The sequence below is a fragment of the Pongo pygmaeus genome, chromosome 1, assembly GCF_028885625.2.
Source record: "Pongo pygmaeus isolate AG05252 chromosome 1, NHGRI_mPonPyg2-v2.0_pri, whole genome shotgun sequence".
In the NCBI taxonomy this organism is placed as follows: Eukaryota; Metazoa; Chordata; class Mammalia; order Primates; family Hominidae; genus Pongo; species Pongo pygmaeus.
This window is the reverse complement of record NC_072373.2, coordinates 165,143,974-165,589,142: the sequence shown is the minus strand read 5'-3', so window position 1 is coordinate 165,589,142 and position 445,169 is coordinate 165,143,974. Positions and strand designations below refer to the sequence as shown.

The 445,169-nt window shown below is 41.2% G+C and overlaps 4 protein-coding genes, 1 long non-coding RNA gene, 1 other non-coding gene and 2 pseudogenes across 17 annotated transcripts; 3 read left to right on the top strand and 5 right to left on the bottom strand.

Moving 5' to 3' along the window:
- The first annotated feature begins 49,640 nt into the window (after positions 1-49,640).
- RAVER2 (ribonucleoprotein, PTB binding 2) lies at positions 49,641-143,787 on the top strand. 3 transcript variants are annotated; one of them, XR_010124342.1, is made up of 13 exons: positions 49,641-50,023; positions 73,246-73,312; positions 82,253-82,722; positions 86,532-86,723; positions 94,523-94,649; positions 107,495-107,580; positions 109,253-109,357; positions 109,510-109,624; positions 111,729-111,997; positions 117,229-117,340; positions 119,169-119,305; positions 135,195-135,353; positions 140,752-140,869. XR_010124342.1 is itself a non-coding variant. In XM_054484216.2 (12 exons), the coding sequence occupies exons 1-12, from the start codon at positions 49,775-49,777 to the stop codon at positions 140,896-140,898; spliced, it is 2,037 nt and encodes a 678-aa protein (XP_054340191.1). In that variant the 5' UTR covers positions 49,641-49,774; the 3' UTR covers positions 140,899-143,787. The 3 variants fall into 3 exon arrangements, 2 of the variants coding, with proteins under 2 accessions (XP_054340191.1, XP_054340183.1); XM_054484216.2 differs by lacking the exon at positions 135,195-135,353 and having other exon boundaries at positions 109,292-109,357; positions 140,752-143,787; XM_054484208.2 differs by lacking the exon at positions 135,195-135,353 and having other exon boundaries at positions 140,752-143,787.
- On the bottom strand, positions 143,080-378,543 carry JAK1 (Janus kinase 1). Of its 9 annotated transcripts, XM_063654603.1 has the most exons (27): positions 376,691-378,543; positions 330,815-330,901; positions 314,116-314,621; positions 195,376-195,458; positions 192,384-192,582; positions 188,117-188,240; positions 182,464-182,617; positions 178,402-178,565; positions 175,974-176,316; positions 173,895-174,080; positions 169,707-169,864; positions 167,255-167,378; positions 165,100-165,289; positions 160,419-160,525; positions 157,086-157,229; positions 156,203-156,290; positions 155,068-155,195; positions 154,309-154,444; positions 153,612-153,763; positions 150,983-151,133; positions 150,777-150,871; positions 149,135-149,327; positions 148,299-148,423; positions 147,764-147,936; positions 145,970-146,087; positions 145,267-145,377; positions 143,080-144,518 (listed from the first exon to the last, which is right to left on the bottom strand). In XM_063654603.1, exons 4-27 carry the CDS (start codon positions 195,379-195,381, stop codon positions 144,423-144,425), a joined length of 3,465 nt encoding a protein of 1,154 aa, XP_063510673.1. In that variant the 5' UTR covers positions 195,382-195,458; positions 314,116-314,621; positions 330,815-330,901; positions 376,691-378,543; the 3' UTR covers positions 143,080-144,422. The 9 variants fall into 9 exon arrangements, with proteins under 9 accessions (XP_063510673.1, XP_054340132.1, XP_063510684.1 ...); XM_054484157.2 differs by lacking the exon at positions 314,116-314,621; XM_063654614.1 differs by lacking the exons at positions 314,116-314,621; positions 330,815-330,901; positions 376,691-378,543 and adding an exon at positions 275,697-275,804.
- On the top strand, positions 151,132-154,194 carry LOC134738564 (uncharacterized). 2 transcript variants are annotated; one of them, XR_010124347.1, is made up of 3 exons: positions 151,132-151,951; positions 152,752-153,012; positions 153,528-154,194. It is a non-coding gene; the product is annotated as an uncharacterized LOC134738564 (long non-coding RNA). The 2 variants fall into 2 exon arrangements; XR_010124346.1 differs by lacking the exon at positions 151,132-151,951 and having other exon boundaries at positions 152,046-153,012.
- On the top strand, positions 227,482-227,729 carry LOC129034693 (cytochrome c oxidase subunit NDUFA4-like; annotated as a pseudogene).
- On the bottom strand, positions 289,242-294,466 carry LOC129034688 (solute carrier family 2, facilitated glucose transporter member 3-like). Its single transcript, XM_054484229.1, has one exon. It carries the CDS (start codon positions 294,464-294,466, stop codon positions 293,297-293,299), a length of 1,170 nt encoding a protein of 389 aa, XP_054340204.1. The 3' UTR covers positions 289,242-293,296.
- Positions 332,750-332,851, bottom strand: LOC129023384 (U6 spliceosomal RNA). Its single transcript, XR_008496791.1, has one exon. It is a non-coding gene; the product is annotated as a U6 spliceosomal RNA (small nuclear RNA).
- Positions 358,508-377,658, bottom strand: LOC134740222 (uncharacterized). The gene is made up of 6 exons (XM_063670603.1): positions 377,464-377,658; positions 376,998-377,275; positions 376,375-376,735; positions 376,266-376,315; positions 375,202-375,882; positions 358,508-359,086 (listed from the first exon to the last, which is right to left on the bottom strand). The coding sequence occupies exons 1-6, from the start codon at positions 377,656-377,658 to the stop codon at positions 358,864-358,866; spliced, it is 1,788 nt and encodes a 595-aa protein (XP_063526673.1). The 3' UTR covers positions 358,508-358,863.
- A 7,566-nt stretch (positions 378,544-386,109) lies between the features above and the next one.
- Positions 386,110-386,773, bottom strand: LOC129007366 (small ribosomal subunit protein eS24-like; annotated as a pseudogene).
- Between the last annotated feature and the right edge of the window lie 58,396 nt (positions 386,774-445,169).

The following is a 445,169-nucleotide window of genomic DNA, read 5'->3' as shown; positions in this document are numbered from 1 at the left end:
TGGTGAGAAAAGGGTTCCTGGCTTGAATGATTACATCACTTTCTGTGCTGGAGGAGACGAGCAGAAACAGTTTGGTGAGGAGGATGAGGAATAAAGAGTCAATGTTTGATGTGTTTGGCATAAAGTGGCTAGAGGTGTCAAGATCATTCTGCACACCTCCGCCCAATAACAGTAATGCTGATGTTGCTCATGGAACACTTGCTTTGTAATAGGCATTGTGGTAAGGTCTTTCTGTGTGCTAATTCATTCAATATACTTTAGCTCTGATTAGTCAGTACTGTAGAAGAGCTGTCAGTCTAGCCTCTTTCTCTACCTAATTCTCCTAATGGCATGCTCCACAGTTCAAACCCTCCTTAAATTCAAAACCTCATCCTGCTACCCCTTGCACATCTCTGCTATACTTCAGCCAGCTGGTCTACTGACCAGAAACCCTCTGACTTTCTTGCTGTGGTATGTGTCTTTATGTGTTTTGATCTTCTTGTGTGTTCTCTTTGCCTCTTAAGAAAAATAACCACTCTTTTCACCCCAACAAGTCTCAATTAAAATGCACCTTAGTCCATGGCCAGGTTTCTTAATTACCCCACTTACCCACCCCATGTCTGATTTTTAAAGTGAGCTCTGACCCTTTGAATCTTCCAAAGCTGTTACTTCTCCACCAGTCATGAGATTCTAGTTCATCTTGCTTGGATGTTAGCTGCCTTTTCATATGAACTGGTCTGTTTTTGTTTTTGTTTTTTGTTTGGGGTTTTTTTTTGAGACCAAGTCTTGCTCTGTTGCCCAGGCTGGAGTCCACTGGCACAATCTCGGCTCACTGCAACCTCTGTCTCCTGGGTTCAAGGGATTCTCATGCCTCAGCCTCCCAAGTAGCTGGGACTTCAGGCATGCGCCACCACACTCAGCTAATTGTTGTGTTTTCAGTAGAGACAGGGCTTCGCCATGTTGGCCAGGCTGGTCTCAAACTCCTGACCAAAGTGCTGAGATTAAAGGCATGAGCCAGGACACTTGTCCCTCCTTTTCATATGAACTGTTATAGCCCCAACTAGACATCAGCTTTCTCAGGGCAGGGACTATTTCTTATTCCTCTTTGTAGTGCTCATGGCACCGCACCCTAGACTTACACCACTAAATTTCTAGAGTGCCAACTGCAGTCATAATTAGTTGCAAGTTATAATAATATATATAATATTTAAAGCAGTGAATGAAGCCAAATGATTTCTCCAAATCATATGCTTAATCAATTAGTACAATAGATTTTTAGTATATTGTACTAACAATTTACATAATGTTGCAGGTTTGAGATTTTTTTTAATGTTATCTCTGGTATGAAAACCCTCAACAACTTCCTAAAACACACAGTTTCAGTAGATGGGCCTTTTAAAAACAGCCTATATTTTATTATGATAATTTATATGACATAGATGTACTCCTAAATGCAAAAATAATTCCTAATGGCTAATTTAAATATAGAGTTATCTATTCAAAATAGTTTTAAATAACATTTCTTTTGAAAAGAGAACTTACATACGAAAGATTTTCAAATCCTATTTCTTATAAATACCACTTGTATTTCTTTTATGCAATTCCCATTCTATTTCAGTGAGGCTTGATTAAAGTATTTTATGTAACACTATACCCACCAGGATTACTGTCTTAGTTCTTAGGCCTAGTACTTTCGGGGAAAAAAAAATTACATAACGAGATGCTTGGCTCCCCTCCAAAAGGTATGTTCTGGACTTTCAGGGATCCTTGGCAATCCTTTATCCAGACTGTTTACTCACTTGTACTTCCCTCTAAAATCCCTTCCCATGGCCGGGCACAGTGGCTGACACCCGTAATCCCAGCGGCTTGGGAGGCCAAGGCGGGTGGATCACCTGAGATCAGGAGTTCAAGACCAGCCTGGCCAACATGGCGAAGCCCCATCTCTACTAATAAAGTACAAAAATTAGCTGAGCGTGGTGGCACTTGCCTGAATGCCAGCTACTCGGGAGGCTGAGGCAGGAGAATCACTTGAACCCAGGAGGCAGAGGTTGCAGTGAGCTGAGATTGCGCCATTGCTCTCCAGCCTGAAAAACAAGAACGGGACTCTGTCTCAAAACAGACAAACAAATAAAAAAACCTTCCCAAACATGTCCACATCCTTTGCCCCTTTTTTCTGTCCTGCCACAGTTTCTCCAAAGCTGCCCTTAGGTTCTACCCTCTCATTTAGGTAGAAGTCCCATAACTTTTATCCCTACCACATAAAAATTGCTCTCAGGCATCATCCTGCTCTCTGTTCCCTCTCAGAGGAAGGAATGTTCCTGCTCCCTTGCAGGGCCAGCCTGTACACTTTTGATCTAGTTGCATCAAAAATGCATAGCCTCAGCTCCGCTTTCCCACTGGTGGTTCCTACTCTTTGAGCCTAATGCACATTCAATTATCCTCCAACCTAAAAACAAAAAAACTTCCTTAGCTTTGCTTTCCCCTCACATTATACTGTTCATGTTTCTCTGTCTTTCTGGGCTCATATTTCAAAATCATAGTGTTCATTCAAGACCTCACAAACAGCCTCCTCCTGTGGCCACATTGCTGCACGTGCTGCCCCTGCTGAGTTCATCCTGGGTCGTGACTTCCCCTGGAAGCTGTAAATGCGCTCCCCCTCCCGCATCTGCACCCCTACCTCTGCCCCGCTGTCTGTTTCCTAAAATCCTGCCCCCTTTTGCAGTTGTCTGTGTGGTTCTCCACATGAGTATCTCCCCAGCAGTTCCAGCACCAGAGATCCCATTGTCCCTTCCCTACTCTGAGCTACTGTCACTGTGCACCTGGACACTGCAGCAGCCTCCCTGTTGTTCTCCTCTCCATTCTTTTTCTTTTTCTTTTTTTTTTTTCAGACAGTCTTGCTCTGTTGCCCAGGCAGGAGAGGAGTGCAGTGGTGTGATCTCAGCTCACTGCAACCTCTGCCTTCTGTGTTCAAGCAATTCTTAGGCCTCAGCCACCCCCCAAATAGCTGGAATTACAGCCGTGCACCATCACACCCGGCTAATTTTTGTATTTTTAGTAGAGATGGGGTTTTGCCATGTTGGCCAGTCTGGTCTTGAACTCCTGACCTCAGGTGATCCACCTGCCTTGGCCTCCCATAGTGCTAGGATTACAGGCATGAGCCACCATGCCTGGCCTTCCTCTCTCCATTCTTGTTTCCTCCAATTCATTCTCTATGCAGTGGGCAGAGTGATCTTTTTGTTATTGAAGTGCCCACTCCTATGACTGATAAGTATGCATGTCACATATCATAAAACTAACCACTTTAAACTGTACAATTCAGTGGCATTTTGTGCATTCAAAATGTTATACCACCTACACTTTGAGAAATAAAAATGAAATCCTAAGCCCCCAGACTGACTGAGCAGACTCCCTCTTGGCCAGGGGGACCCCAGAGAAACCTTAAAAACTGATTTCCCAGCCATGATGGGACCGGAGGTCCGACGCACCTCAGGATGCCCCTTCCTCACTAAGCTTTAACCAGAATTCTTTCCTAAGGAGTAAGCAGAAACCAGCTCTGGAAAACAAGAACAGACAATTCATTCCTTCATTGCCTTTAGCCAATAATCTGAGGCCAAAACTGGACTCCTCTTCCCTTTTCAGTTTCAACACAGCAAGTGACCAGCATTTCTTACTGACAAGAGAACACCCACCACGGACTGGTTCTGGAGGAGTTTTGTGTCCTCTAATTCATCTTTTTTTTTATTTATTTATTTAAGAGTTAGGGTCTCACTGTGTCACCCAGGCTGGAGTGCAGTGGCACAGTCATGGCTCAATAGTAGCTTCAACCTCCTGGGCTCAAGCGATCCTCCCATCTCAGCTTCCTTAAAAGCTGGGACTACAGACACATGCCATCAAGCCTGGCTAATTTTTAAATTTTTTGTAGAGACAGGGTCTTGCTATGTTGCCCAGGCTGGTCTTGAACTCCTGGACTCAAGCAATCCTCCCACCTCAGCCTCGCAAAGTACTGGGATTAAAGGTGTGAGCCACCATGCCCAGCCTTCTCTTAATTTCTTCAGTAAACCTTGCTCTACTCTACCTCAGGGTCTTTGCATGCGCTGCTCACTCTGCCTGGACCACTTCTTCTCCAAGCCCACCTCTCCCAGCCACATCCCTCACCTGGACAACAACCACTCCTCCTCAGATTTCCGCTTCCATGCTACTTTCTCAGTGACTACCCAGGATGCACTAGCATGCAAAAGAAGTTACTTAAACACGAAACTAAGTTAGGTTGTGCTCCTGCCTGCTAACAAGAGAGGGAGCATAATTCTTATCAAAGGGAAAATCTATCTGCATATTGGCCCCTTCCACTTACAGAGGGAAATAAAATAAGGCTGAAACTCTGATTCACCTGTCAGTTTTTTCTATGCTATTAAAGGAGAAGCCTCTTTTTTTTTTTTTGAGACAGAGTTGCGCTTTATGGCCCAGGCTGGAGTGCAGTGGCATGATCTCAGCTCACTGCAACCTCCACCTCCTGGATTCAGGTCATTCTCCTGCCTCAGCCTCCCGAGTAGCTGGCATTACAGGTGAGTGCCACCACGCTCAGCTAATTTTTGTACTTTTAGTAGAGACAGGGTTTCGCCATGTTGGCCAGGCTGGTCTCGAACTCCTGGACTCAAGTGATCCACCCGCCTCAGCCTCCCAAAGTGCTGGGATTACAGGCGTGAGCCACTGCACTCAGCCGGAGGAGCCTCTTTATTATGTGACATGGGTCTGCATAATAAACTGGGATAAATTGAGCTTCTGAATCAAGAAGCTGGGAGATATGTGGAAAGTCTTGAGGCAGAAACAGGACCCAAGCACAAAGGCTTTGGTACCCACAGAGAAAGGTCACCAGTGAACATCATGACAGGCACCAGTGGAAGACGGCTGAAGGACTGTTGAGTGTAAAGCTCCTCAAAGTTTCACTGGAGTTTCATAAACTCACACCTCGAATGAGTGACTTGAGGGGAAATCAAGGAGAATGAACCAAGTTCCAATGGGCCAGGGCAGAGCAGAGAGAAGAGAACAGCTGCAGGGATGGGAGAAAAGTGAAACAGAATTGAGTGGGGCAAAGGCTCAGAGCCAAGGATAGCAAAGCCCTGAGGAATTCACAGGAATCTTGAGAAAGTTATTGGACTTCCTGCAAGACATGGGATGAAAGGTCCAAGCTAATTTTATTTAAGTCTACAAGGACAGCATGACCTCAGTGGACATCTGGATAGGTGTCAGCACCCTATGCTAGATGTCTCCTTCTTGGCTCTCATCACACTTACTGTTATTTGTTTTATTTCTGCCTCCTCACCAGCCTGTAAGCACTGCCTGGTCAGGGGAAAATCAGTCTTCATGCTACATCCTGATGCCTATCTCAAGCAGGCACCTAAAACATATTTACTGAGTGAATACATTTTTAATTGTCTGAACAGAATTTAAAGTGTATTTTATTTCATTTTTAATTTTTGTGGGTAACATATATACATATATACATATATAACATATATACATATGGGTTACATGAGATGTTTTGATACAGGCATGCAATGCATAATAATCACATCAAGGTAAATAGGGTATCATCACATCAATCATTTATCCTTTGCATTTCAAGCAATCCAATTATACTCTTTTAGTTATTTTTAAATGAACAATTAAATTTTTTTTACTGTAGTCACCCAGTGGTGCCAAAAAATACTAGATCTTACTTATTCTGTTTTTCGTACCCAATAACTATGTCCCCTTTCTCCCTACCCCACCCCAGCTACCCTTCCCAGCATCTGGTAACCATCCTTCTATTCTCTATCTCCATGAGTTCAATTGTTTTAAGTTTTAGCTCCCTCAGATAAGTGAGAACATGTGATGTTTGTCTTTTTGTGCCTGGCTTATTTTATTTACCATAATGACCTCCAGTTCCATCCCTGTTGTTGCAAACGACAGGATCTCATTCTTTTTTATGGCTGAATAGTACTCCATTGTGTATATGTACCACATTTTCTTTATCCATTCATCTGTTGATGGACATTTAGGTTACTTCCAGATCTTGGCTATTGTTATGGTGGATTTTAAAGAGGAATGTAAGACCCTAAAATAGGATATTTTTATATTGTTTATTTAGCCTCCCCACTGAAAGCCCGCTCACTGCCAAACTGGAAATAGGGTGAAAGACACAATTGCAAATTCAAGATACCTGAAGTGATAGGAATATGTTTACTTGCTAAAAGACTGGAAGAGATCGGAGTTGCCTTATTTATCCAAATGTCCCACAAGCACATCAAAATCAACCTACAACTATAAAAATCTCAGAAGGAAATAAAACCCTATGCTTATGACCTTAAAGTGAAGAAGACCTTCTTAGAGCCTGACAAAGCAAAACTCATAACCCAAAGGTTGGGAAAATTTAAAAGTTTTGTACCACAAAAATAGCCTCTCCTCCCAAAAATGGGGTCATTTTAATTGCAAAAAAAAAATAGAAGAAAGTCTTAGTACTTAGAATGCTAATGTATATTAAAGCGAACTCCTAGAAACCTAGCAAGCAAAAGAGAAATGACCCAATAAAAACACTGAACTGAGAGTTCCTCTTCAGTGAAAAGACAAGACACATAGCTAGTAATCATAAGAAAAAAAATTCAACCTTTTTAGAATCCGTGAAATACAAATTAACGTGGGGTAAGATTTTTCAACCATAGAGAAGCCAAAATTTCAGTTGTCTTAACACTCAAAGCATTAGTGGGAGTATATAAATTTGTGTAGGTACTTTGGCAAATCTATTGAAATTTAAATGTACATAACTCTCTGACTCAGAAATTCCACTTCTCCACACCTATACTACAAAAACACATGGGGCCAGGCGCAGTGACTCATTCCTGTATCCCAGCACTTTGGGAGACCAAGGCAGGCAGATTGCTTGAGCCCAGGAGTTGGAGACCAGCCTGGGCAACATATGGAATCCTGTCTCTACCAAAAAACATTGAAAGTTAGCTGGGTGTGGTAGCATGCTCCTGTAGTCCCAACTACTCAGGAGGCTAAGGTGGGAGGATTGCTTGAGCAAAGGAGGCAGAGATTGCAGTGAGCCAAAATCACGCCACTGCACTCCAGCCTGGGCAACAGAGCCACACTCTGTCTAAAACCAAACAAAACAAAATAAAAACACATGTGCACCAGGAAATTTGGCAAATAGGTTTACTGCAGCATTTGTTGAAATGGAAAAAACTAGAAACCATCTCAGTAATGACTCAAATATTGAATATCTATATTATGAAATACTATGCACCATTTTAAAACATAAGGTAAATTTCTATACACAGACATGGTTATATCTACGATATATTGTTGAGTAAAAAAAGCGGCCGGGCATGGTGGCTCACACCTGTAATACCAGCACTTTGGGAGGCCGAGGCGGGTAGACTGCTTGAGGCCAGGAGTTCGAGATCAGCCTGGTCAACATGGCAAAATCCCGTTTCTACAAAAAATACAAAAGGCACGTGCCTGTAATCCCAGCTGCTCCAGACCCTAAGGCACGAGAATTACTTGAACCTGGGAGGTGGAGGCTGCAGTGAGCTGAGATCGCACCACTCCACTCCAGCCTGGGCAACAGAGCAAGATCCTGTCTCAAAAAAATTAAAAGAAAAGCAAATTGCAGATATATAGTGATGCCTGCTCTCTTAAAAAAAAAAACACAGTAAAATTACCTGTTTTCTAAAAGAACAGATACATGTTTGTGAATACATAGAAAGAAAAAAATCATTAGGCTCTGCACCAACAGACCCCAGTAATTGCCTCCAGGTAAGTCTAAGAAGGGCAGCGGTGGGCAAAAGATATTAGACTTCTGATCTGTCATGTTTCACATTTTTGCAGGATAAAATGTAAACATATATCGTTTGTATTATGAAAATAATTTGAAATTCAAAATTAAAAGCATAACAATAAGATACTATTCAGCAATAAGAAGGGATGAACATGGGCCGGGCACGGTGGCTCACGCCTATAATCCCAGCACTTTGAGGGGCCAAGGCAGGCGGATCACCTGAGGTCAGGAGTTCAAGAGCAGCCTGGCCAACATGGTGAAACCCCGTTTCTACTAAAAGTACAAAAAATTAGCCAGGCATGGTGGCGCACACCTGTAATCCCTTCTACACAGGAGGCTGAGGCAGAAGAATCACTTGAACCCAGGAGGCAGAGGTTGCAGTGAGCCGAGGTCGAACCACTGCACACCAGCCTGGGCACGACAGAGTGAGACTCCATCAAAAAGAAATAAAATAAAATAAGAGATGAACATGATATACAAAACATCACAGCTGAATCTCATAGATGTTATACTAAGCAAAAGAACACAAAAGAGCACATTTGGGATAGATCCTTTCATATGAAGTTCTAGAACAGGTAAAATTAATCTATAATGAAAAAAAAATCCAAGCTGCAGTTTCTTCTGAGGGTCTGGGGCTGACTGGTGAAGGGCGCTGAGGTCATGAAAAGATGTAGGTCATCTGAGTGAATCCATTTGTTAAAATTGTATAGTTGTGATTGGTGCATTTCAATGGATGTACATTTAACTTCAAAAAAATAAAATTAACAAAATTGAGTGTCTAGTGTTGTGTCTATCTTGATATAATGTTTTAAAAATCCATTTTACCGAAAATTAGACTATCAGTTCTTCACCAAACATGGTCATCCTGGAATTCCCATCTCTGCCATCCTATTGTTGATTACCAGTTACCCAAGACTCCATATGAGGATGGCCAGGCAGCTATGACCACACACAGGAACATGGTTTGAGGAGAGGAATATGTTAAATTTGTTAAACGTGAGCAGTTGGCAGGGGTTTTATTTTTGAAGAATGAGTTGTGAATGCTGAATGGCCAGCCCCACCAAGAGGACACAGGAGAGGAATTGTGAGTCACTTACTGTGCTAACTGATCAGCATATGTCAGGAATCAGTTTACAGAGATGGGAAGCAGAATAGATTAATAGGAAAGGGATACCATTCAGCCTTTTAATTATGGAAAAGTTGGAAAGGGCAAAGAAACAAAGCAAATGGGCATGCACATGTAAGAGAAAAAGAGGCAACCTTACAGCTGTAGTTCTTTATTGGCCTCCAAAGGGCAATGGCCTTTTCATTGAGTCCTCTTTTCATATCTTGCAGAAACTGGGATGCAAATGTGGAATTTCAGCAGACAGTGTATATGCTAGTGGTGAGGAGAGGGACAGGGTAGATAGATATTTTCCTCCTAGGCTGATGACTATAATTCCTGACAAAGGATAACAACTTCCAACCAAGTTCATCATAAGGTTTAAAATATAAAATACTTGAAGGGTGTTATGAGGATTAAATGGATCCATAAATTAACAACATTACCTGGCATTAAAAAGCAATCAATAAATATTACTTAGACCAACAGTCACAGCAGTAATAATATGAAGAAAAATTAAATTCAGACTATTTTTGCTTTTGCAAACACTTCTTAGTTAACTTCAGTTTTTAAGGACTCTAACCTTTCTCAGCTGGAAGAAAAAGCAAAGACAGAAAATAGAACACTTTCACAACTTGATCCAGATTGATAGGGTAGTTAGAAATTGCTAGTTTCCTTTTTGGGGTTAGGGATGGATGGCATGGACAGCCTGGATACTCAAGCAGTCCCTGCCTTCGGGGAGGCTGGGGCAGACAGTGAAATAGCATCCAGATAAGAAGGGTATGAGGGAGGCCACTGGGGCCAGAGTACCTTTGAAATAGAGCTATCCACATAAGCTGCACTGTGGGCTATCTTCTCCATTTCTCACTGTCCCATAAGCCTCATTCATTAATGGATTAAATAGCTGATCCTCAATGTTGGAGGACAATGTTTGAATCTATGTGGGTACTTTTTTTGTTTTGTTTTTTGTTTTTCTTTTTTTTTTTTTTTTTTTTTTTGAGACAGTTGTGCTCTGTTGCCCAGGCTGGAGTGCAGTAGCTCAATCTTGACTCACTCGAAACGTCGCCTCCTGGATCCAAGCAATTCTCCTGCCTCAGCCTCCCAGGTAGCTGGGATTACAGGTTCACGCCACAATGCCCAGCTAATTTTTTGTATTTTTAGTAGAGATAGGATTTTGCCATGCTCACCAGGCTGGTCCAAATTCCTGGCCTCAAGTGATCCACTCACCTTGGCCTCCCAAAGTGCTGGGATTACAGGTGTGAGTCACTGCACCCGGCCTATGTAGGTACTTTTTTAAATGTTTTTATTACCATAAAATATATACAACATAAAATTTCCTACTTTAACCATTTTTAAGTGTGCAATTCAGTGGCATTAAGTGCATCCAAAATGTTGTGCAACCACCATCACTATTTCCAAAACTTTTTCATCATCCCAATATGTGGGTTCTTTTGAATTCCTCTGACTTGTGAAATGATAATTTCATGACTGAATGTTAGAGCTAGAAGGAACTTGAAGACTATCTCCCCACTGCATTCGTACAAATAAGGAAATTGACACACTTGAAGGTTTTACTGAAGGCCACAAAGCTAGATGATGGCAAGGGCTGGAACTCAAATACAGGCTTCTTGATTCTTAAGCACAAGGGAGCAGTTTGAATAAGTGAATTAATGTCTAACAACCTGCAGAGGTTAATAAATTCCTCCATCTAAACAAAGACCGCTAATTTTAGCTTATTAATGCCATCGACGGTGTCAATTTTTTAAAGAAAAAGGAAACATTTTCATCTGAATATGAATAATATTAAACATTGTGTGGGGGAGAGAACACGTTTGGAAGGTGTAGTCGTTAATTTTATGTGTCAACTTGACTGGGCCACAGGATACCCAGATATTTAGTCAAACATTATTCTGGGTATTTCTGTCAGGGTGCTTTGGATGAGATTAACATTGGAATGGTGAGGCTGAGTAAAGCAGACAGTCTTCCATAAAGTGAGTGGGCCTCAGCCAATCCATTAAAAGACTGACTAGAACAAAAAGCCTGGCCCTCTTCTGAGTAGTGGAAAATTCTTCCTGCCTGACAGCCTTTGAACTGTGATTTTCCTGCCTTTAGACTCAAACTGAAGCATAGGCTCTTTCTGGGTCTTGAGCTTTCTGGCCTCTGGACTGGAGCTATACCATCGGCTCTCTTAGTTCTCAGGTCTTTGAACTTGGACTGAAACGAAACCATTGGCTCTTCTGGGTCTCCAGCTTGTCAAATCACCCTGCAGATTTGGGGACTTGTCAGCCTCCATTATCATGTGAGCCAATTCCTTATAATAAATAAAGATATTCTATTGGTTCTGTTTCTCTGGACAATCCTGACTAATACAGGATTGAGTCAATATTGAGGCCCCTGGACACGCAGCAATCTAGGTGTGCTGTGTGGGAATCATTGAAGAGTGTGAATCCAGCAACTATCAAAGTGCCTGGAGTGAAATAGACAATAGACAGAATAGACAATCGGTGTTTATTTGGATACCTAAATGACTATATCATGAATAAGATTCATCATTTTCTCCACAGATTAGAACTTTGGAGATATTCAAGAAAAGCCTACAGAAAAAATGTTTGTCTTCAGTGGGAAGTTAAATAATTGACCAATAAAGTTACTTATTCATTCATTTGTTGACCCACTGATGTATTAATCATATATTGTACTATGTACCAAGCACAGTGCTAGATATTGAATATGTAAAGAACAAGTATACACAGTCCTTGCCCTCCAGGAACTGGCAAGCTCACATAAAGAATTATAACACAGTGTTATATATGTTACCAGAAAGATGGTGCCCCATGCAGGTGTGATGAAAATGTACAAGTAGGGGTATATTTGAGGGGCTCAGGGAAGAGGTGGGAGGGGCAGAAAAAATGAGTAATGGTCTACCAGTGACAGGTTGCAAACAGAAAATGAAAAAGAGGAAATGGTTGGGTAGATGGTAATTATTGCTCTAAAATTCTACATTCCTCTTGTCTATATTAGGAATGCTGCTTATAAATGGTGGTAAGAACAGTTGTTCAATTAAGCTCTTACTATAATGCCCTGAAACTACAGATACCCCTAGTATCTTATGTTTTTGTACCCTTTTATTGACTAAAAGTAATACCTACAGAAGTACATCAAGATTTATTTACAAGGATATTTACTATCTGGTATGGTTTGGATTTGTGCCCCCCGCCTCCAAATCTCATGTCAAATTGTAATCTCCAATGTTGGAGGAGGGGCCTGGTGGGAACTGACTGAATCATGGGGAAGATTTTCCCTTGCTGTTGTTATAATAGTGAGTGAGTTCTCACAAGATCTGGTTGTTTGAAAGTGTGTAGTACAGTACCTCCTCCTTTGCTTGCTTCCTCCTGCTCCAGCCATGTAAGTTGTACCTGCTTCCCCTTTGCCTTCCGCCATGATTGAAAGTTTCCTGAGGCCTCCCCAGCTATGCTTCCTGTGAGCCAATTAAACCTCTCTTCTTTATAAATCACCCAGTCTCAGGTATTTCTTTATAGAAGTGTGGGAATGGACTAATACACTATCAAATTATCTCATTATTTTCAATAGTAAAAATTCAGAAATGAGAAAATCATGAAGAATTTATTAAAGAAACTATTATGCAATTGAATACATTGCAATCATTTAAAATTGTTTTTAAAGAATATATAATTACATGGGGGAAATGTACAAAATGTAAGTTTTGAAAGGAATAAAAAATTGTATGTTTAAAACCAGATTTAAAAATATATAGACAGACCAATTTGCATAGGTAAAAAACTAAAACACAAATGGTAACAGCGGCTTTTTGAATATTGTGAATGTTACAGATATTTAAATTTTTCTCTATATGTCTTTGTTTTCCAAACTTGTAACAATGATTGTCATTGCTTTAGTAAAGAAAAAAAAAGTTATTTTACAATGTTATTTTGGACACACAGTGAGTTAGCCAGACAGACAATTTTTCTGGAAAGTTTCCCCAAACTCCCACCCTAAATCCACAACTTCATGGAGGTAACTCCAGGATCCATGAGTGTACAAAACGACCCTACACCCTTGGCTACAGCAAATTGGTCCATAGGTGGGCATCTGACCAAAGCTAAGCCAACCAAATTACATATGTTGAAAATTTGGAGATTAAAATGATTACCAAACCAAGTGTTCCTTTGAATGGAAGAGATACAAACTTGAGAATTGGAGGGTGACTTTTTTTTTTTTTTTGTCTTATGGACTAAGTAGTAGAGAAAACTAGTTTTCTGGAATTGAAAAAAAAAAAAAAAAGAATGTTGCCAATGTATAGAGAGAAACACAGAGGACAGATAGCAGCAAGGAGCTGCCGGATTTTCATGACAGATGTGACTCCACTTTTTATCCTTCCTGAGGCCTTGAAGCACCTTCCTTATATTCCATGATTCCATGAGATATCCACATGCCTTATAAGATTTTTCCTTTTCTCACTTAATCTGAATCAATTTAGCTTTTTTTTTTCTCAAAACCAAGAAGTCTATTAATACAATATCTTTCGGCGCATAAGGAGAGAAGCCACACTCACTAAGAGAGCTTCCAATAATACTAACCCATGAGGACAAGGACTGCATTTCTCAAGTTTCCATCGCCTAGCCCAGTTTCAAGCATGTGGCTGATGCCCATTACAAGCTTGCTGACTGACAGTCTGGAAGAATGAATGATGTATTGCTATGCCTTTACTCCCCTTGCCCTACATTCCTATTTAATCATTAGTAAGAGTGCATCAGAGTTAATGAAAAGGACATATCTGAGTCCCTCTCTGCTCCCTCTTATAGGAAAAGCACTCAATGTAGGTGGCCTGGGAAATGTTATTTATGGTTCTACTCCACGTAATATTGTTGATGCTCAAATTCACTTGTAATTAAAGGTTAGGTGTAGCTGAAAACCTCTCCCTAATTGCTTAGCAGCAAAAAGCCTTCATTTGGAAAACCCCGACAGTTTCTCATTAAAGAAAAATAATGCAAATTGATGTAGAAAGGTAATCAAATGGTACTTTCTATAATTTACTATTCCTTTGCTCAGGCCTTCAAGAACAGCCATAATGTGCACCTTGCTGCCAGACCATTCTCTATGTTAAACATTATGGTGAGTTAGAGAGAGAAAAGTGCAGAGCACATCAATTGAGTCAATGGGATAAAACATGAATGGTACATAAATAGGGTGACTTGTAAACGTTTTGAGTGTTTTTAAAATGATGAAACCAGGTCAAATTTCTCAAGTTTCCAGCAACTCCAAAATCTTACTTTGGAAATGGGAACATATGTTTTAAAGTTGAGAAACCACTTGCATTAACAGCATGCCTGAATGTTGTTAACAGTGTGAAGTCTTTAAGAAGTTGTCTGACCTACTAAATTTAATTAAGAGTTTTAAAAGGCTTCTGGACATTGCATAATAGACTACCTTCAAATTGTCATGTCAGGCTGTTAATTGATGGTTCCATGGCTAATTTAAAACTCTTCTATCACACCTATGACTTATACAATCATATAACTCTGAAGGGAGAAGTTGATAGGACCAATAGCAAGAAAACAGAAACAGTGTGAATCACAGCTATCCAAATATTTTAAGTGCACAGTTTTAACTCTTTGGGAAATAGACTTGTAATTTTCATTCACAATCTTTATAAGCTGCAAGTTGACATTTGTGTTAAATTTCTCTTTAGAATCATGATGATATTCATTAAGCCTTTGCCACATGCCCAGTGCGGTGCTGAGTACTGGAAACATAAAGATGAACAAAAAGGGAAACCTCTGCTCTCACATGGCCTCCCTGATAAATGTCCTTCAGATTAGGATCAGAAGGATGAATATCATCATACAAAAAAGGAAAAGAAAGCTGTTCCAAGCCAGGGGAGAGCATATCAGAAGACCTGAATGAAACAAGAGTTTCCTGAGTTACAGTTTTAAACAGTATTAAACTGTAACTCAAGCTTAAGGGACCTAGTGAAGTACTGCCCCTCCCAAAGTTAACAAATCTTCAGAGACTGCCAACAACATACCTGTGAGCATGCCTTTGATAGGCAACCCAACCAATCCTGAGTTCACCTATCCCTCTGTCCTAAATTACATCAGGGCCAGGTATAGCACAACTAAGGACCACTCTCTACAGCCCAGAGCCTGCCAAAATATTCAAACTGGCCAATCCTAAATCTACGTACCCTGCCTTGCCTATTTCCCTTCAAAAAACACAACAAAGGCCGGTGCCCATGTTTTCCCCTCACTCCTGCTTCCTGACCACCCTGGCACTTTCCCATGTGACCCAGCATATTGTGGGATGCTCCCTCCTCTTGGGAACTGTGAATAACAAACTATCTTTGCAACAGCAGTCATCTCCTGATCTGTTGGCCTCACCATAGCTGAATAAAAACAAAACCATGAATACATTTTAAAGCAGTACCTAACTCATAAGTTATCACAGAATAATCAAAATGGACAAAAAGTTATCAGGATAAACACTGATGAGAGAAATATTAGTAAATATACTACTAAAAAGGTTTTTAATACAAAACTGCAAAAAAACGTTCTTAGAGAAATGTCATGCATAAGAAAGAGTGGTGCTCATTCATTCAACATATATTTATTGAGCATGCTATGTGCCAGGGACTGAACTATTGGATGCAATAGTGAACAAAACAAAGATCCCAGTCCTTGTGGAGCTTGTATTCTAGTGGGGGAAGACAGAAGACAGGTGGAACAAAAACCCATAAAGTATATAAATACAAAAATACAGTGAGGGCTAAGGAAAAAGATTTGCAGTAACAAAGCGGTTAGCGTGGGCTTCATGGAGAAGGTGGCATTTGATCAAAGACTTGAAGGAGATGAAGGCCATATGGGTATCTGAGGGAAGAGCTTTCCAGGCAGAAGATGCAGCTAATGAAAGGCCCTAAGATGGGATCATGTGTGGCTGAGCTAGAACACTGTGGCTCAAACAAGGTGAAGGAGGTGGAGAGGGCTGACCAGATTAGAAAAGTGACAAAGTTGGGGAGGTAAGACTGGTTTTGGGGGAAGGGAAGTTTGTGCTGGGCCTTTTGGTTCATTTTAAGCACTTTGGCTTTCACTCTGAATGAGATGGAGACCCACTTGAGGGTTTTGAGCAGAGAAATGACCCAATCTTAGTGAGGTTTTTAAAGGATAATTTTGGATCCTGTGTTGAGAATATAAAACAGAGTACAAGGGTGGAAGAAAGCAGCCCTTTGGGACAACTACTCAACTAATCCAGGCAAGAGGTGATGAGCTGTCAAACTTGAATGGTAGCAGCGAAGAGGGCAAGAAGTGAGCAGAGTTTAGATAATTTTGAAGGTTGAGTCAACAGAATTTCATGACACATTGGATGCAAAATGTGAAAGAGTCAAGAATAATGACAAGGTTTTGGTTAAACAAGTGGAAGGAGGAAGTTGCCATCAACAAAGATGAAAATGACTGTTATGAAGAGACAATTAAATATATATGTCTGGAGACAAGAGAGAGGTTCATGTTGATAATATAAATTTAGGAGTTGTCATCATACAGATATTTAAAGTCATGAGATGGGTTGAGAGTGACTGCAAATGGAGAAGAGAGCTGGTACCTCTGCAGAACACTTTTCCTCTAACCTGCAATGTCAGCTCCTCTTATCTCTTTCATGTCATTGCTCAAATGTCACCTCGGTGCAACCTGTCCCCTCTACCTGACCTCATAATTGTCTGTATATCCTGCTCTTTTTAAAGCCAACCACTTATCATCTTCTAACATACTATTTAACTTACTTACTTATGTTTATTATTTATTTTCCACTTGCCCATGCTAGAATGTTAGCTCCATGAGGGCAGAGATTTGTATTTTTATTTTTGTTCACTGTTGTATTCCAGGTACCTAGAACAGTACCAGCTTATAGTAAATATTGCTGTCGAATTACCCCATTACCATAGGGTGCATTTTCTTTTCTTTCCTTTTTTTTTTTTTTTTTTTTTGAGACAGAGTCTCACTCTGTCACCCAGGCTGGTGTGCAGTGGTACAATCTCGGCTCACTGCAACCTCCGCCTCCTTGGTTCAAGCGATTCTCCTGCCTCAGCCTCCCAATTAGCTGGGACTACAGGTGCCTGCCACCATGCCTGGCTAACTTTTGTATTTTTAGTAGAGACAGGGTTTCAGCATATTGGTCAGGGTGGTCTCGAACTCCTGACCTCAGGTGATCCGCCCGCCTCAGCCTCCCAAATTGCTGGGATTACAGGCGTGACTATAGGTGCATTTTCTATGGGCCTCTTAGCGGCCCATCAATACAGTATTGATCCTGGTTCTTCCGGTAAACTAGGAAAGAGATGATAACAGCTAAAGTTGATTGAGTGCTCACTCTGTGCCGGACACTGTTCTAAGGGCATCACATGTACGTATATCATTTAATTCTCACAATAACCCTCTGAGATGAGTGCTATCATTTGCTTCATCATAGGGGAGGAAGCTGAGACACAGAAAGGTTAAGGTTTATGTCCAGCGTCACGCAGCCTCGGAGAGGCAGAGTCGGCATATCAACCCAGACAGTCTGGAAGCAGTCTGTGTTCTTCCCCTCTATGCTCTATACCCCTTAGAAGCACAGGCATTCAGGGATAAAGCCTCAATGTGACTCTAGATGCTAGATATCATGACCAGTATTTGCTGAAGGTGCAAATGGCCTCCTCTTGGCATCATCCCCGATGACTTGAATGATTGTTGAGAATATTTTCTATTCATGGAATTTTAAAAGATCAAGTTAGTAAAGATTTGTTCCAATATTTTAACATTTCTTTGCTTTTTCTCATTGGTAGGAAAGAAAAAAAACTATTTTCCCCAGCATTCACCTGGAGAATATTCATGTATTTCCTTCAATAAATTACTTTCCCAAATAAAATCCTTGCTTTGACCATTTTTGCATTAATGGGAAAATACATTTTTAAGGGAAGCCCAATCCTGATATTAATAATAATACTAAATTGAATATATATTATAGGGTAACTAATTGAATATATATACCTTGGAAGTATTTTTTTGGCTATGAGAAATAAGTGGTGTAATGTGCTCAGCAGAACTTATTTCTAAAAAATGGAAATAGGTTAAATTGGTCTTTCCAGTGCTGTTTGGATATTTTTATTGCTACACTAGTGGGAGATTTTATATAGTTCTTTCCTTCTGTGTTCATCTTCCATGATGATTAAAAATTTAAATAAGTTTGCCAGAAGGTCTGTTTGGCAGCTGTCGTGCCTATTAAATAGAGTGCATCCTTAGAGCATTTCATTCACTGCTAAAAGGAAAGGATTTTAGAGAAAAATAACCTAAGTTCCTGGGGGTTGAGGAAGTTACACATGCTTCAAGTGATAGCTAAGATGCAATGGATTCGTTGTAAATAGATATCACTATAATCAGCAAGAACCTTGGGTCTAATTATAACATTGCGATCCAAACTTCTTTGGTTGTGGTGAATCTAACTAAGACAGCAGTTGACGTGTCTACCTTTCTCTGTGACTTCTTTAATTCTGAATTCAACAAGGGCAGGTTCAAAGTGAAAAACTCCATTACCTCAATACTTGGCACATGTGAAATATCTAGATATCACAGAGCTACTTATTGCTTGATTGTTTTGAGAGCATGCAAGTACACTTTTTCTTATTTGTTTATTTTTTTTTTTTGAGATGAGGTCTTGCTCTATTGCCCAGGCAGAGGTTGCAGTGAGCTGAGATTGTGCCACTACACTCCAGCGTGGGCAACAGAGCGAGACTCTGTCTCAAAAAAAAAAAAAAAAAAAAGACATGCGATCGTGCAGTGGCACTATCATGGCTCATTGCAGGCTTAACCTCCCTGGCTCAAGCAATCCTCTTCCCCCAGCCTTCCAAGTAACTGGGATTCAGGCACGTGCCAGCACACCCAGCTAACTTTTTATTTTTTTGTAGAGATGGCGACTCTACAAAGAGTCCATGCTAGTCTCAAACTCTGGGGCTCAAGCAGTCCTCCTGACTTGGCCTCCCAAAGTGCTGAGATTATTGGCATAAGCCACCATGCCCAGCCTGCAAGTAGGATTACAAAGCCTCTTTGCAATCTATTGTCTTTTTTATTTTTTTATTTATTTACTTTTTTTGAGACAGAGTCTCGCTCTGTTGCCCAGGCTGGAGTGTAGTGGCACAATCTCAGCTCACTGCAACCTCTGCCTCCTAGGTTCAAGCAATTCTCCTGCCTCAGCCTCCCAAGTAGCTGGGATTACAGGGGCACGTCACCACACCTGGCTAATTTGTGTGTGTGTGTGTGTGTGTGTGTGTGTATTTTTATTAGAGATGGGGTTTCACCATTTTGGCCAGGCTCATCTTGAACTCCTGGCCTCAGATGATCCACCCATCTCAGCCTCCCAAGGTGCTGGGACTACAGGTGTGAGCCACCATGCCCAGACTATTGTCATATTTATTAGAGGAATAAGAAGTGCTATTCACTCTGCAGAAGGGCACTATAAGTGCACATAGGAATTGTCAAAATAGTTATCCTATATCTGAGCTCTTCAGGTATAAGTAGTATATAATTACTATTAAGAAAAATTATAACATTAGTATCATATATAACTAGTGTTTTTAATTATCACTAACATTGAAGGTGTTTATACAAGGAAAGTATTTAAACTGAGGCTGAATTAGCTAGGTAAGAATTACCTAAAGAGCTTTTTTAAAATGCAGAGTACTGGGAAACATTCTCAAATATTCTGATTCAATTGGCTACAGTGGGGCTTAGGAATCTGGATTTCTAAAAGTATACCAAGCTGATTTTGATATGTAATCATGTATAAGAGCCAGAGTTCAAAGACATTCATATAGTCCTATCATAGATTCTTAGTCCCTAGCCACTGCTAAGATCATAAGCAATTTGAGATAGATTGTCTTACATATCATTATATCCCCCTCAATGCCCAGCACATAAAGATTTGTTGTTTGTTTGAAGTGCATTGCTTTGACATGGGAAAGTCATGCCTGGAAGTGAACACGTTGTTGATAGAAATCTTCATCCCCTTTGCACAAAGCAATCTGTTAGGTACGTGAGTGAGTCAGTTATTTCCCCCCACAATCACCCCATGGGAGAGAGTTTGGACTTGAGAGTCAGAGCTGGGTATAGCCATTGACTCTTGCTCTTGACTACTTGTAATACTTAACCTCTTTCATCCTGTTTCTTCATCTGTTAAATGGGTATAATACCAACCATATAAGATCATTGTAAAGATTAAGTGACAAAATGTATGTTAGATTCTTGCTGCAAATAATGTGCTAAATATATGTAAACTGTCTACATTGTGTCTTTATATTCTTCTGTGTGGAGCTGAAAATCATGGTTCTATGACGAGAATAGAAGAACAGCCCTGGCAACATAGCAAGACCTTTTCTCTACAAAATTTTTTTAAAAAATTAGCTGGGTGTGCTAGCACATGCCTATGGTCTCAGCTACTTGGAAGGCTGAGGTGGGAAGATTGCTTGAGCCTGGGAGGTTGAGGCTGCAGAGAGCTATGGTCATCCCATTGCACTCCAATCTCTGATCATGCCATTGCACTCCAATCTGGGTGACAGAGCTGAGAACTTACATCAGAAAAAGAAAAAGAAGAAATTATCACCAGCAGTAACATTGTGACAAATGGCCACAAACTTGATGACTTGAAATCATAGAAAGGTATTCTCTCACAGTTTTGCTGGCCAGAAGTCTGAAATGGAGGTGTTGTCTAAGCCATGCTCCTTCTGAAGGCTCTACCAAATAATCACTGCCTTTTCTAACTTCTGGTAGCTCTTGGTGGCTTACTGCCTTTTCTAGCTTCTGGTAGCTCCTGGTGGTCTTTGGCTTGTGGCAACATGCATTAGTCTGTTTTCATGCTGCTGATAAAAATATACCCCAGATTGTGTAATTTATAAAGGAAAGAGGTTTAATTGACTCACAGTTCCACATAGCTGGGGAGGCCTCACAATTATGGCAGAAGATGAAGGAAGAGCAAAGGAATGTCTTACATGGTAGCCAGCAAAGAGAGAGAACTTGTGCAGGGAAACTCCCCTTTATAAAACCATCAGATCTTGTGAGACTTATTCACCAGAACAGCACAGGAAAGATGCCCCCATCCATGAAATAATTACCTCCCACTGGGTCCCTCCCACAACACGTGGGAATTGTGGGAGCTACAAGTCAAGATGAGATTTGGGTGGGACACAGCCAAACCATATCACAGCATAACTCCAATTTCTACCTCTATCTTCACATGACCTTCTTCTCTGTGTCTCTTTGTATCCTCTCCTCTTCTTACAAGGACATCAATTTTTGGATTTAGGGCCATTCGAAATCAGGGATGATTTCATCTCAAGATCTTTAACCAATTACCTCTGCAAAGACCCTATTTCCAAATAAGGTCACAATCTGAGGTTTGGGGTGGACATAAATTTTGAGGAGACACTATTCAACCCACTACACTAACCATTTGTGATACAGATTGCTAAATATTCTCCCACTCCATTTATTCTTTCTTTCTTACTTAGTAATATAAACCCCAATTCTTAGTTAGACACAGGGCTATCCAAAGTAAAGATGTCATTTCCCAGCCTCACAACTAAGAGTATGATCATGTGACTACATTCTGGCCAATAAGATGTAATCAGAAGTATAGTGTGAATCCCTAAAGAGAAGAAACATGCTCTTCTACCCTTTTACTCTTTCTTGTTTCCTGGAATGTAGATGTAGTGGCTTGACTTAAGCAGCTGTTTTGGACTATAACAAATAAGGCACATGTTCAGGATGGTAGAGCCTGGGTTCCTGACAACTTTAAGAAGTTGCCCTGTCTGGCTGTGGTGGCTCATGCCTGTAATCCCAAGACTTTGGGATGCCAAAGTGGGTAGATCTCTTGACCCCAGGGGTTGGAGACCAGCCTGGGCAACATAACAAAATCCCATGTCTAGAAAAGAAAAGAAAGTTAACAGGGCATGGTGTTCTGTGCCTGTGGTGCCAGCTACTCAGGAGGCTGTAGTAGGAGGATCACTTGAGCCTGGCAAGGTCAAGGCTATAGTGAGCCGTGATCACACCAGGCTGGGTGGCAGAGTGAGACCCTGTCTCAAAAAAAAAAAAAAAAGAAGCTGCCCTATTCTGGGCTGTCTTTTACTGAACTTTGTGTAACAAAGAAATAAATTTGTCTTATATAAGTCTCATTTGTATAAGTCACTGTTGTTTTGGACTTTTCTGCCACATTTCTGCTGGACCTAATCTCAACAAGTATACTATCTGTCTTCTGTTACAAAATGGATTTGAGGTTTAAAACCTCAGAAGAAAACATTAGAATTGAATTGAGCTTTTTTTTTTTTTGTAGTGATCATTTTAATAAAAATCTTTGTGGTTCCAAATAATCAGCCCTCCATCTCAGGGTCTTATTTTTATTATAACCATATTAACTTAGTTAATAATTTAGTACAACTTTATGTTATAGTTACTGGTTCTGTTTACTTTCTAACTTCCTTGTTATGAGACAAGCCAAATAAGATAATTTTCATGCTATGCCTCTAGCTCTCTACTTGTTTGGGCCTTGGCATTGCCAAAATCCAAGAATGCCATTCACAGTGTAGCATTCTCAGGGCACCATTGCAATGTGAACAGTGTCCCCTGGAGGTGTGCAATATAGTAGCCCTGCTGCTAGGCTCCATGCATGATGGGGAAAATTTATAAAGCAGAAGATGGGTATGATCCCATAAATTTAACCATGTTTAGTTTTTAAACTGTATGTCAGTATCACATTCCCGAAAATAATCACTCAGGGCTCTATTGCAGACAGCAAAATTCACTTCAGATAGTTTAAGAAGAAAGGAATGACTTACTGGATTAACAGGATGGCCTGGGCTGTACTGCGGCAACCAACAGCCTCCAAATCTCATTCTATAAAAGAAATAAAGGTTTATTTCTCACATTATACTATGTGAACATTGTGGGTTGATTGGGGATTCCATTTTGTAGCATCCTCATTCCAAGTTAAAGGAGCAACCACTTTCTGGTAAATTGCTGTTACCCATGGTAGAAAGAGAGGTGATGAATTGTGCACTGTTTCTTGAAGCTTGCATCCAGAAAGCACACTTTTGTTCTCATTTCATTGGCTCAAGCAAGTCAGATAGCCAAAATCAATTCCAAAGGGGCAGATGGAGCAACCCTACCATGTGCCTAGAAAACAGAAAACCAGAAACATATTTGATAAACAGCACTAATTACTTCTTTAATTACCCAAGCCCTGGAACTGGAGGAGGGACATCTAGGTTGAACTTCCACAAACAACTCTCAGAACAATACTGCAGAACTGACCCATCAAGGATGCTGCTGCCTCTTCTAAGACTGGGAAGCTACAGCCGTGACAACTGATTCTACCACCACACAGCCTCAGCCTCGTTGTTTCTGAAACACTCTCTTTCTTAGGGTTCCGAGGCACATTATCAACCTCCAAATACCCGCAGGGGTAAGGACCAGATACAGGAAACTTGGCTACCACTGCTACAGAAAAATAAATGACCTCTGGGGAAAATTGGCAGACATATGCTCTCCATTTTACAAGAGCCATTTTCATCTTCCAGTTTTTGTGTAATATACCTCTGTGGTAGAAGTGAGGCTACATATGGAAAATGAGATGTAAGGAAGTCTGAAACATGGAGACTTGAGCTTTCCAGACTTGATTGCTCAGTAAGGCATTGTACAGGGAGGTTGGAATGGAGACAGACATTCTATATTACTTTTCGTGCATTCAATATTCCTTATCTTTCATACATTCTTTCATCCATGCTTTCGTTTGTTCTTTCATCTGATACTGAATGAATTTTTACTGTTTCTAGACACAGTACTAGATGGTTGGCGGGGGATGCTCAGTGAGGAGGCATGTCAGGGAAAGAGACAGAAATAATGACATGCTTGGAAATTATGTCTAAGAACATTTCCAGATCAAATTTAGCAATCCATAGACCTAAACTTGGAAACAAGTTTGAATGGAGGTGTGGAAACACATCTTTTTTACACATACCACAGGAAGTTGGTTTTTTTAAAATCACCCAAAATTAAATACTTTAAATTGTGTAGAAATCAAAAGGTTTACATATCCAGAGGGGAGTAATGGTTGTTGCTGCAGGAAAGTACTTGAGTGGGAGTTGGGAGACAAAAAGCACTTAGCAGATTAGTTCCTTGTAGATACTAACTGGTACCTTTAGGGTTTTTCCTATTATAAGCAATGAAATACATAACATTCAGTTTAATTAGCTGTATAAATAGCACCAGGAGAGCAAGTTAAGCCTCCTGTTCACCACCAAGATGAGAGTAGTATTCACTTGAGAATACAAAAATGCTTATAAAATTTTAGAACCCTATGAACATATCTACTCTGTTGAATGAAAAACCACAGCTGTCCAAGCACCATTATTCTTCACACTGAAAAAGTATTCCCGTTCTTCTTCTCATCCCCCCTCCCCACCCCTGTACACCTATACTAGCATCCCACAGCCTACCAGCAGCTCTGCAGTGAATTGTAACATCAGTTATGTGAGTTAGTTTTCTTTTGGAGATGGAAAAATTACTGACTGAAAACCATTGCATCATCCATTTAAACTCTCATTCTCAACTAGCTCCTTTTTTGTTAGTACTAACACATGATCAAGTCTTTCACTGTAAAAAAACAAACAAACAAACAAACAAACCTTCCTCCCACTCCCGTGTTCCCCTTGAGCCCCACCTTATCTCTCCCTTCCCATCACAGCCACACTGCTTGATATGCGCTTGCAATGATGGCTGTCCGGACCCCCTCACCTCCCTCTCACTCCTCAGCCCACAGTTACATAACTCATTCCCCACCATTCTACTAAAACCATCCTTGGCAAGGCCATCACATTTTCCCTGGGATCCAGTGGACACTTTTCTGTTCTTATTTTTCTTGGCCTCTCAATAGATTTCAAACTGTTGGAATCCTTCTTTCTTTTAGAAACTCTCTCCTTGGCTCCCAAGAATCTATGTCCTCCTGATTTTCTTCCTACCTCTGGTAGTTCATCCTCAGTCCATTTGGAGATATAATAAAATGCTAAATGAGACTCACCCTGATGTCTCAAATTTAAGCTGCAAACAAATGACATGGACTCCCACATTCAAAAGAGAGGCATAACTTGCTAAGAGTGGACAGATTTTGTCCTGTGCCCCTTTGCTCACTTAGGGATTCACTGGAAGATTTCTTGAAAGAGAGCTGCTGGCCAAGTATGGAGTGCTGTAGCTTATTTCTGTTCAGAGAGAGGAGGTAAGGGGTGTGCTACTCCACTTGAAGCCAAATGAGAGAGGCAAAAGTGAAGACTCAGAGAAGTTTAGGGTTGGTGTTTTCCACAAATAAACACTGGCCTCTTACTTTTAGTTAGATGATTGCTGAAATGCAAAAACTCCTTAGCCCACCTTCAGGCTCTTATTAGAGCAAAACATAAAATTTTGGAGAGCCTGGCATGGCCTTCAAAGAGTTTAGGAGTCAACGATAAAGACATAAAGACAGAACCTGTCTGAAAAGGCTCTGTCAGTGGAGTGAGCAGGAAGATGGGGAGAGATGATGGGAGCAGCCTATGTTCCCAGGGTTTGGAATTTTCCCTCGAGGTCACCTGGACCATGTGGAGATATGACAGTCATCAGAGCTGTTTAAAAATTTTCTAATACTTCTCTCTATCTGGGCCTGTGGATTGTACTTTCTTACACTCTTTCAAGTTAGCCTTGCATATGTGACCAGCTTTGGCTCATGAAATGTAGGCAGAAAGAGAGGTATCACTTCAGGGTAGGAGCTTGAAGACCCAGTGTAGGATTCACTGTGGTTTTTTCCACCTGCTATGGTTATCATAGAAGCATGAGTCAAGAGGCATTCTCTAACATCCTGGGTCCCTGAACGACTACAATAAGCAGAAGCTTGCTGCTAACCTGAAATGTACAGGTAGCATGAATGAGAGTGAGTATCTACTGAAATTTAGGAGCAAGTGGCATAACCTAGCCCATCCTGACTAATAAAGGAAGGCAGCATGGTCTTGCAAGGATCCTATCCAAGAAGTGGACCATGTAGGAGCTAGTGACTCCAGCAAGAAAAATAAAAAGGTAGAAATTGTGGGGAATGGTAAGAAGCCAGTTAGATAATGAATTTTTTAAGTCAAGGAAGAGTAGAGGTCCCCAAAAGTTTTGGGGGAAGATCAGTAACAAGCATCCTTAGAGAGCTCACAAAGTCCCCCATGAAAGGAAAGTCATTTTATCATTGGTCATCACAGAGGACGTCTGACAGCCAACTGCAAAAGAAATGTTTTTTCCATGTTTTCTCTTATTATACCTTCCTATCTTAACCTGGAGGGAACCAAGAGCAAGAGAGGAATGGGGGAAAATACAGACCAAAAAAGTGAAGGAACAGAACATAACTCTTTCCACTCCATGATTGGGAGCCTGGATCGGGCTCAAGCTAGAGGAAGGAAGAAAGTTTGGACTGCATGTGAGATAAAAGTTTTAATTTAGATTGGTCTGAATGTTTTAGTATATGAAAATGGGACTATTTGCATACCAATACATTAACAAAAATTAATGGATTGCGCTCAAGATATTTTCCCCAGGTGTAATGGTTTTAATGCAATGATGGCAGAAAAAGAAATCTATTTTCTTTTTTTTTCTTTTATTATTATTATTATTATTATTATTATTATTATACTTTAGGTTTTATGGTACATATGCGCAATGTGCAGGTAAGTTACATATGTATACATGTGCCATGCTGGTGCGCTGCACCCACTAACTCGTCATCTAGCATTAGGTATATCTCCCAATGCTATCCCTCCCCCCTCCCCCGACCCCACAACAGTCCCCGAAGTGTGATGTTCCCCTTCCTGTGTCCATGTGTTCTCATTGTTCAATTCCCACCTATGAGTGAGAATATGCGGTGTTTGGTTTTTTGTTCTTGCAAAATCAATGTACAAAAATCACAAGCATTCTTATACATCAATAACAGACAAACAGAGAGCCAAATCATGAGTGAACTCCCATTCACAATTGCTTCAAAGAGAATAAAATACCTAGGAATCCAACTTATAAGGGATGTGAAGGACCTCTTCAAGGAGAACTACAAACCACTGCTCAAGGAAATAAAAGAGGACACAAACAAATGGAAGAACATTCCATGCTCATGGGTAGGAAGAATCAATATCATAAAAATGGCCATCCTTCCCAAGGTAATTTACAGATTCAATGCCATCCCCATCAAGCTACCAATGACTTTCTTCACAGAATTGGAAAAAACTGCTTTAAAGTTCATATGGAACCAAAAAAGAGCCCGCATCGCCAAGTCAATCCTAAGCCAAAAGAACAAAGCTGGAGGCATCACACTGCCTGACTTCAAACTATACTACAAGTCTACAGTAACCAAAACAGCATGGTACTGGTACCAAAACAGAGATATAGATCAATGGAACAGAACAGAGCCATCAGAAATAATGCCACATATCTACAACTATCTGATCTTTGACAAACCTGAGAAAAACAAGCAATGGGGAAAGGATTCCCTATTTAATAAATGGTGCTGGGAAAACTGGCTAGCCATATGTAGAAAGCTGAAACTGGATCCCTTCCTTACACCTTATACAAAAATCAATTCAAGATGGATTAAAGACTTAAATGTTAGACCTAAAACCATAAAAACCCTAGAAGAAAACCTAGGCATTACCATTCAGGACATAGGCATGAGCAAGGACTTCATGTCTAAAACACCAAAAGCAATGGCAACAAAAGCCAAAATTGACAAATGGGATCTAATTAAACTAAAGAGCTTCTGCACAGCAAAGGAAACTACCATCAGAGTGAACAGGCAACCTACAAAATGGGAGAAAATTTTCGCAACCTACTCATCTGACAAAGGGCTAATATCCAGAATCTACAGTGAACTCCAACAAATTTACAAGAAAAAAACAAACAACCCCATCAAAAAGTGGGCGAAGGATATGAACAGACGCTTCTCAAAAGAAGACATTTATGCAGCCAAAAAACACATGAAAAAATGCTCACCATCACTGGCCATCAGAGAAATGCAAATCAAAACCACAATGAGATACCATCTCACACCAGTTAGAATGGCAATCATTAAAAAGTCAGGAAACAACAGGTGCTGGAGAGGATGTGGAGAAATAGGAACACTTTTACACTGTTGGTGGGACTGTAAACTAGTTCAACCATTGTGGAAGTCAGTGTGGCGATTCCTCAGGGATCTAGAACTAGAAATTCCATTCGACCCAGCCATCCCATTACTTGGTATATACCCAAAGGACTATAAATCATGCTGCTATAAAGACACATGCACACGTATGTTTATTGCAGCATTATTCACAATAGCAAAGACTTGGAACCAACCCAAATGTCCAACAATGATAGACTGGATTAAGAAAATGTGGCACATATACACCATGGAATACTATGCAGCCATAAAAAATGATGAGTTCATGTCCTTTGTAGGGACATGGATGAAATGGGAAATCATCATTCTCAGTAAAGAAAGCTATTTTCTAAGTATACCCTACCAAATGCAACAAATTCAATAAACAAGCTCTAATTCCTTTGAGAAAAACAGAACCTTAAATGTAGGTAATCCTCAGGGTTTTATCCTAGGCTCTCATCTCACAGGCTGCTTTCATATATTTACATGACTGCAAATTTCTGTGGCTATGCCTTTCCCCAAACCTGTTTTTCAGGCACAGGCCACTGTCCTGCCTGAGTTATAGAGCTGATATACATAATTGCCTACAGGGCACTGATACTTGGATAGTTCATAGGAATTCATACCAACTGGACTCATCATCATCTACCTGTGGTCTCCTAAACCCGTTCCCCCTCAGGGTTCCCTTTCTCTTTTCATTACCCAAGGTGGAAATGTTCACTTTTTGCCCCTGCATGGCTCCTAATATTCAATCACCAAGTCCTAACTACCCTCCATTCTAAGTATGTCCCAAATCTGTTCATTTCTCCACATCCCCACTGTGACTACATTGGCCTGAGTCATCTTCATCTCTCATTTGAAGAACTGCAGTGCTCTCCATCTGGACTCTGCTTCTAGTCCCACTAAATTCCAATGTATACTTTTCATTGCAACTACCAGTGATCCCTATAAAATGAGCCATTCATTCAACAAATATGTATTTCATACCTACTGTGCATAAGGACCTGTGTTAAGCTTTGGGGATAGGTGCAGAGCAGAGTCCTGGTCCTCATATTTGTTTATTTATTTATTTTCAGACCCTGTGTTCAGCAAAATGAGCAGAAGGCAACTATTAAATGAACAAAATGACCCATAACATGGGTCAAAAAAGGATTTTAAAATCTGCAATTATGTAGTTAATTATACTTGGAACTTTTCTGGGTATGATATGTGTGTCTGTGTTACATTAACAGAAATATTGGTATTAAGTTAGTGTGTTTAGAAGAATGTGTTTTGACTAATAAAGACTTAGACAAGATACATAGATATAAAGTGTTTACATTTTACAACCACATAATCGAGATAAACTAAGCATTTGGGAATTTGACAACATAGAGCCAGGGGTCCTCCTAAGACTCCATTGTGCCAGCAACATTCCCAGCTGCCTCGGTTACAGGCTCACATCCCCTTCCCCGCATGGGAATGATGGCACAGGGAGAAGAGCCACATGCAAGTGAAGTCAACTATCATAAGGGATGGAATGATCTCCAGAAATTTCTAAGGATTGAAGACCTGTTATAGCTCCCACAGATTTGATCATAACTAGTGTAAACACACTAGATGGAGGGTTTTTTGGTTTTTTTGTTTGTTGTTTCATTTTGTTTAGAGACAGGGTCTCATTCTGTCACCCAGGCTGGAGTCTAGTGGTGCAATCACAACTCATTGCAGCCTCAAACTCTTGGGCTCAAGTGAGTCCCCCTCTTCAACCTCCGGAGTAGCTGAAACTAAAGGTGTGTGCCACCACACTCGGCTAATTTTTTATTTTTGCAGAGACTGGGTCTTGCTATGTTGCCCAGGCGGGTCTTGCTATGTTGCCCAGGCTGGTCTTGAACTCCTGGCCTCAAGAGATCCTCCCACCTCCCAAAGTGTTGACATTACAGGCACAAGCCACCACACCTGGCCCAGATCAGATATTTTTAAGTCTGTTTTGCCTGGCAACATCACTTCCTGGAAGGAACCTTGGATTAGGAGACAGAAAAATCTTACTTTCCTGGTGGCTTTTGTCATTAGCTTCAGTTGCAAATTGATATCTTGATGCCTGGCTGCTCTCCTACCATGCCAACCCAAGAGGGGTTAAGCTTACCTAAGGTGTAAGGAAGATAGGAGGTTGCATCAGTCATAATAGATCAGGTTTGCTATGACAATCAACAATCTACAAATTTCAGCAGCTCGGCACATGAAAGATTATTTCCCATTCATACCAAGGCTGATAAGGAAGTGCTCTGCTTCCTCTAGTCATTTAAGGGCCTACATGACAGAGGTCTGTTAACTGGAATGCTGCTGGCCACTTTGTCATGGGAAGAGTGAGGGATTAGAGAACCACAGAGGGTCTTTCACTGCCTCAGCCAGGAAGTGACACACATCACTTCTGCTAACATTTTGTTGGCTAGCTACATGGCCTAGATTAATTACAAAGAAGCCAGGAAGTGTAGCTTTCCATACACTCAGGAAGGGAAAGAGAACTGGGTATTGGTGAGCATCAGAAATGGCTACAACCTAAGCCAATAGTCACTTTGTTTAGAGAGCCTTTCCTGACCAACACTCCTCAGTTTCCAGACTAGGTATGATGTTGTTCTGTTGTACTTCCCTAGTCCCTTTAAATCTGTTTCTGTATTAGTTAATATACATTATTTTACTGCTTATTTATGTTCCTGCCTTATTACATCTCCTCTCTGCCTAAAACACCCTTGCTCCTATACTTCACCTGGCTAACTTTGACTTACCCTATAGATGTCAGTTCAAATTACTTCCAATAGTCATGAGGAAAAATACAAACTGAATTCCTAGTCCCATAGTTCTTCTCTTAAAAAAATTATTCACTAAAGAACTAGGGCTCCTTATAAGGTATATAGTACCAGATCTTAGGAGAGGACAAAGCGAGAAGCGCCTGATACATCTCATTGCTGTCAAACACTAAAGATGTTTTTGGAAATGCCTAATTAAGTGTTAAAAATAAGACAGTACAGCCTAGAGAGAATAGTCACTGGGCAAAAGGTAACAAATTTGACATTAAAAATGATCACAATAATTGGAAGATATTCAGTCTGTTTTTGTTTTTTGTAGAGACAAGATCTTGCTATGTTGCCCAGACTGGTCTTAAACTCCTAGGCTCAAGCAACACTCAGTTTATTAAAGAAGCTATGAGGCCAGGCGCGGTGGCTCACGCCTGTAATCCCAGCATTTTGGGAGGCCGAGGTGGGCGGATCACGAGGTCAGGAGATTGAGACCATCCTGGCTAACACGGTGAAACCCCGTCTCTACTTAAAATACAAAAAATTAGCCAGGTGGGCGCCTGTAGTCCCAGCTACTTGGGAGGCTGAGGCAAGAGAATGGCGTGAACCTGGGAGGCGGAGCTTGCAGTGAGCAGAGATTGCGCCACTGCACTCCAGCCTGGGTGACAGAGCGAGACTCCATCTCAAACAAAAAAAAAAAAAAAAAAAAAAAAGCTATGAGTTCATTGCAATTTTCAAAAGATAGAAGCTGTATAGTTTTTGTATAAATTTTGTATAAAATTGTTAAAAGGATGGCTTGAGGTTAATAAATAGGTATTGAATAAATGAATGAATGAGTTGTATTTTGATACAAATAGAAAAATGGTAATTTACACAAAATTGTATATTATATGAAATAAATAGTTACAACTTGGGGAATATGTTTGCCCATTGTGTAAAAATACACATAATAAGAATTTTAGTCAGGCACAGTGGCTCACACCTGTAATCCCAGCACTTTGGGAGACCAAGGCAGGTGGATTGCTTGAGGTCAGGAGTTCAAGACCAACCTGGCCAACATGGCGAAACCTCGTCTCTACTAAAAAAGTACAAAAATTAGCTGGGTGTGGTGGCACGTGCCTGTAATCCTAGCTACTTGGGAGGCTGAAACAGGAGAATCACTTGAACCCAGGAGGGGGAGGTTGCAGTGAGCCAAGATTCCACCACTGTACTCCAGCCTGGTCAACAGAGTGACAATCAGTCTCAAAAAAAAAAAAAAAATTTTAAATTTCTATATCAGACATAATAAAAATAGATTTGAGCTACAACAGAGACATTTTTATAATCAAAGAGGAAATTTCTGTCTGTACCCATCGTTAAACTCTAGGGTGAGCTTATTGACTAATTTTCCTGGGGAACCTTTTGTTCCACCTTGTTTGTGTATGTACAATTCTGCCTGAAAACAGGAGAATACAGTGGAACTGAAACTCCTTCAGGCATATGATTCTCCAAGATGGTTATTTTGAGGCAGTTATAGATATGCATATACTGTGTTAGAATCAATTCAGTGGAAACCTGGGTGAGCTTTGTGAATGAACATTTTGTAGGTAAAATATAATTGCATCAATGGGCAGTTGCATCAGATAGGTTCTATAATCATGGGTACCTGGGAAACTTTCAACTGTATATATGGAAATTAGCACTAACCCAGTTTATTAAGGTTTTCTTTGTTATGCCCTATCTTGGAATCTTTTTCTGTGTTAGAAAAAATTTCACCAGCTGAAAAGTATATTAAGAAAAAATCTGTACTCATGTGAAAACTATTCTGGAACAGTACAGCTTCAAAAGTTGGGTTTCTCTTACTGGGTGAATAAAAGCAAAATGCTGCCCGTAAATGTACAATTGAGTGCAAAAGCAGAAGGAGTAATGGAATATTACAACCAAAAAAGAAATGGAAGAGCTGGCAAGAGAACTGGGATACAGCAAAATGGAGAAATATAAAATTAGCTGAAAACAGAGGCAATTGTAGGAACACTCCTTTTGAGTGGGCAGCTCAAATGTTAATGATTCTACAATAAATTCTACTTTAACTAGAGAATCCTAGGAATTTAGATCCAGCAATATATTTGGAAAGGTGTGGGGAAAATTAACTTGAAAACCCACACCTCAGTTGGCTCAGAGGGGATGTGTGAATGTAGAATCTGTGAAAAGAAGTTTAATGTGTTTTTAAAAACTGCCTGCTAAATGAGACCAGATAATTTATGCATTGATGACATGAAGCACCTGTTAGCTCAGTTTCAGAAGCAATAATTGTCCAAGGACTGTAATCTATTACTAATCAACTATAAGACTGTTGCCAGGACTGACCTAATTGGATATGGTCTTTAAAAGTACGCCTGAATGCCAGATTCAAGTGTAGATTCACAAAAACAGCCTGGAAATGTGCCAGGGGTGGAGCACTCAAGGGGTGAAACTGAAGGGGTAAAACTGAAGTGGATTTATCTAAGATGGCAGAAGAATAAAACAAGAATGAACACATATTGCTATGTTTTGAATGTTTGTGTTCCCACCAAATTCAAATGTTGGAATCTAAGACCCAATGCAATAGTATTAAGAGGTGAGCCTTTAGGAGGTGGTTAAGTTATGAGGGCTGTGCCCTCATGAAAGGGATTAGTGCCCTCATGAAAGGGATTACTGCCCTCATAAAAGGGCTTGAGGGAACTAGCTAGCCCTTTGTTGCCCTTCCACCTTCTGCCATGTGAGGACACAGCAAGAAGGTGCCATCTTAGAAGCAGAGAGCAGCCCTTATCAGACACTGAATTTGCCAGCACCTTGATCTTGGGCTTCTCAGCCTCCAGAGCTGTGAGCAATAAATTTCTGTCTTTTATAAATTACCCAGGTTCTGGTATTTTGTCATAGCAGCACAAAAGAACTAATACATATGTCAAAGTTTGTAGCGGATTCTAAATATCAAAAGACCATTGTCTCAGTTCAAGTCCTCCAAGAAGCAAGACACCAAGAAAGAATGAGATGGGTAGGAGATTTTTTGGGGAAAATGCCTGTGAAGAATAAAGGGGAGAGGGAGCAAGAGTAGGGGGGTGTCACAAAATAGAAGTCTGACTCTTGTACAAGGAGAGAAGAAAGGAAGGAGGATCTTGTAGAAAGAGCCCTAGACTGCAGTGCAGCCAGGCCAGTGGCAAGTGTGCCCTAGCATGGAATGTTCATTACAGCAGTCATGCACTGCGGAGCAATGACCCAGTGCTAGTGTCCTCACTGTGCTCTGTCATTAGCCAGGAGCACCCTGGGGACAGCATGGCTTTAGCATGAATGCTGTGCCAGGTCAGAACATGCAGCAGCTAAATGTCGCCAGCTAGCTGTGTTCTTCACAGCAGGTTCTTTGGAAGGGACATCAGAGTGGCACACCACATGGCTGCTATGGCTTAACCTTGTGTCACACAGATACATGTTCCCACACATGTTTATAGAGCAATCCTCCATGGTTCCTTTGAGCCTCTCTTCCTGAGAGGAAACTTCCAAGAGGGAGGCTGGCAGCACAAACGACACCCCTTGAAGCTGCAGCTGATCTCAGAACTGTAACTGGTATTCATTGTCTCCCTCCTCCACTGTCCTTTCTAAATCCCTCTCACTCTCAATCACCTCTGCCTTTCCTGGTGGCTTACCTGGTGGTATGACCCAAAGTCCCATGCCTGAAGGATCTGATTCCTTGGTCATCACACCTTGTCAGGCTAATATGTCCATTCATGTGTCTATTCATAATTATAATTGGGCAATGCAGCACCAAGAGGTGCCCAAGCAGATTGCATTTCGGAAATGCAGCCCTACTTCCTCCTGCTTTCCTGAGTCTATTGCTCTGGCTAAGATTGTTACTTCTCTTCTTTCCTACCTGTCTCTGGACACAAGGAGTCCAAAATGCTCTGGAAGCAGCCATTGTTGTGGTTAAGTGGGACCTGTTCCATCCCTCTGGCAAGAGTGTGCTTCTTTGGGGATGAGAACCTCACCCCCTCTGAGCTCAGAGTTGTGGGGACAGGAAGCAAAAAGTTCTCCAGTAGGTCATTGAGAGTGATGATAAGTGGGTCACAACTGCTTCTACTCTCAGGTTCCTTCATGTATTCTTTCATTTGGAGACTCACTACCAGATGGGGGTCTCTGGTTCAATGCAAATACTGCACCCTGAGTAATGTCACCCCACCTGTCTTAGTCTGTTTTGTGTTGCTATAACAGAATACTTGAGGCTGGGTAATTTTGAAAGAAAAGAGGTTTATTTGACTCATCATTCTGGTGCTGGGAAGTTGAAGATTGGGCAGCTGCATCTGGTGAGGGCCTCAGACTGCTGCAACTCATGGCAGAAAATGGAAGGGGAGTGGGCATGTTCAAAGAGATCACATGGTAAGACAGGAAGCAGGAGACAGAAACCGAGGAAGCCAGACTCCTTTAACAACCCACTCTCAGGAACTAATCCATTCCCTCAAGAGCAAGAACTCACTCACCTTCAAGGGAGGACATTAATCTATTCATAAGCTATCTGCCCTATGACCCAAACACCTTCTACAAGGCCCCACCTCCCAATATTGCCATATTAGGGATCCAATTTCAACATGGGTTTTGATGGGGATGAACCACATCCAGATCATAGCACTATCTTTCATATTATTGCCTGAGTTGGTTCTTCAGCTGTGCTTCAGTGAACTCTTCCAACACTTGATCCGGCTGGCTACTTTGAGATGGTGAAGGATCAGTGGATTCCATGGTCAAGGGCTCACTCTTGCACCTTCTTCACTTTAAAGCAGTTTCCCTGGTCAAATGGCATGTTATGTGGAATTCTGTGCCTGTGAATCATGTATTCTATACATCATTGGATCATAATGCTGGCTGCAGCTCTTCAGGCAGAAAAGGCAAACACAGATATAGTGTTTATCACTCTGAGCATGAACCACTGGCCCTTCTAGGACAGAAGAGCTCAATAGCACCAAATAGCTATGGGTCTTCTTGAGGAATAGTGTGATATCCGGTCTCAGTGTTGGTTTCTGTTGCTGATAGACTGCATATCCTGAGGCGGAAGTAGTTAGACTGGCCTAAGTAAGGAGGGATTCATTGATAGGGCCCATCTTTTCTACTACAGCCATTCCATTAGCGTGCCCATTGTTCCAAATCTAGAATGGCCATTGCTGATGGCTAGCTAATGTCAACTGGCTGAGTCATTTTGACTATTTGGTTTTTCAGTGCCTTTTCCAAAATGAGTACTTTCTAGGGGCATTAACATGTAATACAAAATAATCTTCTCATTTTATGTCCACTCCCTATGTCTATCCACATGCTTCTGTGGCAGACTTCCTCATGTCTCAACTTCCAGTGGTAAGACTGCTTGAACTGCACCCTGAGCCTTCAGAGCTCCTTTTGGCTCCAATTTCTACCCAAAGCTGGCTGCCTTCCATATCACCCAGTTCACAGGCTGAAACTGTATTAGTTCCAATATTAAGTGTGGACAGGGTTGCCTCCAAAACTCCGAGAAGTCCAACAGGTGTTGTGTTTCCTTATTCTTAGTAGGAGACATAAGATGCAGCAAGTTGTCTTTTACTTTGGAGGAGAAGTCTTGAGCCTGGCCCTGGTCACTGAATTCTTAAAAACTTTACTGAAGTGGCAGGACCCAGGTTCTATAGAGGTCTTATCTCCTGCCTTCTGGATCTCATGTACCTTCTCAAGGCCTCCAGCATATAAGCCACTTCTTGCTAGTCCTGCATTATATCACTGATCAGCATTATATCACTGATGTATTGGATCAATGTGATGCTACAGACTCTTTAAACTAGATGATGACAGAGGGCAGCATGAATATAGCCCAGAGGACAAAACTGTAAATTAATCTTGTCCAGTTCATGCCAATGTGAACTGTTTCGGATCCTCTTTTCTGATTGGAATAGATAAAAATACAATCACCAAATCAATGGCAGCATATTCTAGAGCTGAGGCCTGATAGATTTACCATCAACATCACGTCTCACACAGCAACTATGATTGGAGCTACTACTTGGTTGAGCATGTGGAAATCTATAGTCATTCTCTAGAATCCATGTGGTTTCTATAGATGTCAGATTGGAGACTTCAGTGAAGTCAATGGAGGTATGATTGGGACCACTCCTATGCATCCTTTAAATCTTTAATGGTGATTGGATTAGTCAGGGCTCTCCAGAGCAACAAAACCAATAAAAAAGGTGTGTGTGCGCGCGCGTGTGTGTGTGTGTGTGTGTGTGTGTGTCTGTCTGTGGAGAGAGAAAGAGAGAGGGTTTTTTTTTTAACAAATTGGCCCATATGATTGTGGAAGCTTGATTAATCCAAAATCTGATGAGAGAGGCTGGCAGGCTAGTGATCCAGGAAAGAGTCCCAGTTCAAGTCTGAAGGCAGTCTGCTGGCAAGCTAGGAAGAGAAAATGTTGTGGATGAAGTCTCAACAAAGTCTATTGTCAGAATTTGCTCTTGCTCTGAAAAGGTCAGGTTTTTGTTCTATTAGGGCCTTCAACTGATTGGATGAAGCCCACTCACATTATGGATGGCAATGTGTTTTACTTAAAGTCCACTGATTTAAATATAAATCTCACCTAAAAACACTCTCACAAAGACATCTGGAATAATATTTGACCAAATATCTGTGCACTGTGGCCCAGCCAAGTTGACACATAAAGTTATCCTTCACAGTGGTATTAATGTCTGTCATCATTTCTGGGATGCAACATTATTTTTGATTCACTATCTTGGCTCAGGAAAGTGTTGTTTCCAAGGCTTCCTCTTGGCCTTCCATGGTATGATGTTTCTTACCCCACTGGCTAAGGATCTACATGATAAACCCCAAATCTAACAGGGGACCCTGAGATACTTTAAGTCTTCAGGCATCAATGTCAGCTCAGACACTGTGTCCAAAGCCCTCTATATGTGTTTATTCTTCTTTCTTCAGTGCATAGTCACATAAGTAAATGGGTACAGGTCCCTTTGGGGCAAGACTGGGGAAATCACTACAGTTTATACTTATGGTGTTGCACAGTGCTTCCTTAGAAACAGCCACCTCTCGATCACTGCATTCTGGGTCTGAAAATCATCTCAGATTCAGGAACTGTAGGGTGAATTATGAATTTTTATTGGCACGACCACCTTCGTCCTGCTGCCTTCTCTGTTCTTGCCTGTTTCTGATGATAGATGTTAAATGCCAATCTCTTTGGCTGCCCTTCTATGTTTCCCCTGGAGACACCAGATTCTGTAAGTCATTTCCACAACTTCTTGTGGGTCATGCCCCTTGACAGCTATTCCAATATTGCTGGCAGTTACAGTCATGGCAGCCCTCTGACTTCTGGCAGTTAAGCGTTGTTAGCTGGCCTCTACCTTCTTGGGGTACTATCGTCCCTATTGCTATTAATGAACCCAACTCTGTGACAGCTTCAGCTCTGGCCCACAAGGAGAGCCACCACTAAACTTCTTACTGATGCTGGTGCCCCTCTCACCAATGCATTCCTGATGGCCTTGGGGAATAATGTGTTATCTGAGCTGTGCTGTGGAACATAGTGTGGAATGCTGTGGTTTTCTGGCCTTGCGTTATGAATTCACTTCCAGCAACCTTTATATTTTTCTTCCTCTACCATTTGCCATGGCAACTCCAATATTTCCAGTTCACTCAAAATAGGCCATCACTGCCTCTAGGCTTCTGGAGAGCTACTATACAGTGAGTTTGCCCCATCTTGGGGGTAGAGATGGGGTTTTCCTTGCAATGATGTTAAACTCCTTGACCCAAGAAAGTGTTCCAAGTTAAACAACCTCTCTGTCTCTCATACTTTGCCTTTCACTGTTTAATTATTTCTGTTTCTCATACCTCTGCAGGAATCCATAGAACTTTGAGATAATCAGCCAATAGCACCATTCTTGTAGACATCATTCTCCCCATATCTCCCAAGTGCCTAAATATTTACATTAGCAAATCTGTTCCCCTCCACCAGGATGCATTCCCAAGCAGTATTCATTTCTCACATTCCACTCGGGATCAGATCCTCCTTGCCAGCCAGACATGAGTGAGCAGTCCCTAACTCTAATTTTACTGCCTGCTTTCTCAGGCCGTTTTTTGCCAAGTGTGTCAATTGACAGCCTCTGAGTAGCAGACACCAAGCCAAAATAATATGTGAAAACAATTTTGGTGAAAACATCTGTGAAAGATAAAGAGGAGAGGAGCAGGAGTAGGTGGGGAGAGATTTCAAACCACAAGACAGGTGTGACACTTGTGAAAGAAAAGAGGGAAGGAGAAAAAATGGGGTAGGAAGAGCTCCAGGCTGCAGTGCAGCTCTGAGAATTCTTGACCAGGTGATTGGGAAGGCCTCTCGCAAAGGCCGTCCATTAGAAGAAGCTTCTGTCAGGCAGAAATGGCCCAGCAATAGTACTCCACTGTACTCAGGCATTGCCTGGGAGCAGTGTTCGGGAGAGGGAAGAGAGGCCTGAGTATGAATGCTGCAGATCTGTAGGTGTAGCCACTAGCTGGAGGCTGCTGGCCAACTACACTCAGACGGCGTGTTCTCTAGAAGGGAGATCTGAAGGGTACACCTACACAATCAAGTCTAAGTGGCAGGAGCAGTAAGAAATTAAGCCAAGGCCAGGAAGCCAGCTGGAAAATGGGATGGGAGGCTGCAAAGGGGCTCCCATTGTAGGTAATAAGCAAAGGCATGTGCAAATTCTACCTTTATTTACATGTGCATGGCTGTAGTGGGTGGGTGTAGTGGGTGGGTTTAGTGTATGGGTATTTGGACTGGTTTAATGTTACAACAAGCATGAAGGAGTTCATGTGAGTACATGGACAGCCATGAGAAATGTGCATTGATAAGGAAGGAGACAAAAAAATCTATAAAAAGCAGACACAAGAATAAAGAGGGTATAGCTTTATGGAGCCATTTAATATATGAAAAAATCATCCTATAATCCTCAATATACCCAGAGGGCAATCACTCTATTACTGGAATCATCACGAAAGGGCAATTCAAGTTGAATATCATCTATTTCAGGAGGTAAATATGTACACCTTAACATGTGTTATTTTAAAAGAGTTTCAACAAAATAGTTTTTAATGTCACATGCTTAAATGGTAAGTCCCTCCATCCTATACAAAATTTTTATAATTTAAAAAGACTTATTTCCCTGCTGGATAGCCGGGTTGTACTTTATTACCTTTCAAACATTCATGCTGCCTGCTCCATGGTTTTTTCTATAATTTTATAGCTTCCATTCTGCCAGTTTTATAAATTACATTTCTGATAGAAAGTACACTATTCTCTTAGACTGCCACAATTCAGAAAGCAAGTACCAAAAGAATCTAAACTTCAATGTCCAAGAGAACAATTCTTTTTGTGTCATTTCATACAATTCAAGGTTCAAGGGAAATGTTCGTGGTTTGCATATTTATAATTTTTATAGTATCTTCCATAACTGTACAAATAAAAATAAATATAAATCTGTATTAGAGTAAGGGCTTAAAATATTTTTAAGGTATGTTTAGATTATGACAAATGAAAAGTCTATGAGTGACACTCTGTGGCTAAATTTAAACTAAGAAAAGTCATTTGTATTAAGTAACATCATTTAGTTGTAAGTACTCACAGGCACTGTGTTCTATGGCATAGAGTTAGATATGAGGCCATGACTGCAGTTAAATTTTGAATAGCAGAAATTTAATTCCTCTGTTATCATCAGCACCACCATCAATTCATCTTCCTCATCATTGTTACTATTACTATATACTTATATATAAATAATAATATTTATACTACTACTACTATCATCAGATCTATACTTTCATATTCCCCTTGGTGGCTCTAAATCTGAAAGCAGTAAGAAAAGCAGAGAATGTGGGAACAGACCTGGGTTTGAGTTCTAAATTTGCTTCATACTGGCTGTATGACTTTAGGCAGTTTTCTTAACTTCATTATGTCAGGAGACTTATTATGGCAGGGATAATAATACCCACTCCAAACAGTGATTGTGAGAATTAAATATATGTAAATCATCTAGGAAGACAACAAATTTTAATGTCCTGCTAAAATCTCCCCACTATCAGAGGATGATTCCTTCTGCTTCTGGAGAAAATTAGAATGTTTAAAGTTTATTGAACTATTTTTTTTAATAGGTCACTCTCCCTATTCTCTCCCCTTCAATAAACATGCTTGTTTATTGAAGTTGCTCTCATTCAAAGGCACCAGGAGCTTCCTAATGGCCAAATCCAGTTATAGTCATGCACTGCTTAATGACGTTTCAGTCAACAATGAACCACATGTAGGATGGCGGTCCCATAAGATTATAATGGAGCTGAAAAATTCCTACCACGTGGTGATGTCCCAGCTGTCCTACAGTCATAATACAATGCATTATGCATGTGTTTGTGGTGATGCTGGTGTAAATAAACATACTCCTCAAGACGAGCCCCAGGCAGGTCCTTCGGGAGGTATTCCAGAAGAAGGCATTGCTGTCATAGATGACAGCTCCACGCCTGTTATTGCCCTGAAGATCTTCCAACGGGACAAGATGTGGAGGCAGAAGACAGCGGTATTGATAATTCTGCTCCTGAGGAGGCCTAGGCTGTTGTGTGTGTTTGTGTTTTAAAAAACACTTAAAAAGTAGAATAAATAAATAAATTTTAAATAGAAAAAAGCTTACAGAATAAGGATATAAAGAAATATTTTTTGTACAGCTGTACCATGTGTTTGTTTTAAGCTAAGTGTGTTACAAGAGAGTAAAAAGGTTAAACAATTTTAAAGTTTATAAAGTAAAATAGTTATAGTAAGCTAAGTCTATTATCAAAGAAAGAAAATTAAAAAAAATTAGTGTAGCCTAAGTATACAGTAGTTATAAAGCCTACAGTGTACAGTCATGTCCTAGGCCTTCACATTCACTCACCTCCCATCACTCACTCATCCAGAGCTTCCAGTCTTGCAAGCTCTATTCATGGCAAGTGCCCTATTCAGGTATGCCATTTTCTTATCCTTTATATCATATATTTGCTGTATTTTCTCCGTGTTTAAATATGTTTAGATAAACAAATACTTACCATTGTGTTATAATAGCTTACAGTATTCAGTATGGTAACATGCTACAAGTTTGTAGCCTAGGAGCAATAGGCTATGCCATATAGCCTAGGTGTGGAGTAGGTTACACCATCTAGGTTTGTGTATGTACATTCTGTGACGTTTCCACAGCAATGAAATTGCCTGATGATGCATTTCTCGGAACATATCTCCCTCGTGAAGAGATGCATGATTGTATCTCCTTTATAGTCCTCATTCTATTTGTCCTCTCTGCTGCACGGATGTATTAACCACTCTCCTTGAAACTTTTTGCTTCCTTGGCTTCTCTGAAGCCACTCTTTCTTTGTTCGTTTCCTTTTTTCCCCTTTGATTTTGGGTTTTTAAAATAGTGGGTATGACACGGATTGCAAGGTAAGTAGCAGAAAGCAGTGAATGGTAAGTTGGTTCTGCTTGTGATCCAAGAAGGAAGTCAAAGACATTCAAGGTCAATACTGTGAAGACACAGAAACGAAGGAGGTGATGTGCCAGAAGCTATCATGGGAAGCTGGGGCCAAGGATTAGTAGCTGAACACCAATAAGGTACAAGGAGACAGGAATACAGGGAACAATACCTAATGTAATCCAACTAGTTTTGCCTGAAATCTCTTTCATTTTTACCTGGCTCTCATTTTGTGGGCTGGGCACATAAATAGTACAAGCAGAATCTTAACAAAAGTGCCAAATACTTTCTACTTCCTTTCCTCTCTGGCCTGTAAGTTGGTCCCTATAGTCCTATTTCTTGGACTTCTTTATCAATCTACAGACTTAGCTTGGATGATCTCATCCAGCCTCATTTTTTAACTACCATGTTCTCCTACAGTTTCTAAACTGTCTTCTGGGTCTGGCTTTTTTTTTTTTTTTTTTGAGACAGGGTCTCACTCTATCACCCAGGCTGGAGCACAGTGGTGTGATCATGGCTCACTGCAGCCTCGACCTCCCAGGTTCAAGCAATCTTCCTGCCTCAGCCTCCTGAGTAGCTGGGACTATACGTATGGGCCACCACACTAATCTTTTGGGTCTTTTTAACCTATATGCCCTGCAATATTTGAAGCTCGGATGCCTAAATTGAGTTTGGTAATATGACTTCCTAAATTGCTACCTCTTTCAGTTGCAGCATCACCACCCATGCAATCTCTTATATAAGAAAGCATATCATTTTCTTTGCTGACATCCAATAGGTCACCAAGAGTTTTATTTTTTTTAATTTTTGTAGAGATAGAGTCTCCCTTTGTTACCTAGGCTGGTCTCAAACACCTATCCTCAAGCCATCCTCCCACCTCGGCATTCCAAAGTGCTGTGATTACAGGTGTGAGCCACTGGGCCTGGCCTAACATTTTTAAAAATACTTATTTATTATAATTATTAATATTTTGACATGACTGTCTTTTGTCTAGCCCTTGAGCTAAGCGCTCTGCTATCCCTTTATAGATAGTACCTCATCTCGGCTGGGAGCAGTGGCTCACGCCTGTAATCCTAGCACTTTGGGAGGCTAAGACAGGCAGATGGCTTGAGCTCAGGAGTTTGAGGCCAGCCTGGGCAACATGGCGAAACCCTAACTCTACAAAAAATCAGCACATGCTTGTAGTCCCAGCTACTTAGGGAGCTGAAGCGGGAGGATCGCTTGACCCAGGAGGTCAAGGATGCAGTGAGCTGTGATAGTGCTACTGCACTCCAGCCTGGGTAACAAAGTGAGACTGTCTCAAAAATAGATAGATAGATAGATAGATAGATAGATAGATAGATAGATAGATAGATAGATAGAATCTCATCTAATCTTCATAACATCCTTTAATGATAGCCTTACAGGTTTTGTTATCATCTCTGTTTTAGAGAGAAAGAGTCTAAGGCTCAGCATATTTAAAATAGTCTTTCATGCTTTAAATATTAGGTTGGTGCACAGGTAATTGTGGTTTTTGCCATTTAAAGTAATGGCAAAAACCACAATTACCTGTGCATCAACCTAATGGTTGTTCCAGTTACACAAAATTGAATTCAGGTAGTTTGACTCTAGATCCTGCTCTCTCGCCACTATATTCTGCTGCTTCTTTGCTCTATGTATTTTTCTCAGAAAAGTCTCACAGATCCAGCTCTTTCTCTGGCTACAGTTACACAAGGTTACATACCTGGGCTCCAAAAGCAGATGGATTTGCATTGGAACCCTGGGGCCCCTGCCTGCTGTGTGACTTTGAAGAAGGCTCCTAACCTTCTCTGCCTTTGATTCCTCATTGGTAAATAGGTACATACTAGCAACATCACAGGTTGGTTATGAAATCACATCACAGGTTTTAAATGAAATAATATAAAGAAAAAGGGAATGAATAAAAGTTTAGCTAACCTATGTAAAGCTCTATATACTTAATTGCTGTTATTATTATTCTATGACAGTATAAGCCCTCAAATGTTTCCACTGTGTTTCAGAAGATTTCTAACTGGTCTCCCTAACATAAGAACCGATAAATTCATTGTCTTGATTGTCAGAATTACATTTTAAAAAGCTAAATCTGATCATGTCACTTCCCTGCCACAAAACCTCTAATGTTCCTATTCTCTATTTGACTGCCTTTTATGCCATACTGAAGTATTGACTTAAAATGGAATCAACTTCTTTAAACTGGAATGACATCTTCTGCCTTTCTCGTTTATTTCCTGCTACTCTCCCAAAAGAAGTATAGTCTTCATAAACACCAAACTTATTCTTCCATAGACCTACCAGTCCCTTTGAGGCCTTTGGGCCTCTTTCTGTTTCCTGTTTCAGTACTTGCCCCATTTCATCTAGAAAACTCCTACTTGTCCTTAAGACCTAGCTCCTCATAATGGCTTCCTCTAAGTCAAAATCAAACGCCTCTCTGTGCTACAAAAGAGTACTTTATTCACAGCATTTATGACACGGAATTTACAATTACTGAGTTGCAATGACTTTCCCCAGGGAAAAGTCCATTTCTGAATAAAAATCAATCAAATTCGGTGTGTTGTACACCGGTGTACAGTGTCTGGTGCATTATAGACATTCAATAAATATTGCTAAATGAATAATGTGTATTGTTTATAGTTTACAAGGTCTTTTCACATACTTAACTTATTTTCATCATATTATCATAACACATAAGCATAAGAGTTTGGATACAAGAAGCTGTTGTTATTACTATTATTATTAAACTGAGACTTAGTAAACATTTCTAGCATTTTCCCCACCTGCAGAACTTTAAAAATACAGAAAAATTACCAATATGGGACTGTAAACTAGTTCAACCATTGTGGAAGTCAGTGTGGTGATTCCTCAGGGATCTAGAACTAGAAATACCATTTAACCCAGATATCCCATTACTGGGTATATACCCAAAGGATTATAAATCATGCTGCTATGAAGACACATGCAACGTATGTTTATTGCGGCACTATTCACAATAGCAAAGACTTGGAATCAACCCAAATGTCCAACGATGATAGACTGGATTAAGAAAATGTGGCACATATACACTATGGAATACTATGCAGCCATAAAAAATGATGAGTTCATGTCCTTTGTAGGGACATGGATGAAGCTGGAAACCATCATTCTCAGCAAACTATTGCAAGGACAAAAAAACAAACACCACATGGTCTCACTCATAGGTGGGAATTGAACAATGAGAATACACGGACACAGGAAAGGGAACATCACACTCCGGGGCCTGTTGTGGGGTGGGGGGAGGGGGAGGGATAGCATTAAGAGATATACCTAATGTAAATGACGAGTTAATGGGTGCAGCACACCAACATGGCACATGTGTACATATGTAACCAACCTGCACGTTGTGCACATGTACCCTAAGACTTAACAATAAAAAAAATAATAAATAAATAAATAAATAAATAAATAAAATTACCACCAATATTTTAAAAAAAAAGGCTAAAGCTAGCATAGGGCTCATATTTTAATAACATGGTCATTATATAGATCATGATAATTACCTGTGGGTATTGGTAAATACATTGCCGCTTGATAATTGTACTTCACTTCAAGTTCAGATTAGAGTGTTCCTTTAGTATGCCATGGAAGCAGCTATTTAAAGAGTGAGGCTAAACCTGGCATGAGAGGAACTCTTTGGAATTACAGTAGCATTCCAAAGTCTTTGCAGTTTCCATCCAGTTCTTTTATGTGGCAATAACAATTAATTCAGTTTAAAATTATTTTTAACCAGTAGATTCTGCCATTTCCCCTAATTCCTTGAAAACAGTTGAGCAAATGTAAAACATACTTGATTTGAAATCTAGGGCAGTGTTTATCAAAACGTGAGTAACGACTCATTAGTGATACGCAAAATCAACTGTGTAATTCAAGCAATTTTAAAATAGAATAGAATAGGAAATACTAGAACGTGCTACATGATGAAGGGGCGTGATGTTTTGTGAAATCTTCATTTTGATTGTGTGTGTTTACTGAATTGTGATATAAAATATATTTCCCACTGTGGCATATATTTCCCACTAGATTGGGTCAAAAAAGTTTGAAAGCTACTACCCTATACGACATAGCAATATTGCACAAGGAGTGGGATCAATTCCAAGTAGCCACTTAATAAAATTGGCTTAATAACTTGATAACATTGTAATCATGTCCCCATTGGGGCCAAAGCTGGAATTACATTATCATAACCCCCAAAACATAATCAACACCTGATTCATTCACCAGACTTAACCTCAAATAACATTTAATTATTTCCAAAAATTAAACCCATCTCTAAGAGGTATTTGCTACCACAGAAACTATACAGAATAATTTGCCATAGATTATAAAGTCAATTTCAAAAAAGCACTTTGGGGCTGGGCGTGGTGGCTCACGCCCGTAATCCCAGCACTTTGGGAGGCCGAGGCGAGCGGATCATGAGGTCAGGAGATTCAGACCATCCTGGCTAACATGGTGAAACCCCGTCTCTACTAAAAATACAAAAAATTAGCTGGGCATGGTGGCACACGCCTGTAGTCCCAGCTACTCTGGAGGGTAAGGCAGGAGAATTGCTTGAACCTGGGAGGCGGAGGTTGCAGTGAGCCAAGATCACGCCACTGCACTCCAGCCTGGGCAACAGAGCAAGACTCCGTCTCAAAAAAAAAAAGCACTTTGGAAAATGTTTTGAGCAAAAGCAATCACTGAAGTTATATTCAGACCACTATCCGTTTGCATATTTATTATATTTAACTATAATAATTGCATAATTTTCTCTCAGTGAGACTTAGCCCCTATTGTACAGGAGCATTATTTTACTATTTCTGTCTTCTTAGTGCCTTTATATATATATATTATCTAGTACATAAGGGACATTTAATAAATGTTTGCCAAGGAGATGGTACTCATTTGGATAAATACATGTTCTGAAACATAATGAATGACTCAAGGTTACAGCCTATGCTAAGGCTATTCATGCTTCTTCACTTCAAAGAATGTACTTTTCAGAGTCTCTCAGCTCTACAAAATACGGCTTTATTGGAGTTTAAAATGTATACCTTTTAAAATCAAAGGAATACAATTTAAAAGCAAAATGATACATTCCTTTAATACTAGAATATCATAGATGCAAGCAGAGAAATAAGTGCTTGTGATAGGGAAAACTGAGATAGTTTGTAAATACATACCAAAAATCTTTAAATATGCTTACTCTAGATGCAGAAATTTTGCTTCTAGTTCTTCATTCTGTGGAAAAGTAATGATCTTCAAATATGTATAGAGGGTTAAATTCAGTGCTGTTTACAATAGATAAAAATAGTAGGAAATACTAATACTAGGAAATAAGTGAATTTTCTAATTCAACAGAATAATATGCAGCCATAAAAACCATGGTATTCCAATACATTGCCATAGAAAGGGATTCAGCAGACATACTGTAAAAAGCAGAAAACAGAGCTGTAAACTACAGAATATCATTCAAAAACATTTTTATGCAGTAATAGTCACATAATAAAATTAATATTTTAAAAGTGAATAGTTCAGTGACTATTTAGTACATTCACATTATTGGGCTACTGCCCCCTCTGTCTAGTTCCAAAACTAGATTTTCATCATTCCATAAGGATGTTTGCACCCATTACCTTCTCCTCCAGCCCTTGGTAAACACCAATCTGTGTTCCGCTCTATGAATCTACCTATTCTGATATTTTATACGCATGGAATCATACGATATATGACCTTTTGTCTCTGGCTTCTTTCATTTAATGCTTTGGAGGTTCGTCCACCTTGTAGGGGTCCTTAATTCCTTTTTATGGCTAAAAATATTTCTTAGCATATATATATCCCACGTTTTGCTTATCTGTTCATCAATAAATGGACATTTGAGTTGTTTCTACCCTTTGGTTATCAGGAATAGTGGTGGTATAAAAGGGTGTATTGCCGAATATCATTTTAATGATACAAGTATTAGCAGCCATTATTTTTGGGCGGACGGATTACAGGTGAATTATTTTATGTTATTTAGAACACTAGGCTTTGGAATTAATCAGAACAGATCCCATTTCCTCACGTGTAAAGTGAGGAAAACAAAACCTACGTAACTGAATGATCATGAAGAGTAAATACATATGTATCTGTAAAGCATTTAGAAATGCGTGGTTGGGGGGAGCACATGGTAAGGACTGAATTTGTAGTATTTTAAAAAAATCTTTAAAACATCTTCTTTTTATTTATTTTTTAATTAAAGTCTTTTTTTTTCTTTCTTTTTTTTTTTTTTTTTTTGGCTAGTGTACTTGCATGCTACACAATTAAGATGCATGGTCCCCTTCGCTGATGGTCATTTGGGCTAGTGCCAAAGGCTGCTGGATTGTTTGATCTGATGACATCCGTTTGACTAAGTATAGTTCTACACTGTAACTCTCCCTCCAAGTTTCAATTAAAATAATGTTCCAAGCAGCGTATTCTCCAGCCCCTCTGCCACAGCTCCTTTTCCATTCTAGTCTTTGTTTCAGCATCACTTTCCATGTTGCAGACCCAACTACCCAGGTTTTACATTTTAGGAACTGCATGACAGGGACAGAGGGACAGGTGAAGGGCACAGGCTTTCTCATACACAGCTAGCAAAATACATTACGATCAGGTTTTACCAAATACATAAAATTTCTCCCACAACGTCCCTCTTTTTACTCCCCAGAAAATCTCATTGTAAACTCAAACTTTGCCAAATATGCTCTTCTTGAACGCAGAGAAAGGGTTACCATCGGGAGCCAGCCGGGCTGCAGGAGGCGCCCTCCTGCCACCCCTCCAGCCCCACCCCGGGTGTGGGAAGCCCGAGTTCGCGCCCGCAGCCCCCGGACCGCCCCAGCGCGGGAGTTTCGAGGGGAGCCGGGGGAGAGCTGCGGCGTCACATGGGGGGCCACCCGGGGACAGGCGCCTGGGGCTGAGTCCCCCGGCGAAGCCACCGCGAAGGGGCCACATCCCCCAGAGCCCGACCCTGGGCGTTCGCTAAAGCCTCGCAGAGAGGGGGAGCCCGCCCGCCCGTCCGCGCCCGCACAGGTGTCCGGATGGCGGCGCCCGGCCCCGCCTGCGGACCCGCGAGAGGCGGGCGGGGGCGCGCCTGTGCGCCGGGGCCGGGGGCCGGCGGGGGAGGTTCCCGCGAGGTGGTTCTCGGGCTCCTCCTCGGCGCCTCAGGTTTCCTGTCCCCGCCAGCAGGCTGCTGGCTGCGGCGACGCCTCTCTCTACTCCCTCCTCCCTCCTCCCACCGCCCCCCTTCCCCGCGGTTGGGCCCACTCTGCGGCCTCTGCCCGCCTCGCCCTCGCCCGGGCCTCCTCCCGCTTTCTCTCTCCGCTTCCCCTGGAGCCTCCGAGGAGTCCGCAGCCGCGGGGCGCCCGGGAAGATGGCGGCGGCGGCGGGAGACGGCGGCGGCGAGGGGGGCGCGGGCCTGGGCAGCGCGACGGGGCTGGGGCCGGGGCCGGGACTGCGCGGGCCGGGCCCCTCAGCCGAAGCGCACGAGGGCGCCCCGGACCCGGCGCCCGCCGCGCTGCACCCTGAGGAGGTCGCCGCGCGGTTGCAGCGGATGCAGCGGGAGCTGAGCAACCGCAGGAAAATCCTGGTGAAAAACCTGCCCCAGGACAGCAACTGCCAGGTACTGGGAGGGTGCTGGGGGCGACGCGTCCCGGGGGGCGGCGGGGCGGGGCTCCGTGTCCAGGCTGGGATCGGGGGCGCCTCAGAGCGGTCCTTGAGGGGGGGGGTCGGCGGCGAGTGGTGAGAGCGGCCCCTCGGTTTGACTGAGCTCTTGGGGTTTCTAGCCTACAGACGCCCTGTCAGGGAGTGGGGCAGATTGGGAAACTGAGGCTCTGAGAGGCGAAGCGGCTTCTCCAAGGTCACGGGAATCAGGGGCTGCTGCTTCCAAATTCGGCCCGCTCTTTCCTTCCCCTACGGCCGTAGAGGAGTAGGAGGTGAAGGAGAGTGGAGGTGAGTTGTGGAGCACACATTTTGCGGGGGGGGAGCGGGGGTAGAGGGGGCCGAAGGTTTGGGAGCACCTTGACAGGGGCGAGGGCTCCCGCGTATAGTCCCCGGTGCTCGGGAGTGCCATAGGGGGCAGGGGCACGAGAGAGCTGGAAGTGAGTTTCGCTGCTGTTGCAGAAGCAGTTGACCAAGTTTCTGTGAAACAACTCTGTCTCCTCAGTTTGCTGAGGCCCCAGAATAGAGTTATTGCTGCGCTCCTTGGAGCCTTGCAGCCGCCGCCTGCTACGCCAAGTACAGTACTGGAGGATTTGTTCCTTAGTGACTTGGATGAGGTTTAAAGATAGCTACTCTGTGGCTTTAATCCAGATTAACTGTTGCTTTTAAGGTTAGAAACTCTGCATCTATTTAACTTTTTTTTTCCCCCTGATTTCAAAAGCTGCATGCTCATTGTAGGAGAGCTAGGAAAGACAGAGAAGCACAAAGGGGAAACAGAAATTACCCATATTTCTGATACCTAAAGATAACCATTGTTATCCTGGGATGTTGTCCTTTTCTCTTTTCCTATGCATATATATTTTTGTTTTATCAAAAACATGAAATCATTTCTTTGATTCTTCAGGATTTCTTAGCTGTCTGGATGTTCACACATGTTTCACATATAACCTGAATTTATATACTGCTCCGAGTGTGGTGGGCTGTCCTGGTAGTTGCGGATTTGTAGTTCCTCCTGTAACCGGATGCATGAAATTGCAAGAGGGCTGGCTATTGACAATTGCATGGCAGTTCTTCCATGTGACTTATAAAATAATGAGACCAATACCCCATTACTATGTAATGAGACCTTACATAGCCATTCACAATAAATATGAACATATAACCTTATAACCCGTAGGCATGAGGGGCTATTTTGTTTCAAAATGCAATGTCTGTCAATATTGTTTATCTCATCTGTCTTTCAACTCTTTCCATTCCGCCATGGTGCACTTCCCATCTGTCAGGTAATGTTTTGTGATACTACCTGTTAAGGACACCTGCAATGGACTGAATTCTTGGAAGCAGCCTCCCCTGCCCATAAAATTGAGGACTGTAAGGGAGCTCAGGAAGGAGGAGGCTTGGAAGAAGCAGATGGCATTTTTAAAAAAAACAAATTTAAAAAATAGCAGCTCTTTGTATAGACAGTCTAGGAGAAGAGAAATAGAGAAGTATCTCAACGTCTTTGTAGAATGTCAGCTGTTTTTGTTATCACAATTCCTTGCGTTAATTCTAAATATATTTAGACACCAAATTGAAGACGTTCTGTCTATTCTTGCTTTGCTGTTGGTATCTTTCTCATTTCCTTTTGCTATAGACATGAAAAATATATCAAAAGGTCTAATAAAAGGAGCAGTTTTAATTAGTGATAGAAGCTTTCTGAGAATTACACTGGGATTTGTATTTTTGAGATTTCATCTACTTTTTCTTAAACTAATATTTTCATGAATATGTTCTGCATGAATTTTTTTGTATTTTTTGTTTTAACAATTTCCCTTAATTATAATGTCTGCTTTTTCTTAGTGACTATATTTTACTGTCAACTTACTGATGAAAGTTTAACTTTATTTTATTTTGTATCTTTTTGCCAGTAAGGCCTACATAAAATCACCTGTGCTAAAACTACATATTTACCCTTATGAAATGGTTAATATGGCTTTTGTTCAATTGTTAAGTAATCAGATATTTTTGAAATACTAAGTTCTTGTTCTTTTCCAGAAGAGTCTGTGTTTATTCATTCCTTTCTTTTTTTTTTTTTTCTGAGACAGAGTCTCGCTCTGTCACCCAGGCTGAAGTGCAGTGGCACAGCCTCAGCTCACTGCAACCTCTGCCTCCCAGGTCCAAGTGATTCTCCCTGCCTCAGCCTCCCAAGTAGCTGGGATTACGTGAGCCTGCCACCACGCCTGGCTAATTTTTGTATTTTTTAGTAGAGATATGGTTTCGCCATGTTGACCAGGCCGGTCTTGAACTCCTGACCTCAGGTGGTCCGCCCGCCTCGGCCTCCCAAAGTGCTGAGATTACAGGTGTGAGCCACTGTGCCTGGCCTCATTTCTTTATTTTAGAATATCACTTTAAGGATCAAAGACATTCATAACTCTAGTTCTCAAACTGTGTATTTATGTCTCTAGAAAATGCTGATTAATAACTTACTAGTAGAAACCCAATAATTTTTTCTTAACATTTGAAATATATGAGCGTTTTCTTTGTTAAATGTAGTTTTCATAAATCTCAAATTTTGTTTTATTTTTGGTATAGCAGATTTATAATAGCATCCCACAACTTTATAGTTCCTATAATTAAAAGGCATACTGAAAGTATTTTTAACTGGAAGCTTTTAGAAGTATGTTTATCAAATACCTTATAGAAGTACCAGCTCTAAAAAAAGTGAACACCTTTATATTAAGTTCTCAAAAGCTTTCTCACTGAATAATTACTGTGCATTCAGTCAAGCCCTGTCTGGTCTGCCTAAGCTTTCTGGAATCTTCCTGGCCCTCTTTGTTTTCACAGCCTCAGCTCTGGTTCAAGTCCTTTTCATCTCTTGTTCACTGTTACAACTTTTTGGTTTGTCACCTACCTTCATTACTGTCCTGTTTCTTACATTTTAGCTCCTTCTGCATGCTACTTCCCTTGAGGGATACTCCTGAAGCACAAATCTGATCATGTCACTCTCCTGCTCATAAAAAACCAGCCTTTGGCTGCACATCCTCTCAAACTTTTCCTCAAATTGTCCTTAACAGTAAAGAACAGTGAATCTGAATTAGACTATTGCAAGACTGAAATTGCTTTGAAGTTTTGTGTTCTGTCTGAAAATTTTATATTAATTTTATGTTCTGTTAGTAACATTGGATTTAACACAAAAACAGCATTTAACTCCCAATTTTTTTTTCATAAACTTGACACTTATGGAAAATGTACTATATGTAACCTTTGATTCTCTGTATTTCTGTATTACCATGGAGTACACAGATATGAGTTTGAAAAGCATGAAATGATAGGACGGCAGTCTAAGATTCTTAGGCTTTTTGTGTGTTGGCCCCTGCCTACATTTCCAGTCTCATTGCTTTTTGGTTTTTATTTATTGTTTTGAGACAGGGACTTGCTCTGTCACCTGGACTGGAGTGCAGTGGAACGATCACTGCTCACTGCAGCCTTGACCTTCCAGGCTGAAGCGATTCTCTCACCTCAGCCTCTCAAGTAGCTGGGACTACAGGCATATGCCACCATGTCAGGCTAATTTTTTTTTTTTTTTTAATTTTTTGTAGAGACATGGTCTCTCTATGTTGCCTAGGCTGGTCTTGACCTCCTGGACTCAAGCGATCCTCCTGCATTTGCCTCCCAAAGTGCTGGGACCACAGGTGTGAGCCACTGCACCCAGCCATCAGTCTCATTTCTGATTAGTCCCACATTGGATTCTGTTCATTTCTGATTAGTCTTGCATTGGATTTTTTGTTTGTTTGTTTTTTGAGACAGATTCTTGCTCTGTCGTCCAGGCTGCAGTGCAGTGGTGTGACCTCGGCTCACTGCAACCTCCACCTCCTGGGTTCAAGCGATTCTTCTGCCTCAGCCTCCCAAGTAACTGGGATTACAGGCGTGTGCCACCACGCTCGGCTAATTTTTGTATTTTTAGCAGAGATGGGGTTTCACCATGTTGACCAGGCTGGTCTCGAATGCCTGACCTCAGGCGATCAGCCCGCCTCGGCCTCCCAAAGTGCTGGGATTACAGGTGTGAGCCACCGCGCCCGTCCAGTCCTGCATTGGATTCTATTCCACCTTTATCAAACTACCTAGATCCCCAAGTACCTCATGCCACTGTGATTTGAATATTTATAGTTATATCTTTGTTAGTGTTTTGGAATGTTTTTATAGTGAGTACTTTATAGTGAATAATATTTATAATTATTTTTAACGAATAATTTATAGTCAATAGTAATGTTGCAAATGCTGGTTCCTATTCATAGCCATTGTATATGTGTGTGTCTGGTCTTTTGCAACTGAATTTAGAATTTTGATTGGTTAAGGTAATGTTTTAATATTTTTTCTAATATATGTGTTATTGTATTTCTATAAATTGTATTACGGTTAACCTGGCTCTGTTTCAATATTGTTGTCATTGGGGTTTCAAAATGGAGAAAACAGGGGCATTTGCTTCTTAGATTGTTTGTTTGTGTTCACTTAGGTTTTTTTCCTTACAGGTCTTATGTGTGTGCATGTGTTTTGTTTTTGTCATACTGTTTACCCTAAAATCTTGAAGGAGTGTCTTGTGAAATTAGAAGACAATGTGAAGTGCTTAGGGCCAACATTCAGGATCAGTAATAGAGGAAACAAAATATCCTATTGTCAGTTTGGATATTATAAACTTACATTTCATAGTACTCTAATATGATAGTTAATTTGAGAAGCTTGATGGTTAATTTACAGTGACCCATTTGAAACCATAATATTACCAGGTAAGCACTTTTTAGAATCGTAGACAACCAAATGTAAGAAACTCTAGTTAATCTTTTTTCGTAATTAAATTTTTTTCTGCTCTTTCTTTTTCTTTTCTTTTCTTTTTTTTTTTTTTTTTTTTTTAAGAGACAGAGCAAGATTGCTCTGTCTCCCAGGCTAGAGTGCAGTGGTGCGATCATAGCTCACTGCAGCCTTAATTCCTGGGCTCAAGTGATCCTCCCATCTCAGCCATCTGAGAAGCTGGGACCATAGGCGTGCACCACTGTGTCCAGCTAATATTTTTTAATTTTTTGTAGAGACACGGTCTCTCTGTGTTGCCCAGGCTGGTCATAATCTTATTTTTTAAAGCTACATATTCCTGTTTGTTTTTTACGTCAATATAAAAACAATAGAATTATCTTACATATTTTATGTCCTTTAACTGTGGGATTTAAAAATGTACTTTGTTTTCTCTAACAATATATTCGGTAATTATTGCCTCTTTTTAAAATAGGGTTATTATTCTCTACTTTTTTCCTGACAATATTGGGGTGTTTTCTCTTTTTGAAATTATCCTTTCTTTAAAATCAAAATGCCATTGCTTACCTCCAAAAGTTACTTTTCTTAGTGTATGCTGTGCAAAAATTATCTATTAAATTTTCTTTTCTAATGCAATTAAACAGAATTGAATTATGTGTTCTACTTCTTTTTCATGTGTTTTGTTATCTTATTCCCAATGTAACAAGAACACTGAAAGCTGCTAGAAATGTACTTCTAGATTTCTGGGACACCACTGTCTCCTTAAGTTTCTAGTTTTGGAAGGAATTCTTGAAAAGTGTTTCAGAAATGCAGTTCTCTGCTATGAAAACACATTCAAGAAGAGGAGGAATACTTTGTGGTTAGCATCAAAATGCTGTGTTAACAGCCATTCCAAAGAAATCTCATGTAATCTATAGCCCATTTCCCAGTTAATGACTGGGTTATGCTTAGAAATCCTTTTTTGAACTTGTGACATGTTTTCACATAGAAAGAATATAGTAGATGGTATTTAGTTTTCAGGTTAGCATTTTAGCCTCTATTTAAGTTATGATTGTTTATGAAGTGTAAGATTACACCAAGTAGTACGACAACATCTAACAAAGCTCCAGCTTTGTGCAGGAGCAGAAACTCTCCCAGCTTCAAATCATCAGTAGGTACTCCTGCATCTTATGGCAAAAGCTCAGGAAGAAAGGAATTTAAGGAAATTGCTCCTTGAATTAACAAGACTCAGATCAGGGAAGCATTAAATGAAGTCAACTCTGATCAAAGGCTGTTACTGCAAAAGGGGTTCCTATTACTGACTACCTAAGTTTTGTCTCTTGATTCTTCTATTTGCACTTATTCTTCTTTCCTTGTGGACAAAAAGTTTTTGTTTTTTGTTCTTAGATACGGGATGTTGCTATGTTGCCCAGGCTGGAGTGCGATGGCTATTCACATATTCAGAGGCATAATCATAGTGCACTGCACTGTGGTCTCAAGCTCCTGGCCTCAGATCCTGTGCTACCAAGCCCAGCCTTGATTTTTTAAAAATCTTTACTTTATTTTGTAAATTAATTTTTAATTTTTAATTTAATTTTTTTAAAAAAGCTTTATGCTTAGCTTTCCTTGCTCAGCTAAAACAGGCAAACCAAGGAATATTAAAATATAAATAAAATTATTTATATATTTTTAAATCCTAAAATTGCTTATCATGTGTCTCGGCTGTTTGTATTTTGTTTGCCTAATTACACAATTGCCTGACTCTAAGGAGATAGTATGAACTGAGAGGGGTAATAAGTGAGAAGTCGGAAGATCAGATCACCTAGAACATTTGGCTATACAGTACTGTATATTTTGGCTGATGATTATGTGCAGGATAGCCCTTGGTGGTTGTGCTGAATAGCTTCCATTTGCTCTTCCAGATCTATTCTCGACCCTTCTCACCCACTCCTTATCCAGGGAGGCTAACCTGTACTGTGGATTGCACCAACAAGGCTCTCTTATCCTCTGTTCTATGGTTGCACTTGGCCAGAGCCACTAGTGGGGGGTCAGAGGGTTGAGGAGAGGAGCATTTATTCACCCAGCATTTATTCACAGGTGACTGTGGGTTGGCTGCTTCCTCTTTAAAAGTCGGTTTCTATCCAGTGGCTCCCTCCATACAACCCAGCTCTCCTGGTTATCATAACCATTCTTCTTGTCTCCTTGGGCCCAGGAGGAGTACAGGAATGTTGCTAGCCTAGGATTTCTTCAAATCTTTGTAGATAGTCTCTTTTAAAAGTTCGCCCCAGTTAGTTTCCGAGTGTGCCTTCTGTTACTTGCTGGGGCCCTGATTCGGTTGCCTACTCAGTTGCCTTTCTTCCTCTTGCCTGTTCTAATCGCACCCAGATTTCCCCTTGAAGACCTACCTCTTTTTTAGCAACTGTATGATTTGGGTGGGTTTCTTCTCTATCCCCATCTGTAGGGGTGACATAAACCAAAGAACACAGTTCTTCCCTTTTTCGAGAGGGATTGGTTAAAAGACGGGCAATAACCTGGACCAAAGCCCATCAGTACATGATAGTCCCTTGGTCATAGTGATTATTTCAGCCTGGCTTAGCAGAGAAACTTAGGACTTGTGTTTGGTTGTTAAAGTAAGTGAATCTCTTTCTCTCCGCTGGATATGAATGCAGAGACATATGGCTCTGGCTGCAGCTGACAGTCATTAAGGGAGCAGACAAGCAAAGGAGGACTGACCTTTGGGGGGAAATGTAGAGAAGCTGAGCTGGAGCCCTGATCGAACTATATCTGAAGCTTTACCTACCTCTGGACTTCATATATATGCAAGCCACTAAATCACTTTTATTGTTTCACTTATTTCAAGTTGGATCTTTTGTTACTACCAACCAATAGTATCCCAAATTAACAGGCTGGAATACAGTGGCACAATCATGCCTCACTGCAGCCTCGACCTTCCTCACTCAAGCAATCCTTCTACCTCAGTCTCCTGAGTATCTGGGACCACAGATGCATATAACCATGCTGGCTAATATTTTGTATTTTTTTCTAGAGAGGGGATTTTACCATGTTGCTCAGGCTGGTCTCAAACTCCTAGGCTCAACCAGTCTGCCCTGCTTGGCCTCCCAAACTATTGGGATTATAGGTGTAAGCCACCATGTCTGGCTTTTTTAAAAAAAAAAATGTTTCAAATAAATCTCCACAAATAAGGTATCCTATTCCATCTTCAGACAGCTTTCTTTGTTATAAACATCTTGTTTATATGTAATATATACAGTGTATTCACTTGAAGTCTTGATCCAGCGTCTACCCTCTGGCAACGTATAGAATTTACAGTATTCTCCTTTTTTGTTTTTTTTTTTTGAAACGGAGTCTCACTCTGTTGCCCAGGCTGGAGTGATCTTGGCTCACTGCAACTGTAACCTCCGCCTCCCGGTTTCAAGCGATTCTTATGCTTCAGCCTCCTGAGTAGCTGGGATTACAGGCGCCTGCCACCACGCCCGGCTAATTTTTGTATTTTTAGTAGAGATGGGGTTTCACCATGTTGGTCAGGCTGGTCTCAAACTCCTGACCTTGTGATCTGCCTACTTTGGCCTCCCAAAGTGCTGGGATTACAGGCGTGAGCCACCGTGCCCGGCCTCTCATTTTTAACTTATAACTTAAATTCCTTCAAATGACTAGTTTTTAAGACATGATTCCAAGTTTCCTCACCATCTCATTTATTTTTCTCTGAATACACATCATTACCACTTTGTCATTGTATCTTTTAAAATATGGTACCCAAAATTGAGTATGGTAGTCTAGTTGAGATCTCCCTATAATCCCCAGCCAGAACAAATTTCTCTTTCCTCTGGATGTCTATAATAATAATAACCTTTGTTTTTTTGGGTGCCTACCATTGCCAGGCACCATACTTACAGTTGTTTTAATATTATATTTAATCCTCATTTTAAGACTATAAGATTGGAATTTCTAATTCCCATTTGATTGCTAGAGAAACAAAGATGCAAAATTAATGTCAAACAATTTGCCCAAGATCATTCAACTAATTGCTGGTAGAGTGGATAACCAATTCTGTTTGATTCCAAAGCTCATATCCTTATCTCCCATTGTATTATAATTCCTCTCTATGCAGCTATATTGTTAGTGTTTCAAAGGGCAAGGATCATGTAGTGTTTACCTTTGTATCCTCAACGTGTAACCTAGAAACTGACACATTGTTTAGAGAGAAATGTAAAAGAAGGGGACTACCCACCCACCTTGTTCTAAAATGCTATATTTCCATTCAGACGTCTGACCCCCGGCACACTCTCAGGATTGATTTGTTAATAAATTTTGCAGTGTACCACTCTGTTAGCTTTTTTGGCAGGGAGCTCTCTCCATTCACTTATAATTATTCAATCAGTCAACTGTTTATGGCTTAAAAGTCTGTTGAAAGCTGTAAACCCTCCAAGAAAGTGCTAATATTCATAAGCACACAAAATTTACATATTATTTCAAGGGGGTATGGATCTCTTGTAACTTATCCCTGATTTCATTAGGGGATTGTAGACCCTAGGTTGAAAAGTGCTGTTGCAGGCCAACAAAATTTTAGTCATGTCTTTGGGACTTTACCTGAGTAGGGACCATTTGGGCAGATCCAAAGCTGTTGCTTCAGGAGAGTTTTCATCAGAAACTTCTGTAGGCCACATTTATGCCCAGATAGAGGGTTTGGGTAGTGATCCTCTATCTGGGCAAGAATATAAATCAGGCTCAATAATTTTCTTTGTAAACAAATCAACCATGCTACTTCATGTTTGATGCAAAAGCTTATTGCTCTCTAGTCACTCAGCAGCCCACAACTGACATTTTAGGTTCTGTGCCTGGCCCAGAGTGGATGCTCAACAAAGTAAATTTTTAAAGAGGTTTTCAAGAAGTTACAATGTAATATTTCCTCCTTAACATTTATTAAAAGTCAAACATTGATACAAAGAATGTTTCTCTTTAAAACAAATTAAGAATATTATCCCTTCTGTTTAATGTTTTCACAATAAGTATTGCCTGATTTCTTAGTAAGAAAGTAAGTTTCTCTTTTGTTAGATTTTAGGGATGCAACTCCTTGTGAGCCCCTAAACTTGTCTTCTAGGTATTTGGTACTTAATTTTGTGTTTATTTACTACTGTTATCTTTAGGTTTGTAAACTTATTTCCCACTTTCCTATGTTAAGGCATTTTCTTTGTGTGTTTGAGGCTTACTGTTTAACTTTTATTTCCATATGAATGCCAAAAATAGCATTAGATTCATTGAAATTTGTTTGACTCTGTATTTGTACATGCTTTCATTGTCTCTCTTCCTGCTACTCTCTCCTGCCCCTACCGTACCCCACCCTATCTGCTGTACCCTTGGACAATTGGTTTTTATATCTTTCCTCAACCCACTGCAGTGATTATCTGCTCTTAGTTCCTGGCTTGCCTTTATTTCCTGGACTTTGGATATTCTATTACCCTACCAGTTTAACTACTTGCTTTCGATTCCAAAGTAATCTCCATTTCTCTGACTTTATGCTTCATAGATTTTTTTTGTTTTTTTTTTTTTTGTAGCCAGAACTAGAGTAGAAAGTGATGGCAATAAGAAAGAACACGTGAATCTGGGAAGTTTTATATTTTGAAATAATCTCAGACTTACAGAAACGTTTTAAGTATAGCGTAAAGAATGTTTTCCCCCTGAACTGTTGGAGAGTGCTGACCCAATGCCCAACCACCCTGAATACTTTATTATGTATGTCCTACAAACTAGGACAACTTCCAACATAACTACAATGCTACCCTCAAAGTCACACTACTGCCTCCCAATCCTCAGATGCATTTAAGCTTTGGCAGTTGTCCCATCAGTGTCCTTTACAGCGAAAGGATTCAGTTCAGATCATATATTGCACTTAGTTTTTGTAGAATGTCTTTCAATTTTGGTTTGTATGATGTTTCCTCATGATTAGAGTCAAGTTGTATGTCTTTAGCAGGAACATCACAAGGTGGTGCATGTTTTACATTTGTCCTATTGTTGATAAAGTTCACTTTGATAACTTTGATTACCTTTGATTAAAGTGGTGTCTGCCAGGCATCTCCATGTAAAGTTTTCTGCTTGTAATCAATAAGGATTTTGAGGGGAAATGCTTTGAGACTGTTTAAATATCCTATCCCCCTTCAAGCGTTCAGTTTATTCATTTATTTATAACAATATAGGCTCATGGTTTCCTATTTAGTTCAATGGGTTGTGCTCCATTCCTACTACCATTACTTATTTTGATGCTTTGTTTTAGATTTGGAGAGTGGGAGCTTCAAGTTGGCCCCTGTGTCTTCTTATTGAATAAGCTTTTTATTTTGGGGTGATTTTAGATTAGCAGAAAAAGTTGCAAAGATAACACACATGGAGTTCCCATGTATCCCTTACCCAGTTTCCCCTGATGTTACATCTTATACAACCAATGTACATCAGTCGAAACTTAGAAATCAACACTGGCATATTATTTTAACTAAATTACAGACACTGTTTTAGATTTCATTGGTTTTTTCACTTACGTTCCGTGATTCAGTCTGAGATACATCATTGCATTTAGTTATCCTATCTTCTTAGTCTCCATTCTGTAACAGTTTCTCAGTCTTTTCTTGTTTTCTATGACCCTGACGGTTTTGTTTAAGTATCTTTTAGAATGTCCCTTAATTTGAGTTTGTAGGAGGTTTTTCTCAAGATAAGATTGGGGTTATAGGTTTTGGGGAAGAATACTACAGAGGTGAAGTAGCTTCTGATGACATTATATCAGGGGGTACATGACATTAACATGACTTACCACATTAATTCCAGCATACACTTAAGGGAAGGGTCCTATGTCCTTTTGACGTGTCCCCAGCATTCACTGAGTATGTCCTTTGTGTTCAACACAACAGGACGTACGTTGCAGCTTATTTTGTAGTTTCTGTGCTCCAGCCCTAGAATCAGCCATTTCATGAAGGTGCCTATTTTAGACTGAATGTTTGTGTCTCTCTCCAAATTGATATGTTGAAGCCCCAACCCCCAGTGTTACTATATTTGGAGATGGGGCCACTAAGGAAGTAATTAAGATGAAATGAGGTCATAAGGGTGGGTTCCTAATCTGATAGGATTAGTGTCCTTATAAGAAGAGATACCAGAGAACTTGGTCTCTCCACTCATACACCAAGGAAAGGCCATGTGAGGACATAGTGAGAACGTGGCTGCCTGCAAGCCAGCCAGAAATTGAATCAGCTGGAACCTTGACTTGGACTTCTGGCTTCCAGAAATGTGAGGAAATAAATTTCTGTTGTTTAAACCACTCAGTCTGTGGTAGTATGTTAGGGTAGCCTGATCTGACTATTACAGTGCTTAGTTTCTTTTAGGGGGAAAATACTACCTAGAAACCAAGATCTGGAAACTAGCTATACTCATTGCCATTGGGTGTCAGTGCTCTCAGGTCCTCTTAGTAGACAAAGCTAGAGAATATATAAATGTGTGTATATGCACACACACATACACTTATATCTCTATTGAAAGTAATGTGTTCATACCAATACATTAAATTTTAATCATTCCAGTTTTCTCCCGTTGTGTATTTGTAACTCTTTTATCTGACAGTGAAAAGTTTGGTGTTCATTATCCTTATTTTATTTACTTATTTGATCAACTCCATTTACATATGCATCTCCCATCACCACTGCAGATGCTTGCCCCATTCCCCCGACAGATACCCACTTCACCCAACTCAGGCTCCATCCTCCTGCACTGGGTTTCTCTGCTAGCTGGAAGGCACCATTACCTTGCCTGGGTTCTGACACTCTGCTGGCTTCCTTCATGTACAGTGCCCTCCTCACCATGTTTGAGCTTTGAAACCTAAGATACTAAGTTAAGATATTTTGTGTGAAGTATGTATAAGTGTACAGTAAATGCTATCTATTATTTGTGGCAATTGTGATAGCCACAGTTCTAAAAATAGTCCCCCATATTTTCTGCCATAATCCATGGGACTTTGACTATAATGAGGTATCACACTGTGATTATGTTAAATGGCAAAAAGGGACTTTTTTGCAGGTGTAGTTAAGGTTACTAATCAGTTGACTTAGGGTTACACAAAATAGAGATTATCTAGGTGGGCCCAATCTAATCACATGTGCCCTTTAAAAGCAGAGCATTTTCTTGGGCTGGAAACCTTAGGGGAAATTCGAGGACTGAAGCACAAGAAAGATGTGATTCACTGTTTGTTGCTGGGTCTGAAGATGGAGTGGGCCTGGGCAAGGATGTTAAAGCAGTTTCTGGGAACTGAGAGGGTCTTCAGCTGACAGCCAGCAAGAAAATAGGGACTTCAGTCCTAATACCACAAAGAACTAAATTCTGCTAACTACCTTAGCGAGTGGATATGGATTCTTCCTTAGGGTCTCCATGTAAGAGCCTAGCTTGCCTGACACCTTAATTTGGCCTTGGGAGACCCTAAACAGAAAACCCAGTGGGGCCTGCCTGGTTTTATGATCTACAGAACTGTGAGAGAATAATAGGTATTGTTCTAAGCAACTTAATTTGGAGTCATTTGTTGCACAATAATAGATAACTAATACAGTATATCCAGGTGATATTTGAAAGAAAAATATTTAAATATTAAATATTTTTAATATTTAAATATTAAATATTTATAAGTGAGTTATAAATATTTAAATATTAAATATTTAATATTTAAATATTGGAGAAGAGATTGTGATTTATGTATGGTTATTCTTTGGGATGGATGACTATCTAAATCTATCTCTTGGAGATTAAAGCCCTCTTTCTTGGGATGTCTGCAAGCAAAAACTGCTCAAGGAGAACTTTTTATAGCTAGATGTGTAATGTTAATTAATTTGAGCTATGTAAGTATTTTCTTTTGAAGAAGTGAGTTATAAATTAGGTTAGTGTAAAGTAAGTATATTTTCAGGTTTTTTTATTTTTTATTTTTTTATTTTTATTTATTTATTTTATTTTATTTATTTTTTTTTTGGAGACGGAGTCTCGCTGTTTTGCCCAGGCTGGAGTGCAGTGGCGCGATCTTGGCTAACTGCAACCTCTGCCTCCTGCGTTCACGGCATTCTCTTGCCTCAGCCTCTGGAGTAGCTGGGGACTACAGGCGCCCGCCACCACGCCCGGCTAATTTTTGTATTTTTAATAGAGATGGGGTTTCACCGTGTTAGCCAGGATGGTTTCGATCTCCTGACCTTGTGATCCGCCCGCCTCGGCCTCCCAAAGTGCTGGGATTACAGACGTGAGCCACCGCGCCCGGCCTATTTATTAATTTTTTTGGGACAGAGCTTCGCTCTAACGCCCAGGCTGGAGTGCAATGGCACGATTTCGGCTCACTGCAAGCTCCGCCTCCCGAGTTCATGCCATTTTCCTGCCTCAGCCTCCGGAGTAGCTGGGACTACAGGCGCCCGCCACCACGCCCGGCTAATGTTTTATATTTTTAGTAGCGACAGGGTTTCACTGTGTTAGCCAGGATGGTCTTGATTTCCTGACTGTGTGATCTGCCCGCCTTGGCCTCGCAAAGTGCTGGGATTAGAGGCGTGAGCCACCGTGCCCGGCCTATTTTCAGGTTTTTTGAGCACTCTAAACATATTGGTTTATGTTAATATCGTAAAATAATCTCAAAAAAAAAGATGCAGCATTAGAGTTGATAAAGGTAATCTATGGAAACAAAATGTCATATATTTAACAAATATCAAAGGTCTACTTTCTGCTAGATATTGTGCTGGATGTTGGAGATTTGTTTATGCACAAGGCAGATATGTGATACTTGCCTACAATTTTATGAAAATTATAAGTATGTAAGCAGTTAAAATATGGATGATAGCTGCTGTAAGGGTTGTGATGTGGAAAAAAAAAATAGGCTGTGGAAACACAGATATCTAATCCAGACTTAAGAGGTTCAGTGGCTGGAGTCACATGGCCACAGCCTAAGTCACATGCTGGGAAGCTACTTGTTGGGAAGGCTGAGAAATATAGTTGTTATTGGGCAGCCATGTGTTCAGCTATATGTTCTCTCACATTAGAAAGAGAGAGCAGTCTGTGCCTTTCTTTCCAAACCCTTCTCCCAAGGGAGACAACCCCAGATCAACTTCAGAGTCCAGAAACTCTGGGTGATGTATGTTTCAGGAACCTTTAGTTTAAGACAGAGAAAGTCACCTGAGTCCTGGGGATAGAGATGGTAGCTAACGGAAAGAAGGGGAAGAAAGGGATGTAGAACATCCATGGCATTAGTAATAAGATGTACCAAGACCTAAAGACAAGGAAAAGCATGGCCAAAATTAGTTCACTGTGGCTGAGGCATAGAGTTTGATAGGGTTAGTGGTAAAATATAGGGCTGGCACATTTAGCATTACTAGATGATTGAAAGTGTGTAGGCCATGTTAGGGAATTTGGATTTTATTTAATGGGATATATTTAAACAAGGGAGTGATGCAATGAGATTTCTAGCTGTCAGAAAGTAAAATTATATTGTTTTTGCTTTTACCTCCAAGGAATTTGCATGGTAGAAATCCCAAATGTTGTTCTTGCCCCAATTCCCATTCTAAGATTAGGAGGCCAGTGATGCAGTGAGCTTTAGGAATGTGATGGGAATGAATATTTTATAGATTTTATTTTTGTAATGGCAATTCTTAAGGTACACCACTGTACAGTTGTGTTTGCTGTAGAGTCTGTCAACTCGGTTTGAATCACAGCTGTGTCACAAACTGTCTGTACAAGTCGCTTAGTTTTTCTAGGCCTCAATGTTCTCATCTTTAAAATCTGGATGATAAAATCCAGCTTTAAAATCAAATTCTTAAGGTTGTTAGGATTGAATGAGATAAATGTCTGTAAAGTGCCTGGGATAAAGTAAATAATCAGTAAATGATTGTTTTTATACTGCCAATAAAAAGCTGAAAGTTTATTAATTTATTTTAGGCCAAGTCAAAATGTGCTCCTGGCAAAACGTTGGTATTGAAACGAACTTTCCAGCCAAAACCCTGTATTGAAAGCAGTTAAAAATTTAGCCAAGTTAAAATTGATACCACATCCACTCAGCCAACATCATATATGATAGGACTGTGTTGGGCACCCCCAAAATGCATTATCTGGTGTGGGACATCCAAATGCAGTTTCAAAAGAGGGGGAAGGGAATATATAGGCTTGGAGCTTGGGAGAGAAGTTTAAAGTGGAAGTAAGAATTTGGAGATTAACTGTCATAAAGATGAGATTTAACTCATCTCAATGGGTGCAGAAAAAGCACTTTATAAAATTTAACACTCATACATCGTAATACAGCAGGCAGGAATAGAAAAGAATTTCTTCAGACATAAAAATTATCTAGAAAAGCCAAAAGCAATCATATTCAGTGGTGAAATATTGACAGCTTTCTTTCTGAAATTAGGAACAATACAGGGATCACTGCTATTCAAGACTGTATTGGAAATCCTAGCTAGCACAATACACCTAGATAAATAAAATTTAAAGATATAAAAAAAGATATAAAACTGTCTATTTGCAGATAACGTGATTGTGTATATACAAAATAAAAAAGAATCTATAAATAAGCTATTAGGAATAAATGGGCCAGGCACGGTGGTTTATGCCTGTAATCCCCGGACTTGGAGAGGCCGAGGCAGGTGTATTGCTTGAGCCCAGGAGTTTGAGACCAGCCTGGGCAACATAACCAAAACCCTGTCTCTACAAAAAAAAAAAAAAATTAGCTGGGCCTAGTGATGGCACATGCCTGTAGTCCCAGCTACTCAGGAGGCTGAGGTGGGAAGATCACTTGAACCTAGGAGGTTGATAATAATAATAATTAAATGAATTTACTAAGATTGATACAGGTAAGGTCAATGTACAAGTATAAATGATATTTCTGTATACTAGCAATTACTAGAAAATTAAAAGTCAAATTTTAAAAATGGACTTCGAATAACATCAAAAATGTCAAATGCAATTAAAAAAACTGATAAAAATATGCAAAATCTCTATACTGAAGACTATAAATATTTCAGAGAAGAATTTAAGAAGACCTAAATAAATGGAAGAACATTCCACATTTGTGGATTGGAAGACTCAGTATCATTTAGATGTCAGTTGTTCCCAAACTGATCTATAGTGTCAATGGAATCCACTCAAAATCCTAGTAGGTTTTTTTTTTAAAGGAAACTGATTCTAAAATTTGTACAGAAATGCAAGTGACCTAGAATAGCCAAGATACTTTTGAAAAAAAAAAGTTGGAAGACTTATACTACCAGATTTCAAAGCTTACTATAAAGCTCAAATAATTTATTTAGTGTGATATTGGTACAGTGACTAGACGAGTACACTAGTGGAACAGAATAGAGTCCAGAAATTAACCCACAGAATATAGCAACTCAGTAGTAGAAAGAATAGTCTTTTCAACAGATGATGCTGGGGCAGTTTGATATTCAAATAAAAAAAATTGAACCTTGACCCCTACCTAATACCACTTAGAAATATTCTATTAAGATGGCTTATAGTCTAAATGTAAATGTTAAGACAATAAACATTCCAGAAGAAAAGATAGATCAGTGTCTTCATGACCTTGGGTAGATAAAAATTTCTTAAAGAGGTCACAAAAGGCATTAACCAGAAAAGAAGATATTATATGATAGATGGGACTTTGGCAAAATTAATGTCTTCTTATCAAAAACACATTACTAGTAAGTCAGTAGGCAAACCACAGGCTAGATGAGGATATTTGCAATACCAATATTTGACAAAGGAGACTGATATCCAGAACTTATAAATTCTGCAAGTTGACCGGGCGCAGTGGGTCACGCCTGTAATCCCCGCACTTTGGAAGGCCGAGGCAGGCGGAACATGAGGTCAGGTGATCGAGACCATCCGGGCTAACACGGTGAAACCCCGTCTCTACTAAATATATGGGCGAGGTGGCTGGCGCCTGTAGTCCCAGCTACTCGGGAGGCTGAGGCAGGAGAATGGCGTGAACCAGGGAGGTGGAGCTTGCAGTGAGCCGAGATCATGCCACTGCACTCCAGCCTGGGCGACAGAGCAAGACTCCATCTCAAAAAAAAAAAAAAAAAATTCTACAAGTTAATAAAAAAGATAACCCAGTTAAAAATAGATGAAAGATTACAACAGGCATTTCGCAAAAAAGAAATATCCAAATGGCATATTAAAAGGTCAGCAATATCATTATAAGTCAAAGAAATACAAATTAAGGCCATAGTTGGATACACCATTCCCACCAGAATGGCCAAAATTAAAAGACAGGCAAGACCAGGTGTTGGCTAGAAAATAGAGCAATTGGCACTCATATTCTGCCAATAAGTATGCAAATTGGTTACAGATTTTTGGAAAACTGGAAGTGTCTCTTAAGGATAAACATATACCAGCCGGACATGGTGGCTCACGCCTGTAATCCCAGCACTTTGGGCGGCTGAGACGGGTGAATCACCTGAGGTCAGGAGTTCAGGACCAGCCTGCCCAACATGGAGAAACCCTGTCTCTACTAAAAAAAACAAAAATTAGCTGGGCATGGTGATGGGCACCTGTAATCCCAGCTACTCCAGAGGCTGAGGCTGGAGAATCACTTGAACCCAGGAGGTGGAGGTTGTGGTGAGCTGAGATCACACCATTGCACTCCAGCCTGGACGACAAGAGTGAAACTCCATCTCAAAAAAACAAAAATACACACACACACCCCTACCATATAATTTAGCAATTCTACTCCTTAGTATATTCTACTTAGTAATTATACTCCCAGCTTCATTCTTGATAGCCCCAAACTAGAAACAGTTCAAATTCCCATCAACAGGAGATGAGTTACATTGTTGTATATTCCAAAATGAATATTGTACAGCAATAAAAAAGAGGGTTTGTTTTGTCAGATATCAATATTTATAAAGCTTTATTTAGGACAGCATAATATTAGCACAGAATAGGCAAAATGTCCGATAGAACCAGAAGCAAGAGACAAAAATATCCATGTATATCTCGGAACTTGATATATGAGAGAGACGGCCCTGCAGATCATTGAGGAAAAGATGGACAATACAATTATGGTGTCCTAATAGTTGATTACCCGTATGGGGGGAAAAACAAAACCTATTTCCCCATATGGGAAAAGGGGAAAAAAAAAAAACTTAACAGCACACAAAAATGAACTCCAAACTCACTAAAAACTGAAATGTAAATGGAAAAAATTTAGAATGATTGAAAGACAAAATAAGATCCCTTTATGACCTTGTTTAGGAAAGGACTTCTTAAGCCACAAAAAGCCTACATTTTAAGGAAAAAGATTGATAAATTTGATATTATTAAAATGAAAAACATCTCTTCACCCAAAATCCCACAAATACAATGACTCATCACACTGTGGGAGAATACATTCATAATACAGTTAACAACAAAAGGTGAGAATCCAGAATATATTATTTTAAGGATTTGGTTCACAAGACTGTGGGGGCTGGCAAGTCCAAAATGTGTAGGGCATGCCAGCAGGCTGGAAACTCAGGCAGCTGTTAATGCTGTAGTCTTGAGGCAGAACTTCTACAGGAAACTTCACTTGTTGCTCATAAGGCCTTCAACTGATTGGATGAAGTCCTCCTCTCCCCAACATTATATAAGGTAATCTCCATTACTCAAGTCAACTGATTATAGATATTAACCACATGTACAAAATACCATCATAGCAACACCTATATTAGTGTTTGATTAAATAACTGGATACTGTAGCTAAATTGACACATAAAACTAATAATCACAATGCCCTACATTGTTTATTAATCATGTAATGGAAATTAAGGCCACAATGAGACACAATTTTATATCCATTAAATTGACACAACTTAAGTCTGATAACACCAAGCATTGAAAGGAGTGGATCAGCAGGACTTTTATCTACTGTTGATGGGACTGTACACTGGTACATCATTCTGGCAAACAAGTTGGCACTTCCTTATAAAGTTGATCATATGCATACGTACACCAGAGGAATTTCTCTCCTTGAGGAGCTCTTGCACATGAATGCAAGGGGATAAATGAAATTTATAGGAATGTTACGGTAGTTTTTTAAAAATACAAACAGTGAACAACAACCTGGAAACAAACCAAATAATCAGTCATAGTAAAATGGATACATAAATTATACTATAGTCACAGAATGGCATAGCAAACAGCAGTGAATAAATGAATGACAGCCACGTGGAATGAGTGAATTTTAGAAACATAATATTGAGTCTAAGAATCAAGGCATAGAAGTTTAAAAATAGCATAATACCAATTTTATAAAACTCACAAATGAGTAATACAAAACAATATAATGTTTGGGGCCACATGCCTACATACAGATACAGACCTACGTGTGAGGAGGAAGGTGGAGGAATGGGATAGTGAAGGAATGCAGAGGTGGATGCAAATGTTGTCAGTGTTCTAGTCAAGTTTCTTAGTGAGTTTCTGGGTATTTATTTTGTTAATTACTACTCATATGTTTGGTGTTTGGTGTTTCATCTTTTCATTTTATCAAGTTACATAAAATTTTTAAAGAAAATGAACAAAAATATGTGCTTCCATTTCCAGTCCAAAGCACTGAAATTTAAAAGTAGTGTGTTTTAATCTATGAAAACATTTCTTAAAACATTTTTTTTAAAAACTGAAACTAAGTCTGTGAAGAACTTAGAAGACAATGTAATTCAGGTTTATAACTAAGGCCATGCTTCATCGAGGAAGTCTAGATCAGCTGGAACAATGGTTAACTTTTTTGTTGAGGGTGGGGTGATGACATCATTGACTGACTGCTTTGCCATGGAAGCTATTGATTGTCTCTCCAGAAAGCATTTCATATGTGCAAAACTTGTCACTTAACTTCAGCAGGTGATACTGAATCTGGTGTGGAAATAGGTTACTAAAGCTATCTAATACCAATTTTTATTAACTTTAACTTGACATTGGCAGTCAGATGACAAAGTGTTTTCATCAAAGGTGCTACTTTAGTCCTTAAAATCAGTAAGTTAGTGGAAATGTTATAAAGCTAAGTTAGTATAGGGAGGCTCTAATTTTAGTCCTTTTAGTTCTGTGTGATGGAGCATAGAATTATTTTGGCAAATGGTTATTGGGACTCTCTTTCAGGTTTTAAGTTTTTAATTTGGCCAACTTACCAAGGCTCAAATTGAGGGATGACCCACTTTTGCCTGGGTCAGAGCAACCAGGGCATGGAGAAAAATAATTGGGTTTTTCTTTGTAGGAAGCTTTGTAAGGTTTCGCAGTTGGCAAACTCTGTATCCCACATCTGATACATAGAAGAGCTATGAGTAGAAATATGGGTGTTTTCAACATAATATTTCTAAGTTGCAAAATGCACCTTTGAATACTTAAGCTCTCTTAGGTAATTCTCTTAGCTGAATGAGTAACGTAACATGTCATTTGTTTACAGATACTTGATAATGTGAAGAGCAGTATCATGTTTTCTTTATCTAGCATTTGACGGCTGTTAACTAGTGAAATGAGAGATTAGATTCTGTGCAACTAAAAGCACACACTGGATCCCTTCAAAAAAAACCGTGTCACCTTCTATATAAAGTATTAAATTCGTTGATTGGCAAGATGCGTATGTTATGCTGTTGAGACAGTGATGTTTTCTTAATGAAGAGTACAGTAGATGTTTTTGTAAGTTCAAGAAAATGTTGAAGCTTACAAGATAAAAATTACCGTGGTAATATGTAAACTAATCTTTATAATTGAGCATAGTACCATATGATTCACCAAATGCTATTTTACAAAATTGGTAAGTGTATGTATTTTAAAAAATTTCTAATACTGGTTGGTAATAAAGAATACTAAATTATCAACTTTATCTTTCATGTCATAGATGATTATCTTTTTTCACTCAGCTTTGTTTTTATACTTTGCCTATTATATCATTCTTTTTTCCCTCTTGGGTTGGATTAAAAGGGAGAATATTTTTCAACTTCTGTCTTCTTATTTATTATCCATTTCTATATTACTTATGTGATTACTTATTAGGGCACTCGTGGTATTGTTTTTATAACTGTTAATGATAGTGTACTGTTTTTAAAGTTAATGCTGGAACGAATAAGTCAATATGGCATAGAGGTCGAGTGTCATCCTTGGAGCCAGACAGATAGAGTGAATCTCCTCTCAGCAAGTGACTAGCTATATGTCCTTGGCAACTTTACTCTGTTTTTCCTGATTTTTAATAAAAGTGAATTCAGTGCCTGATACCTTGTGATAACTATAATAATAGCAATAATAAGATTATTATTGAATTAAGCATTTTAGGTTACATACTTAACATAATAGCACCTGTGTATATTTAGCATATTCATTTGCAATATAGAACAGGTTGGCTGTAACTCCCCAATCTGGAGTCAGAATGTCTACCTGTGTGAGAGTCTAGTTCCTTTGAATATATTATAACTGCATCTGTTATGTATTATGAGTAAAATATTTCAGGGCCACATATTGATTAAACAGTGAAACAATTATATTCACTCTAATGTATGTTTGAGTGCCTACCATATGCAAAGCAATGCAGGTAATATATAAATAAGTAAAATGCAGTTTTCTATTCCTAAGTACTATCAGTCTAACAGAAAGGATTAGGGAAATAGAGGAAATCTACTCTTTTGGGTACCCAAGTGGATAGAGGTTGTGCTATCAGAAAAAAAAAGTTTAGGCTATGTTAGTAATAGAAGCAGAATGAACCATAAACCAGTTTAAACATCTTGGGGAGCCAAGGGGAAATAAATGGAACTACATGCTATGCCTTAGTAGTTAGTTTTTTCATATCCAGGGATCTCTAAGTTCAGGTTTACAATCTATTTTATTTTTATTTTTTTACAATTTATTTTTCCTACATTTGTGCTCTAAGCATCTACAGGTGTATTACTTGTTAAAAGCTCTATATATCGCATGCAGAAATAGAAATAAGTATAATGCTTATTTCCACAAGAGAGGCATAAATAAAGTTATGATCATTGTTAGCATAAAGGAGGGAGAGGTCACATTCTGTGGAAAATTATGAGAAGCAACTTCATGAAAGAACAGTTGAGCTGAGATTTCATAAAAATGCATGTGATTTCAGGCAAAGTTTGGGAAATTTAGTGATATGTTTGCCTCCTGCTACATAAGTCAAGGAATAAGTGTGAGCAGAAAGAGAACAGTGCATGGTATACTTGTGAGATAGTGAATCTTCCATTTGAGCAGGAATGTGAGCTTTGTGTAGGATGTCTGGGGAACCTGGAAGACCTTTAATTTAAGTAAGTAATGGGGATCCATGAAATAATTTTTTTTTTTTACATGGGACATGGTGGTGGTAATGGTGGTGGTGGTGGTAGGCTAATAGAGCTAGATTATCTAGTAACTGCATTTGTATGTTTATTGAATTTGTGTTTTTTTCTCTTTTAGGAAGTTCATGATTTGTTAAAAGACTATGACTTAAAATATTGTTATGTGGACAGAAATAAACGAACAGGTAAGATTTCTATTCTAAGTGTCTAATTTCATTTGGATTCTCCCTGTATTCGTTATAGAACAAAAAAGCTTAGTGTCTTTTCATGCTTAAGCTAATCATGGAATTTTTGAGCCTTAAATCATGCAAATGTAACCCACACTATCTATTTTCTGAAGGTAATATTGGTATCCTAAATATTAATTGCATAAATGAGTATAGTGTTACTAGAGACTTATGAATTTTTATAATGAATGTTCTGTTACAGTGAATGTTCTTCATAGGCTCAGAGTTCCTCAATTTTAATTGTATGTTACTGGACTTAGTGAATAGACTGTATGACTTGACCTTTAGCTGGGGAAATTGAGAAACTCACTTAGGTTTCCTGGGTATTAGTTTTGTATCTGTGAGATTAAAAAACTAGATTATTTCCTTTTTGTGCATGTAATATGCAGCTGTTTAAAAGCATCCTTTTGAGACTAAAAATAAATTATGGAGGATAATGTAATCACTATGTACACATCCACTCCCAAATTATCAAATGGTAATATTTTGTCTGTACAAAGTATGTACATAGCTAGAGCCCTCATGTAGATCTGTTGAATTTATTCAGATTCCAAAAAAATGGTAAAAAGGAACGTTACAAATAAAGGTGAAATTCATTTTCTACTACTCTTGATTCCATTCCCTCCCAGCCTCCTTGTCTAGGGGCAGGCACTGATGAATTTGGTGCATATTTTCCAATTTATGCAATTACATTTTGATAACCATTAAAGCTGTTCACAAATTCTTCTTCTTTTTCTTCTGAGCACAAGATAAGGTAGTACTTACCCGTGCCTCTTTGAAGTTGAGAGTGGACTTGTGATTTGCTTGTTGATGAATGAAGTGAGAGTGAAAATGACATGTATCCCTTCCAGGTGAAAGATTTCAGAGCCAGCATGTGATTTCCTGCTCACACTTCCCTGTGCTAAAGTAATTGGGGAAGGTAACAGAACCTCTTTCAACCTAGGTCTCACAGTGACTATAATGAGCAAAACGTCCTTCCTTCCTTACCTTCAGCATGGGATATGCAGCATGAATCAGAAGAAAGCCTTTTGTTTTGTTATGCCATTGAGATTGTGCGGAAGTTTGTTACCACAGTATCTTGACTAACCTGTAATTTTACCATATGTACCTATATATAATTAATGGTAGTCTCTGTTTTAAGCTTTTCATAAATGGTATTCTAATGTATATTTCATTTAGCAACTTGCTTTTTTTGGGTTAACTCAACATTGTTTTTCAGATCTTTCCACATTGATATATATAACTCAGGTTCATTGATTTAAGCTACTACATATAATTATCATGTGAATTTATTACGATTAATGTATTTGTTACTGACTGGCATTCAGGAAGCTTTACCTTTCCCAGTATTTCAAACAGTGATGCAATGAATAGCCTTTTAGTTGACTACTAATATACATTTCAACTGTTTCTCCATAACTGAAGCTCTGAGTCATAGGTGTGCACAATTTCAGTGTTACAGATATTGATAAGGGGATTAGAGGTAACAGCCTTCACAGCTCACACAGAGCCAGGAATAGTGCTATTCCCACTAGTCAGGATGATAAACCTCATAATTCATGGGGCATCAGAAGTAATAATTAGAAAGTTTTTGCTCAGGAATGGGAAAAAGTAACTCGAGACCAATGATGCTCTTGTCCTACCTAACAAAACTTAAAAACAAGACCAGAACGGATCAGAGTGCTTCCTCATAACTTAACCACATCCTGGAACAAAACTCAAGAATATTTGTATGCATCCAAAACATCTGACACCCAACAAGTGAAATTTATGATGTCAGACATCCAATAAAAAAGTAGCAGACATGATGAAGAAGCAGGAAAACCTAACGTATAACGACGACAAAAATCAATCAAAATTGGCCTAGAATCAACACAGATGAATTAATAAAAATGGACATTAAACCAGTTTTTATAATAGTGTTCCATATGTATAGTAAGTTATAGTAAAGATTGAACATGGTAAATAGATACTTGGAAGATATAAAATATTATCCAAATCAAACATCTGGAGATGAAAATTACAACATCTGACATGAAATACACTGGATAGGATTAATGGCAGAATAGACATTGTGGAAGAAAAAATTAGTGAACTTGAAAACAATGATGTAAATGATCCAAAATGAAACACAGAGAGAAAAAAGACTGTAAAACCTGCACAGAGTATCAGTGAACTGTGGGACAGCTTCCAGAGCAATTAGAGTCCCTGGGGGTAGGAATAGTTAAAAAAAAAATTAAAGAATTAGTAGCTGAAAAGTTTTAAAATTTTGATGAAAATTCTAATCCCAGAAATCCACAGAGCTCAACCAACTTCAAGTACAAAAGCATGAGGAAAACTACAGGGTATGTTGTAATCAAATTGCTTACAGTTAGTGATAGAGTGTCTTAAAAGCAGCCAGAAAAAAAGTATACATCATTAATACATTTAGCGGGACAAAGATTAAGATGACCGTAGATCTTGGAAACAACACAATTGAAAAGACTGTAGGGTAACATCTTTTCATTCTTTACCAAAAGAAACAAAAACGCAACAGGTCCGCATAGAATTCTTTACCTATTGAAAATATCTTTCAAAAACAGTCATGAAATAGAGATGTTTTTCAGTCATACAAAAGTTAAAAGAATCATCACCATTAGACTTGCACTATTAAGAAATACTTAAGGAAGTCCTACAAGCAGGAAGAAAATTATAGATGGAAATCTGGACCTACCCAACAAAATGATGAATACGTGATATGGTCATTATGTGGGTAAAGACTTTTTTCTTAATATTAAAATCTTTTAAAAGTATAATTGACTGTTAAAAGCAAAAATAATGACATTACATTGTGAGATTTGTAACACATGTAGAAATAAAATGTGTAACAGCAATAATACAAAGGCTGGGAGAGGAGAAATGGGATTGCACTGTTTGAATTCTCTTATACAGTACATGAAGTGGTGTGATACCGTTTGACAATTGACTATGATAAGTTAAAGATGTATACTGTAAACCTTAAATCACCTGTTAAAATCACACAACACAGAAATCATTAATTGTATTAAATGATTTTGCCTTGGATTTTGGAACCTATAGTGGTGTTTGTGGAAACAGATATAATTAATAACTCAATTGATAAAAGATGGTTACGATTCTAAACTATAACCTTGCAACCAGAGCTTTCTATGGTAGAGATGAGGAAATTATTATAGTAAAATAGGATACATTAGGGGAAAAAGTTTTGGCACATGCTTGCCTTCAAATTAGACCCAATAATAAACTAAATAGTAGACCATGCGATGACTTTTAAAAGAATTGGGACCAATTGTGGGATATTTAAATTTCACAAGGAAAATAGTAATATAATTAATCCCAAATTCCCTTACAGCCTTTTCTCTGTAGAGTGACATCTACCATTTGCATGAGAACTAGTATGTGAATTTTTTTATTTTTTATTATTTTAGAGAATTTGTGGTCTTGGAAAAACATGGAAGAAGCTATAGAACAAAAAATGTGACCTCCTTTCCTTACTGCCCGAACTTTTAAATTTGTTTCATTATGTTATTTAAATTCTTCCATAAAACCTAAGTTGAGCAAATGCAGATACCTCAGAAAAGGAAAAAAAGATTTTCAGTTTTTAAATTATTAGTTGATTTATATATGCATTTATTTATTCATTCATCTAACACAAAGCTTCTACCATATGTCATGCACCATGATAGTTGGTGGAATTAGGGAGCTCACAGTTTAGTAGGGTAGCAGGCATCTAAGCAAATAGATTACGATGTGATGTGATCTATGCAATAATCCAAGCAATGTTCAAGATAGAGAGGTATAAAAAAATAAAGAATGGTTAACTCTAACTATAAGAGAGGATCAGGGAAGCTTCCTGGAGATCGTGATGGAGTAATGCATGGACTGAATTTGAAAATCAGCTAAAAGGTTCTAGGTATCCTAAGGTATGGGGAGTGATCTTATAGGCAGGGGAATTAAATGTGTAATATATGGATACCTGAAATAACTGGATCTCTACAGGGAGCTACAAATATTTCAGTGTTCTTGGAGAATAAAGAGCTGTTGGGGAAGGGAGGAAGTATGGCAGTTAATGAGGCTGGAGTTAGATATAACAGGCATTGTAGAGCATGATTACCAATCTGGCACTTGGCTTTTTTTGTGAGTAATAGCAAACCTTTGCATTTAAGGCAGTAAACAGGCACAATTAAACTTCTGTTTTTTAGAGATCACTTTATTGTCACTGTGGAGAAAGGATTAAAAAAAGAAAAAGCTAGAGGAGTGAAGAAAGGGGGATGGATTCAAGAACTATTAGATGGGTGGAATTTGAGGATTCCTTTTATATGGGAAATGAGGGAGACAGAGTCTAGGTTAATTCCCAGGTTTCCAATTTGTGAGTGTTGTGTGACCAGCTAAAATAGGGAATAAAGGAAGATGAGAAGTATTAGGATTTTTTTTTTTAAATATACTTAAAATTCTGGGGTAAATGTGCAGAACGTGCAGGTTTGTTACATAGATATACATGTGCCATGGTGGTTTGCTGCACCCATCAACCCGTCATCTACATTAGGTATTTCTCCTAATGCTATCCCTCCCCCGCTACACCCCCCAACAGGCCCCAGTGTGTGATGTTCCCCTCCCTGTGTCCATTTGTTCTCATTGTTCAGCTCCCACTTACCAGTGAGAACATGTGGTGTTTGGTTTTCTATTCTTGTGTTAGTTTGCTGAGAATGATGGTTTCCAGCTTCATCCATGTCCCTGCAAAGGACATGAACTCATCCTTTTTTATGGCTGCATAGTATTCCATGGTGTATATGTGCCACATTTTCTTAATCCAGTCTATCATTGATGGACATTTGGGTTGGATCCAAGTCTTTGCTATTGTAAATAGTGCTGCAATAAACATACGTGCACGTGTCTTTATAGTAGAATGATTTATAATCCTTTGGATATATACCCAGTAATGGGATTGCTAGGTCAAATGATATTTCTAGTTCTAGATCCTTGAGGAATCGCCACACTGTCTTCCACAATGGTTGAACTAATTTACACTCCCACCAACAGTGTAAAAGCATTCTTATTTCTCAACATCCTCTCCAGCATCTGTTGTTTCCTGACTTTTTAATGATCACCATTCTAACTGGTGTGAGATGGTATCTCATTGTGGTTTTGATTTGCATTTCTCTGATGACCAGTGATGATGAGCATTTTTTCATGTGTCTGTTGGCTGCATAAATGTCTTCTTTTGAGAAGTGTCTGTTCATACCCTTTGCCCACTTTTTGATGGGGTTATTTTTTTCTTGTAAATTTGTTTAAGTTTTTTGTAGATTCTGGATATATTAGCCCTTTGTCAGATGGATAGATGGCAAAAATTTTCTCCCATTCTGTAGGTTGCCTATTCACTCTGCTGATAATTTCTTTTGCTGTGCAGAAGCTCTTTAATTAGATCTCATTTGTCAATTTTGGCTTTTGTTGCCATTGCTTTTGGTGTTTTAGTCATGAAGTCTTTGCCCATGCCAGTGTCCTGAATGATATTGCCTAGGTTTTCTTCTAGGGTTTTTATGGTTTTAGGTCTTACGTTTAAGTCTTTAATCCACCTTGAGTTAATTTTTGTATAAGGTGTAAGAAAGGGATTCAGTTTCAGCTTTCTGCTTATGGCTAGCCAGTTTTCCCGATCCCTTTTTTAAATAGGGAATCCTTTCCCCATCACTTGTTTTGGCAGGTTTGTGAAAGATCAGATGGTTGTAGATGTGTGGTGTTATTTCTGAGGCCTCTGTTCTATTCCATTGGTCTGTATATCTGTTTTGGTACCAGTACCATGCTGTTTTGGCTACTGTGCCCTTGTAGTGTAGTTTGAAGTCAGGTAGCATGATGCCTCCAGCTTTGTTCTTTTTGCTTAGGATTGTCTTGGCTGTATGGGCTCTTTTTTTAGTTCCATATGAAATTTAAAGTAGTTTTTTCCAATTCTGTGAAGAAAGTCAATGGTAGTTTGATGGGGATGGCATTAAATCTATAAATTACATTGGGCAGTATGGCCATTTTTACGATATTGATTCTTCCTATCCATGAGCATGGAATGTTTTTCCATTTGTTTGTGTCCTCTCTTATTTCATTGAGCAGTGGTTTGTAGTTCTCCTTGAAGAGGTCCTTCACATCCCTTGTAAGTTGTATTCCTAGGTATTTTATTCTCTTTGTAGGAATTGTGAATGGGAGTTTCCTCATGATTTGGCTCTCTGTCTGTTATTGGTGTATAGGAATGCTTGTGATTTTCCCACATTGATTTTGTAGCCTGAGACTTTGCTGAAGTTGCTTATCAGCTTAAGGAGATTGTGGGCTGAGATGATGGGGTTTTCTAAATATACAATCATGTCATCTGCAAACAGAGACAATTTGACTTCCTCTTTTCCTGATCGTTTTGGTTTTGTTTTTGTTTTTTGGCAGAGATAGGATGAAAATGGTGAGTTATGTCTGGGAGTCGATATGAAGATATATGTGGCACTAAAGGTTAGAAAGATAGATTTGGGAGTATAATGGTAGGGGAGGCCTTTTGCAAGTCTTCAGATGACATTATTTTGCTCATTGCTTTCATAGCCCCTCATACTTCCCCTTTGGTGACACCACATTTGTAACTCTTTGTTAAATGTCTAGCTTCCCCTATTAGATTGTGAGCCTTGTGTTGAAAGGGATCTTACCTGTTCTGTTCACCAAAACATTTCCAGTGCCAAACTTGGAATCTGGCACATGATACGGAATACATGGGAATGGGTGTGATTGCCCCCAGAGGAAGAGGGTGTAGAGTGAGAAAAAAGATATTCAGCGGCCACACATTGAGTAACACATGCGGCCACACAGGTGTTACTGTGTGTGACTCTGCCAGGAAGGCACCCCAAGGAGTACTACCTTGCAGGTGTGAGTGGAGGAGAAAGAGGTAGCAAAGGAAATAGAAGAAAGAGCTTGGACAGTTACGAAGCAAATCAAGAAAGAGTACATCAAGAAAGTTAAGAAAGGCCTAGTGCGGTGGCTCAGGCCTATAATCCCAGCACTTTGGGACGTTGAGGTTGGTGGATCACTTGAGGTCAGGAGTTCGAGACCAGCTTGACCAACATGGCGCAACCCCGTCTCTACTAAAAATACAAAAATTAGCCAGGCGTGGTGGCAGGCCCTGTAGTCCCAGCTACTTGAGAGGCTGAAGCAAGAGAATCGCTTGAACCTGGGAGGCAGAGGTTGTGGTGAGCTGAGATCGGCACCACTGCACTCCAGCCTGGGCAACAGAGTCAGACTCTTGTCTCAAAAAAAAAAAAAAGAAAGAAAGAAACTTAAGAAAGGGAATGATTAACAGGTTCAAATGCCCTGAGAATTCAAGTTAAATGTGACCTGAGATTTTATGGGCTGATATGAGAATATAACCAGTATTTACAAACTGTTGTTGGCTTGTTTGTTTTAGGGAAACAGAATTAAATGGTATTTTATGTCAGCATAAGGAAAAAAGACATAGAATCAAAATCAAGCCTTTTAAAAAAGGTTGTTAGAAACTAAGAGCCTCTTAATAAGGGCAGTAAAGCCATTTTTTCTCATTTTTTGGAAGAGATGTTGGAACAGTTAGCTGTTTCTTTGGCAATAGTTTTCTTGCTTGTGGGACATGTGTTAAATGAAAAATGTGTTTCTTTAAATGTTAGCATCACACTTAGTGTGGTGAGATGCTCTTACTCTTGAGAGCCGCATGGCACTAAGACCAATTGAGGGTAGGGAAGTTGAGTGAAATGACAGGCAGAATTGCCCATGCTACTTAAATTACTTCTCTGTCTCTTGCTATATCCATATTTGCTGTATACAACATATTGTCATGCAGTTCTAATTGAATTTGGGTAAATTAAATGTTCATATGGAGTAACTTCACTATATATTTCAGAGGGAGAGGGAGAGGAACTTGTAGAGAGCAATTTATTTGTAATTTGTGGATTGCTATGTATTTTTTTAATGGGGGCTTTAAACTTTTCCTATAAAATTGCTCAAAACCTTTTATATTCTTTTATTACAAAAGCTAAGCAAATTGATATGGTTAAAATGTAATTTTACCAGATATGAATGTACATAATATTTCATTGATTTAGAATGTTATATTTGTAATATGTTTCCAGTTATATAAACTGTCATATGCATTTGTTGCTTGATGCTGGAACAACTTCATTAGATAGACAGGACAGACTATTTTTATTGTTTTATGAATATTCAAGATCTTGTCTTAAGATCAGAATCCTGTAACCTTTTCATTTGATATTATTCATCAAAAGTGTACCAAATTAAAAGTGTCTGTGTGTTATGTCAATCTAATCTGATATTAAGGAAGTATATACATGAATTGGAGAAAGAAATGGCCTCCTTTATGTATTTTGATGTTTTTGCTGTACCTTCATTTTTTCAGGTCCTTGCTGTCAAATAGGATCTTTTAGAACTCTTTCTAGGAAGAAAGAAAGATTTTGTAACTTCATTTTTATTTCAGTTAGGTTTTATATAAGGGCTTCATAAAATTTTATATCACAGGTTTTTGGGTGGGAGGAAATCAAATATGTATGTGATTGGAAAAGATTACCAAAAACCCCCCAGAATATCGTAGGATTTTACAGTGAAACTCCTAATATAATCCCTGTACTTTCTATTTTGGGTTACTGTTGATGAAATTAGTTTAATGGAGGTGTCAGCATTAAAAAACACACTGAAATGGAATAAAAAATGTCACAATGCATTGCATATAGTAGGGGTATTAACTCATAATTTTGTTTCAGAAAAAAAGTGTATGTTTATGTGTACCAAGTCACAGAAGTAAGATGTATTTCTTACTGTGTTTTCAAACAATTTGAAAACACTGGCCTAGAAAACTCTTTAATTCATTTTGTTATCTTCCAGCTTTTGTTACCTTACTGAATGGGGAACAAGCCCAGAATGCAATTCAGATGTTTCATCAATATTCTTTTAGAGGAAAAGACTTAATAGTCCAGCTTCAGCCAACAGATGCTTTGTTGTGTATTACCAACCTGCCCATTTCTTTTACATCAGAAGAGTTTGAAGAACTTGTTCGTGCTTATGGAAATATTGAGAGATGTTTTCTGGTCTATAGTGAAGTTACTGGCCATTCCAAAGGCTATGGATTTGTGGAATACATGAAAAAGGACTTTGCTGCAAAGGCTAGACTGGAGCTATTGGGTAAACAGTTGGGAGCATCAGCACTCTTTGCACAATGGATGGATGTTAATCTATTGGCTTCAGAGCTCATTCATTCTAAGTGCCTTTGTATTGATAAACTCCCCAGTGACTACAGGGATTCAGAAGAGCTGTTGCAAATTTTTTCCAGTGTCCATAAACCTGTGTTTTGCCAGGTATGTATTTTTAAGAGATTATTGAAATATTTTAAAATATATACATATGTATCTAATCTACATACACTCACAAATTTATCATACCTGTGTGATTTAACACAATGGAAATTTAATTCTGCATCATTCTGTAGGGAAGACTTTGATCTCATGAGAAATTTTAAATCATTTCCTCTGTTTATGGGCCAAAGTATGTTGTTATGTAGTTAAGTATGCCTTAGCAAATCCATTGCTTACTCATTCACCTCATTCCATCCATTCGTCCCACCATTTTTCCATCGATCCATTTATCTATCCAACTTTTATTTACCATCTTCTGTGTGCCAGACACTATGCCAAGTGTCAGAAAGGCAGAGAATGGAAAGATACTCTATCTCAATACCTCACAATTTTGTAGAAGAGACGGACAAATAAGCAAATAATTGCAAATCCTATATGAAGAGTGATATAATGGAGGATAGAAAAGTACTATGAAGTTTAAAAGGAATGTGTAGTTCTATCTTAATGTGGTCACGGTAGGTGAGACATCTAGAGAAGATCCTGAAAACTGATAACACTGGCGAGACTTTTCAAGCACTTTATCATAGTAAAATTAAATACATTCTAATAAATACATATATACTATATATAACTCTTTTCCTTACAGAGTTTTGATAGCAACTGCTCAATTATTTCTCTCTTGTTTCTCTCCATTTCTTCCTTTTCCGTTTGCCCTTTTACTGCACTCCCTTCCCATCCACGCTCCTTTTCCTCTTACCTCTGTTGTTTCCTCTCCTCCTTTGCATCTTTTCTTTAATCATACATTTGTTGATTTCCTAGTATTGCAGTAGAAATTTTGGAGTTGGAGTACATATCTATATATGTATATAAATAAATATATTATTTAATATTAAATATATATCGATATATATATTATTTAATATTAAATATATATCGATATATATTTATTATTTAATATTAAATATATATCTATATATATTTATTATTTAATAATAAATATATATCTATATATATTTATTATTTAATATTAAATATTTATTAATATATATTTATTGTTTAATATTAAATATTTATTATTTAATATTAAATATACATTAAAACATATTTAATATTAAATATATATTAAAACATATTTATTATTTAATGATAAATATATATTAAAACATGTATTTATTATTTAATGATAAATATATTAAAACATGTATTTATTTAATAATAAATATATATTAAAACATGTATTTATTATTAATAAATATATATTAAAACATGTATTTAATAATAAATATATATTAAAACATGTATTATTTAATAATAAATATATATTAAAACATGTATTATTTAATAATAAATATATTAAAACATGTATTATTTAATAAATATATATTAAAATTTGTATTTATTATTTAATATTAAATATATATTAAAATATATTTATTATTTAAGTTGACAGTTAAAATTGTATTTATCATGTATAACATGTTTTGAAGTATATATACATTGTAGAATGGCTAAATCAAGCTATTTAACATATGTATTACCTCACATAGTTACCATTTTTGTGGTAAGAACACTTAACATCCAGTCTCGTAGCATTTTTCAAGAATACAATATGTTGTTATTAACTGTAGTCATCATGTTGTCCAAAAGATCTTTTGAACCTATTTCTCTTATCTAACTGAAATGTTGCATCTTTTGACCAATATCTCCACAAGCCCCCACACAAATCGCCCCAGCCCTTAGTATCCACTATACTTCTATGAGATTAACTTTTTAAGCTTCCGCACATGGGTGAAATTTTGCAGTAATATATATTTTTAACATTTTTTTTTGAGACAGGGTCTTTCTCTATTGCCCAGGCTGGAATCATGGCCCACAGTAGTCCCACACTCCTAGGTTCAAGCTATCTTCTTGTCTCAGCCTCCCAAGTAGCTAGGACTACAAGTCCACATCACTATGCCCAACTACTTTTTAATTTTTTTTTTTTTTTTTTGGTAGGGACTGAGTCCTGCTATATTGCCAGGCTGGTCTCAAACACCTGGGCTCAAGTGATCCTCCTGTCTTGGCCTCCCAAAGCTCTAGGATTGGTTTATTGATATGTTCTTCTTGAATACTAAGAATTATATTATGTTGTCATCCTATGGCCTTTATTTGAGGCCTTTGAAGCAGATGTGAAGAGAAAAGCCATTTATCATAAATTGTATTTGAATTGTGAACCCCCGGGTTGGAAGAGCCCTTAGAGATTATCTAGTGTAGTTTTACATGTCATAGAAAATATTTGCTACCATATTTTTGAGTGACCATTTAGCTTCTGCTAAAATACTTCAAAAGAGTGGAAAATTAACTACATCACAAGTCAGACCATTGTGTCATTGAATGGCTCTCATATTGAACTGAAGTAGCCTTCTCTGAAACTACTGATGCTGTGGACTTAAAATGATTTTGTTTTTTGAAAGACTTAAGATATTATAATTTATACAGGCATGAAGATCATTATAATGAAATAGAATAGTAAAAAAACATTTTTAAAGTTTTCAAAAGATTAATAAAGCAGCTTTGGGATGGCTCTTTATCAGTGGGTCTGTTAATCTCAGGCTCTTTTGCATGGTGGGTTGGCATAGACTGTGTTAAAGACACAGCCTCTTACCTTGTGGTCAGGAGACCAAAATGATTAATTAGTGGCTTTTACAAAACTGATTTTAAGACCTGGTTTGGATTATAAGAGGAATAGGGTTGTTGGAGAAATGTTTAGAAGAGGTAGATGTTTTTCCGTTTCCTGTGTGATTGGAAAAAGCTTTGTGGAGGAAAAGATATTTGTTGACAGTTTTTAAAGGAAGAAATAATGTGAAGGAAAAGATAGAAATTTGATCTAAATATACAACGAAGTAGAAGAAAGTTCAGCTTCAAAAACAAGAGAAAAGAAACTGAGAAGGACTAAGAAGTGATTTAGTTGTAATATCAGCTTATGAGATGCCACACCCAAGTAGAAGTATTGGAAATATGTCTTCTCAAAGACATACTAAGCTGAATTTTGTGTCATTTATCGCTTTATAGCGTGAATGTATTTAAGATAATTCAGACGTGTTCAAAACCTAGAAACGTTTTAGTGTCTTATCTTGTTCTTATTTTTTGCTCTTTGTACCAGTCTTTTCAGATCCAGGACTTTAGTATCTTCCTTTACACTCTTACAGGTGGGTGACTGGAAATAAATTGAGTTCTACATGGCAGGAGTTTATTTAGGGCACATTCAGAAATAAAAGTTGTGTGTTGCTTTTAATAAACCTGGGACACAGTTTTCCTAAATAAGGTTTGCCTTGGTATACTTGACTAAATTCCTGGGATCTGCCTAAAATAGTGAAATAAAAATGAAATATTCCTCCTACCTTCTCTTGATAATACTAACTTTATTTTCCATTGATGTGTGGTCAGATAATTTGTTCAGTATGTTTCACTGTCCATGTACCTGGTGATTTTCTTTTAAGGAAAGCTGTAATTATTGTGTCCTCATATTTTCCTATAAATTACCAGTTTATATATTTCTTAATATGTAGAGACTATTACCATTTGGGCTTTTACTGTTAAAATAAATTAGAAAATCAAAGAATTGAATAGAAACTTGACAGACTCCTATCTTCCTGTCTTCAAGAAGAACTACATCTAAGCAACTAGTAAACATTTTCATAAAGAAAGAATATGTTATTTCCACCAGTATCATGCTCCAATGCACTTGTTCTTGAATTTGAAAATTATGTATTGTAAATAAATGTTTCTAAGTAAAGATCGGAATTACTGTTTAATAGAATGTATTGTATCAGCTTGCACAGGATGAAGGTAGTTACGTTGGTGGCTTTGCAGTGGTTGAATATAGCGCTGCAGAGCATGCTGAAGAGGTCCAGCAGGCAGCAGACGGTATGACCATCAAGGGCAGCAAAGTCCAGGTTTCCTTCTGTGCCCCCGGAGCGCCAGGGCGAAGTACATTAGCAGCATTGATAGCGGCTCAACGTGTGGTAAGTTTTTTCTCTTTCTTTCTCTTTTTTTTAAGAGTATAGAAAATTCTAATACTATTTTAATCTATCCAATCTAGCCAAAGTGATTGTCGATTGCACCATCATTGCATTTCCATCACACGGAAGACTTTTCCTTTTTTTAAAAAATAGTTAGTTAAATGGTTTCTTTGTTAAGTCAAGCCAGAAGTCATTACCAAAAAAAGAAATTGCGTTTAGTAAAGTGTATTTATCTTGAGAAATTTTTGAAGGAATTTCATTTATTCAGCAAATATTGAGTTCCTCTTGTGTTATAAATTTTGAGTGTAACATGCCTCCTTTTCCTTTTTCTTTTCTTTTTTTTTAATTTTGAAATGGAGTTTCACTCTTTCACCCAGGCTGGAGTGCAGTGGCACAATCTCAGCTCACGGCAGCCTCTGCCTCCTGGATTCAAGCAATACGCCTGCCTCAGTCTCCCAAGTAGCTGGGACTACAGGCACATGCCACCACGCCCAGCTAATGTTGTATTTTTAGTAGAGACAGGGTGTTGCCATGTTGGCCAGGCTGATCTCGAACTCCTGACCTCAGGTGATCTGCCCGCCTCAGCCTCCGAAAGTGCTGGGATTATAGGCATGAGCCACCGCACCCAGCCGCCTCTTTTTTCAAGAAGTTTTCACAAGTAGAGGAAAATACATGCCTTCTTTTTGCTTATGCGGTACATTGTACTTCCTTCTTTATAGTAACTGTCTGCTCATTCTTCTCTACTTCTTTAGCCTGGAGGATCCTTGGAGATGGAGACTATACCTTCTTCACAGTTTTTACCCTAGTACTTAGCATAGTAAATATTTGTTAATTGAATGAAGGAAGGAATACATTTTTGAAGGAATTGGGAAAGACTTTATGCTGAAGGTGACATTTGAGTGTGACATTAACGAATGGATGAGATATTGACTTGTGTTGATGAGAAGTGAATAGGATTGCCACAGAAATACAGATTTTTGCATGAGATACTTGTACTAAAATAATCGTTCATTGTTTATCTGAACTTCAAATTTAACTGCACATTCTGTGTTTTTACTTGCTACATCTGGCAACCCTAAAGAGGGAAATTGAGTAGTCACTCTAGGTGGAACAGAAACTACTCATACATTGCTTGAGGAGTGGTAAGTGGTCTGGTTGCAGAGTGAATATGAGGATGCTTGGATGTAGGCTAATGCCAAAGCAAGGAAGACTATTGAGTACTCAGCCAATTACATAGGTATACATGTGCCAAGTTGGTTTGCTGCACCCATCAACTCATCATTACACTGGGCATTTCTCCCAATGCTATCACTCCCCCAGCCCCCTACCCCCCGACAGGCCCTGGTATGTGATGTTCCCCATCCTGTGTCCATGTGTTCTCATTGTTCAGTTCCCACCTATGAGTGAGAACATGCAGTGTTTGGTTTTCTGTCCTTGTAATAGTTTTCTGAGAATGATGGTTTCCAGCTTCATCCATGTCCCTGCAAAGGACATGAACTCATCCTTTTTATGGCTGCATAGTATTCCATGGTGTATATGTGCCACATTTTCTTAATCCAGTCTATCATTGATGGACATTTGGGCTGGTTCCAAGTCTTTGCTATTGTGAATAGTGCCGCAATAAACATGTGTGCATTTGTCTTTATAATAGCATGATTTATAATCCTTTGGGTATATACCCAGTAATGGGATAGCTGGGTCAAATGGTATTTCTAGTTCTAGATCCTTGAGGAATCGCCACACTGTCTTCCACAATGGTTGAACTAATTTACACTCCCACCAACAGTGTAAAAGTGTTCCTATTTCTCCACATCCTCTCTAGCATCTGTTGTTTCCTGACTTTTTAATGATTGCCATTCTAACTGGCGTGAGATGATATCTCACTGTGGTTTTGATTTGCATTTCTCTGATGACCAGTGATGATAAGCATTTTTCATGTATCTGTTGACTGCATAAATGTCTTCTTTTGAGAAGAAGACATTTGTTGTCTGTTCATACCCTTTGCCCACTTTTTGATGGGGTTGTTTTTTCCTTGTAAATTTATTTAAGTTCTTTGTAGATTCTGGATATATTAGCCCTTTGTCAGATGGGTAGACTGCAAAAATTTTCTCCCATTCTGTAGGTTGCCTATTCACTCTGATGGTAGTTTCTTTTAATGCCCTAGAAGAAAATCTAGGCAATACCATTCAGGACATAGGCATGGGCAAAGACTTCATGACTAAAACACCAAAAGCAATGGCAACAAAAGCAAAATAGACAAATGGGATCTAATTAAACTGAAGAGCTTCTGCACAGCAAAAGATACTGTGCTTTATAACCATGCAACCAGAGTTGCCTGAAGAATTAGGCCTCACTGTCACCACTTCTTAATTTTCCATTTCCCTCTCAAGTCTACTGCAATGTAGTTTCTCCTCCACTATTCAAGTGAATCTGTTCTCATTAAGTTAAAAGGGGTTTTTAAATATTCAGATCTAGTGACTACATTTCAGTCTTTTATTGGTTGGTCCCTTTGCAACATTTAAAACCTTCTACTGGCTGGGCACAGTGGCTCGCGCCAGTAATCCAAGCACTTTGGGAGGCCAAGGTGGGAGGATTGTTTGAGCCCAGGAACTCGAGACTAGTCTGGGAAACATGGTGAAGCCCTGTCTCTACAAAAACTTAGCTAGACTTAGCGGTGTGCACCTGTTAGTCTCAGCTACTTGGGAGGCTGAGGTGGGAGAATAACCCGAGCCCAGGAGTTTGAGGCTGCAGTGAGCCATGATTATACCACTGCACTCCAGCCTGGGTGACAAAGTAAGACCTGGTCTCAAAAACAAAGCAAAACAAAACAAAACAAAACTCTCTACTACCTTGAATTCTGCCACACCATTCATTTTCCTATCTGCCTATGTGTTCTTTCCCTAACTTATTTTTTCCCCCTAAGAGCTAATATCAGTAGATTTCCATATTTGGCCTTCTCATTTTCTTCCTGTTGTATATGCCTATTAGTGATTACTTCCAAGCATATAATTTCAGACCAAACTTCTCTCAGTACTAAATTATGTTTCCAAGGGATTCTTAGACATTCCCACTTCATGCTATATAAATAGTTCAATTTCAGCATTTCAAAGAAGACTTTTTTTCTGGGACTGCTTTTCTATGTTCTATAATATCTATATATGGCATCAGTTCATCCAAACTAAAACTATGTGAATCAAAAACTCAGTTAATCGTGATTGGTCTCCCTCACCCACTTTCTAATGTAAATGTCAGAAATACTATCACATCCTTTCAATTTCACCTCCTAAGATCTCTCAAATCCTTGGGACCTTGTCAGCATCTTGATTACTTCACTCAAGATCTCATCTTTTCTCATCTCTCTGATTAGAATAATTCCCTGCATGGTCCCATGTCATTAGTCTTTCCCCTTCTAATCCATCTTGCACAGTGCACAGGAGAGAGCTTTCTCATCCTCAGATCAGCTTATGTCATTCTCTTGCTTAATATTCTTTAATGCTTGCATAAGTTCACCTTCCTTAGCATGGCATGCAGGCCCTTTACAGTCAGATAGTAGTGACAGTGAGAAATCTCAGTCTTAAGGTATTCTAGATAATGTTTTCTATAGGTTTTTGGTACATATCCTTTGGTAATATCAGGTTTTCTGAGTTTTTTTAATGTCATAAATAGGTGCTGAACTTTATCAGAATATTTCTACAAGTATTGAGATAATCATGATTTCTTCTTAAGTTCTTTAGTGTCGTTTGAGAGTTACACATTCTATCTTTATCCTGCTGGTAACTGTGCCTGTCCCTAACTTTTTTTTTTTTTTTTTGAAATAGAGTCTTGCTCTGTCGTTCAGGCTGGAGTGCAGTGGCACGATCTTGGCTCACTGCAACCTCCGCCTACGGGGTTCAAGCGATTCCCATGCCTCAGCCTCCTGAGTAGCAGAATTACAGGCATGCACCACCACTTCCAGCTAATTTTTGTATTTTTAGTAGAGACAGGGTTTCATCATGTTGGCCAGACTGGTTTTGAACTCCTGACCTCAAGTGATCTGCCTGCCTCAACCTCCCAAAGTGCTGGGATTACAGGGGTGAGCCACCATGCCCGGCCAATTGTCCCTAACTTTTTAACATGCCTAGGTTTATCAGAACTTCTGTCTACTCACTTATTCTCACCTCCATCTGCTTCCTCCTTCCTACCATACCTATCATCATATTGGTGTCTACATTTTTACATTAGGATAGTCTTAAATGTTTTTGGGGTGTTTTTATGGTTGTGGCTTTGCATACAAGATTAAAATTACGATATTTCATACCTCAATTTCAACATATTATATAATAACATCTTGCATTTATTTCTTTTCTCGCTGGATTACTTCCTTCCATGGCATTTTGAAAGATAGTATTCTTGTGGTAAAAACTTTTGAGAACTTGTATAGTTGAGAATATTTTTATTTCTTTGTGATACTAAATAACTTAGATGAATCTAAAAATCTAGGCTCAGAGTTCTTTTCTTACAATACTTTGAAAATATTAATTCATTGTCTTCTTGAATCTAATGTTGATGCTTTGAGAAAGAAGATTATAGTAATTTGTTTCTTGTTCCTTTAGAGATATGTTCTTTTTAAATGGAAGTTTTTAGAAGGTTTTTTGTTGTTCTTATTGGCTTTGATGTTCTTAAATGTCACACAAATGTGACTAGGTGTGTTTTTTCTTTAGAAATCATATTTGGAAGACTGTGAACCCTTTCATTCTATGCTCTTCAATTGTTCTTTAATAATGGGAAATTTCTCAGCCATTATTTCTTCAAAGATCTTATTTTCCTCTCCTTCAGAGACTTCTAATATTACAAGTGTTGATGCTTCTATCTCCGTTTTCTTCGTCACCCTGCTTTTTCTTGTTTGTTGGAATTTTCAGTTTCTTTAATTGGATCTTTAAGATCACTATTTTGGGCCAGGTGCGGTGGCTCTTGCCTGTAATCCCAGCACTTTGGGTGGCCAAGGCAGGTGGATCACCTGAGGCCAGGAGTTTGAGACCAGCCTGGCCAACGTGGTGAAACCTGGTCTCTACTAAAAATGCAAAAAAATTAGCCAGGCGTGGTGGCAAGCACCTGTAATCCCAACTACTTGGGAGGCTGAGACAGGAGAATTGCTTGAACCCGGGAAGCAGAGGTTGCAGTGAGCCGAGATCACACCATTGCACTCCAGCCTGGGTGACACAGTGAGACTCTGTCTCAAGAAAAAGAAAAATTACTATTTTGTTTTTTAGTCACATATATTCTACTATTTAACCTATCTGTTAAAGCACAAGGTGAATGTTAATAATAATGCTTCATGAATTCCTTCAGTTTCTTTATCTATAGAATGGAGATAATACTAACCTTATAGAATTGATTTTTTGAGGATTAAATGATCTGATTCATGTAAAGTGTTTAGAACAATGCCAAGTCTATAGTAAGTGAGGGCTGCTATTATTTTTTCTCAATACTTATGTTTTTCATAATCTAGCATTTCTCATTGGTTATTCTTTAAAAACTGCTTGTCCTTCATGTTATGAGTAAAAATCCATTTTATTTTTGTAATGTCTATTACATTTATTTGACATTCTTATTATTTCCTATTCATAATTCTGCTTTCTCTCTTATAGGTGGTTCAGTTTGTTGCTTTCATTTTTTAGTGACTGCATTCTCCAAATGTCTAGCTATTTTTCTTTTGAATGTATGAATATACATTTCCTGTGGGGGCTATCACCTTTCTGTATGTCACTGTTTAGAGGTTGTGGGGAAGGGGATGGACAGAGGGAAGCTAAAGCCTGGTCTTAGCTAGGGTTTAGGGAAGGCAGGCAAGGACCTCAGGGCAGAGAATTTCTGCCTTCACTGTCTAGGCTTTAGCCCAGCCCTTTTCCCATCGCAGCCAGGCAGCCCTGCACCTTAGAGAGCCTCTCTTCATTTCCACCCCTGCTGTTTTCCAAGTTCTGCCTTCCTCCGCTGTAACTCCTCTATCCTGCAGAGTGGGTGTGGGAGGTACCTGAGAAGGTCAGGGAGGTGGGAAGGTTTTCAGTGACCAGCTGGTCTGCCCACCTAGTGTTATCTTGTCCCCAGTGTCTCTGCACTTGCGTGCCATCTTGCTGTTCGTTGGTCCTATGGCTGTCACTGGGGTGATGCTGCTGTTTTCCCACCTTGCTGTCCTGGCCAAGAAAGCCATGCTCTCTGAAGACAAAGTAGTTACACAACTCATAAGTCCTTCCCTGAATTATCCTGTGTGTGGACCCATGCGCTCTCATGCTCTCTGCTGATGTTTACCTTCACATCTTCTATCTCCCCAGGGGTTTCTCACAGGCTTTATGTCAGTTTCTTGGATGCATCACCTTCTCCCTCTCAATTTCGCAGTATCTGGGTTGGGAGAAGGTTCCAGTTGTCCTTGTCAGTTCTCCATTTTCTCATAGCTAAAAGTTTTTAATTTATCTTTTATGTAATTATATATATTCATATCCCCATCCATCAAGCTGGTTTTTAAAACCGAAAATTATTTCATATTTTTAGGAAGCCACTCGATTGCATGTATGTAAGGCCAGCTCATTTTAATCTCATATTAAGTTAATCAAGTAAAGACCTTTATAAAAAAGAAGATTTTGGGCCGGGCACAGTGGCTCATTCCTGTAATCCCAGTACTTTGGGAGGCCGAGGTGGGTGGATCACAAGGTCAGGAGATCAAGACCATCCTGGCTAACATGGTGAAACCCTGTCTCTACTAAAAATACAAAAAATTAGCCAGGCGTGGTGGTGGGCGCCTGTAGTCCCAGCTACTTGGGAGGCTGAGGTAGGAGAATGGCGTGAACCCAGGAGGCAAAGCTTGCAGTGAGCCGAGATCGCGCCACTGCACTCCAGCCTGGGAAACAGTGAGACTCCGTCTTAAATAATAAAAATAAAAAAATAATAATAAAGAAGATTTTGGGCCGGGCACGGTGGCTCACACCTGTAATGCCAGCAGTTTGGGAGGCCGAGGTGGTGGATCACAAGGTCAGGAGATCGAGACCATCCTGGCTAACATGGTGAAACCCCATCTCCACTAAAAATACAAAAAATTAGCTGGTCGTTGTGGCGGGTGCCTATAGTCCCAGCTGCTCGGGTGGCTGAGGCAAGAGAATGGTGTGAACCCGGGAGGCAGAGCTTGCAGTGAGTCGAGATTGCGCCACTGCACTCCAGCCTGGGTGACAGAGCGAGACTCCGTCTCAAAAAAAAAAAGAAGATTTTGAATTGTAAGGCAACCCACATTGTTAAACTTCATTTTATTTTATTTTTATTTGAAGTTTTTATTTGTAAAAATATAGAAACAGGGTTTCAATATGTCACCCAGGCCGATCTTGACCTCCTGGGCTCAAGTTATCCTCCTGCCTCAGCCTCCCAAAGTGCCATGATTACAGGTGTGAGCCACTTTGCCTGGCCAATTAAACTTTAAATCAACATTATAAGAAGGCTATTCTGTAGTATCAAAGTATTCATATTGTGTCAACAAGTGATTAATAACTTCAGATTCCCTTGTCATCCTTCTATTTGTATGATGTGATGAGACTCATTGCGCTAAAGTCAGTCCTCTTAAAGCCAGTTGGTATTTACCTGAGACGTTCTATGAGGATTTTATGCTGTATGTATAACTGAGAACTGCTGTAGAGAGTATAAAATAGATATATAATATAAATCAAATTATGTTTATCATAAAATAGATCTTGTCAGATGAATAAAGCTTTCTAGAAGAAAGCCTTTGAAATTATGTCTTTGTACTTATGCTGTTCTAATGTTTCTTATTTCTATATTCATTACAGATGCACAGTAATCAAAAGGGCTTACTTCCTGAGCCAAATCCAGTACAAATTATGAAAAGTTTAAACAACCCTGCCATGTTGCAAGTTCTTCTACAGCCCCAGTTATGTGGACGAGCTGTTAAACCAGGTATGGACCATGTATGTATACTGATTAATTAAAGAATGCTAGCATGAAGTTAATTTTTTCACATGTGAAATATGAAAAAATACATTGATTTGTGAAAAATATATTTAAATTAGTATAAAATATTTAATTTTTCTAGGACCTGTTAATGAATTTTAACAATAATCTGAGGTGATATATTTTGACTATTTTTGATATATACAACCTGCTTATGTGGTATTTTTTACTATTAATAAATGCTAAATATCAAACCTTCTGTTTAGCTCTTAGTTGACATGAATTTATAGACCAAGGTAAAGGTTAACACACTACATTGTTATAACCTATATCAACAAAGAATTAATACTCTTCTATGTAATATTTTTAGCAGAATTATTTTGTTGAAAAGTGCCAAGTGTTTGCTTCCTCTTTGTTCTTCCCCTTTTTGTTGTAAAATTGTTTAACTTTGTAGCAAATGATGAAAACATTATTGTTTTCTAAGTGTTATGCAAATCTTTGTAATATCAGTATACATTAAATATCTACCTATTTAGTATTCTTTCTCTAGTAGGAGCTTACGTTCTGTGCCTTCTGAAATGTACAACTTTTTATGTACAAAAATGTCTGTTTTAGCATTATGAGGAAATGAATGCCTATACAATGGTCTCCCCTTATCTATGTTCTTGTGTTCCACAGTTTAGTTACCTGCAGTCTGAAAATATTAAGTGGAAAATTCCAAAAATAGACTACTTATAAGTTTTAAATTGCATGCTATCCTGAGTAGTGTGATGAAATGTTTTGCCATTCTGCTTCTCCTACCTTGGCTATGAATTATCCCTCTGTCCAGTGTACCTACTCTGTATACATTACCCACCCATTAATCACTTAGTAGCCTTCTTGGTTATCACATCACCTGTCATGGTATTGTAGTGCTTATGTTCAAGTAACCCTTATTTTCCTTAATAATGGCCCCAAAGCACAAGAGTAGTGATGCTGGCAGTTTGGATATGCCAAAGAGAAGCTGCAAAGTGCATCCTTTCAGTGAAAAGGTTAAAACGTTTCCAACTTAATAGGGAAAAACAAACTGTGTGCTGAAATTGCTAAGATCTACAGTAAGAATGTATTTTCTATCCATGAAATTATGGAGAAGGAAAACGAAGTTTGAACATAGCGTATATAAGTTTTGGTACTATTTATGGTTTCAGGCATCCACTGGGGCTCTTGGAACATATCGCTCGCTGATAAGGGGGAACTAATGTATTCAACATTTAAGTTTAGAGCAAATATGTGTAGAGCAAATATATTAAATACATTTATTATGTTTCAGTCCCAACTGGTCTAACACCAGCTCACCTACTGCAATTCAATTCTAGCACTAACTACCTGGAGTTAGCACAGACCCCACAAGTTAACAGCTCAATCTTCCATATGGCTGCCCCCACTTTAGACCTAGACACAAGTTCAGGGGATTCTCCAGGCCGTGTGCACTTCTGACCAACTAACTACAAATTTGGGAGTTCCCACAATGCCCTCGGGTTCAATAGTTCAATAGAATGACTCACAGAACTTAGGAAAGCACTATGCTTATGAGTACAGTTTTATTATAAAGGACACAGGCAAGGGAAGATACACTTAGGGAAAAGTCTTGGAGGGTCTTGAATGCAGAGCTTCTGTGTCCTCTACCCATCAAATCAGGCCATGTCACCCTCCCAACACTTCAATATGTTTTCCAACTGGGGATCTCTACTGAACTTCGATGTCCAGAGTTTTTATTGGAGTTTCACTATGTCAGTGTGATTGATGGGCCCCATGATTGAACTCAGTCTCTAGTTTGCTTCCATTCCCTGGAAGTTAGAAGGTCAGGCTAATATCACATGGTGCAAAGCTCCACCTCTCCTTATAGAGTTGGTCTTTCTGCACAGCCAGCCCTCATCCTGAAGCTATCTATGGGTCCATAATGAGTTACCTCAGTAGCATATCAAAGACACTCCTGTAACTCAGGAAAATCCAAGGATTTAGAGTCTCCCTCAGGAACCAGGGACAAAGGCCAGTCAAATTCTTTATTATACAACAATATTCATATTCAGTACTTCATATAATTATTTGTGTGTAAGAAGCAGCTTTGGTCATTTTCTGGCTCAGGCTATTATGCAATTAGATATCTCTTTTACAATTTTAATAGTATAGAGATACTCTTTTTTGTCTTGACAACATGAAGGATTAGAAGCTCATTACTTCCCAAGGCAGCCTATTCCCTGGTTTGACAGTTTCAGTTACTGGAAAGTTTTTATATTACTAATACAAGTAATTTTTAGCCACTTATTCTGGTTCCACCTCTGAAGAAATACAGGATAAATGTATTCCTTCTTGCATAATAAAAGCCTTCTAATATTTGAAGACAACTACCATGAAACCTCAGTCATTTTTTATTTTACCTGTCTTCTTTTCTCCAGACCAGTTCTTTTTTTTACAATGCAACTTTATCAGTAAAATAAATTTTGAGCAGAGCCCCAGTATATACCATATATGTAAAAGATGTCAATTAAACAGATGGACAATTGTCAATCCATATATTTAGAAATGATCAAACCTAATGTTTTCCTTTTTTAAGATGAAAGTAAACATAAATAGAGATGGTATTTTTTTCTGCAACTCTCTTTTTATACATCTTACATCTCTTTGCAGATTACAGTTCTATATTTGACTTCCCATAACATGTCACAGGACATGTGCTTTAAATCCCCCACAAGTTGTTCTCTTGTGGATATAGTCTAGGTCTTCTGGGTTGTCCCAAAATATGATGTGCACAGACACAAACATATTCTGTAGATTGGTTTTGATTAACACAGAATGCAGTGGGATTTCCTTCCTATTATCATTATATTTCTCTTACTGCAGTCCAAGAATATGTATTAGTGTCTAAAGAAGTATATACCACATTCTTAGGTCTTTTAGAAAGTATCATCTGCCTCTTTGGACTCTGGGCTATCTTTACTAATTCCTCTCAAGTATTATTTTTGTCTCTTCTTTTCTTCTAAGACTAAATATTCTCCACTCTGCTGTTCTACTCAGATTAATGTATGGCCATATGGCAGTAGACTTCTTTATGCTTAGCGCTTTCTCAACTTTAAGTAAGATGTTTGAATATTACACTGATGCAGAAGTTATTTCATAAGCATAGCTTTTTCTTGTGTGGGGTGGAAAGGGAAGAGGATTAAATCACTGCCTCACTTGAGCACATGCATAGCTGGAAAATGTGTGGAAGGTTTCTTGATGTTGAGAAAAAAAGACAGTGTCTTGTTAATCAATAAATTCCGTTTATTTTTCTTTTACTATGTCCTTTACTATATCATAACTGTGGCCTTGCTATATCCTGAACTCCTCACAGAGGCCTTCTCTGAGCCAACTAAATTAATGATAAAGAACTGTAATTCTTGGCTGGGCGCTGTAGTTCACGCCTGTAATCCCAGCACTTTGGGTCACTGAGGTGGGCAGATCACCTGAGGTCAGGAGTTCAAGACCAGCCTGGCCAACATGGCGAAACCCCATCTCTACTAAAAGTACAAAAATTAGCTGGGCATGATGGCATGCACTTGTAGACCCAGCTACTCGGGAGGCTGAGGCAGGAGAATGACTTGAACCCTGGAGGCGGAGGTTGCAGTGAGCCAAGATTGTACCACTGCACTCCAGCCTGGGCAACAGAGCAAGACTCCATCTCAAAAAAAGAAAAGAAAAAAAATAATAATTGTAATTCTTATACCCTTGCCCTGCTTCTTTATCATTGTATAATTTTAAAAACAACTGACATATATTATACAGGTACTTGTTTATTGTCTATTTCTACCACTAAAATGGAAGCTCCAACTGCTGTTAGATTAATTTCCCTCCCAGGTCCAATTTTAATTATGTTACTCTGACCAAGCTGATCTTTTCTCTTCAATCTAGACCTTTTAACTACCTTCAAAAATACAATAAATATAATTATTCTAGACTTCTTTCTTTATGTGTGTGTGTGTTCCTAATTTAACTATTGTGTAATCACTTGATAGTATAAACTGTATTTTTTTAGGATAAACTATTTTTAAGCAGGTTTATTGAGGAATAGTTTATGTACATTAAACTGTAGGTATTTGAAGTACATGAATTGATATGTTTTCATGTTATGTATATACTCGTGAAATCATTACCACAATCAAATAATAGACATATAAATTACCCCCTAAAGCTTCTTTTTGTCCATTTGTAATCCATCCCCTACCCTGTCCCCAGAAAACCACTGATCTGCTTTCTGTCACTACAGTTTGTATTTTCTAGAAATTGGTATAAGAGGAATCACATAGTCTGTACTGTTTGGCTTCATTTACTTAGCCTACTGTTTTGAGGTTCATTCACGTTGTTACATGGATTAGTAGTATTTTTTTCTTTTTATTACCGAGTGGTATTTCATTTTATAATTTGCTTATTCATTGATTTGTTGATGGACATCTGGATTATTTCCAGTTCGAGGTCATTACAAATAAAATCTCTATGGACATTTGTGTACTAGTCTTTATGCTTTTATTTCTTATGCTTTTATTCTCTTTGATAATTAACTATCTGTGGAATGGCTGAGTCATATGGTAGATATATGTTTAAATGGTAAGAAACTGCCCAGCTGGGCCAGGCGTGGTGGCTCACGCCTGTAATCCCAGCACTTTGGGAGGTCGAGGCGAGCAAATCACGAGGTCAGGAGATCGAGACCACGGTGAAACCCCGTCTCTACTAAAAATACAGAAAATTAGCTGGGCGTGGTGGTGGGCACCTGTAGTCCCAGCTACTCGGGAGGCTGAGGTAGGAGAATGGCGTGAATCTGGGAGGTGGAGCTTGCAGTGAGCCGAGATTGCACCACTGCACTCCAGCCTGGGTGACAGATGGAGACTCCGTCTCAAAAAAAAAAAAAAAAAGAAGAGACTGCCCAGCTGTTTTCCAATGTGGTTGAGCCATTTTACATACTCACCATCAGTTTCTAGGGCTCCAGTTTGCTTAGTATCCCTGCCAGTACTTGATCTGTTGGTCTTTTTAATTTTAGCCTTTCTATTGGATGTATAGTGCTCTCTTACTGTGGTTTTAATTTGAATATTTCTTTTGACTAATGATTTTGAGCTCCTTTTATTGTGCTTATTTGTCATCTTTATATCTTCTTTGGTGATATGTCTTTTCAAATATTTTGCACGTGTTAAAAACTGAGTTGTTTGTCTTCTTATCAAGTTGTAAGAGTGTTTTTTTATTTTACATACAAGTACTCTGTTCGATATATGGTTTGCAAATTTTTTTTTAACAGTGTCTTTTGAGGAGCAAAATTTTTTATTTTGACAAAATCCAATTTATTATTTTTTCTTTTATAATTTGTACTTCCTGTGTCATATTTGAGAAATCTTTGCCAAATTCAGGTTTTCTAAGATTTTCTTGTATGTTTTCTTGCAGAAAGTTTTATAATTTTTATCCCTATATTTAGGTCTATGATCTATTTTGAGTTAATTTTAGTTTGTAGTATGAGGTAAGAGTCCAGATTTTTTTTTACATATAGTTATACAATTATTCCAGCATCATTTGTTTAGAAAGATTATGTTTCATTGAATATTTTGACATTTGCCAAAAATCAGTTCACCATATATGCATGAGCCTATAACTAAACTCTGTTCATTGATCTAAATGTCTGTCTTTTACCAGTACTGTCTTTATATCAATACTGTCTCTATACCAAAATATATGTGTTATAAATCCTGAAATCAGTTAGTGTAAGTCCTTCAACTTTATTCTTCTTTTTCAAAGTTGTTTGGCCATTCCAGGTTCTTTGCATTGGCTTATAAATTTTAGAATCAGAGTGCCAATTTCTATGAAAAATGTCGGCTGGGATTTTGATTGAGATTGTGTTGATTTGTATGCTAATTTTGGCAGAATTCACAACAATTCTGAGGCTTCTGATCCATAAGTATAGTATATCTTTTCAATTATTTTGACATCATATTTAATTTCTCCCAGAAATGTTTTATTTTTTCAGAATACAAATCTTATACATCTTTGGTCAGATTTATTCACAGGATTTCATATTTTTTGATGTTATTTTAGATGGTACTGCTCTCTTAATTTCAATGTCCTGTTGCTTGTTGTTAGCATATAGAAGTATAACTGATTAAATACATATTTATCTTATATCCTACAGTCTTGCTAAACTCACTTATTATTTCTAGTAGGTTTTTGTTGGGATTTTTCTATGTAGATGATTATGTTATCTACAAAAAAACACAATTTTACTTCTTCCTTTCCAACATGTATGGCTTCTATTTTTTTCCTTGCTTTTTTTGCATTAGATAGAAATTCCAATGTAATTGTGCATAGAACTGGTGAGAGCAGACATCCTTGCCTCATTTCTGATCTCATGGAGAAAGCGTTCATTCTTTGATTATTAAGTATTATGTTAGCTAGAGTTTTTTTCACAGGTTTCTTTTATTAAGCTGGGGAATTTACCATCTATTTCTAATTGCCGAATTTTAGCATGATGATTGCTGGAACTTGTTGAATGCTTTTCTCCATCTATTGAGATCATCACATATTTTTCCTATCTGTTAACATGATACATTACATTCATGATTTTTGAATGTTATACCAACCTTTTATTCTTAGGGTAAACCTCACTTAGCCATGGTATATTATAATGTTTTTTATATATTGTTGAATTTGATTTAATAAAATTTAGTTTGAAATTTTTGCATCTATGTTTATGAGGTATATTGGTCTGTAGTTTTCTTCCCTTGTAATATATTTTCTGGTTTTGTTATGTTGCCCTCATGGAACGATTTGGAAAATATTCCCTCTCTTCAGTCATCAGGAGAGTTTATGTTCAGTGCTATTATTTCTTCTTCATATGTTTGATAGAATTCGCTAATGAAATCAGCTGTGTCGAATTTTTTAAGGAAGAATTCTGACTTCACATTTAATTAATATGTAAGAGCTATTTCAGGATCTTGTTCTTCTTAAGTGAGCTTTGCTAGTTTGTATCTTTCAAGGAAATTGTCTATTTTGTGTAAGTTATCAAATTTATTGGCATATCATTGTTCATAGTAGTCCCTTATTATTCTTTAATCTCTGCAGGATCTATAGTGATGGCCTCTTTCACATTCCTGATATTTTTGTCTTCTCTCTTTTTTCCTGATAAGTCCGGCAAAAGGTTTATCAATATTATTGATTTTTCCAAAGAGTTAGCTTTTGTTTTCATTGACTTTCTCTGGTTGTTGTCTGTTTTTTATTTCATTGATTTCCACTTTAATTATGTCTTTCTGCTTAATTTGAGCATATTTTGTTCTTCCTTTTCTGGTTTTTTAAAGTAAAACTAGATTATTCACTTGAGACCTTTCTTCTTTTAATGTGTTTAGTATTACAAATTTCCTTCTAAGCACTGTATCTCACAAATTTTGATATGTTATTTTCATTCATTTCAAAATACTTTTTGGTTTCCATTTTGATTTATTTGGTCAATTGGTTATTTGTGTCACTTAAGTTCCAAAATTTGGAGATTTTCTAGATTTTTTTGGTTATTGATACCTAATTTAATTCACTTAGAGACGATACTTTGTACAATTTAAATTTATAAATTAGAATTTAGACTTGTTTCATGGTTCAGAATACAGACTATATTTGCAAATATTCCATGGGCACTTGAGAAGAATATATATTCTGCTCTTACTGGATGTGAAGTGTTCTATACACGTCAGTTAGATCAACATGGTTGATAGCGTTCATGTCTCCTATATCCTTACTGATTTTTCGTCAACTTATTCTATCAATTATACTGAGGAGAGGGATGGGGCATAGTGGGAGTCCTAGCCATAGCTAAGGGTAAGAGCAGGTAGGCATGATGCTATGGACGTTTTCAGACTGTTTTTATTCTGATTGTTGTTTCTGTTGTTGTTATAAACTGGAAGATACTGTGTTCAGTACAAGCTGTGAAGAAAAATTATTTCAGTTTTTTATAATAAAATACAGTGATATGAAAAAGAGAAGAGTTCTTGAAATTTTTAATCATAATTTTGGGTTTGTCTACTTTTCCTTTCACTTCTGTGAATTTTGCTTCATATATTTTGAAGCTTTGTTATTTGGTGCACAAACATTTAAGATTGTTGCATCCTCTTGATTAATTGGCCCACTTATCATTACAAAATGGTGATCTTTATCCCTGGTAATATCTTTTGATCTGGATTTTTTTTATATTAAAGTAGCCACCAGCTTTTAAAAATTAATATTACCATATCTATCTATATCTATATGTTTATATGTTTAATAAAATATATTTTAAGTTGCCAAGTGGGTTTGTATTTTCTGTTATCTTGGAAAATCCTTTTCTGATATTTGCAGTATTACTACTGGCTACTCCATCAATAATGTGTGACTTTAATGTAGTTTTAAAAGTGTTTTGATATCTGTTATTTGTGGTTTCCATAATAGTTTTTTGAGGGAAGAGACTTGTATTAATCTTTCATAGATAATACATCTAGGGCTTTGTAATTTAGATGTATTTCCCCAGGTGGTCATTAATTTAACAAGAAGAGATGTGTCTTAAAAACTCTATTTTTTGTACTTCAACTACAGAATTTGAAAAAAATTAACTCCTCCACTCAAGTTTTTTTCCATTAAGAAAATTTTTAATTGACATGTAATAATTATACATATTTATGGGGTACAGACTGATGGTCCAATACCTGTGTATAATCTGTAATAATCAAATGAAGGTAATTAGCATATTAACCACCTCAAACATTCATCATATCATTGTGTTGGGAGCATTTAAAGTCCTCTCTTCTAGCTCTTTGAAAATATACAATAAATGTTTGTTAACTTAGTCACCCTACAGTACTATAGAACATGAAAACTTAATCGCCCTATCTAGCTGTAATTTTGTATCCATTAACCAACCTCTCCCTATCATCCCCTTCTCCCTTCTCTTCCCAGACTCTAATAACCATGATTGTACCTTCAACTTCTATCAGCTCAACTTTTTTAGCTCCTGTGTATGAGGGAGAACATGCAGTATTTATCTTTATGTGCCTGACTTGTTTCACTTAATATAATGTCCTCCAGGTTGCTGCAAATGACCAGCTTTCCTTTTTTCTTATGGCTGAATAGTATTCCATTGTGTATATGTACCACATTTTCTTTATCCATTCATCTGTTGGTGGGCACTTAGTCCATATCTTGGCTACTGTGAATAATGCTGCAATAAACATCAGGATGCAGATATCTCTTCAAGATATAGATTTCCTTTTCTTTGGTTTGTTGTTGTTTTTGTTGTTGTTTGTTTGTTTTTTTGACCTAGTCCCACCCTGTTGCTCAGGCTGGAGTGCAGTGGCATGATCTCAGCTCACTGCAACCTCTGCCTCCTGAGTTCAAGCGATTCTCATGCCTCAGTCTCCCGAGTAGCTAGGATTACTGGCGTGCACCACTACACCCTGCTATTTTTGTATTTTTTAGTAGAGACGGTTTCACCATGTTGGCCGGGCTGGTCTCAAGCTCCTGACCTCCAGTGATCAACTCCCCTCAGCCTCCCAAAGTACTGGGATTACAGGTGTGAGCCACTGCACCTGGCCATGATTTCCTTTTCTTTGGATAAATATTCATTAGTGGATTGCTGGATCCGTATGGTAGTTCTATATTTGTTTTTTTGAGAAACCATCATACTGTTTTCCATAATGGCTGTACTAGTTTGCATTCCCTCCAGCAGCGTAAGAGAGTTCCCTTTTTTCCGCATCCTCACTAGCATTTATTATTTGTTTGTCTTTTTGATAATTAGAATTAGCTGTTCTAATTGGGGTGAGATGGTATCTTATTGTGGTTTTGACTTACATTCCCCTGATGATTACTGATGTCGAACATTTTTTCATATACTTGTTGGTCATTTATATGCCTTGTGAGAAGTGTCTGTTCAGATCCTTTGCCCATTTTTAAATTGGATTATTTGGGGTGTTTTTTTGTTTTTTGGGTTTTTTTTTTTTGCAGTTGAATTGCTAGAGTTCTGTGTATATTCTAGATATTAATCCTGTGTCACATGAATAATTTGGAGATATTTTCTCCCATTCTACAAGTTGTACGTGTTCACCCTATTGATTGTTTCCCTCATTGTGCAGAAGCTGTTTAGTTTGATAAAATCCCATTTGTCTATTTTTGATTTTGTTGCCTGTGCTTGTGAAGTGTGACCCATAACATCTTTGCCCAGATCAATGTCCTCAAGTGTTTCCCCCATGTTTTCTTCCAGTAGTGGTGCAATTTTTAGTCTTACATTTAAGTTTTTAATAGATTTTGAGTTGGTTTTTATATATGGTGGGAGATGAGGGTCTAGTTTCATTCTTTTGCATATGAATATTCCATTTTCCCAGCATAATTTATTGAAGGGGCTGTACTGAAGTTATTTGTCTAAGTCAAGTAATATTTTCCCTAATTTTCTACATTTAATTCCCTATCACTTGCAGAGGAGTTCTTTTCCGTGTACCAGTTTTCCACTCAAAAATGCCTTTTTCCTCATTGAAGTAGATAATAGAATTCTAAGTGAGTCATTTTCCATATATCCTCACATTATCATAACTTTCCTCAAATTATGCTAGAATTAAACATTCCCTCCAATCCTGTGTACTCTGGGCACTTCCTCCTTTGCTAGAGAGAATATTGAAAACTGTTGAATTAAATAGTTTCCTATGATTATCTCACTGATGTCATTCTACCCCTGAAACCAAGAAGTTGGATCATTCTTGTCTTCTGAGGTGGTCCCAATGTAGACTTAGATGGATACTAAAAAATTTGGTTACAATGACGATTTATTTCATTTATTTATTTATTTATTTCACCTTTCATAGTACAGTGTTTTTTTATTTTGCTATATATATATTACAAGAAGATGTTACCAGAACCTTTTGTGGACACTGTTTGTATTATATATATATATATATATAATTTTGTATATTATTATTATTATTTTGAAATGGAGTCTCACTCTGTCAGCCAGGCTGGAGTGTAATGGCGTGATCTCAGCTCACTGCAACCTCCGCCTCCCAGCCTCAAGCAGTTCTCCTGCCTCTGCCTCCCAAGTAGCTGGGATTACAGGCATGTGCCACCATGCCTGGCTAATTTTTGTATTTTTGATAGAGATGGGGTTTCACCATGTTGACCAGGCTGGTCTTGAACTCCTGACCTCAAACAATCCACCCACCTTGGCCTTCCAAAGTGCTGGGATTACAGGCGTGAGCCACTGCACCTGGCCTAATTTTGTATATTATGATTATTCCAGTTATTTTACAATAATTAGATTAAATTTCTAAATATATTTTCTATCTCATGGTCCTCTTTGTGTCTCTATATTATCTATTCTAAAAACATCCTCCCTTTTTTTTTTTTTTTTTTTTTTTAAGTCAGAGCAAGTTTATTAAGAAAGAAAAGGAATAAAGAATGGCTGCTCCAGGCCGGGCGCGGTGGCTCACGCCTGTAATCCCAGCACTTTGGGAGGCCAAGGCGGGTGGATCTCAAGGTCAGGAGTTCAAGACCAGCCTGGCCAACATGCTGAAACCCCGTCTCTACTAAAATACAAAAATTAGCTGAGCATGGTGGTGAGCGCCTGTAATCCCAGCTACTTGGGAGGCTGAGGCAGGAGAATCGCTTGAACCCAGGAGGCCGGAGGTTGCAGTGAGCTGAGATCATGCCATTGCACTCCAGCCTGGGCAATAGAGTGTGACTCTGTCTCAAAAACAAACAAACAAAAAAGAATGGCTGCTCCACAGGCAGAACAGTGGCATGGGCCACTGGTTGCCCATTTCTATGGTTATTTCTTTATTATCTTCATTATATGCTAAACAAGAGGTGGATTATTCATGAATTTTCCAGGAAAATGGTGGGCAATTCCCAGAACTGAGGGTTCTTCCCCTTTTTAGACCATATAGGGTAACTTTCACACGTTGCCGTGGCATTTGTAAACTGTCATGGTGCTGGTGGGGGTGTAGCAATGAGGACGGCCAGAGATCACTCTTGTCACCATCTTGGTTTTGGTAGGTTTTAGCCGGCTTCTTTATTGCACCTTGTTTTATTAGCAAGGGCTTTATGACCTGTATCTTGTGCTGACCTCCTGTCTCATCCTATGACTTAGAATGCCTAAATTACTGGGAATGCAGCTCAGCAGGTCTCAGCCTTATTTTACCTAACTTCTATTCAAGATGGAGGCACTCTGGTTCAAACATCTCTGACACCCCCCACCCGCTCCCTTTTATAAGTTTTCCATTCTAAAAACATCCCTTTTGAAATGTACTCTGGTATTTAGACTCTTAGACTCGATTATGAGTATTGTTACCATTTATTCTTTTTATGTCTGTGTACAGTTTTGCAGTTTCTTTTGATTTTATTATGTAAATATTTTTGTGTACATATATTGTCTTCTCAATTGGATTTTATGTCAGCTTTTCAAGGACAAGGATTGTGTCTTGTCCCCTACTCCTACCCTCTGCCAAAATCCCTGAAATACCAAAAAAAGACTGAATAAATAACATGGGTTCAATGGGTATTGTGCTTATTAAAGGTGGATGTGTTTTGTTGCACTAAATTCTAGAGAAGATTAAGCCTAGGTTTGGAGTTTTACAATTATGGCAGAAGGCTTTTGAATTTTAAAACAAATTCCAGGGTTGAATCTCAGGGAAAGGTACCTATCACTTTTGACCAATGACAGGGTCACTATATCATTGAACTTTCAGTGGATTTGTTAATAGTTTAAAGAAATATTCATTTACCCTTTTCGAAGCTTGGTTTTTACAAATTTTTAATTCCATATATAAATTAAAGTTTTTACTTTTATTTTCTCAAAGCTGTTCTTGGAACACCTCACAGCTTGCCACATCTGATGAATCCATCCATCTCTCCTGCATTTTTACATTTGAATAAAGCACATCAGGTACATAAATAACATTGAGTACTGAAGCATTAAATATTTGGAATGAATATTTTGTTTGTTCTTAACACTTAAAGTTCTCAAGAAATTAAATGAGTATTTTGCTTTTAAAGAAAATCTTTAATAATAAGTATAGCTATGTAAAATCATAACTTAATGAGTATATCAGATTCAATTAAGCTAGCCAAAGCAGTAGTTATGTACCACAATAAATATTATTGATTCCAATTTGTATGGCATTAAGAAGGAAAGTGGTATATTTTTTCTAGATAATAAATAAGTTGTTCAAAACAGGGCTTCTTATGTGGTCTTAACTCAAAAAAGTATTTCTAGAAAGAAAATATAAATGAACAGTAACTTAATTTTTAAAATTTAATGAATATTATAAAAAATAACTCATATATGAGAATAGAGTATGTTTCCTACCTTTTTTAGATAAATATTTTAAATGTGTGTTTATAGATTTAAATGTCTGTAATATTAGAGATAAGCATTACTCATTAATTTCAGGTACTGTTTAAGAACATAGAATTCTAATTACAAATCAAACAATATATAGTCGAATCTTAATATAAGTTGAATGAATGAATATCTGGTCCTAAATCCAGCTTTTATTTTTCATCCTTAGAATCTAACACAGGACTTGGTGATACATTATAGAGTTTTTATTCATTCATTTACTCAGTGTATTTTATTGAGTATCTGACATACATGTATTAGACATTGTGCTAATCATTGAGGCTACTGTGTGGAATGTAACATTTAAAGTCTATGTTATTATAGAATTTCAACCAGTAGGGAAAACACATTAAACAGTTAATTACAATAAGGAGTGAAGAGTAATATGAGAGGGGAAGTTCAGAGTATTGATAATATTCCCTGTGTTTTAAGAGAAAGACCAAAATGCTTTACCTTTAAGGCCCATACATTTGAGCTGGCCCCTGCTGCCTCTCAACTCACTGCACATCACTGTCCCACTATAACAGCCTGGTTTTGGTCCTCAAAGGACCTTGTTTTCTCCTCCTTTGGTCTTTTCTTCTGCTGGTCCTTCTTCCTGGAATGCTTCCCGCCCCAACATCACCTAATTCCCTCCCAGACTTCAACTACAGCCTTCAGATTGCAGTACAAGAATTAGTTCCTCCAAGAAACCTTCCTTGAATCTTCCAGGCTAAATAACATTCTTCCACTATTTGTTCTTATAGCCCCCTGTATTTTTCCTTCATATGATTACCATGTGTAATCATGTGTTTTTTTGATTAATTAATGGCTCCCTTCCTTAGGGGACTGTAAGATCTATGAGGGCAGATCTTATTGTACTTCTCACTAAGTAGCACAGTGCCTAGAACATAGAAAGTGCTCAATAAATCTTTGTTGAATGATTAAATGAATAAATAAATGAATGAATAGAATGTCACTGTCACTGAAACCAAAAAGGGTTGAGAGGAGGGAACGAAGGATGAAAGAATGTAGAATTATTTCATGACTCCATGGCCCCCTCTTGTGTATTATTAAAATAATTAATTAGCTTTGCCTGATAAGTTGGAGAGTGAAATATTATGTTTAGAAGCAATTACTTTTACTCAGATCGACTGGAGAATTGAACTTTAAAATGAATTGGGTTATACAACATGTAGCTTTTCAAAATTAAACTAACAACGTTTTGTCATTTTCACAGAGCTCAGTTATGGGTAATACTTCTAATTTATTCCTTCAGAATCTTTCTCATATGCCACTGGCACAACAACAATTAATGAAGTTTGAGAATATTCATACTAATAATGTAAGTACGGTATCATTTTTTCTTTTAGAATCAGTTCATTTCTTTTCTAGAATCAGGCTGTGGATCAGGTTGTTTATGAATTTTCACATGTGTAGCTTTTTTTAGGTTATATCTTATGGCCATGGGTCTTACCTTTTTTTCTTCTTTTGTAGAAACCCGGCTTACTTGGAGAGCCCCCAGCTGTGGTACTTCAGACTGCACTAGGGATAGGGTCAGTGCTTCCATTGAAAAAGGAGTTGGGACATCATCATGGAGAAGCACATAAAAGTAAATGACGTGTATTTACTGAGAAGTCAGTGAACAGTCAGGTTTGAGATTTAAAGATAGTTTACCTATGTTCTAATTTTATTTACAGGGAGGTCAAATTTGAGTTTTATTTAGTCATTTAAAATTTTGAGAACCCTCTTGGCTTTTCAATTTTGGATATTGGTAAGTTACTGATGGACTTGCTTCCATGCCAAGATAAGACTTTGCCTATTGGATATGCTTTAATATTTTATGCAGGTTCACAGCAGTACAAGGTAAAGACACAGATCCATTTGAGACTGACATGCTGCCCACTGGGCTGACAGTACATATGGATCCATGTAATTGTTGCTGGGATAAGAAACCATTCACTTTTATTTTTTAAAATCTAGTATTTATAAATTTAAAGTTTGATTATTTATTTGTATTATTTTAAAAAATTTAACTTCTAAATCAGTAGTCAAAACTAATGTGTGTATTATTTGCTTCTAAAAACATGGCAAACAAAATAGCTTTTTTGGCAGGAAAACAGAAGCATGGTGTTATACTAAGACTTCTTATTTGAATGTGATTTTGAAGGGCATTCTCAGCTTGAAGCTTAATTGAAATTTGCTTAGAAGTGAGCATACTGAGTAAAAACAGAAGGGCCACCAATAATTTTTTTTAAAAAGTCAAATATGGGTAGCTTACTTAACCTTTTGTCCAGTGATCAAATAGCTTAGTTCTGACTGTTGAAATTGACTGGACAAAAGTTAAGCCAGTGAAGAAATTTTGTGATATCATGGGGTCTGTATTTCCAAAAAATTAAATTTTTTATGTCTAAAAGCTTATGCAAATATGTATTATTTGTGTTGGATTAACTAATAAATTATTTGCTTTAGTATATGCCACTTTAAGAACACTGAAAAGTCGGTGTCCAAATAACTATTTCAAACGTTAGAGGAACCAAAGTATCCATCTCTAAATGATTATTACTAAAAATAATTGAAGAAATTTGTTTAGTAAATTTATAAAATGGTAAATCTGACTTAGTTGTCAAAATTAGCTTTTTCCATTTAATTTTGACCTATAGATTTTTTAAAAAGTGGAACGGTTCAGAATTTTCATATTAAAACTTTTATTTGCCAGCCTGGGCAACATGACAAAACCCTGACTTTACTAAAATACAAAAAATTAGCCAGGCATGCTGGCACACGCCTGTGGTCCCAGCTACTCAGGAGGCTGAGGTGGGAGAATCACCTAAGCCCAGGAAGTCGAGGCTGCAGTGAGCCATGATTGTGCCACTGCACTCCAGCCTTGGCAATGGGAATGAGACCCTGACTCAACAAAAAAACAAACAAAAAAACCCTTTTATTTCTTCCAGAATTTCTTGTTATTTTCTATAAATGAAAACATAAAACTTTCATGTATTAAATTTAGTGCTTATCTATTAACAAATACTGATTTAAAAAAAGAAACCAGTGATATGCTGATAAGTGTTTAACAACCAGCTCTCTAGGTTGAAAACAAGGGCTTGATTTGTAGCATTTGTGCATTTCTGTTTGTGAATACCCCAGCTGTGACTGATTTCAAGTTACCAATATGAAGAAACTTAACTTGATAGCTGGGAAGAGATGTGTATTAATAGCTCTCATGAGCTGATGGAAGCCAGCTAACCAAATTTATTATTGGAGTCAATCAAATTTCATTAAATTTTAATTTCAGATAACTTTTTAAACTTAAAACTTAATTATTTCCTTCAGTTATGGAAACAGTCAAGTTGCAATGACTGGGCATTAAAAAAAGCACTAATACAGCTTAAATGCCAAAAAGTACATAAACTTTGCCTCAACTTTAACAGTATATAATTAACAATTATATATAGAATTTAAAAACTTAAAAATTTCTTATCATTGAGGTTACCCTGAAAGTTGCTGAAAATAAGAGCATTATTACTATTGTAGGTTTTTGTTTTTTTCATAAAGGAACCCACTAATTAACAACCTCTAACCTTACCTTTTGCTGTTATCTAACAGGTACAAAATTGGTTTCTCTGCATTTTGTTCATAACTTAACAAAATTAAAAGGACTATTGTGAATAAATATTTTCTAACTAAAAGCTTTTTGCATTTATGGTTTGCTACAGCATCTAGCCTGATTCCAACTCAAACAACGATAACAGCTGGAATGGGCATGTTACCATTCTTTCCAAATCAGCACATTGCTGGACAGGCTGGGCCAGGGCACAGTAATACTCAGGAGAAACAGCCAGCCACGGTGGGAATGGCAGAAGGAAATTTCTCAGGGTCGCAGCCTTATCTTCAGAGCTTTCCAAACCTTGCTGCTGGAAGCTTGCTGGTGGGACACCATAAGCAGCAGCAAAGCCAGCCAAAAGGCACAGAGATGAGTTCAGGGGTAAGAAAACTGTGGGTGCACACAGATGTATATATACATGTATATGTATATATATTCCTTTTAAATTATATCTTAAATTGTAGTGTCAATGAAATGATGACTTTTCATAGTTTACATTTACTTTTCAAAATTGAAGAAAACATTGCATTCTTTTAAAAAATCTGTTATTATAAATAAGCAAACAAAAAATCCGTTTTTTGATAAGTTATGCTAGCTGGCATTTGGGACTCTCTTAATTATTTGCCAGTTTGTAAGTAAAGTAATTTTAATTTGTGTAAAATGAGTTATGTCTCTTATAAATAATTTAAATGTGGATTCTTTATTCCTTATAAGAGAATAAGGAATTTCCAAAAACTTTGTGATATACATGGTTTTCAAAAATACTTGCTATTTTAAATATAAGATAGAAACTAGTTTAAGTTCAGAATTTTGTAGTTTGAAAAAGCTTAGGAGTATCAATGCTTATTCGCTTACATAGTAATGTTATTTGTAAGGCTTTCTAAGTACATAGTAATGCTGTTCTTTCAGATATACTTTTTTCTATCTTAAATATATATTTGGTAGCTAATTAAAGTATTTTAATATTTAAAGGTAGAACCAATTTTATCTGGAAAATATCAAAACCAGCTATTAAACTCTGATCTGTTCAAACTAATCTGGTCTCTCTTTTAATTCTGGAAGTTTTTATCAAATCATTTTATTGGTTAAAATACCACTGATATTTATAAATGTAATAAGTAGGTAGACTAAAGTACATCTAATTTTTATTATATTTGTACCCTAAAATACACTGTGGTTTGTAAGTGGTATAAAACTTAGGCTTAAGCAGTTTGTAAGGAAAAAAAATCTATGTAGTTTCTTGTATTCAAATGTCAAAATAATAATACTGAATTTGTAAGAGGTTTTAGTGTTACCTAGCCATAGCAAGAGGTATGACTAGAATGCCCTACAATTGTATATTGAGAAAGCTAATGCAATTCTTTTTTTTTTTTTTTTTTTTTTTTGAGACCAAGTCTTGCTCTGTTGCCCAGGCTGGAATGCAGCGACACAACCTCGGCTCACTGCAACCTCTGCCTCCTGGGTTCAAGCGACTCCCCTGCCTCAGCCTCCCGAGTAGCTGGGATTACGTGCATGCTCCACCATACCTGGCTGATTTTTGTATTTTTAGTAGAGTTGGGGTTTCACCATGTTGGCAGACTGGACTCGAACTCCTGAGCTCAGGTGATCTTCCAGCCTCAGCCTCCCAATGTGCTGGTATTACAGGTGTGAGCCACTGCACCTGACCGTCAATTCTTTATAGAATGAATTTTAAAAATTTATCTGCAGTGTTCATTGCTTGGGTTATTGAGGGAAATTACACAAATAAAACTTGTATATGAATACTTCATATCTCTTTGCAATCTTTAATTCATTGAAAGCCTCAGAGTCTTTAAAAGAACTGTGGATTTTAGGTGATTCACATAATGGGCAAATGAGTCTATCTACAAGAGGACAGCCAAAATGGGGGCAGGTTCTGGAAAATAAGTCCTGTGAAGAAGAATTCAGGAGAAATGGATATATGGAACCTGGAAAGGGACAACCAAACATATACATTGTTAAACCTATTTAAAGAGTAGTCATACAGTATTGTGTGTACCTCCAGTGGGCAGAACTGGCTATTAAGTACAACATACAATAAAGCAGATTTAGGTTTAATATAAGGAAGAACAATGCAAGCTTTTAAGCAAAGAGAAAGTTTATTTCACAAAGATGTGAAGGTCATATTACCAAAAGCAATTAAGCAGACCCCAGGCAAGCATCTGTAAAGGATGTTATATTAATAGAAATGATCCCTCTTTCTGTCAGTAGGGGTTGTACCAGGTAACCTCAGTGTTTTCTAATTGTGAGATTTTAGACTTGGCTGAAATGATTAGTTTAACTTTGCTTTAGATGTTTAGACCTGCATCTTTAATATTGTGTTGGCCAGTAAGTCTTGAGTCTACCTTTTTGTTTCCAGAATCACCTCTAGTGCAAAAATAAATAAATAAATAAATAAAAGAGATTTGGACCCCAACTCCCAACCTTTGAGAATTTTATTCAGGGAGACAGGGATGATAACCAGTTTCTGCTTATTGTGGTAAAATGTACATAACATACAATTTACCATTTTAACCATTTTAAGTGATGTGGCATTAAGTACATTCACATTGTTGTGCAGCATCATTACTCTCCATCTCCAAAACTTTTTCATCATCTCATACTGAAACCTGTACCTGTTAAACAATAACTCTCCATTTTCCTCTCCCACTAGCCCAGATAACGACTGTTTCTACTTTTGTCTTTATGAATTTGACTATTCTAGGTACCTAGGTGACACAGTATTTGTCCTTCTGTGTGTAGCTTAGTTCACTTAGCATGATGTTTTCTAGATTCATCCATGTTGTAGCATGTATCCAAATTTCCTTCTTTTCTAAGGCCGAATAATATTCCATTGTACGTATATACCATGTTTTAGTTCAGCCATCCATGGACATGTGGGTTGTTTCTACCTTTTGTTTATTGTAAATAATGCTGCTGTGAACATTGGTATCTGAATCCCTGCTTTCAATTCTTTGGGGTATATACCCAGAAATGGAATTGCTGGATCATACCATAATGCATGTTTAATTTTTGTTGGAACTGTCATCCTTTTTTCCACAGCAGCTGCACCATTTTACATTCCTGCCAGCAGTGCACAGGGATTCTAATTTTCCAACATCCTCGCCAATACTTGTTTTCTGTTTTAGCTGTCTGTCACAAAAATACCATAGACTGGGTGGTTTAAACAACAAACATTTATTTCTCACAGTTTGAGAGGCTGGGAGTTCTAAGAGAAGGTGCAAGGTGCCAGCAAATCCAGTGTGTGATGAGGATACTGTTCCTGGTTTACAGATGACCATCTTTCCATTCCATTTTCACATGGTAGAAGGCTGGAGCAAGCCCTTTCATGTCTCTTCTTATAAGAGCACTAATCCCACTCTGGAGGGCTCTACTTTAATGACCTCATTGCCTCCCAAAGGCCCCACCTTCTAAGACCATCACATTGAGGCTTAGCATTTCAACATATGAATTCTGGGGGGACTTAAACATTCAGTTCGTAGTGATAGCCATCCCAATGGGTGTGAAGTGGTGTCTCATTGTGGTTTTGATTTGCATTTCCCTAATGATTAGTGATGTTGAGCATTTTTGTGCGTGCTTACTGGTCATCTGTATATTTTCTTTGGAGAAATGTCTATTAAAGTTTCTGCCCATTTTAAATCAGGTTCATTTTTGTTGTCATTGCTCAGTTTTTAGGAGTTTTCTACATACAGTTGACCCTAGAACAACATGGGTTTTAACTGCACAGGTCCACTTATACTTGGATATTTTCCAAGAAATATAGTGGGAAATTTTTTGGAAATTTGAAAAAGTTTGAAGAAACTCACAAATGAACCCCATAGCCTAGAAATATTGAAAAAATTAAGAAAAAGTTATATATGTCATGAATGCATAAAATATATGTAGATATTAGTCTAGTTTGTAATTTACTACCATAACATATACACAAACCTATTATTAAAAAGTTAAAATTTAGCAAAACTAACATACATACTTACAGACCGTACATGGCACCATTCACAGTTAAAAGAAACGTAAACCAAAATAAAGATGCAGTATTAAATCATAACTGCATAAAATTAACTGTAGTATATACTGTACTACTGTGATAATTTTGTAGCTACTTCCTGTTGCTATTGCGGTGAGCTCAAGTGTTGAGAGGATCCACTTAAAATGCTGTATGTTGCTAATCATCTCCATGTGAGCCATTCATCTCTCCAGTAAATTGCTTATTGCAGTAAAAAATGATGTCTCATCATGCTTGCATATTTTTCATCGTTTAGTGCAACACCATAAACCTTGAATAACATCCTACAATCCATAAAAATGCCACTAGTGATACTAGAAGTGCTCTCAAGAAGCAATGTCATGACATTGTAAGAAAAATTCGAATTGCTTGATGTGTACCACAGATTGAGGTTTGTAGCTGCTGTTGTCCACCATTTCAGACAGATCCATATTGTAAACAAATGATGTAATTTATGGTATTGATAAATACTACAGTACTGTAAATGTGTTTTCTCTTCCTTATGGTTTTCTTAATATTTTCTTTTCTCCACTTTATTGTAAAAATACAGTATATAATACATGTAACATACAAAATATGTGTTAATTGTTGGCTGTTGGTAAGGCTTCTAGTTAACAGTAGGCTATTAGTAGTTAAGTTTTTGGGTAGACAAGGATTATATATAGATTTTCCACTGCGTAGGGGGTTGGCACCCCTAACCCCCATGTTGTTTCAAGGGTCAACTGTACTAGAATCCTTACACCTAACTAATACATAAAAATATACTGATATACATTTTCAAGAAATGTGTATTTCTAGCGTCACCTAATGTGGAGTTGGAGTTAGTTAAACTCATTTATTTTGTTTGACATTATTTTTAGTACCAGAGGTAAATAAGCTTTGCTTTTGTTATTTGGTCATAAAATATAAAAATCTCAATAAAAATATTGATAACAGGCCAGGCGCGGTGAGTCACACCTGTAATCTCAACACTTTGGTGTTGAGCCAACACTTTGGCCAAGGCGGGGGCATCATGAAGGTCAGGAGTTCGAGATCAGCCTGGCCAACATGGTGAAGCCCCATCTCTACTAAAAATATAAAAAAATTAGACAGGCATGGTGGTGCGGGCCTGTAATCCCAGCTACTCAGGAGGCGGAAGCAGGAGAATCGCTTGAACCTAGGAGGCGGAGGTTTCAGTGAGCCGAGATTGCACCGTTGCGCTCCAGCCTGGGCAATAGAGTGAGATTCCATCTCCAAAAAAAAATAGGTAGATAGACAGACAGACAGACAGACAGATAACAGTATTTCTGGAAAAGAGATATGGAATTTGGTTTTTCTTGTGAAGATGAATTCTTTCCTGGTTCAAGTGAGAAGGTTGTATAAGATGTCCTTTCATTCTCTTTTAGTTCTAAAGTTCTATGGCTCTACAATAGTTTTTTAAAAACCTAATTGAACAACTAATAGCAGGTGAAATGTGATAATTTTAGTCAACATCCGTAAATATTTCATAAGTACACTAGATGTATTGAAAAATAAGTATTCTGTATTCTTCATTTTTATTTTCGTGTACCTCTCATTAAATACTCCCTCCTTTGTTTTGGTTAAATAGGCTGCCTCTAAGAATCAGACTTCACTCTTGGGAGAACCACCAAAAGAAATTCGGCTCAGTAAAAATCCATACTTGAATTTGGCAAGTGTGTTGCCCAGTGTGTGCTTATCATGTAAGTAGGGGCTCAGTATTCTTGTTGTGGAGTTTTACTGAATACTTTTCGTAATAAGTTTTACTTTAATTTTTGACTTCATGGAAGCAAATAATACCTATTGACCAAATTAAGGCCTAAATTATTCTTTAAATTGAAAGAATAATTAAAACTAAGACACTCAAAATGCATGCTATTTTATTTAAGGAAAACATTACAACTCATAGAGAATCATTTTTCTTAACCAGAAGTTTAAACCTGTAAGTAATCTTATATATCTTGAGTATTTGAATACTCCCAGAATGTATGAGCTACCAATAATTGGTGGAAGTGGAATTCTCATTTACATTATGGAGGAACCCCTCAAGCCTTCAATTACTATGAATCAACTATTCATTCAACTATCGTTTTAAGAGAAAATCACAAATGTGATGTGCTCCAGGCACAAGGATGTTCACTGCAACATTGGTTGTAAATAGTGGGAAAACTGGAAAATACTTAATATTTGTCAATAGGGGAATGCTTAAATAGTTCATCATAAAATGGCAACTTTTTTTTTATAATTGAGGGATCTCTACGTATGCTGATATGAGATGAACTCTAAAGCATATTTTGGCAAATATATGCATAAAATGATTCCATTTATGTTTATTTAAAGTTATATATCCTTACATGTATATACTTGAGAGTGCAGATGCATGAAGTAAAACCAAAAAAGTAAATTCTAAACTATTACCTCTGGGAAGAAGAATAGGATTAAATGAAAAGAGATGAAAGATGAATTTCATTTTTAATATACATCCTCTGTATTTTATGAAATATCCTTGAACCCAAACATTAATTTGTAATTTTTTTTGAGCTGGAAAAAAATGTAAAGGCACTTCTAGTATACCTGTTGTATATTGATCTGGTCTAAAAATTGATGGTGACAATTATTACATTTATAAGAATGGTTAGTTTACATTTTGTATGCCTTGTTTTAGAGACTAGACACACACACACACACACACACACACACACACACACACACACACACACACACACACACACACACACACACACACACACACGTTTTGTTTTTTTGTGACAAGGTCTCCCTCTGTCACCCAGGCTGGAATGCTGTGGTGTGATCTTGGCTACTGCAGCCTACACCTCCTGGGCTCAAGTGATCCTCCTACCTCAGCCTCCCGAGTAGCTGGGACTACAGGCATGTGCCACCATGCCCAGCTAATTTTGTGTGTGTGTGTGTTTGTGAGACAGAGTCTTGCTCTGTCACCCAGGCTGGAGTGCAGTGGCATCATCTCGGCTCACTGCAACCTCCACTTCCTGGGTTCAAGCAATTCTTATGTCTCAGCCTCCCAAGTAGCTGGGATTACAGTCATGCACCACCATTCCTGGCAAATTTTTATATTTTTAGTATTTTTATAGAGATGGGGTTTCACCATGTCACCTAAGCCAGTCTTGAACTCCTGGGCTCAAGTGATCCTCCCACCTTGGCCTCTCAAAGTGCTGGAATTACAGGCATGAGCCACCGTGCTCAGCCAGACATATATGTTTTTGAACCTTTCCACCAAAATTATTTACCCATGGGACAGGTGTCCATTTTAAGTTGTTTCAAATGAATAAGACAGTATTATATACTTCTCAGGGGAAAATTATTTAGTTATATATTGGCAAACTAAAATTTTGTTCTATTTGATAATATGCTGAGTTACAATTTATAATTTATAATAAAATATAATTTGTTTATAACAATTTATAATAAAATAATTTATTTAAAATAACCTAAATAAAATAAATTTATAATAAAATAACCCAAATCAAATAAACTTGTTGATTCTGCCTTTAGCCCCTGCAAGTAAAACCACTCTTCATAAGACTGGAATTGCAAGCAGCATTCTGGATGCAATCTCTCAGGGAAATGAATCACAACATGCACTGGAAAAGTGCATTGCTTATTCTCCACCTTTTGGTGATTATGCACAGGTAAGTAATTCCCAGGTTCTGATGATACTCAGAAAAATTGGTTCAACTATATATTGAGTTCACTGAATATGAAATTGTGGTTCCTATTTTATTAACATAGGCAAATCAAATTGCCCTGATCTATGTATTTCTTACTCATCATTTGAAATTTGGGAATGTGTTCAAGACATTATTTAGTATCATTTTGCACTAGATATTTACCTCTCATTGTTTACCTAGTGGTTGGCAAACTACAGCCCATAGAACAAATTTAGCCCACCACCTGGTTTTGTAAATAAATTTGTATTGTAATACAACCATGTCCATTCATTAACATGTTGTCTATGGTGCTGTCATGCTATAATAAAAGAGTTGAGTGATGACAACAGAGACTATGTGGCCTGCAAGGTTAAATATTTACTATCTGGTTCTTTATAGAAAAATGCTGCTAACCTCTGGTTTGCACTAGTATAGACCTAAGAAACCCAAGGGAATGCCTCTGTTCTTCTCCACTGTTTGTAGATGTAGAAAGATGATCATATTTACAGACACTACTGTGCTAACTTCTAAACCAGTCAATCAATAACATAAAAATATTATGTTCATAAGATGTCCTGTGTCATTACTTAAATACTTCAGTTTTGCTTTGGCCCTTCTTCAGCTTACTCTTAGCGGTGTAAGCTGAATATATATGATGTTAGCCCTGTGTGATTATGGAATCATAAGAGTCCACAAGAGTCTTACAATTATCAGTTCTGACTCTTACTTTCCTAGAACAGCCAACTTCTTCTCAGATCTATCCTGTTTGTTGGAGTCTTGTCTCCACTTTGATTTCCTTCGAGCAGCTTTGTGTTTGCCTGACCCATCCCTAATAAACTTAGAAAAGAAAACCACTTAGAACAATTGATGCCTGATTATAAGAGTACTAGAAACAGCCCAAGTTCTGTAAAAATGGTGCAGCTGGATATTAGTGAAATATTTGCCATCTCTTATATACCTGGGACAAGATGGAAAAATATGGGTTGGGTAGATGATGTAATTAGGTGACAGTATATCTATATTTAGAGAACAGTGATCACAAATTGCTGCAGTCTGAAGGCATTCTCTTATATTGATTCATAAGAGTAATCTTCAGTCCTTTATTAGATAACATTTGAAGTAATGACTTAGATAAAGACATTAATTGTAAAATTTACAAGATATAGTCCTGTACAATTCCAATTTGTTTCTTTTCAAGTAACAAACTTTTTATAAACAAGAGAAGCACAATAAATTTTTTAAAAATTCATTAAATACATATTTAAGCTTTAAAAATTTTTTGAACTTTTATTTCTTTTTAAATTTGCCTTTTTCTTAGCAGTTTTGCTTATTAGATTACTGTGATTTATTGTATACTTATATCCATAGAAAGACTTTCTCATTCACACATGGAGAAATTCTGTGATAATGATGCCTTTTGCATTATGTATGTCTTCTGCCTCCACACTTGCTTGCCCAGAGATATGGTGGGGAAGTGAATCCTCCCTGCACTGTTCAGTGTCTCCTTTGACAGTCCCTGCTTCTAGTGCACGCTTCTTCATAAAATGGGGTTTGTTCTCTCTCTCCTGTTCTTTCTTCCTTATAAACTTAATTAAATGTTACTAATGGAACATTAAAGTAAATGGAATTAAATTAATGGAATACTAAAGTAACTATTATAGAAAAAGGTGGTCGTGTATTAGGAATTCCTTCTACTATTTCCACTGCTGGGATGAAGGAAGTGGTCTAAGGGAAAGGAACCAAAAGTGTTTGTTTTCTTTTTAGCACTTGCTATATGCTTTGTGACATAAGTGATTACTATTTCTAAAAACCCTGTGAGATTTAGTAAACTGGCTAGCCACATGTAGAAAGCTGAAACTGGATCCCTTCCTTACACCTTATACAAAAATCAATTCAAGATGGATTAAAGACTTAAATGTTAGACCTAAAACCATAAAAACCCTAGAAGAAAACCTAGGCAATGCCATTCAGCACATAGGCATGGGCAAGGACTTCATGTCGAAAACACCAAAAGCAATGGCAACAAAAGCCAAAATTGACAAATGGGATCTAATTAAACTAAAGAGCTTCTGCACAGCAAAAGAAACTACCATCAGAGTGAACAGGCAGCCTACAAAAGGGAGAAAATTTCTGCAATCTACTCAGCTGACAAAGGGCTAATACCCAGAATCAACAAAGAACTCAAACAAATTTACAAGCAGAAAACAAACAACCCCATCAAAAAGTGGGCAAAGGATATGAACAGACACTTCTCAAAAGAAGACATTTCTGCAGCCAACAGACAACATGAAAAAATGCTCATCATCACTGGCCATCAGAGAAATGCAAATCAAAACCACAATGAGATACCGTCTCACACCAGTTAGAATGGCGATCATTAAAAAGTCAGGAGTTCACTCATGATTTGGCTCTCTGTTTGTCTGTTATTGGTGTATAAGAATGCTTGTGATTTTTGTACATTGATTTTGTATCCTGAGACTTTGCTGAAGTTGCTTATCAGCTTAAGGAGATTTTGGGCTGAGACAATGGGGTTTTCTAGATATACAATCATGTTGTCTGCAAACAGGGACAATTTGACTTCCTCTTTTCCTAATTGAATACCCTTTATTTCCTTCTCCTGCCTAATTGCCCTGGCCAGAACTTCCAACACTATGTTGAATAGGAGTGGTGAGAGAGGGCATCCCTGTCTTGTGCCAGTTTTCAAAGGGAATGCTTCCAGTTTTTGCCCATTCAGTATGATACTGGCTGTGGGTTTGTCATAGATAGCTCTTATTATTTTGAGATACATCCCATCAATACCTAATTTATTGAGAGTTTTTAGCATGAAGTATTGTTGAATTTTGTCAAAGGCCTTTTCTGCATCTATTGAGATAATCATGTGGTTTTTGTCTTTGGTTCTGTTTATATGCTGGATTACATTTATTGATTTGCGTATATTGAGCCAGCCTTGCATCCCAGGGATGAAGCCCACTTGATCATGGTGGATAAGCTTTTTGATGTGCTGCTGGATTCGGTTTGCCAGTATTTTACTGAGGATTTTTGCATCAATGTTCTTCAAGGATATTGGTCTAAAATTCTCTTTTTTGGTTGTGTCTCTGCCCAGCTTTGGTATCAGGATGATGCTGGCCTCATAAAATGAGTTAGGGAGGATTCCCTCTTTTTCTATTGATCGGAATAGTTTCAGAAGGAATGGTACCAGTTCCTCCTTGTACCTCTGGTAGAATTCAGCTGTGAATCCATCTGGTCCTAGACTCTTTTTGGTTGGTAAGCTATTGATTATTGCCACAATTTCAGATCCTGTTATTGGTCTATTCAGAGATTCAACTTCTTCCTGGTTTAGTCTTGGGAGGGTGTATGTGTCGAGGAATTTATCCATTTCTTCTAGATTTTCTAGTTTATTTGCGCAGAGGTGTTTGTAGTATTCTCTGATGGTAGTTTGTATTTCTGTGGGATCGGTGGTGATATCACCTTTATCATTTTTTATTGCATCTATTTGATTCTTCTCTCTTTTTTTCTTTATTAGTCTTGCTAGCAGTCTATCAATTTTGTTGATCCTTTCAGAAAACCAGCTCCTGGATTCATTAATTTTTTGAAGGGTTTTTTTGGTCTCTATTTCCTTCAGTTCTGCTCTGATTTTAGTTATTTCTTGCCTTCTGCTAGCTTTTGAATGTGTTTGCTCTTGCTTTTCTAGTTCTTTTAATTGTGATGTTAGGGTGTCAATTTTGGATCTTTCCTGCTTTCTCTTGTGGGCATTTAGTGCTATAAATTTCCCTCTACACACTGCTTTGAATGTGTCCCAGAGATTCTGGTATGTTGTGTCTTTGTTCTCGTTGGTTTCAAAGAACATCTTTATTTCTGCCTTTGTTTCATTATGTACCCAGTAGTCATTCAGGAGCAGGTTGTTCAGTTTCCACGTAGTTGAGCGGTTTTGAGTGAGTTTCTTAATCCTCAGTTCTAGTTTGATTGCACTGTGGTCTGAGAGACAGTTTGTTATAATTTCTATTCTTTTACATTTGCTGAGGAGAGCTTTACTTCCAACTATGTGGTCAATTTTGGAATAGGTGTGGTGTGGTGCTGAAAAAAATGTATATTCTGTTGATTTGGGGTGGAGAGTTCTGTAGATGTCTATTAGGTCCGCTTGGTGCAGAGCTGAGTTCAATTCTTGGGTATCCTTGTTGACTTTCTGTCTCATTGATCTGTCTAATGTTGACAGTGGGGTGTTAAAGTTTCCCATTATTATTGTGTGGGAGTCTAAGTCTCTTTGTAGGTCAGTCAGGACTTGCTTTATGAATCTGGGTTCTCCTGTATTGGGTGCATATATATTTAGGATAGTTAGCTCTTCTTGTTGAATTGATCCCTTTACCATTATGTAATGGCCTTCTTTGTCTCTTTTGATCTTTGTTGGTTTAAAGTCTGTTTTATCCGAGACTAGGATTGCAATCCCTGCCTTTTTTTGTTTTCCATTTGCTTGGTAGATCTTCCTCCATCCTTTTATTTTGAGCCTATGTGTGTCTCTGCATGTGAGATGGGTTTCCTGAATACAGCACACTGATGGGTCTTGACTCTTTATCCAATTTGCCAGTCTGTGTCTTTTAATTGGAGCATTTAGTCTATTTACATTTAAAGTTAGTATTGTTATGTGTGAATTTGATCCTGTCGTTATGATGTTAGCTTGTTATTTTGCTCATTAGTTGATGCAGTTTCTTCCTAATCTCGACGGTCTTTACATTTTGGCATAATTTTGCAGCAGGTGGTACCAGTTGTGCCTTTCCATGTTTAGTGCTTCCTTCAGGAGCTCTTTTAGGGCAGGCCTGGTGGTGACAAAATCTCTCAGTATTTGCTTGTCTGTAAAGTATTTTATTTCTCCTTCACTTATGAAGCTTAGTTTGGCTGGATATGAAATTCAGGGTTGAAAATTCTTTTCTTTAAGAATGTTGAATATTGGCCCCCACTCTCTTCTGGCTTGTAGAGTCTCTGCCGAGAGATCCGCTGTTAGTCTGATGGGCTTCCCTTTGTGGGTAACCCAACCTTTCTCTCTGGCTGCCCTTAACATTTTTTTCCTTCATTTCAACTTTGGTGAATCTGACAATTATGTGTCTTGGAGTTGCTCTTCTTAAGGAGTATCTTTGTGGTGTTCTCTGTATTTCCTGAATCTGAATGTTGGCCTGCCTTGCTAGATTGGGGAAGTTCTCCTGGATAATATCCTGCAGAGTGTTTTCCAACTTGGTTCCATTCTCCCCATCACTTTCAGGTACACCAATCAGACGCAGATTTGGTCTTTTCACATAGTCCCATATTTCTTGGAGGCTTTGTTCATTTCTTTTTATTCTTTTTTCTCTAAACTTCCCTTCTCGCTTCATTTCATTCGTTTCATCTTCCATCACTCATACCTTTTCTTCCAGTTGTTCGCATCGGCTCCTGAGGCTTCTGCATTCTTCACATAGTTCTCGAGCCTTGGCATTCAGCTCCATCAGCTCCTTTAAGCACTTCTCTGTATTGGTTATTCTAGTTATACGTTCGTCTAAAGTTTTTTCAAAGTTTTTTCAAAGTTTTCAACTTCTTCGCCTTTGGTTTGAATTTCCTCCTGTAGCTCGGAGTAGTTTGATCGTCTGAAGCCTTTTTCTCTCAACTCGTCAAAGTCATTCTCCGTCCAGCTTTGTTCCGTTGCTGGTGAGGAACTGCGTTCCTTTGGAGGAGGAGAGGCACTCTGCTTTTTAGAGTTTCCAGTTTTTCTGCTCTGTTTTTTCCCCATCTTTGTGGTTTTATCTACTTTTGGTCTTTGATGATGGTGATGTACAGATGGGTTTTTGGTGTGGATGTCCTTTCTGTTTGTTAGTTTTCCTTCTAACAGACAAGGACCCTCAGCTGCAGGTCTGTTGGAGTTTGCTAGAGGTCCACTCCAGACCCTGTTTGCCTGGGTATCAGCAGCGGTGTCTGCAGAACCGCAGATTTTCGTGATCTGCGAATGCTGCTGTCTGATCGTTCCTCTGGAAGTTTTGTCTCAGAGGAGTACCCAGCCGTGTGAGGTGTCAGTCTGCCCCTACTGGGGGGTGCCTCCCAGTTAGGCTGCTCGGGGGTCAGGGGTCAGGGAGCCACTTGAGGAGGCAGTCTGCCCGTTCTCAGATCTCCAGCTGCGTGCTGGGAGAACCACTGCTCTCCTCAAAGCTGTCAGACAGGGACATTTAAGTCTGCAGAGGTTACTGCTGTCTTTTTGTTTGTCTGTGCCCTGCCCCCAGAGGTGGAGCCTACAGAGGCAGGCAGGCCTCCTTGAGCTGTGGTGGGTTTCCCAGTTGCTTTGTTTACCTAAGCGAGCCTGGGCAATGGCGGGTGCCCCTCCCCCAGCCTCGCTGCCGCCTTGCAGTTTGATCTCAGACTCCTGTGCTAGCAATCAGCGAGACTCCATGGGCGTAGGACCCTCCGACCTAGGTGCAGGCTATAATCTACTGCTGCGGCGTTTCCTAAGCCCATCGGAAAAGCGCAGTATTGGGGTGGGAGTGGCCCAATTTTCCAGGTGCCATCTGTCACCCCTTTCCTTGACCAAGAAAGGGAACTCCCTGACCCCTTGCGCTTCCCAAGTGAGGCAATGCCTCGCCCTGCTTCGGCTGGCGCACGGTGCGCTGCACCCACTGTCCTGCGCCCACTCTCTGGCACTCCCTAGTGAGATGAACCCAGTACCTCAGATGGAAATGCAGAAATCACCCATCTTCTGCGTCGCTCACGCTGGGAGCTGTAGACCGGAGCTGTTCCTATTCGGCCATCTTGGCTCCTCCAGTTGCTTCAAAGAGAATAAAATACCTAGGAATGCAATTTAAAAGGGACGTGAAGGACCTCTTCAAGGAGAACTGCAAACTACTGCTCAATGAAATAAAAGAGGATACAAACAAATGGAAGAACATTCCATGCTCATGGGTAGGAAGAATCAATATCGTGAAAATGGCCATACTGCCCAAGGTAATTTATAGATTCAATGCCATCTCCATCAAGCTACCAATGACTTTCTTCACAGAACTGGAAAAAACTACTTTAAAGTTCATATGGAACCAAAAAAGAGCCTGCATCGCCAAGTCAATCCTAAGCCAAAAGAACAAAGCTGGAGGCATCACGCTACCTGACTTCAAACTATACTACAAGGCTACAGTAACCAAAACAGCGTGGTACTGGTACCAAAACAGAGATATAGATCAATGGAACAGAACAAAGCCCTCAGAAATAACGCCACATATCTACAACTATCTGATCTTTGACAAACCTGAGAAAAACAAGCAATGGGGAAAGGATTCCCTATTTAATAAATGGTGCTGGGAAAACTGGCTAGCCATATGTAGAAAGCTGAAACTGGATCCCTTCCTTACACCTTATACAAAAATTAATTCAAGATGGATTAAAGACTTAAACGTTAGACCTAAAACCATAAAAACCCTAGAAGAAAACCTAGGCATTACCATTCAGGACATAGGCATGGGCAAGGACTTCATGTCTAAAACACCAAAAGCAATGGCAACAAAAGCCAAAATTGACAAATGGGATCTAATTAAACTAAAGAGCTTCTGCACAGCAAAAGAAACTACCATCAGAGTGAACAGGCAACCTACAAAATGGGAGAAAATTTTCGCAACCTAATCATCTGACAAAGGGCTAATATCCAGAATCTACAATGAACTCAAACAAATTTACAAGAAAAAAACAAACAACCCCATCAAAAAGTGGGCAAAGGATATGAACAGACACTTCTCAAAAGTTAAGACATTTCTGCAGCCAACAGACACATGAAAAAATGCTCATCATCACTGGCCATCAGAGAAATGCAAATCAAAACCACAATGAGATACCATCTCACACCAGTTAGAATGGCAATCATTAAAAAGTCAGGAAACAACAGGTGCTGGAGAGGATGTGGAGAAATAGGAACACTTTTACACTGTTGGTAGGACTGTAAACTAGTTCAACCATTGTGGAAGTCAGTGTGGCGATTCCTCAGGGATCTAGAACTAGAAATACCATTTGACCCAGCCATCCCATCACTGGGTATATACCCAGAGAATTATAAATCATGCTGCTATAAAGACACATGCACACGTATGTTTATAGCAGCACTATTCACAATAGCAAAGACTTGGAACCAACCCAAACGTCCATCAATGATGGACTGGATTAAGAAAATACGGCACATATACACCATGGAATACTATGCAGCCATAAAAAAGGGTGAGTTCATGTCCTTTATAGGGACATGGACAAAGCTGGAAACCATCATTCTGAGCAAACTATCACAAGGACAGAAAACCAAACACCACATGTTCTGACTCATAGGTGAGAATTGAACAATGAGAACACTTGGACACAGGAAGGGGAACATCACACACTGTGGCCTGTTGTGGGGTTGGGGGAGGGGCAGGGATAGCATTAGGAGATATACCTAATGTAAATGACGAGATAATGGGTGCAGCACACCAACATGGCACATGTATAACTATGTAACAAACCTGCACGTTGTGCACATGTACCCTAGAACTTAAAGTATAATAAAAAAAAAAAAACCTTGTGAGATTTAAATGATCACCTTCATTATACAAATGGAGAAGGGATAAATAATCTCTGCAAGTTCATACAGTTGGTAAGTGATTTCTTGATTCCAAAGGCCACATTATTTATACCATTGAGAAGTTTCTTCAGGCATGGAAGTAATATCTCAGAGAAACTGTGTAGGCTGCCCTGCTTATGGATTAGGAGAAATGAATATGTCAAGGCATAGAGGGACAAAATAATCTTTATCTCCAGTAAAACTATCAGATTTAAAAACCTAATTGGAATTTCCAGTATTGATGTTGTTGCTTGTATCATACTATCTCCCTACAGATAACCATTATTAAAACTGGACTAGTCTGGGCGCGGTGTCTCACACCTGTAATCCCAGCACTTTGGGAGGCCAAGATGGGCGGATCACAAGGTCAGGAGATCGAGACCATCCTGGCTAACATGGTGAAACCCCATCTCCACTAAAAATACAAAAAATTAGCCGGGCGTGGTGGTGGGCACCTGTAGTCCCAGCTACTTGGGAGGCTGAGGCAGGAGAATGGCGTGAACCCAGGAGGCGGAGGTTGCAGTGAGCCGAGATTGCGCCACTGCACTCCAGCCTGGGCGACAGAGCGAGACTCCGTCTCAAAAGAACAACAAAACTAAACTGGACTAAATATGAATGAAAACCAACTACTTGAAAGCACTAGAGAATGAATGACCAAAAGCAGGCAGAAACGGGAGAATTATTCCTTGAAACAAGAAAACATCACTGTATGATATTTGTGTTTCTGTAGCTTTTTGCCTAATACCACTCCCTAGATGGAGAAAGCTGCAGTCTCACTAGTTTGAGGAGTCAGAAGACAGAGTTCAGGACTGTTAGCAAGGCTGTTAAGTGAAGGGGGGAAATCGTGGAAAAGAGGGAGTTGCATAGGAAGGAGTCTTAAAATCTATGTGTAAACTTAACCCAAATACTGTTGGCTGGCCTGTAAACTGTGTGTGTGTGAGGAAAACTCCAAGGGACCTGGTAGAAAACAGCTGAAAGGCTGAAAGAACTGAGAAGAGTTTCAACTCCTCTCCAGCACAGAGGAGACAGTTTGGAATTTGAGTTCAGCAAAGTTAACTCCTTCTAGAACAAAAATCAACACTCATCAGAGGAAGATAATAGAATCTGTAGCCTCTACAATATATTATAGTAATCAATATGTCCAGTAGAACAAAATTACTAGATAGTTGAAGAAGCAAGAAAATGTGACCCACAATTAAGAGAAAAAGTAGAAATGACCCCAAGGTGACCCAGATGTTGGTCTTGTAGACAATAACCATAAAACAGCTATTATAAATATGTTTAGGAACTTAAAAGAAAATAAAGTAATAATGAACAAGTATGGAATCTCTGCCAAGAGATATAAACTAAAAAATAACAATTTTGGAACTGAAAACTATAGTATCTGAAATAAATACACTAGATGGGCATAGCAGAAGATTGGAGAGGCCAGAAAAAAAAATGTTCGGTTAACATGAAGACAACTCAATCTGAAGAACACAAAGAAAAGAGATTTTTAAAAGCCCAATGAACATGTCCTCAGGGACCTGAGGGAAAATATCAAGCAGTCTAAAATGCATGTAAATGGAGTCCTGGGAGAAGAAGGGAAAGATAATGGGGGCACACATTGTTTGAAAAACTAATGGTCAAACATTTTCCAAATTTGCTTCAAAAAACTTACAGATCTAACAGGCTCGGAGGCCCTCCTGCAAAGCAGGATAAATAAAAGGAAATTTTTACCTAGGCACATTATAATTAGTATGCTGAAAACTATAGTTGTAAAGAGATAATCTTGAGAGCAACCAGATAAAAACAATGCACATTGTCTTAAGACAGGTTTCTCAATCTTGGTACTATTAACGTTTGGGGCTGAATAATTCTCTCTTAAGTGGAAAGGGCTATTCTTTGATTGTAGGAGATTTGGCAACATCCTTGTCCTCTAACCCCTAGATTGCCCCCACCAACACACACACCATTGAGAACCACTGTGTTAAGGCAACAGTAAACATGCAGGTGACCAAAAAAGACTATATATTTTCTCTTAATTTATTTAAAAGCAAAAATTGTAACATATAAGGTTTATCAAGTATATAGATATAGTATATTTGATAGCAATAGTGTAAAGGACAATAAGGTAAATGAAATTATGGTTTTGGGGTTATAATATTTTACATGAAGTACATCAAAAGTAACTAAGTAGGTTGTGATAAGTTGTGGAACGCATATTGTAATCCATACAGCAACCATTGAAAAATTATACAAAGAGATATAGCTAAAACATGAATAGTTTAATTACAATGAAATTATGAAAACATTTGATTAAGCCAAAATATGCCAGGAAAGACAAAAACAACTAAGTCTAATAAAAAACAAATATCCGAGTGGTAAACCTAAATTGAACAGTAGTAATAATTATATCAAATGAAAATAGACTGCATGCTCCATTTATAACAGATTTTCTTTTTTAATATTTAAAAATTTTTAATTTAGGTTTGGGGGTACACGTGAAGGTTTATTACATAGGTAAACACATGTCACAGGGTTTTTTTGTACATATTATTTCATCACCGAGGTATTAAGTGCAGTACCCAATAGTTATCTTTTCTGCTGCTCTCCCTCCTCCCACCCTCCACCCTCACGTAGACAGCAGAGTCTTGTTTCATTCTTTGTGTTCTTAAGTTCTTGTCATTTAGCTCCCACTTACAAGTGAGAACACACGGTATTTGGTTTTCTGTTCCTGCATTAGTTTCCTAAGGATAAAAGCTTCCAGCTCTATCCATGTTCCCACAAAAAACATGAGCTTTCTTTTTTATGGCAGCATAGTGTTCCATAGTGTATATGTACCACATATCCAGTCTGTCATTGATGGGCATTAAGTTGATTCTATGTCTTTGCTATTGTGGATAGTGCTGCAGTGAACATTTGTGTGCATGTGTATTTATGACAGAATAATTTATATTCCTCTGGGTATATACCCAGTAATGGGTTTGCTAGGTCTAATGGTAATTCTGTTTTTAGCTCTTTGAGGTATTGCTACACTACTTGCCACAATGGTTGAACTAATTTACACTCCCACCAACAATGTATTAGTGTTCCCTTTTCTCCACAACCTCGCCAGCATCTGCTATTTTTTGACATTTTAATAATGGCCAATTCTGATTGGTGTGAGATGGTATCTCATTGTGGTTTTGATTTGCATTTCTCTAATATTCAGTGATATTGAGCTTTTTTTCATATACTTGTTGGCCACATAGTATGTCTTCTTTTGAGAAGTGTCTGTTCATGTCCTTTGCCCACTTTTTAATGGGGTTGTTTGTTTTTTTCTTGTAAATTTAAGTTCCTTGTAAGTGCTGGATATTAGCCCTTTGTCAGATGCATAGTTGCCAAAAATTTTCTCCCATTCTGTAGATTGTCTGTTTACTCTGTTGATAGTTTCTTTTGCTTGCAGAGGCTCTTAATTAGATTCCACTTGTCAATTTTTGCTCTTCCTGCAATTGCTTCTGGTGTCTTGTCATGAAATCTTTGCCCGTTCCTATGTCCAAGGAACCATATTGCACTAAAGCCACCAGTAAAATGTTGAATAGAAGCAGTAGAAATATATATTCACACCTTGTTGAAACTCTGTTGGAACAGGCACATAGACCAATGAAACAGAATAGAGAGCCCAGAAATAAGGCTGGACATCTGCAACCATCTGGTCTTTGACAAAGTTGACAAAAGCAATAGGGTAAAGACTCCCTATTCAATAAAAGGTGCGGGGATAACTGGCTAGCCATATGCAGAAGATTAAAGCCAGACCTCTTCCTTACACCATATACAAAAATCAACTCAAGATGGATTAAAGACTTAAATGTAAAACACAAAATTATTAAAACCCTGGAAGACAACCTAGGCAATACCATCCTGGACACAGGAACGCACAAAGATTTTATGACAAAGTATGGCCCATACACAAAGGGAAAGTCATTAATAGAAACTGTCCATAAGGAAGTGTAAACGCTGGACTTATTGGACAAAGATTTAAAATATTTTCAAAGAATTAAAGGGAGCCATGTCTCAGGAACTTTTAAAAAGTATGAGAGGCCAGGCGCGGTGGCTCACGCCTGTAATCCCAGCACTTTGGGAGGCCAAGGCAGGCGGATCACGAGGTCAGGAGATCGAGACCATCCTGGCTAACAACAGTGAGACCCCGTCTCTACTAAAAATACAAAAAATTAGCTGGGCGTGGTGGCGGGCGCCTGTAGTCCCAGCTATTCGGGAGGCTGAGGCAGGAGAATGGCGTGAACCCAGGAGGCAGAGCTTGCAGTGAGCCGAGATCGTGCCACTGCACTCCAACCTGGGCGACAGAGCGAGACTCCGTCTCAAAAACAAACAAACAAAAAGTACGAGAACAACATCTCATCACATAGAGAATATCAATAAAGAGAGAGAAATTATTTTTAAAAATCAAATAGAAATTCTGGATTTGAAAAGTATGATAACAAATGAAAAATTTACTACAGCACAGCAGCAGATTTGTGCAGGTAGAAGAATCAACAAACTTAGAATGTAGGTCAATTGAAATTATCCAGTCTGAGAAACTGAAAGAAAAGAGAATGAAGAAAAATGAACCATAGCAATGTAGGGAAGGATGTGGAGAAATGGGAATCCTCATACAGTGCTGGGGGTTGGTGGGATGTAAAAGGGTGCAGCTGCTTTGGAAGAGTATGGCAGTTCGTCAAATGTTAAACATAGAATTACCAGATGGCTCCAGGATTTGACTCCTAGGTGTATCCAAGAGAATTGAAAACTTGTGTCTGTACACAAATGTGTACATGCATTGGCACAGCAGCATTATTCATAATAGCCAAAAAGGAAAACAACCCAAATGTCCATCTAGTGATGAATGAATAAACAAAATGTGGTAATATCCACGTGATGGAATATTATTCACTAGAAAGGAATGGTGTACTGATCCGTGCTACAACATTGGTGAACCTTGTGAACATTATGCTAAAGGAAATAAGCCGGACAAACAGTCCACATATGATATTCCATTTATATGAAATATCCAGAATAGGCAAATCCATAGAGAATGTAAGTAGATAGTGGTTATTGGGGGCTGGAGGAAGGAGGAGTTGGGGAGTATGATTAACAGGATGTTTTTGGGGAGGGGAGAGTGATAAAAATACTCTAGAATTCAATTGTGGTGATAGTTGTTCATAAGTTGGTGAACCTTGTGAATCAACAAATTTTGGACTCTTTAAAAAATAAGCTTCAACTGTACTAAACAGAGAATAGCATTTTCATTTAGTGTTTTAGAGATCCTAAAAGTAGTTAGTTAGGAGCAAACAGATCAGATCAATTTTTCAAGATCTAGGTCTAATCAGAAATCAGTTTTAAATGGACTACCCCTTCCATTTCTCTAGTTAGTTGTAATAATTAATTATAATTGCTATGAATTTTCTCAAAAACTGCATGTCTTGAATATTTGAACTATGACTGGGAAAACTTAAATCAGAAATAACTTATTTAAAAATTTGTAGTATACACTCTAGCAGTGATAATAGCATTATAGTCAGCTATGTAATCCTGTCAATATGAATGTACAAATTGAGTTTGAAATTTCAGATTCTGAGGTCCATCTATGTCAAATGGTTGGGAGAAGCCTACCTTAAAAGAGAAGCTTTTGAGCCCATTTATTAAATGTCTATTAAACACCTAAATCTAACATCTAATTACAATCAGTCAAAGACAAAACATTTCACCCTTCCCCCTTTAATTAAAATAGGTAAAAATATATCTTAAGCACCTTTCCAGGTTGACATAGTCTCAATAATGTAAAGAAAAATGTAAGAGGTTTTTCAGCTCTTTGATATGACTGTGTAAGTTGTGATTTTTTTTTTTTTTTTTTGAGACAGAGTCTTGCTCTGTCACCCAGGCTGGAGGGCAGTGACGCAATCTTGGCTCACTGCAACCTCCACCTCCTGGGTTCAAGTGATTGTCCTGCCTCAGCGTCCCAAGTAGCTGGGATTACAGGCACCCACCACCATGCCCAGCTAATTTTTGTATATTTAGTAGAGACAGGGTTTCACCACATTGACCAGGCTGGTCTTGAACTCGTGACCTCAAGTGATCTGCCTGCCTTGGTCTCCCAAAGTGCTAGGATTATAGGCATGTGCCACCGCGCCCGGCCTGATTTTTGTTTTTCATTTGACACTTGCCATATGTGGCAGTGGTCCAGCATGCAGCACAGCAGTGTTATCTACTTGCACAGTGTGTTCTTGTGTTGCCCTGATTCCAGGGATCTCCCCTGCCAGGAGGCTGACTGCCTGTTCCAGGGAATCAACCACAGAATATATGATGAGATGATGTGATGAGGGGAAGAGGAAAGAAAAATGAACAAAAGACCTGGAAAATGAATGCTTGGTCCTTTCATATGGAGCCTAATGCTGCCACCCAGTGGTCAAATAATGCAGACAGACTTGCCAAACAGTACATTGTATTATGTAATGAATGCCGTGTGGATTTTTGTATGGACCGTGATAGATCAGAATCGTGTGACAAACACCTACCATACAAAATATGTTTTAAAACATAAGCCTACTTTAAACAACAATTATGGGAGCACAGGTTATCTTTATATTAACCCTAGACAATAATTTGGAAAGTACTTTTAAAAAGTGATTTTGGTTAAAAACTGGAATTAAGGAAAGCAAGCTATTGAAATGTATTTTGGCTGGGCGCAGTGGCTCATGCTTATAATCCTAGCACTTTGGGAGGCTGAGGTGGGTGGATCATCTGAGGTCAGGAATTCAAGACCAGCTTGGCCAACAGGGCAAAACCCCGTCTCTACAGAAAATACAAAAAATTAGCCAGGTGTGGTGGTGCACGCTTGTAATCCCAAATACTCAGGATGCTGAGGGAGGAGAATCGCTTGAGCCCGGGAGGCAGAGGCTTTAGTGAGCCGAGATCCCGCCATTGCACTCCAGCCTGGGCAACAGAGCAAGACCCTGTCTCAAAAAAAAAAAAAAAATTAGTGCTGTGCAATACTTTTTTGGGGATGAATCATTAAATCCAAAGTTAGGACTTAACCATTACTCATGTGAAGAAAGACAAGTAGCTGAGAGGCAAATATGAATATGAACATTGGAAACATTTGTTATGTATATATGAGACAGAGACATTTTATTAGTTATATCATTAATGTCACAGAATGAAGCATATTGATTTTGAAACATTTTTAACAATGGGAGAAAGTTATATTTTTAAATAAAATTTAAAAAATGTTTAATGCAGAAATAATAATAAAATTAATTCATGTTTCTGTAGGTCTGAAATCTAAAAGCTGGACTTGAAGCTATAAGAAAGGGACATTAGGGGCTTGCTTGATTCAGATCTCAGGAGAACTAGTGCAATCCAATTTTGGTTCTCCATATACCTGACTCCACTGAAGAGACAAGACTTAGAAAAGGTGAAGTGGGGCTGAAGGTAAGGGTGAGACTGAGGAGTCCTTGAGGCAGAATTTTCTGAAAACAAATTTCATTTTGTATTTAAAGGGCTACCTGCTAGATGCTTATATTCTTTTCAGAAGAACAACAATAATAAATGTCTTTAATTGGACTGATAGCAGATGAGCCTAATGGAATTCACTGTTGACATTAACATATCCTAAAGGAATCTTCTGAGGGATAGTCAAGATTCCCCTTTCCCCAATTCTTACGATAGCTTTGAAAACTAGCCACCAGTTCAATTATTGACATGAGCTTAAAAATTGAGCTTAAGATACATTGTAAGTATTAAACTGGCAGTCAGCAAATGATATTGTGACATTCTGTTTCTACATTCACTTGGAAATCAATGGGATAAAAGAAAGTCTACATTTACATGAAAATAAAAAGATTTGCTTTAATAAAATAAAATTAACTTTTTAAAATCCAAGAATAAAATAGCGACTGCATAGAGAATGGGTTTCATAGTAAATGTGTGCAAAAGATTGGATTGGTGAGCAACAGTTAAAAGAGCCAACTAATTTGAAATTCTAATGAAAGGGCAGGTGCCCAAAGCGAGAAGCACATTAACCTTTGCTTTGGTAGGTTCTAGTAGATTACGGTGTCCAGTTTTTCCACGTCAGAGTGTCAGAGACCATGGCCCATGACTGTTTGCTGAAGGAACTGGGAATGGATGCTTAGAAATATTTTTTGAAAGGTATTCATTTACTCATTCAACCAGTATATACTGAATGTCTACTATATGACAGGACTGTTCTAGGCACTAGGGATATGGCAATGAACGAAACATCAAAATTCTTATAAGAATGGAACTTACATTTAGGGGAAAAAATTAGTAAAAGGAATAGTGATCGCTGCAGAGAAAATAAAGTGGAGGCTAAAGAGTGTCTGGGAAGTCTTGGAGTTTAAATACATGGTCAAGGAAGGGTTCATACTAAAACTGATTCTTGGGCAAAGACCAGAACTTTAGGGAGTGTGCCACATGAATGTGTATGTAAAGTACATTCCAGGGACAGGGAACAGCAAGTGCAAAGGTACTGAGGCAGAAACATGCTTGGTCTGTTAAAGGAACAGCAAGCAACCTTTAGGGCAGAAGAGGAGGGAGCAAAGTGGAGAATAGGAGATGATGTCACAGTGGGGTGGGGGAGCACAGACAATTTAGGACCTTTTAGGCCCTTGTAAGGACTTTGGCTTTTACTCTAAGATAGAAAGCCACTGGGATGCTTTGAGTAGAGGGATAATTGACTGTATTTATAGTTTAACATGCCTAGCTGCTGTGTTAAATAATGAATGTAGAACATAGCAGGGTCAGTTAGGGAGCTGCTGCGGTACAATCCAAGTAAAAATGCTGACTTGGACAAGCCTGGAAGCAGCAGAGGCAGTGATATGTGGCTGGACTGGAGACATTTTTGGAAGGTGGAGTCAATGGGGTATACGAGGATAAGAGAGGAGCCAAGTCCCCAAGAGTTTTGGCCTAGAAAAATGAATTTGTTATTGATTGAGATGGGTAGGACTGTGTGGGTGGAACAAGTTTTATGGGTACGTTTTAGACATAAGATCCCTAAGTGAAGATGTTCGCCTATTGGTGTTCATTATTCAAGTCTGGAGGTGAGGGGAGAGTTATGGGCAGAGGTACATATTTGAGAACCATCACATTCCTGTAAATCGCTGTAATTGTGAATTGCATGAAATTGGATGAGATCACCAAGGAAGTGAGGGTAAGTAAAGAGACCAGGGGTCAGTCACTGTGCGTCTTAAGATTTCTCTTTCGATTTTGTTTTCTTGGTGAAATAGAAAGCAAAACATCAGCTGAGAGTGAAGATGAGGGTGTATTGTTGGAGCTTCGAGAAAAGAGAAGGCTTGAAATAGTCACTTAGAGGAGTGGAGATCAGTGGGCAGGGTAGGGTGGGGATATAGTAGGATTGCCCAGGGGCATGAGGGTGAGGGGCCTCTGTTGAAGTTATCCCCATTCTGATAAGGAAGTATTATACTTGGATTGTAGTTCCAAAGTATAGAATGGAACCACTGGGTGCAAACTATTCATAGATTGGTTTCAGCCAACCCTAAAAAAGACCCTGCTAAAGATGAAGTCCTCTAAAATGACTATTGTGTTTGATTTCCACCTGAATATTAGACATGTAAAACTAGAATATTATAGCTTCTCTAAAGGTCTTCCTTTTGTTTGGTATTCAAAGCATAAATGCTCATCAAAATTGTTTTCAGACTTTCTAAATATACCACTTTGTTCTGTCTCATCTGTAAGTTTCATGCTACATTTTAAATCAAGTCTTAAATCACATATAATCTGTGTGTTTGCTCACATGCATGTATCTAATAGGGACAAGTTCAATAGCCTCCTGGTGAGACCTAATAATGCCTGTCTCCTTCATTGCCATACTTTTTACAGAGCTTCTTATTAATCTTGCCATATTCCAAGATCAAGGGTATGGTCCTGTTTATAGTCCTTAGCCTGGCGTTCCAGCCCTCCATGACTGAGGCCAGCTTCATTTTTCAACCTCATTTGCCACTGCCCTCTTCTGCATGCCAGCTGCTACCATCACAGGCCTGGCTTTTTTGCCGTCTGCCTTTGCACAGGCCCTGCCTTTCTCCTGGAAGGGTCACCACCTATCTACTCATGTCCATATCTGACCTCATCTCCAAATCCTAACTCAGATGCTATCTTATCCATGAAACCAGTGCCTGTACCTTTCAAACCCCCTCCCCCATTTTCCTTGTCTGGAAAAAGCTTTAGCACTTCACTTCTATTTCTTTTTTGTCAAAGTGACAGTCCCCTTTTAGAATTATGTTTTGCATTCCTCTTCCTTCCCCTCCTAGGATATGAGCTATGGGAGGGCATAGTCCAAGTTTCATTCATCCAGGTAAACCTCATAGCACACAAGCCCAGTGCCTGCAATAGACCACTTATGAAGGAATGGATGTCTAGATCCTACAAATACAAAATAGAAGGAAAAATATTTGCTAACTTTATATTCTTTCCCTCTTTTGTGTTTTGTTGTTGTTGTGGTTGTGGTTCTTATGTAGGAATTTATTTCTCCCAGAGCACTGAGCTTTCTTTCAAAATTTTAAATCATCATTCCCCATTCACCAGTCCTTAGACTAGAAGTTAGATATCTTTGATAGGGCTTATCAGAAGGATTACCTTTCTCCCAGTATCACATGGGCTATAGTGAAACCCATTTTCTTTTTTTTTTTTAAGGTTTAAATTTTTAATTGTGACAAAAACATAAAATTACTATTAAATATTTAAGGGTACAGTTTAGTAATGTTCAGTGTATTTACATTATTTTGCAACAAATCTCTAGATTTTCATTTTACAAAAGTAAAATCTGATAATTAATAAACTGCACTTTTTCCCCTCCTCTCTCCTGAAGATAACATCATTTGACTTTGTTTTTATAACTGGGACTAACTTTTATATCTCACATTGGTGTAATCATACCATGTCTGTCTCTTTTTGAATGTCTTATTTTACTCAACGTAATGTTTGCAGGCTTTGTCTTTATTTTAAGATGAGTGACACCCACTTTCATTTCCTGTTCTAATATTTTCCTGTGCTGCTCAGTGAAGTTTTTCCCTGATTTCATAGGTCTCAGTTGGTTCTCACTGTGAATGGTGTAGCACCATTGGGAAGCCCTTTGAATAAAAGAATGTAATAAATTTCCTATCTGGCTTCTGACAGTGAAGATGGTATAGAAAGACATAAACCCAGGCTGTTGCTTTGCTGCATGCCAAGACACAAAAGAATAGATAACTACATGGCAAGAAGAATTGGGGAAGGTGGGTGAGAAGAACAGGAGCATCCCAGATGCCAGAGTGAGCCGTCTGCTTCCCTCCCTGAGTCTTTGGAAAATCTCATTTGTAGAATGGACTGATGACTTATAAGAGGAGGAAAGCTGCTAAAAAGAGTTCTTTATACCTGAAGTAAGGTCTGATGGTGTTAGTGGCTGGGGTCCAACGTTCAGAAAGATAACCTACCAGCGAAGGGGCCCTAATGAAGAAGGCAGCTGGAGAGAATAACGAAGAGGCTGGAATAACGAAGAGGTTTTTGGGGCAGAGGCTCCACCTAAGAGGTGAGCAAGCTGTTTGGTGCAGCAGCCCTTCTCAGGGGCTGAACCCCTTGTCACCATCAACTCAGCTTCAACAACTATCAACTTACGGCAGGTCTCCTTTCATCTACTCTCTCACCTGCTTCCCTTCTAACATTCCAGCACAAACCCCAGACATACTTTACTACTAGGAAAAAAAATGTCGAGGCAGAAATTCCAGCCAGATTCTTTGCCCAGCAGCTTCACTCTGTGAAACATTCCTTTACACTGGGCTTGTGTGAAGACGCTTTGTATTGGTCTGTCCCCACAGTAAGCCACTTTGAAATGAGATACCAGAGGACGCAGCGTTCTTTCAGTCTTGTCATCCCTCTTCCTAACATGGACCACTGAGAACTACTTTAGCAAGGAGTTGAGAGAGACCTATCATCTGTTCCCTCTGAGGCTGGCTCCACTTTTAAAAATTGTGACTGTTGTTGGTTCAAAAACAATTGCAGTTTTAACTGCAACGTGAGAAGGCTCCTGTGTGTTACTGGAAGCTTTACTCATCAGTCATTTCTAACTTCTTGCATATTAAGTCACATAATTCTGCATTGATAAAAGCTTGCCGCACTTATTTTTGTAAAAGCTGAAACTAAGAGGCATTAAGCTGAGCAGTGCTACACCATCTGATTGACTGTGCTGATCACTGTGACCGCTTGTGAGGATATTTGGCCCACTTTCAGGTCAGAATCTCTGGGATGGTGCCTGAAAACCTGCATTTTAATATGCTCGCCAGGCGATTATTGTGGAGACCAAAGCTCTGAGTTTCCCATTGTTCTCTAGAATGTTTCATGTTGTTTTCCTTGATGTCATTTGTCAGTTTCTACACCTACTGATTTATTCTCTCACCACTCCTCGTCACCAGGCACAATTAACATCTAATTCAATATGCAGCTTGATGTCTTCGCCACTCCTCCTTCAGAGGAATACTGACATTCGGTGTTGATATTCTGATTCCGTGGGTTTAACTAGCTGTGATCAGCAGAAGCAGCTGCATGCAGTGCTCTAATTTTTTCTTTTCCCAAAAAGTTGGGGTTGGGGGTGAAGGTGCTGAGACTGGTTTGTGTCTTGCAGAAGTTCCAAAGGTGATGTTGATACAGAAATTTAAAAGTCTTATTTAACAAAGGGGTTTGTGTATTTTTTGATAGTTTGGGTATTTATCCTGTTATTCTGTATTCACCAACTCAAAGTGGAATGCTTTTCTTATAAATATCTTTAATGAATAAGCCAACTTTAGATTTTAAAACTAGCTGCAATTTTATTTTCTCATAGGTGTCATCTTTAAGAAATGAAAAGCGAGGCTCATCATATCTCATCTCTGCCCCAGAAGGTGGTTCAGTGGAATGTGTTGACCAGCATTCTCAGGGCACAGGAGCATATTACATGGAAACTTATTTAAAAAAGAAGCGAGTGTACTGAGTTAAGCTCTCTCCTAATAACCCCCTAAGGTTCTCTGCAGTATCTCTGCTGTTCATCGCTGCCTTAACTTCATTCAAACTAGCCATATCCTTTAAATACGGGTTTATAATTTCCCAGAAGGAACTGTGTTGTGCAGCAGGCAGAAATGCCAAATAAAAAATAGCAATAAGAAGAGACATCAATTGAGGACATTTTCCACTAGAGTCAGATGCATCTTAATCAGTGTGCTAACTCACAATCCATTGGAGAAACTAACAATGTTCCAATATTCCTTGTTTTAGGACTGGGAATAATTTTGACACCATATATAAAAGAAGTTTGAAGCAATAAATGGGAAACAGTGTTGTTTCCTGAGCCTTAGAAGAATGAGTTTCTTATAAGCCAATGTGCATTTCAATTTACTTTCCCTAGAAGTAATTGCATTTATAGATTTTTAGGACTTTTCCTAGAACTACAAGGGTGCAAGTACCAAATGTGCTGATGGTAATATTATAAAGATGCTCTACATGCACACTCAATTAAGCCCACACCAGCCATGCAAAATTAAACCCGGTAAGAGAGTAACAGTGATGTCCAAGGTATCCACTACTACCATTGCTTTAAGATGTTGTTTACCATTTATACCTTCTGTGAAAAATAGAAGGTATTTTAAGAAAAGTAGCTCTGGTGATCTAATTAAGGGTTTGGCAAACTATACCCTGGGTCCACATTTGGTCTACCACCCGCTTTTGTGCTGCCTGCAAGCTAAGACTAATGTTTACATTTTTAAATGGTTGGAGGAAAAAAGAAAACTTATGACATGAAATTTATATGAAATTCAGATTTCAGTGTCCGTAAATACAATTTTATTGGGACGTTGCCATGCTCATTCATTTACGTGTTGTCTGTGGCACTCCTATGCTACAAGGGCAGAACTGATTAGCTTCAACAGAGACTGTATAGCCTGCGAAGACCATATGGCCTAAAATTTCGAGTATCTGGCCGTTTACATAGAGTTTGCTGATCCCTGATCTAATAGCACTAATAATTCTAATAGCAACTATTCCTTTCAATTCACCTACAGACAGACCTTTAGCCTTTGAGACAGACTTGTAAGTAAGTGGAAGGGAACATGGGTTTCTATGCTCATTTCATAGCATAGACTAGTAATTATCTAATGACTAGAATGGGGCCTATTTTGATCACTGAATGCCCTATTTCCACAATATAGTAAAGCAGTCAATACTGCACTTTCTGATGGAGTCTTGAGGAGTCACAGTATTTATAACCATTTTGAGCTAATAAGCTATACCTCACTCTCTGCTTTCTCTCTCTCTTTGATAGTGTGTTAGGGTGAAAAATCAGTTATTTAACTCAATTTACTTGTGAAAGAAGTTTTATCTTTATGGACTATGACTTTTGACATCACCATTTCTTGAAGACCTTGGTATTAAATGCATGAGAAACCTTTGCCATCTAGAAATTTCTAAGTTTGTTTATTATTATAAGACTGTAATTAATTGATAGGGAATTTGGGATCTCGATCCAGGGCTTTTTGAAATCAGATCATTAAACATCTCCTCACTTTGGGGACTTGTTATTTTTAACTATGATGTGGATATCCTGTTTTAATTATGAAGTTTAGAATTGGTACTTATGTTGTATGCTTTGTAAAGAATTTCACTTGGTCTAATTTATTGCATATACTGGCTTCTGTTGGAAAATGACAGCTAGAAAGTTTAAGGTAATTTCTAAGTATACTACCTATAAATAACTGATAAAAGTTAGGCATCATTCAGTGATATAGCAGATGACTAATGGGTTTTTCATGCCCTGCACTTCTCTTTCCCATTTTCCTGTTGCATTCAGCCTCTTCAGTGCTTAGTCACACCTCCACTATAGTACAAAGAGAAGAAAGGAAAGATGGTGAATTTTGCATCAGAGCTGCAAAGTCAAAGCAGGAAGAGGTTGAAGGAACTAAAAGGTGTGTGGACTACAGCACAGTGGACATGCCATCCATACTGGCCTGTGCCCCGTTATCACTGAGCACAACAGTGAAGTGCAAATCAAGTGGTGTTTTTAGTAGTAAGGACCATAACCCACCCCTTCCTCCCCCCAAAACTATAGTGTTATTTTTCTATGTAAGCAAATTGTTTGAAATGCTTTGAAAATGAAATCTTAATATTAAAAGGCATATGCATGTAAAGTCTTTAGTATATTTATTTGTATAAAGAGTAAACAAAGTGCATATAGAGTGGCCACAGGTTTGACACAGAGACCTTGGTGATGTAGGCTATGAACAAATTTAAATTGCAACTTCATTGTTGCCACTGAACCAATCCTGAATTTGGGCTCAACAAGTGAAAAGTAACAATATCAAACAAATACTAAACAGCATAACAAAAAGATTTTCGGACTCTTTCTTTTGGTCATGAAGACCTTAATTAATTGTTCACATTGAATCAGTGACTAAACATTTTTGATGATTGATAATAACCCAGCTACCTCCAAGCAAACTGAAAACTGTCTAGTGGATCCTGAAGTCCATAGTGCCTCTAGCCGGGTCTTTCCTTTCAAGTGTTGCACCATAGGGTGATGGTAAAAACAGGGATCAACCCCTGTAGATCGGTGGTAAGTATGGAAACACTCTAAGAACAGTGCAGCGTATGTGGTATTCAGACTGGTTGCATACAGCATTCATAACCAATGCTGGAATACCTTGCCCCAAAGTGGTAGAGTTATAAAAGGATATACATTGATGTTTCTTAAAAGCATGTGTAATAGCATCCAGGCTCTGGGAATGAGTTCTGATTAAAGGTATACTGCTTAGGAAAGCACTGGCACAGGCTTAGTTCTCGAGAATTAACATGCAGCAAATTATCTATTCCACAGCTATCTCCCCGTGTAGAACCAGTTTTCTCAAAAATGGGTGCTAGTGGTCACCCAAAGGAACAGGAGCTAAGCCACTGGAGAAACAAAGTTTAAGTCCTACTGGTGAGAGAATACAGTCATTTTTGTACAGAAACAATATATACTACCTGGTATCTAATATTTTAAGACTGCATGGTCTAGTACTGTATAGATACTGAAATTTGAGGGCTAAGTCCATCAATCTTTATCTATGATTAATGTGCCAGCAAAACATTTCAGATCAGCTGGCAGCAGGGAAAAGCAATCATCTTCAGACATTATTTTGGTCAACTCCTCTTGTTTTCAAAAATCCCCTTTTGGTATGCAGTTGTGATGGTGAACTAGCCAGATGAAATGGTGGTATATTCTTTCCACAAGGAGGAGTGCTTAAGTGCTTTCAAATATTTTGGTTGTCATGTGTCACTACGTTACTGGTACCAAATTTAAAGAGGAAGTCCTTACACATATTAAGCACTACAGTGTGCCTTATACATGTATATGTACTCAAGTATGAGTTCAGTGACTTTTTGGACAGAACACAAACTTTTTTTCATTAGAAATTTTTAAAAAATGACTTGGGCATTTGTTGCAGGAGGAGGACTTAATCTGTGGAATTTAAATGTTATTCGTGCTTCTTATTTTAAAAGTGCTTCAAATCCTTCAATAAGGTTCTGAAAGCTTGTCCGATTGGATGGTTGGAATTCCCAGCATTTCCTCATAAGTTGATAAACCTGTAAAAAGAAAGAAATAACAACAGTAAAAATGTTAGATTTGGGAACTTTAAAAAAGCAACAGAAACATCAAGAGTAAGAAAATAATTTTGGAAATGCAAATGACTTTTCCTTAAAGACTAGAAAAACAAGAGTATTTGAATAGTTTAAAACACAGAAAATGGGATACAACTCTAGTTCATAAATACTATTTTAACATTTGAGAAGCTCAAGGGTTGACTGGCTGCAATAAAATCCAGGTCATTCCTGTAAACCAGTTAGAGGGTGAAGCAGAATCTCAGTTCAGACTTGAACTTTCCAGACTGGCTGCCTCACTCTCTGACTCATACTGTTCAGTGTGTCTACACAGTCTCAAGAGTTTAGTATTAAAGGCTCAATTCACTTAAAAAAACTGAATTATAAATGCTACTAATAAGTGGGATAAACTTACTTACACACAAAAAAATGCAATTATATGTATTTGTCACACTAAGGCTCCACCAAAACCTGTCCCTCTGGGGCAAGCAAGTGGATAAAGAGGGGCTGGCTTTTGGAGGGAATCCTTGCTCGGAACCTAACTGGTGGCTATCATCTAGCCCCAAAGGCGATTTCTCAGTTATCTTGTGTGAAATTCAGCTTCAGAAAACTATTTTACAAGGACTTCACTGCATCATTTCCTCGCTCTCCCCTCTACCCATTGCTGGATAACTCAAGCTGCGAAAACATAATAGAAATGGAGTGTTATTACTGTGACGTGGCCCATAGATACCTCATCTGGACAGTTAGGTGGGCACGGCAGGCGTTTTCCTTCTTTTAATGTATTCACAAGTCTTGTGACTGTCATCTGGCCATGGGTTGGGCCTATCATTTTCAGGAACAACTATATAAAATAAAACCAAACAAAACATTTAACTTTGCAAGTATTTACATAAATGCCAAACAGATTAAAGTGAAATTTCTACAATCAACTGGAAATTTAAGTAGCAATAAAAAGGCTTTTCTCCTTAGTAACTTTAAATAAAAATCCAAAATCCTTATTAGCTTTCAATGATCTGTCTCTAACCAATGTCTTAGACTCTACCAACCACTCCTTGTGCTTGTGTTGGTCAAGGAGTCTGTTCCCAAGAAAATGATCTGATTTAGGAATGAAGGAGGCACAGACAAGGCTGGTCCCTACCCAATGCTACCCCACTTAACTTGCTCATTTTCCCATAAAACTGCCCTTCATCTCTACACAGATAAGATCCTTGAGAGTCAAGGTCATCCTGTAGAACTCCGGGCTCATTGTGAAAGCAAGACTTGAGGGATTCACAAATAACTGTCAAGTAGCAAACCAAGTTAAGTGGGAAAGTGACACTTTCCATTATAATACATTGATTGGATTCCATTTAAAAACAAAAGTTAACCAAGCAGAGGGATGGACACATTTTAAATGGGTACTGGATGCAAATGAAGAGAAAAGTAGGACTTACAGCCATGGGACTAGAATCTGAATCACAGTAAGTCAGCAGCTCATGCAGAGTGACTCCAAAAGACCAGACGTCAGAGGCAATATAAAATTTAGATTGCATTAAACATTCTGGAGCATACCTTGAAAGGAAGCAGAACACAAAACCTCATTTCCTGGGAGGCACACTCCATCCGACATTACAGGATAACTGAAAAATCACCTCTTCGGTTTTTCTTATAATTTAATAGAGCATCTGAGTGTGTATTATATGTTTTACACGTATCATGTATATGCTGCTATGGTGCACATCTGACCTATATAGTACAGTATCCTTTACAGGCTCTCGGTAGCACGTATCTGCCCTAAAATAACACGACAAGTCTGTGCTCTTCATTTCACTGAGAACATGCTCTCAGGGTACGGGAGGAGGTGGCCATGTAATGATGAGCCCCAGGTCTGATTTGCCTGCAGGCTCTAAATGAGACAGCAGTGGCCTCGCTGCACAATGTGGCGTTGCTGCCCAATCCTCTTCCAGCATTACCTATTTTGCTGAATGACACCCACTTGCCCAAGCCAAAAATGAAGGCATTCCACCGCACCCAATCTCCTTATATACTCCTTGAACCTACTCACTTCTCTCAAATCCTACTGTCACTATCCCAGTCACTGTTCTAGTTCATGCTGTCACTAGCTCTGGCCTGAGCTGTTGAAGCAGCCAAATCAGACTCCCTGGCTCCAATCTTGTTCCCTTCATTCAGTGGTGGTCTTTTTAAAACAAAGTCTCCATCCTTAAACCCTCCAGCAGCATCCCATTGTTCTTGAGATGAAGTCCCAGCTCCATGACTCAAGCTTCCTCCTGCAAACCTCCTATTCCATGATCCGACCTCGCTGAGTTGCAGTTCCTGGGAAATCGACTGCTCGTCTCATTCTTCCCAGTCACGCATGCTGTCTAGCAACCGTCTGTCTAAACCCGCATGCATCTTTCAGGTTTCATCTGAATACTCGCGACTTCCAGAAAACCAAGCCCGAACCTTTCTGTATGTTTCCTGCTCCATGCCGTTGGCTGCCTAGCCTGTTAAACTCTAAACTCGGCCTACTTGTTCACCATATCTCCAGTACTGGCACAAAGCAGGACCTTGATGCATTTTCTTAAATGAATGAATGAGTAAGTTTAGGCTCCGTAAGTGGGAGAGGTCTATGTGTCCATGTAGGATGCACCTAGGGGAGTGCTGATTGGTTATGTCATTATGTGGTTATGCGGCAGGGTGTGGTAGAGATGTAAGCAGCCTCTCCCCTGGACAGTGTTCCCAGCTAAGACATGGTTATAGCCAGTGTGTGGCCTTCTAACCTGGGGACCTCTGGTGATTCATGAGACAGCCAGGTCTCCCATAGGTTTTGCTCTGCTTTGTCCAGGAGTTCCCTGAATCTGCAATGCCCACTCTGTCCTACAGCCTCCCTCTGCAGGGATGTGTTTAAGAAAGGAACTAGATCCTCTCCACCTGCTCAGTTTTAAGAACTGCATCAGATGAATGCCCTCTCCTGGGAAGCTAGGAATATTGAGCTGGTGGTTAGATTTCTTTCAGTCCTTGGAAGACGGTGTCATATGAAGCTCAGTCATTTATATAGGCTGCTTTCCATGAAACAGCCTGAAAGGTGTGTTTCTTGAAGATAAATATCAATTCCAAATGTTCTAAACCTTCTCTAACCTTGAGTCAGGCCAGAGGAATGAGACACATTAATATAGCCAGAAAGGGCCTATTCAAACAGTGTAAACTCTATGAAGCATTGATAAAACCTAGTGGTTTGATTCAGTTACCAAAACACAGGGCTGTCCCGGTCATCCTTGACGGTGTAATACTCCTTATCGGTTTCAATTGCTTTGGTTAAACCGAAGTCTCCAATTTTCACTTGGTGTTCACTCTCAACAAGGACATTTCTTGCTGCCAAGTCCCGGTGAACGTATTGCCGAGAACCCAAATAGTCCATCCCCTGAGAGAGAGAAGTAAAAGTCAAGCACATTGCTAAAGTCACTTTAGATTGTATTATCTATCACTTCATCGGAAAAAATAGAAATGTCATTTCATTCACATATCACTGACAATTTTTTTGGTTCTGACTTTTATGCAAGAATATTAAGAACAAATTGATTCAAAGAAATACACATTAAAATAACCATATTTAAATCCATTTACTTTCTTAGTAGAAGCTAACTTTTCATCTAAATAATGCAGAGAAAAACAAACTAAGTATAATTATCATAAACTTACCCACTTAGAGTCAAATTACAAACCAATTACCCAGGACAGAGTGCCTGATGTCTTAATCTGTAACATGCTGTCTTTATTTTTTACCTTACAAATCTGAACGGCATATTTTAGCTGCTGTTTGAGGTTAATTTTGTTCTTATTCTTTGGAAGATATTCCTTAAGGCTTCCCGAAGGCAGAAATTCCATGATGAGCTTAATACCATTTCCTCCTGTTTAGAAAAAACATCCATCAGTCTGAGGCTGCCAAATGAGGAAACCCTGGGAGACGCAAGGGCACAGGATATGAGACAGAGGCCCTGAGGTGATGCCAGCTTCGCCCCTTCATTACAGGCATGTTACTTGACCTCTTATGCCTCAAGATCCTCAGCAGTGAATGGAGATGGTAACAATGGTGTACCTACCTCACAGGCATAAGCACTCACTGAGGTAACAGTCAGAGTGCTCTGTAAACCACAGGCAAATGATCGTTTTCAAAAATTATCATCAGCTCGCTGTCAATTTCACTACCATGAGTAGATGCTGGCTTGCAAATAAGATACATTTATTAGTAAATATTACTTGCCACTTTGATTTAGACAAACTAGAAAATGAAATACCCTGGCTAGTATTGGATCAGAACAGGAAGTGGGTGGAGGTAGAGTAGGAATCAGTTTCATAAGGCATAAGTGCAAGTGACGTGGACAGACAGTGCTGGAACCAGCCCCTGGATGGAGGGGGCCTGGGTGGCCGCCTCAGGAGCCCTGCAGCTGCTGAGGGACTTGACAGTACATATGACTTGGAAGCCTTGAGAGTGTGTGGGAACCACCAGCTAGCATGTCAGATGCCCAGATAAGGACACAGGGTGCCTGTTTTGCACTGGCCTTTATGACCCTAGACAGTCACCAAATCTTTAAACCAGACCCCAGCCTTGCACAACATACCGTCTTCTGTGCAGATTCCTTTGTACTTCACAATGTTCTCATGATAGAGGTTCCTTAAGATCTCGATTTCCTTTTTCAGATCAGCTATGTGGTTACCTCCACTCTCAGGCTTCAGAGACTTAACAGCCACCTGCTCCCCTGTATTGTCCCCTTCGGGGTCATACCTGCAGAGCTCAACCTTCCCAAAGTGGCCCTGGAGGGAAAGATGCATGTGTTGTTATCAGGGAAGCCGCAGCGTAGGCCACGGAACACACAGAAGTCTTGCTCCTCACACCCGTTCCCCTGAGGGCCAGGGGTTCTCGCTGTCTGGCCTTGCAGGCAGAAGCCTCTCACCTGGACTGTACCTGCTCACTACAGCCCCCTTGCTCTCTTGGCCTCACAAACTGTCCTCTGAGTTACTGAGCCAAGACAAAGTAGCAGGTGACGATGAACCAACTCATCAATCCCAATTTCTATGACCAAAGGAAATGAAGGTTATTTCTGGGCCTGCAGGACAACTGCCATTCTCTGAAAGCCCTGGGCTCACGTTACAGAACAGGCCCCACAGCGTGGCTGAAAAGAGCAAATGCATGAGGAGTCTTTAGAAGACGTGAGATCAGGTTCCAGCCAAGCCACCTGACAGCGACAGTGGTGGCCAAGTCCCCAAATCGGAGCTGGCTCCTGATGCACTCGCTGCATACAGAAACTGGCCTTGGGGATGGTGGGGGGAACTAAGGATGCCATGCTTCTGACAATGCCTGGCACAGAGGCTGGCACACAGCAGATCCTGGAGGTGTATCAAGTCTGTTTCATTAACCAGACTACAGAAAATCTGTATAAAGACACAAATCTCAGTAGCTTCTCTAGTCACAATTAACTGTTTGGAAACTCCCATTTAAGGTCCAAAGAAAAGCTGATATTCTATTTTGGGATTCTGTGCAATAAACCTATCCCTGCTTTAAAGAGCCTTAGAGGGCTGGGTATGGTGGCTCATGCCTGTAATCCCAGCACGTTGGGAGGCCTCCTTGCTTGAGGCCAGGAGTCTGAGAGCAGCCTAGTCAACATAGCAAGACCCCATTTCTATAATAAAAAATAAAAAATATTAGCCAGCATGGGGGCGTGTGCTTGTAGTTCCAGCTACTCAGGAGGCTGAGGCAGGAAGATTGCTTGAGCCTGGGAAGTTGAGGCTGCAGTGAGCTATGATCACACCACTCACTCCAGCCTGGGACACAGAGCGAGACCCTGTCTCTTGGGGGCAAAAGAAAAAGAGAGAAGCTTACAGGATATATACGCCCAGGAAAGTCAGAGGCAAGGATTTTCCTATTCCACCATATCTATACCTACTCCCCCATCTCTCCCTCTTTCCATTCTCTTCTGTCCCGTAGAGAAAACTCAAGTCTCTCAAGGGAGCTGCCCAGAGTCCCGTGTGCATACGCAGTCGTGCATGCAGGCAGGGACATGCATTCTGTCCGTGCCGTGTGTCACATGGAGAAAGACACAATCCCTTGTGATGAAAGTGGTCCCCAAATGCAGTAAGGTGCTTTCGCTCATGGACCTGGCCCCAGAATGAAAAAGAATGGAGAGCAGCTGTACGTGCAAAGAGTGGCGCTGTGGATGGCGGAGGGCTCTGCCATCAGCAGCAAGCAGCACAGGTGTAACTTACCTCTCCCAAGTCACGGATCCTCTTTAGGAAGCGCTTTTCAAAATGTGTGGGGTCCACTTCAGTTGCTGGTTTTTTTTCTGAAACAATATCTGGATCTAACAGAAGAGAAAAGAAAACAGAGTGAAAGGCAGGCGATTGCCAGGGATTGCCACCCAGGCTCCTGTTTCTCCCCAGGCTGGGTTAAAGCAGCACACGGCAGGTCTTACTCTGCTCTTCAAGCTTATTAATGTCTCTCATGATAGCTCGGAAGAAAGGCCTCTGATTGGGGTCGTAGTTCATGCAGCGGGTCATGAGGTCAGCCAGCTCCTTACACGATGGTGTCACCGGCCTGCACCGGCTTTCATAGAATCTCTCTTTCTGTAAACAAGAGGGGCACATGGAAGAAACCAAAGGAACCACCTACAAACTTCTCAGCCCCAGGTCAGGTGGAACTGCCAATTCCTCATTCGATTCTCAACATCTCCACTTACAGGTAGATTTCATAAATGTTTGTTACTGCTGCCTTATTCTTGCAAGGGGAAATCACAGTCCTAATACTGAATAGTCCAAATTCAAGGAGACTGGGCAGTATAGCCCAGTCCCAAAAAGCTTCATTCAAGTAAAGGCATGCAACCTTTCTGGAATACAACTGGGCAACATGTACAAAAATCTTCAGATTCTTCAAACCCTCTGATGCATTAACTTCAATGACTGAATGACTCAGAAATAAATCAGATATGAACAAATATTTATGTACAAGGATGTTTCCTGCAAAATTAGACAGAACACTGGAAATTTGAAAACTTAAATGCCAAATATAAAATTAGTCAAGTAAATTAAAACAATTAACTCTTACATTAAATTTGTAAAAATTATGATTTAATCTCACAGGAAAGCACTCACAGTATTAAATGAAAAAACTCAGAATTTTATATAACTCTATCTAGCATAGCCCCAATTTTGTTTAAAAAAAGAGAGACACAAACAGGCTGGAAGACAAAATGCCAAAGTGTTAACAGTGGTCAGGGATGACAAGAATGCAGTGATTGCTATTTTCTTTTTTTAATAGTTTCATTTTAAAAATTTTCTTCAACTGTTTATTACTTTAAATTTTAGAAACAAGAACTTATGCTACTTTTGGAAGATGAAGTGAAACCACTGCATTCCAGTTTCTACTTCGTAGCTGGACTCCAAGGGTACTAAGTTCCTCTCTGGTCCCCATGGGCCCTGGGGTGGGGTGGGGTGGGGTGGGGTGGGGTTGGGTGGGCAGGTCCCAGAGGACAGGGAGGAGGGAGGACTGGAATTAAGGAGCTGAGAATTGCTCTTGTCCTTGAGTGTCACTCACACATCCCTTCATCAGTGCAGCCTGCAGAAAAGCCATCTAACCCAAGGGGACTTAGGTGGAGAGAGACTCCTATTTTATTAAAGACACGGGTCCTTCCTTACACCACCCTGTATGCTGTTCAGCCCAGGGTACGCAGGACGTGCTCGATAAATACTGACTGATGACAAAGGGTATGTTGTTTCATTTCCAAGGATCCAAGGAAGTTAAAAATAAAAATGAATTTCCCAAAAGCCTAGGCCAAAAATTCCAAATGGCAGATCCGTAGATCTGATGGTTTCCCTGCGGGTTTAAGATCCTTTCCCAAGTCCTGCACCATGGTTAACTGGCAAGTCGTAAAAGTTCTACCTCTTCAGTATCTCCCACCTTGCACTCTGGACTTCCGCTGCCATTTCCGGACGTGGGGCTCCCATTGCTGAGAGCCTCGGGGCCCCTGTCTCCCTCCAGGTCTCTCCTCTGTCCATCCCAGCTACTGCATCCAGAAGAACATCCCAAGGCCAACCTCCAAGCCCCTCCCTCCTCCACCCAAATCCTTCCTTGTCCCATGCCACCCCCAGTAAATGTAGGCTCTGCAGCCTGGAATAAGGGACTTTAAAAATCTGAACCCAAATGGCCTTTCCCACCTGATCACTGTTATTCCTTTCCCCACTCCAGACACTCAAGGCCAGGCACACCAAACTACCCAGGCTCCCGGCACAGCACTGAAACCAGGCTCTCACAGCCGAAACTGATGCCTGCCCCCTCTAAACAACAGGAGCACATTCCAATTACAGTCACTGAGATGAAGGGACAGTGGTCTTTCATTGTGATTTTTACTATTTTACCCCTTTGGAGTTAGAGTCTCCACTTTTTCCACAGGTAGATTTGGAGGAGGTCCACACCTCGCCTGTTTTGCATTCTAGCTGAGGAACCCAGGTGAGTGGGGCTACCTGAGTCTCAGTTACCTGATCTGTCAAATGAGGGTAATGACACCATCCTACCTAATTTGCAGGGCTCTTAGGGTGACACTTTCAGGTATTCCTTCTGGAATTCTTACCATTGTTATTTTAGCCTAACTCCCTACCATACCCTAAGGCCCTCAAGGGAAGGCAAGGCCTGTATCTTATTTTATTGTGAACCTCCAGCTTTTCCCAAGCTTGATGGCTAATACACAATAGGAACTCCATACATATTTGTGTGGTAATTTTGCTGAATAACAGGCACTTAAAATCTCAGATAAATAATACTGTAACATCTATCGAGCTTGTACTGTATGCCTGTCACTCTATATGCATTATTTAATCTTCACAACAACCCTACAAGTAGTTACTGATTATCCCCATTTTACAGATGATGAAACTGAGGCTCACGGAAGTTCAGTTACATTTGTGAGGTCACTCACCCAGTAGGCCTGTGAAGAGATTCAAACCCATGCCCGTCTCTTCCCACAGTGCCAGGCTTCCGACAACTCCTGGGAAGCCCACGAGCGCCTGAAAGCCCTCACTTGCCTCACGCCCTGAGAAACACCTGCTCACCTCAATCAGCGTCTTGTCTTTCAAGGGGATCTCGCCATTGTAGCAGATTTCCCAGAGCGTGGTTCCAAAGCTCCACTTGTCAGCAGCCACACTCAGGTTCTTGGAGTCCTCAACACACTCGGGAGCAATCCATGGGATTCGTTCAATGCACTCTGGAAGACAACAGACACACTGACGGAGCAGTTTCTGGGATCTCCTAGGGATTCAATTACTGTCACTGCAGCCAGAACAGTGAGCCAATGAAGGAACTACTTCAAGCAGTGTGCCCAAACATGGCCCATGGCCACATAAGCCCTGTGTGGGGGGCCTGCAGGCGTGCAGCCCTCCAAGCCTCGCCCAGCACTTCTGATACATCAGTCAGGGTCACAGCCAGCAGATGGGTCCCCTGCCTCCAAGCTCCCCAGGAGGGTCGTGTGGAGCCAGGCTTGTGAAGCCCTGGCCGCCTTAGGATCAGCAAAACATCCCAGGGTGGGGGCCATCACCCAGGGCAGGGGGACGAATGGGGGCTCGTTCAAGGACTTAAGAGAAGGCAGGAGATCAAGACCATCCTGGCCAACATGGTGAAACCCCGTCTCTACCAAAATACAAAAAAAAAAAATGACTCTCTAAAAGGAGACCAACCCCAGCCCAGCCCTTCTCTCTGCTGACTTGCCCCTGACTCAGGGTGGGGCCCGAGGGAAGAGAGGGGGAGACACACCTTGCCTAGACAGCACCGTAATGGGGATGCCGGGGTCACTGAGCTTGATGAACGGGCCACACTCACTGTCGATGCCTTCACGGGCCAGGAGGAGGTTTTTAGTACACACATTTCCATGGACCAGGTCTTTATCCTCCTGCAGAGTAAAAAGGTCAAGTTTAGCCAAAGTGCTCCTTCCCGCCCTCTATTTCCAACCCTGGTCCCTCAGGTCATCTCTTCCTACCCCCAGCTACAGCCAGATCCGGACAGCCTGGCCCTTCTGCCAATCATGTGTGACTTAGGCACATCACAGGTGCCCCTTGGCTCCAGCTCCCTCATCACTGAATGCGGCTAAATAGTGGGGCATATCTCATTGGGCTTCGTGAGCATGATACTGATTAGAATCTGTGAAACGCCTGAACAGCTGACCCATGGTGAGCACTCCACACATCAGCTACTACAGATGCTGGCAGTTCACTTATTCACTCAACACGTACTGCACTGCTTTCAGCCTTGCCATCCATACGCTGCAGTGTGCAGGTCGGTCCTCTGACGTGCTAACATTTCCCACTAAACAGAACTCACGTGAGCACAGGGAATGGCCCCAAACGACCGTCTTCAGTAAGCACCAGGCACACCTTTGTTCAACCACAGAGCCCTGGCCCCATGGAACCCAAGGACAGGCCCCTCTAGCTGCTTGGCTAGCACCTCTTTCCTGCCACCCCTCCCAGGACACTCTGGTTTCTGGTGGGACCATTATGGACATCAGGACGTTCTTACCAAGTAGCTCAGGGCACTGGCCAGCTGTTTGGCAACTTTGAATTTCCATGGTGTGGTAAGGACATCGCTTTTCCGGTGCATGAAGAGATCCAGAGGACCCCCTTCCACAAACTCTTCCACCATGATATCTGTAGGCATAAAAATAGCCATGTCTGGAACCTGGTCTGTGGCATAGTCCTCTCCTTCATCCCCTTACAACAGCCCACTTCAGTGGACACTACTCGGCCTCAGAGTACACAGATATCCTTGGGGGGTGCAAAGGTGCAGGGGCTTCAGAGCTGGAAAGGCCAAGTTCAACTCCGAGCTCTTCTTCGAAACGGGTGGCACTCAGCAAGTGACACTTCCCTGAGCCTCAATTCCCTCATCTGTAATAACAGATGGTGGCTAAATGTCACAAGGCCTGGAAAGCCTTGGCGGAGGGCCTGACACAGAGAACAAGGGCTCTGTGAACAACCGCCGCCACTGCTGCTGTTCTACAACACACTGTGACACAGAGGTCAGGCCGCTCACACGGCAAAACCTCCCTCTCAACAGGACTCCTGTGTGAGTACACGGAACAGCTCACATTGTCGGATTTCACAGGGAAGAAGTCACTTGGGGTTAAAAAAAAGTCGCTCTTCTTCCAAACTTACATGTCAGGAACTCAGAGGCCAAGGCCACCCCTCCATCTCAGTGTGCAGCAGCAGCCCAAGGGCCCACCGGCTCAGTGGCTTGACAACCAAGAAAGGGCCAAGCCTGCCTGTGGTTAAAATGAAGGCCAGTCCATTCGAGGGGCCAGCGTCTTGCTGCTTGTGGGGTGCACTCACCTCGCTCACCTGCCCAGAGCTCCTTGGGCCTGACTCTTGTGGCCTTGACCTCATTTCACTCACCTCAGCCTCCCAGGTCTAGCACAGTGTAGGGTTCTTGCCGGCATTGGCAAGAAAACATTACACAAATGAATGAAAAGCAATCGATTTTAGTTCCACCTCCACTATTAACTTAAGCAAATGACCTGCTCAGTCCCTCAATCTCCTCAACTGTAAAAAGAAAGGCAAGAAGCCTGGGCAACGTGAGGGTGGGAAGAGCCCCCACCATCTCCACAGCACCCAGGCTCCGCATCCAGGCCACCCACCCCTTCGAAAGAGAACACACTTACTCTCCACGTCGCGGACACAGACTCCGTAGAGGTACACGATGTGTTTGTGGGAGACCTGTCTCATCATGCTGGCTGCCTCGAAGAAGGCCTGTGGGCGAGCAGGACATAGGAATGTCTCAGGCCAGCCTCCAGGGAGCTGCTCCCCAGGGGCTCTGTTGAGGGGAAAGCCAGTGGACCCAGGAAAGCTCACCATTGTCACCACCCCATGCCCTGAACACCAATTCCCTGGCCTTGGCTGTCCAGAGGCACTGCCAAGCCTTGCTCTCTGGGCCAACCTGGCAGGGATGTGAGATTTATTTAGAAAACCTAACAGGATGCAGAGCAGGGCTAGTGGGAGAAGCTGGCTAAGAATTTTCCCACTGGATACTCATGCCCACCTCTCTCTCTTCCTTTCAGCTCTGGGAAATACCCATGTTTAGCACTATGCTGGAACAAAGGGGAAATGAAGGCAGCCGATCTCTGCTCAAGATTTGACTGTGTCACTCTAATAGTCTGTGGGATCCTGGGTGAGTCCTTTTACTCCTCTGGGCTTTCATTTTCCAGACTGTGTGGTGAGAGCCATGGACTGTATCAGGAACTTTGAACCATTTGGCCAGAGTCCTGGGGCTCCACAGCACGGCCACCTGGACCTGTCCTTAGGAAAGGTGGGGGCTGGGGGTGGAAGGGAGGGCACAGCCTGAGTGTGAGGAGCTGCTCAACCCACCTCACTTACTCTACATGCAGGGTCCACTAAGATCATATGTGGAGAAAAAAATTCTGAGTAAAAGGCAAGTTTGAAAACCACTGGGCCACAAGAAGGGCAAGGGTTCTTCTCAACCCATTGTGTTCCACTGGCTCCAGAAACGGGGGAGGGGAGGGGAGGAGTTCAGAGGAAGACACTTGCCAGGGAAATATCCCTGTGGCTGGGGTCTAAGACTTTGAGGATCACTTTTATCTTCTTCTCTTCAGAAGTTCCTTCGTCATCCTTGTAATCCATCAGGGTCCCAGAGTAGATGTGTGTTCTTGTGCCTCTCCCAAGGTGCTCGCCCTGAGGGAAGAAGCAGAAGGCTGGGTGACCTCTCTGTGCCCTGAAGTGATGGACCGTCTGGGAATGGCTCCTCAATGGGAACATGGACTATCAATGGGATGGGGCAAAGGCAAGAGGGCTCCCTGCCCCAGCTCATGGTCCCCAGCGCCTTGTCCTTGTCAGGCCTCCAGAGAAAACAACAAGCTATTTGGCCAAACACAGTGGTGACATTTGCTGGGCCCCAGGAGACAGTCCTCCTACTCCCTAAATGGCTCCTTGCTTTCTACCCCCAGGAACGGCCTTTGGCCAAAACACAGTCCTAACATGTCAGGACACTGCAAACAGGGCCATCAACAGCCAGCCACATGGGTCCCACCCCAGGCCTCCAGAGAAGACTCAAGAGAGGAGCCCCCAGGCAGCTCCTCTACTCACAGGCTGTGCTACCCTGTGAAGAGGCTTGCAAATCCCAGCTCTACTACCCGCTGGCCATGTGACATGAGGGCAATCTCTGCCCACTTTCTGCAAATGGAGGTAATAATGGTACTGACCTCACAGGGCTGTGGTAAGAATCAAACCAGGAAACAGGGATGGAGGCTCCTGGTACAGACTCAGGCACACGGAGGTGCCTGAGGAGATGGTGTGTAGAAACCCATCTGGTGGGCCCACGTGTTATCTGAAGCCCTCTGGCACAGGTAGGCACAGTTTCTCACACTGGAACCATCTGTTTCCCATCCATCTATCCAGTGTGTGTGCTCATGTGCGTGCATGCATGCTAGGATTTAAAGTTAGTGGTGCAAAGTACACCTGCATTTGCCGTGGTAACCTCACAGAGGAGATGGCAATGTGAAGATGAAGGTGGAGACTGGGGTGATGTGTCCTGGATTTCCTGACATGTGAAAGGGAACAATACCTCCGGATGAGCGGCAGGAGGACTGAATGAGATGATCAGTGCAAAGCCCTGGCCATACCATGATCTATTTCTGAGGACCCTTCCAGTTCAAGTTGCAATAATTCTGATTTTAAAATTCTTAATATTTGGAAATCAAAATGGGATTCACAAAACTTAGGCAATGTCAAGTTGTTGACATTAGCCCCACAAAACTTGTAAACTGAAGGTCCATTATTCTATTATTTGAGGACCCCCTGGAAATGCAGAAAATGGACTGTGGCTGATACCTAGGGAATCAGTCTTATCCCCCATAGGAACATACACCATTGTTAATCAGGTATATTAATTTGCACAAATGCCACCATTTGTCATCTGTCAGAGCCGAATGGCAATGCATCCGCCCTGTCTGCTGTATCCTGGCAAGGTCTTTGGCTATTCATTAAAGCTGCATCTGTCATGAAGTGATCCATCAAGGTTATGGGAAGCTGTATTCCCAGAACATCCCGTAAAAGCCATATGCTTTCAGAATAATTGCTCTTACCGTGGCCAAGTCATGACACCATGCTGTCAGGATTCTGCAGAGACCCACAAAGGCCCATATGGCCCACTTCGGCCTCCTCAGATGCTGTTCCCTCCACCTTGCCTAGCTACTTGAGCTCATCCTCCAGGAGGAGACCCTGATTTTTTTTTTCCCCCCCAGACAGGGTCTCACTCTAACACCCGGCTAGAGTGCGGTAGCACAATCATAGCTCACTGCAACCTCAAACTCCTGGCCTTATGCAATCCTTCCAACTCAACCTCCTGAGTAGCTGGGACTACAGCTGCTTACCATTACACACAGCTCATTTTTTCATTTTTATTTTTAGTAGAGATGGGATCTCATTGTGTTGCCCAGGTTGGTCTTGAACTCCTAGGCTCAAGCGATCCTCCCGCCTTGGCCTCTCAAAGTGCTGGGACGACAGGTGTGAGCCACTGTGTGAGCCGCTGTGCCTGGTCTGGGACTCTGCTTTGATACCGCTTACCCCAGGAAGCCATCTCTGTCCTCTAAAGATTAAGTCCACATCCTGCTGTACTTCCCTACCTTGGAACTTGACTCTTGCTAATGTGATTACCCCCTCAAAATAGACAGGAGCCTGCTGAGGCAGCAATCGTGCCTGGCACGTGTAATGCTTGATCTCTGTTGGCTAAGTGGATGTGGAAGGCATGGAGGATGGTGGTTACCTGCTTGGAGGCTCGAGGGGAGGGAAAAGAGGCAGGCCCCACGGACTATGTCAAGTTCTACACAGAAAAGAGGCTATGAAACTGTGGCTCTGGTGACTGTAATCTCAGGACACAGCTCTGACACCACGAGAGGAATAGAGAACAATGATGGGCCTTTGGTGAAGAAATGTACCACGAGGGAAGTGAGGCAGTTTAGCTGTGGATTTCCACTCCCTCAAGCCCCATCCAACAATCTTGGGGACTCACTGAAAAAGGTAAAGTAACAAACCCCCGAGTGCCACTCTCCCCAGGCTCCTTCACAGCAGGCAGCTTCCGCCTCACCCTCCAACACCTCCAAGGCGCTGCCATCTCCCCAGGTGGTGAGTGGCCCCGTGCTTGCTTCTCTCCAAGGCTGCCGCACCATCTCCCTGATACCCCAATGCGTAGCTCTATGCAACAGGGCTGGGGAGCGGCAGCAGAACAGAAAGTGGGCTTTCCCTGGGCCTCACACCACCAGCAACAGCTCCAGGGCAGCCCCTGGGGAGATCCTGGGCCCCCCTTCAACCTGTAGATTTTGGGCAAAAAGGCCTCCAAAGGCTGGGATCTGTTTCTCAAGATAGTTCTCCTTCAGGCCCAGACTGCGCATGTCCTCTTGTTCCCTCCCTGTGTTCTCTCCTCTCGAGCTCTGCTCCTTCTGGAAGGAGCAGGACTGAACTCTGGAGGTGCTCCGTCAGGAAGTGCAGGACTGAACTCTGGAGGTGCTCCGTCACACAGCCTGCTGCAGGCAGCGAAGGGTGATGGCCATGCTCCCCTGTGGAGAGCCACCTCCTGCCCTGCCACCCCCTCAGCACTCCCTCACCACAGAAGGTCCCTGCAGTTCTAGGGAACCCCACAAAGCCTGACCAAACCACTTACCTCAAAACATGTCTCTGAGGAGCATTAGCAAGGGCGAAGAGGATGGAGGCAATGGTTGTACGGCTTTTGCCATCAAAGGAAAGTCTCTCTGTTCTTTTTCTACTAAGATTTCCCCAAACACAGCCTTCCTTCCCCCAGATCCCCAAGCTGATCCACCGTGGGGAGGCAGGACCACAGCTGGCCCACACCCTGCAGCCGTGACTCACCTGCACCAGATCCTTCTTGAGGATCCGATCGAAACTCAGCTGGCTCATGGGGTAGACGGGCTGCCACTCCTGAGCTTTCTTAGTAGCCACCAGCAGGTTGGAGATTTCTGTGGAAGAGATTGGAGGAGTCTGAGCACAGCACCCAAGATCCAAGCTCTCAGACAGCCAACGTCTGCTGAGCCGTGGCTGTGGGACGGGTGTGCGGGCGCTTGCTGCTTCAGTCATTCAACAAGTGCTTATTCAATAGGCACATGGCTCCTACCCTCCAGGAGCTCACAGGGTAACGACAGAGCCAAAACTTCCAAATAAACAATTAAATGGAAAGCTACAATTTGTTCAGCTCCTCTAAAGAACAGGTGTGTGGTGCTCCAAGGTTGGCACGGCAAGATCTATTCTGGTAAGAAAGGTCAGAAACAGTTTCCCTAGTGAAATTAAAATTTAAAATGTAAAACCGGAAACTGAAAGAAGTCAGAGACTGTCTTATTTTCTGCTCCACCTCCACAGCCTGGTACATAGTAGGCACTCAATTATTTGTTAAATGCATGAACGAATGACTGGCGTCTTTCTAAAGGATGAGAGCTGTAGAAGGAAGAAGCAGTACCCGGGCCCAGGGCATGATGGGAACCAGAGGAGGAGGTGAACAAATGCTGGTTTTGAGCCAGAAGATCAGGGCAGGAGACCCAGAACAGTGCCCTGTCTGAAGCTTGTGGTACCAGCAGTGCCTGACACGGAGGAGGTGCTTACCAAATGCCCCCTCAATGTGCAGGTTTAAGTAGACTATCCCCCAGATTCTACTGATTCAAACAGCAAACCCAACACATTACAAAATTCTCGAGGCCAGAAAATCTACAATCCACAGAAATCACCTTTCCCACCATGGAGCTACTACAAGGAACAAGATTATCATAAGGCAAGAAGGGACCTTCCAGATTCTGACTAGCAGGGAAAGTATTCCGGGAATCTCTGAAGACTTGTATGTTTTCATCAATTTTATTAACTGAAGCAGGAATATTAGCAAAATGACAACGAACATGCATTTCTCTTCACTTCCTCTTTCCTGCACTAGAAGACAATAATGCGTTAGGGGAGAAAATGTAGCCATTCCAGTCCTGATTCCTGGACCGTAACAGGAGGAAGTTCCTAAAAGAACATCTGTAAGAACAGCCAGGCACAACCCATGGAGGCCACCACACACACCGCTGGGAGGCAATGGCTGCTGAGTGCCGGGTTCCTGCACAGGGTCACGTCTCTAATCCCTGCTATCCCTCAGGACAGGGCATTCTTTTCCTTTCTAATTTTTTAAGCTCACATATTCTGACTGTTTTCTCCGTGCCAGCCGCTGTTCTATGAGCATTATACACATTAACTCCTTTGTCCTTATGACAATCCTATGGAATACATAGTATTCTCATCCCCATTTTATAGATGAGAAAACAGAGATTCCGAGAGATTAAGTAACTGGCCCAAGGCCAGGCAGTTCGTAATCTTAGGATTCACACTGAAGTTAGAGATGCTCTCGTCTCTACCCTTCCCACAACATACCTGGCCCTAATCGGGAGAACAAATGTGGGTGCCAGAAACAGGGCTCAGGGAGAGGCTCCCCTTGTTCTCACATCCTGGGCACTCCTTTTTCCAGAGGCTGCTCCCTCCATACCATTTTCCTGACTCCACCCTGTTACCTGGGGAAAATCCGATTCAGAGGCAACTCAGGCTCAACTCAACTCAGGAGAAAAGGCATCAAGAAGGGGCCCCGTGGCTGGTGTCCACAGGCAAGAGGCCAGGCAGCAGAGCCACTTGGGAAATGAGAGGGGGATGGAACCGAAGCCATTTATGGACTATTCTTTGCATGGGCACTTCAGGGAACATGGCACCAGGGTCAACAAGGTGAATGGGGGAAGCCACAGTGCCTCCATGAAGGTGTTTCCTCACTAGAAAAATGGGGGCCACAGCTGTGTCCCTCACAGGTTACCATGTGGACGAATGGGATGACGCAAGGGAAGGGCTGCCTTCAGTGCCTGGTATGGAGTAAAACGCTCCCTGACTGGTTGCTGCCGTAATTATGACTGGCATTACATCTTAGTCACTGTCATCATCCCTCCTGTATCATCAGGGTTCTGGAGTGGGAGATGGGCAGTGGAGCTGGACAAAGGACACAGGACCAGAGATGTGGGACCTGCTGAGCCATCACGCCCACTCTGAGTGGCCTCCTGCTTTTTCACTTTGCTTATTATTTATCCCATGAAGAGTTTCTTAGTTGCATTTTCAAGTGAGAAACTCCGATCAGGGTCTGGCTATCAAAACCCTGTGGTTAGGAGGGCAGAGGAGCTGAAGAACCCAACACAACATTCTCATGTCTAATTTTCACGATTTCACCACTTCTCTAATTTGCACACGGCAGAGGGAAAAGAGAGAGCTTTGGGGGACCTATGTAAGGAGGCCTCACACACAGGCCTTATTCTTACTCTCCCAAGGTCAGGAGAATTGGTGCTTGCTCTAAAGTCCTAGGCTGATGGCTGCACCTTTCCAAAGACAATGTGACCTGGGCAGGATGGGGGCGGTGGTACAGAAGGAATCACTGGACTTGGAGTCAGACAACGCGAGTTCAAATCCCCACTCAACCTCTACCTAAGTGATCTTGGGCATGTATAATTGGGATAACAACATATTCTGGGTTATTTTGAGGACTAAATGACTTAAAACATGAAAGATCTCCAAACAATGCCTGGCAAATTGTAAGTCCTGCTCACATGATAGCAGCCGTTCTTATTAATTATTGCTACTGTTATACCTACTACCGATACTACTAGCTACATGGCCTTGAGCAAGTCACTTACCATCTCTTAAGTCTCAATTTCATCACCTTTGTAATATCTACAAAAAGCTACTGTGTAGATGAAATAAATGAGGTAGGTACATAAACTGCCTGGGCCACAGTAGGCACCCACCATCCAGCAGCTCCTGCTACCTGGTTCACTTGACAGGCATTATTCACGCTGACTCCGTGCTGGGCACTGTCCTCCCCACAAGCCCACAGAGTGGTGAGTGAGACTCAGGTCCTGTCTTAGGAGTTCACAGTCAGGTGGGAAAGGCAACAGGAAACACATTCAGCACTGAGTTTCAGGAGCCTCAACTGGGGTTCGTTCGAGTGTGTTGCTGTGAATAAATAGGGCTGTTGGGCTTTAAGGTTTGAACTCACTCTGAGGTCTCACAGCCAAGTGGCAGATGTGTTTTTACCTCTGCGGAAAATCCTCAAGCATGAAAACAAAGGCTGCAGTTATTCTCTGAGCCTGGCAGGAAACCCTATCTGATCAAGAACACAAGTCCTTCCTCTTTCACCAAGTTCAGTGACAAGCCCCTTGCTGAGACCAAAAACTGATTCAAACATCAAGAACTCAGGTCCCTTTCTATCGTGGTACTGCTTCCTCTGCCCACCCCTGGTGGTGTGAGGGTTCATGGACATGTTCGCTTGGAAGAACAAGATGTGTCCCAGATAAAGACTCCTCAGAGGGTCTTCCTCTGACACTCGTGGGGCCTCAGTGGCAATCGCGCTGCTCCTTCTTTGAGGCCTTCCTCCTTCTAAGGGAAGAACCTGACGCATGAAGGGCAGCATCTTGAGGTGAGGCGCAGCAAAATAAACAGTTCTCAAGAGCTAGGGCACTCAGGTTAGGCCTGGCACTCAAGCCCCTCTTTGACGCTGACCTTTGATAAGACCACTTCACTCTTCTGGGCGTCAATTTTCTCATCTATAAAATGAGACAGTTGACTGTGTGACCTCTACGTGTCTTTCCAGTCCTCACATTCTAAGACACAAATCCACCTGCAGAACATCAGTGACACTGTTCAAGAGGCTTAACAAGAAACAGCTGATTGGCTCACCCCCTTGGATCCATTTCACTCCCTGATCCTCCCTGGCCCCCACAGCCTGCAGGATAAAGACCCAGCTCCATGGCACAGCACTCAAGGCCCCCACACCCTAAGCTCAGCCTCACCTGCCCCTCCCTTCCACCTTCACCTTCATGGCAGCCCCCGCCCATGTCTCTGTTTGCACGTGCCGAGATGCCCTGACCACACTGGCAACCTCCCACTCATCCTCCCACACTCAGTTCAAGAGCTGCCTCCTTCAGGCAGCCCTATGTGCCACGGAACTCAGGGATTTTGACCATCCCTTTCTGTTTGACTCCAGGGTACGATATCTATGTTGGTTAAAACACCCATCACAAACTGCAGTGGCCTCATTTACCTGTAACATCAGCATTAGACTGGAAACCCCCAGAGAGCGGGGACTGGACCTTATGCATTTCTGATTCTTTGCATCTGATATAGTTCTTGGCCCATAAAAGATGTGCCAGGAATATCTCTCAGATAAATAAACCAGTGACAGGAGACCCCTCAAGGCATTTTATCTTAAGGAAGAAAGAAGTGATTTTCTGCTTACTAACGCTGAGCATTTCTGCAGCCTAATGAGATGCTGAGAAAGGTATATGCCTCTTCTATAGAAAATGCTCACACTCAAGGGATTGGATGTGAGTTGGGCACAGAAGTATAATTAAACTCAATAAAAAACACCTAGAAACTGTGGGGAGAGTCCACTTTGTTTAAGCCAGTCAGCGTGTTTTGGTCGATCTGGGTCTCAGCACATTACTGATGGGATACAGCCTGGCTCTGGCATGGGGAGACGAACCTCGGGGCTTGGGCTGGCAGCAGCGTTTTAGCATGAAGCTGATGTTATCCGTGCGCAGGATCTGCTTCTTGAGGTGGCTCATGAGGTCTCCCAAGCTGGGGAAGCTGCGGTCCGAACCGTGCAGACTGTAGCGGCCCTTCTGCACCTCGATTTGAAAGTTCTTGAACTGCTTCTGGGCACCCTGCACCTGCTATTCAGGATATGACCAGAAATTACACATTTAAAATGGGTTCAGGCATGGGTATGTAAGGTATTAACATTAGGGGAAGCTGCATGAAGAGTAAGAGAAATTTTGCACCATCTCTGTAACATTTCTGTAAATCTAAAATTATTCAAAAATAAAGTTTATTCTCAATAAATAATCCAACCAACAACTAACTAAATAATAAAACAAGGTCCAGGAGAAGGCATTGATAAAAGGGAGTTAATACTACAGCAGACACAGTAGCTATTTCTACAAAAGCGTCACTTGGTTTTTCACCTGTAAGATAAAGTTCATGAAAATCCAACCTCATAGGATTGTTGCTACAATTATATAACATGGTGTATTGAAAAACTTAGTAAGCCCTTTATAAAGTCCAGCAAATATTATGTATGAGGTAATAATTATGATGGCAAAATTTCTCAAGGAACAGCCTCAAACTGAGCCCTTCCAGGCCATGTCTCTACTTGAGGAAAACCACACTGGGAGCTGGTGTTCAATGTCTGACCCAGGTTTGGAACACTGTGGTGCCAGATAGGTATAAGCAGTTTTCCCTCATGGGCTCTTTTTGTACAAACTAAACTATTTTAGTGGTAAACAATGAGGGTCAGAAAGACTTACATAAGCTGTAAACTAGGAGATGATATTCAAAATCTCAGTGACTTCATCTGTACAATGGGATAATATCACCTACCTAATATGGCTATTACAAGGCTTAAAAAAGCACAAGTAGGTACAATGCTTGGCACAGGGTCTGGTGGGCCACAGTGTGTGCTGGAAGTAATCATTTCTACGACTGCTGTTTTCCCCGGGTGATGTGACATTGTTAGGGAGTCATAGACACTCTTGGTACTGCACAGGCCAATTCCACTTCAGGAGGAGGCTGGGCTGTCTCATGCACCCCTCCATTGTAAACACATTAAGCTTCCTCCAATGACTGATGAATAGACGGCAAGCATTCTGGGAAGGCAATGAGCCTGACAGGCTCTGAGCCATGGAGCCCCGAGGCCCAGCTGTTCAGGAACAGCCTGGGCAGGTGGTGGTGTTCCTGCATTGCCTCACCCAGGACACTTGGAAGCGCTGGTTCCTTCTGCCGTTTCCTCCTCCCACTCTTGACTGAGTCCAGCCCCAGGGGTTCACCAGTGAGCTTGTCCTTCCTGCATCTACTCTCCCTGCCAAAAGCCCCTCTGTATCCCAGGTCTCCCCATGCATGTGGAGCCTAACCAGTACTGATTAAAAGTGTACTGATGTAAAGTGTTTTGTAAAACTCACTGTCTGAAAATATTCCACTTTATAGTTTTTTTAATTACATGAATAACAAAGGCATTTGTGGTCTAGTGAGGCAAAGTCAGTAATTCTGGCGAATATCTTAGCCCTCAGAATGTATCTCACATCATCCCCAGCTTCAGCTACGCTTCAGTCACTAAAAGACATCTCTATTCATTGTTCTAAGATGGGGTGGCAATTTGTTGAAGTGTCTGAAGCTACCATTTGGAAAAAACTGTGTTAGGCCATGTGGATGAAGTGGCATTTGGGTGCTGGTTTGTACCAGTGAATGCTGTAGACAGGCATAGCTCTGGGTCTGAGATGATGTTGGCACTGAGTCTAAATAAACCACTCTACATAATGACACTATACTTTCCAAGTGTTGGGTGTGAATTGGTTTTCTGGTCATGTTCTGTCTTCCAGAGCCATGGTGGACCCCCACCATGGGTCCCATGAAGGAAGAAGGAAAGGGCCCTACAGGGGAAGGATGTAGGGGTCTGGCTATTGGGGAGCAGTCTCCTTTTGAGGGCAGGGGCCCTTGCCTGACCTCCCAGGGATCTTCTCAGAGACCCAGGCTTTTCAATTCCACCCTGCCAAGGGTGGTTCTGTCTGCAGCAGCTCCTCAACCAGGCTACACTGGACACCTCATGGCTGTATGGCCTGGTCCAAGCCAGTGTCCTGACTGACCTCAGACTTCTCAAAGCAGGTGACGGTCATGAGGATGTTGTCAAAGTCGGTGCAGCTCCACCTCAGCACGTACATCCCCTCCTCGCTTCCTTCTTGCCGCAATTTATTGATGGCGTATTCTGTACTAGAGGGACAAGTAGGCAAAGGGAGAAAGAGCTCACACCAAACAGGACATTGAACCTCTGGGCTATCCACTCTCCTGAGCTGCCTCAAGTCTTAACGGCCCCATCACACTATCTGCCCGGGATCCTAAAGTCCCCTCTGATGCCATCCATGAGTGTAGTGGAAATACCGAGTGGCCTCAGGACCGATGGAGTCTCCAAGGTTGAGAAGAGGACTCAGCCTCCTGCCCAAGGCAAAGAGCCCTGCTTGTCCCCACGTTCCCTACGGACAGCGTCTCCAGCTCGAGACAGAAGAGCCTCTCTGAAGGCTGGTGATGAGGAGCTGCCATGCCTCCCCTCCACCCCTAGCCAGCCCAGTGGGAGCACAAACCTCAGGGAGGTGGGAACTAGAGGCCATATTGTTTATTATTGTATCACCATGGGCTCACACTGAGAGAATACATCAGTGAGGATTGGACAGATGTTAGTAGGAACAGGCCTGTCTTACACTTTTTTGTATCCCCAGGACCAGTGAGTCCTGGCATGTAGAGAGCAGTGAATACTGACTGAATACATCCCTGCATGAGGTGAGTGCTGCTTGCTAAGTGCTGGTGAGAGAAGGCCGCCATGGTTCGTGTGTTTTAGAGAGACAGGGACCTTGTACTTTCTAACTGCACCATGCCTTTGCATGTGCTGACCTCTCATCTAGGTACCCTTTCCACGCTTTAAGGCCTGGCAAGCCATCATTGATTCTTTGGTTTAATCAGATTTCAATGCCACCTACTCTGAGCAGGCTCTTTAGGCAAGGAATGTCAGCATCCCATCAAACATGAAATATCCATTCATTCAACAAATACTCACTGAGGGCCTACAATGTGTCAGACCCTGTGTGTGCTAAGAAAGCAGTGAGCAATGCAGCCCCAGCCTTTGGGAAGCTCATATTCTGGGAGGTGAGGGTAGTCAGACCAGGAACAAATGTTATGTTATGTAAATAAACATAGTATCTCAGGAGGTCAACAACTGCCACTGAAGGAAAATAAGGCAGAGTGCAGCGGCCAACATGTATGGGATGGAGAAGGAAGGGAAAGAGGTATGATTTTATATAAGGCGGTCAAGGAAGACTTCACGGATAAGGTGATATCTGACTAGCACCTGAAGGAAGTGGAGGCTGCGCAGATTCTGGAGGAAGGGCATTCTGGGCCAAGGGAAGAGCGAGTGCCTGGGCCCTGAAGCACAACCATGGCTGGGACATTGGCAGAAGACGCTTTTCAAATGCTCAACCCCTTGCTCTGCCATTCTTTGCATGTCTGTTTCCCTATGAGTCTGTGAGCCTCTCAAGGCCAGGGCCATGTGACTACTAAGCTACCTGTCCACAAGGTAGCCAGAAGAGGGAAGAAGGTGAGAAGCACATCATGTGGAAGGTGGCAGAAGAGATGCTTCCCCAGATATTCTGTGGTCTGAAAAGAGAGGCTCAGAAGAAACACAGCAGCTGGCTGTTTTCCTTTGCCTGAAGGGCTGTCATATGTAAGAGCAAGTCAACGGAATCCCTGTTGTCTCAAAAGGCAGAATTCAAGTGAGTAGGCAGAAGTTACAGAGAAGCCCACTACAGCTCAGCTCCATATCAGAAAGGTATGCACGTCTCTCACAGTCAGAGCTCGAATCCATGGGCTGCCTCACACATTGCCCATCACCAGGGGTACTTCAGCACAGGCTGCCAGTTCTGAGATGCAGGTGGGACAAGGCATCCCACACAGCCCCTTCTGGCCTTAAGGCTGTATTACCCTCACGGTCCCCACTGTTCACCTGGCACCTTGGGACAAGCTGACTGACAATTCCATTTACTACACTGTCTGATGCTAAGATCGTCATCTGATCTTTCTTTTTCTTCTTTTATATATTTTAGAGATGGGATATTGCTATGTTGCCCAGGCTAGAATTGAACTCCTGGGCTCAAGTGATCCTCCCACCTCAGCCTCTCAAGGAGCTGAAACCACAGGCACATGGCAGCACGCTCAGCTGTGTTCAGTGTTTCTTGAATTGCCCACATTGTTTGACACAGCAAGAAATCAGAAAGTGTAGTACTTCTTGATCAGCTATGGAGAGGTGAGGGGGTTAAACTATGAAGAGAGATCCAAGTAAAGAAGCAGCATTGAGGGGCTGCTGCAAAGAGGATGGCAGGAGATTACAGGAAGGCCTGACCAGAGCTTGGACAGCAGGGAGGAAAGGAGGACAGCCAACAAGTACCAGGCAGCATGGTCAACTGGCCTGACCTAAACAATGATGACATGCCCCATCACTAAAACATGGGCTCTCTGCACACCAAAGGCAACTGATAAGGTTCTAGGACCAACCAGATTGGACCATGACAGCCATTCTGTATGTTGTGGACGATCAACGGGGGGGCCACGTCGGTGCAGAGGTAATGATGGGCGTCTGCTGTGAGCCGGAAGTAGCCATCTACCAGGGACACAAAGGACAAGGCCTCCTCGTGGGAAGAGAGCTTCAGTTCCTGTTGAAAGAGAAGAAATTCCCATGGTTACATCATGTCTCTATCAGCTTAAGTGGCTGACTCTATAGGGAGGTACACGGTGAGAAGATTTTTATAACCCAATGGGAACCCCAAAGGGAAAACCTTTTCATCAATACTAAATATACCCCTTGTATTTATTTATTTATTTATTTATTTATTTGAGATGGAGTTTCACTCTGTCGCCCAGGCTGGAGTGCAGTGGCGAGATTTTGGCTCACTGCAACTTCCGCCTCCTGGGTCCAAGTGATTCTTCTGCCTCAGCCTCCCAAGTAGTTGGGATTACAGGCACCTGCCACCACACCTGGCTAATTTTTGTATTTTTAGTAGATACGGGGTTTCACCATGTTGGCCAGGCTGGTCTTGAACTCCTGACCTTGAGTGATCTCCCACCTTGGCCTCCCAAAGTGCTGGGATTACAGCCGTGAGCCACTGCGCCCGATCCCCCTTGCATTTATATAGGACTTTCACTGTTCAACACATTTTCCCATCTATTATCTCAAACTATCAGATGACGTTAGAGTGTGTGTGTGTGCGTGTGTGTGTGTGTGTGTGCGTGCGTGCATGCGTGCGTGCGTGTGTGTGTTGGGTGGGGGGAGGCTGTGGCAGGCAGGGAGACATGCAGAGAAGCTGTCCCCTGGGTCCAGATGGGAGAAGAGGAAGCCTGAATCAAAGTGGCAGAGGCACAAAAGTGGAGGTGGGAAGGGGCAAAGCATGCACCGTAATCTTGGCACTCAATAGTGAATGGCTAAATCAGCATTATTCCTGCTTGGGAGAAAAGAAACAGAGGCAGTGTGGTTCATCTCATAGCAGACTTGCTCTAGAAGGTGAAACTCCTGGATTTTAATCTAGGAATAATCCCAGGCCCAGTGAAGAGTTTGCTAGATTAAGCCTAGAGAGCTCTGAGAGTTGGAGAGAGCAGAGTGTCTTACTCAGAGTGGGAAGAGGCAAAGGCACCTGTGGAGAAGAGGAGGGAGGGGATTTCCATCAAGGAAGGTGTTCTGAAAGACACCTGTGTTGTAGATTTGGGGTACTTTTGTCCTGATCATTGATCCCTGAAGAGACTGCCCATTTGACAGGAACTATCAGGTCAATCAAGAACACTTCCTGGCAAGGGAAGGTATGCAAAAGCCATGATGTGGAGCTTTGACTCACAAAAAAAACATTAAAAAGCATCTGAGGCTTCAAAAAAGGGCAAAATGACTCTTTCATAGCCCTGTAGAAAGGAGAGGCAGGTGGCAGAAACGAGAGGACAGTGAAGGGAAAAAGGAGCAGGGGAGACAAGCCACTCGGCAGGAGGGAGGTCAGGGGCCCAATGCAGCTGTAATGCCGAAGGAAGCATGCCTGGGGCTATGAGGAAGGAGGCCTGGAGAGGGCAGGGTCACCATAGGAATGGCACCTCAGGAAAGAGAAACCACACTGAGCACACTGCCTTGCACGTGTGACCAGGCACCCACCTGCGGATATCCCTGAAGAGCAAATTCAAGATGCTCTGAACAAGGGGCAGGCTGGCCTGGGCAGCCCCTCACCCAGCCACATGATAAGCAAGACCACATCTGCACTTACATTTCCTGAGAACAGGAGTCTAAACAGAAATTAGGGATGCCAAGGAGATGCAGAGAGAAGTGATACAACAAGGTCTGACTTGACAACATGCTGGTATCAGGGTTTCTTCAAAGTACTGCCTGATTAAAGGGCTTGGAAATCCCATGGCTGGGAGGGGACAACGAGGGCATGAGATTCTAAACTGGCAGCATGGAGCAGTGGTCAACCCTCAGCTCAGGCTCTAGAGCCAGCTGCTCTGGGTTCAAATCGCAGCCTCTCCACCTGCTAGTAGGGTTATGCATATGGAATCATCATTTTTATAGGTCAAAATGATCAAATATTGGCAATTTCAAATGCTTTAACCTAACAGCTGTGTGACCTTGGACAGGTTACTTAACCTCTTCGTGCCTCAGTTTCCCCTTATCATACTCACCCACAGGGTTGACATGAAAATTAAAAGAGGTGGTATTTGTGAAGTGCTCAGAATAGGAAGTGCCCAACACATAGTAAGGGCTAGCGTGGTAAAGAAAAACAAACTAATGGAGGAATCAAGTATTTCTTTCTTCCTGCCCTCCTCCTGCTCCCTCCACAGCACTGTAGCTTGGCATAGAATCACTGGCCCATGTGGCCAGGGTGAGCTCTGACTTAGATGATGGGTGCACCAACTTGTGTTGGTGCTAGACTTGACTGTGTCAACCAGGACAGGACAGGATGGGGCAGGCTCATAAAATGTGCACCAGGCAGACACCACGTTGAAGAGCCAGATCATGGACATGTCAGCCTCTCCCTCACTCCCTTCAGGGTTTCTGAGGGATGATAACTCCTTAGAAGCCAAAGCAACACAGGCAAAATGCACAGGCAGGAACCAGACAGAGCTGGGCAAGTGCCTGCCACTTTCTCACTGAGTGACCCTGTGCAAGATCCCATGCCTCTTGATTAGTCTCAGATTCCTCATTTCAAGTAGAGCTGAGGCTCAGTCCTCTGAGGTTCTTATAAGGACTAAGACAGACCAAGATACAGGCACAGCATATAACATGGGGCCTAATATCCAGGATGCAGCACATAACACGGGGCCTAATATCCAGGATGTGCTCCATCAACAGCACTTCTTTTCTCCCTCCATTTCGCATCTTTCCACTAACATCCATCTGAGCTCTTCTACTTCTCCCCCTTCACTTTGTTTTTACTATATTTTTCTAATAAAATGTATGTTTTTTGTTTAAAAAAAAGGAGGGGAGAATAAGAAATTTAAAACCACTCATAATGCCACCATAAATAAGTGGCTGTTAATATTTACTTTTCTAAGAGCATGTGTATATACATGCATACCTATTGATATTTTGAACAAAACTGGTCCCATTCTATAGGTAAAGTTTTATATCCTGCTTTTTTCCCTGACCTTTTTTCCAGGTCATTAAAAAATTCAGCAACCTGATTGTCTAATATTCTGCTACTCAGGCAAATTGTGATTTATTTTCTTATTCTCCTATTATTGTATATTTAAGTTATTTTCAGAATTTTGGCACTTTAATTACTACTGGAATGAACATTCTTATTCATAAACCACAACCTGCCTCTCACATTGTTTCTGGAAGATAGATTCATTCTCTAGATTCCTAAACAGAGGGATATATAAATATTTTCAAGGCTTTTAACAGGTTGCCAAACTGTTTTCCAAAAGGTTATACCAGAAAGACAAGTTATTCTGAATACAGGAGAGTGACTGTCTGCCCTAAACCCTATCACCAAGCTCTTCCTCAGCACTGAGCGTTATCACTGTGACATAGTATCTGCCACATTTGGGCAGAATGTGGCCTTTCCTGGTGTTGGCTCCACTCACCTTAAGAGTGCTAGCTGTCTCACCAGCCGCTCTCTCTGCATGTTGTTGGTTGTGACTTCCCCTGACACAAACAGGTTTATTTTGGCAGAGTTCCCACTTCCTGCTTGTTTAGATTATGTCCTCAAGTGATACCAAAAAAGAGGAAGTGAGATTAAACACCCCTTCCTCTGTCCGAGAGTCACTGCGGTGTGCCTGACACCACATCGATGACTGCCACTGTGGCCGAGGCTCGCCTGAGGGCAATGTGGAGCTTCCTGCTTTGCACTTCAGCTCAGCAGAGAGGCCGTGCCAGAGCCCTTGAGAGGAAACACTGACATTTGCTGGTTTTCTTTTCCTTCAAATCCACTAGCTTTGTGAATTAAATATTGATGCTGAGGTATATTTGGGAGGGAAGCAAATCCTAAGGCAGATTCACATTTCTGAGACCAAAGAAAGGCACTGGAAGGTATCAGTGTAACTTTAAAACACTGAGAATGCCTTGGTAATAGGAACTTTTTGGCTTCAATAAGAAAATCCTATTTTCTCTTTAGGACAGGAACTCTGAAAATCATGTACTGCAGAACGGAACTCAGCAATTCTCCCTCTCATCACCAGATCCAGACTTAAGAGCTTCTGGGACAAACTTACCATTTTCTTGTTGTCCTGCTTGTTAATGCTGACCACAGACTCCTTTATTACAATGTGAGTGATTTCAGGGAAGTAAGAAAAATTGTTCCACTCTTCCCGGATCTTGTTTTTCTCCTCATCCTTCTTGTGTTTATTTTCCAGTTTTTTCCGCTTCAGTTTATTTTTTTCCTTTTCAACAGAAACAACCTGATAAGATACATAAAAGGGACAGGGTTAAGTTGCTTTCCTCATTTTCTATTGGTAAAGGTCAATGCTGCTGGGAAACCTATGCAGGGCCTAGGCCCAAGGAAGAGAAAGCCAGCTCGTCTGGACTTGCAGAAGGATTGGGGGAGTTGGCACCTGCAGGGTTAGGAACAAAGAACTGGGTTATATCAGGGAATCCTGGGCTTTCACATCTGGAAGAGACCTTAATGAGCACACTGTCTAAACTATGTAATACGCAATGTGCACGGAAACTCAGAAAGGGAAATCACTGCTCACCAGACATGCATCTACATTCAGGTCCCCTCACTTCCAGACTACTACACATGCTCTGACACAGACAGATAACATACTCTTCCCAGTTCCCACTGAGCTGAACATGAGCTTTCTCCTATTACCAATCGTCTTGACTTTATAACAGTACTCAAGTTGGGATTTTCCAGAGAAGACATGAATTTCATGCTTGAAATAATCTACACACTGAATAATATATATCTGCACAAGTGAAAATATTTTGTGTCGCATGAGCCCTGGAGACCAGAGATCTAGGTTAAGTTCCTGCCTCTGCCAATTACTTAACTAGTTACATCATCTCTTTGAGCCTCATTTTCCTTATTCATGAAATAGAGAGCTTACATCTTCACAGGGTTCTCTGAGATTAGACAAGTGCTAACTAACATAGTATAATACCTACTATATAGAAAGCCCTCAGTAAGTATCAAGCATTATTGTTTTAGCAAGAGAATAAAATAGGAGGAGAAAATGAGTCTCATATTTTATTCATTTATTTAATTTTTTGAGACAGTGTCTTGCTGTCACCCAGGCTGGAGCACAGTAGCAAGGTCATGGCTCACTGTAGCCTTGACCTCCCAGGCTCAGGCGATCCTCCCAACTCAGCCTCCCAAGTAGCTAGGACCACAGGCATGTGCTACCACATCCTGCTAATTTTTGTATATTTTGTAAAGATAGGGTTTCACCATGTTGCCCAGGCTAGTCTCGAACTCCTGGGCTCAAGTGATCTGCCTGCCTCAGCCTCCCAAAGTGCTGGGGTTACAGGTGTGAGCCACTGCACCCACCCACATTTACTTTAATATTATTAATTACAGTAATAATAATTGTAACAGTTATAATAATTTATTCAACATTTATTATGTTGCCAGGCTTTGTGCTAAATGCCATTTAGTTTCTTCACAACCTTGAGTCAGACAGTAGGTACCTCCATTTAACAGATGCATAATTTTTAGCTGCAGATAAAGGTGAAATAACTCTCCTAAGGCCATATAAGTCATGAAGCTAGGAATTGAACCACGTCTACGTGGGTCTAAAACCCATGCTCTTAAGCCACTCTGCTCTATTTCTTCATCCAATAAATATCTCATAAAGAAGCCTCCATAAAGCAAAATCAATTAGTCAATTTCACAGAGCCAGAGGCCTAAGTTCAATTCTTGGCACAAATGCTTATTAGTTATGACCCTGGGCAAATTTCTTAACTTCTCTGTGCCTCTTTGTATTCATCTCTAAAATGGAGATAATAGCAATACTTCCCTCAAAGGTTTTTTTACTTTTAGAAATAAATGAGTTAATACTTGTAAAATACTTAGAAAAGTACTTGGCACATGGTAAACACTCAGGAACTATCTGCTATTATTATTATACTACTACGTACTAAACATGTTGTTATATTTCTCTACATAACTCAATACTCATTTAGACCTTGTGCTACAGGGATGAAATAAAATATGAATGATACATGGTCTCCTAAATAAACTCAGCCTATGGGAGTGATGGACATGCAGACAGATGACTCCAGAAGGATAAATAGCATACGCTATGTGACACGGGAATGTTCTCTTTGATCGACTGCCAACAGCCACTTACATTTGGTTTATGCCTCCACTGGATTCCAAGATTCCCAGTCACCATCACTTCGTAGTACAGAACGTTTCCAATGTCATTCGAATGAAACCAATTCATCTCATTTTCTGATGAAATCAGTAACATGGAAGTCTCAAATATTTCAGCACCGTAATGTTTTGTCAAAGTTTCCAAAGTAGCCAAGTATTTCACCTTCAGGTCATGCGTGGACACGCTGCTGTCACAAATGGTCTTGTTGTTAAATTCCTTTAGGAAATCCTTGAAAACATTATTTATCCTCATCCTGGTGAGAAGGTTCCTCTGTCTGATGGACTTATTCAATGTTTCTGGAATATATCGCTTGTAGCTAAAAGACAGTAGAAAAGTACATCTCTTTTTCATGTACAGGTTAGGAGAAAATAGTTTAGAAACAAATCTAAGTCCATGAATCCACATGTTGCCAAATGGGAAAGGGAGATCTATTCCCAGAGGACGTTAGATGGAGTAAGCACTGAAGATGACCATCATAAGGAGATGCAGGTGAAGAGAAACTGGGAAAGAAAAGAAAAGCACATGCTCCACAGATTTCACTGAAATGGGAATTGCTACAGGTATTGCCCAATTTTCAGGTCACCAAGGCAGGGCATCTACATTTTTGCTTGCTAGCTTCACCATTCTTGTGCACATTAGTACTCACATCTACACACTGTTACTAGGATTGAGCATCAGTTAGAAAACGGTCTGCAAGGTGTTAGGAGCAATTATCAATTTGTGTGATGAGAAATGCTTTGTATGTTCTATTTGCATGTCTGATTTATAACTTTTCTAAACAGATCACATTTTTTATTTTAAAAATGAGAAAGAAAGGCTGGGGGCAGTGGCTCACGCCTATAATCCCAGCACTTTGGGAGGCTGAGGCGGGCAGATCACCTGAGGTTGGGAGTGAGAGACCAGCTTGACCAACATGGAGAAACCCCATCTGTACTAAAAATACAAAAGTAGCCGGGTATAGTGGCACATGCCTGTAATCCCAGCTACTCAGGAGGCTGAGGCAGGAGAATCACTTGAACCTGGGAGGCGGAAGTTGCAGTGAGCCAAGATCACGCCATTGCACTTCAGCCTGGGCAACAAGAGCAAAACTCCATCCCCCCAGCCTCCCACCTCCCAAAAAAGAGAGAGAGAGAGAGAAAGACATACTAAAGCTAATTAATACAAAAGACTTAGTGTTTGCCATGTGAATATGAATCAGATATATTATTTAAAAGATCAACAGGTAAGCTGAAAGATTAGTTACCTATCCAGGTGCTAGTGGGTGAGTATCTACAACAAACAGAATCTAAACAAGCTGATATACTGCTAGAACAGGAGTCAATGTTAAGAAGAACGTGAGTACCCATGAAACAAAGAACAAGTCCACTGGGGGCCAAACAAATGTGGAGACTGATCTGCTTGTTACTCCCAGGACTGAGACAGCACCTGGCCCCAGGTCATCCCTGCCGCATGGAGTGGCTTCAGAACAGTAGAAAATTGTGAAGTTTGGGATTTATCTTCAACAAGTGTTATTTTTCTTTTAGATTAATGTAACAGAATTAGAGAAGAACTGTCATTTTTCAATTTAGCTTATGAAAAAATAAAGAGGAAGTGCCCAAAGTGAAGGCCACAGAAAAAAGAGAAAGCAGCAGTTGAGCAGTATTGACTCAATCCCTGCATCACTGAGGAGCGAGCTGTGATCTGCTCTAGACTCTGGTCAAGTGCAAGGAGAAACAAGCAGCAACCTGATGAGAAGACGCATGCCACCTATCACAAACAATGCAGCTACGAAGTCCCTTCTTCAAAATGAGACCGTCTTCATTTATGACCATCCTAATAGCCTACTGGCGAAAAAAAACTACTGGATGTCATAGATGGACAGAACTTAAATATTCCTTCACAGAGACTTGATCTCAAATGATATTTTTAAGTAAATGCAGTTTTCTTGAGATATTTAATAGTAGTTGATCAATTCTCACATTAGAATTAACAGCTCTGTAGTGAACTACTGTAACGCGTTCAGAGTTCAGGCTTGGGATGGTAGTTGCTGCTTACAGAACTGTACTGAGAAGGATTTTTAAGATGGCTCCAAAACAAAAGGAAAAAATGCAGTGATAGATGACAGTGTCCACCATGGGCAAGGAGGGGACGGAGAAGGCCTGGGGGTCACTAAATTTTATTGGCATCCTCAGCTCAGCAATTTCACCCAAGCACAAATTTCTGAGATTAGCAGCCAACATCCAAAATCAAGACACAATTATAATTATGCTACGTGTATGTAGTAAACATTCTAAGTAAGATCTGGGTTTCATAGAGAGCAAAGGTCAGCCAAACCCTGGCAGTAATTAAGCTGAAATGTGTAAGAACATGTAGAAACACCACCATCCTCACAATCAATTCTTCAGCCAGTGGGAAGCTTTACCTGATGTCCTTGGGCAGTTCTGGCAACTGCATCTTCTTCATCATGGCATAGTGTGAGATGGCCAGGACAGCCATCCCTAGACACTCATTCTCAATATCATGTCCATCCTGCTCGGTCTTGGGGTCTCGAATAGGAGCCAGGCATTTCACCAAATCATACTGTCCCTAGGAGCAAAGGGGAGAAACCATGAGAGCCCACCTGTTTTTGATCTTGACAGGAAGGCTACCTACACAGGGAGGTGCTGCCTAGAAACGCAGCACAGCAACGAGACGAATCAGATTGACAGTTTTTCTAGCATCAGAGCTCTTTTCAACAGAGTTGGATGTGAAGGGGCTCAGGAGATGTTCTCCCACGCTCATTCATTTAACAAACATTGACTGAGCACTATGCCAGGCGCTGGGGAACACTACAGACGTATGAAGTCCCTTCACCATAGAAGTGATGCTGACAAACACTGTGTACTAGGCCTGGACTGCGCCAGAGCAAGGGAAGGTGACACTGGGCTGAGGTCTGATCATGCATGAATTCCACAAACATGCTTAGATGGCCGTGTCTAGGAGCTGGGTGTACAGAGTTGATGGGGCTCTCCCTCCATTCTGGTGTAGCTCTAGAGAAAGGGGAACGTTCCACAGTGCATCATCACCACATGTACATTTTCCCACATCTGCCGTTCGAGTTTCCCGTAGTGAAATGTGTCACCAAAACATACCCCCTCACTGATGGAGGTGCACAGCATTCTAAGAACTAACGGGAACTTTAAACACAAAAACTAAAACAAGGCTAACCAGCAGTGCCCAGCCTGGCTTTGTACAGAGTGAAAACGATAATTCCAGTGCCGGCTCCCACTGATGAAATCCTGCCTCAGTGCTGCCACACAGTGCTTGGTTCCTTTATTTAGTCCTCATAACACCTTACTAGGTGGATGTTAACATCGTCATCTCCAACAGATGAGGAATCTAAGGCACAAAACAGTAAACAGCCCCTATTCAGTCACTCCTTCATTTGGTAATTATTGAGAACTAATTATGGGCTAGATGTTATTCTAGGTGCTAGGGAAACAGCAATAAACTAAACCACGTTCCTGATCTCCTGGAGATTCTACTCTAAGGAGAAAGAAAAGAATAAATGAATAGGAGTATCTAACGTCAGGTAGTTATAAAACCCCAAGTCAAGCAGAAGAACTGAGTACCCTGGGGGCCCAGGGCTTAGCAAGTGGTAGGCTGGGATTAAATCTAGACCTGGCCAGGACCACTGTTCAATGCTGTGCTACAGCCACACTCGGTTTTCACCAAATGACTTAAAGTACATAGAACACTAAAGTGTGAACTCTTTAGCCTTTCTCCAGCTTGGAGCAGGGCAGGCACAAAGCCTGAGAGAAGTGTTCCTGCATATGTGAGATGCTCTCTTTCCCTGAAGAACTTCAGATTAATGGTTTTTGGATGGAGGGCTCCCACTGCTCCCGTTTCTCTTCTTTTCACCATGGGATATCTTGTTTCTCTCAGGTGAGGAAAGGTCACTGACATTCCAAAAACTTCTGAGGAACAATGATCTATGCCAGCAATGTGTGAAGAGCAAAGCAAAACCTGAAACTGTCCTGTTGGGCTGTGGTTTTTTTGTAAACATTCACTGTACAGCTACCTCAAGTCACTTATTCCTGAGCCTCCAAAAGGTCACTCTAATGCCATGCTTATTCTTCAAGTACAGCACACTCTTCCTTTACACCTCTGCTCCCGGGAAAGGTAAAGAATAAATCTCAGCTATGGATACACAGAACTGGGAAGCTGAATCCAAAAAGACCATCTAAAAATGGCCAGTTCATTTTCTTTTTTTCCACACAGTATCTGCCTGGGGCTGTGCACTGTCCCCTTTCTCTGTTGTCTCTATGGCAGTTCTAAGGCACAGATGGAATGGAGATAATGGACAATTAGTAACTAAAGCCCTAGAATGGGACATAACTCTGACACAGATATACTGATACGTGTGTGATCTCACACATAATGGTCTACTCTAAGGAAATAATAAACAGAACGTGCACAGGAACACCTACGTATGCAGTTGTTCACAACAGACTATAAAGTAATAGCATAATAGGGAAAACGAGAAAAACAGAAAATGTCCAGGAATGGGTGACTAAGTTAAACAAATGATGGCTTTTCCTCTGGACTCCAGCCTCATTACTCAATTTCCTACTTGAAATCTCCACTTGTATGTTTCACAGGCATCTCCGAAAAAGGACTCCTGATTTCTGCCCCTTCCCCACCCCTAACACCTTCCCTGTGTGGGGAATGACTCCATTATCCATCCAACATCACCCAAAACAAAAACCCAGTCATCATCTTTGATTCCTCAAATTCTCTCAGCTTCCACATCCTATCAACATCCTATCAACAGCAAATCCTATCAATTCTATCTTCAAGATGAACGGCAGATCTACTCATTTTTCTCCACTGCCACTGTTGCTACACTAGGCCAAACTAGCATTTTCTCTCCCAGGATCATTGCTGCAGACTCTCAGCTTATATGTTTCGAGTGTACTCTTGGACCCAGCACAATCTACTTTCCACATGTAACAAGAATCATCATTGACTTGAAACATACAGAAAATGAAGCCTTCCAAATGGCTTCCCACCACACTCAGGGTTAAAGCATAATCCCTTGCCAGCTCCTACAAGGCTCTGTGTATGTGATCTGCCCCCACCTGCCTCTCCAGCCTCGTTCCCCATCACCCTCCTCTGGTCTGCAGCCACATGGCCTCTCCTCGCAGCTCTACTGGCCCTCAGGGCCTTCCCCCATTCTGTTCCCTCTACATCAGATCTTTTCAACTGAGGCTGAGGGGAGAGTCGACAATATTGAAGACATTTTTGGTCATCACTGCTAAGGAGAGAGTGCTACTGACATCTACTGGGTGGAGGCAGGGATGCTGGTAAATACCCTACAATGCACAGGGCAGGCCATCACAGCAAAGAATCATCCGGGCCAAAAGGTCAGTAGTGCTGCTGCTGAGACATTCTACATGGAAGAAATAGTCCCCCACCCCTCTCTTAGAATTGCAGATTCCTTTTTATTCTTCAGGATTCATTATAAATGTTACCTCCTTAGAGAGACCTTCTCTGATCATATGATTTAAATTAGGTCTTCCCATTCAAACCCCCCTGTCCATATTCTCTATTGCAAGCTTCTGCTTTCACAGTACTTTCCATAATTTCTTACATATTATCTATGTATCATTTTATTTGCTTGTTTTCTAACTTGATGTACATCTGATGCATGCAGAGGCCATGTCTGTCTTGTTCACTCCAGCATCTCCAGCACCTTAGCAGGTACAAGTGCCTGAGGCAAATAGTACACAGACATCCAGTCAATATTTGTTGAATAAATGAATTGTTACAAATTCATTAAAACAATGAAGATCAATATTTTAACTGACATTTGAAGGACAAACAATAAAAAAAATCAGATGAATAAAAAAGCAGTTTACAAAACAAAATGAACCATAAAATATTTTCAAAATCTATACAGTATCTAGATTTGCATGTTAAAATCAGGAAGCATACTACTAAAAATCTTAGCAATCTCAGAGTAAATGTAATTTCACGTGATTCTACCTTCTCTGTTTTTTTTCTAGCGTCTAATCTTTCTATCCTACCACCAGTGACAGAGTGGCTATCTCCTTCCTCCCCAAACATTACTACGGCTGCTGAGAAGTGCCTTCTTCAGCCCTGTTGAATTACATCTTCTAACAAGCAGAGCTTCCCTCTGACCTCTGCACATAAGGCTATTAATACGGATGAAAAATAAAATGGTAGGAGGTGGGGAAAAAGAAAGGAATAGGAAAGAAAGGAAGCCCCAAAGCCCACAAGCTGGATAACCAGCCTCTTGGAAAGCTGAAATGCTGCCTTTTTTCTCCTCACTTGGGGCAAGTCCAGGTGTGGCAAGAACTTACCCAGAACAGGCCTTAAAGTACTCTAGCACCACCAAGTTCAGCTGCAGCAGGGGGTCTGAGTTCTACAATGCCTCTCCCATCCCACAAACTCCAGCTTCTCCTGGGCCCAAACTTCCTACCTGAGCAAACAGATACTCCAGTGAGCTGGCATCAAGGAGAGGGGTTGCATCTGGAACCTTTTTTTTCTCGTAGCCATTTTTCTGCTTCTTTGGAGAATGACGCCACACTGACTGCTCATTGTCGTTGGTTCCATGCCAATTGGTGAAATAGAACCTGGAAGGCACGAAAATGAATGCCAATTGTGGCAAAGGGGACCCAGATGTGAGCAGGGTGTCCTGGCTCACCAACAGTGGTCAGTGCCGGAGGCTGAAGTGCCCTGAGAAGCAGGCAGACAACCCTGCCCCTTGCAGCCCCTCACCATCTCTTTCCTTCTTACTAGCACTGCGTGAGAAGTGTCCCATCAGCACCTCCTCTATGACTCAGGGAGCTAAAGTGACTTCCCGAAGATCACAAAGACAGCTCCTCTGACTTCTCACTATGCTTCCAGAATAGGGAAACACCTGCTGACGGGAACTCCATGCTAACCACAGCTCCCTGCATGCTTACCATCAGCCACACTGCTAAGCCCATTCTGCCTCGAATCCAAGACCAATTTGATTGACATTTTAACATTCCTGCAATTTAGTTTCATCATGCAATCAAGATATACAGCTTACGTGGCAGTGTTTCCTACTTCCCAGATTGCTATTAAACTGATGGTGTATCTTACATGATGAATAGGATTTTAAAAGAGAGCTACCCAAACACCACTACAGGCATCATGAAACGAGTTAACAAGCACTTTATATATATTATGTTATTTAATCTTCACAGCAACTCTACAAGGTAGGTTTCATTCATTTTACAGATGAGGAAAACTGAGATTCCAAGAGGCTAGGTGACCTAAAACTACAAAAGCCTGTTCTCTTAACTACTACAGTTGACCCTTGAACAGCATGGGTTTCAACCACAGAAGTCCATTCATACACAGATTTTTTTTTTCAATAAGTATATTGAAAATTTTTTTGGAGATTTGCAACAGTTTGAAAAAACTGACGAACTGTGTAGCACAGAAATTTTTTTTTTAATTTCAGAAAAAGGTACATCATGAATACATAAGATATATACAGGTTACTAGTCTATTTATGTGTTAATTGTTTATGTTATTGGTAAGGCTTCCAGTCAACAGTGGGCTATTATTATTAGCTATGTTTTGGAGGGTCAAAGTTATGCATGGATTGTCAATTGCACAGGGGGTTGGTGCCCCTAACCCTACCTTCCATATATAACTTCCTCTGTCACCTGTAAGAAAAACACAATGAGTTCTGGAATGTGTGGAAGTGACTAAAGGGAAGTGACTGAGCCAAGCCAGCCCAGGCCATCTGTAGGCTACAGACTCAGCTGGTACCTAGGTCTCTTTCCCTTGACTTGCCCATGAACTAATGAGAAAAGAACCATGTCATGGAGAAGCAATAAATACAACTCCCTCTTTCCCTGCAAAAAGCTGCTGCTACACTTCAACATCTGTCACTGTGCTGTTTGCAGAGCCTAAGACAAGCCAGGCCCCGAGTTAGGGCCTGGGATGTGGAGGGCTCTCAGGCATGTTTCTCGCACTCTGTGAGTTCCTGTCTCTGGGAGCAATCGGTCAGGTCCAGCAGCAACTATCCAGCAACACACAATGGGGCACGTATCACAAGCAGGACTACACTGTGACTTCCATAGGCCCTAAACACTTTTCCCTTCCTCCATAAAAAATATTACAAGTTATATTTCTCAACTGTGTTTTCTGATTTTAAGTGAAATTAGACATTTTATGGGCCCCTAACAAGTGTGTGCTCTAGGCACTGTGCTTAAAGGATAAGTTGTCCTTGGACATATGACAGTCTCTGGCGAGGTGCCAAGGAGACAGACAGGTCGCCCTCCATTGCCAGGGGAGGTGGCAGGAGGGGAAAAAGCACCAAGGAAGGGAAGCTGGAACAGAATAATTAAATGCCAGGCTACAGAGCCTGGACCATGCAAAGCAGGCAGAGCAAAGAATGAAAGCCAAGCACATACGAGGCACACTCTCCTGGGAGGGAAGCCCCATGGAAGATAGAAACGGAAGCGGCAGAGAGAAGCAGATGCCTGTGGCATTATTCGAGCAATGTCGTGAGCTGTGCATGGAAGCAAAGGCTGCAGCTGTCCTGCTCACCACTGAATCCCAGTGCCTGGTACCTAACAGCTACTGAACACATGCTTGATAGATAAACAAAAGATGAATAAACTCAGGGAGTAGCAATTAACATGGAAAGGATAAACAAAGAATCACTTTAAAGGTAAAAACCAACATTTTTATAATTTTCAATGATTCTATACAGCCCATCTTCCTTGTAATTTACGAAAGTGACTGAGAATTTGACTGTGGGCTTTGGTGTCTCTCTCACACACAGAAAGAATCACACATCTGCAGAGCCACGGGCAGCATGAGCCACGTCAGGCCTCTGAAGCTGCTGGACTGTTCCCTTACCCTCCGCTGGTAGCAGTGGAAAGCTACGGCTATCAGCTGGCAGGGAGGCTGCCACTCATGCTGTACCCAGGCCTGGCACTGCTCTTCAAAGGTAGAACAGAACACGTGCCCAGGAGAACTTAGCCACGATCCCCTCCCTGGGACAAGCAGGAAGGAAGGAGTGAACCAGCTACAGAGGTTCAAAGAGGGGTTCTGACAGAATGGCCAACAGGAGGGGTAAATGCTGTTTGATGGCAGAGGAAGGCAGTAATAAGAGAATGAGAAGTAGGTACAATACGGAAAGTTTCCCGAGATAAGGAAAGAAAAGGGTTCCGAGGATGGAGGGTGTTGTCCATAAGAGAAGAATCTCTCATGAGGTGCCAAGGAGAGAGACAGGTCGCCCTCCACTGCCAGGTGAGGTGGCAGGAGGGGAAAAGGCAGATGTTCCCTGAGCCAATGGAGCCACGGCCTTCTTCTTCCACATCCTACTGAGTCTCTGTGAGAAACAGTCCTTGGACCTGGTAGAGATGAGGGCCCAACAAACTCCCTCTGGGCAGAACACAATCTTCAATCTGGTCTGAACAAGGATATTCTTCCAGGCTGCTGAGAGCCCTGTGGGAGGGACCATCTTTGTCTTGGAAGCCTTTAGATCAGATACTCAGACAGCACCAGGCTGAGGAGACCAAACATAATGTGTAGCTTCTCCACTGGAACAAAGGCTAAAGGTAAACAGAAGATGAGGGAGCCTAAAATAAGGCCGGTAGCTTTCTCCTTAATAAGATGTCAAAAATATTAACAAAACTTTAAATCCGTGACTACCAGAATCATTACCCTCCCTATCACCCATAAGACCAAGCTTGAAGACACACTGAAGACAAACATTCCACACACCTTTTGAAAATTACTTATAAAGGTGCTCATCAAACCTGGTACACAAAAATTCCAGATACTATAGCATGCCAATGGAAAAAAAATTAAAAATGACATTAATAAATGTAGAATGATACCTGCCTATATTCCTTTTCAAAATGATGTGGAGGAACAAAGCAGGAAGAAAGGAGAAAGAAAAAAAAAAACAGACATCAATCAGAGCTACGCACTGCAAGTTTCTGAGAAAATTATGTACAGATAACTGCATATTTTAAGTTTATATGCAGATATTATACACAACAAACTCTCTTTAGGCTTCTACAAAATGTTTTAATGGACAGTGAAATTCAGTTGTTTAAAAAAGCAAGAAAATATTTTTTGAAAAGGAATACAGAATATGGTTGTCTTATGCTAAGATATATATATAAGAGCTTGGTGTTCTCATCATACAGGGCAAAGAGGTTGTGACAAAGAGGAGAGATACCTGAGGATAACTATGATTACCCAACAACTATCAAAAGCATTATCTAAAAACAGAAAATGATAATTGAAATACAAGAATATTTCCCAAAGTAAAACTGGTATTCCACTGAAATAATCATCACCAACATTTATTTTCATTTACACCTCCTTTAGTGGTGAGATTATGAGGTTTCAAAATTTTTGTAGTTTGTCATCAGGCAAATGTTTTAGTTTAGGGTGGTACTTTTTTTTTCCAAGTTCAAAGAGCCTGTGGTAACAAAGCAATATCCTGTTGAAGCACCATATCAGGTACAGAGTCAAGGTGCTAAAAGTGAAGCAACCCTGCATTTCCAGGCAGCTAATAGAAAGAGGGAACAGGCAAAGACAGCCTTTAATAGCCAGGCATTCAGACAACCAAGACTAATGCCTCAAAGAGCTTTACAATGCCTCAGTTGTAAAGCTAATCAGACAATTCACTAGATGTAATTTTTGGGTTAACTCTCTTCCCTTTTCTGGGTATTAGTTTTTCCACTGAAAAAAATGAAAGAGTTGAATTAGGTAACTTTGGTCTTTTCCAATCCTAAAAGCTACCATTCTAGACTCTGAGCTGAGTACAGAAACCTAGAGGGAAAGAATTAGAACCCAGGGACATACCCCTTCCAGACTTCAAACTGCAACAACCCATTTCAATGCTGATCACACAGCCAATCCCCAGGCCACAAAATGCAAGATTACACGTGGAAAAACAAGCCAATAGCCAGAAGGCTCAGCTGGGACCTGAAATCTCCACGGCACACAGCTTTCCTCTCCAGGTGAGACTCTGGTTAAGCATAAAAAGAAGAGGAAAAAGTCAGCCCTAGGATGATTATCAAAGAAAGTTAGATCTGGTTCAGTGTCCACTGAGAAAAACATCCCAGTCATTGTGTAATGGTGACAACTCCACCACATTCTCCCAAAAACAGTAGCTATGATACTGTGAGAGTCTCTGAGATTTCAGAGGGCTTTTCTAGCAAATCCCTGCATTCTATTAGCATCTGAGCTAATCTACTGATTTAATACCTATGTAAGTTAACCTGCTTTTCAAAAAGGATCCACCCTATTTATAATCTCCACTGCTAAACACACGTTAACTTCTGCTTAGCAAGTATGTAACTAACATATTTTCCATTCTAGTTACTGAACAAATACGTTTACAAACTCAGGAGACTGCAGCTATTGAAGTACTGACTGTCTGTGTCACCTGCGACATTTCACAAAGTCTGCAATATGGGAGAAAAGGCAGGTGCCCATCAGAAGAAAAATTACAGCTCCACAGCCAAAAATCCTCAAGGAGTAGTCAAAACATCCACTCCCAGAGAGCAAGGCCAACCTAGAATTTCTAGTTAACACTTCAGGCAAGGTTTCTCAAGCTTTTTAGTTGCAACTTTTAGTAAGAAAAATATTTTCTATCATGACCTTTATATAAAGTACATATATATATATATATATATATATATATATCTCAAAAGTTTAAAAAATATATTCTTAGGTTATGCATATATGCTGATAGTATTGTCTCCTGTTTTTCTTAAATTCACTAAATTAAATTGAATTCATAACTGTGAATCCACTAAATTAAATTCATAACTATGATTACCCATTTGAAAAACTCTGCTGTAGGACACTAATTCTATTCAAAATATCCTCTGCATTATCAAGATTTCTTTTCTAAAATGTGGCAGAGGAAGGTGATCAAACTCATCTTGAATTGTATTCCAAATACTGAAGAAGTCCTTTCTCATATCCAGCAAATACAAAAGTTACAAATTACAAAAATGACTACAATACTTCTTGGTAAGTGACTCAGGGCTCCAGGCTGACCACTGTCCCTCAGTGCAGAGGGAGCCAGGCAGGTACCAGGTCAGTACTTCCCATACCTCATCCGGTAGTGGAGCCGGAGGGACATCTTGTCATCAACGGTGATGGTGCGATTTGGAGCATACCAGAGCTTGGTGTTCTCGTCATACAGGGCAAAGAGGTTGTGACAAAGAGGAGAGATACCTGAGGAAAAGTAAAAAAACACATCAGAAAATTAAGGCAGATATATTTGGCCATCTGTTTCTAAACCCAATATATGCAAAGATAAGGAACTCTCTCATCCACAAAGAATCTGGGTCATTCATATCCTCTTAGGGCAAATAGACTTCCAACCAGGTTTGGTCAGGCTGTTTTGATCATAATCATCAAGAGCTATGACTCCCCAGAAATATGCACTGTAGCTCCTGGCAAACCAAATTTAGATCATTTAAAAATAAAACTCTGATGATATTTCTCATTACAGACATCTGTGACAGAGTCTTATCAAATCCAGCTTTTAAAAAACCCCTATCTGAGAGGTTCACAGATCCTGCCTGATGTGCACTTTGCTAATCAGAAACACTCTGGGAGTTGGGGAAATCTTCCATCTGTTTCCTACAGAAAGCACTTAAACAATTCTAACACGCTTGTGATTATATATCAAACATGCAAACAAATTCCTGGCAGTAGTATGCAAAATGCATATTAGAATAAATAATAACCAAAGTGATTCTTGTCAGTGATTAAAATCTATTACCATTAATAATAAATATACTTAAGTACTCTGTATGATTATCACAAATATTTTTTATTTAGTAGCCAACTAGCAAGAAGATATATGGCTTCACAAAGCTGGCCCAACAGTGCTCCCCTGCCTCTCCATTCCACCAGTTGCCTCTGTCAATAAGAGAATGATGGGAAAGAGCAGGGAGATTATGAAGTCACTCAATTCTACACCCATGATTAAAATTTTATGAACCTGTAACATAGGCAGGGTGGGGGGAGAATGACTGCCAATAATCAGCTATTACTGACATTTTCATAAGCAGCCAGGCCTCAAACTAAGATGAGGTAAACTTAAATGACAAGAAACCTGGGAGAATATGAGGTAATAGGCACTTGTTTCCCAAATCAGACATCTGCAGTGAGACTGACACTGACAGGGCCCCCTCCCTGGCCCAGCACACCCAGGCGGGGACTCTCTCCAACGCAGACACTGAGTTAAGAACCTACAGACACCTTGGCAGCTATCTAGTGCTCTCCTGAACACCTCAATCCATGCTTCTCAAGAAATGTGAACAGTTACCCTTCAGAAGTTATAGTTTTTCTTATAAACCGAGAATATGGAGTTAAACTGTAAAGGGAAGTTTTCCTTGAGAACATAGGCAAATGGCTTTTGGATTCAGTATTATCAGGACAAATAATTCAAATATGCTATAGATTTACATTCATAAAGTGGCTTTTGTGGACTGGGCTGGAAACCCAGCCTTTCTTTATGCATATCCACATTTGAATGTGCACCAACACTTACATATCTAAAGTGTTAACTTATTTTAACCATGGAACTGTCTGAAATTCTAACACAGGTCTGATTCTAACAGTATTACTACCCATAAACAGAAAGATCAAAGACATATCTCTTTATATAAAAGTACTGAGTAGTAAAACAATAATACTAACATTTACTGAGGACTAAGTGTCAGGCATCAGGCTAACAGACTCTAAATTTATTATCTTGGCCGGGCACAGTGGCTCAGGCCTATAATATTCTCAGCACTGTGGGAGGCCCAGGCAGGCAGATCACTTGAAGTCAGGAGTTCGAGACCAGCCTGGCCAACATGGTGAAACCCCATAGCCAGGCGTGGTGGTGTGCACCTGTAATCCCAGCTACTCGGGATTCTGAGGCAGGAGAATCACTTGAACCTGAGAGGCGGAGGTAGTAGTGAGCCAAGATCGTGCCACTGCACTCCTGAGTGACAGAGAAAGACTCTGTCTCAAACAAACAAACAAATAAATAAATAACTAAATTATTTTTTGGCTGAGTTTGGTGGCTCACACCTGTAATCCCAAAACTTCGGGAGGCTAAAGCAGGAGGATCACTTGAGGTCAAGGGTTCGACACCAGCCTGGGTTCGACACCAGCCTGGGCAACATATCAAGACCTCCATAAATAATAAAAATGAGCCAGGCATGGTGGCACATGCCTGTAGTCATAGTTACTTGGTAGGCTAAGACTGGAGGACCTTTTGAGCCCAGGAGGTCACAGTTATAGTGAGCTATGATGGAACCACTGCACTCCAGTCTAGGGGACACAGCAAGACCCCATCTCTAAAAAATATTAAAATTTTAAATTTAAAAAAAATGTATTACCCTTTAATCCTCCTAATATCTAATGAGGTAAATACTGTTTTGACCATTTTGCAGATGAAGAATCTGTGGTCTCCTGAGATTTAGTATGATTCAAGGTTACTCATCTAGTAAAATGCAGAGCTGAGAATCAATCCAAGACACAGCTACTGAGGGGGTGAAGCAATGAGAACTACAAGAACAAAACTTTACCCTACAGAGGTCAAAAACAGGAAAGAAAACAATACTGCCCTCAAACATCACTTTCTATAGTAACAGTGAGAGCTACAAGAACCTGTGGCATTCAGTATGTATTTCTGAAATTGATGAGTTTCTGCAATATTCTGTTGAGCCAGTTACAGAAGAGACACCACTCATTTTCTATAAGGTAGGCTAGAAACCCCAAACTGGCTGACCCTAAGCCCAGAGTTATAGGAGGTCCAGTGACTGTGTCCATCCTCAGACTCACAGGCTCTCTCCTCTCATCTCTTTCCCAGCAGCTCCTTGGTCCCTCATTAACGGCAGCCCAATGACTCTGCAACAATGACCCTTGCTTACAAACTGAGTGAGGTTTATACCTGCTGTGCTGATGGCAAGAAGCTTGGCGAAGAGAATAAACAATATAAACCAAATCTCAAGGGGAAAGGGAGAAAACAAAAAAACAAAGCCTTAAAAAAATACTTTAGAACCACTGATTTACATCTAGGTGTTCTGATAATTACAAACACACTTGAAGCTGCTGTCTAAAGATGGTTATTTATACACGTTGCAGCCTAGTCAAAATAACTTCACAATATTACTGTATTTTTCCCACTAACAATCTATACACCTCAGCCCATTTTATTCTGTGCCACGTTTAGTCAGTAAGAGCCTACTACACTCTTCCCTATACCATGAGCCTCTCCCCTTTTCCTGAAACTCCGGTGTGTGAAGATTTTAGGCAGAAAGACAAATATCAGAAAGAAGGTAGGTTTTCTAAACAAGCTGTATTACTAACAAGATAAGCAATTCTTAAAATAACCATCCTATCCCCTCAGAGTTGTTCTGAGGGTTAAAGGTGGGATAAGTAAAGTAGGGATCAGGCTGTACGGCATCATAAATGGCTACTTCATCATCATAAAATGAGTTCATCAAACCTTTTTAAAACAGCTTTGAGATATAATTTACATATTATAAAATTCACCAATTTTTAAGTGTACAATTCAACAGATTCTAGTGTATTTACTGAGTTGTACAACCATCACCACAATCCAAGTGGATTAGATCTGTGATTTAACTTTTAATTTCTATGATTTAACTTGTCATTTAAAATTAGGCAAGCAAAAACTGCCATGTCCTCAAGTTCAAAGGATGAAAGAGACTTTGGTTTCCCACCTTCTGAGGGCAACAGGCTAACTTTAAGACAACTCTCACTTGAAAGGAGAAAAAAAAGCTCGTGTTGTTGAGAGCCTCGTCCTTTTCACAACTTGGGAATCTGACTAAGCCACAAAGCAACACTCAGCTTCTCACTTCAACTCAGCACCACCCATGGGAGGGCAGTCATGGCAGCAGAAGGAGGGGTCAAACTTTTTAGGAGAAGTTTTGAATAATTATTAAGATATTGAGATATGCTACTTGCTGAGCAGGGACTTAGTCCCAGGTGCTTTACGTAGCACCTCATCTAGTGCTGATATTATTCCAATTGTACAGATGTGGGGAAATGAGAACTGAGCCTGGATCCACAGAAGTCAAGCGTCATCCCCTGGTATCTTATAGTTCGTTAGTGACAGAGCAGAAAGAAGCCACTCTGCCGATGAAGAAAGTGAAAAGTGAAACCCTCAGAATTAGAATCACTGGCCTAAGGTCACGTGCAAGTGGCAGTGGCAGAGGCAGGGAGGAACCTGACTCCAGAGTCCACAACTCTTTCTGCCCAGCAGTGCTACAAGGGGCAGAGACCCCCAGATCTTCTTCTGAACTAGTGTGTTGGTGAAACCCCCAGCCCTGGGCAGCTGCCAGTACTCACGGCATGCCTGTGCAGCCCTGATGCACAGTTCCTCTGCTGTGTACTCTCCACTGCCCAGCCGGAGGGGCTCCCTGTCCGACAGATAGAAGATCACTTCCACCCCTGGCTCAGGGGCCTCCAGGTTCACCTCAGTCTTCTTGGAGCTCCTCATTTTAGCACAGAAAGCCATGGCATTGCAGTCCTCTTTTATATTTAGATACTGTTGTGGAAGGAAAACAAGACTATGTGGTCACTCCATGTGCTAAAAGTTCTTATGGCAAAAGGGAGTGTTCTGAAGGTAAAAAAGCAGAAATATTTGGTGTTGGTATTGGATATGTACCTCTCCCCTGCCCCTTCCCTTCCTGGAAACCAAACATGTCAGATCTTGTAAGAGATGAAACCATGGAAAATAATTAATTATGCATACTAATTAATGAATTGTAATTTATTAATTACGTATTTTTGAAAATATGGTCAGACCATATTTTCAAAAATCAGAATAATTTTAGACATGGCCTGAATTTATTTTCTCCATTTGCACCCAAGTTGTAATTGAAAAATGTAGCCCAATCTGGAACCAACAATGTTAAAGGACTGATTATTAGGGACTGATTATTAGTTACTAATTCTGCTGCTGTTTCTACTGGAATCACATAAGCTTTGAACAGACTTATGGCAAGAATCAGCGTTTTAATTTCATGTCCATTTCCCGCTAAAAAGCAAGCATGGTGAGGGCAGGAACCGTATCTTATCTCTCTTCACATCCCCACCTGAGACACTGCACACAAAATGATGACCAGTTCATGTTCATAAGTCACATGGAAGGGCCATAACAATTAATGAATGCAGCCTGGTTCCTATCACCCTAGGAGGAGCGGCAGGACCTTGACGCAGCAGCAGGAGGGCAGGAGGAAGCCTTGCTTTGGAACAGTCAGAAAACCCTGGTGAGAAGCTTGTAAGTAAGTAATTCACATAAGCACCCTCCAAAGGGAGAGCAACTAGGGCCAAAGAACCAACCTCAGCAACTTAGCCTTGGGCAAGGCCAGAAACGAGGAAAGAAACGAGGGAAAGCCCTACACATTCTTTCTTCTTCTTGCCCAATACCAATGGGCTACAAACTAATTCGCTGACCCCACACTCCTACTACTTTCTTCCTGTCTGCCAAGCCAACCTTCACTTAAACCCCTAAAGTAATTTCTCTGTAACACATATCAGATCCTCCAAGGGCTTCCCATTAATCTACAGAACAATTCTGAGACTCTGAAACAGAGCCCTGCCCCATCATCTGGCCGGCCAGCCTTCCTCACCTTATCTTCTATCACTCTGAGCTTCTTGCTTCATGCTTGAAACCCACAAGGGTGTCAGTGTTACTGTATCCTCCCCTACCCAATGCTGCTTCTCACCCTCCTGCCTTCACTCACACTGATTCCTCTATAGGAATATCTTTCTACCTATCCCTTGCATGGCAAACTTCAACTTTCTTTAGAATTCAGCTCAGATATCGCCTCCTGCAGGAAGCCATCTCTGAACCTCCATCCCATTCCCTAAGGCCCTCGCTTCTTGCTCCTAAACTTATCCCACTGCACTAGCCACAGGAAATTTAAGCATCTTACGCACATGCTGTGAGTTCCTTGAGATAAGAACTGAGTCATTTTTCTCTATATCCGTAAGAAGCACAGAGGCTTACACATAACGGGTGCTTGCAGAATGACCCAAGGAGGCTCCCCCAAACAAGAAAAGTCATACAGGGCAGACAGCAGTCACAGTTCTCTTCACCAAATTCATTTGCTTGGTCTATTAGCTCCCCTGGTGAGGAAAGATTCTGAAAAGAGGGACATTAACCAGATATGCCTCAATGCTACAAACTGAGAGGTATTCAATTTTAACTGTTTAATTTCCAAATAAATCTGAAGACCAGAATCTTCTGGAAACCAGCCTGAAACAGTTAGTTCATAATTAACCTTGAAATTCAGATCAACAAGCAACACCACTTGAAAACCCAGCACTGAACCCCTAACCCCATCCCACACTGAAAAATTGTGATGGAAAACAGAGTAGCTAAAAGCCTGCTTCATAATGTAAGATAAACCTTTGTCCCTGAGAGTCTTTATAGACGTGACAGGGGAAGAATCCAAAGACAGTGTTGTACCCTTTAACTCTAAGGAAATAAACAGGCAAATGCATGTAATTATATATTTACAAGATGTCACATTGTTTGAAATAAGAAAAAATTGGCCGGGCACGGTGGCTCATGCCTGTAATCCCAGCACTTTGGGAGGCCAAGGCGGGCAGATCACGAGATCAAGACCAGCCTGACCAACATGGTGAAACCCCCGTCTCTACTAAAAATAGAAAAATTAGCTCGGTGTGGTGGCATGCGCCTGTAATCCCACCTACTCGGGAGGCTGAGACAGGAGAATTGCTTGAACCTGGGAAAGTGGAGGTTGCAGTGAGCCAAGATCGCACCACTGCACTCCAGCCTGGTGACGGAGCAAGACTCCATCTCAAAAAAAAAAAAGAAAAAAGAAAAAATCCAACTGACAATGTCCAGTAGGAGAGGACTCACTAAACAAAACAGGCAGGACTACTATGTGGCTGTCAAAAAGGATAACATAAAGCTGTATGTGAATCAACACAGAAAGATGCACAGGACATTCTGCAAAATGAAAAAAGCATAATATGGATAGTATGATCATGCATATGCACAACATGTATAATATGATTATGCACATGCATATTAAAATCTGGAAGAACATACAATAAATTCTTAATAGTGGTGAACATCTAGGAGAGATTACAAGGGAAGTTTAACTTTTACTCTGTACCTCCTATACTTTTGTATTTGAGATTTTTTTTTTAACCAGCATACTCAACACTGGGAATGAATAAATACATCAATTTTAAAAAATTAAAGGCAATAGCACCAATAGCCCTACAGCCTCAAGAACACGGTTTCATCAATTTTTTTAAAGCCAGATATTTTCCTTTTTTAAAAATATGCAAATCTACGTACCTGCATTTATTCAGCTGTCCAGTGTTCTCCAAGAAGCAGACTGGATTTTCTTCTCTACTTTCCAAAGCTACTTCAGAGAAGCGCTAAAGACAAAAATAAATAAATAAATCAGTGGCAGAGGTAATTGCATCTGAAAATAAGAGGGCATTTTCATTAAGGAAGCGGCCCAAACCATAAGCAGGCAAGAAAAAGCATTTGGGAGGAAGAAGGAAAAAAACAAAACAAACAAACAAAAAAATGGCCTAGGACATCAAGAGGACAGAGAGACATCTTAGGGGGCAAACATCAAAGAGGATACTAACTTCACCGCATCAAGAAAGGAAGCCAGGGATTTTTGCTTCCTAACATGGAGTGTCCTGTCCAATGTAAATGAAGATTGTGTGCTTTTACCATCAACAGCCCCTCTCCTGATTCTGTGAACAATAGTTTAAGACATCCAAAAACGCGCACTTTAATTTCTCATTCCTTCTAGAATTACCCTGCCCCAACCTTGTCTACACACACACACACACACACACACACACACACAGAGCTTTGTATTATTTTAACAGCTTTCCTTGTTGCTTCTCACAAATTCTTTAACAGTAGAATCAAATTATTTTTGCAAATAATAAGCTACCAGCCTTGGTGATTCAAAATTGGTTCTCAAATTAACAGTGATTATCACCTCAGTTTTCTGTCTGGCCACTCAACACATTTTATCAGAATTCAGTTTTAGGAAGAGCATAGTCCCAGGCATTACAGGGCAGCAGCGAAGGGGGAGAGGGAGATGGGTTAACTCTGAGGCCACAAGGCCAGCATCCCCACAGGGCCTTACAATAGAAGGTTGGAGACAGCACAAATGGAAACACAAAAGCAAAATCGATAGTGTGAGTGCGTCAGGATGCTGTTAGCTCTGGTGACTGACACTGGCAAGGGCTGGCTTGGGAAGGCTTTCTGCAGTGGGTAAGACTTAAGTAAAAGTAATGATGGAAAGCCTGGCAGGGGAGACAAGCATGAATTTGATTGTGATGACTTTGATTTGGCTACTTTGGTATGGCCAATTTTAACAAGATTAAAATCATTGCACAAAAGTTTTTTAAAAATTAATATAATCAATTGTTTTAATTATGTGAATAAACACCCTGCCCTGCCTCAGAACAGCAATTAGAAACTAGCTACATGCTAATGCCTTGCTTCTGCTCAGAAGCAGGACTTCAGATGCTACACTTGTTGAAGAGATTCACTCTTTCAACAAGTATTTTCAAACAGCTCTGCAGAAACTAAGCTAATTCAAAGGACAAGAGCAATATGGTCCCTGCCTACGTGGCGCTTACAGTCAATAGGAAGAATGGAATCAAACTAAGATATACAGAAAGAGGTCATTACAAAGAGCTAAAATGCTATGAAGGAAAAGTAGAGAACATAAAATAGAGGGAATGTGATCTGGTCTGGGGCTCAGGAGGGAAGGGACATTGAGTTAAGATGCAATGGATGCCCATGGAGGTGGGGCATGAAACCAAAACGGAGATAGCAGTCTCAGCAAAAGGATCAGCATGTGTGGGGAAAAAGGTCCTATAGCAGAAAGGAGCTAGGCTTGTCTCTCCCGTTGCTTGAACAGGAAAACCTCACAATACTCCTTTTTACACTTGGGCACCCAACAGCACTAGCCAGTCCACAGGCAGTGCTTGCTAACTTCATGTCTGGAGCCTGTCTACCCCAGGTTTCCTCACAGCACACCGTTACCAGCTGCCAAGGATCAGTGAAAACTGACCAGAGGGGAGTACTGAAAAGCATGCCTCAAACCCGGAAAGGGTCACAACTCAGCCTTTTAGGACAGGAAGAGACCTGTAAGTTCCACCAGGCCCAGGCTCCATTCAGAAGGGCTACCATATAAACCTTTTTAGAACTTACAAAGGTGTTTTTCTGTTGTTGTTGTTGTTGTTGGTTTTTGTTTTGTTTTGTTTGAGCCTAAGTCTCACTCTGTTACCAGGCTGGAGTGCAGTGGCATGATCTCGGCTCACTGCAACCTCTGCCTCCCAGGTTCAAGTGATTCTCATGCCTCAGCCTCCCGAGTAGCTGGGACTACAGGCATGCGCCACTACGTCCAGCTAATTTTTGAACTTTTAGTAGAGACAGGGTTTCGCCATGTTGGCCAGGATGGTCTCGATCTCTTGACCTCATGATCCGCCCGCCTCAGCCTCCCAAAGTGCTGGGATTACAGGCGTGAGCCACCACACCTGGCCAGAACTTAAAAAGTTTTTTAATATGCACTATCAGACCATGTGTTACTTCAACTTAGGAGTCATGGAACTTCTCTTAGCCTCATGTAAGATTCAAGGATCTGACTAAAATCACTAAGATTCTTCTAGAACTAGAATTCTACAAAAACCAGTAATCAAGGAGAGTTTGGTTTTCCAATCATTCTGTCTCTTCTGCAAGCAATACTACACTGCAATCACATTATACCTAATCTTCAAACTGACCTCCGTATTATTGAACACGACAGTAAAATGGTATAGATTTGTGATGCTAAGCCTAGAGATTAAACTCTTTGAAAAAACAAGAACAACAGAATTTCAAGACAATATGCATTAACTATGATGCTTTTGAATGCCGATTCAATAACAACAAAATCTCTACTCTCAGGGAATTGCCATTCTGATGATAAAAATAGAAAACACCCACATAGCACTTAGAAGACATGGGAGGCACTGTTCTAAGCACTTTAAGCCTAAGGCTGCTGATCTACTTTATATGAAATGACAACTGTTCTCATTCAGGATGACAAGCGGTTTTTTTGTGTGTGTACTACAGCATTTGTGTAATGGCTTCATCCAAATAATATTTCTTCTAAAATAAACCAGACAATGTGATCTAGCTGATTATTTTTAGAGCAGGTAGAAAAGGAGCAAGATCAGTTTATATTAACAAACACTTTGGATAATTCCAAGAAATAAATTCAAGTTTCTTGCTGCAACGTACAAAAGGAAAAATCATCAATGCTAGAAAGATTCACCAGGAGCAATCACAAAATACCCTTTAAAAAGAACATGATTCACTGGGTTCAATTCCCAACTCAAATGAATATAAAGACGCTTAGAAAACAGGAAGGACCAGGATGAGTAATCAGAAGGTTTTTGATGATAGCAGTGAATTCTTCCACCCTAATTTACTTATAAAATTGTCAAGGATTTGAAAGAAAATACCTTTCTTTTGGTGACAGAGGATTACTTTTGTAGCTCAATTCTGCAGGTGCTGTTTTACATGAAAAAAAAAATCAGGGAAATTTTGTGGGTTACTCAAATTGCTTTAGTTTACCTCAGTCTTATAAAAAAGACAAGTATATCAGACACTTTCTCAACGAGGAAAAAAATAAAAGAAACAAGACACAATTCTGTGGGCTGGAACAAAGCCTCACTGCAATAGATAAAATGTCACACATTTTTCCAAGATGCAAAATTCCAGAAATCTGTCTGAAAAAACTGGAACTCTCTTAAATTTTCAAGGGCATCTTTTGAAAGACTGGTATCTGTGCAAGGGAAGAACACACATTTTGGATAATGGACAAAGAAATAAAAATAGACTATTTTAATGTTCATAAATATGATCATCAGAATGAGACCGCTTTGGCCAAGGGCCACTGCCAGATTTTTACCGTTAAAAACAGACTGGTTGACAGTGAAACTCAATGACAAGAATTAAAATACTATGGATAGCTGATTATTTTCACCAAAGAAACCATCACACCTACAATGAATTACTTTGTGTTTGCCTTAAAGGAAATCAAACCTTTTGATTTGAAAATCAAATAAAATCAAAGAAAATACAAATAAAATGTTTATGAATTAAGGTATGAACTCAGAAAAATTGAAAGAAAAATATGTAATTTAGAAAATGCCCTGAAATCAGCTTCTTAATATCTTAAGAAATTTTAAGACTAAAAATCTGAAGCCTTAATAAACTATTTCAGCAGGCACCAGTCTTAACGTTGGTAAGGAAACCTAACACAACAATGAAAACTACAGGAAGATCAGGATGTTTTTTTTTTTTTTGTCTTTTGTTTAGTGCTTTATCCTCAGCACAAATTAGGTGATCAAGAGGTATGTTCAGTAACAGCTGTAAAAGAAAGATGAAGGTACAAAGTAAGCAACATTATGCAATGAAAAAAAGCACAGTAATCCAAGGTGTGTAGGTTCCCACTGACTCTATACTAGCAAGTGTGACCATGAGCAAGTCATTTTCATCTGAGCCAGTTTCCCTACCCATTAACCTAAGAGGAAACATCCTGCCTAGAGGGCTGGCGCAAGGATTAAAAATATCTTTCAGGGAGAAGTTGAGGCAGGAGGACTCCTTAAACCCCAGGAGTTTGAGTCCAGCCTGGGCAATATGGCAAGACGTTGTCTCTTTTTAAAAACAAACATACAAAACTTTCAAAAACTCTTCATCAAGTACCTACAATGCCCTTTTTGCAAGAGGCTATAGATGTGTAAGTGTACAAAAAGGTATTGACACAATATAAAATAGTCTTTATGGCAGAGGACTAAAGTGGGCTATGACTCTGCTTCGAAGAGAAAAGTCTAAATAGGGATTCTGAGCAAAAGCCTAGTTACAAATCAAAGCCCTTTCATAAAACTCAGATGACACAGCAAAGCAGTTAAGAGCACGGGCTGGAGTCATTGCGACCTGGGTTTGAATTCTGGCATCTCCACCGACTAGCTGTTGTAATCTTAGGCAAGTTAGTTAATATCCCTAACCCTCAATGTTCTTGGTGTAAGTGGGGAGATAAAAATAGCATTTATCTCACTGGGCTATTAAGAGTTAAGTCAGTCAATGCATGTAAAATGCCTAACAGAGTTTAGCATGCAGTAAGCATTCATATTTTGACCATAATTTGTTAAATTGATTACAGCTTGATGAAATATACAGTTCCAGTCAAGGAAAAAAAAAAAAAACAGTATCTACTAAGTATTTCAATATCTTGAACCTGGAGTTAGGCACTCGCACTTAATTCTCATAAAAAGCATGAGAGGTTTTAGGCTAATCGGCGAGAGTGCCAGGAGTCAAACACGTGACTCCTGATTCTAAGGACCCTGCTCTTTCCACAGTGGGGAAGAACTGCTCTAAACTGTCCCCATCAGCAACACCACTGTCTTCTCTGGTTTTTTAGTACTTTTCATAGTCTAACAACCACACAGGAGACTGATCTTACTCCAACACTCTTCCTTCTGTAGACTGAAAGGACTGTCATTTAAAAAATCACTGCAGGGCCCCAGCCTTCCCTGTGTTCCTGCCCACTACTAATGCTCTGTCCTGGCACCACTGCCACAGTGTGAGAGAAAAGTCCTAGCAACATGTGGACAGGGAGCCTCCTAACAGCCTAACCTACACAACAAGCCAGGGAAACTGCCAGTGGCTTCACACCCATAGAGCCACGGAAAATGACTTGTATCTATTGCTACTGGGACCCCACTGCTATGCTGAGACGTGGAATAACAGTTCTGATGAAAGCATCACAAGATACTGTAAAGCTGATGGATTCCAGCCAAAAGGACGACATCATATAAATACAAAATCTGCTATTTTTCATGTCAGGAAGTCAGAATTATGGCTTTTCTATATGCCACTCCTGCCACACAGAATAACTCACTTCTAACTATAGCAGCAATTCCAGGAATACCCCAGAACCGTAAGTGCTGCTTCATTTACAATAAACTAGGGATGATTAAATAATCAATGCCAGCTCAATGGTTCGGTGCTTTGCACTGCTCCCAAGGAGCCTGCATTCAGTGAGAGACAGTTTCTGATAAAAGTAAATACAGTACTTTGCTTAAAGTCAGTAAGTGTCTTCCTAAAAGCCACATTGTACCAAGAGACTTTGTTACTTTTCCTTTTCTAAAAAACTTTTTCTTCTTTTAAACTAATTACCACTAATACATCCATAATCTTATTAAAGAGCAATGAATATAAGATTTAGTGAAGCCACCCATATCCTTACCCCAGGGTCAAAGACTTGGTGGCACAAATGGACACTCAAAACATGGCAGGGTGGGGAGAATGGCTTGTCTTCATAGTATGTGCTTTTTTTGGGGGAATGGAGGGGGATGGAGTCTCGCTCTGTCACCCACGCTGGAATACAGTGGCACAATCATGGTTCACTGCAGCCTTGACCTCCTGGGTTCAAGTGAACCTCCTGCCTCAGCCTCCCAAGAAGGTGGGATAACAGGTGCACACCAACACATTCAGTTAATTTTTGTTGTTGTTGTTTTTGGAAAAGGGGTCTCACTATGGTGCCCAAGGTGGTCTCATACTCCTGGGCTCAAGCAATCCTCCCATCTCAGCCTCCCAAATTGTTAAGAGTACAGGCATGAACCACCTCGCTCAGGCACAATATGTGCTTTTTAATCATTTATCCCGAAAATACTTCTGAAGCACTTGTGCCATCACAATAAAACCTTGCATTTATATAGCACTTTATGGCTTAAAATGGGCTTTCACATCTATAACCACATTCGAGTTTCACAGCCCCTTCAGATGAGAAGACTCGGCTAAGGCGTTCCCACAGTCAACTGGCCAGTGAGAGGTGAGATAGGTCTCAAACACATTTCTCAGCTGTAGCCTCACTCCCCTTTCCGTTTACCACTCTGCCTTGGGCAAGGTGTGGGACTTCAGGGGAATCCAAAGAAGTAACACAAATACATCTGAGCATGCCAAAAATCTTACAATCTACTGACAGCTGGCAAGACTTACATATACACGGGAACCCCAGGGAAGAGGCTGTGAGGGCATGCGGAGAGACAGACATTAAGAATCATGGGAGTCAAAAAGAAAGGGCACAAGGGCCATGCTTTGGGCTGAGAGGGGATCAAGGAGAGAGGAATCTGCTCTCAGTTTTCAGAAATGGAGAAGACTAAAAAAGAGAGAGGAAAGGTACAGCTGTTCTTTAAAAAAATAAAAATAAAAATAAAGGCCAGGAAGAAGGAAAATCACAAGCACAATTGTGCAGGAAAGAGTATGCAGACAGGAAGAATCATGCAGGAAAAAGGCAGACAGCAAGGAACAGATGGGAGGGTGCAATAGGAACAGAGCTTGTGCGGGAGCTTCTTCCCGCCAGTCAGAAAGAGGCCCATGTTCCAGCCCAGGATCCACTAGGACCTGCCTGGTCTTGAGCAAGCCTCTTAACCTCCCTGAGCTCAAACCCTGCATAACAAAAAAAGTATTGGATGCCCTCCAAAGTTCCTTATAGAAGCAGTTAAAAGCCTGCTCTTGGAGTCACCCTAACCTGGGTCCAGATCCCAGCTCTAACACCCACTGTCTGAGACCTTAGGCCAGTTTCTTAACCTCTGTTGAGTTTGTTTCCTCAGAATAATAGAAGTATCTACTTTACAGGGTTGTTGTGATGATGATTCAAGATTTCCCTAAATCTCTTAATGCTAAAATAAAATGCTCACACCCATTAGGAAATCAGTTTTCTGTGAGTATACGCAAGGCTTTTAAAAAGCTTAAAACTGAAAAAAGAAACAAATAAAACAAACCCTAACTTATAAAAGTTTGAAACCATTTTGTACTGCACCTAACACAGCTCATTTTTTATTAACATGTATTTCCAAAATGTCACAATGTAAAGACATAGAATCTCCTGCTGATAAGTCATCTGACAAAGCTTGAAGGCACCCATAATTTAAAGGAATACACAGGAAAACAACCCTGAATCCTTCCACCCCTTGCTAAATTTTATTATTTGTGTCTACCAAGCATTCACCTACTTCCTCTCACCTGTCACATACTAAGTTCATTTAGGGCAGACACCAATCTAACATGGTTCCTATATCCATTCAGTGTTCTTGGGTACAATCAACAGAAACCAGCTCTGCTTACCTAAGGGTAAAATGAGTTTAAGGGAAAGACAGAAGGATAGGGGAACAGCCTGATAAGGACACCACTGCTTGCACAGCCTCCACTGGTCACCAGCCATCACCAGGACAGGACTCCCAACTCTGCTGCTTCCATGAATGATCTCAAGCCACCTCTGTATGTTTGCACCACTCCCTCCAGATTCAAAGTCCTGAGGAGGAGGAATCGAAGAGGTTGAACCTAGTTTGCCCTCAGTTATGTGTCTGCACCTCCTTTAGCTTCCATAGCAACAATGGGAGACCACTCTAGAAACAAAGGGGGTTCAGATGCTGGACAACCCCCCAAATGGCAAATGTCCATTCCAGTCTATGCACCAAAGGTACTCAGCTATTGCCACAAAATGTAAGTTAGGAGAGAAAACAAAACAAAACGAGGCCGGGCACAGTGGCTCACGCCTGTAATCCCAGCACTTTGGGACGCTAAGGCGGGCGGATCACTTGAGGTCAGGAGATCGAAACCAGCCTGGCCAATATGGTGAAACCCTGTCTCTACTAAAAAAAAAAAAAAAAAAAAAAGTTAGCCGGGCGTGGTGGTGGGTGCCTGTAATCCCAGCTACTCAGGAGGCTGAGGCAGGAGAATCGCTTGAACCCGGGAGGCAGAGGATGCAGAGAGCAGAGATCATACTGCTGCACTCCAGCCTAGGCGTCAGAGCAAGACTACGTCTCAAAAAAAAAAAAAAAAAAAAAAGAAATCTCAAGAAAAATCTTTCTCTACATGGCCCCCCTACACTTGGCCCCCTCAACCAAAAAACTGTAACCAGTTTTTATGTTCAGCTTTGAAATTGCCCTGCCAACAAAGACTCCAATCTTAAACTGCTGGCAGAGCTCTCAGCGAACCCTATCCGCATAATGAGTAATGCACTTAGTCTTCACCAAGGCAGCAGCAGCATCAGGGCAGAGCAGGATCAGCAGGTCACCACGGCGCCTCCGGAGCCACTGTGCCACCTCTCACTCCTCCCCAGTCTGCCCCAGTTTCCCCTAGCATTCAGCCAAGAATCCAGTTAGGGTTACACATCATTGTCTGATATCCTAGGAACCTATGCTGACAGCCATGCTTATAAAACAGCTTTGCAGTCTTTTTTGACCATGATCACCGTAAAAAAATATATTTTATAGTATACATGTGTGTATATGACATACAAGTTTCACAAAAAGATATTGATCCTTACTATGTGCCATTCCCTCTACCTTCTATTCTATATTTTCTTATATTTAATACATTTTTAAATGCTAAACAAGACCCACAAAACAGATTTCACAGCCCAGTAAAGATTAACAGACTACAGTTTGAAAAACACTGTTTTAAAGGACCCAACAAGGTTACTACTAATCAAATTTACCTTACTTTTGTTTTTATTTCAGCAAATATAAGAAAGTGAATATAAAACACTGAGACATTCCCCAGCTGAATATGAAACAGTGAGACTTAATTCACCTCAAACTTCTTTGGTTACCACAAGATTACTTCTATTTTCTCACAATGTATAGCCTATGATGTTTCAATACAAACAGCTGGACTGAGACCCATACAATGCATATTCACAGTCTTCATTTCACAATAAGCTTCTCCTCCCTGAAAGGTCTTCAGTTAGTTACCTCCTACAGCCATATAATGGTACCACAAAGATCTAGAACATGTAGAAACTATACCCACAAAGCATGGAAGGTCTATTTTTAAAATTCTGCCAAACCACTCTTCTTACGCATGACTTATTCTCACAGTCCCAGGTGTCTAACTTCATGATCACATCTAGGGATGCTTCGTACAACCAAAAGAATTCAAAATCCATTCTGTGTACCTTGCAACTGTGCAAAATTTTCAGTGTATTTCATGGAAACAACGGTTATCGTGAATGAAGAGTTCAGTGTATGCCTGTCAATGGGGAACTACTCGGGAACGGGGAAGCTATCCAAGTCTTGGAGATTTAGATGGTAGATGGGTATCCTGAAATAGGCTAGGAATTTTTAATTATATTTCCCTATCAATGAATCGAAAAGGGTGATCAGATGCAGTTATTCTTTCTCAAGATAAATGCTCCTTTTTCCACTCTGCACATAGGAAGGCAGTCTCGATGACACTTTCTTGCATCCTTGAAGTACAGTCCAGAGCATGCTTACATTCACAATTCTTTTACAAATAGCCCTTGTCTAACAGACAACACTTGAGTTTAGCCAAACTGGCATCCATTTCAAAGTATCAAACTATTTAGTGGCAATGCCTGGTCTTTCATTCCACTTAATTTTTCTGTTGGTTTCTTTGCAGGGGATGGGATACACTACAGACTCCAGCCACGGAGCTTCTTTTGTCGTTCCTTCCCAGGAATAAAAGTGTAGAAAAAGAAGACTGAAGGATAATTTGCAAGACTACTTAGCAATTAGTGGAGGCAAATATTATGGTAGGATGTAAATGACTAATTGGGCTAAATATAACTAGGAGAAATAACTCACTTGTTCCAGGACATCATTAATTAAGTAAAATCAACAAAAACGCATTGTGTAAAGCCTGCAATGCACAGCTCAGTAAGAAGAAAAGAAAACAACAAAAGATATATCGCCAAAGAAGAATTAGCAACCCAAGCACATAGCAAGGTAATAATACATGACTGATTGCCAAACACAGGACACACCCGACCAAGGGAAAAGAGCACGTCTGGAGAAGGTCTGAGAGTGGGGCTGGTGTAGTGAGTTTGATTGGATCCAGAGGACGGCAGGGAAAACCAGCATGGTGGGGTTGAATGTTCAGGCTCAGGAAAACCTCAGCCCTGCCACTTAGTAGCTGGTTTTGAATAATTTTTAACTTTCTATGACTTTTCTCATTTGCAAATAAGGATAATTGTAATTACTTTACAGGCTTATTTTAAACTGTTGGAAAAATATATACATAAACACAGTAGGAAAACTGGCTCACAGCAGGCATGCAATACTACTACTATCACTATGAAGAAGGTGGGATACAAACAGGATGAAAACAGGAGCTGAGTGAGGGCAACATTCCAAATAAGGGAAACATGAAGAAATAGCAAAAGAAGGAAAGTGGGGTTGGGCACAATGGCTCACGCCTGCAATCTCAGCCCTTTGGAAGGCCAAGGCGGGTGGATCACTTGAGGTCAGGACTCTGAGACCAGCCTGGCCAACATGGTGAAACCCTGTCCCTACTAAAAATACAAAAATTAGCCAGGTGTGGTGGTGCGCACCTGTAGTCCCAGCTACTTGGGAGGCTGAGGCAGGAGAATCGCTTGAACCAGAAGGTGGAGGTTGCAGTGAGCTGTGCCACTGCACTCCAGCCTGGGCAACAGAGCAAGACTGCATCTCAAAAGAAAAAAAGAAAAAAAAGAAGGAGGAAGAGGAGGAGGAGGCGGCGACGGAGGCGGAGGAGGAGGAGGAGGAGGAGGAGGAGGGGGAGGAAGAGAATGCCAGAGGGTAAGGCACTTGACTGAAGACTAAACAGGTTTGTGTAGAACCAAAAAAGATGAAGTAAGGAGGAAAACTGGGCCCAGGCTACAAATGCCCCTCTAAGGAGTCTGGATTTTCCTCTGAGGGGATACTACCCAAGGAGAACCCAAATCCCCAGATTCATGTGACTTCCTCAGAGAGTGGAAAGTCCCCAGTGTGTGAAGGTGTGCTACGTGGGGTGGGGGCTCTCACACATAGGAAATGATGGGAAAGGCATGGACATAGGACACCTGAAATTCAACTGTGTAAAAATAATATCCTTCTTTTTAAAGATTCTTAATGAATCAGCTACTCTTTGATGGATATATAGGCACTGTACATTGAGAAAGGACAATAAAATTTAACTGAGCAAACAGTTCAAATACTGCTACAGGTAAGAGCTAATTTGAATATTCATTTGAGGGATCCATACCTTTGCCCCACCTCGCTATACACACACACAAAAAGGAAACTTCTTTAAAAAATAAAATAAAATGAGAAGCTAGAGGTTTTCTTGTGTAAATCATGATGTTAATGAGTCAGAAAGAACTTTCCCAAAGCTTATCTTCCTGGTTGTCCCGTCTGGCTGGGACATCCACTAACAGCACTGGGAGAGTCAACATTCTGCTGCTGGTGATTCATCCTCCTCTGCTAGCACAGTCAGAGGGACCAGCAAGTTCATGGGGCTGCCCTTGGGAGTCACTCTGAATTATTTTTGTAACATCTTGTCCTTGGATAAAAGGGAATACAGAGTCAGAAACCAGAGGCCAGGAGGCCATCTATTACTCAGTAGAGTTGTTTACACAGCCCTGTTCCTCTATTATCCAGAATTCAGTGTTCTGGATAACTGATAAACTTAAGGCACCTATGTTTCCAGGGAGCTGAATACAGCAAATGCACAAAAGTCATGTTGGATGAAATTCTACCTTCCCTTGATTGATTCAGAAGACCATATCAGACCTTCTCAGGCATGACTGCAGATGACAAAGAGATTATTAGAACCTGATTTTGACCAATTTTCATCTCACAAGCCTGTGAAATGTGGACTCAAGGGTGTGGGAGAATTTCAGTTAGCAAAATTTGCATAAATAGTTTCCTTCTACTGCCATCCAGTTAAACAGTCTCCAGGAGCTTGCATGAATGCTTTATCAGCTCACCAAGCTCTCTGATGTATGTCCAGCCAGGTGCTCCCTGAACATTTCTGGGCCTGGCCAAAACTGTGCTTGTTCAGTGCATTTCAGCTGTATATATAGCTAATAATTAGCAGCAGAAATGTGGCACAAACCCAAATCTCATGGATCCCACATTGCACCAAAATAAATATTAATGAAGGCACCTCTGCCTTTTTAGTCTTTCTCCAAATGAATTTTTAAAAAAGCAAAGTTGGCTTAACTGCTCATGACCATTGACTAATATAAAAATCAATAAAAAATCAATAATTATATACTTTTTACAATTTACAAAGCACTTTCAATACTTGATCTCAATCCTCACAATAATTTGAAGTATCATTCCTCTTATTTTACTCATAAGCAAACTAAAGCTTAGAAACACTAAGTGACTTGTGAAAGATCACATGTATTTATTACCTAGGACTCAAATCCAAGTCACTAGACAGCAAAGGAAATGGAAACAACTAAAGGGAAAAGGACCTATAATCATGGTGAAAAGGCGAAATTTCAGTAAATTAAAATTGTTTATCTAGTCAGGAAAGTTGGTATTATACTTCTTTTTAAATGTAAATATAAGCCTGGATTAGGTAGAAGTATAAATTACTGTCACCTATAAACTACAGGTGACAACTCTAAAAATCATTTAGGTTCATCATAAATGCGTACATTCAACATTACAGAAAGATATCACTGAAAAGCCAAAGTTCCCCTCCCTCCTCCCAGAGATAATCACTATTCAGTTTTTGGTAAGGCTGAGCAACCCAAATCAAAAAATCTGAAGTCTGAAATGCTCCAAAATATGACTTTTTGACTACCAACATTTCTTGAAGGAAATGCTCATTGGAGGATTTTGAATTTTCAGATTTGGGATGCTCAATGGGTGAGCACAGTGCTAATATTATAAAATCCCAAAAATCTGAAATCTGAAAGTTGTCTGGTCTCAAGCATTTCAGATAAGGGATACTCATCTGTACGACTTTCCCTGAGGACAATTTAGCTCCACTTTCAATTTGGACTTGAAGATTCTCCTATGTTTTGACACAAGAACCTTACAATATGGTAATGAAAAAATCAAATTGAAAAACAGCATGTATAGGATGATCCTAGCTATGATGCGTAGATGCACACACATGTAATCCTAAAGAAACAGTGACAAAATGGATGGGGAGGACGTTACAAGAATAATTATCTGTGAGTATTCCAAGGTGCTTGTGATAGTAGTTACTTCATTTTGCACACTTTTACAGATTTTCTAAGTGTTCTGCAACAAATACCTGTTACTACACTAATGAGGGGAGAAAAGTCATTCCCCCTGGGTTATACAGGAAATTAGGGCTGGGAGTAGGAATTCAGGAGAGCCAATTCACCTCTCTACCTGCTGCAATGGCTCAAGATTGACTAGCAATTCAAAGCAATTAAGAGATGTGACAAGGCAAAACGTAATTATTTGTCATTGACTGATAGAGATATTAAGTGCTATGACTTCAGAGGACAAAGAGATCATTCTAGCATGGAATTATTCCAAAGGATTCATAAGTCAGAGATCCAAGAAGGTAAAGGGAACAGATGAGCTCCATTCTAGGTGAAGATAAAGGTGTAATCAAAGGTAACAGACATTAAATCACCAAGCCAGTTCTGGGGACAGTAAGCACAAGACTTAAGCATTTCATGAAGAGAAGAAAACAAGACTTAGAAGGCAGGCTGGGGTCAGACTGACATGAAGTGAGACAGTGAAGTGGACAGAGATCTTGGAGTCCTAGGAACTGCGACCATATCCACTTGCGGAGCAAGCCCTAATCGTTCTAACTCTGTTGTCTCCGTTCTAACTCTGTTGTCTCTATCCACTTATCTCCCAAATTACCGGAACAATCTCCTGAAAGTTTCTGCCTTCATTCTCATCCGCTTCTATTCCAAGTCTCTACAATGCAGCCAGTCTTATTTCTAGACTGCAAATCTGGAAGTATCATGCTCTAAAACTCTTATTTCTTACTCTCTTAGGTGACATGGCTTACAAGGCTACTTGTAATCAAACTCTCATGGCTCATCCCCATTTGTGCCCTGAACTCCAAAAGTACTGAGTTACCTGCAGTTCCTGTAATCCAGCACGACTTTGTCCTCCAAGCCTTTGCTGTCCCCACTCATCCTTCAGTTCCTAGCTCAGGAATCATCTCCATCAAGGTTTCCCTGACTTCTCCCATTTCCCAAGTGAGGCATTCACAGAGTCCTGTGCTTACCTTTGGAGTAGCACTTATATCCTGCTCCCTAACTGTCTGTAGAATCATCTGTCTTCGCTGTCTTTGAGCACCCTGAGGGCAGGGACTGCAGCTGTTATCTGGGTACATACAGCACCAAATAACAATGCCTAAAGCATGACAGATATTCAATAAATGCCTGTGTAAGAAGCAAATGCTTAAACATTTCCTTCTCCAGCATGCCTTCTCTGACTATCCCCACCTCCTTCCGGAAGTACTCACCTAATCCATGCAGACACCATAGAACAGGTGCATTTATAAAACTGTTTTATAATATTAAACGTGTAGTTTATATGCCTAACTGAATTGCGAGGAATTATTTAACTTCTTGTTTTGTATTCTCTCCCATCGTGGTACCCACGAAGAAGCCCACATGCTTACTCTTCTTTCTAATTGAACACCATGCCCTGAGATTTCCCAGTGTGCTGAGAGTTGCGTAGGCCTGGAATGATAAAGAAAGTCTAATACAGTATGTCAAGTAAGGTCAGCCAGCAGGTGAAAAAACTCAAAAAACCAACCAGATGTTGGTTTCTGTTACAGAAGAATCACTGACAAATTGTGAACCAAAACTCAGACACAGTTTTAAAAGTATTCTCTTACTTATAATTATAATGCCCTATAATGACATTTAAATTTTTAACTTATTTTTTAGGTGCACAATTCAGTGGTTTTTAGTGTAATCTCAAAAATGTGCAACCATCATCACTATCTACTTCCAGAACATTTCATCACCCCAAAAAGAAACCCCATGTCACTCTCCATTCTCCCCTGTCGCATCCCCTAGCAACCACTGGTCTATTAGCCTAGTCTAGACATTTCATAGAAATTGAATCATATAATGTGTGTGCCTGGCTTCTTTCACCTACACAATGTCCTCAGGGGATCCACGCTGTAGCATGCACCAGTGCTTCATTCTTTTTGTGACCAAATAATACTCTATTGTATAGGGCATTTACATTTTTTTAAATATTATTTTAGAGAAATAAAATAGGGATGATGATAATCCTTCATCTTAAAAATCACCATAAGAAGCCAAAATAATATTATCAGGGGTGTATTCTTTACCACAGTTTTCTAATTTAATCATTGTGAGGTCAATGGAGTCTTCACTTCCTCAAATGAGGAAACTGAGGCTCACAGACATTACATAATTTGCCAAATGTCATTGTAGCTAGTAAGCAACAAAACCAGAACTGACGTGTATTTTACTCCCTTTAGTGCTCTTCTCAGCACGATCCATTTCTAGAACTATTTGATGGTCCCAAACAGCCTCCTCAGCACTAAAGGCTCTTCTCAGCACGATCCATTTCTAGAACTATTTGATGGTCCCAAACAGCCTCCTCAGCACTAAAGGGAAGAAAATCATCAGTCCTGTCATTTGTACCATAGATGTAAGACAGACAGCAGCATCTCTGTCAATCTGAGGATAAAGGATAGAGGGAAATGTTTCAACCCCTCACTTACCCACTTGCTCTCTCAACAAAGAGTTGTTGAAAAACCCCTACGTACTATGCCCTGCACAAGGATCTGAGTATATAACATGAGCACTGGGAACATGGTGCCTTTACTCGTGTGTGTGTGTGTGTGTGTGTGTGTGTGTGTGTGTCTGTTATGGCATGTTAAGATGGAAGAGACTTGAGAACATTTAAATAATAGGAAGAAGGGAGTTAAAGGATGAAGGTAAGGACAGGGAAAAGGATTAGCTACTAGCCAAAAGTCAGAAGAGGGGAGTGAATGGGCACCAGACCCCAATATGCAGGGGTGGAAGAGACAGCTGATTGTATGCCATTGTCCTTCCTCTCCTTCAACAGTAATTTTTAGCTGTGCACAAGAATGCTCACAATAGTGACTACAATTGCCAGCTTCCTTTGCGGCAAGATACGACCATGTGAGTAAGTTTGGCCGAGAGGATATAAGCAAAAGTAATGTGTGGCAGCTTCTATCCTGGAGACTACTGTAAGGTCTTTGCCCCATTTTCTTAATTCCTTCTCCTATCTGCAGCCTGGAATATGGATGCTGCCAACATGGTTGGTAAGGACAAAGAGACAGAGTTTTGTTCTTGTCACCCAGGCTGGAGTGCAATGGCACGATCTCAGCTCACTGCAACCTCCACCTCCCAGGTTCAAGCGATTCTCCTGCCTCAGCCTCCTGAGTAGCTGGGATTACAGGTGTGCGCCACCATGCCCGGCTAATTTTTGCATTTTTAGTAGAGACAGGGTTTCACCATGTTGGCCATGCTGGTCTCGAACTCCTGACCTCAGTTGATCCGCCCGCCTCGGCCTCCCAAAGTGCTGGGATTACAGGTGTAAGCCACCGCATCTGGCCCAAAATCTGTAAACTTTTTATTACCTGCTCCAAAACTCGACCTAGCTAGCACATCAGCTGTAAAGAAAGCAGTCCTCATGGCATGGGGACAGAGGGAGCAGAGCAGGGACACAATGAAGCCTGGAAATGTGTAATTCTCTGAGTCTGTTCAAGGTGAGCTTCTAATACAAATAAGACAATGAAAGATACTAGTATTGGTGAGAGGACAGGAAGCCTAGTGGATAAGTGCACAAGGTTTAGAATCACATACCTGGGTCCTAATTCTGGCTTTTCAGTCAGGAGGTATGTCAACTTAGACATGTCTCTAAATCTCTGAGCCTTAGCTCTTTTATCTATAAAAATGGGAACACTAGTTCCAATCTCTTAGTGCTGATAGCATCATAAAGTCTTTGCCAGGGATAAAACGACTATGTGGCTGCTGCCGTGACTATTACTGAAAGACACTTCTTGTCATGAAAGTTATGTTAACATAACCCAGCTGTGTTGTAATCCACACATCTGACACAGGGTCAGAAATAATGTCCAATCTATCTTTGTCCTATAGATTATTACAATCAAGTTCTAATTTGGGACCTCTCCATGGCACATTCCATGCTCTTAGGAAAGTTAATGACTTGACTACACATTCCTTGAGAGCAAAAACAAGATCATTCTTCTCTGCAGCCTCAAGACATAGCTAGTTCAGTGCTCTGAATCTAACAGGTATATATTTGTTCAGTAACATTTACTGAGACACTACTATGTGTCAGGCACTGTATTAGGCACTATGGTTCTAGTAAGGAACAAAAAAGACAAGGTTCTTTAATACAGAAACAGATATAATTTTTAAATATTGATTTAACAAATCAGAACCAGAAAATGTCACAGTCAGGAGTGACACAGTAATTGATTAATTCATTCAACCTGCTCATACTACATATGGGAACACAAACCAATAGAAATGAAGTATCGAGCTCAATTTAAAGGTAAGAATTAAATTAGCATTCCCAAATTATGTTTCCTGGAACCCTGTACTTCTGTGCAATGATAGTAACTGTTCTATGTACATATTCTTCTAAAAAGAGAGAGAAGGAAAATGAGGGTCCAAGTGAAAAGACTGGAGAAACACTCGTTAAACATAGTTAAATAATATTTTTAACAGCAAGAGCTCTTAAGCCTTTCATAGTTAATAAACGCAGTGAGTCTCCAACTCCCAAAAAATCATCAGACCAAGGCACTTCTTTTTTAATGTAATATACATTTGGAAAAGTCTGGATCAGATGTTCCCCATGCTCTTTCATTTCTCAAATTCTATAGATTTATCTGACAGCATCAATCTCAGAAGACATTTCTTCCTGGGTAGATGACTTAATATACCAGATTCTCTAGAAAAGGCATTCATTCACATATATTCACATTCCCCACACACATATATACAGACACACGCACACCCTATAAAACTGGATAAACACAAGCATGGGATAAAGTCTAAGATTTCAATATAATAAGATTAGACTAAAACAGTGTTCATCAAAGTAGGGGAGAATGAGCCATTTTTGCAATTTTACCTTCAAGCAGATATTCCAGAAGGTAATGCTTGGAAAAAGTTATATTTACCTACTACTCAATAACCCAAACACCTGGGAAAAATCCATGCAATTCTGATAAAACAGGCAGGCACAAAGAAAATAACCCAAAGAGGGAGAGAAAATATGGTCACCTAAGGAACAGTGGAGGCCCCTTTCCTCAACTCCCTCCCAAATGATCCTCTGTCTTTATTTGCCTCGGCCTTCTTGTTTTTTCCCCTTCAACCCACTTGATCTTCCTGTTCTCATCCCACATCTTTCTGCAAGTCTTCTCTAGGAGCTGGCCACAGGGTCTTCCCAGAACACAGCCCATGGTTCAGGAAACCCTGCCTCATCTCAGTGCGAGGACGGTGACAGAGACTTGAGATGAGACAAGTTCAAACAGCTTACTAAAACCTGGGAACCCAAGCAGGTATCTGTTCACAAAAGCAGACAATGTCAACTGTATCCGATTCACATTTAGAATGCATACATGTTTTTATAAATGTACATAGCTCTACATATGTCAAATATCAGTGTTAAATTTTTTTAGTATGAGATTCCTGTTAAAGGTAATAGCTCATGGATCCTACTGCTATATATATTTCTGGACTAATAAAGAAAGAAATAATCATATTGAAAGCAGATATTGTACAGTAGGCCCCCTGTAAAATTTCCCAAATACCCTCCCTGTCTTCACTCCCTTAAATCCCAGATTTACACATCTACACATTGGGAACCTCTGCCATATAACAAATTTGCACACACCTCACCCAATCCCATAAAATAGACTTTCAGAAGAAAAATCAAGTGAAAAAGTGATTTATCCATGTAACCTCCCTTACTCCTATATTTAGTCATGCAATTAAGCACTAAGTCGTTTTTGATGTGTGTTTATGTGTACCTATCTCACATGATCCCTACAAACAACCTAAATGAGGAAAAGAGGTCAGGTTCCAACATTCTCATTCTCAGAGGCCAGAGGGAGCTCCCCCACTTCTCAGTCTCCAAATGTCGGTGGCCCAAGGACTCAGGCCTCCATCTTCACTTTTTCTCTATCTACTAAAGTGATCTCACCCTGTTGCATGATTCAAATGCCACATGCATGCTAACAATGTCCAAATTTCTATCTCAGAACTCCGATCTCAAATATCCAACTACCTTGGGAGGCCAAGGTGAGTGGATCACTTGAGGTCAGGAGTTCAAGACCAGCCTGACCAACACGGTGAAACCCCATCTCTACTAAAAATACAAAATTAGCTGGGCGTGGTGGTGCATGCCTGTAATCCCAGCTACTTGGGAGGCTGAGACAGGAGAATCATTTGAACCTGGGAGGCGGGAGCTGCAGTGAGCCAAGACTGCACCATTGCTCTCCAGCCTGGGCAACAAAAGCAAAACTCTATCTCAAAAAAGAAAAAAAAAAATTCCAACTACCTCTTCAGCATCTCTACTTGGAAGTTAACAGGCATCCAAACCATCATCTATATAAAAAGCAACCTGGAATTCCCACACCATCAACACACACCTCCTCCCTCCTCCCCAGCACTCACTCTCTCAGTAAATGCCAGTATTCACCATGTTGTAGGAGCAAAACCCCCCAGCAGTCAGTCTTGACACGTCTTTCTCTCACATCCCACATCTGAACCATCACCAATTCTATCAGCTTTAGCTTCAAAATATGTCCCATATCCCACGATTTCTCGCCACCTACACTGCTACTACCCCATTCTCAGTCACTATCATTGTCTTAACATAAGCATCAAGAAGGCAGGGCCGTGACAGTTTTATTCTCTGTTGTATCTGCAGTGTATGACAGACAAAGCTCAATAAGTGGTGAGTGAATACATAAATATTGACACAGAGAGGTGATATGACTCATAGAGTAAGTAAATGGCAAAAGCCAGGTCTTGAACCCAGATCTCTAGAAATATAGGGAAGGACTGTTTCTGCTATTCCACACTACCTCTTAAAGCTTTAAAGGAAAAACAGAGGAGGGTATACTACTACCTTTCATGCCGGTGCTTGTTTTTCTTTTTCCTTTTACCACTATCTACCCACTAAATGCGCTTACTCAAAACTCCTTGTCCAGCAGACTTCTCTTAACAGTGAGGAGAAGCACCAAAAAAAAAAAAAAAAAAAAAAAAAGGAATATTTATGGATCCAAAGTACAGTAAACTTTCCAGTAACGCCTTTATAACTGGGTTTGTTTTGGTAAAACTGTATTTGTAAAGAGAAAAGATGATAGGGAGGGGAACAATTCAGATGCTTCCATAGCCTAATTCCAGTTCTGAAATGAAAATAACAGTACATAAGGTTGGAAGTGGGGGTGTTTCTAAGACATGGAGTTGTATGCATACATTCTATCTAAATATACTTACATATTCCTCCTGGCATCCTTTAGGGAGGAATAGCTATTAGAAAATGAAAAGGCTGGGTTCTGAAAGGTTTTGATTCTGAAAGAGAGAATAACATTGTTCTAGCACAATAAACTTCTGGGCTTTTCTCAGACCTACAGCAAAGCAGAATTTAGAAAAAGTGCTGGACCTGTTAAAGGCTCTGCCATAATAAATCCTTTCACCTCCCTGAGCCCCAGGTTCAATAAGACATACAAATAAGATATGTTTGGACACACAGCAGGGAACATCACACACGGGGGCCAATTGGAGGCTGAAGGGTGGGAGGAGGGAGAGGATCAGGAAAAATAACTAATGGGTGCTAGGCTTAATACCTGGGTGATGAAATAATCTGTACAACAAACATGCATGGCACAAGTTTACCTATATAACAAACCTGCACATGTACCCCTGAACTTAAAGTTAAAAAAAACAAGATGTGTTATGAGTGCACCCTCAGCCCTGACATGCCAGGATTTCCCTAATTTTATAGGTGGAGCCCCTGAAAGGACACAGAAGTTACCTCCAAGTGTAATAAAACATACATACTACTGAAACGCACATGTCTCTTTACTATCAAGTAATAAGGACTACTAAAAAGCAAAGTAGACCCAGCTCGCACCAAAACTGTATTCATTGATTCAAATACAATTATGACTCTTACTCTGTTATTCTCACTAGCCTAAATCCTTTTAAATCATATTTTTCCAACATGGAACTTGAGACATGCTCAAAAGTGTATAAAGCATTGTACCATCTGTCCAAAAATGAAACTGGTAAAGAAAAAAAGTGACAAAGTAGACTACTGACCTCCTTAACAGACAGAACATTTCAGACACTTTAGGAATACCCATTTATCTCTAAGTAGTATTGGTAATATAAAGAGAAGTCAAGTCAGTACTGCTCAGGTTAGAACTTTAATGCACTAATCACAAGTAATTCTTATCAAATTCTTAAACATTAAACCTCTATTAAGCCATATATAAGGCTTATAAGGCTAGTTTTTCTGGTCCTTACTCTCATGGCAGTGACCCTCTCAAAATGATGCATCTATTCAGCTCTATCCTTATTCATCTCAACATGATATGGGGCTCTCTACTGAGCTACCATTTCCAAATGTGCCATTCCTTTTTACATATTCTACTGTGCAGCTTTCAACATGTTCAGGCAAGACTTCCTTCTCATTTGTTCCAATTAGTACAAGTTTTACTACGTAGATTGAAAAATATATAGATTAATTATGTTTTACTTAAATTAGTGCTTTTGGGAGAAGGTCCCAAAAACCCCAGAGCAGAAGCAGATGGTTAAGTCTATCTTGCCTAGTCTTCAGGTTTTTATTCCTTTTACTAGTAAAATAGTATTTGAATAATCTTAATCAGACATTCAAATTGCTGTATTTCAAGCTTGCTAAAATGGAAGCATATGCCCACAATTTTTAGAACATACTGTGTGTATGTTCATGGCAAACATACACACACACACACACACACCCCCCTTGTTAAAATAGTCAGTGTATACTGTATTTACGAATATAACCTCTATGCATAGGAGAAACTGTATAATTAGAGGCAGTCTTTCTCCAGCCCAGAAAGCAAGCAAGTACTAAATTCCCAGGCCAGGTCCCAGGTCTCAGAAAGCTCTATCATCAAAAAGCCCAGACCCAAGAAAACACTACTGGCAATATAACAGACACAGATAAGTGGTTGCTGAGTGAGTGAGTGAATGAATGAATGAATGAACGAACGAGCTAATTACAAAAAGACAAAAGAACTGAGATTCTACTGCTACTGCTATCTAGCATTATGCTAGCTATCCGCCACATTTTTATTTCTCCTTCCTACCAAACTATCTGGATGCAACGTAAGGCATTCCAATCAAATGTGATGTTTTCTTTTGTCTCCAAATTACTGCTTGGTATTTAATGGTGTATCTCTTTTCCTAGTTTTCGGGAAGCTTGTTAGCAGCGGTTGCTGCTCACAAGAGCTGCTGACAGGGAAGCTGGCACATGCACCCCATCTGGGCTGTGGTGAAAGAGGGGCTCAGAGGCCAGGACAGCTGAAAGCAGGTGGGGGTGAAATAGCGTTTAGTAGAGGGGAGCAAATGATGTGGAAAGGAAACTAGCTTGTGATCAAAGGTTTTAGGATGGAGGGGAGAAGAGGACAAGACAAGGAAAAAAGGATAGCTGGGAAAAATGACAAAGAAACAGAAAGAGATGGAGGGAGAGACAGTGTCACAAGAATTATTCAGAGAAAAGAAAACAGATCTTCTAGGCCAGGCACAGTGGCTCCCGCTTGTAATCCCAGCACTTTGGAAGGAAGAGGCAAGAGGATCTCTTCAGGCCAGGAGTTCAAGACCAGCCTAGGCAACATAGTGAAACCCCGTCTCTCCAAAAAAAAAAAAAAAAAAAAAAAAATTAGCCAGGTGTGGTGACACACGCCTGTAGTCCCAGCTACCTGGGAGGCTGAAGTGGGAGGATCACCTGAGCCTGGGAGGTCGAGGCTGCAATGAGCTGTGACAGCGCCTCTGCACTCCAGCCTGGGCAACAGTGAGACCATCACACAAAAAAATAAGACAGGGTCTCAAAAAAATAAGACAGGAGCTTGCTCTTATTCCCACCTGCATACACTAAGCGTTATCAATCATTTGTCCAAGAGCTTTAATAGGCAACATATGGAGCTAATTTGCTCTCTTTAGCCCTGTTCTGGTGGGAGATGACTTCCTCAGTAGGATGGTAGACAAGAGTATATTCTTTATTGACTCTCAGGCAGTACAGGTCTCTGTACCACAAAAGCTTGTGCCTTCTAAATTTCAAACAATTTCATGAAAATAATGTTGAAACTATGATACCATCTTTATATTCGTTATTTATTTAATCTTTAACTTAACCCACAAGATTCCAAGGCAGTTTATAAGAACACATTGAATAAAACAGAAATACATATTTTTAAAATCCAGGACTAAGGAGATTGTAATATGGGACAAAAAGTCAAGGCTAGTGGAAAGTTATTTGTAGGCTACTGCTTTCCACACAGACATTAAGGATGGGCCACAAATTTGGCTTTGAGTTTCCTAGGGGTCAAAAAAAAGCAGGGGAGAAACATGATCAAATGCATTGCTCCCATTGTCAAAAAAGGGAAAAGAAAATGTTATTTGAGGAATGAAATGTTTTTCTGATGGTAGTTCTTAAAGTTCTCCGGGGAAGAGGGAGCATTTGAAATTTCATCTAGAGCTTTTGTGGTCTTCCCAATTACTTTGGAGAGTTAACGCTGTACTTAGAAATATCAACATATGGCCAGGCGTGGTGGCTCACGCCTGGAATCCCAGCACTTTGGGAGGCTAAGGCAGGCTGATCACTTGAGGTCAGGAGTTCGTGACCAGCCTGGCCAACATGGCGAAACCTTGTCTCTACTGAAAATACAAAAATTAGCCAGGCATGGTGGCGAGTGCCTCTAGTCCCAGCTACTGAGATTACAGTAGGAGACTGAGGCAGGAGAATAGTTTGAACCTGGTAGGCAGAGGTTGCAGTGAGTCGAGATTGTGCCACTGCACTCCAGCCTGGATGACAAAGCAAGACTCTGTCTCAAAAAAAAAAAAAAAAAAATCAACATAGGGCATTAAGATTCCAAAAAACCAAGTCAGAACATCAGTAAACAAACTGTACTCTTCATTTTTAGTGTTCTTCCACAAAGCCATTTCCCACTGGGGTTCCTCTGTCCTCTGCCTGCACTTCAAATTTACTTTATTAAGATGCACCAACCAAAATGGGCAATTAGAATGTTTAAAATGCTAATACCATGATAAACAAGAAAATTATTCAGGAGTGAAAAAAAACAATTATTATCTACTGACCAATGTAGTTGGAGAGATGAAATTTACATAAAATTGAAGAAAACTACCAGAAAGCATCTAAGTAATGCTTGATTATTTGGTGAGGGATTTGGGGCCACAGGTATGAGGCCAGAAAACCTTCCTACTTCGAAAGATTAATAGTAAACAATGGATGGGTGTTATGAATACAGGGTGACCATATAATTTATCAGCCAAACTGGGATACCTGAGAGTTAAAGAGTATGCTATCAATAATTATACCCAACAACAGATGTAAACTGGGGCTGCCCCAGGCAAACGGAGACATATGGTCACTCTCTGTGTTCATCACAGCTTTACATTCCTATCACATACATGTCCTCATTACACCCCCAACAATATCATGCCAGATAGAGGCCAATAACATTGTCTCCGTTTTACAGATAAGTAAATACATGCCAGAAAGATGAGGGAAGTAACTAACTCAGGTTTTGCAAAGAGAAGTATCTGAGCTGGGACTCCAAGCAAGTCTACTGACTCCTAACCCAATGCCCTTCCATTAAATCATCTAAGTAATGACCTGGACCCAGTCAAGTATCGATGATATGCACCTAGCTAAGTTCTTTCTCTTTTCCAGTAATAGCAATAAAAGTTGAAAACATTTTCAAATGTCAGGAGAAAATATCTACCTTTCAGTTTTAAATCCAAGCATAGCTAGGTTCATATTTTGAGTATTTTGCATTTCTAACAGGACTTCGTTCCTGATTTCACAATTTTCTGTTATTTCATTTCAAATGATCTAAATATAGGCAAGGATCCTAGATAACAACAATATAGATTCATGACGGGCTTAAATTCAAAACTCTCATAAAATTTAATTCCATTAATTCAGGTTCTCCAATAACCTTTCTCTGTTTTCTGACCCCATGTCATCATCTGCCTTACATTAAATAGCAAATGATTAGGAAATGCTTTACAGAATTATTAGGTGATAAATGGTCTCCATCGAGTAATTCTCAAACCCAGCTGTGTATCAGAATTACCTGGGAGCTTTTTAAAAATATATGAATTCCAATCTTTACCCTACATCAATCAGGGTCTCTGAGGCTGGAACCCAGAGTAGACAATTTTTTGAACTCTCCAGGTGATTCTGAGGCCCATCTGTTCTAATGTCAATCCAAATCTGACCCACCCAAGATTTCCAAGGTAGACACAGCTAGCCCCTGACTCACTAGCAACCACAGTTATGTCATTCTACTCTCTCCTTTGCAACCCATACATGATTTCTTCTTACTGATTTTCTTTTTCCATCCTCTACAATGCAGTAGCATCCTGCATTGACAGGCAGTTAAGGGCATATACATTGCAATCAGAAAGCTGTGGGGCAGATCCTAGTCACTCTTTCCAAGACCATAACCAACGTTTTCTGAACCAGTCTATGTCAAAAGATAGTAATGGTCACGATCATAACACCAATAATAAAAGCTGATATTTGCTAAGCACTTACTATGCCACTAACAATGCTAATCACTCTACATGAATGATCTCAATTGCCACATTAACCCTGTAAAGCAGGACTATTCTCATCCCCATTTTACATTCCGGGAGAACTTTGCCAAGGTCATACTGCTGGGAAGTAGCAGAGCAACAAAGAAAGGTCCATTTCTGAAAGGTAAACCACTCCTTGTAAAAGTACTTCTAAAAGGAATCAGCAGTCCTTCTGGAAAATGAAACATTTAGGCTTTGAAGATGCATCAAAGGTAACTTTTCCAGTGTGTGATTTGGGGCTTTGCTGATTGGCTGGCTGGAAAGAAACTGGATTCAATGTTTCAAATGCAACCTCACACCCCAAATATTTATTACTCTCTAGCTGTTCCACTGGATAAGGTAAAATGAGCTTCCACTTACATCTGTTTAATTGGTAGGGCAGCCATATACATATAAAAATTATATATAAGTTTTTTTGAGACAGGTCTCACTCTGTCACCCAAGCTGGAGTGCAGTGGCACAATCTTGGCTCACTGCAATCTTGGCCTCCCAGGCTCAATGCTGAATCCTCCCACCTCAACGTCCAGAATAGCCGAGACTACAGGCATGCACACCATCATGCCGGCTAATTTTTGTATTTTTTTGTAGAGACAAGGTCTCACCTTATTGCCCAGGCTGGTGTGTCCATATAATTTACTGTACCAACTAGGAGGTATTAAAACATCAGGAACTATTCATAACTATGCTGGGAAAATAGGAATAGGCATATAGTGGAACATATGATCACCCTACTGACAGCAGAATTCAAAGACAATAAATGGCAAGTGAACTGCCATCGACTCACTCAACACCATGGCTCAATTTCACTCAATAAATAATTTTTGTGTGCCTACAAGGTGCCGGCCTCTGTGCTAGAAATTGGTCATACAATGATAATAATTCCTATGAACCAGACACTAATAGAACTGACTAATCATTCAACAGTTACAACATGATAAGCTTCGTATTAAGGAGAAAAATCAAACTGCAGAATAATACATATGGCAAGATTCCATTTGGGAGGGAGGGAGGGATTGAAAGGAAGTGTGTGGGAGCAAAAATAATCCTCTAACTCCATATAAGGGTGGATCAGATGAGGTTTCATAGAGAATGTCCTGGGGCTGGGATTTGCAGAAAAATAGATATTAAATAAGAGAAATAGGTGGGACTGGAGACAGCACATTTCTGGCAGAAATAAGAGCATGTGTAAGGGCACAAGTTTGAGAGCATGTAGAGGTCCTTTCACGAAGTGCACATTGGTGCACTGGAGGGTGCATTGGGGGGTGAGTGGCCAGACATGGGGCTACAGCAGTGGGGAGAGGCAGGCGTGGTCAACCCTCTAGACCATGCTGAGTAGCCAAGACTAAACAATGCAGGTTAAAGGAGGCCAGTGAATGTTGATTTTGAGAAAGTCCAATGTCAGGTCATTTTGAGACCAGCTGACAGAAGGCAGAGACCAGCAGTTTGGAAGCAATTGTAATGGTCCAAATAAAAGATGATGTTGAACCAAACACTTATGAATCCCCTACCTCAGACAAGGGGCCAGGCACTAGGGATTCAAAAATAAACACGATCTACTCGCTGCCTTATGGAAAGTGAGGTTTAAATGAAGAGAGAGATATGGGAACAATTTTAATATGAGAGAATGACCATAGATGCTTCAAATAAAAGGTTTAAGTTAAACAATGGAATGCTTCTGACTCTAAACACTTTGAGAACTGCTAAAGAGAAAGCTAACACAAAGTTCAGAGGTTGTAAAGTCCCAAAACAATGAAATAAACATCTGAGGAGAAAAGAACCTTTCTGAGACAGAACTATCCAAGGCTGACCTCTTTTATTAAGTGGTTGTAAGGATAACTGGGAAATATCTGGGCAAATACATGGTTTGGTTTTGTTTTTTTGAGACAGAGTCTCATCTGTCACCCAGGCTGGAGCGCAGTGGTATGATCTCGGCTCACTGCAACCTCTGCCTCCCGGGTTCAAGTGATTCTCCTGCCTCAGTCTCCTGAGTACCTGGGATTACAGGTGTGCACCACCATGCCCGGCTAATTTTTGTATTTTTAGTAGAGATGGGGTTTCACCATGTCGGCCAGGCTGGTCTTGAACTCCTGACCTCAAGTGATCCGCCCGTCTCTGCCTCCCAAAGTGCTGGGATTACAGGCATGAGCCACTGTGCCCAGCCAAACACATGGTATTTAAAACACAACTATAACTATAGTATTGCAACTTGGGGAATGTGTGATGGGTGGGTCTTTCCTCAATACAAGATAAGGCACAACACTATTTAATAAAAAAAGCTCTCTGATTTTTTAAATCTGATCCAACTTCAAATCCCACTTAATAGCTATGTGACCTTGAGTCAATTATTTTACCTGCCTCTCTTCACTATAAAATGAGAATAACCACACATATACCTTATAGGATTGTGAAGGTAAATGAGGCAGGATTCCCAGCTAAAATGGCAGATTGAACACAAATACTCAATTTCATTCCCTTCTGAAACTCCACTAAAATATAGTACATATTTTTAAAATATAAAAAGTAGTATAATAAATACAGCATGGCTTTTCTGTTTAAGACCAAATTCACAAATATGTAAGGGGAAAAGAAGAGAAAACTACAACTTTGCAAACTGGAAAGTAGTTGGATCTGTAAAAAAAAAAAAAAAATTGACTTCGATAATTCACAAATACTGAATCCCAAGCTGACAATGGCAAAAGCTGATAACCAAATCAACATATACCACAGAAGTCTCCAAAGTCACAGGAACTGGAAGGAAGCACCAGTAACTGGGGTGAAGAAACAAGGCCAGGGAAAGGTGTTTGAGAAAAAGAATCCCGTTAGCCACTCCTCCGCCCCAGCAAAAGTCTAGACAAGCACTGTCCAGTAAAACGGTCCACAATAATGGAAACGTTCTGTATCTGTGCTGTGTCCAGTATGGCAGCCAGTCACATGTGGCTACCAGGCATTTAAAAGATGGCTACTGTAACTGAGAAACTGACTTCTTAATTGTATTAAATGTTAATTTAAATTTAAGTGGCCACCATGTGGCTAGTGACTATTTTATTATAAGGAAACACATGTCTAGAGGTTTAGTTTCTGGAAAGGATAAGACAAAGGATCCTGTAACTAGAGATGTCAGGCAAAGCATGGGAACCTCTGGGCATGCAGAAAGACGGCATCTGCACACATGCTGAGTGCTGGGGGCCAGGATGCTACAGCCTTCACCCTCTTCTCTGCAGCTCCAGAAATGCTGGCAGCCAGTCCCTAGCCCTCCAGGTGAGAGACTGGAATACTGTCTTCTGAGGAATGTGACCATCTCACCAGGACTGACCTAAAGACACAGAGGCTGGGAGTTCCCCAATTAATGGCTCACTCTTAGTGATGTTCAAAGTTCACCAGCCCGAGGCACATGCTCAGCCTTCCTCCAAGTTTAATCATAAACAAACAGCCAAGGTAAACAGATGTCTGAGGAAAGCCTCTAATGCAGACATGGAGACAGAAAAAAGCAACTCAGAGAAAACATTACCCAGAGAGAAAACTTTAAAAATTAATGTCTTCAGAAAGATAAAAGAATATCCTTTATTTATGAATCAAGAATGAAATGTTTCTTTTTTAAAGTAACATTTCAGAGAAAAAAGAAGCTCTCAAATATTAAAAAGATAATAACAGAAATGAAAACACAGCTGGGAAAGGGCCCTACGGAACTTCTAGGTTGATAGAAATGTTCTATATTTTGTTTAGGGTGGTAACTGCACAAGCCTATATGATTGTTAAAACAGCCAAAGAAACACTTAGGATTAATACGCTTTGCTGTAGGTAAATAATATCTTAATTTTCAAAAGCTAAAAAGGTTGGAAGATAATGTTTAGGAAAGGCCAGGCACGGTGGCTCATGACTATAATCCCAGCACTTTGGGAGGCTGAGGCAGAGGGATCTCTTGAGGTCTGGAGTTCGAGATCACCCTGACCAACATGGCGAAACCCTGTCTCTGCTAAAAATACAAAAATTAGCCAGACGTGGTGGCATGCACCTGTAGTCCCAGCTACTGAGGAGGCTGAGGTGGGAGAATCACTTGAACCGGGAGGCAGAGGTTGCAGCGAGCCGAGATTCCACCGCTGAACTCCATCCAGCCTGGGTGACAGAGTGAGACCCTTTCTCAAAAAAAAAAAAAAAAAGTTCAGGAAATAGGTTAGAAAAGAACAGTTTGAAAATAGGAGAAAAGAGATAAGAAAATTAAAGGGGGCAATCCAGACAGTCACATGTCTGAATTCCTAAAGAAAAGACAAAGAAAGTGGAGGGAAGAAAATCATCAGCAAAACCATTTGAGAAAGATTTCCCAGAACCAAAGGCTACCAGTTGCCAGGTTGGAAAGGCCCATCAAAACAATGGAGAAAAAGACCTGTTTGGGGCATTCCTGGGAAATTTCAGAACATTGGAAACAAGGGTCTATAAGCTTCCAAAAGAGAATAAAACAGGCTACATTCAAAAGATCAAAGATTGAGAATATTCTCAGGCTTTTTAACAGCTGCACCAAGGAAAGAGACAGCCACTCAATGCCTGCAAAATTCTGAAGGGAAACAACTTCCAACCCAGAAGTCTATAACCAGCCAAATTATCAACAAAGTATGAAGGAAGAATCAAGACATAGTTAGACATCAAAGATCTCAAAAAACATACTGCTATGCATCCTTCTGAAAATAACAGGAGACAGGTTCCAACACAGGAAATAAAGATTAAACAAAGAGGAAGTGAAGGGAATTCCCAGGGGCACAGAACAGAGCAGTCTCAATACAAGAGCTGTGGCCAGCCTCAGAGGATGACCAATCCCCATGTGAGCAGGGCGACTCGAGAGATACTTATGTTGAGGGCAGCCACTGGCAAGATCCCCATAGACTGCATCGAGGGCAGAATGCCTGGGTGAGCCTGGACCAAATTCCTAATGGAATTTGGTTTTTCTTAATCATGCACTGATGAAATTCCTGTTTCCCCGCTGTGTCCTGCTGCCTGAATCAGCAGAAGACTATTTCACCCGGCAGAAGTATTCCATTTGGCCTATTCCTGAGAGCTGGACATAAGCCAGGGTGGAGCAACCCATTCCTCTTGACTCCACTCCTCCCAGGCTCCCAACAGCTGGGCCCACTGCAGTCTTCCAGGCACCCCCAACTATGAGAAGCCCTGTTTGCCACAACTCATTCATGATCTTTCCCACTGACTTTCCCAAAAGGGTCCCTGCAACCTCTCAACTCTGGATCCAGACTTGACCCAGAGTTTCTGTTCAGATCCAGGGGTAATGAATTCAACCAGAGACCAAGAAGCTCTTCTCCTGGGAGCCTTCATCTAGAGATGACATCACTGCCCTTTTCTTATACACCTAGGTTTATGCTTGCTTTAGGGACATATACACTGGTAGGAAGGGCATGATTAATACCAAAGTGGGGGTGACTGTTATCTCTGAGGGAAGTGCAGTGGAGGGGAGTACCAGGTGATTTCTAATATACCAGTAATCTTCTCTTTCGTAACCTGAATGGTGGATACACAGGTATTTTTCTCTAACTATACACATACTGTTTACATAGTCTTCTCTATGTTGATACATTTTTCAATTTAAAAAGTTCCCTCCATAGAAAATTAAATATATTTAGAGACCCTAAGTAGATACTCATTAATTTTCAATTACCTTATTCTGAGATACTACTTAGTCAAGGGCCTGGCAGCTAAGCTAGTTCTCTCCTTTTAAATCAGAGGCCCTTGCTGAAAACATGCTCCACCAGGTCCTTGGTCAGGCCAAGAAGGAGCTGAGTTTGATCCCCCTCTTTGTATTTAATGGAGCTAGAGGTACCAGAGCAGCACTTGTATGTCTTGCATCTGGCATTTCAATCCAGATGTTAGTTAGGCCAGAAAGAATAACCCAGGGCCCTGGAATAAACTGGGTTCCAATGGGCAATACAAGTTCTACTCAGTGAATGTGGATTACAGTAAACTGAAAAAAGATGGTCCAGATTTCTAAATGAAATGTTTCACCATAAAGCTGCTTAAGAATGAAGATCTTCCAGAAGCTAGCTGAACAATTTTCCACTTAACTAGGAAATATTTCTCCTTTAGATACATGAAATCATGTTGATATAATGTGTTGGAGATTACATTAATAAATAACTGAAACGTGAAAAAAAAATCAATTACCTTATCCTCTCCAGTAATCAAATACTGGGCTTCTTTAAAGACCATCTTGAATGGCTGCAACTTTTTTTTTTCTCGAAGAAGAAAAATTTATAAGTATCTCATAAACAATTCTTATATTGATTACATGTTGAAATAGGATATTAATTTCACCTGGTTCCTTTTACCTTTTTTTTTTTTATTATACTTGAAGTTCTAGGGTACATGTGCACAACGTGCAGGTTTGTTACATAGGTATATATGTGCCATGTTGGTGTGCTGCACCCATTAACTTGTCATTTACATTAGGTATATCTCCTAATGCTATCCCTTCCCCCTCCCCCCACCCCACAACAGGCCCTGGTGTGTGATGTTCCTCTTCCTGTGTCCACTGTTCAATTCCCACCTATGAGTGAGAACATGCGGTGTTTGGTTTTTTGTCCTTGTGATAGTTTGCTGAGAGTGACGGTTTCCAGCTTCATCCATGTCCCTACAAAGGACATGAACTCATCATTTTTTATAGCTGCATAGTATTCCATGGTGTATATGTGCCACATTTGCTTAATCCAGTCTATCATTGTTGGACATCTGGGTTGGTTCCAAGTCTTTGCTATCGTGAATAGTGCCGCAATAAACATACGTGTGCATGTGTCTTTATGGCAGCACAATTTATAATCCTTTGGGTATACACCCAGTAATGGGATGGCTGGGTCAAATGGTATTTCTAGTTCTAGATCCCTGAGGAATCGCCACACTGTCTTCCACAATGGTTGAACTAGTTTACAGTCTCACTAACAGTGTAAAAGTGTTCCTATTTCTCCACATCATCTTTCTAAAATTCTACCTAGGCAATAATCCCCTGGACTTTCATCATTTGCCAATTTGTGCCATTATTTACTTGTAATATATGTCTCCTTAGCTAGGTTGAAAACAGAAATGAACAAAAGCATGACTTTTCCTAATGAGTCTTTCCATTAGCTACTATAAAAACAATAATGGTCCTAAGTCAAATGGGGTGGGGCCTGACGGACACACTAGATCCTCTCAGGACAGAGTCGGGTTCTTGGATGAGATCCTTCCATCACTTAGTGCCTTCTCACCTCCAGCACCTGCTAAGCACAGGGCCTGGCACAGAGTAAGAACTCAAATGTTTCTCAATAAACGACATCAAAAGAAAAAAGTGCTAAGAATCAAGTGACAAATATGACCCAAGTAATTAATTAAAAAGTAGCTCCCTATTGAAAGTTAAAAATCAATATGATCATTTCTGGTTAAATGAATCAAACAAAATTTTTAAGCATAAAGAGGAGATGCAGTATTAAGGATAATCCTTGAAAATTATTTCCAAATCTGAAATTGATGGAAACAAGGAAAAGTGGCTTACACAAAATGAACTATAATTTAAATGGAATAAACAGGACAAGTGTGGTGGCACATGTGTCATCCTAGCACTTTGGGAGGCCAAGGCAGGTGGATCACTTGAGCCCAGGAGCTCAAGACCAGCCTGGGCAACATGGCGAGACCTCATCTCTACATAAAACATAAAAATTAGCTGGGTGTGGTGGCACGTACCTGTAGTCCCAGCTACTTGGGAGGCTGAGAACTACTCGAGAATTGCTTGAGCCTAGGAAGCAGAGATTGGAACAAGCTGAGATCATGCCACTGCACTCCTGCCTGGGTGACAGAGCAAGACTCTGTCTTAAACTAATCTAAGACTAGACTAGACTAGACCAAACTAAAATTAAATTAAATTAATGCTGGCAGTGGAAAATTTCTCATCCAGCACATATACACTGGAGACAGCATGGTGTGGACTGAATGAGTTCTAACCCTGCCTCTGCCAGAATCTAACTTTGGGCCTTGGATAATTCAAGGAACCCTTGTGGCCCTCAGTTTTCCCCACTGTAAAACAGGCAGGCAGAATAAATGATCATGAAGCTCCCTGAAGGCCAATAGGGTTACAGGAGTCCATATATTCCTGCTTACTGATTCACTGACTAAGTATCAAAGCAGTACACAGGAACAGGTTCAGTGCAAAACTGTCCCTAATATCCTACTGATAGAGAAAATAAGAGACACAGTTTCCAATTCAGGTGCTTTTGTACAGTCTAAGTTCTAAAAGCTTTTTATAAATGCTATGCTTTAAGACAGTTAAATGTATCCAGTGACTTTTAACCTGAAAACTGCTAAAGCCAAGGAAAATAATACAAGTTGAACTCATGCCCATTTCTATTATAATTCCATTTTTCAAAGTAACTCATAAGTGTGCATGACTCACACATTCTGAATATGATGAGATGTTCCTTTATCATTTCATCTTCTATGCCAGTAATCCCACATTACAGAGTGCCAAACCCCTTTAATAAGTGTAGCATATGTTTCTACCATACTCCAAAATCCAGCACAAGACTGCTGCATTAGGGAAAAAATCTAAGTGAGGATTTCTGGGCTTTCGATCATAGGACCCCAAGTTAGTTGTCAAAAACATGACTCCCTCGCCTCTCCCCTTCTGCACAGCCGCCTAGACTACTGATAACTGAACGCATAACAACTATCCTTCAGGCTCATACAGACATTTAGACAGCGCTTTGAAGTGTACAAAGCACTTTCACATCTATTAACTGATTTCTAGTGACCTACTAGAGTGTATAGTAGGTCACTGGAAACCATTTTACAGATAAAGAAACAGAGATTCAGCGAATTTAAGTGACTTGCATAAGGCTATGCAGCTAGCAAGTGGCTGAACTGAGACAAGCACTCAGCTCATCTAAAACCAAAAACTGAGCTCTTCTCACCAAACTGATGTGTAACCCAGGGATAAGAAAGTAAGTGGTTGAAATAAAACCTTTTAGAAATTGTTGTGATTATACTATTGGGAGTAGACCAACCTTTTATAAACACGGCAGCTTCTCTATTCCCTTCTTAGGCCCTTTGTACAGTGAGTTTCTAGAGTGAGATGGCTTACCCATTTGGACTTGACTCCAGATATGACTCCTTTCCATTTCCAACCAAGAAGATAATTCTTGAACTCTGTCCTTGTAATACGAAATACCAGCTATAGCATGACTTGAGTCAACAACAGTAAAGAGAGATTAAGTAACCGGCTGCAAATCACAGAGTTGCACAAGCAGAGTAGACTAGCATAGGGGCTTCAATCTTCTCCCTACAGATGGACATTCAGACATTTCATCATCCTTCCTGAGACACAGGGCTTGCAGCAGTTCTTTCAGTGACAAAAATTCCCTAAGCAGCCCACAGTGCTATTAGTTTCCTCATTTGATTGTTCTTATCGAAAAAAAAACCCACAACAACAACACTACTAAATGCCCCCCACCCCCCAGTTAGTTACTTGAGAACAACTAATCAGACCATCCCTGTACCCTGTATAAATAAAAACAAGGTTTTTTTTGCATTGACCTGATAATTTCATCGGTAGCTACAACTAACTACACAATAGTTGGAGGTAGGGAGATTCATCTGTATCTTTACCTTTAATTATACAATAAGGGCTGGAATCCCGTCAGTTTATTCAGCCAAGCTTACAAGAAGTCACAACGTGGGAATTTCCAAAGCCAGTCAAACATCAGGAGTATAAATGTCACGTACCTAGACTTCTCAGTTTATAAACACATTTTTTTTTTAAAGCTGACTAGTAACAATATAAAAATCTTCCCTCCTGTTCACCACTTCAAACATTTAGTATGATTTAGGTTTTTGGTTAACCATGCTTGTCGAATGCTTTAAGGTGCTAAATTACTAACTGGGCTGGAACTTTCTAACCATACCTCATTTAAATTCAATCATAGATTACATATCAAAAAACTTAAATCTCCAAGTCTTCGGCCAAATGAGATCTGCTTTATAATCTGAATAGAAAATGGTTGGTAAGTAAACAAGCTAATCATGATCACCATCTCTAGAGCAAAAATATGAAAAGACCATAAGGAGTGACTTTGACATCAGTCAAACCTGAGTTTAAATCCTGGCTCTGCCACTTAAGAGCTCTGTGTGGTCCTGGACACTTGAGCTTCTAAGCCTTAAATTTCTGCATCTCTAGTATCAATTCGCTCTCATCTAACTGTTGTCAAGGACCAACCACAGTGGAAATCATACATTAGGTACTAAATAAAAAAGATACTTATTAGCTACTATAAACGTAAATTTGGAATACAAGCCAATGTGACTCTGGATAATAACGCGGAAAGTCGGGGTAGGAAACAATTGCAGGTTCTTTCCATTAATATTCTACTTTCTACCCTTCAAAGCCCATCCCAATCCAACCTCCTTCTCCTCCACCACTTAGCTCCATCAATTGCAGCCTACAATGACTGACACACAACATAATTAGCACTTCGTTAAACATTTTATTGTGTTTCTAGGATCACTATTTGCTGGTCCTAACACCTATCTGTTTAAGATACCTTAAGCAGAAAGGCTCTCTGTGTCCCTAACTTCCAGTCTCACTACCCCTTCATTATTCTAACTCATTATAAAACTACACTGAGACCACAAGTGATTACACAATGCCATTTAACTAGAATTGTGAATGCTTGAAAATACAAAAATCACCCTTGGAACAGTTAACAGATAATTTTAGCTTATTAAACACACATTTTTTAACACTCCAAAACCACTTTGGTTCAGATCACATGGGGACACTCCCATTGGTTGCTGTGGTGACTATGTCACAATTAGAGTCCCTCTGGCTAAGATTCTCAGGCCCAGGGTGCTGTGACTAAACCACTGTAACCACTTCACATCTACTCATACACTCCCATTTTCTAAAACTTCAAAACCACCAGCCAAAAACAACTTTATTCAAACACAGAGTTTAGAAACAAGGCCACACATGCCATGACTTAAAACAAAATGAAGCTTAAACTCTCTCCCCCACAGACTTCTCTGCACTTTGCGAGGTCTTACTGATACGGTTCCAACGCATCAGACCAACGGTTCCCAATGCCTCCCACCCCGACTCTTGCTGCTTTTTAAAACGTTTATGTCATAATGCTCTCCCTTTACTACCCTGAAATGAAAATCAAAAATAATATAAACTATATACAATTTCAACATAATATAATGTCCTAACTATAAAGAATTTAAAGATATCTGTAAGAATACATATTTCAATAGTAATTGCTCTATCACGAGTACATCAGAAGACATAATGAAGCAGTCTAATACAACAACAGAACAACTGTGAATGCAATAACTATAAATGCAGTCAGATACTTGCATATTATTCTTGATGACACAAATACATGCACACCAACACTGGCAAGTGATTTATAAAAATGGTAAACAGCTTTTGGCAAAGTTACAAACAAAATAGTGTAGTATCTTATATAGTATATCATATCAATTTACAAAGTAGTGGCATTCCTAGAAAATTAAGGGTATATCAAAACAATGCAAAAAGTCCTTTACATAAAATGGAATTACAGGTTCCAGGTTCAGAAAATTACGAACAGGCTTTTTCCCTGCAAGAATGTCTGGGGAGACATTTGAAAGTCATGCAGGCTATAGAAAAATTCTTCTATCCACAGGACTATCGCTGTGCACATTATAGGATTCCTAGTATTCCTAGCCATGACCTCCTAAATGTCAAAGGTACCCAGCCCGGCATCAAAGAGACAAACAAGGGCCCACTGCCCCAGCTGTGCTCTGCTATGAGGCCAAGTAGGATCTTGTTGTCTTTGTATGTCATGCACCGACCTTAGAACTATGTGTGGCTCCTAAGTAGGTGCTCGGTAAATCTGAGGAAGTGGGTGGTAGTTCTTCTAAAATTCCTCTGTTTGTTCTGAAGTAGCAGAAAAACAGAATCAGTATTTTCAGCAAATTGAAAGATGGCATCTACTGGACAGGAATGTAGAACTGCTGACATTCACTTAAAGCCACAAACACCTTTATAGGATGCTATTATCCCAACCCCATAATGATGATCTAAAACCAGGACAGCAAATACACATGGTGGGCAGGGGCTGAACAGGCAAAGCACAGAGGATTTTTAGGGCAGTGAAAATACTCTGTGTGATACAATGATGGTGGGTACATGTCATCATACATTTGTCCAAACCCATAGAACGTACAACTCCAAGAGTGGACCCTAATCTAAATATGGACTTTGGGTGATAATGATGTCAGTGTAGGTTCATCAAGTGCAGCAAATGTACCATTCTGGTGGGAAATGTTGGTTATGAGGGAGGTTATGCAAGTGTGAGATCTGTACCTTCCTCTTAATTTTGCTCTAGGCTGGGCGCAGTGGCTCATGCCTGTAATCCCAGCACTTTGGGAGGCTGAGGCGGGCGGATCACCTGAGGTCAAGAGTTCAAGACCAGCCTGGTTAACACAGTGAAACCCCGCCTCTACTAAAAAAAAAAAATACAAAAAGTTAGCAGGATGTGGTGGTGCACACCTGTAATGCCAGCTACTTAGGAGTCTGAGGCAGAAGAATCGCTTGAACCCAGGAGGTGAAGGTTGCAGTGAGCCAAGATTGCACCATTGCACTCCAGCCTGGGAGACAAGAGGGAAACTCTGTCTCAAAAAAACAAAATTTGCTCTAAACCTAAAACTGCTTTAAGAAAATAAAGCCTTAAGGAAAAATAAAACAACAAGAAGAAAACTGTGTATACATCACGGCCTGATGTCCCACTGAGCCTGGGAATGACTTTAAAATCCATCTCAATGTGGCTCCAATGAGTCCTGCCAACTGATTAGGCTTCCTGACCTCAAAAATACGGGAGAAGACAATTAGTCGGTTCAAACTGACTTCCTGTGGTTAACTGGGCCTTCCACACCATGCAATCTAGTAATTCCAACTACCATCATCTGAGCATTTACCATGCTCTTCAGGCACATAGTGTCATGCACTTATTTGACCTTTATATAACAATGAGACATGGTATAAATCCCTACTTTACAGGTAACTAAATGAGGCCCAAACACAAGACCCAAGGTCAAATGCTGTTAAAGCCCAGATTATACAGCCCAGATCTGTCTAGCTCCAAGCCTGTGCCAGTTATTTGCAATCACCTATAAAACCACCTGTCTGGAGGAATGGGGTCATAAAGCTTCCTACTATAGTGGTAGCTCTCCTCTGCACGAACCCAGGACATGGGCAGGCCCCTTTAGGTAGATGACAGATAGCATATCAAATAAAAGCCAAAACAAAATTCCTCTCTGCTGCTCAGCCAGAGTCACAGAAAGCTGGGAAGATACCCAAATTAGATCTTTAAACCGAGCTGTGGACCCCAGGACCACACATTCCCTAATGCATAAACTGAAAGCTTTGGAATGGCATCAAGTCCCAGTGAGTGCTGGCTCTAACCTCTCTTCACTCCAGTTCCTGCCTCTCTCCTATGGCCAGTGCTATTGTCCCTAGACCTCACTTTCCAACTCTGAGTACACACTAGATCTTTGCTCACCTGATGGTGCAGAGGAAATGCTCCTCCTACCTGCTCAGTATATGTGACTCCTGCCCATTTTTCTAGACTCAACAGCAGGATCCCCTCCCCCCACCCCCAAGTGGCTCCACACTGCCCAGGTGGAACAAACTGACCCACTTCACAGAGCCATCGCAGCACTGTTCATGCACACACTTTCCTCAGGGCCCTTACCCCTGTCCTCCTTACATTAACGACTATCAGTATACACGGCCCTTCCCTAGAGGGTTAGTTCCTAATGCACCCCTGTATTCTCCTACAATGCTGACCACAACCACCACCACCACTAGATATACAGTCCACCTGATGAATGCTTATGACATGATGTGGCTGCCATTCTATACACGTTTTGTTTAATCCACATATTAGTTCCATTTTACTGATGAAGAAACTGAGGTCTGGCATGACCCAGCCTTCACTGCCACTACAGCAGAGCAGATATAAGCACAGTCTGGAACCAGAACACATGTGTTTGAATCCCAGCTCTACCACGTGCCAGCTGGGAAATCCTAGGTAAGTTATTTATCCCATCTGTGCCTCAATTTTTTCATCTGTAAAACAATGATCATTAACACATGCTCCGTAGTATTTTGGTCAGCATTAAAAGAGTTAATGTACGTGAAGGCACTCAGCACAGTGTCTGGACATAGCAGGAAGTAAACAAGTGCTTGCTACTGTTATCATCATCACTGTTTCAAACTTTGTCTTCCATTATGCCCCAAGTCCATATTTTTATGTCCTCAAATATGCCAACTACTTCCCACCTTTGTCCAAGCTGACTCTTCAGCCCTGACTGCTCTCTGCAAGCCAGGTCCTCACCATTCTTTGGGTCTGCTTATGTGCTCACCTCTGATGGGCGTACCCTGACAACCCTATTAAGAAAGAGCTCTGTCTCTCTGGCACGGTCTCCCATGTCCCTTCCCCCTACTCCCCAGGTCCTATTAATTTTAGCACATCCTTGTTTCTTTTCCTCAGGGCACTTATGACAGCCTAGAATTGTTATGTGTTGATCCATGTATTTGTTTTGTGTCTACATCCTCACTAGAGATGAGGGAAAGAACTGCATCTGTCTTCCTTTTTTTAAATCTTCATCCAGCCGAGGGCAATGCTCAATAAATATTTGTTGAATAAGTGGGCAAATGAACGAATAAATGAGGCTCAGAAAGTTTAATAATTTGCCAAACATTACACAGACAATCAACAGAAAAGACAAACTTCAAACCCAGATTTGACTCCAAAGATGGTGCTCTTTGTAGCTTGGTACCCTGTCTCCTTTTACATTACAGGTATTTAAGAAGTAGCTGTTGAATTAATAAATGAATGAACTATAGAATCCTTAAGGTAACAGGTTGCTGATGGTTGCTGCTGCTATGGGGACAGCAGGAAATAAACACCCTGCAAAGTGCCATTCTCTCTATTTGGTCAACAACGAGTATCGATCAACTCAAACATCTATTAAGCAGCCACAATGAACACATCTGTAAAATGCAAAAGAATACAAAGCCCCTGTATTTGGCTGGAAGATAGCAGGTAGAATCAGGAATACAGCATATGGTTGGGCAGGTTGGGCACTGCCAAGAATGCCCAACTGAGGTAAGAAAGTGATGGCTGAAATCCAATCTGCCTTTTACTAGCCAGGCCACACTCTCTGGTGCAGGGCTACCCCACTCAGACAAGGTGCTGTTTTCTAATTTTCACAAAGACAATATATAGACTAGCAGCAGCCCTATGGAGGGTCAGTCTTATTTCTTACGGCTGGGTCTCTCTACCGTGGGAGTTTAATGGCACAAAAGGCACTGACTATTAAGAACACAATGCCGCTCCAAACCTGCCAGTGCCCCTGAAACAGCCACTTGGGGTGAAAGCATTCTGCGCCATGAGGTGCTTATGATAATACAAAAACAGGGAGGGGTAGCTGGTTCCTTCACTGCCACCTTTTAACTCAGACTAGTCTATCATATTGGCCTCTAGTACTTGTCAGAGCAGAGAAGTCTGAAAGTTGGGACCTGAATAGATTAAGTTTCCATGCAATAAAAGGTGATGAGAAAGATTCCAGAACAAAGAATACTATGAGGAAAAGTAGGCTCAGGCTGGGGACCCCAAAATCACACATTTCCCTTTCTCCCTGAAGCCAGCTCTCACTGTACCTAGTAGGTATACAAGAGTGCACTCATGTGCCTACACACATATGCACACACAAAACTAAAGAAAGGATGTCACTTGAGCGCGCAGCTTCTTGCCCCCTCCAGAAGTCCTAACTGCTCAGCAGAGAAAAACAGCTTAGAGGAGCATAAAGAGACCCAAGAACTCTTCCTCTTGGCTTTCCCAGTAACTTCTGGAATTACATTTGGAAAGTCACTTCACCCCCAAGACCTGAATCTCATCATTTATAAAAGGACTGAGGCTGCAATATGTGAAAGACCAGTATTTTCAAGCTATGTTCTGAGCAACCAAAAGGTTCTGAGTGCTATAAAACTCTGCAAAAAAATTTATTCAATTTTGTTTTTAAGATAATATATTAATGATTTTAGAGATTATAATAAACTCCCACAGATTCAAATTTTATTGGAAATTTTAGCACACTGATGATGACAAATGTGTTCACATTATCTTTCTGTAGACCTCAGAATAAAGCTGCTCTTGCCAATTCTAAGCTTATATTAGTATCTTGTAAATATGTCACTGATTCTGAAGGAAACTGGAATTCTCTTTTTAAAAATTCAGGCCTGTACTTGTCTGGTGCCTTAAAATTGTTCAAGCAAGTATACTGCTATAGCATACCTGCAGTATGTTCAGTTAAATGCCAGGTAAATCTCAGGCACATCTGCTGGCTCATGCTCTTATCACAGGGGAATAGTCAGTTATGCAAAAACAAATGAATTCATAACAGGCTGCATTGTAATAAAAAGAGTGAGCACACATTATCATCTGTCTTGCAGTTTGTAATAAAGAATGAAAGTATTTGTTAAACAGTGTGATTCTCCTTGGAGATCAAAGTTCCCCCTATTCATCTTTCAGGCTTCTGGATCAATTTAATTAAAGAGCATCCTGAAACTGCAAAGTATTAGCAAACTATTCTTATCTGCAATTATTTATCCATGCAAATCAGACTTTTCTATACTGCAAACAAAATTAAATCCAGATGGAACCTGGGTAATGAAATTGGCATTTGACTGGGACTGCCACTCAGAACCCAAGTTAAAATTCAGTGCTCACTATAGCAGCTTCATTGTTCTCTTGACTTTACCATAAGTAAATGGATGATTCTTGTAAGTTATGATACCTACAAGTCTGAACTTATAAAATTAATCTCTTGTAAGTCCATTTACTTATGGTAAGTAAATGGATGATTCTTATAAGTTATGATACCTACAAGTCTGAACTTATAAGATTAATCTCTTGCAAAAAGAACAAAGCTGGAGGCATCACACTACCTGACTTCAAACTATACTACAAGGCTACAGTAACCAAAACAGCATGGTACTGGTACCAAAACAGACATATAGACAAGTGGAACCGAACAAAGGCCTCAGAAATAACACCACACATCTACAACCATCTGATCTTTGACAAATCTGACCTAAACAAGCAAGGGGGAAAGGATTCCCTATTTAATAAATGGTGTTGGGAAAACTGGCTAGCCATATGCAGAAAACTGAAACTGGACAACTCAAGATGGATTAAAGACTTAAACGTTAAGACCTAAAACCATAATCAGGACACAGGCATGGGCAAAGACTTCATGACTATAACACCAAAAGCAATGGCAACAAAAGCCAAAATTGACAAATTGGATCTAATTAAACTAAAGAGCTTTTGAACAGCAAAAGAAACTATCATCAGAGTGAACAGGCAACCTACAGAATGGGAGAAAAATTTTGCAATCTATCCATCTGACAAAGGGCTAATATCCAGAATCTACAAAAAACTTAAATAAATTTATAAGAAAAAAACAACCCCATCAAACAGCAGGCGAAGGAAATGAACAGACATTTCTCAAAAGACGACATTTATGTGGCCAACAAACATAGGGAAAAAAGCTCATCATCACTGTTCATTAGAGAAATGCAAATCAAAACCACAATGAGATACCATCTCATGCCAGTCAGAATGGCGATCATTAAAAAGTCAAGAAACAACAGATGCTGGAAAGGATGTGAGAAATAGGAACACTTTACACTGTTGATGGGAGTGTAAATTAGTTCAACCATTGTGGAAGACAGTGTGGCAATTCCTCAAGGATCTAGAACCAGAAATACCATTTGACCCAGAAATACCATTTGACCCAGCAATCCCATTACTGGGTATACACCCAAATGATTATAAATCATTCTACTATAAAGACACATGCACACGTTTATTGCAGCACTGTTCACAATAGCAAATACTTGGATCCAACCCAAATGCCCATCAATGATAGATTGGATATAGAAAATGTGGCACATATACACCATATGCAGCCATAAAAAAGGATGAGTTCATGTCTTTTGCAGAGACATGGATGAAGCTGGAAATCATCATTCTCGGCAAACTAACACAGGAACCGAAAACCAAACACCCCATGTTCTCACTCGTAAGTGGGAGTTGAACAATGAGAACACATGGACACAGGGAGGGGAACGTCACACACCAGAGCCAGTCAGGGGGTGGGGGACTAGGGGGTGGGGTGGCATTAGGAGAAATACCTAATGTAGATGACAGGTTGATGGGTGCAGCAAACCACCATGGCACGTGTATACCTATGTAACAAACCTGCACATTCTGCACATGTATCCCAGAACTTAAAGTATAATAAAAAAACAAATTCTTTAGTACACTGAGATTCCACATGGGACTTGATATGAAATAGGGTTCCTCGATTTTCAAAGAGTCAAAACCACCATGCTGGATTCCCTCAAAGTCCTCTTCATGTTCTAATATTCACAGGAAGCAAACTCTAAGTACACCTGGATTACCTGCTCATCCTTGTTCAACCGCACTCCACGCAGCTTTAAAATGGCCCTCCCATAAGACGGGAGGGCCATTCCCATCGAAAGTAAGGTTTCATCTACCATGGGCAGGTGGTAGCTGTCCATGCCGGGTGTCACTCATCCAAGTCCCCACCTCCCCCAGCAACAGGGTGAAAATGTTCAGCCCTCCCCAACCATGGCAGTAGGACACCCAGCACGGTGGGTGTCCTGCCATGGTGGCACAAGGCTGACTGGTTGTATCCTGGGCAATTACTACGCTCCAGGGGCATCACCCCTAGGAGCTCAGACCAGCATTCAGAGGCCTCAACCTTTGGGGTAAAGGAGGCAATCCTTTTGTGTACAGGCTACTCCCTCTCTCCTACTCTCCCATCTCTGCCTATCAAAACTCTGTTCTTTAACGGTAAATTGTTACAAAATTACAAACTATTGGGAGGCATTCTGGTAAGGAAATAAAAAGAGCCAAAAAATAGGAACCCATGTGACTCTCCGAAATGTATCCCTAAGAATACATAATGTATACACAGAGATCTAGCTATACAGCTATTAATCCTATTAACAGAAGTGTTGTTCATAACAGCAAAAAACTGCAAGAAACCTAAATGTATTTTTTAAATGGATTTTGGCTCTAAAAAAGGAGGGGGGTGGATATTCAATCAACAAAGTGCCCACAATATCTTTAACAATAGTAATACCTACATTTTAGACTACTTACCATATAACTGGATCCCCTGATCAGGTTCTTTACATCTCATTTAATGCTCATACCAACACTGTGAGGTAGACATCATGGCACTTTATAAATAAGAAATCTGGGCCAGGTGTGGTTGCTCACGCCTGTAATCCCAGAACTTTGGGGGGCCGAGGCGGGGGGATCACGAGTTCAGGAGATTGAGACCAGCCTGGCCAACATGGTGAAACCCTGTCTTTACTAAAATTACAAAAATTAGCTGGGTGTGGTGTCACATGCCTGTAATCCCAGCTACTCGGGAGGCTGAGGCAGGAGAATCGCTTGAACCAGGGAGTCGGAGGTTGCAGTGAGCCGAGATCGCGCCACTGTACTACGACCTGGCGACAGAGCTAGACTCTGTCTCAAAAAAAAAAAATAAATAAATAAATAAGAAATCTGAGATTCATAAAAGAAGTAATTAACCAAAGGTAATCTAGCTAATAAGTGTCAAGGTTGGGTTCAAACCTAACTCACTCACTCACTCTTGCATCCAACAAACGTTTATTAAGCATTTACTAGTGTCGGCATGGTGCTACATCCTGCTTTGTTGCTGGGGCTTTAATTTTCATTTTGAAATAATTTTAGATTTACTCAAGACCTGCAAAGATAGTACAGAGAATTTCCATATACCTTCACTCAGCTACTAATGCTATGGTGTTTTTTTTATTGACAAACTGCAATAATCATCCATTCCACCATCAAATAATTGAAAGGGCACTAGGTAGTCCCAGCTGGCACCCGCCTCTGCCTGGGACTGCCCACAATCTCTGTTCCCCATTGACATCTGACTCTGCACTGCCCTCCCAACTCCACCATCCCAAAGGTAAGACAAGGGAATTAAGAAAATTACCACAAATCAAAGGTTTTTTTCTCCCAGTTAGAATTAAGCCACTGCTAACAGGAAGTAAAGCCATGGAAAGAATTATACTTTTAAAACAAGTACAGAACCTCCGAGAAATCTCAAATAGAAAAGAACAGTAACAATGAGAAAAAATAATAAATATAATTAAACACTACACCAGTGTTAGCTATACATGCCAGGCATCATGCCAAACGCTTTATATTCATTGAATCCTGAACATCCTATAAGGTGGGTACCACTGTAATCCCCATTTACAGATGAGCAAAACAAGGTACAAAGAAGTTAAGTTTTACTCAAAGTTCCACAGCTCAAAAACACTTCCCTTTCCAGGGAAGAAAAAAAAACACAAGGCTCCCACCCCTCTGTTTTGAACTTCTAAGCTATTTTTAACAACAATGGCCACCATCCAGATATCAGATGTGACCAATCTCCAGCTCAGCGAAACTATTCATGAGTGCAGCATTTTTCAGCCCTTGAGTAGTCTCTGCCTAAGTGACGTATCCCTCTGTTGTACATGTTTCCAAGGGAAGTGACGAAATTTCTGAGGGACTTGCACAACATTGCCAAAAAGCAGGATTCCAAAAGGCCTTTCACTCATGTTTTCACAATGCCCCAAGACTACCTGCCTCTTGTCTGCACCATCCCCTTAGCAATCTCTGCCATGGGCTGATGCCTGCTCTTCAACAGAAATTATTCAAAGGACACATCGGATGCCCTTCTCATGCTGTACTACACTGACTGTCTCTACAAAATTGTGGTGCCAGAATTCACTTCAAAGGATCTGCATGTCTCTGACTACATGACAAAGATGTAGGGTATAAAAAGGGAATTGTCTATTTCTGGCACCACAAAATGCAATCTATTTGCCTCACCAAGCATGCCGCTGCTCTAAAGAAAGTTTTTGCTTTCAAAGAATCCTGGGTTTGCCTTTAAATTCACATTGTTTCATACTGACGTGACTAACTTTGAATCATTCAAAATCGCTGTGGTCCTTAGAATTTTCAGGCACTACGGAATATACTACATAAATATGAGCATTCTCAAGCAATACACACTAAAAGACACACAGCCAATGGCCTAACCCAGGTCCACCTCTGGAATTTGGGAGCTGACAGAAAGTGACCCAGAACCACTAGAAGCACAAAGCACAAGGAAAGATAAGTGCTGACCAAAATGCAGGAGGGGACAGGGTATCTTAGGAAGCTGGAAAACACGGAGAGATGTAAAAGGACCAAAAGCAACCCCTGTTCCTGGTCACCAATTGGGATCAGTGGAGGAGAGTTTCAGTGGGATCCCAGGAGACATCTCTCAAATGATCTCCAGCTCCAGTCCTGGGAAACTTGCTCAACAAATGATGTAATAAATAACACAAAGGCACAACATATGAAGCTGCTTTTTATTTTTAAGGCTGTAAGAACCTCTTGTCACAGCTCTGAGAAAGGGAGACTGAAGGCTGGAGGCAGCCACACCAAGGAACCAGGCAGTGAAGAGCAGGGTCGTTTCCTAACTGGGAGACCTGGCATCACTGCAAGCAGAGGTTGTAGTGACTCATCAGAATGAATCCACAGAGCAGTAAAGAAAAATAACAGTGAAGGGAGAGCTTGGCAGCCATTACGAAATGAGAGGGGTGAGAAGCTCGGGTTGTGGACCCACAAGAGTGCCCCCTCAACCTTGACTGTTACCAAGGCTCTGTCTGCCTGCATTCTTTGAAAACCTTCCATCTACTAGACCTGCAGAGTTCTGGTTCATCCTCTCAAAGTCCAGGTCAGATGCCTCATTTTTCTGGTGAAGTCCTGTGGACTCCAAACGTAGTCACTCTCTTCTCTGTGCTGCCACAGTACTTTGTTAAACACATTAATTACAACCTTAGCTTACATTGTATTGTAAATGTCACCCACCAGACTATCCTGGGGGCTATGATTATATTTTACTCATTTGTATTTCTCACAGTCGGTGCCTACAACATAGTAGGTGCTCATCAGATGAATGATGAGGGTCCACTAGCAAGACCCTCCAGAGTTCCTAAGGCCACAGCAGTTTTCAGGAAGATTCATGATCAACTTATAAAACCAGTTTACTTGAGGACCAATCTATTTCTAGCTGTGGGGATATGCACCACTACTCCTCCCTGCTCCCTCTGAAATACGAATGAGGAAGCTTCTCCCTTGATTCCATTCTAGCCATGGGAACAAGAATGCAGATGCATCAGACATCCTTGGGGATGACCCTGCCAAACAAATTATATTCCAATCTCACATCCACCAGACCAAAACCTAAACTAGATCAAAATCACTCATTCATACTGGGAGGGTATTAAAAGAAATATTTCTGACCCTTTCCCTCCTCTACCCATCAGCAGATGAAACGAGAAAGACCAATCATAACTCTTTTTTTTTTTTTTTTTTTTTTTTTGAGACAAGAGTTTCGCTCTTGTTGCCCAGGCTAGAGTGCAATGGCATGATCTCGGCTCACTGCAACCTCCGCCTCCCGGGTTCAAGCGATTCTCCTGCCTCAGCCTCCTGAGTAGCTGGGATTACAGGCACGTGCCACCACGCCCAGCTAATTTTTGTATTTTTAGTAGAGATGGGGTTTCACCATGTTAGTCAGGCTGGTCTCGAACTCCTGACCTCGTGATCTGCCTGCCTCAGCCTCCCAAAGTGCTGAGATTACAGCCGTGAGCCACCACGCCCAGCCCATAATTTATCTTTAAACCAACTCTCCAACAACCTGTCCTCTTTCCTCCTACTCAGACTGAATGAGAAATCTGGTCTTGGCAGTCCCTTGATGTTTATCCAGCCTTTCCTGCTATGACAGAATACTTGATGTGCTACCACAGGATTGCTTGCAACACTGACGGGTCATCTCTGATGCTAAGGGAGAAGAAAAGGGAAAGAAAGTCCCTGGAGAGCCACCATATTAAGTCTTTACAATTTCATCTAGTGGACCGTGGAGCCATAAATGGTGCACAATAAATCCAGGAATGCTGGAGGGTGAACTGACAGGATCCAGTAGGAACATCTTAGAACAGACCGGTGTGTGTCTCAACACCCAGGACAGCTGCCCCAGAAACAGACGGTCCAGGGACACACCCTTGCCCCTCCCCATTTCAGAAAGCTCCCATGGGGCCTTGTCTCCCAGCCTCTAGCCTTACTCCAATGTCAATATGGGATCCAGCAGGAAGAGGCCAATGTGCAATTACTAAATAAAACTCCTTCATTGACTGAGTTGCCTCCTCTCCTTCCAGGCTCAAGATCCGAGATTAAGCAACAGAGGAGAGGTGGAAGTTTATCAGAGAATCAGGATTTCAAGGTTGGAATGGACTCTACAACATTCACCCTCCTCCTCCATGGCAATAACTATCCATACTTTCATTATTAGGCCAAATAAGCCTCTACATTTACCCTCAACTCCACAGGCCCATGGATGGACTCTAAGAGTATTTGGTATTTAAGATAAGAATACAAATTTGACACAGTGCACCCTCCAACGCAAGGTAGGAATTGGTGGGCACCTTGAAAGAAGTATCCTTGTTAAACCTCTAAGACTCTGTATTGTGGAAGAATTAATTCATTCTCGGGGAAATCCAGTTATTTCTCCCATGAAGACAAAGAAAGGTACCTTATGTCACTCACCCATCACCTGTCTAGACACCCAGGACTTTCACAAGTATGACTGGAGAGGTGAGGCCAAACACAAGAGCTGAGAAACAGCACAGCCCTGTGACCAGTAGCCAGGGTGTGAGCCCAGCTCCACCACTTACTAGCTCTGTGATCCTAAAAAGCAGGAAAACACTAGGACCTACCCACCTCATTTGCTTGTAAAAAGACTAAGTTAGTTAATCTACTTAGAACACCATAAGTGCTATATTTCTTCCATAAATTAAGAGGCTAAGCCAATGTTTCTTTGAAACATGCTGTCCCACGTTGGTGAGAATTTCCAATGTGATAGCAGAAAACAGTAGGTTGTACCACATGAAACTGCCAACATTTGACCGTTTTTATGTACAAAAATGGCAATTTTATATTAATAAATCAAACATATGTGAAAAAGAATACAAAGCAGTGCATTTAAAATCATCCTAAATGTCTAAAGCTTAGGCCTTTTATAGAAAATATTTCAAATGACTGTTTAAAAAAAAAAAAAAGATCAACTATCTGTATGGGGCTAATCCTCCACCCCCAGTTTGGTCTACAGGACCTCATGTAGATTGAGCAACTTTGGCTATTTGGGTAGCTGATCCACTGCCAAGCTGGCTCCCAGCCACCACCTGTTACTTTGACAACTCTAGCTTCAGGGCTACCAGGACCATTTGCAAAACTTACACCCACAGAAAACTCAAAGGCTCCAGAGGCATAAGCTCCAACCCCCAGAGAGCTCCACAGCATTCTTCTCCTTCTAGCAGTACTTTTGGTTTCCAGGAAAATCATCTCATGCTCGGGCCACACAGTCCTGACCAGCACCATAGAAATTTCAGCCATTATTCTAGTTGTATGGAGTCATTCAAAATACTAGTTCCAAAAGAAGTTTCAGAGGTCCAACGCCAAGCATCTTTTACCCTTGCTAATTTTTCCATAAACTGAAAGCCTTTCTAGAAAGAAAGGAGCATATCACTGTTAAAGTTCAATTATACAACACAGGCCCTCTGTTATAACTTCTTGTCAATCCATAATTATTTCAAAATAAAGTTTCTAAACAGGCATTAGTGGAACATTGATTAGTAACTGAAAACCAAAGCAGACTTAGTTGATCATAGAATGACAAAAAAAACCTGGAAAATGTTGACCTCATTATTTCAGTTTTTCAGACATATCCTTAAAGCTAGGTCAAACTGATCCATCAACAATTCAACTGAACATTTGATATTCTACCTTGGAACAAGGAAACCCATCCATCGATCACTCCAACATTGTCTGAGATACACTAAATTACTCTCACTGTAAAAGTTTCTTGAACAGAGAATGTCAAAATCTTCTTCTGTTTTTTTTTTTTTTTTGAGAGGGAGTCTCACTCTGTCGCCCAGGCTGGAGTGCAGTGGCGCGATCTCGGCTCAGTGCAACATCCGCCTCCCGGGTTCACGCCATTCTCCTGCCTCAGCCTCCCAGGTAGCTAGGACTACAGGTGCCCGCCACCACACCTGGCTAATTTTTTGTATTTTTTAGTATAGACGGGGTTTCACTGTGTTAGCCAGGATGGTCTCGATCTCCTGACCTCGTGATCTGCCCGCCTCAGCCTCCCAAAGGAGAATGTCAAAGTCTTTAATGCTAAGAAACAATATAATTTCATGGCTGAAAAAAAAAAGGTTTTTTTAAAAAAAAAAGTTCAAATATACAAAGATATAAAAAAATACTCTTTCGTAAAGAACAACTTTGATGAAACCTTTTAGATGTACTGTGTGATTTTATGTCTTCAGTCCACTATAATAGAAAGGCTCTTTTCAATGACTGCCCCAGTAATAACAGGATAGTAGCAGAACCTTTCTGGCCTATAAACTAAGCCTAGTTAGGAAACAAGACCCAGAAACATTTATACTTGTCTGAACTCTTGATTCCATGTTATTACAAGAACTAAGTGAAGACCTGAACCAAGATCATCAGCCTTCTATTAAGGCACACAGATGATCTGATTGGCTCGGGCTTAACGGTCATGTTTCAGCTTCATTTTATTGCTCCGCTTCCCTCGACACCAGAACTATTTATCTCCTCTACTTCTCAATACTAAAACCATTTATAAATCCCAAGAACAGTATTCACTGTAAATCAAACTAGTAAGTAAACTCGTTCTCCAACACCAAACCATACACTTTCATGTTTCTCAACTAAAAGTAGAGTTCATTACAAAAGAAACTGAGAAATACCTCCTCATGAAGTCTCTCTTAATATTTTATGTCTACATAAGGATATGATGTGGGTAGAGGTAGACGGCAGCACTAATGTCTCAGGATCTGCTTTCTAGTGCCCCCCAAAACAGAATCACAGGTCTTTACCCTCCCCTGGCATTCTTAATGTTATAGTTAATAATTAAAACACTTAATTAACTGAACTAAACTGAAGATCCACCTAGCATTTTTTTCTTTTCTTTTCTCTTGAGACAGGGTCTCACTTTGTTATCCAGACTGGAGTGCAATGGCATGACCATGGCTCATTGCTGCCTTGAACTCCTGGGCTCAAGAAATCTTTTCATAGGAACTGTTGGAGCAACTGTTTGGAGAACTACTACCTGAAAGACAATAACATATTTTTCCCTAAAGACATTCTTGCCCCCAGAGCACACTTTTCTGGCTGCCATCAACCCTGCTGCCTAGATTCAACGAAATGGGGATGTCAGATGATTCTGTGAGCAACAGATCTAGGCATGAACGTATACATGTAAGCACAACTCATACCTCTAAGGGTGACCATACAGCTAGAAACAGCAAGTGGCAGATTACCACGCATAACACAGGACAAGAAGTTCAAATATCTGATCAGTGCCAACTCCAATACATTCACACAAGTTCACAATAGTTTCACAGTTTGTAGAAGTTTGGAGTCACTAGTTTGCAGTAAGCGGAGAGCATGGCTTACTGGTAAAATGCATGAACTCTGAAGTCAGAAAAGACTTACTCATTTATAAAATAAGGTATTTAATTTCTCCAAATATTGGTTTCCTCATCTTTAAACAGGGATAATACCATGTAACACAAAACAGTTGTTCAAGGATTAAATTAGGTATATACTAGGAGCTGGGCACATAGTAGATACATAATTTATAAGGTCCTAGACATGCATATAATTCCTATATAAGACCTAAAAAAACTCACAGAAAACCACATGGTTTCATTCTGCACTCTGAAATCCAGCTGGTATTATGCCACTAGTGTATGTGTGCTATATAAGTCAATAAAAGTGGGAACCAGAGACGAAATAAGAGAATAACTACTTAGACTGTGTGTCCCCCAACTGGGCGGCTCAATACTATTCCTTTATAAATAAAGACCAGGATGCAAATATACTCTTGTGTTGTAATAGTACTAAGTTTCATTGTTTTGGAGCACACATAAAATATGAGTTCCCCAAAGTAAATGCTGCTGAATTTCATACAAATATTCACGAACATTATATATTGCCAAGCCTTCTCACTTAGAGCTGTGTATAAAATACAAGTAACTAGATGTCAACAAACCTATAAATCCTATGAAAGCAGGCACTACACACAGGCATACTGATAGCTTCAAGGAAGAAAACCGGTAAGTTGACAGAAAAACAATAGAAGGCACAACAGGAAGTCCAAAGCTAGTTACTGTGGAACAAATACACCGTGTGTGTACGTGTGCATGCAAATACACATAACTCAACAGACCTGCAGGGAATCCCTATTGTAAGAGTCATCATTTACAGAAGACCTAGCTTATATCAATTTCAATTTCTTTTTTTTTTTTGAGATAGTCTCACTCTGTTGCCCAGGCTGGAGTGCAGTGGCACAATCTCCACTCACTGCAACCTCTGCCTCTCAGGTTCAACCGATTCTTTTGCCTCAGCCTCCCGATGAGCTGGGATTACAGGCGTGTGCCACCACACCTGGCTAATTTTTGTATTTTTAGTAGAGATGGAGTTTCACCATGTTGGCCAGGCTGGTCTCCAACTCTGGGGCTCAAGTGATCCGCCCACCTCGGCCTCCTGAACTGCTGGGGTTACAGGCATAAGCCACTGCACCTGGCTCAATTTCAATTTCTTAAAAAATGAAGAAAATGAGGTTAACACGGGTTTACTATTCGTAGGCAACAGAGTCAGTAGGTGGTGAAATTTAAACCCAGGTCTTTCTACTCCAATTTATGCTATGCCCCATAAACACAGTGCTCAACACAAATTACATTTGTAACTGAACATGATTAATAAAGAGAAAATAAACTGTATTCAGTCGCTTCAGTTCAAGAACAGAAAAAATATATTTTTGGATTTTTTCATTAAAGTAGTTAAAGTTTTGGCCAGGCACAGTCAGTCACTCATGCTTGTAATCTCAGCATTTTGGGAGGCTGAGATGGGTGGACCACCTGAGGTCAGGAGTTCCAGACACACCTGAGCAACATGGCGAAACCTCGTCTCTACTAAAAATGCAAAATTAGCCAGGCGTGGTGGCGCATACCTGTAATCCCAGCAACTTGGAAGGCTGAGGCAGGAGAATCACCTGAACATGCAAGGCAGGGGTTGCGGTGAGCCAAGATTGTGCCATTGCACTCCAGCCTGGGCTATGGACTCCATCTCAAAAATAATAATAAAAAAAATAAAATAAAGTAGTTGAAGTTTTGTGGTTATTATGAGAATAAATTCTCACCATCTAGAAAATGGTTAACCCAAAATGATTAATCCCTAATGGTTCAAAAGGGCCAAGAATTTATTGTAACTTGCATCCACATCTGGGAAAAAAAAAAATTCATTCCTTAACTCTAGAGAAACACTTTTAAATATAAAATGTGACAACATGACTACAAATTCTTTCAGTTGGGGCTTTCACTGGGACTTATCCAGTTATTCTGATAATTATCAGAAATGAAAAATAAAACAAAGCTGATTTATCTTGACCAATCAAATATTTTAGGGACCAAAAAAAATAAGCAAATGAAGTCAACAATTATTTCAAATTTCCCATGGTTAGAATAGAAAGAACTGGCCTCCTTTCAGAGTCCTCTGCTCTATCAGAGTAACTGGGGATGGAAAGGGGGCCTCAGAGCTGTGATGTTACATTCAAACTCCCACAAATGGCCTACATTTTGAAAATGAAGAAACCAAAGCTCAGCGCATGACATGACTAAACCTGGGTCTCAAAGTCAACTACTATCAGATTTTCAACATGAATCCAGGTATTTGACTCTCTAAGTTTAGTGGAAATGTCTGAATCTAAAGACCAAAGGAAAAGCCTGAGGTCAGGCCAGTATCCCCTGGGACTTTCGAGTGTTCTCTAGGAGAAGCAGGGAAGATTAGGCAGGTGTGGTTTACACTACAGATCCCCAGAGAAAGCCCTAGAGAAAGCCCTACCGACTGGAGCCCAGTCGGCCTGGCGCAACTGTGTCAGCTTGGTTGTTCCTGACAAATACAAGAACGATCCAGAATTAAATAAAAATTCAAAGAGAGAAACAACTCCTGGATGAATATAATAACAATATGCAAAGATAAATTACCAAATTAGAGGAAAAGATGATGATGTCTTATGAGAAACATTTACATTTGAATGATGAAATTCGATATATCTTGGATGGAAGTAGGTATTTTGACATAAAAGATATAGAGGACACATGGATCTGAATTGCCAGGGAGAAAAAGATATACGTATACTTCGTGTGGGAATTTATCATCATTTCACTCTGGATGAAAAGTACTATGTAGAGGCAATCTGGCCCTTTGCTAGATAACCAGTATGAACCACTCTGATACTCAAGGACAATACATGACACTTTTGGCACAGGCAGCACAGTGGGGCTCTCTAAAGGACTAATACACTATTTGTAAAGGTAATAAACATGATAACTGATCAGAAAATCATTTTCTTTTTTTTTATATTGCAGACTTGATGCTAGGTTATCTTTCCTTTGCAAGATTATTTCATCAGAATATTTTTAAAGAAACAATAAAACTGATCTTACATGGAAAAAACTGAAAATGTGTACAAATCTCTAATTAAATCAAGAGTAGTGATCTGGCGTCCCTATGTTAGTTCAAGTATTCAACATTAACTCAAATATAACAATTTAGCATGTTCTATCTGGACACTATTCTTAGACTTCAAGCCAAATATCATCAAATGCCTGCCTGCCTTAGCAAAAGGTGTAATCGTAGATAACATAATTAACCAAATATGAGATACGTTTTTCTCCTAAAATTATATTTTAAGGTAGGAAGTAGAATGAGGGAAGAACCTCTCATATTACAGAGCACACTCTCAGTTGCTTACACCACTTTCCTGTTCTAAATAAAGTAACTGTCTTAATTTTTTTAAAAAAAGAAAAAGGCCAAATGAAGAATTTCATCATGTGAAAAGTACAGCATTACATTTGCTGTCTATATTTAATCATTAAGGAAATTAAATACTATATTTAATCCATGTCAAGATAAATAATTAAAACAAGCCCATTTTTATTATTTACAATTAGGCCCTATTTGGCTAATGGGAAATAACTCGAAAGTCAGAGAAGTTATTTTTTTAGTTTTCCTAATTCTTCCAAAAGACAATAACTAAACTTTATTATATCAAGTTTTGACTATGGTTATAGTTCCTCAGGAATACCTGGGCTCTCCTAATTAGTAGCACTATAAAGATTACTTCCCATATAATGGTTCAGAATTGACACCCATTACCTCATCAGATGACCATAATACCCTGATTGGTGGTCAGGTGTGATTCCCCAGAAGAAACCAAGTCTAAGAAGAGGTTAGACCACCTCTTCAATGTCTCACTGGCATCAACTGCTTGAAAACAGTCTAGGGATAGGACCTTGTGACTCTAATGCCCTTTTTAGTGTAAATTTTCAAATGTGTTAAAAAAAAAAAAAAAAGCAATTTATAAAAACATGGATTTCAAGTTAGTGGGGAGATGATAATTTTTTGTGGTAGGACAACTGGATAGTCAGAGAAAATAATAAAATTAGAATCCATCTTACATTATAGACTAAAATAAACACCCTATCATTTCAAATGACAAATATACCAAATATTAAGTCTAAGAGTTAAATATTTGTAGAATTAGAGGCATCAAAAGGTCTCTCAAACATGACACCAAAAGCAGAAGCCTTTATAAAGAAATGTGTGATTGATTTGAGTTCATAAAAATATAAAACTTCTATAACAAAAGGTCATACAAAAAGTAAACTTGAGGAAAAATATTTGTACCATATGTGACAGAAAGCTAATATCCTTAACATATGTAGCTTTAATAAATTTAAAAAAAAAAAAGACAAACACACCAGTAATAAAATGAGCAAAGGGCCTGACTAGGCAATCCACATAAAAAAAATGAGTTCTAGAACTTGAAAAAAAAAGTTTAGGCCAGGCACAGTGGCTCACGCCTGTAATACCAGCACTTTGGGAGGCCGAGGCGGGCAGATCACCAGGTCAGGAGATCGAGACCATCCTGGCTAACACGGTGAAATCCCGTCTCTACTAAAAGTACAAAAAATTAGCCGGGTGTGGTGGCAGGTGCCTGTAGTCCCAGCTACTTGGGAGGCTGAGGCAGGAGAATGGCGTGAACCCAGGAGGCAGAGCTTGCAGTGAGCCGAGATCACACCATTGCACTCCAGCCTGGGCAACAGTGCAAGACTCTGTCTCAAAAAAACAAAAACAAAAACAAAAAAAAAAAAGTACCAGTAATTAAATATCTACAGAGTAAAAGATAGATTTATCACTTTTTACTAATAAATTGGAAATTTTTAAAAAATTATTATATCCACAAATTGAGTATGATGACAGTGGTACTCTCATTTAGGAATATAAATAATATGTCACTTTTGGAGAGCAATGTGTACATGTCTTTTGACCTAGAAGTTCTAATTCCTGTATGTTATTATTGTTTGCTAATTCTAGAAATGTATTCTAAGCAAATAATAATAACATACAAGATTTAGTCAGAAGGATTTTCATCGTAGGGTTGTTGACTAACAAGACAAACATAAATGTTCATCCAGGAACATAGAATCACGGTGAAGCCACCCAATAGAAATCTACACAAAACATGTTCATGTGTTGGGGGCGGGGGGATATCATTACTGAAAGATGTTACAATAGTCATGATACACTAGCAAATGGAAAAAAAGGTTACGAAACATTATGCAGTATATAATCACCATTTATGTTGGGGATACATACACATGAATGACAGGATATTCGTGAAAATATTAACAATGGTTGTGAGACTCCAAGTGATGTTTGTCTTTTCTCTGGATTCTAAGTCTTCAATAAATAGGAATAACTTTTGTAAAAATTTATGATAAAAAAAACAAAAACTTCCAAGGAAGGGAGGCAGCAGCCAATACTGCTTTAATGCACAGAGCAACTGATTCTCCCCCGAGAAGCACTTGGCACCTTGGGCTCACAACACACCCAGCCATTCCATCCTCAGGTCCTGAGACAGGAACAGGAGCACATCAGGATGGGCAGAACCCCTAGTCGCATATCACACTACAATCTCAAACCCTGGCACCTGCTTGGAAAGCACTCCAACAGTCCACTAGCCCTTACGAAACACAAGAAGGAATCGCCTGCACTTGCCAGTTCTCTCCATGTTAACAAGATGGCAGTTCAAAAGAAGGTATACAGCAAGGGGTGAGAGGTGTCTGCAATGCACAAAAATATGTAAATTTCAAGGCATGGAAAAAGGTACTAACCCCATGGGGAGCAATTGAGAATATTAATAAAAATTATTAATGCAATTATCTTTTAACCCAGCAATTCCACTTCTGGGAATTTATCTGACCTTCTACATACAAAGTTACACAAATAGCACTATTTATAACAGCAAAAGTGCAGAAGCAAACAAAATGTCCCTTACATGGGGACTGGTTAAATAAGTCATGGTCTATTCACACGAGAAAATACTTGAGGTACTAATAAGGAAAGAGGAGGATATAGGGTAAAATGAAAAAAGCGAAGTGTGGAATAGTATATAATATATAGAGTATTTATCTTATGTACAATAAAACAAGAATACAAATATATACTTACATTAATAGGTCCTGGAGATGAGAAGAGCACTTAAGGAAACAGGGAACGAAGTTGACGGACAAACAAAAATGGGAGCAAACCTTCTCAATTTGTACCCTGTTATACCGGTTTGCTTTCTTTCTTTTTTTTTTTCTTTGACACAGAGTCTTGCTCTGTCGCCCAGGCTGGAGTGCAGTGGCGTGATCTCAGCTCACTACAACCTCCACCTCCAGGGTTCAAGCTATCCTCTGACCTCAGCCTCCTGAGTAGCTGGGATACTCCTGAGTACAGGCGCCTGCCACCACACCCAGCTAATTTTTGTATTTTTAGTAGGGATAAGGTTTCACCATGTTGGCCAGCTGGTCTTTAACTCCTGACCTCAAGTGATCCACCCACCTCGGCCTTCCAGTGTGCTGGGATTACAGGCATAAGCCACAGCACCCGGCCCTGGTTTGCTTTCTGAACCATGTCAATACAGTACCTATGCCAAACAAAATATCAATAACAATAATAATAAAATAAGAAAATGTAAAGTTTAAAAATGCTTTCCAAGAAAGCCTTGTTAAGAGGGAGATCTACCAGCCACAGTAGGAGGAGCATCAGAGCTGAACAATACAGGGATCCTCACACAGTGATCCTCCTCTATTCCCCTGGAAGAATACAGGAGAGAGGAAACCACCTACTGACCACCTACCACTGGCTATGTGTTCTGCACATGTTATCTTATTTAATAGTCTAATTAACCCTAGCAGGTATAACCAACCCCCTCTCTGCAAATAAGTAAATGGTGGCTGGCAAGGCTTTAGGTAACTTCCCCAAAGTCATAGGTCTATGATCGGACCTCATGCTCTTGTCTGCTAAAACTTGCAAAGGTACATATTTATGCGTCACAGTAAAAATTAAAATCTTCTACGTCAGCCAGCTACCCACAATCATACTTACTTCCACAGTGTTCTCTAATGTTCTTCGTTTTCTAGATTTTGAGAAGGTGCTTGTTGAATAAAGCAAACATTTTGCTGTTCTAAATTTTCCACTTACTGGGCACCAAAAAGAGTTAATTATGGGCAGTTTTTAAGGAAAAAAAGACGAACATAGTTTCAAATGAGAGTTATCCAAAAAAGTGGCAGTTCACAAAACAACTGAAAGCAGGGTCTCAAAGAGATATTTGCAAAGAGATATTTCATTGCGAATGAAATATCATTCGCAACAGTCAAAAGGTAGAAGCCACCCAAGCATCCAACAACATAGATGGATAAACAAAATGTTGTATATACATACAATGGAATATTATTCAGCCTTTAAAAGGAAGGAAATTCCATCATATGCAAAAACATGGATAAACCCTTGAGGACATTATGCTAAGTGAAATATGCCAGTGAAAAAGGACATTATGGACAATTCCACTTATAAGAAGTAGCCAGAGCAGTCAAATCCATAGATAGAAAAAGTAGAATGGTGGTTGGCAGGAGCTAGCAGGAAAAAGCAATGGGTAGTTATTATCTAATGGGTACAGAGTTTCAGTTTTGCAAGATGAAAAGAGTTCTGGAGATCAGTTGTAAAACAACGTGAATGTACTTAACACTACCGAACTGTAAGCTTAAAAATGGCTCACATGGTAAATTTTATGTTATTTTCCACAACTTAAAAAAAAATTTTTAACTGCCAGTTCAAGATATTACAGCTGACATCTGTTTTTATCTCTCTAGAAACTTCTCATACCAGGTGATTCTGTTAACATTACAGATCACAGTGTCCCACCTGACCCCCATCCATGCCTGCACTGTCCACCTTCCAGACCAAGGGGTGACATAAACACAAGTCTTTCAGGGAGATTTGATAAACAGACATCATCTTGGGGCAGGCAACTGTTCTCTATTCAAACCATGTGGATAAAACCTCATTGTGGCAGCAAATAAGACCAATGAACAGGAAGCAGAAATAGGCAGGATTCCTACTGAGAAGGGAAATGCCTTTATATCCTTGGAGTCCAAGAACCATGGGTCCTCCCCCAACCCCCTTAAGACATAGGCCAATAAATCCTTTTTTCTTTTTTTAACTTAACCAAAAAAGAATACAGGTACCCAATAGAAAAGCAGTTTCACTGAACAACAGGTCCCTGAACAAGAATTTTTTCACCACAGATTGTTTTGGAACTTTATCTGCAGTATCATATAGCTCTACTAAAACAGTAGTACACAAGTCCAAAATTTAGGTAGTAGAATTTCAAATTTAACATAACATTTCCAGTTGGGCCAGAATACTCTTATACCTCTGAAGGGAACAATGAATTTTTCCATTTAAATCTATACTATATAATATAGAGAGGGAGAGATATACAATTCATAGAAAGTTTATACAGAAATAGATTTAGAAATATAAATGTTTCCAAATTACCTGAGGTATAATATAGAAGAGAGTGCCTAAATATTAGCCTGAAATTGAGGTTTTGGGTGAAACATTCAAACAATTAAGTCCAAGAACAGGAGAGTAATACAAAGAGATCCTTGATCTGTGCCTTATTTGAAGAACTGAGATCTTCGATGCAATGCTCCATTTACTATAGGTTGCCTTGGTTTGGTTCCCACTAATTATTGACCAGGCTTAAATTTGTTAAATCCAAATCTAATCAATGAGTGTTTACTGACTGCCTAGGTATACTGACTCTCGTATGAACCAAGACACACGGAGAAAGCAGCTCATATACTGAGCATGGTGCTAGGCTCTGCAGATTTTGTCTGACTTAATGCAAGCAAAGAGGGTATCTAAAAAGCTATCATGCTAGGTATTAATGTCAAACCAGTTTCATATCTAGAATCTGAAAGACACAGCATAAAGCTGAACAAAGGTGCCTGAGGCAAAATCTTAAATGTGAACTGTGTTCCCCAAGGAGTGTAGCTATAAGTTTGTCAGAAGTTGTTGCAAAGATAAACTAGCCTTGTTGATTTCACAGAAGCAGATCTCACCAATAAAATAACTTTCAAACACAAGGAATACTATCCATGTGAAATCATTATAACCACTAATCAGCACGAGATGCATGTTCTGAAATTGCTTTTGGGCTTCTCTCTTCATCATGAAAGATTATCAGCCAGTAATTTAATCATAACGGGGGAAAAAAGAAGACTATTTTTCGTGGAAGGCTTTTCAACACTCACTGCAACACACCTGGTAAAAATAAAATGACAAAGCTTATCTCTCCCACAGGATTATCTTCCAGCCATTTAACGTGGCTTCCACCTCACACCTCCAGAGTAAATCTTGGAATGTGGCAGCCCAGAATGTTAATGGTACTTGGAGGGAAATCAAACCCTTAGAAATACTGCTCAGAATTCTTGCAGTCTCTAAGGCTGTATATTCACCAAGGAATCTACAGAACTTGCTGTCCTAGAAGTAAGAGAGACCACAACATATTTAAGAACCAAAAACAGTCAGCAGGGCTGGAGTGCTGAAGGCAACAATGGGAATGGAAGGAAAGGAAGGCTGTGACCATGAGAGGCTCTTTATACCATGCTAAGGAGTTTGGATAGACTTAATCCTAACGGTGAAAGATTTTAAGCAAGGCAGTGATGTGTTCAGATTTGCATTATAGAATTGTTTATCCTGGCATCACAGAAAATATCCCCACTAAGCAGAAAAACACCAGTCATCAAAGTAGAATACGTTTCCCAACTAACAAGAAGTTAAGCAAAGGGCAATACATCACTGTCTTAGGGAAACCAGCAAACTTAGGTGATTTTAACCTGACTGATGTAAAAGTCAAAGCCCCGCCTCTACTCCTATTAGTCATGCAAAAATGTACTGCATTTACTAGGGTATTTCATCAGCCTAGAAGTGACATAAAGTTTGTTTCCCTTATTATAACTCAGTTGTACAAAAATAAAAATAAAAATTCTCACTACAACTTCACATTCAAGTGCACATTCTGCACTTACAGAATATCATTTCCCAATGAGAAAAAGCATCAAAAGCAAATAAATTATTTTCATGTCCTTTGAAGAAAACTGTATCTGCCTTTATGATAAGGAATTATAATGGTCAGTATTTGACATGTTACTTGCCAGTGGGTTGCCTGTACAACAGTCAGGAAATCAGCAGCTTCCTGCCAATGTTTAAGGCCATTTGTGACTTAAGTTTCTGTTTAATTTTCCAGAATTACATACTAAAGGTCATAAAATTGGTTATAACCTTTGACACAGTAAATCTATGCATTCATCCTAATAAAGCAATTAGTAGCAGAAAAATGCTAATTGTGTGTTTTTAAAGGTTCCCTACAATATTCTGTAAAAAAAAAAATAGCTTAAATATTCTATCATAGATTACTTAAGAAAAATAAAATAAACTAACACGACTAAATACTACATTCAAAAATGATTATTACAAAGACTCTACTACAATAGAATAAAAAAGTTTGAGAAGACAGGTATATGTATCCAGCAATTAAAATTACATAATACGTACATATTTATACATTATCGATAAAGACTAGAAAAGAATAAGTAAAAACATAAAAGCTTCATGTAGGAGTAAAAAATGTCAACATTAGGCCGGGCGCAGTGGCTCACACCTGCAATCCCAGCACTTTGGGAGGCCAAGGCGGGCGGATCACAAGGTCAGAAGATTGAGACCATCCTGGCCAACATGGTGAAACCCCCGTCTCTACTAAAGATACAAAAATTAGCCGGGTGTGGTGGCGGGCGCCTGTAGTCCCAGCTACTCTGGAGGCTGAGGCAGCAGAATCACTTCAACCCAGAGGCAGAGGTTGCAGTGAGCCGAGATCGTGCCACTGCACTCACTCCAGCCCGGGAGACAGAACAAGACTCTGTCTCAAAAAAAAAAAAAAAAAGTCAACATTAAAGAAAGCATTCTTATTAAATGCTTACAAAATTATTATTACAATTTAAAAAACTAGAACAAAGTTTTATCATTCTTAGGAACAAACCAATCGTAGGCTGATTCGTTTGAACAAACATCCACACAAGTTCAGTGCTAGCCATCCAGCCAGCCCTTGGACTGAGCACCTAGAACATCTCACTCACCAAGTAATTTGATCTCTCTTCTCTCATAAGACACTGCCCTTCAGAATCCCCATGGTAAGGGGTGGACCCTAGACAATCCTAATTTCTCTTAAATAACCTCTAAATCTTCTACCCATAGATATATCTCAACCGCCTGAGAAGTATTTGAACAAATGAGTATTTTATTTCCTAAATTCTCTATGTGACTACCTTCTGCACCATTTTATCACTCAGTAACAAATCCAGCATGATGATGGATTAAAAAACAATCCCTAAAGTGGTGGCCCAGACAGGTCTTAGGTAAGTCACTTAAACGCTCTGATTCCTTTATTTCTCCACTGTAAAATCAGAAGGAGGTATTCTCAGGTGACTTCAATTTCTTACACCTCTTAAAAGTATTACAAGATTTTATGATCATTGTGTGCTAATAACCCTTAAACAGTATTTACTAGACAATGCCTATAAACTCAGAACCAAATATTCAGGTTCATGGTGGGCCTGTTCTCCATGACTTCTTAAAACCGTTAGCAATTCTAACCTGAGAAAAGTAAACAAAACTCCAAGCCAAGAAGAAATTCGTTTGACTGCTTTGCTTTCTTCCAATATTCAAAGCAATATGTATTCTCATAAGTGTCTGGCTCCCAAATACCTTTCAGAGTCTCAATTCGACCTAGCATAAGCAGTATTTTCATCAGATTGGCAACTGTGTGGCAATATTCCTCTTTCAATGTTGCCTGATCTTTCCTTACTCCACTGATTTTTTTTAAATTGAAATATATCAAGCATACAGAAAAGTATAAAGAACCATTGATCTTTAAAGAGGACTAAATAAGTCTCTTCACAGGGTTCCTACTACGTGCCAAACACAATGGCAGTGGTTCAGTGTACAAAGGTCAGCAACAGTGAGGACAGCTAACCAAGTAAGTGCAATAATGTATACATTCCAGAATATGTGGCTTCAGGCATGACACATAAGACCTTAAAGCATACCAATGCAGGTAACACACTCAAATAAATACACTAGCAGCCCTTAGCTATAAACAAGTTCTGCCTTTTTTTTTTTTTTTTTTTTTTTGAGACGGAGTCTCGTTCTGTCGCCCAGGCTGGAGTGCAGTGGCTCGATCTCTGCTCACTGCAAGCTCCGCCTCCCAGGTTCATGCCATTCTCCTGCCTCAGCCTCCCGAGTAGCTGGGACTACAGGCGCCCGCCACCACGCCCGGCTAATTTTTTGTATTTTTAGTAGAGATGGGGTTTCACCGTGTTAGCCAAGATGGTCTCGATCTCCTGACCTCGTGATCTGCCCGCCTCGGCCTCCCAAAGTGCTGGGATTACAGGCGTGAGCCACCGCTCCCAGCACAAGTTCTGCCTTTTAAAGAATTCATTCTCAGTTGGTTGTTTGAAACTTGGCGCACATTTCCCCCAGACACACTGCAGTAAATGTGGTTAAGTTTCCAAGCCAACACACAAAAGGCCAATTTAACACATAAAGTATCTGAAATGCTATACATTTGCCCTGCCAAAAGAGCAGGAAACATTACTGCAGCCAAAAAGAACCATAAGTGATTTTGCCATCTCAAAAGCAGGAGTGTGAAGGAAAGCAGAGTGTAGGTTCATAAGGGGTGCAGATGGAGTCTTGAGGTGGTGCCTAGAGGCCTTATTAAGGCAAGTGAGCTTAGGGATTGTGAAACCAAGGGCCAGGTTGGTCTGGCTTTGATCAAATCTAGGTTCCTCCACTTAAAAGCTGGGTACCTTTAAACATCAACCATTCTAAGCTTCAGTTTATTGATCTGAATTTCTGGCATAAACATTCAATAAACAACTAGGCATTTTATATAGTTTTTTCATTTGCTTGAGACTGCATAGCTTTCATTTTCCTTGATATAGGAGTATCCTTAACACCTGGCTGGGTTTATGAGTCATTATTAGAAAATGTTCAGTTTCCACCCAAAACAAAAACAATTTTTCGAAGTGTCTAGGCAAGAAATGTATAGGGAAGGGATCAATGAGAATGTATTGCACACTAGAACAAGATAGCCTCAATTAACATGAAGCAACTAACACGGGACCAAAGACAGAAGAAAAAGGAGTCTTCCAGTAACAGAAGATAAGAGGGAGATACTAGGGAACTTCCAGATAACTTATGGGCTGTTTACACAGGGAGGAAAAGAGAAGAAGAACAGTAAATAATAGTGGTAAACTCCAATAGGGTATTGGTACAAATACAGACAAACACACACATACATAAACACACATTCTCATTTAATTTTCACAATCCCATAAGGTAGGGGCCATTATTATCCTATTATCCTTTTACAGATGAGGAAACTGAGGCACAAAGAGGTTGAATAACTTGCCCATGATCACTCAGCTATGATTGATCATAAGCCATGATTCAAACATACAGACTGGTTGCAGATTTGGGAGTCTAAACCACTATCTTATTATTGATGTTTCTGTAGTGGGAAGCCAACCATTTGCATAAGGTGGTTTCCTAAATCAGAGGTTCATAACTTGAATAATATTTACCTACAAAGTTACCACTTATAAAGGTGTAAACATTATGTAATTATTTACAGATTTTCTGGCAATATTCAGTATTTGGGGTAGCAGTGGGTAACTTTCGTTAAATGCTGCTGGATCCCAGGCACTGTCTGAAGCTATTTCGTAGGTTCTACCTCATTTAAGCTTCGCAAAACTTCCTTTGTGACAGGTACTACAAAGTCCATTTACAATTGAGAAAAAATAAGGCTCAATTATGAGCCCAAAGTCACAGAGCTAGTAAGTGGCAGAGGACAGCCTCACATCGGCTCTTCCTGGTTCCAAGTCCAGCACGCTTTTCATAACACCACATCTGGTATGCTCAGACCCACACAGGTAAACACAGGACATGTTATATAACAGTCAGGTAATATAAAGCAACAGTAAATCTCGTCTGACTGAAAATGTCAAAAACAGCAATACAACTTTTAAACTAAATATTTCACTAAAGTATACCAAACTTTCTTTAGGACAGCTAAATGAACCCAACTGCCCTCCCCCAAAACCTAAAAAACAAAAAATTATTTTTTTATTTTTTTGAGACAGAGTCTTGCTCTGTCCCCCAGGCCGGAGTGAAGTGGCATCATCTCAGTTCACTGCAACCTCTGCCTCCCAAGTTCATGCAATTCTCCTGCCTCAGCCTCCTGAGTAGCTGGGATTACAGGTGCGTGCTGCCACGCCAGGCTAATTTCTTTTTTTCTTTTTTTGTATTTTTAGTAGAGATGGGGTTTCACTGTGTTGGCCAAGCTGGTCTTGAACTCCTGACCTCAAGTGATCTGCCTGCCTTGGCCTCCCAATGTGCTGGGATTATAGGCATGAGCCACCGCGCTCGGCCTCAGGTCTTCTTTACATCTAACAATACCAAGTACTATATTGTATAGACACATCAAGGCACATCTCCAAGGACCTAAAACTGCTTCAAAAACATTAGGTTAGAAGAAACAAGTTTCCTAGGTTCTCATTTTAAATACCAATGTCAGGAGAGAAAGAGAAAGAAAAGGACAAGTGACAATCCAGGAGAAAAAAGTCTCTTTGAAGAGTAGAAACATGTTTTGTTGTTGTTTTCAATGCCAGAGAGCCTCAGATTTGAATTCTAGTTCTGCCATTTATTAGCTCTGCTCATCTGGAAAATGCCAATAAGATCCAAGTCTCTGGCTATTACAAAGATTAAATTAAATATCAAATGCAAAATACATAACCCAACAACTGACACAGTAAAAGCTTACTAATAAATAGCCTCATGCCTGTGCCTACTCTCCTCCCCACGTGGGATAATGTGCTACAAATCCCACAGACCTGGGAGGACATGACCTACCCCAAGCACACCTTAACCTTCAGACTACAAGATCCTTACAAGGTGCTTTGCTCATTTTCCACCAAACCCACATCATGATTCCCATATTGTCCCAAAGCCTTTTTGCCTGTTTTATATAGGATAAGTATCTGTTTTATTATCTTGTTGTCACCACAGGTTGGGGAAACCAAAGGGCAACTATTTATTATTTATATTTCTATTACCACTCTCCAAAAAAAGGAGAGTTGAGGCTACCTATATAAATACAAAAGATATATACAACAGAACCATCAATTAAAAGAAGGATTTAACACATGTGACAAGTAATCCGATGAGGAGACAAGTAATCCGATGAGGAGACTGTAAGAAAACTGGATAGCAACTAAAAACAGGAAAATATCTTTGAGCTTTCTAGCAAGGAAACATAATGAGTTACAGATCACATTTTTTCTTTTTCTTTTTCTCTTTATATAAAAGAAAACATATCAAGTTTTTTTTTTGAGGAGAGAGATCAATAACTTGCCCGAATTTATTTATCTAAGCCACTGGCAGAGCCAATGAGTCTTCCAAAATACTTGATGATCCTTTACAAAACTGTACCACCTTATACAAGAATCAAGGATGTAATTTAACCAAATTCCCTTCAGTAAAATGTTTCCACTTTGAATCTCCTGCAAATTTTGTACAATTTGAGCAAGTGTACACAGGATTTGTGTTTATTCAATAAACAGCCGTGTGCCTACTGGGAAAGGTGACATTACGAAGAAAGAGATGGTTCCTGTCCTCAAGGGCCTCGTGACTGCATAGTGGAGGTGTGTCTGCAAAAGAACAGAAGCACAAACCAGAACATGACGTACTGGAACAGAGGATCACACACCACCAGGGGACTATGTGTATACACACCGCTTGTTGGGGTAGGGAGGGGCAGAGGAAGAGACCAGGGACATTTGAAGGGGCCTTGAAAGCTATGGAATTCTGACAGATGGAGAGCATGAAGCATGGGAAAAGTGCATTAAATGAAGAAGAACACAGAAAAGCATGGGAAACACTGAAATCAAAATAATGAATAATCTATTTTGGGACAGTGTAGGAGAGAAATAGGAGAGTATGCTAGAAAGTTAAACTGAGGTTTTAGCATAAGGAACCTTTACTACCAGACTAAGGTGGAGTTTGGATTGTTTTCTATAGGCAATAGGGGCTTCTAAAGGCTTGTGATCAGGAGTCAGACACGGAAAGATAAATACAGCATGTGCTCACTTACAAGTGGGAGCTAAATAATGTGTGCACATGGACATAGAGTGTGCCATGATAGATCACCCAGGTAAAGAAAGCCAAAGGAAGGCTGCAGCAGTGGGGACAGTGAGTGGCAAAGGTGCTAAATACGAATACCAGGGAGGGAGCCCTGAGAGGGCCTGGGGAGGATATGGGGTGGGGCAAAAGCAAAGGGAGAGATCAGGGTTAGTCTAAGGCAGGGGGTAGCAGATCCTGGCCTGCGAGCCAAATCTGGCCTGCCGCTGCCCATTTTGAACAGCCAATAAGCTGACACATTTTTAAATGGTTGGAAAAAAAAGAAAAATATTTTGTGACAAGTGAAAATAGAAATGTCGGTGTCCATACATAAAGTTGTATTGGAGCACAGCCGTACTCACTGGTTTATATACTGTCTGTGTCTACATTGGTGCTACAATAGCAGATTCGGTACTTGTGACAGACTGTACTGTGCTCAAAGCTGAAAATGTTTACTGTCTTTCCCCTCACAAAAAGTTTTCAGACTGCTGGCCTAGGGTTTTCTGGGTGGTGGACAGAGACGGTATTAACCGAAACAGAGAAATCATCCATTATTATGATGATGGGTCAGAAAGAAAGATGGTATCAATCTTGGAGCAGTTAAATGGGAGGTGTCAAAGGACACACAGCAAGGCAGCCCAGTGTGAAATGGAAAGCTCATCCCACTGCAGGGGCCCGGCACTGGCTATCCCCTCTGCCTAGTACATTTTTCTTACAGATCATTGCACTGCTTGGCTCCTACTCATTACTCATCCTTCAGAGCTGAATTTAAATGTCACTTTCTCAGACCAGGAGCCCTTCTCCCAACCCCCCAACCTAAGCATTCACTACCCATACCTTGCTAACTTTCTCTATTGCACTTATCACCACCTGAAATTATCTTGTTTATCAATGTGTTTAACATCTTAGACTGTTGGCTACTTAAGGACAGGGACCTTTCCTCTCTTGTTCCCCAGTGTCCCCAGTGCCTTGAATAGTGTCTGAAACTGTGCAACCAGTATTTGGGGGAGGTAAGGAGCAGAGAGGAAGGAATATAAATAAAAAGGGACAACTGGAGCTCAGGCAAAAGTGGGTCATCTGCACAGTTTTCGCAACATATAAATCTACCATTCACAGAACCTTTAGAAACATCCTCACTGGGGGAGGAGGAGAAGTGAGAGAAAGAGAAGATACTCAAAAAGAGAACAGAGACATACAGAGAAAGGAAGTCCTTACTGTGTCTCAGAAGCCAGGCACCAGAAGAGCTGAGGGACATCTGCCAGGAAGGAGGTTTTCAGCAGTATGAACTGTTTTAGATAACTAGGGCAGAAAAAAGGTGTTAAAATGTGACAGCAAGAAGGTCACTGGTGACCTCAAGGAAGCAGTCTCATGAGTGTGGAGGTGGCAGTCAGTTTGCAAAGGGTTAAAGAATGAGTGGGTGGGAGGAAGTGAAGGTTTTCAAGGTATTTGGCAGCAGAATGAAGGGAAAGAGGAAAGAGAGGAGAGGTGCTCTAGGGGCAGCAGTGAGTGGATGGTTTTTTCATGGGACACAAATCTCATCATGTTACTACCCTGCTTAAAAACTTCAACTTCCCCTAATGCATTATAAGGCCCAAAAGTAATAAAGCACATAAGGCTCTGCTTGACCAGGTTCCTTCCTGCCTCACCAGCCTCCACCTTCGTTCTCTCTGCACCAGCTGCAGGGTGTTGGTCCCACCATAGGTCCTTGGCACATATTGTTGCCTCTCACTGAAAATCCTCCTCATTCTCTTAGCACAGCTCTTTCACACTTCAGATTTCCATGTATAAAAGTGTATTGCAGACCAGGTGCAGTGGCTCATGCCTGTAATCCCAGCACTTTGGGAGGCCGAGGCGGGCAGATCACGAGGTCAGGAGATCGAGACCATCCTGGCTAACACAGTGAAACCCCGTCTCTACTAAAAATACAAAAAATTAGCCGGGCACAGTGGTGGGCGCCTGTAATCCCAGCTACTCGGGAGGCTGAGGCAGGAGAATGGCATGAACCCGGGAGGCAGAGGTTGCAGTGAGCCGAGATAGCGCCACTGCAGCCCAGCCTGGGCGAAAGAGCGAGACTCCATCTCAAAAAAAAAAAAAAAAAAAGTGTACTGCAGAGACCCCCTTTTCTTACAACCCACCTCTGACATCTCTCCTGGTACTCAGCATCATTGTAACAAACAGTAATACAATTGCTGAATTGTTTTTTCAACTAGCAAGGAACTTTTCTGAGGGCAGGAGCCAAGCCCATCTTGTTCTCACATACAGTGAGATCTACAGAGAGTTGCTGAATAAAGGAACAAACATGAAAACCTAAGAGCATTTGTATTTCAGCCAGCTTGTAGATGGTAGGTGGCCTGCTTCCTAAATCACATCAGGTGGGCTTACAATTTATGTTTGGGCCAATATGACCTCCTCTGACTTCCTCCTACTTCCAACCAACCCAAGTGAATGGTTGTTCTACACAAGTAAAAACATGAGGTTCCTTGGAGTTACCACCATACATCAAATGATTTTCCCAAAAAGATAACCCGTATACTGTGATTTGTGGACTTGCCTTAAGTTTTACAGAATGGTTTTAACTGAACAAAATCAGTCAGAATATTAAATTAAGACATTATGCATATTACTTTTTAGTCTATGTTATGTGAATTAGCGCTAAAATGGGTTTGCAGGTACACCTGGCAAAAAGCCATTGTACCTCTTTCTTTATAATATAAATTGCATCTGTCCGCATCCCTGTGTGTGATCCACCAAACTAGTTTAATAACAAGATTTTTATCTGGAAAGATATATATTTGGCAGATTATTTTTTCCTCGAGTTGTTTTCTGTTATCTTTTCTCTTAGTACAACATAAACATTATTTTAAATTATAATTGAAAAAAATTGTTATAAATTATATAGCCTTACTACAACCTGATCAAATTAACTGTGCAAGCAAGCCTCCAGATATAATTGTGCTTAATTGAATAAACTGTTGTCAGTTCTAATACCCTTAAGTCCTTAAAACACCATTAAAAACAAATAAGAGTTGCATTCATTACAAATGGTTCTTAGCTATTCCTACTTTATATTCAGACCAGTCTGAGTTACCAAGTGTATGTGAAAATAACAGACCTAAACTTATGTTTTAAATACCTACAGGTCAGCCTTTTCAGCTGAAGTGGACTTTCCTACCCACTCCCCCTCCATACACATCAAATTAGGGAGCTTCATTGTCTTTCTCATTCTAGAGTGGGAAGACAAGGGAAGATACAGCTAACTCCTTTGCTGTCAAAGCATATGGGATGAGAATGACATCAATAGCTCTTTTCCAATCACGTGGCAACAACTGTTCTTGAGTATAAATAATGCCCAGACCCAAGAAACCAGTCCAACATACACAACACCAAGAAGGAAATACATTTAAAATATTTTAAAACACACATCTGTGATTAGAAGGAAGGGCCAACTCTTTGTACACTTTTACATTTTGGGTAAATCTTGCTTTAGGAAAACAAAATATGTTTATGGAAACAGAAACTGTAAAAGGGCATTCCGTAGAAACTGAATACACATTTGAGAGTCCTTTTAAACTCTTATAATTCCTTACCAGCAAAACTCCCTGGAGTATTATCTGATTTACAAGATATTTAATTTCCACACAACTCTGAAGACACCGTTTTACAAACAGGTATACATGGTGCCTCTGCAATAGCCCACAACTTGCTAAGTAAACTGAATCAGTGAGGTCAACACAGTATCTTCACATTAACTTTCCCAGAAAGTCGAATACATTCCTACCAAATTATATACCTTGGATGGCACTTTAAATTAAATAAAAGCACCTTTGTTAGTCATTTTTCCTTAAAAATAAGAGTAAAACCTAATTTACCTAGCACCTTTGGCGCTATGTAATAAACCCTTCTAGATTTGAGAAACTGCCTTCTTTTTTGATTTACTCATTGCTAACTGAAATCTAACATAGAATATATCTGTTAGTCTTTGTTTTGTATCTACTGGTGGCATCTTCCCTACTATGTTAAAACATTCTGAATATAATTTGAGGGGTTTTTTTTAAATACACATCCTATTTACCAATCATTAAAATAAAATAAGCCAGGCATGGTGGTTCATGCCTATTATCCCAAAACTTTGGGAGGCCAAGGCAGGAGGATTGCTTGAGCCCAGGAGTTCGAGACCAGCCTGAGTAACAGAATGAAACCTCTCTCAACAAAACAATTTAAAAATTAGCTGGGTATTGTGGCACATGCCTGTGGTTCCTGCTACTCAGAAGGCTGAGGTGGGGAGGACTGCTTGAGCCCAGAAGGTCAACGCTGACTTGAGTTATGACCACACCACTGCACTTCAGCCTAGGTGACAGAGCGAGACCTTGTCTCAAAATAAAATAAAATGTAAAAATAGCTAGCACATTTTCAGCTCATGCTGGCATCATTTCAAAATCTTAAGCATAGTCATTCAACCTTCAAAACAACCTCAGAGGTAGGTACTGTCTTTATTGTCATTCTATGGATAAGGAAACAGGCGTAACTTGCTTGCAATCTCACAGCTAGGATCAAACCACACAGTGTAGATCCAGAGCCTCCAAAAACAGACTATCAGAATCAAAAAACAAAACAAGGCTAAAAGACAATCAATCAGTCTGTTTTCTACTCAGAGGTACCATAAATTGATGTGATTTAGTCTCCTACAGCTGGCTTCAAGTTATTACTGTCTTCTATGCAGACGGCCGCAGCTCCTCTTCCTAGGTTTCACAGTCAACCTCTCGCAGATCACTCTTAAGTAACTTTCCCTGAGTTAAAGCAAAGATTCCTCACTGGTGTTTCACCCTGAAGAAAACCTCTTCTTTGAATCTGTCTACAGAAATTCTCTGAAAGCAGCTTCTTATATTGTCCCCAGACCCTCTTACATACTTCCTAACCCCTAAATGAGACATCTGAAATTGCCCTTTTCTGCTAGAGATGTGAACTTTCACTTCATTTATGCTCAACAACTTGACCTCTTCTTCACGGCTTGATGATCATTACCAACACCAAACACCATACTGTGCTGTGATTAACAATGCAACCTCAAATTGCCAGCATGTTGACAATGGTGTTTGCCCTCCACTAAATGCCCCAGATTGTTTCACTTTTGAGTTTTGGTTCTCCTTGTCATAAACCAGTAGAAACTCCTTATTCACTTCTAAGATAAAAATTAACACTGCTTGCCTCTGAGACCATGTCTTCCTGTATTCTTCCACTTAACAACTCTTGTCTCTTAGGTTTCTTGTATTTAATTTCCTAACGGCTTAAAAACCAGTTAGGTAAACTGTCAAAAAAAATTCTTTATAAATTAAAAGCAAATCAAAGTAGGTTTTATTCCACTGTAAGGAAAGCATGGATGAACTTCATGACATCTTGCTTGGCTCGAAGCCTTTCTTGTTTCCTAGTAGTCTTCTGGATAGTTGATAAATGGCAGATAATAAAAGGCGTTTTCTGGGATGGGGAGGAGAGAGTTGCACAATGGTCAGATGAAGCTCACCCTTCATAGAACTCTCAGTGCTTCAGGTCTTCCATTTGCTAATGATGTTATTCTTGAGCTTGGAAACTTCAAATGGCTTCTCATCTTCCCCACTCATTCGTTCAACAGAGGCCTCAGTCCCTAACCTAACACTGCTCACAAATTTGTGGAAAGAGCTATGGTCTTCACAATCTGGACCCAATCTGCATGTCCTGCCCTACCTCCTTCCGCTCCCTCCCAAGCAGTCTTTGCTCTAATCTAGTGGCCACTTCCAAGCCTGCCACTGACACCACGTACATGCCCACTTTCATGTCTTTGCTCACACTGTATCTCTGCCTAGATTTCCTTCCCACCCTAAAACAAAGGAACTCCTACTCACTCCTGAAGGCCCAACTCAAATGAAACCTCTTCAAAAAAGCATTTGACAAGGGCTCCACATAGGGATTAGCTCTCTTCAGGGTCCTGGAGCTCTTAATTCCGACTACTACTACAGCATCACCCACAATGTGTTACAGCTATGTATACCAAGTTTATTTCCATATAAACTGTGTCTTATCCTTCTGCCAGGCACTTAATAGGTACCAAAGAGATGTCTGTGCATACAAAGAATGGATTAATCTGTAACATTAAAAAAAGAAAGGTAACAAGGGGAAGCTACTTCCTAGTCCTCAGACTTCAAAGGAGTGCCATGAAGGGTTCTAGGAAACATTCTACAATCACAAAGATTTACTCTTTTACATATATATAGTCTGCAACTGTAAAACTGAACATGCCCTCAGGGTCTTCCACTAGACTGTGAATTCTACGAGGACAGATTTGTACCTGTTTTGTTGTCTGTCTATTCACTCTCTGAGATTCACTGCAAGAGCTCAACAAGTATTTGCTAAATGAATAAAAGAATGTACAAAACGCTAGTGTGAATAGTACTGTTAAGTAAATTCAGTTACCACAGATTAAAACTATCCCAACAAACGCTAGCTCTATCTTCTGGCCAGAGTAGACTTAAAAGAAATTATCCTTTTGCTTCTAAAGCAGGTCTTGCCTCAGGACTGGGCAGTTTATCCACAGAGCACCAAGGAAGAATGTGTGCCCACTGCCAACTACAAAGAATCACAGATCACAAACCCTCAGAAGTGGAGGTATCACGGAAATGAGCTTAATGTTTTATGCCTTCCTGTTGCCTTAAACTGCCAAGAAGGCTGGTGCACCTCAGAGGAAAGAATACTCACAGGAATTAGTTTCCGGTCCCTGAAACCCAGTCATTTCAACATGACAGCTGTTTGAAATCCCATGTAACCAGAGGGTTTGTGAGACAGGAAGCAACAGTGGCACACCTAGCTGAGCACGGGGGAGAGTAAGAAGCAGAGAGGAAACAAGCTGAATGAGAACATGGCTTGGAGGCAGCAAGGAAAGTATAAAAACAATGAACCAGGCCAGGTGCGGTGGCTCACGCCCGTAATCCCAGCACTGTGGGAGGCCAAGGCAGGCGGATCACTTGAGATCAGAAGTTCGAGACCAGCCTGGCCAACATGGTGAAACCCCATCTCTACTAAAAAACAACACAAAAATTACCCAGGCATGGTGGAACATGCCTGTAATCCCAGCTACCCGGGAGGCTGAGGCACGAGAATCACTTGAACCTGGGAGGCAGAGGTTGCAGTGAGCCTAGACTGTGCCACTGCATTCCAGCCTGGGCAACAGAGTGAGACTCCATCTCGAAAAATAAAAATAATAAAAACAATGAACCGATGTCTCTGATGCCTACTATAATGTAATTTACCTTTACATCATAATTATTAAAAAAGAAATGAAGGGCACAGAAACAAGGAACACCTTCCTTGGTCACCAGTTACTCTCTCTCATCATTCATTCTCTGAATCTTAACTGCTCTTATAGAAAAGAAATCGGCAAGGATGTGAGTGTGCTTAAATGGACAAGCGAGTAGAGCATGAATGACTTGTTCCCTCTATTTTCTACTTTCCTATATTTTCTAATTTTTCTATAGTGAATTCTCCTTATTGTTATGATGGGAAAAATAACCTTCGTTTAAAGAAATTATAGAGCTAAAAATTACACGTTCTGACAATAAGAAAACGAAGTACACTAAAAAAACCTTTACCCCAAAAAATGAATAACAAAGAATTCGATAATATCAAACCATCCACAGGCAGCTTTTTACTCAACATATTGCCTTAACCCTGGTTCCCTCAACTACCAGTAAACCTAATGATTCACTTATGAAAAATACTCTTCATATTAGTTATGATTTGCATAGCACGTCACAGTTTCCATGCATTATTTACCTGACTTCCCCCCAAAACTCTGCGAGATGACCAGGGAGAATATTTTTATCTCCATTTTGCAAATGAAGAAAATAGGTGCCCTGAAGTGAAAAAATTTGCCACAAGAGCCCAGATCTTCTTGCTCCTTACTCAGTATTCCAAAGCAGGACTTCTCAACCTGGGCACTACTGAGATGGATAATTCTTTGTTTGGGATGGGGGGCTGACTTGTGCGTTATAGGATGTTTAGTAGCATCCCTAGCCTCTAACCACGAGATGCCTACCAGTAGCACTGCTTCATTCCCCCAAGTTGTAACAACCAAAAATGTCTCCAGAAACTGCAAATATCTCATTGGGTGCAAAATCGTACCCTTACTGGTCTAAAAAAATCTGCAAAGTTCCTTCCAACACTCCTGTTCAATGACAAGGTTCCATATACCACTGAGCCACAATAAATCACAGAACATCCAATGTTGCTTCCTCAGCGAGATTCCATTAATAAGCCAATTCCCCATCCACTTAAAATAATGGTTTTAAATGTGAAAATGAACAAGAAAAATTTCTTTGTATGAATATTCACATCTCAGACAACAAATCTTCTAACAGCATTCTATTATCTCATCAGGACATAAGGACATACAAAATGGGATGTGTGTTTGAGGGGAAAAAAACACCAGAGGAATCTTGAGAATTAGAAAACACAGATCTTGGTCTTTGCTATGCAGTTATACCTTAGTGTTCTCTTGTTCTCTGTACACAAATGAGTATCAACCTACACGTTCTCAATGCTTGTTTGAGTCGGAAGTATATGGCTTTAGCCAAGCTCATGTTAAGCTCCTAAATTACAACAACTGAAATGTAGTTATATTTTAGGAAATGTTTGAATTATTTTACCTATATCTAATTTATGCATTCTCTACAATCATTTCCCAATGGTAGTAAATACTTAGTATAGTATGAAATGGAGGAAACCATTTAAACTGGCTGTATTCAGTGTGGAGTATCACACTGCAATCCTAGCAGTAAAAAAACATAGTTTTGTATCTAGTTGCAGAAACTAAGACTCGGTCAAAGCGCTTAGTTAATATAATATACAGAATTAAGAAGAGGTTATGATTATTCCTATTTATAATGTCCAAAGTCATTCAAGTATGATGTCCTCACATCTTTACATGTGATCTGGATCTAAACAGGGGAGACATTTTCTCCACATTACAAAGCATATTGTACCAGAAATGTCTGGAACCCTGGTGGTCTCCATTAATCTTCACCACAAAGTACAAAAGAACACATTGATCCTTCAATGAAAATAATTCCCTGGTCTTGGAAAACATCAGTCACCAAAAGCAAAATCAAGAAACAACACATAATGGGGCTTTGGAAAGGGAAGAACAAAGATTCAATCAATACAAATTGCTCATCTTAAACAAAATCTACTGTGCCTATACCCATACGTAACTCAAATCTTTTCTTCAAAAAATAAAAAAATAGCCAAAACCAAACACGCCCTGATTACATCTCTCTCTGCATTATTCTCATCACTTAACTACCCATGTTTTACTCCCTGAAAGAAGTAATGACAATTTTATACCACTGTAAATTCCTGCCAGTGAGAGAAAAACCCTATGACTTGGGGAAAAAAATGTCAATGACATGTATAGTGATGTACTCAACCAGGGGCAGAAGGCAGCTGACAGCCACGTAGTAAGAAGAGTGGCAGGAAGGACGGGGTCCCCTTCCCCAGGAACACACAGGAAATCATGGAGTGCAAACCCTCCAAAAAACGTGTGCACAAACACCCGGCAAACATCGCATCTTCTATCTAGAAGTTCCTTGGTAAACGCACATCTAAGGAGCCCACATCCCAGGGACCCTGGGGAGTGACTTTGGAGGAGTGTCTATTAGTCCTCTGATGCTCCCGGTCGCCGACGGCGCGCGGATGGAGTTGGAGTGAGGGAGCCAGAGACCAGCCCCAGTTTCGATTAATCAGTCCCTTTCCAGTGGGATTCGCAATTCCCCGGGTAGTTCTCTCCCACTGTTCCCCTTCCCTGGTCCTCTCGCCCAGGGTCACCTTTCCCACTTCTCGCTGGCTACCTGAGGCCTGGTTCCTAACAGAACCTAAGAGGGGAGGGGGCGTTTCCCTAGTTCGCGGACGCCCAACACCCAGCTCCAAATCCCAGAAACTTTCCCTCGCTGAGACCGCAGGGAAGGAAAAAAGCTAAGACCCTCAGCCTCCTTCCTGGGGCCGAAGAAGAAAACCTTTCTGCGCTGCCACCCCGGCCGGGAGCTGGCGGTCAAGTTCGCGGTGCAAGGAGCTAGGGACGTCAGCCCTCCAGCCCGCGCCTGTATCTCGGGGTGGTATAAACAGGATGTCAGACAGCGCGCTCCGGGCTTGTTTATGAAAACTTGCCGTGCGCGCTGGGGGAGGGGGCGGCCTGGCTTAACCGCTCTCCTCCCGGCCGTGGGCCCCCGCCCGGCGACCTCCTCGCCGCCCGCCGGCTCCGCGGGGCTGGAAATCCCCGCCTTACCCGCCCGAGCCGCGGGGTCCTCAGCTGCGCTCAGGAGCAGCCCGGGCCGCGCAGCGTGAGGACCGACCGAGAGCGGTGGCCGCGCCTCCGGCCAGTCCGGGCTGCGCGCCCCTCGCCTGCCGACGGCGGCCGCCCCGGCTCCTCCACCTCCCCCGGTGACACTCACCACTTCCGTGTGCGCCTGGGCCGGGTGGCGCCGGGTCGCTGCGCTGGCTGGGGGCGACCGGCCGGCTCGGTAGGCGGCCAGCCCCGCGGGGCCCCAGCGTGCGCGCGCCCAGGGCTGAGGAGGGGTCGCGGCGAGGACAACCCGGACTGGTCGCAGGCCCGCGCTGTCTGCAGCTCCAGGATACTCCGCGGCCGCCGCGGCCTGCGCTCAGCGACGCACCGCCTCCCGTCCCACCCCGCCCCGCCCCGCGGTCGGCCCCACCCCCGCGGCCGCCGGGCCCACCCACTCGCGACGTCACTAGCGGCAGCCCCGGAAAGCGGGGCGGGGCCACAGTCCCGGCGGAGACTGCGCCTCCGGCCTACCCGCCCCGCCCCCATCCGGCTTCGCTCGCGAAGCCGCCCCCGCTCGTCTCTGTTCACCGCGTCCTCTAGATTCTAGAATCTAGAAACTCATGTAGGAAGCGAGGTCAGCTAGCGCGGGGAGTAAAATTGCCAGGATTCGCCCGTAGATTGACCCCTCCCAGCTCTGGAGCCCTCTCCGCCACACCTTTGTGCGCTCGATGCAGAAATGCATCCCGCCTCCTCCGTATACGCTCCGCTTCTTACCCCAGCTGAGTAGGAGGGGAGCTAGTGGAGCACTAGACTAAAAAGAACTTAAGAATACAGCCCCCAGCTTGGACAAGCTACTGCAGATCCAACCCATTCCAGATTTTAAAAGCTCTTTACGAAAAAAAAAAGCGTATGCATAATAGGAATTAGAACTACATTCACTGATACTTAATGCATGTACAGCGCTTTTCATTTTTTACTAATAACCTCTCAAAGTAGTAGTATCATTTTATCCATGAGGAACAAATTAAGTCTTAAGTATCTTAATCAAGGTCACACTGTAGCCAAGATTCATACTTTGTAGGCAGTCCACGGACAAATCCTAACAATTTTATTTCCTTAGGTATCTCTCCAGTCAGTTCACTTGTCTATGTTCCGGCAACACGGTCCGAGCTGCCACCATCTCTAACCGGAAGGGACCACGAACACCTCTTAAATCGTCACTGCATTCACTCCAGCCCCCAATTCTCTACAATGAACTTTTAAAAATTCAAATCTGTTCCACACACTCACATGCTTAAAACACTCCAGCGACTTTCCCCTGACAATCCCTGGATGAAAATCCTCCGAGGCCATGCACGGTCAGAATTCTGCAGCTTCAGGGCTGTGGACAGAGGCTGCCCCACCTGTGCTGACTTCATTAACCCTGCTGGACAGTTCCTGACCACTTGAGTTACTGCAACTGAAACTGAGCAAGATATTCTGGGTGTGGAATAAAGTCAAGCATCCGAATTAGACTACTGAATTTGAGGTTTGGCCTCCACCACTAACCACCTGTGTTGCCCTAAATAATTCTCAGTTAACTCAGTTCTCAGTGGAGCAGCAGACAAAAGGATCTCCAAAGTGCCTTCCAGAAGTAGAGAAAAGAGGACCAAAGAAGACCGGAGATCAGAGCAGACAGGGAGGCAACCCGGGTTGCCTGCATTGTGGGTGTTTGTGTGCAAGTCTTGTCTCGCCTGCCACACTCTGAACAACACCTCAGGGCTGTTTGCATCATTTTCTTCACCTGTTAAATAGGGATAATGCCTTCCTTAAAGGGGTTTTGCTGAAGGTGAACTATGATAATATAGCCCACATGGCATGGGCTCAGGAACTGGTAGGGGTTTTTATTGAGCTGGACCATAAAGAACAGGTGAGAGTGACATGAAGGGAGACAGAGACGTGAAAGAACAGCATTTCAGATGAGGATGTAAAGAAAAAGGAAAGTCAGGAAGGCAGCAGTGAACCCATTGTGCCCACGAACAAATTTGACTGTTCACAGGATGGAATCACGGGAGAGGGCCTGGATTCAGTTTCGATCTGTTCGTCTGTAACAGACATTGTGCTAGGTGATGAAGATTCAGAGAAAAAAAAAAAAAAAAAGACTAGGTTCCTGACTTCTGAATGCTCAATGCAGTCAGAGAGACAGGCAAGTAACAATTCAGTGATTCCCGGTCCTGTAATGGTGATCACAGAAGACAGTCACCCAGCCGAGTCTGAGGAAGTCAGAAGAAGCTTCAAGTAGCCGTCAGGAGTCAGGAGGTAGCGGCATATTCAGGCAGTAATAGTATATGCTGGCTGGGTGTGGCGGCTCATGCCTGTAATCTCAGCACTTTGGGAGGCTGAGGCAGGAGGACTGCTTGAGGCCAGGAGTTTGAGACCAACCTGGGCAACATAGCAAGACCCTGTCTCTAAAATAAAAACAAACAAACAAAAAAAGGCCAGGTGCAGTGGCTTACGCCTGTAATCCCAGCACTTTGGGAGGCCGAGGTGGGCCAATCACTTGAGGTCAGGAGTTTGAGACCAGCCTGGCCAACATGGCAAAACCCCATCTCTACTAAAAATACAAAAATTAGCTGAGCGTGGTGGCGGGAGCCTGTAATTTCAGCTACTTGCGAGGCTGAGGCACGAGAATCGCTTGAAGCTGGGAGGCAGAGTTTGCAGTGAGCTGAGATTGTGCCACTGCACTCCAGCCTGGGCGATAGAGCGAGACTCCCTCTCAAAAAAAAAAAAAAAAAAAAAAAGGTAAACTAGCTGGGCATGGTGGCACATGCCTGTATTTCCGGCTACTTGGGAGGCTGATGCCGGAGGATCACTTGAGCCCAGGAGTTTGAGGCTGCAGTGAGCTAGGATCACACCACTGCACTTTAGCCTGGGCAACAGAGTGAGACCCCTTCTCTTAAAAAAAAATAAGTATATGCTGTGTGACGGGGGAATGAGAAAAGATGAAGCCCATGCAAAAACTTTTGCCTAAAAAAAAATAGTGTTTTTTTTTTTTTTTTGAGAGATTTAAGGTTTTTGTTTTAGAAGAATCACCCTAGGGCAAGGGCTGTCAACCTCAGCACTATTGACATTGTGGGCTGGAAAATTCTTTGTTGTAGTGGGGGTGTCCTGTGCATTGTAGGATGTTTAGCAGCATCTCTGACCTCTGACTACTAGGTGCCAGTAGCAAGTCCTCTTGTTCCACCATCACATTCCCCCACAACTCCCCACCCTCCTCCTTTCCCAGCTGTGACTTCCAAAAATGTCTCCAGACGTTGCCAAATGTCCCCTGAGGTGCAAAATCACACCCCACTGAGAACCACTAGTCTAGGGATAATGTGGAAGATGAATTGGAGGGCAAGGAGATTAATTACATGTCATTGTAAAACTGCAGGCTGCGAGGGATGAGAGCCTATCTAACGCAGTGGACTGGGGAAGGATACTGAGGAAGATGCAAAAAGCCTGAGGAGATAGAATGGACAGTGCTTGGTGACTGATTAGATGCGGCTACTGAGGCAGAGAGAGGAATCTCACATGACTCCCAAATTTTCTGAATTGGTTGATAAGCTGACCAAGGATGCCACCGACTGGATGCCACCGACTAAACAGGATAAGAAATTCAGTTTTATGTTTGAGAATAGGAAAGTTTTAAACAGTCACTGAGCCAGGTGTGGTGGCTTAGACCTGTAATCCCAGCATTTTGGGAGTTCAGGAGTTCAAAATGGGTTCAGGAGTTCAAAATGAGATCAGCTTGTGCAACATGGCAAAACCCTGTATCTACAAAAAATACAAAAAATAACTGAGTGTGGTGGCACATGCCTGTGGTCCCAGCTACTCAGGAGTCGAGGTGGAAGGATCACTTGAGCCCAGGAGATCAAGGCTGCAGTGAGCTAGGATGGTGCCACTGCACTCAAGCCTGGGAAACAGAGTGAGACCCTGTCTCAGAAAAAAAATAAACAGGCCGGGTGCGGTGGCTCACACCTGTAATCCTAGCACTTTGGGAGGCCAAGACGGGGTGGATTGCTTGAGGCCAGGAGTTCAAAACCAGCCTGGCCAACATGGTGAAACCCCGTCTCTACTAAAAATACAAAAAATTAGTTGGGCATGGTGGTGGGCACCTGTAATTCCAGCTTCTCGGGAGGCTGAGGCAGGAAAATAGCTTGAACCTGGAAGGCAGAGGTTGCAGTGAGCCAAGATGGCACCACTGCACTCCAGCCTGGGCAACAAGAGAAAAATTCCATCTCAAAAAAACAAAACAAAACAAAAAGGGCCGGGTGCAGTGGTTCATGCCTGTAATCCTGCAATCCCAGCACTTTGGGAGGCCAAGGCAGGTGGATCACCTGAGGTCAGGAGTTCAAGACCAGCCTGGCCAACATGGCAAAACTCTGTCTCTACTAAAAATACAAAAATTAGCCAGGTGTGGTGGCATGCACCTGTAGTCCCAGCTACCCGAGAGGCTGAGGCACGAGAACCGCTTGAACCTAGGAGGCGGAGGTTGCAGTGAGCCTAAAGCAAACCACTGCACTCCAGCCTAGGCGACAGAGAGACTCTGTCTCAAAAAAAAAAAATGCCATTCAGTAGAATATATGATATATAGGAGAGACACAATAGTGTAAAACAAAAGAATACAAATATTTCCTTCTAACATGCAATCCATGACATACATCTAAATTTAATTAAACCAAATGCAGTATAGAAGCCTCTTATTAGAAAATTAATAATAACCACCCAACCATCAATCATACACACAGTTTCACACATAAATCTTCATCAAAAGAACATGTCCCCATCAGTCTTCCTCTGCAAAAGCTATTGCTTAGATAACAATGGGAAAATATGTTAGATGCAAACAATGATGTTTTTTCAACAACACTAAACTAAACTAAAACCCCATTGTACAAATCATGAAATTTTTTTCCAAAAATTGGAATCTGGAGAAAAAATTGACTGTAATCTTGCAAACCTGATATAAATCAGTCACCATATTATATATTTTCTTCCCATTATCTTTTTCCACGGGGCATAGTTTTCATATAAATATAGTCATGGCATACATGTCACTTTGTAAACTGTTCCTTAAACTTAATTGTAATTCATAAGTGTATTTCAATGTTTCTAAACAAGTCTTCATAACCAATGAACTTTTTCATGCAAATAATTCTTTTTTTGAGTCAGAGTCTTGCTTTGGAGTGCAGTGGCACAATCACAGCTCACTGCAGTCTTGACCTCCCAGCCTCAATCAGTCCTCTTGCCTCAGCCTCCTGAGTAGCAGGGACTACAGGTGCGTGCCATCACACTTGGCTGCTTTTTGCAGAGACGCGGTTTCATCATGTTGCCCAGGTTTCTCTGTCATACTTTTTGTTTTTTTTTGAGATGGAGTTTCACTCTGTCACCCAGGCTCGAGTACAGCGGCATGATCTCGGCTCACTGCAACCTCTGCCTCCCGAGTTCAAGCGATTCTCCTGCCTCAACCTCCCAAGTAGCTGGGATTACAGGCACGTGCCAACATGCCTAGCTAATTTTTGTATTTTTAGTAGAGACGGGGTTTCGCTATGTTGGCCAGGCTGTTCTCGAACTCCTGACCTCAAGTGATCCACCCACCTCGGTCTTCCAAAGTGCTGAGATTACAGGCATAAGCCACCGCACTCGGCCTTATCTGTCATACTTTTGATATGCATTTTACGGCATGTTATTTGCCCTAAAAAACTATACTTGAAGAAGTTTTCCATTTTCTTGTACTCAAATATGTTGAATTGTTGTGGGTTTTTGTTTGTTTGCAAACACTGTACTGCAGCCTGGGCAACAGAACAAGACCTTGTCTCAAAAAAAAGAAAAAAGTGTGACAGATACAATATTGCTATCTTTATTAAAGATCTCATTATTGCAAATTGACAGAAGATACCATGACCCTAGTAGATGGTGGGCAAAGAACAAAAACAGATAATATTCCCCCTACCTACTCTTCCACATGCACATTGATATGTTAAAAGAAAAATAGAAACTAGTGAGAAAGCATATAGAAAATCATTAACTTCTTTAATAAATGTAAAAATTCAAATTAAAGCTACAAGGTACATTTTTAAAACATTAAAGGTACAAACTATTTGAAAAATTATAATGTCCACTGTTTTAGACCCTGATAGGGTGTATGTTTTTCAGGGCAATGTAGATTTGTGGAAACTGAATAGAAAGTAACTTGCCAATACTAATCTATGAATTAATCTAAAATTATACAGTCCATTTGACTCGATCCCATTTCTGTGACTGTGTTCTAAAGCAGTTGTTTTAATATACAGTTTAGGCTGGATGCAGTGGCTCATGCCTGTAATCCCAGCACTTTGGGAGGTCAAGGCGGGTGGATCACTTGAGCTCAGGAGTCTGAGACCAGCCTGAGCAACATGACAAAACTCCATCTCTGCAAAAAATACAAAAATTAGCCGGGTGTAGTGGCTTGTGCCTGTAGTCCCAGCTACTCAGTAGGCTGAGGTGGGAAGATCGCTTGAGCCTGGGAGGTTGAAACTGCCGTGAGGCATGATCCCACCACTGCACTCCAGCCTGGGTGATAGAGTGAGACCCTGTCTCCAAAAGAAACAAAGCCATTTAATATTTATTGTTTAAAAATTATTTGCATAGGCTGGGCGGTGGCTCACGCCTGTAACTCCAGCACTTTTGGAGGCTAAGGTGGGAGGAATGCTTGAGGCCAGGAATTCAAGACCAGCCTGGGCAACATAGGGAGACCCTGGTCTCTATAAAAAATTTACAGATTAGCTGGGCATGGTGGCATGCACCTGTAGTCTAGCTACTGAGGAGGCTGAGGCAGGAGGATTACTTGAAGCCAGAAGGTAGAGGCCACAGTGAGCCATGATTGTGCTACTGCACTCCAGCCTGGGCAACAGAACAAGATTCTGTCAAAAAGAAAGAAAAAGAGAAAGAAAGAGAGAGAGAGAGAGGGAGGGAGGAAGAGAGAAAGAGGGAGAGAGAAAGAGAGGGAGGAAGGGAGGGAGGGAGGGAGGGGAAGGGAGGGGAAGGGAAGGGAAAGGAAGAGAACAAAAGAAAAGAAAGAGATTTAAGGAATATAAATATTGGGGAGGAGGGCATAAATGTTCATTCTATTTTTTATTCTATTATATTTTATACAGCTAAATATTTTATACATTCAGTATTTAAACCATATAAGATTTCAATGGATGTTCTGAAGTGTCAAAATTGCTATTTTTTAAAATCAAGACTGTCATTTTCTATTGAAAATATAGTATTAAGTAAATGTTCACCTTTTGTTTAACAATCCCTTCCCTCATCTCACTTTGCAAAAAAAAAAAAAAAAGGGAAAAGGAAAATCAAATGTTGAACCTCTTACAACCTACAGCTGAAATAAACTTTGACACTGACTGAGCAGATCTTTCTCTACATGCTCACTAACCCATTGAATCAGCTTCCATCTAAGGTGGGGTGTGATTAGACTTACAGGAAGGAGGCCCTTTTCTATTGCTTAGTACCATGCAAACAGTAGGCTGTCTAAAATACTTATTCATAATGACAGAAAGTAAGAAAAAAATCGGATTAAATGTAATGGGAAGGAAAGGGAATATATATATTTTTCCTTAAAGGTATCATGCATGACATATAATAAAAGTTCAATAGATATTTGCTAAAGCTATAATTCAGTAAAGAAAAAAGATGAAAAGCAAATGAATCATGTATGTATATATAATTGTAAATGTCCACGTTATCTTTTTAGACTGAAAATTTTCAGGTAATCGTCCAAAGTAGAACTTTGGTAACTCTGTCATAAATTCAATACATAGGTATCACACATTTGGTATGGGTATCACACATTTGGTATTGTCCTAAAATCATTGCTTGAGAAAAAAACTTGATTCTGATTTGGAGAACTTCCTCCCCCGACTTCTGTAGAACATCAAGTTTATCTTCCTCAGATACTTCAACTCTCATAAGATGTCAACTTCACTCTCAGTCTAACTGCCCCACAGATTAGTAGTTAAGGTAACTTTGGAGTAATACCAACTTAAGTTTAAATTTCAGCTCAGCCCTGCCACTTACTAGTGTATATCCCAGGCAAGTTCCTAAATTAATCCTGTTTCCTTATACATAAAATTGCAATCATACTACCCAGCCCGTTTACCTCAGTAAATGATTATGAAGGTTAGGTAAGAAGGTACATATAAACTAACTATCCCTACCACAGTACGGCACATGGATCTGCCTTTAACTAGCTAGCAGCTAGCTGGAGAACATACTTAATTCAGGTCCATCTGGAAACTCATCAGACAGGATTAGCCAGGCAAGAGATGTATTGAGGAAAATGCCTGTGAAGGATCAAGGGAGGGGAAGCAGAAGAAAGCGAGGAAAGCCTCCAGACCATGCTGCAGCTCTGACATCTGTGGAAGAAGAGAGGGAAAAAGAGATGATGGGGATAGAGAGTCAAAGACTATAGCACGGTTCCAAAAAAGCCCTGGTTAGGCCAATCAGAGTCCTTGAGCCAAAGTGGCCACTGCTCACAGGAATTAGCCAGCATTCTCTTTTCTTTCTTTTTTTGTTTTTTTTGTTTTGTTTTGTTTTGTCTGAGACGGAGTTTCACCCTTGTTGCCCAGGCTGGAGTGCAATGGTGCAATCTCGGCCCACTGCAACCTCTGCCTTCCAGGTTCAAGCAATTCTCCTGCCTCAGCCTCACAAGTAGCTGGGATTACAGGCATGTGTCACCTTGCCCAGCTAATTTTGTATAGCTTTTTTTTTTTTTTTTTAATTTTAGAATCAGGGATCTCACTACATTGCCCGGGCTGGAGTGGAGTGGCTATTCACAGGAGTGATCATAGTATACTACAGCCTTGAACTCCTGGCCTCAGGTGATCAGCCTTAGCCTCCTCTGTAGCTAAGACTATAGGCATGCACCACTGCACCCCAAAAGAACTGACCAGCTTTCATATACCTGCCATGCTCAGTCATTGGTATGGAAAGCCCAGCTCTGTGCAAACATGGTGGTGTGTGCACAGAGGCAACAGCTGGGGCTGTCAGTCAGTCATGCTCCCACAGCAGGAGATCTGAGCAGTGTACTTTCATGGTGGCCACATTTCACACACTGGACTGCACAGATCCACCTCTACATGCATGCTCAGGGAGCAGCCTCTCCACAAGTCCATGGACCGCTCTTCCTGAAGGGAAGCTTAGAAGTGATAGGTTAATAAGACTAACTATGGCCAGTTCTCAGGCCCAACCTGGTTCACATCCTGTCCCTTTTGCACGGCCCATTTCCCTCACCCTTAGCTATCACCTCAGCAAGTCCTGATGGCTTTTTGAGAGATGTTATGTGGTGACGTGACCCAAATCTTCATTCCTTGTGGATCTGAGCCCTTTGCAGTCATACCCTTCTCAGGCCAGGAGCACTATACACACCCAACCCTAATTCCAATGAGTCAAGGGAGTACCAGGAAACGCCCAAGGAGATCTGGGTTCCACACATCTTCCTCCCTAACCCCATCCACTTCCTCGGGCTGATGAGGATGGATTCCCGCTGTCACGATGGTGACTCTTTCCTCCTGCTGGTCCCTGGAGACAAGGAATTCAAAGTGCCCTGGTGGCACCAGTAATTTGTAATTCAATGGGACCTTTGTTATGTCCCCTGGCAAGAGTACACTGAGTTTGGGGACCAGGATCTTTACCACTTGATTAACACAGAGTTTTGGGGACTGGAAGGACAGTTCCAAGTGGGTCACTGGGAGTGATGGTAAGTGGGACCACGCCTACTTTAACCCCTTTGTTCCTAGATCCATTTATTCTTTTTATTGTGGACACAATGCCATATAGAGATCTCTGATTCAATGCATATCCCGTAGAATGTCATCCCAGCCTATTAGAGGGTTGCCTCCCATCGCTGCAGGTGTGCTTTTCCAAGGCCATTTCCACACTCTGTGAAGTCAGCTCCTCTGGGTGGTGTTATGTATGACCTGTGGACCCCACAGTCATGGACCCACGCATTTCGAGATTTTATGTAGCATCTTTTTTGGCTACATATTTGCCTCTAAAGAACACTATGCACTATGAACCATCTTTGCAATTCCTGCAGATCAAGGCACCTTGGCTGCTCCTCTGATCTTGTTGGTTATTATGGTAATTGTGACCTCATGGCTTCTGGGAGTTACACACTTCCAGTTGGTCTCCATTCCTTGGCCAGAGTCCCCATCATACACATGGCTGTTAAGGAGCTCAGCTCTGGGATCACTCTCCCACTTTCAGCAATGCCCTGCAGAGGAGGCTATTATTATTACACTTCTTAGTGACGCCAATGTCTCTCTCAACAGTGTATTCTTAATGGTCTTAGTGAATAGTGTGTTCTTTGGGCCTCACATGGAACATAATCCTCAGTGGGTCTTCTGGTCTTACATGATATTTCCATCCTAACGTGCCCCTTCCCTCAGCCTTTTAATCCTTCCTATACCTTCTGCCAGGGCAACTTGGGCTTCTCCACTTTACCCAGGTTTAGCAACCACCTTTTCCAGGCTTCTAAGAGCCACCCCACGATAAGTTACCCTCATTCTCTAGGGTCTTTGCTGGGGTATTAGATCGTGTGTCTTGAAAGAGTGCCCTTAAGTCTGAGCTCCAGAAATAGCTATACTTCTCTTGGGCAATGTTCCTTATCACTTACATAGCTGATTGTATTTCTCCCTTTGATCTGATCGTTAAGAAGTTCAGAATCAAATTTTAATCATACATCTATTACATATACAGGATACAGATATATAGAAACTTAAAACATGTACTTTCTATATTGTCCTCACAACAGCTTCATCTTTTTTGTTAGTTAGTTAGTTTGTTTTTTGAGACAGGATCTCCCTCTGTCGCCCAAGCTGGAGTGTAGTGGCACAACCACAGCTCACTCCAGCCTTGACCTCCTGGCTCAGGCCATCCTCCCACCTCAGCCTCCCAAGTAGCTATGAGTGCAAGTGCATGCCACCACACCCAGCTAAATTTTGTTTTATTTTTTGTAGAGATGAGGTCTTGCTATGTTGCCCAGGCTGGTCTCGAACCCCGGGGCTCAAGCAGTCCTCCTGTCTCAGCATCCCAAAGTACTGGGATTACAGGCATGAGCCACTGCACCCAGCCATCTTTTTTTTTTTTAGATGGAGTCTTGCTCTGTGGAGCAATCTTGGCTCACTGCAAGCTCTGCCTCCTGGGTTCACGCCATTCTCCTGCCTCAGCCTCCCGAGTAGGTGGGACTACAGGCATCCACCACCATGCTCGGCTAATTTTTTGTGTTTTCAGTAGAGATGGGGGTTTCACCATGTTAGCCAGGATGGTCTCGATCTCCTGACCTCATGATCTACACGTCTTGGCCTCCCAAAGTGCTGGGATTACAGGCATGAGCCACTGCGCCTGACCCTTATTTTTAACTTATTTTCATTTCATACTGAATCTCTTACTTGCATTTATTGAACACACTATCTGCCCAGCACTGTGCTAAGTACATATGTGTTATCGCATTTAATCCTGGCTTCCCTACTGTGGGATCTTGAGCAAGATACTGAATTTCCATAAGCTTTAATTTCATCATCATCGGTAAGTAAGGATGACCCTAATGTCCACTTTGTAGGATTATAATGAGGATTAACGATGGTAGTTAACATCAGTAGTTATTAAAATATACTTGGCCGGGTGCGGTGGCTCATGCCTGTAACCCCAACACTTTGGGAGGCTGAGGCAGGCAGATCATGAGGTCAAGAGATTGAGACCATCCTGGCCAACGTGGTGAAACCCCGTCCCTACTAAAAATACAAAAATTAGCTGGGCGTGGTGGTGCACACCTGTAGTCCCAGCTACTCAAGAGGCTGAGGTAGGAGAATTGCTTGAACTCAGGAGGCAGAGGTTGCAGTGAGCCGAGATTGTGCCACTGCACTCCAGCCTGGGCAACAGAGCAAGACTACATCTCAAAAATAAAACAAACAAAAAAACACTCAAATCTTTTTGCCTAAAACAACTCAAAATATCTGATTTAATTATTGTATAGGATGTCAATGTAGTAATGTCCAGAAAGATAAACATTAGTTTATTATAAAAACACAACATACAGAGCAGAATAAGTGTTACTAATCTTATTTATTATGGCTTTAATCTAATTGAAGGCTTTTGTGGTTCCTATAATTAACGGCAACATAACAGAATCAATAAAGCTTAAGACATAATGAATGTCCATATAGAACACTCTTTTATGGGGTTTTTCTTGAATAGGTAAATGAGATGATGGCCCCCTCTGAGGCCAGTGAGCCCAAGGATGCTTCACTTCAAAGTCCATTCAGTTTCACAGGAATATCAGATTGCTTTGGTCTGACTTACTAGCCATAATAACAAGGCTTCTTCTACTCCTGGGATTTAGTATACTGTATTAATAATTTAAAAATCTAACGAGCAAATGCTATTCTGACAACCAAGCCTGGGGTGCTAGAAAGGCTGCTGGATCAGAAAGCAGGACACTTGCATGCTGGATGAGCTCTTTGATAGATTAAAAAAAAACTTAGGGTAGTCTTTTTAATGTCTCTGAGCTCAGATATCTCCTTAGTTTGGATTACATTATTTTATAATACCTATCAGCATCAAAATTCTGTGCATCTTTATTTTTTTAACTTTACTGTGTCCTCATACAGGTTATTGGCCACAAAATCATGTATGCATTTGACAAATGGGATAACTGAAGTGTAAAGTTTAAATTACCTTCCAAAAAGCAATAGGAAAATAAATTGTAGCTGAACAAGAATTGGCCAGGCGCAGTGGCTCCTGCCGGTAATCCCAGCACTTTGGGAGGCCAAGGCAGAAGGATCATTTGAGGAGTTTAAGACCAGCCTGGGCAACACAGTGAGACCTCCTCTCTATAAAAAAAAAAAAAATGAATAAATAAAAATTAGCCGTGTACAATGGTGTGCAGCTATAGCTCCAACTACTTGGAAGCTGAGGTGGGAGGATTGCTTGACCCCGGGAGTTCGAGGCTGTAGTGAGCTATGATCGTGCCACTGCACCCCAGAACGGGTGACAGAGTGAGAACTCACTTCTTAAAAAAAAGAAATAAAATGAAATAAAAATAGAAAAGAATTAGATGTGACTTCTTCCCAAGTTCTAATTTTCTCTTATTCTGCTAGGCGAGTGATACATAGAAATTATATATTCTCAGAGGTCTATGGCATCCAACACTTTAAGAAAATTCAGCAAATACTTACTCAGTACAACTATGTGCCAAGCACTGTGTTAATTTTTTATAACATGATGCAGGATATATATGATCAGTAACAATCAACTGATCAGCTACATGTATAGGGTACTATACTAGGCCCTTGGCAGGGGTGGCCACTCTTCCTGTAGTATGTAGAGGAAAAGGCAAGACATCCATCTGAAAAATAGATAATCAAGCATCAAATGGCTGATACAGACATACATGTCATAAGATTTCAGAGACAGGAAACATTACCGAAAATCCAGATAGACTTCATTGGGCTTGTGAAATGTGAACCGAACCGTGAAGGACACTGAAAAATCAAAGAGGCAGGGAAGTGTCAGGCCTATTTAATTGCATTTATATCCTTCCCAGAATTGTCAAGATTAGGTTTATTTTTGTGTCTGAAATGCGTGTGTATTGTCTTCCCTCAATTTTAGGTACCACGACAGCAGAAACCATGTATAATACAATATTTATATTTGATTCAGCATGACAGATATTTATAGAGCGTCTAATATACATCAGACACTGTACTAAGTAAGCTTTGGAGGGGAGGGAAAGGTCAAGAAGGAAAGAGAAAAGACTTGGAGATAAAACTCAGAAGTCAGATGAGACCCGTTTGTTGCCGAAAGATCTGGGTAAACTTGGTTTGAACTCTCAACACGTTGCCTGGACTGTGGAAGTGTAAAGCCCTTTCAAGAGCGAGGTAACTTCTGGAGGGACACTTCCACCTCCTCATTCTACTCTGTTTTGCACCATGTTACAATGAAGGCACTCACACAAAGCTCCCTAGGTTTCACAGCCATCCCTGAAGATGTAGGTAGGTAGGAATCACAGCTCTGCTGCCCTGGTAGCTGCTTTCTCCATTTTCCGTCTGCCCTCCCTCCTTTTGCCCTTGCGTTCTCCATTGCAGATTGCCCCCCAAAATTTCCAAAACCTCCCTGCAGTATGCACAGCAAGTTGACCCTCCTCTAACAGCCGGATCCTTGGTCTCAATTTTTTTTTAACTCTTTTTTTTTTATATATACTTTAAGTTTTAGGGTACATGTGCACAACGTGCAGGTTTGTTACATATGTATACGTGTGCCATGTTGGTGTGCTGCACCCATTAACTCGTCATTTACATTAGGTATACCTCCTAATGCTATCCCACCCCCCTACCCCTACCCCACAACAGGCCCTGGTGTGTGATGTTCCCCTTCCTGTGTCCAAGTGTTCTCATTGTTCAATTCCCACCTATGGAGTGAGAACATGCAGTGTTTGGTTTTTTGTCCTTGCGATAGTTTGCTGAGAATGATGGTTTCCAGCTCCATCCATGTCCCTACAAAGTACATGAACTCATCATTTTTTATGGCTGCATATTATTCCATGGTGTATATGTGCCACATTTTCTTAATCCAGTCTATCATTGTTGGACATCAATTTTCTACCTCAAGCATTTTCCAACCTATTTATTCTATTACACCTAATTTCCCAACTGATTTTTTCCAAGCCTAGATGCTTCTATTTTCAGGAAGAAATCTGGCACCAGCTGTAAAACAATGGCAATATTTTCTCCACCTTGTTACATAGAGATAAGTGCCCCAGTAACTCTAAGAGAAACCCACAGGGCTATGAAGGGACAGAAGGAGAAAGTACAGGAAATGATTCAGGAAGGGTTTTTTGGAACTTTCTAAGTGATCTCTCTCTCTGTCCTAAATTCACACAGTATTTATTGCCTACATCACTCCTTGGAAACGTGTCCTTTAATGCCTTCTATTGCTGTTTGTCTTTCCTTCTGTTGATGATTTATCTCCCTGACCAGATGTTTTGCAGTTCCAGTACTGCAGGCTTTTCCCTTCGCCCCTGGAACGCTCGTGGCACCTGGCCCAGTGCCTCCAGGGTAAAATGGGCCTCACTGATTGGTCTGTTGAATCTCAACCTGTGGGAGCTTTATGATTTGCCTAGTTTCACAAGACCTTCCCTAAATTTTCCTAAAAATGCCACATGGCAGGTGTTTGTTTTAATTAAAATAAATTAAAATATCTCTAAGAATGCACTGAGTATTTAATCAATTTGCTTGAGATGGCTGGAGATGTCCACTCAAATTCCAGCAATGAGGACCTGGAAAGGACTAACGTGTATTTAAGTACCCTTACCTCCCAGCCATCTGCTTTCATTCTCAAAATCACCTTTTGAGGTGAGATTAGGTGATTTGCCAGTGTTTACACTATTACACGGCAGGAACTGAAGTTTTAACAGGGCACACCTAGCTTCAAAGCTCCTGTTCTTTTCACTGTCTCACACCTCCAGGATAATAATGCCCCTTTAGAGATATTCAAATTTTCATCATCACTAAGAAGAGCAGTTATCCACTAGGATGCAAACTAAACAAACCACCCCAACAGTTAGTGTCCTGGAGTTGTAAAAAGAAAACTGACTCCATGAACTTGAACAAGTGGCTTCACCTTTCCAAGCTTCCAGTTACTTATCTGTACATGTGCAATTCTACAGAGTTGATGTCAACACTCAGTTAAATAACACACACACACACACACACACACTACCAGGGAAGCAGTCTTTCTGTTGGCTGAAAATGATCAATTGTATTCTTTGAAGATTTCAAGTGTTAGGTTAAAATCCTCCTTCCTTTTACAGAGTGTAAAATGGGAGCTGACACTCAGGTCTGACATTCAGATTAGTTGGGCAGGTGTCTTTTAATTGAGTTAACGCATTACGTGATTTGGGAGGGGCATTAGCTGACTCACACAGGAGCAGATTAACCATTAACCCAACATCACACAGCAGCAGCCACAGTCCGGGAGGTAAATTGGCACCACCATCTATATTCTTCGAAGCCCTTCTCCACAGTAACTACCATTGCCCTTCAAACAGGGCCCTTTCAGATTATTGCAATCAGCCCAGGTAGGAGGTAAAAGGGTTGAAGGTATGACCATTATAAAATACGAGGAAGTTCTTTGGGGGAGGATTTGGGGGAATGGAACCATTCTCCCCAGTCCCTTAATGATACCAAGTCCTGCTGGCTTATGTCTCTAAGACCACAGGCTTGGCAGTGAATGAGAGCTGAGTTTTAGCTCTGCTTCATCCTAGTTGTGTGGCTGTGAGTAGTACATTACTACTTTAAATCTCAGTTTTTTAATCTGTAAAATGGGAGTGATAATATTTTCTGTCTTTTTTTTTCATGTGTACATTCAGAATTTTTATCTTAAAACAAAGAATCACCAGAGTAACATTAATAATAGAAAATCCATATGGAAATATTCACAATCTGGTCAGTGAGAAATGAGAAAACAACTTCCCTGCCTTACTGTTCACCCACTGTTTGAGGAGCCAGAAGTAGAGGTGAAGTCGGAAGTAGGTCACCTTTTCCAGCTAAACCCCACTGCATAGCTATGTGCATTTTTATTCAAAGCCTCAACAACCAGAGGGAACAGCGAGAACCGAGAACCAAAATACTGTTATTGGCAAGCGTTCAGCTAAAGGGTCTGAGATGTGTAAGCACCAGGAAGGGAAAGGGAGATCGAGCAACATATGAAAAAGGGGGCTGTAGGAACAAACACAGAGGAAATAAGTCAACAATAACCTACTTCCACCCAGAGCAAAGTGACAGTGCACATACATTCATACTCTCAAGTATGGGCTACACTGCACACTGACTCATACTATCTCAAACATGGCCTGTTGGAAAGATTCACTCCCCCTAAGGGCACTCGGCACAGGACCACGGTGGTCATGGTAACAGACATAGACAAGCATGCCGTGACCCTGAAGCAACAACACACGTTAGATAATAATCGTTCAGAAAAAAATCTTCTCCCAGAGCTGAGGTTACAAATTCCAAGTAAGCTATAAACATTCTTTTTGGAATTCCTTTAAAGGTATGCGTCAAAGTAAAACAAAAATCAACACCTAAAATCTCCTAAAGAACAAAATGGAGAAATAACGAACCTCTACCAAGAACCAATTATTTTAGGTTTCTCATTTGGATGGCTCTCCCACCAGATGAGTGGTAGGGTTACTTAAAAAGTAATGAGTCTACTACAAGGGGAAGGAGTTGTTTGGTCCAGTGAGAAGGAACAGGCTTTCTAGAAATAGCTTTCCCTGCCCTGGACTCCATCCAAAATTAGAACCCATCAACCGCCATTAACTACAATGCCCCATCTTGGTTAACAATCCTGGACTTCAAGTAATACTACATATAAACTGTAATTTTAAAGAAAAAAGTTCCAAAAGAAATCAGTAGCTTTATTATATAGGCATATGACTTTTCTGAGAAATTAAACTTAAGAGTTTCCATCTGAAGGACAGAAATTGTTAAGAGGTAATGTGCAGACCTCAGGCACCACATAATTTACCCTCCAATAATTAACTACATTTCTCCCTAAATTCTTCTTGTTGCACCTTAACCTCTCCAGCATCAAATCTTCTACTCTATAACCTCTTTTAAACACCTCCTTTTAAACTCAATTTCCTTATGTTTTCATTATTTGGCAAAATTACACTTAAAACATAATATTAAACCAGAAGGTAAAAATTAAACCAGAAGGTAAAAATAAATGTAATTAAACCAGAAAGTAAAAATAAATAAAACTCAAGTTAATTTGCTGTGTACAGCTGTATGGAAGTGAGGAAGGTGCTCTTACATAAACCCTGTCTGCCTTCCCACACTGTGTGTGTATCTGCTTCCTGGTAAGTCTGAGTTTGGGGGAACTGCACCTTACTTTTCCTCCCCTATATCCCCTAGAGGGCAATATTAGAACCCAAGGGAGAAGAGCTGGCAAAGTTGTCATATCCCAAGTGGTCAATCCCTCCTGAAATGAAGGTAGGTTCACTTGGTCTCGCCTAGGCAGAAGAGGATGTCCAAGAAATACAATATTTTAAAAGCCATTGAAAATTCAACAAGCTCCAGCCCTGTTGAGGGAGAAAGGAATCAAGTAGCAGCATTCAGAAGCAGCCCTGGGTTCATCATTATGAGGTCTCTCCCTCGTTCAGGGAGAGGTGGCTTTCCCTTGCTGGGAGGGAGGTGGAAGAAGGCATGATTTAGACATTGGTGGTGGTCTCCTTAGCAGGCTGGATACTGTTCATCTCCATGACGCGGTCCTTCCAGATCTATTTGCATCGTGTGCCTGCCCCTCAAAGGCCTGTGTGATATCCTCGAAAGTCCTGTAACACATCTCAGGGACTTTGAAGAAGGTAAAGATCGAGAAGGTAATGAGGAAGTCAGTGAAGATAATAAAAACGTAGGCTCCTAAATGGTAAGCAGCAGAAGGGAAGAGCAATCTGACTAGGAAGTTGGAGGTCCAGTTGGAGCAGCCGGCCACTGCCATCACAGCTGGGCCAGGGCCCTGGCTGAAGAGTTCAGCCACAATAAACCAGGGAATGGGGCCTGGCCCAATTTCAAAGAAGACCACAAAGACCAAGATAGCCCCAATACAGACAAAGCTTATCCCATTACACTCAGCCTTCAATAACAAACAAACAGTCATGAGGATGGAACAAAAAGTCATCCCTCCAAGGCCTATCATATGTAGAGTCCTTCTTACTGCCCTTTCCACCAGAAATAGGGAAACTATAGTGAAGATAGTATTAACCACACCCGCACCGATGGTGACACAGATGGGCTCTTGAACACCTGCACCCTTAAAGATTCCTGTTGAGTAACAGAACACAGCATTGATTCCAGAGAGCTGCTGAGAGAGCTGGAGCATGATGGAAATGATGATGGGCTGTTGGTAGCTGGATACTCTAAAGAGCTCCAGCACAGTGACTTGCTTTTCTTGTGCCATCCTTGCACTCTCATCTTTCATCTCCTGGATGTCTTGGGATACATTCTGGGTGCCCCACAACCACTGGAGGATCTCCTTAGCATTCTCCTCTTCTTTTCTGTTAATGAGCAAGAATCTGGGACTTTCAGGGCAAAAAGGAAGGGCTGCACTTTGTAGCATAGCAGGAGAGATGGGAAAGCCTAATAGCACAGGCCATAGGTCTTCAGACCCCAGGATGAATTCCAGATCAAAGATCTGGGCCACCAGAATTCCAACAACAATGCCCAGCTGGTTGAGAGTGCCAAAGACACCTTGCAGGGCAACAGGTGAGATCTCTCCGATGTATGTGGGCACAAAACCTGTGCAGAGTCTGCAGAAGAGGCCAATAACCAAGTAGGCCAGGATCAGTATTTCAACCAACTCAGCTACTTTACACAATCCCACAAGGCAGCCACCAGTGACAGCCAACAGATTGACAGTAAGCATTGAATTACGCCTGTCAAAGCTGTTGACAAAGTCTAATGGAAAAGGAGCCAATCATACAACCAATGGAGAATATGGCCACAGACAAGGATCAGAGGTACAAGCGCAACATCTCAGAGGGAGGGGTATTTGCCTTGTCCTTCAAAGTGTTGATAAATTCCCTTACGATTGTCTCAGGAGCATTGATGACCCCAGTGTTGTAGCCAAATTGGAAAGAGCCAATTGTAGCAATTGTGATGGTGAAGATCAGAGATGGGGTGACCTTCTGTGTCCCCCATGGCTGTAATCTAATTGTTTTTCTTTTTTTGAGACAGAGTTTCACTCTTGTTGCTCAGCCTGGAGTGCAATGGTGCGATCTCAGCTCACTGCAACCTCTGCCTCCCGGGTTCAAGCGATTCTCCTGCCTCAGCCTCCCAAATAGCTGGCATTATAGGTGTGCACCACCACACCCTGTTAATTTTTTGTATTTTTAGTAGAGATGGGGTTTCATGATGTTGGCCAGGCTGGTCTCGAACTCCTGACTTCAGGTGACTCACCCACCTCGGCCTCCCAAAGTGCTGGGATTACAGGTGTGAGCCACTGTGCCTGGTCCCTAATCTAATTCTTTTCAAGTCTTTAAGAAAGATCTAGGAGTGTGATTCCAGAGACACATTTTTCAACCAAAGAAACCTTCAAAATTTCCTTCTCGGCAGCAAGTTTTCTCCAGGTCCTCAGGAATGCTCTAAAACTCTCACCATTACAGCATCTCCTATTTTTTGTCTTCTGAAGCTGTTATGAAGATTAAGTTAAATAATAAGCTGGGTGCAGTGGCTCATGTCTGTAAGCCCAGCACTTTGGAGGACTGAGGCAAGAAGATCACTTGAGCCCAGGTGTTATTGAAGACCAGCCCGGGAAACATAGAGAGACCCTGTCTCTACAAAAAATAATTAGCCAGGCATGATGTTGCATGCCTGTAGTCCCAGCTACTCGGGAGGCTGAGGTGGGAGGCTTGAGCCCAGTAGGTCAAGGCAGCAGTGAGCCATGATTGTGCCATTGCCCTCCAGCCTGGGTGACAGAGTGAGACACTGCCCAACAGCACCGCCCCCCCCCAACAAAAAAAAAGAATATAAAGCACTTAGTACAGTATCTGGCACATTGTAAGCTCTTTATAAAGTTGGTTATTATTTTATTATTAGCAGGGACCAAGGCCTTAACGTTGTAAGATGCAGAGAAATAACAAAAGGAAAGAAAGGCTCCCTGTTGCTGAAGAAACCAATGCCACAGTCAGGTGCACAAGGTCTAGCACAATTTGGCTCCCAGCCAATCTTATCCTATAGTTACCTGCACGCTGTCCCTGAAAACTTCCTTAGTTCCTCAAGGTAGGAAGAATTCCTCCTTTAGTTTCCCAGAGTACTTTGCATGTACTTTTCTACTTTCCCTTATCACACTCCATTCTATTTTGCTTGCATATCTATTCACTCTACCCTACCTTATCCCAGGCTGTGAGTTTATGGACAGCAGGAACCAAGCAGTCATCCTTGTATTTGCAGCCATAGGCATTCTGTAAGTATTGGATGAGGATGGAAGTATGGATGGATAGACAGACAGATAAGGAACATGGGATAACTAGTGACTTGGTAAAGGATTAGGCCTGGGTACTAGGAGACCAACTAAAATAGTCATTGCTTCACAAGCTTCCCTAAGGCTGGATCTGAACAGAAATGCAAAGGGCATGACATTTGAAGAATTGTTTGCCTGGTGTGGGTGGTTAGGCAATCTACATGTGTCTTCAAGGGAAAAGCATGGCTAGTTGGTGACTGCTGACAAAGTTGGTATCGGGCAGAACACCTTGGCAACCAGAAGCCAAGGCAGGATGATGCCTCTAAGTCTTCCTGCATCCTGAAAAGTTAATAGATTAGTCAATTAGGAGCAAGTCCTTTGAAGTGTGGTCAGTTTCAGGCGGACTTGTGGACAATGACTTTTCTCTCTGTGATTGTGTTCACTGTAAACAATGATGCAAGATCTAAAGATAGAAAGGGGATGTGAAATGCTGTTCTCACAGAAGATGGACTGTCTGGAGATAACATTTCCAAGTACCTAGAGTATAAAGTATTTTATAACATAGGGCAATATAGAGGGAGATGCTGAATCTTGACTTTTCAGAAACCATTCTTATTTTATTCATTTTGTTCAAAGCAATTGAAGATGATAATATTTGTTGATTGATCACTTATTGTGTACCTCATACTTTTTAAGAAAGTGATACGCTAGAGTTGGCCTTCCCTGGCTCATGAGAGTCAATTATGTGTGTGTTTTCTCAAGCCTGCATTAGAAGATTTTACACTGGCATCTTAAATCCGGCCATATCAGGAATATTTACATCATGGAAACTGGCAAACACTAAAAATCAGGGTTTTCAGTCCCATCCCTTCTGAGAGCTGCTTGTCAAACATTTACTGCACACTACTGATTTTACAATAAATGATCCTAATTAGCCCTTCCCATATTCCTACTTTACAGATGAGAAATTGAAGTTTAGAGATTAAGTAATTCACTTATTACAAACTTTTTGGTGGCAAAGGCAGGATTAAAATTCAGACCATCTGTCTCCAAAGTTCATGCATTTAACCATTTAATTATTTTAAGATTTCAAACCCTACTTAGGTCAGCAAAATGGCAGAGTAGGCAGCCCCAAGCTCCTGTTCCCCCATAGAAACTCAAAAAACAAGCAGAATCTGTCAGAATTAACTCCTTCAGACTCCGGAAAAAAGTCAGAGGCTTATAGCCACCAAGTGGATGCTGAATTAAGAAAAATAAAAAATGGGCCAGTTGCAGTGGTGGCTCATGCCTGTAATCCCAGCATTTTGGGAGGTCAAGACAAGAGGATCTCTTGAGCCCAGGAGTTTCAGACTAGCCTGGGAAACACGGTGAGACCTTGTCTCTACAAAAAATAAAAAAATAAAAATCAGCCAGGCCTGGTGGGGCATGCCTGTAGTCCCAGCTACTGGGGAGGCTGAAGTGGGAGGATCATTTGAGCCTGGGAAGTCAAGGCTGCAGTGAACTATGATCTTGACACTGCACTGAAGCCTGGGTGACAGAGTGAGCCCCTAACTAAGATAAATAAAATTAAAAATATATATATATATGTATGTATGTATGTGTGCGTATATATATGTATGTATGTATGTGTGTGTGTATATATATATAAAATAGAGATAAGGCTGGGCATGGTGGCTCACGCCTGTAATCCCAGCACTTTGGGAGGCCAAGGTGGGTGGATCATGAGGTCAGGAGTTCAAGACCAGCCTGGCCAACATGGTCAAACCCCATCTCTACTAAAAATACAGAAATTAGCCGGGTGTGGTGGCACGTGCCTGTAATCCCAGCTACTCCAGAGGCTGAGGCAGGAGAATTGTTTGAACCCGGGAGGCAGAGGTTGCAGTGAGCCAAGATCATGCCACTGCACTCCAGCCTGGGCGACAAAGAGAGACTCTATCTCAATAAATAAATAAATAAATAAATAAATAAAATAAACTCAAAAATGGTAGGAAAGTTTTGTGGCATTTTTATTTGCTCTTATTCCACACCTTACCTTGCAATGGTCCTGAAGACAGCAGCCCATACTGTCAGCATGGGAGTGTGGTCCCTGGTTCTAGAGGGAGCAAAGCAGACCTTATTTGCAAATTATTGTGTAGATCGGTTTTAACCTGTCTGTACGTGAAGGACTGGCAAAAAATGCTCACCTCTGTTTGCCTAACTCTGAACTAACCCAGATTGGAAAAGCAGCAGGCATTGCTTGAATCATCGTAAGGTAGAAGAACAAGGCCTGAGGCAAAAGGTCACAGTTGAGACATGCAATAAACCACCTAAGGCTTGGGCAAAAAATTTGAGGACAGAGTTTCTTTGGGAAGTTAGGACAATCAGAAGCACCTGTGTATGCAGGGAATTTAGACAGCCATGCATGTGCCCAGGGCAAGATGCTTGCTCAGAAAAGATGTGATAAAAACTTCAGGTTTCATCATAGCTGATTGCTAAGCTCAGTGAAAGCCTGGCTAAGTGTTGAAGGAGGGCCCCAGTACAGGCCCAATTGGCAAAAACTGAGAAAAGTATTTTTGTTTGTTTTGTTTTTTGTTTTTTAGCTCTTGACATTCAGGTAAAATTCTGTCAAAGCACTCACTGAAGGCCAGGCATGGTGGCTCACGCCTATAATCCCAGTACTTTGGGAGGCTGAGGCAGGCAGATCACTTGAGGTCAGGAGTTCGAGGCCAGCCTGGACAACATGGTGAAACCCCATCTCTACTAAAAATACAAAATGTAGCTGGGTGTGGTGGCATGTGCCTGCAATCTTAGCTACACAGGAGGCTGAGGCAGGAGAATTGCTTGAACCTGGGAGATTGCAGTGAGCTGACATCATGCCAGCTCACTCCAGCCTGAGCAACAGAGCAAAAACTCTGTCTCAAAAACAAACAAACAAACAAATAAACAAACAAAAAAACCCCACTCACTGAATACAAGCTAAGGAACAGAGATTTCAGCAACCACACATGACAAAGAAAAGTCTCTGCAAAAATAGGAAAAGTTACTAGAACAAGACTACTACAGGTCTCAACAATGAAAACAAAAACAACCACAAAAAATAAATAAATAAATAAAATAAAACAGTAAACCCCAAAGAAGGAGAAGAATCTTATTTTCAGAGTTGCCACAATATACTATTCAAAAGTCCAGTTTTCAAAAACAACAACAACAACAACAAATCACAAGAAGATACACAAAGAGGCCGGGCGCGGTGGCTCACGTCTGTAATCCCAGCACTTTGGGAAGCTGAGGCGGGTGGATCACGAGGTCAGGAGATCGAGACCATCCTGGCTAACACGGTGAAACCCCGTCTCCACTAAAAATACAAAAAATTCTCCGGGCGTGGTGGCGGGTGCCTGTAGTCCCAGCTACTCTGGAGCCTGAGGCAGGAGAATGGCGTGAGCCCGGGAGGCGGAGCTTGCAGTGAGCGGAGATTGCGCCACTGCACTCCAGCCTGGATGACAGAGCAAGACTCTGTCTCAAAAAAAAAAAAAAAAAAAAAAAAATATATATATATATATATATATATACACACACACACAAAGAAACAGGAAAGTATACTTCAATAAAAGAAAACATGGGCCAGGCACGGTGGCTCACGCCTGTAATCCCAGCACTTTGGCAGGAAGAGGCAGGTGGATTGCCCGAGATCAAGAGTTCGAAATCAGCCTGGGCAACACGGTAAAATCCCATCTCTACTAAAATACAAAAAATTATCCGGGAGTGGTGGCATGTGCCACCACTTGGGAGGCACTTGTGTACTTGGGAAGCTGAAGCAGGAGAATTGCTTGAACCGGGGAGGCGGGGTTGCAGTGACCTGAGATTGCACCACTGCATTCCAGCCTGGGCGACAGAGCAAGAATCCGTCTCAAAAAAAAAAAAAAAGGAAAAAAGAAAAGAAAAGAAGCTGACAAAAACCATGCGTGAGGAAGCCCAGATATTGAACTTGTTAGACAAAAACTTTAAAACAATGCTCTTAAATATGCTCAAAGAGCTAAAGGAAAATGTGGACGTAAAACTAAAGAAAATCAGGAGAATAGTATATGAACAAAATGAGAACACCAATACAAAGACAGAAATCATGAAAACGAACCAAACAGAAGTTTTGGAGCAGAAAAGTAGTAGAATAACTGAAATGAAAAAAACCACCAGAGGGGTTTGTATTAGTTTGCTAGGGCTACCATAACCAAATATAACAGACTGAGTGGCTTGAACAACAAAAATGTATTTTCTCACAGTTCTGGAAGCTGGAAGTCCAAGATCAAGATGCTGGCAGGGTTGGTTTCCTCTGTGGCCTCTTTCCTTGGCTTGTAGATTGCTGCTCTCTTGCTACCTCTTCACAAGGTTGTACTTCTGTGCATGCACATTGATATTTCTTCTTCTTATACAGACACCAGTCATACTGGATTAAGGCCCTAACCTCACCATAATTGTCTCAAACTAAACAATTACATGTATTTTAATTTAATTAGTTTGATCACCAGGAATGCAGATGCCTGCTTTCAAAACTGCTATTCAACATCCTACTAAAAATTCTAGCCAGAGCACGTTGACAGGAAGCAGAAAGAAAGGGCATCCAAATGGGAAAGAAAGAAGTAAAACTGTATCTCTATGACCAAAGAATCTACAGGAAACCTACTTGAGCTAATAAATGAATTCAACAAAGTTGCAGGTTATAAAATCAACACACAAAAATCAGTTGTCTGTACATCAGCAGTGGATATTTGAAAAGGAAATAAAGCAATTCTATTTGCATTACAATCGCATCAAAAAGTATAAGATACTTAGGAATAAATTTATCCAAAGAAGTAAATATTATACACTGAAAACTATAAAAACATTGCTGAAAGAGATTAATGAAGATATAAATAAATGAGATGTTACCCACATTCATAAATTGGAAGACTTAGTATTGTTAAGATGACAATACCCAAAACAATGTACAGATTCAACACAATCCCTATAAAAGTCCCAATAGCTTTTTTGCACAATGGAAAAAGCCTGTCCTCAAATTCATATGTGATTGTGGCCAGGCGCATTGGTTCACACCTATAATCCCAGCACTTTGGGAGGCCAAGGCGGGTGGATCACCTGAGGTCAGGAGTTCGAGATCAGCCTGGCCAACATCGTGAAACCCCGCCTCTACTAAAAATACAAGAATTAGCTGGACACAGTGGCTCACATCTGTAATCCAAGCTACTCAGGAGGCTGAGACACAAGAATCACTTGAACCCGGGAGGTGGAGGTTGCAGTGAGCCGAGATCATGCCACCGCACTCCAGCCCGGGCAACAGAGTGAGAGTCGATCTCAAAAAATAAAAAATAAAAAAATCACATGGGATTGCAAGGGACCTGAAATAGCCAAAACAATCTTGAAAAAAAAGTCAAGGCTGGAGGACTCCCACTTCTGATTTCAAAATTGGCAAAACTACAGAAATCAAAACAGTGTGATACTGGCATAACAATAGACACTGACACCAGTGGAATATAATTAGACAACCAGAAATAAACCCTGTCATTTATAGCCAATTGATTTTTGACAAGGGTGCCAAATCCACCCAATGGGGGAAAGTATAGTCTCTTCAAAAGATGGTGCTAGCACAACTGGATTTCCACATGGAAAAAAATGAAGTTGGGCCCCTACCTCACCCCATATATAAAATTTAACTCAAAATGTATCAGTGATCCAAATATAACAGCAAAAACCATAAAACTCTTAGAATAAAACATAGGGGTAAATCTTGGTGACCTCAGATTTGGCAATGGATTCCTAGATATGATACCAAAGTACAAGCAACAATAAATAAATAGGACTTCATCAAAATTATTTAAAAACTTTCATATAAACTGAGTACAACAATAATACAAAAAGAACACTGAGTAAAAGTTCTTAACAGCATTGGCAGACCATATTTTGTCCATCAAAGGCTATTATTAATAAAGTGAGAAGGCAACTCACAAAATGAAGAAAATATTCACAAATCACGTATCTGATGAGGATTGACTACCCAAAATATGTAAGGAACTCCTACAACTAAACAACAGAAAGACAAACAACTCAATTTAAAGATAGGCAAAGGACTTGAAAAGACATTTCTCGAAAAGATATTACAAATGCCGATGAGCACATAAAAAATGCTCGACATCATTAGTCATTAGGAAAATGCAACTCAAAACTATAATTAGATAAGTACTTCACACCTACAATAATGGCTTCAAAACAAACACATATAACAAGTGATGGCAAACATGTGGAGAAATTGGAATCCTCATACACTGCTGGTAAGAATATAAAATGCTGCGGCCCCTATGGAAAACAGTTCGGCAGTTCAAAAAGTTAAACATAGAATTACCATATGACCCAGGAAGTTCATTCTTAGATACATATTCAAAAGAACTGGAAGAGGGATTCAAAATGCTAATGTTCCTTACAGTATTATTCAATAGCCAAAAGGCAGAAGCAATCCAAGTCTATCAACAGAATGAATGAATGATATGTGGCATATGGACATTTTATTTCCCAGCCATAAATAGGAATGAAGTTCTGATATATGCTACAACATGGATATATCCTGAACACTATGCTAAGTAAAAATAAGCCAGACACCAAAGGACAAATAGTGTGTAATTCCACTTACATACAATATATATCTACAATAGGTAAATTCATAGAGACAAAAAGTAGATTAGAGTTTACCAGGGACTTAAAGGAGAGGGGAATGAAGAGTTATTGCTTAATGAGTACAGAGTTTTTGTTTGAGGTGATGGAAATATTTAGAAATAGGTAATGTTGGTGGTTGCACAACATTGTGAATGTAACTAATGCCACTAAAATATACACTTAAAAGTGGTTAAAAGGGGCTGGGCACAGCAGCTTATGCTTATAATCCCAGCACTTTGGGAGGCTGAGGCAAGCAGATCACTTGAGGTCAGGAGTTCAAGACCAGCCTGGCCAACACGGTGAAACCCCCATCTCTACTAAAAATACAAAAATTAGCTGGACATGGTGTCCCACACCTGCAATCCCAGCTACTGGGGAGGCTGAGGCAGGAGAATTGCTTGAACCTGGGAGGTGGAGGTTGCAGTGAGCCAAGATTACACCACTGTACTCCAGCCTGGGTGACAGAGTAAGACCCTGTCTCATTAAAAAAAAAAAAAAAAAAAAGTTTAAAACAGCATATTTTATAGTATATATATTTTTTGCCACAATTTTAAAACTCTGTTCATGTCTGTTAATCCCCACCTAATTTTCCAGCATCTTCCTATCTACCTCTGTGAGCCTAATTTTGCTCACTTGTCTCCCAATTCTCAAAGTCTTTCTCCTACATGATCCTTGGTAACAACTGTGGCGAGAGGTGCAGCGACCCACACTGTGCGCTTGCCAAATGTCACCATGTTGACAAAAACTATAGAAAATAGGGCATTAGGAAAAAAGAAACCTTTAATATAAACTGAGTACAACAATATGTACAAACAGAACGTTGAATAAAAGTTTTTGAACGCACAGGAAAACCATATTTGCTAGCTTTAGAGACTTGTGCAGGGAGATGAGTGTTCTCCTGAATCACCTCCCTAAATGGTTCAAGAAACAAAGGTGTGGCATCCCAACTTCCTGAAGCTGACTGTTCCCCAAGTGTCAGGCCACAAAGACTGAGTCTCCTTAAAAGATTTAGGCCGGGCATGGTGGCTCACGCCTGTAATCCCAGCATGTTGGGGGGCCGAGGCGGGCGGATCATGAGGTCAGGAGATCGAGACCATCCTGGCTAACACGGTGAAACCCCATCTCTACTAAAAATACAAAAAATTGGCCTACCGTGGTGGCGGGCGCCTGTAGTCTCAGCTACTCGGGAGGCTGAGGCAGGAGAATGGCGTGAACCCAGGAGGTGCAGCTTGCAGTGAGCCGAGATTGCACCACTGCACTCCAGCCTGGGCGACAGAGCGAGATTCTGAGATTCTGTCTCAAAAAAAAAAGATTTAGTCCAGCCCTTATGAGCTTATCCTTTAATGTCCCCTGTACTTATATTCCCTCTTGGTGTTTTTCTTAAGTTTGGGAAAATGTTTGATTAACTAGTTGGCCTTTTCACAATTATCCTGAAGCTTAAAGGTATTATTTGTGGACCAGGACTTTCTTGTTGAAGTGAGAATACAGAATATAATCTCTTCTCCCTGTACTACTCTACAGACCTGCCCACACATCGAGGGAGAAGGGAACGCTCATTGTTCTTTTGTTTTGGGAGACTGGACACAATGTTGCATACATGTTTTAAAGTCGACTTTTAAAATTTACTTTATAAAACCGTGTATGGTAGCGGTTAAGAGTTGGGGCACTGGTGACCTATATTCATTCTTGGCTCTGTCCTCTCCTGTGTTCCATGGACGTCTCTCCCCTTCTCTGGGTATTGATTTTCCCTGCTGTAGAGAGGATAACACCTACCTCAGAGGATTATATGAATGACAGAATGTATGAGAAGTACCAGTACAGTGCCCTAAACAGTGTAGGTGCTCAAGAAAGTTAGCCTGTTAGTTACCTCACTTATTATAGAACATCCATGAACCCCCAAAGGTCTCCATGAAATTTTGCCCAGTGAACAGTCCATGATGATTTCTCTTTTGTTTACAGTCCTGTAATCCTTGATGAAAATACAACTCATGCTGTAACCATTTCATTTTATTTTTATTTTTATTTATTTATTTATTTTGAGAGGAGTCTGGCTCTATCGCCCAGGCTAGAGTGCAGTGGTGTGATCTCGGTTCACTGCAATCTCTGCATCCCAGGTTCAAGCGATTCTCCTGCCTCAGCCTCCCAAGTAGCTGGGATTACAAGCGCCCACCATCACCCCCGGCTAATTTTTGTATTTTTTAGTAGAGATGGGGTTTCACCATGTTGGCCAGGCTGGTCTTGAACTCCTGGCCTCAGGTGATCCACCCACTTTGGCCTCCCAAAGTGCTGGGATTACAGGCATGTGCCACTGCACCTGGCACCTTATTTTTTTGAGACAAGGTCTCTCTCTGGTGCCCAGACTGGAGTGCAGTGGTGTAATCACAGTTTACTACAGCCTCAACCTCCTAGGGCTCAGGTGATCCTCCCACCTCAGCCTTCTGAGTAGCTGGGACTACAGACACACACCACCACACCCAGCTAATTTTTGCATTTTTTGTAGAGACAGGTTTTGGTCATGTTGCCCAGGCTGGTCTCAAACTCTTGGGCTCAAGTAATCTGCCTTCCTTGGCCTTCCAAAGTGCTGGGATTGCAGTCATGAGCCACTGCACCTGACCTGTAGCCATTTTATATTGTACACAAACTTTCATCAAATAAACATTAAGTCATTTGAGAGTAGTGGCAATGTTGTGCACTGTTGCGGCCCCCAGAGCCTGATGCAGCCACACACGTAATGAGCCCTGAAGAAACATATCTTAGTTTTATGTGGCTGTAAACAAAATACCAGAGACTGGATAATTTACAAAGAACAGAGATTTATTTAATACAGTTCTGGAGGCTGGGATATCAGTGTCAAGGGCTCTTCTGCTGCATCCTACCATGACAGAAAGTGGAAGGGCAAGACAGCACGCGTAAGAGATGAAAAGCACAGTCTCAGCCCTTTTACAATCAGTATTAACGTATTCTTGAGGGCGGAGCTCTCTTGACCCAAACACCTCTGATTAGGCTCCATTTCCCAACACTGCTGCATTCAGGATTACATTTTCAACACATGCTTTTTGGGGCACACATTCAAACCACAACAGAACACGTTTTAATCGAATGGCCGAGAAGTGATTTGGAGCCCAGGATAAAGCACTGGATTTGTCATTAAAAGATTGAAGTTCTAGTCTTGGTTTTCATATGAGTGGGCTTTGCGACACTGGACAAGAAACTTCAAGGCAACTCTCATAATCAGTCTCTAAATTAGGATAATAGGGCTGCCCTACCCACTTTCAGGAAGAATTACAATAAGATGTGACACCATACATGTGAACGTATTTGGTAATTTCTAAACTGCAAAAAAAAAAAAAAGAAAGAAAGAAAAAAAAAACTACCCAGAATCCAGCAGGATTGTATCTTGAATCTATATAAGCAACCAAATTCTCCTAGTGTTATCTATATTTTAGGCTGTTGATAAATGTTCTATAATTCTGGTGCTATGAAAAGGCAGAATAAAGGAAAATAAAACCTGTTGGCTGCTAATCATTTACAATCAGATCATTGACTCAACCAATTAACCAATTACACTTAAAGTTAAAGCCCATTTGCAACCTACTGCCAGGATTAGGAGATTGATAGATTTTTAGCACAAAGGCTTATGCTCAAAACTCCATTAGCAGTAATGGGAACTATGCCCATTAGGCCCATCGAGAGATGAGAGTTGAATGTGATCTATAATCTATCTTGCTTAATGTCATCAGTTTCCCTATAGCCGCTTCAAACAATCAGACGCCAGTGAAATGCCCTAAATGGAACTAATAGCATTGAATTACGAGAATATTAAAACAGTTTATTTCAGTGAGGCTTTCCAACACAATAAGCCTGTAGGTATTTCAAAATCTTGACATGCTTGTGCTCGTTTTTTGTTTGTTTGTTTATTTAAGGAGGAAGGTAATCCTTTAATAATGAGAAAATACTGAAAGAGGATAATTTACATGACTATATCAGACAAACTATTTCCCCTAATACTTGAGCTTTTTGTTATATAAAAAGTGATCGGTTGAGCCTTATACATATTACAAAATCATTCACATTGCCTTTAGTTTACAAGAAATGAAGAAACCAAAAGAAAAGTGATATTGGCCTTTTGCTTTGTTTGTTTTTGAAACAGGGGTCTCTCTCTGTCACTCAGGCTGGAGTGCAGTGGCATGATCATGGCTCACTGCAGCCTCAACCTCCCTACTCTCAGGTGATCCTCTCACCTCAGCTTCCTGAGTAGCCGGGACTACAGCTGTGCGCCACCCCACCCAGCTAATTTTTATATTTTTTGTGGAGATGAGGTTTTGCCATATTGTCTAGGCTGGCCTTGAACTCCCTGGCTCAGGTAATCCACCCACCCATTTCGGCCATTGAAAGTGCTTGGGAGGCTGAGGTGGGCGGATCACGAGGTCAGGAGATTGAGACCATCCTGGCTAACGTGGTGAAACCCCGTCTCCACTAAAAAATACAACAAATTAGCCTGGGCGTGGTGGCGGGCGCCTGTGGTCCCAGCTACTCGGGAGGCTGAGGCAGGAGAATGGCGTGAACCCGGGAGGCGGAGTTTGCAGTGAGCCGAGATCGCGCCACTGCACTCCAGCCTGGGCTACAGAGCAAGACTCTGTCTCAAAAAAAAAAAAAAGAAAGTGCTGGGATTATAGGCCTGAGCCACTGCGCCTGGCTGACATTGGGCTCTTTTTTTTTTCTTTCCTTCAAAATAATCATTGAAGATATTCTTTAGACAGTCACAAAACATAATGCTTGGTTAAAATTTTTCCAACCACATAAGCACAAAATATAATTTCTCCCTTATTCTTACCCCATATGCATTATCAACTCCTGTCACATCATCTTTTAAATACTTGATATCTGCCCTTTTCCTTCTAGTGCCATCATGCCCACCCTAGTTAAGGCTCCTTTAAAGCAGACTCAGACAGAGCCAATGACTTTCTAGTTGCTCTTCTTTAAATCTCTTGACACTTCAATCCAGTGTGCACATTCTGTAATGCATAGAATGTAAAATTTTTGAGAGCAGGAACTATGTCCTATATTTCCCCGTATTATAAATATAGTGATATTTCCTGAATTAAAAATGTAAACACATAATCGGATAATTACATTTGTAGAGAAAAAGAAACAAATCTGAAATTGGACTTTTCCTTCCACATTTGTGGTTATTGTATCTAACAGATGCATTCTAACAAAATGCATTCTGCATCATATAAATACAATACACATGGTTTGATTGACGGGTTACTTGCTTAGTCTGTTTAGAACAGAGATTGTAAACTTATAAAGATCAAATATGGCCCGCAGTGATTTTTTCCTAGCACATTGAAACATTTTTTAAACTGTTTGCCAACATTTAAAAATTGCTGATTTCACATAAAAATCAGGCTACACTTGAGAAATCTGAAGAACACTGGATTTTTAGACATCAGCTCAAGCTGAAGCTCACCTAAGATGGGAAAATCTAACAAAGCCGCAAACCCCAAAAGGGCTGCACTTCCAGTGCGATGATGAACAGGAAAGAAACCTGCTGCACAGAAAGGAGCAAGGAAACTTGCCCATCTGTATCTTGGCATTTGGTAGAGGAAATATGTATATTTCCTCTTTCAATAATTTATATCCAAAGTTGATACTCTCATGCACATGGGTTTGCAGGTCAATTCACCCACTTACGTAGTTAAAAACAAAAACAAACAAAAAGCCAAGGAGAGAGATTAATTTGGTCCTAGGTAAGTAGTTAACCTCAGGCAACTAGTAAAAGTAAACACAAATAATCTCTGAATGAATGTAACATCAATCTATGCCTCAAGTAATTTCTACAGATAAAATCCAAGGAATATAAACTCAGAGTCAAAATCCACAAAACATAAAAGTAAATGGCACAATGGGTAAAAATTAGAAGGAGGAGATGGTAAAAATCATACCTGCAGTCTTCAAATGTAGAATGACAAGACATAGAATATAAAATAAGAATGTTTAATATTAACGCACATGACAAATGTTATTTGAATACCTTCTATTTGCCAGGTATTGTTCTAAGCTTTAAGTATAAAGTGGCTAACAAAATAAACACCCTTGCTTTAAAGAAGGTTACATTTTAAGAAGGGGAGACAAATTACTTAATAAAAGATGTAGGATGGTAGGTGGTTAAAAAAAATCTAGAAGAGAGATATGGAGTATTATAATATGGGATATTTCACTGTCCTTAGAGCCACACGGGGATTAGCTTTGGGTATGAGAGATAACCTAGGAGTTCTGGACTTTTTGTGTGACTGACATAAACAAGGACAATGGCATAATGGGTTTATAATGGTTGCAGAGAGTGGTGGTATGAGTGTGGGAGTGTGGGGCTGTGGGGGACTGTTGTAGGGAGGAGTCTCTTCTCCAGAACATACAGAGTCCTGGGCCTCCCTCTTCATTCCTGACAATGCTTATGTGAAGGATAGAGAAGGAATGTTCTTCTCCAAGGCACAGGTTACCCCAGGGATCCCTCTTGTTTCCTGCTGATGGAAGCCCACAGCCATGAGAGAGCCTCTCATCTTATCTGTAAAACTTTTGTTTCAAGAAATAAAAGCCTGTAAATATGGTGAAGAAACAAACGACTATACAAACTTTTCCAAACAGATCTGAAATAGAACTTCTAGAAATAGAACAAAAAGATAGAAATTAAAAAGTCAAACAAGTTAAAAAGAAGATTGGATACAGCTGGAGAAAAAACTCATGAACTGGAAGTCAGATCCTAAAAAACTGTCCTAAATGCAGTCCAAAGAGTATGAAGAGATGCAAAATATGAAAAAGAGATTACAAGACTTGGATTATATATCAGAATGTCTTATACTTATGTAATCACAATTCTCCAAAGAGATAGAGAAAATGAGGGAGAGGAAATAGTAAAAGAGATAACAGCTGGGAATTTCCAAGCATTGTTGAAAGTAATTACTATACTTACCTGGTCACAGCAGGCATTTGAGTTTTTAACCCTTTGTACAAGTTTTTCTTAAGCTACCGTCCAGAAAAATGTCTTTCATTGAGTAGTACTTTATAGTTTACAAAGGGCTTTCACATATTAAAATCTATGTAACATGTTTTTAGACTCATTGAAAGTCTTGGATTTGTTTTCCTATTACAACAGGAAACTGAAGTAATCTCTGGCCATAAGATTAGTATTAAAGCCATTCTCTTTTAAGTGGAAAAAGAGAAGAGGATGTTGATATGGTTTGGCTGTTTCCCCACCCAAATCTCATCTTGAATTCCCACATGTCGTGGGAGGAACCCAGTGGGAGATAATTAAATCATGGGGGCGGGTCTTTTCCATGCTATTCTAGTGATAGTGAATAAGTCTCACCAGGTCTGATGGTTTTAAAAATGGGAGTTTCCCTGCACAAGCTCTCTCACTGCCTGCTGCCATCCATGTAAGATGTGACTTGTTCCTCCTTGCCTTCCACCATGATTGTGAGGCCTCCCCAGCCATGTGGAACTTTCAGACCAACTAAAACCTCTTCCTTTTGTAAATTGCCCAGTTTCAGGTATGTCTTTATCAGCCACGTGGAAATGGACTAATACAGATGTTTAGGACCAAACTTAACTAACAATAACTACAGCACTTAAGTGTGATGAACATGGTAGTAAATTTGATTGATTTTTCTGCAGTTTTCATTTCAATACTCTTTTGGGATATTTCCCTTGTAAATCTTCCTATCCTTTGTTTTCTCTCCTCAGGAATGATTTTTGGGGTCCACAGAAGACAGTGCCCTTCATTGGGTTAAGTGATGAGATCTAATTTCATCATGACCTTGAAGGCTCCATAAATCACTTTCTCCTGTTGCTATGTGAACAAAGTCCAAACCTTCTCAGCATGACATAATAGGCTGTTTCTTTGCCATATGTCACTGCCCTCCTTCTCAGCTCTACTCTCAGTGCAAGCACATAAGATAACTCACATGTGTCCATTTATTATAACACATACCCGGGCACCTTGTTTCTGTATAGGACATTCCCCTTGGCTCTCTCTTTGCCTTTCTCATCCTTCTTCGGTACTCCCCATTAACTTCCTCTCACTTCTCAATCTGTTGGTCTCAAGAAAGTCAGGCTGGGTGCAAAGGCTCATGGCTGTAATCCTAGCACTTTGGGAGGCCAAAGTGGGAGGATTGCTTGAGCCTAGGAGCTCGAGACCAGCCTGGGCAACATAGGGAGACTCCATCTCTACAACAGAAAAATTTTTAAATTAACTGGGTGTGGTGGCACATGCCTGTGGTCCCAGCTTCTTGGGAGGCTGAAGCAGGAGGATCACTTAAGCCAGGGAGGTCAAGGCTGCAGTGAACCATGATCACACCATTGCACTCCAGCCTGGGCAATAGAGTGAGACCCTCTCTTAAAAAAAAAAAAAAAAAAAAAAAAAGTCTACTGGTTCCTCAGGATCCTCCTCAAACTGGGTGGGCACCTGGCTGCCCAAAGCTTTCTCTTAACAGTATCTACGGCACCTTGAACTACAGTGTATTTTTTTCAGTCTGTGCTATAATGTATCCATCTCTATATTCTGGCATGTCTGGCATGTGATAGGCACTCAAGCAATTTTTGGTAAATAAACATTATAGAAAGTCTGGGAAAATACTGGGGGTTGGGGGAGAGAATCATAAGTCTTTTTTTTTTTTTTTTTAGATGGAGTCTCACTTTGTCGCCAGGCTGCAGTGCAGTGGCACGACCTTGGGTCACTGCAACCTCTGACTCCCTGATTCAAGCGATTCTCCTGCCTCAGCCTCCCGAGTAGCTGGGATTACAGGCACGTGTCACCACACCCAGCTAATTTTTGTATTTTCAGTAGAGACGGGTTTTACCATGTTGGGCAGGATGGTCTTGATCTCCTGATCTCGTGATCCGCCCACCTCAGCCATCATAAATCTTAAAAGATCACTGTAGGGCAATCCTTATTCCTGAACCCAGCAATACCACTTCCAGGAAATCTACCTATGCAAATAATTGAGAATGTGTTCAGGTATAGTTACAGCCAGGCAAGATGAGTCCTGCCTGTAATCCCAGATACTTGGGAGGCTGCGGTGGGAGGATCACCTGAGTCCAGGAGGTCAAGGCTGCAGTGAGCCATGATTGTGCCACTGCACTACAGCTTGGGTGAGAGAGACCCCATCTCTTAAAAAAAAAAAAAAAAAATTAACTACAAAGCTGCACACTCCGGTCCTGTTTAAATAACAATACTTCCAGACACAATTTTTAAGTTCTTCAATAGGGCTTTGGTTAAATAAATGTACAATGGAATACGAAGTAGTGATTTAAAAACATGTATGGAAAATATTTTTCCATGATATTTGATTCAAAGGAAAAAGGTGACAAAGCATTGTGTTCGATGTAATTACATATAATGCTACACATCAGATTGTTAACAGTGGTTTTCTGGGTGGTGGGATTTCCATTTATTTTCTGATTCTGGAAAAAATCTGATTTTTCTGCAATGAATAACAATTATTTTTGTGATTTTTAAAAAGGAGGTTTCTGTTTTTGGTGGGGGGGCGGTTGGATTTTTGTTTTGTTTCGTTTTTGAGATGGCGTCTCACTCTGTGGCCCAGGCTCGAGTGCGGTGGCGCCATGGAAGTTTTTGTTTCTAAAGAGTCCTTTCCTTTGGAGCTCCAACTCTACTAAGAGGCCATTCATATTCCCAACATTCCAGGGTGCCCAGGGGAAAGACCTGGCCAGTTATTTCAGCCTCAATACACAAAATGGAGCCTTGGAAAGGGAAAAACAGCTGCTCTAGTTGGGCAGTGATTATTAAAACCACCCAAAAATGGAGTGGATAATTTCCAAGATCTCATCATGTTAGAAAACTTTCATTCGCCGATTTCACTTTTCAAGTGAATCCTAAAGCCTATTTCCCTAATCTTCATAGTTTTGGACATTCCACAGCCCGACCCACGCGTTTATCTTTCACTGGGCTGCAGTGGTTCCCCTTGTTACCAAAAGGGGCCCAGCCTCCGCCAGCAGAGGCCTCCTGCGGAGCTGGGGGGGGGGGCGGGGGGAAGGCGGGGGGACTCTGGGCTGGGTCCCCTCTCCCTGTGCACTGGCTGGCGGCGAGTGCAGTGACTGATTTCCTCTGCTCGCCTTCCCGGAGGTCCCCGCCCACGCCACTGCCAAAGCTCGGAGGAAGTCACGTTAAGGCCCCAGAGCTGGTCTGAATCTTCCAGGAGGAAAAGAGGGGGTGGATGTGTGCGTGTGTGTGTGGTAGTGTGTGTGTTGTATGTCTAAGAGGTAGCAAGTGTGTTTGTGTGCGTGATATGTGTGCTTGAGAGGCAGCAAGTGTATGTGTTTTATGTGTGTTTGGGAGGTAGAAACTGTGTGTGGGGGGGTATGTGTGTCTGAAAGGCAGCAAGTGTGTATGTGTGTGGTATGTGTGTTTGAGGGGCAGCAAGTGTATGAGTGTGAGCGTGTGGTATGTGTGTTTGAGGGGTAGCAGGAACCCTAGCTTGGTGTCTGTCAGTAACTAGATGGTGATGCAGGTAAGTGATTTTCCCGTTGAGTGGATTAAATTCCTAGTCTGTCAGAGAAGGTGTTGACCTAGAATGACTGTGCAGGTCTCCTGTCCAGTGTTAAGGAGCATGAGTGCCCTGATGTCCCCAGGAGTGCTGCAAAAAGAGCGAAATGGCATATATCAGGCGTCCCCGAGATGCTGGCATCTATATTAAAACTATCTTATTTCATCTTCCAACTACTCCTTACAATAGGTGCCCCGATCCCAATACAAGATTGAAAACAGAGGCTCAGAGTCTGCGGAATGCTTTCCAATATGTATGTATACACACACACACACACACACGTATATATGTATGTGTGTATATATGTATGTGTATATATGCACATATATGTGTGTGTATGTATATATTTTACAGCCCATTTGGGCAAATGAGTGAGCCCCAGCCAGAAGCAAGCGCCCCCGCTGCCCCTGGGCAGTGGGCTCGGGACCGCCACGCACCGGTCCCATGTGTTACCTGTTCGCTGCTCACTGGAGTGAAAGCCATTTATGGCTGATCCAAGAGAAATATGAGCTAGTGGCATGTCGAGACAAACCTGGATTTGATTCGCAGCTCTGCCTTCTGTTTGACTACAAGCAAGTAACAAGCTTTTGGAGCCTGTTTCCTCACTTCTAAATGACGCTAATAATAGTATGTACGTCACAAGGATAGTGACATAAGTGATGAATGTGACCAAACTTGGATCACCAAGCCTGCACCCAGGGAGCGCTCAATAACGCAGCGCTGAGGAGTAGGCCGCCCGGGAGGGCTCCAGGTTTCAGCGCAGGCTCCCGCGGAGCCAGCTGGATGCGTCACCATCCGAAAGTGCGAGCCTGACCGGCGGCGGCGGAGGCGGGGGCGGGGGCACCGCGCAGTTGGAAGCCCGGGCGGTCTTACCGAAAGCGCGAGCCCAGACTTCCCCGCCGCGATCGATGTGGCCAGTCTGCGCCTGCCGCAGTTCCCGCTCGCACCCTGGCCCCTCGCAGACTCCCGGGAAAGCGCCGTGGCGGGCGGGCGGTCTCTGCCCCCGGGAGGGGACGCACGCACGCGCTGCTCCTTCCAGGTCCCGGCGGGGAAGCGATGCTTTCTTGGCCCGGGCTTGGGGCCAGCGGGCACTGGGCTGTCCGGCCGCGCCGTCTCGCCTCGCACGGCGTGAGACAACCTAGCTTTTTTTTTTTTTTTTAAGAAAAGCATTGGCACCATAGCAGCCTCCCCCGCTTCTTCCCCACTAGGACGCCCGCCTGACTCGCCCCGTTGCACAATTCTTACCGTGGAACAGCCGCGTGACTCGGCGGGAGCCCAAAAGTTTCCCAGGTTTCCTCAGCCTAGAAAAGCGTGGGTGGGTGTCCCGGCCCGGCTCCAGGCGCCCTTTAAGTTGTATTTCTTCGGGTAACTGGGTTGCCCTTTAAAATGCAGAGATTGCCCTTTAGAAAGAAAGAAAATCTCACGAGCTCGCTGGCCCGCCAGGTCTAGATTGGCGTCGGGTGACTGCAATGAAACGGGTTTCTTTTCCCATCTACATTTTCAGACGGTAAAAGTGTTTCGATTTGTTTGGGGGAGAAGTCAGGCGCTGGTTTTAAAGGAGGAAGGGGAATGATGCTTAAAAGCAGAGACACAATTTGGAGCTCTCCAAGAATCACAGTGTTTATTAACAATGATTGTGCTTAGTAGACACTGCGAAAATATCGAACGAATGAATATTTGGAGGAGGGATTTAAGTGGGTGTCTATAGGCCAACGCTTTCATTCTGCTGATGAGAAAACCTAGAGGTTAAGTGATTTGCCCAAAGTCACCTAGCTAATTAATGTGGAAGGCAGGAATGGAATCTGTCTCGTTTTGACTCCAAATTCTTGTTATGAGATGGGTGCGTTTTCCCCTCTTTATGGAAAAAAAAAATGCCTTCTGCAGTAATCTCTGTAAAGCCTTACTCCACTCCCTCTGTCTACGCATCTGAAGCAAACATACAAAACACAAAAGAAAACAGCAATCCCCAAATGCAATCCATGCACTCAAATAGGCTAAATTTGGCAATGCCAAAACAATATATTAACAAGGCATTTTAGTTCTTATTCCTATAAATAACACTTTTTTGTTTTGTTTTGTTTTTTGAGACGTATTCTCGCTCTGTCGCCCAGGCTGGAGTGCAGCGGCGCCATCTCAGCTCATTGCAACCTCTGCCTCCTGGGATCAACTGACTCTCCTGCCTCAGCCTCCCGAGTAGCTGGGATTACAAGTGTGCACCACCACGCCTGGCTAATTTTTGTATTTTAGTAGAGACGGGGTTTCACCATGTTGGCCAGGCTGGTTTCAAACTCCTGACCTCAGGTGATCCACCCGCCTCAGCCTCCCAAAGTGCTGGGATTACAGGCATGAGCCAACCTGCCTAGCCAAGAGTACTTTCTTATTCACACAAAATATGTAAAGAAAAGGAGGAAGAGGGAGGAGGAAAAACAGAATAAGCAAAACAGTGCTTCTCCAAGATGATATGGAAAATACCAAGCTCCCACTAACCTTACTTTTGTAAGTAAAGTGTTTGGTGCTCTGCATAGAAACTACTGGACTCGTGAGTGACCATCAGGGTTGATCTAAGATTGTCAGTTATTTCACTCAGGCTTTGACTGGATTTGTTGCTCATCTTTCAGAATAGACAGATGCAATCTGTGCAAACACAAGGGACTTCAATGACAATCTTACAAATAGCTAGACAGCTTGTTGTCTTTGACGTTTCTAGGCTGACCAACTATACCAAATGTCTGATTTAGGGACCAAAATTGCAAAACAAGTAGATGTGAAGATCAAAGGAATCAAGACTGTAAGTAGGGATCATGAGTAAAAATTCTTTTATGTGTTGTCTGTGATGTTTCCACAATAATAATTACAATATGGTTATAATAATATAATCCAAGTACAAGTTCTTATCCAGGAAGAAGCTGGGACTTCAAGTGACAAGCAGACCGGAAGACCAAATTGTGAAATGTCTCATTTCAGCCAAATACCTTCTGAAATGGAGACAATTCTCATCTTTAACTCTGCTATCTTCACTACCCTTTATTTCTGATATTGTGAAGGTGGGGATGTATACTAATGTCTAAAAATTTTTGAAATTCTAGGAGGCTAAATAGAATCTGCTAATTTTAGTTCGATAATCCACAATATTCGTGAAATCAAAGCATCATCTCCTATATTTTTCCCATATGGTGATTTCTAGTTTGTCATTATACCAGGCTACTGAATCTGAACTCAAGAAACAAACAAACAAACAAAAAGCATTTTATCAAACGAAAACTGTAAGACCAGCCTGGCCAACATGATGAAGCCCCATCTCTACTAAAAATACAAAAATTAGCAGGGCATGGTGGCACGCACCTATAATCCCAGCTACTAGGGAGGCTGAGGCAGAAGAATCACTTGAACCCAGGAGGTGGAAGTTGCAGTAAGCTGAGATCGTGCCATTGCTCTCTAGCCTGGGCAACAAGAGCAAAACGCCATCTCAAAAAAAAAAGTGAATTTTCTGTGGTTATTAGAGGCTGGGAAGGGTAGTGGGAGGGGAAGATGATGAGAGGTTACATAACAAATACAAATTTACAGCTGGATGAAAGGAATAAGTTCTAATGTTCTATAGCACTATAGGGTACATACGGGTAACAATAATTTAATGTATTTTTTTCCAAGAAGCTAGAAGAGAGAATTTTGAACGTTCACAACACAAATAAGTGATATATGTTCAAGGTGATGGATATACTAATTACCTAGATTTGATCATTGCACATTGTACACATGTACTGAAATATCATTGTATCCAATAAATATGTACTATGTCAACTAGAAATAAAAGGGAAAATCAATTAATTCTTTAAAAATATGTGAGTTATCTCCAATTGACCTATAGATTTGATTGCAATTCCAATTAATATCCCACCAGACTTTTTGATGGAACTTGACAACTTAATTATAAAATGTATATGGAAGTGCAAAGGGCCAGAATTAGCCAGGATGATCTTGCAGAAGAATAAGTTATAATAAGATGATCTTGCAGAAGAATAAGTTATAATAAGATGATCTTGCAGAAGAATAAGTTATAATAAGATGATCTTGCAGAAGAATAAGTTATAATAAGATGATCTTGCAGAAGAATAAGTTATAATAAGATGATCTTGCAGAAGAATAAGTTGCCATTCCAGATATTAAAATTTTAAAAGTCATAATAATTAAGATAAATATGATTTGTGAACTCTCATGCTGAGACACCAGTCACACCCATTTTAGGACATCTCACAATTAAATGTTTCACTAACCTTGATGTCCACACTAATATAGAAGTAAACAATAAATATGGGCTTTCTAAGCAAGAGAGATTTTATCTCTTCACATAAGTGTGAAGAAATAATACAGAAGTATCTGTTCCTTATAATGGAGAGTTGAGTTTGGTAAACTCAAATTGTATTTGGTAAACTAATTGATGAATCTCTTAAGGTTTTTTGAATAGTTCACTATGTCATAAACTTAGCTTTCCCATCCACACAGACTGAAATATTTTACAGGACAGTATCTGAATTTGAAAATATCTTTAGGTCTAGGTGATTTGTTTCATGGCTTTTCTTTAATTAAAATGGCTTCTATTCTTTCTTCTTTTTTATTTTTTAAAGATGTGGTCTTACTCTTTTGCCCAGCCTGGAGTGCAGTGGTACTCATGGCTTATTGTAACCTTGAGCTCCTGGGTTCAAGGGATCCTCCTGCCTCAGCCTCCTGAGTAGGTAGGACTACAGGTGCTTGCCACAATGCATGGCTAATTCGTTTATTTTTTGTAGAGATGGGGTCTTGCTGTGTTGCCCAGGCCGATCTTGAACACCTGGCCTCAAATAATCCTCCTGTCTTGGCCTCCCAAAGCACTGGGATTACAGGTATAAACCACCACACCCAGCCCAGTTTCCATTCTTAAAGGGGAACTCATATATCTGATTTCATATTTCCGTTTCTCAAACAGGGGTCTTATTTTGTTGTTTCAGTAGCAGGTACTTACCATATTAGCTGAACCTGTAGATTCACTGAATTATGCCTTATATATAAAATATTTGATCTTCATAATATTTACCCTGACTCATCCAGACATTATTAAATAGTAATGCACTCAATTTAATAAGCTAAGTAAGTTTTGTCATCTGCCTTAAAAAGTTCCATCTAAGATGATTAACATTTTTAAAAGGAAAAAAATGTTAATCCTTATCTTCCTTATCTACAGTTCCTGTTTGCCCAGTAATGTCAGATAATCATGATTTTGAAACAAAGTGATGAAAATGAGTAGTTTAAATTCCAACTGAGTGGACCTAATAGCCAAGCACACAAGTTTAGCCTGGGGCTTGGGTAGTCAAGGAAGCCTTCACAGATCAAAAGTAACTGGATAAGCGCTTAAAGGAAGACACACTCAGACTCACTTTTATGAATGTAAATAAGACAAAGACAGCTTCAGGAAGCCCATTATCTGACAGAACCCAAGGCAGGCCTGTAGGTGGGTTTCGGAAAGGAAGAAGATCCAGAGGCCATACTGGAGAAATAGCCAGACTTGGTCTCTTGTCTTCTCTCTGTAGGTCTGCCTTATTCTTGTTCTTTGTCAGGCAACTTTGGCTGTGTGTCTGGATCCCATGGATCAGATAACCACCACATCATTCCTGTGGTGACCCGGGTCTGGTCACCTGGAGAGACGCTGATCCCTACTCTTATTTCTTTCTTTCTTGTTTTTTGTTTTGTTTTGTTTTGTTTTGTTTTTTGAGATGGAGTTTCACGCTCTTGTTGCCCAGGCTGGAGTGCAATGGTGCAATCTCAGCTCACCGCAACCTCCACCTCTCACGTTCAAGCAATTCTCTTGCCTCAGCCTCCCAAGTAGCTGGGACTACAGGCGCATGCCACCACGCCCAGCTAATTTTTCTGTATTTTTAGTAGAGACAGGGTTTCTCCATGTTGGTCAGGCTAGTCTCAAACTCCTGACCTCAGGTGATCCGCCCAGCTTGGCCTCCCAAAGTGCTGGGATTACAGGTATGATTTTTTTTTCTTTTTGGGACAGAGTTTTGCTCTGTCATCCAGGCTGAAGTGCAACAGCATGATCTTGGCTCACTGCAACCTCCGCCTCCTGGGTTCAAGTGATTCTCCTGCCTCAGCCTCCTGAGTAAGTGGGGCTACAGGTGCACACTACCACACTCAGCTAATTTTTGTATTTTTAGTAGAGACAGGTTTTACCATGTTGTACAGGCTGGTCTCGAACTCCTCACCTCAGGTGATCTGCCTGCCTTGGCCTCCCAAAGTGTTGGGATTACAGGTGTGAGCCACCATGCCTGGCCTCTTATTTCTTATTTCTAAGTTCCCAGGGAATTTAGATTGTGATTAGCACAGCTTGAGTTTGGTGACAACCCCTGACCCAACCAATTGTGATTAGGGTGGGAATCCAGGAAGCCACCCCTATGGGATGGACAGACCACCCAATGATCACCCACTACAGAAGTGTAGGAGAGAAAAGCCCAGGGGAGCAGGAAAGCAAGGAGAAAAGCCCAGGCAAAAGCCTGAAGGCAGAAATGTGTATGGTGTGTCCTAGTAACATTGAGTAGGGCAATTTGCAGCTTGATACATATGGAGTTTATGCAAAAGTACTAAGAGATTAAATTGGAAAAATAGTTTGAGGTCACATTAAAGAAATTCCCGAATGTCAAACTAAAAGGTTTAAATTTTCTATGAACTTCTTTTTTTTTTTTTTTTTTTTTAAGAGACGGAGTCTCACTATATTTCTCAGGCTGGTCTTAAAATCCTGGCCTCAAGTGATCCTCCCACTACGGCCTCCCAAAGTTTGAAATTACAGGCATGAGCCAGCATGCCCCACTGACTTTTCCTTACAGCTGTACAGGTTCTTATAACAAGTCCCGTTCCCCTTCCCCTTTCCCTTCCCCTTCCCCTTCCCCTTTCCCTTCCCCTTCCCCTTCCCCTTCCCCTTCTCCTTCTTCTTCTTTTTTATGACAGGGTCTCACTCAGTTGCCCTGGCTGGAGTGCAGTGGCATGATCACAGCTCATTGCAGCCTCAACCTCCCTGGGTTCAAGTAATCCTCCCAACTCAGCCTCTCAAGTAGCTGGGGCTACAGGTGCATGCCACATGCCTGGCTAATTTTTAAATTTTTTGTAGAGACAGGGGTCTCCCTGTGTTGCCCAGGCTGGTCTCGAACTCCTGGGCTCAAGCAAACCTTCTGTCTTGGCCTCCAGAAGTGCTAGGATTACAGGCATGAGCCACTGCACCTGGCCCTTGTAATAAGTCTTAATTGAAAATATATTCACAAAATCTTTGAAGGTTAGGAAATATATTTAAATGCTTATGTTCACTACACAGTTGTTTATAATAAAATGTTAGAAACAACCTGAATGTCCACAGATAGAAGAATGGTTAAAGCATCTATGGTATAGCCATCCTACAGAATTTAATATTAAATTAAATTAAAAGGAATGATGTAAATCTATAATCACTAAGATGAAAAGATCTGTTAATTACAGAAAAAATCAAGTAGAATGATATGCATAGTTTGATTCCATTTATGTTAAAATATTTCAAAAATGCATAGCTTTTAAATAGGCAGAAACATTTCTAAAAGAACATTCATTTAGAGGAAACTGCTAAAGTGGTTTCCTCTGGGGAAGGAAGTGGAATTGATGAGCAGGTGGGGGTGGAGGTAAAGAGTGACATTTACATTTTATGACACATGTTATATGCTTAAAAAGAAAAAAGTACAAATGTATCATTAAAAATTAAATTACATTGGGAAACTTACTGGAAATGAAAAATAATTAAATTAGGAAGAAAGTTAATTCCATTTTCAATAAGAGAGGGAAAAGGACATGTACCTAGTTTCAAAATTAGAATAATAATACTGCCATTTCTGAAGTGGCTTGCAGTTTACAATTGATAACTAACACCTGCTATGATCCAGACACATGTTTAGCCTTTTACATATGCTAACTCGTTTAATTCTCACAAAGACCCTATCAGATAAATACTGTTATTCTCCCATCTTACTGATGAGGAAACTGAGGCACAGAGAGGAAGAGTTACTGGCCCATGGTCACATTGCCAGTAAGTGGCAGAGCTGGGATTCTGGCTCTTACATCTCAGGTCTTGATCCCTTTTGCTAAATTACACTTATGCAAAAGCATTTTTGTATTGACTCATGTGCCCCCAAGCACCTACTGCCCCCCATGTCACATGAGAGAAAACTAGGACCTCTATCTTAGTGTACTGCAATGGATTATTTTCATGTTCATGTACCCACTAGACTTTCGACTCCATCATTCGAGGAATCCCCATTTTGTTGCTGATATATCCTAGTTTTGTACTGTCTCAAAAAACAAACAAACAACAACCAACGAAAAACAAAAAACCAGCTTCCGATATCCAAAATAGGATTTTCATTGAAATAGTTACTTAGAAAGCCAGAAGAAAGGTGAGAAAATATATTTTCCAGATTCCTTTTACTACCACTGACATATTGAAGGTTATACCTGGTAAACTAGATCATAGTTTCTTTTATAGTATAAGGAGACACATTTTTTCACCTGTGATGACTAGACCATTGAGCTTGCTGTCCCAGGATGGAGCAAGAATAGGACGTTGAGGAAGTGGAATGTCTGAACCTCTTCCTGTTCTAGTGGATGGCAGGGAGAAGAAGGGGAGTGGAGTTAGGAAAACTAGGTAATGTAAAGTTCTCTTGATCCCAGGAGTAAATCCCAGGGAAGGAAGGTGTTTTAGACTGACTGAGGGGAAGGCTAAGGCCTGAAGCGCTTCTCTTCTATTTCCCATTTGGGATTCCAGAAGGAAATCGCTAGTTAAGGTGAGTCAGCAGTACAATTGGGTAGGCCCAGAAGAGGAAAGAGAGCAAAATAGAGTAGTCAGGAAAAGAGGGCCCAGTTTGGGCACCTGTTAGCTCCTGTGTGGTGTGAAAGGCACTCAGATGTTCCTGCATCTCTGGTGCAGAACACAGAACCTGGCTTAGCTGAGAGATAACAGCTCTGTCATGGGGAGGTTGAAGGGACCCCACAGCGAAGTGGAGAGGAAGTTGTTGAACAGAAGCTGTGGCAGAGACTCAAAGAGGCCTATAATGCTGGTGAGAACCATGGTGGCCTGAATCATCTGAGGTCTGAGGTCTGAGGTCCTGACCAAGTAGAGAAAAAGGACCATCCTAGGAAATACCCCAGCTACTGAGCAAAGATACCAACAGAAGACCATAAAGAGCACCCATGAGGCCTTAGTGAACACCAGTCCAGGAGCCAGCCTAGGGCAGCTCACCTCAGTCACCTGACTATAGAAACTGACAAACTAAGAATGTTAGATTGAAGATAGAGTATCAAATATTAAAATAATTATTAGAAATAATATTAGAAGTATCAAATAAGCAAACTAATAAGACAGTAAGGAATTAGCAGGACAAAATCTAAGGTATACTGAGTACTGAAGCCACTTTTGCCCTGAGGACATTTGCCAATAGAGCCAATTTGAGCCTCTATCTTCTAAGGAGGAAAGTACAAAAGAAAATTCACCAAATTAGCTAGGCATGATGGTGTGCACCTGTGGCCCCCAGCTACTGGGGAGGCTGAAGCAGGAGAATCACTTGAGCCCAGGAGTTCAAGGCTACACTGAGCCATGTTTGCGCCACACCACTGTACTCCAGCCTGAGTGACAGAGTAAGACCCTGTCTCAAAAAAAAAAGGCCAGGCGCAGTGGCTCACGCCTGTAATCCCAGCACTTGGGGAGGCCGAGGCGGGCAGATCACAAGGTCAGGAGATCAAGACCATCCTGACTAATACGGTGAAACCCCGTCTCTACTAAAAATACAAAACCGGTTTAGCTGGGCGTGGTGGCGAGCACCTGTAGTCCCAGCTACTCGGGAGGCTGAGGCAGGAGAATGGCGTGAACCTGGGAGGCACAGCTTGCAGGGAGCTGAGATTGCACCACTGCACTCTAGCCTGGGTGACAGAGTGAGACTCCGTCTCAAAAAAAAAAAAAAAAAGGCTGGTGCGGTGGCTCACGACTGTAATCCCAGCACTTTGGGGGGCTAAGGTGGGCTGGGAGGCTGAGGTGGGCAGATCACTTGAAGTCAGGAGTTTGAGACCAGCCTGGCCAACATGGTGAATCCCCGTCTCTACTAAAAATACAAAAAATTAGTTGGGAGTGCTGGCGTGCACCTGTAATCCCAGCTACTCGGGAGGTTGAGGCAGGAGAATCACTTGAATCAGCAGGCAGAGGCTGCGGTGAGCTGAGATCATGCCACTGCACTCCAGCCTGGGCAACAGAGCGAGACTCTGTCTAAAAAAAAAAAAAAAAAAACTGAAACAAAAAAAGAAAATCCATCAATAGAACTGGAATTCAAAGGCTACTTTTTCCCCAAATTTCTACCCTAAAGGGACTGCTGCTGACCAGTACAATGAGGAAACAATTTCATCTCTGAAAATTTGTAATCACTTGCTGGCATTATTAAAGTTATAACCACAGGGTGGTCCAAAACAATTCAAGCCACAAATTTCATTTAATTTGGTGCCATATTGGTGAAGTCCCTAGGAGTCAAAGGAACAAATACAAATCCATTTTGAGAAGATACCCTCATCCTGGGCCTCAATGTATTTACACAAATAATTTTTCAAGGTTAATAAGCAGTACTGGTTAAAAAACAACTAAGCATACATAATAAGCACCATGTATGAGAGCTAGAAGAAACGAAAGAGTAGAAACAGAGTCAGAAAGATTTCAGACACCAGAATTATCAGACACAGATTATAAAATTATGCCTACTATTGTTAAAGAAATAAAAGATGAGCCTGAAAATATCTTCAAAATACTGAAAACTACAAAAAGTGACAAACACATTTTTAAGAACAATAAAATTAAACTTCTAGAAATAAAATTTACCATTACTGAGATTGAGAGCAAAACAAAAATCAGCAGCTTAACAGCATATTAGATACAACTGAAAAGAGAATTAGAGAACAAGAAGATTGGGTCACAAGATTTTACAGAATGAAGCACAGAAATTTAAAGAAATACAATATATGAAAGAGAAATTAAAACTCATAGAAGATAGAGTGAGAAAGTCTAACATATTTAATTAGAGCACTAGAAGAAGAGAGATTATATGGCAGAAACAGTATTCGAAGAAATACTGACCTAAACTTTTCCAGAACCTATGAATGAAATTAATTCACATACTCAAGAGGCCAAACAAATCCCAGGAAGGGAGGTGGGCAGGAGAGAAGGAGAAGAAGAAAAAGAAGAAAGGAGGGAGGGAAAGGGAAAAAAGGAGAAGGAAAGAAGGAAGAAAGAAAAGAAAGAGAGAATGGGAGGGAGGGAAAGGAAAGGAAAGAAAGGAGAAAAAGAAAGAAAAATTCACACTCAAATTTATCACAATAAAACTAATGAACACCAAAGGAAAAAATTTGAGGTCAGGGAAAGTGTGGAGATCATTATCAAAGGAATGGCAGTGAGATGGACCACTGACTTCTCAGTAGCTGCAATGGAAGCCAAATGACAATAAAATAACACACTCCATGGGTTGAAAGAAAATAATCAATAATCTATTATTCTATTCTTAGTGAAAAAAAATCTTTCAAGAATGAGGGCATAGTATTAATATGTACATTTCCAAAAACAAGTAGAAACACAGAGACTTTGCTATTATCCAGATCTTTGTAAAAAGGAATTCAGAAGGGTGTCATTCTGGAAGAAAGAATTTGATCCTAGATGGATGCTCTGGGGTACAAGAAAGAATGAAGAGTAAAGAGAGTGGTAAATATGTGAATAAATCTAAACAATGCAAAATTTTGCATAACACAACATTAACAATGTCATATGAGATGAAAAAGTAAGATAAATATACAAAAATAAAAGCGTGCAAATTAAGAGAGTCAATGAAGTTAGTGTTTAGTTTTTGTGGTATTTAGCACAAGAACAACATTAGTGACTAACTTTTTACTTAATAGGTGATATATACATATAAACATGTTAGGCTAAACTCTAAAAAATAATAAAGACAGAATGTAGCCTATAAACTATTAGAGTTAAAAAAAGTAATAAAAATAATACAAAAAAGGAAGAGAAGAAGTATATAAAAGTGAAGCAAAGAGAAGGCAAAATGTAAAGTGATAGATTTAAAATATTAGTTACTAATAACAGTTAATTAAAATAAATAAAATGTAAATGGATTAAATACTTCAGTTAAAAGACAAAGCTTCTCAGACTGGAGAAAACTTATAGATATTCAAACAGGTTGAAATTTTAAAATGGAAATAGATCTACCCTGCAAATATAACTCCAAAAGAATTGGCATTCTTATGTTAATAGTACACAAAATAGACTTTAAGCCAAAAAGCATTATTGAAAACAATTTGGCAATTCCTCAAAAAGCTAAAAATAGCATTACCAAATGGCCCAGTAATGCCACTCCTAAGTATTATATATATATATATCTCAAAGAATTGAAAGCAGGGACTCAAACAGGTACTTGTATACCAATGTTCATTGTAGCATTATTTACAATGGTCAAAAGGTGGAAACAACCCATGTACCAAATAGATGTATGAATGAAATGTGGTATATACATACAATGGAATATTATTCAGACATAAAGAGGAGTGAAGTTCTAATAGATGCCCCAACATAGATAAACCTTGAAGACATATGCTAAGTGAAATAAGCTAGATGCAAAAGGACAAAATTGTATAACTGCACTGACATGAAATATCTCAAATAGGAAAATTCGTAGAAATGTAAAGTAGACTCAAGTTTGTCAGGGGCTGGGGAGAAGGGACCTGGGGAGTTTTTACTTACTAGTTACTGAGTTTCAGTTTGGGGTGATGAAAAAGTTTTGGAAATAGATAGCGATGGTAGTTGTATAACATTGTGGACCTAAGTAATGCCACTACATTGTACCCTTAAAAATGGTTTAAATGGGCTGAGCATGGTGGCTTATGCCTGTAACCCTAGCACTTTGGGAGGCCGAAGAGGGCAGATCACTTGAGCACCAGAATTTGAGACCAGCTTGGGCAACATAGTGAAATCCTGTCTCTAAAAAAATACAAAAATTAGCTGAGCATGATGGCATGTGCCTGTTGTCCCAACTACTCCGGATGCTAAGGTAGGAGGATCACTTCAACCTAGGAGGTTGACTGCACCACTGCACTCCAGCCTGGCAACAGAATAGGACCCTGTCTAAAAATAAATAAATAGGCTGGGTGCAGTGGCTCACGCCTGTAATCCCAACACTTTGGGAGGCTGAGGTGGGTGGATCACTTGAGGTCAGGAGTTAGAGACCAGCCTGGCCAAAGAGTGAAACCCTGTCTCTACTAAAAATACAAAAATTAGCTGTGCATGGTGGCAGGCGCCTGTAATCCCAGCTACCTAGAAGGCTGAGGCAGGAGAATTGCTTGAACCTGAGAGGCGGAGGTTGCAGTGAGCCGAGATCACGCCACTGCACTCCACCCTGGGCAACAGAGCAAGACTCCATCTCAAAAAAATAAGTAAATAAATAAAAACTTAAAATGGCAAATTTTACTATATACATTTTATCAGAATTTTAAAATTACAAAAATAATCACTTAACAGTACAATTTCAGCTTACTAGGAAAATATAAAAATTTTGAATTTAAAAGTACCTAGTAGTGCAGCCACAAATTATATAAGAGAAAAATCAGAAGATCCATATGGAGAAATAGACAAATCTACAATTATATGGGAAATTAAAAAATACATCTCTCGATAATTGATAGAACAAGAAGAAAAATCATTAAATAGGCCAGGAGTGGTGGCTCATACCTGTAATCCCAGCACTTTAGGAGGCCTCCGAGGCAGGTGAGTCACCTGAGCTTAGGAGTTCGAGACCAGCCTAGCCAACATGGCGAAACCCTGTACTACTAAAAATATAAAAATTAGCTGGGCATGGTGGCACAGCCTGTAGTCCCAGCTACTCGGGAGGATGAGGCATAATTGCTTGAACCCAGGAGGCGGAGGTTGTAGGGAGCTGAAATTGCGCCACTGCACTCCAGCCTGGGCAACAGAGAGAGACTCTGTTTCAAAAAAATAAAAATAAAAATAAATCATTAGAGGATTCAAACAATAATGATTAATAAAACTGATCTAATAGAGATTATATACATTTCATTCAACAACCGCAGAAAAAAATTCTGAAGTCCACACAGAATATTTCAAAAATGGACTCATACATAGTCATTAAAACAAGCCTCAACAGATATTAAAGGATTAATACAGAGGATGTTTTCTGACCTAAAGTGATCTAACTATAAATCAATAATAAAAAGGTAAACAGAGCATCTCCATGTTTGGAAAATTAAAACCATGCTTCTAAATAACTCATGAGTCAAATAAGAAATCATAGTGGAAAAAATTTTTAATCGTGAACTCTGCCTTTTTTTTTTTTTTTTTTTTGACAGATTCTCACTCTTGTCACCCAGGCTGGAGTTCAGTGGCAGGATCTCACTGCAAGCTCCACCTCCTGGGTTCAAGTGATTCTCCTGCCTCAGCCTCCCAAGTAGCTGGGATTACAGGTGTCTGCCACCAGGCCCGACTAATTTTTGTATTTTTAGTAGAGATGGGGTTTCATCATGTTGGCCAGGCTGGTCTCGAACTCCTGACCTCGGGTGATCCTCCCACCTCGGCCTCCCAAAGTGCTGGGATTACAGGTGTGAGCCACCGCACCTGGCTGTGAACTGTGCCTTTTTAAAATGTGTGAGTGACTTAAAAATTACTTCATATCAAAAACTTATAGGGTAATAGCTAAAAAGTGTTTACAGAGATGATTTATAGCCTTACATTTTATATTAGAAAAGAAAAAAGGCTAAAAGTAAGTAAGTCAAGCATCCGCCTCAGGATATTAGAAATAAACTGCAAGATAAACAGAAATAAAGAAGTAGGAAAGAGATAACAAATAAGAACAAAAATGTGTAAAATAGAAAAACTATGTAACAGGAACAATAAAGCCAATAGTTGATTCTTTGAGAAGACTAAAAAAGGTGTAAAATATTTGGTGAAACTAATGAGAGACACACATACACACACACAGAGGGAGAGAGAGAGAACACACACACACACACACGCTATCAGGAGTGAAAAAGGGATTATTACTCCAGATGTTGTACATACTGGAAAGATAATAAGAGGATATAATGAATGACTTAAAGCTAATCCATTTGACAAAGTACACTATATGGACTAATTTCCTCGGAGAAAAATCAACAAACCTTATAAAGATATTTTAAAAACATGAACATGATTCTGCTAAGACAGCATTTGAAAAAAATAATAAAGGCCGGGGCCGGCGGCTCAGGCCTGTAATCCCAGCACTTTGGGAGGCCGAGGTGGGCAGATCATGAGGTCGGGAGACCGAGACCATCCTGGCTAACATGGTGAAACCCTGTCTCTACTGAAAATACAAAAAAATTAGCTGGGCGTGGTGGCGGGCGCCTGTGGTCCCAGCTACTCGGGAGGCTGAGGCAGGACGATGGGGTGAACCCAGGAGGCGGAGCTTGCAGTGAGCCAAGATCGCGCCACTGCCCTCCAGCCTGGGGGACAGAGTGAGATTCCGTCTCAAAAAATAAAAATAATACAAAAAACAAAAACAAAAATCTCGAACAATCCTATGATCATTAAGTTGAATCGTTTACAGAAAATCCACAAAGAAAATTCCAGGACCAGAAGCCTTTCATATGAGTTCCACCAATCTTTTAAGGAACAACGTATTTTAATATCACATAAACACATACAACAGGGAACAACTCTCAAACTCATAAGACACTAAAATTCATGTGAAGACTATGTCAAAATAAAATTACAATCTAATTTGACCTATGGATGTATGTTGAAAAAACTCTGAAACAATATATTAGCAAACGGAATCCAGCAATACAAAAAGATAATAGAGAAAAGCAAGTTAAGTGTATCCTAGGAATACAAAATTGGTTTAATATTTGAAAATGAAACAATGTAATTTGTCATGTTAATAGAATAAAGGAGAGAACCCCTATGACCCCCCCCCCCAATATATTTAGGAAAAGTGAATGGTAAAATAAAAGTCAATATGTATTCTTAATTTTAAAAATCAGCAAACTTGAAATAAAAGAAAACATTTAAGTGAAATTGGGTACCTACAGAAAATCTATAGCAAATATCATGCAAAATAGCGAAATTGCTATGTCAGAAGATGCGAGGCCGGGCATGGTGGCTCACGCCTGTAATCCTAACACTTTGGGAGGCCAAGATGGGTGGATCACCTGAGACCGGGAGTTCAAGACCAGCCTGGCCAACATTATGAAACCCCATCTCTACTAAAAATTCAAAAATTAGCAGGGTATGGTGACAGGCACCTGTTCAAGTGATTCTCCTGCTTTAGCCCGGGAGGCAGAGGTTGCAGTGAGCCGAGATCATGCCACTGCACTCCAGCCTGGGTGACAGGGCGAGACTCTGTCTCAAAAAAAAAAAAAAAAGAAGAAGGCAGAGCGTGGTGGCTCACACCTGTAATCCTAGCACTTTGGGAGGCCAAGGCGGGCAGATCATCTGAGGTCGGGAGTTCAAGACCAGCCTGGCCAACATGGTGAAACCCCGTCTCTACTAAAAGTATAAAATTAGCCAGGCGTGCTGGTGCATGCCTGTAATCCTAGCTACATGGGAGGCTGAAGCAGAAGAATCGCTTGAACCCGGGAGGCGGAGGTTGCAGTGAGCTGAGATCACGCCATTGCACTCCAGCTTGGGCAAAAAGAGCAAAACTCCGTCTCAAAAAAAAAAAAAAAAAAAAGGTATGTATAACAGTAGTTCTGTTAGACAATGCCACACTCTTTCAAAGTGGTTGTGCTAATTTATACTCTCAGCAACAGCCTATGAGAACTCTCATCACCAATCCACATTATCACCAAAAGACTGTGAACCACTGTCCTAGAGAAACTCTTGCAATGTGTACTACAGACAAGTACAAGAATTTTCTTAGCATCATTGTTCTGAGTAGCTTGAAACTGGAAACGATTCACTGTGCTTCTGGGGAGGCAGCAATATTTTATATCTGGATCACAGTACTGGTTATGTAAATGTTCATTTTATAATTATTCAAACTGCACATATACGCTTTATGCACTTTTCTATATGTATTGCATATGTTTCATTTGAACTTCTATGAAGGCATTATATTCTTCAAAGAAACTTCACACACATTTTAATAAATCTTATCTGATTTTACAATTACCACTTGTGGTTCCTATAAGAAACTTGTCCATATTAGTTAGGGCTCCACTAGAAAAATTATTTATTTGTACAAATTTGGTAATTTGAGAAGAGTTTAATTTAAAAGGACCATCTACAAAGGTGTGGGCAGGGTTTAAGGAATTCAAATGTGGTAACAAAATACTCTAGAACTAGTAACTTGGGGTGCCTTTCCCACCCTTTGGGGCAGGGAAAGAAAGCCTTTATTAGGACCAGGAGATAGAGCTATGTGGAGAGAGCTGCTCAACTTGAGCTATGACCTCTAGTGGAAAGACAGAGCCAGTCCACACCACAGTGACCTCATACAAAGGGGATAAATACCTGATCTTGCTCTTCTCCCTTCCCTCTCCCGATCTTCTGTCTGTGCTCCTTGTTGCTGAACCCAACCGGAAGCCAGAAGACGAGAATCTGTGGATGTAATGCATTTAGGTCAACCACCCAGAGAACTCAGCAGAATGGAGCTGGGCAAAGAGTAGATCCGAAGTGATGAGAAGTTGTTCACATGTCCGTCTGAATCTAAAATGGTAGCCACTTCTAGTGTTTTTCTTTTAAAATACAAGGTTTGGGGAGATGGAGAAATGACCAAGAGATTTAAATTATAGCTGGTATAATCCCTGCTTCTGCAGCTGATGACAAGGCATACATTGGTACTCAAGGCTACCTTCTTCCACCTCCCACTTCTGTTCTTTACTTCCATTGGCACTTCAGCAGGATGTGTTTTACCTCTTTCCTTGTCCCAGGCTACTTGTCCCACAGTAAAGATGCTTTTGCCTATTTTCCAAAGTAGATTTGGAGAGACCCAAACTTCGTTGCATGTAGGATATGAGGCATTTATAATCTTGTCTTTATTGGGTGGCTGCACTTTTCCATTGACCAGAACACTGGGCCAAGGAATGCTAAGAAGTTGTTCATTGAATCCCTGAGTTCTAAACATAGCTCTCCCTGTCTATCCCCACTAGGTAACAGCAATCTAATTACTGCTGTTAAGGATATATCACCCCTTTTCTATATATTGGTTCTATGACCTGAGGAACCCCTAATGCCTGGGGGTAAGACTTAGCTTCCATTTCACTGGAGCCATGTCTATTATACTTCCCATTTTTTAGAAGAGGACACTAAAACCAAGAGAATTTGCAATATTTGCCTAAGAGTGCATAGTTAGTACAACAATGGAACTAGAAGCTCAGCCTCCTGACTTTCAGACTCATTGGCTTCCCACACACTGGAAGAGTACAGCTGTGTCTTATCACTGTAACAGGTGGACATGGGAAACAGCAATAACACAATGTTAGACTGTGATAAAGGTGACTCAAGGGAGGGAGAAATACACAGTAGCAGATGTCCTCTAAATATTAAGGCACAGTAGAGAATAAGACATTTGTCATCCTGCCATCTCATTGTGCCAAGCTACAGGAGTAATGTTTTTGCCCTGTGTTTTTCCAAAGCAGGGCCTTTTTCAAAACAATTCAGAGTGATGACTACTTGAGTGCATTTTAATGTGTTTGCTAATGAATTTTCTTGATATTGGAAAATAACATTTTTCTTGTGTAATATCACCTCTCTTTTCTCTCAAAGGAGCCCATATTGCCATTTTTTTTTTTCTTGGTCACAGAGAAGTCCATGCTAGTGAAGCAATTAAGGGCTCTTTCTAACCCATAAATCACCAACAAAATGGATATTCCGGTGCACCCACAGGGATTGGAGGGCTCATGTGAGGGAAGTTTGTAAATGACTCTGCATTTTAGGATTTCCGTAGCCTTTCTAAGGCCCATTAAACTGATCAGTAGGTATAGTAAGTGATGAGGCATGAGGGTGGGAGGTGGGGTGATGTAAAGAAAAAATTAAGAAATGAGACTGAGTCAGCCAAAGTGAAAATTTAGTTTGTAAGAGTTGGTGCCTCTTCAGACTTCTAAGCAACTTGAAGAAGGTAATCACCATTTTATTACTTTTATTATCTTCTTTATTTTTAGACTTTAACATAGTCAATAATGGGTTGCAGTACCTTGCTAAGAGGGAGGAGAACCAACTTCATACATTAGTGTCATGCTAAAATATTCATTGGGGAAAATTAATATAGCATTTTATTTAGGGCTTTCAATGTGTATAACAAAGGAGAAACTAATCAAGGGAAATTCAGTCTATTCTTAAGTTGGTGGGGAATGATATTTTTTGATAGGGAGTTTTTCACACCTGTTAGATCATATAAATTCAGTGGATGCTTTTTTTCTCATGAAAAGTGAGGAAGCAGTAAACATTTAAAACATAGAATTATTTTTTTCCTGTCATCCTTACATAGGGGCCATGCTAATCTTCTCTGTACCATTCCAATTATTAATTATTTTTAAGTGAGGTATTTAATAGGCTGATCTTAAGGTTCAGTTCAATGACTGTTTTTTTAATTTTAGAGGCAGGGTCTCGTTCTGTCACCCAGGCTGAAGTACAGTGGAGTGATCATGGCTCACTGCAACCTCAATCCCCTGGGCTTAAGTGATTCTCCCACCTCAGCCTCCTGAATATCTGGAGACACAGGCATACATAGCCATACTGGGCTAATTTTTTTTTTTTTTTTTGACAAGCTATGTTGCCCAGGCTGGTCTTGAATTCCTGGCCTCAGGCAATCCTCCCACCTCGGCCTCCTGAAGCACTGGTATTACAAGCCTGAGCCACCATGCTTGGCCAATAGATTTCAATAACTGTACACATTCATGTAACTACCATCTAAAGTTCCAGAAAGTTGTCTCATCCTCTTGTCCCTTTCTAGTCAAACCCCTTTCCTTCTCACTGAAGGAGCCACTTTCTTTTTTTGAGGCTGGAGTGCAGTGGCATGATCTCGGCTCACTGCAAGCTCCGCCTCCCAGGTTCATGCCATTCTCCTGCCTCAGGCTCCCGAGTAGCTGGGACTACAGGTGCCCACCACCACGCCCGGCTAATTGTTTGTATTTTTAGTAGAGACGGGGTTTCACCGTGTTAGCCAGGATGGTTTCGATCTCCTGACCTCGTGATCTGTCCGCCTCGGCCTCCCAAAGTGCTGGGATTACAAGTGTGAGCCACCGCACCCGGCCGAGGGAACCACTTTCTAATCCTATCACCATAGATTCATAGATTAGTTTGCCTGCTCTGGGACTGCATATAAATTGAGTCATACCATATTTATTATTTTGCGTCTGGTGTCTTTCAGTCACCATGGTTCTAGATTCATCTTTTTTTTTTTTTTTTTTTAATGTATCAGTGGCTAGTTCCTTTTATTGCTGAGTAGTATTCCTTTGTATGAATATATCACAATGTGTTTATCCAATCTCCTATTGCTGCACATTTGAGTCATTTTCCATTTTCAGCTGTTATGAATACAAGTACTATGAGCATTCTTGTACAAAACTTTTTGTGGACATACATTTCCATGTTTTGGGGGTATATACCTAGGAGTAGAATAGCTGGTAACTCTATGTTTAATCGTTTGAGGACCTGCCAGACTGTTTTCCAAAGTGGCTGTACCACCTACATTCCTACCAGCAAGGTACAAGGGTTCTAATTTCTCCATATCCTTGCCAACACTTGTTGTTCATATTTTTTATTACAGCCATCCTAGGGGGTGTAAAGTTATATCTCATTGTGGTTTTGATTTGCATTTTCCTAATGATTAATGATGCTGAACATCTTTTCAAGAGTTTATTGGCTACTTGTACATCTTCTTTGGGGAAATGTCTATTCATATCATTTGCTCATTTTAAATTGGGTCATTTGTCTTTTTATTGTTGAGTGCTAATTGATTCTTAACTTGGGTGAAATTGAATTGAGAAAGTCTGTTGTAACAGGTAAGCCTCTTGCAGTTGAAAGTAACAGAAAACCCAACCTACACTATTAGCTTAAGCATTAGTGGAATTTGTTGTATCACAGAACTGAAAGTTCTTGGAGGTAATTCTGGCTTCAAGAATGGCCTGGTCCAAAGCAAAAAAAAAGGCTAGGGGTGGAGGCTCACGCCTGTAACCCCAACACTTTGGGAAGCTAAGGTGGGCAGATCACATGAGGTCAGGAGTTTGAGACCAGCCTGGCCAACATGGTGAGACCCCATTTCTACTAAAAATACAAAAATCAGCTGGGCATGGTGGCAGGCACCTGTAATCTCAGCTACTCAGGAGGCTGAGGCATGAGAATCGTTTGAACCCAGGAGGTGGAGGTTGCAGTGAGCCGAGATCGTGCCATTGCACTCTAGCCTGGGCAACAAGAGCGAAACTCTGTCTCAAAAAAAAAAAAAAAAAAAAAAAAAAAAGTGACACGAGGACCTGATTTCTTCCTCCAACCCTCTTAGCTCTGTTTTCACTGTGTGGGCCCCATTTTTGGACAGGCCTCACCAATTAGAACAGCAAGATGGCTATAGCAGCTCCAGCCACACATTCTTTCAGGTTCAGGCCAACAGGAGAAGAGTGCTTGCTCACAGAAGCACTGGCAAAAAGACTTACGGGTCCTGACTGATTACAGACCAATCCAAACTGCAGTGGCCAAGAGGAATAGGTACACTGATTTAGGGGGATTCACAGATCCCATTCCCGAAGCAAGGGTTACAGCCCACCCGAAACATGGATTCCAAGTCTGGGAAGAGGGAGTTATCAAGAGAAAAATTAGAATACATTTACCAAAACAGGAGGAAAAGGGATGTCGGGGATGTCAAAAACTAGCAAATGTCCACTACAGTGCTTCCCAACCACGGCCTCACTAAAAATCAACATGATTTTTATCTAAGCAACTAAGCAAAGAGGTGAGGCCACAGGGTAAAATACTATTATTGACACATGAATATTGATAAAGGCAAGAGAATAGTTAGCCAGCAGTAAAATCATTAAAAGTCACTAAATTTAGCATCTGAAGACCTGGCTCGAATCCTAGGTTTGCTACTTGCTAGCACTATGACCTTGGAAAAAATCACTTAACTTTACAAATCACATTTTTTGCTTTCTTTCTTTTTTCTTTCCTTTTTTGAGACAGGGTCTTACTCTGTCACCCAGGCTGGAGTGCACTGGCATGATCATAGCTCACTGTAGCCTCGACCTCCTAGGCTCAAGAAATCCTTCCAGCTCAGCCACCCAAGTAACTGTGACTACAGGTGCATACCACCATGCCTGGCTAATTTTTATATTTTTTGTAGAGATGGGGTTTTGCCATGTTGCCCAGGCTAGTCTTGTACTCCTGGACTCAAGCAATCCTCCTGCCTTGACCTCCCATAATGCTGGGATTACAGGCATGAGCCACCACACCAAGCCAAACCACATTTTTCTAAGCCATAAAGTAGGGATTACCTTAAATTATCATTCCAGCATCATAGGTTGGTTCTAGAAATATAAACCTGTAAAAGTGCCTGGCACATAGAGGATATTCACTCTGAAATCCTGGGTCATAACTTTGTCTACCTGCCTTCCATGTGATCCCACCCCAAGGCTACTTCCTATCCAGCCAGTGTTTGCTTTCCAGATGGGACTGCAGAGATTTCCACAGAAAATCTTTTGAACCATTACCTTATTGAGCCCCAAACTGTAATTTCAGCTATGTGATTAGAGCATTGTTCTATCAACACTGAGAATGGTTTCTGGCTGGAATGTCAGTGGAGCATGGTGAGCCAGACATAGGCAGTCCTTTGAGCACAGCCTGGGGTATAAGACAGAGATGATCATCACAGTTGGAGATCTAGAATATGTCCCTGGAGACCTCAAAATCCCATGGTTTGGCTTCCAGGAGTGGAAGTGAGTGCCAGTTTCCCCTCTCAAAGCACGCTACCCCTCTGGATTCTAGTTTGTTAACTAATCCCTTCCTCCTCTAGAACAGGAAAGAAGGAAGGAAGGGGTTGGAACTGTTCCATTGGTAGGCCCAGAATTTCTACATAAGAAAAGCTCAGGCTATGAGCTTCTAGAGGAGTTGCTTTTGAAATTGTTTACATTTTAAATAAGAAGGTTTGGCCAGGTGCAGTGGCTCACACCTGTAATCCCAGCACTTTGGGAGGCAGAGGCGGGCAGATCACCTGAGGCCAGGAGTTTGAGACCAACCTGGCCAACATGGTGAAACCTCATCCCTACTAAAAAATACAAAAATTAGCCAGGCATGGCGGAGTGCACCTCTGGAGCCAGAGGTAGGAGAATTGTTTGAACCTAGGAGGTGAAGGCTGCAGTGAGCTGAGATCGCGCCACTGCACTCTAGCCTGGGCAACAGAGTTAGGCAGTCTCAAAAAAATAAAAACCATTTTTTAAAAATAAGCAGGTTTCATTCAGATTGTATACTATTTGAGATGGCCTGGGTAGAGCTGGTTATCTGGAAACTTTTGGGTTTTTTTTTTTTTAGACGGAGTATCACTCTGTCGCCCAGGTTGGAGTACAGCGGTGTGATCTCGACTCGCTGCAACCTCTGCCTCCTGGGTTAAAGCTATTCTCCTGGCTCAGTCTCTTGAGTAACTGGGACTACAGGCGCACATCACCACACCCGGCTAATTTACCACACCCGGCTAATTTTTTTTTTGTTTTTTTTTTTAGTAGAGATGGGGTTTCACCATGTTGGCCAGGCTGACCTCAAGTGATCCGCCCATTTCAGCCTCCCAAAGTGCTGGGATTACAGGTGTGAGCCACCGCACCCAGCCAATTATCTCGAAACTTTGATCATCCTTGACATCACTGCTGACTGCCCTCCTCCAATTCCCTTGGTCTATCTCTGACTGATGCCGGCAGAAGCAGAGCAAAATCTCCTTACATGTATTTTTGCTCCTCTTCCTGTCAATTTGGGTCCTCTAGGAAGCAGACAGGCACCAGGATGGGTTTGTAAAGTGAAAGCACTGGGTTGTAATAACTGTGAAAGGCAAAAGGAAGAGGGAGCTGGAGAGGGCAGGGAAAGCCTTAAAACCATGTTGCAGGTCTGAGACTTGTAAAAGGAGAAGGGTAAGGAAGGATGATTGTGTGGGTGAATAGAGTCTCAGACTGTGGTGCAGCTCTGGAAATGTCCTGGTCAGCCTAATAGGGAGCTCTGGCACAAGGATTGCCCTCAAAAAAGTCCCATGTTGTCTGGCAGTGGTCATGCCCTAGTACTCCTGCCATGCTCAGTCATTGGTAGAAGGCTGCCTGGGAGAAAGTGCTGCACCCTGGATGCTGGGGTGGATCCAGATAGAAGCTGTCAGCATTCTGCATTCCTTGCAGCAGGTTCTTTCTGGAAGGGAAGTCTGCGTGGCACACTGCCACAACTGGCACAACCCCAACAGCTGTCCAGCCATTCTGCTCTTACCTATAATCAAGCTCACAGAAGGGAAGTAGAGTGCTTTTGTGCTCCACAGAACTGCCTGAGCTCTTTTTATGATTCCTTTGGGTGAACCCTCAGTAAGTCAATCTATGCCTTAGGTTTCTTGTCTGAAATATTTCCTTTGCCTGGAACGCTTTTCCCTCAGCTACACTAATAACTCAATGCCTCATCTCCTTGAGGTCTCTGCTCATGTGCTGTCTCATCAGTGAGTCCTTCCCTGACTAATTAAAATAGGAATCCCCTCACAATTCTTATTCTCCTTCCCAGTGATATTTTTCTCCATAGCACTTACCCTGTCTAATTTTAAAAGTTTATTTATATATTTATCATCTTTCTCCTTTGATTAGAATATAATGGATGTCAAGTCAGGAGATTTTGTCTGCTGTTCTATCCCTAGCACCCAGAATAGTGACTAGCATATAGCAAATGCCATTAACTATGTGGCAAATGGAAGGAAGGAAGGAAGAAAGGAAAGAAGGAAGGGAGGGAGGGAGGGACTGGTATAACCACACAAATCATGTAAAAGTTGATAGATACCACTCATCCTTTCTCTTTCTGTTGCAAACTTCTTATGTAAGAAGATCATCTAACCCCTTGAAGAGAGAAATGAAGTCATTGAAACTTATAAAAATGTGTCACTAAAAATTGGAACTTTAAGTTAAAGACGGAAAACTTATCTACTAATTGTATTCTTTTTATCAGATACCATGTTACATGGTTTTACATACGTTATCTGATTTAATCCTCCCAATAGCACTGAGATAAGGGTTATCATCCCTATTTTGTGGGCAAGGAGGGTGAGGCTCAAATAACGTGGCCAATGTCACACACAACTGGAAGTATGGAATTTAAATTCAGATTTATCTGATAGCAACAAAAAAGAAACAGACTTTAGTGCCAAATAAGAGGAGAGGACCCAAATTAGCTCACCATTTGATAGTAAAAATATGAACAAAGTAAAAGAATCATTACAAAGGACAAAGGAAGGAATTACTTTTACTATGCAGGGGTTCAAGGCTCAATATCAGTTACCCAATCCAATAAGGATACCATCTTCTTACAATAGAGGGTATTTATTTTTCTTTTTTTTTTCTCCTGAGACAGGGTGTCACTCTGTCACCCAGGCTAGAGGGCAGTGGCATGATCATAGTTCACTGCAGCCTCAAACTCTAGGGCTCAGGTGATACTCCCATCTCTGCCTCTCAAGTAGCTGGGACTACAGACATGCACTACTCTGCCCGGCTAATTTTTTTTTGTATTTTTTGTAGAGACAGGGTTTCACTATGTTGCCCAGGCTGGTCTTAAACTACTGAACTCAAGTGATCTGCCTGCCTCAGCCTCCCAAAGTGCTGAGATTACAGGCGTGAGCCAACACGCCCAGCCTATTTTTCCTTTTAAAAGTCTGTTATGCAGAAATACCATTTGACCCAGCAATCCCATTACTGGGTATATACCCAAAGGAATACAAATCGTTCTATCATAAAGATACATTCACGTGTATGTTCACTGCAGCACTACTTGCCATGGCAAATACTTGGAATCAACCTAAATGCCCATCATTGGTATTTGAAAATAAAATATGGTACATATACACCATGGAGTACTATGCAGCCATAAAAAAGAATGAGATCATGTCCTTTGCAGGAACATGGATGGAGCTGGAGGCTATTATCCTTAACAAACTAACGCAGGAACAGAAAACCAAATACCACACGTTCTCACTTATAAGGGTGAGCTAAATGATGAGAACGCATGGACACATAGAGGGGAACAACAGACACTGGGGCCTATTGGAGGGTAGAGAAAGAGGATCAGGAAGAATAACGAATAGGTACTGGGCTTAATAGTGGGTAATGAAATAATCTGTACAACAAACCCCATGACACAAGTTTACCTACATAAGAAACTTGTACATGCACTTCTGAACTTAAAAGTTAAAAAGTTAAAAAAAAAAAAAAGTCTGTTATGGACTGTGTGTTCCCCCACACCAAAATCCGTATTTTGAAGCCCTAATCCCCAGTGTGATGGTATTAGGAGGTGGGGCTTTGGGGAAGTAATTAGATTTAGTGAGATCATGAGGATGGAGCCCATGGTGGGATTAGTGCCCTTCTTAAGAGAGGAAGGGATACCAGCACTCTCTCTGCAATGTGTGAGGGTACAGCAAGAAGGTGGCCATCTGCAAACCAGGAAGAGAGCTCTCACAAGGAACTGAACCAGCTGGCATCTTGATCTTGGATTTCCCAGCCTCCAGAACTGTGAGAAATAAATTTCTGTTGTTTAAGCCACCTAGTCTACAATATTTTGTTATGGCAGCCCAAATAAACTGAGACAAAGTCTCAGAAACTCACAGACGTTGTATCAGAAACCATCCCTTAGAAGAGAAAGTTTCTCATTCTTGCAGTAAAAAGCCAATTAATAAACGGGAGGATGGAATTTGAAAATCATCAGTGAATGCTAAAACTAGTGGGTGAGTGTTTGATGAGGAACAGAATATTTACATAGTCCCCAAAACCTCCTGACAATTTTTGTTTTTTTGAGACAGAGTCTCACCCTGTCACCCAGGCTGGAGTGCAGTGGTGCGATCTCTGCTCACTGCAACCTCCACCTCCCAGGTTCAAGTGATTCTCCTCCCTCAGCCTCCCAACTAGCTGGGATTACAGGTGCACACACCAGGCCCAGCTAATATTTGTATTTTTAGTAGAGACGGGGTTTCACCATGTTGGCCAGGCTGGTCTTGAACTCCTGACCTCAGGTGATCCACCCGCCTCTGCCTCCCAAAGTGCTAGGATTACAGGCGTGAGCCACCGCACCTGGCCTCTGTGACCAATTGTTTTTTAATTGCAAAAGAAAAAACGGTGGCCGGTGCAGTGGCTCATGCATGTGGTCCTAGGACTTTGGGGGGCAGAGGTGGGTGGAATGCTTAAGCCCAGGAGTTTAAGACCACCCTAGACAACATGGCAACACCCCATCTCTACAAAAAATACAACAACTAGCTGGGTGAGGGGGGTGCACACCTGTAGTCCCAGCTACTCAGTAGGCTGAGGTGGGAGGATCAGTTGAGCCAGGGAGGGTGAGACTGAAGTGAGCCGAGATCAAGTCACTGCACTCCAGCCTGGGCAACAGAGTGAGAGACCCTGTCTCAAAAAAAAAAAAAAAAAAAGTAACTTTACAGTGGGGAAATATGGTGGATACCGCCTTAACCAGAGATCAAAGTACGTGATGTTCTAAGATAAAGCAGCATCACATACTTTCTCATATAAAGTGCTAAGAAGGACAAAACACTACTTCTATGGTATTTCTTCTCAAAATATACAACCTGAATGTGATCACTAGGCAAGTCAGAACACTTGTAGGAGTTATTTTGTAGAACATTCTACAAAATAACTGCCCTATACTTTTTAAAAAATTTCAAGTAAGAGAAAGTCAATGAAAAGCTGAGGAACTCTTCCAGATTAAAGATTACAGAGATGAGACAACCAAACGCATTGCATGGTCTAAGACTGGATTTGACCTAGGAAAGTCAAACAACTACAAAAAGACATTATTAGGGCAATTAATGGAATTCGTCCATGGACCCTGGATTAGATAACAGTATTGTATCAAAGTTAAATTTCTTTTTTTAATCATTTTGCTATGGTTATATAAGAGAATGTCCTTTTTTTCAGCAAATAATCCGAAGTGTTTAGGGGTCTCCTAACATCTCATGTCTCCAATTTACTCTAAAATTTTTTCAGAAAAAAATCATACACACATGCCAGAGAAAGAGAGAGAGAGAATGATGAAGGAAATGAGCTAAAACAACTGATGATTCTGGGTTAAGGGCACACAGAATTTGAGACTGTATCAAAATTAAAAATTAAAGAAATGTGCTTTGTATCTCAAAGACCCTCTCTTGATGTTAACCTAGGGGTTGGAGAAACATTTCAGGTAATTACCACAGATTTTTCTTTTTCTTTTTCTTTTTTTTTCTTGTGAGATGGGCTCTTGCTTTGCTGCCCAGACTTGAGTGCAGTGGCACAATCTCAGCTCACTACAACCTCTGCCTCCTGGGTTCAAGCAATTCTCCTGCCTCAGTTTCCCGAGTCGCTGAGACCACAGGCACGCACCACCACACCCAACTAATTTTTGTATTTTTAGTAGAGATGGGGTTTTGCCACGTTGGCCAGGCTGGTCTCAAACTCTTGACCTCAGGTGATCCACCCACCTCAGCCTCCCAAAGTGCTGGGATCACAGACGTGAGCCACCATGCCCGGCCTAGATTTTTCTTTAAAGCTTTGAATTATTTTGCAAATCAAGATAAGAAACTCAGGAGAGTTCCAGAATGCACAGTGCTAATTTCTATTGGAAATGTAATTTACTCTTTTGTTCTAAGTGCTCATCAGATACTGTCTGAGTACTGGTCATTCTGTCTGAAGTGGTTGTTTACAGCGAGCCCTTTTGCAAAATGGAACATTTTCTAATGCCAATTTCGTAAATGGAAACATAATATATGCAAAAAAAAAAAAAAAGGCTAAAGGAAATACAATGAATCCACTCAAAATAATTTCAAATGACCTGGCTTTATTTTCTTAACCTTGATGTTACTGTTATAATCCTTCCATACATGAAGCCTGAGTGACAGCAGGATTGTTTAGGGAGAAATCAGTGGGTATGTATTTTCTTATAAAGTACTTATAAATTAGAAACTACATATGGTCATCTTCTCAGTTTCTTCATGCATCCGTTTTTTAAATTACCTTTGCTACTGTCTATTTCTCTATGTTAGACTGCCCAGCAGTGTTATGGGGCACCTATTAGGTGCTATGAAAATGTAAAAGACTGAGGCATGGGTCTCTGTGGCAGAGACCACTACTTAATAGCCATTCTTTCTTGGAAACAAAAAACCTTTATTGTTGGGTATGTCAGTGTACCTGGCTATAAAATATTTTCCAGCCTTCCTTGCAAATTTGGTGGCCAATGAGCTACTAGCGAGACTTCCAGAAAAAGTCTTTAAAATTTGGCTGAGAAGCCTACCCTTTACCCTTAATCCTTTCCTCCTTCTTGCCTGGAACAGAAATATGAAGGCTGGACTTCCAGAAGCCATCTGGTTTTAACACAAGGAAAAGGCCCCCACCCTGGGGATGGCAGAGGAAATAGCAAAAAGAGGCTATGTTCCTGTTTTTGGATTTTAGAGATAGACTCTTGTGCTGTCACTCTTGCGCTCTCACTGCAGCCTCTAACTCCTGGGGTCAAGCGATCATCCCAGCTCAGCCTCCTGGGAGCTAGAATGACAGGTGTGTGCCCAACGTAATAATAAAATAATAATTTTTTTTTAAATAATAAAATTAAAAATTTTTTTTTTATTTTTGTAGAAATGGAGTTTCGGTATGTTGCCCAGGATGGTTTCAAACTCCCAACCTCAAGCAATCCTCCCACCTTGGCCTCTCAAGGGGCTGGAATTACAGGTGTGAGCCACCACACCTGGCCTCAACTCGTGTATCTCCAGAACTAGACTGAGTACAACTCTTAAATTATATAGTATCTGATTTCATGAACAAATTCAGGAGAGACTAATGCACACAAAATAATTAGAAAACATTGCCCATTTGGGTGCAGTGGCTCATGCCTGTAATCCCAGTGCTTCAGGAGGCTGAGGCAGGAGGACTGCTTGAGGCCAGGAGTTTGAGACCAGCCTAGGTAACATTGTGAGACTCCCGTAGTACCAAAAAAAAAAAAAAAAAAAAAAAAAAAGGAAACACTTCTGTATAGTATCTAGTGTAAAAGAAAGTATAGGTAGACAGAGTAAGAGCTTTAGAATCCATCACTCCTGCAGTTCACTCCTCAGCTTAGCAATTTAGAGTGTGTGATTTTGGGCAAATTATATAACGTTTCTAAACTTCTGTTTCCCTTTTCATGAAATGAAGATGATAATAATTACCTTGTGTAATTGTAATAAGGAGTAGAGATAATGTGCCTGGCACTCAATATATGCTTAATAAATGATAATAGTAATTTATAAGCTATACAAACTCACGGAAATAAGAAATTGATATGGATCAAAAGCCTTAGAGAATAAGTAGGATTTTACTATTGAGGATGGGTAAAGGGGAAAGGTATTCCACATGGATAAAAGGAAAGGCAAGTATCACGTGGGTAGAGACATAGAGATTGGCTGAATATAACGTATTTGATAACTACAAGGAAATTAACATAACTGGTATTGAAGAGTTGAGGAAAACAGGATGGCATATAAATAGGGTGAGATCAGGATGGCACAGATGGGGTGGGATCAGGCTGAAAGCCAAAGAGAAGATACACGACTTGATATGGAAGAGCAAGGAGAATTCATAAATTTTGTACAAAAGGAAGGATCAGGACAGACATAATAAAAGCTCATTACCCTAAGGTCTTCAGTTATCCTAAGTGATTTTCTTTTGGAACAAGTGACAAGGAAATGACTCTGAGTGCCAAATGGAAGGTGAGTGTCTAATCCAAAAAGGTAGCCATTAATTTAATGGAAAGATTTTCTAATGGCAAACATTAATCTAGTTGTTAGAAAGGTACTACGGGGTAGCTTGAGTTCACACAAGCTTTCTTCCTGTGGTTTCTCTATAAAATGAAGAATTATGGCAAAGATGTTTTTCACTTAAAAAAAAGTAATCAAGCCAATCAGACAAAATATGTTTCTCCGTGCAAACCATGAAACACCAGCTGAAATTCACTGTTTTGTTTCTCATGGTATCTTTTTTTTCTCTATCTCATTTAAAAAATTCTCTTAGTGGCTGGGCGCAGTGGCTCATGCCTGTAATCCCAGCACTTTGCGAGGCTGAGGAGGGCGGATCACTTGAGGTCAGGAGTTCAAGACCAGCCTGGCTAACGTGGTGAAACCCTGTTTCTACTAAAAATACAAAAAATTAGCCAGGCATGGTGGTGTGCGCCTGTAATCCCAGCTACTCAGGAGGCTGAGGCAAGAGAATTGCTTGAACCTGGGAGGCAGAGGTTGCAGTGAGCTGAGATCGCACCATTGCACTCCAGCTTGGGCAACAAGAGTGAAACTCCATCTCAAAATAAACAAATAAATAAATAAAATTCTCTTAGTAATGCCATTTGTTTCCAGAAAATACTTTAGGATTTTCTCGAGGTAACGATTAAGAGGTCATTAACCCATCCTTTCATGTGGCTTCACAGAATCATCACATTGTAAAACAGAGTTCATTATTGCCTTTCCTACATACCAGGATAGAAACTGGCAAGCTAAACCAGCTTCTTGTGACCTGTAGTTTCTAGACAGAGCCCATCCATGAGTTCTAGTCAGAGAACTCTTCCTTCTCATAATCTGATACAGAATGTGTAGTAGGAACTATAAGCAAGTGAGTATAAAGTTTAGCTGAGGAAACACATCCGTGAGATGTCATGGAAAAGGTATGAACTTGGAGTTGAGGAGACTTGACCTTCAGTGCTGACTCTAGAAGTAAACTGGGAAACGTTGAGCAAATCAGATTTTCTCAACTTCATTCTACTCTCCTGTAAAATAAGGATAACCACTTCCTACTTCAGCAAGTCTTTCTTTGAGACATCTGCATAAAATAATGTATGAGTGTTCTCTAAAGTTTAAAAAATTGTAGAAGTGTGATATTTTCTATAGACACTTGGAGTGCCTACCCACCCTGTTGCCTTCTTTGGGGAGTGTCCCTATCACACATTCCAAAGGATGGACCCAGGAAGCACATCTGAAATAATCACAGCAACATAACTAAAAGAGAAGAGCTGGCCGGGCGCCGTGGCTCACGCCTGTAATCCCAGCACTTTGGGAGGTTGAGGCGGGCAGATCACAAGGTCACAAGTTCGAGACCAGCCTGCCCAACATGGTGAAACCCCGTCTCTACTAAAAATACAAAAAATTATCCGGGTGTGGTAGCACACACCTGTAGTCCCAGATACTCAGGAGGCTGAGGCAGAAGAATCACTTGAACCCGGGAGGTAGAGGTTGCAGTGAGCCGAGATTGTGCCACTGTACTCCAGCCTGGGTGACAGAGACTCTGTCTCAAAAAAAAGAAAAGAAAAGAAAAGAGTGACAGTTTGGGACGATGAAAAAGTTATTGGGATGGATAGTGTGATGGTCGCACAACAACGTGTATGTGTTTAATGCCACTGAATTGTACACGTGAAAGTAGTGTACCTTGACTAAGGTGGGAAGATTGCTTGAGTCCAGGAGTTTGAGAGCAGCCTGGGCAACACAGTGAAACCCCATCCCTACAAAAAAAATTTAAAACTTACCCAGGAATAGTGGTACATGTCTGTAGTCCTAGCTGCTTGAGAGGCTAAGGTGGGAGAGTCACTTGAGCCCAGGAGTTTGAGGCTGCAGTGAACTATGATAAAGCCACTGCACTCCAGCCTGGGCAATAGAGTGAAAGTCCCCATGCAGGCCAAAGTTATAAGGGAGCAGGGAACAAGGTATGGGCAGCGAAAGTCTAAAGGAAATAAGAGACCAGAGAAGGGTGAGGGGGAGTGTCTGACAACTTTCCAATTTCTATGTGTCTTGCACATTGTATCTTCGTGACTGCCCTATGTGCTTATTAACATAACTGCTTTCACTTAAGCTACTCCAATGAGCTTTGCAATTTGCAACCAAATGAGTTCTAATTATTCTACAAAGTATTTCAAGAGTAAAGAAGAGCTGTGTATGCAAAAATATCTGGAGCATTGATCTTTATAATAATGAAACTTTGGAAAGAACTGAGTTGCCCAATAACTAGGGAATAATAAATTGTACTATGTCCATTCAATGGGCTATTATGTAATCATTACAGTACGTGGACATAAAAACTGTGCATAACTAGAGTAATTACAATAGTCTTAAAAAATAAATACATGCTTATAAGGATTGAGAAAAGCTGGGTGTGGTGGCTCATGCCTATAATCCCAACATTTTGAGAGGCTGAGTCAGGTGGATCACTTGAGACCAGCAGTTCAAGACAGCCTGGTTTACATAGCAAGATCCCATCTCTACAAAAAATTTAATAATTAGCAGGGCGTGGTAGCACATACCTGTAGTCCCAGCTATTCAGGAGGCTGAGGTGGGAGGATCACTTAAGCCTAGTGTCAGGCCTCTGAGCCCAAGCCAAGCCATCGCATCCCCTGTGACTTGCACGTATACATCCAGATGGCCTGAAGTAACTGAAGGTCCACAAAAGAAGTAAAAATAACTTAACTGATGACATTCCACCATTGTGATTTGTTTCTGCCCCACCCTCACTGATCAATGTACTTTGTAATCTCCGCCACCCTTAAGAAGGTTCTTTATAATTTCCCCCACCCTTAAGAAGGTTCTTTATAATTTCCCCCACCCTTAAGAAGGTTCTTTGTAATTCTCCCCACCCTTGAGAATGTACTTTGTGAGATCCATCCCCTGCCCGCAAAACATTGCTCTTAACTTCAACGACTATCCCAAAATCTGTAAGAACTAATGATAATCCACCACCCTTTGCTGACTCTCTTTTCGGACTCAGCCCACCTGCACCCAGGTGAAATAAACAGCTTTATTGCTCACACAAAGCCCGTTTGGTGGTCTCTTCACACGGACGCGCATGAAACCTAGGAGTTCGAGGCTGCAGTGATCTGTAATTATGCCACTGCACTCCAGACTGGGTGACAGAGCAAGACCTCATCTCAAAAAGAAAAAAAAAAAAAGATTGAGAAAAAAGCTATGCAAATATATCAAAAGCTGTGATGGTAGGAAAAAGGGGTGTGTGTGTGTTTTCTATATTGTTCAAAATCGTTTGAAGTTTTTTTGTTTGTTTGTTTTTAGAGATGGGGGGGTCTCATTATTTTGCCCAGGCTGGCCTCAAACTCCTGGGCTCAATTCCTCCTGCCTCAGTCTCCCAAGTAGCTGGGACTACAGGTGTGCACCACCGTGCCCAGCTTGTATTAAGTTCTTGAGAAAAATTTGAGAGCTCTTAAAAATCTCCTTTATTAAAATATTTGATAGAATTTTCAAGTTTCAGAACTTAAAATAATTTTAGAAGTCAATAAGTATAGTTTTTCATTTCTTCAGATTGTACATTTCTAGTGATAACGAGCTCTCTGCTCTCTAATATAAAGTAACTGTACCCAGGTAGGAAGATCGCTTGAGCCCAGGAGCTGGAGACCAGCCTGGACAACATAGAAAGACCCCATCTCTACAAAGAATTTTAAAAATTTAGCCAGGAGTGGTGGCATGTGCCTATAGTCTTAGCTACTCAGGAGGCTGAGGCAAGACGATCGCTCCTCTTGCCAGGAGGTCAAGGCTGCAGTGAACTGTGATGACACCATTGTACTCCAGCCTGGGCAACAGAGTTAGACCTTGTTTCTGAAGAAGAAAATAATAAGTAAAACAAATAAATCAATAAAGTCTCTATAAAGTGGCTGCCCACCCTCTGCTTGAACAACTTTGGGGACATAAGTGCCCAAGTTGCTCCTATGACTGGCTTGTTACAAAGTTCTGCCTCACATTATGTCTGTAGTTTCTTCCCCTTAGCTCTAGTTTTCCCTGTTGAGGTCAAGTCTATCCCTTCTTACGTGGGAATGGGGCCATCTGGGTGCACAACCTATGCAACAGCGCACTGTGTCCAGAAGGGCCCCAAGCTTGGTTTAATGCTCTTATGTTGCCATTTTGAAATTCTTTTCCTTTTTTCTTTTTTTTTTTTTTGAGACAGAGTTTTGCTCTTGTTGCCCAGGCTGGAGTACAATGGTGCGATCTCGGCTCACTGCAACCTCTGCCTCCCAGGTTCAAACGATTCTCCAGCCTCAGCTTCCTGGGATTACAGGCATGTGCCACCACGCCCAACTAATTTTTGCATTTTTAGTAGAGACGGGGCTTCCCCATGTTGGTCAGGCTGGTCTGGAACTCCCGACCTCAGGTGATCTGCCCACCTCCGCCTCCCAAAGTGCTAGAATTACAGGCATGAGCCACCATGCTCAGCCATTCCATTTTGAAATTCTTAGTACTTTTTTGAAGAAGGGGACCCACTTTTTCAGTTTGCACTGGGCCCCACAAATTATGTAGCCAGTCCTGAAAATATTTCAAATAACTTCTATGTCAAACCTCCCCATTCCTTTAGACATCTTTGCTTGTTTGTTTTGAGACAAGGTCTCAGTCTGTCACCCAGGCTGGAGTGCATTGGCATGATCTTGGCTCACTGCAACCTCCGCCTCCCAGGTTCAAGCAATTCTCGTGCCTCAGCCTCCTGAGTAGCTGGGATTACAGGTGCCCACCACCACACCCAGCTAATTTTTGTACTTTTAGTAGAGACGGGTTTTGCCATGTTGGCCATGCTGATCTCAAACTCCTGGCCTCAAGTGATCTGCCCACCTCGGCCTCCCAAAGTGCTGGGATTACAGGTGTGAGCCACCACACCCAGCCTTGTGTGTGTGTGTGTGTGTGTGTGTGTGTGTGTGTGTGTGTGTGTGTTTGTGTAGAGACAGGATCTCGCTATGCTGCCTAGGTTGGTCTCAAACTCCTGGCCTCAAGCAATCCTCCTGCCTCAGCCTCCCAAAGTGCTGGGCTTACAGGCGTGAGCCGCCACACCCAGCCAGTACACACACACGTATACATATTAACCTCATCTGATAGTTTGAGATAATAGATGGGAAAGTGTTTTGAACAGTAAAAGTCCTATGAAAATGCAAGGGGGCCAGGTGTGCCACCACTGCCAACCTAGACATCCTTTTGACCATCTGGTTGCTCTCTTTGTTCCCACAACTCACTACAGACTCTAGATATGATTGAGTCAGTGTGGAGTATAGAGATAACTCAAACAACCTTGTTATAAAAGTTCCTAGTATATATGTTTTTAGTAATAGATAATACTTATCTAATGTTTACTATATGGAAGGCATTATGTTAAATACATTATATGTGTTATTTAATCCTCACCACAATCTTTCTAGTTGAGAAACAGATTTATCTTCAGTTTACAGATAAGTAAACTGTGGCTTCGAGAGGTTACATCATTTGTAAGCTAGTACAGTCAATAGGTGGCAGAAAGAAACTCAAACCCAGGTTTGACTGACTCTTTTACACTATGTTCTACTATGGCTTCTCTCAAATTATTAGAAGTATTCACACTATTTGGGGATGCTAAAGGCAATACACATTGAGCTGTGTACCAGTGGTGATCTTACTGTCAATTACTTTTGATCTAGGGTGATTCAGCAGGAAAGGTATTTTTGGATGCTGACTGAGCTTCTCCGACACAGCCATTGCCTTTTCCAGGGTTACGTGTTCTATTTGGTTCCTTCCTGAGGATTCCCCCCATTCCCCTAGGCTTAGCCTCTGTATTAGTTTCCAATAGCTGCTGTAAGAAACTACCACAAACTTAGTGTCTTAAAAACAACACAAGTTGTTTTTAAGGTCAAAAGTCTGAAATGTGAAGAGGCATAGTGGCTTACACCTGTAATCCCAGCACTTTGGGAGGCTGCAGCGGGTGGATCACCTGAGGTCAGGAGTTCAAGACCAGCCTGGCCAACATGGCAAAACCCTGTCTCTACAAAAAATACAAAAATTAGCCAGACATGGTGGTGGGCACCTATAATCCCAGCTACTCGGGAGGCTGAGGCAGGAGAATCCCTTGAAATTAGGAGGTGGAGGTTGTGGTGAGCCAAGATTGCCCCACCGCACTCCAGCCTGGGCAACTAGAGCAAGACCCTGTCTCCAAAAAAAAAAAAAAAAAAAGAAGTCTGAAATTGGGCCTCAAAGGGCTAACATCAAGGTGCTAGCACAGATGCTTTCCTTCTGGAGGCTCTGGAAAGAATCTGTTCCTTGACCTTTCTATCTTCTAGAGGCCACCTGCCTTCTGTGGCTTGAGGTTGCTTCACTCCAGCCTGTGCTTCTGTCATCACATCTTCTCTGACTCTCCTGCTTCCCACTTGTAAGAACCCTGTGATTACCCTGACCCACCTGGGTAATCCACAGTAATCTCTCGACCTTACAATCAGGGGATGAGCAACCGTCATTCCATCTGCAACCAGAATTCCCTCTTGCATTTAACATAACATGTTCTCACGTTCCAGGGATCAGAATGTGGACCTTTATTCTATGGACTATTATTCTGTCCACAACAATCTCCCTACTCAGCCCTCACATGCACACACACGCCCAGTTCCCCCTGTGCTCTGGATTTCAGGGCCTTCCCCATCCCACTCGCCTACCCATAGTGGTGCTCTGGTTTTTCTGTATTCATTCAACAAACATTTATAGAGCACCTGTTATGTCCTAGGCATTTTGCGAGGGGCAAGAGATACCAAGAAAAAAAACATAGTCCTGCTTTGAAGGACCTCACATTTCAGAGGAGCTGACAGAAAAATCATGAAATACAAGAAAACATGGCAAATATTGGGGTGGGGTAAAGGAAGCCCAGGAAGTGAAGTTTTTATATAGGACTTGGGGTCTGGGGAGGGCAGGGATATACAAAGATGTATATCATCGCTCCTGTTGCTATCACAGATCCATCATTTCAATGTAGTGGGTATCATTACGGAAAAAGAGGGCCTGCAATCTGAGCTCAGGATTTCCTGAAATGTCAAGTGCCCGAACTGATGGCAGGCAGGGCTGGACTGCTCAGAGACCACAAAGTACAGGGACACACAGACCTCCTGAAGGCCTGGCTGTCGCATGGGTCGGGGCAGCCAGCAAGAGCTCCTTATTACCGTGGCGAGGAGACTGCTGCCAAGTGGAAAAAGCTATTTACAGTGTTGAAGTGGGAAGGGCTCATCCCGGTGGGTGATTTTCTCATTTCCCCAGGCTGAACCTGACCTAAAACAAACTTTCATTTTCAAAGCTGAAAGGGGAAAATTTGCTACATACACAAAGATGGAGTTTTAGTTCCTCTCCATCTCAAATGTTGAGTCTGAGGAAAGAGCCAGTACCCCGTAAGCACTGGATGTTTTCTGTTTTAGATACTGTATCAGCCCAGGACCTTGGATATGCCTAGCGACCCACCTGTGCTCCAACCTGTGCTCTCTGTGTCATCTCCTACCTGATGGCCTCTGTGTAACCCTTATCATAGCAAACACAGACGTGATCATCTGATTCTGTATGTTCCTGGACACAGACATTTCACAGGAACCATGGGGTGCTAGTTTCCAGCTCTGTACTGAACTCTACTGTCTCCTTTCAGAAACACAAGCAAATACATATACTATATATACATACAGTTGGTCCTCCCATCTGAAGATTCAGCCAGCCATGGATCAAAAATATCTGGGCCAGGCACGGTGGCTCACGCCTGTAATCCCAGCACTTTGGGAGGCCAAGGTGGGTGGATCACCTGAGTTCAGGAGTTCTAGACCAGCCTGGCCAACATGGCAAAACCCCGTCTCTAGCAAAAATACAAAAAATTAGCCAGGCATGTTGGCAGATGCCTGTAATCCCAGCTACTACTTGGGAGGCTGAGGCAGGAGAATCACTTGAACCCAGGAGGCGGAGGTTGCAGTGAGCAGAGATCTCACCACTGCACTCCAGCCTGGGCAAGAAGAGCAAAACTCTGTCTCAAAACAAAACAAAACAAAACAAAAAAATCTGGAAAAGAAAAACAAAACAAAAAAACCCTCAAAACAGAAAACACTATAACAATAAAAAATAACGAACTTTAAAGCAGTACAGTATAACAACTATTTACATAGCATTTACATTGTATTAGGTATTACAGGCAGTCTAGAGATGATTGAAAGTATACGAGAGGATGTGCATGGGGTAAATGCAAATACTATCCCATTTATTATCAGGAACTTCAGCTTCCATAGATTTTGCTACCTGAGGGAATCCTGAACCAATCTCCCTCAGATACTGAAGGACAACTGTATATACTTTTCATTTTCTTAGTCTTAGTTATGAAAAACCAGGCACTCTTATTAAAAAAAAAAAAAACACACACACACACACATACACAAACACACCCCAGAAATTTCTTTTTACAGTGGCACATACACAAAAAGCATAGAGAAGATTGAATTCATGTTAAATCCGGTGACTTGGTGAAATAACTGGTGTTTTATATAGGGCTTTAGAGTTGGCCGAAGGTTGCCCTGGCCACTGAATTTTCTCCTTATAACAACCTTATGGAATAGCTGTCTTTGATGGGGGTCCAGTAAGTACTAGGTACCTGTCAAATCCAGAGTCCTCTTCTGAGAGCACTGACTGAATGGGGACTTTTCATTTTTTACTATGTTTGATAAAATAACTTCTGTTCTTGGTCTACAGAGAACTAAACTGAGGACGAGTTTAACTCTCTGCTTTTCTGCTTTTAGTCCCTATCTGCTAGGTGGTCATCAGCCTCAGCCAGAACACCTCTATCGCATGGGCGTCACCTCCAAGGCAAGCTCCATCTTCAGTTTGTTCTGACTGATGGCCAGACAGAGAAGTGTAAAGATTCTCCTAGTGCTTCTGCAAGAGAACCACAGAGAGGAAAACACCTTTCAAGGAGTTTGGTGTGGGCCCATTACAGGTTCTCTATGTTGGAAATGACAAACCAACCCAATCAGATCCTTTCTGCAGGACAATATGAATGACAGGTGGTCTCAGAAAAAGTAGATCATGGAATCTAATGTTTTTCACTCAAAACAGTGCATGAGACCTGCTGTTTATCCCAGTCGCAGAAATATGAGGACTTGGAGTTACTCTGTGACTAAAGAAGACATGGTATTGCATCTTTGTAATTAGCCTCCATTAATAAGGGGAATATAATATAAAGTCCTAATTTTTATGCCTATTCTAAAGGTGAGGAGATGGAGTCTCAGAGATATGAAGTAATCCACAAGGTCTCCTAGCTAGGAAGTGGCACCTACTTTCAATAACCTTGGTTACAGATTTTCATTAATAATAAAACAAATTCAATAGAAAAACTTTTTTAAATGTATAGACTTCAGATAATAAAAACAAAAACCTATACCACAATTTGGATGAATCTCCAGGGAGTCATTCTACATTGAAAAAAAGCCAATTCCAAAATGTTACATAGCATATGATTATATATATATAGTTTGTTTTGTTTTTTGTTTTTGAGACAAAGTCTTGCTCTGTTGCCCAGGCTGGACTGGAGTGGTGTAATCTTGGCTCACTGCAACCTCTGCCTCCCAGACTCAAGTGATTCTCTCACCTCAGCCTTCTGAGTAGCTGGGACTATAGGCATGCACCACCATGCCTGGCTAATTTTTTTTTTTGCTTGTTTGTTTGTTTGTTTAGATGGAGTCTCCCTCTGTTGCCCAGGCTGGAGTGCAGTGGCACAATCTCAGCTCACTGCAACCTCCGCCTCCTGAGGTCAACAATTCTCCTGCCTCAGCCTCCCAAGTAGCTGGGATTACAGGGGCCCACCACCACACCTGGCTAATTTTTGTATTTTTAGTGAAGATAGGGCTTCACCATGTTGGCCAGGCTGGTCTCGAACTCCTGACCTCAAGTGATCCACCTGCCTCGGCCTCCAAAAGTGCTGGGATTACAGACGTGAGTCACCGCACCTGGCTGAATTTTTGTATTTTTTAAGAGATGGGGTTACACTGTGTTGGCCAGGCTGGTCTCAAACTCCTGACCCCAGGTAATCCGCCTGCCTCGGCCTCCCAAAATGCTGGGATTACAGGTGTAAGCCACTGTGCCCAGCCCTATTTACATAACATTTTTGAAAGGACATAATTTTAGAAAGCAAGGATAGGCTAGCGGTTGGCAAGGGTTAGAGATACGGATAGGGCTGGGTTTGGAGGCTCAGCAGGCTGGGACTCTGAACTGGTGATGTGGAGATGGTTGTTTCTGCTTTTTGGCAAAGTGCAGAGTGAGCTTTAGGTCAGATGTTTTTCAGTGAGCCCATCACAGGAAATCCTTAGCTTTCAGGACAATTTCTGAGCTTATTGTCTACCTTAGAGAAAGTAAATGAAGTTGCAAGTTTTTCAAATGGGTTAGTGTGACATTAGGATTAATACCTACGTACCTGCTTGTAGAAAAAGAATGCTTATGGCAGCTTGGTGCTGTAGAGAGTCAACGTGACTTTTAAGTGAAGGTGAAGATTGATGACAATCTGCAAACCACTGCACCAGTGTGGTGGAAAGTCAGGGTGACCAGATGGCTTGGGAAGTGGAGCCTGAAAGAGTAGTTCCAATTTGGTCTCATTGTTTTTGCTGAGCTGATGGCTGTTTGTAGCCAACAGGCCAATGGCAAGGGGAGAGATGTACACGCAGTTTGGGGGGCAGTACAAGAGAGGAGTGAAGCGAAAGAGGACAACTGAGTGCAACAGCAAGATTCATAGCTCCAGCAGGCTGTGTCCTGCTCTCACCCTTGGAGACTGCGATGCTCTGGGCAAGTCTTTCCTCTGAGTTTGATTCTCTGTTTGTAAAACATAACAATGAACTGTTGTCCAGGCTACGTTACCAGGTTGGAACAAATGGAATTATGCAGGTAAAAAATATTGTGTGATTATAGACTAGTAATGGGATTTGGTAGGATTCCAAATCTAGTGGTCCCTAAATAAATAATTTCTGTACCTATGTTTTAGAAAGTAAGTCAACTCAGTCTGAAGACTGGTGGGTCCACAGTCCTCAGTCAGCACCGCTAAATGATTGGGTCTTGGCAGTGCCTGTTGCACTCACCATGAGTTCTTGTATTGGGTCATACAACTGGGGAGGAAGAAGGCATGATGGCCACATCAAAGCTGAGCTCTAATAACTGCAGCAGACTTCTTACTTTGCTCCCATGGCTGATCTCTGGCCCAAAGCCAAGCATACAGCAAGTCTAATGAATGAATGAATGCTTATCTAATTTAGTGAAGGGTTTTTTTTTCTCCTTTTCTGCTTAGGTAATTTGGTCAGTTACTAAGATTGGAAGTGACAGACAGGAGAAGAGAGACTATCACAGTGGGTAAGGGTCTAGCTAAAGACCCTCTGGGAGAGTGGCAGTTAGAGTTCAAAAACCTTCTCTGTGATGTGGCATTTGTGTGGTGGGAAGCATGAAAGCATGGCGGCTCTGGAGTCGGGGGTTGTGTGAGTGACCTAGCTTTATCCTCTGTGAGCCACAGTTTCTGCATCTGTGCAATGGTGATGATGACAGTGCCCTCCTCATAGAACTGTCATGAGGACTAAATGAGATCAACAGATATAGAACAGCTGGCACAAGCAGGAACACAACAATACAGGCCCTTTCCTTTCTCTTTCCCCTCTTCAAATGATAGGAAGAAGATGTCATCACTCCTTTAAAATATCTCTCTTGCAAGTTTTTGAGAGAGAATGAAAATGGGAGCCTCAAATAGCTAAGCTTATCCTCTTTATAGCTCCTGGAAGTAAATCTTATCAAGCTTGGGATTTGGAGTCAGACAAACATAGCTTCAGATCCAAGCTCCACCAATTACAAGCTATGTGATCTTAAACACATCAGTTAATCTCTCCTAATCTGTCTTCTCAAGAGCTAAATCATATCTAAGAATATGGTTGTTTAGAAAGTTAAATGGGCAGTGTATGTAAAGTGTCTAAGACAGTATCTTATACACAGTCAGAACTCATAAGTGGTCACTCTTTTAAGAACTGTCTTGGGTGTGCACAGAAAAATGGAGAGCAGAGTGTCCACAGACATCACTATTATTTTTCATAATCATCAGCAATCCTTGGTTCCACCTGTGCAGTACTTTCTTCCCACTAGAGTTCAACAATAGTTTACTTTCAAAGACTTGGGGGATATGAATGAGCAACAGGGTGGGGTATGGTATTCCCAATACCCCACCTGCAGGCCCAGATGAGGCCCTTAAGTCAGACACGGACAAGCTGGAGGCCATGCCAACGGGAGCCCACAGGATGGAAAATGGCTGGAAAGATGCCATGCCAGGAGTGTCTGACGGACTGGGACAAGAGACACCCAAGGGGGAGTATAAGTAAACCAAGATTATATTTTCCTTTATTTCGTCATTCCTAAAGGGGAGGACTCAGACCAACGGGTAGAAGTTACCTGGAGATAAAATTCAGCTCGATACAAAGAATCTTCCGGCAATGCAGCCATTCAACGACAGTGTAGCTGTCCATCAGCGGAACAGGCCATTTGGTTGAAGGAGACCTGAGTCCCAGAATCTGGCACTGGGGATGGGGCTGAAGGGGGTAGGTAGGCTGGCTCAAATAGCTCCCAGGTCTCTCACAGCTCTGAAATTGTTGTGTTTTTTTTTTCTTTTTTTTTTTTAGTAGAGATGGGGTTTCACCATGTTGGTCAGGCTGGTCTTGAACTCCTGGCCTCAAGTGATCCACTCGCCTCGGTCTCCCAAAGTGCTGGGATTACAGGTGTGAGCCACCGCATCCAGCCCCAACCTCTTTTTTTTTTTTTTGGTTAACTTTTTCATTTCAGTGTCAGGCACAATGGCCTACACCTGTAATCCCAGCACTTTGACAGGCTGAGGGAGGATCACTTGAGGCCTGGAGTTCAAGACCAGCCTAGGCAACACAGTGAGATCCCATCGCTATAGGAAAAAAAAAAATTAGCTAGGCATCTTGGCACATACCTGTAGTCCTAGTTACTTGGAGGCTGAGGCAAGAGGATAGCTTGAGCCCAGGAGTTGGAGTCAACAGTGACCTATGATTATGCCATTGAACTCTAGCCCGGGTAAAACCCTGTCTCCAAAAAATTTTTTTGTTTCATTCTAACAATACAGTGGGGAAAGGAAGCTACTGTTACCATGAATACTTAAAAACTGATTTTGAAGTTAAAAATAACTACTTCCACTTTGAAACACATTATTTAATCCCATGAACCTCAGTTTCCATATCTGTAAATGGGGACGACATTTACCTATATAGATTGTTCATTAATTCAAAAACATTTGAACCTGGTCCTACTTGGTAGGGACATATCTCATAACCAAAAAGGCATACAAGTCCGGGCGCGATGGCTCACGCCTGTAATCCCAGCACTTTGGGAGGCCGAGACGGGCGGATCACGAGGTCAGGAGATCGAGACCATCCTGGCTAACACGGTGAAACCCCGTCTCTACTAAAAATACAAAACAATTAGCTGGGCGTGGTGGCGGGCACCTGTAGTCCCAGATACTCGGGAGGCTGAGGCAGGAGAATGGGGTGAACCTGGGAGGCGGAGCTTGCAGTGAGCCGAGATCACGCCACTGCACTCCAGCCCGGGTGACAGAGCAAGACTCCATCTCAAAAAAAAAAAAGTCATACAGATCGCACACAGCTTACATTCTAGTGGAGTTAGGCAGCGCTAAACACAGTAAGTATGCTGAAGTACGTTAGTGTGGACGTACTGTGTGCAAGTATTAATGCTATGAACAAATAAGGCAGAAAAAGGGACAGGGAGGGGGATGTGGCTTCTGTGAAAGAATTGAGACAATACAGGTAAAAAAAAATCAGTTGTGGACAGTTCAATAGAAAGTCCTCAAACAATGTTAGCTATTACTACACCACGGGGACTTCTGAGCTCACGGACCTACAGTTAAGTGCATCATTCCACTTCTGAATTATTAAATAGGTGATGTATATTCAAAGAAAAAAACAAAAAAGGAGTAGATCCTGATGTTTGCAGGTGGAAGAAAGGAATCAACGAAAATGTCATGATTTGGGGGTTCTGGCATAGCCTCCTTTGTCAAGGATGCCGCTAAGAATCTGTGGAAAATTTAGAAATGCAGAAACCTGGGCTTCAACTGAGTGACATCAGGTAAGTGACCTAGTTTCTAAGTCTTCGTTTTCCCCGCATTTGACCAGGGCTGTTGTGACACTCAGTTGTAACATGTAAAATACCAGACACACAGCAGGTATCGCTAGCATATATTATTATTACCATTGTCCAAACAAGCTCATCTACATTTTCAGAGATTTTCAATGTGCTCGGATGAAAAAATAAGGCAGTATTTCTCAGAAGGGCACATTCCACAATCATGTGTTACTAGGAGTTGGACTAAGGTCGCTTGTTATGAGAACACACCAGGAAAACATAAGGAAGTATTCAACTGATTAAATGCTCAATCCATTTCTCAGCCTTACTAGCTCCTTGGCTGCAGTCTTCAGAATCCCAGAAGATGCAAACAAAGACACACTGATTCACTTAAAATAGTTCTTCGTATAAATCTGAGGGTTTAGCCAAAAAACAGTCCAAAAGGATTTATATGGTGTGCTTTCCTTCACAGAGCCTGCATGTCAAGGAGGATACCTTTAATCAGCCTGAGTTTCCCAGACACCTCTGTAGTGTCGTCCCTTTGCTTCTTACCACTGTGATTGAGAGTCTTGGGAAATGGGAATTTAATATGTTTTCTGTTGAACTTTTTCTCATGGGAGCAGCTGTACGAGGAAGGGTTTCTTTCTTCTTTCCCAGGGGAAAAATCAGAAATCACTTCACTCTCATTTCTGCAAGTTCAAAAGCAAATGAAATCTTTTGAGGCATTTATTGGTGTTAGTACCTTGTCCACTATCCACCCCTAAGGCAAGGGGATCTATTTCTAGAATTGGAAGTCCCTCATTCACTGTCAATAGCCTTTTTCTGCTCTCAGGGGGCTTGCATCCACAATCTGCCCCTTCCAGGGGCAGCTGTAACCACCTGGACTTCAAAAGGAGTAAGGGCGGGGCCCGGCATGGTGGCTCATGCCTGTAATCCTAGTACTTTGGGAGGATGAGGCAGGAATATCTCCTGGAGCCAGGTGTTTGAGACCAGCCTAAGCAACAAAGAGAGATCCCATCTCTACAGAAAAATTTAAAAATTAGCCGGCCAGGTAGTGCACACCTGCAGTCCCAGATACTCAGGAGGCTGAGGCAGGAGGATCCTTTGAGCCCACAAGTTTGAGGCTGCAGTGAGCCATGATCGTGGCCCTGCACTCCAGCCTGGGTGACAGAGTGAGATCCTGTCTCAAACAAACAACAACAAAAAAACACAACCCAAACAACAACAAAAAGACTACACAAAAACTCACTTCTTCATGAACTTCAAAAGAGGTTGGTCCCTAGAAGAACCACCCACCTTGGTGGGCATGAGCTTTCTGACTGGCCACGGGTCCTTCCTTTGGGATACCATCCATATTCTAACTCGCTCCTTGGGGCACATGTTTGTTGAGAGGCACTGCTGTGGTCCACAGATGGGTTGTGGAGGGTACTCTTCTGTGGGGCACTAGCAAAAAAGCTTAAGTCCCAAGCCATCGTCCACATATTCACTGGAGGCCATGATGTCCAAGGAACCTCATATCCTCACCCCACCAAATGTAGTGTCGCTCCCTGTCTCTCTCCTCCCTCCTTCTCTTAGCATTGCAAGCCCTGGGCATGGGGAGCTCTTTCTGGGATAGTGGCTTACCAATTTTCAGACAAATCATGACGTCAAATTTGCATGCTCCCCTTCGCTAAGTTCCCACAAAAGGTGACATCTCCCCCTCCTCCAGTCATCTTTTTATGGGGGTGAAGGGTGGGGGCAATGTGAGAATTGGTTCTGCTGAAATCACACCTTTTGAAAAAGCTCTGCAGGAAAATGCTGCAGAGATGCAGATCTCTGACCACAGAAAGTGGGGATTTTGAACACCTTGTTTTTAGCTGTGGGTTCTTCTCACCCATACTTAGCAAACAGGAAACATTCCACTCACATCTCATACATCAGTTTTCTACTGTGAACTGCATGCCAGGCTTATGCCAGACACTGCAAACACAACAACGGGTACAGCCATGGTTCGTTTCACAGAATTCACCATCTAACAAGACATTAAAAATATGCACCCGCAACACACGTGATTCAACTGTGACAAGTGCTCTGAAGGAAAAGCACAAAGTGCCATGAGATCAGACCTAGGCAGGATGTCAGGAAAAGGTCTCTGAGGAATCAGTACTTAGCCAGAAACTGAAGGATAAGAGGTAAGGTGAACTGAATGGTAAGGGTGTCCCAGGCAGAAGGAAATGCACCTGACACAGAAAGGACTTGATTCCCTGACAAAGGCCAGGCCAGTCAACTGGGTACAAGAGATGGGACCTGAGGAGTAGGTGGAACCACACTGCCCAGGGCCTCATGGGGCAGCTGAAGAGGAGCCACCAGAGGGTTTTAAACCAGAGGGTTTTTAAGTGATAGCATGATCAAACTTTCATTTTACAGAGGTTAACTCCAGCTGAAGAGTGGAGAAGGCATCAGAAAAAGGCAACAGTGGACAGGGGAGGCAGTGTATAGTGCAAATTTTAAAGCAATTTTACACATGCTGGGTCTCTGTTTCGAAGCCTCACCTACTAATCAACATAATATTAACTTACATTGTTTCTGGACTCAAATGCCTGCTTCATCACTGACTAGCTGTGTGGCTTAGGGACCCACTGGGAGCCTGAGAGCCTCCTCAGGTTCTTCAATTATGAAATGTGGAGAACTCTTCTACTCTTTGAGGATTTCAATGAGGATGAAATGAGTACTTTGGTACACAGGCGCTCAACAAATATTGACTCATCTCAAGCAAATAATCCTGTCAATTAAGGAAATAACAGGAGAAAGGGAAAGCCTCTTCTAGCTATTTGATCCAATTACTTAAAATCCTACCTGTAAATTATACAGGGGATAAGCATTTATTTAACAGTAGCAAATTTTATGCTATTAGACTAGTGCTATTAGAATGGCTTGAGACCTGATAGGTATGTCGTTTTTTTTTTTTTTTTTTTTTAACAGAAATTAGTGAATGATAAGTGGAAAGATTCATGTCTCAACATACACTATATATTACACTACAGTAGACTTTTAAAATCAAAAATCCATAATTCCCTCTCCATAAAAAAGGGTGTCTATATTCCCAGCAATATGGTTTTCCAGAAATCTAGTCCCTATCAATATAAATCTGGGAATTTCTGCCATTCCAGAGGATCTAAGCTTCTACACTACAAATATTGCATACTAAGGTATCAGCAAATGTAGCACTCCTCCTCAGTCTGATGTCCACAGCACACCCGGGTTGATCACAGGTAGACCCAGAAAGGTGGTTACAGCATTCCTTCCTGCAAAGCCCAGATGTGGTCTCAGAAGTCTTCCCAGCAAAGTGCCCTAGACAGCTACCCCACAATGGACCCCAAGATATTCCTGGTTGGAAGAGACTCATTTTCAAATTGAAAAAAACCAATTGGAGTCTAAGTAATTTTTCTGGAATTTCATTTACAAAGACAGTAGCAAAAAAGTGAAAATACATTTTCTACAGACTAAATCGAAATGGTTCTCTATTCCTTCTCACTTTTTAACATCATCAATCTCCTTATAATCTCACAGAAAATAAAATACAGTAATAGTCCAAATGCACAAAGCAAGGTATAATCAGCTTACTTTACTCCATTTCAATTATGAGCATTTTAACATATTTACATTAGAAGCATTTATTACAACCCGAAACCTTATCAGACAGCTTTAAAAACCCAGCTGAGAATGTTCCATGCCTGCTTGCTTATTTATTTATTAAGAGACAGGGTCTGGCTGTTACCCAGGCTGGAGTGCAGTGGCACCATCCTAGCTCACTGCAGCATCAAACTCCTGGGCTCACGCGATCCTGCCTCAGCCTCCGGAAGAGCTGGGACTACAAGCATGCACCATCATGCCTAGCTTTTTTTTTTTTTTGTAGAGACAGTCTCCCTTTGTTGCTCAGGCTGGTCTTGACCACTTTGGTCTCCCAGAGTACTGGGATCACAGGTGTGAGCCACCACACCCAGCTCAGGCACACATTCTCATACTTCGCAATCTCCAGTGGGAATCCTTACACTCATCATGTCTTAAATATGAAAGAAAAATACAAAATGGACTTTTGGTGCCTCCCTTACCTAACTTGTTTCATGCTTATTGAAGAATTCTTGTGGTTAAAAATGATAACTAGGCCAGGCGTGGTGGCTCACACCTGTAATCCCAGCACTTTGGGAGGCTGAGGCAGGTGGATCACCTGAGGTTGGGAGTTCAAGACCAGCATGACCAACATGGTGAAACCCCGTCCCTACTAAAAATACAAAATTAGGCTGGGCGCGGTGGCTCACGCCTGTAATCCCAGCACCTTGGGAGGCCAAAGCAGGAGGACTGCTTGAACCCAGGAGTTCAAGATCAGCCTGAGAAACATAGTGAAAACCTGTCTCTACAAAAAAATTTTTGAAAAATTCGCCGGGCATGGTGGTGCACACCCATAGTCTCAGCTAATCAGGAGGCTAAGGCTGCAGTTAGCCGTGATGGCACCACTGCACTCTAAGTCTGGGCCATGGAAGACCCTGTCTCCCCTGGGCCCCCCAAAACAGGATAAGGCAAGTTTGTGGCATACTTAAAATTGGGTGGTTATTCAGAGAAGCTAGAAATGTACTAGGCATAGCAAAATATTTAAATTAGCGTGGCAGGCAGGAACAAGAGCTAGCTGTCTGCTCCAACTCTGTGTGGTATGATCAAGGTAGAATACTGTGCAGGATCTGGTGGAGGTAGTCCAACGTTCCTAAAACTAAAATCTGATTTCCAAAGCATGACTCTAAGTGAGGACTTTGTGATGAAACAGATACAGTCCACAAATGAATGCTTTTTACCCACAGCTAATAAAACGTGATCCCTTAGGGAAGGTTACTGCTATTTCCAGCCTCAGTGGTTGTATTCTTATCATCAAATTTAAGCATATAACAACAAATAGGAAAACTATTCGTGACAGACAGCAAGCTGTAGAATGCTCCTTTAATGAAGCTGCTAATACTTGACTTATAAGACTAACCAGGATACTTTTTAAAACTAAATACTATTATTTCATATATTGTATGTTAATATTTTAAGAAATAACATGCTACATTTAAATGCTGCTTTAGTCTCTTACATATATGATTTTATATATATGATTTCCCTAAGAAGGGAAAGGTCTGGGATTGGTGAATCCTCAAGTAATTTGAAACACTAAACATTAGGAGTATTTTAAATTACCTGAGGATTCACCAATCCCAGAACGTTCCCTTCCTATGAGTTCTTCCATAGTTTGTCAGAAATTCCTTTTCTGTTTAAAAAAACTCCAAAGAATTTCAGGAGTGGTAGCATAACTCCAAAGAGGTGGGCAGTTGAGGCAACTGGAACAGGGAGAGGACCAGTGAGTTGCCCAATCTCACCAGAAAAGACATAAAGCCAGCAAGAGATGCCACATCAGGTGACTTCTTGTCCACGCCTTTTTCTCATTGTTTTTAATATTCATTGCTACTATATTGAGTTTTCTTTACATTTTACACAAGTCTAAAGCTATGCTATGTTGGAAACTCTGGAAACGTGTAAAGGACTTCAGATTAGATAACTTGAAATGCATAAAGACATGGCAATTACATTTTAATTGCTTACTTGAAACAGCAGTTATCTTCACACGGAAAACTAAGGGAGAGCAGAGAAATCAACTAAATCCTGTTTTTGGCTTCAAGAGGGTTATTATCCTGAATCTCTTTTATTGTGGTAAAATACACATAAAATTTTCCATTTTTAGGTGTACTTTGTGGCATTAAGTACATTCATGTTGTTGTGCAACTGCCACCATCCATCTCTGGAATTTTTTCATCTTCCCCAAATACAACTCCATTAAACACTAACTCTCCATTTCCCCGTCTCCCCCAGCTCCTGGCAACCATCAGTTCCTGGTTGTATGAATTTAACGACTCTAGGAGCCTCATATGAGTGGAGTCATACAGTATACGTCCTTCTGTGTCTGGCTTATTTCACTTAGCATGGTATCTTCAAGGTTCATCCATATTGTAGCATATGTCAGAATTTTCTTCCTTTTAAGGCTGAATCATATTCCAATGTAGGTATACACTTCATTTCATTTATCTACTTATCTATCAATGGACACTTGGGTTGCTCCTACCATTTAGTTATTGTGAATCATGCTGCTATAAACATGGGTGTACAGTATCTGTCAGAAGGCCGCCTTTCCAATCTTTTGGGTGTGTATCCAGAAGTGGAATTGCTGGATTATACGGTATTTCTAGGTTTAACTGCAATCTTACCATTCTCATATACTTCACCTAAACTGAAAAATGCAATGAATATACCAACCAAACACTTACTGTGTTTTAAGCAAGGCAGTGGAAAAACCCCATTGGATCTGTCTTGCATCACTTCTCACTTAACCTGTTGGAACACCTTACATCTACGAAATGCCCTGAAGATGCCAAAGACCTCCAGGTCCAGGCAAGCTTCTGGAGCTCCTGCTGCAGACTGAGCCTCAGCCTTCTTGTTTAGAGGAAAGGGGACCCAGCACGACTCTGTTTGTAGTGCAGGGTGACTGCAAATGACACCCAACACTCAGTTCTTCAACACCCCACAGGCCTGGTTGTAGATTTCGAGTTCAAGGTTGGATAAGTATAAAACCCAATGAATTTTTATAGAACTAGTTAACGGGGAAAACAGGAAGATCAGGGAAGGTGGTGAAATCTTCACCAAGGCCAATGATTGCACAACACATAACTTCTTGAAGCACTTTTTTCCACCTGCTAAAACACTAAACATTAGGAGTGTTTCAAATTACTTGAGGATTTACCAATCCCTAACTTTCCCTTCCTAAAAGTTCTTTCAGAGTTTCTGTCAGAAATTCCTTTTAAGAAAACTCCAAGGAATTTCAGGAGTGGTAGCATAATAACTGGGGAGAGCCCTCTCTCTAATTAATCAAAAACACAGTGTAGCTTATATAGCTTAGAGAAATTGTGGATCTATGAGGACATGTGAAGGTACTGGCTATAATGTGGTCAATGTGTCTGAAAAATAACAGTTCTGGGCCAACCAAGTGTGGCTCAAGGGGTCACTACTAAGAATGGTTCCTCTTTGAGTAGAGCAGAGGGAAGAGACACTAAAGGGAACTGCAATCACCAGCAAAGGAACACAGTGACCATCAATGTCTGAGGACTGGCACAATGAAGGATAAGACAGAACCTCTCTGTACGAGGACTACTCCCTTCCAGTTCCCTTTCTTCCCCATTGTGTCCCAGTGGAGGACCTGATAATACACCTGACCCATATCTAAGACATGGAGTTGGCAGTGCTGATAGTAGGTAAGTTTCACAGTATGTTAAAACGTCACACATGAGGCCAGGTGCAGTGGCTCATGCCTGTAATCTCAGCACTTTGGGAGGCTGAGGGTAGGAGAATCACTTCAGGACAGGAGTTTGAAACCAGTTTGGGCAACATGGTGAAACCCTATCTCTACCAAAAATACAAAATTACCTGGGCATGGTGGCCTACACCTGTAATCCCAGCTACTCGGCAGGCTGAGGCACAAGGATCACTTGACCCCGGGAGGCAGAGGTTGCAGTGAACCAAGACTGAGCTACTGCACTCTAGCCTGACAACAGACTGAGACTCTGTCTTAAAAAAAAAAAAAAAAAGTCACATATGGTTTTCCCCTCCCTGTGCCCTCTTCTCTCTGTGGTAGGTAGGTTCAAATTACAGCCTAACCTCAGCCATCTCTGTTCTCTTTGCTCAAGCATATGGGTCACTGCTTTGGGTTCCTACACCGGTCAGACACCCACAGGCTCCCAGATACAGACTTGAGCCTAGGAAGAGGTAACATACCCGATTAGGCTCTGAGCCTAAAACACGTTCCATGAAATCACCTGAGCCTTGCACAGTACTGTGATCTAACACATAATCAAGTCATGCACTTTGTTTCTTGTCTGCTATTGTTACATGTGTACGGTGTCCTTAGGAGTCTAGAGGGAAGAGGGATGATTGGCAGAGACTGGCATTGGCAGAATCCTGGGTTCTCCAATAATCACCTTTCACCCCCAGCAGTACACTCTAGAGTAAGATGGAGGTTGAAGATGTGTGCTGTTAAATTACCTAATCACGGCTGGGTATAGTGGCTCAAGCCTGTAATCCCAGCACTTTGGGAGGCTGAGGTGGGAGAATCAATTAAGCTCAGGAGGTCAAGACCAGCCTTGGCAACATAGTGAACTCCTGTCTCTACTAAAAATTTGCAGGTGGGTGGCCTAAGCCTGTGGTCTCAGACTCAGGAGGTTGAGGCGGGAGGACTGCTTGAGCCTGGGAGATCAAGGTTGCAGTAAGCTATGATCATGCCACTGCACTCTTGTGTGGGCAACAAAAAAAAATATCCTAGTCTTTCATGCACATGTGATGCTGGCTTGGTGTTTACAGCTTTGTATTCCTGAAATCGATATGTGCCAGATATCACTGCAGACTAGTCCTTATTTGATAGAAATAAGATAATTTACATTTTATTTTCATGTAAAGGTGACAGCAGCAGCAATAACATAGGCATTCAGTAAATATTCTTTTGAATTAGGCCAGATCCTAAATATCCTGAAAGAAACATGACATGTCACTATCTACTCCTTCAAGACAAAGATATACTTTTTTTCTTTCTTCACTTCAGTAAGCTGGTCTACAATGATGGACTTTTATTTATGCAACAATTTCAATACTGTTCAACATATTGGGCTTTTTTTTTCTCCCTGTAAGTAGAATCTGATTTTGAAATCTAGTAGTGTACTGACAAGTGCCAAGCTGTTCTAATTAGGTTACCTTTCACATTTATAAAAATGGTACAAAGTTCTCTGAATACCATTCCAGAAATACTAACTCATACTTACCTATTTTCAGTCTGCTAAAGGTTCCAAAGATCTTAATATATGTTCACTCAGCACAACACGGCTGCACCAACAACTACCCCATGTTACAAAACAAGGCAAAGAGAAGCAGAATAACTCTGCCTATGCCCCGGGAGAAGTATGACAGAGGTGCAGGGTAAGAGGGTTTCTGGGTCCCGGCCACCTGTTTCACATTCCTCTTTCACCTTCTTTCTTCCTGGGTATGGTGAGGCTCCTCTGATGGAAGGCAAGATGGCTGCCATCCTTCAGTTATCACAGTACTGTACCTTTAGAATGGACAGCATCAGCACTGTGATAACTGAGCCAGGGCAGCCTGTCAGTCACTGTGTCGGTCAACGGCATCCTTTCTGGTGGCTGCATTACTCTCTCTGAAGGCTCCCCATGAAGTGAAGGACTAAAAGATCCAGTTCTGGTTGGAGACGTGAGGAGGCAGCAGAAAAAGAAGGATCAGAGCCCAGCAAGTGGTGAGGCTGAAATATTAAAAGGCCCAGTTGAATTAAATTAGAATGAAAGATGAACACATGACTTATCCATATTAATGAGGATGAACAACTGCATGATTAGGTTTTCACTCTGATAATACATCAAATATGCAGTAAGCTTCCAGCATATTTCACAGCCTATATCTTCCATGCATGGATTCACTGACTGTGCCTCCCTGACCTCAATGATTGATTTTATATATATACTGAGGAACTACTACGTTCTAAGCCCTCTTCTGGATGTTCAGGAAATAAAGATAAATAAGACATGATTCCTGTCTTCAAAGTGCTCATAACCAAACATGACAATAATACTTCATATCTGCCAAACATTCAAAAATGCTCTATATGTTTTCTCATTTGGTTTTCACAAGAACCCTATGGGGCTGGCAATGAATTATTCATTAATTCATCAAAAAAGGATTCTGGAAATAGATTAGATATTATTACCCCATTTTACAGGCAGAAAAAAAAAAAAAAAAACCTTAGGTGATATGCCAGAGATCATGTATTGCTAAGTTATGGTGAACCCATGCCTAGAACCAAGTCAAATGAATGAACCCAGTGCTTTGTTTTCTCTACCCTACCCTAGCTGTCCAACTCCATCAATTGGATATTCAGTTTACACAATTTACACAAACAAAAGGATTTCTAAAAACATTTACTTTTTGTTTATTTTTAGTTTTCTCAGTAACTGAGATCATGAAGCAGAAACTAGTGGGGCTTTATAATTAAGAAGAAAAATGCACATTAGCAAAAATGACTTTCATTCCTCTTGCTGAGTGCTAAGAACGTACTCAAATTAGTAACATTGATATTTTTCACTATAGTTTATGTCACAATTCTATACCTATGGTGATACTGACAACCTTCAGAATACCTTTTTAAAAAGTAATGATAACATATACACATCACTTGCTTTTAAATTATCTGTACCTTTGAGATGTACTCTGAAGTCATTTTAGGGATGATTCTTACTTTTAATAAAAAGTACAAAAGATTCTGAAATTGGAATTCAGGCATCAGAATATCAACTTATTAAAACCATGATTCACTTGGGTTTTTTCCATGTCATAAGGTTTCAAGTTATTTCAGTATGAGTGGAACTTGACAGATATTTGAAAAATAATTATGTTTTCATTAGGCATTTGCTCAATTTCAAAGACTCATTAAATGCATATTAGATATTAGCACTATACTTCAAATACGTCAGATAGATGAATCAATTCTTTAGATCAGCGGAAGTCAGAAAACAAAAGTACAGTGAATCTAACTCAACTATTAACTTTATGTACTACGAAAATGACTTTATCTTCAGAAAAGTAATATCCAATGAAACAATCCACCTACATACAAATTAAAAACAACATTGTCCAAAATGCAAAAATATCTAAAAATTAAGGAGGTCATCATCTAGGTCTTAGCCAACTGTAATACAGAATTGAAACACGAGAGGGCAACGAAGATTTAAAAAAAAAAAAAAATCACAGTTGGATCCCATAACCTAAGGTTCTTGGAAATAGTTGCACATTTTTACCCAAATTATAAACATCTGCTACATGAACAAAGATACTGTGATTATTTGAGTAAAATTTTAGATAGCTGTTCCACTAAAAAGGATAAGATGATTACCAACTAATATTTCTTGACCACAAATTCTGTCAGCTTTGGAGAACTGAATACTTACCCTGAAATACTGAAGGTTGGGTAAGTATGGAGACAAATAAATAATCCTGACATATTCAGTAGTTATTAGACTGTTCTTCACCAAAATATTAGTGTGATTCAATGTCTAAATATGAAGTATAAAGATGAAGTAAGTGTACTGCAAAGTTGAAATTCACTCTATTAGCCATCACCAAAACCCATGCAACAACTAAACATTTTTGGTAAAGTAAAAGATACTTCCTTTTTCTCCTTATTTTTCTCTCATTTCATTTTTTTTACCTAAATTAGAAAAAAAAGAAGCCAAGCATCCCTAATAACAAGCAGCAAATTCATTATTCTGTGAATAGTTACTTAAATTAATATTCTCTCAGATTCTAAAGCAGTTTCAAGGAAGAAAAATATGGGTTTTCAAAATGGTATTTTTAAAATAAATGTTTCAAAAATGTGTCTTGCTTTTTCTTGAAAATGTTTATAAATGTGCATTTTTGAAAATTTAAATCCATCACAAATATTTCTTCTTCAACATGTTTCTTCTAAGAACTGAACTGTCTAAATTTATAAACAAGTGACTACAGGTACTCATGATACAGTAAGAAAAAGTAACTGCATACTAAGAGAGGAAGAGAGAAAACAGTGATGTAAAATGCTTTCTTCCAGGACCCAAACTGATTTTAAACTACTTCTTCTGTGTTAAAAATGATACTAGGAACAATTTCTTCATAAAGCATATACCAAATATTATCTACAAAACCAGGCACTTATAGAAAACTGGCATACCAAACAACCTTTAAAATAACGTGGAGTACAAGGCCAGGCATGGTGGCTCACACCTGTAATCTCAGTGCCTCAGGAGGCTGAGGCAGGAGGATTGCTTGAATCCAGGAGTTCAAGACCAGCCTGGGCAACATACTGGCAGCCTGTCTCTACAAAAAATAGTATGAGCAGGGCCTGTAGTCCCAGCTACTTCGGAGGCTGAGGTGGGAGGATTGCTTGAACATGAAAGGCTGAGGCTGCCATGACTACACCACTACACTCCAGCCTGGGTGACAAAGACCTTTTCTCAAGCAATCAATCAACGTGGAGTACAAATAAAAGCACAAAAAACATGCTACATCCCTCATATTTATAAACTAAAATGAAAATATTGTTTTAAACCTTTGAATATCTGATTATATAGTAAATAACTGAAGGCACCATAAGTTGTTGGCCAAGCAGAATATTTGAAAATACTTTTAAACTACAGTTTAGTGTATTTAAATCCACTGGTCTTTTAACTAGTGTGATTTGTTTTCCAATTTGAAAATTATCATCTAATTCAGTGATACTACATAAAATGGCCAAATTTGACCACACTGAGATGTCATAAACATGTCAGCAAAAGTTGCTCAAATGTCCACTACTGCTTTGTCACAAGTACACAGAATGTATACTTGCATTTTATTGCCAAACTTTGCTATACTGAATTTTTAAAAACCAATTTGTGCCAAAAATTGATGAGGTGGCAGGTTACAGAATTTTTTTCTCTTTTATGGAAAAAGAAATAGGCAGAAAGGCAAGAAAATGTCAAGGACCACTGCCCTATACAAAGTTAGCCCTGATTCTCGAAGAGAAGCATTAACTGAGAGTGATTAGAGAAGACGTGTCATCATTTTACTGACTTTGAGCACTGCCTAATTAATCTCATGCTACGTAACTTTAGCAGGTCCATGTGGACGAAAAAAAACCCTATGGACACAGTAACAAACAGAAGAATGAGCTTTCTTCCTCATGTTGACCAAGAGTTTAGTCCAAAAAGGCCAGAAGACTAAAAATTTATAAATACATGACTGGCCCATATATTACATTATATGGGCCTCTCCCCCTCAAACATGTACTCAGCACAAATATTTTTAGTCCAACTGTATACTCCACAGTTAATTTACTTTCTGATTTTGCTCTACATCAAATTTCACCACTCTCGCCCCCTGGATTTTAGATTTTATGGTTTGCTCACAAGTCAGTTTTATATGCCAGCAAACTTCAGAACGATCCACCCCTGGCTAAACATCTCTAAAAACCCTGATGGTCTCCAATTAATCTATGATTGCCTTATTACTGCAGCACTGCCATTTGAAAATGCTGGGTCTCAGATTTTCAAATTCCTTTAATGGACAGCTAAAGGGGCCAATACCAAAGACTTGCAATGACCTCCAATTCTACAGCCTTGGGCTGTTCCAGGAACACAATTACACTCCACTTTCCTGCAGGTTCCACCCTTCTCGAAGCTTCTATTCCTACATCTGTAAAATGAACACATTTCTACTAGTAACACATGCTACAGTGGCACTGCACTCATTAAGTGTTGTGTTGTATACTGCAATTTAATTTGGTGCTGTTTATATCTTATTTCCTCAAGTCAACAGGACTCTTTCTAAAAAAGTCAGGAACTGTTTTACTCATGTCCCTTCACAACACTTAGTGGTCATTTCCACAAAATGCTAGCTCAACAAATACGTGATTGATTAATTGATGAACCTCTCCATTTCTCAGGGAGCCTCTAAACAGTTATCAACAAGAGTATGTTTAATTCCAGTCTCTGTCTATATGGTCTTAGGTGAGGTGTTTGGCACTTTGTCATCTATAAAATTAAGGAATAGCACCGAATAGCCCTTAAGTTCCTTCCAGTGCGATTTCTGAATCTCAACAGACAAAACAAAACCCAAAGACAGCACTACCTCTATTCATGTTAGCATTGTACTTTTTTTGGAGGAAAGGAGTCAGCAACCTTGTGGGCCCAAATGCCACCAGTGGAGCCATGATTTGGGGGGGGAGGGGGACAGAAAGTAGATGAAGCAAAGAAAAAATAAATAGAAGTGAGTGACAGATGAGTAGAATCACTAAAATGCCACCAGGTGTCACAATTGTTACTTTGCCACACATTGTTTTCCGGTATCTTTTGCTATGTCCAGGATCCTTTTACAAAAGCAGCAATAGCCAGGTATGTGGGTATCCAAATTTTCCCATGACACCCCTGCTAGCCGTTCTAGAACCCTGGACTTTTACACTGATCTCCCTAATGTGACAGTAATAATGTAATACTCGGGGTCCCCAATCATCACATGGAACACAGCAGTGGAAAGTAGAAACACAAACATGAAATAACAATATTTCATACAGTCACCACTTCTGAAATTAATCCATGGGGCTAGGCACAGTGGCTCATGCCTGTAATTCCAGCACTTTGGGAGGCCAAGGCGGGCGGATCACCCGAGCTTAAGAGTTCAAGACCAGCCTGGCCAACGTGGGGAAACCCCATCTCTACTAAAAATACAAAAAATCTGCCGGGCATAGTGGCGCACACCTGTAGTCCCAGCTACTCTGGAGACTGAGACAGGAGAATCGCTTGAACCTGGGAGATGGAGGTTGCAGTGAGCCAAGACCGCGTCACTGCACTCCAGCCTGGAAAACAGAGAGAGACGCTACATAAAAAAAAAAAAAAAAAAAAAGAAGAAAAAAAGAAAAGAAATTAATCCATAGATGAAAAGGAGTGATGCAGGCCTGAGCTGTCCAATGAAGTACAATGCAAGCTACACATGTAATTTTTAATTCTCTAGTAGCCACATTAACAGGTGGAATTAATAGCATATTCATTTAACCCAATATATCTAAAATATTATCATCTGAACATGGAATCATAAAATTAATGGGCTATTCTACTTTTTTTGCACTGTCTTTGAAATCTGAAGAGTACTTTGCACTTACATATCCCAATTCTAAATTTACATCAAAATACTTAATTTGCGTTTGGATTTCAAAACACTTAGTTTCAAAAGTAGATGCGTAAGCTCAAGTATGTTTCCAAACATAAATAAGCTTTCCAATAACTAAATCAAGTTATCTATGTTTAAAATTAAATAAAATTTAAAATTGAACTCTTCCTCACCCTAGCCATATTTCAGGTGGTTAATAGCCACGTGGCTAGTGGCTACCATATTAGGGCAGGTATCCTGTCTCTGTCACCTGGATTCTTTCAAACCTGAACCAAAGTAAAAGATGTTACCCCATCAACCAGCAAGTCATCTTACAGCACCCACCAAGTGCTCAAATTATACCAAGTATTTTCTGCTCCACTTCCAATTCTTAAGTTGTCAACACTTCAGTGATTATCGTTTATTAGGCAGCCCTTCCAAAAGACTGAGTATTTAGCTCAGAGAGGAAAGCATATCTCAATTCAGGGACTGAATGGAGACACTGAGATTCAAAGACAAGGAGTTAATTTCCAAGGTAAAGGTGGAAAATCCTGACATCCTTACTTCTTTGTCCAGAGTATCAGTCACCTACAAAAGTTACAATTATTGTTTATTACAATTATTGTTTATGAGCCTCTCAACTTACATACTCACAGCAGCTGTCACTGCATCCTCAGGTTCTCTGTCTTCCTCAAGTGCCCTCCTAGCTTCCTGAAACAACTTTCTCTATCTAGAGCAGATTCTGCAGAGAGGCCCCCCTTTAATTCATATTCTGAAACGTGCTTGTTATTGTTGACATATAAAAACTTATGAATAATTCAATACATGAATCTCGAACCATCCTATTTATCATTCAGTGGTCTAGGTACCCAACTCTAGCGGAAAGCTTTTCTGAAATACATGGGAAGTATCCCCCAACCCTCCCGCAAAGGAGCCAATTATGAACACTATACAGTCTTCTCTCCCTTCTCACTCCCCATGTCAAAGTTCATTGTGTTCCTCCTGCAGCTGATTTAAAAGTTGATCTTTTCAAGGAGCTGGATTCCTAAGGTAGTTCTATTTTGAGCCTTCTTCCTGTTCTGAAGCTAAAGTTGGAAGGGCTTAGGTGGTGATGTCATGGAAGGGAGACTGTTGGTTTCTATAGGAGGGTCTTCTCTGGCAACTCTGGGGATGCTCAAATGGGGAAAACTCAGAGTGTTACTTTTGATCTTTTCCCCCCGTCCTTCCCTTTATAGAATATCAGCTATTCCTTAACCAGCAAGAAAACAAGTTCAAATAAGCCTGCAAACAGATTTACATATTTTACATGCTAAACATCTAATAAATGAAAAGACTGAGAAGAAAAATGCCTCACTGTAAGAAGAGAGTGACAACCTCTTTCTCCACCCCTCCCCCCAAATATCCATCATAGGACAAGGGGCAAAGAGGAGGGGAGGGTCGACTGGTAAGAAGAATAAAGGGATTATAAAGCTAGGAGGCTTTTAAAGGGAAACGCTGTTGGAATATTCAGGACGGAAGGAGACCCTTGGGTCCCTGCTCTTCCTCTGTGTTCTCCTCCCTTTTGGAATGGTTAGACTTGGGCTGGGTGTGTCTTCTGCTTGGGAGGCGTTTTTTTGGCGCTGGAAAAGCAAAAGGGGCCAGGGTGGGGCCTGGGGAAAGAAAGCCAGACACAGGCTGCTTAGGCCTGGCTCTGGGTTAAGCTTAAGGGGAAAATAAAGGGGGCTATGGGAGGACAGCAGATTCCATTAGAAGACCCAGAGGGGAATAAAAAACAGCGCACTGGCCAAAGGGGGTCACTTCTCTCTCTCCCTCAACCTAGGCCCAGGAGCTAGTTGCTGGTTGGTGGGGGACAGGTCCAGAGGGAAGAGAAAATCCCAAAACATCTGCAGACCACAACTTGCCGGGGGAACGGGGGGCTGGGGACAGACATGCCAAATGAAATCAGCAGGTGAAAGCAGCAATTTTTGGCCAATGCTGGGATTGCGGAGGGGAATAACTACGAACCCTGGAGAGCAGGGGATTCCCTGGTTTCTCAGCTCACCTCTCCTCCAAAGCAGGGATAAGCACAGGTGTGGTCTTTCTCCAGGAAGGTGGCAGCTGGCGTACGGGCAGCAGAGTGAGGGAAAGAATTCCTCGCACAGGAAGGCAGGGAGAAGCCCTGGGGTCAGCTGCGGCCAGGAGCCAGCGTCTCCGCCAAGTCCCCTCCCCCTTCCTGAAAACCGACCTGGACCAGCACAAATTACAGCAAAGCATCCCTCTCCCCAATAATGTTTCTAATAAAAGAAACAGACTCTCATGCCTATATAAAAAAACCACGAGCTCTAGCTGACGGAAGTAAACAGGTGAGCCCGGGGAGAAGCGGGAAAACACTAGGAATGGGAGAATGAAGGGGGAGAAGGCGTTCCCGAACGTGCAGAGAAACCGAGGCTTCCCCGCCCTCCCTCCACCCTCCTCCCCTCCGGCCGGAGAGAATCTGCGTGGCAGGGTGCAAGCTAAAAATGCCACTGACGGACCCCTCTTCCCGCCCGTGCCCGTTCTCCCTCCTACCCCAGACTCCAGCCTCCCGGCCTCGTGGTAGCGCCCGGTCCCCAGCGCCGCGCGGGGCTCGCCCTCTCTCCGGACCGCCGCCGCCGCGGGGACTCCGGTCTTCCTCTCTCTTCCCTCCCTCCTCTTCCTCCTCCTGCACCGCCGCCTCCTCCTCTTAGACTCCTCCCGCCGGATCCTTCATGTAAACAACATCCAGGCTCTATTTACAGTCGCCGCCGGACGGCGAGGGACCCACGCCAGCACCCTGGACGCGGGCGGGGGCGGGGGAAAAGCGAGTGCGCAACATTTACACACACACCCCGCCCCTCCGCGCCGCTCCCCTCCGGGGGCCGAGCCGGGCGCCCGGGGCTCCCCGCGTCGCCACTGACACCCCAGCGAGGGCCGCGTAAAACCGCGGAAATGCCCATGGGCGAGGTCGCCCCGCTGCCCCTCGGGAAAAACACACGCGCGCGCTAACAACAACAAACCCAGCCCGGCAACACCCTCGGAGTCGGTCCCGGAGTGCGGATGCCCGGCCCAGCCCGCCCCGCGCCGCCGCCCCCGCGCCCCGCCGCCTACCCCGATGTGGCGAACTGCGTGCGGTCCCCCGAGGAGGTTGAAGGCAGGCGCTAGGCGCTGGGCAGTGGCGCGCCCTCGGCCTCCGGCGCCGCCTGGCCCGCCCCCAGACCCCAGTGCGGATGCCGAGCAGGCCGAGTCCCACGGCTGCGTGTGCGCCGCGGCCAGCCTCCCCGGAGCCGCTCTGTGCGCCCCATGGCTTCTCGCGCCCCGAGGCCGGCTCCGACGCGCCGCGAGACGGGGCCGGGAGCGCAGCAGCCAGCGCTCCACGGCGGCGCACGGGCGCGCACTCGGACGTCCACACTCCGCGCCCCGAGCCCCGCGCGGCCGCACGCCCCACGCAGCCCGCCTCCCTCCTCACGCCTCCCGCGGCCGCTGGCCCCGCGCGCCCCGCCGCCCCCGCGCCCGGCCGCCGCCCCCACACCCACCTGCGCCCCCGGGGGTCCCGGGCCCCCCTTCCTTTGTTCTTCCCGCTATTTGCATGAGGATTATCTAATGACGCAGCAAGGCTCGCCACAACGTGACCGTCGCCATTTTTCTGTTTTTATTCTATCTCTGCCATGTGATAGATGGCGGGGGGGTTGGAAAAGGGAGAGAGACGGGATTAAAAAAAAAAAAAAAAAACTTCCGGGTCTCATGACCGGGAAGGGAGAAAAACAAAAGGGAGACGAGACACAACTCTAGGGGAAGGATGTGTGTGCGTGCGTGTGTGTGTGTGTGTGAGAGTGTGTGTACGTGCGCGCGCCCTCCGTCCTCTGCTGCGAGAAGGGAGGCTCCGGCAGCGGACAAGCAGCAACCATCCTCCCACCCTGGAGACCCGTTACCGCGGTGGGTCCAGCTCGCACCCTCTGATTGTGGCGGTCGCCAGTCCCGGCCCCGCACGCGCCGCGGAAGCTGGGGGAACTGTCAGCCTGCTCCCCTCCTCTGGCTGCCTTCACTCGCCCGTCCGCCCCAGAGCTCGCTCTCCCTCCCGGGCGGCTGTACCGTTGTAGGCTACGTTCAGAGAAGTCCCACTATTGCCATGAGCAGGGACATAATAGAGTTTAAAGGCCGCCGTATTTCCTAAGTTTTAAAACAGTTTGCTTCGACGCTGTTGTTTATTACAACCGCGTGGCAACACCAGGCACAATCTAATGTTGGTTCCAATCCTTCCCCTCCTTCTCTACCCCCGTTTTCCCCCTTTTCCCAAAGTGGGGCACACCTTGGTGTGGTCTTCAATGGGGATTGGTTTTGTGGGGATGGACCATTCACTACGGATTGATTTATTTAAGAACCGCTTATTTAAGTGGTTGTTCAGGGTCGGAGAGGATTGTTTCAGAAGACAGTTGCATAGAGCAAGGTAGATTCGTGTTACACTGATCTTATTCACATTCAGAGGGAGTGATAGACATTTCATTCTTTCCGAATTTTACAGTTGCTGAAAAAAAAATATTTGGGAACTCTGCCACGTTTTCCGGTGAGATATAGAATTTTGTACTCTTGTTTACTACTGGGTTCCCTTCAGGCACTTTCACTTTTGTTTTTCGTGAGTTTCCTTTCTGGGTTTTTCTTTTTTTTGCCTCTATTTCATAATTCAGAGCAGAAATAGACTTTATAGTTGAGCAGGGTTCCTGGCTTTTACAAGGAGAGAAACGGAGGCTCTGAGTAGTGCTAGGAGTTGCTCTAGGGCACACATTTAATTAGAGCCCAGCTTGGATTTCGCCCTGTTCACCTGTCGTTTCTCTTAGGGGTTGGCTATAGAGGATGGGGTTGGGACGGGACTCACGGAACATCGCTATGTGATTGTTGTGAATTATTTTTTTTAGACTCACAGAGTTGACCACTCTCCCCTTTGTGTACCCACTGTGTGGTTTTTACATTTATTTTCTGGTGCCTTTCACAGATCAGCGTACGGCACAGTTGCTGTATCTCCCTCTGAGGGTAAGCTTTGAGGCCAGGGCCATGCCATACTCATTTTATATCTCCCGTATTTAGCACCATGACTAGCAATGAATGAGCAAATGAAGGCCTGAAGAGGATCTTTTCCATAATTCCATCCTAGGAAATTCCTTACATGTTTCTGGTGAAGGTAGAACACTGGAGATGCTTTTTGGTTCTTACACCTTTGCAGACCATTTTTAGCAGTCTTCTTTAGTTACAAAGCCAGGCAAACATGTTTTGCTTTTCTCAATTTTTTAAATCAACTGCTTCCCCCCCTCCCCGCCCCGCCCCGCCCCTCGTTTTACCATATTTGGTTCCTCTTTAAATTCTTTCTAATTCATATGAATAAATTAGTTATGCCAACCTTTGCACTTTGTGAGTTGCTTTTGCTTTTAGACTCCAAAAGTTTGGTAAAGTTTAAGCTGTGATTTATCCTGGTGCAGACTGGAAGCAAATCATCATGGGCAGACAAGACTCTGATTCTTCCTAGGATCAGTGAACTGAGAAGGCTGGCCGTTGAGCAGGCAAAAGAGGGCTGTTGAAAAGATGTTAGCATCAGACAAAAAGTACACGTTTACCAAAAACAACAACGACAACAAAACAAACAAAAAACAGAATAACTGCCGTATACAATTACAGTTCAGAGGAGGATCTGGATTGTCACAGATAAGTTCTTATACATCTGGACTGATAAGGTTCCATTGCATGTCTGAACATGATCTGCATGTATTCCTCTGGATGGGGTAAATGAAATTGGTATGAATGATTGTAACATCTACAACCCATATGTTTAATCCTTGATAACAACAGTGTGATAGTAATTTAAGTGTATAATCAATTTGCAGTCAAGGTGGTGATGAAGTCTAATTATATATGTAAAGTCATTTGTTCTTTTAAATACAAAACTGAACAGAAAAAAAGAACATGGCTCAAAACATAGTTATAAGAAATACCTCCATACCTCTTGTCTTACACACATGTGCACTCACACATTTTTAAAAAATCAAACTTTAGTCTTCTGAGGTACCATGTAGTGGCTGATTAAAGGAAGTTCTTATAAGCACCTCACCAGTCTTCCTCTCTCCAATATGTACTTGAAAATGACAATTCCTGGAGTCATGGTGAGAGCATAGACTTTGGAGTCTGGTACTAATCTCAGCTCTGCCAATTTGTTAACTGTGTCAGTCTGGGCAAGTTACTTATCAGTTGTGATTCTTAGTTTCTTTACCCGTAACATGAGCATTATAACAGCTAGCTCAAAGAAGAGTTTTTAGAATTGAAGTGTAATCAAAATGTATTAAGACATATGTAAAGCACCTAGCATGATACTTGGAACATAATCTTCAATAAAGGGTCATTATAATAAATTTTAAATTGCATTTTATTTACCCCACGCACTTCCCAGAATTATTCTTTCCCTTTTGGCTGCCTGACCTTGGAAATTCAATAAACCTACTATTAATGAAAGTTCTGTGACTATGAAGATAAATCAGAATAGTTCCTGCCCTCAAAAAGTTCACACTTCAGCTCTGGAAGAGATACAGATACAAGGAACTAGACTGATACTGGTAACTGAAAGAGAAGACCACTTTGTACCGGTTTATGATGATCTACCTGAGATGTATTTAATTAAGATTGGGTTTTTTTTTTTTAAGATTTACTAATATCCACACAATGATAAAGCTTGTGGAAAAAGGAAAATTCAAGAAAAAAAATCTCACATTTTCACATAAATGAGGAATACTATCTTTAAAACTCCATCTAGTCAGCATAATTCCTCAGCTTTAAAAGACAATTTTCTGATCCATTATAAGAGGCAAGCTTCTTTTGCATTCATGTGAAAAATATGCCAGGTTGTACCTTTGAAGTAATGTTGGAGAAATGTAGTTAATAGGAAGCACTTCTGGTTGTTAATTAATTAAACCACTTTAATCAAGAACTATTTTCTGAGAAACTTATTCCCAGCCCTGGGTGGGGTGCTAAAGAAACAAAGATGATGAAGATACAGACTTTGCCCTTATGGAACTCGTAATCTAAGAATCAAATGTTTATTGATTACCTGAAGGGGATGCAATAGTGAAAGAGATACTGAGCTTAGTCTATTGAGAGATTGATGTATACACATATCTTTCTAGCTTCCTCAAGAAGTATGTGATTGACACAGGATTTGGGCAAGACACCAAATATATATATACGTGTGTGTGTCCAGGCTGGAGTGCAGTGGTGTGATCTTGGCTCACTGCAAGCTCTGCCTCCTGGATTCACGCCATTCTCCTGCCTCAGCCTCCCGAGTAGCTGGGACTATAGGTGTCCGCCACCACACCCGGCTAATTGTTTGTATTTTTAGTAGAAACGGGGTTTCACCGTGTTAGCCAGGATAGTCTCGATCTCCTGACCTCGTGATCTGCCTGCCTTGGCCTCCCAAAGTGCTGGGATTACAGGTGTGAGCCACCGCACCCAGCCTGACACTGTATTATGTATATATAAATATATTCTACGCTCCACCAGAGCTTTTTTTTTGTTGTTCCTTAAAATGAAGAGTAGGCTGGGCGCAGTGGCTCACGCCTGTAATCCCAGCACTTTGGGAGGCCGAGGCAGGTGGATCACGAGGTCGAGAGACCATCCTGGCCAACATGGTGAAACCCCGTCTCCACTTAAAAAAAAAAAAAAAAAATAGCTGGATGTGGTGGCATGTGCCTGTAGTCCCAGCTACTCAGGAGGCTGAGGCGGGAGAATCGCTTGAACCCAGGAGGTGGAGGTTGCAGTGAGCCGAGATCATGCCACTGCAATCCAGCCTGGTGACAGAGTGAGACTCCGTCTCAAACAAAACAAAAACAAAGAATAGTTCTTGAAAGAATAGTTTGGTCTCTACAGCCCAAGTGAACCTGGGAACCTGGGAGCCTTGCTAGCTTTAGGCAGAACTGTGAAGTGGGTTAAGTTATTTTCAATTTCCCTCAAATCTGAACTATTGAAATAGCTTTCTGGTCTCTCAGTTCCTGTCCTTCTGAACTCTGTTTTGTTTTCCACAGGCTACTACAGTGATTCTAAAATGCAAACCCTGTTACACTGTTCCCCTGCTTAAAAAACTTTCCTGGCTCCCCATTATCTGCCAAGCATGACACACAAGACCCTTTGTGATCTTGCTCTGCCAAGCCTTCCAGCATCATCCTCCATCACACCCACAGGAAGAGTTGCCAGATTTATTAAATAAAAATATGAGATGCATAGTTAAGTATAAATTGCAGATAAACAATAACTTTTTGGCATAAACACGTCCCAAATATTGCGTGACACATACTTAATACTAAAACATTTCCATTGTTTATCTGAAATCCAAATTTCAGTAGGCATCCTGTATTTTATCTGGCAACCCTACTCGCCAGGCTGATTGATTAACTTTCCAATTCCTACAGTCTCTTCTTTCCTTTGCAGGTGCCTGATAACCTCTACACCATGTCCCTTATCCACATGATATTCTTTGCTACTTCTTCAAAGCCAGGCATGGAGTTCTGGAACTCTGCGGGTGTGAGCTTGGAATCCAATGTGCCCGAGGATGGGCCTCGCCACCTGTGTGCTTTGTTTACTATCTGGGCTTCTGCCCCAGTTCCTGTTCACCCTTCCCATTCTCCCTCCTGGAACTGGATTTCTGCCCTGAACCCCAGTTTACTTGGCTGGAGCCCACATGTAGTTTTTCACCCTTGCCAGCTCTTTCTCTGGGACTGTGGGTAAGAGCCTTCCTCCCAGCTGCTGGCTGGGCTTGTGATCTAAACTGGATGGATCATTGAAACCTGCCACAGATGCTGCTACCTTTTTGTCTTGCTTGCTACAAAGGATGGACAAGAAACTCAAATGAAATCAGGTTTGTGAAGTAGTTTGTAAAGTGTAACATCTCTATTATGGTAGTTTAACTTACAGACAAAGTTCAAGCTCTTACTGGTATTGCACATGAAAGCCCCACTCTAAAGTGCCCCAGATTCCTCTTGTTTCTGCTCGTGCCTAGTGATATATGATGCTGAAAATGTCCAAATGTTCTCAAATTTTGATTAGTACATTCTGTCACACTGGTTATTGCATTATGGATGGAGACGGAGAATTGCTTGAACCCAGGAGACAGTGGTTGCAGTGAGCCGAGATCGCACCACTGCACTCCAGTCTGGGTGGCTGAGCAAGGCTCTGTCTCAAAAAAAATAAAAATAAAAAATAAAAAAATTGTAATCTTATGAACCAGAACATACCTCTTCACAAATGAAACCAAAGTCTCACGAACTATGTCTTATCCTAAGTATGTGTAATGCACTCTGATATTTTCTATTTTATTTCTTTTTTAAAAAATTGGTCAACCCGTCAAATTAATTTTATAACTCATGAATGGATTGTTACTTGCGTTTTACCAGACACTGATATGCACTATCTAATGAGATTCCCTATATTAACCAACTGATTGGGACAATTGTTAAATGTAATTGTTGAATGTTTACCTCATTTGGTGCTAGGTCCATAGGAATTGCCCTGCCCACTAAAGGAGTGAGGCCACCTCACTGAGGTAAGTCGCAGTTGTTCCCACTGATAAGATCAGAAAGCACAGTACTGCAGCCAGACTTTCAAAGCTACCTGAGGTTAATATATGTAATTCCTGGCTGGGCCATTTTTAAAAAGGGATAGCTGCAAAATTACCACAACTACATTTATCTTAGAATAGAGGGATATTGTTTGGGGGCAACTCTTTCTTAGACTGTTTAAATCATTCCTGGTTGGGTTAAAGAGACTTTTAGGTTTCTGAGGTTTCACGTCAATTTCAGAGGTAAGAAAACATAAAATAAAAGCTCTCTCACTGCTATGATTTTGTTTTACTCTCCTTTTCCCTAAATGGTGAGCAGATTAGTCTAATACTCAGATTTCACCTTAATAGCCTGCTTTGAGAATCTGGGAAACACTAGATTCCAAAGAAAATAAGGAAATGTATATACATATATGTATATATAATTATGGTCCAAATGGACTGGAAAGAATACAACACATGTAAGGAATTCTTGTTTTGGTACAGGTACTCAATCTAGTCCTCTTCTGCCCATCTCCTTCCCCTAACACATCTTCCCTAACTTACAGCTGCCTCATTCTTTTTTCCCTTCTGATAGAGTTTTGTTGCTTTTGTTGATCTTGGAAAGATCAGTTTCAGCTCAGTGGTGCATAAAAGCTGGATTGGAGAGAATTTAAGAGAGAATAATAGGAGAAGAGGAATTAGAGACAGCTAGTATAGACAACTGGCTACAAGGGTTACAGAGAAATAAGAAGGTAACCAATAAGGAAAGTGCAGTCAAGAGGAGATTTTTGTTTTTGAAATGGTTAACACAACAGCATGGTTGTATACTGATAGAAATGATCCAGTAGAGGAAAAATTGATGACGTAGGGTAGACAGGGAGGATTTGCTGGTCTAGTGTTCTTTATTCTGCGAGAGGGGTGAGATCTGATGCACAAGTGGAGGCTTTTGCATGGCTGCACCAAGAGTGCTTCCTTACTGACAGGGAGAAAGGCAGGGCCTAAAGACGTACCCCTGCATGGGTAAGTGGGCATGGTAAGAGTGAATGGAAGTTCTCTTCTGATTCTTCAGTTTTGTCAGTGAGGAAAGAAGCACAGTCGACAGCTGAGAGTGAGGATGGGGGAGAAGAGAAGAACAGAGATGAAAATGTCCATGAATAGAGTAGGAGAGTGAAAGGACCAGGGAAATACAGGACATTTGCTGGGAAAATAGCAAGGGCCTACTTAAGTTCCTAGTGATACCTTTAAAGTAAGACCAAACAGCTTGGTGTGTGTGTGGGTGGGTGCGTTTGTCTATCTGTCTGTCTATTTTCCATCTATGACCAGCTCATGGGTACAGAAACAGTATGGGTGGAAAGTTGGATTTAACTGGAATTGCAGTTTTGCCCACCAGCATGGCAGAATTAAAGTGGTCAGGGAGTTCAGGGAGTGATTATACAGATCGACTCTGAAATTTAAGCTGGTTAAAGATGGAATAGAAGGCTTCAAATGGCTATGGCAGTTAAGACAGAAATGGTGCCTCTGATGTGCCTCCCTTTGGTCTTTGCATGACTGGCTCCCTCTTGTGGTTCAGTCATTCTGTGCTCTCACCCTTTTAACTGCAGAGGACTTACGTTGTTTTCTTATTACTTTCTTTTAGTTATCTACCCAGCTATGTATGCTCTGTGCTCTGCTTTACACTATTAGAATATAAGCTCCATGAGAGCAAGCACCTTGTCAGTAATGTTCATTGTTTTATAGCCACAGCACTTATTTGACTTATTGGCAGAGTGAAGACAACAAGTATTTGATGGAAGAATGAAGAATGACTAGGACATGATTATAAGGCCTTCGCCATCCTACGTATGGTCTTCTACATGTGTTCCTGTTTATCAGTTTTCTGTTTCTAACCTACGCCAAGAGAAAGAAGATACTTCCCCAGGGTTAGGGCTACTTGCTAATCAATCCACTCCGGGTCTCCCACAAGGCCTTCCAAGGCTCTGGGGAGGAGAACTCAAGGAGAAATTTACCCCAGAGTTACTGAGGCACCAGATGTTTCAGAGGCCAGCCAAAGAGGAAGGAGGTGTCATAAAAGCATAATTGCTTTCCATTTTGTTTTGAATTTTTTTTTTTTTTGAGACAGGGTCTCGCTTTGTCACCCAGGCTGGAGTGCTGTGGCACAATCACGGCTCAATGCAGCCTCAACCTCCTGGGCACAAGTGATCCTCCCGCCTCATTCCCCCAAGTAGCTGGGACTACAGGCCCATGCCACCCTACTCAGCTAATTTTTGTATTTGTTTGTATTATTTTGTTCCACCATGTCACCCAGGCTGGTCTTGAATTCCTGGGCTCAAGCAATCCTCTGGCCTCAGCCTCCCAAAGTGCTGGAATTACAGGCATAAGCAACTGTGCGTGGTCTATTTTGCTCATTTCTTGCTGGGTTGTTTATTTTCTTATTGCTGAATTTTAGAAGTTTTTAATATATTATGGATGCAAGTCCTTCATCAGATGTATGTTTTGCAAATATTTTCATTTCTCAGTGGTGTCTTTTGAAGAGCAGAAGTTTTAATTTTTATAAAGTTTTAACTTGTCAGCTGTGTCTTAGATTGTTCATGCTTTTTCTGTCATGTGCAAGAAATCTGCCTAATCGAAGGCTGCAAATATTTTATCCTGTTTTATTCAAGTTGTTGTATATAATGTGAAGTTAAGGTCAAATTTCATCTTTTTGCATGTGGTTATTCAGCCGTTCCAGCACCTTCTGTTGAAAAGACTATTCTTTCCCCACTGAATTACTCGGCACGTTTCTTGAAAATCAATTGAACCAAAGTGTGGGCTGCACAGTGGCTCATGCCTGTAATCCTAGCACTTTGGGAGGACGAGGAGGCCAGATCACCTGAGGTCCAGAGTTCAAGACCAGCATGGCCAACATGGCAATGCCCCGTCTCTACTAAAAAAAAAATACCAAAATTAGCCAGGTGTGGTGGCACGCATCTGCAATCCCAGCTACTCAGGAGGCTGAGGGAGGAGTATTGCTTGAACCCGGGAGGCAGAGGTTGCAGTGAGCCAAGATTATGCCACCGAACTCCAGCCTAGGTGAGAGTGAGACTCTGTCTCAGAAACAACAACAACAACAATGACAAAAGTGTGAAGGTCTGCTACCGGACTTTCTATTCTTCCATTTATCTAAATATCTATTCTTCTGTCTTTATAACACTTTCTTGATTACCATAGCATTGTAGTAAGTTTTAGAATCAGGTAAATCCTTCAACTTTTTCTTTATCAAAATTGTTTTGTTATTCTGGATTCTTTGCACTTTCATATAAACTTTTTTGCCACATGAAAGTTATTAGCTTATTAATCTTCTTATGAAATGTCTACACAGTGGCTGCAGATAATGTCATTGCAGCATCTTTATTCCTTTGGCTTTTTGCCAGCACCACCATTGGCCTTTGCAGTCCCCCTGACTTTCTTTGTTCTGTTCTTGTGTTCTTTTTGAGGTCTTTTTCTTCTCATCCAAGCCATGTCTTGTAAGTCTGTGTTTGGCTTCATTTTTCTTTGCATAATCCAAGGAATCATAAATCATGTCAAAGCCAGTTGTCTTGCCACCACCAAAATGAGTTCTGAATCCAAATATATTCCCACCAGCAATATATGAGTTTCTCCATATGCTGGTCAACACTTATTCACTTGGTCAATCTTTTTTGTCTTAGCCATTCTAGTAAGTGTGTAGTGGTATCTCATTTTGGTTTTAATTTGCATTTTTCTGATGACTTATGATGTTCACCGTCTTTTTTATTTTGAGACAGAGTCTCACTCTGTCGCCCAGGCTGGAGTGCAGTGGTGTAATCTTGGCTCACTGCAACCTCCACCTCCTGGGTTCAAGTGATTCCCATGCCTCAGCCTCCCAAGCAACTGACATCCAGTGTGGTCTTGTACATTTTGGATAGTTTTTCCCAAATTTCTGTGTTGAGTACTGATAACTTTCCAGGGTGAAGGACATCAATGACGATTTGTTCATCTCAAGGAGTTGGCTGGTCATAAACTTCCTCATTCAAGTAGTCACTGTGTCATTCATGATGGCGATCAATCCTTAGGCAGCCACTTCCATATAAAATTTAGGAATAGCTTGTCAATTTAAGGAAAAAAAGGCTGGACATGGTGGCTCATGCCTGTAATCTCAGCTCTTTGGGAGGCCAAGGCAGGAGGATTGCTTGAGCCCAGTAGTTCAAGACCAGCCTGGGCAATATAGTGAGACCCCTCCTCTAAAAATATATTTTTTTAATTAGCCAGGCATGGTGGTGCACACCTGTAGTCTTAGCTGCTTGGGGGTGCTGAGGTGGGAGGATTGCTTGAGCCTGGTAGTTTGAGACTGGCCTGGGCAATATAGTGAGACCCCTTCTCAAAAAAAATTTTTTTTTAATTAGCCAGTCATGATGGTGCACACCTGTAGTCTTAGGTAGTGGGGGGGCTGAGGTGGGAAGATTGCTTGAGCCCAGGAGTTTTGAGACCAGCCTGGACAATATAGTGAGACCCCTTCTCTAAAAACAAATGTTTTTTAATTAGTCAGTCATGGTGGTGCACAACTGTAATATCAGGTAGTTGGAGGGCTGAGGCGGGAGGATTGCTTGAGCCCAGGAAGTTGAGGCTGCAGTGAGCCATGATTGCACCACTGCATAGAGCAAGACTCTGTCTCAACAACAACAAAAATAGCCTACTAGGATTTTGACAGCTATTACATTGAATTTATTTTATTTAGTTTTATTTATTTTTTTTTTTAGAGAGAGAGTCTTGCTCTGTCACCCAGGCTGAAGTGCAGTGGCATGATCATATAATATCTCACTGCTACCTCAAACTCCTAGGCTCAAGGGATCCTCCCGCCTCAGCCTCTGGAGTAGCTAGGACTACAGGCACATGCCACTCTACCCAGCTAATTTTTTTTTTTTTTTTTGGGAGAGACGGGATCTCACTGTGTTGCCCAGGATGGCCTCAAGCAACCCCCAGCCTTGGCCTCCCAAAGTGTTGGGATTACAGGCTTGAGCCACCACATTCAGCCTACACTGAATTTATACATCAATATTGGGAAATTGTCATCTTAACAATATTGAATCTTCCAACCCATGGACATCATATCTCTCCCATTTTATATAAGTCCTTTTAAATTTATCTTAGCAGTGTTTTGTACAAGTTTGCCTTTCTCTTGTCTAATTTAGTCCGAAGTATCTTATTCTTTTGTTGCTCATTAAACAGACTTACTAGTTATGATACGTTTTTGTAGATTCTTTGCAATTTCTTACATACAAGATAATGTTGCTTGAGAATCACAATAGCTTTTAAACTCTTTGCTCACTACATCTCAGTTAACCCTCTCACTCCCTCTAGCACCCAAGACCATAGCCCAAAAATATCCAAATGCTTCCCTTCTAAGGATAGAGTCAGGTGTCCTTAAATTTCTCCTGAAGATTGGAATGTTCCACCAACAGTAGTGTTGATCTTCTACTATGGTAGTGTACTATGTCCATCTCTAGTACAAAGATAAACATGTCACAAGAACCATGCATTCATGCACTCAGGATTCTTTTCCCCTTTGCCCCTGTGACTTGTGTGTATCTTTGCTTCAGTTATTGACCAACCATCCTACAGATGGCTGTACTCTTTTAGATAAGTTTTAGATAAGTTTTCTGTCTGTAGTAATTTTGTCTTTGCTCAAATCTCAGACAGTTCTCTCATAGTTACATCTTGACCACTGGGATATTTTTGGATCCTGATTCTGCCATTCAGCATATTAGTTATCCCAACAAAATTCATGCTTTCTCATATTTGGGCAGTAGATCATAGTCTTTAGCTAAGTAAATTGTGAATAAAAATCTTATAGCAGAGACACACCACTGTGGCATGGCATTAGAGACCTTCTGTCTGGTTGCCTTTGATCAGCAATTAGTACTCTTTAGGAATGATTGCTCTGCTAATTACATGTGAACTTACCTATGCTTCCTTTCTTCAACTGTAAAATGAGGATAATAATAGTACTGTCCTCACAAGACTGTTGCAAGGATTAGATGACTAAACATATGTAATGAAGTCACAGTAGTACCTACCACAGAGAAGTGTGCAAGAAAGTGAGTCATGTTGGGCATCGTGGTTCATGGCTGTAATCCCAGCACTTTGGACGGTCGAGGTGGGAGGATCACTTGAGCGCAGGAGTTCAAGACCAGCCTGGGTAACATAGGGAGACTTCATCTCTAAAAAAAAAAAAAAAAAGAAAGAAAGAAAGAAAGAAAAAGAAAAAAAGAAAGAAAATGAGTCATTATTGTTTGGGGAAGAAAGAAAAGACTCTACAGTCAATAGCTTGGCCTTTATCCTTGCCTTTTCATTTCCTACCTGTGTGCATCCTTAGACAAGTTACTTAACTCTTGTCAGTTTCTTCATCTCAAAATAATTGTAAAAACAGTGTCTTATTCATAAGATTTTTGTGAGAATTAAATGAAGTAATGCAGATAGAGTAACACCATGCACGGCACTCAATCAGTATTTGTTGCAATAATTACTGACATTCAACTTGTACACATTTTTATCTCCCCTCCGCTGCAATCCTCCTGTCAAATTATTTCCAAAAGCTTGAGGATATTTGGACACATTACATTTATAGCACTTCCCTGGTCAACCTACTTGATAACTTAGTAGCCAGTTTAGAGCATTATGGTTAATTTAAGTCATCTTTTATTTATCTATTTATTTTTATTTATTTATTTTTTTGAGACGGAGTCTTGCTCTATCGCCCAGGCTGGAGTGCAATGGCACAATCTTGGCTCACTGCAACCTCTGCCTCCCGGGCTCAAGCGATTCTCCTGTCTCAGCCTCCTGAGCAGCTGGGATTACAGGCACCCTCCACCACGCCCAGCTAATTTTTGTATTTTTAATAAAGATGGGGTTTCACTGTGTTGGCCAGGCTGGTCTCGAACTCCTGACCTTGTGATCTGCCCACAGATCACGGCCTCCCAAAGTGCTGGACTATAGGTGTGAGCCACTGCACCTGGCTAAGTTCTCTTTTAAAATTCTTCTAAAATTCTAAAATGCAAGCAAAATTCTTATTTAAATGTTTAATTTATATATATATATATATACCCACATATATGTGTGTCAATATATATATATACCCACATATATGTGTGTCTATATATATATATAGATAGATAGATAGATAGATAGATAATGGCTAGAATGTTAATTTTGGGCTCATTTTATGAGACTCTAGACTTGTATGTTGTATATGCTATATGTAGTGTTTATAAGAGTACTCTGGGGACCAGCCCTTGAAAAAGTGTGTTCATTTTATAGGCTGTGAGGCAGTTTGATTATTCGAAATTATTATGAAGGTATATGTTTGTTTTTATCACTGCTTCTTCCTTTGATTTATTTGGTGCTGAGAATGTAGCTCAGGAATGCAACCACCAATGACAAAGCTGTTTCTATGAGAAAATAGTCTGCCCCTCAATGATCAATTGTGATACAGAATCTAGGACTCACGGTGGTGGAAGCAGATGCTGCTTGCCAAATCACAACACTCCCTTTGCGTTAGGAAAAAACATCCCAAATCTTAAAGGTAGGATTTCCACAAAACAAACAATTCAGAAGTTAATGCCTCATAGCAACTAAGAATTAAGACTTGATTTTTTGGTGTAGTTTTTTTCAAAGTACTATATGTCAAATTTTCTAAAAGTATCTGTGTGTGCAACAAAATGTTGCAAGTCAAAACCACTTGGATTTTATTTTCTATCCTGTGCACTGTTAAAAAGAATTGGGGCACATCGGCTGGGCGCGGTGGCTCACGCCTGTAATCCCAGCACTTTGGGAGGCCGAGGCGGGCGGATCACGAGGTCAGGAGATCAAGACCATCCTGGCTAACACGGTGAAACCCCGTCTCTACTGAAAATACAAAAAATTAGCCAGGCGCGGTGGCGGGCGCCTGTAGTCCCAGCTACTCGGGAGGCTGAGGCAGGAGAATGGCGTGAACCCAGGAGGCGGAGCTTGCAGTGAGCGGAGATACGGCCACTGCACTCCAGCCTGGGCAACAGAGTGAGACTCCGTCTCAAAAACAAAACAAAACAAACAAACAAAAAGAATTGGGGCGCATTACCTATCAATTTTATTTCTTTTTTTCCCCAAAATGCAGATAATAATTACAAAAGATTAAATGATAAAGTACAGAACATAGTACCTGGCACATGGTAGGTGTTCAATAAATGTTTCCTTCCTTTTTCATTGTCATTGATGGTCCATTACAAAATATATATTAAAGGAAAAGATGCTGAAAGCCTGGTAGATTTGGGTACTTCTATATCAAAGATACCATTCATGCCCTATTATAAGTGATTCAAAAAATTAACATATGCCTCAACTTCTACCTTGCTGTGAACTCCCAAAAGGTGGCAACAAATCCTTTTAGAGTTTCTCAGAACAGAGAAAATCCAACTGTGATGCTACAGAATATTGGCTCCTCTGTTGTGTTCTTGGATTTCCTCTCAACAGTTGCTTGCTGTGGTTTCTTAGGTTACAGGTACAATTAGTGAACTAAGGATTTAAGGTATGAGGCTTATTATTATTATTGGCTTTAATGTAACTATGGCTTATGCCTTATTATTTCTGGACTTCAGTCATCACTGTCATTATCAGATCTGCTGATCATCAGTCATTTCAGGGCCAAAAATAACAAAAGCACCAGAAACTGAAATACTGAGGACAATATAATCAACTCTGTTATTCAGGGACTCATCATTTCAATTTAGAATTTGTTCAATTCCAATTCAGAATTTGTTAGAATTTCCCAACTGGATGTGCATTCGAGTGTAACTTTGTTGTGTGAGTAGCAAAATACTTTGCAAAGCAAAATAATGAACAAGATTGCAGGAGGAATTTTCAACCCGCTAAAGAAAACAGTAGGATGAGAACATTGAGAACTCATAGAGGTTTCCATTTACTTAAAGAATTAGAAGCATGCACATATACACTAAGATACCACAATATATTTGGCTGATCTATTTTCTTCTCTGTCTCCCTCATTAGACTTGGCTTTTTTGAGAATAGGAACAAAGTTCCTGTAAGAGGAGGCTTTTGTACATGTTAGCTAAATTAGTAGGTCCTTTAGTGCTGCGTGGATGGCTTAGATGTTAATCATATTCATGAGTCTTTACCAAACACTAACACACACACACACACACACACACACACACACATGCAGGTGCAAAATTCTGTCAGTAGGATCCACTGAGCTGGAGTTAGGATTGCAAGAGGTTGTTGGGGATAATTATGCCTATAAAAGATAAAAGTGGGGAAGAAGCAGGATTGTGTAGGAAAAGTCTCAGACCATGATGTGGATCTGAGAATGTCTTGATAACCCTCTGGAAAGTTCTGGAACAAAGATTACTCATTAGAAAAGCCCCACATTAGGCAAAAACGGCCAGGCCCTAGTGTCCCTACCATGCTTAGTCATTGGCTGTGGGATGCCCAAGAAGAGCATGACCTCAGCTCAATAGCTAACAAATTGAGGCTATTGGCTAACTGCACTGCTTGCAGCTGAGCAGCAACTTCTTTCTTAAAGGAAGATCTGAGTGATGCACCTCTGTGGTTGCCACAAGTCCCAAGATAATGAACCTCCCTCATAACACAAATTCAGATATGAGGTGATTGACTCTAATTGCCACTTCCAAAAACATCTGCCCACCTCTTCTCTGAGGAAGCATGAACAGAAAGTCTTAGGTGGACAAAAGACAGAGAGCTGTATTACGCTGAGAGTCCCCAGGGTCTGGAAACTTGGTTGACAATAAGAGAATCAGCCAATTGGAAGATTCTGTGAATTGCTACTGTTGAAACCCAGCCAGTGCCAGATGTAGTGGCTCAAGCCTGTAATCCCAGCACTTTGGGAGGCCGAGGCAGAAGGATTGCTTGAGCCCAGGAGTTCAAGACCAGTCTGTGCAACATAGCGAGACCTCTACAAATAATTTTTAAAATTAGCCAGACGTGGTGATACACAGCTGTGTCCCCAGCTACTTGGGAGGCTGAGGTGGGTAGATTGCTTTAGCCTGGATGGTCAAGGCTGCGGAGAGCCATGATCACACCACTGTACTCCAGCCTGGATGACAGAACAAGACCTCATGTCAAAAAAAAAGAAAAGAAAAGAAAAGAAAGAAAGAAGGAAGGAAGGAAGGAAAGAAAAGAAAGAAAGAAAGAGGGAGGGAGGGAGGGAGGGAAAGGAAGGAAAGGAAAGGAAAGGAAAGGAAAAGAAAGGAAAGGGAAAGGGAAAAGGAAAAGGAAAAGGAAAGGAAATCCAGCCAGCCACGGTTCCCAGAATCATTTTCATGAATATTTAAAGTAGAGAGGACAGTCACTAATAGGAAGTGCTAAACCACAGCCAGGGGAGGGATGGCACAAACTGACTCCCCTCCCGAGTCTTCCCCAGCCAGCTGCTCAGGTTTTTCCTGGTTGGTTCAGTAATCTCATAATATCAAGGCCCCACATTTCTTTTTTTTTTCTTTCTTTCTTTTTTTAATTTGAGACAGGGCCTCCGTCACCCAGACTGGACTGCAGTGGGGCAATTATGGCTCCCTGGGTGATCCTCGCACCTCAGCCTCCCAAGTAGCTAGGACTACAGGCATGCACCATCACACCCAGCTAATTTTTGTATATTTTGTAGAGATAGGATGTTGCCATGTTGCACAGGCTGTTCTTGAATTCCTGGGCTCAAGTGATCTACCCGCCTCAACCTCCCAAAATGCTGAGAATACAGGCGTGATCCACAATGCCTGGCTTTCTTTTCTTTTTTCGAGACAGAGTCTCACTCTGTTGCCCAGGCTGGAGTGCAGTATTGCAAACTCGGCTCACTGCAACCTCTGCCTCCAGGGTTCAAGCAATTCTCGTGCCTCAGCCTCACAAGTAGCTGAGACTACAGGTGCACACCACCACGCCCCAGCTAATTTTTGCATTTTTTGGTAGAGATGGGGTTTTGACGTGTTGATCAGGCTGGTCTTGAAGCTGACCTCAAGTGATCTGCCCACCTCTGCCTCCCAAAGTGCTGGGATTACAGGCTTGAGCCCCCATGCCCTGGCCGTTATTTTCAATTATACAAGTCAAACATTCTCTTCATAGAAAATTTAGACAGTACAACTTATTCTGCAGAATAAAATAAGTCACTCATAATAGCACATCCCGGAAATAATTATTCCCAATTTAGTTTTCCAGTCACATTCATAACAAAATATACCACCCCCTCCTCCCTCCACTGATCTAATGTCATATACATTTTCCAAAGACAGGTCATTCTTGCAGCCTGCCTGGACTGAGAAGCTGGCAGTGCTATGGTCAGATGGCAGTGTGCTGAGAGGAAGAAGAGTGGATGGGGGATATAGAGTAATCACCTTCCAGATTTCTTTTTTGATTGGGCGCTCTTTGAGTGTTGATCTGAGCATCCTGGGACCTCATGATGAAGTGACCTCTGTCCTGTTTTTGGCCTGGAGTCAGGCAGAGCAGGTAGATGTTCTTGGGTGTGGGAAAACATGGGGCTACGGCAAATCCACTCCCTGTGCCCATCCATGTGTATGACCACCACCCAAGCCACCATGCAGAATTGCAGACAGACTCCTCTAGTTAATACTAGGTCCTTATTGTGTAGTAGGATATTTTTTCTTGCCCTCAAGAAGTTTAAAATCTAGTGAGAGAGACAGGAAAACTGACCTTTAAAATACATCATGCTGTGGCCAGGTGTGGTGGTGCATGCCTGTAATCCTAGCACTTTAGGAGGCCAAGACGGGTGGATCACTCAAGTTCAGGAGTTCGAGACCAGTCTGGGCAACATGGTGAAATCCTGTCTCTATTTTAAAAATTAATTTAAAAAGATTAAAATACATCATGCTTTGGATGTGGTGGCTCACATCTGTAATCCCAGCACTTTGGGGGGCCAAGGCGGGAGAATCATTTGATTCCAGGAGTTTGAGACCAGCCTGGGCAACATAGTGAGACCCCATCTCTACAAAAAAAATTACAAAATTAGCCAGATGTGGTGACCCGTACCTATGGTCCAAGCTACTTGAGAGGATGAGTTGGGAGGATTGCTTGAGCCCAGGAGGTTGAGGCTGTAGTGACTTGTGATTGTGCCACTGCACTCCAGCCTGGGTGACAGAGTGAGATCCTGTCTCAAAAATTTTTTAAAAATTAAAAAACAAAATAAAATACATCATGCTATCTGCTAAATAGCAAGATGTATATGATACTATGAGAGATAGGAGGGAGTAAATAATGAAACATATAAGTCAGAACATGATGAATAAGTTGGCATTCAAGGGAAAAGGGCATTCAAGGATGACAGAAAAGCTAAGACACAAAAGAGTGAGAGATAGGCTTGGGGATGAGAATGAGGCTCAGTGAAACCAAAAAGCAGGTATGGAAGGGGCAGGGCTTTGGGGTGATGGATTTCACTGTATGAATGCCTTTCAGGTATTAGGCTAGGGGTGTATTTTTTTTTTTTTTTTTTTTTTTTTGAGATGGAGTCTCGCTCTGTCTCCCAGGCTGGAGTACAGTGGCGCGATCTCGGCTCACTGCAACCTCCACCTTCCAGGTTCAAGTGATTCTCCTACCTCAACCTCCTAAGTAGCTGGGATTATAGGCGCCCGCCACCACACCCAGCTAATTTTTGTATTTTTAGTAGAGATGGAGTTTCACTATGTTAGCCAGGCTGGTCTCGAACTCCTGACCTTAAGTGATCCACTCACCTTAGCCTCCCAAAATGCTGGGATTACAGGCATGAGCCACTATGCCTGGCCCTAACATTTAATGAGATGGAATCTCTGCTTCCAATCAGGCCACAGTCTGGTTGAGAAGGCCCCTGAAGTGATGTTTGAGACCCAGCAGCATCACTAATTCTGAGAGTTCCACTATAACCATTCTCAATGTCCACCTCAAGCCAGTTAAACATTTAGTAACACCAAATTATTGGACTTTCCTTCTAAGAGAATTTACATCTGAAATATAACAATTAGCCAACTAATATTTTTAATAACTCTTTGATAAACTCTAGGCTCATAGTTTTAAAATGTACTTAATGCACACATATTGCATCCCCCCCAAAATTCATATGTTGAAGTCCTAATCCCCAGTACTGCAGAATGTGACTGTATTTGGAGATAGGGTCTTTAAAAAGGTGATTAAGTTAAATGAGAGCATTAGGGTCAGCTCTAATCCAATCTGACTTTATAAAAGGAAATTTATACACACATAGAGACACCAGTGGTGTGTGTGCACAGAGGAAGGACCATGTGAGGACACAGGGAGAAGATGGCCATCTGTAAGCCAAGATGAAATGTCTTCAAAAGAAACCAATCCTGCTGACACTTTGATGTTGGGCTTCTAACCTCCAGAACTGTGAGAATATAAATTTAGTTTAAGCCAACTAGTTGGTGGTACTTTGTTATGGCAGCCCTTGCAAACTAATAGATATATGATCCTGCCAGTAAAATGCATATGTACATGCATTTTAAAATGCACTCATGTTTTCCCTGTGTTAAAAAGTCTGTACCTCATCTTATAGAAATCAGGAACCATTGAGATAGTTTTCGAGCAGAGGAGTGACAGGACCAGATCTGTGTTCTAGAAAGAGAATTCTGATGTCAACCAGGAGAATGAGTTGGAAAGGTGGTGACATGGTTTGGCTGTGTCTCCACCCAAATCTCATCTTGAATTCACATGTGTTGTGGGAGGGATCTGGTGGGAGGTAATTGAATCATGAGGGCAAGTCTTTCCTGTGCTGTTCTTGTGATAATGAATAAGTCTTATGAGATCTGGTGGTTTTAAAAATAGGAGTTCCCCTGCACAAGCTCTCTCCCTCTTTGCCTCCTGCCATCCATGTAAGACATGACTTGCTCCTCCTTGCCTTCCGCTATGACTGTGAGGTTTCCCCAGCCACATGGAACTGTAAGTCCAGTTAAATGTCTTTCTTTTTTAAATTTCCCAGTTTTGGGTATGTCTTTATCAGCAGTGTGAAAACCAACTAATACTGAGACTGAGGGTAGGAAACCTAACAAGGAGGCTGCTGCCATCAAGTGGAGTCACCAATCCCTTGACCAAAGGCCCTGAAACATTTAGAGGGTATGCTGAGAGCAGGGGTGCATAAGTGAGTTTACTCTGGGGAAATAAATGCATTTTGCACAAATTACCTATTGGCTTGAATTTAAACTGTCATCATGGACTGGACTAGCCTTGGTGACAAAGCATTTGAGGGAAGGTGACTTTGCTTGTACAGGAGATCCGTAAGTATTGGACACTTACACCAGATCCCTAAGTGTTGGACACACAGAGAGCTGTGTGTTTCTTTTTCAGATATTTGCTGTTCTTGGCCAGGCCTAGTGGCTCATGCCTGTAACCTCAGTACTGTGAGAGGCCAAAGCAGGAGGACTGCTTGAAGCCAGGAGTTCGAGGCTGCAGTGAGCTAAGAAGCTGCCACTGCACTCCAGACTGGACAACAGAGCAAGGCCCTGCCTAAAAAATAAATAAATAAAAAATTTAAAAAATTAATTTGCGGTTCTTTACTTGGCTTGCCAACTGAGATGTCTGCTTGTAGCCTAGGAAAAATTACTTCTTAGGTAGATAGTTAAGAAGTTTTATAAATTTATTATATGGGAAAAAGAAATAGTTTGGGGCTTGACATTAAGATATCAGGTTCAAACTCTGGGTGTTTTCCAGACTAGTGATTTGATATTGTTTAGATCTTTTTACTACTCTGGGCCTTAAGCTACTGATTGGTAAAATGAAGAGAGGAAGAAAACAAACAATTATTCAATCTTCTTATATCCAAGGCACTACATACTGAAGATGTTCCTAATTAGAGGGTGTTTATACTACTTAATACTCAGAAAAACTGAAATATTACTATCCCCATTTGACAGATGAAAAAACTAAGGTTTGTCTGAGAAGCCAGGATTCAAACTCATGTATCAAGCTCTAAACCGCACAATTTCTAAGGCTCCTTCTAATTCCAAAATGCTGTAATTCATGTGCAGTACCTGGAACATTTTAGGCTGAATAAACGCTAATGTCTAATCAAGCCACAATAGTAAAAACAATAGATTTTCCAGTGATTAGTAAGTGGCTGCAGAAGAAGCACTCGTCCAGCAGGGAAATATAGTTTCTCACTGGCAGAGAATATAACAGGCAAAGGGAGGCAATAAATCAGCAATTTTTCAGGAGCAAATGACATTTTCTCATGTTGAAATTGTAGAACTCTGTAGTCTGGAATTTGACTCAAACTTTGGGACAAGTGCTCTGGGAATGGTGAAAATAAATGCCCCAAATCATGTTAGACCCAGATTAAGGGGCATCTTCTGATGCTGCTGCTAAAAGGCTCTCCTCCAATACTAACATGAAGCAGAAAAGAACAATCCAGGTCCCCTGATTTCAAGTCTAGTGTCCTTTCATTTTCCTCAAGTAGCTTATACCTGGATTGAGGAAACATACAACTCATATCTGTTTTTTATTCATTCATCCACTCAACAAGCCCTTATCAAGCACTGTCTATATGTTAACACAGAGCTGTGTATGAGGACATAAAAGCAAGGTCCCTGGGCACAGTGGCTCACACCTGTAATCCCAGCACTTTGGGAGGCCAAGGTGAGTGGATCCCCTGAGGTCAGGAGTTTGAGACAAGCCTGGCCAACATGGTGAAACCCTGTCTCTACTAAAAATACAAAAAATTAGCCGGGCGTGGTGGTGGGTGCCTGTAATCCCAGCTACTTGGGAGGCTGAGGCAGGAGAATCGCTTAAACCCAGGAGGCAGAGGTTGCAGTGAGCCAAGATTCCACCACCGCACTCCAGCCTCGGCAAAAAAGGGAGACCCTATCTCAAAAAAAATAAGAAGAAGAAAGAAAGAAAGAAAACATATAAATAACTAAAAGAAAAGCAGGGTCCCCTGCTTAGCAGGGGTTTATGGTTTTGATGGGGGAAACAAGGAAAGCAACAAGCAATAGAGGGGAGCCCAGGGAATCATGGGTACACGGAGGTGGGACATTCTACTTAGACTGCAGAGGGAGGTAACCAGGAAAGAATTCCTGGAAGTGTCACTCGAGTAGAGTCCTGAAAGATGAGCAGGAGGTAACTTGGAGAAAACCCAAGCAGAGACAGAGAGAAAAGCTCTTGCCTAGACATGGAAACAAGAAAAAACACGGCACCTGCAGGAAGGGCGAGTCGTTTGAAATACAGTGGTGGGAGAAAATGTTAGTGCTGTTGTGTGGTCTTTACACATGTACATTAGGAGTTCAGAGAAAGACATTTTTAACCCCAGTAATGATAATATCTTACATTTTTTATAGCACTTTACAATCTGAGAAAACATTCTCTACCTTATCTTACCATTTAACCATTTCATAGATAAGGCAAATGAGGGTCAGGAGGTCAAATGCCTTGGGCATAGCCTTACAGGAAGTGAGTGGCAAGGCTGAATCAAAAGCTCGGGGATTTTCCTTCCCAATTCAGAATGGGATGGAGTGTCAGAGGGCTCTTGCTGAGATCAGCTGTGTTTTGTCCTAACTCTGTGTTCACAGAGCCACACAAGGGGCTACCTAGGGACGGGAGTGGCTTAGTTTGGGGGGTTCTACCAGACAGGAAGGAGCTAAAGAGTAGAGACCCATGACAAGACCACATCTATCCAGGACGTAACACCTTCTGGAGCCGTGAGAAGAGTTCTGGCCTCTGCGGAATTGCTTATCTTCTCATTCATTCTGTTTCTATGTATTTATTTTATTTTTAGAGACAGAGTTGCACTCTGTCATACAGGCTGGAGTACAGTGGCATTATCTTAGCTCTCTCTAGCCTTGAACCCCTGGGCTCAAGTGATCCTCCCACCGCAGCCTCCCGAGCAGCTGGGACTACAGGTATGCACCAGGACCTCCAGCTAAGTTTTTAAAATTTTTAGTAGAGACAGGGTCTCACTATGTTGCCAAGGCTGGTCTTGAACTCCTGGCCTCAAGTGATCCTCCCATCTCAGCTTCTCAAACTGTTGAGATTACAGGCATGATCCACCATGCCCGGCCCTATTCTGTTTCTAATAAAAGGGCATTAATTGTCTTTGTACCCCATTTTCTTCATTTGCCAAATAGAGACAATAGCAAGACTGTTTCTGCCCTCCCTGTCTCTCAGGAAGGACATTTCATAACTCTGAGGAGCCCCAGTCCGGGATGGCCACTGGTGCTCACTGCAGGGGTATCACCTCAGGGTTATAAAGGTGAGAGATAGGTTTTTAAAGTGCAGGTGTTTCACAAATGCAAGATAATACTTTTATCTGTTTGGAATGGGCTGTGTTTAGGAGCTGGGGAAGAGGAAAAGGGAAAGGTTTCAAGCAGTTCTATTAGGTTGGTGCAAAAGTAATTGCGGTTTTTGCAATTACTTTAATGGCAAAAGCTGAAATTACCTTTGCACCAATACTTCACTCCTCACCTTTATTCCTGTAGCAGGTGCTGCAGGTGGGGCCCCTTTATCCCTTGGCCTTAACTGCTTCCATGGTCTCCGGCCTGAATACTAATTGCCAGCACCTGGGTCTCTTTGCCTAGGGGTGTTCTCTGGATGCCAGTGATCACTATGCCTTCACCTGCTGCAGGCTGGAAGCACCATGGGGCTAGTTCTCCCTGAAAGTGGCTCTCAATCATTGCCAAATGGGATTTGGTGGATAAGTACCCCAGCTCCTTCCTCTTTTTTTTTTGTTTGTTTGTTTGTTTGTTTAGACTTTCAAAAAAATTTTTATTGTAGTAAAATGTAAAATCTACCATCTTAACCATTTAAATGTACAGTTCAGTGGCATTAAGTACATTCACCTTTTTGTGTAACCACCAGCACCATCCATCATCCATCTCCTGAACATTTTCATCTTCTCAAACTGAAACTCTGTACCCGTGAAACGATAACTCCTCATTGCCTCCTCCTCCAGCCCCTGGCAAACACCATTCTATTCCTAGACTACTTTCAGACTCAGTTTCTTCTTTCGCTTAATAAAAGACAGGATCTACTGCTGACTAATGGGATTGTTTCTACATGTGGAGGCCTTCTTGCAGACATGTAATTGAGTTTATTGTAGAGAACGGCAATAGGAAATGGGATTGTAGAAAGAAAAAAGAGACAAAACTGGATGAGGGTTTCATACTGGGTGTCACATCCACAGGCCTCAGCAGCCCTGCACAGATCTACCCAATTCTTGCGCATCAAAAGTTGATCTTGCGAGCGATTTTCCATGCCGTAGATCTGCCAGCACCTTTCATAGCTTTCCCTCTGTCGCTGGCGTCACGGCTTCTCATAGTATCGCCGAGGCTTAATGCCTTCAATCAGCCTATCCATAGTGAGGATTCTGCTGAGGGTCCTGTATGCATCTTCCATGATCCCTTCCTGTGCCATCACAGTCCTGGTGATGAACTTCAGGTGTTTTGCCATGACCTTGGATTTAACTCTCCGCTCTGCAGGACCTGGTGCATTCATTACCTAGCTGACCTGAAGGCTTCTCCTCTTTCCTCTTTTGTGGGGGTAACTATGCTGGTTCCTGGAGTTCTCCAGCAGAATTAAGCTCTGGTTGCCTCTAGTGATGACTTGCTTGGTAACACAATTTTTACTGGTATCTGTTCCTTCCCTAACTTACTTCTCCACTGTTCTACCAGCATTTCCTGGGGTCACTTCCCAAATAAACAACTTGCACTCCATTGCTTGTCTCATGGTTTGCTTCCGGGGAAACCCAAACCAGGAAGACGCCTCCCTGAGTTATATGCTGCTTTCAACATTGTGGAAGGGGCTGGAGAGGAAAACTGGGGGGAGATTCAGAAATATAATTTATTTATTCATTCATACTTTCTACACCGAGCAAATACTTATTAAGCATCTATTTCATGCCAAGCACTGTGCTAGGCACTGGCTAGAAACCCCTTCTCTTAGGACTTTAAGGAATCCCCCATCACTTGAATCCTAGCTCACCTACCCTAACCACATTTCTGTGGATTGCAGATGGGAGTGTTATTAGAGGAGGCTTCATGTGAAGGAGGTGGGGCCCCGAAAAAAGGAGGAGAAAATAGAAGTTCTGGGAATGTGTGGAAGGGAAATGGACTAGAGGAAATAATGGCCAGTGGGGAGAATGAAATTCACAAATGAAAGGAGCACAGGCATACCTGTGTTCTTGGGGAGCCCCTGAGTCTTGGGGGATCAACTGTCAGAGCAGAAAATAGCCTTAGAGGTCACAAGTAACTCCCCTTCATTTTACTTCTGTTAAACTGAGGACCAAAGACAAAATAATTTCCTTGACCCCTTGTGCAGTGAGTGTTCTTTCTCTTGAGGGAAATAAGGTTGTATCAGTCTTTCTTAAACTTTTTCATTATTGTCGCCTGTCCAGAAACCTTTTTAGACATTTTTCCTAATCACTCCCTCTAATGAAATCTTAATACCACAGACACATTGTATCTCTGTTGTGTAGTATAGATAGATTTGTTTGTGTGCTATATCTATTAAAAAGTAAGATTTTTTCCAACCCCTGAGAACCATTTGCCCCCTTGGGTGTGATATTACCCCTGTTGAGAATGTGTGAACTAGAAAGGCCAAATGTGACCAGGTTACTGAGGCCTTAATAGACAGAGAAACTGAATTTAGTGGAGTAAGCAATAGGGAGCCATAATAAGTTCCTGAGCAAGAGCATGTGGTGAGGAAAAAGGTGAAGAGCCTACTCCACATAATAGTATCTACTGAGTTGTTTGAATTCCTTATATATTCTGGATATTACTCCCCTATCAGATGAATAATTTGCAAATATTTTTTTCCATTCAACAAGATGTCTCTTCACTCTGTTGATTATTTATTTTGCTGTGCAGAAACCTTTTTATTTAATTAAGTCCCATTGGTGTATTTTTGTTTTTGTTGCCTGTGCTTTTGAAGTCTTAATCATAAATTCTTTGCCCAGACCAAAGTGCAGTAGAGTTTTCCCTGGGTTTTCTTTCTTGTGTCTTTATAGTTTTTGGTCTTAAAATTTTAACCTTTTAATCCATTTTTGACTTGATTTTTTTCTAGATGGTGAAGGATAAGGGTCCAGTTTTATTATTTTTTTTTTTTTGCATGGGGCTATCCAATTATCTCAGCATCACTTATTGAAGCCAGGTATCCTTTCCCCACTGTAAGTTCATGTCAACTTTGCTGAAGATCAGTTGGTTGTAAGTATGTGGCCTTATTTTCAGATTCTGTATTCTGTCCCATTGGTCTATGTGTCTGTATTTAGACATACCATGCTGTTTTGGTGACTATAGCCTTGTAATATATTTTAAAATCAGAAAATGTGATTTCAGGTCATGTTCTTTTTGCACAGGATTGGTTTGGTTATTTGGGCTCTTTTTGGGCTTCATGTGATTTTTAGGATTTTTTTTCTACTTCTGTAAAGAATAATGTTGGTATTTTTCTAGGGATTGATTTGAATCTGTAGATTGCTTTGGACAATATGAATATTATAACAAGATTAACTCTCCAATCCATAAGCATGGGATGGTTTTCCATTTATTTGTGTCATTTTTACTTTCTTTCATCAGTGTTTTACAGTTTTCCTTGTAGATCTTTCACCCCCTTGCTTAAATTTATTCCTAGACATTTTAATTTTTTGGTAGCTATTATACTATAAATGGGATTGCCTTCTTGATTTCTTTTTTGGCTAGATCACTATTGGTATATAGAAATGGCAGTAATTTTTTATACATTAATTTTGTATCCTGCAACTTTACTGAATTTATTTATCAAATCTAAGAGTTTTTGGTAGGATCTTTAGATTTTTCTACAAATAAGATAATGTCATCAGCAAAGAGGGACCATTTGAATTCCTCTTTTCCAATCTGGACACCTTTTGTTTCTTTCTCTTGCCTGATGGCTGTAGCTGGGACTTCTGTTACTATTACTGAAGGAGAGGGTGAAAGTGGGCATCCTTGTCTTATTCTGGATCTTAGAGGAAAGGCTTTCAATTTTTCCCCACTCAGTATAATGTTAGCTGTGGCTTTGTCATATACGGCCTTTATTATTTTGAGATATGTTCCTTCTATGCCTAGTTTGTTGAGAGTTTTTATCATGAAGGGATGTTGAATTTTAGCAAATGCTTTTTCTCTATCTATTGAGATGATCATATGGTTTTTGTCTTTCATCCAGTTGATGTGATGTATCATGTTTATTGATTTGTGTATGTTGAACCATTATTGCATCCCTGGTATAAATCTCACCTAATTGTTGTATACTGTTTTTTTAAATTAATTAATAGATTTTTTTTTAAACATGGGGTCTTGCTCTGTTGCCCAGGCTGAGGAGCAGTAGAGTGATCTTGGTACACTGCAGCCATGACCTCCTGGGCTCAAGTAATCCTCCTACCTCAGCTTCCTGAGTAGCTAAGACTACAGATGGTTCCCACCACCACGCCTGCCTAATTTTTGTATTTTTTGTAGAGACAGGGACTTGCTTCGTTGCCCGAGCTGATCTCAAACTCCTGCCCTCAAGCAATCCTGCCTTGGCCTCCTGTATTATCTTTGTGGTGTGTTGTTGGACTTGGTTTCCTAGTATTTTTTTTGGAGATTTTTATATCTACGTTCATTAGAGATATTGGCCTGTAGTTTTGTTTCGTGATGTCCTTGCCTGGTTTTGGTATCAGGGTGATACTGGTCTTGAAGAATGATTTAGGGAGTATTCTCCTCAACTTTTTTTTGGAATAGTTTCAGGAAGATTGTTATTAGTTCCTCTTTGCACATTCAGTAGAATTCACCTGTGGATCCATCTGGTCCTGGGCTTTTCTTTTTTTTCTTTTTTTTTTTTTTGAGATGGAGTCTTGCTCTGTCACCCAGGCTAGAGTGCAATGGCACGATCTCGGCTCACTGCAAGCTCCACCTCCCAGGTTCACACCATTCTCCTGCTTCAGCCTCCCAAGTAGCTGGGACTACAGGTGCCCACCACCACGCCCGGCTAATTTTTTTTTTGTATTTTTAGTAGAGACGGGGTTTCACCGTGTTAGCCAGGATGGTCTTGATCTCCTGACTTCGTGAACCACCTGCCTCAGCCTCCCAAAGTGCTGGGATTACGGGCGTAAGCCACCACGCCTGGCCGGTCCTGGGCTTTTCTTTGTTGGGAGACTTTTTATTACAGATTCAATCTCTCTATTCACTATCAGTCTCTTCAGGTTTTTATTTCTTCCTGATTAAATCTTGGTAGGTTGTATGTTTCCAGGAATTTATCCTTTTCCTCTAGGTTTTCTAGTTTGTCAGTGTCTATTTGTTCACAATAGTCTCCGATGAGCTTTTGTATTTCTGTGGCATCAGTTGCAATAACTCCTTTTTCATTTCTGATTTTGTTTTTCAGGTCTTCTCTTCTTGGGCAGTCTAGCTAGTGATTTATCAATTTTATCTTTTTGAATAACCAACTTCTTGGTTTGTTTTTTGTTTTTTGTTTTTTTTTTTGAGGAAGGGTCTTGCTGTTACCCACGCTGGAGTGCAGTGGTGTGATCACAGGTTACTGCAACCTCAACCTCCTGGGATCAAACAACCATTCTGCCTCAACCTCCTGAGTAGCTAGGACTACAGGCACATGCCACCATGACTACCTTATTTCTTTTCTTCTGATAATTTCGGGTTTGGTTTGTACTTGCTTTTCTTATTCCTTGAAGTGCCTTGTTAGATTGTTAATTTGTAATTTTTCTACTTTTTTGGCCAGATGCAGTAGCTCTTGCCTGTAATCCCAGCACTTTGGGAGGCCGAGGCAGGAGGATCACTTGAGACCAGGAGTTCAAGACCAGCATGGCCAACATGGTGAAACCCCGTCTGTATTAAAAATACAAAAATTAGCCAGGCATGGTAGTGTGTGCCTGTAGTCTCAACTATTCAGGAGGCTGAGGCAGAAGAATCACTTGAACCTGGGAGGTGGAGGTTGCAATGAGCCAAGATCTCACCATTGTACTTCAGCCTGGGTGACAGAGCCAGACTCTATCTCAAAAAAAAAAAAAAAAAAAAGTCCCCTCTTAGTGCAGCTTTTGCTTTTGCTGTATCCTGCAGGTTTGGGTATGTTGTAACTCCATTTTCACTTATTTTAAGAAATTTGTTTATTTCCTTCCTGATTTCTTCATTGACCCACTCATCATTCAGGAGCTTATTGCTTAATCTCCATGTTTTTGTACAGTTTTCAAAGTCCCTCTTGGTGTTGATTTCTTATTTTATTCCATTGTGGCCTGAGAGGATACTTGATATTATTTTGATTTTTAGAAAATTGGTTGAGAGGCTGGGCATGGTGGCTCACGCCTGTAATCCCAGCACTTTGGGAGGCTGAGGTAGGCAGACGACCTGAGGTCAGGAGTTTGAGATCAGCCTGGCCAACATAGTGAAACCCCATCTCTACTAAAAATACAAAAATTAGCTGGGTGTGGTGGCACATACCTGTAGTCCCAGCTCCTCAGGACGCTGAGGCAGGAGAATCACTTGAACCCAGGAGGCGGAGGTTGCAGTGAGCCAAGATCTCACCACTGCACTCCAGCCTGGGCAACAGAGTGAGACTCCATCTCAAAAAAAAAAAAAAAGAAAATTGGTTAAGACTTGTTTTGTGGCCTAACATATGATCCATCCTGGAGAATCTTCCATGTGCTGAGGAAAATAATGTATATTCTGGCCAGGCATGGTGGCTCACACCTATAATCCAGCACTTTGGGAGGCCAGGGCACGTGGATCACTTAAGGTCAGGAGTTCAAGACCAGCATGGCCAATGTAGTGTAACCCCATCTCTACAAGAAATACAAAAATTAGCTGGGTGTGGTGGTGTGCACCTGTAATTCCAGCTACTTGGGAGGCTGAAGCATGAGAATTGCTTGAACCCAGGAGTTGGAGGTTGCAGTAAGCCAAGATCATGTCACTGCACTCCAGCCTGTGTGACAAAGTGAAACTCTGTCTCAAAAAACGAATCTAAACTAAAATAATAATGTATATTATGCAGTTGTTAGAATGTTCTGTAAATTTCTGTTAGGTCCATTTGGTCTGAAGTCCAGTTTATATCCAATGTTTCTTTGTTCCTTTTCTGTCTAGATGATCTGTCAAATGCTGAGAGTGAGGTCTTAAAGTTCCTCTCTATTACTGTATTGCAGTCTATCTCTCTCTTTAGATCTAGTATTATTTGCTTTCTGGTGCTCCAGAGTTGGGAGCATGTATGTTTAGAATTGTTATATCCTCTTCCTGGATTGATCCCTTAATCATTATGTAATGACCTTCTTTGTGTTTTTTTTTTTTTTTTTTTTTTTTTAACTACTTTTGACTTAGTCTGTTTTGTTTTGTGTTTTGTTTTTTGAGACACGGTCTCAGTCTGTCACCCAGGCTAAAGTGCTGTGGCACCATCTCCATCTCTAGGGCTCAAACAATCCTCCCACCTAAGCCTCCCAAATAGCTGGGACTACAGATGTGTGCCACCATGCCTGGCTAATTTTTAAATTTTTTGTAGAGACAAGGTCTTAGTGTGTTGCCTAGGTTGGTCTTGAACTCCTGGGCTCAAGTGATCCTCTCGCCTTGGCTTCCCAAAGTGGTGGGGTTAAAGGTGTGAGCCACCATGTCTGGCCTAAAATCTGTTTTGTCTGATATGAGTATAGCTATTCCTGCTCACTTTTGGTTTTCATTTGCATGGAATATCTTTTTCCATCCCATTACTTTCCATCTGTAGTGTCTTTACTGACAAAGTGAGTTTCTCATTTTTTTTTTAATAGTCTTACTCTGTCACTCAGGCTGGAGTGCAGTGGTGCAATCTTGGCTCACTGCAACCTCTGCCTCCTGAGTTCAAGTGATTCTCGTGCCTCAGCCTCCTGAGTAGATGGGATTGCAGAAGCATGCTACCATGCTGGGCTAATTTTTGTATTTTTAGTAGATACAGGGTTTTGCCAAGTTGGCCAGGCTATTCTTGAGCTCTTTACCTCAGGTGATGCACCCGCCGTGGTCTCCAAAGTGCTGAGATTACAAAATGAGTTTCTTTTAAGCAGCATATAGTTAAATCATGTTTTATTATTATTATTATTTTAATCCATTTAGCTATTCTATATCTTTTAAGTGGAGAATTTCATCTGTTTATGTTTAAGGCTATTATTGATATATGAGGCTTTGTTCTTGTCATATTATTAATTGTTTTCTGGCTATTTTATATATTCTTTGTTCCTTTCTTTCTCTCTTATTGTTTCTTATGTGCTTTGGTGGATATCTGTATGGGTACCATTTGAGCTTTTTCTCTTCCTCCTTTGTGTGATTGCTTCACCAGTGAGTTTTATACTTTTGTATGTTTTCATGATGGTAAATATCATCCTTTTACTTTCAGGTTTGGGACTCCTTTGAGCATTTCTTATGGGGCCAGTGAATATTCTTAGACCAGGTGCAGTGGCTCATGCCTGTAATCCCAACACTTTCAGAGGCCAAGGTGGGAGGATCCCTTGAGCCCAGGAGTTTGAGACTAGTCTGGGCAACAAAGCCAAACCCCATCTCTACAAAATACTTAAAAATTAACTGGACTTGGTGTGTATCTGTCGTTCCAGTTACTTGAGAGGCTGAGGCAAAAGGATCACTTGAGCCTGGGAAGTTGAGGCTACAGTGAGCTATAATCATGCCACTGTACTCCAACCTGGGCAACAGAGTGAGACCCTGTCTCAAACAAACAACCAAAACCCTCAGCATTTACTTGTCTGAGAAAGACTTTATTTCTCCTTCATTAATGAAAAATAATTTTTCTGGATATAGTATCCTTGGCTGACAGGCTTTTTTTTACTTTCAGCACTTTGACTATATCATCTCATTCTCTTCTGGCCTATAAGGTTTCTGCTCAGAAACCTACTGTTAAGCAGCCTGGGCAACATAGTGAGAACTACTCTACTAAAAATTAAAAAATTAGCCAGGTGTGGTGGCACATGCCTGTAGTTCTAGTTACTTGGGAGGATCGTTTGAGCCTGGCAGGCCAAGGCTGCAGTAAGCAGCGATCATGCCACTGCACAACAGCCTGGGCAACAGAGTGACACCCTGTCTCAAAAAAAAAAAAAAAAAAGGAAAGCAATTCACCGTTAGTCTGATGTAGTTTCCTTTATAGGTGACTAGATGCTTTTTTTTTCTTGCAGTTTTTAATATTTGCTCTTTGTCTTTTATTATAGACAGTCTGACTATAATGTGCCATGGAGAATACATCTTTGCATTATATCTTCCTGGAGATCATTGAGCCTCTTTTACCTGGATATCTAAACTTCTTGCTAAACTTGGGAAGTTTTCATTTATTATTTAGTTATATAGGTTTTCTAATTTTTTTACTCTGTCTTAGCCTTCAGGGACACCAATAATTAGAATATTCAGTTGCTTTATGTTGTCCCAAAGATCGTGAATGCTTTGCTTATTCTTTTTCCTTTTTTTTTTTTTTCCAAGATAGGGTCTTGTTCTTGCCTTGTCTAGGCTAGGGGGCAGTGGCACAATCATACTTCACTGCAGCCTTGACATCCCAGGCTCAAGCAGTCCTCCCATGTCAGCCTCCTGAGTAGGTAGGACTATAGGTGTGTGCCATCATGCCAGCCTATTTTTGTTTTTGAGATGGAGCTTCGCTCTTGTTACCCAGGCTGGAATGCAATGGCGCGATCTCGGCTCACTGCAACCTCTGCCTCCCGGGTTCAAGTGATTATTCTACCTCAGCCTCTCGAGTAGCTGGGATTACAGGTACGTGCCACCATGCCCAGCTAATGTTTGTATTTTTAGTAGAGATGGAGTTTCACCATGTTGGACAGGATGGTCTCAATCTCTTGACCTCGTGATCCACACACCTCGGCCTCCCAAAGTGCTGGGATTACAGGCATAAGCCACCGCACTCGGCAATCTAGTCTATTGTTGAAGCTTTCTTTCCTTCTTTTTTCTTTTTTTTTTTTTTGAGACACAACCGTTTTACTCTGTCACCCAGGCTGCAGTGGCATGATCTGCACTCACTGCAACCTCCACCTCCTGAGTTCAAGCGATTCTTGTGCCTCAGCTTCCTCTGTAGCTGGGATTACAGGTGTGTGCCACCACGCCCAGCTTATTGTTTGTATTTTTAGTAGAGACGGAGTTTTGCCATTTTTGCCCAGGCTAGTCTCAAACTCCTGAGCTCAGGCTATCCACCTGCCTTGACCTTCCAAATTGCTAGGATTACAGGTATGAGCTGTTGTTGAAGCTTTCAAGTGTATTTTGTATTTCCTTAAATAAATGAATTATCCACTTCTAAGCTAAGCTTTCTTTTTTTTTTTTTTTTTTTTGAGATGGAGTCTCACTCTGTTGCCCAGGCTCTAGTGCAGTGGCGTGATCTCTGCTCACTGCAAGCTCCGCCTCCCAGGTTCATGCCATTCTCCTGCCTCAGCCTCCCAAGTAGCTGGGACTAGAGGCGCCCACCACCACATCTGGCTAATTTTTTGTATGTTTAGTAGAGACGGGGTTTCACCGTGTTAGCCAGTATGGTCTTGATCTCCTGACATTGTGATCCACCCGCCTCAGCCTCCCAAAGTGCTGGGATTGCAAGCATGAGCCACCGTGCCTGGCCTGTTTGGTTCTTTTAAAAAATACCTCTGGTAAATTTCTCATTCATATCCTGAGTTGTTTTTCTGATATCTCTGTATTCTTTTTCAGAATTCTCTTATAGCTCACTAAGTTTCTTTAAAATCAGTATTTTGTGAATTTCTTTTTTATTGGGATCTGCTGCTGGAGAATTATTGTTTTCCTTTGGCAGTGTTATATTTTCTTGCTTTTTCATGTTTCCTGTGTCCTTGCATTGACATCTGCATATCTAGCATAATTGTCACTTTTTCTAATTTTTTGAAATTGCTTTGTAGGGGAAGACTTTTCCCTGAAGATGTGTATATGTTGTTGGTTAGATAGGATGTCATTGGTTGGCCTTGATTTGGGGTGCATGCAATAGCATGTGGGCTATGTGATTTCTTTTTTTTTTTTTTTTTTTGAGATGGAATCTCACTCTGTCACCCAGGCTGGAGTACAGCGGTGCGATCTTGGCTCACTGCAACCTCCGCCTCCCAGGGAGAATTGCCTCTCAAGCAATTCTCCTGTCTCAGCCTCCTGAGTAGCTGGAACTATAGGCACAGGACACCATGCCCAGCTAATTTTTGTAATTTTAGTAGAGACGAGGTTTCACCATATGGGTTGGACTGGTCTCGAACTCCTGACCTCAGGTGATCCACCCACCTTGGCCTCCCAAAGTGCTGGGATTACAGATATGAGCCACCGCACCCAGCCTGGATGTGTTTCTTCAGCTGTAAACGGCATCAGCGGCATCCATGCTTTTTTGGTGGCTTCAGGTGTGGTTATTACTGGAGTCTGTGGTTAGGTTTTGCTGGAACTAGGGTGCCAAGTGGGCCAGTGTTTGAGCCCCAGTGGCGGTAGTGGTGGGTCAAGCATGCCTGTTTGTGGGCCTCAGGGGACGTATGTTGGCACCAACGTTAGTGGGTCCTGGAGTGCTGATTCTTAGCCTTCTAGATGGCTTGCTTAAATGCTGATTGTGGCAACAGTGTGTTGGGCGTATGTGCAAGTTCTCAGGCCCCTTGGCAGCTGATATGATGTGGGCCATGGCAGTAGCAGTGGTGGAACAAACCCACTGGAGTCCAGGAGGTCCATGGTGGTGTTGGTAGTGGCTGTGACAGGTTGTGCAGGCTAGTCCCTCTGGTGATACATGCAGTTGGGTAATAGCTGTGATATCTGGTTCCTGGTGATACAGGCAGTTGGGTGATAGCTGTGCTGGTATTGGCAGGTGGGGTTGACTCAACCTCTGGATAGCATACTTGAGTACTGGTGGAAGGAGACCAGGCTGGTAGACATGTCCTCAGGCCCCCTTGGTAGTGCATTCAGGAGCTGGCTGCAATAGGAAGGGGCAGCGTAGTTCAGATGTGGGCAATGGTGACTACACTGTGGGCCTGCCACCATTGAAGTTGGAACCTATCTCTGCTGGAGCAGCCAAGGCAGGTAACTGTGGGCAGTGTAATTTGCTCATGCCTTGGTCCCACAGCATTCTGCTGCAGCAGCAGTGGGAATTTTCCTTGGGGTACATGGGACTGCCCGGCCTCCCCTCTCCCGCCTTAGCCCAGTGATGACAGCCACAGCCCAGACCCTAGGGCAGGATGCAGAACTTTGAGAGCTTGGTTCTCAGAATAGCACCAAGCTGCAACTGCTTAGGACATGGATGCCTGTGGGACTTTGTGTGTGTTCCCTCTCTGGAGCAATGCCTCTGTGCCTTTTTTCTTTTTTCTTTTTTCTTTTTTTTTTTTTGAGTCAGAGTTTTGCTCTTTCGCCCAGGCTGGAATGCAGTGGCATAATCTCAGCTCACTGCAACCTCTGCCTCCCGGGTTCAAGCAGTTCTCCTGTCTCAGCCTCCCAAGTAGCTGGGATTACAGGCACCTGCCACCGTGCCTGGCTAATTTTTGTATTTTTAGTAGAGACAGGATTTCACCATGTTGGCCAGGCTGGTCTTGAACTCCTGACCTCAGGTGATCCACCCACCTCGACCTCCCAAAGTGTTAGAATTACAGGCATGAGCCACCACGCCCGGCCTCTGTGCAGTCTTTAGGCAGCTCCCTATGTTAATCTCAAGGCCCATGTGGGTTGGTTCTCTTGTAGCTAAGACTATAAAAGGCTGTGGTGGGAATGTGGAGCCTTGGGGCTCTTTCTTACCCTTTTCCCATATGAAGGGGCTTTTCCTGGCTCCCAGCTGATCCCAGCCAAACAGACTGTCTTGCTTCCTTCTCCTTACTTGCTTTCAGTGCTTCTCATCACTTCTCTGTTGAATCTCAGTATTCTCTCTTAGATCATCTAGTTGAAGTCTATTTATTTATTTTAGAGATGAGGTCTCATTGTGTCACCCAGGCTGGCCTCAAATTCCTGGACTCAAGTGATCCTCCCGAGTAGCTAGGACTACAAGTATGCACCACCATGCCTGGCTTATTTTTTATTTGTTTTGTTTAGCTAGCATTTATATAATGCCTATTATAGTCCAGATGCTATGGTAAAAAGTATACAAGTATTAGCTCATGTAATCCTGTGAAATAAGTATAGTTATCCCTGTTTTACAGATAAGAAAACAGGCACAGAAAGTGCCTTGCTTAAAGGCACACAACTAGTACTGGTGGAGCTGAGATTCAACTCAGGCTGCACGGCTCTAGAGTCAGTGTTCTAAGCTGCTTGTGGCTTGAAAAATAGAACCTATTTGTGCAAGACATAACCTTTATTCAGCCTGAACCCAATGCTAAATGCCTATATAGATTTGTGGACCTTTTGCAATAATGCTAATGGAGCCAAGGGGTGCAAGTTGGAGACTGGCAGACGAGAGGACTTTTAATCTCTGTTTGACTCTAAATTTCATAATCCCAATAGAATTTTTGTAAAGGAGATGGGAGTTAAGGCTCTCTCAACTTCAGCTCATGTAACCAGGACAAACCAGCTGAACTTGGGCTCCTTTCTCAGAAATGAGCATAAGAAGTACTCACCCTTGTGCTATAGACAAAAGAAATGTAGCACAAAGCCTGTAACTAAGTCACATGTGTGTCTGGGGAAATACATGCATGCCTTTGGAGTTGAAACTGGAGCGGCAGTAAAACCAAAAACATATGCTCACTGTTTGCTATTCAGCCACCGCTAAACTTCTTCCTCCTCACCTTTTTTACTGTTACCAATGAAATATATTTTTAAGGGATTGTTTAAAAGGATAGCTTACAGAGCACCCATAAACCTACCCATCATTTGTAATTTCTTCCTTTAATTGAAAAAACTTGTTTTTTCTTAGTGGTCTTATCCTACTGCTCTAGAAGAAAGCTCAAGATACTCAGGATACCAGTTTGATGGACAATGAACTAAGCCCAGAAGAAATCCCTCTCCAAACCTGTCTTCTTGTTGCTGTCCTATCTGTGTACTTGTTGGACACCTACTCTATGCCTGACACTTTGCCAGGTATTGGAAATATAAAGATCAACAGGACTCAGTTCCTGCTCTTAAGGAACTCATGGATGAGTAAGGGAGACAGATATGTACACAAATCATTGCAGTGGAGGCTGGGTGTGGTGCCTCACACCGGTAACCCCAGCACTTTGGGAGGCTGAGGCAGGCGGATCACCTGAGGTCAAGAGTTCCCGATTAGCCTGGCCAACATGGTGAAACTCCATCTCTACTAAAAATACAAAAATTAGCCAGACACAGCTGGTGCATGCCTGTAATCCCAGCTACTTGGGAGGCTGAGGCAGGAGAATCACTTGAACCTGGAAGGCAGAGATTGCAGTGAGCTGAGATCGCGCCACTGCACTCCAGCATGAGTGACAGAGTGAGACTCCGTCTCAAAAACAGAAAAAAAATCATTGCAATGGAGGGGATAAATTAATCCATACACCACATGCTCTAGGATATTTTTAGCCTGTAGACTTTTGCACATGTGGGTCCCAAGGCCAGGAATGAGTTTCCTTGGTTCTACGGCAGGCTGATTCCCGTGGGATGGAGCATAGCATAGGAGCCCTTAACTTACTACAGGGACATCAGAGAAAGATTCCTGGAGGAGGAATGTTAACCCTGTCAAAATGCAGAATTCCAGGTCTGGAGTGGGGCATCACATACTGCATTTCTAACACGCACCCAGATGATACTGCTGCTGCTGGCCCTCACACCAAACTTTGAGTATCAAGGATGCTTGGGAAGTATGGGGATAGGGATGAAGAAGCGGATAAAGAAAGATGATCCAAGTAGATGGGTCTGCTGTGAGCTGTGCTGGCTCAGCCATAGTGCCTGCAGGGACCTCAGCGGTGCAGGCTAAGAATGAAAAGGAGAAAGGATGGCATACGAATGGCGGACACATAGGAGAATATCTGTGAAGGAATGGCAGACTCAGGCTTTCATGGCAAGTGAAGGAGGCCTGAAGTAATGGACATAGCACCAGAAGCTGAGATTTGTAAATATAGGGATGAAAAACTAATGTTTCTTGAGTATCTGCATACCTCTATCCATATCCTTATCTGTATCTATACCAATGACTGTCTGTCTTTGGCACTTCATTTTGTCCTTGCAACAGCCTAAGGAGTAGAAAATGGAGATTCAGAAAGATTAGGTTAGTTGCTGCAAGTCACACATCTAGGAAGAGGTGGATTCCAGCAAGAACTAAGTAGGAGCTGGGCTCAAAGGGCCTATAATCCCAGCACTTTGCGAGGCTAAGAAGAGAGGATTTCTTGAGGCCAGGAGTTCAAGATCAGCCTTGGCAATATAAGGAAACCCTATCTCTAAAAAAAAAAAAAAAAAAAAAATTGTTTTTAAATTAACCAGGCATGATGGTGTGTGCCTGTAGTCTCAGCTACTCCAGAGGCTAAGGCAGGAGAATTGCCTAAGCCTGGGAGTTCAAAGATACAGTAAGCAGTGCTCATGCTACTGCACTCCCGCCTGGGAGGCAGAGGGAGACCCCGTTTCTTACAAAAAAAGAACAAAAGAACTAAGTAGGGTATCAGGACTCAAACAAGTAAATGGAGATTCAGAGAAGAGCTTTTAGTCCAGTGGGCAATTCAAATATAAATGGAAACTTGGAGCCCTGGTATAGTTGCAGTGCCTGGGTCAGTAGATCAGGATTTTGGAAGGCTGGAATCTGAGGGTGGCTATGGCAAGAGACTAGGGCTCCTGACAGATTCAGGGAGCAGCCCAATCCCAGACTCCCAGACTCCAGCAAAACTCAGGCTGAAGTTAGAGGGGCTGTCCCTGTCAACATGGCTAGATGACTCCATGGTGAAACCCTGGAGAAGAATTCCATGATGGTAAACGGAAGGGCTGTTGAAGACAGGAAGAGAGTGCAGAGGAATATTTTATTCACTGGGTAAACACAAGGATGGGAGAATCTAGAAATGAAGACAAAGCCTTATTTACATTTCAACAGATTTTCTCTCCTGCCATAATAGAATCATAACCTTCTTGAAACATATACAGTCTTATTTATTTATTTATTTATTTATTTATTCATTTAGAGAAAGGGTCTCATTCTGTTGCTGAGGCTGGGGTGCAGTGGTGCAATCACGGCTCACTGCAGCCTTGACCTTCTGGGCTCAAGCAATCCTCCTGCCTCAGCCTCCTGAGTAGCTGGGACTATAGGCGCATACCACCATGCCTGGCTAATTTAAAAATTTTTTTTGTAGAGATGGGGTATCATTATATTGCTCAGGCTGGTCTCCAACTCCTGGGCTTAAGGGATCCTCCCACCTCAGCCTCCTGAACTGAGACTGCAGGCATGAGCCACTGTGCCCAGCCTCACAGAAACTTTCTTAAGCTACTCAATGCAAAGGCTTTCCCTACTTCCACCCATTTATTTAATGTTAAATAGAAACTACCTGTTTAACCTCCAAGGACTGCTACTTTAACTAAGAAACATCTAAATAAAATATGTTTGTTTTAGGAATGAAATCGATTCACTTAATTTCTCATTAGCCATGTTATTCCAACCCACTAATTTATGACTCATTTAGTTCCTTTATCAGAAAAACTGAAGACATATTTACAAGTCTATATTTTACAAATAGCTTTGTGCAAACTAGGAATTGCTGGGCACTCCCTAAGTAAACATAAAAATAAATTACCTTCTGTTAAAAGTCAAAATGTTGGCTGTGTATGGTGGCACATGCCTGTAGTCCCAGCTACTCAGAAGGCTGAGGCTGGAGGGTGACTTCTAGGCTGAAGTGAGCTGTGATTGTGCTACTGCACTCCAACCTGGGTGACAGACTGTCTCTAAAAAAAAACGGTGAAAATGACAAGGTTTAGAATATGACCCATGCACATGCGTTTCCCAGGTATGGCAGAGAACAATAAAGAAAGCAGGATACTGGAAGAATCACCTATGTGGATAAACAAATCACAGGTTTTATGATGGGAGCCTGGTGACAGAAACAATAGGATAGTTACATTTATCTTACTTAGCAGGCAGATTGTTATTATTATTATTCATGCATTATTCTGAATACTTTTACAAACATGAAGCCACTTAATCCTGTGAAGTAGGTTTTATTACTATCCTTATTATACAGAGAAGGAATCTCAGGCACAGAGAGCTTAAGTCACTGCCCAAACCTTAAGAAACATATAGTTCAATGGGGACACCAATGCTCAAATAGGTTAAAATATTTGTGTAAAACCAAAGAGAAGCAGGAAGAGATGAGAATTCCCATCTTCAGAGTCTCAATTCTTGCTTTTTAAGCTAAAATGTAAGATTTTAGAAACAAGAGCATCATTTCTTTGATATATTCTCCAGTCCTTTGTGCCATCGCTATACTCCGCACATACCATTTGTGTACTTATACCACTGCCTTGTGAATATTTGTGTTCTTTTCTTCCCTACTAGACTGTGAGCTGCTTGAGGGCAGCGACTGTATGTCTTTTTCTTTTCTGTATGGGCAGCAGCTAAGCACAGTACCTGGAATATACTAGGTGCTCCATATGCTTACTGAAGTTTGGGTGTTTTTTGTTTTCGTTTTTTTTTTTTTTTTTTTTTGAGACAGCATCTCACTCTGTCATCCAGGCTGGAATACAGTGGTGCGATTACAGCTCACTGCAGCCTCAACCTCCTGGGCTCATGTGATCCTTTCACCTCAGCCCCCTGAGTAGCTGGGACTACAAGAACGTGCCAACATGCCAGGCTAATTTTTTGTAATTTTTTGTAGAGACAGGGTTTTGCCATGTTGCCCAGGCTGGTCTTGAACTCCTGGGCTCAAGCAATCTACCCGCCTTGGCCTCCCAAAGAGCTGGGATTACAGGCGTGAGCCACTGAGCCCAGCCGTTTATTGAATAATCGAATGGATTAAACTCTTGATTCTTTCCCGACTTCTGATGCCAATGAAGCCTGGCCTTGAGGCATAGGATGGCACCTGGGTTACCCGATGGCTCTTTGTGCCATGAATGTTTCATAACTGCAGGCTGTGTGTTGCTTGTTCTGAGCTTGGCACTATGCCAGAGAGATGTCTGGCTGAGTGGTCTTTTGCAAAGTAGCATTGATCTTCTATTTTTCCAGTTGTTTTAGTTCTTGTAGATTTTGTTTTCTTGATATACGCACCAGGGAGTTTCATACATTCTTTTTTGTCTCTGCTTGTCAGACTGTATACAGTGTCCTTCAGTGCTTAAGCTGCACACATAGTCTAAGAACTTAGGATAATAGTAACTTTTTATTTAGGTAAATTAACAATTTGTTCAGCACTTCTTATGTGTTAGGTACCTTACATTCATTATCTCTTTTTATCCTCAAAATATCCCTGTGAGACATTTTGTATAGTACCTACCCGCCTCCCGACAGCCTTTTTTTTTTTTTTTTTTTTTTTCCTGAGACGGAGTCTTGCTCTGTCACCCAGGCTGGAGTGCAGTGATGCAGTCTTGGCTCACTGCAACCTCTGCATCCTGGGTTCAAACGATTCTCCTGCCTCAGCCTCCCAAGTACCTGGGACTGCAGGTGCCTACCACCATGCTGGGCTAAAACTTTTTGTATTTTTAGTAGAGATGGGGTTTCACAGTGTTAGCCAGGATGGTCTCGATCTCCTGACCTTGTGATCCGCCCACCTCGGCCTTCCAAAATGCTGGGATTGCAGGTGTGAGCCACTGTGCCTGGCCCAGTACCCCATTTTATGATGCTGAAAATGAAGGCTCAGAGAGGCTAAGTGATTGATCCAAGGTTATGCAGCCATTGAAGATGAGGCCAAGATTCTTACCCAGGTGTATATGTGGATGTGTTAGGCCACTTTTGTGTTGCTATAAAGAAATACCTGAGGCTGACTAATTTATGAAGAAAAGCAGTTTATGAGGACTGAATCAGAAGGAAAAAAAAAGAAAGAAAGAAAAGAAAAGAGGCTTAATTGTCTCAGGGTCTGCAGGCTGTGCAAGCGTGGCTCCAGCATCTGCTCCTGACGAAGGGCTCAGAATGCTTCCAATCATGGTGGAAGCTGAAGGGGGAGCAGGCATGTCACATGGCGAGAGAAGAAGCAAGGAGGTGGTGGTGGGGGAAGGTCCCAGACTGTTAAACAACCAGATCTCATGTGAACTAACTGACCAAGAACTCACTTATCACCAAGGAGATGGGCCTAAACCATTCATGAGGAATCTGCCCCTATGATCCAATCACCTCCCACAGGCCCCACCTCCAACATTGAGAATCATAATTCAACATGAGATTTGGAGGGGACAAACATCCAAACCATATAATTCTGCCCTTGGCCCCCAAATCTCATGTCCTTCTCACATTTCAAAATACAATCATGCCTTTGCAATAATCCCCCAGAGTCTTAACTCATTCCTACACTAACTCAAAAGTCCCAAGTCCCATGTCTCATCTGGAAATGAGTTCCTTCCATCAATGAGCGTGTAAGATAAAAAATAATTTACTTCCAAGATACAATGGCAGTATAGGTGTTGGGTAACATTCTTGTTCCAAAAAAGAGAAATTGGCCAAAAGAAAGGAGTAATAGACCTCATGCAAGTCTGAAATCCAGCTGGGCAGGCATTAAATCTTAAAGCTCCAACACAAGCCTTGACTCCACATCCCACATCCTGGATGCACTGGTGTGAGAGGTGGGCTCCCAAGGCTTTGGGCAGCCCCACCTCCATGGCTTACCTGTCTGCTCTCACAGGTTGGTATTGAGTGCTTATGGCTTTTCCAGGCTCAGGATGCAAGCTGTCAGTGGTTCTACCATTCAGGGGTCTGGAGGGCAGTGGCCCCCTTCCCATAGCTCCACTGAGCAGTGCCCCAGTGGGAACTGTGTGCGGGCTCCAACCTTACATTTCCCCTTGGCATTATCTAGTGTCTCTGTGGGGGCTCCACCCCTGCAGCAGGCTTTTGCCTGGGCACCCAGATTTTCCATACATCTTCTGACATCTAGGTAGAGGCTGCCAAGCCTCCTTCATTCTTGCATTCTGTGCACCTGCAAGCTTAACACCACATGGAAGCCACCAAGGCTTATGGCTTGTGCCCTCCAGAGCCATGGCCCAAGCTGTACCTGGGGCCCCTTGAGCCTTGGCTGTAGCTGGAGCAGCTGGGATGTGGGGAGCAGCGTCCTGAGGCTGAGCAGGGCTACACAACCATTTAACCAGTCTCTAAGAAGTTCCAAACTTTCCCTCATCTTCCTGTCTTCTTCTGAACTCCCAAACTCTTCCAACCTCTGCCTCTTACCCAATTCCAAAGCTGCTTCCACATCTTTGGTTATCTTTAAGGCAATGCCCCACTTCTCAGTCCCAGTTTTCTGTGTTGGTTCGTTCTTTCAGTGCTCTAAAGTTTTACCTGAGGCCAGGTAATTTATAAAGAAAAGAGGTGTAATTGGCTTATGGTTCTGCAGGCTGTACAAGCATGGCTCCAGTATCTGCTCCTGGTGAGGGCCTCAGGAAGCTTCCAATCATGGCAGAAGGTGAAGGAAGAGCAAGTGTGTCACATGGTGAGAGCAGGAACAAGGGGGTGGGGGAGGTCTCAGACTCTTAAACAACCAGATCTCATGTGAACTAACTGAGTGAGAACTCACTCATTACCAAGAGGATGGTGTTAAATCATTCATGAGGGATCTGTCCCCAGGATCCAATCACCTCCTACCAGGCCCCACCTCAGGAGACAAACATCCAAACCATATCAATGGCCAAAGAGTATGCTCTTTCCACTAGAGCACACTGCTATAAAGTATGGCCCAAAGTTAAAATAACGACGACAACAACAACAACCACCATCAAATAGGATGGGAAAGTCCTGCCTGGCTATGTGCTGGTAGTTTTTACAAAGTCTTAGCAATTTGAGTGACAACAAACTGGGTAAGTTGTCAGTGTTGGCCAGGGTGAGGGTGGGCTGCCAATTAGGCAAGCAGTGAGCTAGACTACCTTCATCAACCCAGGAAACATCCAGAATGAGGAGGGGAGAGTCCTGCTCTATTCTGTACTGAAGCTTCCACATCTAGAAGAGTCATTCATTCATTCAGCAAATATATTGAGTGCCTGCTTTATGCCAGGGCAACTGCTAAGAACTAGATAAAGAAGACAGATACATTCTCTGCCATTGTGGAGTTTACTTTTGGGTAATTGTTGTTTTCAGTCCTGGACATGACAATTAAGTTTGGATGTTACTAGACAAACTAGAGAGTGTATTGAGAAGCAGGACCAGGATGGTGAAAACAGAGGAGGGAACAATTGAAAGAACTAAGAGCAGACAACAGAGGTGACCGACAGATGAGATATCTTTGGCACTTAAAGGTCTGAACATGATGAATGGTTATGCTGGCTGTTTTCTGTACAGCCAGCGTCAAAAAAGAGTTTCTTCATAAGTAACGAAAAGGCTGCCTCTAAAAATTGTAAGCTCCTCATTACTGGAAGTGTCCCAGCAGAGACTGGCAACTTTTCAGTGACGTCATAAAGAAAGGCAGTGTACCTGAGGCAAAAAGCATGGAATCTGGGGATTAATTGCCTGGACACTATAAATATTATTTGTGTGACTTTGGCACACAATGACAAAGCCCATAGCATTCAGAAAATGGTGTCAAGTATTATTAGTATATAGGTAGAGGTGGGAGCAGATGGCCATTAAGTCTCTTCCGAGTACATGATTCGGTAGTTCTGTACTTAACCTCTTCACTCCCAAGTGAAATTTTTACAAAAATGCTTTCTGAATATCCATGACTACTATCTAAGTACCCTGGTTGGGGAAGGGCAGAAGAAGGGGTAAAGAAGAGAAGATTCCTCTTGTGGGCTCTCAAGTCTTCCCAAAAGTTGCTGATGTCATTGTTTTTGTAAGATAAAAGAGAGAACTGTCTGATTCTTCTGGAAAATGTGGTTTTCCTTGCCAAACCAACAGTTCTTCACGTTTGTTTTGCCCTGACTTCCTTTTGCAGTTAATCTAATAATGGCCATGCATGGCATGGCACTTCTCTAGGGTGTTTGCATTTTAAGGAGAAACACATCCAAATATGAAGGCGAAAAAGAAGGAAAAAGAAAAAAAAAAAGCCGGGTGTGGTGACTAACGCCTGTAATTTCAGCACTTTGGTAGGATGAGATAAAAGGATCGCTTGAGCCCAGGAGTTCAAGACCAGCCTAGGCAACAAAATAAAACTTCATCTCTACAAAAAATTTTAAACATTTGCCAAGTGAGGCTGGGCGCAGTGGCTCACACCTGTAATCTCAACACTTTAGGAGGCTGAGGTGGGTGGGTCACGAGGTCAGGAGTTAGAGACCAGCCTGACCAACATGGTGAAACACTGTCTCTACTAAAAATACAAAAATTAGCTGGGCGTGGTGGGGCACACCTGTAATCCAAGCTACTCAGGAGGCTGAGGCAGGAGAATCACTTGAACCCAGGAGGCGGAGGTTGCAGTGAGCCAAATCATGCCACTGCACTCCAGCCTGGGCAACGGAGCTAAACTCCATCTTAAAAGGAAAAAAAAATTCGCCAAGTGTGGTGGCACACACCTGCAGTCCCAGCTACATAGGAGGCTGAGGTGGGAAGAATTGCTTGAGCCCAGCAAGTGGAGGTTGCAGTGAGCTGAGATCACACCACTATACTCCAGCCTGGGCAACAGAGCGAGGACTCTGTCTCAAAAAAAAAAAAAAAAAAAAAAAGAAAAGAAAAGAAAAAGAGATTTCTAATGGTGAAAATTAAGGCATGACCCAGTAAATACACTTCTGTTATGAACAGCAAGGGCCCCAAGATCTTCCTGAATAAATAGGCCCTGGCAGTGGGAAATGTGATCTGATTTTTCCTCTTCCTCTGCCATGGAAAAATTCCACTCCCACCACTCGCAGCAACTTTGGCTAAGAGCCAAGAGGCAATCAGGCTGCCTTTTTCTACTTTTCTCCTTCCTGAGAACACAGAGGTCCAATGGGCCATTCCAGAGCGTGGGCTTCCATGGCCCCACTGCTATCACTCAGCAGGCTAGTCAGTTTCAGAAAAGATTTCTGCAGCCCAGCCAGAGAGTTTTTGCTTCCTTTTTCCCCCCATTTTTCTCCAGATGTACTATTATAACAAGCTAAGCAGGGGATCCTTTAGGAGGAGTCAAAGGAATCCTGCTTGTTAGAATGATTTTTAGACTTAAAGCACTAGTTGAGGGCTTTTATCTTCAAAAAGTGTGTGTTGGGAGGATTTTTTTTAAATTTGGGTTTTCCTTTCAAAGTGCAAAAGCAATGCCAGCTTGAGGGAACAAACTAAACAATACTATTGTGTAAAACAGTCAACAATATCCCTTTCTGCTCAATTCCCTCCTCCCCACAACCAATGCGAACTTTTGATATGTATCTTTTCATACCTATGTATATCTGTGTATGTACGTACACACACACGTACATATGTATACATTCAGATGTCTAGAGATTTTTGTCATAATCTTTTTCAAATGGGACTATATAAACCTCTAAAAATAATTTGCTTTATTCATCTATATTTCATTCAAATTACTCCTGGTTAATACACATAGATCTAAGTTGTTATTATTATTATTATTTCTTTTGTTAGAGATAGGGTCATTTTTCTGTTGCCCTGGCTAGAATGCAGTAGTGTGATCTTAACTAACTGTACCCTCCAACTCCTGGGCTCAAGGGATCCTCCCACCTCAGCCTCCTTAGGACTACTGGCATGCACCATCACACCCGGCTAATTTTTACTTGATTTTTAAATTATCTGTAGAGACAGGGTCTTGCAATGTTGCCCAGGCTGGTCTTGAGCTCCAGGCCTCAAGCAGTCCTCCCCCAGCAGCCTCCCAAAGCGCTGACATTGTAGGTGTAAGCCACCTCACAAGGGCCTTATTATTTTTAATAATTGCATAATATCTATAGTTTGGATATCCCATATTTTATTTTTATATTCCTCTATAATAAATATTCAAGTGGTTTCTGATGTTGTCTTTTGCCGCTTGAAATAATATTGCATAAAATATTCATGTATCTATGTTATTTACTCATACTTTTAGTTTAGTAGATGAGATTTCCAAAACTAGAACTTCTGGATTCACCTGAGGATTTTAGATTTTACCAGAGGGAAAGATTCAGTGCCTTAGCAAAACACAGAAGTCTTTGGTGACAGCTCTTTCCTCTTTGTTGGGAAGGAGGCCTGGAAAAATAATGTCCCTTTCTATAATGTCCCTTTCTCTTCCTTCCTCACACCATTATTCTCCTGCAGTAGAATGGGCAGGGATAATATATCCTTTGTAATTCAGCAAAGAATAAGAATTACCAGTTTGCTTGGTAGAGGATACAAGAGAAGTCCACATTAAACAACCACATATTCCTCCGGTAAGTCTTTTGTTGCTGTATTTTTTCCTTCATGAAAAGCTAGAAAGTAAGGAAGAGGAGGCAAAAAGGATGGGTTGCACATTGCTGGGTTTTAATAGGCAAATAATTAAATGATGGCATCTGCAAAGTCATCAGCTTATCCCACATTTAGGGTACGAATATATCTTTCTCTGCAGACCAGAGAAGAGAGGAAGTCAGATGAATGAGAGACGAGATCACAATAAAAGTCTCCCTTCATTATTCATTTTGAGTTTTCCTGCCCCAGGAACTCATCAAAGCTGAAGATTGGAAGGGGTCAGATGTCATCTGGACTGTTTCCCCATTATGTCTGCTCTTATCTTATTCCTGGATTCTACATACCTCCTTAACACAGTTGTGTTGGATTATTTCTTTCCTTCCATCCTTCAAAAGAACATTTATTGAATGCTTCCTGTGTGCTATACACTAAGCTAGGCCCTGGGACAAGGAGGAAAGAAGCAGACACTGGCTTCAAAGAATTTATAAATAGGCCCAGTGTGGTGGCTAACGCCTGTAATCCCAGCACTTTGGGAGGCCGAAGAGGGCGGATCATGAGGTCACGAGTTCAAGACCATCCTGGCCAACATAGTGAAATCCCATCTCTACTAAAAATACAAAAATTAGCCAGGTGTGGTGGCACACGCCTGTAGTCCCAGATGCTTGGGAGGCTGAGACAGGAGAATCTCTTGAACCCGGGAGGTGAAGGTTGCAGTGAGTCGATACCGCACCATCGCACTCCAGCCTGGGTAACAGAGTGAGACTCCGTTTCAGGGGGAAAAAAAATTATAAATAAAGAGGAAGAAAAATAAGTAGACTTAACACGTATAAGGAAATGACAGGAACGTACACCGCTCCTAAGGCAACAGACCACAGAGGAGATGCCCCTAACATAGCCACAGCCTAGGTGTATGGGCACTGAGACAAGGCTAGAAAGATTAAGCTGTGACTTTAAGATTGAAGAGAATTTTGCTAGCCCTGAATTTTCAGAAGGTACGGCACATACAAAGGCATGGAGATCAGTAAGGATATGACATAATAAAGTTTTGATTGAAATTAATTTGGATGCTGGTAATCCCAGTACCATAGGAGGCCAAGGCTGGAGGATCATTTGACCCCAAGTCAAGAGATCGTGCCACTGCACTCCAGCCTGGGCAACATAGCAAGACCCCATCCCTACAAAAAATTAAAAATAAATTTAAAAAATTTTTAAATGTATTTGGAGTAGCAGAAATATAGGGTGCCTGTGTGGAGTAATGAAATATGAGGCTGGAGAAGTCAGCAGTGGCCAGATCTTAAAAGACCATATGTTCCTTGCTAAGAAGTTTGGGTTTTATCCTAATGGAAATTGAGACTTTTTTTTTTTTTTTTCGAGACGGAGTCTCACTCTGTTGCCCAGGCTGTAGTGCAGTGCCACAATCTTCGTTCACCCCAACCTCCGCCTCCCTGGTTCAAGCGATTCTCGTACCTCAGTCTCCTGAGTAGCTGGTATTACAAGCACGTGCCACCATGCCCACCTAATTTTTTAGTAGAGACAGGGTTTCACCATGATGCCCAGGCTGGTCTTGAACTCCCGGGCTCAAGCAATTCACCTGCCTCAGCCTCCCAAAGTGCTGGGATTACAGGCAAGAGCCACTGCACCTGGCCAGAAATTGAGATAATTTTAAGTATAAAGTGATGGCCAGTTGTGACAGCTCACGCCTATAATCCCAACACTCTGGGAGGCTGAGGCAGGAGGATTCCTTGAGGCCAGGAGTTTGAGACTAGCCTGGACAACATAGTGAGACCCCATCTGTAAAAAAAAAAAAAAAAGAAAGAAAGAAATAGAAGTGACATAATCAGATATACATTTCATAAAAGTCATTCTAGGGTTAGTGCAGAAGGTAAGGTCAGGGGTAAGAGCCTGGAAGCAGGAAAACCAGTTGGGAAGCTGGCAAACTGGCAAGAAATGGTGGGAAAGGATCTGCATGAGGCAGTGGCAATGGACAGAGACTGAGATACTAGATAAAATAAACTGATCCTGTGACTCTTCCAACAGGGAGGGAAAGAAAGTGGGAAGAATCTTACGGACATTTAGGTTTCTGGCTTAGGCAGCTAGGTGGTCCCACCAATTTAAATATGGACTATTATACAAGAAGTTGATTTAGGAGGAAAGATGATGAGCTTATCTTTAGACATATTGAGTTTGAAGTTTCCAGGATATATCCAAGAAGAGGTGTGCAAAATGATGGGATATGTGAGTGTGGAGTTCAGAAGAGAAGTGTGGGTTAGAAATATAAACTTTGGCTTCATCAACATGTGAGTGGCAGTTGAAGCCAAAACCACTGTGAGAGGCTGAGGCAGGAGAATCGCTTGAACCCAGGAGGTGGAGGTTGGAGGTTGCAGTGAGCCGAATTGCAACTCCAGCCCAGGTGACAGTGAGAGACTGTCTCAAAAAAAAAAAAAAAGAATACGGTTGAGGATGAGAAGCTCAAGAATAAAAGTGAGATGGGATGGACAGAGAAAAAGCAGGAAAACTAGAGAATGGTATGGTAGAAGCCGACAGAGAAAGGACTTTCAAGGTGGAGGGAGAGAAGTTCAGAGTTGGTAAGTGTTGCAGAGAGTCTAACAAGGTTAATATTGACAAAGGTCTTGTTATTGGATTTAAGAAACAGAAGGCCATTCTCCCTTCTCACGTAACTATTTGCCTCAAGATCCTTGTGCTTTCTGTTCTCCCTTTATAAACTCCTCTTCACCCCAACTCTCCAGATATCTGCATGTCTTACACCATAACTTTGGTGAGATCTCTGCTTAAATGTCACCTTTGCAAAGAGGCCTTCTTTGACTATTTTATATAAAATAACATTCTATTTTCTTGCCAGCCCCTTATCCAGATGAACTTCTTATCACAGTACCTATCTCTACTTGACATTACAATAATTATTTATTAGTTAATTGTTTGTAATCCCTACTAGAATGGAAAATCCCATAACAGCAGGGATTCGTTTTGCTTATGGCTGTATTCCCAGAGCCTGACACAGAGTAGGCCTTCAATAAACATGGTTAAAAGAATAGTGACTGAATTATCATCTTGCTAAGAATAATTTCAATGGAATGGTTAGGACAGAAGTCACATTGCACAAGACCAAGGCATGAACGGCAGATAAGGGAAAGGAGACAATGGGTGAATAAAATTCTTTCTGGAATGGAAGGAGAAAGAGCTAGAGAAGACAAGAGAGGTCAAGATGTGAGAGAATCAAGCTGTCATGTATAATCAGAATGGGAAAGCAGTAGAGAGGAAGAAGTGGAAGAAACAAAAGAGGACATAATTGAGAGGCGAGGATTCAAAGCAGTGGTGGATCCATTCTTCTCTTCCACCAGGGACTTCTCTTCCAGCAAGAGGAAGAATGGCATAAGAAGGACTGTGATGTAGGTAAGTTTGGGAGATGTGGGTAGTTCGGTAGTTTCCTATTTAAGTGGCTACCGCTTACTGAGTACTTATTACATGCCAGGCACTATGTCACCATCATATTTAATCCAAACTATAACTATGCAAGACTACCATTTGACCTTCAAGAAAACTGGGCTGGCCAGGCGCAGTGGCTCACTTCTGTAATCCCAGCACTTTGGGATGCCGAGGCAGGAAGATCACCTGAGGCCAGGAGTTCGAGACCAGCCTGGCCAACATGGTGAAACCTCGTCTCTTCTAAAAACACAAAAATTAGCTGGGCGTGGTGGCGGGCGCCTGTAATCCCAGGTACTCAGGAGGCTGAGGCGGAATTATCGCCTGAATCCGGGAGGCAAAGATTGCAGTGATCCGAGATCGCACCACTGTACTCTTGCCTGGCGACAGAGGAAGACTCCGTTTCACAAAAACAAACAAACAAACAAACAAAACTGAGCTGAGGAGACAATTCGACAATTCATGCAGTCAATAAGTAGGTGGCAGAGGTGAGGCTCAAACTGCATTCTTCTGATTCAGAAGTTATATAACTTTCCTTGTGCCCTTTGGTAGACCTCTCCATAGTTGGTTACCACCACTCTTGAGTTCTGTTCTTTATTATCTTCTTACCTGGTGGGTAGGACGTCTGCCTCAATCCTGAGATCTTTTGCCTGATTCTATTTTGTCTTAGTCCTTTTTTTTTTTCAGTCCTTGGGGACACTGTTTTGATGGCCAGACCAAGTTTCTTCTACCTGAATGTGCATTTGTGTCATTCCACAAGTCTTGGTCATCCCTGCCGGAGGGATCTAGTCCCAGCTCCCAATTCGTTACTACTCTAAGTAACTAGGTTAGTAGAAAATTAAAAGTCATGATAACTAGATGTTATAATGTGTGTGCTTTATGCACTAAACATCTATTATTTCTCTTTTTTTCTTTTTTTTTTTTTTTTTTTTTTGTGGGTGGGGGACGGAGTCTTGCTCTGTCACCCAGGCTGGAGTACAATGGTGCGATTTTGGCTTACTGCAACTTCTGCCTCCCGGGTTCAAGCGATTCTCCTGCCTCAGCCTCCCGAGTAGCTGGGATTACAGGCATCTGCCACCACACCTGGCTACTTTTTGTGTTTTTAGTAGAGACAGAATCTCACCATGTTGGTCAGACTGGTCTCGAACTCTTGTCTCGAACTCTTGACCTCAGGTGATCCAACCACCTCGGCCTCCCAAAGTTCTGGGATTACAGGCTTGAGCCACCGTGCCCAGCCAACATCTATTATTTCTAATCCTGACTACTCTAGATAAGATATAAAGAGACAACAGCCTTCTAACGGGGATATGTGTACACCCTCCTCTGAGTCAGGAAGACTTCCAAGAGGGATACAGGTAAGGATAATACTATGGTCTGAATGTTCATGCCCCCTTAAAGGATATATTGAAATCTTAACTTCCAAGATGATGGCATTAAGAGATGGGACCCTTTGGGAGGCGATTAGGTTATGAGGGCAGAGGCCTTTCAAATGGGATTAGTGTCCTTATAAAAAATACCTGAGGAAGCTCGTTCACATCTTCTACCACAGGAAGACACAGCTAGAAGGTGCTATCTATGAACCAGGAAACTGGCATTCACAGGCACCAATTCTGCTGGGACTGTGATCTTGGACTTCCAGGACTTCAGAACTATAAGAAATACATTTCTGTTATGTATAAGCCACGCAGTCTATGGTATTTTGTTATAGCAGCCCTAATGGACTAGACAAATAGTTTTAAAGAAATCAGTTTTCAGATCCTGAGCTTCCATATGTGCTGGTCCTAAATTGATCTGCCTGAGAAAGTGGACTGAAGGCGATGCAGGTCCTTTGTTCCTACCTTCCTACCCACCTACTACTTCAAGCAAAGAAAGATGTGCACTCCATCCATCTCAAGCTTACTTTGGTGCATTGCTCTGGGCAATCAGAAATATTGATGATGGTGTTGAGAACTGAGTAACTCTAATAATGGGGTATCAATGCCTTTTTGTAAGTGAGGTGGTTTCTAATATTTTGTTTTCAACACAACTGAAGGAAATCTTAAGATTGACAGTAGATCATTAAAATTATTTTTGATGACATATAACTATGTGATTCTTTTTTTGTTTTGTTTTTTGTTGGTTTTGTTTTTGTTCTTGTTTTTTGAGACAGAGTCTCGCTCTGTCGCCCAGGCTGGAGTGTAGTGTAGCGCGATCTTGGCTCACTGCAAGCTCTGCCTCCCGGGTTCACGCCATTCTCCTGCCTCAGCCTCTCCGAGTAGCTGGGACTACAGACGCCCGCCACCATGCCCGGATAATTTTTTTGTATTTTTAGTAGAGACGGGGTTTCACTGTGTTAGCCAGGATGGTCTTGATCTCCTGACCTTGTGATTCGTCCGCCTCGGCCTCCCAAAGTGCTGGGATTACAGGCGTGAGCCACCGCGCCCGGCTTTTTTTTTTTTTTTTTTTTTTTTGAGACGGAGTCTCACTCTGTCACCAGGCTGGAGTGTAGTGGCGTGATCTCGACTCACTGCAATCTCCACCTCCAGGGTTCAAGTGATTCTTCTGCCTCAGCCTCCCAAGTAGCTGGGACTACAGGCACATACCACCATGCCCAGCTAATTTTTGTATTTTTAGTAGAGATGGGGTTTCACCATGTTGGCCAGGATGGTCTCCATCTCTTGACCTTGTGATCCGCCATACCTCGGCCTCCCAAAGTGCTGGGATTACAGGCGTGAGCCACTGTGCCCGGCCAACTATGTGATTCTTTTATTTATTTATTTATTTAATTATTATTATACTTTAAGTTCCAGGGTACATGTGCACAACGTGCAGGTTTGTTACATATGTATACATGTGCCATGTTGGTTTGCCGTACCCATTAACTTGTCATTTACATTAGGTATTTCTCCTAATGCTATCCCTCCCCCAATGCCCCACCCCACAACAGGCCCTGGTGTGTGATGTTCCCTGCCCTGTGTCCGAGTGTTCTCATTGTCCAGTTCCCACCTATGAGTGGGAACATGCAGTGTTTGGTTTTCTGTCCTTGCAATAGTTTGCTCAGAATGATGGTTTCCAGCTTCATCCACGTCCCTACAAAGGACATGAACTCATCCTTTTTTATGGCTGCATAGTATTCCATGGTGTATATGTGCCACATTTTCTTAATCCAGTCTATCATTGATGGACATTTGGGTTGTTTCCAAGTCTTTGCTATTGTGAATAGCACCACAATAAACACATGTGTGCACGTGTCTTTATAGTAGCATGATTTATAATCCTCTGGGTATATATCCAGTAATGGGATCGCTAGGTCGAATGGTAATTCTAGTTCTAGATCCTTGAGGAATCGCCACATTGTCTTCCACAATGGTTGAACTATTTTACACTCCCACCAACAGTATAAAAGCGTTCCCATTTCTCCACATCCTCTCCAGCACCTGTTGTTTCCTTTTTAATGATCGCCATTCTAACTGGTATGGGATGGTATCTCATTGTGGTTTTGATTTGCATTTCTCTGATGACCAGTGATTAAGAGCATTTTTTCATGTGTCTGTTGGCTGCAGAAATGTCTTCTTTTGAGAAGTGTCTGTTCATATCCTTTGCCACTTTTCGATGGGGTAGTTTGATTTTTTCTTGTAAATTTGTTTAAGTTCTTTGTAGATTCTGGGTATTAGCCCTTTGTCAGATGGGTAGATTGCAAAAATTTTCTCCCATTCTGTAGGTTGCCTGTCCGCTCTGATGGTGGTTTCTTTTGCTGTGCAGAAGCTCTTTAGTTTCATTAGATCCCATTTGTCAATTTTGGCTTTGGTTGCCATTGTTTTTGGTGTTTTAGTCATGAAGTCTTTGCCCATGCCTATGTCCTGAATGGTATTGCCTAGGTTTTCTTCTAGGGTTTTTATGGTTTTAGGTCTAACATTTAAGTCTTTAATCCATCTTGAATTAATTTTTGTATAAGGTGTAAGGAAGGGATCCAGTTTCAGCTTTCTGCATATAGCTAGCCCATTTTCCCAGCACCATTTATTAAATAGGGAATCCTTTCCCCATTTCTTGCTTTTGTCAGGTTTGTCAAAAATCAGATGGTTGTAGATGTGTGGTGTTATTTCTGAGGCCTCTTTTCTGTTCCATTGGTCTATATCTCTGTTTTGGTACCAGTACCATGCTGTTTTGGTTACTGTAGCCTTGTAGTATAGTTTGAAGTCAGGTAGCATGATGCCTCCAGCTTTGTTCTTTTTGCTTAGGATTGTCTTGGCAATGCGGGCTCTTTTTTGGTTCTATATGAACTTTAAAGTAGTTTTTTCCAATTCTGTGAAGAAAGTCATTGGTAGCTTGATGAGGCTGGCACTGAATCCATAAATTACCTTGGGCAGTATGGCCATTTTCACGATATTGATTCTTCCTATCCATGAACATGGAATGTTCTTCCATTTGTTTGTGTCCTCTTTTATTTCACTGAGCAGTGATTTGTAGTTCTCCTTGAAGAGGTCCTTCACATCCCTTGTAAGTTGTATTCCTAGGTATTTTATTCTCTTTGTAGCAATTGTGAATGGGAGTTCACTCATGATTTGATTCTCTGTTTGTCTGTTATTGGTGTATAAGAATGCTTGTGATTTTTGCACATTGATTTTGTATCCTGAGACTTTGCTGAAGTTGCTTATCAACTTAAGGAGATTTTGGGCTGAGATGATGGGGTTTTCTAAATATACAATCATGTCATCTTCAAACAGGGACAATTTGACTTCTTCTTTTCTTAATTGAATATCCTTTATTTCTTTCTCTTGCCTTATTGCCCCAGCCAGAACTTCCAACACTATGTTGAATAGGAGTGGTGAGAGAGGGCATCCCTGTCTTGTGCCAGTTTTCAAAGGGAATGCTTCCAGTTTTCCCTATTCAGTATGATATTGGCTGTGAGTTCGTCATAAATAGCTCTTATTATTTTGAGATACATTCCATGAATACCTAGTTTATTGAGAGTTTTTAAAATGAATGGCTGTTGAATTTTGTCTAAGGCCTTTTCTGCATCTATTGAGACAATCATGTGGTTTTTGTCTTTGGTTCTGTTTATGTGATGGATTACGTTTATTGATTTGCATATGTTGAACCAGCCTTGCATCCCAGGGATGAAGCCAACTCGATTTTGGTGGATAAGCTTTTTGATGTACTGTTGGATTCAGTTTGCCTGTATTTTATTGAGGATTTTTGCATCGATGTTCATCAGGGATATTGGTCTAAAATTCTCTTTTTTGGTTGTGTCTCTGCGAGGCTTTGGTATCAGGATGATGCTGGCCTCATAAAATGAGTTAGGGAGGATTCCCTCTTTTTCTATTGATTGGAATAGTTTCAGAAGGAACGGTACCAGCTCCTCTTTGTACCTCTGGTAGAATTCGGCTGTGAATCCATCTGGTCCTACACTTTTTTTGTTTGGTAAGCTATTAATTATTGCCTCAATTTCAGAGCCTGTTACTGGTCTATTCAGCAATTCAACTTCTTCCTGGTTTTGTCTTTGGAGGGTGTATGTGTCCAGGAATTTATCAATTTCTTCTAGATTTTCTAGTTTATTTGCATAGAGGTATTTATAGTATTCTCTGATGGTAGTTTGTGTTTCTGTGGGATCGGTGGTGATATCCCCTTTATCGTTTTTTATTGTCTCTATTTGATTCTTCTCTCTTTTCTTCTTTATTAGTCTTGCTAGTTGTCTATCAATTTTGTTGATCTTTTCAAAACACCAGCTCCTGGATTCATTGATTTTTTTGAAGGGTTTTTTGTGTCTCTATCTCCTTCAGTTCTGCTCTGATCTTAGTTATTTCTTGACTCCTGCTAGCTTTTAAATTTGTTTGCTCTTGCTTCTCTAGGGTGATGTTAGGGTGTGTCCATTTTAGATCTTTCCTGCTTTCTCTTTTGGGCATTTAGTGCTATAAATTTCCCTCTACACACTGCTTTAAATGTGTCCCAGAGAGTCTGGTATGTTGTGTCTTTGTTCTCATTGGTTTCAAAGAACATCTTTATTTCTGCCTTCATTTCGTTATTTATCCAGTAGTCATTCAGGAGCAGGTTGTTCAGTTTCCATGTAGTTCTTCTGTTTTGAGTGAGTTTCTTAATTCTGAGTTCTAGTTTGATTGCACTGTGGTCTGAGAGACAGTTTGTTATAATTTCTGTTCTTTTACATTTGCTGAGGAGAGCTTTACTTCCAACTATGTGGTCAATTTTGGAATAAGTGTGATGTGGTGCTGAGAATAATGTATATGCTGTTGATTTGGGGTGGAGAGTTCTGTAGATGTCTATTAGGTCCACTTGGTGTAGAGCTGAGTTAAAAAATTAATAGGTGTGGTGGTGCATGCCTGTAATCCCAGCTACTCAGGAGGCTGAGGCAGGAGAATTACTTGAACCCAGGAGGCAGAGGTTGCAGTAAGCTGAGATTGCGTGACTACACTTCAGCCTGGGAGACAGAACGAGACTCTGTTTAAAAAAAAAAAAAAAAAAATTAATGCAATCTAGTGTCAATTAGATGTACATTGCTGATGTCTTTTATCTGTTGTAGATTTTTCCCCCTTTTTATTGCATCAGGTATATTACCCTGTAAATTGTGGTAGTGATAACAGGAATTAAAAATTAAGTAATTTTACTGGGAGCAGAGGACTGCCAAGTTGACTGAGGAGGGGTAAACTGGCCCAGGTTGGAAACAGAGCAGGTCAAAATTCTCATGCTGATCAGTAGTGGAGTCACACCTGTGAGTAGCCACTGCACTTTGTCCTGGGCAGCAAGCGAGACCCTGTCTCTAAAAAGAGCAAGGAATTTAAAACTTAAAAAAAAAAGAAAAAATTGGCTGGGTGCGGTGGCTCACGCCTGTAATCCCAGCAATTTGGGAGGCCGAGGCGGGTGGATCAGGAGGTCAGGAGATCAAGACCAACCTGGCTAACACGGTGAAACCCTGTCTCTACTAAAAATACAAAAAAAAAAAATTAGCCGGGCGCGGTGGCAGGCGCCTGTAGTCCCAGCTACTCGGGAGGCTGAGGCAGGAGAATGGCGTGAACCTGGGAGCCAGAGCTTGCAGTGAGCAGAGATCGCGCCAGTGCACTCCAACGTGAGCAACAGAGTGAGACTCTGTCTCAAAAAAACAAAAAAAAGACAAAAAAAATTGATGCAATGGTTTTAAAAGGTCAATATTTATAATACTCTGGAAACTACAGCGTTTGTAATTACTTAAAATAATGATTAAAATTCAAGATATCAACATAAAAATGTGCAAGGAGGTGTATATTATACAACATTATTTTAGGGGTATGTGAATAAAAACACATGAAGACTACAGTCACAGAGAAAAGAACATAGGCTTTGGAGTTTGGAGGCTTAGAGGCTGTTTCCTAGCTGTGTGTCCTAAGGCAAGTTACTCTGCCTCTTCGGTTTCAGCCTCTGTGCTATTATTAAAATGGATTTAATAGTAGGAATTGCTAGTGGTCTATCAATTTTGCCAATTAAGCCAAATAGTACACATAAAAGAGGCTGAAATATGGTAGATAATAAATATTTCTTCCTTCCTCCTTATAATGTAGTAAGAAGGTATTGATTCATCCACCCAACAGTAATTTTTAGCACCCATGTGTCAGTCACTGTTCTAGGAGCTAGGGATCCAAGGTGAATGAAGCAAGCAGGGTCCCTGGAAGATGGATAAGAGTGGGCACATGGGGCTGGGTGAGGTGGCTCACGCCTGTAATCCCAGCACTTTGAGAGGCCGAGTCAGGTGGATCACGAGGTCAGGAGTTCAAGACCAGCCTGGCCAAGATGGTGAAATCTCATCTCTACTAAAAATATAAAAATTAGCCGGGCATGGTGGTGGGTGCCTGTAATCCCAGCTGCTTGGGAGGCTGAGGCAGAGAATTGCTTGAACCTGGGAGGCAGAGGTTGCAGTGAGCCAAGATAGTGCCACTGCACTCCAGCCTGGGTGACAGAGTAAGACTCTGTCACAAAAAAAAAAAAAAAAAAGAGTGGGCACATGGAACCAGATTGCCTGGCTGGAATCCCCTCTTTACTAGCTGTATAATCATTGACAACCCACTCAACGTGTCTCAATGTTGTGGTCTGTATGACAGGAATAATAATAGCACCTCGAAGAGTTTGTGTGTTGAGTTGTTAAGGAGTCAGCACCGTGTCTGGCACATGGTATGCACCTGGCACATGTGAGCTATTCATGTTATTCTTCATGAAGCTTACATCTGAGGTGGGGAGAAGGGCGTGAGAATATTTGTCTGCATCTTACCTATAAAGAAACTGAGGTTTAGAGAGGATAAGTAAACTGCCTCCCAAGTCAAATAAATAGGAAGGGTGGAGGTGACACTTTGTCCTCTGTCCCATCTGACTTCAAGGCCTGCACTATTTCTGCCATGCTGAGCAGGCTATTTCATGACAGTTCTCTCTCTCTTTTTTTTTTTCAAATTGAGATGGGGTCTCATTGTGTCGCCCAGGCTGGAGTGCAGTGGCACGATCTCGGCTAACTGCAATCTCTGCCACTTGGGTTCAAACAATTCTTGTGACTCAGCCTCCCAAGTAACTGGGATTACAAGCGCCCACCACCACACCCAGCTAATTTTTTTGTATTTTTAGTAGAGACGGGGTTTTGTCACATTGGCCAGGCTGTTCTTGAACTCCTGACCTCAGGTGAACTGCCTGCCTCGGCCTCCCAAAGTGCTGGGATTACATGTGTAAGCCACCACACCCAGCGAACAGTTATTCTGTGGGACATTTCCTGTTGCAACATTCTATTGGTGGGAGAAGGAGTTTTTTTATAAAAAGGTTTTCGGCCAGGTGCAGTGGCTCACGCCTGTAATCCCAGCACTTTGGGAGGCCGAGGCGGGCGGATCACAAGGTCAGGAGATCGAGACCATCCTGGCTAATACGGTGAAACCCTGTCTCTACTAAAAATACAAAACATTAGCTGGGCACGGTGGCGGGTGCCTGTAGTCCCAGCTACTTGGGAGGCTGAGGCAGGAGAATGGCGTGAACCCAGGAGGCAGAGCTTGCAGTGAGCCCAGATAGCTCCACTGCAGTCCGGCCTGGGCGAAAGAGCAAGACTCGTCTCAAAAAAAAAAAATGTTTTCAATGGAGGACTTACAAAAATCCAAAAACACAATTTATAAGCCCCCAGAGCTCTTCATGATCTCAGATCTGTACACTGAAAAGTCTAGTTTCTTTCCTTCTGGGTAAAACAGAGCTTCTGTCAGACTGTCACAAGTCATCTGGAAGAATTCAGAATTTCAGAATTAGACCCAGGAAACATGTAATGCATGGAGGTGGTGATTGCCTTACATTCAATATAATATAAAGTGGTCTTTGCTTTAAGTTTTGAGGCTATGCCATGCTCCAGACACTTTCCTAAGCGATGAGGTTATTGGGTCAAATACAACAGTCTCTGCCTTTTTACAGTTAGTGCGGAGTTCCACACAGGAGACAAGAAACCTCAGCATAATCCTAGACAGTGACAAGATGAGAAACCAGCAGGAGGAATCCTGAGAAGGAAGTGATTAACTTAGCTGTAAGCCAGGTGGGACCTCAGAGGAGTGACCCGTAAGCTGAACCATGAGGGATGAGCAGGCCCTCTTTAGCCTGATGTATTAGTCCGTTCTTATGCTGCTAATAAAGACATACCAGAGACTGGGTAATTTATAAAGGAAAGAGGTTTAATTGACTCATAATTCAGCATGGCTAGGGAGGCCTCACGAAACTTACAATCATGGCAGAAGGAGAAGCAAACACCTCCTTCTTCACATGGTGGCAGCCAGAAGAATTGCAGAGCGAAGTCGGGAGGAAAGCCCCTTATAAAACCATCAGATCTTGTGAGAACACATTCACTATCACAAGAACAGCAGCATGGGGGTAGCTACCCCCATGATTCAATTACCTCCCACTGGGTCCCTTCCGTGACACTTGGGGATTATGGGAACTCCAATCAAGATGAGATCTGGGGCTGGGCGTGGTGGCTCACTCCTGTAATCCTAAGACTTTGGGAAGCCAAGGCGGGTGGATCACCTGAGGTCAGGAGTTCAAAACCAGCCTGGCCAACATTGTGAAATCTCATCTTTACTAAAAATACAAAAATTAGCTGGGTATGATGGCAGATGCCTATAATCCCAGCTACTCGGGAGGCTGAGGCAAGAGAACTGCTTGATCCCGGGGGATGGAGGTTGCAGAGAGCCGAGATCACGCCACTTCATTCCATCCTGGGCGAAGGAGCAAAACTCTGTCCAAAAAGGATGATATTTGGGTAGGAACACAACCAAACCGTATCACCAGAGAAGAGGAAGAAGAGGATCCTGGGCCTGAACAAATATCTGGAGGTCTAAGAAGGAAAGAGAGGCAGGAGGGGCTGAGACACTCTGGGCAGGAGGGAACACTGTGGTGAGGCAAGAGGGTGAAACTCCATGAAGGCAGGGATCCTTACTCACCTGGATGCCTAAAATGGTGCCCGGGTTGTTGTTGTTGGCTAATTGAACGGTAAAATCCTACCTCTTCTCCCAGAGATTCTGTCTCAGTTGGTCTGGGATAGGGCTGTGGCAATGGTATATTTTAAAAGCTCTCTGGGTTATTCTGATGTACTTCCAGGTTTGGTACCACTGGACTAAATGAATGACCTGAACCCGTGGAGATGAGAAAAAACATTTTTTTTTGAGACAGGGTTTTGTTCTGTCACCCAGGCTGAGTGCAGTGGTGCAATCTCAGCTCACTGCAACCTTGGCCTCAGGTCTCAAGTGATTCTCCTGTCTTAGCCTCCTGAATAGCTGAGATAACAGGCATGTGCCACCACACTTGGCTAATTTTTGTATTTTTTTTTTATGGGGTTTCACCATGTTGCCTAGGATAGTCTCAAACTCCTGGGCTCAAGCAATCTGCCTGACTTAGCCTCCCAAAGTGCTGTGATTATAGGTGACAGCCACCGTGCCCGGCCGAGAAATTTTCTTTATAGTTTTCTGTGGGTCAGAAGCCCTATTCCTTGAAAAGACCTCAGATGATGGTATGTGGTATTTTCCTATTTTATGGAGCTTGGGGGTGGGAATGTAAACTGCCAAGGATTTGTTTGCTCTTGCCTTTAATCCCAGCATTTTGGGAGGCCAAGGCAGGAGGCTCGCCTGAGGCAAGCAGTTTGAGACCAGCCTGGGCAACATGAAGAGACCTCCATCTCTACCAAAAAAAATTAGCCAGGTATAATGGTGCATGCCTGTGGTTCCAGCTACTTGGGAGGCTGAGGTGGGAGGATCTGTTTGAACCTGGGAGGATGAGGCTGCATTAAACAATGATCATGCTACTGCCCTCCAGCCTGGGCAACAGAGCAAGACCCTGTCTCGAAAAAAAAAATCTGGCAAGTATAGTTAAAATATTAATGGTAGAATCTAGCTAATGGGTATACAGTTGAGTATATAAATATTTTTCAACTGAGATATATTTTTAAATTTTTCCTTTTTCTTTTTGAAACAGGGTCTCACTCTGTAGCCCAGGCTGGAGTGCAATGGTACCGTTGAACTCCTGGGCTCAAGCCCTCCTCCTACCTCAGCCTCCCAAGTAGCTGGGACTACAGGAGTCTGCCACCACTCTTGGCTAACTTTTTAATTTTTTCATAGAAATGGGGTCTATATTGCCCAGGCTGGTCTTGAAATCCTGCCCTCAAGCAATCCTCCCACCTCTGCCTCCCAAGGCATTGGGATTATACGTATCAACTATCACGCCTGGCAGAAATTTTTCTTAATAAAATGGGAAAAAAAATTAGCTTGAGTGAAGGATAAAACACACTAACTGAGTCTAAATGAGAAATTGATAGAAACCTGAGTGTCATTTAAACCAGCATTCTACAAGGAGGCAGAGAGAAGGAGGAGAGCCTTTCCAGGTAGAAAGGCAGTGGTGCTGGGAGCTGTATATTGGTCTGCTTAGCTAAAGCAGAAATGGGGGACTTTACTGACAGAGGCCAAGATACTGATTCAGCTGGGTTCAAGTGACCTTGGATAATTGGACCGATGTCTCTGCACCTTAGTTTCTTCATCTTTTAGATAGATAGGAGTCACATTAACAGTCATTGTAAGTACCAAACTCAAAGAGCTGTTGTGAGGATCAAATGATATATCAAACAGTTTTTGAAGACAGATAGAGGGATTTTCCAAGAGATATGATGACACAGATGATTTGAAGGGAGTCAGTTTCTGGATTTCCATTTCCATATGTAATTCTGCTAGAAAGAAGTAATCTGACAAAATGCTGAGTGTTGAGGTGTTATGCCAGTTGTCCTTTTCAGCTCACCTTTCCTAATCACTCATACACGATTTGGTAAAATAAAAAGGCATACTTGTCCCTAACTTGTTATGGTACGTTGCATTAGGTGTAAAAACTTCCAGGCTGGGCGCAGTGGCTCACACCTGTAATCCCAGCACTTTGGGAGGCCGAGGAGGGTGGCTTACCTGAGGTCGGAAGTTTGAGACCAGCCTGATCAACATGGAGAAACCCCGTCTCTACTAAAAATACAAAATTAGCCAGGCATGGTGGCGCATGCCTGTAATCCCAGCTACTCAGGAGGCTGAGGCAGGACAAAAGCTTGAACCTGGGAGGCAGAGGTCGCGGTGAGCCGAGATCACGGCATTGCACTCCAGCCTGGGCAACAAGAGTGAAACTCCACCTCAAACAAACAAACAAACACAAAAAAACTTCCAGGGCTCCAAAGAGATTATTCAAGATACTAGAGGAGGTGAAAACTCTTTGAATGCGAGCAATGTGCACTCAAAGCAGGGCTGGCATTTTTTTTCTGATTTAACACATGCCCTGTGAAGGAAGAAATATGGCCTCTGGAATGGACTATTTTGGCCCCTGTTGGAATATTCTAAATTCAGTTACACTGCAGAGTGGGCTAGGGATAGGATGACAATTTTTGTTTAACAAACTCAGCCTTTCTATCCCCTGACTATTGTCAAAGAATCTATCACTTCTGATAGGGGGCTTTTTGACAGCCAAAAAAAAAAAAAAAAAAAAAAAGATGTGGGGGGTGGGAAAGATAGGTGAAAAATATTGAAGAGAATAACAATTTCATTTAGGAGCAAATTCTTAGCAGGGCTCTCTCTCTCTCTCCTATCTCTCTCTCTCTCTCTCTCTCTCTCTCTCTCTCTCTGAATTCAGAAGTGAAATGGTTGTCATGGGGATGTGTCTTTTTTTTTTTTTTTGACACAGAGTCTTGCTCTGTCGCCCAGGCTGGAGTGCCGTGGTGCAATCTCAGCTCACTGCAACCTCCACCTCCTGGGTTCAAGTGATTTCCAGCTAATTTTTGTATTTTTAGTAGAGACAGGGCTTCACCATGTTGGCCAGTTGGTCTCGAACTCCTGATCTCACATGATCCGCCTGCCTCAGCCTCCCAAAGTACTAGAATTACAGGTGTGAGTCACTGTGCTCCTCAGTGGAGATGTGTCTTTATTTTATTTTTTTTTGAGATGGAGTCTTGCTCTGTTGCCCAGCCTGGAGTGCAGTGGCGGGATCTTGGCTCACTGCAAGCTCCGCCTCCCAGGTTCACGCCATTCTCCTCCTTAGCTTCCTGAGTAGCTGGGACTACAGGCGCCCGCCACCACGCCCGGCTAATTTTTTGTATTTTTTTAGTAGAGATGGGGTTTCACTGTGTTAGCCAGGATGGTCTCGATCTGCTGACCTCGTGATCCGCCCACCTTGGCCTCCCAAATGGAGATGTGTCTTAATCTGTTTATTTGAATAGAAAAATGTAGTCACATTTTTACTGACCAAAAAAAAAGTTTTACTTGGCCCCTTGGTTTGACAGTGAAGGCTGACTTTGCTAGTTAGGTAATAGGTGGAAGTTTTTCATAAATCAAATGAGCTAAAAATATAGCACTGAGATTTTGAATAAAATATATTTAAATCACATGATGAGAGAGAAATGCTTTGTCAAAATTTTTATTACACAAGGTATTTTGAAATTAATATTTTCGGCCAGGCGCGGTGGCTCATGCCTGTAATCCCAGCACTTTGGGAGGCGGAGGCAGGCGGATCATCTGAGGTCGGGAGTTCGAGACCAGCCTGACCAACATGGAGAAACCCTGTCTCTACTAAAAATACAAAAAATTAGCCAGGCATGGTGGCACATGCCTGTAATCCCAGTTACTCAGGAAGGCTGAGGCAGGAGAATCGCTTGAATCTGAGAGGCGGAGGTTGCAGTGAGCCGAGATTGCGCCACTGCACTCCAGCCTGGGCAACATGAGCGAAACTCGGTCTCAAAAGAAAAAAAGAAAGAAATTAATATTTTCATTTCCTAACCCTTTCTGAATATATCAGGTTAATCAAAATGTTTCTAGGTAGAAAAATAACAGGTGTAATTTAATAATCATTTGATAATTCTGGAGAGAGTCTTTTTGGCAAATGTTTCAGAAACTGAGAAAGTGAATGACTCTCATGACTGGACAGCAAACCCTTTTCTAAGTCAGATGCTTTTCGGAAGAATCAAGTTTTAGCCAATAGATCACTAAACAATGCATTTATTTATTTATTTAGAGACGGAGTTTCACTCTTGTTGCCCAGGCTGGAGTGCAATGGTGCAATCTCAGCTCACCACAATCTCTGCCTCTCTGGTTCAAGCAATTCTCCTGCCTCAGCCTCCCGAGTAGCTGGGACTACAGGCGTGTGCCACCATGCCTGGCTAATTTTGTACTTTAATAGAGATAGGGTTTCTCCATGTTGGTCGGGCTAGTCTCAAACTCCCAGCCTCAGGTGATTCGCACTCTTCAGCCTCCCAAAGTGCTGGGATTACGGGCGTGAACAATTGCAGCCGGCCTAAACAATGCATTTTCATGATAGATCACTCTGCAATTTTTGGAATACAATTTGGAAGGACTTCAAAGAGTTTAATGACATTACTGTAAGAAATCTTCTATTCGCATCCTCTGCCTTACATGAATAAGATTTCTCAACACTTTTATCTATGAAAATGGGACATAGAGTGGAATTAATGTTGAATACTATCTCAGTTGAGCAATCATATTCACATGTAATATGCATATGAACTAATTTCTTAAAATTATAATTTATCTTGGAGGCATTTATTATAAAGTACTAATTTTTATTTAATGATTTTGATCAAAATTAGTAATGCATTGGTCATTTTGATCATTAGTGTACTACTAATAATTATAATGATAACTTAATTCTGAAGACATGAGTTCTTAAAAAAGAAGAACTTAGGATCACAGGAGATTAGCAAAATTAATTTCCATCTATATGCATATTTTTCTTGCTGAGTACATTAGGGTGATGAAGAAAAGTCTTCTAAGAATAAAAATGTGTTATATCACAGTAAAATGGAGGGAAAGTGGAGTGGAAATTTTGGTTCAAGGTGAAAAAGAATTCATGTAAAAATTTGGCTTTCATAAAAGAGCTTGTTCATGTAATTTCGTTTTTTTCTTTTTAGAGAAAGTCTCACTCTGTCTACCAGGCTGAAGAGCAGTGGCAGTGGCACGATCATAGGTCACTGCAGCATTGAACTCCTGGGATCAAGCCATCCTCCCACTTTGGCCTCCCAGGTAGCTGGGACTACAGGCACATGCCACTATGCCTGGCTGATTTTTTAATATATTTTTTTGTACAGATAGAGCCTTGCTATATTGCCCTGGCTGGTCTCAAACTCCTGGCCTCAAGCAATCCTCCTGCCTTGGTCTCCCAAAGTGCTGGGATTCCAGGCATAAGCCACCATGCCTGGCTTCGTAATTTTCAAGAGGATGCTAATGGCTGTCAATTTGCTATGGTATTTAGATTTCATTACACACATTAAAGGAGTGATGTGGCTGGGTGCAGTGGTTTAGACCTGTAATCCCAATACTTTGGGAGGCCAAGGCAGGAGGATTGCTTGAGCTCAGGAGTTCAAGACTAGCCTGGGCAACAGAGTGAGACCTCCTTTCTACAAAAAGTAAAGAAAATTAGCCAGGCGTGGTGGCATGTGCCTGTAGTCTCAGTGATTCAGGAGGCCTAGGTGGGAGAATGGCTTGAGCCTGGGAGGTTGAGGCTTCAGTGAGCTGAAACTGTGTCACTGCACTCCAGCCTGGGTGACAGAGCGAGATCCTGTCTCTCAAATAAAAACAAATAAATAAATTTTTTGTAAAAGGAGTGATATAAGTTTTATTTTAAAATGTCAGTATTTGGCCGGGCGCAGTGGCTCACGCTTGTAATCCCAGCACTTTGGGAGGCTGAGGCGGGTGGATCACGAGGTCAGGAGATGGAGACCATCCTGGCTAACATAGTGAAACCCCGCCTCTACTAAAAATACAAAAAATTAGCCGGCCGTGGTGGCGGGCGCCTGTAGTCCTAGCTACTCGGGAGGCTGAGGCAGGAGAATGGCGTGAACCCGGGAGGCGGAGCTTGCAGTGACCCGAGATCGCGCCATTGCACTCCAGTTTGGGCGACAGAGCGACACTCCGTCTCAAAAAAAAAAAAATTCAGTATTTATAGGATGGCTGGAAATTTCACCCCTTCCAACATTTCACATTTATGACGTACAATTTTAACAGTCAATGTCAAAATGTATGTGGGTTACATGTTTCAAAATAATTTTGGGAAGTACTAGGATACAAAAGTTCAAAGGTTCCTGATATAGTATATGTGAAAAAAATCATCCCCTCACCTATTTCTCTCCTTCTTGTGTATTCCAGCTCAGTGTGAGGGGCCATTTTCCCTTAAAAGCCAGAATCTTGAGCACCATCCATGCTTCTCTCTATTCCTCTACATCTAACCAATTTATGCTATATCTAGGCAAAGCTTGTGTTCATCTCTTCTTTTCCATTTCCCCTGCCACTGTCTTATTTGAAGATCCTATGATCTTTCTCCTAGAATATTGCTAACATCTTCTTAATTAGTTTATCTGACATCAGATTCAACTCCTTCTACTGAGGTATCTGTAAGGAAAAGAAATTTATCTTTCTTTTTTTGTTTTTGCTTTTTTTTCTTGGAGATGTCATCTTGCTGCATTGTCAAGGGTGGTCTCAAATTCATGGCCTCAAGCTATCCTCATGCCCCAACCTCCCAAGTAGCTGGGAATATGGGAGTGCACCAGTGGGCCAGCTCCAGATTTATCTTTCTAAAATATCAAGTCAGTCATATCACTCGTGTACTTGTATAACTCAATGGTTCTCCATTCCTTTAAAATAAAATCTAAATGGTTAGGATGGGCTGGGCATGGTGACGCATGCCTGTAATCCCAGTACTTTGAGAGGCCAAGGCAGTTGAACCACTTGAGGTCAGGAATTTGAGACCATCCTGGCCAACATGGTGAAACCCCGTTTCTATCAAAAAATACAAAAATTAGCCAGGTGTGGTGGTGCACACCTGTAATCCCAGCTACTCAGGAGGCCAAGGCATGAGAATCACTTGAACGCCGGAGTTGGAGGTTGCAGTGAGTCGAGACTGCATCACTGCACTCCAGCCTGGGCTACAGAGCAAGACTCCATCTAAAAAAAAAAAAAAAAATTTGGGCATGGTGGTGTGTGCCTGCAGTTCCAGCTACTCCAGAGGGTGGGGGCCGCGGGTGGTCACTTGATCCCAGGAGTTTGAGGCTGCAGTGAGCCCTGATCACATCACTGCACTCCAGCTTGGGCAACAGAATGAGACCTCCATCTCTTACAAATAAAACAAAACAACACAATTCAATAATTACCAGTTTTGCTGGAAAGGCTTCTTGTGTCCTCAGACAGACATCAATGTTTTCCCCCTTTCTTTTTCTTTTGTTCTTATTTATTTATTTATTTATTTGAGACAAAGTCTCA

Bases quoted from the DNA above. Each gene is read 5' to 3' on its own strand.
- RAVER2 (XM_054484208.2), top strand. From the start codon at position 49,775: ATGGCGGCGGCGGCGGGAGACGGCGGCGGCGAGGGGGGCGCGGGCCTG. The intron at 50,024-73,245 runs GTACTGGGAGGG...TTTCTCTTTTAG, and splicing joins CCCAGGACAGCAACTGCCAG to GAAGTTCATGATTTGTTAAA. The intron at 94,650-107,494 runs GTATGGACCATG...ATTTTCTCAAAG, and splicing joins TGGACGAGCTGTTAAACCAG to CTGTTCTTGGAACACCTCAC.
- JAK1 (XM_063654603.1), bottom strand. The intron at 178,566-182,463 runs GTAGGAAGTTTG...CTTTGCTCCTAG, and splicing joins TGGAGTATCTGTTTGCTCAG to GGACAGTATGATTTGGTGAA. The intron at 160,526-165,099 runs GTTCGTCTCCCC...TCTCTTCCACAG, and splicing joins CTGCCAGCCCAAGCCCCGAG to AAATCTCCAACCTGCTGGTG.
- LOC129034688 (XM_054484229.1), bottom strand. From the start codon at position 294,466: ATGCTTACTGTCAATCTGTTGGCTGTCACTGGTGGCTGCCTTGTGGGA.
- LOC134740222 (XM_063670603.1), bottom strand. From the start codon at position 377,658: ATGAAATGTCTATCACTCCCTCTGAATGTGAATAAGATCAGTGTAACA. The intron at 377,276-377,463 runs GTGTGCCCCACT...TCATGGCAATAG, and splicing joins CCATTGAAGACCACACCAAG to TGGGACTTCTCTGAACGTAG. The intron at 359,087-375,201 runs GTGAGCTGAGAA...TTGAACTTGCAG, and splicing joins ATCCCTGCTTTGGAGGAGAG to AAATGAGAGTGAAGTGATTT.